A 576,716-nucleotide genomic window follows, 5' to 3' on the forward strand; every position below is an offset into this window, starting at 1 on the left:
ACTTTGACAAGCATGCATCTTCTATCATCTTGTAAGTGGTTTTAATCTTAGCCTATTAAAGTCATCATTTTAATACTACATTTAGGTCAGCGCCTCCCCCTCCCTGTTTTTTCCTTTCAAGGGATTCAGTGACAGTGGATCATCTAGTCTAGTGAGAGACTGGGAGCTTAGTGGGCTGAATAACTACAAGAAGTGATTGTAGTGGAAACAAAGGAACTTTTATACTTTGTGTTAGAAACTGTTAAAGACTGTTGCCATAGGAGACTGCAGTCTTTCACATGCAGATGTGGCGTCTTGCTGGATGCTTTTTCCTGCATGGCTGTCCTCTTGTTGAAGTTTCGGAGTCTGCCAATTAGTCTTGCATCTACCTAAGGGTGTCCTGACCCTAACTCTCTCTACCAAAGTTCTGAAGAGAAATAAAATCTCTTTTGCATTTAAGAACTGTCTGGCGCCCAATGAATCTAATTGCTTTGCACCCACCATGCCTCACAACCCACCACATAGAGAAGGATGTCAGCTATCTCTGGCCCTGGGGGGTTCTCATTAGACTGAAGGAGGCCTGGGACCTTGCTACAAATAAATACAGCAAACCAAGAAAGTTGCTGCTAAATTATTGTAGAATTAAAAAAAAACAATTGAACTTAAACTTCTGCCAAAGGTTATATATATTTTTTTAAGCCAAAGGTTGTAAAGATGATACAAAAAGGCAATGACATGTTGATCATGATAATCAGCAGAAGGAGTACCAAAGTGCAACTATGCAATAAGGAGTGGCGCAAGTCACTTGTATAATAGTATGAAGGGCAATTAAATGACATTTTTTTCTAATAAAACATTTGTGTGTAAACTCTGCCTTCCACAGTGAGCAAAATGTATACTTTAAGCAAATGTAAAGTAAATACCTTTGTATTCCAGGGTAGCACAGAAAGTAGTGCCTCTCTGAACTTTATGAATAGCTGAAATTCTCACCCTATGTACCATAAAGCCTGGGTGATTCTTGAGCATTGTCAGGCTTTTTTAGGTAAAAAAAGAAGGCCTTGATATGCTCATTACTTAATGTAACCTATTACGTCCATGCTTACCAACATTTTTTCCACGGTTGACCCTTTTTTACAGTCCAAACTGAAGCAGCTATATGTTGCTGAATCATGGTATACCATGCAGAATAGTCAGCAGGCAGTATATATATGAGAAAGCGAGGAATGCAGCTATACCAGTGCCCATTAAATGCAGCCTTACCAGTGCCGAATGAAATGCAGCCTGATCACACAGCTGCTGGGGCTGGGCTACCGGTCCTGGGGTCTGGCTGCTAGGGTTTGGCTGCTGGGGCCAAGGGTCTGGCTGATGGGGGCCAAGGGTCTGGCCGCTGGGACCAAGGGTCTGGCCGCTGGGACCAAGGGTCTGGCTGCTTGAGCTAGGCTGCTGGTCCTGATGTCTGGCTGCTGGGGCCAGGGGTCTGGCTTCTTGGGCCGGCTGCTTGGGCCAGGGGTCTGTCTGCTGGAGCCAGGGGTCTGGCTGCTAGGTCCTTGCTGCTGGGGCCTGGTTGCTGGGGCCAAGGTCCGGCTGCTGGGGCCAAGGGTCTGGCTGCTGGGGTCAGGGGTCCGGCTGCTGGGGCCAGGGGTCTGGCTGCTGGGGCCAAGTGTCCGGCTGCTGGGGCCAAGTGTCCGGCTGCTGGGGCCAGGGGTCTGGCTGCTGGGGCCAAGGGTTCGACTGCTGGAGCTGGGGTCTGGTTGCTGGGGCCAAGGGTTCTGGCTGCAATGGGGCTGATGAGCCATCCCTGTCAGAGAATTCACCAGAAAGAAGGGGGTGGGCAGAGGCAGAGAGAAGACTGGGTGCTGTGATCTGCAGGCTGTACCAATTAAAAGAAAAAAAAACTTTCCCCTGTCAAGCGGACTCTTTCTCCAGTTTCGGGTGTCACTGCGCAGTGATCTCCTGTGCGAGAAGTACATGACAGTCCCAGTCTCTTCTATATCAATTTGCCGGGTGGACCGGGACTATCATGTATATGTCACACAGGAGATCACTGCGCAGTGGCACCCGAAAGTGGAGAAAGAGTCCACTTGGCAGGGGAAAGTGGACTCTTTGCAGATCACGGCGCCCAGTCTTCTCCCTGCCTCCGCCCACCCCCCTCCTTCCCTGCTGAATCGGCCAGACTAACCCCCAAAAAAAGTACCCATGCAGCAGCCAAAGCAGGCTGGGGACAGCAGTATGGGCTGCCCCCCCCCCCCTCCCTCAGCTCACAGCGCCTTTTATGCGCCTGTCACTCAGCTGCAGACAAAGTGCCCGTATTCCATTCGGTCGCTCAGACTGCTCCTGTCTGTCTGTGGTTGAGTGACAGGCCCAGCCGGAAGATCGCCCTGTGCTTGCGGTTGTCCGGGAGCCCGCAGCCAAATGCGGGAGACTCCCATGGCTCACGGAAGACTTGGACTGTCTGCATATTGGTATTTAAACAATACTGTGTATTGTAAAAATTCAGTGATCACAGATGTAGCACCCTGATGTTTAGATCGGGGTGATAGGGGTTCTGTGCCACCTGGACAGCTGTCTGGGTGGATGTGTGTCGTGTTGCCCCAGGCTGCTTGGCCAGAGACCTGAGGCCTATCCCGGGGACATCTGGCTTCTAGGCTGTCTGAGGGCCTATCCAGAAGCAGGAGAGCAGCGTAGGGTTGGGAATGCGGCTTGCAGTCCAACCAGAGGTAACGATTCTGCTGTCCGGCAGAACATTACATCTACTTAAGGGTGTCCTGGCCCCAACCCCCTCTCCCACAGTTCTGTTTAAGAGACAATAAATCTCTTTGTATTCAAGAAGTGTCTGGCGCCCATCAATCTAATTTGTATTACACCCACAATGCCTTATAACCCACTCTACACAGAAGGATGTCAGTTGTCCCTAACCCTGGAGGTCATCATTAGGCCTCAAGGACACTGGGACTTGACTACACAGAAATTAGGTAGTTTACAGAAATGGCGTCAAATATGTTGCAAGTTACGTACATCTTTAAGCATAAAGGTAATGTCTGACAACAAGGCACTTTTTCAATAGCAATATACTGTACAGTAAATTGAGCCTACTGACCACAGATTGCCTTGGGAGTGCTTCCTTTGAAAGAGGTTTCCAGATTACTGAATCTCTTTGAGATCTCCAAAGTCTATGAAGTTTATCTGGCTGATGGAGGGAGACTTTCAAGAAGCCGGCAGAAGAGATACTCTACTCTTTCACTCATCAAGTACCTCTCTCTAACACTGCTCCTACTCTCTCCTTAACAAATGGGTCTCTATTTCTATATTTCTGAACTATCCCAAACACTGTTGGCACACCTATACAGATACTACTATTTAAGCACTGCTTGTCTGTGCATGTTGCGGGATTTCATCATCCAATAGACCAGTGGTGGCCTGTCCATAAGGGGCACAGGGGCGCCCCCCCAAATCCATGCGCCCAGCACCTAATCTCCATGCAGGGCGCCAGACTGGTGATGGAAGAGCATCTGCATCGAAGACACAAGGTCACAGCAGATTCCAGTGTAAACACTTGTACCTGTTCTTCTAAAACAACATCATACACAGAGGATCTGGAATACAGTAGGTTGCTTTTAAATGCGGTATGGACGAGGTTCCCATCTGGGCTTTGGTCTTTCGGTTCCTAGACAGGAATATCTAAGCCTACGAGATGCTGGAATCATAGCTTTGCAGCTCAGCCCATTCTGCTGAATTGTATGTTTCAGGTACACTTTGTTGTTTCTGTCCATTCTAGAGACCTGAAGTTGCAGGCCTTTTTATATTTCATGTCTGAGAGGGGGAAAATCTTATTTTCCTCCACATGTTCATCCACGCCCCCTTGTGGACGTTCATGCAGATATCGGGACAGATGTGCCAAGCGAGACAGGCGAGTAGGAACAACATTGCTCTAAGGCAGGGGTGTCAAACTGGCGGTCCTTCAGCTGTTGCGAAACTACAAGTCCCATCATGCCTCTGCCTGTGGGAGTCATGCTTGTAACTGTCAGCCACTAAATGCCTCATGGGACTTTTAGTTTTGCAACAGCTTGACCTTTTAACAGAGAGCCAGACTAATGTTTTAGTATCTCTCTCTAATGGGAGTGGCATCCCTAATATGTATGGGATGGTCAAAGATGGGAGTACATTCATAATCTTCTGTCCCCTCTCCCCCAAGCACACTTGCAATATTTCCCCTTTGTCCACACCGCCAACATTTCCGGTATGTGTTGGGGTCCATACAGACAAGATGACCTTTTTGACAGCAAATACTTCCTGCCAAAATAAAGTGGTTGACTCAGTCAAACCTCTAGCGGAACTCTCTAATATGGATATAGAAGTAGGGAAGAATTTGCTTCCTCCTTCAACAATAGCCATACGTCTCCCTTAGTGAGTGACCATCACTGTGGCTTTTGTCTCCTCTAGCTCTTGCTCTACTGCTTCTTGAAGCATAATATTAAGCTTTACCGTTGCATCAGCTCTCACAGGATCCTTTAGAGACCTTTTTTAAGGTGAGCATCTTGAAACTACCTCCTACAACACTTGATATGGAGTGCCAATATTGGCACAGCCTTATTGGTCTTTTTCCAACAAGAATCCAGCAGAAGAGATAACCTGTAAGGGGAAACCTACTCGTTTTCTCTTTGTCAGGTACCTCTCCCTAACAAAAGGGGCTCTATCCCTGACCTACTCCTACACTCCGGGTGCACCAAATGATGCAGGAACTAGTATTCAAGCACTTTTGTGTCAAAATGACACCACAAATCTTGGTGGATTTTGGCATCCAAAAAGATTCTGACCTCTCCAAGATGGCTGCCTGGAGCCCATAATAGGGGACAAATTAGTCCTGAAAGGTTTCCTGCAAACCTGAAAAAACAGCGCAGTACCACTTTCAGGTCAGCGTACAAAATGTAGCTGTACACCTGGTCACACACTTTGATTTGAACAGGCTGTCTTCACGTGGCTTCACAGACCACATATGCCTCCTGGGCACATAAACAGAGCCCTCTGCATGGGTGTACTGATCAAGTGACGAGAAATGAGCTGCCAAATTGTATATGACATGCTTTATATTTACTCTTTATTAGTCGTAATCAAAGAAGGAAAATCTATAAATTCACATTAATTTGTGCCCAAAATAACTTCTGTATTCATCTCTACCAGTAACACAAAAAGAAAATAAAGAGTCAACACTATTCACCTACAACAATTCATGGTTTTCTTGTGAATGAGACACACCCAAAACTAACATTACTTATCTCTTCCATGTCACTTAGTCAGACACAGCAAGGGGGCATCGATTACTAGCGAGACAGTTAACAATGGTAGTTCTAGTATGTCATGGCATAACAGTGATACAAAACAAATGTGTAACATAGCAACAAAACTTGAAAAGGTACATGTCAGAGTAATTTAAAAATATATATATATATTTTTTTAGCTTTTTAGATATTCGCTTTCGACAAATAATTATGTCACAAAGTAGTAAAACATATTTAATTGTGTCTGTTAAAGTTACAGGCACTATAGGAAAAAAACACAACATTTTGAAAAATATCCAAAGCACAGTTGTTGACGAGGCTGTTTAAGGCGAGCCTGTCCTTTGTCCATGCAGGACAAAGTAAAAGGTTCGATAAAATTGCCCACTACTCTCCAACTACACTCTTTATACTAACCTTCCATTCACTCTACCACTGCCCATTTCGCTTGCCTAAGTGAACAGGAAAAGCCCTGTATAAGTCAATATGGTTAGAGTTTACCAGAATGACCACACAACAACACTTAGGTTTGGTGATCGGCTGCTCAAGCACCAAGGGTCACTGCAGTCACACGTTCTTCATACCCGGATGTACGTTGCATTTTATTTCACTTTGCTGGGTGAAAAGGGCAGCAGGAAAGTGAACAGGAGGTGATGGAATTGTCCCCATCACATGGAGATTTTCCAAGTCAGCTTGTGCAAAATCAAGGGCTTCCAACATTGAAAATATTTTCACCCTCCTAGAGTAGGCAGAATTGACCTAATCCTCACCTAAGAATCACACTGGGCTGTCAAACTAGGGGCTGGATGGCCACAAATGGCTGCAATTGTCTCCCAAAATTGGTATGGTTGAGGCGCAGAAATATGTGATCATGAAGAACAGTGGTATATAGTCCTTGTGGAAGAGTCCATTAATAATATAGTCAATAGTATAGTCAAACCAGGGGTAAGGATAAGGGTAGCAATATGTAAGGAATGTCAGTGACCTAGGGCAAGCCTCTTGTAGGAGTAGAAGCGATTTCCGCGGTTCATGCAGAAAAAGACAGAGGAAGAGGCTCCTCTTCCTCTCTATTTTTATGCAAGTGTCTCCCAAAGACATATATTACAGCTAACTCCCAGATATCTTGCCCATCTACCCTTTGTCTCTTTGCTGCAAGGAGCCATAAAAAAACTTCACCCTACCTTTAGCTAGAACCTTGTAATCTAAAATTTTCTGGACATTGATATCACCAATCACTGGCCCAAAATCCCTCCCCATTTTGCCTGATACTGAACAAGCTGGGTGGAAAGAATTGCTCTAATTTGAACACATGAGCACACCAATTCATGCAGCACTGACATGATGACATCAACATTGCCTGAAGTTCAACTACAAGTAGACCTTAAGGAGAACGGTCACCCAGTTCACAGAGTGCAAGCAGCAGTAATTTTCTCAACTGAAAATGCTGGCGTCCCACTATCTGAAGTGAAGGCTGACTGTGAAAGAACACTGAAGAAAATGGAAGCAGCATATTTGCAATGCAGTGACACAAGCCTTTTTTACTCTTTTATAAAGACTATTTTTCTTCTACCAAATTTCTTCAATTGCTGAAAAAACTCGAGGGCCCATTTTGCAGCTTTTTTTATTGGCTAATGTAGCAGCCATGTTGTAATGTAATTTCTCCTTTTGGCCACAAGATGGAGACAGAGAGATGCTGACTGGTCCTTCCAGAAAATTGAGAGAGAGAGAGAGAGAGAGAGAGAGAGAGAGAGAGAGAGAGAGAGAGAGAGAGAGAGAGAGAGAGAGAGAGCACTGGGAAAAAGGGGAGTTTCAGCAAGTGCTGAAGGGACAGAAGAGAGGGAAGTACTGAGGTAAAAGAGAGAGAGAGCGTGCTGACAGGAGACAGAGGAGAGGAGATTGCTTAAAAGAGTGGGAGAAACCAAGGCTGAAAAAGTCCTTTGCTGGGACACAGTGACACTTAACAGTGAGGAGAGAAGGAGTGTGTGAGGGGAAGGAACTGAGGTGCCAGAGTGAGGAGAGAGACACACGCTGACACCAGGGACTGTGTGCCCCAACAGAGGAGGAGGGATATCCCAAAGCCTGGAAAAAAGAGTCTGTGAGGAGAATAAGGAGAGCGATCTGAAGAGAGAGAGAGGGAGAGAGAGAGAGGGAGAGAGAGAGAGAGTGTGTGGTTAGGTGAAAGGTGTGAGGAAAACCTCTGAGACTGAGGAGACTGAGAGAGAGACTCAAACTCATGGCAGCATCAGAGGAGAGAAAGCCAAGCTTTTCCAGAGACTGCCAGGAGAGTGTTGCCTGGAGACGGAGGAGTGAGGATGCCTGAGGGGAGCCAGGAGCAGAGACAGCCACGTGGTCCACTACTATTTAGTCCAGAGACCCTACTCAGCAGCCCAGCACCACTCAGCAGAGATAACCCACGCCTTTCAGGGATCGAGATACCGGGATCGGTATTGAAGGTTGTCTTTTCTAATGTATAAGTTATTTGTAGCAAGGTTTAACAGTGTTGTAAGTTTTCATATTCTTTAAACCGTGCTAATATATTCAACTTGTTTATCACTACCAGGTGTGTGTCTATTTATGATGATAAATGACACCCAGGATAACGGTATTTACCACATGTGTCCTTAAATGTGTTTGCAGTAATTTTATTTAACCAGGTATGTCAGAGGGGCTGAGGTCATTCTTGGAGTTAAGGTGGAGATCAGAGAATCCAAATTCACCAAGCGGCTCCTTCGGGGTGGCGCTACACTAATCCTTGGCAAAGCGGGGCTAACCTGTAAGTGTCCTTTTGCACTGGACACTGCATTAGGCGACCACCCCTCAGTACCACTGGTGCAAAGTGTCTGGGAGCTACAGTGTGCTTTACAGGTCCAGGGCTGTAGTTCACAATTCCGTGTCTCTGAAAAATCCAGCAAGAATTTGCCCACTGGTAAGGCAAAATCTCAGAGAATACATATTTATAGGGAAATATTTACTGTTGTAATGTGCCACACGCTAAAATATATAATACCAAAAAAAACAAAACACTTATGGTAGGGACTTTATAGGCACTAACAATAATAAAGAAACACACACTCACAAATGTACAGTATAAAAATATTTTACAAATTTTATTATACAAAATTTTTTGACAAAAAACACCTTAGAGAGGAACTGCAGTCTGCTCACATAATGGGTGATAAAAACATCTTTGCCATTCTGAAACTTTCCTCCAATCACTTTGCATATTATTTTATATATACTCTGATTCTGTACTTGCCAAAATGTTGCAGAAATCTCCCTCCACTGAGTCTGTCTGCAACCATTTTAACTGTGGGCACCTGAAGCTGCTGCCTGTTCACTTCCTGGATTTACACAGACACACCTCCAGCTCTGCAGCTCTCTTTGGCCCTCTTATGACTCATCCCACCTCACTTCCTGGCAAACTCTCACAAGAGAGAGAGACAGATGTCTCCTTTATGCATCAGTTCACAGATGGATAGCGGAGTGGACATATACAGATGTGTTAATAAGTTTATATACCCTGGCAGAATTTATGATTTCTTGGCCATTTTTCAGAGAATATGAATGATAACACAAAAACATTTCTTTCACTCATGGTTAGTGTTTAGCTGAAGCCATTTATTATCAATCAACTGTTAACTCTTTCTAAATCATAATCACAACAAAAACTACCTAAATTACCCTGATCAAAATTTTACATACCCTGGTGATTTTGACCTGATAACATGCACACAAATTGACACAAAGGTGTTTGAATGGCTATTAAAGGTAACCATCCTCATCCGTGATCTGTTTACTTGTAATTAGTGTGGGTGTATAAAAGGTCAATGAGTTTCTGGACTCCTGACAGACCCTTGCATCTTTCATCCAGTGCTGCACTGGCGTTTCTGGATTCTGAGTCATGGGGAAAGCAAAAGAATTGTCAAAGGATCTGCAGGAAAAGGAAAGGATCTGCAGGAAAAGGTAGTTAAACTGTATAAAACAGGAAAGGGATATAAAAAGATATCCAAGGAATTGAGAATGCCAATCAACAGTGTTCAAACTCTAATCAAGAAGTGGAAAATGAGGGGTTCTGTTGAAACCAAACCATGATAAAGGTAGACCAACTAAAATTTCAGCTACAACTGCCAGAAACATTGTTAGGGATGCAAAGAAAAACCCACAAATAACTTCAGGTGAAATACAGGACTCTCTTAAATCATGTGGTGTGGCTGTTTCAAGATGCACAATAAGGAGGCACTTGAAGAAAGGGCTGCATGGTCAAGTCGCCAGAAGAAAGCCATTACTACGCAAATGCCACAAAGTATCCCGCTTACAATACGCCAAACAGCACAGAGACAAGCCTCAAACCTTCTGGCACAAAGTCATTTGGAGTGATGAGAACAAAATGTAACTTTTTGGCTACAACCATAACCATAAATTTGGAGAGGAGTCAACAAGGCCTTTGATGAAAGGTACACCATTCCTACTGTGAAACACGGAGGTGGATCGATGATGTTCTGGAGATGTGTGAGCTACAAAAGGCACAGGAAATTTGGTCAAAATTGATGGCAAGGTGAATGCAGTATGTTATCAAAAAATACTGGAGGAACATTTGCATTCATCAGCCAGGAAGCTGCACATGGGACGTACTTGGACATTCCAACATGACAATGATCCAAAAGACAAGGCCAAGTCGACCGGTTATTGGCTACAGTAGAATAAAGTGAATGTTCTGGAGTGGCCAGCTCAGTCTCCTGACCTCAATATCATTGAGCCACTCTGGGGAGATCTCAAAGGTGCAGTTCATGAAAGACAGCCCAAGAACTTACAGGAACTGGAGGCTTTTTGCCAAGAGGAATGGGCAGCTTTACCATCTGAGAAGATAAAGAGCCTCATCCACAAATACCACAAAAGACTTCAAGCTGTCATTAATGTTAAAGGGGGAAATGCACGGTAATAAGAACTGGGGTATGCAAACTTTTGATCAAGGTCATTTGGGTAGTTTCTGTTGTGATTATGATTTAAAAAGAGGAAACCCAGTTGATTGATAATAAATGGTTTCAGCCAAACACTAACCATGAGTGAAAGAAAGTTTTTGTGTTATCATTCATATTCTCTGAAGAATGGCCAAGAAATCACAAATTCTGGAAAGAAATTAGGTGTGCGTGCGGCGCTGTTCTAGTTTTATGGCAAAATGTTATAACACTGTGATAGCATATTAAGGTCACCTCTGAAGGGTGGGTGAAAGTGTGAAATTGTTGTTTAATAAAAATTCTTAAAAAACTTTATCCCTAAAAAAACAGAGTAATACCCAAAAATGGTTTTGCATAAAAATAAACAATAATAATGTGGATATAATTTGTTTCAAACAGTGCCTGGTACTGTGCAGCTCACTGTTTACCATGTAATGCTATTATATCAAAATGTGCTCGTGTATTGATACCATACATTGATGTAAAGTGCTATAGTGAAGGAGAAGGGAAGGGGGGGAAGAAAAAAAAAAGTGGATGGGGGGGGGGGGGGGGGGGAGGGAAATGGAAGGAAGGGGGAGGGAAAAATCCAGTCGATGATAAGGTGACTTGTGCTCAAAATGATAATCAGAAAACCAATGTCGCTTTAAATAGTCTTAATTGTAGTGCAGAAGTGATAGTTGTGCTTAAAAGTTTGTTCCTCTTGGTGACCACAAATGCTCAAAATAATCTTCTTATTCCAGTGTTCATTAGGTGACAGTGCTTAAATTCGTGCTCTTACTGTGCAAACACTCACAGGATGCTTTCACCCCTGCAGGGGTATTGCGCGGTCACAGTTTGTGCCACTGTGCAGCAGTTCCTGGCAATCCCGAATCGTGTTGTATTAACATAAAAGAGAAAGGGTGCCAATAGCTTAAAAACGTTTAAAACCTTTATTCTAAAGAAGTAACAGATTGGTACTCACATTATAAAAGTTCAGTTGGGTGTGGTGGGAGCAGCTGCTTCTGTTGCTCTTGACAACGTTGTCATTTTAATTGCGGAGTGGTGGAGGTATTTTTTTGCACAAGTTTTGTATTTTATTCTTATATTTGGTAAATAAAGCCTTTTTGTCTATACTGCATGATCCTTAAAGTACCCGCCCGGGTCCTTTTCAACTCAACTGTTTTGTATATCCATTTGGAAGAATGTTTTGTAAATGCGCATGCCATTGTGCAGATGACGTGGAGCTGACTACACGATTCCTGTTTTCTCTACAGGCTGCATCATGCTATGATCATGTCAGAAACCATGAAATCAGACCGAGACAGAAGTACAGTTAAATCACACTTGTTTAATAATGAAAGTAAATAGAACAAACGTAGTCAAAACATAGCCAAAGTTCGGTAACTGGAACGGATAGTCAGCCAAGCCAGAAAGTCAGGGATCAGTGTAGTGGAACAGCAAGCAGGATCTGGAACCAGAAGGGATGTCAGCCAAGCAAGTCTTTAAACAGGAACGCAGGAGATAGTCTATGTGATGTTGACCAAGGCGAAGGCAGAGAACCTCTGGACTGGACGGCTTAAGTAGGCAGGACTGATGAGCAGGATATCATCAACAGGTGCGTAACTGTGGAGCTGGCAAGTAGCCGACAGCTGAGCCAGCTCAGAGAAGGAAGGGCTGAGCCCAGCCCTGACAGATCCTCTGTTGAGGGCATCCTATTGTACAGAGTAACATTGAAATCAACCTTTCCTACTACCTCGGGTGTTGTGATTTGTGAGTACCCCTTGCAATATTCTTCTCATACCTAGTATGGCACATCCTAAGAGCAAAGGCAGTGTTTTTTGCAAGCCTGGCCACTTATGGTCCACTCAAAGTGCCAGGGTGGGAGATGGGGCTTGCAGTGTACCTCCTTAGGGACCTGACACAGACAATTTGTATTTTAGTCCTTTGTCTGTATCACTGTCCTTGTCTGTGTCTTCCTTAACTCCTTCTAGAGCAGCTCCCTCTGTTTTTTCCAGGGAGGAATTTAACCATACTATTTATGAGCTTGAGGTTAAGAATCCAACCATGTTAGCTGACAAGGCCTCTCCTCCAGTATCTGTTTCTGAATTTCCTTATGCTGCTGCAGCTTCCACTACGTCAGCTGGAGATGTGGGGGAGGATACCCTATCCTTGATAGGTAACATGGTTCCTGGGGTTGGGGGGCTGAATTTACTGAAATAAACCCAAAGCTAAAAAACACCATTGCCGGTCTCACTCCTTTTCTGTGTTTTCCCTAACTTCTAGAGCAGCTCCCTTCTCTGTTTTGTCCAGGGAGGAATTTGACCATACTATTTATGAGCTTGAGGGAAAGAATCCAACCATGTTAACTGACTTGCCCTCACCTCCAGTATCTGTTTCTGAATTTTCTTATGCTGCTGCAGCTTCCACTATGTTAGCTGGAGATGTGGAGGAGCGTACACTATCCTTGATAGGTAACATGGCTCCTGGGTGGGGTCTCAATTTACTGAAATAAGCCCATAGCTAAAAAACACACTTGCTGGTCTCAATGATGCAGTTTGCACATGTTTAGGCATGTTTTAGCATATCCTGATTTAGTTGTACCTAAGGTTACTAGTCTGGGCCCTGGGGTCAACCAACTAAAAAAGTATTTTCCAGTTATTTCACTGTTACAGCCTATTTTTTGATGGGAATTGGCAAAACTATTGTCTACCCCAAATAAACATTTTTCACAGCAATATACTTTGGAAGATAAGTTCTTTAAAAAGTGGACTGTCCCTTCAGTGGATCCTGTCATAAGCAGTCTCAACAAGACCTTAAAGCGGGGGTCCATCTATCTATCGTGTTTTTTTTTTTTTTAATCCATTCACAAACTTTTCTTCTCAGCATTACATACTCACATATTGTGTGTAATATGTCCGCCTGTGTCAGATTTCGTCGGAAAGAATAACTTATATTATTCACTGCAGGCGGTTTCCATCTTCATTGTGGGCATTTGAAGCACACAAGCATTTATTTCCTGGATGTGGTGAATGCTGTGCTCCCAGCATTCACTGCTCGTTCCCGCACATGCTCAGTGGCATCCTGGGAAGCCTGAGACTAGCTCCCAGGAGTCTGGGAGAGGCTAGAAACACGCCTACTCCCACGGGAGGAGAACCAGGAAGTGCAAAGAAGAATAGAAAAATAAAAGGTAATTACAGCGATTTAAATTTTTTTAAACGGCATGTCAGCATCTAGGCAAGGAAGAGAATACATACAGATATTGTTCAAAATTTGGGTGGAACCCCGCTTTAACTATGGGAATAGGGGACTTCCCAGCATTCAAGGATCTGGTGAATAAGGTACTAGAAGCTCTTTCTAAATCTTCTGCCCCCCCCCCGGCAGGTTCTTCTCTGTATCTGGCTATTGCAGCTATGTCCATATGCAAAACCTTGGGGTGGTCTTAGTTATTGATATGGCCAGCAATCTGAGTTCTATCCTACAACAACTGGAACATATGCCCACTGCCCTGTGCTATTTTGTAGATGGCCTAGCAAATGTTATCTGGCAAATCTTCAGGATGCACTCACAAAGGACCGTTTGGTTGAAAAGCCAGTCAGGGGAAAAGCCAGTCGGGGAAAATCCAAACAAAAAAAAATGCATTAGGTATCTATTTGAAAGAGGAACACCTCTATGGTGCAGGGACTCCTATGATTGGGAAATTTGGATTCAGAACATCGTCATCAGGTTAGAGTTAGAGTTTCATTCTTTTCCCCTGCCCCGAAAAACCTGACAATTTTTCCACAAAGGTGAACTGATCTCCATGCTGCTCTAGGTTGCCTGCTCTCCCAAGGGGCAATGACTCTTGTCCTAGGAAGAAGAAAAGATTCAAAGACTTTGCCCAAAGCTGTTTATGCTCCCAAAGCCCAACAGCGCTGAGTGCCTGAGCCGGCCCCCTCCACAGCTCAGCGCTCCAGTGGGCAAGGAGGGGGCAGAGCAGAGAGCTGCTGATTGACAGTTAGCAGCTGTCTGCTCACAGAGCTGTGAGAACTGAGCGATCAGCAGTGTTCGATCGCTTGGTTCTCAGTGTTACAGGAGCCAGGGGACAGATGCAGCATTGGACTGATACTGAGTCAACCTAGGTAAGTATGATTTAAAAAAAAACAAAACCTCCATACTTCTCTTTTAAATACCTAATTACCTTTGTGTTTTTCTAGCATGTGATTAGGTATTTTTAGTGAATACAGTTTCACATTATTCACTAACATTCACCTGGCAACGTGAATATTCACTTTTCTAGTTTAGTGGCCTTTATTTCCTTAGTAAATCAACCGCCTTTGCATCTACAGTTTCAAGTATTCATACCCCTTGAAATTTTCCACATTTTGTCATGTTATAACCAAAAATGTAAATTTATTTTATTGGGATTTTATGTGATAGACCAACACAAAGTGGCACATAACTGTGAAGTGGAAGAAAAATGATAAATGATTTTCAAAATGTTTTACAAATAAATATCTGAAAAGTGTGGAGTGCATTTGTATTCAGCCCCCTTTACTCTGATACCCCTAACTAAAATCTAGTGGAACCAATTGCCTTCAGAAGTCACCTAATTAGTAGATAGAGTCTATCTGTGTGTAATTTAATCTCAGAATAAATACAGCTGTGGTTTGTTAGAGAACCTTAGTGAACAAGCAGCATCATGAAGGCCAAGGAACACACCAGACAGGTCAGGGATAAAGTTGTAGAGAAGTTTAAAGCAGGATTAGGTTATAAAAGAATATCCCAAGCTGTGAACATCTCACAGAGCACTTTTCAATCCATCATCCGAAAATGGAAAGAGTATGGCACAACTTCAAACTTACCAAGACATGGCCGTCCACCTAAATGGACAGGCTGGGCAAGAAGAGCATTAATCAGAGACGCAGCCAAGAGGCCCATGGTAACTCTGGAGGAGCTGCAGAGATCCACAGCTCAGGTGGAAGAATCTGTCCACAGGACAACTATTAGTCATGCACTCCACAAATCTGGCCTTTATGGAAGAGTGGCAAGAAGAAAAGCCATTGTTGAAAGAAAGCTATAAGAAGTTCCGTTTGCAGTTTGCGAGAAGCCATGTGGGGGACAACATGTGGAAGAAGGTGCTCTGGCCAGGTGAGACCAACATTTAACTTTTTGGCCTAAAAGCAAAACGCTATGTGTGGCAGAAAACTAACACTGCACATCACCCTGAACACACCATCCCCACTGTGAAACATGGTGGTGGCATCATGTTGTGGGGATGCTCTTCTTCAGCAGGGACAGGGAAGCTGGTCAGGGTTGATGGGAAGATGGATGGAGCCAAATACACAGCAATCGTAGAAGAAAGCATGTTAGAGTCTGCAAAAGACTTGAGACTGGGGCGGAGGTTCACCTTCCAGCAGGACAACGAACCTGAACATACAGCCAGAGCTACAATGGAATGGATTGGATCAAAGCATATGTGTTAGAATTGCCTAGTCAGTCCAGACCTAAATCCAATTGAGAATCTTTGGCAAGACTTGAAAATTGCTGTCCACAAACACTCTCCATCCAGTCTGACAGAGCTTGAGCTATTTTGCAAAGGAGAATGGGCAAAAATGTCACTCTCTAGATGTGCAAAGGTGGTAGAGACATACCCAAAATGACTTGCAGCTGTAATTGTAGCGAAAGGTGGTACTACAAATTATTGACTCAAGGGGAGTGAATACAAATGCACACCACACTTTTCAGATATTTACTTGTAAAACATTTTGAAAACCATTTATAATTTTCCTTCCACTTCACAATTATGTGCCACTTTGTGTTGGTCTATCACATAAAATTCCAATAAAATACATTTACATTTTTTGGTTGTAACATGACAAACTGTGGAAACATTTCAAGGGGTATGAATACTTTTTCAAGGCACTGTAAGGTAGGCTTGTCATATACTATACTGTATTAGAGATCTATAGCACACTGCATACCATATTTTATGGCATGTTTACAAAACCAGTAAATGTTCAGCTTTTTTAAATCTATAGCATGCTCTCCAATGAATGTTGTATAGCATGGGGAAGGTTTAGACCCTCTCTAAAGGTTTACATTACTTTCTGTGACCCCTTGAGGAGATTTCCATATCCCCCAACAAGGACACAGAGTAATAAATGTTTGACAGAGGATCAAAACCCGTCCACATTTTAACTACAACTATAAAAAAAAAAATGTTTAAATCAGAGAACACTGATAACATTTTATGAGGATTTTTATGATTCAGCAGATTTCGATGCCAGCATTTGGCATGGGTATCTTTAAACAGGGAGGGGCTGGCCTTTAGCATAGAGGATCCTTGAGTAGGAGTGGTGAGTAAATAAACAAAAATTTAAAGGAAACCTGAGCTTTTTGGCCATGCCGGTCAAAACGATAGGCTTAAATTATTAATGGTCCATTTCTCACACTCCCTTTATATTCTTATTTCGGTTTCCCTGCAGCTCTGTTCGTTCCACTCAATGAAGTGTGTATAGGATTGGGTATATGGGATTGTATGATATTTTTTATTTTATTTATTTATTTTTTATTTTTTATGGTTGAACTAGATGGACTTGTGTTTTTTTTCAACTTGACTAAATATGTAACTATGTAAGTGATTACCCTGTAGCTCTAGGTACGGGGATCATATGACTTTCTCCTACCTTCCTAACATGCAGCGCTGGATCCTGACTGGCCAATCATGGGCAGGCCTGGGCACTGTCATGTGGGAGTAGGAAGAGTGCCCTTACACAAGTATTTCCTTTTAACTTGATGAATGGGGTGATAGGGAAGTATTTACAGGGAAAGGGTTGGGGGAATCTATGAACCTGTTGCCTTTTCCCACATTGGCATAGCTAGGTTCACTTTAAATTTACATTAGGGAGGGTTTACTGCAAGTTTTGGAATTACAAGGCAAGTAAATGTGTGAGGATTAGTGTCAAAAGGCATTAGGATAGAAGATCACTTTCTATGCCAGGAGCTCTACAAACATATAGTGCCCTCCTCTAGTTAGATTGTTAGGCTAAATTTACTTTTTGGCGTCACTGCAGTCAGTGGAGCAGTAATCTATTGTTTTGGTCTGGTCAGGGTTTCCTAGCTGGGTGTTTAATTTCTCTCACCTGCTTTTGGGTGAGTCAAATGACCAGTATTAATAAATCAAATCAAGTGCCCCGGACGATGTCACGTGTGATAAAATGCGTAGGGTGGAGTGATGTGCTGACGTCATCGCATGTTCCAGGAAGTGTGCTTCTGTGTTTTTTTAGTCGGCTGGCAATTTTACTACACGGTTTGTGTTACTTTTGAAATGTAAGTGCAATCTATCTTTTCAATAAAATAACTAGTAAGGTTTTACACTATGTGGCGCTTCTCCTTTTATGTTGATTGTGGTCTCACTTGGGTACCATCGCGATAAGAAGTGCAGACCATATCCTCACCTCTGAGTGGACCTTGTGGGAGAGTCCCATGAATACCCCAGCCAGACAACACGCTCATCTGACCTCTTTTAATTAGAGAGCCCACTATATTTGGTAAGCCTGCTCATTATTCTCATTTGAACACTCACAAAGAGGATTGTTTCAAACTTTCATGAACTTTATATCTGAGAACTCTATTACTATATGAGCATATTAGTGTATCTGCACTTGGACTCTGCTACACATGGGTGTCACACAATTGATTACGTAGAACTTAAGTTGTCATGGTAACACCCCATCGTATCACATTTGTTTTGATGTTTTGATATATGCATTTCTGTTCACTACTGATAGTGCGCCTCTTTTTTTGATTTATTAGTTCTGGTCTGTAGAAAATATCTTGCAGCAGAGCCGCTGCTACCCATTTTCAGTTTTGTTTGCACTATTTATTATCACTGTTATTTGTTGTTATTTTCCAAGCGCAGCTTCGAGTTGGTACAGTATAACCAGTATGAATATTTATCATCCTCAACCAGTTCCTGGAAGGAGGCATCCAGAAGATGGCTGGGGAGGCGATAAATGTTTGGAAGGCCTTTCTAGAGTGTTCTTTCCTATCCAGGGAGGGTTCAAGTTAACCTGGGGCTGCTGGCCCTAGGAGATAGCTAGTGAGACAAGAAACTGCAGTCTGGGCCTCAGCAGGTCCTTTTCTGAGGGCTTGGGGAAGATTGCTAAAAGATTATCTGCTGGAGGGCATCATCCTGGAATCCTGGTCTGAAGAAGAAGAATCTTTTGTTTTCACTCACTGAGGAACTACCTGTAGTTGCTGGGTGGCAGCCAGTTACTGGGACATTGAGTGTAAAGACCTTTCTGTGGACTCTTAGGTGTGCAAGTGGTAGAAGGGAACTCAGTACCAAAGGATGCTATATTGACTGGGATTGATTTTACAGTCAATCCTAGGTATACTTGCCATCCGCTGTTACCTCCAGGAAAGACTGCTTAGAGAAGGTTAGTGAGAAGCTGTCCTTCTGTAATTTTTTATATTGTTTGGAGTATCCTGATCCCTGAACCTCTCTCTTGTTTCAAGTTATTTAGCAATAAACTCTCATCCTCCTAGACTAAGCCTTCATTGTTGGTGTGCAAGGAACTGGTTCTTATGTATAGCCAAGTGCAGCCAGCTCTGTGTACACCCACCCCCCCCCCCCCCCCCCGCAGGGATCTGTGTAGAAGCCTGTCTGCTCTCTATAGCAATGACAGGAGTGGTATGGACAGCCATGTATGCGTGTTCTCTGCCCGCTCTCCCCCTTTATCTCCCCTGCTGCACAGTGACCGAAGGCATGCAGCCAGTTTTTTTTCTCTCTTTTACTGCTGGCTGTGTGTTGTCTGCTTGCTCCTGCTCTCCCGCCCCTCCCTCCTGGCAGTCAGATCAGATCCAATCAGAGGGTGTGAGAACAAGGGCCAATAGGAGTGGCAGAGAGTACTTTCAGGTAGATGCAGGAGGATTATGGGAACAGTAGTTCTTAAAGGGGCGCTGCACAAAGTAAATAGAAATAATGTAGTGAAAACATAACCAAAGTTCAGTAACCGGGACGGATAGTCAGACAAGCAAGAAAGTCAAGAAGCCAGAGATCAGTGTAGTGGAACAGCAAGCAGGATCTGGAGCCAGAAGGAATGTCAGCCAAGCAAGTCTTTAACAGGAATGCAGGAAATAGGCTCTGTGTTTACCAAGGCGAAGGCAGAGATCATCTGGGCTGGACGGCTTAAGTAGGCAGGACTGGCTAGCAGGATATCATCAACAGGTCAGTCACTGTGGAGAGATAGGAGCTGGCAATTAGCCAACAGCTGAGCGGCCAGCTCAGAGGAAGGAAGGGCTGAGCATAGCCCTGACAGTCCTGAGAGGAGAGCAAATGGGTACAGGTCTGTTGTCAGTCTGTACCTCACATCCAAAGGATCAGAGCCATTAGAGACAGCAGCCAATATGACAGACCTGCATCTGAGTCTGCTAGAGTTGCCTGGAGAGACTGAGCTTGAGAAAGATCTGACGCTTTTCCACATAAGAGGCATTGACTTTTTTGAATAAGGATAAATCGATAAGAGGACCACTTAAAGAGTTCATTTTAAAATTACTCCATTGTGCCATGGAACACAACTATTTTTATTATGGAGGGGAATATTATCTACAATCCACTAGTGTGGCAATGGGGGCTAAGTTTGCCCCCAGCCTAGCCAATTTATTCATGGCTTTGTGGGGAAATGATTTTTAAATTTTCCTTTAGGGATTCTAGTGTCCTTTTCTGGCATCTCTATATAGATCAGTGGTTCTCAACCTGGGGGTGGGGACCCCCTCGGGGGTCGAATGACAATTTACCAGGGGTCACCAAATCATGGGCAGTTCCTGAAGCCCGCACCGCTCTCCCAGCCTTTTTGTGGCCGCCCAGCTGGGCTGTTCCTGGAGCCCGCGGCCACCCACTCAGCCTCTTCGCAGCCGCCCATTCAATTCACGGCATGGGTGGGAAGCAGAGACTATAGGTCAGCTGAATGTGAAGTGGGAAGGGGTGGAGGAGACACAGCGAGTAACACTATCTGTGATTATAGTGTCCATTAAAAGTCTCCACTACAGTTCTCATATCAGCAGATGACCTTGATCAAGAGCACCTAATTTGGCTGATCAGAACTCTCCCCCAGCACTGCCACTCATGCCATTCCCCCCACCAAGGAGTAAGAGAAGGAATAAAAATAGAGAACACATGGAAGGGAGAGGAAAAGAGGGGGAGGAACAAAGAAAAAGGGAGAGAAAGAATTAGAGAAAGAACAAGAAAGACGGCTAGAAAGAGGGATGGGGAAAAAAAACAAGAAATTAGGATAGGGATAAAAGGGAAAGAACGGAGAACAAAGAGAAAAAGTGGTACATCCTAAAATGTACCATAAGGGGTTTTAATACTGTACGAGTGGAAGGGACTCAGAGAGCGCTAAATGTCTGTGGGTTAGGGGCGCAAATTACTTGTCTTGCCTTGAGTGCTGATAACCCACGCTACGAAAATAATTTTACTGTTAGGGGTCCCCACAACTTTTTATCAAGGGGTCATGGCACTAGAAAGGTTGAGAACCACTGATATAGATGATGCCTTCTTTTTATGGAAGAGAGAAGTTGAATCACTACATAATTTCATGATGTACCTGAACTCCAATCAATAGGGCATCAGATTCACTTATGAACATAGTGTATCATCAGTGTGTTTTCTGGATTTGGTTATATTTAAAGATCAAGGTAAATTACTGACCAAAAGTAATTTTAAATCTACCGAAAGAAATGGGTACATTCCGCTTGAAAGTTGTCACCATCCGAGTTGGCTTGAGGCTATACCTAAAGATCAATTTCAACATCTTAGGAGAAAATGTTCTAAAATAGAGGACTTTTCATTACAGACAGAAATCTTAAAAGAGTGTTTTGTTGAAAAAGGCTATAATCAGGAAGATCTTGGTTGTGAACTACAAAAGATTTCAGCCATGGATAGAAATCAATTACTAGCGCCTAAAGTTAGAGAATCAGGAGAGGATAATCAATTTGAATGGGCCTTTATCACCACCTTTTCATCCCAATACTGGTTGGTTAATAAGATAATGAAGAAACATTGGCATGTTTTAAAGAATGACAGGGTTTTAGGTCCCAGGCTTCCAGCTAAACCTAATGTTATTTTCAGTAACACACTTAAACACGTAACACGTAACACACTTAAAGATGCTTTGGCACCTAGTGCATGTTTGGTAACTTAAAAGGATTTTTCCCATGTAAATGATGTAAAGTCTGTAGAAACCTTAGGACTATTACAACTTCATCCTTCTCTTCCAGTCCCACATCCAAGTTGTATGAGATCAAATATTTCATTGCTTGTGGGATGATAGGTGTTATTTACTTGCTGATTTGTCCGTGTAGTTTCCAATATGTGGGGAGAACCACACAGGCATTGAATGTAAGAATTGGAGAACATTTAGCTAATATCCGTAAGGGCTTTGTTGGACGCAGTGGGGTTTACTTACGAAAGGCAAATCAACTTTGCACTACAAGTGCACTGCAAGTGCACTTGAAATTGCAGTAGCTGTAAATCTGAGGGGTAGGTCTGAAATTAGGGGAAGCTCTGCTGATTTTATCATCCAATCATGTGCAAGCTAAAATGCTGTTTATTTTCCTTGCATGTCCCCCTTAGATCTACAGCCACTGCACTTGCAAGTGCACTTTCAAGTGCACTTGTAGTGCAAAGTGTATTTGCCTTTAGTAAATAACCTCCAGTGTGTCCAGACATTTCCGGGAACATTATGGGAGAAATCCCTCTTTATTACAAGTTATTGCCATTGAGAAATATACTCCCAATTGGAGGGGTAGCAATCTTAAATGGCACATTTCACGTTGAGAAATAGTAGTCCCCTAGGACACAACGTGGAATGGGATATAAATTGTTATATTAACAATAGTTAAAATAATGATGTTGTAACTACCCAGGTAGGCATTTTTAGTGAATAAGAATCCTAAAAGTTGTTTTGGGTGGGCCGAATGGTCCTTTGGGATAAGGGGATATCTATCATATACCTTTAAGAGGTTTTGGGTATAATATAACAACAAAGATGAGTGCGGTATATGGATGCTTCTTTTTTGTCTGTCAGACGAAGCAGACATAGTTTACATATTTTTGCATTCTTGCACCATTTTACATATTTTGGAATTTTGGAATTTATGATAGTGAATAGATTGAGGTACAATTGTAAGCCTTGGATTATTTTATTTTATTTCTAATCTTATTTTTTATTCAAATGTTTTTATCAATATATCAATGTATATGTGTATATTAATATTAATCAGTAACATAATTATTTATGTCTAATTGAATTTATTAATTGAAAATAGGTAATCAGAATTGTACTCATTTGTTGTTCAGTAACAATAAGAGGCATAAACTAATTTTTTATTCCTTTCTCATTGGATTTAAAATATATGTGTTGAAAAATATGGGGATGTTGAAGGTAAAGATTCAATATTCAGGTGACACCGGAGGAGCATAAATTTATTTGACACTTCCAGTGTCTCTCCTGGTTATCTTTATATATAATACGTAGTGAGTGACATCTCAGGATAGCCTCCGTTCCCATTCCATGCCTCTTACGGGGAAACGCATCGCTTAGAGCTGCATTCTGTGACGTCACCACGCACCAGCCTGCAGGACGAGGTCCACGGCTGTGTTTATTTGAATATCTTAGTTTTTTATCTGTAAAGTGCAATGAGACTTGTTCAATAAATGCTCAGTTACATACTACACTATGAAGTTTCTCCCTTCTTAATACCTCTATGTGCTGGAGAGGATTATCGGTGGAACTGGGAGTATATGAGAAGTATTTCCATATCCAGGCGAAGTTGCTACTATAACAGTAGGAAGGTCTCTCACTGGAGCTGAAGAAGTGGAACATTGCAGTTGATCTCAATTACAAGAAAGCGTGCTTGATCCCTATAATCTGGGATCCATCCTTTCTGGTAAGGGGTGTATTTTTCCCTTTGTTGTAGAACACACTATAAGCAAGCACAGATATTCACAAATTTATATAAGAGCACTTATAGACAATTCATTGGATTATTCATTTTTTTAATAGTGGACAATACACATTTTATGATTATTTTTCTTAATTTTCTTTTTAGTTTTTTAGGATTGCGCACTTATTTCGTATATATATATATATATATATATATATATATATATATATATATATATATATATATATATATATATATATGTTTGAAATTGAGTATTTCAATTTATAAGTAGCAGCACCTACACACTATTTTTAATTTGTAGGGTAAGTGCGAGATTTAATCTTTATATATTAAGTAAAAAATAGGTAAAATTATTGCGCTAACCAGTGGAAAAGTGAGTATAAACAGCTGCTACATACAAATGTGACAAAAATTCATAAAATAGAGGAATGTGGAAATGTAGCGCTAAAAAATGAAAAACAGTGATGGTGAGGCACTGACAATTCAAATCAATAACATTCTGAGTCCCATTAGTGAATAAATGAAAAACAAGTCCCAAGTGGGTCAATCCAAACAGAAGGCGAGATCCACACCAGCGGAATGGTTGTTCTCATATGGAAACAGATGGTGGGTAGGGTGAATACAAAATCCAAGCAAGTATGACATCCAATGTAAGATAAGATTAAATAAAAAAAACGATCAAGGGGTTAATATGGCGCACAATGGAGGTAGCCGAGTACATATAACTAAAAATGGTGGGGGGAAGGGGGTGGGTTGGGGGTTCCTGAGAGGGGGAACTTGATGGTGGTAGTTAATGTTTCACAACAAGTTCGGGTATTAGTCCATGTAAGGATAAAATGATGCTGAATAAATGGAAGGCAGCCAGTCTACAAAAGCTAGAAGAAGCTCTGGAACAATAAAAAAGAAAGAAGGACGGCGCCCTCTAAGTGCAGCATGTATGTTAAAAATATTTATTACAATAGATAAAAACACTCACATTTGAGTTGCTAAAAACCAGCATGTAAAGTAGTTTCATCCGCGTGCTCTCGGGGGATGTATGTGTCACGGGCCAGTGGAGGGGTTCCTGGGATGTGAGTCCTGTGACCTGGGTCCTGGTAGCTGTTCCGGTGGTGCCGAGGGACCTCAGAGCCTCCGGGCGGCCAGGATATCGGTCATGGATCCTCCGTGGAGCGCCGTGCTGACCTGCGTCTTCACTTCCGGGAGCGGGGTAAGGCGGGCGGTGCTTCGCGTTCGGAGCATGCGTGCTCCTTCATCAGCATAGCCTGATTCAGAAATGGAGAGCATTTAACCACTTCAGCCCCAGAAGGATTTACCCCCTTCCCCACCAGAGCATTTTTTGCGATATGGCACTGCGTCGCTATAGCTGACAATTGCGCGGACGTGCGACGTTGTACCCAAACAAAATTGACGTCCTTTTTTTCTCACAAATAGAGCTTCCTTTTGGTGGTATTTGATCACCTCTGCGGTTTTTATATTTTGCGCTTTAAACAAAAAAAGACAGACAATTTTGAAAAAAAAACAATATTTTTTACTTTTTCCTATAATAAATATCCCCCAAAAATAATTAAGAAAACAAATTTCTTCCACAGTTTAGGCCGATATGTATTCTTCTACACAATAAGTGTATATTGATTGGTTTGTGCAAAAGTTATAGCATCGACAAAATAGGGGATAGATCTATGGCATTTTTGTTATTAATTTTTTTTACTAGTAATGGCAGCAATCTGCGATTTTTATCGGGACTGGGACATTATGGCGGACAGATCGGATACTTTTGACATTATTTTGGGACCATTGACATTTATACAGTGATCAGAGATACAAATAGCCACTGATTACTGTATAAATGACACTGGCAGGGAAGGGGTTAAACACTAGGGGCGATCAAGGGGTTAAGTGTGTTCCTTAGATGTGTTCTAACTGTAGTGGGGATGGGCTCACTACAACATGACAGAGATCACTGCTCCCGATGACAGGGAGCAGTAGATCCCTGTCATGTTGCTAAGCATTTCCCCGTTCTGCCTCTCTTCGCCACAATCGCGGGCCGCTGGCGAACATCGAGTTTGCGGGACCCGCGGGAAGTCCACTCCCTATATAACCCCTCCCACTACTGGGAGTACCTCAGTTTTGTAGCAAAGTAATACACATGTATACCAGAAACACGGGAAGGACCTCTGTGTCCCGTGATGTACTTCAAAGAAAAGGATTTACAGGTAAGCTGTTATAAAAATCCTATTTTCTTAATCGTACATCACGGGACACAGAGCCATAGTAATTACTATGTGGGATGTCCCAGAGCAATGCCAACTGAGGGAAGGGAGACACAACAGGATTAGGGCAACATGACACCAGAGGAGTTATACTGCAGCCTGCAGAACACTACGCCCAAAGGTGATACCCTCATGCTTTTTTACATTTACCTGATAAAATCTGGTAAATGTATGGGCTGAAGACCAAGTTGAGGCCTTGCAGATTTGAACCATGGAAGCTTGGTGATGCACTCCCATGAAGCACAAACAGTCCTAGTGGAGTGCCCTTTTGATTTGAGAGGGTGGAATCTTCCTCTTTAAACCATAACTGTTCAGTTACTTGCTGAATCCATTTAGAAATAGTAGATTTTGATGCTGCCTGTCCTTTTTCTAGGACCTTCAGGCAACACAACAAAACATCCATTTTTCAAATCTGAGCAGTCGCCTTCAAGTAGACCTTGAGTGTTCTCACCACATCAAGAGAATGTAGTAATTTTCCTTCCATAGAACAGGTTTCTGGAAAAAATGAAGGTAGAACAATATCTTAGTTCGGATAAAACTAGACACTACCTTTGGTAGAAAGTTAGGATGAGGACGCAATACTGTCTTCTCCTTGTGAATAATCAAATATGGCTCTTATGGGGGGGGGCATGTCCAAGATGGCCACCGGTGCATACGTGCCTTAGGAGAGCTCTGAGACCTGGCCAGAATATTATCCATTTTGCCTGCAGAATACTGCCTGCAACTGGACCCAAAAGGTACAGAACCCCCTTAGGAATGGTATGCCCAAAGGGAAATACACTCAGCCGTCCCACAAGCCCCAAAATATCCCTAAATCCTCACCCTCCACAGCGCGGCCATCTCCCGCCAAAGCCCCAGAGCTCCTTCACGTACATTTATTTTAAAGCTCCTGAACTTCAGGGACCGTGACTTAGTCCTGCGGGGGCAAGAAAGATTGAGGTGCTCCACCATGAGGGAGCGAAACGTATGATATTCCCCGATTACTCGGTCGATACACAAAAGCTGCTAAGATCCTTTGACCAAATTAAGATGGACCTCCGCAACCACTAGATTAAATATAGTATGCTGTATCCCGCCTGACTGAAAGTCCAAGATTGGGAGTCGGTGCGTTTTTTTACTTCTCCTGAAGAGGCGTCCAGATGACTTGAAACATTACCAAGAGGATGACCCTGCAGACATTGTGATTCCCCTTTCAATATATCCTGATTTACTGTTCAGCATAGGCCTGACTTGCCTGCCGGCTCTATGACCTGCATAACTTTTAACGTTCTTGTTTTTCCTCAGCTCCTCTATCCACCTGTGATTAAGCCATCCCTGATTCTTCATAAGAACTTGTACTGTGAGTATATAATGTTGCTGCACAGGGATTGTATGTGAAACTGTGATGGAGTGAGCTTCCCGCTCCTGTGAATACCTCTGACAGTAGTGACTGAAGTTCCAGGTTAGCAACTTGTTCCAGTTTAAGAGTAATACCCCCGGAATACTTAATACTCTGAGTGACCCATTGATCTGCAGGGATCGTTTATCTGGATTTTTTTGTCTCACTGACTAGACTCTCTGAGCACAGACTGTTGCTCTGGTGTTTCACTGTTCACATGCCGCACGGCAGTTGTCACAAATCGTTTTGGGGAACAAGCACCCCACAGTTTGGGCGATGGTGCGGGGTGGGGTGAGGGGGGGAGATTCCGGAGTGGCTGTTTCTACTCCAAGTTTTTCTATTTTTAGTTTTTTTTCTTATGATTTGTTTGCTAAAAGTAAGACGTATAATGTTGCTCTCTCGCCACTAGAGGGAGCAGGATACCTAACTAAGTGTGCATGGATAACTGAACTCACTACTAGAAATGCTGATATTTTGTGTAAATTCTCTATAGTTTTAAGGCTATTCCAATCCTGTTAGATATTTGCCATGATGACCAAATGACCCCCCTTAATGTCTTGTCTTGGAACGTACGGGCCTTAAACTCCAAGATACAACGTTCCTTGGTATTCAATTACATCAATTACATCACAACCCCCATATCTGCATATTGCAGGAGATGCATTTAAAGAGGAGCTGCACCTTAAAAAAAAATATTAAAAGCCAGCAGCTACAAATACTACAGCTGCTGACTTTTAATAAATGGACCTGTCCCAGGGTCCAGCGATGTCGGCAGCCGAAGCCGATCAATCTCTCGGCTGCCGCCGCCACCATCCTCGGTCAGGGAATCGGGAAGTGAAGCGCTGCGGCTTCACTGCCCGGTTCCCTACTGCGCATGCACGAGTCACGCTGCGCCTCTGCACTGGTCCCCATGGTATGCTGGGAACTGTGTGTTTCCCAGAACACAACGGGGGAGCGGGCATCTGCAGATATTCTGCGGCTGTCTAAGCCCGGAAGTGGCTGCAGATACCTGTATTAGACAGGTATCTGCACCCCCCTCCCCTCTGAAAGGTGCCAATTGTGACACCGGAGGGGGGGGGGGGAATCCGATGAGCTGAAGTTCCACTTTAGGGTGGAACTCCGCTTTAACTGGGAGCAGGACGCTGGCTCTAAAGAAACACTGGGTGGGCTTCTATTACCACTCTACCCACTCCACCTACTCCAGGGGAGTCAGTGTCCTGATCCACAAACCACTACCCTTTACCCTTCTGGATCTACATTTGGATCCTGAAGGGAAATATGTTGCTATTCATGCTATGTGTGACAGGATGGAAATGGTTGTTGTTGGACTGTATAACCCACCTGGGGCCTCCCTAAATGTTTTTCATAAATTCACCCCTATACTAGCTCAATACCCAGCTGCAGCTGTGTTACTAGCAGGTGATTTTAATATGCCCCCCAATCCCAGCATGGATAAACTTGGCACTGATGTAGCCTCTGACTCTCCACTGTCAAGATGGGTCGGAGGAATATGGCCTTAGTGATGTGTGGAGGTGGCGATACCCCCGGGAAAGCCAATATACCTGCCACTTGGTCACATATGCCTCCTTCTCTAAAATAGACTTATTCTATGCCAGCGGCCCCCTACTCTCTCGCACCCAAGAGGTTAAAATCCTGTCACGTGGCATTTCTGATCACGCTCCCCTTCTCCTACAGCTTAACACGGATTCACCGGTGGGCACTAGCCTCTGGCGACTGTCAGGTTTCTGGATAACAGACGAGCGTGTTGCTCCTGAGTTTGCGGGAGAGATGGGCACATACTGGCTGCATAACAGGGGGGCGGCCCCCCCACCAATGGTATGGGATACTTATAAGGCGTATACATGAGGACAATACTGCATGATTATTAGCAAGGTTAGGAAAAACAACAGGCTTGCATTGGAGGAGGCGGAGGGACGAGCCCATGGTTTAGAAACCAATTATGTGACTACTAGAGATGCAGGGACATATGCAGCACTCCAAACATTCCACCGAGAAATCTCTGTGCTGAGAGCCACCACGACTCGGAAGCTTTTGTTGTCACAGTCGCAGAGAATATTCGAGCAAGGGGAGAGATCAGGCAGATTGCTAGTATGGCTGGCTAGGGAATGCTCTACTATAGCACACATTGCGAATATTAAAGACGATCAGGGACATATGCAGGCTGACCCTGTCCTGATTAATGCTAGATTCGCAAAATACTATGAACACTTATACAAGTCCAGGACAGACTATACACCAGATTCCCTACAAGATTTCCTGGCCCAGATAGAATTTCCTACCCTATTGGATGCGGCCAATACTAAACTAGATGCACCAATCACCCTTAAAGAAGTGCAGTTAGCGATGTCATCGCTCCAACCTGCAAAAACCCCAGGCCCAGATAGCCTACCGGACGAATTTTATAAGACAAATAGTGAATTCCTTGCCCCACAGTTTCATGAACTTCTACTATCCATGCTAGAAGATCAGTGTCTCCTTTCATCTATGTCGGAGGCAGTGATCGTGGTGATCCCTAAACCACATAAGGACCCTGAGCTCTGAGTCATATCGACCCATTCACTCCTCAATGTCGATGCCAAGATAATTACCAAAATTTTAGCAACTCATCTCAACTCGGTCATCTTTTCTCTGGTTCATGGAGACCAAACAGGCTTCATGCTAGGTAAAGGCACAGACATCAACCTGCGTCGGCTATATACGAACATATCCCACGTGGTGGCCACAGAAGCTCTGGGAGTGGTGGCCTCTTCAGATACCAAAAAGGCTTTAGAAAAGGATGCCGAAAAGTATTAGAGAAGTTCAATTTTGGGCCCTAATTCATCTCGTGGATAAAGTTAATGTATGCCAGTCCCACTACTAGAGTCAATCCGCCTAACATACACTCTCCTTATACGCCACTTTGGAGTAATCCTAAGTTACCGTAACTCTTGTCTATCTCAGACCCAGCAGTCTGGGCCAGATACAAAATTAAAATTTTACAACAACATATAATGCCAGAAGGCAAACTCCTTTCATATGACGAACTGAAACACGCCTTCCAACTCCCAGCGAGAATGTTTTTTCGTTACTTACAATTGTGACATGCAATACAAGCCCAATTTTCCATTGACATACACCTAAAATCAAATGTAATGGAGCGTTTTCTTATTTCCACTAGTGCGGACCGTATCCTCTCGCCCCTGTACCTTCGAATATCCTGTGAGACTGACGGCCGGGGGACTAGGTTCTTTAACATATGGAAGGCGGATGTGCCCTCCCTGACGGATGATGATTGGGAAGAAGGAATCCAACAATATATCCCTCTGATGATATCCGCTAGGGACAGGTACATCCAGCTAAAATCCCATCACAGGGCATATTACACCCCCAAAGGCTTGCTAGAATATATCCTACCCACTCTGACAGATGTCTAAAATGTAATACTGAACTGGGTACATTCTTCCATGTAGTGTGGTCTTGTCCCCTTATTCAACAATTCTGGAGGGAGGTGGTGCAGTGACCATCGGGCTCGACCCTCGGGTCCTCTTACTTGGTATTTGTGACACTCTTACCACAAATACTCAGAAAAGTTACTAATCTTCTATGCCTCATTTTATGCCAGGAAGGCCATCTTGACTAAGTGGAAGCAGCCTGAGCTCCCAACGGTTAGACAGTGGAGAACTGTCATTGATTCTACCCTTCCACTCTACAAACTTACATATATGAGCCGTAAATGCCCGAAAAAAATTGGGAAAATATGGGGTGCCTGGGCCAAAAGCTAAAATCCTGCCCACGCCACAATAGGTCCCCATTTTGCCTCAGATTAGCAGATAGACGAACCTTATGCAGGTTTTTCTCCCCCCCCCACCCCACCCCTAGGGAATCCCCTCAATGCTATTATTGCAAATATGGTTTTGTATAGGATACGATTATTTGTAAATGTATGATACCTCGTCCTTTGAATAAAGATGACTCTACCTCCTTTTCTACAGAGAATGTATTATCGATGTTATGTACTAAGATGCACATGGAAATAACATTTAGGCTACTATGTCGTACATTTTGATGTAATCTCTGTCGATGTATATCATTTGTTTTCTTTTTTCTTCTTTTTTATGTTTATAATAGTACTATGTACTGAAACTTCTCTCCCATTGGAGATTAATAAAAACTTTTCTGTTAAAAAAAGTATGGCTCTTACAAGAAAGAGCAGCCAACTCTGATACCCTTCTTGCAGAAGATATGGCTACCAGAAAATTAGTTTCTTTGTCAAAAGGACCAAGGGAATATGCTGTATCGGCTCAAAAAGGCTGTTTCAGCAATGCCGACAGAATTAAATCCAAGTTCCAAGGGTTCAGGGGTGACTTAACCGGAGAATTAAGCCATGTTACACCCTGAATAAGCTACAAACCAAAGAATGCGAAGAAAGTGGTTGTTGAAATAATACCGGCAAGGCCGAAACCTGGCCTTTGATAGTACGCAAGGCCAGCTTCATTTCTAACCCCATCTATAGAAAGTCAAGGATTTGACCTATGGCATACTTCCTGGGGTGCCAACCCTTAGATGCACACCAGAAGACATATGCTTTCTAGACTCTAATCTATGATTCTGGAAGCCAGCTCCCTGCATTAATAAAGGTAAATACCACTGGACCTGACAGCCCATGCTTTTTCAGAATGTGGAATTCAACAGCCAAACTGTTAAATTCAGCTTTTGTAAGGTAGGATGGAATACTGGACCTTGCGAGAGAAGGTCTGGACATGGTGGTAGGGTCCATAGGTCCCCTAGAGCCATCCTTATGATCTCTGCATAACAAGATCTTCTGGGCCACACCGGGCCACAAGAATCACCGATCGTGGAAGCAGCAGAATAGGAGGAAATGCATAAATCAGTGAGAACTGATTCCACGGGAACACCCAGGCCTCTGTTCCACATGCTAGCGGATCCCTTGTTCTTGACACAAAGTATAAATTTTCTTGTTGAACCTGGACGCAAACAGATCTACGTCTGCGATCCCCCATCTTTGGCTTATTGCCAGGAAAATATTGGGGTGAAGGGAACATTCTCCCGGGAACAACTGTTGGTGACTCAAGTAGTCTGCCTGCCAATTTTCTATTCCCGGAATGAAGACTGCCGATAGGCAAGATACATTGTTTCCTGCCAAAGATAAGATATAATTCACCTCTCTCTGGGCCGCATGACTTGTCGTGCCCCCTTGGTGATTGATATAGACCACTGCTGTGGTATTGTTGGATTGGATCCTGACAGGACAATTCTGTAGCCTAAACATCCAGGCCCTCAGGGCCAAGCGCGCTGCCTGGATCTCTAGAATGTTGATGGGCAAGATCATTTTTGATGATCAGTCGCTTCTTCCCAGACTGCTCCCCAACTCAAAGGGCTGGCATCTGCTGTACCATCTTCCAGGTAGCTGGTAGGAAAGATTTTCCCTTCTGCAGATTTTTGGTTATCAACCACCAACTGAGGCTCCTGTGCACCCTGGAGACAGACACATTGGGAAATCTAGAGCTTGGACCTACTTGTTCCAAGCCGACAAAATATTGTTTTGCCGCAGCCTCAAATGAAACTGAGAATAAGTAATGGCCTTGAATGAAGCCACCATCTTTCCCAACAACCTCATGCAAAGTTGAATAGAAGGATTCTTCTTTACTATGACCATCTGAATCAGTTCCTTTACGGCACTGATCTTTGCCTGGAGCAAGAATACCTTTTCTGGGATGTATCAATAATCAGACCCAAGTATTCCAATCCCCTTGATAGTTTTTTAAGGAGGATTTCTCTAGGTTGAGAATCTGACCTAGGTATTCCAGGTAGTTGACTGTAGATCATACTTTGGTCTAAGCGGGCTACCAACTGGTCTATCAAGATCAGGTTGTCTAGGTAAGCTATAATTGTTATACCTTAGGGCCTTAATCTGGCTACAAGAGGGGCCAGACCTCTGTAAATACTCGAGGTGCAGTAACTAGAGTGAAAGGCAGAGCTACAAACTGAAAAAGAAGATTTTCTACCTCGAAATGTAGATATTTCTGGTGAGCGGAAAATCTAGGTACATGGAGGTATGCATCCCTGGTGTCTATTGACGCCAAAAGTTCTCCACCTTGTAGGATGGAGACCACTGTTTGTATTGACTCCATGTGGAAAGTGCGGATATTCAGAACCGGTTTAGATATTTGAGATCTAGAATGGGTCTGACATACTCATTTGGTTTTAGTACCATAAAAAGGTTGAAATAAAACCCCAATCCCTGCTCTTGCATGGGAATCACTAAGATCAATTTTTTGAGACAAAAGATGGTCCAATGTTTGGAAGAGAGACTTCTTTTCCTCTGGAGTCTGAGAAAACGAGGAGACGGGGACCTTCAGAACTCAAGTTTGTACCCTAGAGTTATTGAAGAAGTCACCCATCTGCAGCCTACAACACCTGCCATTCCTAGGCGGTCCCCATCCAGGTACTGTCCAGGCCTGACCCTGCTTAGCCTCTGAGATCAGATGAGATCAGGCGCTTTCAGGGTAATGTGGCCGTAGGCTCCGACACTCCTCCTGCCAGACCCTTGAGAACTGTGGAAGTCTTCCCCCCCACTCAAACGAGCGGGGGTGCCCCCTCATAAGGAGGCTTCAGTTTCCTTTTTGAACTTGGCATCGTGACTGCCTGGAAGCAAATGCTCCTGGCACTGGAGAAGGAGCTTGTTTAAATGAAAACACGTTTACTCCTCTTTCAAACTAGCAATAGGATACTTTTTCCACTAAAAAATGTTTTGGATGTATTAATCCAAATCATCCCTAAACAGCTGTTCACCGTGAAAAGGAAAACTAGCCAGGAGCTTTGCATGACACTTCGGCTGACCAATTTTTCAACCATAAGATTCTATGCTTATGCACCAGCCAAGCGTAAAGCGCGAGGCTTGAAGAATAGAACCTGTCATGGCGTCTCTTGCCAAACATAATGCAGCTGGCAACTCGGCTAAATCCTGGGCCTGTTGATCAGGAATAACCTTGAGCACCTGTTCAGACTGGTCTTTCAAGGATTGACATACACCAATTGCTGCTAGCGCAGGTTGAGACATCAGAAAAAAAGTGGGGTTTTTTTTCAAGAGGAATTTCCAACTTTTTATCAATTGGATCCCTAAGCATTTGAGCATTGTCTAACGGACAAGTCAAACTTTCATTCACAGAGGATATAGCAGCAACAATTGCTGGTATCTCCCACATCTTAATGAATTTTTCCTCCATAGGAAAAAGTGTTAAAACTCTATAGGAGGAAAAAAATATTTATCTGGGTGATCCCACTCAGAATATATAAGCCTTTTCAGCAATGAATGGACAGGAAAAGCATGCGCGGCTTGAGGAGGCTTTAGTGAACCCAAGCAAGAAAGTGGGCATATCAACTGACTCATTGAAGAGTAGTTCAGATTGTGAAGCTGATCCCCCTGCATTTGACCCCTCAGAAGAGGAGTCCACAGCCTTCTCATGGTCCCCTAAGGGAAATCGCATTTTATCCCATTCTGGGATGCGATTAAAGCCGCTAGCCAATCCCATCATGGCTTGAGGAGGACCCTCTTCAGTAATATGGACAGGGGCTGCAGTGTTGAAAATATTTGATAGCCCTGATCACTTACTCTGACCGGCCACCCCAGAACTCTCAGGGGAGGATGCCAATGTAGAGTGTTTAGAGCTTGCAGGAGTCCCTTTTAAGCTTCTACCCCCCTTCTGACCATAGCCCGATGCACAAATGCAGATGGAGTGCCAGAAGAAATCGCATCCACTGCTTGAGCAAATAGTCCAGCAACTGCCGCTGCTATTTAATGCTCAGCCTGATGCTTTTAGTAAATGTGCCAAAGGAATACCTGTGTCACCACTTACATGCCTCTTTGTAGCTTTTGTGTCTCTCCAACAGCTGCAGTCAGCAAAAAATAGAGTATTTTAAAAGTACCCCCGCGTTGGACGTTGCTGCACGCCAGTGCAGCGCTAAACCACACCCACTCCGTGTTCCCACCGTGCCCTCCCCCTAATCTTTTCAAAAAAGAATGTTTTCCGTGCGAGCGTAGGCCTCCGATCCCACGGGATCGGCGTGTGTATGGGGGGGGAGGGCGGCGAGGAGGAGGGCTGTGACAAGCCGCCGTACAGGGGCGGTGGAAAACAGAGCGGCATCCGATCGTTCTGCTTCTCCCTCTACTCAGAAAGAGGGGGAGAGCTTTTGTCCGGGTGGGGGGTGTTTTTTAGAGGAAAATCCCCCCCCAACAGCTTACCGGAGTCCTGTGACTGCTAGCCAGAGAGAGGTCTGTCAGCGTCTGCTGACACAGCATGATCTGAGAAAGCATGACAAGGTACGTGCTCTATACAGCCCCCAGTGGTGACTTTTAGGCAGGACAACATTTACTTTTCAAAGGAGACAATTCACAAGAACTTTAAAATTCTTTAGAAGTCTCCACCTTTCCCGCCGCAGGGTTTTCTGTGGTAAAACCAACAGACCCCATTTTCACCTCTCACAGTGGCCTCCGTTTAAAAAACCTTCAGGAACTGGGGAGCCCTTTTTATCGGGGGATCCGCACTCCTGGACCCGTAGGACACCCCGCCAGAAAAAACTTGAGGCTGAAAAAACCAAAAGCACTGGATCCCGAGGTCTAGCTCTCTAGAAAGAGAAGCAGTATGGGCTAAACCTCGTTTCTTCCACCACGAGGCCAGGGTACCATTCAATTCGACCTAAAAAGACACTTTGAATGGATCCAGCTGCATAGCTAGCCCCAGCAAGGATTGCACTAGTGGAGCTCAGCACAGCACATCTTTACTCGTGACCAACACCTTAGACACTGGCAAAAAAACTGAGGTACTCCCAGTAGTGGGAGGGGTTATATAGGGAGTGGACTTCCTGTCTTAGGGTGTGCCATCACCTGAAGGTGGCCTATAACCCACATAGTAATTGCTATGACTCTGTGTCCCGTGATGTACGATTAAGAAATGCTTATGCTGGACCAATCATACATTTTTTACCTGGCGTGATCGACCGGGTTTGCTGTTAGCACATAAACTTGCCCCTAAACATACGCATACATCCCTCCAGAAAATTAGACTCTCAGGAGGTTCCCTCTCTCAAAACCCCCAAAAGACCCTTCAGGAATTTCAGGAATTCTATGCCAAACTATACAACCCACCTCAGGGCCCTAATTCTTCTTCCCTTAGTTGTTTCCTCAGTCATTTATCTCTACCATATCTCACTGAATCTCATAGGGAATTTATGGACAAACCTAATACAGGTGAAGAAATTCACAGTACTATTAAGACGTTGTCATTGCATAAATCACCTGTTTCTGACGGGCTTCCCAGTAGTTACTATAAACGTTCTCCAAACAATTGGCTCCTCATATGGCTCTCTATTTTTAATTCTTTGGAGGTGAAGTCCCTCTTGATGAAAATAGGGCGTACCTTAGCGTCATTCCCAAACCGAACAAGGACTCCACTGACATTCTTAATTACGGCCCTTTATCCTTGATTAATTGTGATCTCAAGATTCTGACAAAACTCCTAACTTTGTGTCTGGGTACATTTTTAGCGCAATATATGCATAAAGACCAATCCGGATTTATAACTGAACACCAAATGTTAGACCAGATCCGTCGGTCTATAGCATTAATTTCTGCAGTATGCTCCAAGTGGGATTCCCCTTTGTCTAGGGAATTATTGCTTCTTTCATTGGACCTTCACAAGGCCTTTGATAGTTTAAATTGGGACTACTTATTTACCACTTTGGAGGCCTTGGGATTTGGCTCTACTTTTATTTCACTCCTAAAAATGATTTATAGCAATCCATCGGCCCAGGTTTCCATTAACGGTTATAGGTCGTTGTCATTTTCTATCCGACGCGGAACAAGACAAGGCTGTTCACTTTCCCCATTGCTGTTCACATTAGTGATTGAACCTTTAGCTATAGCAATTAGAGCTCATCCTAGTATACATGGTATATGTTGTGGGCAACAGGAGCATAAATGCTCCTTTTTTGCTGATGACGTCCTCATGTATGTTGCTAATCCTCAAACTACCCTGCCTAATTTGCTAACACTGTTACATCAAATTTCCCAGATCTTAGGCCTTTCCTTGAATACCCAAAAAACAACGGCCCTTAATATTTCTTTACCTCCCTCAACGGTTCAGACCTTACGAAATACTTATATTTTTCAATGGGCATTAAGCTCCCTTCCAGATTTAGGCATCCATTTGACTCCTTCGATCGATACTCTTTATCGGGCTAAATATCCTCCACTTTTTCGTCAACTTTGAGAAGATCTTCGACAATTGCCAGTTTATCCCTTATCTTGGTTTGGCAGAATCAACTCAGTTAAAATGACATTTCTACCCAAGATACTTTACTATTTTAGAACTTTACCAATGATTGTTCCAAGGGGAGATCTACAACGTTTACAATAGGAAGTCCTTCGCTTTATTAGGGGTAATGAAAAACCTAGAATAAATAAATTGATGTTGTATGGTTCAAAACTGAGTGCTGGGCTTGGCATTCCTAATTTACAGGCCTACTATGAAGCGGCCCAAATAACTCAACTTTCCTACACAATGGCCAAGGGATCTACACACCTCTGGGTCTCTATTGAAGCCCTCTTGGGCCACCCTTTTGCCATTGGGTCTCTAATGTGGCTTCCTAGCCGTCTTCACCCCCCGATTCTGTGTCCTACCTTGTCTCGTTCACTAGCAGTTTGGGATGGAGTGAAACATCTAAAACCCCTGTCATCTCCACATACCCCTTGTTCTGCAACCCTGATTTTTCCCCCTCGGACTGACTCTGATGCTATTCCTATGGTGGCTCAACAAGGGGCTCTTTAGGATAGGTTACTACCTCAACGGGGATCAACCATTGCAATATTTTAAGGATACGTTGCACAGGCCCTCTAGTGAAATATTTTGGTACAATCAGCTTATCTTTTTTGTATGCTCTAAACTTAATCTGCTAGCAGGGCCCCTTACACTCACAGATTTTGAATTATCTTGTCAAACGAAATGTCTTTTTCGGGGTCGGGTATCTGCGGTGTATGCCACTCTTACTGACACGACTACTAAGCTCCATTATATGACTCAATGGGAACGGGACTTAAATACCATTTTTGAACTGTCTGACTGGCAAGATATTGCCTATGCTTTTTCCAAACTATCTATTAACACACTTATTGAGGCAAACTATAAAACACTCCTACGTTGGTATTTGGTCCTGGCTAGAGTTGCGAGGAGGCATCCGTCTACATCCCCTATTTGCTTTCGGTGTTGTGGCCAGATGGGTACAGTGTACCATGTTTGGTGGAAGTGCCCTGTAGTCTCCAGATTTTGGATCAGATTAGATATTTTTAGCAACTAGAATAACTATTGCTAAACATTGGAAGCAGTCAACGATTTCCCTTGAATACGTGAAGAATAAACTTAATTGGATCATGGTTAACGATAGACTTACCTGTATTCTTCGTAACTCTACTAAGAAATTTGATGCAACATGGGACCCATGGATACGATACTTATCTATAAACTAATGAGTTTCTGGCTGGCCCTGTCTTCTCTTTTCTTCCTTTCTCCTCTTTCTCTCTTTCTTTTCATTGATCTACCCTCTTTTCTCTCCTTTTCTCCTTACATTTTTTTCTTTGTGTTTGTTTAATTTCTCCAATAATAACGAGATGTACTGATAGAACACATAGTTCTATGCTTATGATACTCTCAGGTACATGGGGGGGTCACCTTTCTATTGGTCCCCTTTTTTTTTCTTTTTTCTCTCTCTGTCCCACCCCCAACCCCCCTCCCCCTTTTTCTTTTTTTTTTCTTTCCCTCCTGTTCCTTGCTCCCTACGTTTTTTCCCCGTGATGTAATCATTACCAGTTTCACATACCACGATGGCCTGATGGGACATCGCTCAATCAATCCCTAGTGGATTGGACATATCCCTCGACCCTATTGGTAATAATTGTATTTTAATATACAGTTTTCTTGTCTTTACTATCGCTACTGAGAATGTTTGTTTATTGTTGGGTTCTCCCTGTTTTACATTAGGAAGTTTTATGTCTATGCATATTTTAGGGGCGAATACTCTTGTGTTTATGTATGGTTTTACACCAATTTGAATAATTGGTGTAATTATATATACTTATTACACTATTGTGCAAAGATTGTGCTTTATATGACATTGTCTTTCTACTTTAAAAAAACATTGAAATATAAAAAATGCCTTTTTAGACTGATGATATATATGGACCTCCATGTCTAGGTTGTTTAATGTTTTCCCACGAGATGGTAGTAGAGTGATACAAAACATTAGTTATATAGTGTGCCTCAAATGGTAACATGCAATCTGTCTTCTGGACACTAAGTGGAAGTGTTGAGCCATAATTTCATGATAATGTAAGGATGTAGAATTATCACTAAATCTCTGCTGTATTTTTGTGATTCTGTAGGATGTGGTGGACTGCAGTCAGCCTAATGCCGCATACACACGAGCGAACTTTACGGCAGACTTGGTCTGGCGGACTTTCCGACGGACTTTCCGCATGAACGGACTTGCCTACAACGATCAACCAAAGTCCGATGGATTCATTCGTGATGACGTACAACCGGACTAAAACAAGGAAGTTCATAGCCAGTAGCTAATAGCTGCCCTAGCGTCGGTTTTTGTCCATCGGACTAGCATACAGACGAGCGGACTTTTCGACCGGACTCGAGTCCGTCGGAAAGATTTGAAACATGTTTCATGTTTCAGGTCCGTCGAACATTTGGGGGAAAAAAAATGTCCGACGGACTTCGGTCCACCAGACCAAGTCTGCCGTAAAGTCCGCTTGTGTGTACACGGCATAACTATACCTCAGCAGAAGCGATGTCTAAGCATAAAATGTACTCTTTTTTTCCCCTTCTACTTGCAGTTTGAACTTGCTCCAGTTGCACTGGTGGGAACGTTTGGATTGAACCCATCCACACCCAGAATTTGAGCTAGTCAAGAGAGAAGTTTCCATCCTTTTATGCCTTCACCAGACCATGTTGAGGCTGTAGAGAAAGAAGCTGGTTGTTGCTGCTGCTGATAAAGAATGATGCAGATTGGAGTCCCCTGTTACCTAGGTCTCCCTGTTTTGGTGGTGCAGCCATTGTCACTAAGGTGGCAGAAAGGTATTCAAAGAAGTGTGAGGGTTCTCTGAGAGAGTAGGAAAACCAAAGAAGGAGAATTTAGGGCATTAAGTTCTGGTGTTTTCCCCTAAAGGGGAATATTGAGTCCATCGGGCTCTTTAATGGCACTATAGTTGAGTAAAACTACCACATGGCAAGAATCGTGAGTACTGCAGCACCCCTCCTGGCATACTAGACAATGAGACAACTTATGGTTTAACTTTCATGCACCAATTGTACTTTACCACATTCTGGGAAAACAGTTCTATGGAATTCATTGACTGTTTATTCACATGCTAAATTATGCAAAAAGAAGCTACTGACTTAAGAAAGACATACTGACCAGTAGGTTCAGCATTTTATAATACCAAAGAAAATGAATAAGCTAATGCACTGCTTAGAACCCAACCATCTTAACGGGACACATAAGAGGGTCAGGAGAGTGGTACACCTAAAGCGCTACACCTAGATGGAGGCGCACTCTTATGTTTGTTTTTTTATACATACATTAGGATCTCAAGACCTAATCTGAGAGGAGCTGCATCCACTTCACCTGGTGTTCCCTACCACTCTCCTGGCCCTCTTATGTGCCCCTTTAAATGATGGTTGGGTTCTAGTCATTTTCTTTGATATCATATCTTTCTTGGGAACTATGTGCCACAGACAATGGACACAGAGTTTTTGAACACTATTGACCCTGAGCATACCAAAAGACTGAATGAGATTTTATTGTTATTACTCTTTTCAATAAATTGCTACACCTAAATGGAAGCACTCTCTTGTGTTATTTATAGGTCCAGCACTTTATTACTAGCACCAGAGGTCTTCACTGCTTGTTAGGTTTAGGAGCTGATTGTAACTTCCCGATGATTCCAGCCTGCTTCCCAGTGCATATGCACAAGATCAGTTGGCTGGGATTGACTGGTCCTTGGATGTGTAACATTAACTCAGGTGGCTGGAGGCAGGGAAGGGGGTATGGGCCTAGCGTAACTGGGCTAGGCAAGATTGAGAAAGTGGAAGCAAGTACCTGCTGAAAAGTACTTACTCCACCCCCACGTCCCCACCACAGAAAAACCCGAAATAAGTAATAGGGAGATGGGAGGGTTAGAAGCATGTTATGGGGAGCTTGTGAGTGAAGGTCAGCTTTCAGCTAATGGTGCCTCTGTGACCTGGTTCAAGTCAGGAATGAGTGGTGGCCTAGTAAAGATGGTCCAGCCGCTTGGTGCACATGCGTGGTGACCTGCTCCCCCATGTGTCATGGGACTTAGGTGTTCGATAGGACCCTTTGTAAACTAGACCTGCAACCATTGAAGGGAGAGAGGCCTCCTACAAGTGTGTAACATGTGATTCCTCACACAGCCCAAGAGCAATTTTGTGAGGAACCTGTGAAATGTATTAAGCTAGAGGGGTGGTTACTGGGGTCTCAGACCCAGCGTTTGATATAGTCCTCCGCGCTGGAGAAAACCTTTGCTGACTCTACTGCCAGACATGCAATGCAGTTTACCGTGTGGTTTGGGCCTCTGGACATACCTGTGAAGTGAACACTGCTACAGCTTCAGTAGTGTATGAAAAATCATCCACAACCATGGAACAACCTGTGGTTGTTCCGATGACCATGTTTGATGAACCCTGACAAAGAGTAACACATCCTATGGTAGATACCTCCAAAGATAATAGTGAGACTTCTGGGGTAGGATACAGGATTACAGTTAACCCCAACCATGAATTAGGCCCCCGAGCTGGAGAAAACTGAGTTAGTAATTTCTAGTTCAGAGCAACATAAGGACAAAGCTCTGTCCCCTGAGAATATGAACAGGCAGGAATGTCAGGAGACAGTGACCCTAGAGGAGAGGTAGAATTATTTTGAACTGCCGGTACTATTTTATTTCAATGAGCCCCTGTTCACACCAAATACGACTTTAAAATTGTGCGACTTCATTTAAAATCGCACGATTTCAAAGACGCAGGTCAGTGTGACTTCTGGTGCAACTTGGCTGACATCTGTGCGACTTCATGTCACAGATGTCTTTGCAAGTGTAGCGCTGGTAGATTTTTCAATCTACTGCTTATAGGTAAATTTAGTGGGTTATCTGTTCATACATAGTCAGATTTGCCTCTGTTCCAGCTTGGCTGAGTTGCATGTAGTTTCACACTGTGCCTGTGGGTGTGGTTGTCACCATGGGTTGGTGTTGGAAAGGCAACACGCTGAAGTGTATGAGTGCTCCTCTGTCCCAGAGATAACTCGGTGGAGGTGGTCCTCCGAGTTGCATTCTGGGAGAGGGTATTTATGGGACAGACGCCATGTTCTAGGGTTTTTTCGTTCCACCTGCTGGCCCTCCTGGCCGACAGGTATGTGTTAGGAGTACTACCACGTGGTCCTCCGACCGGGAGGCCCACGCTGCTGCAGCGTGTGGGTGGGCCCAGAAGCCTGTCTGGGGCCTGCCACAATGGCAGGGGAATGGTCCTGGGCTGTCTGTCCTACAGGAAGAAGCTGGGCAACTGAGAAGATCCCAGGGGAGGACCCGTCATGGAAGGATCATGCAGAGTGCTGGTCTGGAGAGGGGCCTGGTGACTCAGTTGGAGGACGTATCCTAAAGTTATCCTACCGCATAGTACTGCCGGGTCGGCTTAAAGGTTCTAGTGCTGTGTTTGCTATCCATCGTAAACCATTACATCCTGTGGCAGAGGATCGTACTGGTTTCTATTCCTTTCAAGTCTGTGGCAGAGACTTTTGTTCGTGCTGTGTACTGGCTGCTAGGTTAGTGAGAGAAACCTATCCAGGCGGGCAAAGATTCAACTCTAAGAGAAAAGTACATTCATCTACAAGATTCCAATTTCTAATACTACACTAAGAAAAGGTATTTGAACTTCCCTGCAACTCTTCTTCTACCTCTTTCCTGCTACTTCCTTCAGTTATGTTTATTAAAGCATTGGAAAAGATACTCAAGTGTCCGGTGCCTGCATTGTCTGGTATTAAATTCAACGGGACCCTAGACCCGGTTCTGGTGAAATTGAGGTAACGAAGGTGAAGGTAACAGCCCGCTTTAAACCATAAGCTCCACGAGAGTTATTGCTACACAAGTCACACCTGAAATCGGCAAAAATAGTGCAAGAACTTCCTTTTCATATCCATGCGCTACCGCAAAGTCGGTGTCACATCAATTTGAACAGTTCCATTGCCGACAATAGTGTGCAACTTTTCATGCAATTTGGACCTGTCAAATCGCATGATAAGTTGCACCGTTGTGAGTGGGAACTAAGGGTGCTGGGAAAAGCCCATGTATGGTAAAGCTGTATGAGCCCTGTAGACCTAGTGTCTCTCCCCCAAGTACTCCAGATTGCAGAGATTTTCTTTACAAAGATGACCTTGGAAGTCTGTGTGTTGCCAGGGATGAGAAATGTTTCTAACATGACAGGTCTCTTCTTGGTACAACACATTGGGGGTTATTTACGAAAAGGCAAATCCACTTTGCACTACAAGGGCACTTGAAAGTGCCCTGAAAGTGCATTTGGAAGTGCAGTCGCTGTAGATCTGAGGGGGGAATGCAAGGAAAATAAAAAACAGCATTTTATCTTGCACATGATTGGATGATAAAGTCAGCAGAGCTTCCCCTCATTTCAGATCTACCCCTCAGATTTACAGCGACTGCACTTCCAATTGCACTTTCAGTGCAATTTCAACTGCCGTGTGAATTGTCCCACAGCCTCCTGGACCTGTGACATGTCCAGGAAGGTTGCGGTCAGGGAGGGAGTGGGGCAAACATCCAATGGAATCACCAAGGTGAAGGCACTGGAAGTGGAAAGTGGGTACCTGTCAAAACCAGGTACCAGCTTTAATTTACATTTTAAAAACAGGCTGAAATGTAACTTACACTTTATTGTACAGAATGTGACCAACACAGAAGGGAGTCTGAAGCAGAATTATCTATAGAAAAGATAAGCATTTCATCACTTCTATTGTTCTTTATTTATTAATTATACCAAGACTGTTAAAAAATAAAAAATTGCATATAGGTTCACTGTAAATTTATATATATATATATATATATATATATATATATATATATATATATATAAAGCTAAACAAAGAAAATAAATAGTACCAGTTAAGAGACTTATGTAGAAGCTCATTCTTTCTCATACAATATATATATATATATATATATATATATATATATATATATATATATATATATATATATATATATATATATATAGTAACATCGGGGGTTGGTTTAGCTTAAAGGTAGAGCTTACCAGTGAGCCGAGTCCACGCCAGATACGCAGTTTTAAGGGCTTGTCGGCCCACTTTTATTAAAGAAAGAAAATGTCCGATAACAGAAGTATTGCCCACACAGGGGTTTCAGCTTTCCACAGCAACAATGTAAGTTCAATCAGAAATACCAAGCCACCTGGCTCTCTTTAGCAGCACTGCTGCTCAAACTTATGCTTCAGCCCTCTCGGCTCTATAACAGATTTCCTGTACACATGCTTCAGCCCTCTCGGCTCTATAACAGATTTCCTGTACACATGCTTCAGCCCTCTCGGCTCTATAACAGATTTCCTGTACACCCAGTACCTCAGCACTCTTTTCCAGCTTCCTTTTCCAGCCCATAGGCTTGAACCCTCTGTCTACTCTGACAGACCTGTGCAGACATGCACACTTCTCCCTTGCTTGCCTGGACTCCTCGGGAGGGTGGAGCCCAGAACTATGGTCAGGTGTCTACAAATAGCCCAACACACACCTGACCAGTCAATCTGCTGGTGGATCTCAAAACCTGGAGAAAGCTGCAAAAGCAGTTTTCCTGTCGCATCATGGCAGCATACACTTTGGGTTGTGACTCCGCCCCCACAACCTGATAGGACTACATAGCTATAAATTGTAGAGATGGCCCCTGCCCAGTATTCTCTTATTTTTCCTCACCTGAAGGACTGAACATATCAGAAGCACCCCCTTACCGAATTCGCCCCAGCCAGGTTCTAGCCTCTCCTGGGTGGAAGTCCTTACCTGTACAGCCTCTAAACGAGCTAGATGGAAGGAGCCCCGCTCTGGTGATCTCGGGGGTATGTTGCGGCTACATTATAAGCCTTAAACAGGCTTAGTTGTTGTGCAGCGGTCTCCATGCTACTTTGCTTCACTGGTGTTTTTTCTCCTCCCTTGCTGGGCTCTGTGGTCCCTCTGTGCCTCCCTACAGGCTTCCTGAGCGTCTCGGCGCTTCCGCGCATGCGCAGTGCGCACCATCAGGGCGTCCCTTTGATTTTGCCAGCTTCCAAGATGGCGCCGGGCGTCTCGCACCGCTACTGCGCATGCGCGAGCGGGTCGTGACCTCGGCGGCCATGGCGGCAATTTTAAAAGCCCTGTTTGTCATTTCGGAGCTCTCCTCGCTTCTGGAAGACTTCTGACTGCTGTGTTTTGTCTACTGCATTCTTAAAGTATCCCCCTCCTCTGGGTAAGTGTCTAATACTATGCACTGTCTTTTTGGGGCCTGGTTGCATGATCTTACCTTCCTATACCCTTCTCAGGTATTCATCTTCCTCTCCTATGGAGGCCGCTGCCCCAGCAGATCACCACCAGCCTAATAGGTAAGGGGGGGGGATTCCAGTGGTAAGTAGAGAAGATTGAAAAAGAGAGCAGGACCGTACTAACGCTACCTAATTGGTCAGCCCTGTCAGGTCCGCAAGATCATCCAAGTCAGGACGAAGAGAATCTTCGCACAGGAGAAGCCGCTCCGGCCATAGACGCAGCCCCTCACGCGGAAGAAGTCGCTCAGGCCGCAAGGGGAGTCGTAGACGGAGTCGATCCCATTCAAGACATAGCCGTTCCTACCACAGAAGATCCCCTGCACGAGGACACCAATCCTCTACGCACCCTTCCCGCCCAGCTGGGAACGCTTGCTGGGTATGTGGGGCCACGGCCCTCCCAGACAAACTAGCCTGCCGCAAGTGCATAGATGAAGCCACCAGGGAGAAAGAGCCGGATTCCATAGAACCCACTGGAGTCTCTACTCCCCAGGTCTCAACTCCTGATGTGGAGTTTACGGCCTATAGCACCTCACCCACCATTCCCAGTGCATCAAGAGATCAAGAACTCCCGTCGGATGATGAGGAGCTGGAAGCATCAGCTGGCTTTGATTTTGCGCTCATAGAACCGTTCATCAGATCGGTTAAGGAAGCGATTAACTGGGAGGAGCTTGAGGAGATACAGCCAAAACAGAGAAAGTATTTCCCAAACCTCAAGAAGGTTCCGGAGGCTTTCCCATTCATCGACGAATTAGATGAGCTGATCAAGGAGGAGTGGCAGAATCCAGAAAAGAAGTTCAGTCTGTCCAACAGACTTACCAAACTGTACCCACTCAAGGAACCCAAAGTATCCCCTTTACTTTCTCCTCCAGTGGTGGACGCATCTTTGATGCGTCTAGCCAGGCACGTGACGCTCCCCATCGAAGATGCAGTAACGTTCAGAGACGTGCTTGACAGGAAGGTGGATACAGACCTTAAGAGAGCTTACCTGTTCGCAGGAGGTGCCTGCAGGCCAGCGGTGGCATTAGCGGCGGTTGGAAAAGCTATCTCCAGCTGGTCATCAGCTACAGCGAGACTCGTCACTGAGGGCGCAGATCAAGAGCAGATCACCAAGGCCTTACAAGAACTTAGCCTTGCGGGAGATTTTGTGGCGGAAGCTTCCGTAGATACTATCAGATCCACATCAAGGTCCATGTTAGCCTCTGTAATGGCCAGAAGGGCGCTATGGCTCAAACCTTGGTCGGCTGACCCCGCCTCGAAATCAAACTGGTGCAGGATTCCGTATGACGGGGGCGAACCTCTTTGGGGCGAAGCTGGATACCGCAATCTCTAAGGTGACAGGCGGGAAGTCGGGTCTCATACCATCGGACAGAAGGCCGAAACAACAAAGGCCACCTCCCTTTAAACGTAATCTCCCGGAGAGATACAGGGATGCAAAATCCTATAGACCCGGGAAGGAATATAGAAGGAGCTGGAAGAACCCCCAGACGTCCTTCCTCAAATTCCAGAAACCCAAGACCCCTGCCTCCAATGACCAGAAGTCCTTTTGAAGGTTCGCCCGCCCAACCAGCGGTAGTGGGTGCCAGACTCACAAAGTTCAAGTTGGTCTGGGCGGGAATGATAAAGGACCCATGGACGGTGTCCACCATTCATTTCAGACACAGGTGGGCATTCAGAGGTCGTCCTCCAAGAGACCAATTCTGCTCAACCAGACTCCCTCCTTCTCAAGAGAAAAGACTATCCCTAGTCCAGTATATCCAGGAGTTGCTCCAAAAACAAGCAATAGTGGAGGTACCGCTATCTCAAAGAGGCAAAGGCTTCTATTCCCCACTTTTCTTAGTGAAAAAGAAATCAGGGGACCTTCGTCCAGTCTTGGATCTAAAAAACCTCAACCGGTCGATACAGATAGAAACATTCAAGATGGAAAGCCTTCAATCAATCCTCCAAGCAATAAACTTGGGAGATTGGATGCTATCAATCGACCTCCAGGACGCGTACTTGCATATCCCTATCCATTCCGAGTTCCAAAAGTTTCTCCGGTTTACCCTAGACCATCGGCACTTCCAATTCCGAAGCCTCCCGTTCGGGATCTCTACCGCACCCAGGACGTTTACAAAGGTCCTATTACCTGTAATAGCCCACCTGAGAGAAGGCGGGCTGAGGGTCCACCATTATCTGGACGACATCCTACTTCTCTCAGACAGCCAGGACTCTCTCATCCTTCACAGGGAAATCCTGGTCTCCACGTTACAGTCCCTAGGGTGGCTGATAAATTGGAAGAAGAGCAACATCCATCCCACACAGAGAATGGTCTTTCTGGGAGCCGAACTGGACACAAGGGAGAACACAGTGGAACTTCCGGGGGAAAAAATCCCAATCTAATTCAAAAGGTGAAAAGGGCAATCTCTGCTACAATGCTCCCGGCCAGGACATGTCTCAGTATCCTGGGCTCTCTAGCTTCCACCATTCCCATGGTCCAATGGGCACAATGGAACTCGAGGCCTCTCCAGATCTCCTTCCTGCGTCAGTGGAAGGGCACATCAATGTCCCAACCAATCTTCATCTCCCAGGAGGTAAAGCAATCATTGAAGTGGTGGGTACGACCTCACAACTTGGGAAGATGCAGGCACATAATCACTCCCTATCAAGAAATCGTGACCTCAGATGCCAGTCTACAGGGATGGGGAGCTCACTATCAGGACCTTGCGGCTCAGGGTCGTTGGCCTTTCAGGGCACAGGATACAGTGTCGAATATTCTGGAGATGAGAGCAGCGTTCCAGGCTCTCCTGGCCTTCAGTCTTCACTTGAGGGGGAAGCACGTTCTCCTAAGGATGGACAACAAGGTGGCTGTTGCCTACATCAACAGGCAGGGGGGCACCAGAAGCAGGTCCATGTTGCAGGAGGTCCGTCCTGTTCTGGAATGGGCACAGCTGAATCTACTGGACCTAAGGGCGGTTTATGTTCCGGGAGTCCAGAACACCTTAGCCGACTCGCTGAGCAGAAATTTTCCCTCCAACAACGAATGGTCCCTGAGTCCACAAGCCTATGCTCTCATATCTCGAACCTGGGGCTCCCCAGAGATAGACCTAGCAGCAACTCCGGAGAACACAAAATGCCAGAGATTCCTATCAAGGATACCGTTTCCTTCGGCAGAGGGGACAGACTGCCTCCAACACCCCTGGAACTTTCACTTGGGGTACATTTTCCCCCCGACGCCTCTCATAGCGAGATTCCTCCTGAGGCTCAAGAAGTCAACAGCTTTGGTGGTAGCAGTGATCCCTTTCTGGCCGAGGAGGCCATGGTTTACTACCCTCATGCAGCTGAACACGGCAGAGCCTCTGCCTCTCCCATTGACGACAGACCTACTCTCCCAGGGCCATCTTCTTCACCCGGACCCAGGGAAGCTACACTTGATGGCCTGGAGACTGAGAGGGCTAGGTACCTAGGGCAGGGCTGTTCCCAGAAGGTGGTGGATACCTTACTCCAGGCCAGAAGGCCTACTACCAACATCACGTACAGAAGAGTTTGGGAAAAATTTGTCTCCTTCTCCCAACAGCAAGGTTGGGACTCGTCCTCCCCGTCGGTGTCTCAGATCTTGGAATTCCTTCAATTAGGCCTAGAAAAAGGCCTTAGGTCAAGCACCCTGAAGGTCCAGGTATCGGCCCTGTCCGCCTTGACAGGAGTTAAATGGGCGCAAGAGCCTCTGGTGATTCAGTTTCAGAGGGCCTGCCTGAAGCTGAGGCCCCCCAGGAAACCGTCATTCCCGGTCTGGGATCTCTCAATTGTTCTGGAGGCATTATCCAAGGAACCCTTTTTTCCAACGCAGAGCATATCCCTCTGGGATCTAACGCTGAAAGTTTCATTTTTGATAGCCATAACATCGGCGAAGCGAGTGTCAGAGATGCAAGCTCTAATGGTTAGCGAACCATATTTGGTTGTTCTTCCAGACAGGCTAGTCCTAAGACCTTCGGATCGATTCATCCCCAAGGTATCCTCATCTTTCCATTTTAACCAAGAGATTAATCTTCCAGCACTCAGCACGGATCAGGAAGATCCTCATCCACTAGATGTTAAAGGTACCGTCATGGAGTATCTCTCGGCAACAAAATCCATCAGAAAGTCGGAGAGCCTCCTAATTATCCCACATGGTTTCAGGAGAGGTCAAGCGGCATCCTCACGTACCATTGCTTCATGGCTAGTAAAGACCATCAAGAGATCTTACTCACTGGGTAACCATCAAGTACCTGAGGGCTTAAGGGCACACTCCACCAGGGCAGTGGCAACCTCCTGGGCGGCATACTGTAGAGTCTCGGCAGAGACGATTTGCAGAGCGGCTACATGGTCCTCCAGGAACACCTTCATGTCTCATTACAAGGTGGATTCCGCCTGCTTATCCATGGTGGATTTCGGAAGATCCGTTATCCAGGCCAATTCCTCTATTATTTGATTAATAAACTTAGTTTGAATTCCCACCCAGTCTTTGCGAGTTACTCCCCAAAGTGTATGCTGCCATGATGCGACAGGAAAACGGAAAATTGTATACTCACCTTTCCGTAATTTTCCTTTCCTGTCGTATCTTCATGGCAGCATACAATCTCCCACCCGTCTAAGGTGATATATATATACGAAGAATACTGGGCAGGGGCCATCTCTACAATTTATAGCTATGTAGTCCTATCAGGTTGTGGGGGCGGAGTCACAACCCAAAGTGTATGCTGCCATGAAGATACGACAGGAAAGGAAAATTACGGAAAGGTGAGTATACAATTTTCCGTTTTCTCCAGTCCACATTTATGCTCTGAAGCCTTGCCTCAAGCAAATGTGCATACCCTATGTCCACTTTAACCCCATTTTTATAGCGACAGGGACTCTCACTATTACAATATATATATATATATATACACACAGTATAATGCTAGTCCTTTATTTACATTCAGAATAATCTGCTTCCTGTTTTCACATGTCTGTTTTCACAAGAATTATGAGCTCAATATTGCTGACTATTGGAACTTCGATGTACAGTATTTGTATTGTTTGTAGTTTCCTTAAAAAAAGGTTTTACGCTAATATACTATAAATAGTTTCTCATGGTAAGTATCTTTTCTTGCTTATTATAAAGTTTTATCAAATGGAAAATGTTGATTGCATGCACAGGAAATAACCTAGTAGAGATTATTGTGTATATTAGGCAAAGGGAGTATGGCTTTTTCTTATCTTAATTCTGTTCAGACTGGTGAAAAGTGTTTGTGTAGTATAGTTGTTTTAATTGCTATTAGATGATGAAGCACACTTCTATATAAGCACAAGTGTTGTATCCCAATATATACACATTTGAAACAAACCTATACTATGTCCATATGAGATAAAATAGCCGTGGCCATAACATGTTTTCTCCTATCTTCCACCCCTACCCTCGATCTGCTGTTGTAACTCTATCAAGTTACACATGAATTGTTGTTTGTTTGCCCTCAAAGGAAAACATGTCTTTTATTGATTTTACAAAAAGACAAAATTACAAAACAGATATATAAGTCTGTACAAGAACGTAATCATACAAACATAGATGTGGGCAGTGCCCCAGGTGCACAATTACAATGGGCGGTTAAGTATATATAGTATGTAGCTAAACTGTACAAAAAATAAAACAGAACAATAGGAAATACTCAAACCAAATGTACCACATTACATACAGCAGATACCAATAAAAAGGAAAGATGTGCAAAAATAACCTGTATCAATTATAGGGGCCTAAGGTATCAAAAGGTCAACAAACGTGTTCACCAGGGTGCCATAACCCCCTCCCAAAAAAAAATAAGGAGATATAGAAAGTAAGAGAAATAAATAAGAAATACAAAAAAAAAAAGTAAAAAGGAGTACAACTGAAAAGATAAAGAATGTAGGAGGTGGGGACAGGTGTATGAAGAAACCTGCAAGATAAACTCTCATCCAGCTATAAGAAATACTGAGCTGCATGGTGGGGTGGTAAAACAAAAGCAGCCCCAGAGAAGTGGTCTATGATCAAAGGGACATGTCCTCACCTTCAATCATCTCCTGGGGCCCCATCAGAAAGTGGGAAAAAAGAACGAATGTCATCTGAGGAGAAAAAATGGATCCATATGAACCAAAGAGTCTTAAATTTGTGAAATGATTTAGAGTCCAAAGCTAACATTTGCTCAATTTGCATAATATTGTTTAAGTAAAAATGGTTGCTTATACCAATGAAATTCATAGGTATAAGAAATCATAATGTGTAAAAAAAAATCCTGGTCACTTCCCCAGAGTAGTACAGCGTTACCATGGTAACACTGTATTGCTCTGGTCACAGTGTGTTAAAAAAATGTTCTTTTTAGCCGTTAATGTTTTCTGTATTTATCCAGTTTTGTTGTTTGCTTTAATGCAAATACCTGCATCAGCTTCATTGGTTTATGCCTGGACTGCAATACTTTTAGCTGCTAGTATGCTAATGCCTCCCATGGAGACAGATCGTAGGCGGCATGCGGCTTTTTTTTTTTTCTTTTTCGGTCCGTCGGAGCGCGAGAAGAAGAAGACTCCGTGGGACAGTTTTATTTTTTTATTTTTTAATAAAGGACTTGTCCCAAGGCGTGTATTGTGTTTTTTTTTTACCATTTTCACACATTTATTGTGAAATGGTAGGGGTACATTTGTACCCCGTTACCATTTCACACAGGGGGGCCGGGATCTGGGGGTCCCCTTGTTAAAGGGGGCTTCCAGATTCCGATAAGCCCCCTGCCCGCAGACCCCCACAACTACCGGGCAAGGGTTGTGGGAGTGAGGTCCTTCTCCCCATCAACATGGGTACAAGGTGCCCCAAAGCACCCTCCCAATGTTGAGGGCATGTTGCCTGGTACAGTTCAGGGGGGTCGCTCTCTCATCCCCCCTCTTTTTCTGTGGCCTGCCAGGTTGCGTGCTCGGATAAGGGTCTGGTATGGATTTTTGAGGGGACCCCACGCCATTTTTTTTTATTTTGGCGCAGGGTTCCCCTTAAAGTCCATACCAGACCTGAAGGGTCTGGTATGGATTTTGAGGGGGACCCCCACGTCATTTTTTTTAAATTTTGGTGTGGGGTTCCCCTTAATATCCATACCAGACCGAAGGGTCTGGTATGGAATTTGGGGGGACCCCCACGCATTTTTTTTTTTAATTTTGCTTCGGGGTTCCCCTGTGGGGGAATCCCATGCTGTTTTTATCAATGAACTTTTATGTGTATTGCCGGGACCGACAATTCATTATAGCCGCGAGTACTTTTATTCCTTTAGAAATGTCATTTTGCTCTCGGACTGATGTAAACACGGGAAACATGCGCCACTTTACAGGCATACTATAGACACCCCCCAAATACGAAATTTAAAGGAATATTACACTTTTATTGTTTCACTTTAAGCATTATTAAAATCACTGCTCCCGAAAAAACGTCCATTTTTAAAGCTTTTTTTTTGCATTGATACATGTTCCCTGAGGCAGAACCCAGGCAGAACATCGGGACCATCCGTATTCTCTATGTATATTATAACCCTTCACTGCATTTGCTATGTTGTACATTAGACCTCTGAGCCCTGAAATAAATTAAGTTGGATGACAGAGTACTAATCATTTATTTATACAGGACTTTTGCCACTTACAAAAACCTATAACCCTTTGGCCACAACAGGTTTCAAAGTATTCACCATAACTGTAATATTTTCTAAATATTGTATGTAAAATGTGTGTGCAGTATCATTGGTGTTTATTACTGCATTCTCTGCAAAATAGATAGGAAATTACTGTAGTAATTGGTGCTACTATAGTTTTAGCTGTGATCTTCCAGGTCAGGTTGGGATTCTGTGCAAGTGACTTCCCCTCTGTACACTGACATAGTTGCCAACATTTCCCCAAAAATTTTAGGGACACTTTTTTTGCAGAAAGCCAGTGTACGCAGAGTAGTATGTTAATTAGGAGCGGGGCCTTCATTTTGTGGGATTGGTCAATGTGTAAAAAATTGTGGTGAAAATGGGTGTGGTTTAAATTACACTAAATATTGGGCTTGGCTTAAAGGGAGTGTGGTTAAATAGAGTCTGTTTACATCCACCTGTCCATAGGGATGCATGGACCTTCCCATCAGGTCCATATGAAAAACTGATAGGCAGACCTGATGGGACCCGCTGTGTGAAAGGGGCGTGTGTGAATGGTGTCAGCAAAGAGTGACTGTGAGAAAATGGGTTTAAAACTGCACTGCGCAATTTCTCACAGTCAGGACAGTGCTACATGTAAAAAGGAGAGACCATCTTTGTCAGCTAACAACATTTTTTTACTTCTATCTAAAAGTCTAAAAGATAGAAGTAAAAGAGCGCTGTTAGCTGACATGTAGTACTGTCCTGACTGTGAAGAATTGGCCAGTGCAGGTTTAAACCCAGATTCTCACAGTCCAGTGAAAAAAAAACCTTTACCTTTAAAGCCCCCTTTACTATCAGAGCTCTAGTTTACCATCAGTGCAGCTTCATCAGTGCAGCACATCAGTGCAGTCTCATCAGTGCAGCTTCATCTGTGCAGTCTCATCAGTGCCCATCAGTGCAGTCATATCAGTGCAACATCATCAGTGCCCATCAGTGCAGTCTCATCAGTGCAGCCTCATCAGTGCCTATTAGTGCAGTCTCATCAGTGCCCATCAGTGCAGTCTCATCAACACGCATCAGTGCAGCCTCATGAGTGCAGCCTCATGAGTGCAGTCTCATGTATTGCCGGGACCGACAATTCATTATAGCCGCGAGTACTTTTATTCCTTTAGAAATGTCATTTTGCTCTCGGACTGATGTAAACACGGGAAACATGCGCCACTTTACAGGCATACTATAGACACCCCCCAAATACGAAATTTAAAGGAATATTACACTTTTATTGTTTCACTTTAAGCATTATTAAAATCACTGCTCCCGAAAAAACGTCCATTTTTAAAGCTTTTTTTTTGCATTGATACATGTTCCCTGAGGCAGGACCCAGGCAGAACATCGGGACCATCCCTACTCCTGACCCCTGCACTGTATTCTCTATGTATATTATAACCCTTCACTGCATTTGCTATGTTGTACATTAGACCTCTGAGCCCTGAAATAAATTAAGTTGGATGACAGAGTACTAATCATTTATTTATACAGGACTTTTGCCACCTACAAAAACCTATAACCCTTTGGCCACAACAGGTTTCAAAGTATTCACCATAACTGTAATATTTTCTAAATATTGTATGTAAAATGTGTGTGCAGTATCATTGGTGTTTATTACTGCATTCTCTGCAAAATAGATTGGAAATTACTGTAGTAATTGGTGCTACTATAGTTTTAGCTGTGATCTTCCAGGTCAGGTTGGGATCTTCCAGGTCAGGTTGGGATTCTGTGCAAGTGACTTCCCCTCTGTACACTGACATAGTTGCCAACATTTCCCTCATCAGTGCAGCCTCATCAGTGCCCAGGTCAGGGTTTCTCTACTATCCTGACCTAGTGAGGAGAAGGACCTGCCTGGTCCTGGCCAGCCAAGCTTCGCTCACCATCCGCTGGCTTACCAGTACTTCCGGCTCCCACTCTGGCATCAACTGCCTCTCCACGTGTGATCCGCTCTAGGTGGGCTGGCGTGATAGCCCTCAGCTAGCTATCCCCCACTTGCTAGTATTGACCAATCGGAGGAGGTAGAGGGAGGATCATCTGAAAGCTTAACTGTGTCAGTGCCAAAAGACCCAATGTCTGTGACGGAGCCTGATTTTCAGGATTTTGCCTGGGACAAGCTCAGACCAGGACATCAGTCTGATTTCCGGGACTGTCCTGGGCAAATCAGGACTGTTGGCAACTAACCACAGGGTGTCTCTTGCTCAGCACTGCCTCTATTCATACAACGTAGAACATGTTTTCTTTTTTAAATAAATACAAGACATTCTCTGATTGGAGATGGAGACAAGGGATGGTGACAACAGATCTTCACCTCATTCAATCAGAGAACACCTTGTATTCATTGATAAAAAAATACAAGTGTGAACTGACCAATCCCCCTAGTTCAGTGTGCAGAGGGGAAGCCGCCTACCTACTTATGTATTTATTTCCTGTACTTATAGCACTGAAATATTACACAGTACCTTAAAAAGTATTCACATCTGTATTCATACCCTTATAGCTGAATAAAAAAAAAAATTGTTAAGGGGAATGCAAAAAATATCTGACCGGAACAAAAAGGATCACAAAGCCACCAAGTAAACTCCCAAGTCATGAAAGAGTAATGTTCGGTAGGGTTATGCTAAATATTGTTTTTTTGTGCTGAAGATATATTTTATCTTTCTTGCCTATCTTATATACATTTCTTAATGACTTCCGATAAGTGACAGTCCCATTGGAGTGTATGCTTTATTTACTCTAAAATAAAACATTTGTCAGATACTTTTACTTTCTGAAAAGCATCTGGAAGATATATTTCATTATACAGCCATTCCAACGTCAGCTATATGCACATAATATATATAATATTTCAGTTATTAGTAGCTTGTGAAGCTAAGGTGCCCAGTGTAGAGAGAATGGCACACACAGAGACCAAGTAGAGTTATCAGTTCTTGTATATGGAAGAGTAGTATAGATGGAAAATTACAAGAGTACTTACAGCAATACACTTGGTATCACTAGTATTAGCATTTGAAGTAACAGGTGCAGTAACACTCCCAGTAACAGGGGCAATAACACTTGATGAAACAGTCACAGCAACTGGCATGATTAATGTTTCACTCTGTCACAGAACAGTCCCTGAAGCCTGGTACACACTTTACGTTTTTGGCTGCCAGCACTGATCAGATGCCGATCAGATGCTGGTTTTCCAGCATGCCCATTAGACAGAAGCTGGATGTTTGGCCGATTTCTGTCAGACAGGCTAATGAAGGGCTGCTGTTGGAAACCACGGGTGCCCCTCCATAATGCCTACCTGACAGGGCCCTGCTCCCTCCCCCCACCTCCCAGATAATATCAAATTAGATTTTTGCTAAAAATACAATAAAATCATTATTACAGTGCCTTGAAAAAGTATTCACACCCCTTGAAATTTTCGACATTTAGTCATGTAACAACCAAAAACATAAATGTATTTTATTGGGATTTTATGCGAAAGACCAACACAAAGTGACACATAATTGTAAAGTGGATGGAAAATGATAAATGTTTTTTACATTTTTTAACAATTAAATATCTGAAAAGTGTCACACATGCACTTGTACTCAGCCCCTCTGTGTCAATACTTTGAAGAACCACCTTTCACTGCAATTACAGCTGAAAATCTTTTGGGGTATGTCTCTACCAGCTTTGCAAAATAGCTCAAGCTCTGTCAGATTGGATAGAGAGCATCTGTGAACAGCAATTTTCAAGACTTGCCACAGATTCTCAATTGCAAGTCTTTTGCAGACTCTAACAGGTTTTCTTCTAAGAGTGCCCTGTATTTGGCTCCATCCATCTTCCCATCAACTCTGACCAGCTTCCCTGTCCCTGCTGAAGAAAAGCATCCACACAACATGATGCTGCCACCACCATGTGTCACGGTGGGGATGGTCTGTTCAGGGTGATGTGCAGTGTTAGTTTTCTGCCACACATATGCCGCTTACACGCGGCTGGAATTTCCGACAACAAATGTTCGATGTGAGCTTGTTGTCAGAAATTCTGACCGTGTGTATGCTACATCAGACATTTTCTGTCGGAATTTCCGACAATGAAAATTTGAGAGTTGGATCTCAAATTTTCCGACAACAAAATCTGTTGTCGGAAATTCCAAGCGTGTGTAGACAATTCCGACACACAAAAATCCACACATGCTCGGAATCAAGCAGAAGAGCAGCACTGGCTATTGAACTTCATTTTTCTCAGCTCGTCGTATGTGTTGTACGTCACTGCGTTCTTGACGTTCAGAATTTCCGACAACATTTGTGTGACCGTGTGTATGCAAGACAAGTTTCACTGGAAGGTTTGGGACTTTGAGTGAGGCGCGGGGTGGCGCCTCCATCCCGGATTCAGAGAAAACAAGAAGGGGCGGTGGGACTTTAAATGAGACAGTTGACAGGTTGGGGTTTAGGATGAAAGTACAATTTATTGCGTATGATTCGTACTGATGTGTCTTACATGTGGAAGGTTACCTGTGCATGTGCACCAAGTCTATCCTATATACATACATGCATAAAAACAATACAGAATTCCAGCAATGAGTAACTAACACATATATCATGTGGAAATTGTACATATTAAAACTGGGAACAGCACAACATCATGATGTAAAATGAGTCTCAAAGGTTGATGCATGATATGTTTCATAAAAGTAGGGTCCTAAAGAACGCACAGTGGCTGCATCCAACATGCCCGACGCGTTTCTGTGAAATACACTTCTTCAGGGGCGGATGCTCTAGGATTTCTGAAATAACAAAGTATAGTAACATCAAGAAGTGGACTAGCTGGTAGCCAGAAAGGACAACACGTCAATTTCTGGATAGTAACATACGTGGCCAAGCTATGGTGAGGTGCAGATACTGGGTCAAAAGCATTGCCCCCCTCCGGAGCTGGGGCGACAAGGGATCCAACACACGACAAACGCAAAACAGGCATCCTCCACTCAGTGCTTATCAACTCCTCCATAAGGTGACCAATGATCCTCAATAGATAGGGAGTATGTCTGAAATGGATAAATAAATCCACTAAGATGTACCAAAATTGTTATGCACAAAAGGTGGAAAAGTAAGAACTTCAAGCAAATGGTCATGATATAGTACCTTGAGGTGCTGGAGACAGGAATTGTCCTAGAGGTGCAGCGTCTGCATGTGAGTGGAGAGGAGGACTGCACGAGAGGAGACGCCTGATATGCAGCCCATCTGCGTCGGCGATTGCCGCCAATGTCACGCCGGGCCGACGAGGCATGGGGCGGGGCCCCTGCCTGGGCAGTGAAGGTCCGCCCATGACAGACGCCCTCACGTCCAGCCATGCCGGCACGATGGAAAAGTCAACTCCCGCACAGCGGCGCCAGCCAGTGACGTCGCGTGCGGGAGTGATGCGTGACGCCGATGCGATGTGCGGCACCCACCCGACCCCCCACACCAAACCAACCCCCCCGGGGTGGACGTGGAGGGGGTGGGGGGGGCCCGCAGAGCGCATCGCAGCTCCGGATATAGGAACAAGAACATGGCCCAGAACTGGCCACCATGCTGGAAGATGTGTGTAGTAACCCAGAATGGGAAGCAACATAATGTTGCAAAAAAAAATGTGTGTAGACCAAAAGGTTCACTGACACACATAAAAACCCCAAACTAAAGCTAGGCAGGGGATAACTGCCTGCTACTGTCAACTGTCTCCATCCCAAATATCAAGTGTCACTGGAAGGTTTGGGACTTTGAGTGAGGCGCGGGGTGGCGCCTCCATCCCGGATTCAGAGAAAACAAGAAGGGGCGGTGGGACTTTAAATGAGACAGTTGACAGGTTGGGGTTTAGGATGAAAGTACAATTTATTGTGTATGCAAGACAAGTTTGAGCCAACATCCATTGCAGTATTATAAAGCACTCCAAATTAGTGCGCGCAGGTGATGTCCACATGTGATATCATTTATCAAGCTGAAATATCATAAGTGCTGTGAATCATGCTCCGGTGCACTCGAGTGGTCCCCTTAGGCTAATATACCTCAGAGCGTGTGACCCAGCTGTTACCCTGAGTCTAAACACGCTTTGGAGCCACCCTCGGGCTCAGTACTGCTGTCAGATATGCTTTTCTTGCTGAGTTTTTAGTATCTCCATGTGAATAAAACAAGGGAGAAACTATATAGTGTAATATAGTTGGATAAAAGGATTTTTATTAAATAAAAAACACTCCCCACAATGGGGTACTCACATATTGTTGGTGCGTAAGTGCACCATTCTATAAAAGCCTCCAATAATAAAGTATCCAAACGCTGGACGTATGGTGTGGCAAACTTCTGCTGTGTGTGCTCCGTGATGCTCTCTCCGTCCTGGTCCCTCCCCTACGCGTCTTCGACACAGGGATCACGTGTCTTCATCAGGGGGATATTATATCCCTCTCCGTCCTGGCCCCTCCCCTACGCGTCTTTGACACAGGGATCACGTATCTTCATCAGGGGGATATTATATCCCTCTCCGTCCTGGCCCCTCCCCTATGCGTCTTCGACACAGGGATCACGTGTCTTCATCAGGGGGATATTATATCCCTCTCAGTCCTGGCCCCTCCCCTACGCGTCTTCGACACAGGGATCACGTGTCTTCATCAGGGTGATATTATATCCCTCTCCATCCAGGCCCCTCCCCTATGCGTCTTCAACACAGGGATCACGTGTCTTCATCAGGGATTATTATATCCCTCTCTGTCCTGGCCCCTCCCCTACGCGTCTTCGACACAGGGATCACGTGTCTTCATCAGGGAATATTATATCCCTCTCTGTCCTGGCCCCTCCCCTACGCGTCTTCGACACAGGGATCACGTGTCTTCATCAGGGGGATCCCCTGATGAAGACACGTGATCCCTGTGTCGAAGACGCGTAGGGGAGGGGCCAGGAGGGAAAGAGCATCACGGAGCACACACAGCAGAAGTTTGCCACACCACACCATACGTCCAGCGTTTGGATACTTTATTATTGGAGGCTGTTATAGAATGGTGCACTTACGCACCAACAATATGTGAATACCCCATTGTGGGGAGTTTCTTTTATTTAATAAAAATCCTTTTATCCGACTATATTACACTATATAGTTTCTCCCTTGTTTTATTCACATGGCGCAAGAAAAGCATATCTGACAGCAGTACTGAGCCCGAGGGTGGCTCCAAAGCGTGTTTAGACTCAGGGTAACAGCTGGGTCACACGCTCTGAGGTGAGCACATTAGCCTAAGGGGACCACTGGAGTGCAACGGAGCATGATTCACAGCACTTATGATATTTCAGCTTGATAAATTATATCACATGTGGACATCACCTGCGCGCACTAATTTTGAGTGCTTTATAATACTGCATTGTATTCATCACTCGCATGCACAAATTTGGAGTGCTATATAAGACTTTTTTACCTGTCACTTTGCAATTATGTATGTGGACATTAATGGTGGCTTACAAAGAGCACTAAGCACTTTCTGTACTTATTTATGCACTTTATTGTTTGATATTTATTTATGGATGGTTTTATACCAATCCTATATTTGCACTTTAGATTCTATTTATAAAAGGGCAGTACTATTTATTGTTGTATATTCTTACTTTTATATGCACTTAGTTGTATTTGTTCTCATTATTCATTATTTATATTTGTATATTAATCTTTGGTTCACTCGAGCGCAGCACATATTATCTTACTATACACTTTGCACGGTATATGAAACGTGATTCGCGCACGCAGCTAGAGGTAGCACACCTTGGGCACAGGACCAGTGTGGCTCACAAGATTCTTTTCTAATTTTGAGCCAACATCCGTCGGAAAAAAATCCGGGATTTTGTTGTCGGAATGTCCGATCGTGTGCACGCGGCATAAGTGTTTTACTTTTAGGTCAAAATTTAAATGTTGTTCTCATATGGCCAGAGCACCTTCTTCCACATGTTTGCTGTGTCCCCATATGGCTCCTCATAAATTGTAAACAGGACTTCTTATGGCTTTCTTTCAACAATGACTTTTTTCTTGCCACTCTTCCAAAAAGGCCAGATTTGTGTAGTGCATGACTAATAGTTGTCCTGTGGACAGATTCTCTGACCTGAGCTGTGGATCACTGCAGCTCCTCCAGAGTTACCATGGTCCCCTTGGCTGGTTCTCTGATTAATGCTCTCCTTGCCTGACCTGTCAGTTTAGGTGGACGACCATGTCTTGGTAGGTTTGCAGTTGTGCCATACTCTTTCCATTTTTGGATGATGGATTGAACAGCGCCCTGTGAGATGTTCAAAGCTTGGGATATTTTTTTATAACGTAATCCTGCTTTAAACTTCTCCACAACTTTATCCCTGACCTGTCTGGTGTGTTTCTTGCCCTTCATGATGCTGTTTGTTCACTAAGGCTCTCTAACAAACCTCCGAGGGCTTCAGAACAGCTGTATTTATATTGAGATTACATTACACACAGGTTTACTCTATTTACTAATTAGGTGACTTCTGAAGGCAATTGGTTCCAATAGATTTTAGTTAGAGGTATCAGAGAAAAGGGGGCTGAATACAAATGCACGCCACACTTTTAACATATCTATTCGTAAAGGATTTTGACAGACATTTATAGTTTTCCTTTCACTTCACAATTATGTGCCACTTTGTGTTGGTCTGACTCTATCACATAAAATCCCAATAAAATACATTTACGTTTTTTTTTTAACAAACAAAGGTGCTTTATTGTTGTCACGTAGGGTGATAAACAGCATATCCATCGATACAGCACAGTACATAGTACATAGTGATGAGTACATATGTGCATATACAGGACTAGAGAAGTAAGAGCACCACCACACGCAGTCACTAAACTCATCCATGGATACAGAAAACAGAGGATCTGGGTACCAACGATCGCAGTTCAGACTCCCATATTACACTGCTCACAATGAGGTAAACACCATTGAAATACTAGGTGGAGGTCCAGGGGGCCCACACCTTTTCATATTTCCACTGACAGCCCCGATTAATGTACGTAATTCTATACATAGTTAGGGCAGCTCTGATCTGTGCCTTCCAGGAGGAGAGAGATGGGAGGGGGATAGACGTGATCCACGAGAATTTCTTTCTTTGCGTAAAATAAAAGATAGGAAATCAGTAATTTGGAGTGATGAGAACGCTGTGCATCCTCATCAACCCCCAATAGGGCCAACTCGGGCGGCATTGGAAGGGACAAATGTAATCTAGAATTAATTACCCTAAATATCTTCGTCCAATAGGCCTGAGAGGATGGGGCAGTCCCAAAACATGTGGAAGAATTTGCCTACATGCGCTTTACATCTAGGGTGCTCAGGGTTTCTGTCTGGAAAAATGTGATTACGTTTTTGGGGTGTGTAATAGATTCTGTGTAAAAATTTCACCTGGATGAGCTTGTCCTTGGAGGAAATAACCAGTTTGGGGCCATATTCGAGACAGTCCTCCCAGCCCTCCCTGCCCAGTGAGGGTATATCCTTATGACATGTTTCCCATAACCTCTCTAATTTGGGGGAGTCGGTGCCCAGGAGTGCACCGTACAGGGTGGAGAGAGGTTTAGTGAGGTCTCCGGGGGCCAGAAGTTCCTCAGTGGGATCAGCCTGGAGGAGAGGCAAGCGCGGAAACTGGGCCCTGGCTGCATGTTGTAGTTACGAGTATCGGAATCGCATCAACTGGGGCAAGTCGTATTTGGCCTGCAGGTCTGTGAATTGTAGCAGGATACCTGGGGCATGACTTGGTACAAAATTGTAATGCCATATCTGGCCCACACTTGGGGGTCTGGAATGGTGCGGAAGTGTGGTAGGTTAGGGTTCCCCCACAGAGGGTGTGCTGGTGACCACTGGTCCGGCCACCGAGCAGAAGTCCACACTCTCCATGTCGCCTTTGTAGGCTCCGGAGTCGCCCCATATGCCCTGGGTCCCCTGTAGGCAAAACTGCAGAGCCCAGCCAGCGAACCCAATCAGCTCACCTCCAGACAGACCACTGCGTTGGATTTAGTTCCTTGAAACCACCACTGAACTGTTACTAGTACTGCAGCCCAGTAATAGACCTGAAAGTTGGGGAGGGCTAATCCCCCCAGATGAGCAGGCAGCCACAGTGTGGAGCAAGCCAACCTGGGAACCACTCCATTTCAGATAAAGAAGCCCACACATTTATCAATCTCCTAAGAACGCAACAGGGACCCTCACCGGACAGTTCCTAAACAGGTAATTGAATTTAGGTAGCATAACCATCTTTAGGAGATTGATACGACCCAGTAGGTTAAAAGGGGGATTCACCTATGCTGTACATTTTGTGCGTAGGGTAGACAGGGCAGGCAATAGATTTTTCCCTATATAATCTGAGGGGCATTTGGTTACCAGGACCCCAAGGTAGTGGAACTCCTCAACCCACCGAGATGTCTCCTGCAGGATGCAGATGTGGGGGTTATGCTTTTGGAGGAAATGTAATACCAAGGAGTGTTTAACCGCCAAGTTAAGGCCCCTTACATTCCACGATATTATTGTAAATTGAGACATCTGGGACATAGAAAGGGAATTTGAACAGGGGAAGAACACTCGTAGGGGCAGCATCCTAGCCCTGGATGTAGTAGGTCCAACAACACATACAATTCTATATCAGAATTACCTGAGCACATGAAACATAAAGCACCTGAAACAACTCAAAAAATTATTAACAACCCCAACATAAACCCTATCCCACCCCGCATCCCCCACCCCAACCAAGGAATGCTTAAATCCCAGAACAGCATACACCCAATGCTAGGGGCAAGAACCAGTGGGTGTAGTCTCGCACTGGAATAGGACCGTCCGTACAATACGAGAGAGGCTCCACCACATAGGGATAAAAAAAACATTATCTGTGAAGGGCTTCATCTATAGTGCATCAAAGTAGTCCAGCTGGGAAAAATGAGGGAGGATGCATGAGTCTCCCTTACAAAGGGAAGGTGAGTATTAGGTGTATAGCGTAGCAAAATGAAAAATATCCCATATGTACACAGTACAGAAGGAGTGTGGGAGGAATGCTCTGCAGCAGCAGCAGACTTCAGTTTTAAGTCTGAGTATCAAGTCCTGCAAATCCTGAGGTAGGCTTCTAGAATCTGCCAGTGGCCTAGTAATAGAACCAAAGGAGTCATTTCCAGATTAGTTCCGCACTATTGTGGAGAGCAGAGCAATCCTGTATGTTGGATTATAACTTAAAGGGTAACCTCCCAGTAAGGCTTGTGAAGTTAGTGCTGGCACCAACAGCAGGATGTAGTGATCCCTGAGGTTCAGTCATATTAATCTTAGCGGCATAAGTTCACCTGGGCATTCCATGGGCACATAACTTATAACGTTGCAAACAGATAGTTCATAACAGGCACAGCAGGTGCAATGAGGAGAAAAACTTGAGAAAAACGTCTCCTGCTGGGGAGATGAAACCCCTCCAGTGACCCCCGACATCACTATGTCAGATACCCGAGGTGTCAGTCAGCCAAGGGAGGGGAGCAGTGTAATTCACAGCAGGGATAGAACCCACAGATGTGCAGGGAAGAGAACACTGTATCTGATACCCTTGATCCGCATAGCTACTTTAACGTGATCAAACGAGGATATCAATATCTGCGTTTCTATGGAGTAATCTGGGAAAATGAGGATCTTGCTGTTCTGTTATGCCAGTTCTCCCTACAACCTGGCTGCTCTAAGCACCTTGTCTCTATCTCTAAAATTCAAAAACTTGAGAATAAAGGTACGGGGTGGTGATCCCTGCCGGCTGGTCTTAGGTGGGATACTGTGAGCCCTTTCCACCGCATAAAAGGGTGAGAACTGGGCCGACGGCAGAAGGGTGCGCAGCAACGTCTCCACAAATTCAGGGTGCGGAACCTCTACCCCCTCCGCCAGGCCTACAATGTGGAGATTATTCCTCCTATTGCGGTTCTCAGCGTCCTCAGTCTTGTATTTCAGTGCCCTGATTTTAGTGTGCAGAGTGCGGAGGTCTGTATTATGGCTCTCCACTGTGTCCTCTACGTGGCCCAGGTGCTGCTCAGCAGAGGATAGCGAGACCGTATTTTATCCATTTCCAGCCTGATAGGCCCAACATCAAGCTGCACAGCGTCCACCTTTGCGGTCAGGGATGTAATAGATTCATGGCAGTAGGCTATAGCTGCCAGGACCTCAGCGAGACCCATTTGAGGCAGTGGGGGCTGCTCCTGTTGCTCCATCTGGGATGCCATGCTAATGGTGGGGCGCACGTAGGTCCCCACACGGTCCCTGCAGGGCGGGACGGGTTCCTCCGGCAAGGGGGGGGGAAATTAAGCTTCTTACCCCGTCCTTTCAAAGCCCTGGAGGAGCAGCGGCGCATGTGGGTGTCCTCGGCCGCAGTATCTTGGCTGTGGGTGCCCGGAGGCGAGAAGGAAGCCGAGGATTGTAGCGGAGCTCTCTCACATACGTCCGCTCAGTGCGCCATCTTGGCCACGCCCCCTACATTTACATTTTTGGTTGTAACATGACAAAATGTGGAAAATTTCAAGGGGTATGATAACTTTTTCAAGGCACTGTATATGACATATTTATCGGCTCCTTCCCTTGCTCTCCATCCTGAAACATCCCCTTGTGTGCCAGCACCAGCTTCCAGTGGGAGAGGAGAGGAAGGAAGCCGGAAAAGCTGCAGGGAAAAGGGGAGCATATGGGGGCCTGCAAAACAGGGGGACGGGGGAGCAGATGCTAGAACTGATCCCCCTGCAGCACAGCTGGAGGGAGAAAGAGGGGGAGAAGCCAGCAACGCTGCAGGGGGAGGCAGAAGAGGATCTGTGTCTACAGTAAGACAGTACAGCTGGCCTTCCTGCTCAGCGGGTGCCCGGGCCCCCCTTTTGAACTAATGGGGCTCAGGTCCAGTACAGGAGGGCTGGCTTTACTGCCTTATCAGTGGCCCTGGGCTGATGTACACATGGGCCGAATATTGGCCTACTTCTGTTGAACTGGCTAATACTGGCTGATATTCGGCCCATGTGTGCCAGGCTCAACAGTGTACGGGTGCAGATATTAATGGCACAGGTAACAAAAGGTAATAATGGTCTCACTAATTTGTACCTACAGGTCCCACAGCATTAACACAGATATGTAGGGACATCTCTTCAGGCAAAGCAAGGCACAATATAGACAAGGCCTATTTTACCATGACTGCATCTGCAGGAGGGTTGGCTGATTGGCTGGGTAGCAAACTCAGCTAGCGGCTCTGAGAGGCTTTTGAGAAGGTTGCTGCAGCAGGGACTGATGGCTTGAGGGGTATACAGCAGTGTCCCTGCACTTTCCCTATTCATACTGGAATCTGTCCCTAACACTAATTCGCTATACTTAACAAGTTTCTTCCTTTCCCTACTATGTTCACTTGCAAATATGTTCCAATTTTTGGCTGGGTCCCTTATGTAAAAGGGCTGCTCCATCCATGATTCCAAGATGGCTGCAGAATGTCACAGAGGACAGTTTATGAATGCTGCAGAGAAATTTTATTTATGCAAAGTGGCAAGACGCCACCTGCTGAATGGAATGAGAACTACACCTGCCTACAAGCTGCTGCTGGCCCAAATCACAATCCAGCCCAATCAGTAGTTTTTTATACACATTTTCAGCAGTCCAGAGGTAAGAATTTATTTGGGAAGCATTACTCTAAAGCTGCACTGTCTGTCAAGCAATGTAAGTTAAAGGAAAACATAAAACATTAAGGCTCTTGACACAGGGCGAGTCTGTTGCAGCGATTGTCTTCACCTCCTTCCCGTCTATTACAGCAATTTGAGAATACAATACATAAAGATTTTTTTATGGGATTGCTAACAGTGATAGTTTTAAAGAAGTTTGTTCCTCCGTCACCCAGAGATTGAGATTTATCAGTATTGTGGCATTATCGCTAGCAACAATCGTTCCTAATTATTTTCTATGAAATGTTGTAGCAATCACTATGCCTATCTACAAGGCAATGAAAAAGAGCAATTTGTAGCAGAGCATGACCCAATGCTGTAGCTAATTGCCAGCCATTTTAGTGGATAAATTAGCTATAAATTGCTATTGCTGGCATTAGCGATTTGTAGCAGCGATTTATCTCTGTGAAAAAAAGTCACCCATGTGTCATCAGCATAAGAACCAATTCCTCTTGTAATGACTGTGCCATGTGTATGAAACTGGCAATAGAGTAAAGATATTTTTCTGCAGGGGTCTCTATGAGGCTACCCCAGCTACCTACCCTAAACTGAAATATTGAGTAAAATAACCCATTCATTGTTGCTGTAATATAATATACAATTTTAATGGCATGTCAGAAATCTGTGACTTGTTTGTGTAATGGCCTCTTCATTTAATAGTCTGGCTCGTGTCTGATCACATAGACAACACCTTTACTTTTCATTTACACCAGTGATTTACAGCAGTTCCAGTGTGTGTATCTAAGTATGTGCTGCACCTCTGTGGTCACAAAAGAAGCACAGGAATCACATAGAATCACATATACAACTGATCTAGATCAGACATGTCAAACTTGCAGGTTTCAGGCACCTTCCCTGCAGCCACAGTGATGGAGATGCATCTCTAAAATGAAGTTGGTGGGGGGTGGCAGAGGATGTTGAGGTTATGACTAAGCAAAGTTAATTTGTGAAACGCGTCAACCCTTGTTGTTGCTTGTCTGTATCGGTTTTGTCATGACACATTTATAGTTGAAATAAAGAAATACTTTTTATCCTCTACATCCTGGAGTGTGGTTAACATTTCTCTATTGTTTGGACATTTGCTCAGACCATGGACTGGATCTGCACCCGGTCATTAGAGGGAGGATTATTCTCACCTGGAGCGGCACAATCTCTCCTTTTCGTCAGGCAGCAGCAGATGTTGCCAAGACTGGGACAGCCAAGGACAGTAGTGCACAGTCATTTATGTCAATGACAGGCTGTACGTTGCTCCTGGGCTGCCTGGGCAGAGGAAATATGCTGACCATTATGCTGAACGGGCTTAACTGGCCAGTGCGCAAGAGCCCTTAACCTGAGCTGTAGCCATCCAGTTAAGGTATATTTATGATGTCTAAATATGCTGTGAGTTGTATTTATTACCTTTGAGTTCCAGGAATTTGTATTTTTAAGGATAATTACACTAATGTGGTCACTATGTGTGTGTGCGTGTGTGTGCAGAAGAACTGGGGGATTGGCCATGACAGTTTGCAACAGTGGTTTTGTGGTTTTGGCAGAAGCATAGACTGTTGAGTATAAAACTTTATGGGCATTCTGGGGAAAGTTTCTTAACCACTTGACCACTGGGCACTTAAACCCCCTTAATAACCAGACAAATTTTCAGCTTTCGGTGCTCTCACATTTTGAATGACAATTACTCAGTCATGCAACACTGTTTTGTCGTTTTTTTCACACAAATAGAGCCTTCTTTTGGTGGTATTTAATCACCGCTGGGTTCTTTATTTTTTGCGCTATAAAAGAAAAAAGACCGAAAATTCTGTAAAAAAATGCATTTTTCTTAGTTTCTGTTATAAAATTTTGCAAATTAGTAATTTTTCTCCATATATTTTGGGCAAAATTTATATCGTTACATATCTTTGGTAAAAATAACCCAAATCGGTGTATATTATTTGGTCTTTGTGAAAGTTATAGAGTCCAAAAGTTATGGTGCCAATATCTGAAAATTGATCACACCTGAAGTACTGACGGCCTATCTAATTTCTTGAGACCCTAACATGCCAGAAAAGTACAAATACCCCCCAAATGACCCCTTTTTGGAAAGAAGACATTCCAAGGTATTTAGAAAGATGCATGATGAGTTTTTTGAAGTTGTCATTTTTTCCCCACAATTCTTTGCAAAATCAAGATTTTTTTTTCCCTTTTTCTTTTTTTACAAAATTGTCATATTAGCAGGTTATTTCTCACACACAGCATATGCATACCACAAATTACACCCCAAAACACATTCTGCTATTACTCCCAAATATGGCGATACCACATGTGTGAGACTTTTACACAGCGTGGCCACATACAGAGGCCCAACATGCAGGGAGCACCTTCAGGCGTTCTGGAGCACCCAGGCCAATTCTGACATTTCTCTCCTACATGTAAAAATAATCATTTATTAGCTAGAAAATTACATAGAACCCCAAAACATTATATATATATGTTTTTTTAGCAAAGACCCTAGAGAATACAATGACAGTCGTTGCAACTTTTTATCTTGCACGGTATAAACGGTATTTAGTAAAAAAAAAACAAAAAACAGTAAAGTCAGCCCAATGTTTTTGCATAATGTGAAAGATGAAGTTATGCCGAGTAAATAGATACCTAACATGTCACCCTGCAAAATTGTACACGCTCGTGGAATGGCAACAAACTTCGCTACTTAAAAATCCCCATAGGCGACACTTTAAAATTTTTTACTGGTTACATGTTTTCAGTTACAGGGGAGGTCTAGAATTTTTTTTTTATTGTTCATTTTACTTTATTTATTTTAGTTTGATGCTTTTTTCCAAAAAAAATATTTTTTGATCACTTTTATTCCTATTGCAAGGAATGTAAACATCCCTTGTAATAGGAATATGGCATGACAGGTCCTCTTTACAATGAGATATGGGGTCAATAAGTCCCCACATCTCACCTCTAGGCTGGGAAGCATGAAATAAAAAAAAAAAAAAAAAAAAAGATCCTGGCTTCGATCGTAGCGGTGAGTCAGTAGAAGCACCTGAGGGCAGCTGGAGGGGGGGTCCCCTCTCGCCTCTCGTAAGAACGATCAAGCAGTGGAACAGCCGCTATGATCATTCTTATGGTGTAGGGAATCGCCGGCTGAAAAAGCTGATATCCCCGCACAAAGTCAAGAACGTCGTATGACTGCCAGTTTTTTTAACACAAAGTTGTCCATTTATACAATATTTCTAACACATAGCATGTACATACCAAAAATGACACCCCAAAATAGATTCTCCTACTCCTCCTGAGTACGACGATATCACATGTGTGAGACTTCCACAGCCTGGCCACATACAGAGGCCGAGTACAGCCGAGTATGGCTGAGCATGGCCGAGTATGGCTGCGCATGGCTGCGCATGGCTGGGTATGGCTGAGTATGGCAGGGTATTGCAGGGTATGGCAGGGTATTGCAGGGTATGGCTGGGTATCACCGAGTATTGCAGAGTATGGCTGGGTATTGCAGAGTATAGCTTGGTATCACCGAGTATTGCAGAGTATGGCTGGATATGGCAGAGCATGGCTGGGTAGTGCAGGGTATGGCAGAGTATGGCAGGGTATTGCAGAGTATGGCTGGGTATTGCAGGGTATGGCTGGATATTGCAGGGTATGGCTGGGTATTGCAGAGTATGACAGGGTATTGCAGAGTATGGCAGGGTAAGGCATGGTATTGCAGAGTATGGCAGGGTATTGCAGAGTATGGCAGGGTATGGCACGGTATTGCAGAGTATGGCACGGTATTGCGGAGTATGGCAGGGTATTGCAGAGCATTGCAGAGTATGGTATGGTATTGCAGGGTATTGCAGTGTATGGCAGGGTATGGCAGAGTATTGCAGGGTATTGCAGAGTATTGCAGAGTATTGTGGGGTATTGCAGAGTATTGCAGGGTATTGCAGAGTATGGCTGGGTATTGCAGAGTATGGCAGGGTATTGCGAAGTATTGCAGAGTATTGCAGAGTATTGCAGAGTATTGCAGGGTATTGCAGAGTATTGCAGAGTAGTGCAGGATATTGCTGAGCATGGAGGGATGGCTGAGCATGGATGGATGGCTGGATGTGACTGCATTTGTCACAGAGCAGCGCTGTGGGCACTACAGATCCAGCCCACAGCCCTGCTGCCATGCGGTCCCTCCCCCTCTGTACCGATCGGTACACAGAGGGGAGGGAGGAACCAGCGTCATGACATGACGCCAGTTTGTTTACATGTGATCGCTCCGTCATTTGAGAATGGGGGAGAAAGGGGATTGTGCCTTTGAACATGGAATGGTTGTTGGTGCCAGATGGGCTGGTCTGAGTATTTCAAAAACTGCTGATCTACTGGGATTTTTACGCACACCCATCTCTAGGGTTTACAGAGAATGGTCCTAAAGTGAGAAGAGATCCAGTAAGCGGCAGTTGTGTGGACAAAAATGCCTTGTTGATGTCAGAGATAAGAAGGCAACAGTAAATCAAATAACCATTCGTTACAACCAAAGTATGCAGAATACCATCTCTGAACGCACAGCACCTCGAACCTTGAAGTGCCACTCCTGTCAGTTAAGAACAGGAAACTGAGGCTACAATGCACTCCATTAGTTCTGCCCTAGTTCCTGAACAGACTTTAGGTCATGACACAGGAAGAAGTTGACCAGCTGAGGGTAGATGACACAGGGTGTGTGCTAATGAGATCAGTTGGTCAACTCTGTCCTGTGTCATCACCTAAAGTATGTTCAGGAAGTAAGGCAGAAGTAATTGAGCAGCATTTTTAAAAATTCATGAAGAGAGTGAGGTACGTGTGGGTAGAATAAATGCAAAGCTGTTTTATTTTTGCAAAAGAAGTACCAGTACATGCTATATTGGTACATAGGGGAGCTGGAATTTAGAAAAAAAAATTGAACTTAGCCTTTAAGGTCAGTAAAAGGAACAGATTTTACAAAGGGATCATGATTTCATAAAAATGCTACATTACTGCATTACATGGGAGTTTATTTCCTAAAGGCAAATAGACTGTGCACTTTGCACAGTCTATTTGCCCCAGAGCTTAGTAAATGAGGTGGAGTTTCACTTTGCAAAGAATAACCAATCAAATGCAAGAAAAAAACAGCATTTTGCTTACAGATGATTGGGTGATAGAAGTCATCAGAGCTTCCCCTCATATTGTAAGCTTTAGAGCAAATGCCTTTGCAGAGTGCACCTACACTTTCAAAGTATACAGTCTATTTGCCCTTAGTAAATCACCCCAACGAAGCCAGAGGATTGGTATGTCAGACAAATAACTAGCATATTCAGAACCAGAAAACAGATTTCCTTTACAATATACTATGAATAGTTTAATTAAACATGCTAAAATGTGTGTATCATTATTCTCATGTAGTTTTTATTCAACCAATACCTAATATGGTTGCCAATCCTCCAAATAGTTCAGATAATTTAATAAGAATCAGCTTGCTGAAGGAAACTGTATAAATTTGGCAGAGTCTACAGAAAAAGTAGGCTTAGGAAGAGTAGGGAGTAAGGAAGAAGAAAGCCGCTCACAGGACACTCACTCCTCTCTGGTAGTGAACGCCCTCACTTAGCCTCACAGGTGCTGGCTATGTACAAATCGTGGAAAGCAAGGGAGAAAAATCTGGATGGCCGCACTTCCGTGAAGAAAAAAGCACCTTTATTGTGGTAAAAAATAAGTGCAAACAGGTCACATAAAAAGTGTATAATGTAGGAAAACTGCTAACGCGTTTCACATCAACTGATGCTTATTCATAGCTGAGCTTAGTAAGGGAGTACTGTGTGTATTATTTTTGTTGATGTAGGATGGTGTACATGTTATTGCTTTAGTCAGGTTAACTCATTAGCTATTGACTGTTTTTTTTATTTGTCTAGATTTTTAAGAATATGCTACCCCAACTTATCATATTCCTGATATGTATCTGCTGTGTAGCCATGGTGTTAGCACTACTGACAAACAATCCGCCAAATCACCCCACTGCCAGACTTCATGCATTCTTTCCAGAGACAAAGAACAGTAATTTGCAAGCTTTGTTTTGTTGTTTTATTGGGGGGTACAACTTGGATAGGGATTGGGATATGGGATGCCCATAGAATCAATCATTGCCATCGTATTTACAGATTTCAGTTACTTTCATCATAGTTAGAGCCTAAAGAATGAATGTGCACATTTGACTAAGTAGAAATATTCTCCTGCAGCTCCCTGCAGACTGTTACTCCCTCTGCATCTCCATGCAGACTATTGCTCCCTCTGCAATCTCCATGCAGACAACTAATGCTGTGTACACACGACCGGACTTTTCGCCCGAACTGGTCCGACGGAACAAATCCGTCGGACAATTCGATCATGTGTGGGCTTCATCTGACCTTTTCTGCCTAAAAATCTGTCGGACTTTAGAAATGGAAACATGTTTCAAATATCTCCAACGGACTCGAGTCCGATCGAAAAATCAGTTCCTCTGTATGCTAGTCCGACGGACAAAAAAGGATGCAAGGGCAGCTATTGGCTACTGGCTATGAACTTCCTTATTCTAGTCCGGTCGTACGTCATCACGTTCGAAATGATCGGACTTTGGTGTGATCGTGTGTAGGCAAGTCTGTTTCGTTGAAACTCCGTCGAAAAGTCCTTCGGGATTCAGTCCGATGAAAAGTCCGGTCGTGTGTACACGGCATAAGGGTTCCTAAGAGTTTTCCATCCGTCACCATCTTCTAATGGGTATGTAGAACTCACTCTGAATAAGCCCCTCTACTGGCTCTGATGACTCGCTGCTACTAGGCCTGAGGCCTGCAGAACCTCTCCCCGGAGGCCTAGTAGGTTAAAGTCTATGTTTTAGGAAATGGACTACTGCTCCCAGCCAGTCCAACTTGCAAACCATGTGCCAGCCAGCCACACTGATTTGACACACATCCCCACAGTCTCTTCTCTGATCCAGGACTCTTCACCATCCACCGTGTGCATGAAAAAAGACTCTGCTAGTGACCGTGCAGAAGCAGAGTTCCCTTACAGAATCCCTGGCACCTCCAGCCATCCACTATGGTAACACTCACCTTCCATCCTTCCAGCCCTGAGTCCTTGATGTGGAACTTTCCCGGACCATGTGTTCCGACAGCTTCTCCTGCCCCTCTGCTCCAGGAGTTCCCTGCCACTGACTGTTTGGTGACAGAGACATTGCCAATGACCGTGTAGAGGCAATGTTCCCTCACAGTTCTCCCCGGGCCTCCTCCTGTGATCGCTAACCCCCGATACACAGGCTGTCTAGCACTCCATTTCTCACGTCACCCAGTCGACTACTCCTCCCCAGCAGCATGTGACCTCTGCATATATAGGAGGCCCACCCCCTGCCGCCAATACCAGTTAGGGATTGGTTAGGGCTCCCACATGTGCTGCCTGCCACTCCAGCTCTAGGCCCAGCCTCCTCTTCCAAAACAATCTCCCTGGAAGCAGGGGAGGGGCCTCAGAACTGAAGCTTAGGTGGTCACACCCACTGCTACTCTAACCACTCCCAGCCCCAAGATCAAAACAGACAGGCCTAGCTTGCAGCATAGGCCTGCCTAAATTTGCCTGTGCTGAATAAACCTAGTAAAATAACTCTTACTAGCACCTACCTTCTGGTAGAGGGTGCTACAGTTGTATCTATACCATGTGCTTATGTTAAAAAGTATCCTGTTGAGGGGACGTGGCCAAGCGATGGAGGAGTGAGGACGTGTTCTCCCTCAGCTCCGCTCTCACCGCAGCCACTTTCAGCTACAATGGGGGCATACCCAACCGAGACAGGCTACAAACATGTCCCAACGATCCCGGGCACTCTCCCAGCCACCGAGGACAGACTGGGCGAAGCAAGGCCCGCTAGACTCATTCTTCCAGGAGACCGGTCAGTCCAGGAAGGCAGGCCCCAAGATGGCGCCAGAGAAGAAGCTGATTGCAGGCTGGGAACTATGCAGATAGCAGTGTGGGAGAGACACATCGTTGTTCTCACTAACATGAGGGAGATAAATAAAACAAGTCACAGTCACACATGCAGCCCTATTAAAATTAATATCCTCCCCCGAGTGCTATTCTATTTGCAGATGCTACTGTTACCTCTGCTCAGCACCTTCTTCTCCTTGATCACCATGTTCTCGGAATTTGTGTGGAGTGCAAAGAGACCCCGAATAGCTATGAGAGTGCTGAAAAGCTCCAAGAGGGCTGACAGCTTAGGTATACCAGATATCCGAAGGTACTACAGGGCCAATTGTTCTCCAGCGGATTCTGAACTGGCGTTTCCATACTCTCACCAGGCTTTGGGTACCCCTGGAAAAGTGCATGGTAGGGACCTAGCCTATGCTCCATGGCTGGCTAGGGAACACAGGGGGCTGTCAGATGCCACATCTCCCCTAATGACCCATGCCGTTAAGGTCTGGGATAGGATCAATAGTATATACTCTCTGGCCCCCCCTGTGTCCCCGTTGGCCCCACATGGGGGCTTTTGCTGGTTTCTCCCAGGAGAGATGGGCAGATGATACTAATGCCCCCTGTGGCAAACTTCTGGACAACGGTAGACTCCCCACTCTAGAGACCCTTAGGGCTCGCCATGGTAGCTTCCCAATGGACTTCTGGTGCCATAAGCAACTCAGGGCCAACCCATTAGAGCCACCTCTCAACTTACACCCTTTAAGCTTCTCTTTGCTGCGGAGAAACCCACCCCTCACATGATCACCAAGCTATACCAGCTACTGGGCTTATCCGCATCAGAGACTAAGCCGGCCTATATCAGGGAGCGGGAACGGGATCTGGGGAGGGAGCTCTCCGAGGCGCAGCTGGCTCCCCTATAACATCTAACTCATTCTAGCTCTATCGAGTCCAGAACGCTAGAAACCAATTATAAGATACTGACAAGGTGGTATAGGGTGCCGGCTGCGCTCTCCCGCATTTACCCCTCCATATCTGATCATTGCTGGAGAGGCTGTGACCTCCATGGTACGTTACTCCATATATAGTGGGAATGCCCGAGAATCAAACCTTTCTGGGAGGAAATTAAAACTCAGATACACGACATACTGGGTATTGATAGACAAGAGGGGGGACTTCCATCATAACAAATATAGAGTGTGGTGGTCCCATCCCTTACATAGTAAACCATAGAAAAAAGAATCCCCCTTGGATTGGGACTTTAACAGACCACCAACTCGTAAAAAAATGTATTTTATTGATAAACTTTAAAAAAGGCATGAGAGCGTCTATAGCGTACAAATTAAAAAATCATTCCATACAGAATTGAAACAAAATCAGAAACAGAGAAAATATACAAAGTGACAATGGTAAATGTACTCTCATGGGGCGAGTGTACCCCGATACCCGACGCGTTTCCAGTATTCTGGTACCTTCATCAGGGGTTTGAGAGTTGTGAGTATTATGTACATGTATGGATTCCCTAGGAATGACTCTGTGTTCAAGTTGCACCCATGGCCCCTCCGATCAAATATTGTATTTTCATTTGTGCCAGACCAAGGCTATATAAGAATAGTACGTGTATTGAATTAACGGTATCAAAACGAGTAATAAGTGAGCCAACTGGGGGAGAAACTTTCATAGGAACCTGTAACATGCCAGCTGCATGCCGGAAGGATAAATATCCAGGGACAGTCCCGTGGTGGTTGGCTCCTAAGTGAATCCTTCAAATATGCGGGTCCAGTGGGGGGTGCCTATCAGTGCTAGCTGGGTATTGATGTCCCTCTTTCACCGCTGCACTTCCTCCTCCATATCCTTCCTATGCCGCTTGGCCAGTATAAGAGGAGCGTGTTGCCACACCTCCTCAATGCGGCTAAACACCTGCTTTCCATTTATTGTAAGCAGACCCATGTACCTAGTCGAGAGGAGTGGACCAGGAAGGTGAAGGAGATTAAGAGGCGGAAGAATGGATAACAACTTGTAACGCCACTAGGAAGCGCTTTAATGTTACCTGGGCCCCCTGGCTGAACCATGCCTCCGACATGGGGTTTATCTCCTCCAGCCTAGATACCGCCCTCCTGGAACTTGCAGAGCCCCCCTTAGGGGATGTAATGGGCAACACAGTGCAAACCCCTAAGATAGAGACCCCGGAACTGTGAGGGCCACAACTTTATCCTCCCTTGGAAAGCTGATCACTGGCTGTGAACAAATACTTAAAAGTTCCCAGCAGGGACATGGATACGTGCCAGGTGGAGGAGGCCCCTTCTTCTCCTCCCTTCCTCCTCTCTCTTACTTTCTCTGCCTTTCTTACTCTCCTGATTTCTCTGTTATGCTATGGGTTCACACATGTTTACCTAGATCAGGCTACCTAAAGGTCATCAGGCACCTTCCCACAAATGGGTCCACTTGCTCTAAATGGCAGATGCCCCCTCTCCTTACTACAGCAGAGACGGGGCACATAGGGGAGCAAAGCCCCCTCCTGTGTGTCTATGGGCTGGATTCCAGCCGGAGAGGGTATTTAAGCCCCCCTCTTCACTGAGGGCACACAGAATTGAGCACTTGCACCCCACCAAAAACCAGGTGACAACAATACCAGCTAGGTGGTTTATCTCCCTTTCTGGGAAAATTCATAATAGCACCGGGAAGATATTTATGACCTACTGCTGATAGTTTGAATTTGAATAATTGAGTTCTGCCTTACAGCATATTGAGGACAATGTTCATTGCATGCTTCCTCATAATTTGTTATGTTTGTTATTATACATAAAGATTATATATAAAAAAAGTATCCTGTTCTCTTTGCATTGCTTCCTTTGTGTGAAATACCTGGTGTTCCTGACATTCCCCCTGCTTTCCTACTTCAAACTGACCACGCTAGGCATGAGAGCACATCCATCTCAGTGTGGTCAGTTTCATGGCTGTGCTGGGTGCGTAGCCTGCATGTCTTGCAATGGCCAAGACTTGTGCTGACAAGCCCCCTTGCACAGCACTGCAAAGATTGGTGTGATGATGTTTCTCCAACCCCACTTCTCCAAGCCCCTTATGCAGCTGAGAATAGAGGTTATGCAATGTAAAAAAAGGTACTTAAATATTTTTTATATATATAGATACACAAGTGTTTTGCCTTTTATTTCTACTTTAAATTGAATGGGTGGTTTTACAGGGTGAGGCCATTAATGTCTACACTGCTGGCAACAAAAGTGAGTACACCCCTAAGTGAAAATGTCCAAATTGGTCGCAGTTAGCCATTTTCCCTCCCCAGTGTCATGTGACTCATAAGGTCTCAGGTGTGAATGGGGAGCAGGAGTGTTAAATTTGGTGTTATCGCTCTCACTCTCTCATACTGGTCACTGGAAGTTCAACATGGCACCTTATGGCAAAGAACTCTCTGAGGATCTGAAAAAAAGAATTGTTGCTCTACATAAAGATGGCATAGGCTATAAGAAGATTGGTTGCCAAGACCCTGAAAATGAGCTGCAGAACGGTAATCAAGACCATACAGCAGTTTAACAGGACAGGTTCCACTCAGAACAGGCCTCGCCATGGTCGGCCAAAGAGGTTGAGTGCACGTGCTCAGCGTCATATCCGGAGGTTGTCTTTGGGAAATAGATGTATGAGTTCTGCCAGCATTGCTGCAGAGGTTGAAGGGGTGGGGGGGTCAGCCTGTCAGTGCTCAGACCATACGCCGCACACTGCATCAAATTGGTCTGCATGTTTGTCGTCCCAGAAGGAAGCCTCTTCTAAAGATGATGCACAAGAAAGCCCGCAAACAGTTTGCTGAAGACAAACAGACTAAGGACACGGATTACTGGAACCATGTCCTGTAGTCTGATGAGACCAAGATAAATTTATTTGGTTCAGATGGTGTCAAGCGTGTGTGGAGGCAACCGGGTGAGGAGAACAAAGACAAGTGTGTCTTGCCTACAGTCAAGCATGGTGGTGGGAATGTCATGGTCTGGGGCTGCATGAGTGCTAGAACTGGAAAGCTACAGTTCATTGAGGGAACCATGAATGCCAACATGTACTGTGACATACTGATGCAGAGCATGATCCCCTCCTTTCAGAGACTGGGCCACAGGGCAGTATTACAACATGATAACAACCCCAAACACACCTCCAAGACGAGCACTGCCTTGCTAAAGAAGCTGAGGGTAAAGGTGATGGACTGGCCAAGCATGTCTCCAGACCTAAACCCTATTGAGCATCTGTGGGGCATCCTTAAACGGAAGGTGGAGGAGCGCAAGGTCTCTAACATCCACCAGCTCCGTGATATCGTCATGGAGGAGTGGAAGAGGACACCAGTGGCAACCTGTGAAGCTATGGCGAACTCCATGCCCAAGAGGGTTAAGGCAGTGCTGGAAAATGATTTTGGCCACACAAAATATTGACACTTTTGGCCCAATTTGGACATTTTCACTTAGGGGTGTACTCACTCATGTTCTTTACAGAGGAGATCTGTGAACAGATGTGAGATTGAATTAGGGTGAATCTCCTCAACTGAAGAGAGGTTTCTCCCCATTCAATGGCACTTTAAGACCCCTTTCACACTGAAGCGCTTTGCAGGCACTATAGCATTAAAAATAGTGCCTGCAAAGCGCCCTGAAACAGCGGCTCCATTCACTCCAGTGTGAAAGCCCGAGGGCTCTCACACTGGAGCGGTGCGCTGGCAGGGCTTCAGAAAAAGTCCTGCCAGCAGTTTCTTTGGAGTGCATTGCAGTGGTGAACTCACTGCTCCTAAAGCGCCCCTGCCCATTGAAAACAATGGTTGGCAGCGCTGCTATACCGCTGGCAAAGCGCCGCTGCAGTGGCGTTTTGCGTGCAGATTTAAACCCTTTTTGGCCGCTAGTAGGGGGGCTAAAACTGCCCCGCTAGCGGCCGAATAGCACCGCTAAAACGACGGTAAAGTGGAGCTAAAAATAGCGCCGCTTTACCGCTGACGCCCGGGGTGGCTCAGTGTGAACCTCTATTACCTCTATTGATTTATAGATGAACCCTGGTGTGCTTATATACCTCTGCTTATGGGCAGCCACCTGTATACTTCTGACCTGTCTTGAACAGCTCCTTATCTGGATACTATAGGCACATGTATGTACATCGATGTCTCCCCTATATAATTGATCTATATGACCACCCACTTTGAGAATGTTCTACTTATCTCTCTCATTCGTGCTTGGTGCTAGTTGGCCTCAGTGTATGCTAACTTGACCCCTGCCTGGTTTGAGGCTCCCACCCACCCCACCTGCTCCATACTCAGGTGGGAAAGGGTGTTTTTGGGTGTGATGGCATTTGAACTTTGATGTTTTTATAGACGTGACCTACTGTGCTATATTTGGTGACACTCTATAAGTACTGCATATGGACTCACTCTTTGCTATGTATGATGCCTATATATATATATATATATATATATATATATATATATATATATACAGTGGGGACAGAAATTATTCAGACCCTCTTACATTTTTCACTTTGTTATATTGCAGCCATTTGCTAAAATCATTAAATTCATTTTTTTTCTCATTAATGTACACACAGCACCCCATATTGACAGAAAAACACAGAATTGTTGACATTTTTGCAGATTTATTAAAAAAGAAAAACTGCAATATCACATGATCCTAAGTATTCAGACCCTTTGCTGTGACACTCATATATTTAACTCAGGTGCTGTCCATTTCTTCTCATCATCCTTGAGATCTACACCTTCATTTGAGTCCAGCTGTGTTTAATTATACTGATTGGACTTGATAAGGAAAGCCACACACCTGTCTATATAAGACCTTACAGCTCACAGTGCATGTCAGAGCAAATGAGAATCATGAGGTCAAGAGAACTGCCTGAAGAGCTCAGAGACAGAATTGTGGCAAGGCACAGATCTGGCCAAGGTTACAAAAAAATTTTGCTGCACTTAAGTTTTAAGAGCACAGTGGCCTCCATAATCCTTAAATGGAAGACGTTTTGGACGACCAGAACCCTTCCTAGAGCTGGCCGTCCGGCCAAACTGAGCTATCGGGGGAGAAGAGCCTTGGTGAGAGAGGTAAAAAAGAACCCAAAGATCACTGTGGCTGAGCTCCAGAGATGGAGTCGGGAGATGGGAGAAAGTTGTAGAAAGTCAACCATCACTGCAGTTCTCCACCAGTCGGGGCTTTATGGCAGAGGGGCCCGACGGAAGCCTCTCCTCAGTGCAAGACACGTGAAAGCCTGCATAGAGTTTGCTAAAAAACACCTGAAGGACTCCAAGATGATGAGAAATAAGATTCTCTGGTCTGATGAGACCAAGTTAGAACTTTTTGGCCTTAATTCTAAGGTATGTGTGGAGAAAACCAGGCACTGCTCATCACCTGTCCAATACAGTCCCAACACTGAAGCATGTTGGTGGCAGCATCATGCTGTGTGGGTGTTTTTCAGCTGCAGGGACAGGACGACTGGTTGCAATCGAGGGAAAGATGAATGCGGCCAAGTACAGGGATATCCTGGACAAAAACCTTCTCCAGAGTGCTCAGGACCTCAGACTGGGCCGAAGGCTTACCTTCCAACAAGACAATGACCCTAAGCACACAGCAAAAATAATGAAGGAGTGGCTTCACAACAACTCCGTGACTGTTCTTGAATGGCTCAGCCAGAGCCCTAACTTAAACCCAATTGAGCATCTCTGGAGAGACCTAAAAATGGCTGCCTACCAACGTTTACCATCCAACCTGACAGAACTGGAGAGGATCTGCAAGGAGGAATGGCAGAGGATCCCCAAATCCAGGTGTGAAAATCTTGTTGCATCTCTCCCAAAAAGACTCATGGCTGTATTAGATCAAAAGGGTGCTTCTACTAAATACTGAGCAAAGGGTCTGAATACTTAGGACCATGTGATATTTCAGTTTTTCTTTTTTAATAAATCTGCAAACATGTCACCAATTCTGTGTTTTTCTGTCAATAGGGGGTGCTGTGTGTACATTAATGAGGAAAAAAATGAACTTAAATGATTTTAGCAAATGGGTGCAATATAACAAATATATATATATGTATATATATATATATATATATATATATATATATATATATATATATATATATGTTTTAATATGACTTTAATTTATAGACTATATCCACACTAGCTGCAGAACTATCCCTGAGGAAGGAGCCAAGTGACCCTGAAACGCGTCAGTTATGCCTTTGCAACCTCTACATTAAGATACAAATAATGATACTGTGTAATTCTGCATTGTGCAACCATGTACCCTTTCTTTTTACTGTGTACTATTTTTTTATACATTTATTACCCTTTTTGCATGTAATTTTTTAATAATAAAACTACAGTTTTTAAATAAATGCTTACTCTCCAAGGCTTTAAAGTCCCATTGAATAGGGGGAAACCTTTCCTCTATAGCTATATAGGAATGTGGCCGTTTGCAGCAGAAATAAACCTCAAATTTATGGTATAAATCTCCTCAACTGGGACACAGACAGAAGTAGAAATTTGCCAGAAAGATAAAAATGTGTGTAGTGATTTTTTCTGTGGAGTTAAGCATTGAATTATTAGGCAAACTGTCAAAATATTTACCCACCAACTTTCTGTTATAGGGTGATAATGCTTCCTTTTGAACATGTATGCAGGAGTAGTGTTGTCGCCTAACACATTCAGAATTATCTCCTGTAAATAGCATGCAGGAACTTCTTTAGCACTAGACCAAAAGAATACAAAGAAGCATGGGAGTTGCAGTCCAGAAACATCACTGTGTGTCACTGAAGAGTTACATACACTTGTGCCCACACACACTGGATATTCACTGATATTGGCCAGCCATAGGTTGTCTGCTATTATATTATAGACGTAAATGTGACAATCCCTCCGTTGCATGCCTATGCCCAGCTTTAGAGGAGCAGTGTGAAATAAGTAAATATTTCTCTCTGTGTGGACAGGGCTTATACAATATAATTTCCCCTTCTTACTAATGGAATGCCACTAAATACAGGCTTAATAACTACAAAATAGCTTTTTGCTAATAAATCATGTGTGTATTATGTAGTGCTACCTCCGTAGGAACAGTTGATTAGCATGGTTCCTCCGTTCTTTGCCTTGACTTTTTCCAAAAAAGCTCAGCCCCTCTAACACACTGTCAGGGCTGTGCTCAGCCCTTCCTTCTCAGAGCTCTGTGCTCAGCTGACGGTTAATTGCCAAAGACTCTTCCTTCCACAGTGACTCACCTGATCTTCATTTCTTGCTCATCAGCTAGAGTTGCTGGTTATATAAACTCCTTGGATCAGATCTTCTGTGCCTTTGCCTTGGCCAACATATCCAGACCTGTTTGCTGCACCGACTTCGCTGCTCTCTGGACTCCTGTTTCTCTGCTTTTTTCTGACTACCCATCCGGGTTACCGAACTCTGGCTATGTTTTGACTACGTTTGCTCTGTTTATACCACTTTATTAAATAGTGTTATTTTTTACTACACTTCTGTCTCAGTCTGATTCATGGTTCCTGACAGTAGGCAAAGGCCATGAATTCAGAAGTTGCAGGCAATCCACTTGTTGGTAATATTTTTTCCAGATTGGATGAGCAGGATCTCCGCATGGATCAGTTTGCCATAGCGTTACGCATGCTCCTGAATTGCACTGCTCACCTGGAACCTTCCACTGCGGCTGCTCTGGTACAACCTGTGTTGCAGGCCGTCTCTGCTGTTGCTCCAGTCTCGGTGCTGGTACCCGCCTCGAATATTACCTCTATAAGAGGTATGTCCAGTGGTGTATTTAGGTTTTATGCTGCCCTAGGCCTGACTAAACTCATGCACCCCCCTAAATTAAATACGACCCACCCCTTCCTGCCAAGGCCACACCCATTCCTGTTTAAGACCAACCCTATCATCTGTAAACCACACGCCTTCCTCTTTAGGCTCATTTTGCACCTTTCAGGGGGAGGGGGGAATGGGTACCTGTTTTTGACAGGTACCCTTCCCCACTTCCGGGAGACTGTGCCACCCCTCGGAAGTTCGGCCCCCTCCTCTTTCCTCCACTGGGCCATTCAGAAAGCGCAACGTGCTTCACACATGTGCAGTAGGGAACCAGCCAGGTTCCCTTACCATGAATGACGATGGCAAAACCCGAGGTGTCAACATCACGGGCTCCCTGGACAGGTAAGTGTTCTGATATTAAAAGTCAGCAGCTGCAGCATTTGTAGCTGCTGACTTTTAATTTTTTCACGGGGGGGTGGGGGCGGAACTCCTCTTTAGTAGTTTTGCATTGATTTCAACATGCATGGAGCACTTTATTGCAATATCATGATCTGCATATTAATGCACTTTCACTGAATGTGGACTGTTTAATGGATTTGCATCGATTTCAGCATGCATGGAGCACTTTGCACATGCCAGTGGCAGCTGGGGCTCAAAATTTTTGGGGGGGCGCAAACAAAGAAAAAATTCTGAAAAAAAAAAATCAATTGCAGCCTCACTGTGCTCATCAATTTCAGCTACTGTGCCCATCAATTGCAGCCACTGTGCCCATCAATTGCAGCCACTGTGTCATCAAATGCAGCCACGGTGCCCCATCAAATGCAGCCACTGTGCCCCATCAAACGCAGCCACTGTGCCATCAAACACAGCCACTGTGTCCCATCAAATGCAGTCACTGTGCCCCATCAAATGCAGCCACTGTGCCCCATCAAACAAAGCAACTATGCCCCATCACACGCAGCCACTGTGCCCCATCAAACACAGCCATTGTGCCCTCAAAAGCAGCCACTGTGCCCTCAAACGCAGCCACTGTGCCCATCAAATGCAGCCACTGTGCCCATCAAATGCAGCCACTGTGCCCATCAAATTCAGCCACTGTGCCAGTCAAACGCCGCCACTGTGCCCATCAAACGCCGCCACTCTGCCCATCAAACGCCGCCACTCTGCCCATCAATTGCAGCCACTGTGCCCCATCAAATGCTGCCACTGTACCCCATCAAATGCTGCCACTGTGCCCATCAAATGCCACCACTGTACCCATCAAATGCCGCCACTGTACCCATCAAATAATGCTACTGTGCCCATCAAATGCTGCCACTGTGCCCAAATACTGCCACTGTGCCCATCAAATACCGCCACTGTGCCCCACCAATTGCTGCCACTGTGCCCATCAAATAATGCTACTGTGCCCATCAAATGCTGCCACAGTGCCCATCAAATACTGCCACTATGCCCATCAATTACCGCCACTGTGCCCCAGCAAATGCTGTCACTGTGCCCATCAAATAATGCTACTGTGCCCATCAAATAGTGCCACTGTGCCCATCAAATAATGCCACTGTGCCCTATCAAATGCTGCCACTGTGCCCATCAAAAGTTAAAGGGGTTGTAAAGGCAATTAAAAAAACAAAAAAAAAAAACAAACATGTTATACTTACCTCCACTGTGCAGCTCGTTTTGCACAGAGTGGCCCCGAACCTGCTCTTCTGGGGTCCCTCGGCAGCTGTCTCAGCTCCTCCCCGCATGAACTAACCACCTTCATGTGAGCTCTCCCGTGATACAGCCGGCGGCTATAGCCGCTCACTGTATCACTCGGCCCCGCCCCCCGGCGCGCCGCGTCATTGGATGTGATTGACAGCAGCACGAGCCAATGGCTGCGCTGCTTTCAATCCATCCACTCTAGCCAATCAACGGCCAGGCTGAGTGGCGAAGAGGACATTGGGGGCGAGCGCAGCAGGTGAACGGGCTCAGGTAAGTAAAACGGGGGGCTGGTATTGTCGGATATTTTTTTCACCTTAAGGTGAAAAAACGCGACCCTTTACAACCCCTTTAACACTGTGACCCCCCCGCCCGCTCCCTGTCTGCCCGGGACTTACCCTATCTCATAGGGCAGCGGGTGACAGCGGTGAGCTGTGTCCTCCATGCATCTCCTCCCCTCCTCCTGATAGGCGTCCAATCACAGCGCCTGTCGTTTCAGCCAATCAGGTGATGGGTAACACACCTGCGCTCCCTGATTGGCAGAGAGACGGTTCAGGGTTAGAAAAGCACCTCCTCCTCCCATCACAGTCAGACCCCGCCCCGGTGCCGAAGATTCAGTGAAGAAAAGCCGTGCGGAGGAGGGTAGGCGGAGCATAGGGCTCCACCTCCGCCAGTCACCTTACATGCAGCCAGTCACCGGCCGCTTATGGGGGGCGCGAGTTGCCCCCCCCCTCGGACAAGCACATGCATACACACCATACTGTTAGCTGGCCATATTTGCAAGTTCCAGTTCCGCTACAGCAAGCCAGCTGCCGCGGGCTGCATATGTGTGGGAGGCGGGAGCCAGGAAGACGGGTCGGGGGAGCTTTCTCTCATGCGGGGGGTGGCTTTTTTTGCCCCCTTGTCGGCCTAGGCCAAAACACAGCACTGGGTATGTCTGATTCCACTCCGCTTCCCCAGTGATTCGGGGGCGATCCAGTTCAATGCAGAGGGTTTCTCAACCAGGTTGAGATTTACTTTGAGATGCTGCCTCAGGCGTTTCCCACGGACAGAAGCAAAGTAGGCTTCATGATATCTTTGCTTTCTGAGAGAGCCTTCGCCTGGGTAAACCCTTTATGTGAGATGCAAAAACCCCTTGTCCAGAGTTTGTGGCCTCCTTTAAGAGGGTATTTGACGTTCCCGCACGCTCCAAGTCTGCTGCCAAAGGCCTGACGTCTGCCAAACAGAGTACGAGAACTGTTGCCGATTATGCCATTGAGTTCCATACTCTGGCAGCAGAGGTTGCTTGGAATAATGAGGCCCTCGTGGCTGCTTTTTCTCATGGTCTCTGGAATCACATCAAAGACAGGATAGCAGCCCAAGACATACCCACTGAGCTGGAGAAGTTGATCAGGTTTGCCATCCTCATTGTCTCCAGACTCTGAGAGAGACCATCTTTTAAGGAGCGCTTGCAGAAGCCTCCTATACGTTTGGCTCCGAGTTTTGCAGTCCCACCCTTGCCTCTCTCCCCTCCCATACCTCCTGGTACCGAGTCTGCCAGTGAGGTAGAACCCATGCAGTTGGGCTTCACAAATCTCTCTGCGAATGAGAGGGCCTTTAGGAGGAGGGAGAGATTGTGCCTTTATTGTGGCCAGGCAGGTCACTTTTTGAAGTCTTGTCCTACCCGTCCAGGAAACGCCCGCACCTTGAGCTCCTGTGGGGGGACAGACCTTAGGTGGCATTGTTTAGTCCCCAGTTATCCAGAAGGATAAGCCCCTGGTACCGGTCACCCTTTCTTGGTCTGAGTCTTCCATCGAGATACTGGCTCTAATCGACACTGGGGCTGCAGGCCTGTTCATAGATGGTGCCTTTGTGTCCAAGCACTCGATTCCGCTGCAGCTTCGTGGCACTCATCTTGCCATTGAGACCTCTACAGCCTGCTCATGTGACTCATGAGACTGTTCCGTTGACCATGGCCGTAGGGTCTCTTCACTGTGAGATAATCCAATTCCAAGTCATTTCCTCCCTCTCATTTTCTGGTGATTATTGATTATCCTTGGTTACAGAGGCACAACCCCTCTTTTGATTGGCCTCGTACTGAGGTTCTTTCCTGGTCGCCACAATGCAGGGAGACATGTTTTCTGAAAGTGGCTAAGGTCTTGTGCACCCTTTCACTCTCCTTTCTGCTGGAGGAGTACCGCAAATTTTGCGATGTCCTTGACAAAGGTCAAGCTGGTAGTTTGACTCCGCACCGGTCGTATGATTGCGCAATTGACCTTCAACCTGGTGCCATACCCCCTCATGGTCGGGTCTACCCTTTGTTGGTCTCGGAGGACAAAGCCATGGAGTATATGTGGCCGATGCACTTCATCAAGGATTCATCCGCAGATCCTCGTCTCCTGTTGGTGCTGGTTTCTTCTTTGTGAAAAAGAAGAATGGTGAACTGAGACCTTGTACTGATTATAGGGGTCTCAATCGCTTCACGAATAAGAACGCGTATCAGATTCCTTTGATTACGGAGTTATTTGACCGCCTCAAGGGAGCAGCAGTTTTTACGAAGCTTGATTTGCGAGGGGCATACAATCTTGTGAGGATCAAGGAGGGCAACGAATGGAAAACCGTGTTTAATACCAGAACAGGCCATTATGAATACCTAGTTATGCCGTTTGGTCTTTACAACGCTCCGGCAGTTTTCCAGGAATTTATCAACTATGTCCTCCAAGATTTGTTGCAGCTATGTGTGGTTGTTTATCTCAACGATATTCTCATATTTTCCAAGTCCCTAGAGAGCCATCACACAGATGTCCGCCATGTGCTGCAGAGGTTGAGAGATAATGACCTGTATTGAAATTTGGAGAAGTGCGAGTTTCATTGTGAACAGGTTCAATTCCTGGGTTATGTCATTTCCACTGCTGGTTTTTCGATGGACCAAGAGAAACTTTCGGCAGTACTACATGGCCTCGACCCTTGGGTTTACGACCATTGCAGATTTTTTTGGCTTTGCCAATCATTATCATAAGTTTATTCGTAACTTCTCATCTCTGGTCTAACCTCTGACTGATATGACCAGAAAGGACAGTAACCCACAGAATTGGTCTCCAGACTCCATTAATGCCTTTGAGAGTTTCAAGGCTGCCTTAGCTTCTGCTCCTGTGTTTGTACATCCTGATCCTATGGTACCTTTCATCCTTGAGGTTGATGCATCTGAGACTGGAGTTGGTGCCCTGCTGTCTCAACATCCTACCTCTGAGAGCGATATGCATCCTTGTGGCTACTTTTCCAGTAAATTATCTCTTGCGGAATGCAATTATGAGACTGGGGACAGAGAGTTGTTAGCGATCATTTTAGCCCTTAAAGAATGGAGGCATCTCCTCAAAGGTACTACTGTGCTGGTTCTTATTCTGACTGACCATAACAATCTCACATTCTTGTCTGAGGCTAAACGCTTCTCACCCAGAAGGGTGCGATGGGCTCTTTTCTTGTCAAGTTTCAATTACATAGTCTCATTCTTACCCGTTACTAAAAATGTAAGGGCTGATGCTTTGTCACAACAATTTTCCTCCACTTCCAAGATAGAGTCGGTTCCTGTTCCTGTGATTCCTCCCGATCATATTCTGGCTACTGTTCGCACCAGTCTCACTTCTCCTTTGGGTGACAAAATTCTTGCCGCACAGATCCATTCTACTCCTGGGAAACCTTGTGACCACGGCTTTGTCCCTGAGAGTCTCTGTACTGCCATGCTCCAGACTTACCATTCTCCTGAGGCTGCTGGCCACCCAGGGAAGAATCAACTCTTTTGGGCCATTTCCCAACAATTCTGGTGGCCTAGTCTTCATGCTGATGTAGCTGCCTTCATAGCTGCTTGTTTCGTGTGTGCTCAGAGTAAGACACCACGACACCTTCCAGTGGGCCTCCTACAAACCATACCCAATGGAGAGAGGCCTTGGACCCACCTGTCAATGGATTTCATTGTGGCGTTACCCAACTCTCGGGGCAACACAGTTATCCTTATGGTGGTTGACTGGTTCTCGAAGATGTCTCATTGTATTCCACTTAAAAAGTTGCCTGCATCTAAAGAACTGACATATGAAGAATACGGGAGAATGTTGTCACACAGCCAGTACTTGCCAGATATTCCTGTAGCTCCTTTAATGTTGCTGTAGGCCTCTTGGCAGCCTCCCTGACTAATTTCTCTTCTTTTCATAAATTTTGGAGGGACGTCCAGTTCTTGGTAATGTCACTGTTGTGCCATATTTTCTCCACTTGATAAGGACTGTCAGCACTGTGTTCCATGGTATATCTAATGCCTTGGAAATACTTTTGTACCCTACACCTGACTGATACCTTTTAACAATGAGACCCCTCTGATGCTTTGGAAGCTCTCTGAGGACCATGGCTTTTGCTGTAGAATGAGAGCAAGAAAATGTCAGAAAAGACCTACTAGAACAGCTGAACTTTATTTGGGGTTAATCAGAGGCACCTTAAATAATGACAGGTGTGTACTGACAGGTGTGTACTGAGTTTGAATGTGATTGCTTAATTCTGAACACAGCTACATCCCCAGTTATAAGAGGGTGTGCACACTTATGCAACCACATTATTTTAGTTTTTTTATTTTTACTCCCCCCTAAAAGACTTCAGGCTGTTTTTCAACAGTTTTTCATCTCCTCCCCTACTGTGAGTAAGTACAGTTTATAGGTCACATTAAAGGTGGAAAAAGTTCTAAAATGATTTATCTTTGTCTCATTTTTTTTACATCACAGAAACCTGAAATTTTAACAGGGGTGTGTAGACTTTTTATACCCACTGTATATATATATCTATATATATATATATAGATATATATATAGATATATAGATATATATATCTATAGATATATATATCTATATATCTATAGATATATATATATCTATAGATATATATCTATATATATATAGATATCTATATATATATATCTATATATATATAGATATATAGATATATACACAGGGCTTTTTTTCTCAGAGAAGAGGTGCAGGAACTCACCCCTTATGAGCCCCCCTTCATCTCTGCCCCCCTACCCATGCTCCAGACTTACCATTCTCCTGAGGCTGCTGGCCACCCAGGGAAGAGTCAACTCTTTTGGCCCATTTCCCAACAATTCTGGTGGCCTAGTCTTCATGCTGATGTAGCTGCCTTCATAGCTGCTTGTTTCGTGTGTGCTCAGAGTAAGACACCACGACACCTTCCAGTGGGCCTCCTACAAACCATACCCAATGGAGAGAGGCCTTGGACCCACCTGTCAATGGATTTCATTGTGGCGTTACCCAACTTTCAGGGCAACACAGTTATCCTTATGGTGGTTGACTGGTTCTCGAAGATGTCTCATTGTATTCCACTTAAAAAGTTGCCTGCATCTAAAGAACTGACATATGAAGAATATGGGAGAATGTTGTCACACAGCCAGTACTTGCCAGATATTCCTGTAGCTCCTTTAATGTTGCTGTAGGCCTCTTGGCAGCCTCCCTGACTAGTTTCTCTTCTTTTCATAAATTTTGGAGGGACGTCCAGTTCTTGGTAATGTCACTGTTGTGCCATATTTTCTCCACTTGATAAGGACTGTCTTCACTGTGTTCCATGGTATATCTAATGCCTTGGAAATACTTTTGTACCCTACACCTGACTGATACCTTTTAACAATGAGACCCCTCTGATGCTTTGGAAGCTCTCTGCGGACCATGGCTTTTGCTGTAGAATGTGACCAAGAAAATGTCAGAAAAGACCTACTAGAACAGCTGAACTTTATTTGGGGTTAATCAGAGGCACCTTAAATAATGACAGGTGTGTACTGACAGGTGTGTACTGAGTTTGAATGTGATTGCTTAATTCTGAACACAGCTACATCCCCAGTTATAAGAGGGTGTGCACACTTATGCAACCACATTATTTTAGTTTTTTTTATTTTTACTCCCCTCTAAAAGACTTCAGGCTGTTTTTCAACAGTTTTTCATCTCCTCCCCTACAGTGAGTAAGTACAGTTTATAGGTCACATTAAAGGTGGAAAAAGTTCTAAAATGATTTATCTTTGTCTCATTTTTTTACATCACAGAAACCTGAAATTTTAACAGGGGTGTGTAGACTTTTTATACCAACTGTATATATATATATATCTATATCTATATCTATATATAGATATAGATATATATCTATATCTATATATCTATATACACAGGGCTTTTTTTCTCAGAGAAGAGGTGCTGGAACTCACCCCTTATGAGTCCCCCTTCGTCTCTGCCCCCCTACCCACCTCCGAGCACTGTCTCGGGGCTCCACTCCCTACCCACCTCCCAGTACCACCCTTTTTAGAGAATAGAGAACCAAGTATCATTTTGTGCTACTAAATTATATGGCATTTGATAGACCCCACCCAAGCAGCAACAGACTCCATCACAGCAACAATAGATCCCCCCACACACAACGACAGACCTCCCCCTCCAGCAACAATGGATCCCCCGCAACAAAATACCACCCCAGCAACAATAGACCCCCACAAAAAAATAGATCCCCAGTGACAATAGATCCCCCAGTAGTCAGCATCAATTGACTCTCCAGCACACTTTTGCCATAGAATACATTCAGTGCTGGAGGTGCCGGAACGGCGTTCCCCCGCGTTCCCGCTGAAAAAAAGCCCTGTATATATATATATACTCTGCATTCAGTGTAGCGTATATATATAGTGCATTCGGCAGTGTAAAGTATAAAATACACTTCAGGCGGTGTAATTATATATATATATATATATATATATATATATATACACAGTCTAGTATATATACAGTGGGGACGGAAAGTTCATTTTTTCCCTCAGTAATGTACACACAGCACCCCATATTGACAGAAAAACACAGAATTGTTGACATTTTTGCAGATTTATAAAAAAAACTGAAATATCACATGGTCCTAAGTATTCCGACCCTTTCCTCAGTATTTAGTAGAAGCACCCTTTTGATCTAATACAGCCATGAGTCTTTTTGGGAAAGATGCAACAAGTTTTTCCTGGATTTGGGGATCCTCTGCCATTCCTCCTTGCAGATCCTCTCCAGTTCTGTCAGGTTGGATGGCAAAAGTTGGTGGACAGCCATTTTTAGGTCTCTCCAGAGATGCTCAATTGGGTTTGGGCTCTGGCTGGGCCATTCAAGATCAGTCATGGAGTTGTTGTGAAGCCACTCCTTCGTTATTTTAGCTGTGTGCTTAGGGTCACTGTCTTGTTGGAAGGTAAACCTTCGGCCCAGTCTGAGGTCCTGAGCACTCTGGAGAAGGTTTTCATCCAGGATATCCCTGTACTTGACCGCATTCATCTTTCCCTCGATTGCAACCAGTCATCCTGTCCCTGCAGCTGAAAAACACCCACACAGCATGATGCTGCCACCACCATGCTTCACTGTTGGGACTGTATTGGACAGGTGATGAGCAGTGCCTGGTTTTCTCCACACATACCGCTTAGAATTAAGGCCAAAAAGTTCTATCTTGGTCTCATCAGACTAGAGAATCTTATTTCTCATCATCTTGGAGTCCTTCAGGTGTTTTTTTTAGCAAACTCCATGTGGGCTTTCATGTGTCTTGCACTGAGGAGAGGCTTCCGTTGGGGCACTCTGCTATAAAGCCCTGACTGGTGGAGGGCTGCAGTGATGGTTGACTTTCTACAACTTTCTCTCATCTCCCGACTGCATCTCTGGAGCTCAGCCACAATGATCTTTGAGTTCTTCTTTACCTCTCTCACCAAGGCTCTTCTTCCCCGATAACGCAGTTTGACCGGACAGCCAGCTCTAGGAAGGGTTCTGGTCATCCCAAACGTCTTCCATTTAAGGATTATGGAGGCCACTTTGCTCTTAGGAACCTTAAGTGCAGCAGAAATTTTTTTGTAACCTTGGCCAGATCTGTGCCTTGCCACAATTCTGTCTCTGAGCTCTTCAGGCAGTTCCTTTGACCTCATGATTCTCATTTGCTCTGATATGCACTGTGAGCTGTAAGGTCTTATATAGACAGGTGTGTGGCTTTCCTAATCAAGTCCAATCCGTATAATCAAACACAGCTGGACTCAAATGAAGGCGTAGAACCATCTCAAGGATGATCAGAAGAAATGGACAGCACCTGAGTTAAGTATATGAGTGTCACAGCAAAGGGTCGGAATACTTAGGACCATGTGATATTTCAGTTTTTCTTTTTTAATAAATCTGCAAAAATGTCAACAATTCTGTGTTTTTCTGTCAATATGGGGTGCTGTGTGTACATTAATGAGGGAAAAAATGAACTTAAATGCTTTTAGCAAATGGCTGCAATATAACAAAGAGTGGAAAATTTAAGGGGGTCTGAATACTTTCCGTCCCCACTGTATATATATGCAAATGTTTGTGTTGCATTTTTATTTTAACCACTTGCCGCAAAATTACGTACCTAGAACATCATTTGAATTCAAGTGATTGTACCAGGTACCAGGATAATGCCTGCAGCTGCAGGCATCACACTGGTACCGTTTTTTAGAGCTGATGGTTGGCTCTCTTGTAATAGCAATAGGAGTGGCTAACTTGCCACTTGATTGCTATTACAAACAGCGGAAGGGGATGTCCCCACTGGGAGACCCGAGCTACCAGCTGGCATTTCCACCGGCTGGCCAGAGACACACACAAAGCCATAATTGGTTTTGATTGGGTCTCCGCTATGGTAACCCGGAATCAATGACATCACTTCCAGTTTACCTGGCTGTCGACTGCGCCATTTTTTGAAAATCTTAATTGTTAAAAAATGCAGATTTTGGCGTTTTGAATGCTTTCAAGTGCAAAGGACGGATTTGAGGTCTTATTGGCCTCAGACCCATCCATAAAGAGTACCTGTCACGTGCCTATGCTGTCACAAGAATGTTTACATTCCTTGTGACAGCAATAAAAGTGATAAACAAAAAAAAAATTAAAGCAACAGTGTAAAAAAAAAAAAAAAAAAAAAATTAAAGTGCCCCCTCCCCCCATGGTAGCACGCAAAGGCAAACGCGTGCATTGGTCCTGCACGCATGCATGTAGCAATCGTCCCACACATGTGAGGTATCGCCACGAATGTCAGATCATTCAGTAATTCTAGCGCTAGACTTCCTCTGTAGATATAAATTGGTAACCTGTAAAGGCTTTAAAGTGTTGCCTATGGATAGTAAAATTGACATAGTTTGTTGCCGCTGTAGGAGTGTATGCAATAATAAAGCTCAACATGTTTGGTATCTTTTTACCTGGCATAAAATCTTTTATATTTTACAAAAAAATTGGGTTATATATATTTTTTTGCATTAAAATTTAAAAAAGTGTATTTATTCCAAAAATTGCATTCGAGAAACCGCTGTGCAAATACCATGTGACATAAAAAAATTTCAAAACCCAACAATTTATTCTCTAGGGCTTCTGCTTTAAAAAAATATATATAATGTTTGGGGGTTCTAAGTAATTTTCTGGCAGAAAAAGCTGATTTTCACGTACAAACAAAAAGTGCCAGAAAAAGTCTGGTCTTCAAATAGTTAAACAGAATAGGTTGTTTTACAAGGTAAGGGTTCACATAATTTAGGAATACATATGTGAATAGAATTCACAAATAATAAATAAAGAGTTTAATAAGAGTTTAATAAAAAAAACTATTTTTATTAAAACCAGAGTTTAGTGTCACTTAAAGGGATAGGTTCAAATTTAGGAGCAGGTTACATGTTACACTCATGTCTAGGGTGTAACATGTTCCTATTCACATGGTTCCCTCCTCCCTGTGACAGAAAGAAGGGGATCCTCTCTTGCTGCACCCGCTGTCACATTTAAAAATGGGCAAATCTGTGAATGAGAAAACTACAAGTCCTGTATGCCACTGTGACAGATGGCTTGTAGTTCTTAACCATTTGCGGACCGCCCACCGTACATTTACTGTGGCAGGGCTGCCGCTCTGCGCCAGATCACGTACCTAGTACGTCATTTGACACTTCTGGCTCTGGGGTGCAGATGCGCTGCCCGCGACTCGCTCACGCTTTGATCACACATAATGGGAACCCAGCGGCGGGTACCATGGACTTGATGTCCATCAAGGCAGATTGTCGTTCTGTCAGAAGGCAAGGTATTGATCCTGTGTTCCTGCAAAGCAGGAACATGGATCTTTGCCTTCCCCTAGTCAAATCCCCTCTCCTACAGTGAGTAAGCACAGGCTAGGCACACCGTTAACCCTTTGATCTCCCCTGATGTTAACTTCTTACCAGTCAGTGTCATTAGCACAGTGACAGTGCATATTTTTTTTAACACTGATCACTGTATTAGTATCACTGGTCCTCAAAAAGTGTCAAAAATGTCAGTTAGGTATCCGACTTGTCCACTGCAATATCGCAGTCCTGCTATAAGTCACTTATCGCTGCTATTTCTAGTGAAAAAAAACAAAAAAAAAAACAATATCCCATAGTTTGTAGACGCTATTTGTGCAAACCAATATAAGCTTATTGGAATTTTTTTACCAAAACTATGTAGCAGAATACATATTGGCCTAAATTGATGAAGAAATTTGATTTTTTTTACATTTTTGTATTGGATGTGTTTTATAGCAGAAAGTAAAAAAATATATATTTTTTTTCAAAATTGTCAGCCTTTTTTGTTTATAGGGGAGAAAAAAGTCCGGACAGCTGCACACCAGGAGAATATAATCCAGCGAAATTTCTTTATTGTAAAATCAGGAACAAATCATGTACAAAGCACCATGGATAGAATGCACAGATAATCAGCTAACGCGTTTCACGCTCTGCGGAGCGCTTACTCATAGCTTACTCAGAGCTATGAGTAAGCGCTCCACAGAGCGTGAAACGCGTTAGCTGATTATCTGTGCGTTCTATCCATGGTGCTTTGTACATGATTTGTTCCTGGTTTTACAATAAAGAAATTTCGTTGGATTATATTCTCCTGGTGTGCGGCTGTCCGGACTCTTTTCTTCCCTCACAACATGGATTAGCATTAGCCAACACCTGGGGCTTTTCAACTCTGGAGAGCAACATTCAGTTTATACCTGGTTTGGATACAACCTGGTGCGGGGAAAACGCTTGTGCTGCAGTCGCATTCCGGATTATTGCTTTTTTGTTTATAGCGCAAAAAATAAAAACCGCAGAGGTGTTCAAATACAACCAAACAAAAAAGGAAAAAAAAAGGACTAAATGTTTATTTGGGTACAGCCTCGCACGACCGCGCAATTGTCAGTTAAAGTAACGCAGTGCTGTATCGCAAAGAATGGCCTGGTCGTGAGGGGGAGGGGGGGGGGTAAATCTTCAGGAGGTCAAGTGCACTGATGAGCGCCCTCATAGTCCATTCACAAGCCCTGCAGCTATCAAATTGACTGCCTGTACAGAGTTACAGACAGAAAACTGTAAGGCTTGTCTGCAGGAGACTGACATTGCACCTGTAAAGCACTGACTGCTGGTAAAATGCTCTGCAAGCTACTGTGAAAAAAAAAATGCACATTTCCTGACAGACTCCATGGCAGCATACGTGTGGGGTTGACCTCGCCTCCATAACTACCCAATAGGACCCCTCCCTATAAATTTCAGCTGTGAGCTCCCAGCCGTGTTCCTTCTTTGTACTCCTCCGTAGGACCATATGTTTTGGTTCTCCTACCTGAAGACGATGTCCTGCGATCGTATCGGCCGAACAATGTGATGTCACATCCCTCCGATAAGCCTTGACTGTTAGCAGGGTATGGAGTGTATTGCAGAGTAAGCGCTGAAGAGCTGAAATCATTGGAATGACAAGCGCGTACAGGCCTGTTTGCTAGTAGTATGCAGGTGGCCATTATCTGCCTGAAAGCCTGGTGTGTGTGTGTGTACGGACGTTCCTTGCCGAATCGATCATAGGTGGTGGTAAGCATGTATCGCCTTCATGGCAGCAGTGTGTATATTTGTTGTTTGTTCTCTCTCTTATGTGCCTTTTTCTTTTCTCATCATACTTATGCCTATGCAGCGGCTGGTGTCCTGTGCGTTCCAGCCGCCGCTCCCTCTACTTCTGGGTTCCGTCTGCACTCGGCGCATGCGCGGTCCCGGAACTAAGGTGAGGCCTGGTTCGCACGTGCGCACTAGGATTGCGGACCTGACGCGGCCATGACGACACGCGGCGCCAAATTTAAAAGTCTGGGGGGCCTGCAGATCTCGGGAATGATCGTGGGCATAGCGGCGACTTCCCTGAGCACCTGCAGAGCCTACCCCAGGTAAGTGCAGTTCAGATGGGTCTGAATTTTGCCTGTTTGCCTTTTTCGGCTGTGTCTGATGTATTCTATGTTCACCTGCAGTGATTCCAAGCATCAGTCATGGACTCTTCACTGCTTCCTGGTGGCCAGTCCTCTCGCAGCAGGTAGGATTGGAAAGTGGTTTTCTTTACCTGCCTGCTGGGGGGAAGAGAGTGGAGTGTAGGGCATTATTCTGACTTTGTGCCTTTCTCTCTCTCTATTCCTGTTTTTCTTCTTTCCTCAGCCCTTCTAGGTCTGACCAAAGACAAAGTAGTTCCGGCAGAAGGAGCGGGTCTTCTAAATCACACCACCGGCATTCCTCCTCTGGCTCTAGACACCATGGTTCATCCTCTAAGTCTAAAGACCACAGTAGAGGCTCTCCTCACCCCCCCCCCCTCATCTCATAGTAGGGGACCAGAGAAAACATGTTGGGGATGCAGGGCCCCAGTTCCTGCCAGCAAGTCTCTCTGTGACAGACTGTTTCTCTAATGAATGTTTCTCGCTAATGAGAGGGGAGGTGCAGACCAACACCTGGAAACACTAATTAAGCGAGTCGTGAGAGAGTCGCTACAGGAGAAAGACGCTGCAAAGCCTCGTCACTCTCCTCCAGATCCACTAATTCCCCTGTCGGAAGAGGGTCCAGTCCAGACGTGGGAGTCTTCTCAAACTAGTCACCAGTCAGCTCTCCCTTCAGATAGCGGGTCAGAAGCAGATGATCCTGGGATGGGCTTTGAATACGCCCTGGTTCCTGCTCTGGTGAAAGCTGTGAAAGACGCTTTGAATTGGGAAGACCCAGTAATTTCTCCTCCTAAACAGAGAAAGTTTTTCAAACAGCTCAGCAAGGAGCGTCATTATTTTCCTTTTCTCACTGAAGTAGGAGCCATAATATCTGAAGAATGGGGCAAGATGGATAGGAAAAGTTCTATGCAGTCTAAAATCTCAAAACTATACCCTTTCAAGGAAGAAGAGGTTAAACACCTTGAGTCAGCTCCCTTGGTGGATGCTGCATTAATGAGACTTGTGAGGTATGTGACTTTCCCCTTCTCGAAGATACAGGCTCATTTAAAGATCCTCTGGAGAGACGGATTAATTACGACCTAAAAAGGATTTATTTGGCAGCAGGCACAGTGTGCAAACCTGCCCTGGCCTTAGCAGCAGTCTCTAAAGCTTTAGAGGCATGGTCAGACAATGTGAATGAATCTCTTAAAGGTATCTCTGAAGAAGCAGCCAAGAGCTCCCCTATACAGGAAATTAGGCTAGGAAATTAGTCTCTATTGATGTTATTCGCCTAGTGGCTCGGGGGATGTTGTCAGCAGTCACCGCCCGTCGGGCCTTGTGGCTCCGGCCCTGGTTGGCAGATCCAGCTTCTAAACAGGCTTGGTGCCGTATTCCTTTTGAGGGCTTGTATCTCTTCGGCAACAAACTTGATAGCGCCATTACCCGGGCTACGGGTGGTAAGTCGGGGTTCCTCCTTCAAGATAGGCGTATACAGAACCAGAAACGCACCTTTTAAAGAATGCAGAACACCGACCGTGCTAGGGAAGCACGTAGCTACAGGTCTTGTAGGGAATTTTCAAGAGCCTGGAAATCCAGGCAGTCCTCTTTTAAAAATCCCACAAAAGGGGCTTCTACTGGTAACCAGGACTCCACTAAGTCCTTTTGAAATTGGGCCCACTCAAACATGTCAGGTGGGGGCTCGCCTTCTCCACTTCCGGCATATTTGGGATTTCTGGACTGTCAGGACAGTCTCCTCAGGCCACACCTGAGTTTTCAACAACACTCCCAGACTAAGATTTATGCCAACAAATCTTCCAAGTTCAGAGGAGAAGAAACAAGTTCTTTTAGCTTACGTAAGCTCTTTATTAGTTCAAGGCGCAGCCATTCCTGTTCCAGATGGCGAACGAGGTGAAGGCATGTAATCCCCTCTATTCTTGGTTCAGAAAAAGAACAGCACATAGAGGCCTATTATAGACCTGACTCATCTCGACCGGTTTATCCGAAAGGAAAAATTCAAGATGGAGTCACTATTAACGATTCAACAGTCGGTTCATCTAGGAGACTGGTTGGTGTCAATAGACTTGAAAGATGCCTACTTTCATGTTCCAGTGGCGGCAGACTCCCAAAAGTTCCTTCACTTTGCAGTGGGCGATCAACACATCAATTACAGTTTACCTGCCTTCCATTTGGACTCACGACATCACCTCGGGTGTTCTCCAAGGTTCTGTTGGCTGTTGTTGCTCTGCTCTTAGTCAAAGGAGTTTGTCTTCACCACTGTCTAGACGACCTCCTCCTTCTAGCCCAGGACAAGGGTCAACTTCTAGAGCACAGGAGTCTAGTAATTGCCACTCTCCAAAATTTTGGGTGGCTCCTGAATTTGGAGAAAAGTCACCTGAACCCATCTCAGTCCCTCATATTTCTAGATGCCCATTTCAACACACCAGAAGGCACCATCTCGCTACCCGAGGAGAAGATTGTGGTGATCAGGGACAGGATCCGTTCAACACTCGCTTCATCTCACCTGTCCGCTCTTCAATGTCTGAAGGTGATTGGCCCAGTGGCAGCCACCATTCCCATGGTGAAGTGGGCGCAATGGCACACTCGCCCATTCCAGAAAGGGTTTCTCCAACAATGGGATTCCCCCAGCAAGAGTCAACGCATTCTCCTCACTCCATCCATGAGAGAGTCTCTCCTTTGGTGGCTCCAAGGGAAAAATCTCCGCAACTGCCACTGGATTCTTCCCATCACATGGGTTACAATAACCTCAGATGCCAGCAATCGGGGCTGGGGCGCTCATTGCCTGTCGGAAGTGGCTCAGGGCAGATGGAACTCATTTCAGAGGATTATATCCAATATACTGGAGTTACGGGCAGCCTTTCAGGCGCTCACATCCTTTTAACATCTGATAGAAAATTCCTCAGTGATGCTCCGGTTGGATAATTCAACCGCGGTGGCCTACATAAGGAAGCAAGGTGGAACTCGCAGCTGGTCTCTCCTACGAGAGGTGGAGCCAATCATGAACTGGGCTCAGAAAAATCTGTCCAACATTTCGGCAGTCTACATTCCAGGGGTCCAGAATGTACAGGCGGACTTTCTGTCTCGTGTTCAAATGGACAACAACGAGTGGTCCCTGCACAAAGAGGTGTTCAAGTGGCTCCTGACACTGGGAGTGTCTCCAGAAGTGGATCTCTTTGCATCCCCATGCAATTACAAACTGACCAAGTATTATTCGAGGTTCCGGGATACCCAAGTCTATGGGATAGATGCCCTCACGGATCGGTGGAGGTTCAACAAGGCGTATGCCTTCCCTCCGTTACCTGTGATACTCCAGTTTCTCCTCAGGCTCAGAAAAGAGGAGGTGGAAGTCAAAGCAGTAATACCGTTTTGGCCCAACAGGCCATGGTTTCCCCTCTTAACACTCCTCAGTTATTGGGATTCCATACCTCTGCCTCTCAGGCCGGATCTTCTGTCCCAAGGCACAATCCTGCATCCATGCCCTGCTCATCTACATCTCAGGGTCTGGTTTTTGAGAGGGGAAGGCTTGAAGCCTTTGGTTGTCCAGAAGAAGTCATTCCGACTCTTCTTAATGCCAGACGGAAGAACACTAATAGAGTTTACGAACGTATCTGGTCCAAGTTCACAGAACACATGGCCTCTAGACCTAATCCTTGTGGTTCTCCAGAAGTCCAGGATATCCTGAGCTTTCTGCAAACAGGGTTGGATTTGCCTCTAGCAGTAAGTTCCCTTTGTGTACAAATATCAGCCATCTTGGCGCTTACAGGAATTTCATGGGCTAACCACGCCCTGGTTCGCCAGTTCTTCAAGGGTGCTATCAGGCTAAGACCTCAAAGAAAACCAAGGTTTCCTAAATGGGATCTTCCCCTTGTCCTAGATTTTCTTTCCACACTTGGAACAGATCCTGAAAAACCACTATTAGTCAAAGACCTCACACTCAAGACCGTCTTCCTGGTGGCAGTAACTTCAGCCAAAAGAGTGTCTGAAATCAGAAACTTAGGTTCTAAAGAGCCTTTCCTGGCATTTTTTCCAGATAGAGCAGTGTTAATTCCCATGCTAGGCTCAAACCCTAAAGTAACATCTATTTTGCACGAAAATCAAGAAATTGTGTTGCCTACCTTTGGCACAACAGATTGTCAAGATGTCCATCCCCTTGATGTGGGACATACTTTGAGTCAATATTTGGAAGTTATGGAATCTTTTAGACAGACTTTCTTTTCATTCTTCTACATGGAAAAAATAAAGGAAAACGGGCCTCAATTAGATCCATTTCTGCTTGGATAGTACAGACCATTCAAAGGGCTTATAAAGCAAAGGGCTTGGCTCCTCCAGAGGCAGTGACTGCACACTCAACTCGGAGTATCTCAACCTCTTGGGTGGCTTCTCGTCATGTCGCACCCGAAGTTATATGTAGAGCGGCTTCTTGGTCATCTATTAATACGTTTGTTTCCCACTATTGTGTTGAACCAGCCGCCTTGTCATCCGTTAATTTTGGTTTGAAAGTGCTGTCAGTTGACAGTGTTTAATCATTTTATCTTCTTTGCTCAGCATTGTGCCCACCTGGGTGTGTTTGGTGAGTTATTTCACACACGTATGCTGCCATGGAGACTGTCAGGAAAACGGAAAATTTATATCAAATACTTACCGTAATTTTCCTTTCCTGATAGGCTCCATGGCAGCAGGAGCCCCTCCCAATGCCTGGAGTAGGCTAGTTACGAAACACGGCTGGGAGCTCACAGCTGAAATTTATAGGGAGGGGTCCTATTGGGTTGTTATGGAGGCGGGGTCAACCCCACACGTATGCTGCCATGGAGCCTATCAGGAAAGGAAAATTACGGTAAGTATTTGATATAAATTTTCAGTTTTTTTTTCGCTGCAAAAGAATATGCATGTATTTTTAATTTTTTTCTCAAAGGTTAGCTTTTAAAAACTGCCAATGCCAAAGATGAAACAACAAAATCCTATCAGCACAAATAATATACACGGTGATAAATATATAAAAATATGAAAGTATAAAATTATAAATAACGGTGAGTGATATCACAAAAATACCCCCCCCCCCCCCGACCTGGCTGCTGCTGGCACAGATACCATGTTCACTTCACATAAATGATATACAGTGGGGAAAGTATTCAGACCCCCTTAAATTTTTCACTCTTTGTTATATTGCAGGCATTTGCTGAAATAATTTAAGTTCATTTTTTCCTCATTAATGTACACACAGCACCCCATATTGACAGAAAAACACAGAATTGTTGACATTTTTGCAGATTTATTAAAAAAGAAAAACTGAAATATCACATGGTCCTAAGTATTCCGACCCTTTGCTGTGACACTCATATACTTAACTCAGGTGCTGTCCATTTCTTCTGATCATCCTTGAGATGGTTCCACACCTTCATTTGAGTCCAACTGTGTTTGATTATACTGATTGGACTTGATTAGGAAAGCCACACACCTGTCTATATAAGACCTTACAGCTCACAGTGCATGTCAGAGCAAATGAGAATCATGAGGTCGAAAGAAACTGCCTGAAGAGCTCAGAGACAGAATTGTGGCAAGGCACAGATCTGGCCAAGGTTACAAAAAAATTTCTGCTGCACTTAAGGTTCCTAAGAGCACAGTGGCCTCCATAATCCTTAAATGGAAGACGTTTGGGATGACCGGAACCCTTCCTAGAGCTGGCCGTCCGGCCAAACTGCGTTATCGGGGAAGAAGAGCCTTGGTGAGAGAGGTAAAGAAGAACTCAAAGATCACTGTGGCTGAGCTCCAGAGATGCAGTCAGGAGATGAGAGAAAGTTGTAGAAAGTCAACCATCACTGCAGCCCTCCACCAGTCGGGGCTTTATGGCAGAGTGGCCCGACGGAAGCCTCTCCTCAGTGCAAGACACATGAAAGCCCACATGGAGTTTGCTAAAAAAACACCTGAATGACTCCAAGATGGTGAGAAATAAGATTCTTTGGTCTGATGAGACCAAGTTAGAACTTTTTGGCCTTAATTCTAAGCGGTATGTGTGGAGAAAACCAGGCACTGCTCATCACCTGTCCAATACAGTCCCAACAGTGAAGCATGGTGGTGGCAGCATCACGCTGTGGGGGTGTTTTTCAACTGCAAGGACAGGACGACTGGTTGAAATATTAAAACGTTTCTCACAAACAAGGCACTTGAGCAGTGCGGGCTCAGGATGCATAAAACAGCAAGATGCTCGCGGGATGACGTCACCACTGCGACTCCTCCACCCTATAAGCGTTACGTCAAAAGGGAGTGACTTCTTCAGTAAGGGGCCCCTTAAGTGCCTCGTTTGTGAGTAACGTTTTAATATATCATTTATGGAATAAATCCTTTGGTATACAGAGAGCACTAGATTTGCCTTTTTATTCTTATGCTCACCGGATCCAATTGAGGGATTATTGCATTTGGTTGGCAGCCAGGCAATCAGTCTTTGGCTGCACAGATGGAATAGGAGCTTCACACCTGGCTGACCCCCTTTTTTCCCTGAGAGGGGTTTCTAACCTACTGTTAAAACAGGGGTCAGAATTTGAGGTGAGCGGCTAGGACACTAAGGTGGAGGAGAGCACCAGCACTTTAGAATCATTTGCACTATTGGTGTATTTTCGTTTGGAAGATTTTTGAGGACTGTTATGGACCTGTTTTCACATTGATCTTTTTGTCACTTTATTTGTGTTATTATTTAATTGTTTTTTTATTGTATAATATCCCAATGCAGGGAACACTGTTGGGGGGAGAATCCTCTCTATATAAGTAATTAATTGCGCACTTTGTATCTTGCTATATTTTGCAAGTTAATCACTTATTCTTGTGAGTATTAACATTCAGTAATTTCAGTTTGTTATTTAGGCAGCGCTGCACTGTTTTGTTATTTAATGCCAAAGATGATGTAATGACGAAAATTCACCAGCAGATGGCATCCTGCCGTAACTTTTCCATTGACCATGTGAAGCACCGCAGCGCCGCCCCTGGCCGCTCCTCTCCCGTCTATCCCCGCCTACCTGTGCTCTCATAAAAAGTATTGGGACACTTGAGAAAAGAAAAGGCAGAGGAGCGTGCAGAGTGGTAAGAGCTGTGTTGTGTGTATGGGGTGTGCAGTGTGCATGGAGTGTGTTGTGTGTATGGGGTCTGCATGGAGTGTGTTGTGTGTATGGGGTCTGCATGGGGTGTGCTGTGTCTATGGGGTCTGCATGGGGTGTGCTGTGTGTATGGGGTCTGCATGGGGTGTGCTGTGTGTATGGGGTCTGCATGGGGTGTGCTGTGTCTATGGGGTTTGCATGGGGTGTGCTGTGTCTATGGGGTCTGCATGGGGTGTGCTGTGTGTATGGGGTCTGCATGGGGTGTGCTGTGTGTATGGGGTCTGCATGGGGTGTGCTGTGTCTATGGGGTTTGCATGGGGTGTGCTGTGTCTATGTGGGAAGGGGCTCTATGTGCATTTATTGTGTAGCAGAGCAGTGAGGAGTCAGTAGAAGTGATGGTGTCAGTAAATTGAGGGGCTCCAGTTGTGGTACCTGAAGGTAGTGAGGAGATGGAGGAATGTGGGGAGCCCCCTTCATACGTTGCAAGAGCAGTATGTCCCTCACCACAGGGGGAGCTGTCCTCTGTAGAGTCCCGTCTGTCACTCTTCTTATACTAAATTGTGCCATTGTCTTGCTTACAGTAAAAAAGAATAGAGCAACCTTTCCTGACTCTTCTAACATGGACAAACCCTTTAAATAAGTTTCAGGTCTCTGAATAACTGTTGCAGCTAAAGCTCCGGGTACATTGGCAAGAACGGATAAAGAATGTAGAACCAAAAGGCACAAACTTTTTGTTAGTTCTGTAGAGTAGAGAGGGATTGGACCCCCTGTCAGGTTTAATTTTTAATTGCTGCCTGTGCCCTCCCTTATGGTGGACATGGATGCTTCCATAACATAAAGAATACTTTATTAATCTCAAAGGGAAATTGGGAAATTGTTGCGACACAGACACACTTAAAGTGATATTAAAGTCTCTTTAAAAAAAAAAAAAAAAACCATGTTATACTTACCTGTTCTGTGTAATGGTTTTGCACAGGGCAGCCCAGTTTCTTAGGTCCCTCTTTGGTTCACCTGGCCCCTACCTCCTGTTGAGTGCCCCCATAGCAAGCAGCTTGCTATGGGGGCACCCAAGTCTGTGTGTCTGTTCAGACATGGAGCCCCGATCCAGCCCCGCCCCCTCTCTCCCCTCCCTGGCTAACTGACTTTGTTTGGCAGGAGCCAATGGCACCGCTGCTGTGTCTCAGCCAATCAGGAGGAAAGTCCCAAATGGCTAAGACGCTCATGGACATCGCTGGAGAGAGACAGGGTTCAGGTAAGTAATTAGGGGGTGCTGGGAGCAGTGGTGGCTGGTGCTCGATAATTCGGGGGGGGGGGGGGACCATCACCCCACCGCTGCCACCAGAGACGGATGGCCTCCTTACTTCTGTCCTGCCCAGACTCCGATCTCCCCTCCATGAGCCAGGGAGTGCTGGATGGCTGAGCCAGATGCTGGATGGTGAACCATCCGTGGAGTGGCGGCTGGTGGGTCATCGGTCTTCCTCTTGCTTCTCCCCTGCTACACTGCCGAATTCCCTTACTGGAAACATCAGCTGCGGTGCCGACATTGCTGAACTCCAGGACAGGTAAGTGTCCTAATATTAAAAGTCAGCAGCTACAGTAGTGTAGCTGCTGATTTTTAAAGGGACAGGAGAATCTCTGCTTTTGGATAAAAAATTTCTGCCTTTACAACTCCTTTAACAAAGACAACACAAGATCACAACAATAAGCTAAACTTGCCAATAACAGCCTTTAGCACCAAATAAAATAAATTAAATCTACACTACAAATAAAACATCCATACAATTAAAATACAACATAGAATAAATAACACAGATTAAAATAACAGACAATCAAACTACCAAATGCAAATAATACACCACTTTCTCTAACATCACCCCAAATAATAACCAGCACAATACCAACATACTATGAAAACAACACAAATCCTGATCATAAACCAGAATTAAATCCATTTATTTCTGATCAATCACTCCCAGTATGAATAATCAATCTATAGTCAACAACCTATTGGGTTATTGGATTTTGATCAATATTTTAAAGCGGTAGTAAATCACGACAAATAACCCCAAAGAAAATCCCCAAAGAAAAGTTAATGTTTATTATTACATTATGAAAGACTTACCTGAAAACGAAGTCCTCCAGTGGCGTGCTGTCACCACTGACAGAGTTTCCATCTTCAAAGGTCTTCCTTCTGGGTTCGCGAGCTGTGGCCATCTGATTGGCCCAGCTGCGATGTCGTCACTCCCACGCGCATGGGAGTGACGACATCATGGCTCAGCCAATCAGATGGCCGCAGCTCGTGAATCAGAAGGAAGACCGGGTGAAGATGGAAGCCCTGTCAGCTTCCATCAGCCACAGTACGGCTCTCTCAATGGACGGCACACCATTCATTGAGAGCGCAGTGCACATGTCCCGGTGACATCATTATTATAGGCTTACCTGTAGGTATAAATACAAAAAATACCTTTACTACCACTTTAAACAAGTATAACAAACATGTTATACTTACCTGTTCTGTATAATGGTATTGCACAGAGCAGCCCAAATCCTTTTCTTCTCGGTTCCCCCGCCGGTGCTCCTGGCTCCTCCCCCGTGCTCTATGGATCCATAAGACTCCCGCTCTCTCCTCATTGGCTCACTGGCTGTGATTGACAGCAGTGGGAACCAGTGGCTCCCACTGCTGTGTCTCACTCAATGAGGAGAGGGAGTCCCGGGACAGCGGAAGCTCTTGTGCACATCGCTGGACTGAGAGGGGGTTCAAGTGAGTATCGGGGGGGCTGCTGCACACAGAAGGCTTTTTTACCTTCATGCAAAGAATGCATACAGGTAAAAAAAAATTTAGCCCTGACAATCACTTTAAAACCCAAGTCTGGAAAACTTTAAAATGATCCCTTGCATAGGGGATGCACCCACACTGCAGGGGTAAGTTGCTTATTTAGGTTAAGGCAGCCCATACATAAGTTGAAGGAAAGAAACTGACTCGATTCCCCCATCCACCCATTTGAGGTGGATGGGGGATTACTCCCGCTAAGCTATTGTAATCTGACAGTGGGGGAGACTTCTCCGCCGTTAGAATACACTGATTAACATTGCAAGCTGCACTGATTAAGGGGGGGTGAATCCATTAGGGCGGTTGTAAAAAAAAAAAAAAAAAAAAGTTGTTCAGTTTATTAACTTCTGTACAATCTCAGTACCCATACATGGCTCAAAATTCAGCCAAATTTCAAATGCTTAAGTAAATTTACTTACCCATGCTAAACCGGCCCCCTGCAACAGCTTCTCCACCACTCTCCATTTTTCCTAAGGTTCTGACATCCTCAAGACCAGTGTAGGTACAATAGCCCTGCATTGGATGTGGTGACGCTAAGGGACAGTCCACTACTGGAATGTGGGGGAGCGCCATGTGGCGGGGAGAAGAGGATTGGGTAAGTAAAAGGACTTCTCTTCCATAGACAAAACAAGCTGTAAACCCTTGTAGTGCATGCTCAGCCCCACTGCAGTGGATCATTTTCCAGGGTTTCCCAGAGTTGGACTTTAAGATATGATTATAAAACTTATGATTTTGGGAGCAGAACCATCTTACATTGATGACCATTAGGAGAGGGACCCCACTACACTGGTGGTCAGTGGGAATAGTGTCCCTTACATTGGTGGTAGGTAAGGAGGCTGCGCCCCAATAGATAGCTAAAAAGTGGGGACAGAGAGGCAGCAATTGTTCATTCTTAGGGAATGGCCACCAAACTCTGGAGGAACCCTCAGGATCCATGGATCCTTGGGTGAGAAGAGCTCAACTGGACAATAGATCTATTTAAAGATGCAGTGCGGGCAAATAAAATCTTATTTAAACGAGAAGTTTGGGGTTGGCACAAAACAAACATATGTACTTATCTGAATGCTGCAGATGTCCCACTTCAGCTCTAAGCCCAAAAACTAAGTGATTACTTCTGACCACTCAGTTCTCAGTCTCCTTGAAGTGGAGAGCGGTGACTGTCAATTCAGCTTTATGATAGGTTGTTTTTACAGTTGTAGTATTTACTGTATCTGTTTTACTATGGATGGATATACAGGGCACCTTCATTATTTTAAAGAGATTTCCCTGTTCTGAATGATCACTCACATGTGATCTTAGCACAAACGATTACATGTAAGTGGGCACGATTTAGCTGTGTGAAACGCAGCCTCCCATTGTTTCAATAGGGGCTGCCTACTCTCAGCTAATCACGATAACCACTCCTGGGGTTCTTGCATGTAATCACCGGCAGGGTGCATTCACAGATGTAAATGCACCCTATTGCCGCGTACACACGAGCGGACTTTATGGCAGACTTTGTCCGGCGGACTTTTCAACGGACTTTACGACAGACTTTCCGAATGAACGGACTTGCCTACACACGATCAACCAAAGTCCGACGGATTTGTACGTGATGACATACCACCAGACTAAAATAAGGAAGTTCATAGCCAGTAGCCAATAGCTGCCCTATTGTCGGTTTTTGTCCGTCGGACTAGCATACAGATGAGCGGACTTTTCGACCGGACTCGAGTAAATAGAGTCCACCTGTGTGTAATTTAATCTCAGTATAAATACAGCTGTTCTGTGAGGCCCTCAAAAGTTTGTTATATAGAGGAACACACCAGACAGTCCAGGGATAAAGTTGGGGAGAAAACATCCCAAGCTTTGAACATCTCACGGAGCACTGTTCAGTCCATCATGCTAAAATGGAAAGAGTATGGTACAACTGCAAACCTATCAAGACATGGCCACCTAAACTGACAGGCCAGGTAAGGAGAGCATTAATCAGAGAAGCAGCCAAGAGGCCCATGGTAACTCTAGAGGAGCTGCAGAGATCCACAGCTCAGGTGGGAGAATCTGTCCACAGGACAACTATTAGTTGTGGACTCCACAAATCTGGCTTTTATGGAAGAGTGGCAAGAAGAAAGCCATTGTTGAAAGAAAGCCATAAGAAGTTCAGTTTGCAGTTTGTGAGAAGCCATGTGGGGGACACAGCAAACATGTGGAAGAAGGTGCTCTGGTCAGATGAGACCAAAATGTAACTTTTTCGCCAAAAGGAAAACACTATGGTGGAAAACTAACACTCCACATCATGGAGTGTTCAGCATCATGTTGTGGGTATTATTTTCTGTAGCAGGGACAGGGAAGCTGGTCAGAGTTGATGGGAAGAGCAAAATACAGGGCAATCTTAGAAGAAAACCTGTTAGAAACTGCAAAAGATTTGAGACTTGAAAATTGCTGTTCACAGACGCTCTCCATCCAATCTGACAGAGCTTGAGGTATTTTGCAAAGAAGAATGGGCAAAAATGTCACTCTCTAGATGTGCAAAGCTGGTAGAGACATACACAAAAAGACTTGCAACTGTAATTGCAGCAAAAGGTGGTTCTACAAAGTATTAACTCAGGGGGGCTGAATACTAATGCACGCCACACTTTTCACGTATTTATTTGTAAATAATTTGCAAAACCATTTATAATTTTCCTTCCACTGCACAATTATGTGCTACTTTGTGTTGGTCTATCACACAAAATCCCAATAAAATACAATTACGTTTTTGGTTGTAACATGACAAAATGTGGAACATTTCAAGGGCAGTGAAAGCCGCATACACACGAGCGGAATGTTCGACGGAAGCTTTTCATCGTCTATTCCAATTGTGTGTGTGCCTCATCGGACTTTTTTTTTTGAAAATTCTGATGGACCTAGAAATAGAACATGTTCTAAATATTTCCGATGGAACCAATTCCTATCGGGGGAACCGCTCGTCTGTATGCTGTTCCGACAGACCAAAAACGGCGCTTGCTCTGAAGCAAGTATGAGACGGAAGCTACTGGCTATTGAACTTCCTTTTTCTAGTCCCGTCGTACGTGCTGTAAGTCACTGCGTTCTGGACAGTCAGACTTTGGGTTGACCGTGTGTAGGCTTGAATAGAATTCCGTCGGAGAAACCTGAGTTTATTCCGACGGCAAAACCAGTCGTGTGTACGCGGCATAACTGTTCCTCCATGCTATCCAAAGGTAAAAAACAAGTTTTAGGCTGGTCATACACTATCTGTGTGTTTATTATTTGGAAGGGGAGCTGCAAGCTAAGCAGATCTTGGATTTTCATGCATGGTCCACTCTCAAGTAAACCTGTAGTATCTTTGTAGGCAGCAAAGTAAAAGTAGTCCTTTAGACCCCTTTCACACTGGGGCGGTTTGCAGGCCTTATTGCGCTAAAAATAGCGCCTGCAAACCGCCCCTAAACAGCCTCCGCTGTTTGTTCAGTGTGAAAGCCTGAGGGCTTTCACACTGAAGCGGTGCGCTGGCAGGAGAAGAAAAAATCTCCTGTCAGCCGCTTCTTTGGAGCGGTGAAGGAGCGGTGTATTCACCGCTCCTTCACCGCTCCTGCCCATTGAAATCAATGGGACAGCGCGGCTATAGCCGCGCTATACGAGGGGTTTTAACCCTTTTTCGGCTGCCAGCGGGGGGGTTAAAACCGCACCGCTAGCGGCCGAATACCGCGGTAAAACAGTGCTAAATATAGCTCTGTTTTACCGCCGATGCCCCCTACCGCCCCAGTGTAAAAGGGGCCTTACTGCAGGCACCATAATTGGTCTGCTGCTGTGCTGAAAGACAAAAATCCAATGTAGATACCTGCATGCGAGTGCACCTCATATCTTTTTTACAAGTATAGAGCTGCAGAAAGGGAATGTAAATGGTTTTGTCAGCGTAGATGCAGATACAAGTTGTGCCTACCATAAAACTTGCTTTGCTGCCAATAAAAAGAGTACAAGAATCCTTTTAAGGCCCACCTCACAAGACCAGAAATCTAATGCTAATTGACCTTACAGTTAGCCATTGCAACTTTAAGCCATACAACTACCTGCAATACTGTATAGACACCTGGTATATAGATTAATTTATCTTGCACAGTACCTCAGGGTGCACTGTTGTTCAGATGGTATCTTTAAATATTGTCAAGCTCAGGCCCATCCTCTCCTCTGTGTCCTAAAAGTGAGGCAAACATGTGGAAGGTAGAACACTCAGCTCTGCTCAGGAAGTCACTGTTTGCAGTATCTCAGGATTAGGGAATTCCGAGGACAATCTGCACAGGAAGTGTTAGCGCATGCAGACAACAGTAGGAGGCTGAATTTCATTGATGCTAGAAATCTACGTTTTACACTAACAACAGGTGTAGGAATGATCAGATCCTGGGAATTTATCTTTGCAGCCAATGAATGTCCTGTTCTTTGCTTATTAGGGGAACTCCCTACAGGCAGTAAAACCTCCAAGCATCACTTGTGATAATTGAGCTTTTTGTGTGCTCAAAGTTGGGTGCCTTTTGTAAGTAATTATTATCATACAGGGTAGTTCCAAAATTGTGACCCCATGCCTGCTGATTTCCAGGGAGCTTTCTGCATCTGTAATGTGATGACGAGTATTCGCTTAGTAGGCAATAGCAAATTGGAAGAAGTTCTTCATCTCATTCCATCTAGGCTCTAACACATTTGTAATAATGTTCACTTTATGGGGGGGATTCAATAAAGCATTAGCAACTCCATTCTAGTGGAATGGTCACTTTAAAACCTCCTTCGCTTAAATCTGTAAAGCTTTGCCATAGTTTTGTACAGATTCTAATGCTTGTCAGATTCAGGTATTTCTTATTTGAGCCACTTAAAGAATTTCTGGCTATGGCTGAGGCAAATTCAAAAACTACAGACCAAGTCCTAGATAAGAATTTTAGAGGTAATTAAAACCAACTGAGTTGGCGTACAGAGAGATACCAGTGCTCAGAGTAGGACGGTTGTAGTGAAGGGAAGGGCTTGTGCTCTAGGTAACTGACATTAATGTAACAGCTTTCTGCTTGGGGCCTGTGGGTTGCTAGGACACCAGTGGCCGGTAGCATCCTAGCAACCAGTGATGCATCCCTGACCCCATTCAGCTGCCAGCCAGGAGATTTCCCCATCAAACAGCATAAAAAAGGAGGCCAGACATGCTAGCTGACACCATTACCCAGTTATGGCATTGCCCGTATTTGGTTAATGACAGGCATCACGGGGGATGCAGACCTGATGGGGAACTAGTCCTCTGCATCTCACTCAGGCTTCCCCATTCAACAACTCAACTCTACGCCCACTGCCCATGTTGAGTGGGTGGAACCTTATAGGGGGTCTGGGAGACTAGTTCTCCAAGTCCAACACCCTTTGGGTTCAGAGTGGATAGCAATAGGTTGGTTTTACAGTAGTTGTGGAATCCACCCATTGTGGTCCACTGTCAATATCAATCACAACAAAACTCATCGGCCATGTACCTTTATGTGTTACAGGCACAATAGCAAAGAGATCAGCGTTGTGAGAAATGTGACTCTGCACACCAGTTGTAAATTAAACTAAAGCTGAAAGCACAAAAGTGAAAAATCTCATATGTGTGTAGAAATATGCTGCTCTGATTCATATACCAAAAAACAACAACCAAATCAAAATCGTGCTACATATAAATATGTATAATTATGATCCAAAATCACTATATAATAGTTCTTCATACAAATGTCTGTGAAACAGGTTGTGATACAATCCACCAATTGTAATTGTATTGTTCTTACCAACAGTTCAATTTGGTAAGAACATATTGTGGGATAACAGACACCTCCACAAGTCTCCTTTTGGGCACGTGCTCTCCTTATGAATCAACACTCATTAGAATGGTCTTATTGTGCCTTTAATCAAATGAATCAGGCTCCATAAACCCAGCTGGACTCTCCCAGGGCACCAACAATCCTCCCCAGAATTCACACTAGGTAAATCCATCACTCCTCTCAGATCAGGTTATAAAGCATGGATCAGTGATCAAAATGATACAAAAGCTTACATAGTGCTCACTGAGGTATGTTTATCAATAAAAGAAAGAGAAAGATGCACTTGTATAATAACTGAATAAAATCACCAAAATCACTTTAAGAACATTCCAATGCTGTTTGGGTGAATGGCTCTAACATTGGTAATGCACAAATACCTCCAGCTGCATTGAAAAATTATTGCAAAGCACTACCAAGCCACACCCTACCAGTTTTCTTGGTCAAACATCATCAGGATGTTGTGTTTTTTTTTTTTTCTTTTTTTGGTATATGATTCAGCACAGCATATTTCCATGCAAAGAGCTGAGATTGGAGCAGCAGCTATAACCATCCCAACTTTAGTGCAGGCCTCCGTGCGACAGTGCACCTATTTCGGATATTTGTGGTGCGGTGGCCTAACAGAATTGTAAAATTTCTCTCTTTTCTGAATTCCAGGGTGTATTCTGTGGAATGGACAATTATGGTATCTTGTGTATCCTACAAAAATGTAATTGCATGTATCCTTATGTTTGCTTACAGACTTTCCTGCAGTCCTGAGTCAGCCAAATATGGATCAAAATTTGTCAGGGACCGGACAAATATTTGATTAATGTTTAGGCAGGCTGGTTGTACACAGGTTAAGTTATCAATTGACCTGTGTACAGCCAGCCCGTTGGAAAATTTCCTCTCGATCAGAGCAGCTGGCTATAGCCAGTAGTGCTGATCAGTGTATTCTGACTGTGGGGAAGTCTTCCCACTGTCAGAATACAATAGCTTAGTGGGAGGATTCCCCCATCCACATGGAGCGTGGTCATTTTCTTTCGTTCAGCCTGCTGGTTGAACAAAAAAAAAAAAAAGAAGCTGACTTCTGTATGGCCCCAACCTTAAGCAAGCCACTGTCATATACCTCCCAAAATAATGATGACACTTTTATCTTTAAGTGCTTTAAGCATTGACATGGTTGAAATACAGGTCTTAAAATCTTCTATGGGAAGTAAAGAGGGTTAGATATGTGTCCTATTTCTAAACCCTCTAGTTTTTTCTCTTTCACCATTCCTGTATTTGGTCTGCTCTGCCGGTTCTCTTTTCAGTGCTGATCCTGTACAAGAACCAGGGTCCCAGATTCTGTAATACAGTCTCAGCTGTAGTCCTTCGACTGCACCAGGCTGTGCACATCTGCATATCCTATCTATACATTTTCTCTTGTGATGGTGCTCTTCCCAGTGTTTACATCTTTGCGCTAATTTAAGCACCATTGTTTCCGCCTACCTAGATTCCTAAAAGCAGTTATCTCTGCCAACATCCCTCTAGCTGCCATCCCTGGCATGACAGTTGAGGACACAGTGTTGTGCCTGTGGGAACCTCAAAATTTCCTATTCCCGCTGGTCCCGAGCCAACCCTCATTGAAGCAGAGATCAGAAGCAGAGGGAAAGGAGGGGGAGAGAAGATTGGAAGAGCAGATACTGCTGCTATATGATAATATTACAATCTGCTTCTAAATGTAGTCTGAGCAAATTGATTGAATGATAGAATGAAAACATGTCGCAGAGCAAAAATGAAAGAACTTACAGCTTGTTAGCTGTCAATATTTTTTTCTTTCCATGGAAATTTTTTTTTTTTTTTTTTTTACAAAAACTAGTTAAAGAGCTAGTTTTTAACTTTTCTCACTCTGTTGCTTTGCAGTCAATGTTAGTTTGAATTAGGCTACGTTTACACTTGCAGCAGACCTTGCCGCCCCGGTGGTGGATCACTTTCCAGAGGCATTTGACAGGCGCTGAGAAGGCAATATGTCATCTCTTCACAACCTGTTTTAATCCCATAAAGCCCCCACCACCACACAGCAACCCTGTGTGTTGTATGCAGTTACAGGGTTGTTGTTGCACGGTCCCATTCACTCGATTGGGTCGTTTTGACGATGGTCCTGCCTGCCAAATGCAAAGGGGGGGGTATTCTTTTTGCCATGACATGTGCGGTTTGGCTGTCTTTGCAGCTTAGGAGGGGTGGTAAATCCATGGATCAACTGCCTATTTTTGCCAACCTCTGACTACAAGCCCTTACAGTCTTTATTTTCTGCATTCATAAGCTGGCTATATACCCAGGAGGGTACCTGGACATGCATGATCTCCCCCACCTCTACTGGATTAAACAGGAAAATGGCTAAATACACTGTTTGACTTCCTAAAGGATTTACAATTCTTTACAGCCAGTCTTGTGATTTCCACACATTTTTCACACTGCGCAGTCGGGCAGGTGTCACATATATCTCCTGATTCAGCAATTTGTCTTCCTAATTCAGCAACTAAGTTGCCTATGTCACCACTCCACTTCTTGCCTTCTTACTGGACATTGAATACATATCACCTCTGGACAATGATCTCAACAAAACCAAAAAACCAAGAGGTAGTAAGTGTACGTATTGGCTTGTAGAAGTGTGTGTATCATAGGAATGGACGGCCAAAGTAGTTAAAGCAGAAAACATATATTGTATATATTTTAACCATGTAGTTACAGTGCCTTGAAAAAGTATTCATACTTTTTGCTTTGGCACAGAGGTAGAGGGAGAGGGAGTGCCTATTCTATTCATGACCCAGAAGTCCTGGCAGTATCAAGAGGATTACTGAATTGAGAAGATACGGCCTAGCACCTTATAATGCCTATATTAAGTAAGCTTGGTCCTTTTAAAGTGGAACTCTAGGAAAACGGCTAACTACAGTGCCTTGGAAAATTATTCATACCCCTTGAAATTCTCCACATTTTGTCATGTTACAACCAAAAAAGTAAATATATTTTATTGGGATTTTATGTGATAGACCAACACAAAGTGGCACATAATTGTGAAGTGGAAGGAACATGATAAATGCCTTTCAAAATTGTTTACAAATAAATATGTGAAAAGTGTGGTGTGCATTTGTATGCAGCCCACTGAGTCAATACTTTGTAGAACCACCTTTCACTGCAATTACAGTTGCAAGTGTTTTTGAGTCTGTCTCCACCAGCTTTGCACATCTAGAGAGTGACATTTCCAAGTCTTGCCACAGATTCTCAATTGGATTTAGGTCTGGACTTTGCACCATTCTAACACATGAATATGCTTTGATCTAAACCATTCCATTGTAGCTCTGGCTGTATGTTTAGGACCATTGTCCTGCTGGAAGGTGAACCTCCACCCCAGTCGCAAGTCTTTTGCAGACTCTGATGCCCTGTACACACGACCGGTTTTCCCAACGGAATTCCGCTCAAGCTGTCTTGCATACATGCGGTCACACCAAATTCCGACTGTCCAGAACGCGGTGACTTACAACACGTAGGACGGGACTAGAAAACGGAAGTTCAATAGCCAGTAGCCAATAGCTTCCGTCTCGTACTTGCTTCGGAGCATGTGTCGTTTTTGGTACATCGGAACAGCATACAGAGGAGCGGTTTTCCCGATAGGAATCGTTCCATCGGAAAAATGTAGAACATGTTCTCTTTCTAGGTCCATCAGAATTTTCAACGTAAGAAGTCCGATGGGGCATACACACGATCGGAATATACGATGAAAAGCTCCCGTCTGACTTTTTCTGTCGGACATTCCGCTCGTGTGTACGCGGCATAACAGGTTTTCTTCTACGATTGCCCTGTGTGTGGCTCCGTCCATCTCCCCATCAACTCTGAGCAACTTCCCTGTCCCTGCTGAAGAAAAGCATCCCCACAACATGAAGCTGCCACCACTATGTTTCACAGTGGAGATGATGTGTGTTCAGGTTCATGTGCAGTGTTAGTTTTCTGTCCCACGTAGTGTTTTGCTTTAAGGCCAAAAAGTAAAATTTTGGTCTCGTCTGAGCAGAGCACCTTCTTCCACATGTTTGCTATGTCCCCCACATGGCTTCTCACAAACTGCAAACGGGACTTCTTATGGCTTTCTTTCAACAATGGCTTTCTTCTTGCCGCTTTTCCATAAAGGCCAAATTTGTGGAATGCATGACTAATAGTTGTCCTGTGGATAGATTCTCCCACCTGAGCTGTAGATCTCTGCAGCTGCTCTAGAGTTACCATGGGCCTCTTGGCTGCTTCTCTGATTAATGCTCTCCTTGCCCGGCCTGTCATTTTAGGTGGTCAGCCATGCAATGCTGTATCCTGGCCTAGGCCGACAAGGCCCAGGCCTAGGGCAGCATGGAAAGAGTCCCCGCCGGCTTACGCTACACTGTTAGTGTAGCACCAGTCTTATGGGGTGGACTGGGCTGAGAGGCAAATTAGTCTAGCTCCCCCATAAAGCAGCCGCACTGCTTCCGGTATGTGGGCAGCTGGCATTCCGCAACTGGGGGGGGGGGGGGGGGCGCTTCTGATTTTGACTGTCCTCTCATCCTGGACCACAAACCTTCCTCACTGTGCTATATGTTTTCTTCTGCACCATTGGCACGGTTATATCTTCTTAGTCCTCTCCATAAAATTATAAGAAATTTGTGCTTAAAGTAGAACTATAGGCAACACTTTTTTTTTCATTTTGGATAGAATAAGGGAGGGGTATAACCCCTGTCAGTTTATTTTTTACCATCCCTGTACCATTGCAGAGATTTCCCATCACTTCCTGCCCCATAGCCAAACAGGAAGTGAGAAGAAATCTATGCAAATTAAGGGAATCCATTGCCCCCCAGGCCCTCAGAACTAGTGTCCCCACTCGAAAATTTCAGGGCGGGTCTTAAACGGGAAGGGGTGGGTCATGTTTAAATTAGGGGGTGCATAAGTGTAGTCAGGCCTAGGGCAGCACAAAACCTAAATACACTACCGCAGCCATGTCTTGGTAGGTTTGCAGTTGTGCCATACTTTTTCCATTTTCAGATGATGGATTGAATAGTGCTCCGTGAGATGTTCAAAGCTTGGGATATTTTTTTTATCACCTAACCCTGCTTTAAACTTCTCCATGACTTTATCTCAGACCTGTCTGTTGTGTTCCTTGGCCTTCATGATATCGTTTGTTCACTAAGGTTCTCTAACAAACCTCTGAGGGCTTCACAGAACAGCTGTATTTATACTGAGATTAAATTACACACAGGTGGACTCTATTTACTAATTAGGTGACTTCTGTAGGCAATTGGTTTCACTAGACTTTAGTTAGGGGTAGGGCTGGGGAAAAAATCGATTCAAATCTTGAATCGATTTGAGAGGTCAAATCGATTCAAAATTTAAGCAAATCGATTTTTTTTTTTTTAGGGCTGGGAGATTTTCTTAAATTAAAAAAAAAAAAAAAAAAAAAAAAAAAAACTCGATTCACAACGAGTTTTTTTTTTGGACACCGCGCCGGTCCTGAGGTGCTGCGGGCATGAGTTGTTTTTTTTTAGGCGAGGCTTCGGCCTAGTGCGCGGCTTTGGCCGGACGCCGCGGACTAGGCCGAAGCCGCGGCCTCGCCTAAAAACTCCTGCCCGCAGCTCCTCAGGACCGGCGCGGTGTCCAAAAAAAAAACTCGTTGTGAATCGAGTTTTTTTTTTTTTTTTTTTTTTTTTTTTAATTTAAGAAAATCTCCCAGCCCTAGTTAGGGGTATCAGAGTAAAGGGGGCTGAATACAAATGCACGCCACACTCTTCAGATATTTATTTGTAAAAAATTTTGAAAACCATTTATCATTTTACTGCTACTTTGTGTTGGTCTATCACATAAAATCCCAATAAAATACATTTACATTTTTGGTTGTAACATGACAAAATGTGAAAAATTTCAAGGGGTGTGAATACTTTTTCAAGGCACTGTAGTTAGCTGTTTGCCTAGAGTTCCACTTTAAAAAGACTAAGCTTACTTAATATAGGCATTATAAGGTGCTAGGCCATATCTTCTTAATTCAGTAATCATCTTGATAGTGCCATGACTTCTGGGTCATGAATAGAATAGGCACTCCCATACCTCTGTGCCAAAGCAAGCTACTGTATTGCCAAACCTAAGCCCTGCTATGTGAGGACCGGGGAATTACCAAACCCTATGCAAATCCTCCCTTTCCAAAAGTTTGTTTTTGGACAGGAACATCTGCAAGCTGCAATGGTGCTGTGCAGAGGATTAATTTAACACAAAAGTCTATCACCTTATAATGGCTATTTTGTAAACTGTACACTTTAAAATGGCAGTCTTTGGTGTTTTATTTGGCAGGCATTCTTGTTTATTGAATGATGTTGCAATTATACCATGTTACCTTCTATTTTCTGGATTTGTAGGATGTTTGAAATTCCTACAGTAAATATCAAGCATTTTGTGCTAATTTTCCATAGAAAATCACCCCAAAGGCTTGTTCAGGCCGAATTTGTTTACTACATTATAGGTTTCAAAAAGACATATGCCAATTGCGTTAAACCAAAAGACAAAAAAGATTACCCCCCGCTCTAGCAGAGTAAAAATTCCTTCCCGAGCCCCGAAGGCAATCGGACATTCCACAACCAGCTTCTTCAGTTTTATTTCTTCGTAATATTAATAGCCATTTAGATTTTGTGCGTTTTGAAAAATGGTGATAGCTCCAGTGTTAGACTAATCCACCTTTTCACAGCTGTTAGGGCCATGCCAGATGAGCGATTTATGCTCAGCGATCCTCCCCTTTTTAATTTTTTTTTCTTAGGGCAGTTTCTTGCTTGGACAATCATAGTCTTAGTTCTTTTCTATGGAATTGCTAATTGAGTCATTTTACAGCAATTTGTAGCTTGGTTGCCTAGTGATTAAGTTTGAACAGCGTTCTCATGTCAGCAACCAGCTGATCAATGACAATTGCTGCTCTGCATTCACCTCCATGGCATATCTGCAAACAGTCACGGGACAGGTTCACCCAGCACCCTGGGCAGAACTAGAATGGGTGTACCACCTTGTGTTCCCATGCTCCAGCTGTCCATGGTTGGCAAGGAGTGAGCACTGCCCATGCGTAGCCAATTGCCTGCTTTCTTGCGGCTAGTAGTTACACATGCACTGTGTGTTCTTTAGGTTAGCTGTGGGCAGATGGGGTGGAGAGCTTGCATTTTGGAGTACAGTGTGGTAGCAGTAGCTATCAGCAGACATGAAGCTGCGGCCCACTGGTTGAAAGTTACTGTTCTAGAGCTTACATGCGGTGAGAGGGTGCCCTTCCTTACTGCTCCCCCCTTGCCCTGCCCCTGTGTGTACCATGACCCTGGTTGTATGTACTGTGCTGGCAGATTCTATTTTTAGTTGTAAACTAAATGTGTGCATTGCCTGTCCTAGCGAAAGATCTTAAGGTTTAAGTGGAAAATTTTATGTTCATTTCAACCTAAAAAAAAATCTGTCCCTACATCTCTCCCCTAATGTTTGAAAGCTATTATAAACAAAAAAAAAAACTACTTACAGAGTCCTAGGATATAACCCGTTCCGAAGAAAAAACTTAAGTAAGAATCTGTTTTTCTTTTGGTTATGTATTTATTTTAGGCATGATATGTGAATGGAAACGCATAACAAGCAGATAGTGAGGGTTTCTCAAATTTGAATGCAAAACTGAAACTACAGTTTAAAGTAAATATATGGGTGAATAGTATGCACCGTGAGAACCGACCGTGTTTCATAAAGGCCCTTATATGTGTTGGATCCCCACAATCAAATAGGTTTCCAAGATATGGAAAGGCAAGGCACTTCTCCTCCCTCATCCTGCACTCAAAAATTCTACTTAGTTCTCTTTGTTTAGGAGGGGGCTGGGAAGCTGTGTTTATCATAACTAATCCTGTCTGTTCTGTCCTGGCAGATCTTGTTATCGGTCCTAAATTAGATTTAAACACTGTCTGTATAAACAAAAGGTTAAAGTTTTAAAAGCTTCTAAAGTAAAAGAATAAAACTCACTGCAACATCTGGTAATTCATATAGGAAGAAGAAACTTTACTGGCATGCAAAGGGGTACACATAACTCAGTTTTTTTTTTTTTTTATTCCATATATGTGTAAATACATTCATTATGCAAAAATAGAAAACTTTAAATTCTGCTCTATATAGACGAGACATAACTGCATCTTATAAAGTGTATACAAGCGTATGTGCAAGCTGCTATTTCATTGCATATGATATATTTAACAGCCATTTCTCATGGGTCAGCATGTTTCACATATAAGCTTCCTCGGGACACATGAAGATAATCTGCAGTAATGTCCTAAGGTCAGAGCAGAGCGCATGCACAGGATACTCCCTGGGTGGGGGAGAGGGAGATGAAGTTGCATGAGAGACAGTGTGATGGACCAAAGTAGCATTCACAACTAAGCTACAATCCTTTAGATTGTAAGCTCCATGAGCAGGGCCCTCCTTTTCCTTCTGTACTGAAGTGTATTCTAATACTGTACTGTCCCCCTTTTTATTGCAAAGTGATGCTTAAACTGTTGGCGCTATAAAAATCCTGTATGATATTATTAATAATAATACAACACACAGTTCCCCAAAAGGGTCATATCTTTTTAAATGACACTATCCACTGACCCGACCCCAGATGTAGTCTACCCAAATAAAGGGAAGGCAGAATGGTGTTTAAAAGCCGGTGGTGTTGACATATACATCCCCTTCAAACGCCAACAGAAATACATTGATACAGAGAGGAATTATAAGGGCCAATAATATCTGGTCCAAGGAGGGGGCCTGCCAGCTGCAGACTGCCGCTGCCTCAGGGAGCCCATTTTGCCTTCCCTAATGTCGTTTCAGTTCCGGGTGTTGGAATGAAGAGAGATCACCCACAAAATGCATACCAGCATCCAGGACTGCCCTGCTAAATTGCCCATCAGGCTGCACATTGGCTACCAGGGTACTAAGGCAACAAAATAAGCAGAGTGGTATCACTATACTAAAGCTAGTCGCATAAACTGGTTGTATCACAAGGTATTTATTTATTAGCTGTACCAAATAAACAAAAGAATAAGCTGTACAAATTTAAAGGACCAATGCCTACAATATATTATATTATTTTCTTTTTTACAAAAACTTAATACATTAGAGAGATTATCTATCTAAGCTCAAACTTTCTAGATTGTAATCTCTAACAAGCAGGGCCCTCTGATCCCTCCTGTATTGATTTGTATTGTAAGTGTACTGTCTGCCCTCATGTTGTAAAGCGCTGCGCAAAATCCAGTTGGGGACCTGGAGCCTCAAGATTTCATAGCGATCTGGGTGGGATGGAATCTCCAATCCTGGGACTGGGTTTTGGGAACAGCCAGGAGTTTTTGATTGTACAGGTGGGTCCTGGGCTTATAGCAGAGACAGGATCAGGGTTCTGGGCTCCACCCTCCCGAGGAGTCCAGGTGTGCATGTCTGCACATTTCTGTCTGTCAGCAGACAGAGGGTCCAAGCCTGTGGGCTGGAACAGCAAGGAAGCTGGAAAAGAGTGCTGAGGTACAGGGTTTGTACAGGAACTCCGTTATAAAGCCAAGAGGTCTGAATCACAGCCTGAGCAGCAGAGCTGACCAGAGAGCCAGGTGGCTTGGTATTTTTGTTTATTGCTACAAACCCCTGCGTGGGGATTCTGTATGGACATTTTCTTTCTTTAATAAAAGTGGGCCTACAAGCCCTTAAACGGCATATCTGACGTGGACTCCGCTCACTGGTAGGCTCTACACTAAGCTAAACAAACCCCCAACTTTACAAAATATGCGTGTGTATGTGTGTCTGTGTGTGTATGTGTAGATATAGAGATATAGAGATATAGATATATATATATATATGCCCCACAACCTGGAATTAACATGTATTGTTTGAGGATTTGCATCATTCAATTTAGAGAACATGCCATAACTTTTGAAGATTTATTTATTTATTTTTTTTTTATTGTGAAGCAAACAACAAATAGGACAAAATAACAGAAAAAGTCAATGTGCATAACTATTCACCCCCCCCCCCCCAAAGTCAGTACTTTGTAGAGCCACCTTTTGCGGCTATCACAGCTCCAAGTCGCTTTGGATAGGTCTCTATGAGCTTCCCACATCTTACCACTGGGATTTTTGCCCATTCCTCCTTGCAAAAACGACTCCAGCTCCTTCAAGTTGGATGGTTTGTGCTTGTGAACTGCAATCTTTAAGTCTGACCACAGATTTTCTATTGGATTGAGGTCTGGGCTTTGAATGGACCATTCCAACACATTTACATGTTTCCCCTTAAACCACTCAAGTGTTGCTTTAGCAGTGTGGGTCATTGTCCTGCTAGAAGGTGAACCTTCGTCCTAGCCTCAAATCACACACAGAGTGGTACAGGTTTAGCTCAAGAATATCCCTGTATTTAGCACCATCCATCTTTCCCTCAACTCTGACCAGTTTCTCAGTCCCGACTGCGGATAGTGTTCTTTGGGTGGTGTAAAGTGTTGGGTTTGCTCCAGACATAGCATTTTCTTTTTTGGCCAAAAAGTTCAATTTTAGTCTCATCAGACCAGCGCACCTTCCTCCATACATTTTGGGAGTCTCCCACATGCCTTTTCGCAAACTCAAAATGTGCCATTTTGTTTTTTGCTGAAAGTAATGGCTTTCTTCTGGCTAGTCTGCCATAAAGCCCAATAGTATGGAGCGTACGGCTTATCGTCCTATGTACAGATACTCCAGTCTCTGCTGTGAAACTCTTCAGCTCTTCCAGGGTTACCTTTAGATCTTTGTGCTGCTCTCTGAATAATGCCCTCCTTGCCTGGTCCGTGAGTTTTGGTGGGCGGCCGTCTCTTGGCAGGTTTGCTGTTGTGCCATGTTCTTTCCATTTGGTTATGATAGATTTGATGGTGCTCCTAGGGATCATCAAAGATTTGGATATTTTTTATTATAACCTAACCCTGACTTGTACTTCTCAACAACATTGTCCCTTACATGTTTGGAGAGTTCCTTGGTCTTCATGGCAGTGTTTGGTTAGTGGTGCCTCTTGCTTAGGTGTTTCAGCCTTTGGGGCCTTTCAAAAAGGTGTGTATATGTAATGACAGATCATGTGACACTTAGATTGCACACAGGTGGACATCATTTCACTAATTATGTGACTTCTGAGGGTAATTGGTTGCACCAGACCTTTTCATGGGCTTCATAACAAAGGGGGTGAATACATACATATATACACACACGCACGCATGCCAATTACCAGTTTTTTTTTTATACCTGAAAAATAATAAAACTATTTTTCTAATTTTACTTCACCAACTTAGACTATTGTGTTCTGATCCATCACATATAATTCAGATTAAAAAACATTGAACTAAAGGCTGTAATGTAACAAAATAGGTAAAAAGCCAAGGGGTGAATACTTTTGCAAGGCACTGTATGAATGCCAGAAATTCCATTTTTACACCTTTTAGGATTCACTTTAGATAAGAACAGATTGTATCTTTCTGCATACAGATAATGCATAAAACTTTACAAATTTCAAGTTGTGACAGGATATCATGCACCCGTTGTATTACATAATTCACTTGCAAAGTGTTCCATAATAGTATGCTTATCAGTCATTGAAAGTAAAAGCCATGAAGATGTAAAGATCTACTGTTCAATTTGTGTTGATTTGCACTCTCTTGACAGATGTCACATGGACAAGAAGCGTGAACCTGAGAACGAATTTTCAGGGCATGCCAATGGAAGAGCAAATAACCAGAGGTCGTGGCTGATCAGTCAGGCGCAAGCACTGAAGCACAACTGTTCAAAGACCAAGTGAAGTTTTTAGTCGAAAATAAAAACCATGGAGCAACCAGATCAGATCTCTGTGGAGGAAAACCTGCAGAAGTTAACAGTATTACCTTGTGAGACAGAGAAAAAGAAGGAAACTCAAGAGAGCAACATAACACCTCAGCCAAAAAATCATGACAAAGAGAACAGGAAGTCCATAGATGAAGACAACTCAGTAGATATCATGCCAGTGGAAGAGGTGAAAAAGTCAGCGAGGCAGTCAGATAGATCGGTCTCCAGCACTTCTACTTGTTCATCTGTTAACTACTCTTCACCAGAGAGTGACCAGGTCTTCAGTGAAGAAGAGGACATCCATTCAAAACGGAAAATTCTTCGAAAGGTGAGAGACCTTGAGAGCAATGGTTGTGACTCTGATATAACCTAGAAAGAAAAGGAAAGTGTCTGTGTTGCCGCTAACAACAAGTCAACTTCTAGCTGCCATATTCCTTATACAGGTTAGAACTTTACAGGGAAGACTGGATTTCTTGCTGTAGCTGCCCCTGACCCTTTCCCATGCTCAGGTTTCCTTTACATCAGCCCCACTGAGAGGTGTTTTCAGCAGCAAAATAGTTGAGCAGCATAAAGCATATGCAGAAAGGACTTGTTATCTGTGGGCGAAGATGCAAATCAAACCTGCTGAGTTTACTAGACAGAGAAGATAGTGGGAAAAACTAAGGGGGGGCTGCTGCTGGGGAGTGTAAAATTATAGGTTAGGCATCTATATGCAGCATTTGTTTTGACATCTTACTTGAAATTACATTGGTTAAACTCATGGAGATGCTCACCCAGGAGTGGGAGGGACAGTTTGTCATTATCTGCTGGCAGAGGGAAGAAAAGATTTACAGATAAAAGCACGATACACTGTGTAGGATGGCATGTATAATCTGATTTTTGTACAGAACGTTGGAGATATACCTGCACACAGTTTTTACTACGCGAGGTACATCATTGTTAAAAGCACAGGCAGCAAGATTATTTGTCAGTTTTAATGGTTTGATTTTTCATCCTTTTTAAAACTTTTTCAAAAGTGGCCCATATTGGTGTTCTCACTATGGCTTAAAGTGGTTCTAAGTGCAAAAGTTTTTTTTTTACCTTAATGCACTATTAAAAAAAAACTATTGGGGTGCAGGCCCCCCTTATACTTACCTAAACCCCATCTTGATCCAGCGATGTGCATGAGAGCAGCAGCTCTCCCGGGTCTCTCTCTCTCCTCATTGGCTCACACAGCAGCGGGAGCCATTGGGTCCTTCTATTGTCAATCACAGCCAGAGAGCCAATGAGAAGAAAGCGGGAGGCTTTGCCTGAATGGACACACAGCATGCGGCTCCAAAGCTTTACTATCACTTTAACTTCTTAATGCCAACCATGCCATGGCCAAGAGTTTGAGTAAATGTTACATAGTTAGTCTCTTTGAAAAAAAAGACACCATTCCACCCAGTTCAACCAATAGAAAGGGAAAATAAATAAACTAGTTTTTTTACAATCCTATATGCACAATCCATACCCACATTTGATCCAGTGGAAGGCAAAAAACCCCATCAAAGCCTAATCCAATTTGCTCCAGCAGGGAAAAAAAATCTTTCCTGATCCCCTGAGAGGAAATCGGATATTCCCTGGATCAACTTTACCTAATAAATGTTAGTATCCAGTTATATTATGTACATTTAGGAAATAATCCAGGCCTTTTTTGAAGCAATCTACTGAGATGGACAGAACCAGCTCACGAGGGAGTCTATTCCACATTTTTACAGCTCTTACTGTGAAGAAGCCTTTCCTGTAATGTATATGTGGATGTGAATTACTTTTCTTCTTAGAAATAGTACCATTTTATAATTGATTTTGTAAGACTTTTTAGATATTTAAAAAACACCTGAGTTATGGAAGTTGTGCCCAAAAATGCAGGCACAGGACCACGGACTATACTGGCTGTGGTCCCCCTGCAGCTGAACTTTTACTCAGGACTGACCTACCATGGCCTGTGTCTATGTGGAGGCAGCCATCTTGATTATGTATGAGCTGATGACCTTCACTACTGGTGAGTTGATGACCGGTGAGTTGATGATCTGCAGGAATCGGTAGAACAATTCAGATCTACTGAATGATTAAAGCAAAAGCAGGATGACCCCTGTAATACAGATTTTCTCTCCTGCGAGGAGAACAGTGAGCAGTGCAGTAGTGATATCACCAAGTCTTACTCGAAATTTTGTGAGACTAGCAGTTCAAGGTAATAGTGCCATAGAAATACTCACTACAGATATTCAGCTACTGATATTTTTCATAAGGAATTTCAGGCAAAAGGTAAATTTTGTCAGGGGGCTGCTTTGGCACAGTTAACGTTTTGAGATATTCCCTGTAGCATAGGCAACCTTCACTTTTTGAGTTATGGGTCCAATTGATTATGAATGACATCATGGTCTTCTACTTTCAGCATAAATTAGCAGCTACCTTATAGGGCAGCCCTCACATTTTCCACTCACCTACTTGCATTTTGCGAGTGGAAAATGTGGGCTGGCAAGGAGCTGGGCTGCCTGGGAGTGGGGGGGCAAGCAACGCCAGCGGGCGGGGTTGATCGGGAGCCCTTCTCCCAGCGATCGCCCTGGGGGAAGAGAGCATGGAGGAAGAGGAGAGCTGCAGAATCACAGAGCGCGGAAAGCACGCCGTTACAGCTTACATTACAGTTGCCTCCGCTTTGCTTGCCATCACACACAGCCCCGCCTCCTCCTGACCTATGATAGACAGAATGCGGGTCCAATGTTGGGATGCATTTTATCACAGGCTCCGGGTCAGGAGGAGGAGGGGCTGTGTGTGGCGGCGAGCAGAGCGGAGGCAATTGTAATGTAAGCTGTAATGGCGTGCTATCTGCACTTATGTGATCCCACGGCTCTCCTCTTCCTCCAGTCATTATCCGGCTGCCCTTTCTTCCTCTACCCAGGCGAGGCTGCAATGGTGGGCACAGTGAGGCTGCAATGGTGGGCACAGTGTGGCTGCAATGGTGGGCACAGTGTGGCTGCAATGGTGGGCACAGTGTGGCTGCAATGGTGGGCACAGGTGTGGCTGCAATGGTGGGCACAGGTGTGGCTGCAATGGTGGGCACAGGTGTGGCTGCAATGGTGGGCACAGGTGTGGCTGCAATGGTGGGCACAGGTGTGGCTGCAATGGTGGGCACAGGTGTGGCTGCAGTGATGAGCACAGTTGAGGCTGTGCTGAGGGGCACTGATAAAGTTGTTGTTAATATTTATTTTTGTAACTTAATTCTGCATAAAACATTTAGGCCTCTTTCACACGAGGGATCCGTATGTCCGTTTTTCATCCTTCCGTTTTCGGATGAAAAACGGACATACATGTATCCCTATGGAGCATTGGATGTCAGCGGTGACATGTCCGCTGACATCCGACCCGCTCCGATCCGAAAAGTGTAACTGAGGAAAACCCTACTTTTCCATCCGTTATCGGATCGGGTGACGACGGACACTACGGTCCGTCATCACCCGATCCCCCATAGGGGAGAGCGGCGCTCTGACAGGTCCGTCGCTGCACAGTGTGCAGCGACGGACCTGTCATCTTCCTGCTCAGCGGGGATCGGCGGAGCGATCCCCGCTGAGCAAGCGGGTGTTCATGGGGCGGATCATCACTGATCCGCCCCGTGTGAAAGAGCCCATAAATGTCATTTCATGATATAATTTATGAGGGCGTGTTTAGGGGTGGAATTAGGGGCAGGGTAGGGTTTGGGCGGGGCAACTGGTGGCGAGTAACTCTTAAGGCCTGGCTAGTAGCTCAGGACTTGAAATTTTGAGCCCTGTTATAGGGGGTACATTTTGCCCACTTTTATATCAACAGGGTTAGAGCTAGAATAGATAGTACTTAAAGAGGTAAAACGTCAAGCTTGCTTACAATGCTATGTTTAATGTTGTGACTGGTTGACATATAGTATATTTAAAGTGTGAGTACACACATTTATTGCTGGAAATGACTTCCTAGCTAATTTTCCTACCTATACTATAAAAATGACAGTTGGAATTTGATTAGTTACTATAGGCAACGTCCCCTGTTTCTTTCAGTACTTTTAAGCCTCATGATATACAATAACTTATGGTATGGTGTACAATATACAAAATTAGGTGAAGTTTTATATACATATTTATTGTTAAATTGTGTTTACCCATATTCCACATGGATATGTGATCTTGATGTAGGCAGGGCACTATGCCAAACTGTCATTCGTAGTTTATTACTTGCTGTTACCTTAATCAAGAGGTGTCTGTGATTTATAATTGTGAGACAGGTTTGAATGTCACTGCTGCTGAAATGATCGCTTCAGAGCCGCCTGTAGGATTCTTCGTAGAGTGTCGATTTTAATTTTGCCCATGGACACTGGAGAATTCTCACTAAATCTACAACCAAGGCCCAAAGTTTTTAGAATGACACAAAATATTAATTTTCACGAAGTCTGCTGCTTCAGCGTTTTTAGATCTTTTTGTCAGACGTTACTACGGTATGCTGAAGTATAATTACAAGCATTTCATAAGTGTCAAAGGCTTTTATTGACAATTACATCAAGTTTATGCAAAGAGTCAATCTTTGCAGTTCACCTTTTTTCAAGACCTCTGAAATTCTCCCTGGCATGCTGTCAATCAACTTCTGGGTCACATCCTGACTCATGGCAGCCCATTCTTGCATAATCAATGCTTGGAATTTGTCAGAATTTGTGTGTGTGTGGGGGGGGGGGGAGAGGGGGGGAGGGTTGTTCACCCAACTCTTGAGGATTGAACACAAGTTCTCAGTGGGATTAAGGTCTGGGGAGTTTCCTGGCCATGGACCCAAAATTGCTCTCGGAAGATGTTTTTGTACCATTCTTTATTCATGGCTGTGTTCTTAGGCAAAATTGTGAGTGAGCCCACTCCTTTAGCTGAGAAGCAACCCCACACATGAATGGTCTCAGGATGCTTTACTGTTGGCATGACACAGGACTGATGGTAGCGCTCACCTTTTCTTCTCCGGGACAAGGTTTTTTTCTAGATGCCCCAAACAATCGGAAAGGGGATTCCTCAGAGAAAATCATTTTACCCCAGTCCTCAGCAGTCCAATCCCTGTACCTTTTGCAGAATATCAGTCTGTCCCTGATATTTCTCCTGGAGAGAAGTGGCTTCTTTGCTGCCCTTCTTGACACCAGGCCATCCTCCAAAAGTCTTCACCTCACTGTGCGTACAGATGCACTCACACCTGCCTGCTTCCATTCCTGAGCAAGCTCTGCACCGGTGGTTCCCCGATCCCGCAGCTGAATCAACTGTAGGAGACGGTCCTGGCACTTGCTGGACTTTCTTGGGCGCCTTGAAGTCTTCTTCACAGATGCAGTGAAAACTATTTGTATGCATACATTCTGGATATATATATGTTATATTAGATATATATATGCAAATTGCCATCATAAAAACTGAGGCAGCAAACTTTGTGAAAATTTAAAGTTTGTTTCATTCTCAAAACTTTTGGCCACGACTGTAGAAGGCAAGTCAGATTGGAGCAGAAATGTATGTATGTTAGCCCCCCAACCCCAGTCAACCCTCTTGGCTGTCTTCTCAGAGGTATTCTCAATCAGCTAGGCATAGGTGTGCACAGCCTGTTGCATTAGGGTGTGCACCCTAAAGCTCAAACACGTATGCATGTATATACATGTGTGTGTGTGTATATATATACTGACGGTGTCAGTAGAGCAGTGGACAGTGTCAGTAAGGCAGTGGACAATGTCAGTACTTTTTTATTTTTCACTATTTTTTTTACAATTTTATTTTTTTAAATTATTTTTATTTTTTTACAATTCTTTTTAGGAGCCCCATTAGGGGGTTTTAGTGAATCACCACACAGGGTGATTAGGGTGTGCCCAGGCACACCTGGCACACCCTGTGCATACGCCTATGCAGCTAGGATTTTGCTGTTACTATTTTATATGACTACTGTTTTCATCTGGGACAAGTTGATGGCTGGGTATACGCCTTCCTTCCACCTTAGGTCAGACATGTTCGTCTTATGAAAATATTCATGGTTATAGAATAATATCTCATGAAACATTCAGTGGCCAGAATGTGCATGCATGTCCAACCACGACATGGTGTTTCTGTGGTTTTACACTTTAGGTGCATGGAGAATTCTTGCATTGGATTGCTTTCCTTAGTCCTCTGTTTTCAGGATCTTGGGGCACAATCACAGATTTCATGTACCAGTGAAGTTTGCTTGTGTGGTATTGTGCAAGGTATTCAAGGCTACACAAGGATGGATGATTTTTTGTTTGTACTACAGACAAAACATTGTATTGTACATCCCTGCATGAGCAGTTATCGTTTATACCCTACTAGTGCTTGTGTAGTATGCAAAGTGCTTACTCTTATAACAGTATTGTACACATACCTTAAGGTAGCATAAGATACTGAAAGTAAAATGGTAATCTAGCAGGAAATCTAATATCTCCTCCTTGTAATGTTACAATTACATGCTTAGAAACAGAAACCCATTAAGTCTACAAGAGTTGAAATAAGACAGTGCTTGATGTAACTCTCAAGTATCTATGAAAAACTAAAATAGTAGTTTTAGGTAGATTGACCTTTATAATAGGTCAACAGAGGAACCTTCATCTCAAAAGAGGAACATTCGTCTCAACAGAGAATCAGGATCTCAGCTGGTCTTAACAAACATGAGTCTCAGCAGTGTTACATTGATTTCAACAGAAGAAAATATGTCCCAACAGATGAACACAAATCTCAACATGGGTTTCAGCACAAATTTACAGGTCTCTACAGACGAAGAAGTATCTTGAAACAGAGGAAATGGGTATCAATAGAGGAACAAGGGCCTTAGTATGGGTATGTGGATAACAAAAGGGTAACATGGGTCTTATTAGAGAAACACAGGTCTCAGCAGAAAAGCATGGGCCTCAGGAGAGGATCACCACTCTCCGCAAAGAAACATTGGTGGGAGGGATGGAAGAGCTGGAGATTCCTCTACCTTCCAAGTGGGTTTTGAAGGAGTTGACTTTCCAATATAAGAAGAAAGTTGCTGCATTATCACTCTGTATTGGTGTATTTTTATAGACTTTGGGATTGGGGTGTTTTTTTTTTTTTCCCTCATTGGTTGAACTAGATGGCCTTTCAACCTAACTGTTACTTTAAGTGAGTTGCTATAATATTAGTAGCTTTAGAATGTTAGTCTTCTGTCAACTGCCAAATTTGTAGTTATAAATTTAGGGATATGTAGTTGATTGTCCCTCTTCTAGATTCCTTTGTCACATTCCCTTCCCCCAGGGATTGAGAGGTGGGAGCTCTACTCGGTCATTGCCATCCTAGGATGACAGCTGGATGGTCACTTTTTTACTGTGTTCGGTTAAAAGGAATTTATCCTGAAATTGACATGTCATTTATTTTTCCAGCCTTTATGGATTACAGTGTGAAGGAAGTCAGCTAGCTAACCTCTTGGGCTATTTCATTAGCAGGGAGCTTTACCTTTTATGGGATTTTTAATTAAATGGGATTAAGCTGATATTTATGCAGATAGTCCAGGAACATTGGATTTAATGTCACATCTGGCATGGGTGGGATATCCTCTGGTTTTTCTAAGATTAGAGTGTGCCAACTATGTAATGGAAAACACCTGACTATATATGTCTAGGTTTGTTAGGTTTCTTTTTGAAGTGAGAAATTGCCTACCTGAATATGTTGGTTGACTAGACTGCTTTGGTTTCTGAATCTTAGGCACTGCATAGAATAAAACTGAAATGTCAAATAATGTGGGCAATATAGCTTACTGGAACATTGTGCAATATTCAGTGTTACTGATTTATATCTGTTCCGTTTATATTCTCTGTAGCAGGTCTTGCCAGCAAGATATGTGTTGGATTGTTTATCCTTGTTCAAATATTCTTAGTCTGTACTTATAGTTAATGCCTAGGCAAATATAATACAAAACCTCATTTTATGCAATAGTGTATTAATTAAAAGCCTTACATGTATTTTATATGCAGCTAATCTGAGCATCAGACTTTATTGTGATATCGGTCCCCTGTTTTCTGGCTTTGCTTGGCTTTAGGTTCTGCAGCATTTACATGTGCTAACTGGAAACATGCATAGGGAAAGGGAGAGGACAGAGATGACCTCATCAGTCTACTGCTGCTCTTTAAGGTTCCAATCAGAGTCTATGGGGAAAGTCAGGTCAGCAGCCTGGCTATGTAGTATATGTTTTAGGACTATCTTGACAAATCTTGAGGCAGGTAAAAAAAGAGCTTATTTAGTCAAGTGCTAGTATTTAGCTGTGAGGTCTAATTTTAAAATTGTAAGAAGAAAAATGAGGGGTGAAATTTTCACATGCAAATCAAACCACATCTGTCTTGACATTCAAATTTTTTTATGACCCATCTATGCATATATTAAAAGTCCTCTTCGAGACAAAACATTTTTTGGGTTTGGATAGAAGGGGGAGGAATTGGAACCCCTGTTAAAGTTTTACGCCTGTCTGTGATTGGATACAGAATGAATGGATTGTTTAAAGATGAATTCTAGATATGGATACTTTATACATGGGTACATTGGTCCAACTTTGACCAATGTAACTCTGCATATACCATACCTGGCCAATGCCCCTGGAAGCTGGAAATCCCTGAAGTAAAAACCACCAATCCAATGATCTTCAGTTGCTTCTTGACCCACGCAGAGCAGCTGCCCTGCAGCATTCAGAACACAAGAGGTCAGCTGCTCAGGCATGGGCGCCATGCAGAGAATGCTTTGCGTTTTCTGAATGAATGCAAAGCTTTAAATAAACACGGAGAACATGACATCACTGCCCCGCCTCTCCATCTTGTCCTATCAGAGAACACTTTGCATTCATTCAGAGGATGCAAAGCATTCTCAGAATGGTGCCTGTTCTGAGTGGCCGACCTCCTGTGTTAACCATGCATGCAGTATCTCACAAAAGGGAGTAAACCCCTCACATTTTTTTGTAAATATTTTATTATATCTTTTCATGTGACAACACTGAAGAAATGACACTTTGCTACGATGTAAAGTAGTGAGTGTACAGCTTGGATAACACAGTAAATTTGCTGTCCTCTCAAAATAACTCAACACACAGCCATTAATGTCTAAACCGCTGGCAACAAAAGTGTGCATCCCTAAGTGAAAATGTCCAAATGCCCAATTAGCCATTTTCCCTCCCTGGTGTCATGTGACTTGTTAGTGTTACAAGGTCTCTGGTGTGAATGGGGAGCAGGTGTGGTAAATTTGTGTTAAATTTGGTGTTATCGCTCTCACTCTCATACTGGTCACTTGAAGTTCAAGATGGCACCTCATGGCAAAGAACTCTCTGAGGATCTGAAAAAAAAGAATTGTTGCTCTACATAAAGATGGCCTAGGCTATAAGAAGATTGCCAAGACCCTGAAACTGAGCTGTAGCATGGTGACCAAGACCATACAGCAGTTTAACAGGACAGGTTCCACTCAGGACTCGCCATGGTCGACCAAAGAAGTTAAATGCATGTGCTCAGCGTCATATCCAGAGGTTGTCTTTGGGAAATAGATGCAATGTTGCACATAGGTGAGCTGGCTACCATCCAAGGGCAGGGTCAGAGTGGATAATCGGGTCACGGTGAGGTCCACTTCTCACTAGTATAGTGGAGTCCTGCTGGGACATCAGATATCCAGGAGAAGGTGTGAAGGTGGTGAGCTGTCAAAGCAGGGCTGCTCAGCGCTGCTGTTCCTTGTATGAGCTCACTCATCACTGCTTGCAAGATGGAGAACGGCCATGCGGTGTCAGAATATAATTGAACACAGAAAAAAAAGAAAAAGGAAAGAAGGCTCATGATAAAATACACAAATGCAAAACTAATGAATCAATAAATAAGTTAATAAAAAAACTATAAAAAAAAATATAAAATGTATTAATTAATCAGTCAAAAGATTATTACATGATTAATTATAGACTTAATAGATTCTAGTGAGCCCACTAGAAGGTGACTGTGGTCACCTGTCCAGTGTGCACCATTCTCAATATAGCGACATATATACATGCGCATATAATCATGCACACACATACACAAGCAGGATTGCATGTGCACACATGTATGCATAACATACACAAACATGTACCAAAAGAAAAACCGGTCCAATTAACTGAATAAACGGTGTATAGTATAGCCCAGAGGAAGTGTTACCAAGTTGTTATCATACGGTTCTACATTATATGCATACATAAGGACTAAAAACTTATATTTGTCATATGGGAGATAGTTTTAGCTGTGGGATGAGTCCATATGTGAGATCTCAGATTTAATGACTAGAAAGGGTACTTAGTTATTTATTTAATTTAAGATGCATAGAGAGGGGGGGAGGAAGAGAAGTGAGAAGAAGTGGGAATGTGGGGGAGGGGGGGGGGAAGGGGAGATAGAGGGGAGAAAAAGGAGAGGAGGTAAAAGAAAAGGGGAGGAGCAGGTTACTATGTGGGTCATCTCCCAGGCCTTGAAGATCAGTGTTGCTAACCCCAGCCCCCCGAAGTGAAATTTACTGGCAGAACGCCAAAATTTACAAATGGCACCAATTTATTTATTTATTTTTTTTTTTTGCTGGCAAAAAAACATGAAATTTCCTGACAGATCCACATTCTTTACTGGCACTGCAAAAAAGTACCTAAAATTACTGTTTTTAGTGCTAAACAGTGCAAATATCAATATTTGGGCCATAAAAACATAGCTAGTGCTATTAGCAATGTGTTTTAAGTTAAACAAAAGTCAAAAAACATATTTCTCAATTTACATGAAGGTCAGGATACTATAACCCAGCCAGCACAGAGTTCTCCCTTACATCAGAGTCTACAGGATGGTGACCAGAGACCACCTTCCGCAGAGTGAATACACTAAGGTAAGGAGGGATTACCAATATATATCATAACCTTTTATATCAGTGCCCCCTTACATTATTGTATTCACTCCCCCTTACATTAGTGACCCCCCCCCCCATCCAGACTGGCCTGTCGGCGCTATCACTGACCTCTCAGGTGCACCGTGCAGGGCTCAGTCAGGCGGCTCTGGTTTTATTCTATAGTCTCCCCCCCTAAGTCCACACATGTCTGTCTATTCCCATAACCCCCATCCTGGCGGCGCTCCCACTCTTGACTCCTTTCTAGGACCCCCTTACAGACTGCAGACATGATAAAAGACAAGAGATGGTCAGAGGCTGCGGCCATGATACAGGAGGTGGACAAAGGCTGCAGCCATGATACAGGAGGTGGACAGAGGCTGCGGCCATGATACAGGAGCACTTACAAGCCTTCCCGAGCCCGGCTGGCTTTGGAACGGCGCATGCGCCGTTGCGTGGTCGGCTCGCGGCCATCTTTTTTATGGGCGTCGGTGCCCGTAACTGACTTTAACGGGCAGCCTGAAAAAGGGGTTAAATTTACGGGCTGCCCGTAAATCTACGGGCGGTTGGCAACACTGTTGAAGATGAATACTCACAAGGGCTTCGACCCAGCCACCCCCATGGGAAATGAAGATGAAATCCTGCGATAATAATAAATGGTGTGATTAAAAATGAATAGGAACAAATCAGTAATACATTATATAATGAGTATGAGAGCACACACACATGGCTATATATAATCTAATATAGAGTAAATTCAGATCAATGGACCAAGTGAGTCCATAGACCACAAAGTCTGAACAATTGAAAAAGTTGTCCAACTGGTAAGTTCTACCCTTAGTGCAAAAGGATTTTTTTCCATGTTGGATAAATTGACAAGTTTTGCACAAAGCCTTTCGGCACTGGTACATGCCCACAAGGGGTAGAAGGACCAGAGGACTGGGACTGATGTGAACAGGTTTTAGTTTACTGGGAGCTATCTTGTTTTTGAGTTTGGGGGGCCTTTCGGTAAGTCACTCTCGGTTTGCCTGGAAGAATTTTTTTTAAATGGGGGTCCTGTTGCAGTATGTTCCAATAGTTGCTAAGTATATTTTCCATTTTTTTTTATATTGGTAGTGAAATGTTGTTCTCCACATCATCATAGTGCTGTGTCCTCCTCCTGTGCCCCTTTTCACCTCTCCCCTCTATCTCCCCTCCCCACCTTCCCACTTCTTCTCTCACTCCCCCCCCTCCCCTCTATATACTATATACTATATATATATATATATATATATATATATATATATATATATATATATATATATATATATATATATATATATATATATATATATATATATATATATATATATATATATATATTCATTTAAATAAAAACAGTAACTAAGTACCCTTTCTAGTCATTAAATCTGAGATCTCACATATGGACTCATCCCACAGCTAAAAATATCTCCCATATGACAAATATATTTTTTTAGTCCTTACGTATGCATATAATGTAGAACCGTATGATAACAACTTGATAACACTTCCTCTGGGCTATACTGTACACCGTTTATTCAGTTAATTGGACTGGTTTGTCTTTTGGTACATGTTTGGTACATGTTTGTGTAATTTATGCATACATGTGTGCACATGCAATCCTGCTTGTGTATATGTGTGTGCATGATCATATACACATGTATATATTTTGCTATATCAAGAATGGTGCGCATCGAACAGGTGACCACAGTCCCCTTCTAATGGGCTCACTAGAATCTATTAAGTCTATAATAATTTATTGATTCGTTAGTTTTGCACTTGTGTATTTTATCATGAGTCTTCTTTCTTTTTTTCTGTGTTCAGTTATATTCTCTGTGTTCAGTAATATTGTGAGATTTGTATATGAATTTTATGTGTTTCCCGTATCGTATGTGATGCACTTTATGTCTCCATCAATCATTGCATATGCACGCCCACTGACTCCGCCCCTTGTCCCACTATTTAAGACTGCTTCCCTATCCCATCCTTTATGCTTGAAAAAGGAGCGCGGCTGCCACACCACTCGCAGCACGAAAGCTCGGAAACGCGTCCCATGTTAGTGATGTCACAGCCCTGCGCCGCCACATTCCTTCCAAGCCTCACTTTGGATGAGATCTGACACCGCACGGCCATTCTCTGTCTTGCAAGCAGTGATCAGTGAGGACATACAAGGAACAGCAGTGCTGAGCGCCCCGGCTTTGACAGCTCACCACCGTCGCACCTTCTCCTGGATATCTGATGTCCCAGCAGGACTCCACTATACTAGGGAGAAGTGGACCTCACCGTGACCTAATCATCCACTCTGACCCTGCTCCTGGACGGTATCCAGCTGACCTATGTGCAACATTGCTTTCTCTCACGAGTTGATATTGCTTTTTTTTAAATTAAAGTGTGTACTATTTATTCAGAGGCACCCCTCTCCTTGTTTACCTTAGAAATTAGTAGCACCATCTTTTTATTCTACTGGTCATGTGCTTTCAGAAAATATATGGTTTGGGGGGTCTTTTACAAACTTTGAAAGCTGTAAGTGAAAAATAAAAAAGAAAAGGAAAAATTGCAAAAATGGTCTGGCCACCTGAGTGTACAAAATGGACCACAGGGCCTGGCAGCGAAAGGGTTAAATGATCTAGAGGAAGATCCATTTCTCCAACTCCCAGTAGTCTTGAAGATCACTCTCCCATGCCAGCATATATAGGAGTTTATTGGAGTTTGTGGCGTTTTCCAATACATGCTTTTCATCCATTGAGGTCTAATGGAACCAAAAACCAGAAAAAAAGTCCCTGGCCCTTTCCATAAAATGCACATAACTACATCCATAGGAAACCATGTTAAATGGACTGTAGTTTGTGTCCCTGAAACACGCTAAAAAATGCATAGGTGTGAACCAGGCCTAAGCGGCGCTTTTCAGCCTCTAGCATGGCGCTTTTAAAACGGTTGTATACCTGCTGTTTTTTTTTTTTTTTTTTTTTTTTTTTCTACACCTGCAAGGGAAAAGGCATAATGAGCTAGTATCCCCCGCGGAGATAATTCCAAAAATCATCCGGATTATTCTCCTGGAGCTCCCACAGCAAAGACATATGACATAATTGGTCACCATTAATAAAGCAACCAATTTTTGGTCCAGGATATCCTCCTCCTCCTCCTCTTCCTGTTCCTGGACTGGACTTGGGTCAAAGCAATAACTCCAAGGCTAATAATAAATAACACGTTATCTCCTCCGATTCCGCAACATGGCTGGTTGACGAACGGCCGTTCAGCAACGAAATGAAAAGTGCAAAATGAAAATCGCAAATCAACACTCACCAAACTTCTACTAACACGAAATTAGCAGAAGGAGCCCAAAGGGTGGCTCCTGACAATTGAACTTCCTCTTTATCGTCTCGTAGTACATCTAGTACGTCACTACTTTCGTGTTTGTTGTCCAACAGTTGTGTACCGTTTGTATGCAAGACAAAATGCAGGCACACGCCCTTCGGACGAAAGTCTGACGATTTGTCTGCGGAAAATCCGATCGAGGCTTTAGACTCATCTGCTTCAGAAAATGTACAATTGCAAGTAAGCCATGTAACTAATTATTTACTTATTGGAGATGTAATTGTGTAACTGACTAAAAACAAGGAAATCTGTTCAAAAAGATTTTTACTCATATTCTTAGGTAGAAGATGGTAGTCAGTCTATCTACGATATATTCTTGTGCAAGCCTCATTTAAAGCTCTAGTACTGCAGTTTTCTTCCATTCTTCTCTTCATGTCTTAACACTAAGCCAGCCAGAGCTGGATTGAAATTCAGCCGGTTTAGCAGGAACCCAATGAATTATGATCCATCTGTGGGCAGGCTGCTTGCACTGAAGTTGCTTTATCGATTGACTTTAGTACAACCAGCCTGTTGTTGTTGGTTTTTTTTTTGTTTTTGTTTTTTTTACAATCAGTGCTGTTGGCTATAGCTGGCAGTAGTGATCACTGTATTTTGACGGCATGGAAACCTCCCGCTGTCAGAATACAATAGCGCAGTGGGAGGGATTTCCTGACTGTGTTGATGGGAGAATCAAGCAATTTAGCTTTTGTGTGAATCATTGGCTCTAAAGAAGCAGTGATGATATATATATATATATATATATATATATATATATATATATATATATATATATATATATTATTACACACACGGGGAGGGGAAGTGGTTAAAGGAGTTGTAAAGGCAGAAGGTATTTTATCCAAACGCATTCTATGCATTAAGATAAAAAGCCTTCTGTGTGCAGCAGCCCCCCTAATACTTACCTGAGCCCCATCTCTGTCCAGTGATGTCCATCACTGTCTCAGCCGTCCGAGATTCTCCCTCCTGAGTGGCCAAGACACAGCAGCTGCACCATTGGCTCCCACTGCTGTCAAGCAAAGTCAGCTAGCCAATCAGGAGAGAGGGGGCGGGGCCAAGTCGCGGCACCGTGCCTAAATGGACACAGAGAGCTGTGACTTGGCTCGGGTGCTGCCATAGCAAGCTGTGGGGGCACTCAACAGGAGGGAGGGGCCAGGAGCACTGAAGAGGGATCCGGGCTGCTCTGTGCAAAACCACTGTAACAGAGCAGGTAAGTATAACATGTTTGTTATTTTTATAGGAAAAAAAACTAAATGTAATAATATATTGCAGCTTACCAATCATTAGATGTGGTGGCCCTGGTTCATCTCTGCATGAACTGGGGCCATTGAAATGAATGGGATTTTGCTTGTTGAGAGTCTTTGGGCTTTGAACTTCAAGCTTCGAACTGTTTCAAAACGCTCAGATGTGAATGCAGCCTAACAGTTCCTCCACTCTGGATGAAGGCACATGGGGCACCTTTAGACGGACCTTTTTGGATCTGGGGGGAGTGTTAAATATACTAGCATATTTAAATACACTATAACATTAATGCCAAAGCCCAGCTAAAGTCCAGCTAAAACTTTATAATTTGTTACAGCAGTTTTTTTTTTTCCTTCTGGGATAAAGGTTTTACATGAATAATAGCTGATCATTGTAAACACACCTGTCGGTGTTAAATGGTTTGTTGCATCCCTGTAAGTGATACATCTGCAAGCGAGCTTGTTCTTTTGAAAAAAACAGCCTTGCTGGCTGGACAAGAAAGAATGAAAATAGAAGAAAGAATGCCTAATAAGAAAACAAATGGAGCCATTACATCTAATGCCCCGTACATACGAGCAGATTTTCCATCGGAAAAAACTTGGATGGTTTTTCTGACGGAATTCCACTCAAGCTTGCCTTGCATACACACGGTCACACAAAAGTTCTCTGAACTTTTGACCGTTAAGAACACGTGACGTACAACATTACAACGAGCAGAGAAAAAGTTCAATGCTTCCGAGCATGCGTCTAATTGTTTCCGAGCATGCGTAGGAATTTTGCGCGTCAGAATTTGTACAGACAATCGCATTTTCGGATAGGAACTTTTTCCGACTGAAAAATTGAGAACCTGCTATCAGTCTTTTGCTGGCGGGAATTCCGCCAGTAAAAGTTCGATGGGGCATACACATGGTCGCATTTTCCGTCCAAAAGCTGTCATCGGTCTTTTGCTGGCCGAATTTCCGATTTTGTGTGTATGCGGCATAAGAGTTGATACACCACAATATAATAAATGGTTGATTTTGGCCTAATACCGATTTAACTGCAGAGGCTATATAAGAGCTAGATATCTTTGAAAACTCAGACTTGTTCTTTTGGGCAGGAAACGGCCTGTTAGGAAGTCCTTCCAAAAACTGAATCTGGTTCATCTTATTGATGCCAAGGCAGTGACTGGAGATACAGCCGTTGGTGAGAAATTCTGGCTGCTCAAACTTTTCCATTGTTAAATCTGTCTGTACAGTAGTGTGCTATGTAGTTTTTTTTTGGTACAGATGTTCAGACGGTTGTTACAATTTCCTTCTCAATGACTAAATACTGAAGTCGGGAACACCAACATATGGGACAAGCTGCCTCTTGGCCTAATGCATGGATGCTGAAATTACAGCCAGCTCACGTTTTCACTTCGCTGCAGCTAGACACTTAAAAAGAACAAGAGAATGAATGGCTCAGCAAACTTTCAGCTAATTTCCTTTTTTATTTCTTTGTGGAATACTAACTTTTCTTGGTTATGGGTACTAGGTAGACCTTGTAAACCCCTACTTTACATTACGATATAAATAAGAAACAAAATGTAGATACACACTACCTGTTTTTTGAATATTGAAAACATTACAGACACATGCATTTGATTAGCTATAAGTAAATACATTTATTAGGGGACCTGTCATTAAAATTTAAGCTGGCCATAGACTGATCAAAATTTGGCTGATACAGCAGGGGCTGAATTTCGATCAATGTGTGGCTTTCCCTGCTCGATCCTTTAATTTACTTATGTCAAAGGAGGATGTTGGAAAACGTTTGATCAGTATTCTGACCGCAGTGGGAACAGCTGTGAAAATACATTGTCCCAGCAGGGAAAGGGGGATTCCCCCATCCATCTTGTTTGTGTGGATGAAGGAATCTTTATGCCCTGTACACACGATAGGATTTTCCGATGGAAAATGTGTGATAGGACCTTGTTGTCGGAAAGTCTGACCGTGTGTAGGCTCCATCACACATTTTCCATCGGAATTTCCGACACACAAAGTTTGAGAGCTTGCTATAAAATTTTTCGACAACAAAATCCGTTGTCGGAAATTCCGATCGTGTGTACACAAATCCGACGCACAAAGTGCCACGTATGCTCAGAATAAATTAAGAGATGAAAGCTATTGGCTACTGCCCCGTTTAGAGTCCCGACATAGGTGTTTTACGTCACCGCGTTCAGTACGATCGGATTTTCCGACAACTTTGTGTGACCGTGTGTATGCAAGACAAGTTTGAACCAACATCCGTCGGAAAAAATCCATGGATTTTGTTTTCGGAATGTCCGATCAATGTCCGACCGTGTGTACGGGGCATTAGTCGTCTTTATTTTTTTTCATTAAATCTGCTGGCTGAACGAAAAAAAAACTTAACTCGTCTATGGCCAGCTTTACATTTAACTTGAATCTATAGTCAATGTGAGCATTGCTAAATTCTATTATTACAATTATTATTTGGAGTATTGTGTGTTCCCAGTTTTAAGCCAAAGCAGCCTAGGTAACATGATTTATGTGTACCAACCATTACTGATTTTCTACAGAGCATTGCGATAGGAGTGAAACTTATACAGAGTTAATTGTAAACCCGATATAGAAATATGTTTTTTATACATAAACACCTTTTGATGAGATTTTTTAAATTAAAATGAACCTTGCTCATGCAAGGCTACTTTCACATTGGGACGCCTGGCCATTAGCACTAAAGCGCTGCTAGTTTTTGCAATGGGAAGTGCATTTTGGGAGCTCTAAATACAGCGCTCCCAACCCACCCCAAAGATGCTGCTTGCTGGACTTTTCCTAACATCCCACAAGAGCACTGCCCCAGTGTGAAAAGACACACTGCAATGAATGGGAGGTGGTTTTCAGGCACTTTTCAGAGGCTATTTCTAGCGCTAAAGCACCTGAAAACCGTCTCAGTGCGAAAGTAGCCTTAGGAATAGGTTCACGAAAATACTGCCCCACCCCACCACAAACTGCTTTTAATTACACAAGGCTGAAGACCTTCTCCCTGCCCCATATGAAAGTGTTGGGCCAGTAACCAACCATTAGCAATATCAAATGAGAAGGAAAGTGAGTCGCAGCACTGGTGCCTAACAAAGTGCCCCATAAGAAATAGCAGCAGAGAACCATGTTAGTCATTGATGAAAGCAAAAAAAACAAAACTATGGATGAATGAGGGAACATAAGGGGCCATTGCTTTCCACTGCCAGATCACCTGATAAATACCCAATACTTCCAGGTATGGTGGAACACCTAACTTCCCCCATGCCTCCAATTGGTGTTTGGTGACTGAGGATCTATGATTAGGCCTGAGCACTGCCACATGGGAACAAAGGGTATAGTGTGTAGCCTAACATTTATTAAGGTGACATTTACACAGTAATCTAAGTTGTTCTGATAGTGAATTGAAGCAATAGGGGAGCGTGAGGATGGCAAATACATAAGGCTTATGGTCCCTTCTATAATAACTTTGTACTTTATTTGGGTAGAGTACACGTTCCCTTTTAAAGGAGAAGTCCAGCCTGAGCTTGTTTGGCTGGGCTTCTCCCATGGATCACAGGAGTGCAATTCGTTTTGCACTCCTGTGACCTGTTTTCAGCAGAGATTGGTCTGAAGTCCGCTCTCTGCTGATGTCACACAGATCAATTCAGGCACCGTGTCATCCTGACTCTAGGAGTCTGGCTCTACCAGGTGCCTGGACTGCTGGCCGTCTCAGCCTCTCAGCGAGCCGCTCCCCGCCCCTCCACAGCTCAGTACTTCAATGAGCGTGGAGGAGCAGAGCAGGAGAGCTGCTGATTGACAGTCAGCAGCTCTCCTCTTGGGGAGCCGAGAGAACCGAGCCATCGGCGGTGTTCGATGGCTCGGATCTCAGTGCAGAGATGGCAGGGGACAGATGCAGCATCGGACCGATGCTGCATCCACCTAGGTAAGTATGATTATGGGGGGGGGAAATCCCATACTTCTCTTTTAATGTGATATCATTTATTGGCCAACTCCGTAGATTGAAAATGCCAGCTCTTGAAACCGATTTCTTCATCAGGTATGATTCAATACTAAACCTATTTGTAGTGCTCTAAATACATTTGTAATCTCAGATCCAGTAATGTATCATAACTAGTGAAAAAATGTAACATGTTTCTAAAGCTTGCATTTTCAGTGCCTTGAGATAAATTGTATCAAATTAACTACAAACTCCCATTTACTTGTATAACTAAGATACATTTTAAAAAATCTATAGTTCCCCTTTTTAAGGGAGTAATTAAAATGAGCCAAATTTCAAAGTGCAGTCACCCATAGAAATCCCATTCTTGCAGTCCAGCAATAAGTATTACAAAAAAATTAGAAGTCATTTTAACTTGTTCTGATTACTTCAGATTTATTGCTGCTGTCCATGTACACCATTTTTGCTTTTTGTAACTACATTTATCAAACAGCATGTCAACCACTTCTTGGGTCACTGTACAATAAATAGAAACGTTCAAATATCTGTAAAAATACTACTTTTTTTTTTTTTTTTTTTGCTTTGATTGTTACCGTTCGGTCACATGACTGCTCTCATAACTCCCTTCCTGCACTTTCCCAACTTTATGGTCTTGGGAGCAGCTTGATGATGGCGTCATTACATCACACACCTGCACTGGGACCACAACTCCTTGTGCCTCTAGCTCTATTGGATGTTATACTCTTGCTGATACCAATTGCCCTTGCCACACCCACACTGGAAGGTAATATTGTTTTATTGATGTCAGTCAGTGTTAGTGGGTGTAACTTGGCAGGAAGCTCCACCACTAGTAATGACCACCCATGGCACTGGGATCGTTGTTACATCTCCCCTTTAGACTGGAGAACTATAGGGGACATGTAATCAACATTAAGAAAGGAAAGCTATGGGATGTCTCTTGTCACTCATCCAGAAATTCCATGACAGACATTTGTGTGCAGAGAATTTGGCAGAATCAGTGTCAGAGGATGAGGCATCAGTTGCAAAGGAGAAATCAAAGATGGAAGTCCATTACCATTTAGAAAAAAGGGAAAGCGGGTGGGACTTTATATGAAATATGCATCCCTGGAGATATTACGATACAAATGAAAGTGGACAATACTGGGTATACTAAAGCCATGAACATCAATAACATTGTAAAACAGGTATTTAGCAATCACTGATTTATTGTATAAAGTATATGGCAATAATAGTATTCAGGCTTTCCTTTTACCTCCCTCCTTGATAGCTTATTTATTCACCTTCATTCTCAATACTTTTATATTGTTGCTATTTATGCTCACCCTTGGGGTTAGTTGGATATTCCTCACTTTCACACTATTCTACAATCACTGTGAAGGTTAATTTGTCACTTCTAACACACTCCACCCTATGTTACTCTCTTGTTATCTCCATACAATCCATAGTCCCTGCACTAATATTCCCATTTTTGGCCCATTGATCACTATTATTATTCTTATTTAATTTTTGTATTTAGTCACTTATCATACCCTACCCGCTGGCCTACGCTACATTTTTCACCACATACCGCCTTCCCGCTGTTTTACAGATGTCCATTATCCCTGGATCACTTTTCCTATGCCTATGGTGGCCAATCCCTAGGTTATATTGCTTCTTCCTGGTTATCCATCTCTGGTTGGGTTTATTCACCTCAGCTCCCGGGGCTGATGTTGTTTCTGGTCGACCCCCGGCCCTTCATGCCTGCGTCCAGTTTCTTTGGCATTCTTGTAAGTGGTCGTGGTGAATGGGAATATTTTCCCCTTTCCCCTCTCCTCTCCCTATACAATCCATTTATTATTTTGTACAATTTATACAAACTAATTATGTGTTTTAATACCTAGACATCTACCTCATACTTGCTCCTGAAGAGTGGCAGTCGCCACGAAACGCATCGAGCCAATAGATGCCCTCTCGTTCATATTTTTATATATTATTATCAACTGCCATATTTATTAATTGGACTGTACCAACAATTATAGTTACACTTTTTACCAGGGAGACACGCTTCAATGAAAGTGGTTTTTCTACCATATGTACAATATGAACTTACTATGTCACTAGTGGATTATGCTATCAATATCACTGTTATATTTTGTATATCCTCCTTGTATCTGGTTTTTACTATGGTTTACATTATGAACTTATTATGTCATTATTTCACCTTGTGAATACTATTATTGCCATATAATTTATACAATAAATCAGTGATTGCTAAATACCTGTTTTACAATGTTATTGATGTTCATGGCTTTAGTATACCCAGTATTGTCCACTTTCATTTGTATCGTAATATCTCCAGGGATGCATGTTTCATATAAAGTCCCACCCTCTTTCCCTTTTTTCAAATTATTAGGGATGGAGGCGCTTGGTGTTACATGCCTTGCGCTCTCATATAAAGTCCCATTTAGCTGTTTTAGGTTTTTATTTTTATTTTTGTGTACATTACCATTTAGAAGCATAGGTGACTAAAATAATAAGTATTGGAGTTCCACTGTAAAATGGAAGTTTACCGCTAACATTGCATAGTACCATGTTCAACTGTCTGCGCACCGGTTGTCCAGAAAGCAACACTGTAAACTGCTGGCCATTTACAAGTAACTCCATGGTCTTGCTCAGCCCCCCTCTTGCTATTCACTACTTTGACAATTTCAGGACACAGAGGAAGCGTTTCTCAGCCAGACATCCTAATCCTAGGATGTAGATAGCATGAGGGTGGCTGGGCCATATCGTGGGTTGCATGCTGTTGCTATTAAATGACGGGCAATTTCTAGTGCTGATTTCTGGACAACCGAACGGCGGACAGAAGCAAACATGTTGCTATGGATTTTTAAGGTACATGTGTTATATAACAATTTTTAATGTTCACAGAGTAAGAACTAACACCTGTGACATTTGACCTGACCACTGTGCAATCTGGTTTATGTCATCGGCGTGAAGATTTACAAACTATGAGATGTGCCAGGAAAAAAAACATACAGTTTATTAGCAAGAAACCTCTTTTACCATATTTTATTAAATAGTATTTATTAAAACAAAAACAAACAATAGCATCCAGTCTGTGCTATTAAAGAAATTTAGAATAATTTTTAATTAGCATAGCATACCTTTTTTGGTTAAAGTTGATGAAAGTATGATAAGTTATACAGTGGAAAAGAAGTTGGCAGTCTCCCAGTAATCTCTGTCTTGTGTGTTTTGTTATCCATTTGTAACACTATGATGTCATTGCAGCCAATGGAAAATGAATGACATAATGTCACATGGACCAGACATGTGTGGAGAAGAGCAGACGCACAAATTTGCTGTGTGCAGCGATTCTGCTGTATGTTCCATTGAGCTTTTGGTTTCCTTGTAGGTTAAACTGAATTCAGTTCCCAAAATAGCACAGTAAGGCTGCACACACATTATAGATTCTACAGCAAAAACTGATCTAGATGAAAACTGATGTCAAGAAAGTAAAAACATTAAGGTGAAAAACCTTCTGTGCTGCAGCTGCCCCCAGAGCCCCCCCTCCCTTTTTCTTACCTTAGCCCATCAATTCTAGCGATGTACACGAGCCCAGCGTCTTCAGCCGCTGTCTCCATCCTCATTGGATAGATTGATAGCAGCAGGAGCCATTGGCTCCCACTGCTGTCAATCAAATCCAGTAACACGAAGCAGGGGGTGGGGCCGAGTCCTGCTGTCTGTGTCAATGGATGCAGCAGCAGGACTCATGAGCATGTCCGCACGGGTGCCCCCAGGGAAAGCAGCTCTCTGTGGGGGCACCCGAAAGGGAGAAGGAGGAGCCAGAAGAAGAACTGGGTCTGCTCTGTGCAAAACCCTTGCACAGAGCAGGTAAGTATAACATGTTTGTTATTAAAAAAAACAAACAAAAAAAAAAACAAACCTTTACAATCACTTTAATTAAAACAAACCATACCAGGGCCACTTTCAAGACCGTTTGAAATGTATTAAACAGTTTTTCTTGATAACCCCCACACTTTGAAGTAAAATTGCATCAGATTGTAGCATATGACGGTTATGTTTCAAAAGAGCCATACAAGAGTGTAAACAACTGTAGTGTTAATGTGATCTAAGCCCATATGTCACAATTGCTGACATGTGTAACATAATGTTCTCTTAGCTGAGACTGCTCTCAGCCAATGTCTATGACCTACAGTAGCTCTTTAACTCATTGGGTCCAATTGGGTGTTCAGTCTTGGAGATCAGTGCTTCAGCTTAAGCTTTAACCGTATTTGGAGTTGTTAAACTGAGACTTCAGGTAAACACAAAATCAATAAATTGATTTAAATCCTTTTATTTTCCTAAACCTTTACATATTTGTAACGTCTCACAAGCTCCTTCACACATCTGCCATTGATGAGAATCAGGCAGTTGCTGCTAACATGTTTCAGGCACTGCGAACTAGAGGGGTAGGGGTTTAGGTCAGCTTACAGGAGGAGGAAAGCAGCGGCAGGACTTTGACAGTGGCATAACCCTATTTATGCGGTGACGCTCCTTCTTAGTCCAATGAGCAAGGATTGAAAATGTTGGGGTCTTACACTTACTCACAGAACTGGCCCTATTGATTCTAATCTTGACAATTGCCCCTTGTATGTGGTTGTCCACATTTAGGTGTTGGACAGCTCAATCTTTTCTCCTAAAACATTTTGTTGGCAGGACAGATAGCTGTTTTTGTGATTACCTCAAGATCTGTCTTATGGGGGTATGCGAATAAAAAGAGTGACAATAAAAAAATAGTCACTGTTCTAAAGTGCTGAGAAAACCTTATCATATAGTAGTAGCTGCATGAATTATTTAAAAAAAAAATCAGCATTTTTGATGGATTGCGTTGGAAGAAACCTAAGCTGTGTCCATGCAAGATAAAGAAAAAGGTTTGCTTTAACCACTTGCTGACCGCCGCATGTACATATATGTCGGCAGAATGACACGGACAGGCAAATGGGCGTACAGGTACGTCCCTTTAAATTTGCCGCCCTGTGGTCGCATGCGCGCAGCCGTGCTGTGAGCTTCGTGAGTGTGATCGCGGGTCCCGCGGACTCTATGTCCGCGGGGATACCTGCGATCGTCTCACGGAGAGGGAGATCGGGGAAATGCTGATGTAAACAAGCATTTCCCCATTCTGCCTAGTGACAGGACACTGATCACCGCTCCCTGTGATCGGGAGCGGTGATCAGTGTCGTGTCACACATAGCCCCCCCACAGTTAGAACACATCCCTAGGACACACTTAACCCCTGCAGTGCCCCCTCCTGGTTAACCCCTTCACTGCCAGTCACATTTGCACTGATCGCTGTATAAATGTGAATGGTCCCAAAATAGCGCCAAAAGTGTCCCATCTGTCCACCATAATGTCGCAGTCACAATAAAAATCGTTGATCGCCGCCATTACTAGTAAAAAAAAATTATTAATAAAAATGCCAAAAAACTATCCCCTATTTTGTAGACACTATAACTTTTGCGCAAACCAATCAATAAACGCTTATTGCAATTTTTTTTTACCAAAAATATGTAGAAGAATACGTATCGGCCTAAACTGAGGAAAAAAATGGTTTTTTTATATATTTTTTGGGGATATTTATTATAGCAAAAAGTAAAAAATATTGCTTTTTTTTTTCAAAATTGTCGGTCTTTTTGTTTATAGCGCAAAAACATAAAAACCGCAGAGGTGATCAAATGCCACCAAAAGAAAGCTCTATTTGTGGGGAGAAAAGAACGTCAATTTTTGTTTGGGAGCCACGTCGCACGATTGCGCAATTGTCAGTTAAAGTGACACAGTACCGAATCGCAAAAAGTGCTCTGGTCTTTGACCAGCCAAATGGTCCGGGGCTTAAGGGGTTAAAGAGACCCTGTCCATATAAAGGGCTTCCTCTCCCAACCCACTGGTACTCACCTTTGCCAGTGCTCCCACATCTTTCTTATCCAGAAACAGAATCCCAAGTCTTAGACGTTGAGGTAAGCAGCGACGTCATCTCCTCTGCCCATGTGCTAGTACTCAATTGATTGCTAGACCAGAGTACTATCACATGGGAGGAAGTCATATGCTCCACCATACTCTGTGCTTTTGCCTGCAGAAAGAGCAGCAGGGGAGTGCTAGTAAAGTGTGGACCAGGGGGCCTCTTTACACAGAGTCACTTTGTCCTCAACAGGCTATTTGTAATGGAGGAAATATTTATTTCATGTACAGGTACTTATATAGCGCTGTCAATTTACACATATAATGTACATTCACATCAGTCCCTGCCCTCAAGGAGCTTACAATTTAAGGTTCTTAACTTGCGTATACTAAGGCCTACCAGCATGACTTTGGGAGGAAACCCTTGCAGGCACAGGGAGAACATACAAACTCCAGGCAGGTAGTGCCATGGTTGGGATTCGAACCAACAACCCTAGTACTCCCGTATATAGAAGTTCTAATCACATAGCTACTGTGATGTGAATCCTTTGCTTAGTTGCATGATTCACTTGAAAATCTCAACAGTCAGTATAGAAATTCTTCAGATTGCTTGGATGGTATTTTTAGTGATTTGCTAAATGTAGACTGAGAAATGTGGGAAAATGTAACATAACAATTTATCGAAATTAAGTCCCTGCTTATAGGACATTCAGCAACTCTGCTTTGAGGCCGGGTTTATTTGCAGGCCACCAAGTACTCTAGGCCATCTAACAAGGAAATACAGGTTCCACTTGTCCGATGAGAAAAGGACTTGCATATTTTGGCTTCTATAACTGTGAAATACTTCCTGCCACATAAGCATAGCAGGCATTTTATTGCTCTACACTTCAGAAGGGCTCTTACGCACTGCAAGTTTTATTAAAAGGCACAGATTTGTTTGAAGTGATCTTTTAGTGTCGGCAGGTAAGAAGTCGGAAGAGTTTACACTTTGAATGCCTTTTGATCAAACAGTAAATCACAGTAAATCACATTAAGATTTTTAAGGCAGAATTTCATTGTATAAAATGGTACAAGTCAGGGCTTTTTTTCAGCGGGAACACGGGGGGAACGCAGTTCTGGCACCCCCAGCACTGAATGTATGTAATAGCATGTGGGGTGTGCTGGAGGGTCTATAGATGTCTGCTGGGGGATCTATTGTCACTGGTGGGGATCTGATGTGAGAGTCTATTGTTGCTGATGGGGAATCTATTGTTGCTGCTGGGGGGGGTCTAATTTTGCTTGGGTGGATATTTTGTTGTGGGTGGTTCGCTGTTGCTGCAGGGAATCTATTGTTGCTGGGGGAGTCTATTGTTGTGTGGGGATCTATTGCTGGGATGCTATTGTTGCTGGCTGCAAGGGATCTATTTTACTGCTTTTCTTTTTATCATTACCATGTTCCATACAAATGATTTAGCCCCACAAAATGATACTTGGTTTTGTATTCTCTAAAAGGGGCAGTACTGGTAGGTGGGTAGGGGGTGGAATCAAGGGACGGTGGTCAGAGGTGGGTAGGGGGCAGAGACAAGGGGTGACTCAGACGGTGGGAGTTCCTGCACCCTTTCTCCGAGGGGAAAAAAAGCCCTGGTACAAGTACTCTTAAATCATTGAGAGCTACTGGAGCCTTTTTTCTAGTTCATGAGATTGATACGAGGCACATTTGTAAAAAAAAAAAAAAAAAAAAAAAAAAAAAAAAGCTCACTTCTCTTTAGAACAGTCCCTGATTATTAATAAAATGATTTTCAAAATCCATGGACGAATGATGTATGTACAAGCTTTCTTTTGTAGTATTCATTGTTACTGGTATGGTTATCCATCTATCTATATAAAGCTGTCTCGGATGTGGGCAATTCAAGCTGAGCATACAGTAAAGAAAACACGAGTTACCAAAAGATCCAAAGATTATAGGCAGCCGAAATTTTTGTTCAAGAAGTTAAAGATGGACTTTTCCCATTAAATGTTTAGACTGACCCCACCCTCTCACTTTTTTTTTTTTTTCTTGAAAGGACTAGGCTTGAGAGATGGGAGGGTTGCATTTCAACTTTAAATTTTTAAGAAAAGTAAAGCTTTGCATTTGACTTCAGCTGCCTATTTGTTTAGATCTATTGGTCATTCTCCCATTCCTTTTTGGGTTTTTTTTTTGTACTGAAGGCTACTTTTGTTTATGCATTTTTATTATATTATGGTCTGTTTAAACCTCGGTCCTCCAGCTGTGCTGAAACTACATGTCCCATGAGACATTGCAAGACCCTGAAAATCAGAGGCATGACTCCTAGAGGCAGAGGCATGATGGGATTTGTAGTTTCACCACAGCCATACTGTAGCTGCTGACTTAACTTTAGGACACTTGCCTGTCCTGGAGTCCAGCGATGTTGGCACCGCAGCCGTCGGGTGCTGCCTCCGCCATTGTGGGTAAGGTAACCTTTCGGCTTCACGGCTGGGCCCCTACTGCACATGCGCAAAGTGCACGGTGCTCTCTCACTGGCCCAGCAGAAGAGGAGGGAGAAGGAGGGGGGCCGAGCTGCTGATGTAATTTGCCGCGGCCCAGTCTCTCGGAAATGGGGACAGGGTACCTGTAAAAAACAGGTACCCACTCCCCCCCAGAGGAGGGGGAGGAATCAGATAAGCTTTTGGGTGGAACTCAGCTTTAAGTTTAGTTTTTTTTCCTCTTACATTAGCACTAGGGATGGCACTTACATTGTATTAAAAAAAAGTCCCTTGTGTTGGTGGCTGCTATGTTCATTGAAATCTTCATTCCTCTGCTCCCCCAGGTACCCCCACAGCACCAGAAGACAAGAGCACGTAAATAAAAAAGGTCCCCTGCAGGCTTATGTCATAATGTGCTAGCATGCACTGCTTACTAGCACATTATGACAGACTTACCTAAAAAATAGATCCCTCCAGCGGTGCACCACCGCCATTGACAGGACTCCATCTTCACCCAGTCTTCCTTCCAGGTTCATGGACTCTGGCCGTCTGGATGGCCGTGCCACGATGATGTCACTCCCACGCCTCTGCATGGGAGTCACGGCCGCAGCACTGCTCTCTCAATGGTTGGCATGCCGTCCATTGAGAGCACAGTGCACATGAACCGTGGTGTCATCAGCTGTTACTTATGTAAATATCTCCTAAACGGTGCATGTATAGGAGATATTTACTGTATCTACAGGTAAGCCTTATTATAGGCTTACCTGTCAGCACAAAATAAAAAGACTTTACTACCGCTTTAATACAAGGCACTGGACTTGTTAGCTTTTATGAATGGAGCATGGAGATTGAAATGGCAGGCATAGTCAGCACTTTTCAAGAGTGCTTGGGACAGCTCCATAATATGCTAGTCTTATTAACCCCCACAGCACCAGATGATTACAGCTGAGGGGTATGTGCGGACAAAGGATGGAAGATTTCAACAAACATAGTAGCCATTGGCACAAAGGGAAACTTTTCTTTAGGTAAAAAATATTTCATTAACTTAAGGTTTAAATTGTCCTGGTTTGTGGCAGGATTATAAAGTGCCTCGAGTAGTTTTCATACCCCTTGACATTTTCCCCATTTTGTCATGTTACAACCAAAAACGTAAATGTATTTTATTGTATTTATTTTTACAAATATCTGAAAAGTGTGGTGTGCATTTGTATTCAGCCCCCTTTACTTTGATACCCCTAACTAAAATATACTGGAACCAATTGTCTTCAGAAGTCACCTAATTAGTAAATTGAGTCCACCTGTGTGTGATTTAATCTCAGAATGAATAAATACAGCTGTTCTGCGAAGCCCTCAGAGGTTTGTAAGAGAAGCTTAGTGAATAAAAAGCATCATGAAGGCCAAGGAACACACCAGACAGGTAATGGATAAAGTTGTGGAGAAGTTTAAAGCAGGTTTAGGTTATAAAAAAAATAACCCATGCATTGAACATCTCACGGAGCACTGTTCAATCCATCATCTGAAAATAGAAAGAGTATGGCACAACTGCAAACCTACCAAGACATGGCCGTCCACCTAAACTGACAGGCCGGGCAAGGAGAGCATTCATCATAGAAGCAGCCAAAAGGCCCATGGTAACTCTGGAGGAGCTCAGGTGGGAGAATCTGTCCACAGGACAACTATTAGTCGTGCACTCCACAAATCTGGCCTTTATGGAAGAGTGGCAAGAAGAAAGACATTGTTGAAAGAAAGCCATAAGAAGTCCCGTTTTCAGTTTGTGAGAAGCCATGTAGGACACACAGCAAATATGTGGAAGAAGGTGCTCTGGTTAGATGAGACCAAAATTGAACTTTTTGGCATAAAAGCAAAACGCCATGTGTGGCAGAAAACTAACACTACACATAACCCTGAACACACCTTCCCTACCGTGAAACATGGTGGTGGCAGCATCATGTTGTGGGGAAGCAGGGACAGGGAAGCTGGTCAGAGTTGATTGGAAGATGGATGGAGCCAAATACAGGGCAATCTTAGAAGAAAACCTGTTAAGCTGCGTACACACGAGCGGAATGTCCGACAGAAAAAGTTAGACGGAATCTTTTCATCTTCTATTCCGATCGTGTGTATGCCTCATAGGGCTGGGCAATTTTTCTCCAAAAAAAAAAAATCTGCGATTTTTTTTTTTTGGACACCGCGCCGGTCCTGAGGAGCTGCAGGCAGGAGTTTTTAGGCGAGGCCGTGGCTTCGGCCTAGTCCGCGGCGTCTGGCCTCATGGACTATGCCAAAGCCGCGGTCTCGCCTGAAAACTCCTGCCCGCAGCTCCTCAGGGCGGTGAAAAAAAAAAAAAACTAAAAAAATCGATTTGCTTAAATTTTGAATTGAATTTTTTTGACCACTGGATTCAAGATTTAAATCGATTTTTTTTTTTTCCCCAGCCCTAAAATTTTTTTTCAAAAATTCTGACGAACCTAGAAATGGAACATGTTCTAAATATTTCCAACGATATGTTAATTATTGGCCTGCAGGTGTTGGAACGTAGTGATCACTGATATCCATCTCAACCTCAAAACTTGTTTACTCTGTTTTTCTTGCTGCAAAAGCAGGGTTTCCCTGCGCAGAGAGAATTTTTGCATCTACGCAAGACGTGAGGAACTTGTTAATCAAATTTGTGGCATTTTGGCAGCCAGCGAGAAAAGCCTGCCAGTGTTAAGGATGCCGGAGAGGGGTTTAGAGTAGAAGAAATTCCCATTCTTGGTCAAAGATTCATAATTAGCAGGCTGTCACGTAAAAGTTTGTGTCTATGTACAAATATAGCAAACACATTCGTAATGCAGAACAATAACACCCAAAGACAATGGGAACACTACACTGGCACAGAATGTTTTGTCAAAAAAAATCTCAACAACCAGCCCTGGGCTTCATGGGTAAGCCAGGGCTAAGGGCCAGATGGTGTGTAAACTGCAGTAGCAGTTTTTTCCTCTAGTGTATGATTTCTGTTTTTTTACATCCTCAATGATGTCCACATTTCACAACTTTTTTTATCAATTATTCACCTCCTATACACTGAGCAATGATAATAAACGACTTTTTTGGGTGGCAGATAATGAATTGTATACACATATTTATTCATGTCATCATTTATACAATATGTTTGCTGTTTTGTAAAACCAAAATGCATTTAACTGATTTGATTTATACTAATAAACATCCTTCACTATTTTAGGGCATCTGAGGTTGTTTTTATTTTATTGACTAGTTGTGTATGTATTTTTTTTTAATTATGATTTTAATCCCATTATTTCTGCTTCCAAAAGTGTCCAAGCAGGAGTAAAGACTGATGAGACAGTTTGTTTAGTACCGGACCAAATATCCTTTGCATCATATACATTTCTTTATACATTATAAAGAAACCTTTGATTTAATATGCAGGGCAAAGTAACGGGCTCACTTTATGGCCTCATTCACAATGGCGAACCTATCTGTACAGCTGTACGAAGGGCTGTCTGTGCCTGCATTGGACGCACAGGTGTTCATTGCATCCACATGCAGGCAGTTTCATTAATGTCTATTGGGACACAGCCGCTGGTTCCAATTTGTTTGCAGACTTGCTGGTGCATGTCCCCAAATGTGTTCTGTGGCCTGCATAGAAAACATTGGGACCGGCAGCTGTGTCCGTGCAGCTGCTGCATCCTTATAGACATGAAAGGGTCTGCCTGCACATTGATGCAGGAAACACCCATGAATCCTGTGTGGGCAAAGACGATTCCTCACCCAGGTGTACGGATAGCTACACCCATGTGACTGAAGCCTAATGCTCTCCTCCCCGACAGCACATGCTTTTTCTTCACTTCCCCAATGCTCCATTTAGCTATTGGGAGCAAAAAAACAACTTCTTCATATTTTATAACATTTTCTGGGCCACTGAATCTCAGCCAGTGTCATGAGGCATCGTTTCCAGAAATCTCACACCTCCTTATTCTTCATACCTATATTAAACTTGCTTATGGAACACCTGCTGCACTTACAACACAGGTATTTAACACATATTAACTTTAATTGTTAAAGTTAAAAGTCAACCATACGTGACCTAAAGATACGTCTTTAAAAAAGGGAAAGGGCATTATTTTCAGGACATACTGTATGTACCTCCTTAGGGTCCAGTCTCCAGAATGTGGGACTTTGTCTGGTGTATTGGACCTTTTAAGGCTGAACTTCAGGCACAAAAAAAAATTTAAATATATTCCCGATTTAACCAGAAAGGATTTAAATCCACATTGCGTGCACCAAATGTGTGTGTGTGTGTATATGTATGTATGTATGTATGTATGTATGTGTGTGTGTGTATATCTATATGTATATGTGTGTATGTATATATATATATATATATATATATATATATATATATATATATATATATATATATATATATATATATATATATATATATATATATATATTTTTTTTTTTTTTTTTATATATATAATTACGTAGGGGGACTATTTTATTGACATTGATCACGCCGTCTGTCCGTGTACTGAGCAGTGATATTTTATCACTGCTTAATAAACGAACATCTCTGTTTTTTTTTTTTTTTTTTCAAATAGAATTTTTACTAAATTCCAGGAAAGGGCAGAGCCCAGGTATTACAATGGTAACATTCAATTAATGAGGTCACAGCCTCAAAACATAACAGCATATTAAACAAGATAACACATTAGTCACATTAGTCAGGGGGTGCGTAATATTGCAGATGTTACATGTGTGCGATTCTCGGTCAGCCCGTATTCCTGCTTCCCCTGTGCTTTAGGCAACTTGCATAAGATTGTTATCAATTAAGATAGGGCCGTCCATTCCTGGTTTCCTTTTTTTTCAATATTTTACATTTAAGTTAGAAGGGAATGAAATAAATAAAGTGGGTTATCCAGCAAAGAGAGAAAGGAGGGGGGGGGGGGGGTGAAGGGTTGGTGGGCGGGTAGTTAATGGTAGAGGTATAGGCCCAGCTATGGCTCTGGTCAACAACATCATTTAAATACTTTTCTGGGGTTCAGGTCACAAGAAGGGCCTTCCCCTCATCCGAGAATACGAACATACGAGACATCAGGTTTTTGTGTAGGTCTTGCGTCTGTCTTGTGCTATCAGAATCAGATCCTCCATTTTGTTTATATTTTCTACTTTCTTTAGCCAATTCGAAGTGGTCGGTGAGTGGTGTTGATTCCAGAACATAGGAATGCAGGATTTTGCAGCGTTTAGCAGGTGCCGTAGAATAGATTTTTTGTAAATTCTAGAGGGAATAGTTGAGATATGTAACAAAAAAAATGCTGGGTCATGAGGGATTTGGAAGTCAGTAAATTTTTTGGAGACAGCCGTCCAGAATTCCATCAGTTTAGGGCAAGTCCAGAAAATGTGTAAGAATGTCCCAGTGTCCCTGTGGCATCGCCAGCATTGCTCTGGGGTGTCGGGGAAGATGATATGCAATCGGCTGGGCGTTGGGTACCATCTTGTTAATTTTTGGAATTAGTCTCCTGTATTTTAGTACATAGTGATGATTTGAGTGAAAATCTGATCATATTTTGTTTTTGGGATGCAGTAAAGGTACGGTGAAGGTCTGTTTCCAATTTGGTTAGGTAAGGTAATTGTGGTTGTTCCGAGGGTGTACTCAAAAGTGCGTATGTTTTGGAAAGGACCTGGGGTAGCGGATCTTCTCCCGAACAGTATTCCTCAAAAGTGGTCAACTGAGGAGTGAAGCTGTTAGGGTTGGGAATCGAGTGGAGAAAGTGATGTATCTGTGCTGCGTTCCAGAATTTAAGTTGGAAGGGACCCACTGGGTCCATCAGTCCTGGTATAGTGGGCCATTTCCCCTTAACTACAAATTTAGATGCGTGTTAACAAATGAAATTTCGTAGCGTTTTTAAATTCATTAGGTGAGAGTCCCGGGGAAAAATGGGGATGGCCTATGATCAGGGTCAGTGGCGAGGACTTTGTCATTAGGGATGCTAGTAGGGTGGCTTGGTACCATTGTCGCAGTGTGTTTACTATCAATGGATGGGATTTTAATTCTTGGGGGAGGGAATCGTAGCACCAGAGTGCACTTTTCAGGGGGATATCGGTCTGGCTCTGTTCTATCTGTGACCATAGTTTCGACTTGGGGAAACAAACTAAGGTAAGACTGAGTATTACCCAGGAAGGCGGACTTTTTAGGCTAAGAAACAGTGGAGAGGATATAGCAGTATAAAAAATGTATATTTATTGAAAATTGCAAATATCTAAAAAAGAACACACAATGACAATTGTAACATATATGCATCTATGATTATTGTGCAGTGAGCCCTTGTATGTCTATGCGTTTCGCCGTTAGGCTTCCTCAGGACACGGCCAAGGTTCACAGATGAGACAGAGAAGGAAATAAATCTCTCTATCTTAAATTGATTTGCAAAATCATGCAAGTCACGGTAGGATGAGAAAGTTCAATCAGAAGTTAAACAGGCTATTCAATATAGCCAAGTATCTCGGCAGGGGCATGTAAACAGTGTTCCTAATTATGGGAGCATCCATTAGGGGGAAGAGGACCAACACCAGATGTACCAATTAGATCCTGAATTTAATGTTAGCATTGCTGAAAGCTCAATACTATCCCATCGCTGCATATTGAGGATACAGATCATCCAGCGTGCCCCTGGGAGACATTATTACACTGTACACATCTATCAATTTAGCTCTGTGGAGTAGTTTCGCTATGCGTTTTAGGGAACCTGGTCTAGGGGGTCTAGTAGGGAGGGGGTAAGAAGTAAAGATATGAGAGAGGGGGTTGTGAGAGACAGAGTCTAATGCCCTGTAATCTTTTTTTTATTTATTTTTTCAGTGGCATAAAGCTCCCGGAAGGCAATAAAGGGGCCCTCCAGTAGGTTATGCCAACATGTGGGAGAGAGGCTAGTCAAGGCCCAACAGGTGAGGACCCAACCCTCCTGTCCACCCCATCAAGAAACAGCATAACTTCAACAATAAGTTTGGGTTCCATAAGAAGAGAGCAAAAAGAAAACATTTTGTACATCTCAGCGCCCATGAGCAAAAGTTTATATACGATCTCAATCTGTTTCACAGTTTTCTTCCTGTCAGTGTCTCACTTAGTGTGGCCACTGGTGGGAGTGGTAATGTTCCCCTAATAGATCCTCACTTCAGCTGGGAATGCCCTTTCAAGGAAGAGCACCTCACAGTGGGGCAAGGCCATGTAAAAACATCTGTCCTTTCCCCACAGTTCTATCGAATGAAGTAAGATGGACATATCAAAGTAAGATGGACATCTCTAGTAAGATGGACATATCAAAGTAGCATTACATTGCGGCACAATGGATATTCATTTTCCTTTAAAGACAAAAATTAAAATTACAGTTGCATCTTCCCTCCCGCCGCATGGCACCGTCCACTCCTCCGTCGGTCCGCCAATCCGTCAGGTCCCCTCAAGGGGGACATGGACGAGACTCGCATCCCTAGTCCTCTTTAGGTGTCGTATCTATCCCCTTCAGGCATACCAGTTATTATATTATTATTATACAGGTTTTATATAGTGCCAACAGTTTGTGCAGTGTTTTACAACGTGAGGGCAGACATTACAGTTACATTACAATTTGGTACAAGAGGAATCAGAGGGCCCTGCTCGTTAGAGCTTACAACCAGTTCACTGGTATTACGGCCTCCTTCATATTTATAATAGGCTTTAGTCCCATCTCCCCCGGTGTAATGTCGGGGGAGAGAGGGATGCGTGTCTCCCCCCTCCTCCCCCCAGAAAGGCCACCAAACCCAGCAAACCCCAGCAGATTAAACAGATCACAATATTGGGTACAATAAAATTGTCTCTTTGGGATGCATAACTTACTGTGTTCCTTGGTGGCTGTAAGGATCTTCGGGGGAAGATGGGGGGGGGGGGGGGTAAGGTACATCAGGTCCACAGATTCCAAGGTGGATTTATGGGGTGGGGGGGTAGGTACAGTATGCACTCCAGGGATTACTGTGGGTGTCTAAATTCAGTAAGTGCGGATAATAGTCTCTGGGGCATAATCAGTGATGTTCGCTGAAGCGGCAACCGCCATAGATACTTTCCCAGGAAGGGGTGCCGATATGGTGGATTGTTCCAGTGGATCCTGCGAGGGGGAAAGTGTGCCAGTCAGAGTAGTGCCCCGCTGTGAGAGGATCTAGGTAAATGGGGGTAGTTGGGACCAATGTGATCGCATCAGAGGTGGCTGACGGTGTGCTTAAGGGGGAGGTAGTGTGAATAGTGCAGGTGTATTTCATGACTCGCGTATGTCTTCTTAAGACGATGCTCTGAGACGGTGGCGGCTGTCTGCTGTCTTGGTGGGTAGATTCCTCCGCTCGTGGATATAGTCGGGCATCTGGACATTTTTGACAGGAGGGCAAGCCAGTTTGGGACCACAATCGGGTCCGCGTCCAGGAAGGCAAAGAGGGCTGGCAGGGAGTCTGGAGCGCAGAGGGTGAAAGATCTCTGGTTTCTGCGAAAGGTAACCGAAAGGTGTATCCCCATCGGTATGTGGCATCTCTCCTTCTAGCGAGATATAGGAGCGATCTGAGCATAGCCCGGCAGCGTAGGGTAGCTCAAGATAGGTCCGGGAGGATCTTGATGGTAGCCCTGTCAAATTCCGAGTCCCCCACCTCCCAGGCTTTGCGTGCAATGTGCTCCTTGTGCACATCATAATGATGTAGCCGGCAAATCATGTTTCGGGGTCTGAAGGGATTGTTTTATCTGGGGCCCAGTGGATCCGGTCCAATTCTACTCGTTAAGGCAAGTCTGCACCCGCCACATTATGGAATATGGCAATTGCTGTGGCAGCCAGGTCTTTGATTTCATTGGCTTCAGGGAGGCCTTGGAGTCGCAGATTATTCCTGCGGCTCCGGTCCCCATGTCCTCAAGGTGCAGTTGTTGGGATACTAGTGCCTCTGTATGTGATGTTTGAGTTTCCTCTAACACTGACACCCATTCCTCCAAAGTAGTCAATGTCGATTCTCCCTTAGTAAGCCTCGTAGAGAGCACTGGCACGTCTGATTTCACCGCCTGTAGTTATTTCCTGTGTGCTTCCTCCACTCTCCCATTGAGGGCCTCGATGTCAGCCTTAGTTGGAAGTGCTTGTAGGAGAGATCACAGTTCTATGTCGGCTCGATAAGTGAGGGACAGGGACTGCAACGGTCCCCCAGGGTCCGAGTGGAAGGCTGGCAGGATGCCAAGGCATGTTTTGGATCCCGTGGAAGCTGCGGGTGAGGTCGGTGAGTCTTTGTCATTCTGACTTCTCATCTGGTCCACACGTGTGTCCACCATCTTGAGCACTGGAGAATTCAGCTGTGATAGCTGAAATAAACATTGTATTTCTCTCGTCGGTGGAGCTGTAGGTGAGGATTTGGTAGGCTTGTTGTTTCTCTTCGTCGTTCTCTTCCTGGAAGAGTGCATAGTTTGCTATATCTAGCCGAAAATGCTGGGGTGGAAGGGAGATGGCCAGGAGCTCAGTGAAACATGTCTCTATCCAGCCATGACCAGGCTACGCCCCATTTCTGTGTTTCTGTAAATTTCTGGTACTGTAATCTTGTAGAATCTCATGAGATTCAAGTATTAGGGGGCGTTCTCCACTGTTTGAAGTGTTTTGTAGATTGCTTCAATTCACAAAAGGAGAAGCGATCTACATCGCTTCATAAACTGGCACACAGAGGAAAATGATCCCCTCTGTGAATGCCAGAGAATGAAGGAGTGAATATATTCCACTGCTTCATAAACTGACACCAAACTCTGCAGAGAGCAGAGCTATGGGAGGGACCCAGCAGGCCCACCCACTACAGGCTGCCTGATGAATACTACAGGAAGGTTAGATACAAGACCAGTCAACTTGGACCAGGAGAGAGAGCAACAGTGACTTTTACAGGAAGAAAGGAATGTTTTCATGCTGGATTATTACTCAGATCTGGACAAAATACACAAAGCACAGAAAGATTTTATTAAATACACACATAGCTCTTGTGTTTAGACAATGTTAGCTTATCCCAGAGTTCAACTTTAAGTAACTTTACAAATATACCTGAATACCTAATGATATGTCATTATATACAGCAATAGTACATTCAGCATGCCCACGCACGGTTCAAATTTTGTCCGGTTCCTGCTGAACCGGACGAGATGCAAACCATCTATGGCCGGCCTGAGTCCCAGGTTTTTCTTCCACAGAACAAACTCCTGACAAGTTCAGACTCTGCAGTCCAGGAGCTGTTCAGCTCTCTGCTTTTGCATAAGAGTTCTAGACTTGATGATGGCCTCCTTTGAGGCAGTCCCATTGCCAAATTCCAGCCCAGACCATTGCACCTTAGCATACTAGCTGTGTGGGACAAACATGTATAGTCTCTGGATTCACTGATACACATGACACCCAGGAGCAGGTTGTCTCCATTGGTCTGGAAGATTCTCATGACAGATGAGACTGACAGGCTGGGCAGGAGACCTGGATGCCTATCTGTACAGGGGACTTGGTCACGGGGGGGGGGCTTTTGCAGCAAAATAGTAATAAAGGGTAAATCTTCCAATGGGGACACTAGTTCTGGTGACCCTGGTGATATCCTGGGATTCCCTCACTTTGGAGGGATTTTCTCTCTTTTCTTGTTTTGACTATGGGATGAGAAGTGAAGGGAAAACTCCCCAATGGGGCACAGAAAAATGGGTTACAAAAAAATGGGTTATAATCCTCATTTACTCTATCCAAAAAAAAGTTTTGCCTTTCCTTCTGCTATAAGGACAAGTTTTACCAGGTGGATGTTCAGGGCTCCACTGATTCCAGCTTTGGATGTAAGGTCCTTCAAGCAGCTGTTTGAGATTCAACTAGCCCCAAGTTTACTCTGTTGTTTATTGGCCTGTTAGCATTGTATTTGCTGTATTGCCCACCCCTCAGTTTCGACTGCTTTGGGATGTCCCAGTTGTCTCAGAATTCCTTCTGACCCTGAACACCTAATGAATGCCAATGAAAACCTGATTTTTAACTTACCATAAATTGCTTTTCTTGAAGTTCATTAAGGGTCACAGGTCCCACCCATCTGTCTTACGATCACTGCTACTATTGCTTTTGCATGAAACTGAAGCATGATGGGAGTGGGAAGGGTTATACCTGACCAACAGCTTTTTTGTTTGCCAATGTCAAGTTCTCCTGTAAGCATGAGTAGAACAGTTGTCTCATAATTCCTTCTGACCCTGTGTACCTTAAAGCGGTTCCTTGCCCTGTTTTGTTGAGAAGTATTTTATTGCTGCTGTAAAGAGTACCCGGAAAAATGTTGTTGTATGTATACAATGACAATAAAGTATATCTATCTATATAAAGTATATCTATTAAAAAAAATAAATTTAAGTCAGCAGCTACAAATAGCTGCTGACTTTTAATAAAAGGACACTCCCCTGTCCAGGGGTCCAGCACCATGCTCACCCAAACCAGTTCTTCGCTGTTCTTCAGGTCTCCAGCACTGGGATGTTTACTGTGTTCAGCTTGCTGTGATTCCTTGGGGCTTTGCAGCTGGCTGCTCACTCTGCATGTGTGCTGTGCTTCGTGAATGGGATCTTGGACATGTTGTGCAGGTAAACTTCTGGTGGATCGCCACGGAGATTCGACCTGATATGGGAGCTGGTGCCTGTCAAAACCAGGTACCTGCTCCCCTCCTCAAAAAAAGTGCCAAAAACTGAAGAGGAGGTTAGAGTGAAGTTCTGCTTTAATGAACTAGAAGAAGCGGAGTTTACAGTAATGAAAAACATTTTTTGCCCTAAGTGAGTACAGCACAGATTTTCTTTATGAAGGCTCTACAGAATTTTGTATTGCTTAAAGCTGTGTGTATTGACTTTGGTTTAGCTTCTTCTTAAATGATGTAAAACTTGTGCATTCATATAAACAGATATATTTTAACAAACATATAGGTGCTCAGTGCCATTGGCTGCTCAGATGTGTGTTACTATATATTCACCAGCCTGCAATAAGGTGCACAGCAATGCTAGACATGGCAGTGTGACATCAGTATTACAGGGAGGCATTTTTGTAGTGTGTGCCTGTTGAGATGCTCTGCAGTGCTAAACCAGCTGTCTTTCTGTCAAGATTCATTTACTCCCTCGAGCCCATGGAATAAGCCCTTAGTCATATTACAGGAGTTTTCCAAGACTTTACTAGACTTAAATGGGATAGGTGATTCATGGATTGCTCAGAAGTTTCTTGGGAGGTTTGTCTTGATTTTTTTCATGTGCATCCAGGCAGCACAAAAGACCGTTCTGTTGTATAGAACCATATTCCGCCTATTGAACTCTCGGTGCTAGAAATTACCCAAATATGTCAACCCCTTTCTTGTCTTTGAAGATACTTTGTGTCTATATACTTTTTTTATGGCAATTTTGGAGGATTACATTCCCCTTTAACTACAGCAATATTGTTTCCATGGATTCAATCATTTCTCACTTTGAGTATTTAAATTGGTTTTGAAATTGATTAATTATGCGTTTGTCTGGCACTGCAGTGGTTTCCAGTGATTTTCACTGGATTTTTGATAGGCTGCTCGAAATTGGGCAATAAATGGTACTCTGAGTGGCAAATTTCTGTCGGTAAAAACGAAACTCCAATACTGCAATATGTGGCTAGCATTAAAATGACTATTTATCATGTTTCAGACACAATCATTTAAAGTGAGGGGAAAACCATTCAAGCCCACCTCAGTGCCACTCAGAAGGGCATTCACACCAATTTTTATCTTACGTATTTATAATTTGGTAGCTTTAAACAACAAAATATTTACGTTCGAAAGCTGGTTAAATGAAAAAACAAAATTGCAGTTAAGTATGGCCAGCATTAGGCTACTTGGACTTTGATGTAGTAGTGGTGTCTTCACACATCCTAATGAAACATTATATGAGGCCCCTTTTTGTGTGTGCTGTGCACTGTGTAAATATTCGCCAGCACACCACGGATCTTCAAATAAGTCAGAACAGTTCTTTTTTGGAAGAAAGATACATTACAAAAAAGTGCAACGTTTTGGAGCCGCGCAGGGCCCCTTCATCGGACATGGGATCATCATCTCTTGCTTTGAGGAAGGGTGCTTGATCCCCAAAACGCGTCAGCTGTGGATGTTGTCTGTCCGGACCTACGGGGTTTGAGGGCTGGCATCTGGGTCTGAATTTGTGACCCGCGATCCTTTTATGTGGTTTGTGAGTATGTTTTTATCTTTTACCTTTATTAAAGTGCCTTGGATAATGCACTAGGCATTTGCACCCTTTGTTCCTTTCTTGTTCATACAGTTAAAGATTCCCCAATCTGATAAGGGCTGCAGTGCTGCATACATCCAGTCAGGGTTGCACAGTAGCCAGTAATACTTGATAATTATCAGGCCAGTTTCTCTATGGTTTTTTAGCTTCAAGGTGTCAAGTTTTCTTTTTCCTGGCTTTGTGATCATCACATGCCTGACGAAGGGACCCTGCGCATCTCCAAAACGTTGCACTTTTTTGTAATGTGGTCTTTCTTCAATAAAATAACCGTTTGGACTTATTTAAAATTCCGTGGTGTACTGGCAAATATTTATTCAATGTCTTGCATGCTCCAGTATTCAGCTGGTGGTCACTGCAGAACCCGGTACCTTTGAGAGCTCATTCCAGGAACATGTGTGATGGGAATATGGACAGTGACCCCTTTTGTGTGTGGGGACCCTCGGGTACTTTCTCAGTGCAGTTTTTCAGACCGCATACAGTTTGAGACCCAGGCCTGGATACATGCTCTTTGTCTGTTGCTAGCTGGGTTGTCTGTTGTATTACAGGGAGATCAATTTAATGCATACTGCAGGAGTGTAACTGATTGCAAAATCCTATATAAAATGTGAGATAAAAAGTATGTGGAACTTTTGAGGCTGTGGGCTCTGTGGGTGTAGGCCCGTATACACACAAACGCACGCATTTCTTTGTCAGCAACTCTAGTTCCTTCTTTGAGCACCCTCCTCCTGTTCTCTTTGCCTGTTTCTAAGTTTCATTTGCTCACCTCTTTGTTCTCTCCCCCTACAAACCTCATTTATATTTGTAGCTGTCTCCCCACTTTTCTATTCTTTGACTCTCTATGTGTTTCATTTCCTCTTCACCTCCTTCCCCTGTGACACACCACCTGTTTTTTGTCCTCTCCCCTCACTCTGCTTTCTTCTGTGTCTCTGCAGTACAGAAGGATTTCCCTCCTGTCAGTGACGTCGATGGTTTGTGGTTTGCAAACGAGGGAAACAGTTCTAAGAATTTGGCCATGACAGGGCGATTACCAGAGGGGAGGAGGGCTGAATTAGGAGGAGAGGAGTGCAGCAAAAGAATGAGCTGCTGTGCATAGCGAGGAGAGCAATGCAAATGGTAGATTGAAGGAACATTGTGAGGATGCTGACTTTTTCATGATACGTGTATATATATATATATATATATATATATATATATATATATATATATATATATATATAAAATGAATGTGTGTGTATATATATATATATATATATATATATATATATATATATATATATATATACACACATTCATTTTATATATATATATATATATATATATAATGTGTATATGTGACTGTTTTGAGAGGGGTGGCCCCTTTCGTGTTAAACAGTCATGGTAAGAATGAGGAATGTGATTCATTTGAAGATTAGGTGTATGCAGCATAGATGACCCCCCCCCCCCTCCCTTTGTAAGCATTTTTAAGAGAATGCCTATTTGAAGACAGTTATTCTGGTTAGACAGCTTCTTTTAGCTCTGTGGTCTCCCACAATGTTTTTCAGTGTTTCCTTTGGTTTGGCCTTTGGCATGCTGTAAAAATGTTTTTGCAAAGATTTTAATATTTGCAGGATTCATCATGCTTGTGTAGATATTTATGTAATCCTATAGAGGGAGAGCCACCTCCGCTGATATAGGACTACAGATACCAGCATGCACTGCCAAACTAATTATGTTATGAATTTATACCTAGATTGTTAGGTGAGGAACATGGGGCAAGTCAGCTGTTCACCAAACTATACACTATTCTATAGGAGCCTGCCACAAATGTCTGACAGCCATGAATGATGCCATAAAATGGTTTCACGTTTTTTTTTTTTCTGTTTGTTTCATTTTGGAAACTTGCTGTATGCAGGGAGTAGGGATTTTTTCACCATTGGGTCCTATTATTTCATTGGCTTTTTGTTTTTTAGAAATCCACTGGACCTGGGAAAAGGGGAAAAAATAAAAATATGTTTTAGATTGTTGTTGAAAGAGTTGTTTCTATATGGTAAACACATGCATTATTTGGATGTTTTACTTTACCCCACCATTTCATAAGACAGCCTATACTAGGAGGGATCTTGAAAAGGCTGGATGGTTCTTTGTTCAGGGGTTGCCCTGAGAAATTGAAGGGATTTCCCAGGGAGGACTTAAGATTGTGTGTGTGGTTAAGGGGATATCTGGGCTGGCATGCATAACCTTTGTTAAAATAGCGAAAATAATGATGCATTGACTGAAAAAATAGTTCACAGTTTGCACGTATGAATATTAAGGCTGAGAAACATTTGTCACATCGGTTTCTCTACATACATTTAAATAGACTGTATGTGAATCTGCACAATATTTCATTCCATGTGCATGGCAGGGCAGACAGTATGGTATACAGCTAATTGCATACAGTTGCTCGGTATCTCTACACAGTGCATGCTGGACATACAACGGTTAATGTACAAAGCAGCACAATAAGGGAACTCCCTGCGTATCCGGAGAAGTCTCTACCCTCCCTCCTGGTGTCCTGTATCAAACAGTTCAGACCTTATATAACAGCTCATGGCTGAAGGGCCTTCCTGAGTTCTGCTTCCTTTTCAAACACAGCAAATACATCATACACTTTTATATTTATTTTGCTGCGCTGTGTAGGTTTATGTAACACCTGGGATTTAATGATACATTTCCCCCAGAACTACATGGGGATGGGAGCACCACAAGTGTTTTCCGTAAGATGCTAACTTTTTCAGCTAGAGATTACAAATGTGATCTCCGTATAAAATCTCAAATGGTAAATAATGCAGGTACTCCTAGCAGCCTAAATATCTTAGTGTTCATTTTATATTTTGCTCTAGAGCAGCCTTTCTCAACCAAGGCCAAGGCTCTGTTGGTTCCTCCCAAGGTTGCTAACGGTTCCTCAAAACATCGAGCAGTGTTGGATCAATAGCACCCCCCCCACACACACACACACACACAATGACCACCAATGTAAGGGTTCGCATCTTCAACAACCATTAATGTTAGGGTATACAGCAAGTTTTACTGTTTCTTTTCTGTAATATATATTCATGTAATTTCAAAATTATTACTAAAATATTTTTGTTGTACAGAGCAGGGCAGAAATGATCAGCCCTAGGTGTAAAATACCTTCACATTCTTTGGTTTTTTATATTTTATTTATTTATTTCAGGTACTTATATAGCGCCGTCAATTTACGCAGCGCTTTACATATACATTGTACATTCACATCAGTCCCTACCCTCAAGGAGCTTACAATCTAAGGTCCCTAACTCACATTCATACATACTAGGGACAATTTTAGACAGGATCCAATTAACCTACCAGCATGTCTTTAGAGTGTGGGAGGAAACCGGAGTACCCGGAGGAAACCCACGCAGGCACAGGGAGAACATGCAAACTCCAGGCAGGTAGTGTCGTGGTTGGGATTCGAACCAGCAACCCTTCTTACTGCTAGGCGAAAGTGCTACCCACTGCACCACTGTGCCGTTCTACAACTTACTGATCACACTAGTGTACCGTGAGTTGTAGGTAAAATAATTATTTTAGCAGAGATTCCCCAACAACTGAAAATTATTTTTAATGGTTCCTCCAGGTAAAAAAGGTTAAGAATTATTGCTCTAGAGCAGCATTCTCAACTTTTTTTTTCAGTCAAGGCAGCCTTTAAAATTACGTACAGTCTCGAGGCACTCCATTCTAAAATTTAAAAAACTAAACAGATATTTTTACATATCACAGCACCATCCACGCACATAGAACACCCAAAATTAGAGGTGATTTATTCTTACAAAGCAAATACAGTGCCTTGCAAAAGTATTCACCCCCCCTTGGGATTTTTCGTGTTTTGTTGCCTCACAAGCTGGAATTAACATGGATTGTTTGAGGATTTGCATCATTTAATTTACAGAACATGCCCACAACTTTGAAGATTTTTTTTATTGTGAAGCAAACAACAAATAGGACAAAATAACAGAAAAAGTAAATGTACATAACTATTCACCCCCTCTAGTCAAAGTCAATACTTTGTAGAGCCAGCTTTTGCGGCTATCACAGCTCCAAGTCGCTTTGGATAAGTCTCTATGAGCTTGCCACATCTTACCACTGGGATTTTTGCCCATTCCTCCTTGCAAAAAACGATTCCAGCTCCTTCAAGTTGGATGGTTTGCGCTTGTGAAGAGTAATCTTTAAGTCTGACCACAGATTTTCTATTGGATTGAGGTCTGGGCTTTGGCTAGGCCATTCCAACACATTTACATGTTTCCCCTTAAACCACTCAAGTGTTGCTTTAGCAGTATGTTTGGGGTCATTGTCCTGCTGGAAGGTGAACCTCCGTCCTAGCCTCAAATCACACACAGAATGGTACAGGTTTTGCTCAAGAATATCCCTGTATTTAGCACCATCCATCTATCCCTCAAACTCAACCAGTTTCCCAGTCCTGACTGCTGAAAAACATCCACACAGCATGATGCTGCCACCACCATGTTTCACTGTGGAGATGGTGTTCTTTGGGTGATGTGATGTGTTGGGTTTGCGCCAGACATAGCATTTTCTTTGATGGCCAAAAAGTAAAATTTTAGTCTCATCAGACCAGAGCACCTTCCTCCATACATTTTGGGATTCTCCCACATGCCTTTTTGCAAACTCAAAACGTGCCATTTTGTTTTTGCTGAATGTAATGGCTTTCTTCTGGCCACTCTGCCATAAAGCCCAACTCTATGGAGCGTACAACTTATTGTCGTCCTATGTACAGATACTCCAGTCTCTGCTGTGGAACTCTGCAGCTCCTCCAGGGTTACCTTAGGTCTGTGCTGCCTCTCTGATTAATGCCCTCCTCCCCGGTCCGTGAGTTTTGGTGTGCGGCCGTCTCTTGGCAGGTTTGCTGTTGTGCCATGTTCTTTCCATTTGGTTAATGACAGATCATGTGACACTTAGATTTCACACAGGTGGACATCATTTCACTAATTATGTGACTTCTGAAGGTAATTGGTTGCACCAGAGCTTTTTATGGGCTTCATAACAAAGGGGGCTAATACATACACACATGCCAATTATCAGTTTTTTATTTGTGAAAAATAGTTTTATGTATATATTTTTCTAATTTTACTTCACCAACTTAGACTATTGTGTTCTGATCCATCACATATAATTCAGATTAAAAATATATTGAACCAAAGGCTGTAATGTAACAAAATAGGTAAAAAGCCAAGGGGGTGATTACTTTTGCAAGGCACTGTACACCTTTGCACACCTGTACTAACTAGTATTTAGTATTTCTCTGCTCCCTCAGTTTCTCTCTCTCACTTGGCTAACTTGACCCCAGAGCTGAAAGAGAGGAGAAGAGGAGGGGCAAACTAGGGTCTCCTCAGATGCCTGAAGTCCACCTTATCAACGTTTTGATGTCACTGGTTCTTACACACTGGCATGTGACCCACACAGTGCCCAAGGTTCTATTGCTGCACAATAAAAACCTGTGGCTTTGTTTAACCACTTGTCGACCTCCCCATAGCAGATTTACTGCTACAGAGCGGCCGCGTTGTGCAGAATCACATGTGTATATACGTGATTCTGCACTTCCGGGTAGGGGGTGCTGTAACATGTCACAGCAAAAGCCAGTCAGCGGGTGCTGGCCAATGGATGTCCGCCGGCACCTACTGATCATCGGAAAAACACACAGAACAGAGCTCTGCCTATTTAAACAAGGCAGGGCTCCATTCTGACAGGGAAGCAGGGAATAAAATGAATCGCTTCCCTTAGTAAAGGCACCACACATAGTACACACAAACACTGGTTAGGCACACATTTAACCCTTTGATCACCCTGGCTGTGACAGTGACAGCGCATTTTTTTAGCACTGATCACTGTATCCCACAAAGTGTCAAAAGTTTCAGTTAGTGTCAGAATGTACGCCGCAATATCACTGTCTGGCAAAAAGTTGTTGATCGCCACCATTACTAGTATAGAAAAAGAATTCCAGTATACTGTGTATCCCATAGTTTGTAGATGCTATAACCCTATAACTTTTGCACAAACAATCAATATATACTTATTGGGATTTTTTAACAAAAATACAGTATGTAGCAGAATACATATTGGCCTAAATTTATGAAGAAATTTGATTTTTTGTTTTCACTTTTTTATATTGGATATGTTTTATAGCAGAAAGTAAAAAATATTTTTTTTTTTTTTTTTTGTTTTTGTTTTTTTTTAATTGTCGGCCTTATTTTGTTATAGGGCAAAAAATGAAGTGGTGATCACATACCACCAAAGCTCTATTTGTGGGAAAAAAATACACATTTTATTTGGGTATTTTGACAATGCAATTGTCAATTAAAGTAACGCAGTGCCATATCGTGAAAAACGCTCTGGTCATGAAGGGGAGGTAAATCTTCTGGAGGTAACATGGTTAACAAAGAGACAGGCCTGATCCACCTACAATTTTTGGGCAATTTGCCAAGGCACCCCTGAAGAACCCAGAAGGCACCGCAGGGTGCCATGGCACCCTGGTTGAAGAAGGCTGCACTAGAGAAACAATAGCTGAAATCAGGTTGGTGGTCAATTGGCAATACCAGCATTTCCTGCAGTGCAAGTAATAAAGACATTATATGTGTGCAATGAATTAGGCGTTGACGCTGCACATCTTTGTTATGTGTTATGTTCATGTACGTTGCCTTTTATTCCTGTGTGCCTGAAGCTGGAAGGAGAAGTCAAGGCTGCACAAACATACCCAAAGAGACAGGCGATACGGAAACTATTCTAGTAATGTAAACAAAGTAAGAGAAGGGAGATCCCTAACTCAGAAGTGCGCGGAGACACCCTGCTTCGTAGGCTGATCAAGGAGATACCATATTTGTAACAGATGGGATAGGCACTTCTTTATATAGAGATTTCTACAAAATCGTGTTTAGTTTAGTTCTGCTTAGTTCAGTGGTTCTCAACCTTACTAGTGCCGTGACCCCTTGATAAAATTTCCCAAGTTGTGGGAACCCCCTAACAGTAAAATTATTTTCAGAGTGTGGGTTGTCAGCACCCAAGGCAAGACAAGTAATTTGCGCCCCTAACCCACGGACATTTAGCGCTCCCTGAGGCCCTTCCACTTGTACAGTATTAAAACCCCTTATGGTACATTTTAAGATGTACTACTCTTTCTCTTTGTTCTCCTTTCTTTCCCTTACCCCCCTATTTTCCTCTCCCTTCCATGTATTCTCTATTTTTATTACTTCTTTTACTCCTTGGTGGGGGGGAATGGGATTAGTGGCAGTGCTGGCGGGGAGTTGGGATGACTGGCAGTGTTGGCGGGGAGTTGGGATGACTGGCAGTGTTGGCGGGGAGTTGGGATGACTGGCAGTGCTGACGGGGAGTTGGGATGACTGGCAGTGCTGGCGGGGAGTTGGGATGACTGGCAGTGCTGGCGGGGAGTTGGGATGAGTGGCAGTGCTGTGCAGGGAGTTGGGATTAGTGCCAGTACTGGCGGGGAGTTGGGATTAGTGCCAGTACTGGCGGGGAGTTGGGATTAGTACCAGTGCTGGCGGAGAGTTGGGATGAGTGGCAGTGCTGGCGGGGAGTTGGGATGACTGGCAGTGCTGGCGGGGAGTTGGGATTAGTACCAGTGCTGGCGGGGAGTTGGGATTAGTACCAGTGCTGGCGGGGAGTTGGGATGAGTGGCAGTGCTGGCAGAGAGTTGGGATGAGTGGCAGTGCTGGCGGGGAGTTGGGATGAGTGGCAGTGCTGGCGGGGAGTTGGGATGAGTGGCAGTGCTGGCGGGGAGTTGGGATGAGTGGCAGTGCTGGCGGAGAGTTGGGATGAGTGGCAGTGCTGGCGGGGAGTTGGGATGACTGGCAGTGCTGGCGGGGAGTTGGGATTAGTACCAGTGCTGGCGGGGAGTTGGGATTAGTACCAGTGCTGGCGGGGAGTTGGGATGAGTGGCAGTGCTGGCAGAGAGTTGGGATGAGTGGCAGTGCTGGCGGGGAGTTGGGATGAGTGGCAGTGCTGGCGGGGAGTTGGGATGAGTGGCAGTGCTGGCGGGGAGTTGGGATGAGTGGCAGTGCTGGCGGGGAGTTGGGATGAGCGGCAGTGCTGGCGGGGAGTTGGGATGAGTGGCAGTGCTGTGCGGGGAGTTGGGATTAGTGCCAGTACTGGTGGGGAGTTGGGATTAGTACCAGTGCTGGTGAGGAGTTGGGATGAGTGGCAGTGCTGTACGGGGAGTTGGGATGAGTGGCAGTGCTGGCGGGGAGTTGGGATGAATGGCAGTGCTGGCGGGGAGTTGGGATGAGTGGCAGTGCTGGCGGGGAGTTGGGATTAGTGCCAGTACTGGTGGGGAGTTGGGATTAGTACCAGTGCTGGTGAGGAGTTGGGATGAGTGGCAGTGCTGGCGGGGAGTTGGGATGAGTGGCAGTGCTGGCGGGGAGTTGGGATGAATGGCAGTGCTGGCGGGGAGTTGGGATGAGTGGCAGTGCTGGCGGGGAGTTGGGATTAGTGCCAGTACTGGTGGGGAGTTGGGATTAGTACCAGTGCTGGTGAGGAGTTGGGATGAGTGGCAGTGCTGGCGGGGAGTTGGGATGAGTGGCAGTGCTGGCGGGGAGTTGGGATGAATGGCAGTGCTGGCGGGGAGTTGGGATGAATGGCAGTGCTGGCGGGGAGTTGGGATGAATGGCAGTGCTGTGCGGGGAGTTGGGATGAGTGGCCGTGATGGTGGGGGGTGGGATCATTGGCAGTGCTGGGGGGAGTTCTGATCAGCCAGCTTAGGTGCTCTTGATCAAGGTCATCTGCTGATCTGAGAAGTGTAGTGGGGACTTTTAATGGCAATTCTAATCACAGGTAGTGTTACTGTGACTCTGGCTTCACTGTGTCGCCAGCTCTGTGGTGTCTCGTAGCAGTGACGCTATGCCGAAATCGGGAGATAGGGTCTCCTCCAGCCTCTCCCACTTCACATTCCTCACCAGTCAGCTGACCTCTAGTCTCTGCCCCCCACCCATGCCGTGAACTGAATGGGCGGCAGTGAAGAGGCTGAGTGGGCGGCTGCGGGCTCCAGGAACAGGCTCTAGGGACAGCCCTGCTGGGCGGCCGCGAAAAGGCTGGGAGAGCGGTGCGGGCTTCAGGAGCAGCTAAGGATTGGGTGACCCCTGGCAAATCGTCATTTGACCCCCAGGTTGAGAGCCACTGGCTTAGTTAGTGATTACAAGCTAGACTGTGTTTGTATAACTCAAGTGAACAGGTTTTCTGTCAATTTTTTTTATTTATTTTGTCAAGTAAGCTAAGAGACCCTGAATTACCAATACAGCAGGTGTTTCCTAAACACAACCTTAAGGACCTCTGAGGCCTCCTTTAGAACTTTTGTGTTTTTTGCACATTTAAATATAGGGCTCTTTCACGATCAAAGGAAAACTACAGCCAATTCTTTTTGTTTTGGAGTTGAGAAAGGGTAAAACCTATGTCTGTTTTTTTTTTTTTTTTTTGCTGTCTGTGCTCCATTTGGTGTTATTTACCCTTACTTTTCCTGTCTCGGTGACCACACAGGAAATGAGAAGTGCTTCCCCAATGTGGGGGGGATGAGAAGAGCTCCCCCAATGTAGAGGGGGGAGAAAGGTAGATAGCAATAAAATACTACGCAAGACGCTGACTAGCCTTCTAGCCAAATATCCAGCAGTTACCTGTGATGGGTGCAGTTGATTAATCCTGGATGCAGTCTGTCCAACCCTTCCTTTCTCTATCCAAAACTTTAAAAAGATATATTTGTATCTTTACATGAACTTTAAAGCGGAACTTTAGTCTTTTTTTCATCTTTCCATCTATTAAATCTTCTGCCCTTGTTGTTCTACCTTTTGGATAGTAAGGCCTCTTTCACACGGACGATCCGTATGTCCATTTTTCATCCTTCCGTTTTCGGATGAAAAACGGACATACATTCATCCCTATGGAGCGTCGGATGTCAGCGGTGACATGTCCGCTGACATCCGACCCGCTCCAATCTGAAAAGTGTAACGGAGGAAAAACCTACTTTTCCATCCATTTTCGGATCGGATCGGGTGACGACGGACACTACGGTCCGTCATCATCCGATCCCCCCATAGGGGAGAGCGGCGCTCTGACGGGTCCGCCGCTGCACAGCGTGCAGCGATGGACCTGTCATCTTCCAGCAAGCGGGTGTTCACGGGGCGGATCATGACTGATCTGCCCCATGTGAAAGAGCCCTTAAACATTTTTTTTTCTGCCAGTAAATACCTTATACAGCCCACTTCATGTTTCTTGTCTGGGGAAAAAGCCTAGGCTTATGAAATCATGCTCAACTCTCTTGTGAGCGTTTACCAGGAAGGGAGGGGGGATGAGTCATAAGAGGGCAAATGAGTGCTGCAGAGCTGGAGGTGTGCCTCTGTGTAACTCCAGGAAGAGAACTGGCAGCAGCTTCAGCTGCCCACAGTTAAAATGAATGCAGCCAGACTCAGTGATGGTAGATTTCTGCAGCATATTTAGCAAGTACAGAATCACAGTATATATAAAATAATATGCAAAGTGGTTGAAGGGAAGCTTCAGGATGGCAAAGATTTTTTATTACAAATTATGTGAGCAGACTGCAGTTCCTCTTTAAGGAATAGGTGCATTGTAACACAGTATAGCGCCTGTATTAATTATGGATAAATAAAAAAATGTTAAAGTGCTAACATTTTCCTTGCTTCTACTTTTCCCCAACAACTCTACTTGCTTGTTAGAACTTCTTTTGACTGGTAGCAAATAAAGCTTTCTGTAGACATCATCAAAAACAGCATTCCGTATGTTTCACTATTTTGTTCTTAAGGCAAGTATACTTGTTATCCCTCTAGATTTGCATGCTCACTGCTCTCCGTCTTATGCAGTGATGAGAACGGAGCTGGCATACCAAGCTGGATGCTAAGAATACATTCCTTCATACAGCAGTGGACTTGTACAGGGCCTGCTTTTTCTTCCATTTCATTTAGGGTTAGGGTGGGCAGCAGACAAATCTTTGTCAGAGTCACACTGGCCACTGAGAGGATCTCAGCATAGTCAGCCTTGGCAGCAGAAGGGATCTTAGCAAGGCCTGGCTTTGATGCTGAAGAGACCATGGCACAATCCCCATTGGACAGCAGAAGTGTTCTTAGTACAGTCAGGTTGGGCAGCAGAGGGAATCTCGGCACAGTCTGCCTAGGCAAAAAAGGCAATCCTTACAAAGAATCTTAGCAAAGGAAGACAATTTGACAAAGGCAAGATGTGGAGTAGACAGGAGCTTGACAAATGCAGTTTGGGCACAAAATAAAGGCTCAGCAGAGGCAGGCTGGGCAACTAATTGGAGCCCAGCATAGGCAGGCTGGATAGTGGGAGCTTGGCAGCAGAAGGTGGGCAACAGACAATAGCTTAGCAGAATAAGGTTGTGGAATAGATAATGAAGGATGTACAGCAGACTGAGCTTGTCCTTGACTAGGTTGAGATTGGGCCTCAGAATATATTGTTTGGATAGCAGACATGACTTTGTACAAAATAATTAAGTACCGGTATGTCAGAAAAAAAATAGGCCTTAAAAGAGGTATGGGATCCCCCCCCCCCCCCATTTATACTTACCTTTGTGAATGCAGCATCGGGCCTCTGTTTTGAGAACCGAGCCATCGAACACCGCTGATGGCTCGGTTCTCATGGCTCCCCAAGCATAGAGCTGCTGACTGTTGGTCATCTCTCAGCTCTGCTCCTCCTCTCTCACTGGAGCGCTGAGCTGTGGGGGGGCGGGGAGCGGCTGTCTTAGGCTGGCGCATCCAGACTCCGTGGTCAGAATAACACGGTGCCTGGACTGATTTCTGCAACCTCAGCAGAGAGCGGACTTCAGCCCGCTGTCTGCTGAAAATGGGTCACGGGAGTGCAAAACGAGCTCTGGCTGGACTGCAAAGTCCTCAAAAGACTGGCTAGAGCAGGAAGAAAAATGCAAGAAGCAAAATGTTAAAAGCAAATAATTGCAGTAAATTCTATAGATATAAATCGACTTTTTAAAAAGACAGATTCTGGTTGATTGCTACTAGTTACTTTACTTAGCATTTTTACTAAAGAAGCCTATTACTTATATTGGTATTTGCTGTAGCAATGTAGGATCCCAGCGATAACAGATTGGTGATGACAAGATGTTTTTAAGTTGTTTTGTTAAAAGGCCCTGGGGAATTCCAGTAGGTTTATTGTGTGTGTATATACAATATTATCGGCCTTATTCAATAAAGAGTAAACCTGAATTTTAAAATACTTGCCTAATTAATCATTGTAAGCATATATACAGTGCATCCGGAAAGTATTTACAGAGCTTCACTTTTTCCACATTTTGTTATGTACAGCCTTTATATCAAAATTGATTAAATTCATTATTTTCCTCAAAATTATACAAACAATACCCCATAATGACAACATGAAAAAAGTTTGTTTGAAATCTTTGCAAATTTATTAAAAATAAAAAAGGAAAAAAATCACATGAACATAAGTATTCACAGCCTTTGCCATGCCACTCAAAATTGAGCTCAGGTGCATCCTCAATTTCCACTAAGCATCCTTGGTATGTTTCTACAACTTGATTGGAGTCCAGCTGTGGTAAATTCAGTTGATTGGTCATGATTTGGAAAGGCACACAGCTGTCTACATTAGGTCCCAGAGTTACCAGTGCATGTCAGAGCACAGACAAAGCCATAAAGTCCAAGGAATTGTCCATAGACCTCTGACAAAGAATTGTATCGAGGCACAGATCTGGGGAAGGGTACGGAAAAATTTCTGCAGCATTGAAGGTCCCAATGAGCACAGTGGCCTCCATCATCCGTAAATGGAATAAGTTTGGAACCACCAGGACTCTTCCTAGTGCAATTGGGGGAGAAGGGCCTTAGTCAGGGAGGTGACCCAAGAACTTGATGGTCACCCTGACAGAGCTCCAGCTTTTCTCTATGGAGAGGGGAGAACCTTCCAGTAAAACAATCATCTCTGCAGCACTCCACCACCTGTATGATAAAGTGGCCATACAGAAGCCACTCCTCAGTAAAAGGCATATGACAGCCCTCCTGGAGTTTGCCAAAAGGCACCTGAAGGGCTTTCAGACCATGAGAAACAAAATTCTCTGGTCTGATGAAACAAAGATTGAACTCTTTGGCCTGAATGGCAAGCGTTATGTCTGGAGGAAAACGGGCACCGCTCATCACCTGACCAATATCATCTCTACAGTGAAGCATGGTGGTGGCAGCATCATGCTGTCGGGATGTTTTTTAGCGGCAGGAACTGGGAGACTAGTCAGGATCCAAGAAAAGATAAATTCAACAATGTACAGAGACATCCTTGATGAAAACCTACTCCAGAGCGCTCTGGACCTCAGACTGGGGTGAAGGTTCTCAAAATTTTTTAGTCAATAATACAAAGCAACATTGTAACAATTATCCCTATCCAAGAGCCAACATAGCCCATTAGTAGAGATTGACCAATATAAAATGAGAGTGAAACAATAGTATAACATACATTGGTGAACCAAGTCCCCCTGAAGGCCTAAAATAAACCATAAGTCTGGGCTTTGGAGTTATAGCCAGCCTTTCTGTGTGCTGTAGTGCATTCGGGTCGAGTTTGGGCAGGTGGAGGAGTATTTTTTACATCTATTCTGGTTGGCTCAAGGGATCCCATACCAGCTATCCCAAAGGGATCACGCTGTGGCCTGTACTTTCCGGGGTGAATGTTTATCTTCCAACAGGACAGCGACCCTAAGCACACAGCCAAGATAACAAAGGAGTGGCTACGGGACAACTCTGTGAATGTCCTTGAAAGGCCCAGCCTGAGCCCAGACTTGAATCCAATTGAACATCTCTGGAGAGGTCTGAAAATGGCTGTGCACCGACGTTCCCCATCCAACCTGATGGAGCTTGAGAGGTCCTGCAAAGAAGAATGGGAGAAACTGCCCAAAAATAGGTTTGTCAAGCTTGTAGCAGCATACTCAAAAAGATTTGAGGCTGTAATTGGTGCCAAAGGTGCTTCAACAAAGTATTGAGCAAAGACTGTGAATACTTATGTACTTATGTTTTTTCGTTCTTTATTTTTAATAAATTTGCAAAGAATTCAAACAAACTTCTTTCACTTTGTCATTATGGGGTATTGTTTGTAGGATTTTGAGGAAAATGAATTTAATCCATTGTGGAGTAAGGCTGTAACATAACAAAATGTGGAAAAGGTGAAGCGCTTTGAATACTTACCGGATGCACTGTAGCAGGCACTTACAGAGGGCTTCAATTCTGGTCTATTTTCATTTTAAATCTGAAGTCCAGGAAAAGGAAAAATGCTCCTTTGCAGTTGGGCTGCTCCCGAACTGCATGTATTTAATGCTTGTTTACAGCTAGGGGGGAGCAAAAAGCAGTTTTTCTTACCTAATCTTCCTGCCATAGGCTCACTCCAACCTGTAAGGACAGTCTCTGCAGCTTCAGCAATCCTATGCTCCAGCAGTTGCTGTGTTCTGTCATGCAGATACGTCACTTGACTGAGAACCTTGCCCAATTCCCTCCTGCCTTCAAAGCCTTATTGTTAGCCTATTGCTGTTATGGACAGCCCTTCTGCCTAGTTGTGAGGCATTGAGGCTCCAGACCCATCAGCCCAGGTAGTATGTTCATATAAAAAAACAACTAGGGTGCCTAAAGTGAAAATAATTGACATGTAGGCATCAAACTGTGTTAGCTATGTGCTTAGAGCTCTTTATTAGGTATTTTTACATTTCAGGTTCACTTCATGTGGTCGTTTTTAAGTCCATTAACCTATACCAACCAATCAGAATTTATATTGTACCGATCATACTTCAGCAGAGTAACTTGGATTTGTTGCTGTGCTTTACCTTGCTTAAGATTTAGCACTTAAAGAGAATCTGTCCATTTGGCATTTCAGGGCAAGACCATTAAGAAGCAGGGGAGAGGAGAAGGTATTGGTGGATGGGTGGCCTGTCAAGAGAATTGAAGCTGTAAATCTAGTGCCACAACTACACACCACGTATTACTGCCTGCACTTCTCTCTCTTTTTGCCTGTCAGTGCATTAGTGGTAATCCAATGCCATTCAGAAAACTCAAGATTAAAGTAGAACTATAGGCAAAACTTTTTTTTTAAACTTTGGATAGAGTAAGGGAGGGCTACAACCCCGGTCAGATTTATTTTCACCATTTTTGTCCCATTGCAGAGATTTCCCTTCACTTCCTGTCCCATAGCCAAACAGGAAGTGAGAGAAATCCCTGCAAATTAAGGGAATTCCTTGGGGACCCCCAGGTCACTAGAACTAGTGTCCTCATTGGAAGATTTCCCCTCTATTACTTTTCTGGGGACAACCCAAAATTTGGGATTTTTATTTTCACTTTCAATGATAATGGTAAACAGGACAAATAGAAAGGGTGAAACTCCTTAATGGGGGGGCACAGACAGCAATAAAAACTGACAAGTGTTAATTCTTCCCCACTCTATCCAAAACAAAAAAAATAAGTTTTGCCTTTAGTTATACATTAAGCTAATTTGTGCAAAAGCTCTACTATCACTCTCATTAGCCATGTGTGATACGGGGGTTGCTTAAATCGGTAGTAGATGCATTTTATTGAAGTCCATGCCAGTCCAAATTGTGCTTTAAAGGTTTGTCAGTACACTTTTTTTTTTTGCAAAATGGAAAGAAAAGTTCACATAATGATTCCCATGCAGGGGTTTCATCTTCACAAAGCAAACATCAATGGAAAATTCTAAGCAACCTGGCTACACTTCAGCAGCATCTCTGCTTTTGTTGGGATACTCCAGACCTTCTTGGCTCACTCAGCGTTTTACTACAGTATCTCACGGCACGGGCCCACTCCTGGCTTCCAGATAGAGTTCTCTTAGCACTCCAAGCTGCCTCAGTCTTCCAGAGACCTACTCCCTACAGCCCCCTGGACTTGCTAGTCACCCCAGCTTTCTCAGTTTCCACACACTTTTTCTGTTCTGACTCTTCAAGTCCGGTGGCAAGGAATCCCCCGCAACATGGGGTGCAGTCTCTTGGCAGGATCACACAGCACTCTCTTGACAGGACTCACTTATAACAACCATGCACAACTGTGTGCCCACACTAGAGCTGCACAATTAATCGTTAAAAGATCGCAATCTCGATTCACCCCCTCTGATGATCTGCATTGCAGTGTTTCCCGATTCTTTCATGTAACAAGTATAGAGAGTTCTCTGCTCACTCTGGCAGTCTGCCAAACCGGGCAGTCTACCAAGTTTTTAACAACATTGTAACTTTTCAGTCTTAGATGAAGGGATAAAACTGCTGTGTGAATATGCAGGAAGTTTAACCACTTAAAGTCTAAACCTTTTTCTGACACTTGTTTCTTACAGTTAAAATCAGATTTTTTTGCTAGAAAATTACTTGGAACCCCCAAACATATAACAATCAGGCACAATATTTTATGTCACACTGTATTTGCACAGTGGTCTTTCAAACGCAATTGCGATTCTCATTTTAGCCAGAATCGTGCAGCTCTAACCCACACCACCTGCAGGCCTTCAGTAATAGCTCCAGCTCCAGACAATGATCTAGGATTACAAAACCCAGAGAAAGCTGTGAAAACTGTTTTCTCCGCTCATAACAACATAACAAATACTCTAGAGCACTCTGCCTTAGTGTGAATCCTGTGTAGCTTTTATCAAACCTCAAACGGTGGCAGGGCCTCGCACATGGAACAGGCATCATATTATAGTGTTGATATTAAAGCTTGAGACCCCTCCAAATTTACCATTGTAGACATGCTGTTGTGATTTCCCTATATATCTTTGTACATGGGCTCTGATAACAAAACTTAAAGGAGAAGTACAGCCAAAGCTCGTTTGGCTGTACTTCTCCTGTGGATCAGGAGTGTAGTTCGTTCTGCACTCCTGTGAACCATTTTCAGCAGTGAGCAGGCTGATGTCATAGAGCCGATCCAGGCTCAGGAAAGATTGCGACCATAAGTTGGGATCCGCCCACATGCCTGGACCGGCACCCGGCTCAGCCTCTCAGTGCGCTGCTGAGAGCCTGAGCCGACCGCTCCTGCCCCCTCCACAGCCCAGCGCTCCAGTCAGCACGGGTGGTGGGGGGACAGAGCAGACAGCGGTGACTGGCAGTCATCAGCTCTTTGCTCAGGGAGGTCTGAGAACCAAGCTATCGGCAGTCCGATGCTACATCCTCCTAGGCAAGTATAATTCCAAAATAAAATTCCCATACTTTTCTTTTAACATATTGTACTTTCTTCATTCTGTGCCTATATGTCCTTCACTAGGAGCCTTGTGCACAAGGGTATGTTGCAGCCTAGAGATTGGTGATCTCATTAGAACTACAATCTGTTCTCTGGTTCTGAAGCCAGAGCAGAATGGAGAAGAGTAATTTCTGGGCACATACCTCAGTATTCAGCATTGTCAGACTTGTTAATTTATTTCTGTTTCTTAGAAGTATATCATGCAAGTCTTATGAGTCCTGGAGCCAGAGATGAAAGATGTGTAAAACTGGTTAGTCTGGGAGACATATGCCATGTTTACTGAGGCGTGTTTAATATGTTTAATGTCTTTGGCGACATAGTATTTTAAACTCTTTGTATGCTCTAATATGAAACACCAAAGTCATAATTTTTTTTTTTTTTTTTTACCGAAGACATAATTTGCAGGGAATTTTAAGATATATTCCAGACGCTGATCAGGGATTTCTACAGTGGTATTGATGAAGATTACATAAACCCCCCAAAATATTAAATATTTTCTGAAAGCAGATACCCTAGAGAATAAAATAGTGGTAATTCATTCTTTTTATGTCACATGATCTTACCGCAATGATGTAGTAAATGCAAAATTTCTGTAAAAAATACTATAAAGTTAATTTTAGAGTACACAAACACAATAAATGACCCAATTGTTTAGTAGGATAAAAAAGACGAGGTTGTACTGAGTAAATAGATACCCAGCATGTCAAACCTTAAATTTGAGTGTGCCCATGAAATAGGCCATCAGTTCAGTGTTTTATGGAGGGGGTCTGGTGCTAGAGATATTGCTCTCACTCCGGCGTGCGTGGCGATATGTAACATGTGTATCGCAATTGACGTTATCATGCGTAGGCGCCCAAGACCCATGCATTTACGTTTGTATGTGTGGGGGTCCTCAAAAAAAATTGGGGGGAGGGGAATTTTATGTGCTTGGGTGTAACTTTAAGTTTTTACTGTTTAAATTTTTTTTTTTTTTTTATCACATGGGGGACAGGATCCTTTTTTTGGAGACAGGTTCTCTTTAATGAGACATCCAGGGTCTAAAAAACCCTGGAAGTTTCCCCTGTGCTCCACTGAATGTAATGCAGTGTCACATTGTATTACATTCTTTCCTGGAAATGTTGGCCGGGTACACTGAGCCCCGGAAGTGACGTCAAACACGTAACAACAAGGAGGGGAGGAGTGTGTCTTTGCTTTGCTCCCCACCTCTACCTGGTGGCACCCGCTATGTTGGTCCTGGGCCTGCAGATGGGCAAGCGGAGCCTGGGATACATGGCGTGGGCGTCCATTACAGAGAGGTAGGAGAGGTTATGTGTTTACCGGTGAGGATTTTTCACCTATGTTCTTGTAGCTCAACTGACCTTTCTCTGTCGGGGCTTAGAGAAATTCTTTAAACTGGAGGGTGGTTTCCTATGGGCCCGATATGGGATCAAGTATTTCATGATGGGAATTTTTGCACTTTCGAGCAGCTCTGTAGTGTATATGAGGTACCTAGGACATGGCGTTTTAAATATGCACAGCTTCGTCAGGCTGCAGTAGCCCAGTTTCGGAGGCATTCTTGCTAGACCCGGATCCTACTAAATTGGTCTCCAGGTATTATGCGGCTTTGGGTCCTGGGGATTAAAATGTTGGTTGGGAGAGCTAAAGCCCGTTGGATTGGTGTTACACCGGAGTTGTCGGATGAGATGTCAAATGAGGTGCTTGAGACATATCTAACCACTGTTATTGCATTCACGGATAGGATGATATAGTTACGGTCCTTGCATCAGATGTATTCTACCCCTGTTTGCCTATTCCGTATGCATAAACAAGACTCTCCTGTATGTCATAAATGCCAGCTGAGTGAGGGTATATTTCTTCACATGGCATGGTAATGGTCTAAAGTTAGGCCCTTGTGGTTCCAGGTGACGGAGTTCATTTGCTGATAAGTTCGGCCTCCCCAATGTCTGTAATCCTCTATTATGTTTACTGGGAGTTATTGAGGATGAGGAGATGGATGCTACTACTTTTCTTTTATGGCCACAAACTTATTGCGAGGAGATGGATCTATGTTGAACAACTCGCTGTGGGAATGTGGTTGAAATTGGCCAATACGGATATCCCACTTTATTGAATGACCTATAAGGCCAGTGGAGCTCCAAAAAAGTTTAGGAAGGTTTGGTTCTGCTGGGTGGACTCTGCTGACACACTACAAGGGGAAGTTGATATTTGAAGGGTTAGGGGTTGGGAGGTGAAGAGATGATGTTCCCTTGGATGGTGCTGGTGCATAGGAGAAATAGCACACGCATTTCTGGGACTAGGGGAGATGTTTTTTGTTTTGTTGTTTTTGATATTTAATGTTTATGCTTTGAATATCTGTGTGAAAATAGGTGCTTATCAGGCTCTGAGGTTCATTGTTTTACAATATGTTTCCTGTAACAAAAGTGAATATGGTAACAGTAGTTTGGACAGATTAATCCTATTGCCTTTGTATGTCTCTGTATATCTGTATATTTTTATATACATATTTTGTATATGTTGTTTCTGTAATGGATATGGTACTGTTTGTAACCTCTGCTGATTGGCAATAAAAAAATGTTTAAAAAAAAAAAAAAAAAAAAAAACAGCAATTCAAAAGATATCTGCAGTGACATTTTATTCAGTATCCATTTAGCTTCTTGGGCTTACCATAACTCATGGTTCACCCAAGGGGTTCAGAGTCGTCCGACTCTGAAGCTGCCCCGCACAGCGCGACTTCATCGTGGCTTGCAAACTACTTCTTTAGTAGAAGTCAATGCAAACGCTCCAAAGTCGCCCCAAAGTAGTGCAGGATCCTTTTTATAAGTCAGAGCGTCTTGAGTCGGTTCCATTGCACTGCATGGAGCGCGACTTGTCAGGCGACTAATTCGCCTGACAGGTCGCCCCTGTGTGAACCGGGACTTATGGTCTTGGTGGCAGACAAATTCTAGTCTGATGTCAAATCATTATACAGTATGAGGTTTGTTATTTTCAGTGAGCCGAGTCAACCATATTTTTTAATAAAGACATAAAAAATAATAATCTAAGTAATAATATTATACTGTATTTATGGTAATCCTAATAAACATTGTATTGTATTTGTACAGTACAGGACGCAAGCAGCTTGGTCATACATCTTGGGTTATAGCTTAGTACCTTTAGGTGATTGGACACTGACAAGATTGAGGACACGCCCCTTTGTGGTGTCACCCCATAACCCTACCCCACTCTGTGACTCCTCAATTTTTTGCTAGTGTCTGTAGGTGATATACCTCTTCTATTTCCTGGAGAAACCAGCTTCACTACTTCACTATTTTCTTTTATTATTTTCCTCAAGACTTCTTCAGTCAACACTCACTGTCTATAGAAGCAGTTTATCTGGTTCGGTGCAACCTTGGTAAAACCTGGGAAGCCATACCCAGACCCCATTCTGTGAGGATGGCCTGTAACACTGCTTCAGGTATTGGATCCTAACCTAATTATGGAAGGAAAGCAGAATGAGTACCTCAGCACTGGCTCTGTTCACACCTATGCGCATTTTTGTGAGTCACATTCGGGGCAGCCCATTCATTTCAATGGGCTGTTCTATGTGTAAAAATCACATAATAGATGTGCATGACCCCCCCCCCCCTTTTTTTTTTTTATCGTTTTGCACCAAAAATTCAGTTATTCTTGTGCACGTTAGCAAGGGTGCTATTAACCCCTTCCCACAACCACCTCCCGGACCCTAAGAGGTCCCAAATGCCGGGAGGTGGAGGCAGGCATTTCGATCATGTGACTGCTGTGATTGGCAGTCACATAATCGGAAAGCTCCCGATCGCAAGTATGCATCAGGAGCTTTCCGGTACCCACTGGTTACTGTGGCGGGTGCGTGCAGGGAGCTTGCACTCAGCACAGTTATGTGTTTACATAGGGTTGCATACAGTGCCTCGAAAAAATTTTCATACCCCTTAAAATTTTCCACATTTTGTCATGTTACAACCAAAAACATAAGTGTATTTTATTTGGATTTTATATGATAGACCAACACAAAGTGGCACATAATTTTGAAGTGGAAGGAAAATGATAAATGGTTTTCAAAATTTTTTACACATAAATATCTGAAAAGTGTGGTTTGCATTTGTATTCAGCCCCCTTGAGTCAATACTTTGTAGAACCACCTTTTGCTGCAATTACTGCTGCAAGTCTTTTTGGGTATGTCTCTACAAGACATAGAAAGTGACATTTTGCCCATTCTTCTTTGCAAAATAGCTCAAGCTCTGTCAGATTGGATGGAGAGCGTCTGTGAACAGCAATTTTCAAGTCTTGCCACAGATTCTTAATTGGATTTAGGTCTGGCCTTTGACTGGGCCATTCTAACATATGAATATGCTTTGATCTAAACCATTCCATTGTAGCTCTGGCTGTGTGTTTAGGATTGTTGTCCTGCTGGAAGGTGAACCTCCGCCCCAGTCTCAAGTCTTTTGCAGACTCTAACAGGTTTTCTTCTAAGATTGCCCTGTATTTGGCTTCATCCATCTTCCCATCAACTCTGACCAGCTTCCCTGTCCCTGCTGAAGAAAAGCATCCCCACAACATGATGCTGCCACCACCATGTTTCACGGTGGTAATGGTGTCTTCAGGCTGATGTGCAATGTTAGTTTTCTGCCACACGTAGCGTTTTGCTTTTAAGCCAAAAAGTTCAATTTTTCTCTCATCTGACCAGAGCACCTTCTTCCACATGTTTGCTGTGTCCCCCACATGGCTTCTCACAAACTGCAAAGGGGACTTCTTATGGCTTTCTTTCAACAATGGCTTTCTTCTTGCCACTCTTCCATAAAGGCCAGATTTGTGTAGTGCACGACTAAAAGTTGTCCTGTGGACAGATTCTCCCGCCTGAACAGGCAGCTCTGCAGCTCCTCCAGAGTTACCATGGGCCTCATGGCTGCTTTTCTGATTTAATGCTTTTCTTGCTTGGCCTGTCAGTTTAGGTGGATGGCCATGTCTTGGTAGGTTTTCAGTTGTGCCATACTCTTTCCACTTTCGGATGATGGATTGAACAGTGCTCCGTGACATGTTCAATGCTTGGGATGTTTTTTTTATAACCTAACCCTGCTTTAAACTTCTCCGCAACTTTATCCCTGACCTGTCTGGTGTGTTCCTTGGCCATCATGTTGCTGTTTGTTCACAAAGGTTTTCTAACAAACCTCTGAGGGCTTCACAGAACAGCTGTATTAATACTGAGATTCAATTACACACAGGTGGACTCCATTTACTAATTAGGTGGCTTCTGAAGGCAATTGGTTCCACTAGAGTTTAGTTAGGGGTATCAGAGTAAAGGGGGCTGAATACAAATACACACTACACTTTTCAGATATTTATTTGCAAAACAATTTGAAAACCATTTATAACTCCTTCCACTTCACAATTATGTGCCACTTTGTGTTGGTCTATCACATGAAATCCCAATAAAACACATTTACGTTTTTGGTTGTAACATGACAAAATGTGGAAAATTTCAAGGGGCATGAATACTTTTTGAAGGCACTGTACATGCGGCCTCTTGGTGTTAAAGCTGTCTTTAAGAATCAATGGGATCACTGCGTGCCTCCAAAAGGGGTGAACTTTTTGTGTGTGTTGGATAATTTACAATATTGGTCATGATCCCCCATTGCACAAATTTGAACCCAGGCCTTAAGGATTTTCACCCTCATCATAAAAGTTACGAATGTTTAGTAATAGCAGTCTACAAATACTTATACATAATTGCAGGCTTTTTATTCTTTGCATACCTTCTTTTTCTTTCCATTCTTCTCATGGTGGCTATTTTCACTAAGGGTGCATAAACCCATCTCCTTTTAGTTCCTAGAACTCTGCTTAGAACTCTGGGTCTAGTTCCTGGAACATGTGACTGGAACTTCCCAGAATGCATCTTTGATGTCCTGGTTACATCACCTGTGCCTCACTCATCCAGGAAGTGGAAAAACAGTAATTGTAAGTAGAAGAAAAAAATGTTTGTGTCACTAATGGATGTAAGATGATTTTATATCAGTATGTAGCGCTGTATGCTGATGAGAATTTTAGTGAAAGGGGGCGATTCTTCTTCATTGTCTAATAAACAGGCTGGTGATGGGTTCAGTACCATGCTGTATTGCTTAAATGCAAAGGAGAAAAATTAGGCCACAAATCTGACTATGCCAGTTGGCAAAGGTGTCTTAATCATGACTAGCTGAACAGTATTACAGAGAATTTGGCAGGTGGGATAGTTTACATATAGATATTTCAACTGTGTGTATAGCTGTTTGCCTGACGTTCAGCTTTAGGCTTAGATTTCTTCCTTGTTTCAATATAAAGTTTAGATTCATACAAATGTTTTTTTTTTTTTTCTGTATTCCTGATGTACAGAGTTCAACACTGTATTGTGTTTAGTTGCCGTGGTTTGTTCATTTGCAAAATTAACCAGTCATTAAATAATTCTTGTTTCAGACAAGTATTTATTTAGTAGTTGCACTTTCCAAAACCACAAAAAAATGAAACACTAATGCTAGCCAAACACATGGCAATTTTCAGGCAACTATAACTTGAACTTATCACTTTCTCTTGCAACATTGCATGTTGTGGTAATTTAATGTCATCACCTAAAAAATGCTACACAAGTCCTTGCAGAAAGAAGAAGACTATGTTTACTGCTCTGACTGCCCGTGCTGCCAATCCTCATGTTGTTGAAGCGAACGACATTGCCCCCAATGCACGCTGTGTTTACTTCCACTGATCTCTATTCTCTGCTTAGCCCTTTAGTAAAGTAGGGACTGGAACATAGAACCACAATGTGCTGCTGGGGAAACAGGCATTTGACACTTCTTGAAGTGTTGAATGCTGACGATTCTGATGGGAGCTGTAGTGCTTCAAGGGAATCAAAATTGTCAGCACGGGCTGCCAGGAAGGTAAGCATAATACATGTTTTTTGGAAAAAGCAGCAAGTATGTTTAAGATTTTTTTGGGGTTACAAAAGTGTTGCTAAACCACAACCTTGTACTTTCCAATTAATGGCAAAGTAGCAGGATTTCTGCAGGGAGACTGAGGGGTCCAAGGAATTAAAAGAAATTGCGGGTATAAGAGGCCTACAGGGCTTTCAGCCTTTCCTTTCCTCAATGGAGGGCTCTGTACCTGAGCAGCCAATCAACAAGCCTGGGTACTGTGACTTAGAGGCAGAGAAGGATCCTTAGCCCTGTGTAAGCTGTGTTGAGTTGGAACTCGCAAGGCAGTTTTGGGGGGGCCCAACGGGTGAACATTAGGTTGGGAAGCATATGACAAGTAGGCACTCCTTACTTTCCTATCACTAAAGCAAACCTAAATGCCAAGTTCATTTTAAAATGCATTCATGTTTATGCAGCTGCTGGATGAGTGCTATGCCTGAGGTTGCTTGGATCGAGCGTGCCCATCCAGCTGGTGTACATAAATATCTCTATAATGCTAACAAATGTGACTCCTGGTTTCCAACAACCCTAGTATAGGCTGTAGTGATAGGAAATCCTTTATCAAGAACAAAGTTTACTTTATGTGATATTCTGTTCTGTGAGTTGTGGTGAACCATTCAGGCAGAAACAAAACTGTTATAATGCAAATGAGATTTTCTTAGTTTCAGCCAGTACAACGTTTTCTGCTCTATAGAATATACCTTTTAATTTCTTTTATCTTTATAGCAGATTTATATTGACAGGTGGGAATGCATACATATTATAATTAACACCCCGCTGACAATTAAAATGAAGGTGTCTACTTTAGTATTTTATTTTGGGACCAATGTTTAAGAAATAAGATGGGTTAGAAAACACTAGTCGAAGGGGTTATCTTAACTCCATTTTTTAATGTATTTTTTTTGATAGAGAAGGCTCGGCTTGAGGTCTGCCATACTCTGTGAGGAAGATTTCCCTTGCGTTCCTCTCTAGGTGGCACCAAGGCAGGAAGAGAGGGTTCCAACCCCTATCTACTCGTACTACTAACATTTTATATTGCAGCCTGTATTTCTATTTGAAAATACAGACAACAACGACAACATAACAGAGGTTTGGCTCCTTGTAGGAACAAAAAATAAAATAAAAATTGGCAGGAATTAAAGCCCATTCACACCACAGCACACACTTTACAGTGTGCACAACGGGCGTGATAGTGTGTGTTGTTAACTTGCATTCCAATGGTTTCTTTTTTCCAAACATTAATGATAACGGTATGTGCCACCGTGCATTGAAATGTGTTACAGAATAATGTGCTAGACCGAAATTCAACATATTCGGCGCGGACCTATGCAGCATGTTGCTGTGAACTGAGGCTAGAACCTACGACAAATAGCCTTACATTGGTACTGTGTTTAGGCAATTCTGCGGGGTTAAAGGGGCCCTTAGGCTTTACTCTCTTTACAATACTATATTTCATTATGGCCACTACACTTTTTCTGATTTATTTAGTAATGTAATGTTCAGTTGCTGTAGCAACCAATCGTAATTAATCTTTCTGCAATCCCATTAAAGTAAACTAAAGTCTCATTGGACATTACACTGTCGTCCAGCTTTGCTCTCTGTAATAACTGACTAAATAAACCCAGCTGTTCACTGTCAAGTAGATTCAATGAGGCTGCGAATCTTCAATCATCCAATCACGTAAAAGCAAATTCCTGTTGATTTCTTTCATCTGCACATTGAATATTCAAAGTGAACACAACTTCAATTTATTGATTGAAGATTTCCAGCTCCTCCTCTATTTTATCAGCCCTCATGAATAACTTGTTTTACTGTATTTGGCTGGTAAGTTTGATGCTCCAGTAGTCTTAATATTCTCAGGTGTTAGGATGGCTAAGAAGGTAGCATTTCCACCTAGCAGCGGTAGTGTCGCTGGTTTGTATCCCAACCATGACACTACCTGCCCGGTGTTTGCATGTTCTCCCTGTGACTGTGTGGGCTTCCTCCAGGTCATGGGTCAAGTCCTGGGAAAAAAAGTGTGGGAACTCACCCAAGATTCCCCCCACCTCAAAAAAAAAAAAAAAGTGTGTGTATATATGTATGTGTATACACACATATACAGTATCTCACAAAAGTGAGTACACCCCTCACATTTTTGTAAATACTTTATTATATCTTTTCATGTGACAACACTGAAGAAATGCTTTGCTACAATGTAAAGTAGTGAGTGTACAGCTTGTATAACAGGGTAAATTTGCTGTCCCCTCAAAATAACTCAACACACAGCCATTAATGTCTAAAGCGCTGGCAACAAAAGTGAGTACACCCCTAAGTGAAAATGTCCAAATTTGGCCCAATTAGTCATTTTCCCTCCCCGGTGTCATGTGACTCCTTAGTGTTACAAGGTCTCAGGTGTGAATGAGGAGCAGGTGTGTTAAATTTGGCGTTATCACCCTCACTCATACTAGTCACTGAAAGTTCAACATGGCACCTCATGGCAAAGAATTCTCTGAGGATCTGAAAAAAAGAATTGTTGCTCTACATAAAGATGGCCTAGGCTATAAGAAGATTGCCAAGACCCTGAAACTGAGCTGCAGCACGGTGACCAAGACCTTACAGCGGTTTAACAGGACAGGTTCCACTTAAAACAGGCCCCGCCATGGTCGACCAAAGGAGTTGAGTACACGTGCTCAGCATCATATCCAGAGGTTGTCTTTGGCAAATAAATGTATGAGTGCTGCCAGCATTGCTGCAGAGGTAAAGGGGTGGGGGGTCAGCCTGTCAGTGATCAGACCATACGACGCACACTGCATCAAATTGGTCTGCATGGCTGTCGTCCCAGAAGGAAGCCTTTTCTAAAAATGATGCACAAGAAAGCCCACAAACAGTTTGTTGAAGACAATCAGACTAATGACATGGATTACTGGAACCATGTCCTGTGGTCTGATGAGACCAAGATAAACTTATTTGGTTTAGATGGTGTCAAGCGAGTCTAGCAGCAAGCAGGTGAGGAGTACAAAGGTAAGTGTGTCTTGCCTACAGTCAAGCATAGTGTTGGGAGTGTCATGGTCCGGGGCTGCATGAGTGCTCCCGGCACTGGGGAGCTACAGTTCTTTGAGAGAATCATGAATGCCAACATGTACTGTGACATACTGAAGCAGAGCATGATCCCCTTCGGAGACTGGACCGCAGGGCAGTATTCCAAGAAAACGACCCCAAACACACCTCCAAGATGGCCACTGTCTTGCTAAAGAAACTGAGGGTAAAGGTGATGACTGGTCAAGAAATGCAGCCTCACTGTGCCCATCATTGCAGCCTCACTGTGCCAATGAAATTCAGACTCACTTGTGCCCATCATTGCAGCCTCACTGTTCCCGTCATTGCAGCCTCAACTGTGCCCATGAAATGCAGACTCTCTGCACCCATCATTGCAGCCTCACTGTGCCCATGAAATGCAGCCTCACTTGTGCCCATGAAATGCAGCCTCACTTGTGCCCATGAAATGCAGCCTCACTTGTGCCCATGAAATGCAGCCTCACTTGTGCCCATCATTGCAGCCTCACTGTGCCCATGAAATTCAGCCTCACTGTGCCCATGAAATGCAGCTTCGCTTGTGCCTGGATCACACATGGAGCTTGGGTCTGCAACGTTCGGTAGCCGGCCACTGTAACAAAGTCCCGTCTCCTAGACCGGCTTCTGTGATAGGCAGAACACACATTCAATGCCGGGAAATTGAATTTGTGTTTCGCCTATTACAGGATCTGGTCTAGGAGGCGGGACTTTGTTATAGTGGCTGGCCGCCGAACATTACAGTGTGTGACGTACACAAGAGGAGGAGGGAGAGGAGGACTCTGCACCTGAGCCGCTGCAGCCACAGTGCAAAGGGAACGGCATTCCTGCCGTGGAAAATGTACAGGAACACCGTTCCCATGCGTTCCTGTAGGACTCAAGCCCTGCTTCGGATACTCCAGTTCCCTCCAACACACCAAAGACATGCTGGTAGGTTAACTGGACCCTGTCAAAATTGGTCCTTGTATGTGTATAAATGTGAGTTAGGGACCTTACATTGCAAGCTCCTTGAGAGCAGGGACTAATGTATATGTGAAGCGCTGCGTAAATTGACGGCACTATATAAGTACCTGACATAAATAAGATGCATCTCAGAACAGAGGACATCAGAGCTGATGTATAAAACCTAAATCCTCAGCCCTCAAGATGGCCAAGTCTAGACATGGATGGGCGAGTTTGCTTTGAATATGAAAAATAAGTGTCCCATAGGCGGGGGGGGCTGGCAGCCTTAGGCCTGGGGGGGGGGGGGGCAAGTCCAGTCAAGTGGCCCATTGAACCACTGAATCAGCTCACCATCCAAGGCCACCTGGTTGTTCGAAGCAGCCTCATCAGTGCCCATCAATGCAGCCTCACCAGTGCAGCCTCACCAGTGCCCATCAGTGCAGCCTCACCAGTGCCCATCCCCCCTTCCATTCAGAGACAGCCCGACGTGCACCCGCCCAGGATCGGCCCAAAAGCGGCCCCAGGGAAAGCGGCCAATAGCCAGAGTTCCCGGCCAACCGGGACTGTTTCGGGGCTCATAATAGTCATTGGTAATGCCAAGACCTGGGGCTTTTTAAGGGCCCACTCGGGGCTATAGCCCGGGTCAGCCCCCCTCCCGACGCCACTGCTCACAGGCCATGGCCAGCACAGGACCTGACAGCCAGAGAGTGTTAAGGGCTATTTCCTATTTTGAGCTTACTGGGTGGTGGGCAGGGCACTGGGGCAGGGTAAATGGGGTGTATGGGGAATGGGATGTGGTGGTCATCTGGGGTTGTCAGGGTCTGGGCCTCTCTCTCACCTCAGCAATGACGATGACAGCTCAGCAGGTCCTTGCACGGCCAGGCCAGCGCCTATCCCGAGACAGTCATGTGCGTCCCCTGGTGAGCCCTGGCTGCCTCTGCCTGCTACCAGTCCAAAGATTCTGGTATTGTAGTGGAGGGGTAATCTGCTCGTCTCACTGAAAGTATGCTCGCTTCTCGGCCTTTTGGCTAAGATCAAGTGTAGTATCTGTTCTTATCAGTTTCCAGGAGGTGGCGCTTGCTTCCGTCCCTGATCTATGGCGAGATAGAGATGGGATGGCGGTTGCTATGCAAAACCTGCTGGAGTAAAGGTGACCTGGAGCGGTTTGTAGCCGAAAGGGAAGCCTTCTGATGGGGACGGAGAACCACGGGGTCTGAACCGGAGGGTCGGGACCCTGGCCTTCTGGCCTGGATTGGGGCAGATCTAGCTCCGGACAGTTATTCGGGAGAGAACGCTGGCTCCCCTTTCTCCCACCGGGGGAGTGGCCAGTATTTCCCGAATGTAATTAGGTAGGAGGGACGGAACGAGGGTGAAGCCTGATGGTAAAGGGCTCTCACCAAGTTTCCAGAACTCCATGCCTTTCTGCCTGGGGTGGGGTCTGCTGTGGTCTGGGCTGGGGACCAGGGTTGGTCTTTGAAAGCCTATGGAGTAGTGCCCCTGGAGTGGCAGTCCAGGGGTGCCATAAAATCACTGTGAGTGGCAGTCACTTTGATTTGAGGCACCACGGTCACTGCACCATAAAACACGCTTTTTTTTAGCACCTGCCTCTTGGGCTGGGCCTTTTGGCTAGGACCAGAGAAATTTTTTATTCCTGGCTGGAGGGCCTGGTCATTGTTTTACACAATGGCCACCTTTTTCACTCTCCTCTCCACTATCCCTTCCCCACTTTCTATTTATTTTCTTTCTTTTTGATTGAAATCCTGTGTTTGTCACGTCTTGTTCACGTTTGTCACTGTGTGATGAGTAAGGACGGGTCCTCGGGCCAGCCCTGAAAGTCTTGGGAAGGGGTGGTCATGGCCTTTTGGCTTCGTCCGCCCTAACCCATGGGGTCTCCCTTCGGGGGAGCCCTACCTAGTACTTGGGTGGGTCTGTTTCGGCAGACCTTCCAGAGAACGGGGTCTGTCTGGTTTCGGCCAGATAGACCATTGTAAAGTACCTTTGTCCCCGTCCGGAGCCTAACGCGCCGGGGGATCAGGGAATTGGCACGTCTTGTGTACCCGTTTGCACTTTTTTGTGACCACTCTTTATGTGTGTGCACATTTTTTATGCACCGGGTGAAGTTTTTTGGGGTGTGTTATGCACGCCATAGGCTTTCAAAAATTTAAGTAAACTTTAAAGTGTATGTATGACAATTTTTTTGCTGTCTGTGCCCTCACTGGGGAGACTCACCCCTCAGATTTTGCTAGTGTCCATTGTCACTGAAACAGTAAGTGAGGAGAAAAACAAAAATTGTACTTGTCAGCAGATCAAGAGGTTAGGCAAATCCTTCAGTGGGGACACCTGTTTCTGTGACCGTGCTTTTAAGAGGGGCATTCCATTCACTTTGGAGAGATTTCCTCTCATTTCCTGTGGCATCGTGAAGGGGAATCACCACAACAGTGCACAGGCAGAAAAAAAACCCTTCCCTATTCTATATAAATCGTTGAGAATTTGCATGCACTTTAAAGGATAAGTTCACCTTTAAAGAAAAAAATAATAAATGCACATGTTTTTGCAAAAAAGTGCATTTATTATTTTTCCTATAGGAGCCTGCACACCCTCCCTGCAGCTTTCTACCTGTATTTCTCTACGGTCTTCCAGTTAGAAAGCTGGAGGAAGAGTGAATAGAGTACAAGCACACTGATCAGCACACTTGTAGTCCATTGAGAACTACACTATTGTGTGCCAAAGTGGGAGACTGGACTTGTAGTTTATTCAGTCATAAATCCCCGCACAGCCATGCTGATTTTAGATGTGACAGCGGCTGCGGGCGAGAAGAACCTCCGCCTGCTGTCACGGAGAAGGGGGGAGCTCAGGGATGGAGAAAGGTGCTGGAACATGTTACATGGAATACCCCAAATACTGGTACATGCTATAAAAGTGAGCTTAGCCTTTAAGGAGCACTTGCATGGAAAGCCATATTAAAAGATCATATCTAGGCTGTTATTTTAAAAAAATGGCCAAGTTCCTGTTTTGTGAGGTGCAGTAAATAAAGCTGTTTGGTTAAGGCAGAGCCATGTTAAGCCTGTGGATCCTCTTGTCAGGTATCAGTGATCCTGTACAAATTCTGCTCCAGGATAAATTTGTTTGCTATGAATAGATGGCGTTCAGATTAACTGTTTTGTATATCTCAATTTCTTTCTTAAAGTGATACTAAAGTCTCTATTTTTTTTTTTTTAGTATAAAAAAAAACCCAGACCTGTCATACACACCTGCTCTATGCAGCGGTTTTGCACAGAGCAGCCCAGATCCTTTTTCTTGGGTCCTTCTTCAGCGCTCCTGGCCCCTCCCTCCTGCTGAGTGCTCCCACAACAAGCAGCTTGCTATGGGGGCACCGGAGCCACTGCTTTGTGTGTCCACTCAGACACTGAGGCGTGGCTCGGCCCCTCCCTCTTTCTCTCCTCATTGGCTCACTGACTTTGACCGCAGTGGGAGCCAATGGCAGCCGCGGCTGTCTCAGCCAATGAGGAGGGAGAGTCCCAGACATCGCTGGATCGAGATGGAGCTCAGGTAAGTATTAGGGGGGCTGAGGCGGGCTGCTGCACACAAAGTTTTTTCATCTTAATGTATAGAATGCATTAAGATAAAAAGACCTTCTGCCTTTAGAACCACTTTAAATTTATTCAAAAAGATATTTCTTCATACTGTCAGACTTTAACAAGTAAAACTGAAAGCCATTGTTTTCCAGCAGTACACTACAATACATGACAAAGGTTTTCTATTGACACAAACACTGTGAAAGTTTGTTGTTACTGGTGTAGGTAATTGATCAGTAAATCTATTTGATAGCAGAGGGGATCCTGTTCTTGAGTGCAGTATGCCATAGCAACCAAGCAGAACTCACTGCTTGGTTGCTATAGCATACTGCACTCAGGAACAAGAACAAAAATCTGAACATCCTGAATCTCCATCCATAGTTATGCTCTGGTCAGAATGTCTGTATTTTTTTGCCCACAGGATTTCTTTAACATGAACTTGTGCTTTGCCCATATAGGCCAAAGCAAAAGGTTCATTTTAATCCTTCTCCAATCAGCAGTATATACCGACAAAGTCCAGCCATACATGATTTGAACTGTTAATGGGCAGGGTGAATGTGCCAAATTGATAGATCAACTTGGGTACAACCAGCATGCCGGATTTACTTGCAATTATAGCCGCTAGCAATAATCAGTCTTCTCCCGGCCGGGGATGGCTCTCCCCCCCCCCCCCCCCCCCCTCGGGAGAATACAATTGCTGATTCCCCTGTCAACACTGTCTGTGGTTGCAGGAAAGAAAGTCACACCGTGTATGGCCAGCCTTACCCTTCACTCTGCCGCCACTCTACTTAACAGTCTGCTCAAAGTGTAAACTCTAATAATGAACTTCTCGTTTGCTCCCTTTTGGTCTGTTTAAAATACCATTGGAAGCATTTTGTTATATCCCTTTGAGAAGTACAAACAAAACCCTGTTGATCATGTAAGAAATTCAAAGCTGCCCTGTGTCTTCTCCATATGTCCTGTGTTATTATAAGTTTTTATTTTGGACCACAGTTAATTAGCCTTTATGTTGCAGAGATACCGGTATGAAATTAGGAGTGGTTGAGTACATTAAATACTGGCCAGGGCTAACACCACTCAGTCTTAAAAAATGCAGCGTTGTCATCCCACAACATGACTTAGGAACTGAGTGCATTTCTGGCAGATCAAAGGGTATTTGCTTTCATGGGCAAATCTCAGGTTTGCTTTAAGCCCATACTAGCGTAGTGCAGTAAGTTCCATAGCATATACCAGGGGTCTCCAAACTGCGGCCTGGGGGCCGGATGCGACCTTTTGCTTGCCCTTATTCAGCCCTTGGGACACTTTTTTTTCTTCCACTAATACAAGACACTATTCCTCCCACTGGCAACAGCAATGGGGCAATATTCCTGCTATTGACATCCAACAATGGGTCACTATTTCTTCAATTGACCACAATGATGGGGCACTATTCCTCAAACTGACACCAACGATGGGGCATGATTATTCCCACCGACACCAATGATGGGGCACTAATTATCTGACACCAACAATGGGGCAGTATCCCCCCCCCCCCATTAACGCCAATTATGGGCCACTATTCCTCCCACTGACACCACCGATGGGGCACCATTTCTACCACTGACACCACACCAGCGACAGGGCACTATTCCTCCCCCTAATACCAAAGATGCATTGTTTACTCCCACTGATGCCAGGATCATTTCTACTCCCAATGGCCACAGTCCAGTCCCCTAAATTCTGGAGGACAGTAAACTGGCCCTTTGTTTAGAAAGTTTGGAGACCCCTTGCATATATGATCCTTTTAGTGTGTTTGGGGTATACCCAGCAGCCTTCTCATAGTTGAATGAACTTGAAGCAAGCACATTGAGTCCAGGGGACATCCATGTTAGATACGCAGATCACATTTACTGAGTACTCTAATGCCCCGTACACATGGTCAGACATTGATCGGACATTCCGACAACTAGATCCTAGGATTTTTTCCGACGGATGTTGGCTCAAACTTGCCTTGCATACACACGGTCACACAAAGTTGTCGGAAAATCCATTCATTCTGAATGCGGTGACATAAAACACGTATGTCGGGACTATAAACGGGGCAGTAGCCAATAGCTTTCATCTCTTTATTTATTCTGAGCATGCGTGGCACTTTGTGCGTTGGATTTGTGTACTAACGATCGGAAATTCCGACAACGTATTTTGTTGTCGGAAAATTTTATAGCCTGCTCTCAAACTTTGTGTGTCGGAAAATCCGATGGAAAATGTGTGATGGAGCCTACACACGGCCGGAATTTCCCACAACAAGGTCCTATCACACATTTTCCGTCGGAAAATCCGACCGTGTGTACAGGGCATTATTCTGTTGGGTCAGCTGTTTTTTACCCCAATGCACTCACTGTGGTCACTGAACATCAAAAATTTGCCATGGACATTAAGTTTGGTAATCCTGCAAAGAAACCTTATTTTATCTAGCTCTACTTATACATTTGGTGTATTTACTTTAGGTAATGAACATAGTTAAGTATGGGGGTGTAGACTGACCAGTAAACCACAGAATTTATCGGAAAACTCAGCTCATGCAGAATGTTTTTTTACATAGGTCTGGTAAAGAAATGCTTGGGCCGTGAAGTTTTTCCATATAAATGTTATTGTAATGTAATATAAAACGCATCACTTCATATTTATTTTATGGTATTAATAGTCAAATTATTTTTTGCTGTAATGTCGCTTTTAAGATCTTATTTGTTGCCCTTTTGTTTGATATCTGAGGCAATTTATTTTAATCTTGTTAACTTTGGTTTTGTATAACTTTTTTTCTAGACAAAATCATGGAAGACATTCTTTACAATGGTGCACTGGTCACTCAGACGGCAGAATTCCTGGGTTCAACTGGCTGGCCATGAAGGTAAAATTAAACAAGATGGAGCCCCAGTGCATGTGGCAGTGTTAAAATGCATCCAAAGCCAGAACTATTATTATTTATGGTGTGTGGAAGGATTGCAAGATAAATCTGTCAGCTTTTTATTTCTGTTATTTATCCCAGTTGCCATTTTCACTGGGGCAGAAAGTGCTGGGAAACAGTTGTCCACAGAACAGGTAATTTTTCAATGGGGCACCTGCTTTGGTGACCTTGGCTGTAGTGAGACTTCCTCTCTAGGATAGGAAGGTAAAGGAAATCTCCCCAATAGGACACAGACAACAAAAAAATCCTGCTCTATCCAAAACTAAAAAATAAATAAATTGGCTTTAGACATACTTTAAAAGCAATAGAATAAGATGCCAAACCTCATTAGAAATATACCATACTGTTGACCATCTAAAAGTGACACTTTCCCAGTTCCCCACTAACTATAAACTTGGGCTGCTCCACCAGATTCATCAGGGAATAACACCCCCAAATACAATAGGACTCCTACATACATCTTTCGATTGTGGGAACAATCAGTGGATCCAGAGATCTAGACAGTTAAACATATAAGCACATTTGGACGTTTCCTGCAGAAATTGAGTTTGATACAACCCTCTTTGCACTTTGATGGTCCTTTTTAGTCAGTGAGGATATCCAAACCCAAAAACAAAAATGTTTAATCATACAGAACACAGGTTTGATATTCATAGATATTATAAAAACTATGATACTTTGATATTCATTCTACTGTCTTTGTGGACGAGAGATTATCTGCAGGTATACACTCATGGTGCCACAAATATGTTGATCAGACACACAGGGGCAACACGAGCGCACACTCCTATTTGCAGAGCGAACACACGCCCACCAGACGATCGTTCTGTGCATTGCACAGGGGCCCTTAGCTGGCGGACATGTCCTCACTCCGCAAACACTTCTCTACATCCCCAAGGAGCTTTTTACTACCAAACGGATCTCAACCAGCGTCAGTCTGCCCCAGTCAGCTCTTTAGAGTGGGCTGCGAGAGAACTAACACTGGGAGACTCTTATGACAATGCACATTAAAATACATCTTCATAAAATTTCCACAACACCATGTTGCTTTGATCCTAAAGGTTATCCAAACCCAAAAACAAAAATGTTTAATCATACAGGACACAGGTTTGATATTCATAGATATTATAAAAACTATGATACTTTGATATTCATAGACCCTGGCTGATAGGCTTGTACGTTCAGGTGATTAAACACTGGCAAAGCCTTTAAGGTCACGCCCTCTGAGGTCCACCTATAAGCCACCCTACTCCATGAATCCTCAGTTTTTTGCTTGTGCCCTAAGGTAATGGTCCACTTCAATCCTCTGAAGAAATCACTAGCTTAAAGCGGGGGTCCACCCACACCGCCAAAAAAAAAAAATATTAAAAGCCAGAAGCTACAAATACTGCAGGTGTTGACTTTTAATACATGGTCACTTACCTGTCCCAGGGTCCAGCGATGTCGGCAGGCGACGCCGAGAACCCGCTCGGTTCTCGGCAGCTGCCGCCGCCATCCTGGGTGAGGGAATCAGGAAGTGAAGCGTTGCGGCTTCACTTCCCGGTTCCCTACTGCGCATGCGCGAGTCGCGCTGTGCATCGTAAGTGGTCCCCGCTCTCTCCTGGGAGCTGTGTGTTTCCCTGGAGACAGCGCAGTGGGGACGGGAAGAGGCGTAGACTCCCAGTCTTCTAACACAACAGTAGAAGCAGTGCATCCAAACTGGTGCATCCTCAGCAAAACCTTGGGAGCGATACCCAGACCCCACACTGTGGGGACTGCCTTTGCTTTACACTTATTATGTGTATCCTGAATAGTAATCGTCTATATGCTAAAACCATCAGAAAACTAGGAACTGGGTTTGAAATGTATTCACTTGTGTAATGTAAACTTTTTCAAACTTGGCACGAAAATTTAACTATGCAGAGCTTAGTATCAGATTAATGACTAAGGTGTTACATCACACCACAAGTCGCACTATTCTGCCAGGTCCATCTAAAGCCCTTTATAAGGTACTCAGGCATTTCCTTCCCCCCTTTGCAATTCAAACTTCACTACAGGATGGTTGACACCGGGGTTGGTGCATGATCCTTCATGGACATGCTTTCTGCATTTCTGTTAGTACCTAAAATTACATTTCTCCATCTTCCAGAAATTTGGAAACAATTGAGTTATACTGTGTCCTACAGGAGGTTGGGAAACTGTTAAACAGACCCCTATACTCCTATACCCCTCCTTGCTGTTGTCCTTGGAGTTGGTGGTATTTTTTCCTTGAAGACATCAATCAAAATTTTTGCTACACCGCTGTCAATTTTTCCTCAGAGACTTCAAACAAGATTCCTTGCTACACCACTGCTTACACTGGTTTCTAAATAGCAGCTATACAAATTGGCAGCTACTCAGTACTATCTTTGGAGGCCTTACTTAGAATAGACATGTGGGGCTAGATTGTAATGTGAAATTTGGACATTAGGCTCTGTATTGCCTTCCAGACACCGTGCAATGTGTTAATTAGCCAGGGAGTGCTTTCTGGTTCCAGAGTTGTAGCACAGCTACAGGTATGACCATGTCTTTGAAGACTCACTTGATGAGTAGGGCTATTCGGGTGGTCTGTGCTCACTGGGGATGTTTCTGTGATTCACATTAACAGAACCACTATTGGAAGGCTGGAAAGTGTGCTCAACTTTCGAGCCTTCACTGATAGACAATTGAATTCCCACCTAGATCCCAGTTCGAATTAACTCTTTCTGTGTTGTTGGTAACCATTATTTGTCAAATTGTATCAGAATGTATAGAATACCTTAAAGAAGATCCCTCTACTGTGGGGCTAGGCCCTTGTTTTAAAGAGCAGCTGGAGCAAATGTAGTTGTGATTTTTTGTTACATGTCTCATAGGGCACTCTGGCCACAACTTGGGACACTGTTGATGTCCAAGGGACATCTGACTCACCCTGCAAGGGATTTCGTTTCTTCAGAGCCTGCTTTTGACACCGTCATTAGCAACACCACAGGTGTTTGGAGTGTTCTCCTACCTCAACGTAGGAAATCTGTGGAGGATGCACTCTTTTCCCTAATCTTCTTTGGCAGTAAGTGTTCGTAAATCTTCATAGTCGAACTTACATTGGGGTCATAGGGCTAGGAACCAGAGGTCTGCTAACCCCTCTAATAAACCTTCAGTTCTGTAGATGGGGATCTGCATGTACATTCAGACAGATTCTTAAGCAGTTTGTCTCCCTGACACTTGGGCACTCAGGACACCTTTTTTAGTCCGTTGGGTAACTCCTTGTGTGTGATGCCTTCTTCAGCTGCCCCTCCTCATTTTGCCTGTGCTATTGTATTCAGCAGTTTGTCTTTCCAGTTCCACTCACTTATTTGGGATAAGCATACATTCTCAGATGCTTTTGAACCCCTTCTGGTGGTTGGTACTCATCAGTATTCCCCCACTGGAGGAACCCCCGATTTACAGGGTCAGCCGGAACCGATTCTTACTGTTTACTTTCTTAACAATGACCTAACCGCTTATTGTCCTCCAGGAGGCCTATGCTACTTCTCATAACTCTGAACTTTTTGTCCATCTTGGTGCCTCTTCCTGTAATGGGAAAAGTGACCTGGTCCCAGTGTTAGATCACTCTAAGCATGTAGCTTTTGATTACATGGTCTCCTTCATTACCATCTAACTGTCTTCAACTGGTACACTCCTTTCCAGAGTGAGATTTTTCCATCTGGATACACTTCCACGACAGAAAGGTGCCATTGCTTGAGGAACCTGTATTGCACTGGATTGTCACCAGTCATGTTAGTATCCTGTTGCAGGTACTCACTGCTGGGGACAGAGTATGTCCAGAAGCCTTTGTGAGACCTGATCACCTGGGATTGGGTTCTCCTTCCATAACTGACCAGCACACTCTTGGAGACGCTTCTCTAGATTTGCATTCACGGTTTGGCTAAGGCCAGTGGATGCTTCCCTGGACTGGGGGGGATGGGGCACATCAGATGATGTTTAGAACTAAGTCCTGCACATCAGATGATAGAACCAAGTTCTGTTTTAATGTTAGGCAGGTCATGCAGAGTCCTCTGTCAGGCCCAAGAGATGAGTCTGGGTATTTTTTTTCGTGGATGAGTTTTGCTTAATCTGCTTGCTGGTGTTCACAACAGCTCCAATCTGGTTGCTCCAATAGGTTGTGTGGCTAGGCACCTTCACCTTTAGCCTATTGTCTCCCATTCCTTAATTCCCAGGGTTGGTAGTGTGAAAAAGAGAGGCCACCGGTGCTCAGACCAAAGCAGCATTCAGTTCCCAATATTCCAAAACAAGCAAAACACAATTCGCCCATTGGACTTTTATGAGTGGTGCTGAATAAAGTAATAGCTCAAGTATGTAAAAAAAAAAAAGTACAAAAACATTTTTCAATTTACACGAAAGACAAATACAATTCAGCATAGATTATGTCATAATAAAAGCACAGTTTCACCAGTGTACATTAAAGATGCCAACGTGGTTATTAAAGCATTGTTGATTTGCCGAAGTTGTAGCCTATGCATTTTGCGGGACAACGCCCAGCTGTTCTCCATAATTCCCTCCTGAGACCTGTTCTCTTGGGGTCTGCCCCAGTGTTCTTTTTGTTGACCATATGATGCTGTTAGCCTATTTGTTCTTTATCAGGTAATTGCCTGTTCCACTTCCTTTATTGGTGCTTTAGTTCACTGCATCCTGCTGGTGTGGACATTCCTTTGGGTAGAGTCTTCCCACTTGGCACTGATCTCTGAGAATCAGGTTGATCCTCTATGACCTCCCACAGTCATTGGTAGAGTCCCTTTTCTTGCAGGGGTCTTCTCCTAATCTGGTTCAGCATTGAATGTTGGTCCTTTTGGTAGTCCTGGATTACAGATAGTACTTAGTCCCTTCTTGGTTCTATCAGTGGCTGCTGCACTCCCCTCAGTTGGACCACTCCTGTGCATCCCAACCATTTCTGAATTCCTGTGACTATGATGGAAAAAGTATGTTTTTTATTTCTCCATGTCTATTAAAAGACACATGTCCATGTCCTCTGTTTTTGGGCCCCGTGCATTGCCTTCTCACAAAACTGAGGCATGCTAGGTAGAGGAGGTGTTATATAGGGTCTGGTTTATGATATTTCTATTTGCCAGTGTCCCAATCTCATGTAGGCAACAGTATTACCCACCTGTTTTTAAATTCCTGTCACTCTGGAATGTACTGGAAGAAAGATTTTACAGATTTTCAGTTCTTAGATGCATTTGCTGCATTCAATTTATTTTTTCAGACCAAGGAAATTTTCTAAACTGAACTGATATCTCAAACAAAATGATCAGCCTTACCAGCTATCGTCTGTAAACTGAACCTTCTCTCTTTCTAATGGAGGTGAGGAGGAAGTGTTCGTAGTCCTAGGGTGACAACACTCTTCCCCCGTAGATATGGTGAAGTGAGAGAGCGTTGTCACCGTGTGGCTCTAAGAAGGAGATTCACTCGGGATCTAGTGCAGCTGTGCATGGTAGCCAATCAGCTTCAGCTAACTTCAGCTTGTTCAATTAAGCTTTGACAATAAAACCTGAAAGCTGATTTTTTTTCTCTGCAGAGCTGCACCAGATTTTGCACTCCAGTTTTAGTAAATCTCCCTCAAAGTGTGTTACTGGCAGGATCACCGGGTGAAAATAAAGGAAATAAGAAGTCTGAAAAAAGGAAACGAATGCAATTATCACATCAAAGTGCCAATAACTGCAATACATAAGATTTTTTAAATAGGCTATCCCCACTTCAGTCCATCATGAACGCTGCGGCCAGGCTCATCCACCACACAAACCGCTCAGCGTCTGCTACACCCCTCTGCCAATCCCTCCATTGGCTGCCACTCAGTCACCGAATTAAATTCAAGATACTAACTATAACCTACAAAGCCATCCACAACCTGGCCCCTAGCTACATCTCTAACCTAGTCACAAAATACCAACCTAATCGTTCTCTTCGCTCCTCCCAAGACCTCCTGCTCTCAAACTCCCTTGTCACCTCATCCCATGCTCGCCTTCAGGACTTCTCCAGAGCCTCCCCCATCCTCTGGAATGCTCTACCCCAATCCGTCCGATTTTCTCCTACTTTATCCACTTTCAGACGATCCCTGAAAACTCATCTCTTCAGAGAAGCCTATCTGGCCCCCACCTAACAACTGTACATTTATCTTCTCAATCAGCACATCACCCACAGTTATTACCTCTTGTATCTCTTGACCTTCCCTCTTAGATTGTAAGCTCTAAGGAGCAGGGCCCTCTGATTCCTACTGTATCAAATTGTATTGTATTTGTACTGTCTACCCTCAAGTTGTAAAGCGCTACGTAAACTGTTGGCGCTATATAAATACTGTATAATAATAATATAATAATAATAATTTTGTTTTTTGGATTAGGGACACTTTGAGAATTCACAGGCTGCGTCATTCTTGGTATATAGCACCATAAGAACAATGTAAAATCAGTGAAAAAAATAAATAAAGTGAGCGCTAAACAGAAAAATATAATGAAATAACAGCTTCTAGCAAAAAAAGGTAATATATCCAATCCTCCAAAGCAATAAACCTAAAATATGCAACGCTGTGATGATTATAAGAGTTGCATAAACATAAAAAATATATAAAGTATAAAAAAGTTCTTCTGTGTTAAAAAAAGTCAATGTTCCCACTCAGTAAGTGCAAAAGAAGGTGTCCAACTACCATAAAGATTGAAGCCTTACCAGAATTTGTGGCTACACAATTAGGTGCAGCTAACACGCTTTGATAATGTCACTCATGTGGTGTATGATGAATCTTCTATTTTCATCCTTATCTCTGGAACTCCAGATAGGCCGGAAAAAGAAAAAAACAAATATGGTGTAATATTGTCACCACTCTGATAAATTACACCCAGGTGAGTAACACTCCATGTATAAATTATAAGTGCAACTGCCGATCACCAGCTAGTAAAGGCAGCTTTTCTCATTATTACACCCAGGCCACTGAGTGACACTGACCATAGGGCACAACGGGCATGTGCCCGGTGGGCCGGGGGCCGCATGTCACGTCTTAGCTGCTAGGGCTGGCCGTGCTCATCCGCCGACGGCCTATCTGCAGCCAACTCTGCGGCGGACTCCGCGCAGTCGGCTGCATGTCTTTCTGCCAGTGTCCCGGGTCCCCACTCTCAAGGCAGCTGGGCTGCTCCTTGTGCCGGTGTTCCAGTCCAGAACATCGGCGCCGCTCACCACGGCTGGCTCTGCGGCCGTCCGGCCAGCCTCCTATTCGGCTCTGGACACAGGAAATGAAGGTCAGGTCATGTGACTGTGAAGGGGGAGGAGCTGGAGAAGACCCCCACTGCCTCGTGTCGTAAAAGAGCCTGGACTGCTAGAAAGGTGACACTATGCCAGCCTCCGAATGTTTTTTTTTTTTCTTTTTTCTATACTGCCTGCCAATGTTTTTTTTAGTTTTTTTTGTATACTGCCTGCCAATGTTTTTTTTTTCTATCCTGCCTGCCAGTGTTTATTTTTCTATACTGCTTGACAATGTTTTAAACTTATCATGATGAAAGCATGCTTTGGTCAGTCTCTCTTAGAGACCCCTTTCCCACTGGAGCGGTGCAGGCCTTAGTGGTAAAGCGTCGCTAGTTTTAGCGGCGCTTTACTGTTGTTACCAGAAGGGGTTAAAAGCGCCCGCTTAGCGCTGCTTTCAAAGCGGTACCCATTCAAGCGCACCGTCCCAGTGTGAAAGCACAGAAGAGGCAGTTTACAGGTGCTATTTTTAGCGCAAAAAATGCCTGTAAAGCGCCTCACTGTAAAAGGGCTCTTACACAATGTGAGTGATGCTGAACAAAGGTGGAAGGATCCCTTTCACACCTAGACCGCCCCGCGGTAGCAGTAAAGCGCACTCATTTTAGTGGCGCTTTACCCGCGCTGCAGCGCCACTTTGCAGGCGGTAGCGGGGCGCTTTTAACCTCAAAGAAGAGCTTAAAAGTGCCTGAAAAGCGGCGCTGCCGAATCGCTTTGCAGGTGCTTCGGCAGAGCTGCCCATTCATTTCAGTGGGCAGGGCGTTTTGGGAGCGGTGTATACACCATTTCCAAACCACCCCAAAGATGCTTCTAGCAGGACTTTTTTTCCGTCCCACAAGCGCACCTCCAAAGTGTGGAAGCACTCGGGCTTTCACACTGGGGAGACTTGAGAGGCGCTTTTCATCCACTATTTTTTATCGCTAAAACGCCTCAAAAGGCGGCACGGTGGTGTAGTGGTTAGCACTCTCGCCTAGCAGTAAGAAGGGTCACTGGTTCGAATCCCGACCACGACACTACCTGCCTGGAGTTTGCATGTTCTCCCTGTGTCTGCGTGGGTTTCCTCCGGGTACTCCGGTTTCCTCCCACACTCCAAAGACATGCTGGTAGGTTAATTGGATCCTGTCTAAATTGACCTTAGTATGTATGAATGTGAGTTTAGGGACCTTAGATTGTAAGCTCCTTGAGGGTGTAGGGACTGATGTGAATGTATATGTAAAGCGCTGCGTAAATTGACAGCGCTATATAAGTACCTGAAATAAATAAATAAATAAATTTAAAAAAAGTGCCTGTGTGAAAGGGATCAAAGTGATGGTATCACTTTTGCCGGCAATAGTATCGTCCGCATCAGTGCGACGCCGCACCGATTCTCAAAAGTAGTTCCTGTACTACTTTTGCTGAACCCGCACAGATGTCTGTCAAATCGCCCCCGAAATTGCCCCCGAAGTCGGACTGCATTGACGGTTTGAAATCGTGCAAGTTAAGCTGAACTCGCATGATTTCAAACCGGCAATGCAGTCTGACTTCGGGACACCTTTTGGGTGTGTGTGTGTATGTGTGTGTGTATGTATATGTGTGTGTATATATGTATGTATGTATGTATGTATGTATGTATATATATATATATATATATATATATATATATATATGTGTGTGTGTGTGTGTGTGTGTGTGTGTGTGTGTGTGTGTATGTGTGTATATATATATATATATATATATATATATATATATATATATATATATACACACACACACATATACCCCCCTCCCACCGCCGCCTTCACCAGGCTCTCCTGTGTGACTTCAGAAACAAGAAACGAGGATTTAGTCACTTCCTGTTCTGGCTCTTTGGTTACCTGGCCATTACTGATCTGACTGATTGGCTCCATCGGAGGTCAGAGGACAGATTTGGTGTCTAATAGACCCCAGATCTCTCCATAAGAGGAACTGTCAACTGCCCATGCTATTACAAGGTATGTTGTTCTTGCCTTGTAATGGCAATAAAGTTAATAACATTTTTTTTTTAAAAAGGTGCAGCCTTGAAAAAAATTAAATAGAAAAAATAGCAAAATGAAAAAAAAAAAAAAAAAAAAGTTAAGTTCCCCCATGCTCACGTTTAAACACGCACGTATGTCCCGCGTGCATATTTAAATGCTGATCGCACCACACATGTGAGGTATCGCCGCAAACATAGTGAGAGAAATAATTTCAGCACCAGACCTCCTGTGTAACTCTAAACTGGTAACTTGTAAAGACTTTAAAAGCATTGCCTATGGAGATTTTTAGGTACCGTAATTTGGCCCTGTTCCATGAGCGGACGCAATTTGAAAGTGTGACATGTTTGGTATCTATTTACTCAGCGTAACATTATCTTTTATAATTTACCAAACATTTGGGTATTATATTGTGCCTTTGTGCATTAAAAACCATTACAGTGTATTTTTTCCCAAAAATTTGCATTTGAAAAACTGCTGCACAAATATCGTCTGAAATAAATGTATGCAACACCCACTATTTTATTGTCTAGGGTCTCTGAAAAAAAAGATATAATGTTTGGGGGTTCCAAGTTGTTTTCTAGCAAAAAAAAATGTTTTGTTTTTTTTTTTTACACGTAAGGGAGGAATGCCAGAATTGGCCTGGACTGGAAATTGACAAATTGGCATTAGGAGAGTGTTTACCTGACCAAGCTGTTGCTGGCCTTTCATTGTCCAGTCATAAGCTGGGAGAATTGAGGTGACCATGCTGTGTTGCTTAACGGCGAAAGGTCAGGCTGACTGTGCTATATGGTAGGGCTGTGTAAATCACAGGAGTGCATGGATACAGATTCAAATCCTTTGCAAAAAAAATCAGGTTCTTTTCATACAGTAGATAGATAGATAGATCTGGGAGGGATAGATAGATCTATTCCATATCCATCAACAACCGCCCCCCGCAAACGATGCCCCCCCCCCGCACCTGGGCTGCTCAGTCTAAAATGCCCGGGGCTATTTTTTGTCCCATTCCGGGCCTGATTACACCTGAGTGCATCAGTTTATTATAATGAACCAGACCCTCCCATTCAGCAAACAGTTAATTCTTTAGAGCAACAACAGACAGGCCAAGAAGAAAAACAATATACCCCTAACTAATAACAATTAACATCACATTCTATGTTATGCCCATGAGGTGCATGAGATTTTAATTCATATAATCAGAATGTTTTCATTCGGGATATTTCTCTAACTTTGTTGCATCCCCTCCAATGGGGCTATAACTTAGCGATGCCTACAAATTATAGATCACTAGGATCTCTGTTGTGTTTTTTATGAAAATGCATGGATAAAACGGATGTACACTCTAGTAGGTACACTACATGCGTAGTTTCACAAGAAATGAATGTTTCTAGATTATATTGTTTCTCTGTCACAGAAGGTGCAAATGTATCTATTTTCTTGTGATGTCGCCTCCCTGCTGTACATGTAACGCAACGATTACAGGGATAGAAACCTTTCATATTATGGAAAAAACTAATTTGTTTAGGAGTGTCAACAATATTTGAAGCAAACCGATCCCTGAGGTTGCTCCCTATTCTAAAAATCACCTCAGGTTTTTCAGGTAAAGATTTACAGTATCTCACAAAAGTAAGTACACCCCTCACATTTTTGTAAATATTTTATTATATGTTTTCACGTGACAACACTGAAGAAATGACACTTTGCTACAATGTAAAGTAGTGAGTGTACAGCTTGTATAACAGTGTAAATTTGCTGTCCCCTCAAAATAACTCAACACACAGCCATTAATGTCTAAACTGCTGGCAACAAAAGTGAGTACACCCTTAAGTGAAAATGTCCAAATTGGGCCCAATTAGCCATTTTCGCTCCCCCGGTGTCTTTTGACTCGTTGGTGTTACAAGGTCTCAGGTGTAAATGGGAAGCAGGTGTGTTAAATTTAGTGTTATGGCTCTCACTCTCTCATACTGGTCACTGGAAGTTCAACATGTCACCTCATGGCAAAGAACTCTCTGAGGATCTGAAAAAAAAGAATTGATGCTCTACATAAAGATGGCCTAGGCTATAAGAAGATTACAAAGACCCTGAGACTGAGCTGCAGCACGGTGGCCAAGACCATACAGCGGTTTAACAGGACAGGTTCCACTCAGAACAGGCCTCGCCATGGTCGGCCAAAGAGGTTGAGTGCGCCTGCTCAGCGTCCTATCCAGAGGTTTTCTTTGGGAAATAGACGTATGAGTGCTGCCAGCATTGCTGCAGAGGTTGAAGGGGTGGTGGGGTCGCCTGTCAGTGCTCAGACCATACACCGCACACTGCATCACATTGGTCTGCACGGCTGTCGTCCCAGAAGGAAGCCTCTTCTAAGATGATACACAAGAAAGCCCGCAAACAGTTTGCTGAAGACAAGCAGACTAAGGACATGGGTTACTGGAACCATGTCCTGTGGTCTGATGAGACCAAGATAAACTTATTTGGCTCAGATGGCGTCATTCTCTGTTCATCTGTCTCACTTGTTCAGTAGAGTTGTTGATAACTATTTCCGAATAACCTTTTTGCATGAATCTTTCTTTCAAAATGGAGGATTGTTCAGTGTAATCTTGATAACAATCCTCATAAACTGGCTCTTAGGAATATTTCAAAGCCATGTGGGATGATGGTAGCTAACAGAATATAACTGTTCCTTTCAGTGGCCTTAACCGCTTGCCGACCGGCTCACGCCGATATACGTCTGCAGAAGGGCACGTACAAGCAGATTACCGTACCTATACGTTGCCCTTTAAGAAGCGGTTTGCGGGAGTGCGCCGCGACACGCGATCGTCTCACTGAGAGGAAGAACTGGGAAATGCTTATGTAAACAAGCATTTCACCGTTCTGCCTAGTGACAGGACACTGATCACAGTTCCCTGTAATTGGGAGCTGTGATCAGTGTCGTGTCACACATAGCCACGCCCCCCACAGTTAGAATCACTCCCTAGGACACGCTTAACCCCTTCACTGCCCCCTAGTGGTTAACCCCTTCACTGCCAGTCATATTTACACAGTAATAAAAAAATTTTTAATTGCACTGATCGCTGTATAAATGTGAATGGTCCCAAAATCGCGCCAAAAGTGTCAGATGTGTCCGCCATAATGTCGCAGTCACAATAAAAATCGCTGATTGCCGCCATTACTAGTAAAATAAAAATTATTAACAAAAATGCCATAAAACTATTCCCTATTTTGTAGATGCTATAACTTTTGCGCAAACCAATCAATAAACGCTTATTGCGTTTTATTTTACCAAACATATGTAGAAGAATACGTAACGGCCTAAACTAAACTTACTAAAGTTATTAAACTTATATATTTTTGGGGGATATTTATTATAGCAAAAAGTAAAAAATAATGCGTGTTTTTCAAAATTGTCGCTTTTTTTTGTTTATAGCGCAAAAAATAAAAACCGCAGAGGTGATCAAATACCACCAAAAGAAAGCTCTATTTGTCATCTATATAACGTCATCCTATGCTTTAAGGTGAAAAAACTTCTGACACTGACCGGCCCCCCATTTTACTCACCTGAGCCCTTCGTTTCCTCGGCGGAGACGCCCTGTACCTCTCTGCCTGGGGTTCTCGGCTCTTGATTGGATAGATTGATAGCAGCGCAGCCATTGGCTCCCGCTGCAGTCAATCAAATCCAATGAATGGACGCCGGGGGTCGGGGCCGAGTCCGATATTCTTTGTCTATAGACGCAAATGCTGGACTCAGGAGCGTGCCCGCAAGGTAACCCCTCAGGAGTGTGCTTCTCCCAGGGGGTTTTACGGATGCAAGGAGGAGCCGCGAGAGCCACCGGGGGACCCCAGAAGACGATGATTGGGGCCACACTGTGCAAAACGTACTGCACAGTGGAGGTAAGTATGACATGTTTTTTATTTAAAAAAAAAAACAAAAAAAAAACTAGGGTTTACAACCCCTTTAAAGAGAGATGCATTCCTAAGTGTAATATGTCTGTATTCAGACACATAATTAGTATTCCTTGTTACAGGATGTTGTAAAAAATGTCTCTTCAGACATAATTGCCTAGTGAACTTCTGAATGCCTACAAAGATTTGAAATTTATTAAGTTTGGTCTTAGGAGCATACTTCAAGCCTTTATTAAAAACCAATAGTTCTTCTTTATTTAATTCCTTGGAACTCAGGTTAAAGACACAATTTGATTGTCCTAAATTTTTTTTTTCTTTGCCTTTGACTCTTTTTCCTCCTCTTGTTCCTCTATGTCTGTTACACTTTTCTTTTTTTGCCTCCTCTCCATCCTAAAAAATCGATCCCCTCCTCTTTGTTCTTGTGATTGGTAAGAGGTTGAAGGTTGGGGTTGGGAATATTCCATGTATTCCCTATTGTCTGGTCTATAATACCCTCTTTGATCTTCCTACCCTACTCTTTTAAAGGAATCTCTCCTCTGTGGTGGTGGTTGTCCTTTATATGGGGGAGGAGGATGAGGATGTTGATAATTCCGCCCTCCATTGTGGCTATGTGGTGGATGCTGATCCATATATTTCTCACCTATATCATATTCTTTGTCGCCCCTGAGAGAATCATATCTGTTACTGACTGAGATGTCAAAAGAATCTCTCCTATACCCACGATTATCATATGATTGAGGGTATCCTCTGTTATGAGAATTATTTTGTTATGCCTTTGTTAAACTATGAGGCCTCCATTCGTTTTTTACATGTATTTTTATACTGCTGTAATTACTCATCAGGGAGTTATTTAATTTAACTTAATTCCTGGTTATATGTTTAAATAGCGTGGGATTGGAATTGATATTCTGGTCTCCAAGAAAATTGTGTTAGCCCTTACCAAGCATTGTTTGTCTTTGTATTTACATCCCTTCCTGGTTCTATAACAAAATGGTGCCGGACAGAAAATGACATGTATCGGTCTTCTAGAAAATGGCGCCGGACAGGAAGTTGGATGTTTTACATTTCCTGTTTGGACTACATAAGTATGTCCGCTGTTGCACATGTTAGAGGCCGCTGAGGATGCATTTTCATGCGAATCACGAAGGGTAGGATTTCAGAGCCAGAGCGTTGCGCCGCCACAGTGGAGGTCCGTGTGGCGGTGTTGTATGTGAGTTTAGCGGCACGATATATCGTTTTTATGCAATTTTACCTGTTTATTGTATTTCCTTTTAATAAGTACTACACTATGAGGCATATCTTTTGTTTATGGACTTTGATATTTTGGAACATATGAATGGAGCTCTACCCTGTGAAGTGAGGTAATATGGGAGGAAATCCTTGCACTGAAACCTGTGGACATGCCCATTTTCACCTTTGATGCTTCTTATGATCTTTTGTTCGGTGAGTGTGCACTGCATTGGGGTGAAAGCTGGTGGAGGCTGGTGATCGGCATTTGCACTTATAATTTATACATGGAGTGTTACCCACCTAGGTGTAATTTATCTGAGTGGTAACAATATTACACCATATTCATTTTTTTTCTTTTTCTGGCCTATCTGGAGTTCCAGAGATGAGGATAAAAGGAGAGGATTCATCATACTCCACATAAGTGGCATTATCAAAGCGTCTTTGCTGCACCAAATTACGTAGCCACAAATTCTGGTAAACCTTCAATCCTTATGGTGGTCGGACACCTTCTTTTGTACTTACTGAGTGGGAACATTGGACTTTTTTTATACGATATATATTTTTTATGTTTATGTAACTCAGGTTTATAATCCTCACATGGCTGTATATTTTATGTTTAATGTAAAATCAGTCAAACTCTCACTTAGAATAGAATAATCCTTCAAATTATGTGAAAAGGGGTAATTAGTCTAATACCAAACTTTAACTAGTCTTAAAAAATTACCCTGACTTAAATTTACTATAGTATTAAGATCAGTGACTTTCAAACATCTAAGAAATGTAGGGGCTGCATGACTTAAATTTACTACAGTATTCGGATCAGTGACTTTCAAACATCTAAGAAATTTAAGTGCCATGTGACTTAAATTTGCCACTATATTTGGATCAATGACTTTCAAACATCTAAGAAAAACCAATCCAAGTCCAAGCAGCTGACTATCAATTTTTGCAATTGTCCTTCAAGGTAACTTCAAAGCCAGTGAACGGGGCCACATTCTGAAGAAGTTCAGTCCTATAGAAAATGCATGCCTGGAGGCCCTTATGGAAGATATACTCCGGCCATATGTTCCTTCCTACCATGGACTGGTGGAAAGAGAAGGCCAAACTTACATCAAAATGGAAGACCTTCTTATGGGCTTAGAAGCACCCAGTATCATGGACTGCAAGATGGGCTTTCGGTAAGAGCTTTCAGCTTAAAGTGAATTAGTACTCTATTTTAGCGTTTTGAAGTGAAGAACAGAAAGCACAAGATAGCTGATACACTAGTACAGCTCTTAATACAAAAAACAAATAGTGAAACAACCCAAAATCCATATAATATAATCCACATTTTCCAAGCAATGTGAATCAAAGTGAAATGATAAATGCACTGTAATCCTCTTTGTAAAAAAATCGCCGCCACCAGCAAACACTGAGGCTTACCAGAGGGAATGTGACTCTCATATTAAAAGTCTGAATGCGCTCATGGAAGAATAAATGGGCTGCTATGCATACTTTACAGATGGCACCAACATCAGCTCTCCATCAGCACAGTAGTGATGTACCTAAAAGAGCTCCAAATAGTGTAAAAACTGGTTAAAAACACTCACATAGGTGTAACTTGTAAAATGGAGTCCAAAATTAACAATCCCCAGAAATTATGTCATCAGGGGCATCTGATGAAACGCATTGGTAAAAAGCCAGAAGCCCTGATGTCAATGCGCATGCAAATTCTGTGGGGATGGAGAGCTGATGTTGGTGTCATCTGTGAGATATGAATAGCGGCCCATTTATCCTTCCATGAGCACATTTTGACTGCTCATATGAGAGTCACATTCCATCTGGTAAGCCTCAGTGTTTGCTGGTGGTGAACATGTTGTGATTTTATTACCAAGAGGATTACAGTGCACTCATTATTTCACTTTGATTCACTTTTGCTTGGAAATTGTGGATTATATTATATAGATTTTGGGTTGCTTCACTATTTGTTTTTGTACTAAGCGCAGCACTAGTATATTATCTGATGTTATTTTTGTCTATAGCGCAGTGGTTATATTTATATCTATATGTAGACAGCACAACATGCTTGCTGTAACCTTTCACCAGAACTGTCTCTTCTGTGTTCTTTTTCTAATTTGGTTCCACTTTAAATCCCTATTCTTATGACATTGTGGCTAAGCCTTGCTAGCTGCCATTCCAGTGTTTAATGAGACTCAGTGGCCAGTAAAGGAACTCTCACCACTGAAAAGGTGGATAACAGTGGAGTTTAGCAAGTTCAAGCTCCGTAACAAAATGAAACTAAATCAGAAAGGGGCACTACAGAGTATTTACAAGCTATTAAAAAGGGGCATCTTGTTTAAAGTTGTGTGTACCTTAAAGTTAAGTGTACTTTAAATTGTTATTAAACCCTCTATGTGAAACAACATATGTAGCATCTTACCTCAGCTTGCTGTGTGCTTTTTGTCTGTAGCCTGTCATTTCTTCACAACCAGACTTTCCAGATATTCTCTCCCACATTACTATGTAAAGGGTGGCTCCACTTCCTTGTAGTGTCCCCTGCAGCTACACTTACAAGCACCATCCAGCCAGGACTATATCATTATATGCTGGCAGCTCCAGAGCCCTGGATTCAAGGCCATGTCCTCTGCTACTCCTCCAAAGGCTTTGTCAAAGCAGCACTGTGGATAGAATTAGATATGTGAAGTGTACAATGCTCGCTCCCTGGCCAAAAGTCCGGGGAACCAGAGCAGGACACAAAGGGATGCACTTACAAAGCAACCTAAAAATGTTAAGTCATTACCTCCCTAATGCCATATGAAAAACAAAAAAACTGAGTGGTAGATCTTATATTTCTGAAGTGCCATTTATAAATGGCACCTCGGAAATCACCCTCCAGTGGCCAGTGAACTGAGCTTTATATTGGTTATTAAAGAGGAACTCCAGGAATTACAGCCCTCTTAAAAACATGCTGGTTTAAAGTCCAGTGAGGTTAATGCCACTTAATTGTCACCATTTATATTTTTACTGAGTGCCAGGCAGTGATATGTATCTGACAGGAGAGATGTGCTCTACTTGCCTCTCCTCTCTGCTTGTCCATTCACAGAATAATTTGTGAATAATTGGGCAGCACTCCTGAAAAGAAGGATCATTGATCACTTAAAAACACTTAAAAACACACATCTTGCTGGACCCAAAGCAGCATTGATTTACTGAGGGCAGATCATGTCAAACCAATCCAATTACTTTTTTTGACCATATTACCAATGTTTTGGACCAGGGTGGTGCAGTGGACATGGCATATCTTGATTTCAGCAAGGCATTTGATACAGTTTCACATAATGATCTAATACAAAAGTTGTACAAGCTAGGACTTAAAGTGGTCGTAAAGCCTAAGCATTGTTTACCTTAATGCATTCCTTGCATTAAGGTAAAAAATGTTTAGGTGTCAGCATCCCCACTCAACCCCCCCACCCCCCCAACCCCCCACCCCCCCACCCCCCCCACTTACCTGAGCCCTCATTCGATCCAGCACTGTGCACTTCTGCAGCTCTTCTCTCCCCTCACTTCTGGGTCTCGCTGGCTTTGCTAGGGCACGAAGAGCCAATAGGCACGGCAATGGACGTGGCTTCCCATGGGGGCACTGGACAGAGGAGGGGCCAGGAGCACCGAAAAGAGGAGGTTCGCTCCCGCTCTGTGCAATTCCATTGCACAGAGCAGATAAGTATAGACATGTTTGTTATTATTTTATATTTTTTATATTACCTTTTACAATCACTTTAACCCTTGGGTGGTTCAGTAGATATGCAGTTGGCTAAAGGATAGATACCAGAATGTGGTTGTAAATGGGGTTTACTCAGAACAGAGCAGTCACTAGTGGTGTACCACATGGCTCTGTACTGGGTCCTGTTCTATTTAATCTATATGTAAGTGATATAACTAAAGGTTTGTTGGTTAAGGTATGTATTTTTGCTGATGACACAAAGGTGTGTAATAGGGTTGATATCCCTGGAGGTGTCTGTAACATGGAGCATGATTTGGTCAAAGCATTGGAAACTGCAGCTCAATGTTTCTAAATGTAAAATAGTGCACCTAGGGAAAAAGAATCCCCTGAGGGTACAACATCGGGGGTAAAGTGTTAGCCAGCACTATAGAAGAAAAAGACTTGGGGGTACTTATTTCAGATTATTGCAAAATGAGCAAACAGTGTGACCAGGCAGTGGGAAAAGCGAATAGAATTCAAAAATGCAACCCTATAGGGATCACCAGCAGGAGGAAGGAGGTTCGGATTCCCCTATATCGGTGATGGTGAACCTTGGCACCCCAGATATTTTGGAACTACATTTCCCATGATGCTCTACTACACTGCAGAGTGTTAGGCCATACAGCCTGGTCTTGGAGGTGTGTAGTCTAAATACTTCTTTGTCCATTATTTTCTTGATACCAAATCTTATCTAGCGCATATCACTCAGGTCTCTTCACACAGGTGCATTATATACTAAGCCAGGTAAACCAGGGGTGTGAACATAAAAAAAAAAAAAAAAACAACTTTGCCAAGGGGTCTGAATCAGGGTCCCAATGTACTTGTCCTGATAAAAAAAATGATCTTAAACAAAACCGTATTTAAATAAGGCGAAGGCTTGATGTTTTTTTTATTAGGCAGAGGTGCTTTTAGGAATGTCTAGGGCTTTTAAAAATTAAAGGGGCTTTGTGGCGCCTTCAACTTTGAATGTATTTAACATTGCGCTGTTTATCTCCAACTCACCTCCCTGCCTGTCTCAAGCACCACATCCGAGGACTAGCAGGGAGGGGAGAGATCTTGCAGTGTAATGAGCACCGATTTGGGTTTTTGGCAGGAAAGTGGAGTGTTGGCCTCTCTTAACGCTCAGCAGAAGCACATCTGCTCAGCAAGTAAATGAGGCGCCGGCCCCAATGAGGGAAAAAAACAAAACCAAAAAAAAAGTTATTCCTTCAGGTTACCCTCGCAAACGGAAGTACTTGAGTGCTCTGTACAAGCACATGCTGGGCAGCCAAATCAAGCTCCGGTGTGCGCTCCACTAAGGGGCAAAAAATAAAAGTAAACCTTGCTTCTTGCCCACAGCAGGGCTTAATGTAAAAAAAAAACCTCACCTGCCCAGCGCCTGGAACAGCATGATTTATGTTTATGTGATATTTGTGTAAACCACTGTCGCTGCACCAAATGTTTGAATGGAAAACACATTTTTTTAATGCACCAAATAATTCAGTTTGAAAAGAAAAGTCTTATGCCCCGTACACACGATCAGATTTTCCGACAACAAATGTTGGATGTTAGCTTTTTAGCTGAAGGTCCGACCGTGGGTATGCTCCATCGAACATTTGTTGTCGGACTTTCCGCCAACAAATGTTGGCTAGCAGGTTCTCAAATTTTCCACCAACAAAAGTTTGTTGTCGGAATTTCCGATCGAGTGTACACAAGTCTGACGCACAAAAGTTCACACATGCTCGGAATCAAGCAGAAGGAGCTGCACTGGCTATTGAACTTCCTTTTTCTCAGCTCGTTGTACGTCACCACGTTCCCATATTCGTAATTGTTGGCCAACATTTGTGTGACCGTGTGTATGCAAGACAAGTTGGAGCTAACAACCTTCGAACAAAATTCCACGGTTTTGTTGTCGGAAAGTCTGATCGTGTGTACGGGGCATAACACTTTGCACCAAATATGCTTTATTGGGTTCAATGTATTTAGCTTGCGCTATGTGGTATTTTATCACTGCTAGTGTTATAACAGTGTCAGTGTTGTTTTCTTGGGCCTTATGATAAAATCAATGTAAAAGTCAATTCACAAAGTCATTTTTCTGTGTTTGTAGAGAAAAGCAGGAATGGGGAGGAGATAAAATAACACAAGGCTCACAAAGCTAACACACCAGGCTAAGGATTCTTCTTTTCAAAAACATGACAGTTAATTTCAACCAAAAGTCCAATTACATTTTTAAAATTACAGTTATGAGTCTACAAATAAAGATCGTTATCCTTGTGTTATCTTTTTGTGAACTAAGCCTTTAGTGAGAGAAACTTCATTTAAAAAAAAAAAAAAAACAGGGTTTTCAACAGTTAAATTGTCATTTTATGCAGAAAAAAAGAGCTGCCGATTACAGCACTACAAAGCCCAGGTCCCCACAAGGGCACACAGCAAACTGTTGTTATCTTTGTGTCTTTGTTCACACGACAGGCTTTGAGCGAGCTGCGGTGCAGGAATTATGTCTGCGTTCATAGGACACCTGAAGCTTCGTTTCTCTTTGTGATTTTAAGCACCACAGCCAAACTACAGGTGCATAGAAATGAATGAATGAATTGATGATGTGACATTTCAATAAAATATATATAAAAAAAGCCCTAAGTCACATTTATGTCCGGTGAACAGTTTTGGGGAAATAAAGAGTTGTTTTGGGGAGATAAAATAAGTAGCAGTATCAAAACGGCTCATCTATCTCCATGCATTAAACCCAATATTAGCTTTTCAAGTACAGGAAGTCCCCGACTTACGAACGACTACTACTTACGAACGGCCTCATTGCCGGCTTCTTGTGCTCCTTGCTTGTCCTGGATACCTCCGAGCAGCTATCTTGCCACATTCCACACTGCAGTACTTCATATACTGCATGGCCAGAAGAGCCCCAGAAGCGCCCGGAACATCCCACATCCCTGCACAGGCGGAAGTTACACTTACAAGCAGTGTTCCGACTTACAAATAATTTCCACTTACGAACAAACCTAGAGTCCTTAACGTGTTCGTAACTCGGGGACTGCCTTTTGCTTGTAAAAATGACCAAGCAGTTCAAAGCAACCTGTCATCCAACAATGAAACATAAATTGTTGGCCGCCATCATCAGCTTGATTGCTTTGTGTTCAAAAGCTGGTTGAAAGTAGTTTAACCCCTTTTATAACCATCTAACAGATACGTACGTTACATATGCATCGCTGGACAGGTTATGTTTCTGTGCCAAGAGCGCACTCCCAGCACAGGGAATGAGTTGTGAGAGACAGCTCTTGGTCCATCTTAATGATTGGTAGTAAGTGGGGCTGGCTCCTGATCACGTGACAGCCAGTCAGCGGTCTTGTGTTCAGAACATTTTAAAGGAAAGCTTGGGGAGACAGGAATGGGATCAGTCTGTTTTCAGGGGCACGTCTGTGAGCATGTAAAGGAAAAAACTAGGTCAAAATAATATGGAGGCTGCCATCATGGAGCTCCTTCTAAAATACTAGGTGTCTGGCTCTTCCTGGTTGTAGTGGCCAGGGGTCTCCAAACAAAGGTCCAGTTTACTGTGTTTCAGACTTTGGAGGGGGGGGGGGCAGACTGTTGTCAGTGGGAGTAAATAATGTTCCATCTTTGGTAATAGGAGAAATATTAGTGCCCCATTGTTTGTATCAGTGGGAGGAAATGTGCCCCATCATTTGTATCAGTGGGAGAAATAGTGCACCATCATTGGTATCAGTGGAAAGTATTGTGCCCTACTGTTGGTGTCAGTGCAGGAATTCTTCAGTGTCAGTGAGAGGAATAGTGCCCCGTGGGCCAGAAAAAGGTAGGCAAAGCGCCGCATTTGGCCCCCAGTTTGGAGACCACTGTATTAAGCTTGTATACAGATCAGAAAATGCAGAGGGGTCTGTATACTTGTTCAGAGTCAGTGACTTGGAAAGTATGAAAATGGATAAGCATAACAGCTATAGATTCTGTATTTTTTTAGAATGGGATGTCAGCGGTGGCAAACTCCTTACCTTTTTAAAGGTGGCTTCTTGATCAGCCCAAATAAGGTAAATCTATGGGTGTTTGAATATGTAGATTTAAAACTTTCAGAGAAATGGCTTTCCTCCTCCCACATCTTCCTCTTGGTATGTAGGGCTACCCATCATAGTGACAGGCCCATAGCAATTTATAGGCAGCAAGGTAGGGCAGGGAAGTTCCCACCACTGATGGTAAGTGTCATTATTTGTATATGAGCATCCAAGATTGGGGGAATCTAAAATCCATGTGCAGACATTGCTGGGTGCCTATATTGTAGTGCTGTAGCCTGCTTAGTATTATTTTGACACCAACTGGTTTATTTTAGAAAGTTGATGACATTTAGCAAATAGCAATTTCTTCATGCAAAACTCATTTCCCAACTTTTGCTACCATAACAATTAGCAAAGATTGTTAGTTTTTGTTGTACCTGGTATACAAAACATTTCCTTGTATGCCTATATCTTGTAATGTATGCCCTTCTAACTTTTTTTTTTTTTTTTTATGTATCTATTCTCACAGAAATTTTTGAATTTCCTGTAGTTAGATTATCTTTGTATTTCAGATTTTATATGGGGGTTTACCATTGTTGATATCTCATAGTAGTTTTTCCTGTGGGGTTTCTACAAGGTGGGACTATCTAGTGAAATGGTCCTCTTAGGGTTAGAGGCAATTACATAATGTATTCACAGCCTTGCAACTCTGAATGCCGATTGTACTAACATGAGCCTGGATAGCCCTGTGTGCAGGCAGTGTTTGGAAGCATGAATATGTATAGTTTGCGGTATTCCCAGTGAATCCAATGTATTTCACAAAATAGTTACTGTGTAACCAACAAAGACAGATGCAATGTGTACATGCCTTTAACTCAATTAGATTAAGATGACATTTGATATAAATTGTCTTTTCTATAGGACATACTTAGAGGATGAGCTCGCTAAAGCCCTACTGAAGCCCACACCACGCAAAGACTTGTACAACAAAATGGTGGCCCTGGACTCCCAGGCCCCTACTCTAGAGGAACACCTGCAAAAAGCAGTTACTAAGCCTCGTTACATGCAGTGGAGAGAGAGTGTCAGCTCTACGGCAATGCTGGGATTCCGTATCGAAGGTGTCACAGTGAGTCACTGCTCAAACAATTTTCAGAACATGCAAGACTCATTTTGGTCAGGCTTATAAAAACCACAAGTTACACAGAGCACCTAGCATGTAGGTATGACCTGTCACGCAGACTTGCTTCCCTTTCGATGACACTACTTTCTGTTTCAATCAACACTTCAGGTTTTCACATTACTTTCAAAAAGTATTTATTAAATTCCCCAGTGTGTTACACACACACACACACACTCACCCATCTGAGCTGCAGCTGTCCCCTGCCGGCTCTAACACTGTTCTCGGTCTTCAATGAACAGACAGCGGTGACTGTCCAGTACTTACTGGAGCACCAGGAGGTGCTCTGTGGATCGGGTGGGAGCAGCTGGCTCAGGCTTTCAGCAGTGTGCTGAGAGGCTAAGTCAGCTGCTAGTCAGGCTTCTGGACAGATCCCAACATTACTGTGAGGATCCCTGCAGAGCTCTGTGACATCAGCCGTCAGTGGGCTTAAGCTTGCTGTCAGTTTTCTGCATTCCTGTGACCCACAGGAGAAGTATGGTCTAAAGAACTTTGACCATACTTCTCCTATCTGACATTGTCAGCCAGTGTGTAAACTAAGTGGTTAGGCCTGGTTCACATCTATGCAGTTTGCTTTTGATCTGTTTCTGCAGTGCTTTTTGTTGTGCATTTTTGCACACACTTTTTTTGATGTGTTATGCATTTTTCATGCTTTTTTTTTTCCCCGCCAATTTGTTGGGCAGATAAAAACACAAAAATTGCTGCAAAAACACACTACATGCTTTTCTGCAGCTTCTCCATTGAACCAAAAAAGCACAATTTTGCATTTAAAAAAGTCCCTGACCCGTTCCAAAAAATCCTGCGGCTGGAAAAATGAGCATAGATGTGAACGTGTCCCATTGAAAATCATGTTAAATGAACTATAGTGCCTTTCTGCAAAAAACACCAAAAAAACGCATAGGTGGGAACCAGGACTTAAAGAGTAGTACATCTTATGCCGCGTACACACGATCTGACTTTACGGCAGACTTGGTCTGGCGTACCGGATTTCGTCGGACAATTCGATCGTGTGTGGGCTCCAGCGGACTTTGTTTTCTCAAAAGTTTGACGGACTTAGATTTGAAACATGTTTCAAATCTATCCGACAGACTCGAGTCCGGTCGAAAAGTCCGCTCGTCTGTATGCTAGTCCAATGGACAAAAACCGACGCTAGGGCAGCTATTGGCTACTGGCTATGAACTTCCTTGTTTTAGTCCGGTCATACGTCATCACGTATGAATCCGTTGGACTTTGGTTTTGTGTGTGTGTAGGCCAGTCCGTTCATTTGGAAAGTCTGTCGAAAAGTCCGTCAGGCAAAGTATGCCGTAAAGTCCGGTCATGTGTACGCAGCATAACACCCAGAGCTCCAGTAACAATTCACTCATTCTTCAGTTATTAGTATAGCCGCCACACAATAATTATACACCTATTACAAGTGTAGAATGCTAAAGCTCTCATTCCAGGTGTAGACGCCACTTACCAGTCTTTTTATGAAAACTGTGACCTACCTACCTACCCCCAGGACCTGGAGCTGTGTTCAATTATACAGTTTTCTCCTAGTTATTAGAGTGGATTGGCTAGCAGAGGAGTGCTGACTTTTATTCTTGTGTCTCTTAGATTGAAGCTGGATCCGTCAAGAAAAACTTCAAGAAGATGAAGAGTCGAGAACAAATCATGGAAACATTTGTCATTTTTACAAAAAGCCGACAGGACATTCTGGTACGAGACATCAATGTCCACCACCTGCTCTTCTAGTACCATGTTAAGTTATACATAGAGGTGGCCCAAGGGACTGCACCCAGCATGCCTGTCCTACTCTGCAAATCTAATTCTGGTTACAGCATGTGAATCTCGACATATCACTTCATCTCTTTTCCAAAGGCTACGTCCGGTCCCTGTAATTAGCCTGCCATCATGTCTGTTACCTTTAAGAAAAGAAATGCCCTTCGCGCTTGACCTGTAGAGACTTCATAACTCTGCTAGCTCTACAGTACTGTAAGCTTGGGGAATGTAACCAGACTTGTCTTGTCCTCCAAGAGGTGTGACAGAGTGGGAAACAAAGTCAGCAGCACAATGCAAGCATCTCTTTTACCTGACATACAGAGATCCACATTGGGTGTTGTTTATCAAAGTAATTTAATGAAAACTGTCTGTACTTTTTCACATGAATTAATGAGATTAAAACATGCAGCAACAAACGTCAAATGAAACATTTGTCTCATATACTGTGTAATGTGCTTCCAATAACCTACAGTCTTGGTTTCCCAAACTAGGATTCTATGTCTGAGATCCCTTTTTTGTTTTTTCTTAGAAGACTGAGATCTCATTTAACCTTTTTGTAAAAGCCATTTGCAAAAGCCTATTTTTTATTTCTCCATAAAATAACAAATCTCTCTGCCACTAAGACACAGAACCATTTGTTGGCAATGATCAGTTGGCAGCTCCATAACATCAATATGATGCCAATATTATGATTTTCAAAAACTAGTTTAATCTGTCAACTGCACAGAGATTTAATTGCCTGTGTAGCCCTAACTTTGTAATGTGTTCTATGTTATTACACATATAAGAGAGAAAGACACACTATTTCCTTGCATAGAGCAGTGCCATCTTGTGTTGGAAAAAGTAAAGTGTGAACTTTTTATTTCAGGTGGCCTATGTGAAGCGTCTGGAGAGCATGCAGGCTGCTCTTAAAGAATCTGAATTCTTTCGCACTCATGAGGTTAGTAAAAGACACATGGGTTTTTTCAACTTAGATTGTAAGCTCGCAGGAGCAGGGCCCTTCTAACCCTCTTGTATTGAATGTTACTGTTGTTGTAGTGTCTCCCTTATATTGTAAAGTGCTGCCCAAACCATTGGTGCTATATAAATCCTGTATAATAATTCAACAATACAATATAAAGAGCAACAATGTTGTGCTGTAAACTATAGCAACCAATTGAGGTTCCGTTTTCTGAAAGCAAATCTGTGAAAAATTAACTGAATGGCTGCTAGGGACATCTAGAAGTGTTAATTGTGCAAAAGTAGTACCCTGAATAATGTTTGTATCCATACCAACTTTGTAAAAAATAATGTTCTTTAGCAAGGAATATATATTCCACATTAACAATGATGCTACCAAAATGAGTATGTGCTGTAAATTTCCTCCAGCATTGTTTCTGTTTCTTCTTGCTGGAGGTTGCCATTTTGTTGAAGGCCAGAGCCCCTGAGCAGCAGTAAATCTTTAGGTAATTGGCACATCGGCCTCTACGTTTTCAGCACAGAGCAACTGAGCCTGTGCAGAGCAGGGTGAGAGGGTGTATTACTGGATTGTAAACAGTATAGTCACCTTTTTCTTATGTTATACATAGCTATACCTGCAAAAGGGCCTGAAGTGATCTAGCAGGACTTAATTTTCTGACTAAAGTGCCTCTTTAATTTGTGCACATTTATGAAAGCTACACTAGTGGTGGTGGGGGATCTTGTGTTTATAGATAGTCCCCCAACCCTGCGCAGCTTCTGCCGGTGAAACATTAGTTGGGTAGGTTATAAAATTTGCCCCAAGACAAGTGAGTCAAGCAGGATCAGCATGCCCAAGCAGAACATTACTGTTTCTGGCCACGCAGTCCATACTGCTGCCTGAGATCTCATATGGTATAAAAAAGAGCCCTATGTGATAGTAATCCTAGGTTATACTGGGACATTGTTAGTAATCATCTATGAAGTATCTTCTTACTACAGGTGTGTTACCACTAGCTGATAATATTGAACTGTCTATAGTGGCTTCAATATGTGCTACTGTAGCTGTTGCATATGCTTAGAAACTTATTTTTAAGTTTGATAACTTTTTGGCCATCTTCAAAGCTCAGGTTGACTTGTCCTAGTAATAATTTCTATCCTGACTAGTTCTCAAACCTGTAACGCCCTTCTTAATTTCAGTCATTATATGAATTTCATAAGTCCTGTCCTTGTACCCAACACTAATGGCCCATAGACATGGGTTTGAGCTTTCGATAAGAAAATGGTCTAAGCATAAATAGGATGTAAACCTGCACACTGATCTATAAAAAGTACAGAAGAAAAAATACCTGCGTTAGAATTGGTTGTTTGAACCTCATACCTGACCCAGTCCTAGACCATCCAAACTGATCAAATGTCTGAAATGCCAAAATAGTTGGGACAATGTGTACACTCTACATAAAAACAGGATGCAATGATTTGCAAATCTCATAAACTCAGATTTTACACAATAGATTTTTCACAATAAAAAATACAAAACCATTTTAAGTGTTTAAAAAATTTACCATTTTAAGAAAAAAAAAAAGGTAATATTAAAATTGATGGCAGCAACACATTTCAAAAAAAGTTGGGACAGTCAACAAAAAGCTGGCATAGTAAGTGGTACCAACCCGGAAGAGATGGAAGAACATTTTGCAACCAATTAGGTTAATTGGCAACAGGTCAGTAACGTGATTGGGTATAAAAAAGAGCATCTTAGGGAGTTAGAGTGTCTCAGAGGTAAAGATGTGCAGAGGTTCGCCAGCCTGTGAAAAGCGGTGTCTAAAAATGTTCAATATAAAATTGTTACCACTTTAACTAGCTCATCCTCTACAGTACATAATTATAAAAGATTCTGGGAATCTGGAGAAACCTGTGCGGAAGGGACAAGGCCGTAACGCAATACTGGATGCCCGTGGTCTTCAGACCCTCAGACCACACTGCATTAAAAAAAGGCACGATTCTGTGATGGACAACACTGCATGGGCTCAGGAATACTTTCAAAAATCACTGTCTGAACACAGTTCGCTGTGCAATCCAAAAATGCATATTATAGCTCTATCATGCAAAAAAAAGAAGCCATATCCAAAAATGCTACTGTCTTCTCTTGGACAAAGCTCATTTAAAATGGTCTGCTGCAAACAGTGGAAAACTGTTCTGCGGGAAGACGATTTGAAATTTGACATTCATTTTATGAAACATGGGTGCCGCATCCTCCAGACTAAAGAGGAGAGGGACCTGCCAGCTTGTTATGAATGCTCAATTCAAAAGCCTGCATCTCTGATGGTATGGGGGTGCATTAGTGTGTATGGAATGGGCAGCTTGTACATCTGGAAAGGCACCATCAATGCTGAAAGATATATTCAGGTTTTTAGAATATCATACAGTGGGGAAAATAATTATTTGATCCCCTGCAGATTTTTTAAGTTTGCCCACTTACAAAGAAATGAAGGATCTAGAGTTTTTATCATAGGTGTAAGTTAAATGAGAGAAAAAGAATATTGACCAAAATCCCAGAAAAAAACACGATACAATGTTATGAATTGAGTTGCAGTTCAGTGAGTAAAATAAGTATTTGATCCCCAAGCAAAACATGACTTAGTACTTGGAGGAGAAACCCTTGTTGGCAAGCACAGAGGTAAGATGTTTCTTGTAGTTGGTTACCAGGTTTGCACACATCACAGGATAGATTTTGGTCCACTCTTTACAGGTCTTCTCTCAATCCTTAACCACTTCAATACCGGGCACTTTCCCCCTTCCTGCCCAGACCAATTTTTCAGCTTTCAGCTCTTGCATCTTGAATAACAATTGCGCAGTCATGCAACACTGTACCCAAACAAAATTTTTATCATTTTTTTCCCCACAAATTTGATGACCACTGGGGTTATCTTTTGCGCTACAAATAAAAAAGACTGAAAATGTTGAAAAAAAAAAAAAAAAAGTATTTTTTTTTGTTTCGGTAACAAAACTTTGCAAATATGTAAGTTTTTCTCCTTCACCGATGAGGCTGCACTGACGGGCACTGAGGAGGCAGTACTGATTGGCACCGATAATGAGGCACTTATATGCACTCACTGATCAGGAGGCACTGGCAGGCATCACTGATGGGCACTGAGTGCCATCCCTATTGGGCATGGATTGTCATCCCTGGTGGTCCTGGGTGGGCTGCACTGATAATCAGCGCAGACCCTCCCGCTGTCAGGACAGCAGCTGATCGGCTCTCCTCTACTCGCATCTGTCAGTGCGAGTGGAGGAAAAGCCGATAAACGGCTCTTCCTATTTACACTGTGATCAGCTGTAATTGGACACAGCTGATCACGTGCTAAAGAGCCTACACCAGAGGCTTTTTGCCTAGATCGGAGATGCGATGTGTCAGACTGACACCACCGATCGCTGCGCGCCCCCGCTGGCTTGTTATCCTGCTGGACTTCATATGACGCCCAGTCAGGATAACTGAACCACTTCCCGGCCGGCTTTCTGCTATAGGCCGGGCGGGAAGTGGTTAAATAAGAACTGTGGTCAAAATAAAATCAATATGTAAAAAGTAAATCTGTAAGCTGTTAAATATCTCACTGGTTGTTTTTCAAATAACAGTAAGGATATTCAAATAGTTACCCTTCCCCCCTGCAGCTGAAAGCCCTTATGTTCATTTCCTGTAATCAGGAGACAACGCTGCTTCCTCTTTCTCTAAATGCCTCTGTTGTTCCTTTTTGCGTAATGCCACTCTGTACAGTCTACAACGTGCCATCATGACATCGTCGCTCTTTTATTCATGAAAACCCCCGAAATCTAAATTTTCAGAAAAGACCCGCCAAAGCTCCACCCATTCCAGTTACAACCGGCCCATAGCCAAATGACGGCTACAGGGCGGTTGGATAACTCTGGGAGGGCGTACTATGACGTCCTCCCAGAATCCTGCTCTTGCGCGCCCCCTGGGGCGCGCACCCAAGAACATCTGTGACCGCCGGGTCCAGAGGACCCGGCCCATCACGGAAAATGGCCGCTTACCATGTGATCATTCCGTCACATGACGGGCTGGATCTGTAGTGCCCACAGCGCTGCTCTGTGACAAATGCAGTCATATCCAGCCATCCATCCCTCCATGCTCAGCAATACCCTGCACTACTCTGAAATGGCCCGCAATACTCTGCCATACTCTGCAATACTCGGTGATACCCAGCCATACCCAGCCTTACATGATAAATGATGATTTTTACATGTAGGAGAGTAATGTCAGAATTGGCCTGGGTGCTCAATGCCTGAAGGTGCTCCGTGCATGTTGGGCCTCTGTATGTGGCCACGCTGTGTAAAAGTCTCACACGTGGTATTGCCATACTTGGGAGTAATAGCAGAATGTGTTTTGGGGTGTAATTTGTGCTATGCATATGCTGTGTGTGAGAAATAACCTGCTAATATGACAATTTTGTGAAAAAAAAAAAAATCTTGATTTTGCAAAGAATTGTGGGAAAAAATGACAACTTCAAAAAACTCATCATGCATCTTTCTAAATACCTTGGAATGTCTTCTTTCCAAAAAGGGGTCATTTGGGGGGGGTATTTGTACTTTTCTGGCATGTTATAGGGCGTACACACGGTCGGACTTAGTTCGGACATTCCGACAACAAAATCCTAGGATTTTTTCCGACGGATGTTGGCTCAAACTTGTCTTGCATACACACGGTCACACAAAGTTGTCGGAAAATCCGATCGTTCTAAACGCGGTGACGTAAAACACGTACGTCGGGACTATAAACGGGGCAGTGGCCAATAGCTTTCATCTCTTTATTTATTCTGAGCATGCGTGGCACTTCGTCTGTCGGATTTGTGTACACACGATCGGAATTTCCGACAACGGATTTTGTTGTCGGAAAATTTTATCTCCTGCTCTCCAACTTTGTGTGTTGGAAAATCCGATGGAAAATGTCCGATGGAGCCCACACATGGTCGGAATTTCCGACAACACGCTCCGATCGGACATTTTCCATCGGAAAATCCGACCGTGTGTACGGGGCACTAGGGTCTCAAGAAATTAGATAGGCCGTCAGTACTTCAGGTGTGATCAATTTTCAGATATTGGCACCATAGCTTTTGGACTCTATAACTATCCCACAGACCAAATAATATACACCGATTTGGGTTATTTTTACCAAAGATATGTACTGGTATAAATTTTGCCCAAAATATTTGAAGAAAAATTACAAATTTGCTAAATTTTATAACAGAAACGAAGAAAAATGCATTTTTTTACAGAATTTTTGGTTTTTTCTTTTATAGCACAAAAAATGAACCCAGCGGTGATTAAATACCACCAAAAGAAAGCTCTATTTGTGTGAAAAAAAAGGACAAAAATTTCATATGGGTACAGTGTTGCATGACTGAGTAATTGTCATTCAAAATGTGAGAGCACCGAAAGCTGAAAATTTGTCTGGTTATTAAGGGGGTTTAAGTGCCCAGTGGTTAATGTGCTTCTTCTTGAGCCCCTCCTTTGTTGCCTTGGCGGTATGTTTTGGGTCATTGTCAGGTTGGAAGATCCAATCTACAACCCATCTTCAGTGTTCTGGCTGAGGGAAAAAGCTTCACATCCAAGATATTACAATACATGGCCCCTCAATGCCGAAAAGTCGGCCTGTACCTTTAGCAGAGAAACCGCTCCAAAGCAGAATGTTTCCACCTTTGTGCTCGACTGTAGGGATGGAGTTCATGGGATCATAGTCAGCATTTTTCTTCCTCCAAACACAGCGAGTTGAGTGAATGCCAACGAGCTCAATTTTGGTCTCGTCTGACCACAGCACTTTCTCCCAATCCTTCTCTGAATTATTTAGATGTTTATTGGCAAACTTCAGACGGCCCTATATATGTGCCTTCTTGAGGACAGGGACCTTGCAGGTACTGCAGGATTTCAATCCATGGCGGCGTATTGTGTTATCAATGGTTTGTTTGGGGACTGTGGTCCCAACTGCCTTGAAATTATTCACAAGCTCCTCCCGTGTAGTTCTAGGCTATTCCCTCACTTTTCTCAAGTTCATTCTTATCCCATGAGGTGAAATCTGGCATCGAGCTCCAGACCGAGGGCAATTGATGGTTATTTTGTATTTCTTCCATTTGCGAATAATTGAGCCCAACAGTTGTCTCCTTCTCACCAAGCTTATTGCTGATGGTCTTGTAGCCATTCCAGCCTTGTGCAGGTCTACAATCTTGCCTCAGACGTCCTTTGACAGCTCTTTAGTTTTGCCCATGATGGTGAGGTTTGGATGGAAGAAAGATTCTGTGGACAGGTGTCTTTTATACACATAACAAGTTGTCATTAGGAGCACCTTCTTAAATTGACAGGACTAATCTGTATACCACATGAGCACATACTGTAGCCAGTCTGTGGGGGCCAAAATTATTGTTGCTTGGTAGGGGATCAAATACTTATTTTACTCACTGAACTGCAAACTCAATTTATAACATTTGTATCATGTTTTTTTTCTGGATTTTTGGTTGATATTCTGTCACTATCCTTTTAAATACACCTATGATAAAAAAATTTATAGACCCTTTATGTCTTTGTAAGAGGGCAAACTTACAAAATCTGCACGGGATCAAAAAATTAATTTTTCCCAATGTATGCTCAGGCAAGAATGGCGCAAATGGTCTCCTTAGTTCTCAGACATTTACAGAGTGTTGTTAAAAGAAAAGGGGATGCTAGCCTGTGGTAAACATGGCCCTGTCCCAACATTTTTGGTATTGTACCTTGCCAGCTTTTTGTTGCCCTGTTTCAGCTCTTGAGACGTGTTGCTGCCATCAATTTCAAAATTACCTTATTTTTTTTCTTAAAATGGCACGTTTAAAACATTTAATACACTTTGTATTGAAAATAAGATATGGGTGTATGAGACTTGCATATCATGGCATTCAGTGTTTATGTAGACTTTACACAGCGTCCCAACTTTTTTGTAATTGGTGTTGAATCAATAAGCAATGCATATGCAGAGGTTATCTATATCCAGAACTATTGGTAGTTATTCTATGCAAATCTCACTTGTTCTGATAGAGCTGCTGCACACAAATGGTTTTTAACCTTTATGCATTCTAAAAAAAACCTTGAGCCTTTAGAACCACTTTAACATACAATATGCTGCACAAATGTAGAGGCGCTCACCAACCACTTAGGGCCCTCCTGAGAAAAAGGATCAACAAGACCTAACAATTGTGCCCTCTGATACTGATCCAAATACAGTGGATAATAGTATGGGACATTTGAACTTCTAGCTGTCACTTTTTTATGTGTGTAGTTTTTGATGAATGTTACATCTTGTTATTATATACACTTTATTATTCAGATGCAAATGCTCTCTTAAAACATAATAAAATGCAAGTAATTGATTGCCATGTTATTAGTTCCCTATGTTTATTTATATTTACCACTTCACTGTGGGCTGACACCTAAGCAGAACTTTTGAGGTACGGTAACCGTGCTATAGTGCTGTGTATTTTTTTTTCTTTTTTGCTTGAATTCCGGATTCAAACTTCTGGTTTTCACTTTTATGACTGTCCTTTATTGTTTCAGGTGATAGGCAGCTCCCTTCTCTTTGTTCATGACCGTCGTGGCACCGCCAACATTTGGATGATTGATTTTGGCAAAACAACTGTTACTCCAGCACATATTAGCCTGCGCCATGATGTGGCATGGGAGCCTGGCACACATGAAGATGGCTACCTACTGGGGCTGCAGAACCTCATTGACACTCTTCAAGACACCATACAAATGGTTAAAGAGAACAGGGAAGAGGCTGTAGATGGCTCTGCACAGGAGGGAGAGCAGACCATAGGAGAGAATGAAAAGATGCTGCTGAAAGGAGAGGTAGAGGTGAAAACTACAAATGGGGAAAATAATGCACTCATGACACCCATACAGCCTGGAAACAGAACCCTATGATTTATCAGGGGACACGTACCATAATACTAAACAAAAATGAGGGACACCATCACTGCTCACTGATGAAAGGACTTGGTTCATGTGTAGGACACATCTTTCTCTAAATGCTACATTCCTACTGGAGGCAAAACATGAGCAGGTGAACAACTCACAGTGATAACAGGAAAAATGAGTTGATCTTCTATGAATAACTACTGGAAAATAAAGCACAACAACCACCGAGCTGCTGCTCTTCATGTTATTCCACAACAGGAAAGGACTGCCAGGGTCTCCAGCCGTCTGTTGTAGTGGGATGAGCACCTGTATCTCCTCTGATGACAGATGCATTATGCTGACATAGAGACCCATATCAAGCAGTGTGAGGGGCAGACAGATTCTACTATAGCGTTCACTTTCATCCCATCATAAAGCAAGACAACACTCTTATGCAATCCTATGAAAACTTGTAAAGACTTTAAATATCACTGTGCACATGAAAGGACTGTTTTTTTATATATATATATGAACAATGATGTATCATGAACACAATGTGAGAATAGCAGCTTTTCTTTCACACAGTTTGAACATTTCACTCTCTGTAACATGAAACTGTATCCAATGACCCATGTCTTCATACAAATACACACCTAGGCAGAGGTTTCAGCAGCCTTGTTTGCATGTCACTGGGAATTCTTTACATTGTTTATTTATACATATATATATTATTTATACTTATATGGCCTCAATCAGAAGAAAGCATTAAAGGGAAGAGATAGGATTATAAAAGCCACATTCTGTGATGGATCAAGGCCTATAAGACGTGTGCTCAGAGTCCTTCCTTGGGGCAAACAGTCCCATGTTGTGCTGTTTCTTCAATATTAAAAAGGATAAAATTAGATTCTCTTGTAAGATCAGGGGTCAGCGCATCAAGGCCACAACTGCGAACGGAAAGTGCTCATTATCTACTGAAGTCACTGCATGTTTAGAAGATCAACAGAAAAGCTGCGCTTATCTTAAAATGTTAGGAAGATTACAACGGGTGAACAAGTTAAAAAAAAAAAAAAAAAACGAACACAAAAAGGCATATGGTTTAGAATCAAGTATTTAGGTAGGGACTTTAACTGTCCAAGCTGTTATACTGTATGTTCATGCAGTGGCATACAGTTTGATTCACAGACCCAGCATATTCCAGGCAATGTCACATATTGCAGCTTTCCTTTGGCACTTTATAGGGCAAGAGCGGAAGGCTTGGAGAAGCTAGATTTTAAAGTCTTCAATCCTGCCCTTCATCTGCTCTCCACTTGAAAGAATCCTCTTTGTGAGCATCAGGCCGGATCTGGTTTCGCATGCCCCCTAGGAGATTTGATGTAGCTTCAGTGGCCACTATAAATGGCTTCACCACAGTGGGTGGGATCTGTCGAAGGACACCGCCTACAGCACCAGTCAGACCCTTTTGTTCATGGCCACGAGATGCTACCTCACGTATAGTCTGTGCTGTGTCAATGACACCCTAAGATGAAAGAGAAAGAACAAATATCGGAAAAGGAAATTTGGCTCAAGCCACATCCGAAACATACAATACATATAATCTTCTAGTAAAGAACAAATATCATCACTGCCCTGTAAGTTTCTAAAACACCTGTATGCCCTTTGTGTTTAGAACTCACCTCCCGTACAGTATCATAGGCCTTTGCTACACCTTCCCTGAGATCTGCCGGCTGCTGCCCTCTTCTCAGTCTGCGAGACTGCCTAGAATCAAGGTAGTAGCGTGATATGGGGGGTGTCGGAGACAAAATATCGTAAACTGTCTCTGCTGTAGCCTGAAATTACAAACAGTATATACAATTAATGAAATGCCAACATTTCAAAGTTCAAAATTGGGATTTATTACCCTGGTTCTTTTCACACTACCTGAATAGCTTGCACTAGCCGGTTGCTGAGTTCTAGGGCTGCCGAAGCAGTAGAGGTACCAAAAGATGCTGCCCCCCTCTGTAAACCACGGATAATGCGTCCATCCTTCCTGTATTGTTCAATAGGTAACCAGAAAAGATCACGTACCCCATGGACTGAAAAAAAGAGCAAGCAATGCCAGATTTGTTGTTATTACATGTCATATTATGACACCCACTTTACTGTCAGCATGACACATTGTACATGGAAAAATTATTACCAGCATGGACAATCACTGTTATGCTTGTATATCTGACAAGTAATACACATTATTGAATCATTGTAACTGTATCAGTAATACAGAATAAAATCTATACAAACTTATTCAGTTACTGAAACTCTTGACACACAAACAGCATATTAATGAATGTTGCCATTACCATTAAAGGAAAAGTTCACCTTTTGAAAAAAAAAAAAATAAATGCACATTTTTTTTGCAGGTTAAAAAAAATTTTTAAAAAAATGTGCATTTACAATTGTTTTTCTAAGGAGCCTGCAGAGCATTGCACCCGCAATCAGCAGATCACGGGTGCAATTTAAGGCTCCTGCATACTCTCAGGATAGCTTTCTGCCTACACCCCGTACAGGCAGTTACCTGAGAGCAGGAAGATCAATGGAGTACGAGAGCGCTTACTAGTGCCTTCGTAGTTCATTGAGAACAACAAGCCATCAGCGATCCGGTCTGGTCCTCTCACTGGCTGTGCATGGAGACGAGTGAAGGGAAGATGGCCCCCACCCGTCTCCATGACACTGCAGGGCGGAAGCGACGTCAAAACGTCACTTCCGCCCATAGCTCTTAAAGGGCCATTTTTTTAAATGACAATTTTTTTTATTGTATTGCATTTTAGTGTAAATATGAGATCTGAGGTCTTTTTGACCCCAGATGTCATATTTAAGAGGTCCTGTCATGCTTTTTTTCTATTACAAGGGATGTTTACATTCCTTGTAATAGGAATTAAAGTGACATAATTTTTATTTTAAAACAGTGTAAAAATAAAAGGTAAAATACACATGTGAGGTATCGCCACGATCGGTAGAACGAGAGCAATAATTCTAGCCCTAGACCTCCTCTAACTCAAAACATGCAACCTGTAGAATTTTTTTAAACATCTCCTATGGAGACTTTTAAGGGTAAAAGTTTACCGCCATTCCACAAGCGGGCGCAATTTTGAAGCGTGACATGTTGGGTATCAATTTACTCGGCGTAATGTTATCTTTCACAATGTAAAAAAAATTGGGCTAACTTTACTGTTGTCTTATTTTTAATTCAAAAAAGTGTTTTTTTTTTCCAAAAAAAGTACGCTTGTAAGACCGCTGCGCAAATACGGTGTGACAGAAAATATTGCAACGACCACCATTTTATTCTCTAGGGTGTTAGAAAAAAATGTATAATGTTTGGCGGTTCTAAGTAATTAGAACTGTTTTTAACTTCTAAACAACATATCAAAAAAAAGAGGCCTGGTCCTTAAGTGGTAAATGTGCAAACAAATCAACGTGAAACAAAGGGCATAACACTGTAAATAGTCCAAATAAGTGATCATGTGAAGTGACACAAAATGGTAAGTGCTCCTCCTCTGCACTCACCAAAACTTATTAACCGCTTTGTTACAAGTAGTGATTAACCAATAAATAGCCTCTCCTCCTGGAACGGTATGTGGTCATCAGGTCTTTTCAATGTAGCAGAGCCACACACGGCCGGTCTATTTTCGAATTGTGACGGGGGGGGGGGGGGGGAATGGGGGGGGGGATGGGAGTGGGGGGTGGGGTGCTGCAGATGCTGTAACATGTTCCATGTTCTACCTTAAAAACGGGTGGAACAGGTAACATACTCCAAAGGTTTTACCCTTTAAAGAGGTATTTCATTTTCAGTACAGACAGTGGAAGGCCCTTTCGGTGGGAACATAAAGGTAGATCTGCCCCCAGTCACTATCATATGATTGGAATTTACTCCCAGCTCCAAGGCACCTGGTGTCAGACCCCATTCACACAGGGGCAACACGACTTGCCGGTCGCCTCAGCGAGGCGACCTGCAAACGAATGGCCGGGCGACTTGCAAAACGACTTCTGCATAGAAGTCTATGCAAGTCGCCCCAAGTCGCCCCCGAAGTCGTACAGGAACCTTTTTCTAAGTCGGAGCGACTTGCGTCGCTCCCCTTAGAACGGCTCCATAGTACAGAACGGGAGGCGACTTGTCAGGCGACTAGGTCGCCTGACAAGTCGTCCCTGTGTGAATGGGGTCTTAGTCTGTTTACTTCTCAGCAAAGACAACCAGCTGGTCCTGAGAATTTGGGAGCTGCCAAGTCAGATTCCAAAATGTTAATTGGCAGGGTTCCAAAGTCAGAATATTTAGTGCTGGAGGTTCCCATTAAAGCGGCTTCCATTTGTTTTTTTTTTCTGCATGTGAACATTCTTTAGTGCTTTTTCTCAAGTCCTTAAATACACCGTAGTTAGCTTAAAATATTAATACAAATGATAGGTGCTAACAGCAATAGTAAAGTAAAAATACAAGTTGCACTATTTATCTTAAATATAAAAACTGGAACGATACAGGCCATTTTTTTGTATACCATATATCACACCACGGAACTAGCATTTACCCCAGGGACGTGTTACTTACATAGCTGTACAACTGAATGCATAGGTCCTACTCCTCCCAGAATTCCTGGTAGCTGGTTCTTTCGGATGTCAGTCAGCCACTCATTGAGAGCATAGGAGAAAACTTTTTCTGCTCCAAGAAGTCTGTAAAAAAAAAAAAAAAAAAAGTTGCAAAAAAACAAACAAAAAAACCCCACACGTTCTAGATGTTATAATGGGTATTCCTGACCTGTGTCAGGAAATCCCAAGCGATTCCTTTTTAAATGATGCAGCTTTGCTTGGGCCAGGTTCCAAAAGTGATTACAGAGTGTATGACCCCGAGCTAACTGCAGGCTTGAAAACGACAGGAAGCAAAACATTTCCTGCATGTTTCCCCGATCACTCCAAAACTAAAAGCATTGTAAACCATGTCATCTAGGTGAATTCACAAAATAAGAATTACTCCCTAGCATTGTTATTAAAGAAGAAGTCTCCCACTCTGATGCTTCTTATCATTTAGTCCATTATAATGAGTAATTATCAAACTATAGCCACTGTAATCCAGCCCAAATCGCATATTACTTACTGTTTAAAGAAAGTTTGAAAAACTTGTTTCCAGGGGTAAGGCAGCGCCATCTTAAGTATTGTTTTCTAAGTCCACAGTAGAGTGCATTTCCGCCCTTACATTGAGCACTTCCTGTACTGTTAACCAAGCCTCCTTCTCAATTCAACATTTCTATGGCAACCCTGCTTCCTTGCTCATAGCTGATTTTACTTGTATTTACTTGTGCCGATTATCTAGTGTTTGCCTATGTCAGTCTCATCAGCTTCAGCTGATAAGACTGCAATAATGCTGTCCAAGTTTACACTCCATGTGATGTCACATGGGGTGTAGTAGGAAGCTCTGAGTGATTATGCAGTCTTGTGGGATTTCAGTGTTGTGCCGTAGGAAGTCCTGATAATAGACAGATAAGCACACAGAGTGTGCCATAAATCAGGGGAGATATGGGCATGCTCAGTGACGTCATTCTAAAGAACAAAAAGGATTACAACAATACTAAGCAAGTAAGGAGATATCTACAAGCAGTGTTCATAAGGGTTTTTTATGCGGATTTACATGGGACAAAGTTCTGGGGGAGAGTTTACAACCACTTTAAACTTCAAGCAAGTGACCATGCTTACACCCGATATACAGTGAGGAAAATTATTTTTTGACCCCCTTCAGATTTCATTTCACTTACAAAGAAATTAAGGGTCTATAATTTTTATCATAGGTGTATTTTAAAATGATAGAGACAGAATATCAAACAAAAATTCTGAAAAAAAAAAACCACATGATACAAATGTAATGAATTGAATTGCAATTCAGGGAGTAAAAAATAGGATTTTTTCATCATACTTGCCTGTAAAATCCTTTTATTTGAGTACATCATGGGACACAGAGTTAGGTTAATATTCATTACCTACTGGGTTATACGCCATCTCTAGGAAGGCGTATAAAGGAAGTACATCAGTTTTGTAGCAAGCACTGAATCCTAAAAAAAGAGGGGAGAGATCTCTGTGTCCCATGATGTACTCAAAGAAAAGGATTTTACAGGTAAGTATGATGAAAAAATCCTATTTTCTTTTTCATACATCATGGGACACAGAGTTATTTATTACCTACCAACGTCCCAGAGCAATAGCCTTGAGGGGAGGGAGACACCCTGCCAAAAAATAGCCATCAGACCTTATACGGCAGCCCACAGTACACTGCGTTTGAAAGCCGAATCCTTGGCTGCTCGAACATCCACTTGATAAAATTTTGTGAACGTATGCACTGAAGACCAGGTAGCAGCCTTACAAATCAGAGCTCCAGATATCTGATGGCGAAAAGCCCAGAAGGTTCCTACACCCCTGGTAGAATGAGCTCTCACCCTAAAGGGAGGAGCTTTATGTTTCAGACCATAGGCCTGAATGACCAATTGGCAATGGAAGCTTTGGAAGCTGCCTGCCCCTTCTTGGGTCCTTTTGGTAAAACAAAAAAGGAGTCTGATCCTCGGATCTCCGCAGATCTAGACAAATAAACCTTGACTGCCGGGACAACGTCCAAGGAATGCAGTCATCTCTCTTCCGCCGAACGAGGCCGAGAGGAAAAAAGAAAGCAAAATAATGTCTTGATTTAAATGAAAGGCTGACACCACTTTTGGCAAAAAGGATGGAATAGGTCTTAACACGACCCTGCCGTGGTGAAGGATCAAGTATAGTTCCCTGCACGAAAGGGCCGCGAACTCTGACACCCTTCTAGCCGAGGTGATGGCCATCAGGAAGACTACTTTGCGTGACAGCAAGTCTATTGGAATTTCCTTGATAGCCTCAATTGGTTGTTTCTGTAACACAGACAGCACCAAGTTCAAGTCCCACGGACACATAGGTGACCTAATGGGGGAAGCAAATGAGTTGCCCCCTGCATAAAGATTCGGACCAGCGAATGGGAGGCTAAAGGCCTTTGGAAGAATACTGACAGGGCCAAAATCTGACCTCTGACTGTAGAAAAGAGAGAATTCTCCCAATCACGTATTTCCGAGGATGCCATTTTCTGGCTTCACACCAAGCAATATAAGTCTTCCAGACTTTATGATAGATCTTCCTAGTGACAGCTTTTCTAGCATTTACTAGGGTAGACACCACTGGTCCCAAGATGCCACGGTCCTTCAACACTCTGGCTTCAATAGCCATGCCGTCAAATTTAGAGACTGTAAATTGGGGTGAAATATAGGACCTTGAGACAGCCTTCTGGGCCAGGCTGGTGCCACCAGAATGACTGGAACCCCCACTCTCTGAATAATGCGCAACAAATGTGGAAGGAGAGGGATCTCGGGGGGGGGGGGGGGGGGGGGTGAGCAAAAAACAGGGAGTACTGGCTCCATGGAACTACAAGAGCATCTGCTCCGATTGCCAGAGGATCCCTTGTTTGGGACACAAACTGCTGTAGCTTGTTGTTGAACTTGGATGCCAATAGGTCGACCTCTGGCCATCCCCAATGCTGGCAAATTTCCTGGAACCACCCCCCTGGGTGTAGGGACCATTCCCCCCAGGCAGATCTGCTGAGATAATCTGCCTTCCAGTTCTCTACTCGGGATATGGACTTCCGATAGAATCGGCACATGTCCCTCTGCCCAGGCTAGTATGTGGTTCACCTCCTTCAGAGCTGAACGACTCCTGGTACCGCCTTGCTGGTTTATATAGGCCACTGCAGTGGCATTGTCGGACTGAACCCTGATAGGGCAGTTCTTAAGCTCCCCCATCCAGGACCATAGGGCCAGACGTACTGCCTGTAACTCCAGGACGTTGATGGACAGCATCTGTTCCGTCCTTGACCATTTTCGCTGAGTTGTGAGCCCCTCTAGGGTCACTCCCCAGCTTGAGAGACTGGCATCTGTAGTCAGTACTATCCAAGGGAGGAAGGATTTTCCCTTTCACAGGTTCTGATCCTGCAACCACCAGTTTAGGCTTAAGCGTGCCCGAGCAGATAAGAACATTGGATAATCCAGGGCTTGTCCTCTCCTGTTCCAAGCCAAGATGTCTTGTTGTATAGGCCTGGAATGGAACTGGGCATAGGGCACTGCCTCGAAGGAGGACATCATCCTTCCTAAAAGACTCATACAGAGCCGAATGGAGGGTTGTCTGGTGCCCCTTATCTGATGCACCTGATCAGACCTAAATACTTCAGACTTTGAGCTGGTCTCAAGGCTGACTTTTCAGTATTTATGACCCAGCCTAAGCTTTCCAAATACCGCACTGTGCAGGTTATGCTCTGTTCTAGAGCCTGTAGTGAGTGATCTCTGAGCAGGAGGTCGTCCAAATACCCGAGCACCAAGATCCCTTGGGCCCTTAAAAGACCCAGTACTGGTGCTAGGACCTTTGTGAACACCCGGGGGGCTGTGGCAAGCCCGAAGGGTAGAGTGACAAACCAAAAATTCCGTTCCTCTACTGCAAATCGCAGGAACCTCCGATGAGGCTGAAAGATAGGTACGTGTAAATACGCGTAATTAACATCGATGGAGGCTAGAAAGTATCCTAACTGGAGCAAAGCTACAACTGAGTGGACAGACTCCATCCAAAAGGACTGGATTAGTAGATACCGATTCAGGGATCTTGGATCCAAAATGGGCCTTGTGTCTCAGTCTGATTTTTGAACCGTAAACAGGTTCAAATAAAACCCCATGCCCCTTTCGGATACAGGAACCTGTACAATCACTCCTTGATGCACTAAATTATGTAGTGCCTAAAACAGTAAGTTTCTTTTTGGAGGATCCGAGGGAACACTGGATCTTAGAAACCTCTGAGGGGGAACCCCCGTAACTCTAGCTTGTAACCGCAGGATATAGTCGAGGTGACCCACTCGTCCTGAACCACTGTTCTCCAAATGTCCGCAAAATGTAGCAGCCTACTCCCCACCCGATAGAGTGGGGGTGTCCCCTAAAAAGGAGGGCTTGGTGCCGGGTTTAGAAGAGCTTTGGACCCAGGGGTTTTTCTGGCCCTGGCCCTGCGGCATGCCCCTGTTGGCGCCGAGACACCTGAGGAAGCAGTCCTTGATGTTTTAAGCAGGGGATGCCTGGTGCTTCTCTTTACAGAAAGTAGAGAGCTCTTCCCTCCGGCAATCTTTTGGATATATTTGTCCAAATCATCACCAAAACAAACGTTCCCCATGAAAGGGGAAACCAGCCAATAACTTCTTACAAGGAAGCTCGGCTGACCAGTTCTTAAGCCACAAAAGTCTGCACATATGTACAGACAAGAGAGCCAAACGAGAAACCTGCAGTATTGAATCCTTTAAGGCATCAACACCAAAACACAGTGCTCGATGAATATCTGTCTTATTTTCAGCAAGATCATCCTCCTGGTTAGGCCTGTCAGGCCGTCTGATCTGGTCCTTTACGGACTGGCAGATACCAATTGCTGCAATTATTGGGACCCCAAAGAGGACCAGGGGGGCTCAGTAACCTCTGCAAGAGGCAACTTAAAGGCAGAACGAACAATCTCGGTAAGAGTCTGGATCAAAAGCCTCTGCAACTGGGTGGCAGACACCAACTGGATATCTTCTTGTCCACATTACTCAGAAGCAGACTCATCTGCCAGGCCCTCCACAGAATCCTGAGCTTTTAGTTCTTCTCCATCCCCAACGCATTCCTGCTCCAAACTAGGAGGCTCAGGGAAGGGGGAACTGTCACGCTTCTTGCCACCCTGCAGGATGAAGGCAATCATGCCATCAATCCTGTGCTCTAACCCGGCTAGGGCTGAGGACAGTTCATCCCTGATGATAAAGGGTGAAGCAGCAGCATTGACTGTAGGCACAATACCAGATAGGGCGCAGCGGCTCAGATTGCCCAGAAGCCTCTGGTCTTTCAGGGGACACAACACTAGGGAAACGGCTAGGTTCATCAAGAGCTACTGATGACACAGGTGTGCCCTTCCCTGTAGTGTTAGTCCCGCTCCTCTTTTTTGAAGACATTTAAAAGAGTACCTGGGTGTAGTATTAACACACCTCAGAAGGGAGATTCTTCAAGAGGGCTCACCAAGCCCCTATGCAACAATCATGCTAAGCACTTTAGCCTGCCAAACAACACCGGGTGACTCACATGACCGGGGTAAGGAGAAATGAACTGCTGCAAATGGCTGGTTCAGAGCCTGCTCTGTGTCCCACAGCTGCCTTCTGGAAGCACCGCATGGTTGGCATAAATAGCTTAAATAAGCTGGCTGTGCACCGGAATGTTTTGCGTATGCGCGCGCAGCCCCGACGAACGGGCACAGCTGTATTCGCATATGACGCAAATCTTCGTGCGCCCAGATTAGGCTACGGCACATGCATGGCTTTGAGTGCACACAACGCCTATGGTGAAGCCGCGTGTGCCGTGGCCGCCAACAAACTGCTGAGCACAGGAGCTCTCTTGCGAATACACGTGCGCCATGGCAAACCAAGAGGTGAAATGGTGCACCATAGTACGCCATCATACAAGGAAAAAAACAGCCAGACACAAGCAAAAAAGGTACACTTTGCAAACACCCACAGTTAGCCCAAAACTCCCCCGTATGGTCACCGCGCACAGGTGTCCAGCCTCTAGCTAGCTTGATTGATTGTTACAATCACTGGGACACCCCACAATAAGTAAATAAAAGGGGTTTCACTTACCCGTCCAGGCGCAAGGCAGCTTAGAAACTAAGAGCCCAATCTTCACCCATCACGGCGGGTTCCTATCATTTGAGGACCTTCAAGGACTGGGTACCCTTTTCATGTGTATGGTCCACTCCCTTGGACCTGTACAGCATCCTGCGGGAATGCCTTAGTGCTGTCTAGAGTTCCACTTTACAGGGTCCAGCTCCTGGAGGTCACAGTACAGGCAAAACCTCGCAGGACCTTGAGTCTTCTTTGCGAGGCTTGGGTACCATTTATCTAAACATACAGAGCCTGTGTCAAATGGATCCAATTGGTCAATCCCTTGATTCATTTAAGAACTGTCTGTGGTACTAGACAGCTCAAACAAAACGTGCCCATCCACCTTGCTGGCACTAGTAAAAAGCTGATGTACTTCCTGTATGGGAGGGGTTATATAGGGGATCACTTCCTGTCTAAAACTTTGTCTACCAGTGTCCATTCACCTAGAGATGGCATCAGTGTTGTGTTTTGGCCTAGTCCTAGGGCGGGACTTTGCGGAGCAGCGGCACCCCCCCCCCCCCCCCATGAAAGAAAGCTCCCCTGACCCTTCTGCACATATGCAGCCCACGGCGGCCGGCTTGCTGTAGCGGCACCGGCACTTGTAAATATGGGCAACTGACAGTATGGTGAGTATGGGCATGCTTGTCCGAGGGGGGGCGACTCACGCCCCCATAAGCGGCACTGACTGCAAGTAAGGTGACTGGCGGAGGTGGAGCCTTTAATAAATTAAAATCTAGTCAGACTGCACCATTTTCTCTCTACACACAGAGGACTATGGGAAAATTACGATGCATGCTGCACCTTTAAAAGAAACATTTTCCTGTCAAATGCCATGTTTAGAGGTAATAAAATGAGGAGACAACGACAGATGTTATTAAGTGAAAGTTTAGCACACATTTTTAAAATAATTGTATATGGTTATCCAACATCATATTTGAGGAGATCATTTTGATAGGGTCATCTACTTCTATGCAAGCAAGTGACTTACGCCAAAATGCCAGATGACAAAGTAAAGAAGATGGCTGCTGAAAAGGATTTCTGTGTGTCAGCTTATTCGCTGTGGAGAAAATTCGACCTAAGAGCTTCCACTGAGTTGGTTTTGGCAAATCCAAACACTGTACAACAGGCAACGTCCACAACATCTAACAGTGGCATTGTGTGTGTTGGCACATGCGGTAAGTCAATCCTTTGTTGTTTGTAACCTGACAGGCTGTCACCTTATCACACTGTCCACCTACATGGCACGAACATTGTAATGGAGGTTTGGAAACTGAAAAGTGACAGGCATAGACAACATGAGAATGATCCTTCCATCACTCTGCATCTTCTGAAATGATGTTACAGTCCAAAGGAACATAGAGCATCTTAGGAGATTTAGCGGTGCCCTCATTTTTCTGTATGGTCTTGACAGTAAAGTCTTTTATAGTAAGTTAATTTTTACTGGATGGGCGGCTGTTTCTGAAAGAACTGTTTTAACTACTGCTCTAATATTACCACTATTATAATAAACATGTTTCACAAGATGACAGGGCTCTTTCGCACATGCGGACTGTTCAGGTCCGCCTGTCAGTTTTTCAGGCGGACCTGAATGGACGCTCCATGTACCTCTATGGAGTAACAGATCTCAGCGGTGACATGTCCGCTGACTTTCGATCCGCTAAATCCAGACAGATGGAAACCCTATTTTCCATCCGTCTGGCTTATCGGATCAGATGAAAACGGACAAGCGGATCCGTTTTTATCCAATCCCCCATAGAAGAGAGCGGGGCTCTGACAGATCCATCCCTGCACAGTGAGCAGAGACGGACCTGTCATCCGCTGGCTCAGCAGGGATCAACGGATTGATCCCTACTGAGCAAGCGGAGTCCGTCAAAACGGATGTCAGTGTGTGAAAGAGCCCTTAAAGCAGAACTATAATTACTTTCACTCCAGTGCTGCTCTGTCCTGGAGCTTCCTTCCAGCTGCTGTCATCTTCCAGGTACTGATCCCGGCAATTTTAATTGCCTGGGCCGAGATGAAGTGGGCGGGAGTTCGGTCAGCTCGGCATTACCTAAATTGTGCTCTGAGCTGCGCACGCACAGGTGGACAGGCAGGTAAGAAACTTTGGCAGAAGAGACATAGCAGGTCTCTTCTGCATTAAAAATCCTGCCTGTTCCCCAACTTCAGAGTTCCACTTTAATTCCGACAGAATTATCACAATATACATTTATGATGGTTTCATATCCTTACCCATGTCTGCAGTACAGTCTTTTCAGCTTCAGTTCAGAACAGTTTAATTGGGCCAGTCCTATTAATATTCCAGCAAATGTACCCTGAAATAAAACAAGTATTTCTTGAATGCAGAATATATATATATATATATATATATATATATATATATATATATTAACAATAATTAATAATAAATAATAATAATTAAATATTATTATCAATGAAAGACCAAATTGGGTTACTTACAAAAAAAAATCTATAACTGCAAACCAAAGAGCAACACTGGGATTCTGATGATCTACACAACAACCAATCAACAATAAACTTTCTTTATTCTGTCTACTCTAAATTACTGAAGATTCAAACAGCGAAGGCACAGCTCCAGGCGAGCAGTCACTACAGTCTGAATGCGCTGGGTGCAAGCCACGGCCCGCCACAAATGATCAATAGGAAGAAAAGAACGGCTGCACACTACAGGAACGTTCCAACAATTTTTTTTCAAACAATAGCAATAAACAGCCAACAAAGACAGAGTGTCCGAACCCAGGAGGTGACGCGTGCGTTTCACACCGACCTCAGTGATTCTTCAAACCAGTCTTTGTTGGCTGTTCATTGCTATTTTTTGGAATAAAATCGTTGGAACGTTCCTGTGGTGTGCAACCGTTCTTTTCTTCGTACTCTAAATTACTGAAGATAAAATATGACGCTGCTTTCAGTTTTTGCACATTACTGATCCATACTGGGTCGACTGAGGGACACAGAATTTCAGAGACAATTGCGTTATACTTCCACCTACTGGAGGTTGGAACACTAAAAAAAAATTAAATGCAGTCCAGTCCTCAGACCCAGAATTGCCTTCATTTTGTGAGAAAGCAATACCAAGGGCAAAAGCAAAAAAAAAAAAAAAGAAAACAAACCGAGGGATGCAAATTGTGTCCCCTCAATGGACTCCGAGAAAAAGAATGTTTTGGAAAGTACAAAAATCTTAATTTCTTCCTTGTTCATTGAGGAATACAAGATTGAATTTATAGGGCACCCAAAAGGAGTACAACTAAAAAGTTGGTGATAGCTGCTGACGGATTCAAGAAATTGGGAACCATCTGGAATACAAAAGATCTCTAAAGGACATTCACATAGCGAGTAGTTTTAAATATGGCGCCGCGGAGTTCGGAGGGACTTGGCGGCGCTGAACGAGCGCCGCCGAAATCACAGAGCCGAGATACACATAGTCGAGTGTATTCGGCTCTTTCCGGCGCTGCTCACAGTCACGCCCAGTCCCGCCATTGGACCTGTGTTATGTCCATCATAGGGCGGGACTGGGCGGGACTGTGAGCGGGCGCCGGAAAGAGCCGAATACACTCGACTATGTGTATCTCGGCGGCGTTCGTTCAGTTCCACCGGCGCCGAGTCCCTCCGAACTCCGCGGTGCCATATTTAAAACACAAACTACTGTCGGCGGTGATCTGTACTATGTATGTCGGCGGCGATCAAGCATGGACACTGGGGGCAAGGCTGCACTGACCACTGGGGCAAAGCTGCACTGACAGGACTGCACTGGGGCAAAGCTGCACTGACAAGGCTGCACTGGGGCAAAGCTGCACTGACAAGACTGCACTGGGGCAAAGCTGCACTGACAAGGCTGCACTGGGGCAAAGCTGCACTGACACTGAAAAGGCTGCAATGACACCAACAAGGCTGCAGATGAACACTGATGAGGCTGCATTGATGGGCATTTAAATGTAAGTTTTTTTTTCCTTAAACTTCCCTCCTAAAAGTTTTTTTCCTTAAAATTCTCTCCTAAACTTGGGGTGCGTGTTATACGCCGATAAATACGATATATATATATATATCTATATATATATATCTATATATATATATATCTATATATATATATAGATATATATATATATATATAGATATCTATATCTATCTATCTATATATCTGTGTCTCTCTCTCTCTATGTGTATGTATATATCTTTTTTTCAAACCTTTCCTGTTTTAATCATGAGCCATTGGTGTTAGGGGCAGCAGTGTTGTTTGAGCATAACCATCAGCTTAATTTTCATGCAGTTTAATTATTTGTACTGCTTATACTATTGTATTTTTTCTTCCTTTAGGATGATTTTTTTTTTTTTCAGAAAGAATACACGTGGATAATGGATTTACACAACAATGAAATGGAAAATATTTTTTTTTCTTGTCTTTTGAGATCCTGCATTGTGTTTTTTAAAGGAGACCCTGAAATGTATTCTTTTCCGGGGCACCCCAGCCTCTCATACAGTATATTTGTAAAGCTTCCTCATCTTGCCTTGGCCAGTCTCGTTCTTTTGCTCAATATCATATTGTTCCGGTGTCAGAATTTCTTTAGCCATGAGATCATCGAGAACTGGCTCTACACTGATCATCCTTTTTTATTAATTCTGCTTGGTTCATCCACAAAATGTTTTCCACCTGTGAAGTTGCATTCCAAGGTCCTATATAACCGCATCACAGAAGAGACGTACAACATATTCTTTACTGCTGCATTGAAAAATAAACAGGCCTCATCTGCGCGGCACCATCCAGCCAGGTCAGATATGCAGAATGTACACAGTAGCTGGGTCCGCTGCTGAAGTCACAATCTGAGGGCTCCATGTGCACCTGGGGTCACAACACAGGAAGAGCTGATTTTTTTTTTAATAGTAATTTCCCCTCCACAGACCTCATGTATTCAGAGCATGCCTTGTCATCACATCAAGCATGCAGCTAGAGTGCCCTGTGCATTTGTACCAAGATCAGTCCATATTATTTTATATATATATATATATATATATATATATATATATATATATATATATATATATATATAATGCTGTGAAGTATGGATGCTTTTGAAAATATATAAAATGTTTATTTTCATCAATTTACAAACTGCAAAGTGAGTGAACAGAAGAAAATCTAAACCAAATTAATATTTGGTGCGACTACCCTTTGACTTCAAACCAGCATCAATTCTTACACTTGCACAAAGTCAGGGATTTTGTAGGATTGGAGTCAGGTGTATAAAACGGGAAACGGGGAGGACTGTAGACGCAGTGGTTGGCCAAGGAAACATAATGCAGCAGATGAAAGCCACATCATGCTTACTCTCCTTCCACATCAGAAGATGTTCAGCAGTGCCATCAGAAACCAGTGGGACTCAGGTACGTCCATCTACTGTTCGGAGAATTGTGGCCAGAAGTGATCTTCATGGAAGAATTGTGTCCAAAAAGCCATACATCAAACTTGAAAACCAGGCTAAGCGACTCAACTATGCATGAAACCATAGGAACTGGGGTACAGAAAAATGGCAGCAGGTGCTCTGGACTGATGAGTCAAAATGTGAAATATTTGGCTGTAGCAGGAGGCGGTTTGTTTGCTGAAGGCTGGAGAGTGGTACAATAATGCAGTGCGGCTCTCATTCTGGGACGCTGTCATATGACGGCGTCCCAGAACGGCAGCTCTCGCCCAATCGCGGCTGCGCCGTGTTGCTAGGACATGGTGCGACCCCGATCTCTGTAAAGAGCCGCGTCCGCGGCTCTTTAACCATGTGATCCGCTGTATACATTTACAGCTGGTCACATGTAAACACGGAGAGGCCAGTAATCTGCGCTCCTCGCTTCACACTGACAGAGTGTGTGGCGAAGAGAGCCGATCAGTGGCATCTCCACGCAGGGGGACATCTACACGTGTAATCAGTGCCCTGATTACAATATACTGCCAACAGTGTCACCAAACAGTGCCCACCATTGCCAGCAATCAGTGCCCACCACAGCCCACAAGTGCCACCAATCAGTGCCCATTAGCAATGCCAGTTAGTGCTGGCCATCAGTGCCGCCAATCAGTGCTGCCCATCAGTATCGCCCATCTGTGCCACCTATCAATGCCCATAAATACCGCCTATCTGTGCCATGCCCATAAGTGCCGCCTCATCAGTGCACATAAGTGCCACCTCATCAATGCCCACCAGTTCAGCCCATCAGTGCTGCCTCATCAGCGCACATCAGTGAAGGAAAAAAAAACTACTTACTTACAAAATTTACTGACAGAAACAAAGTTAAAAAAAAGTTTTTTTTAGTAAAAAAATAAAAAACCCTGCATTGATTAAATACCACTAAAAGAAAGCTCAGTTTGTGTGAAGAAAATGGTAAACAAAAAAATTTGTTTGGGTACAGTGTAGCATGACCACGCAATTGTCATTCAAAGTACGACAGCGCTGAAAGCTGAAAAATGGCTTGGGCAGGAAAGGGGTGCAAGTGGTTAATGTAATTGGCCCCAAATGTATTCAGCAGCAGGACAATGACCGCAAACGTACAGCCAATGTCATTAAGAACTATATTCAGTATATGGAACAGGGAGAAGTCTTGAAAGTGGTAGTTTGGCCCCTACAGAGCCCTGATCTCAACATCATCGAGTCTGTTTGGGATTGCATGAAGAGACAGAAGGATTTGAGGCAGCCTACATCCACAGAAGAGCTGTGGTTAGTTCTCCAAGATGTTTGGTACAACCTACCTGATGAGCTCATTCAAAAACTGTGTGTGTGTACCTAGAAGAGTTGATGCTGGTTTGAAGGTAAAAGGAGGTCACACTAAATATTGATTTGATTTGAAATGCTCTTCTGCTCATTTACTTTTCATCTTGTTAATTGATAAAAACTAAAAACTTAGCACTTCTATTTCTGAAAGCATTCTTAATTTACAGCATTTTTTTACACCTGCCTAAAATGTTTGCACAGTAGTGTGTATAATATATACATACCGTATATACTCGAGTATAGGCAGAGTTTTTCAGCACATTTTTTTGTGCTGAAAGTGCCCCCCTCGGCTTATACTCGAGTCAAGCACTTTTCTGTTGCAAAGAATGACATTTTCTGAACCGACTTTGGGGCCCCGTATCTCCCCGTATCCACTTGGTGCTAGGAACCCCAAATTTGGTGTGCCCAGTGGAACTAGCACTAGCTGGGGTTTCTAGCATCAAGTGGCCCCGAGATATGGGGCCCCAAATTCGGTTCAGAAAATGTCATTCTCTGCTGCAGAAAAGTGCTTGACATTTTCTGAACCTAATTTGGGGCTCCGTATCTCTGGGCCACTTGGTGCTAGGAACCCCAAATTTGGCATACAAACCCAGTGGAACTAGCACTATAACATATCCAATAAAAATAGATAAAAAATGAATCAGCGCAAAATGTAAAAACAACAAGAACAGCAGCTGAACACCAGGGTCAAAGTTCAAATCCCTCAGTACACATTAAAACAGAAAGTGCAGCGCTAATAGAACATACAAGATAGGGAATAGAAATGCGAGCTAAAAAAGACAGGATAAAGCACAATATGATCCACCACAGTGTGTAAACAATCAGTCCATGATTCCAGTCCACATAAATCTTCAAAGTGTAGGAGACTGCATGCTGACACAAACGGTGATTCCAGGTGCCCACCACCACGGTAACAAATGGCCTCTCACCTGATGTAGTGTCCCCACATAGTAAAAACACCTGTCCCCCACATATGTAACAGTAAAATCACATGTCCCAATGATTATCTGCACACATATGTCCAAGATCACCTGCGCACATCTGTACATGATCATTTGCATACATCTGTCCGTGATCACACAAACCAATTATTATACACTTAACGGGATTTCTTTTACCAAAAACATGTAGCAGAATACATTTTGGCTTAAATTTATGACAAAATTCGATTTTATTGGATTTCTTTTAAAATAGAAAGAAAATATTGTTGTTTTTTTTTCAAATTTCCGCTCTTTTTTCGCTTATATCGCAAAAAATAAAAAACAGAGTCGTGAATAAATACCACCAAAAGAAAGCTCTATTTGTGTAAACAAAATGATAAAAATTTCATTTGGGTACAGCACTGCATGACCGCGCAATTGTGATTGAAAGTGCGAGAGCGCTGAAAGCTGTAAATTGGTCTGGGAAGGAAGGTGGTGAAAGTGCTCAGTATTGATGTGGTTAAACATCAGTGCAATGGCATGCCAGACTATCTTCCCAGCTGAAAATTTACACACATTTCTTGCATTTTCTTTTTCATCTGTAAGAGTCTATCATAAGAAAAAAAAACTCAATAACAATGGATACCAGGTTACCATGGATACCACTGTTCAAGCCAAAAGGAAAAGGTAATTAGTCTGAAGTTAACAAAATACCATCTGAAAGTCCCATAGCAATGTGTGGAGAAATGTTCTGTTGACAGACATTTTTGTCTCAGATATCCAAACAAATGCACACAAAGTATATGCCTATATTTCCTGGACCTAAAAACACATTTAATATAATCTTGCACAAATATGAGGGTTTTGCAAAAAGCTCATCTTTTTGGTGAACGGCCTTAGGTTGTTTATTGGATTTCCATGACTCAGATAAAGATCAGCTCACGTTTTAGGAGCCAAAAATGGAGAAATTAGAAATTCCTAGGAGTTTAACATATTTCTCTTACCTTATCATACAAGGTTATAATGCAAAAAACACAGAACCTTCTGTATACAGTGGCCAGTCACTGTTATAACAATGGTATGTTGGTAAAGAGAATATGACGACTCCATGTGGGAGATTTACTAAAACCAGAGCACTTAGAATCTGGTGCAGCTGTACATGGTAGCCAATCAGATTCTAAATGCAGCTTGTTCAATTAAGCAAAAATTGACAAAAAACCTGGAAGCTAATTGGTTTCTATGCAGAGCTGCACCAGATTTTGCACTCTCCAGTTTTAGTAAATTCCCCCCTATATGTCATTGTCCCAAAAATTGCAGATAAAGATATGGACTTGGCTATGCCCAGTTTTACACCAGACTTCTAAAATGCATTCTGTGTTCTTCCTTCTAGTTCTTTGGAAGAACCTCACAACAGATGTCAGTTAGCTGGGCTAGGGAGGAGTCCTGGGCACCCTGACAGTGCAGGGAACTTGGTCATCTCATCTCCTAATCAAAATCCTACAGCTTTGGGAGACTTGGCTGTCTTTCTGGTGTTAGACCAACCTGCTGGAGGATCATCTGATCTACAACAGTGGTGGCTTACGTCAACCATGAGGAAACAAAAGCTTTCTTGTAGGTACACTGCATCCTGTTCTGAACATAACTTCACATTCCAGGCATGGACAAATGGCAGGCAGGCTTTCTCAGCTAGAAATGTCTAGACCTGGGGGAAAGGTCCCCAACACCTGGAGGTGTTCCAGGACCTGTGATGTCAGATGTGGACCTCCAGGTTTCCAGGTTTGACAAACTGGACAGGTTTGCCTCCAGGTACAGGGATCCTCTAGCAGAAGTAGTGGATGCTATGGTGACTCCGAGTTCATTACTACCAGATCTATGCCCTTCCTCCTTTCTTCTTCTGCATCTGCTACACAGTTCAAATGTAGGGCATTCCAGTAACTCTCATTGCTCCAGATTGGCCAAGTGGAAGTTGTATACAGATCTTGTAAGTTTCCTGGTGGATGCACAGTGGCCTATATCGCACGAGATCATCTTGACTTGCTGTCTCCAGCAGTCTCCAGCACAGATTTACCATCCTGCTTCATGGTTGCTGGTTTTAATGGCATTTTTTGAAGCCCGGTTTCTAAGAGACAGGGCGATCCCTAAATCAGTGTCTCCTATAATGTTAAAGCCAAAAAGTCTACTTTCTGTAAGGTCTACCATCAGACATGGAAAGCATACTTCGCTTAGTGTGAGTCTTGGGACTTCCACCCTAGGAGTTTCTCCATAGGATGAATTCTCTCCTTTCAACTGGGCCTGGACCAGTGTTCTATTCTCAGCACTTTCAAAGCACAGGTTTCTGACCTTCTTCTATCTTATTTCTTTGACCTTGGCCTTTCATTCTTTGATTAAGATCTGTGTAGTGGAAGTGTCCAATGTAGCTCCTGTTGTAGTACAGTGCATCCGGAAAGTATTCACAGCTCTTCACTTTTCCCACATTTTGTTGTGTTACAGCCTTATTTCAAAATAGATTAAATTCATTATTTTCCTCAAAATTGTACAAACAATACCCATAATGACAACGCAAAAGAAGTTTGTTTGAAATCTTTGCAAATTTAATAAAAAATAAAAAAAATCACATGTACATAAGTATTCACAGCCTTTGCTCAATACTTTGTTGAAACACCTTTGGCACCAATTACAGCCCTAAGTCTTTTTGAGTATGATGCTACAAGCTTGGCACACCTATTTTTGGGAAGTTTCTCCCATTCATCATTGCAGGACCTCTCAAGCTTTATCAGGTTGGATGGGAAACTTCGGTGCACGGCCATTTTCAGATATCTCCAAAGATGTTCAATCGGGTTCAAGTCTGGGCTCTGGCTGGGCCACTCAAAAGCATTCACAGGGTTGTCCCGTAGCCACTCCTTTGTTAACTTGGCTGTGTGCTTAGGGTCATCGTCCTGTTGAAAGATGAACCTTCGTCCCAGTCTGAAGTCTAGAGCGTTCTGAAGCAGGTTTTCATAAAAGATGTCTCTGTACATTGCTGCATTCATCTTTGCCTCAATCCTGACTAGTCTCCCAGTTCCTGCCGCTGAAAAACATCCCCACAGCATGATGCTGCCACCACGTTTCAGTGTAGGGATGGTATTGGCCTGGTGATGAGCGGTACCTGGTTTCCTCCAGACAAGATGCTCTGGCCATTCAGGCCAAAGAGTTTAATCTTTGTTTCATCAGACCAGAGAATTTTGTTTCTCATGGCCTGAGAGTCCTTCGGGTGTCTTTTGGCCAACTCCAGTCGGGCTCTCATGTGCCATTTACTGAGGAGTGGCTTTCGTCTGGCCACTCTACCATACAGGCCTGATCGGCGGAGTGCTGCAGAGATGGTTGTTCTACTGGAAGGTTCTCCTCTCTCCACAAATAAACTCTGGAGCTCTGTCAGAGTGACCATCGGGTTCTTGGTCACCTCCCTGACTAAAGCCCTTCTCCCCTGTTCGCTCAGTTTGGCCAGGCGGCCCGCTCTAGGAAGAGTCCGGGTGGTTCTAAACTTCTTCCATTTACAGATGATGGTAAACTGTGCTTTGGGACCTTCAATGCTGCTGAAATTTTCTGTACCCTTCACCAGATCAGTGCCATGATACAATTCTGTCTTGGAGGTCTACAGAAAATTCCTTGGAATTCATGACTTGGTTTGTGCTCTGAAATGCACTGTTAAAAGAGGAAGTAAACTTCCTCTGCTGACATTTACCTATAGGTAAGCCTATAATAAGGCTTACCTATAGGTAGTGTAAATATCTCTTAAACTTGCACTGTATAGGAGATATTTACATTCCATGCAGCCAGTGACAGCGCTGGCGCATGCCCTCTGAAGGAACGGCCAAGGGTGCTGTTCCTTCCGAGCCCCGTGCCATGAACGGCGGCTCCCGTGCGCATGCCAAAGAAACCAGAAGGAAGACGGGTGAAAATGGAAGCAGCTACATTGCGGCACTGGAACAGCTTCATTTTCAGGTAAGTTTCACATAATGTCTTAGTATGCAGTGTATACTAGCACATTATGACTTTACCTTGCAGGAAGAAGAAAACAAAAATGTCCAGCTGTAATCAACCTCTAACTGTGGGACCTTATATACAGGTGTGTGCCTTGACTCCAATCAAGTTGTAGAAACATCAAGGATAATCAATGGAAATTGGATGCACCTGAGCTCAATTTTGAGTGTCATGGCAAAGGCTATGAATACTTATGTACATGTGATTTTTTTCATTATTTTTAAACACATTTGCAAAGATTTCAAACAAACTTCTTTGGCCCCTTTCACACATGCGGACAGTATGTCCGTATTTCATCCATCCGTTTTCGGATGAAATATGGACATACATGCATCCCTATGGGATAGCGGGTGTCAGCGGATGTACATCCGCTAACACCCGATGTCGTCCGCCTCCGCTCTCGTTCGATTCTGCGGACGGAAGAAAATCCTATTTTTCTATCCATCTGCAGAGCGGATCGGAGGAACACGGACAGACGGTCCGTGTTCCTCCGATCCCCCATAGGGGAGAGCGGAGATCTGACAGGGCGGTCCCTGCACAGTGTGCGGGTCCCGCCCTGTCATCTGCCTGCTCAGCTGGGGAAAGCGGAGCGATCCCCGCTGAGCAGCGGATAAACACGGGGCGGATCAACACGGATCCGTACCGTGTGAAAGGGGCCTTTCAGGTTGTCATTATGGGGTATTGTTTTTAGAATTTTGAGGAAAATAACAAATTTAATCCATTTTGGAATAAGAGCTGGTTCACAGCGGGACTTCAGTGCGGCTTGCAAAATGACTTCTGTATAGAAGTCAATGCAAGCCCCTCCGAAGTCGCCCCAAAGTAGTACAGGAACCTGTTTCTAAGTTGGAGCGACTTGAGTCGCTCCTATTAGAATGGTTCCATTGTACAGAATGGAGCGCGACTTGTCAGGCAGCTATGTCGCCTGACAAGTCGCCCCTGTGTTAACATGGGTCTGAGGCTGCAACATAACAAAATGTGGAAAAAGTGAAACGATGTGAATACTTTCCGGATGCACTGTAGATTCCTGTGTGGCGCTCCTCTTATGCAAATGCCCCCCCCAGGAAGTCGCATCCTATGGGGGCACTCGGGTGGGCTCAAGAGGGAGAGAGCAGAGAGAGTCGCTACTCTTGATCACATCGTTGGATTGAGGTGGGGCTCAGGTAAGTATAAGCAGGGCTGGGGGGAATCATAGGCACAGAAATTTTTAACCTTGATGCAGGGAATGCATTAAGGTAAAAAAAACCTTTTATTGACTTGGAGTGCATTGAGGAACACCGATCTGTGTTTATGATCATGCTCTCAGTACTGCCTTGCTACAAAACTGAGGCATGCTGTTCATAGGAGGGGTAAGGCCCCTTTCACACTGGGGCGGTAAGGGGCGTCGGCGGTAAAACAGCGCTATTTTTAGCGCTGTTTTACTGCGGTATTCGGCCGCTAGCGGTGCGGTTTTAACCCCCCGCTGGCGGCCGAAAAAGGGTTAAAACCCCTCGTATATTACCGCGGTATAGCCGCGCTGTCCCATTGATTTCAATTGCCAGGAGCGGTTTAGGAGCGGTGAATACACCGCTCCTTCACCGCTCCAAAGATGCGGCTTGCAGGAGATTTTTTCTTCTCCTGCCAGCGCACCGCTTCAGTGTGAAAGCCCTCGGGCTTTCACACTGAACAAACAGCGGAGGCTGTTTAGGGGCGGTTTGCAGGCGCTATTTTTAGCGCAATAGCGCCTGCAAACCGCCCCAGTGTGAAAGGGGCCTTAGGCGGTAGGGGGCGTCGGCGGTAAAACAGCGCTATTTTTAGCGCTGTTTTACCGCGGTATTCGGCCGCTAGCGGTGCGGTTTTAACCCCCTGCTGGCGGCCGAAAAAGGGTTAAAACCCCTCGTATAGCGCGGCTATAGCGCAATAACGCCTGCAAACCGCCCCAGTGTGAAAGGGGCCCTAGTGTTCGTTTTGTTTTGTTTGTTGTTTGGCAGTATCCAATCCCCCTGTAGGTTGCAATATAACCTGAAGGTGAAAAACTTCCCATATCCCCCTAAATGGACTCCAAGAAATTGACTTTACAAAGACCAAAAACTATTATTGCTTTAGGTCATGGGAATATACACTATATTACCAAAAGTACTGGGACATCTGCCTTTTCACGCACATGAACTTTAAATGGCATAAGTTTGTAGGGTTCAATATTGCTTTGGTCCACCCTTTGCAGTTATAACAGCTTCAACTCTTCTGTATAGGCTGTTCACAAGGTTTAGGAGTGTGTCTATGGGAATGTTTGACGATTCTTCCAGAAGCACATTTGTGAGGTCAGGTATTGATGTGGACGAGAAGGCCTGGCTTGCAGTCTCCACTTTAATTCATCCCAAAGGTTTTCTAATCAGGTTTAGGTCATGACTCTGTGCAGGCCACTCAAGTTCCTCCATCACAAATTCGCTCATCCACGTCTTTATTGACCTTGCTTTGTGCACTGGTCCAATTTATTTGATGGAGGTGGAGGGGGGATGGGGTGGGGGAGTATGGCGTGGGGTTGTTTTTCAGGGGTTGGGCCTGGCCCCTTAGTTCCAGTGAAGGGAACTCTTAAGGTGTCAGCATACCAAGACATTTTGGACAATTTCATGCTCCCAACTTTGTGGGAACAGTTTGGGGATGGCCCCTTCCTGTTCCAAAATGACTGCGCACCAGTGCACAAAGGAAGGTCCATAAATACATGGATGAATGAGTTTGGGGTGGAGGAACTTGACTGGCCTGCACAGAGTCCTGACTTCAACCCGAAAGAACACCTTTGGGATGAATCAAAGTGGAGACTGCGAGCCAGGTCTTCTCAACCAACATCAGTGCCTGACATCACAAATGTGCTTCTGGAAGAATGGTCAAACATTCCCATAGACACACTCCTAAACCTTGTGGACAGCCTTCCCCAGAGTTGCAGCTGTTATAGCTGCAAAGGGTGCGCCAACTCAATATTGAACCCTACAGACTAAGACGCCATTAAAGTTCATGTGCGTGTAAAGGCAGGCGTCCCAATACTTTTGGTAATATAGTGCGTGTCCAATAACAACAAACTTATACCAAACATTAGTCACTGGTTTTGCTTGGTATTTTGCTAGGTAGTATAGCCCTGCCCATATCATTCACTGTCACATGCTTCTTCTAAATTGAATATACAGCGGGTAAAAAATATTAAACACCATTTTTCTAGGTAAATATATTTCTAAAGGTGCTATTGACATGAAATTTTCACCACATGTTGGTAACAACTTATGCAATCCATACATACAAAGAAACCAAAACAAATAAGTTCAGAAATGAAGTTATGTGTAATAAAATGGACTGACACAGGAAAAAAGTATTGAACACATGAAAAAAGGGAGGTGCAAAAAGACATGGAAAACCAAGACACCGGCTGAAATCAGTAATTAAAAAGCAATCCTGCCCCTTGTCAGTGCAAAATAATATCAGCTGGTTCAGTCTCAACTGATGGCCTATAAGAAGGTGTCTCATTACCAAGGTGTCACACACGAAACATCTTATGATGGGTAAAAGCAAGGAGCTCTCTCAAGACCTTTGCAACCTTATTGTTGCAAAACATACTGATGGCATTGGTTAGAGAAGGATTTCTAAACTTCTGAATGCTCCGGTGAGCACTGTTGGGGCCATAATCCGGAAGTAGAAAGCACATAATTTCACCATAAACCGGCCACAACCAGGTTCTCCTTGCAAGATTTCTGACAGGAGAGTGAAAGAATTATCAGAAGAGTTGTCCAAGAGCCAAGGACCACTTGTGGAGAGCTTCAGAAAGACCTGGAATTAGCAAGTACAATTGTTTCAAAGAAAAGAATAAGTAATGCACTCAACTGCCATGACCTGTATGCACACTCAGGTGGGGACCATCATGGTGTGGGGCTGTTTTTCAGCATAAGGTACTGGCAAACTTCAAATCATTGAAGGAAGGATGAATGGAAAAATGTACAAAGACATTCTTGATAAAAATCTTCTGGCATCTACCAGGACGATTAAGATAAAATGAGGGTTGACATTTCAGCAAGACAATGATCCCAAACACAAAGTCAAGGAAACTCTCAAATGGTTGCAAAGAATGTAAATAAAGCTGCTAGAATGGCCCAGCTAATCACCTGACTTCATCCAATAGAAAATCTATGGAAAGAACTAAAGATCAATGTTCATAGAAGAGGCCCACGGAACCTTCGAGATTTGAAGACTGTTTGTGTGGAAGAATGGGCCAAAATCACACCTGAGCAACACATGCGACTAGTTTCTCCATACAGGAGGTGTCTTGAAGCTGTCAACAAAGGATTTTGTACCAAATATTAAATAAGTTTCAGTAGCGAGTTCAATACTTTTTCCCTGTGTCATTCCATTTTATTACACATAACTTCATTTCTGAACTTATTTGTTTTGGTTTCTTTGTATGTATGGATTTCATGTATTGTTACCGACATGTGGTGAAAATTTCATATCAATAGCACCTTTAGAAATATATTTACGTATAAAAATGGTGTTCAATACTTATTTTACCTGCCGTAATGAGCTCTCCTCACTGAGTTCTGCAAAGCGTAACTTCAGCTCTCAGCCCCCTGCTTTCTGAAAGCTCAGATAGTCTGTATAAATTCTGGACTTTGAACGGCTGTAGAGAAGACAAGTTTCCAGATAAACAGGTACGACTTATATAGGAGGATGTGTTTAATATCTGTGTATTCCCTGAGGCCAATTACTTCACTAAGTATATCTAAGGATTTACAACCACTTTAAAGAAGTTTTGACCCAAAGAGAAGATGCTTAGACATTCGCACAGCACCTTTTTTTTTATAACTAGACCCCCAAAGGATCTGCTTTTCCCCAGTAATGTTATTCTAATTTTTGGTAGACATGACAGGCTAACATTTGTTGACATAGTGGGGAAATGATTGAACATACTTTAGCTTTAAATAAAGCAAAGCTCTGCCCGCAGCATCTGAGACTTACCACTTGTTCTGTGGTTACATGCTTGCCTTGATAGTCTAGCCATATTGGTACCTCTGACGTGAAGCGAAATTCTCTAGGAAAATTATATCAAATTGTATTGTTAGCAGTGGAAAATAGATTTAAACTAATTTCAAAGCTAATCATTTGAAGAGTCATTTTTGGTAAAGAGCAGTTTGTATCAAAAATGATTTCCATTTATTCATTATAATAATCACTTGCCCTTTCATCCCTTGTAACTTACCTAAAGGCCAAGTTCACCTTTCTGAAATGTTTTTGCAGGAAAAAAAATAGGATTTTTAAAAACAGCTTACCTGTAAAATCCTTTTCTTTCGATGGACATCAGGGACACAGAGCCACAGTAATTGCTGATGGGTTATATAGGGTATCACTGGTGATTGGACACTGGCATACCCTATCAGAAAGTTCAACCTCCTATATAATCCCTCCCCTTGCAGGGATACCTAAGTTTTGTAGCCAAGCAATATAGTGTATTAGAAGAGGGGCGGGACCTCTGTGTCTCGTGATATCCATCGAAAGAAAAGGATTTTACAGGTAAGCCGTTTTAAAAAATCCTATTTTCTTTCTCGAACAGCACGGGACACAGAGCCCAGTAATTACTGATGGGATGTCCCAGAGCAATGCTTATCTGAGGGGGGGGAACCACGACCAAGTAGGATGCAATCAGACCTGAGGACCCTGTACCGCTGCCTGCAGCACACATCCTCATGCCTTCTCACATCCACCTGATAGAATCCGGTGAATGTATGGACTGAAGACCAGGTTGCGGCCTTGCAGATCTGAGCCATAGAGGCCCGGTGATGCACTGCCCAAGAAGCACCAATAGCCCTTGTGGAATGTGCCTTGATCTGAAACGGAGGAATCTTCTGTTTCAAACTGTAAGCCTGAATAATCAACTGTCGAATCCATCTAGAAATGGTAGCTTTTGACGCTGCCTGTCCTCTATTGGGACCCTCTGGCAGCACGAACAAAACATCCGTTTTGCGAATCTGAACAGTTGCCTCCAGATAGGCCCTGACTGCTCTTACTACATCCAACGAATGTAGTAATCTCTCTTCCGGAGAACAGGGATCTGGAAAAAAGGCAGGCAGAACAATGGCTTGGTTTAAATGAAAATCAGAAACCACCTTTGGTAAAAAACTAGGATGAGGGCGCAGTACCACTCTATCCTTGTGTACAATCAAATAAGGCTCCTTACAGGAAAGGGCTGCTAATTCTGATACTCTTCTAGCAGAAGAAATGGCTACCAGAAAAATTTACTTCCTTGTCAACAAGACCAAACGGAATCTGACTTATTGGTTCAAAAGGCTGTTTCTGTAACACAGACAGAACCAAGTTCAAGTCCCAGGGGTTTAGGGGCGCCTTAACCGGAGGATTAAGACGCGTCACCCCCTGTATAAAATTTCGGACCAAAGAATGCGAAGCAAGTGGCCATTGAAATAATACTGATATGGCCGAGACCTGGCCCTTGATGGTACTCAAGGCCAGCTTCATCTCTAACCCCAATTGTAGAAAATCAAGAATTCTACGTATCACATATCTTCTGGGATGCCAACCCCTGGATTCACACCAGGATAAATAAGCTTTCCAGACTCTATGATAAATCATTCTGGAAGCTGGCTTCCTTGCATTGATCAAGGTATTTATCACAGAGCCTGAAAGCCCACGGCTCTTCAGAACGTGGGTCTCAATAGCCAAACCGTCAAATTTAGCGTTTGTAAGGCAGGATGGAACACTGGACCTTGAGATAACAGGTCTGGGCGTACTGGTAGTGTCCACAGGGAACCCACAGTCATCCTTACTATTTCCGCATACCACGTGATTCTGGGCCAAGCGGGGACCACCAGAAGTACTGACTTCCTTTCCTGCCTGATCCTGCAAAGGAGTCGTGGCAGTATCAGAATAGGCGGGAATGCATAAATCCGTGAGAACCGATGCCACGGAATCACCAACGCATCCGTCCCGCATGCAAGAGGATCTTTTGTTCTTGCCACAAATCTGCCTATCTTTTTGTTGAATCGGGATGCAAAGAGATCTACATCTGGGACCCCCCATCTTTGGCATATGTTCCAAAAGACGTCGGGATGTAGAGACCATTCCCCTGGAAGTAACTTCTGGCGACTTAAATAGTCCGCCTGCCAGTTCTCTATCCCTGGAATGAAAACTGCCGATAAGCATGGCACATGCCTCTCTGCCCAGACTAAGATTTGGTTCACCTCTGTTGAGCAACTCGGCTCCTGGTGCCTCCTTGATGACTGACATAGGCCACTGCTGTGGCATTGTCAGACTGGATCCTGACCGGGCAACCCTGTAGCCTGATAGTCCAGGCCTTTAGGGCTAGATATACCGCACGGATTTCCAGAATGTTGATGGGTAAGGTCCTCTCTGTCTTGGACCATACCCCCTGAACCGCAGACTGTTCCAGAACTGCTCCCCAACCTGACAGACTGGCATCTGTTGTTACCACCATCCAGGTAACCGGCAGAAAGGATTTCCCCTTCTGCAGGTTTTCGGGAATGAGCCACCAACTGAGGCTCTGACGCACCGCATAAGACTGCATCGGAAAGTCTAATGCCTGAACTTTCTTGTTCCAGGCCGACAGAATACTGCGTTGCAGCAGTCTTGAATGAAACTGAGCATAAGGAACTGCTTCGAATGAAGACATCATCTTCCCTAGCAGCCTCATACAAAGGCGGACAGAAGGACCCTTCTTGGTCCTGACTGCCAGAATCAGCTCCCTTAAAGCAGTGATCTTTGCCTGAGGTAGAAATATTTTCTCCTGACTTGTATCTATGATCAGACCCAAATACTCCAGTCTTCTTTCTGGTTTTAGGAAAGATTTTTCTAGGTTGAGGATCCAACCTAGGTGTTCCAGATACTTGACTGTGGTTCTCAAATTCCCGTTCAAGGAGGCTACCGACCGGTCTATCAGTAGCAGGTCGTCTAGGTATGATATGACAGCTATACCCTGAGCCCTTTATCTGGCCAGAGGACGGGTCAAGACCTTTGTGAACACTTGAGGTGCAGTGGCTATCCCAAAAGGCAGAGCCACAAACCGGAAATGGTGCCCTCCTATCTCGAAGCGCAGAAACCTCTGATGAGCAGGAAAAATGGGCACATGCAGATATGCATCTCTGATGTCTATCGATGCCAGAAATTCTCCTCCCTGCAGGGTGGAGACTACTGTCCGAATTGATTCCATGCAGAAGGACTGAATCCTTAGGAATCGGTTCAGATCCCTTAAATTCAGAATGGGTCTGACATCCCCATTTGGTTTTTGGACCGTAAAAAGGTTGGAATAGAAGCCCAATCCCTGGTCCTTTGCGGGAGCCATCATAATGACCTCCTGCGACAAAAGTCGCTCTAACGCTAGAAGAAGCGACTGCTTCTTCTCTGGGTCTCTGGGGACACTTGATCTGAGGAACCGAGGAGAGGGAAATTCCTGAAACTCCAGCTTGTATCCTAAGGTTACAGTGGAGATTACCCATCTGTCCTGGAAGTCCTCCTGCCAGAGCTCTGAGAACTGTCGCAGTCCCCCCCCCCTCGAGCGAGTGGGGGCGCCCCTTCATGAAGAGGTCTTAGTGTCTTGCCTAGTAGGCTTCTTCCCCCAGGACTTCTTCTTTCCCTGGGGTTGACTCTTGTCTCTGGAACCAGACGGAGGAGGCCATCGAGACTACCTGGAGGCTGAAGCCCCTGGCGCTGGGGACAGAGTCCGTTTGAAAGAGGGATGCTTCCTCTTCTTCTTGACAGGTAAGAGAGAGTACTTTTCCCACCAGAGATTCTATTGATATAGTCATCCAAGTCTTCTGCAAACAACCTTGCACCACGAAATGGGAACCCAGCCAGCAGCTTCTTACATGGTGCTTCGGCTGACCAAATTTTCAACCATAGGATTCTATGTATATGCACCAACCCCAGTGAAAGACAAGAGGTTTGCACGATAGAATCTCTGATGGCGTCAACAACGTAGGAAAGTTAGCCAACCCCTGGGCCTGCTGTTTAGGTAAAAAACTTTGATAACCTGCTTAACATGGTCTCTTAAGTATTGACAGACTCCAATCGCTGCAACTGCAGGTTGAGCCACTGAACCTGCCAAGGAGAAAACATCCTTCAATAGGGATTCCATCCTTTTATCTACAGGATCCTTGAGCATCTGAGCATTGTCTACAGGACAAGTCAGATTATTATTTACAGAGGAAATGGCGGCATCAATGGCCAGTATTCCCCACGTTTTAAAGCGGGGGTCCACCTATCGTTTTTTTTTTTTGGAGTTCATTCACAAACTTTTCTTCTCATGATTATCTACTCACATGTTCTGTGTAATAAGTCCGCCTGTGTCCGATTTCGTTGTAAAGAATAACTTATAAAATTCACTGAAGGCGGTTTCCATCTTCATTGTGGGCATTTGAAGCCCACAAGCATGTATTTCCTGGATGCTGTGAATGCTGTGCTCCCAGCATTCACCGAGATGTTGTGATGACGCTGTTGCACAATGCATGCTGGGAAGCCTGAGACTAGCTCCCAGGGGACTATGGGAGGTCTGGGAGAGGCTAGAAACACGCCTACTCCCATGGGAGGAAAACCAGGAAGTGCTAAGAAAATTAGAAAAAAAAAGGTAATTACGGCGATTTAAATTTTTTTACACAGCATGTCAGCATCTAGGCAAGGAAGAGAATGCATAGAGATAATGTTCAAAATTTGGGTGGAACCCCGCTTTAATAAACTTTTCTTCCATCGGATAAAGTGTTGAAAACTTTTTCGGCGGAAAAAAACGTTTATCTGGGTGATCCCACTCAGAATAAATGAGCTTTTCAAGTAAATTATGAACAGGAAAAGAATGTGCTGTTTGAGGAGGTTTCAGTGACCCTAAAGAAGAAGAGGGTTCTTTAACTGATTCAGATATGGGCAACTTAAATGTGGAGCGGACCAATCCAGTAAGGATCTGCACTAAGACTTTCTCCTCCTGGGAAGTCGCAGAGGGTCCCTCTTCACCTGATTCCTCCGAAGAGGAATCATCCATCTCATCCTGATCCTCTGAAAGGGATTTGTCTCCTTTATCCCAGAGCTCCTCAGCCTGAGGGTCTTGGGAAACAGAGGAAGGCCTAGTGCGTTTTCTTCCACCGAGTGAAGATGTAATCACGGCCATTAATCTCTCCTCTAAACCACTAATGGTTGAGGAAAAAAACCTCCTGTGTAATGTATACAGGGGCTGAAGTGCCGAAGGCAGATATAGCCCCTGACCCCAATGGCTCCCTCTGGCTAGCCATCCCTGGCCCCTCAGGGGGGGGGGGGGATGGGATGCTGCAGAAAGGGGATCCTCAGAACCCGAACGAGATCCCCTAGAGTCTGTGGTTCTTAGGGTGTTTGAACCTCTTCTACCCACAGTGCAAAGCAACAAGGAGGAGGTATCACAAAATGAACACTGACTGCTGAGCGATGTAGTCCGGCTAAAAGCCTTGCTACCCAATGCCCAGTCTGGTGTTACCTTAGTAAATGCTGCCTAGGAGAATGCCTGTGTCCCACCTTACATGCGACCGTCAGCTCTGTGTCCCTCCAAAGGCTGTGTGCCTGTACAGAGTGCTTTAAATAGCCTGCAGCCGGCCTGTGTGGGCGTCTGAGCATGCTGTGCTGACGCCCCGCCCCTCCCTCCACCGCCCCCCCCTCTCGAATTTCGAAAAAACGAGCGCTTCCCGCGCTGGCCGACCCTCCGGAAACAATATGGGGGAAAGGCTGGGGGAGGAAGGAGAGAGGCCGGCAGTGATGGGCCTGCGCCTGTAATGGCGGCGGTGCTCGAGCGGTGTACAACCGCCTTACAGACACCTGTGGCCTCCCCCCTAGCCTGGGGGGAACATTCGTGAAGGAGAAATCCCCCCATCCCATTCTACCTGGAGCCGGCCGGAGAAGCTGTGCAGCATGAGACACTGAGACCGACATCAGCATGAGAAGGTATGTGCTCTTGGCAGCCCCTGGTGGTCACAATAGGCATAGCATGCATTTACCTTAAAGGAGAAAACCTACTAGAATTAAAAAATTCTGTGGAATCTCCTCTTACCTTATCCAGCTGCAGGGTTCTGTTATACAGACCCAATCTTCACCTCTCATGGTGGGCTCCATTTGAAAAAAACGTCAGAGACTGGGGCCCCCTACGAATAGGGAGATCCACAGTTCTGGCCCTGTAAAGCACCCGGCTAGAAATCAGGCTAGAAAAAACAATTTCTAATATGCGGGGTACAGCCCTCTAAAAAGAGAAGCGTTACAGGTAAAACCTTGTTTCTTCGGACACGAGGCTGGGTACCATCCAATTCAGCCACAAAAGGACACTTTGAATGGATCCGGTCTGCCTGGCTTGCCCCAGTATAGGATATAGGATATTCCCCTTGGAGCTCAGCACAGGACATCTTTACACGTCCATCACCTAAGACACTGGCGTAAAAACTGAGCTATCCCTGCAAGGGGAGGGATTATATAGGGGGTTGAACTTTCTGATAGGGTGTGCCAGTGTCCAATCACCAGTGATACCTATATAACCATCAGTAATTACTGTGGCTCTGTGTCCCGTGATGTTCGAGAAAGAAATATCTGTATTTATTATTTTTTCACAGGAGCCTGCAGAGCATTGTACCCGTGATCAACCCATATGGACTGCCAGTTTCAGAGCTTCAGGAAGTGTCAATGAACAAGGCGGGCGCTCCTTAGCGCCCTTGCAGTCCATTGAAAACTACAAGCTGTCTTCTGCGGTGGTAGATGGGACTTGTAGTTTATTCATTTACAGATTACTGTGAGTAAATGACTCAGCTGTGTCCTACAGCCATTTCACAGAAACTCTTCTCAGAGTGCCAGTGTAATAGACAATGCATTTTTGGTGCACTGAACTCAAAAACAATGGAGATTAGGTATAAGGGCATGCAGAAATGCAGTAACATAAAGACCCTCTGTCTTGAATTTCTTCTTAAAAAAATCTGTGCACTTGCTTGTATGTGAGGGTGCCCAGGAACTCATGTGGCTACAGCCTCATAGCTACCGTGTTTCCCCGAAAATAAGCCCGGGTGTTATATTTATTTTGGCAATCAAAAACACACTAGGGCTTATTTTCAGGGGATGTCTTATTTATTTATGGTATGTACAGGTACAATGATCTTAAAGTGGTTGTCACCTTAAAAAAAAAAAAAAAAAAAAATCCTGTTCCTTTAAAGCATGATAGATTGCATAGTGCTTGTGCTGTGTCATTTATCCATGTCCTGTGTCCCCCTGTCTTCTCCCCCTCCCCGTCAGGTCAGGAGTCAGTATTTGACAAAAACATCTTAAAATACTAAATAATAGAATTATGTAATCCATTTTGTAGGAATTGTGCAGGCATGGGGTGCAGCGTGTCTCCCTTTCTAATTGTTTTCAGGGAAATACCTTTTGTTACAGCTCCCCTGGGTGACACATGAACTGCCTGAGCTCTTCTCCACTCCGAGATCCCTGCTGACATCAGCCCGCTCCGTGCACTGAAGAGGGAGGGGCTGCCGACGTCAGCCAGGAGGAGAGCAGAAGAGGCAAGAGCCGATATCCCCGCTGAAGACGTCAGCCAGGAGGAGAGAAGAAGACCTCCGACGAGTCTGTAAATAAAGTATTTGCACAATGCAGTTACAAAGGGAGACACACACACACCTTATAGCGGTGTAATCGTTCGGCAAGGTGGATTACATTTTTTTAAAACAAACTTTACTAGGGCTTTTTTTTGGGGTAGGGCTTATATTGCAGCCTTCCCCGAAAATCCTGCTAGGTCTTATTATCGGGGTAGGTCTTATTTTTGGGGAAACAGTATATATCTGTAGTGCAAGATCTAAGGCATTGCTGCATCCAAGGCATTGCTGCATTCCTGCTCATCACAGGAAATTGTAAATGACAATTGATGATGTCGCTACCATGCTGCTCATTGTTCTCCTTGCAGGAGACAGAACAAGTCATGGTAAGCCAGTAATTGAAAAAAAATGCAGGGAAACAGCAGGCAATACTTGTGACTAGTCCTTTGCCCTCTGCCAGCCTTTTTTGTGGACAGCTTCTTGAGTTCAGTTCCGTTTTAAACATATGAATAACTAAATGCAAAATACAATAAAATATCTGAGTCACAGCCAATCATGATGTTTTTATTTCTGCATGCTCCTTTAGCCTTGGCGCTGCAAAATGCACAAAGCTTTGGATGAGTCTAATCTCTATAAATTATTTTAAACATCAGAAAAAAAGTTAGTGGCAACAAGTTCCTACAATCACACATAAAACACCTAATTTATTTTAGTCGTGTAAGTTGAATACGCTAAATAAGCAGAAATAGGATTTTTGTTCTCACTGTAAAATACTTTTTTTTTGGAGGTCATTGAGGGACACTGGGGATTTTTAGACTGTTGGGATATACTGCTGCCTACAGTAGAAATGGACACTGGCAACCAACAACACAGTCAGAGAAAAAAACAACTGAAAATGTGGTACTCACAGAGAGTACCTTATTTTCCACAGAGAGCCGCTTGCAGGACCTAATGCCTGAAGTTGGCATCAGAAGAGGCCCAAATATTTTCCCGGCAGAAAAAAACTAGACCAGGTGGTAACCTTGCAAACTGGAAAAAAAGTAGCTTGATGCAAAAAAAACAAAAACAAGAAGCACTCGTTGTGTCTAGACAAAAAAGGAGCAACCCGATAAGCGAATAAATTGGATGATGTTCTGCCTAAATCACCTAGAGATGGTGGACCGAGAAGCATTGACTGAGGGAGAGCCCTTGGAACATATCCAGACAATGGAGGGAATTTTCTTTTTCATGAGCTGGAGCCAGATAGAGGAATGTGAGAACAATGTCCTGGTTGAGGTGAAAGGCAGAACTACCTTCGGCAAGAAGTAGTCCTGGGCCTAAACATCACCTTGTCGCTATGCTAAACTAGAAAAGGTTTCTGTAGGATAAGGCCACCAGTTCAGATACTGGTCATGCAGAGTTGAGGACTACAAGGAATACCACCCTATAGATAAAAGTGTGGTTATAATTAGACTCAAACTGAAATTGTAACCAGTTGTATAAGTTGTGGGTACAGAGCTATTTTAATGGCTGGAACAGCTCACTATGTTATGCAGTAAGTAGCCTTAACCAAACATGAACAGATAAGGTCATAGTGCAAAGTTTTCACTTTCCCACTATGTACTTAAGGCCCACTGGTGCTCTGATACAAGTTTCAGATTCCAATCTCACATTTTAGGGAAGAAGCACCGCTCCAGATGAGTAACAAATAATCCCCTTCACGGTCTTCACTTGTAGGTGCTTGCCCAGCTCACTACCATAGACATAGGAAAAAGAGAGAGGATGGCCACAAACCACAGCAGGACGTATTCCAATAGCAAAGAGTTTACTCCAACATTATTTCCCACGACAAAGTGGTTAATCGTAACATTATAATTAACCATTGTTGTGTGAAACGCATCAACATCTTCTGTATTATGTGCTGCATGTCATGCTCATATTGTTGGAATAAATTCTTTGCTATTGCAAACTGTCCCACAGAGGTGTGGGGCCAGCCTCCTTGACTCTCACCCTTTGTGTTTAATCTTTGCACTGCTCTCTTGTACATTACATTGTCTTATTACAGCTCTCTTGTATTATTTTTCTTTTTGCATTCCACATAGTTTTTCTGCAGCTTAGGGCTCACTATACCTGAAATAAATGGGTTGATCAGATGCTGAGCTCACAGATGATGTGTCCTCTTCATTTGAATCCATTGAGTTTTCCAGTCCTGATTCATACTCTGAGGCACTTTGCTTGCAATGGCTGTCTGAACGCATGACTGCAAATAAAAGGATACATTTGTAAGGGTTGGCTGGCCTCAAGTAATTGTTGACTATATAAAGTATTTCCCATAATACCCACCATCTGAACCTAGCTCCATGGGAACCACAGGTTGAATACCAGAGGCCAAACTGGTGAAGAAGTCTTTCAGAAAAAAGAGAGCATCCTAAAGGGACAAAACAGAAATATCATGACAAGGAAGCCAATGTAAAAGACTAAGTATAAAATGCAAGAGAGATTGGGGGGTAATGTATTGTGTGAGAGTACCCATATAAGAACAAAAGGATAATATAGTTACCTGATCAATGTTCAGGCGAAGGGGCATTAGGGACATTCGAAGACAACACTCAGGTCCTCCCAAGCCAGCCTCAGGATGAACATGGAGGGCTTTAATGGTGAGCTTCAGAGCAAATGTCACAAAATTAAAGGTTATTAAAAAATAAAACAGCTGTTGAAAATAAAACAGGTGAAGACAGCATATAAAGAGCACATATTTCAAGTAGCCAAACAATGTTTTACTACAAATGTATCCTCTCTCTAAGGCTTCATTCACATGGGCATATGTGTATTTTCTGAAGATCGTGCATAAAATATACACATATACTTGTGTCTAAAAGTGTACAATTCTTCTAATGGCTTTATGCATGTATGTGCATTAAATCTGCAGATATGTAGGGCCCCAGATGCAGCTTTGTCCTTTTCTATTTAAACATCTAAACACTGTGCACATATTTGTTTGTAAACACAGCTGTGTGTATGACCCCATCGTTTCCTAGCGATGTATTTTTATGCATACAAAACTATATGCTGTGTGTATCTAAAATGCATCATTTAAAGCAAATGTGTGAATGGGATCTAAACAAGAACATTAACATATGTGGTTAAGAATAAAAATGAGCTCAGCATGTTTGGACACAAGATCGAACCAGATTGAACTATCCCACCAGGAAGCTGTCAAAGCAGACAGCCAATCATAGGTGACAGAGGCATGCCCTGCAGCTGAATGTATAAAAGGGGCGTGTATACACGTGGCTGCGTAAGTGGGAAAAGTTTCCGCCGCCTATGATTAGTTGTCTGCTTTGACAGCTTCCTGGTGGGATAGTCAGTCGGGTCTGGACTCATGGCCCTGGTCAAGAACATGAACAGATACAGATAATAGAATAAAAAAAAAAATATACACTGTAAAATCTTCTCTTGGAGTGCGCTGGGAGACACAGGAATTTGGATATTGTCAGGATACACTGACTACAGGAGGACTGGACACAGACAAATAAAAAAACTGTAGGTCAGCCCCTAGGATAACTTCTTCTCTACTCAAAAAGCCTCAGTTTGTAACAAGCAGTACCAAGAGCATGTTTAAAACAGAGAGGGTTGGGACCAATCTCCTTCAATGGACTCCAAGAAAATGATTTTAGGTACAGTGCAAAAATCTTATATTTTTATTTCTCATCTACTCAGGTAGAAGGGAATTCAGATACTGTTGGGACGTCCAAAAGCAGTCCAACTGAGGACCAGGAAACAGAGGAACGAACAACTAACAGGCCCAATGAAAACAGGACTGCAAGAAGTCCAAGAGTCACATGAAGGACCAACACTTTAATCTGAAAATGGATGAGGCCGAGTCCCCTATTAGGTAGGGAATCTGCAGATCATCCAATGAAAGAGGACCTAACACCAGGTGGTTAAGGCCTCTGAAGTTATAAAGGCATTCACAGTTTCTGTCAGAGGATACCTGCAGCAGGAACCTAGAGTGATCTGCCTCCTGACAATCCAGGGAGGCACGGGGCCATGGGTGAGTCTCTCCTCCATGCCCAGAAGATACCAGGTGAGGAGAAACAGTTTCCAAGGGAATGCCCCTAAAAGATCAGTGCAGATGAGACTATGACTTACGGTATCATCAGCGCAGGAACCCGACTACTTCTGATACAGGAAGAACTTCTATTCCCCCTTATTGTTGAAGACAGGGGAGCACCAAAATGGTGTGACCTAGGAGATTTGCCCAATTGTTTTACAATGCAGAAGGAATCACTGCTTGTACTGGAAAACCTGAACCTCAGTAGTAATTCCTCAATGAGAAAATCCCTCATATGTATAGAGGAGAATCTGTATCAGTTGCCTGATCAAGAGACTGGTAGATCACACCAGGAACTAGCTGGTCCATAGAGAAGTATACATTCGGCCACACAGGAAGTAGACCTGCAACAGCTGAGAAGGGAGCTGAAAAAAAATAATAAAATAAAACAAAACAAGAGAAATAAAGAGTTACCCTGATAGCTGGGTTCCCCAACACCCATCGCTCCTGCAAAGGGGGCGAGAGGGGTAACTTCCCGAAATTCCCAAAACATGGCCTGTTGGGGGTACTTGAAGACAGGGTTGAGAACCACTGTTCTAGATGACACTGAAGATCCAGGGCATGATCTGGGTGTGGAACAGTCAGAGCTGTTTCCAGTCAACCAACTAGTAGGTAAGGGGGTCCTTCTAAAAAGGGTAGGACATTGAGAAGTAACATGAATCCCTAAAGGGCTTTACTTGATCCAAGGAAAGGGAATTCACTTGAAGGAAAGGTTGGAGGCCTAGATGGGCCACAGCTCCAGGAGGTCTGGAGAAAACTTGGCCTAGACCAAAAAAAACTGGGCGTGAGAGAAAACTTAGGGAAGCAGGGAAAATGCTTTAATCTGTGCAGAAGCAAAGAAAAGATAGGAGATCAGCTGAAGGTGTGCCAAAGGCAGGGGACAGGCCTGTGAGACTACAGGGGTATCCTCCTCATCTGAATGATTTAGAATTAGTGCCCCTACTTGTAAAAGTGGGGGCATACCTTTGGGGAAGGCTTTTTAGAGGGGCACGGCTTGTCTGATTTGTAGCCCTAGGGGCTGTCTGGTAGATTGTGTACACCTGGGGACAGCTACTGCAGAAGTAAATGAAGGAGAAGGATGGGGTTCAACCAGCCTCCTCGACTGATGCCAGTGTACATTCTCTGGCCTCCTATAGAATCTTTGATGATGATATCAATTGTAGGTCCAAAGAGATAACTCACAATTCAAAGGCCAAGCAATGTCAAAGAAAAAACAATATGAAAGATTAGCACCAGAACACCCACATAACCACTAGCAAAAAAAGGGGAAATGCACAGCCCTTCAAGAAAACGTCAAACAAAAATGCAGCGCTAGTGATTAATATAAAGACAGAAGGAAGAAATAAAGCTCTTCCAAAAAAAAACAAAAAAAGGGTCCACAATGTAAGTCCATATAAGTGCATAGGAGTGCAATATTTTCTTCAGTGAACCAAAAATGGGAGAAATGACCACTCAGATCCCAATTCTGTCTCAATCAAGAGAACAGCACATGTGCATTGTGCAGCATTTAATACTGCACAATCTGCATGTGCTGTTCTCTTGATTGAGACAGTATTGGGATCTGGTGAGTGGTCATTTCTCCCATTTTTGGTTCACTGAAGAAAATATTGCACTTACATTGTGGACTTTTTTTTCAGTGTCGTTTTTTTAGTAAGGGCTTAATTTCTTCCTTCGGTCTTTATATTAATCACTAGCGCTGCATTTTTGTTTGACTCAAGCAAGTCAGATGCTCCTCAGATATGGCATTAGAGTGCCAGTACCTTAACCAGAGTGCTCTGCTCATCTGCATAGACCTCGAACCCATGCGGGACACAAGCTTAGATGCTTGTAACAGGCCATCACAACTGAAGAGTAAAGCTCTCAAATATTGTTGTGCGTTCTCATTTAAAAAGTCATCTACCCCACTGGTGAAGAGATCCTTTTTGAGCGATCTAACCCATTCTGCCAGTGTTTTACAGATAAAGGTCACAGCCAACACAGGACGGAGGATGGAGGGCAAAGCGCATACACTGCAGGAAGACATTTTGGCAAAAGAGACTTTGTATGTCTCCAGGCAAAGATCTCCATCTCCTAGCAGTTTTTTATTGTTAGAGTGAAATTCAGCTTTAAGGTTACAGGAAGAGTAATTGGGGTTACAAGGAGATTTTCATCACTAAATGCTACTGTATTGCGTTATACGGAGTTTTGCACCCCCCTTGGAACAGCCTCTGCTAAAAAGAAGAAAATAATGAATGTAATAGGATGTCCATTACAGCTGCATCAGAACCTTATCACTGACGAATGTCAGTTATTCTTTTTTACTGGGATCAGCTAACAATTGAGTCTGCCAATATTCAAACAACATTTCAGTTCTATTAATTATTTCTTTTGTATGTTTGTGCAGATTTAAAGTAGAACTATGGGGGGTTCCCAAGCCAATCCCTGCAAATTAAAAGCGTAACTTCAGTCATTTTTTTATCCTTCCATCTATTAAATCGTCTGCCTTTGTCGTTTTAACTTTGGATAGTAAAACTTTTTTTTCTGCCAGTAAATACCTTATACAGCCCACTTCCGGTTTCTTATCTGGTAAAAAAGCCTAGGCTAAGACATCATGCACAGCTCTGTCTCTCACTCTCGTGAGAGTTTGCCAGAAAGGGGGGGGGGGGGGGGGGTGAGCCATAAGAGGGCCAATGAGAGCTGCAGAGGTGGAGGTGTGCCTCTGTGTGTCTGTGTTATCCCAGGAAGTGAACAGGCAGCAGCTTCAGCTGCCCACAGTTAAAATGGTTACAGCCAGACTCAGTGGAGGGAGATTTTTGCAGCCTATTTGGCAAGTACAGAGTCACAGTGTATATATAAAATAATATGCAAAGTGGTTGGACGGAAGATTCAGAATGGAAAAGATGTTTTTATTACAAATTATGTGAGGAGACTGCAGTTCCTCTTTAAGGGATTTCCTTGGGGACCTCCAGGTCACCAAAACTAGTGTCCCTATTGGAAGATTTCCCCTTTATTACTTTTCTGGGGACAATCCAAAATTTAGGATTTTTTTAACTTTCACTTTCAATAATAATGGTAAACAGGACAAATAGAGAGGGTGAATCTCCTTAATGGAGGCACAGACAGCAAAAAAACTGACAAGCGATCTAATCCCTCTCCACTCTATCCAAATTTAAAAAAAAAAAAAAAAAAGTTATGCCTTTAGTTATACTTTAATACTATGAAATAAATGCCTGATGTGGAACAGTGATTAAATTATTTTATTGTGAACAATTTCCAATGCCTCATCCAGTTTACAACTCTACTGAATGTCCCCATTTATTTCATTTTTCAGTCTGGTCTTACCATGTTGGAGTGCGCCCTACGGGGCATTTTTTCACTGGTGTACAAATACAGGAACTTGTTGATGTGGGATGAAGCCAGCCTATCTCTGATCTCCAGCTCCTGGACTATAAACACTTGACGTGCAAGGGGGACTTCTGCCCCCTCACCTGCATGGAGCTTCTCTATCCCTGCGGTGGAGGGAGCTGGGTATGATTCATGTTGGAAACTCACCTAGAAAAATGGAATTGTATTGACATTTGCTGGTTATGCAAACATTTAAAATCTCAGCATCTTACAAATCTTAGCAAAAAAAAAAAAATTATATATATATATATATATATATATATATATATATATATATATATATATATATATATAACACAGAACAATTAAGCAGTTCACAAAAATCTTTCTGGCTTATATAAAGCAGTCTTGATTGTCTTCCCATCTGGTGTGCTCTGCCTTGGAACTAGCACATCATCTAAAAGTCGTTCAAAGGCAGCGTCTGCTATGACATACAACAGTTGTCCTGACAGGAGAGGGAGTGAAAAGTGGATCACATTTTTCCTTTCAGCAGCCTACAGCAGTCAGAACAAGAAACATTTACTAACTGTTTGCCATGGGATTATGTACTTTGCTTTACCAAATTATTGTTACATAAGTATATAGTTGGTAGGGTTGAATAAAGCATCAGCGCCATCCAGGTCAACCTATGTGGATATGGGTGTATAAGTGTGTATGTATTTATGTCACTACAATATTCACTAAGATGCCCATTGAAGAGTTATTTTGAAATTATTGACACTTCCCGCTGATGTCTCCAACTGTGGAAAGAAGTTCCACATCTTAATTGGTCTAACAGTAAAGAACTCCCTATGCAGTTCAAGGTTAAACTGCACTGCAAAATATTGATTAGCCCCAACATTATACATTGTAATGTCCAAAAAGGTAGACTTAACCAGTGCAGTGGCGTTACTATAGCCAGATTAGATTGCGAAACTGCTAAAGAGCCCAACACTGTCTGGCTACATAGTCATTTATGCAGTTAACAAGTAAATTTAGAAAATACATTTGAATAAAAAGAATATACAGTTTGGGAGCCTCTACTACACCATTGCTGAGAAAGTAAATAGCATTTTGTATTACTAGAAGGATTTTGGTTCACAGAATACAAAGCATTCTGTGAACAGGCAAGGGGGGAGGAGGGGCTGCTGTGTTGGAGATCCGCAAGTAAATTGTTGGAGCATCGAAGTACAAACAAAAGCTATACTTATTGGCATTAATGAAATTGTAGAGAACAGGTAGTAATCCAGAAGGCGGCATAGAACTCTTGAGATATAACTATTTGCAAACCAGCATATATAGTTTTTTAAACTAATCCATCCAAAAATAAAGGGAATTTTAACCCAACACAATCCTCCAATAATTTCTAATGTAACAGTGATAATAATATCTAAAAAATGTGATAAAGAAAAATGAAAAATATTTTGTGACGTGCGACCACACCAACACGTGATAAAAGAATGGGTAACCGAACCCACATTAACATCTACATAAGTATATCTATATCAAGCCAAAAAACAAACACATCACAACAACACACAAAAAAACCCCCAAAAAACAAAAAAAAACAAAAAAAGTCCATGAAGTGTCCCAAAATATAATGCTGAAAAAAGAAAAAAAAATGTCCGTGAGGAAGTCTGACGACGAAATGTACCTAGGGTGTAGCTGTTGGAGGCATCGTTACCATGCTACATTGGATATCTGCTTGGGGATCGTGAGATCCGGGACAAACAAATATAACATATGCCTGTTTTTTTTTAACAAGAAAAACATATGCCTGTTTTACCAGTTCCGGGAGACACTTTTAAATGTGAGCGCTATGTGGTTTAATAAAATAAGAAACCTTTTTAAAGGATTTTATGCTATGCTGTGCTTGTCTTATTTTGGGTTATACTTCTCTGGCAAGATTGATTATATAAAAGTGGAGGAAAATTGGGAGTGGCTATTTTTTGAATTTGCAGACCATTGTGCCTTGAAAAGGAAACTACCTGTTGGACGTCAAGATTAATTACAACTGAGGAAGTCTGAGATCACCAATCACGAATCTGCAGAGTATTGCACCCTGCTCAGGGAGAATGCATGTTTGCTGGTTCCTCATCACCAGCCACTAACTTTGGTGAGTGATCTTGATTATAAGCAGTGGAGAATACATTACTTGGCATGGTGTTTATATTATGAAGAATTTGCTACTTATGCCGCGTACACACGGTCGGACTTTTCGTCTACAAAAGTCCGACGGACGCCGACGGACCAAAGCTGGCTGACAATCCGATCGTGTGTGGGCTTCCCCGGACTTTCAGCGGACTTTTTCAGCCGCAAATCTGACGGACTTTAGATTTGAAACATGCTTCAAATCTTTACGTCGTAACTACGCCGGACCCAGAAATCCGCTCGTCTGTATGCTAGTCCGACAGACAAAAACCCACGCTAGGGCAGCTATTGGCTACTGGCTATCAACTTCCTTATTTTAGTCCAGTGTACGTCATCACGTACGAATCCGTCGGACTTTTGTGTGATCGTATGTAGGCAAGTCCGTTCGTTAGAAAGTCTACCGCAAGTCCGCCAAAAGTCTGTCGAAAGTCTGTCGGACGGGCTGTCGGACTTTTGTAGCCGAAAAGTCCGACCGTGTGTACGCGGCATTACACTTGTAGTGAACAAGTTCCATTGACCACCTTTTTTGATATTATATTGACACCTAATATTTTTTTATTTGTTTTGTTTTTTCGGCATTATATTTTGGGACACTTCATGGACTTTTGTGTTTTGTTTTTTGGTTTGATATAGGTATATTCACAGACTTAAGTAGATGTTTATGTGGGTTCAGTTACCCATTCTTTTAATCACGTGTTGGTGTGGTCGCACATCACAAAATATTTTTCATCTTTTTAATCTCATTTTCTAGATATTATTATCACTGTTATATTAGAAATGATTGGAGAGAGATTATAGGATTGTGTTGGGTTAATATTCCCTGTATTTTTGGATGGATACGTTTAACAAACACCTGGGCACAGCGCTGTCTTTTTTCACATTTTTTTCCATGTTGAGATTTCTCAATCAGATAACAGCAGAACAGGATTAATGAATAAGTATCACCCTGGCACAGTCTAAACCCATGTTTTATATTTAGTTTATTTTCCTCTTTAATTGCGGACTCCTATGACAGTAGCTCTCAGTTTGAAGATACCTTTTACCAGTCTGATTTCCACTATTCCCAAACACAGTCACTAATCCACTGAGCAGTAGTGGTCTTTTAATGGGTATCAAATAGCTAATCACTATGATAACTTAAAAAAAAATGCTTAACCAGGTTAGATCATCATTTTTTTTATTACCACCATAAAGACCTGGAGCCCCAAGGATAACACTTACTTTGGTCAACTGGATCTCCATTAATATGTCATGAATCCTGCCACTTCCTCCTTGGGTCCTCCATGTGTTCTGTGGGCGGTTGGTAACAGAAGATCGGGAAGGGGAACCACGGGCATTTGTCATGCTTGCTCTTGACCTACCAGACCCAACAAGAAAAAGCAAACAATGTAATAAAATACACTTGCACACAAAAAACCGTTTTTTCAACTCAGATCACTGGAAATTTACTTTTCTATTTGGCAAGGTGGAGCAGCAAGAAATAAGACTCTGTAAATATTAAAGCGGTATTAAACCAAAAAGCAAACATTTATATTGCAGCATTCATTTTCTTTTTTCTTTTATTTTAACCTGGTGATCCAGTCAGTAAGTTTGTTGTTTTTCAAAAGAACCAGCTCTCCACCAAAATGTATCAGTTACAGAGATGAGACAAATCGTTTAACAGTGGCATGGGTGCTTATAATGATCAACTTTTATGTACAACTTTATCCTAAAAAGAAAAAAACTGCTTTTACTAAGTATTAGCTGGAGTTTGGCTTCAATGTGTTAGTGTATCTAAATCTGCAAGTACATAAAACAATCACCTCCCCCTAGACTGACAATGCTGCTGTCCAAAGGTGCCCCTGTGCTCATTCAACCAGAGGGGGCACTCTAATATAGGACTGGCCAGATTACAGGATGAAAACAAAGGGGAAAAAGCAGGAGGAGAATTGATAAGCTGCAATATATTCAATTTTTGTTTTGGATTTATTATCGCTTTAAAGTGGATGTAAACCCGATTCATGAAATTTAACCTAAGCACATATCTGTAGTGTTTTCTTATCTCTCTCCAAAAGTCCTGTGACTTTCTGCTGTTCGTTGCTCTGTTATCAGCATGATAACTTCTGACAAATTTTTGGTCAACCAAGATAAAACCAGCCTGAAATTTGTGTTGAGGGAGGTTGCTACAAATAGATTAACAGAGAGCTTGACTTGTCACAGCACAGCTCTGCAAGTCTCCACCTATGTGGAGGGGGGGGGGGTGCCTTTCCTCCAATCAGCTGTCTTGGCTGTATGCCAAGAATCCACTCTCAGTGCTGAACAGGAAGAGAAAATCTCTAACACAATGTGCACTTTCTAAAGAATATAGCAAGTTGAAGACAGCAGATATAAATGTAAAACTTGTAGGATTTGTTTCATCCCTGTGAATCATCTGAGGCGGTTTACTTCACTGGATATAGTAGAGGGTTTACATCCACTTTAACTAATTTTCTCACAAATTTCTTGCTGCTCCAGGGATCTGTCTATAGCTGAAGACTCAAGCTCAAGAAAATGCAATATTCCTGTGTGGTAGAGGAATCAAATCTGGGCACATCCGCAAAACATAATAAACGTTTTAAGGTTCTGTACACATAAGGCCATGGACTATGCAAAAACTGGAACTTTTGTGAACATTTGTTAAAGTGCTCTAAATAACTTTGGCTACAGCGTTTTGTATTAATATTATATAGATGGCTGTAGAAAGTTAAAAGCCTGTATTGTACACAATTATCTCTGAAAGTGTATGGCGACGCTAACCAACTTCTCTTATTTCTTCTGTTAAATATACCATATTTTATATTGGTTTGATAGGTGCAGAAAAATCCAGTTCCTATTGGAAATTTAGAGCTGTGCACACTTCCTATGTTGTATTAAGGAACCTAATCAGTCCTCCCAGTTCTTGGACTACAGAACAATTAGTCTATATTATGTGGGGATGACAGGGAGAGCGTAATAATTTGGCAAAAGTCTGGGTAGAGTTGACATGATTTCATGTAAATTCAGTCCACAAAATCCTGTGCGTTGTCAGTCCAAAACATGAAATTGGGAGCTAAGTGTATTTAATCACCACTTTTTTATTTATTACTATATAAAAAAAGGGGGAAAAAAAAAAGACCGAAAACTTTGAAATAAAAAAAGTTTTCTTAATTTCTGCTATACAACTTTGCAAAGAAATAATAATTCTTCATAAATGTAGGCCATAATGTCTATATATTTAGTAATTATCATGGAGTAAAGTCAAATGACATACAGTAGCTACAAGCCTCCTGGTAAACATCTTGATCATTCTTTCTTGATAGTCATTCCCATAAAAACATCATGAGGGTATAGCTTGGCTGTTACCTTAGTCTGAATGGCTGCAATAAGAGATGGCATACGTTCCCTCAAACAAATACAGTATAGCAGCCATACATTTGCCTTTAATTAAAAGAAGCCTGGTGTAAAAAAAATATGCAGACAGCCATTACACAGCTTTTTATAGAAATGCCAATTGCCTGGTTGTTATGCTGGGCCTCTTGCTTTGATAATTTGAATCTCTGACCTGGAACATGTATAAGAAATGTCCAAACTTCATACTTGCTCTGGGACAGTGAAAATATTAAAGCCCTCAGGACAGCATTACCACTGCCATTATTGGAAGTAGATTAATAAGGCAGCTGCACACCCACCTGGAATATCTCTCATGACAGGTTTCCTTTACGCAGCTGGCATGTGTTTTAACACACCTGCATCCTGATTTTCCAGTTTTGGGAGGCAAATACATTAAAGCTGCAAGTTAACTGAACCAAAGAAAATTCCCAGCTCAAATCGCCAGCCAATCTGATACCAAACTATCCTGTCTAACAGTTTGTGTTAAAAACATCCGTTGCCCTTCCATGTGCTCCCTGCTGTGAAGGCCAGTTATAGGTGAGTGCAGTGGCCAGTTGTTTGTTGCAAGTTAACTGAGCCTAAACTACAGCTGATAGTTCCAGATTCACATGCAGCATCCTCAAGGTTAGTGAAAAATATGTGTACTTTGCGCCAAACTAAATTAATAAATGTGAAACCATACAAATAATATATAGAAATGGCTTCCCCCCTAATTAAGTAGATGTGCTACTCTAGATACTAGTGAAATTGGGTGTAGGGGGCACTCCAATGGAAAATCAATACAGTTGACTGTGCAATTAAGTGCTCAAATACTGAGAATGCCACATTGGATTCAAATATAAAGTGCCACACACAGAAATACATGACCAGTAATAGAAATATGACATACAATAAAGCAATAGAAAATAGCAAGGTTGATGAGCAATCAAAGTCCCAAATACAAAAAATCTTCTGTGTTGAATTTTTCTAAACAATGGAGATAGTGGATAATCCTTCACTAGCAGAGAGAATTACACCCAAAGTGCTCTGTATGTGGATTCTACTTACCAGATGGTGATGACCCCTTTAATTAAAAAGCAGGTCAAACGCGCTTTAGCAAGATAATGCTTGCTGCAATGGTGGAGACTGTACACCCAATTTCACTAGCATCCTCAAGGTACCTGGATCTACTCCTTGCTTTTAAGCAGTTAAAAAAAGAAGGCTTGTTTAGGTGTACAGTGGTCAAGTCCATAAACAGATGGTTCTGCAGAGTCCTCACCTTGGTGAATGTGCCCTGGCCGAGTTGGGCCGACTGCTGCCAAAATCCTTTCCTCCATACAAGTGCCACACCACAGAGATCTCTCTCAGAACTATACGGGTTTCTGGCACAGGGAATTTAGCTGGAGGTTTTAGCAAGTCAGTGCTGCCAAGAGGTCTAGAAAAATGTCCATCCTTCACCCAAATTGGGCTGTCCACTAGCTTTCTTACCACCGGCTCTCCATCTTTTGGCTGAAAAGTAGAATACAACATTATGCATTAAAATACAACAACATTTTTTTAATCCAAAAAACTACACATTCTGTAGCCAAAATGGGCAGTACTGCATACTGAAGTATCGGACGGTTTTCTATGCAAGCATGTTTCAATTAGCCTCTGACCAAAACATCTTCGGAGACTAGTATGCTCAGCTTTGTCAAGTATGAAACAAAAGCGTATGTTAAATAAAAAGGGAGTGTTCTTAGCACAGGCTTATCAAAATGAGCAAATAACAGTCAGGAGTTTTGTGTCCCAAAACGTGTAGACAAAAAACATTGTTAAGGTCACTGTGACCCGTTATAACTTGGAGCACCATTCAAAATGGCAGACATTACCGCTCTGGTGATCCGCTACTCAGAAGGGTGCTGGGGTATGGGATACTCATTCAGAAAGCATGCTGTGCATGTGCATGGAGTGTGAGAAGGCTGTACAACCTCAGCTCAATGTGAAATAATCCGCTTTGCTTCTATGGTTCTTCCTAATAATCTTATAGTGTGAAGATGCGCACAACCTCAGCTCAATATGAAATAATAGTGAGAAGTGGTCTCAACTTTGACTACTCCTAGGCCACGACTTCTCACGCATTTCGCCCTGCCCATGAGGCTTCATGACTAAGCCCGGGAGGGGGGTGAAACACATCATGGAGCTAGCCTAGGAGAAGTCAAAGCTTAGGCTGCTTCTCACTATTATTTCATATTGAGCTGAGGTTGTGCAGCATCTTCACACTACATGATTATTAGGGAGAACCATAGAAGCAAAGCGGATGATAAAATCCATGAGATGCTATGGAGAAATTAGTGAAAGGTCCTCTCATAGAAGATCAAGTGAAAAGTGGAAGAAGCACCAACAGAAAGTTAGGAGAAAAATCCCCTCCAAAGCTGGCCATACACTGTCCAAATTCCAGTAAGTTTCTGAGGAACCAAACAAAAATTTGCTTGGTGGGTCATTCTCTGGTTGAAAAATCAAAGGGGGGGGGGGGGGGGGTTGTCAGCTGAGCAATGGCTGCATCCAATCGGATGCAGATGCTGTACAGGTATTTTGACAGCCAGTGGAGCACAAAAGAAAGAGTAGGAAAGAAAGATGAGCAAGAAACCATTTCAAAGACCAATATTATCAGGAATATGAATTCTGGTCTGCTCAATGAATTTAAACAAACACTATTGATACCTACCGGCACTCCAATTCCAGGTGCATCAAGGATACAGAAATCATCTGTGTCTGTCAACTCACTGTCCCCACTTGTGTCAGATCCTGCAAGACTTTCCTGTGAAATCCGTGAATCAGGGGGTGGGGGAGATGGGGCAATGGTCTCAGTTCTGGTTTCTAATGCAGCTTCCTCAGGGAAGAGGTATACAGACACTGGGGAATTCTGGCGAAGAAAAGGTTCACCTTAAAAAAAAAAAAAAAAAAAAATGTATGTTATATATGAGACAAAGAAATCTTTATTCACTGTATGGGAAGTGCAACTGGTTACAGCTGGTAACATACCTGATTCTGAGTGCTCTCTGCAATTCCTTCCTGTATCTATAAGAGCATCAGTTAAGTCTCCCTGGTTGATCTGAGCAGTCTCTGCAGGCAAGCATGGAGGTAGTGAGGATGGACCTTCTGGAGGCTGTAAGAAAAAAAAAAAAAATTATATCTATATCGATATAGATATATATATATCGATATATATATCTATATAGAGAGATATATATATATATATATATATCTATATATCTATATAGATATATATATATATATCTATATATATATAGATATATATCTATATATATCTATATATATTTATATTACACACACACACACCCACACAGATACACACGCAATGTATATACAGTACTGTGCAAAAGTTTTAGACAGGTGTGAGAAAATGCTGTAAAGTGCTTGAACCACAGTGCTGCAATCGTATCAGCTGCGAGAAGTCATTATCCTCTATAGCAGTAATTGGTTATACCACACAACACGCTGGATAGTGGTCAGAATGTGGACTCTATCCTGCTACCTGCAGGCCAAAGCATTGGGAAAACATAATTTTTGAGGTTAGAGCCCACTGGTTCAACACTGACAATCTGCAAACCACTGGAGGTGTCAATGTAAAGTTAATGACATCCCCAGATCGGTTTGCAGATCGCAGTGCGAACTGTGAAATGGTGCAGGAATCGGATCGCATAAGTGTGAACACCCATGCGATCCAATTCCAGTGCGGATCAAAAAAAGGGTCCTGCACCATTTTGGTGCGACTGCGATGTGATTTCAGCCATGCAGCTTGTATAGCTGAATTTGCATTGCACAGACATCGCATGTGATCTGCACAGCAATGCAGTATGAATCACATGCAATGTCTCTGTTCGCACAAGTGTGAACCTAGTCTGTATATACAGTATCTCACAAAAGCGAGTACACCCCTCATATTTTTGTAAATATTTTATTCTATCTTTTCATGTGACAACACTGAAGAAATGACACTTTGCTACAATGAAAAGTAGTGAGTGTACAGCTGGTATAACAGGGTAAATTTGCTGTCCCCTCAAAATAACTCAACACAGCCATTAATGTCTAAACTGCTGGCAACAAAAGTGAGTACACCCCTAAGTGAAAATGCCCAAATTGGGCCCAAAGGGTAAATATTTTGTGTGGCCACCATTATTTTCCATCACTGCCTTAGCCCTCTTGGGCATGGAGTTCACCAGAGCTTCACAGGTTGCCACTGGAGTCCTCTTCCACTCCTCCATTATGACATCACAGAGCTGGTGGATGTTAGAGACCTTGTGCTCCTCCAACTTCCATTTGAGGACACCCCACAGATGCTCAGTAGGGTTTAGGTCTGAAGAAATGCTTGGCCAGACCAGCCCATCACCTTTACCCTCAGCTTCCTTAGCAAGGCAGTGGTCATCTTGGAAGTGTGTTTGGGATCGTTATCTTGGAATACTGCCCTGCGTACCAGTCTCCGAAGGGAGGGGATCATGCTCTGCTTCAGTATGTAACAGTAAATGCTGGCATTCATGGTTCCCTCAATGAACTGTAGCTCCCCAGTGCCAGCAGCACTCATGCAGCCCCAGACCATGACACTCCCACCACCATGCTTGACTGTAGGCAAGACACACTTGCATTTGTACTCCTCACCTGGTTTCTGCCACACACACTTGACACCATCTGAACCAAATAAGTTAATCTTGGTCTCATCAGATCACAGGACATGGTTCCAATAATCTGTGCTCTTAGTCTTCTTGTCTTCCGCAAACTATTTGCAGGCTTTCTTGTGCATCATCTTTAGAAGAGACTTCCTTCTGGGACGACCGCCATGCAGACCAATTTGATGCAGTGTGTGGCGTATGGTCTGAGCACTGACAGGCTGAGCCCCCACCCCTTCAACCTCTGCAGCAATGCTGGCAGCACTCATATGTCTATTTCCTAAAGACAACCTCTGGATATGACGCTGAGCACATGCACTCATTTTCTTTGGTCGACCATGGCGAGGCCTGTTCTAAATGGAACCTGTCTTGTTAAACCGCTGTATGGTCTTGGCCACGGTGCTGCAGCTCAGTTTCAGGGTCTTGGCAATCTTCATGTAGAGCAACAATTATTTTTTTCAGATCCTCAGAGTTCTTTGCCATGAGGTGCCATGTTGAACTTCCAGTGACCAGTATGAGAGAGTGAGAGCGATAACACCAAATTTAACACTCCTGCTCCCCATTCACACCTGAGACCTTGTAACACTAATGTGTCAAATGACACCAGGGAGGAAAAATGGCTAATTGGGCCCAATTTGGACATTTTCACTTTGGGGTGTACTCACTTTTGTTGCCAGTGGTTTAGACATTAATGTGTTGAGTTATTTTGAGGGGACAGTAAATTTACACTGTTATACAAGCTGTACACTCACAACTTTACATTGTAGCAAAGTGTCATTTCTTTAGTGTTGTCACATGAAAAGATAGAATAAAATAAATAAAATGAAAGAAGAACTAGAGGCAAACAGCTAAATACACAGATACATTACATAAAAGTGAGCTGTTTTGTCAAATACATTGTATTTCTGTCCATCCAGTTCTGAGTTTTACACAGCTTTACCGCACAGCACAGCCCTGTCTAACACAGCCCTGTCAGACAGATGAGCTCCTCTCTCTGTCACTCTCAACATGCTCCTTGCATTACAACACAACTGACTGGCTCCTTGTCCTGCACAACTAATGGACTCCTGCTGCTTTTCCCTCAGTCTAAACTCTGCTGCACAGGAACAAGCAAGGGCATAATATCAAGTCAGATTCACGTATTTACACTGCTTGCATTTTAATTGTAATAAGACAGAACTACATTAATTTTCATGTTTAATCTCTGCCTGTAGTTCAGGTTTAAAGCATAACTCTAGAATTTACATTAAAAAAAAAATACATACCTTTTTTCTGCAGTCTTCTAGAAAGTCTGATGATTTCACCAGTAATTTCTCTTATTCCTCCAATGGCATTGGGGCAGCCATTTTTCCCTGACTGAGTGGCACTCACATAATGATGTATCAGTGCTGCTCAGTCATGGAGAATCCACAATGGGCTCACAGGAAAGAATCAGAATGACATGACTGTAATTCTGCTCATAGAGGAGCGCTGGAGTGTTCAGTGGGTATGAAGCAATTGGGAATACATTTTTTTAATGCAGAATAAAAGGGTAGAGGGTGTATAAAAGGTACTTTGTTTTATAATATTTCTTCACATAAACATGTATTTTTTATTTAGTGGCTCTTTAAAACTGGAAAAAAAAAGTTGCCTTGCAGTTAAGGTCAGACATTGTTAGTTATTCCATTTATCAGGAATTTCCTCCACCAGTGAAAAATATCAACCTCCCTTATCTATTCCAGGGGGACCTTTTTACTTTCCGGTTTCAGTCTGCACTCACTTAAAATCAAAATTAAAATGAGAAGTTCTACTACCTAAAAAAAAAAAAAAAAATCAGGAATAAACTCAAACACATGAATTACTATTTAAAATAGAACGATAGGCAAAACTTTTTATTTATTTTGGATAGAGTAAGGAGGGTTGTCAGATTTTATTCCACCATCTGTGTTCCATTGCGGAGATTTCCCTTCACTTCCTTCCCATAGCCAAACAGGAAGTGAGAGAAATCCCTGCAAATTAAGGGAATTCCTTTGGGCCCCCCAGGTCACCAGAACCAGTGTCCCCACTGGAAGATTTCCCCTCTATTACTGTTCTGGGGACAACCCAAAATTTGGGATTTTCTTTTACTTTCTCTGTCAATGATAATGGTAAACAGGACAAATAGAGAGCGTGAATCTCCTTAACAGGGGCACAGACCACAATTAAAACTGACAGGTGTTCTAATCCATCTCGACTAGGTCTAAAACAAAAGAAAAAAAGTTTGGTTATAACTTTAAGACTGCAAGATGACAAAAAAAAAATAGTAGACTTAAAGTCCAGAAAAATTTAATATTTAATATTTGTAAAATATAGACTTAATTCCTGGATGTCAATTAATTTGTAATTTTGTATAGCCATACATGTCACAAGGCAGACCCGGGTCCTCTAATTCCAATGTAGCTGCAGCACAGCTTAGTCAAAAATGCTCTTTCAGCCTGCTGACTGGAGAAGGACCTGCAGCAAATGATGGAGTTCCCTCTCTGCTCACTGCTCTGATCAGCTCTGTACTCTACAACACAGCCTGACTGGCTCAAAGTACTGACCCACCTTTTCTCACTCTGTATGCTGCTGAACAGGGAATTACAGGAAGTTATGAAAAGTTTAGGTAAAGTGACACTAAACTCTGGTTAAAAAAAAACAAAAAAACATTACAATAGGAATGTCCCAAACTACTGAAAATGAAGGAAGCAAAGGTCCAAACAACGGAACTAGAACAGGTTAGAAACTTCACTCAGCAACCTGCCAAATTTGCTGACCAAAGGTGACATCCGTAGTGGTTGGAACATCCATGTGGTAAGACTTTGTAAAAGTATGCACTGAAGACCACTAAGAGATGGTAGATATGGAAGCTGTGTGACCCTTCCTTGGGCCTTCAGGAAGCACAAACGGGGAAACAGACTGACAAATTCCAGAAATAGACATCAGGAAAAACCTGATATTATGAACCACATTCAAGGTGTGAAGGAACCTAGGACGAAATGAAAATAAACACAATGGCCTAGTTGAGATGATGAAAAGAAACCACCATAGGTAAAAAGGACAGCCGAGTCTGTAAAATCACATAGTCATGGTGAAATACTAGGGATGGTACTTTACAGGAGGTGCAACCAGAAAAATACCCCAGAAGGAATGAATGGAATATCTCGGATGGCATCAAACTGACAAATCTTAAATACAGAAAGTATGGTGTAGTCCCACGGTGTCAACAGAATCTTAACCAGCAAAACAGTATGCATGACACGTTTCACAAAGGTACATACCAAGGGATGTAAAGCAATAGGTCTCAAAGAGAACCGCCAAGGACGAAATCTGACTCTTGACTGTACTCAAGGCCAGTCTCAGAATAACTCCAGACAGCAGAAAAACCAGGATGGGACCCACGCCATACTTGGCATGAAATCCCCTAACCTCACGCCAAACAAAATAAGCTTTTTAAGTTCTGTGGTATATCAGAGACTCCCCTGCCACAAAGGGAATCTCTGAGGAAAGTGCTCTGGAGGAAGGAGATACCAGATAGGTAAAGGGAGTCAGAGCTGCATGGAACGTGCTGACCTTAAGGGATACATTGCACTGAGCGATGCGCCTAGGTTCTTCTCTACCTGAATAAGGTACGTGGAAGTCCTTGCACCCTATATCCCTTTACTCTTTGCCATCAATGAGACAGGGCTTGCTTACTTGTATATAGGGATGCTTGCTGTCCAAGTCAGTTGAGAGGGCACTTACCCAAGAAGAAGCAGTGTGCTGTAACCACAGATTTCCTCTAAATCTGCCATTGCCCTTCACCCCCACAAGGAAAAGTGGCCAGGCCTCTCACTACTTGCTATGTAGTCCCACAAGGTATGTTCTGCTGAGGCCTGTAATCCCACAAGGGAAACTGTTCTACCAGGGATGCTCTGCTGTGACCTGTAGTCCTGAGAGCCAATGGTGTGCTGCAACATGTATTCCAATTTGGCATCGCTTGTGCTGCCCCAGAACCTGAACTTGTGGAGTAAAGATAACTGCCATCAGGGTGCTTTGCCCCACTCATGTCACTGCCATACTGCTCATGTATGCACGGGCCCAGTTTGTTCCTAAGTGAATGCAGCAAAATGCAGAGAAAACTCTCCACCTCCTACATTTGGCACCCAGAGATTTGCAGACCACCCCTAAGCACTGCTACGCTACTGCTCGGGAAGCTATAGTGGTAATTAAAGTAGAAATAGGACCTCACAATTAGAAGAAATATTTACAGTATCTCACAAAGGTGAGTACACCCCTCACATTTTTGTACATTTTTTATTATATCTTTTCATGTGACAACACTGAAGAAATGACACTTTGCTACAATGTAATAGTGAGTGTACAGCTTGTATAAACAATGAACATTTGCTGTCCCCTCAAAATAACCCCACACACAGCCATTCATTTCTAAACTGCTGGCAACAAAAGTGAGTACACCCCTAAGTGAAAATGTCCAAATTGGGCCCAAAGTGTCAATATTTTGTGTGGCCACCATTATTTTCCAGCACTGCCTTAACCCTCTTGGGCATGGAGTTCACCAGAGCTTCACAGGTTGCCACTGGAGTCCTCTTCCACTCCTCCATGACGACATCACAGAGCTGGTGAATGTTAGAGACCTTGCGCTCCTCCACCTTCCATTTGAGGATGACCCACAGATGCTCAATAGGGTTTAGGTCTGGAGACATGCATGGCCAGTCGATCACCTTTACCCTCAGCTTCTTTAGCAAGGCAGTGGTCGTCTTGGAGGTGTGTTTGGGGTCGTTATGTTTAGGACAAAACAACTAATCGACAATTAATCGATTATGAAAATAGGTGTCAACTATTTTCATAATCGATTAATTGGCCAACCATACAGAATGCATTCGTTGTTTAAATATCAGAAAATACAGTGAAGCACACATACAGCTCAGTACACCATTTATACATGTCAGTAAGTGCTTGAGAACTTATGAATGTAAATATATGAGGAGCAATGGCTCATGGGACATGTAGTCCTGGCAGGAAGTGAGTGGTTCTAAAGGCAGAAGTTTTTTTAAATTGCTATAGAAGCACTCCATACTATACTTTGCAGCTTGCTATTGGAGCACTCTGAAGGCAGGAGGAGCCTGGAGCATCAGTGGGGACAGTGTGCATAAGTGATGACAGGCGCAGGTAGTTTTCATCAAGCCACCTGCCCATGATAAGGGAGTCAGTCATACATAATATATTGCAGTCCTGTCTGAAAATCTACAAAACCGTCTTTAATTATTATTTTATTTTCTTTGAATAAAAAATTTGATCTGAGTCCGATATTTACCAGATTCAACCTCTAATAGTATATACAGTATATGTCTTCTGTCTGTTCTTCGCAGAGTGGATTAGAGATTTTGCTCCCTAACCATATTAGTTGCTTATTTATATTTACTACTGCATAGAGATATTTAGGAACAAATGGCTTTTTTTCCCTAAACTTTACATATTAACTAAATTATACACCACACTTTAAGATTATTATTCGCTACAATAATCGGTCAACTAATCAATTATGAAAGTAATCGTTAGTTGCAGCCCTAGTTATGTTGGAATAAAGCCCTGCGGCCCAGTCTCCAAAGGTAGGGGATCATGCTCAGCACTCATGCAGCCCCCAACCATGCTTGACTGTAGGCAAGACACACTTGTCTTTGTACTCCTCACCTGGTTGCCGCCACACATGCTTGACACCATCTGAACCAAAAGTTTATCTTGGTCTCATCAGACCACAGGACATGATTCCAGTAATCCATGTCCTTAGTCTGCTTGTCTTCAGCAAACTGTTTGCGGGCTTACTTGTGCATCATCTTTAGGAGAGGCTTCCTTCTGGGACAGCAGCCATGCAGACCAATTTAATGCAGTGTGCAGCGTATGGTCTGAGCACGGACAGGCTGAACACCCCACCCCTTCAACCTCTGCAGCAATGCTGGCAGCACTCATACATCTATTTCCCCAAAGACAACCTCTGGATATGAGGCTGAGCACATGCACTCAAATTCTTTGGCGACCCTCAGACTTCTTTGCCATGAGGTGCCATGGCAAAGTGAGAGTGATAACACCAAATTTAACACACCTGCTCCCCATTCACACCTGAGATCTTGTAACACTAACGAGTCACATGACACTGGGGAGGAAAAATGGCTAATTGGGCCCAATTTGGACATTTTCACTTTGAAGTGTACTCACTTTTGTTGCCAGTGGTTTAGAGATTAATGGCTGTGTTGAGTTATTTCGAGGCGACAGCAAATTTACACTGTTATAAAAGCTATACACTCTCTACATTGTAGAAAAGTGTCATTTCTTCAGTGTTGTCACATGAAAAGAGATGATAAAATATTTACAAAAATGTGAGGGGTGCACTCAACTTTTGTGAGATACTGTATATAACAAGCAGGGCCCTCTGATTCCTCCTGTATTGAACCTTTTTAGTAACTGTATTGTCTGTCCTTATATTGTAAATCACTGTGCAAACTGTCGGTGCTATCTAAATCCTGTATAATAATATATGTGCTGCAGCAACATTTCAAAAACATCTGTTGACACCACCAGGGAATTCCACCTCAAGCAACCTCCTGTAATGGGGTGACAACCCTACTGCATTGCTCCTAAAATCCTAAGAGCCCTTGCACACTGGGGCGGTTTGCAGGCGCTATTGCGCTAATAATAGCGCCTGCAAACCGCCCCGAAAGTGCCGCTGCTTTCATTCCAGTGTGAAAGCCCCGAGGGCTTGCACACTGGAGCGATGCGCTGGCAGGACGGTAAAAAAAGTCCTACCAGCAGCATCTTCGGAGCGGTGAAGGAGCGGTGTGTATACCGCTCCTTTACCGCTCCTGCCCATTGAAATCAATGGGACGGCGCGGCTATACCGCCGGCAAAGAGCCTCTGCAGAGACGCTTTGCGGTGGTATTTAACCCTTTCTCGGCCGCTAGCGTGGGGTAAAACCGCCCCGCTAGCGGCCGCATACCGACGGTAAAACGCCGCTAATAATAGCGGCGTTTTACCGCCGACGCCGCCCCCCGCCCCAGTGTGCAAGGGCTCTTAAATTAGAGCAGCATTGTGGCTCTCGTGTAGGCGGTGTCTGCTTGCACTACAGTGGGATGGGAAAAGATTGAAGAAGATGTGACTATTACCAATGTCACAGCTGCTTTCACAAACCTGTAGCTTATCAAATAGCAGCTGGCCACACCTAGTCCTACCCACTGATTTCTGGATTGACAGCTTTGCCACTGCTGCTAACACCACCACCCCCAGCCCCCCCCGCCGTGAACTGCAGTATCTGGGAGGATTGCATGGGGTACACAAGGAGGATGATTTGGCTCACTCAAGAGGGATAAGGCACATTTTTAATTTTACTTTATACATTTGGAATGGTTTAGACTGTCACACAGGAACCTTTAGAAGTATTTTTATTGAACCAAAAGAGATAAAATTCATAGCTGACTTCCCTTCATAGACTTGTATGCTTCTGTAGACTGCCCTTTCTCCATTGGTACATGGCACCATAATCATTGGGAATAACATACCTTGAACCACTAATCATACCCAGCAGAGATTATAATTGTAAGCGGCAAGTTCACAAGGGTATATTTAGTGACAGACAGGAGTAGAGAGCTGTATAGAGACATAAAAGGGTCACTAATAAGTAAAATGCCCATATCAGGAAATAGTGAAACATATATATTTATTTTAGGGCTGTTACTGATCAAAATTTTCACGTTCGATTAATCAATTTTTAAAAATCGATTAATCCACTAATTTCGATTAATTATAACGCACATAGAGATCCAACTACTTTTTAGCTGATTTAGCACCGTTATGGCAACGGCCGAAGCCGGACTTAGCGGGGCATGGCTAGGACGTCACACGTCATAAACTCAGCCTCACCGTGCCCATAATCGCAGCCTCACCGTGCCCATAATCGCAGCCTCGCCGTGCCCATAATCGCAGCCTCACTGTAGTCAGTGCCTGTGCCTGGATTACACAGTCTGCGGGCATCTCCCGCTGTGTGTCTTGGAGCTGAGTGTGAAAACTTTGGCCGCGCTGTAAGAAAAGTCCCGCCCTCCTCCTAGATCAGCTCGTGTGATAGACAGAACACTGCGTCTATCACACAAGCTGATCTAGGAGGAGGGCGGGACTTCTCTCACAGCGCGGCCAAAGTTTTCACACTCAGCTCGGAGACACACAGCGGGAGATGCCCGCAGACTGTGTATGACATATAGTGGAGGAGGAGGAGAAAGCGGAGCGTTGGGCTGCAGTCACAGCTTGGCCCAAAGCGGCCCCAGGGCAGGCAGCCTACCGATCAAAAAAATTAACGATTAATCGAGGAATTAATCATTAATTTCCACAGCCTTATTATATATATATATATATATACACACACACACACACATATACACACATACACACACACACACACACACACTTTATTGCCAAAAGTATTGGGACACCTGCCTTTACACGCACATTAACTTTAATGGCTTTCCAGTCTTAGTCAGTAGGATCCAATATTGAACTGGTTCAAATCATTTGGTGGAGGGGGGATTATGGTGTGGGGTTGTTTTCAGGGGTTGGGCTTGGCCCCTTAGTTCAAGTGAAGGGAACTCTTAAGGCATCAGCATACCAAGACATTTCGGACAATTTCATGCTCCCAACTATGTGGGAACAGTTTGGAGATGACCCCTTCCTGTTCCAACATGGCTGCGCACCAGTGCACAAAGCAAGGTCCATAAAGACATAGATGAGTGAGTCTGGGGTGGTGGAACTTGACTGGCCTGCACAGAGTCTTGACCTCAACCTGATAGAACACCTTGGGATGAATTCGAGCAGAGACTGCAAGCCAGGCCTTTTCGTCCTACATCAGCACCTGACGTCACAAATGCGCTTCTGGAAGAATGGTCAAACATTCCCATAGACACACTCCTAAACCTTGTGGACAGCCTTCCCAGAAGAGCTGAAGCTGTTATAGTTGCAAAGGGTGAGCCAACTCAATATTGAACCCTACGGACTAAGACTGGGATGTCATTAAAGTTCATGTGTGTGTAAAGGCAGGTGTCACAATACTTTTGGTAATATAGTGTATATAAAAGCATATGACATTAATGGAGGGTGGAATGGGGATAGATGGAGGGAGGGTTATGGCAGGTGACAAGAAAAGTTCCCATGTTGCAAACAACTATTGGAAAGGATAGTGCCATTTGTACTACTAAAAAAGATATGCAAAACATCAGAGCAAAATGTAATAATGCATTAAAGTGTTTGTTCACCAATGCCAGAAGTTTGCCAAGCAAAATAGGTGAGTTGGAAGCTCTCGTTCACGATGAGAGCTACAATGTAATCGGTATTGCTGAAACTTGGTTCATTCCTCACATGACTGGGCTATTAATATTCCTGGCTATGCACTCTTTTGGAGAGACAGGGTAAAAAGGAAAGGTGGCGGGGTCTGTCTCTATGTGAGAAGGGATCTCAAAGTGACTGTGAATGAGGATCTAATTGATGGAGAGTGTGATGTGGCTGAAGCATTATTGGTGGAACTGCATATAGATGTGCGTAGTTCAAAGTTAATCATTGGAGTTTGTTATAGACCACCCAATGTTAATGAGGTGGAGGAGACTCGGCTCCTTGCACAGATGGAAAGGGCTGGGACAGCGATAATAATGGGGGATTTTAACTACCCGGAAATTGACTGGAGTAATGGCACTGCTGGAACAGTTAAAGGGCAAACAAATATAAACCTAATACAGGACAATTTTATGGTCCAGTTTATTGAGGCCCCAACTAGGAATGATGCTCTGTTGGACCTGGTAATCTCAAACCATGCACAGCCTATTACTAATGTTCATATAAAGGAACATGTGTGTAGCAGTGACCATAACATGATTTCATTTGATGTTAGCTGTAAGCAAAAAACACATATGGGAAAGATAAAAACACTTAACTTTAAGAGAGCAAATTTTCCAAGGATGAGGGCTGCTCTCCAGGACTTAGACTGGGATGGAATATTGGCATCAATGGACACAGAACAGAAATGGGAATTCTTCAAAAAGACTGTTTGTGAACTCACTGCAAAGTATATTCCCATGGGAAATAAGTTTAAAAAGTTAAAAAAAAAACCCATGTGGCTCACAGCCAAAGTTAAAAAGCTATAAACTGCTATTAAATGTTACAAAGAATATAACAGAATATGTAAAAAGGAAATCAAGGACGCAAAAATTCAAAACGAACAACAGATTGCAAAAGATGTTAGGACAAACCCCCAAAAATTCCTCAAATATATTAATAGTAAAAAAGGTCAGGTCTGAGCATGTAGGCCCTTTACAAAATAATCTAGAGTGGGTGACTGGGGACAAAGAAGGCAAAATTATGAAATACAGTCCTCAGTTCTGTGTATACAAAGGAGCATGGGGGAGCTCACGTCCATAATGGGGGTGGTAGTGACACATCCCCAAATGATCCACAATGGCTCAAAAGTGATATGGTCCAGAAATATTTAGACAGAATAAAGGTGGATAAAGCACCTGGACCAGATGGCATCCACCGGCGGATCCTAAAAGAATTGAGCTCTGTCATTTCAAAGCCATTGTATCTAATTTTTGGGAACTCGTTAATGACAGGAATAGTACCACTGGATTGGCATAGGACCAATGTGGTGCCTATATTTAAAAGGGAACAAAATCTTTACCAAGTAACTATAGACCTGTTAGTTTAACGTCTATAGTCGGGAAGATACTGGAGAGTTTAATAAAAGACCACAGAGGAGTTCTTGCTGGGAAATTTTTCAGACAGGATGAATTCCTGAAAGACAGAAGTTGACAAACAAATCTGATTTTTTTTATGAGGAGGTAGGTAAAACCTTGGACAGAGGGGCAGCTGTGGTCGTGGTGTACTTGGATTTTGCAAAATCGTTCGATACAGTTCCCCACACATGGCTAATGGTACAGGCTTGGAAATCTCAGTTTGTAAATGGATAGAAAGCTGGCTAAAAGACCGAATTCAAAGAGTAGTGGTTAATGATTCTTACTCTGAATTGTCTAAGGTTATCGGTGGTGTACCCAAAGGTTCAGTGTTACATAGTTACATACATAGTTACATAGTTAGTCAGGTTGAAAAAGACACAAGTCCATCTAGTTCAACCATAAAAAATATACAATCCCATATACCCAATCCTATACCCACAGTTGATCCAGAGGAAGGCAAAACCCTTAATTTTTTATTACCTTTATAAATGATATAGGGTTTGGGATTAAAAGTACCATGTAGGTCTTTGCAGATGATACCAAGCTATGCAGTGGAATAACGTCCCTACAGGATGTCTCCAATTTACAAGCCAACCTCAATGCACTGTCTAATTGGGCAACTATGTGGCAGATGAGGTTTAATGTTGATAAATGTAAAGTTAGGCACTTGGGGGCTAAGAATATGCATGCATCATACATACTAGGGGGAGTACAACTGGGGGAATCCATAGTGGAGAAGGATCTGGGGGTTTTGGTGGATCATAAGCTCAATAATAACATGCAATGCCAAGCTGCGGTTTCCAAAGCGAGCAAAGTCCTTTCTTGTATTAAGAGAGGTATGGACTCCAGCGAGAGATATATCATTTTGCCCCTGTACAAATCATTAGTAAGACCTCATCTGGAATATGCAGTTCAATGTTGGGCACCAGTTCTCAAAAAGGATATAGGGTAACTGGAGAAAGTGCAGAGAAGGGCAACCAAACTGATAAGAGGCATGGAGGAGCTCAGCTATGAGAAAAGATTAGAGGAACTGAATTTATTCTCTCTTGGGAAGAGGAGATTAAGGGGGATATGATCAACATGTACAAATATATAAAGGGTCCATATAGTGAACTTGGGGTTGAGTTATTCACTTTACGGTCAACACAGAGGACAAGGGGGCACTCTTTACACCTAGAGGAAAAGAAATTTAATCTCCAAATACGGAAAGGTTTCTTCACAGTAAGAGCTGTGAAAATGTGGAAGAGGTGGTTCTGGCCAGCTCAGTAGATTGCTTTAAGAAACGTCTGGATTCTTCTAAATGTACATAATATAACTGGGTACTAACATTTATAGGTAAGGTTGATCCAGGGAAAATCCGATTGCCTCTAGATACAGGAAGGAATTTTTTCCCCTGATGTAGCAAATTGGATCATGCTTTGCTTGGGTCTTTCGCCTTCCTCTGGATCAAATGTGGGTATGGGATTGTATGATATTTTTTATTTATTTTTATGGTTGAACTAGATGGACTTGTGTCTTTTTTCAACCTGACCAACTATGTAACTATATATATGCATACCCTAAAACATACAGCAGACTACCATCTTTTGTTCAATACCAAAAATATAAATATTTCACATCAAAATCAACAATTCTGTTTAATCTTTCTCTGTTTCTAACAGATTCTATTTCAGCTATTCGCTCTAGGAAGCCCCAAGAGGATGTACACACTGCAGTCCCCATCAGATGCATCAGAAAGTGTGTAAAATTATAGTACTTAATATATCACTTCCACTACTGCACTGTGTCATCTCTGTATGTCAGATGTTGCTAGTTAAAAGTAATTGTAAGCAATGGCTGACAGACGATTTGTTGCTCGTTATTATTCTCAGGACTTCCACCATGGTACAGACAGGAATAAAACTACTTGGCAGAGCGAAAGAATTTTAAATGAAGACAGGTGCTGGAGATTTTACTACCATTACATCACCATGAACCACTAATCATTCCCAGTGGAGATTATAAATGTATGACATCATCAATGGCCAATGATCGTTTCCAGTAGAAAAAACATAAAGCTTAGCCTTTAAGAATCACAGTACCTGCACCCTCTTGGCAGTAGCAGTAGGTGATTATCAGCAAAGGTCAAAGCCAATCAATGCCTTCAATAAAGTGCCACCAGCTGCCATGCATGGAGATATTAGTTACATTCACAAATATATTGTTTTATTTCATTTCATTTCACATGCTTACCTGAGAACGATTTTTTTTTTTTTTTGCTCCTAGAAGCTAAATAGCGTTATCTTATGTGTCAATGCATACTACATTAAGCCATCAGCGTTTTTTGAGCTTCAGCGTCTAGGAGCAGAAAAAAAAAAGTTGTAGCGTTTTTTCCAGCAGACAAAAAAATGCTGAACGCGCTCCTAGACGCTACTAAAACGCTCCTAACAGCTTTTTTTTCCCTACATGTACCAACACTAATAAAATGGTAATTACTCCTAAAAGCTTCTAAAGGCTACTGCAGCTACAGCAGCAAGAATTGGTTACAGGAAGACAGTGCTGAACCCCAGGCACTGGTAAGTACCTGATTTTTAAAAGTCAGCAGCTACAATTAGGAAAACTTTCCCTCTCTTTTCCCATACAGAGGCTAGCCCCACTCCTACTATCCAGTGGCTACCACCTTCTGAGATACTTTTTATTATTGAGATTAGGCTTACCCTAGTTTCTACTCTTGTTCAATACTAAAAACCTGAAAATCGGGTGTTTTGATTACATATATTATCATTACCCACAAAAACAGTATTGGTACTGATCTATAGAATTTGATGTATTTTGAACTATACCAGCTTATAATTTCATGAATATTAATCAACCTATGTATCCAAGTTTATATGTCTTGATTTAGACAAAGTGAAACTTCAATTTCCTGCTTGTAACATCCATGTCATACACTACTCAATTTCTGAAATATAAAGACTGCACATCACAGCTGTTAGTAAATTTAAAGGTGACTGTAAAATCTGGCTGTAAATTTAGTGACCAGGTTATAAGATGCCAGTGATGGATTAGACTCAAAAACAGCCGGCAATGGAAAGCACCATAGTAACTCTATGGGCTCGTTTACACTTGCTTCAAAACATGGCATTGGAAACGCTTTTTTAAAGCGCACTGAATGCCAATCAAAGCTCCTGTCACTAAATAAAATGGTTAGCTTACAGTCCTGTTCACATCTTGTGTGTGCTTTGCTTCAAAAATTATACCCCAGGCTTTAGTGGTGCTTCAAAGCATCTTCAAAGCCTCCACAGAAGTCTATGACAAAGATCGCTTAAAGCACCTGAAGTTTTGAGAGGCTTTTATTCAGCTTTAGCTTCACTTTGATTTTTGAGAAATTGCAGGTATGAGATAACATACAGGGCATCTGCCAAGCTTCACTAAAGCTTCACAAAAGCATCATCGAAGCATTGCAGAAGCATCAAAAATACATGTTTGAAGCGGTAGGCGCTTTAATGTGTGTTGAAGTCAAAGCAAGTGTAAATGAGCACTATGGGTGGGGTCACTTCCCAGTCGTTGGCTGTCACCTGCACACAGCATTCACTACTGGAGACCAGACCCGATTGGCTTCAAAAAAGGCAATTATAGCGATTTTTGCTTTACAGGCTTGGAAAGATTAGTTTTAGAATGTGGCTGTGAGTAGATTTAGAGTTCGTTTTTGGCTGAACTTCTACTTTAAGTAAGGCATTTTAGGTGTGTTGCTGTCTTGGCAGTTCTGTCCATGCTGGACTAGGGCAAAAATCCCATTCCAATGCCTTGAATTCTAGGGCATTCCCACCATATGTGGTACATTGGTTCTTACAAAGTACAACCCTGAAGGCACAAAGGTAAAGAAAGCTTGGGTTCAGTTTTGTCAGGTAGGAAGGAACCAGGTACCACCTAGTTAACATTTGCTTCAAAGAGACATATACTAACCCTCAGAAAAAAGAAAATGCCTGAGCCAGTGTCCCGCATCTATATCAACAGAAAGTTCCGGGTAGCCCATCCTGTCAGCGGGGAAGAAGACTCGTGAATGCTGAGGGGATTTATAAGCCCCGGACCTGTGACGCAGCTATAGCAGGGCTCAGAACGGGAGATCGTTGCGCTCCAGGAGGGGGGGGGGTGAGGAGGGGGTCCTGTGTAAGTTCACCTTACAAATTTTTCTGTTAAGGTGAACTTACACTTTAACCCTGCACTTCTCCAATCTACCACTGACCCCATCTATGAAAATCTCACCCCTGCTTTTTGTAGAGTAAATTTTACACACTGACATCTCATCCACCAGTATCTGTTTCCCTGGTATAGGCACATGGATTTCCACTACTGTTATCCAAAACGTTTCTCTGTTGCAACAATGTACTTTTTGCATACTAAATGTTCTGTCATTTGCTACAATTTTACTATTTGATGTACGATTTACTATTTGATATCCTCACTTGTTGCTCTAACTACACTGTCATCACCAGAAAGCTCAAGAGACACAGCCGTGCTCTTAAACTAAATCCCTGCAAGACTTCACCATTTAGAAATCTTCCCTCATAAAATACAATTCCTGCCTCCATGCTGCCAAACAAACCTACTTTGTCACTCTTACTAATACCTTGTCACCTAGTCCTTGTTGGCTCTACTCTACCTTTAATTCTCTACTTTGCCCCCCACCATCTCAACCCACTGACTCAATCACTGCAGAAGAGATCGCCAATCACTTCAAAAACAAGATGAATGTAATTTGTGCAAATCTTTTCATTTACTATACCCTAACAGCACATACAATACTTTCCTTCTTTTAACCCAGCTACTACTAAAGAGGTTACCAAACTTTTCTCAGATGCCCACCTAACCAATTGTCCCCTCACAACTACTATGGTCACCCACTTCTATCCTATGCTCTCTCACTCACGTCTTCAATCTCTACTGGCACCTTTCCCTCACCTCTAAAGCATGCAGCATACTAAACACACGCTGTCTAATTTACATGGTGTCTTCTATTTCTGTATTTAGATGATGGCACTATAATTCTTTTAATTAAAAAAAAAAAATTAAGTACCATTTTCCTAATCAATTTACAGCTGTCACATGACCCAAATCTTTCCCAGCCTGTCTGTAGGGAAACATAAGCAGGAGGAGCTTCTAGTCCCCTGCTGCTGGTCACAACAAAAACAAAAAAAACATCACCCAAACCGTCCTCTCTGCTCCTCCCAAGACCTCCTGCTCTCTAGCTCGTCTCCCAAGCTCGTTCACAGAATTTCTTTCGAGCCTCTCCCATCCTCTGGAACGCTCCATCTCAATTTGTCTGCCGATCTTCTACTCTGGCCACCTTTAGGCAATCCCTGAAAACTCATCTCTTCAAGGAAGACTATCCCACCTCCACCTAACAACTGAACGTTTATCTCTTCCATCAGCTCATCCCTCACAGTATTTACCTTTTGTACCACTTGCTCCACCCAATTAGACTGTAAGCTCTTATGAGCAGGGCCCTCTTAACCATCTTGTACTTTACTGTAAATGTGCGGTCTCCCTTTTTATTGTAAAGCACTGTGCAAACTGTTGGTGCTATATAAATCCTGTATAATAATAATAATTCTTTGCAAATTTCTTTTTGCAAGGTGCAACTTGCCTTGTAGAATAAACAGCCCATTTGCTATAGAAATACCTTTTGCCGATTTAACAAATAAATCTTCCAAACAGGATATACACTACTTTTGACACCACATCCAAACATATTTAAACCAACTTCAAATCCGATAGCTAAAAGATAACGGTGCCAATTCCTATAGGGTTTAAAGTCTCATGAATCTTGATCCTACCCACATTTACCTTCCCAAATACGGGTGTTTATATTTTGGTGTTAGGCCACTAGTCTAGGCAGAACACCATACATCTTGGCTGTTCACTGACCTGCCTCCCCTTGTATCCTTGGAGTCTAAACAGCTTCACATAAAAATATGTTTTTTTTATTACAGTTTGATGTCTTCCAGACCAGTAATTTGACTGAGGGGTGTGACTTTTCACTTTAGAACATCTCGTGCCATGATTACGAGATCAAGTAATGATACAAAACTGAACAAACTGGATCCCAAGGGAAAACAAAAAGGATCGTAGCAAGTTATTTTATATTTCCAAAACTTTTGTTTGGGTTTTCATAGAGTGGTGAAATGTTTGAACATTTGTCAGGATTTCACTGTTGTATCCACATTGAGAAGATTTACCTTTGCCTCCCTGTTTTGGTGTCACTTATAAATAAGCGAAAATTAAAAAAGATAGCATTAAAAAAAACTCGTCTTTTGTAAAATGAGAAAATGTTAAAACTGTAATTTTTTACTGCCTCTGATACTAAAGCGAGACTATCCTGTCCCAATTAATTGGAAAGGAGTTAAAATAATCCAAAGAGGATATAGACAGTTATTCGACACCCTTTAGGAGTTTACATACGATTTTATTAATTTTATGGATTAATGATTAACACTATACATTTTTATTTTCCCATGATGCCATATAAAAAGGCACTGGCATAACGCGCATAGAATATTAGAGGTCCAGTACTTGCATGCTTAAAGCTGAACGCCCCGAGATTACCTAACTTCTGCCACTAGATGTCTTCTTATTTAAAGGTTGAATGATGATCAGCATCATTCAACATGCTTCCTCTAAGCCCAGGCCGTCATGGGCCCACCCCCAGCCCAAGACTGGACAGTAAAGCAGAAGTGATAAGTTCATCCTTCTGTTACTCTACTTTTGGCTCCTTTAGCATGTCAGCTATGAACAGATGAACTGATTGGCCCCTTGTGCTGCTTCTACTTCTTCCCCTCAGCACTGCTGTACAAGAGCTACAAGGCCAATGTACAGAGCTACATAAATATGTGTATTTTATACCTTGTGAAGCTCAGCTTTAACTTCAAATGATCTAATATTATATAATAATATTTGCGCCAGAGCTGCAGCAGTCCACTGGTGATCGAAAGTAATTCCTCATGCACAGAACAGGGAGACTTAAATGTCAGAGTGTTTATAACACTTAAATTACACTGCTTGAAAGGAAGTGTTTGGATGATCAGAGCCAAAACACGGTTGAGGCAGCAAAACATAACAGTATGGAATTTGGGAGTTAGCATACTCTTGATCTGGACACCTATCACTGAGCTTGTTATTATCCAAGGTTACATGAGGTTTTGTTACTGCATCAGAACACAAAACAGGATAATGGCTGAGACTAAACTTTAAACTGTGGAAGGTACTAAACAGCTTACGTCTCTCTCGTCAGGAAACATTACATTTGGAATGTAGTAAAGTTATTGGCACAAAGCTAAGAGAATACGGTGCATTTGCCCCTGGGCAAGTTTAGTATACAGAACAGTGGCAGTTGGTGCGGGGGGCTGCAGCAAATGGACCCGACCACGGACAGCTCGCCACCCCCCCCCCCCCCCAGCTCTCTTACCCTGTACTGCTATCTCTGGGTGGACCAGCAGGAGATAATAGGGGGCTCTGTGCAGGCTCCAGTCTCGCAGGGTGATGAAGGCGAACAGGAGATTGCCAAGCAGGCTGACGCAGGGGATCATGCCCAGGGATGCCAGCTTGATGAGGTCAGCGGGGAGAAGAGAAGCGTTGCTTTTCTCCAGCTCCTGACCAGCCATGGAGACAACAGCTGCTACTGAAGCAGGATTCCACTCCGAGTCGCAGCTGGTGGGTCGGTCGGCCCTGGGCATCATGGCGGCCGTGCGTCTCCTCCCTCCTCCTCCTAGGCCAATAGGATCGCTTCTCCTTTTGGCCAATTGGGAAACGGGTCTCAGGAGAATCAGTGTGGCAATAGTGAATATTCATTTGCTACTGTCACACAACTGGGTAAGCAGAGCATTGCACCCCGAGACCACCCTTTTTTGAAGCCTACTAGAGCCCCTAGCTTTAATCATGTGCATAAAAATAAAAAAAAACATTGGTATCCATGTGTCTGGCGCCCCACATGTAGATTAGGGGGCCGGACGCAAGGATGGGGAGGGGGTGTCAGCGCTCCTGCATTACAGGCAACCACTGATGCAGAATAAACTGTCAATTTAATGTTGGGGCCTAATTTATTTTAGGGTTTCTTTTAGAGGGTCAGGCTTTAAGGGCTTGGTTTGAATTCTCACGTTAACGGTAGGGTTAGTTTTCATTTGGGAGGGGGGGGGGGGGTTAAATGTTAGGAGCTCACTGTGCGGGTTAATGGTTGGGCTAAGAGTGTGGGGTTAAGTGTTAAGGATTAAAAAAACAGGTTAACAATTAGGTTTTGTTGATTATTCAAGGACTCATTTTAGGTTAGGTTTTAGGCTCAGGGTCATTGTTGAAGGGACCCTGTGTGAAATTCAAAATGGCAAAGAGATGTACCTGTAAAAGATGCAGAAGAGAGAAGCAGGATTTTACACTCTTCTTTTGCAGCTATATTTCTTATGCCATTTCGCATTTCACAACAATGTTGCTATGAGGAACAAAAGCCTAAAGTGGCAATAAACCCCCCAAATAAAAGTATTATATTGCAGCTTACTGATTCTTAGGTGTGATAGCTGCATTTGTTTTCTTTTGGGCTTTTTTCCCTTTATTTTTACCTGTTGATCCAGCCAGTAAGTCTGTTATTCCTCAATCTCCTTTAACATACCAAGCTGTCCAGCAAAAGTGGCAGTTAGAGGGTAGAGACAAATAATTTAACACTAAGGCCTCATCATGCACACAGGACATTTTTAAAGCTGCTGTTTATGGCTTCAGGTGTTTTTTCTGCAGCCAGCAAACTCCCCAGCATGTTATCCTATGTGTCCGTGCACACACAGACTTTTAATAGCTTTTTTTGCCGGGGGGGGGGTTTCTGTCTCGGAAAAAACAAAAACCTAGCACTAGGGGTTTTCAGAAGGAGTTTTTCAGCTGTATATACGCTCCAAAGCTGATAAAAGCATGAAAACGCTGAAAAATGTGACTATTTTGCATTTATCAGCGTTTTTGAGCCATAAACTTTTGTGGGAGTATAGTTTTGCAAAAAAAAAAAAAAAAAAAGCTAATAAATGCAACAGCTAAAAAAAAGCTGAAAAATGCTACTGCAAAAAGCAGCAAGACTCATTCTACAGCTTTGTACAGCTAATGCTACTGGCACTTTTATAACTTCTAGTGTGCATTTGGTCAGTTTTTACTCATTTATGTAAAACCTTGATCTCAAAAAGTTAGTCAAGCCCATCTAATTTTGCTAGTGCATCTAACAAAGGTATATCGCTCCTCCGTCCAAAGTGGAGACACCCTAGGACAGGTGAAAAATATAAAAAAAAAAGGCCAAAAAAAAAAAAAAAATCAACAAATGTGGCAACCACATTTCAGGTTTGTAAGATGCAGTTTAGGATCTTATTGCTTTAGGGTTAAATACTGCTTTAAGTGTAAAGGTGTATGTTTAGGGCTAAATGTTAGGGTGCCCTATTCTAGGGCATTATTTTAGAGTTTAAGTTAAATGTTGAAATTCAATCAGGGTCAAATGTTGAGGACATTTCCCAACTTAAGAAATCTTTCCTGAGCATCAGCAATTTTGCAAGTTTTCGGAATTCCTTTCTCAAAAACTACTAGAGCTGAATTTGAAATGCAGCAAGCTTTAAAATAAACAAATCAAAATGAGCATAGGATAATAAAATACTTAAGTAGAGTTTATAAAGGCAGAAAAACATGCAGTATCATTTCTCCACTCATTTCTACTTCCTAAGCCTTGCTAAAGATAAGTGAGGTACAAGTTCTTTTTACAAGGAGTTGTGTAGTAACATTTGAATGCCCTTCCCTATGCAATTTGTGGGAGCGTGTTTGCCAACTGTTGTCACAATCATAAAAGTTTAGGCAGATAATATGTGTAAAAAAACTGTGGGTTGGTCTTTTATAGATTTGGATAAACATGGAGTACTTTCAAAAAAAAATAAAATAGTGAACACAGCTGCTGGACTAGAAAAACAGGAAGAGAGAGTTAATGTATTAGAGGTAATTTAGATCACCGCTATCCAAGAGCCATACTAATCAAGTTGTTTTTCATCCATTGACATATACAGTGCCTTGAAAAGTTCCACTTTTTTCATGTTACAACCAAAAATGTGAATGTATTTTATAGGGATTTTATGTGATAGACCAACACAAAGTGGCACATAATTGTAAAGTGGAAGGAAAATGATAAATGGTTTTCAAAATGTTTTACAAATAAATATGTGGAAAGTGTGGTGTGCATTTGTATTCAGCCCCCCTGAGTCAATACTTTGTAGAACCACCTTTCACTGCAATTACGACTGCAAGTCTTTTTGGGGATGTCTCTACCAGCTTTGCACATCTAGAGAGTGACATTTTTGCCCATTCTTCTTCACAAAATAGCTCAAGCTCTGTCAGATTGGATGGAGAGCGTCTGTGAACAGCAATTTTCAAGTCTTGCCGCAGATTCTCAACTGGATTTAGGTCTGGACTTTGACTGGGCCATTCTAACACATGAATATGCTTTGATATAAACCATTCCATTGTGGCTCTGGCTGTATGTTTAGGGTCATGGTCATTGTCCTGCTGGAAGGTGAACCTCTGCCCCATTCTCAAGTCTTTTGCAGACTACCAGGTTTTCTTCTAAGATTGCCCTGTATTTGGCTTCATCCAGCTTCCCATCAACTCTTACCGTATTTTTTCAAAAAAAAATTGCGTTTGAAAGACCGCTGCGCAAATACCGCGTGACATAAAATATTGCAACAACTGCTATTTTATTCCCTAGGGTCTCTGCTAAATATATATATATATATATAAATATATATATATATATATATATATATATATAAAATGTTTGGGGGTTTGAAGTGAATTTCTAGCAGAAAATACAGGATTTTTACTTGTAAGCAACAAGTGTCAGAAAAGATTTAGTCTTTAAATGGTTAAACTGAGAGCTTCTACACACAGAGTTCAGTCCATTGATAAGTGTAAACATTGTATCTTTTTAGCTTCTTTTATCAGACTTGGCAGGCTGCCCAGAGAGGAGAGAAGTCCTCCACAGAAGACTTCAGGCAACTTGCATTGACTTCTATTACAGAAGTCATTTGCAAGTCCCGCTGAAGTTATAATCGGCCTTTTTTATCAGCACAATCGGCCGATGCCGATTAATTAAAAAACGCCAAATATCGGTCGACCTCTAACCACCACCATGTTTCACGGTGGGGATGGTGTGTTCAGGGTGATGTGCAGTGTTAGTTTTCCACCACACATAGCTTTTTGCTAAATTTAAGTTAAATTTTGGTCTCATCTGAGCAGAGCACCTTCTTCCACATGTTTGCTGTGCCCCCCACATGGCTTCTTGCAAACTGCAAATGGGACTTCTTATGGCTTTCTTTCAACAAAGGCTTTCTTCTTGCCACTTTTCCATAAAGGCCAGATTAATGGAGTGCATGACTAATAGTTGTCCTGTAGACAGATTCTCCCACCTGAGCTGTGGATCTCTGCAGCTCCTCCAGAGTTACCATGAGCCTCTTGGCTGCTTCTCTGCTTAATGCTCTCCTTCTTGCCCAGCCTGTCAGTTTGGGTGGACGGCCATTTCTTGGCATGTTTGCAGTTGTGCCATAGTCTTTCAATTTTCGGATGATGAATTAAACAGTGCTCTGTGATTTGTTCAAAGCTTGGGATATTTTTCATAACCTAAAACTTGCTTTAAACTTCTTCCAAGCTTTAACTCTGACTCAGATGTGTTCCTTGGCCTTCATGATGCTTTTTCTTCACCACGGTTCTCTAATAGCCGGTTCACAATGAGGCAGCGCAACTCACAGAGGCGATCTGCACACGACAGCAGCGGCGACTTGCAAAACGACTTCTACATAGAAGTCAATGCAAGTCGCCTCAAGTCGCCCCCAAAGTAGTACAGGAACCTTTTTCTAAGTCGGAGCGACTTGAGTCACTCCTATTAGAACAGTTCCATTGTACAGAACGGAACGCGACTTGTCAGGCGGCTATGTCGCCTGACAAGTCGTCCCCGTGTGAACCGGCTCTAACAAACCTTTGAGGGCTTCACAGAACAGCTGCATTTATACTGAGATTAAATTACACACAGGTGGACTCTATTCACTAATTAGGTGACTTCAGAAGACAATTGGTTCCACTAGATTTTAGTTAGGGACATCAGAGTAAAGGGGGCTGAATACAAATGCGTGCCACATCATTCAGATATTTATTTGTAAAAAAATGTTGAAAACCATTTATCATTTTCCTTCCACTTCACAATTATGTGCCACTTTATGTTGGTCTATCACATAAAATCCCAATAAAATACATTTATGTTTTTGGTTGCAACATAAAATGTGGAAAATTTCAAGGGGTACGAATACTTTTTTCAAGGCACTGTAAATGTGATGTGTTTCAATAAAACATGGCAAAAAAGCCTAAAGTGGATAAAAAAAACTATTAACAAATGGTAAACTGAAAAAGGTGTAATTAACAAAATACATGAACATGCTATTATAAGTAGAATGAAAAAACAAAGTATATACAGCTATTCTAATCTACATAAGAAGTCCTCATAGGCTATACAGTTTAGATCCGGAGGCCTATGGGATAGTTTTATTTAATTTTTTTTTTTAGCCCCTGAGCGGGCTCTTGAGTCCTTTCTCCTCTTCTCTTTATATTTATATACTGTATGAACGCGGGTCAATCTCAGGTGCTGCTTGGTGTATTATACTGCTTGGTGTATTATACATGATGATCTCTGAAACATTGTTTGCTTATGTGTAGCTCATTCTCTAGGCTTTGATCGTCGAGAGCTGCACTGATCATGGTTTTCCTAATGGACCATACTGGTATTGAAGCGCCCTCACCTGGTTACCGTTTGTCTTTTTATTTGTTGTTATTGTTTATATCATATAAGAGGCCTATTTGTCTGTGGTATGTTTTCACTTTCATACTACTTTCAGTCGCTGGGCTTGGCTTCCGTTCACTGTTTTGTAGGTTTACTTTTTTACTCAATAAAAATATTGTGAAAGTTAATGCTATTGGCTTCTGTAAACTAACATAGCTGTTTTGGTGTTTCCACAGCAGATACAAATTGGCAGACACATTTTAGGTACCAATAAATGCTTCTGCATGTGGTATACAGATATTACACCCAATATTTTAACAAAGCCCACCCAAAATAGTAACAGCTATTCACTCTCAGCTTAAAAGTAAACTCTGCACCAAACACGTAACCTTTAAAGTGCATGTCCAGCCAAAACACTTTGCTTAGCTTTGTATAGAACAAGAACGGTTAGAACCACTGAAGATTTTACTGCTATTTAGAACTCCGTAAGAGAGATTTAGGCCCCTTTCACACTGGGGCGGTGGGGGCGGTGGGGGCGTCGGCGGTAAAACAGCAATATATTTAGCGCCGCTTTTTCCGTCATTTAAGCGGCGGTATTCGGCCGCTAGCGGTGCAGTTTTAACCCCCGCTGGCGGCCAAAAAAGGGTTAAAACCGCCCACAAAGCGCCGCTACAGTGGCGCTATCCCGTCGGGATAGCCGCGCTGCCCCATTGATTTCAATGGGCAGGAGCGGTGAAGGAGCAGTGAATACACCGCTCCTTCACCGCTCCAAAGATGCTGTTTGCAGGAGTTTTTTTTTCTCCTGCCAGCGCACCGCTCCAATGTGAAAGCCCTCGGGCTTTCACACTGGAGAAACAGTAGCGGCAGTTTTAGGTCGGTTTGCAGGCGCTATTTTTAGCGCAATAGCGCCTGCAAACCGCCCCAGTTTGAAAGGGGCCTTACCCTGACCTGCTGACAACCTTTGCGCCAACAGAAAAACAAATAGAAATAAAATATGATTTTTTACGTTAAATCCTTTTCTTGGAGTTCATTGAGGGACACAGGAATTCAGATATTCTCAGATTATGCTGTCACCTACAGGACTGGACACTGGCAAACAAGTCCAAGAGAACTTTTCCTCTACCCAGGATGTCTCAGTTTGTAGCAAGCAGCACTAAGTGCATGGACATAAACACAGAGTGCTGGGACCTGCATCCCTCATTGGATGAAGGGGAAAAGTTCTTACAGACTCTCAGGGGCGGATTCAGGGGTCCAGGACCCTTCAGGGTGCTTCCTGTCTGCAAAGAAGAATGCCTCAAATAGCAGTTGTAGGGACTCTGGCCCAAGGCTGGTGACAGCAAGCTGATCTTCCTAACGCAGAGTAGTACGCACTGCATCCAAGAGACCCATAACAACCCCTTGTAATTTTTAGGTAATGGCTCAAGACTACAGCGTCTTAAAAACAGTCTCTTCAGAGACTGACTGCTGGGACTCGGAATCCAAGTCAGAGATGGTCACAGTGATCAGTGGCCTGGCCTGTTCGAATTCTAAGGCCTCAGAAAAGGTCAGATTTACACTTAGCAAGGGATAGTGAGGGAGCATGCTTAGAGCCACTGTGGTCAGTATCCACAAGGAATTGAATTAAAGGCGTTGTAAAGGCAGAAGGTTTTTTTATCTTAATGCATCCTATGGGTTAAGATAAAAAGCCTTCTGTGTGTAGCAGCCTCCCCAGCACACCCTAATACTTACCTGAGGTCCATCTCTGTGCACGAGTCCCTCAGCCATCTGGAACTTTCCTTCTGATTGGCGCCACTGTCTCCCGCGGCTGTCAATCAAAGTCAGTTAGCCAATCAGGAGGGGGGGGGCAGGGCCAAATGGCAGCTCCATGTCTGAAAGGACTACACGGAGCTCCAGCTCGGCCATCCCCATAGTAAGCTGCTTGCTGTGGAGGCACTCAACAGGAGGGAGGGGCCAGGCGCATAGACAGGGGCCTGGTAAAAGGAGGATCCAGGCTGCCCTGTGCAAATCCACTGCACAGAGCAAGTACATATAGCATGTCTGTTATTTAAAAAAACAAAACAAAAAGAAGACTTTATGATCACTTTAAATTGGTCACAAAGACATGAGTGACGGCTGTAGTGGCCCCAGACTAAAGGTATGGCACTCTGCCTCAACCGAGAGTTGAGGGAAACTTCAATAATGTAGTTCCTATGACCACAGGATCACGGTATTCCAGATTACAGGTGTTCGTGCCTTCAGAGAATACCAAAAAACACACCCATGAACCATTAGAGTATATGCTGGAGTCACCTGTAGCAGTGAGACTGTCCCCTCTGTGTCTATGTACAAGATATTCTGTGATAGCATGGCAGTGTGGCAACTAGGCCCAAAGAGTGGGGCAAGGATTCAGGAACTTACAAACCCAGGCAGCTAGTAACCATAAGAATGGGATGGCTATAGGTGACCAGGTCACTGTAGGCAGGCAGTAGGAGTAGACCAGATTTCAAAGTTCCACATGGTACTTTGGAAGCAGAAGCAGTAGTGGGATGAGGTTTATTTTACGCAGAATGGCAGGCAAGAGAGCCCAAAGTGTGCGCATGGCACTACACCCAGAGGATGGCATCAGTGTGCAGTCCCTTAGCATTAACCCTTACCATAGTAAGCCAGCAGTAGAAAGAGCCAGTGGTGCAATTAGTGTGGAAGCTCTCATTGTTTTGATCGGCCAACTCAACAGAGTGAGTCTTCAGAGATAGAGCAAGCACTAAGGAAATGCCATGGCTCTGGACCTGGAAGCATTCCAGGGCTAAATATTATCAGTACACAAATGTCTGGATAGTAATGCAGTGTCCAGATCCCGAAGGTCACATGCCAAGAAAGCCCCACAAATCCAGTTAAACACTCCAAAGTCAGACTTGGGAAATGCAAATTTGGATAGCTGCTATGTAGGGCCCAGATCAAGCAGCAACGTAAAGAGGATTCTTGAATGAAGCCAATGGAAGAAGAATCCAAAACATAAAAATGAAGAAAAAAAGGCCAGCAAAGAGTGGTTAGACTTATATCAGCAGAGCTGAAAAAAAGGCATACATCCTAGAACACTAGAAAAAATTGAGGCATGCTGGGTAGAGGAGGGTTTATCCTGGGATGTAGATTTAAAGTGGATGCAAACCCACCACTCACCCAGTATAAACTAATGGCACAATATTATCTGTGCACACATACACGACTCCTGCATGTACCCTTACCTTTCCTCTGTAATCCCCTTCAGCTGTAGGAGCCCCGAAAAACACTGGAATCGGTGGGAGGGTCTCTTTGCCGCAGCTCGGCGGGCGGAGTCATGATGTCACAAGACTCCCCGCCCACCTCTACACTCTCCTACTCTTTCTGCTGGCATCCTGGGAGCTGACTGCACCATGAATATCCTCCTCAGTCACACTGATATTCTGCTGATCTCGTGTATCGCGCCCCATGATGAGTAACATCCAGTCAAAACTCAGGAAAGGCACCACATGAGGTGTGGAGCAGCCAATCCTGGGAAAGCTTGAGAAGAAAGTAGGAGGAATGTGAAGCTGGAATCGTAGAAACTCTCTCTGCTCTTATGCTCGTGCATGACAAAGAAATCAGATGTCAGTGACAGCAGTGGGACATGTGCGGACACAAACTTATCCGTGTGTCCTTTTTTAACTTAGTAAAAAAAGACAAGAGGATTGCTCAGAGCTGAATTAACTCTTCGTGGCAAGACTGGGCACAGATGACTTGACATCCTCTGCTGTACCAGGTAGAAGTCTTCATTAAAAAAAATAATTTCAGGTTTAAAACCACTTTAAAAAAAGATTGAAAATGAACTCTAAAATTATCATGTTAAAGATTAACTGCAATTTAACCACTTGACGACCGCCTCACGCCGATTTACGTCGGCAAGGTGGCACGGACAGACAAAATCACGTATATATACGTGATTTGCCTTCCGCGGGTGGGGGGTCCGATCGGACCCCCCCCCCGGTGCCCGAGGCGGTCGTCTTTGGTCCCCCGGCGATCGGAGGTGAGGGGGAGGCCATCCGTTCGTGGCCCCCCCCTCGCGATCGCCGCCGGCCAATCAGATAACTTCCTTTGCTGCTGTATGCTAAACAGCAGCAAAGGAAATGATGTCATCTCTCCTCGGCTCGGTATTCCGTTGCAGCGCCGAGGAGAGAAGACATCACTATGAGTGCACTAACACTACACACACAGTAGAACATGCCAGGCACACAAAACACCCCGATCCCCCCCCCCGATCGCCCCCCAATCACCCCCCCCCCTCCCTGTCACAAACTGACACCAGCAGTTTTTTTTTTTTTTTCTGATTACTGCATTGGTGTCAGTTTGTGACAGTTACAGTGTTGGGACAGTGAATATTACCCCCCTTTAGGTCTAGGATACCCCCCTAACCCCCCCTAATAAAGTTTTAACCCCTTGATCACCCCGTCACCAGTGTCGCTAAGCGATCATTTTTCTGATCGCTGTATTAGTGTCGCTGGTGATGCTAGTTAGTGAGGTAAATATTTAGGTTCGCCGTCAGCGTTTTATAGCGACAGGGACCCCCATATACTACCGAATAAATGTTTTAACCCCTTGATGGCCCCCTAGTTAACCCTTTCACCACTGATCACCGTATAACTGTTACAGGTGACGCTGGTTAGTTTGTTTATTTTTTTTAGTGTGAGGGCACCCGCCGTTTATTACCGAATAAAGGTTTAGCCCCCTGATCGCCCGGCGGTGATATGCGTCGCCCCAGGCAGCGTCAGATTAGCGCCAGTACCGCTAACACCCACGCACGCAACATACGCCTCCCTTAGTGGTATAGTATCTGATCGGATCAATATCTGATCTAATCAGATCTATACTAGCGTCCCCAGCAGTTTAGGGTTCCCAAAAACACAGTGTTAGCGGGATCAGCCCAGATACCTGCTAGCACCTGCGTTTTGCCCCACCGCCCGGCCCAGCCCAGCCCACCCAAGTGCAGTATCGATCGATCACTGACACTTACAAAACACTAAATGCATAACTGCAGCGTTCGCAGAGTCAGGCCTGATCCCTGCGATCGCTAACAGTTTTTTTGGTAGTATTTTGGTGAACTGGCAAGCACCAGCCCCAAGCAGCGTCAGATTAGCGCCAGTACCGCTAACACCCACGCATGCAGCATACGCCTCCCTTAGTGGTATAGTATCTGAACGGATCAATATCTGATCCGATCAGATCTATACTAGCGTCCCCAGCAGTTTAGGGTTTTCAAAAACGCAGTGTTAGCGGGATCAGCCCAGATACCTGCTACCACCTGCATTTTGCCCCTCCGCCCGGCCCAGCCCACCCAAGTGCAGTATCGATCGATCACTGTCACTTACAAAACACTAAACTAAACTGCAGCATTCGCAGAGTCAGGCCTGATCCCTGCGATCGCTAACAGTTTTTTTGGTAGCGTTTTGGTGAACTGGCAAGCACCAGCGGCCTAGTACACCCCGGTCGTAGTCAAACCAGCACTGCAGTAACACTTGGTGACGTGGCGAGTCCCATAAGTGCAGTTCAAGCTGGTGAGGTGGCAAGCACAAGTAGTGTCGCGCTGCCACCAAGAAGACAAACACAGGCCCGTCGTGCCCATAGTGCCCTTCCTGCTGCATTCGCCAATCCTAATTGGGAACCCACCACTTCTGCAGCGCCCGTACTTCCCCCATTCACATCCCCTACCAAATGCAGTCGGCTGCATGAGAGGCATTTTCTTTATGTCCTCCCGAGTACCCCTACCCAACGCCCCCCAAAAAAGATGTTGTGTCTGCAGCAAGCGTGGATATAGGCGTGACACCCGCTATTATTGTCCCTCCTGTCCTGACAATCCTGGTCTTTGCATTGGTGAATGTTTTGAACGCTACCATTCACTAGTTGAGTATTAGCGTAGGGTACAGCATTGCACAGACTAGGCACACTTTCACAGGGTCTCCCAAGATGCCATCGCATTTTGAGAGACCCGAACCTGGAACCGGTTACCGTTATAAAAGTTAGTTACAAAAAAAGTGTAAAAAAAAAAAAAAAAAAATATATATAAAATAAAAAAAAAATAGTTGTCGTTTTATTGTTCTCTCTCTCTCTATTCTCTCTCTCTTGTTCTGCTCTTTTTTACTGTATTCTATTCTGCAATGTTTTATTGTTATTATGTTTTATCATGTTTGTTTTTCAGGTATGTAATTATTTATACTTTACCGTTTACTGTGCTTTATTGTTAACCATTTTTTTGTCTTCAGGTACGCCATTCACGACTTTGAATGGTTATACCAGAATGATGCCTGCAGGTTTAGGTATCATCTTGGTATCATTCTTTTCAGCCAGCGGTCGGCTTTCATGTAAAAGCAATCCTAGCGGGGGAGGGAATGCCCCCCCCCCCACTGTCTTCCGTGTTTTTCTCTGGCTCTCCTGTCTCAACAGGGAACCTGAGAATGCAGCCGGTGATTCAGCCAGCTGACCATAGAGCTGATCAGAGACCAGAGTGGCTCCAAACATCTCTATGGCCTAAGAAACCGGAAGCTACGAGCATTTTATGACTTAGATTTCGCCAGATGTAAATAGCGCCATTGGGAAATTGGGGAAGCATTTTATCACACCGATCTTGGTGTCATCAGATGCTTTGAGGGCAGAGGAGAGATCTAGGGTCTAATAGACCCCAATTTTTTCAAAAAAGAGTACCTGTCACTACCTATTGCTATCATAGGGGATATTTACATTCCCCGAGATAACAATAAAAATGATTTAAAAAAAAAAAAAAATGAAAGGAACAGTTTAAAAATAAGATAAAAAAGCAAAGGCGAACACAAGCGGCGGTCTGTCGTCAAACGTAAACAGCAATTGCACCATGCATGTGAGGTATCGCCGCGAAGGTCAGATCGAGGGCAGTAATTTTTGCAGTAGACCTCCTCTGTAAATCTAAAGTGGTAACCTGTAAAGGCTTTTAAAGGCTTTTAAAAATGTATTTATTTTGTTGCCACTGCACGTTTGTGCGCAATTTTAAAGCATGTCATGTTTGGTATCCATGTACTCGGCCTAAGATCATCTTTTTTATTTCATCAAACATTTGGGCAATATAGTGTGTTTTAGTGCATTAAAATTTAAAAAAGTGTGTTTTTTCCCCAAAAAATGCGTTTGAAAAATCGCTGCGCAAATACTGTGTGAAAAAAAAAAATGAAACACCCACCATTTAAATCTGTAGGGCATTTGCTTTAAAAAAATATATAATGTTTGGGGGTTCAAAGTAATTTTTTTGGAAAAAAAAATATCTTTTTCATGTAAACAAAAAGTGTCAGAAAGGGCTTTGTCTTCAAGTGGTTAGAAGAGTGAGTGATGTGTGACATAAGCTTCTAAATGTTGTGCATAAAATGCCAGGACAGTTCAAAACCCCCCCAAATGACCCCATTTTGGAAAGTAGACACCCCAAGCTATTTGCTGAGAGGCATGTCGAGTCCATGGAATATTTTATATTGCGACACAAGTTGCGGGAAAGAGACACATTTTTTTTTTTTGCACAAAGTTGTCACTAAATGATATATTGCTCAAACATGCCATGGGAATATGTGAAATTACACCCCAAAATACATTCTGCTGCTTCTACTGAGTACGGGGATACCACATGTGTGAGACTTTTTGGGAGCCTAGCCGCGTACGGGACCCTGAAAACCAAGCACCACCTTCAGGCTTTCTAAGGGCGTGAATTTTTGATTTCACTCTTCACTGCCTATCACAGTTTCGGAGGCCATGGAAAGCCCAGGTGGCTGTGTGAAAAAAATACTGTGTGAAAAAAAAAAATGAAACACCCACCATTTAAATCTGTAGGGCATTTGCTTTAAAAAAATATATAATGTTTGGGGGTTCAAAGTAATTTTTTTGGAAAAAAAAATATCTTTTTCATGTAAACAAAAAGTGTCAGAAAGGGCTTTGTCTTCAAGTGGTTAGAAGAGTTGGTGATGTGTGACATAAGCTTCTAAATGTTGTGCATAAAATGCCAGGACAGTTCAAAACCCCCCCAAATGACCCCATTTTGGAAAGTAGACACCCCAAGCTATTTGCTGAGAGGCATGTCGAGTCCATGGAATATTTTATATTGTGACACAAGTTGCGGGAAAGAGACAAATTTTTTTTTTTTTTTTTTGCACAAAGTTGTCACTAAATGATATATTGCTCAAACATGCCATGGGAATATGTGAAATTACACCCCAAAATACATTCTGCTGCTTCTCCTGAGTACGGGGATACCACATGTGTGAGACTTTTTGGGAGCCTAGCCGCGTACGGGACCCTGAAAACCAAGCACCGCCTTCAGGCTTTCTAAGGGCGTGAATTTTTGATTTCACTCTTCACTGCCTATCACAGTTTCGGAGGCCATGGAAAGCCCAGGTGGCACAAAACCCCCCCAAATGACCCCATTTTGGAAAGTAGACACCCCAAGCTATTTGCTGAGAGGTATAGTGAGTATTTTGCAGACCTCACTTTTTGTCACAAAGTTTTGAAAATTGAAAAAAGAAAAAAAAAAAATGTTTTTCTTGTCTTTCTTCATTTTCAAAAACAAATGAGAGCTGCAAAATACTCACCATGCCTCTCAGCAAATAGCTTGGGGTGTCTACTTTCCAAAATGGGGTCATTTGGGGGGGTTTTGTGCCACCTGGGCATTCCATGGCCTCCGAAACTGTGATAGGCAGTGAAGAGTGAAATCAAAAATTTTCACCCTTAGAAATCCTGAAGGCGGTGATTGGTTTTCGGGGCCCCGTACGCGGCTAGGCTCCCAAAAAGTCCCACACATGTGGTATCCCCATACTCAGGAGAAGCAGCTAAATGTATTTTGGGGTGCAATTCCACATATGCCCATGGCCTGTGTGAGCAATATATCATTTAGTGACAACTTTGTGCAAAAAAAAAAAAAAAAAAAAGTGTCACTTTCCCGCAACTTGTGTCAAAATATAAAATATTCCATGGACTCAATATGCCTCTCAGCAAATAGCTTGGGGTGTCTACTTTCCAAAATGGGGTCATTTGGGGGGGTTTTGTGCCACCTGGGCATTCCATGGCCTCCGAAACTGTGATAGGCAGTGAAGAGTGAAATCAAAAATTTACACCCTTAGAAATCCTGAAGGCGGTGCTTGGTTTTCGGGGCCCCGTACGCGGCTAAGCTCCCAAAAAGTCCCACACATGTGGTATCCCCATACTCAGGAGAAGCAGCTAAATGTATTTTGGGGTGCAATTCCACATAGGCCCATGGCCTGTGTGAGCAATATATCATTTAGTGACAACTTTTTGTAAATATTTTTTTTTTTTTTTTTGTCATTATTCAATCACTTGGGACAAAAAAAATAAATATTCAATGGGTTCAACATGCCTCTCAGCAATTTCCTTGGGGTGTCTACTTTCCAAAATGGGGTCATTTGGGGGGGTTTTGTACTGCCCTGCCATTTTAGCACCTCAAGAAATGACATAGGCAGTCATAAACTAAAAGCTGTGTAAATTACAGAAAATGTACCCTAGTTTGTAGACGCTATAACTTTTGCGCAAACCAATAAATATATGCTTATTGACATTTTTTTTACCAAAGACATGTGGCCGAATACATTTTGGCCTAAATGTATGACTAAAATTTAGTTTATTGGATTTTTTTTATAACAAAAAGTAGAAAATATCATTTTTTTTCAAAATTTTCTGTCTTTTTCCGTTTATAGCGCAAAAAATAAAAACTGCAGAGGTGATCAAATACCATCAAAAGAAAGCTCTATTTGTGGGAAGAAAAGGACGCAAATTTCGTTTGGGTACAGCATTGCATGACCGCGCAATTAGCAGTTAAAGCGACGCAGTGCCAAATTGGAAAAAGACCTCTGGTCCTTAGGCAGCATAATGGTCCGGGGCTCAAGTGGTTAAGCAAATGGGTTTACATAAACCATAAATGGTTCCTGGTGTTTATGGTAAATTTTGGGGGTTAGGCTCAGGGTAAAGTCTGAACTTAATCCCTAATATTGACCATAAGCACCAGGCACGATTTATCTTATCACAGTAATGAATAGTATATTATGACAGTCATACTAGCAGCAAAAGTACTACCATGTTCAAAAAAGCATATTACAGGACTTAAGTTCATTAAAGTTCATAGAAATATACAAGTTCTAATGCAACACAGACTCGGATACTCTCCAAAAATAACATTTACTAAAACGACAACCACAAGGAGGTACTTGTTAAAGTTGTGCAATTATATTTCCTTTCCAATAAAAAGATAAATGCACATAATCAGGCCACACAGAATCATACACAGAATCCTATAGACATCTGGTCATTTCAGGAAAATCTCCAATAAACCTGGCTACGGAGAACTGTGCACTTAAGACTGAATACCGCTTCTAATAAAAGAAAGTACAACTGCATGCAAGGTCCACCCCAATAAAAGTTCTAACAAAGACAAACACACACCTTGGCCCATGAAAAATAGAAGGAAGAATCTCTGCTGATCTTGACTGCTCACAAAAGGTGCTGTTGGCTAGTAACTTTCCTATTCCAGCAATTAATTTCACTACATAAGTTCACTCAGGAAAGCCTTATTTTAAGTCCATTCACGTTTCCCATTTCAACTGAAGCCCCGATGAAGGGAGAGTGTTTCCTGGCCCCCGAAATGTGGTGGAGGTCTTTTAGTGCAAACCATTAAAATGGTTCTAAAGGCTAGATATATATTTTTTTTTTTTTACCCTAATGTATTGCCTTCATTAAGGTAAAACATGTCCCACTACTTGTATCACCCCCACTCACCTCCCCTTATATTTACAGGAGTCCAATCTTGATTCAGTGCTTTGCCTATCTGCAGTAGTGCTGGTTTCCCTTTCTCTCCTCACAGGCACAGAGAGAACAGCGGGTGCCATCAGCTCCAGTGGAAATCCAAAAGGAAAGGGAGCAGGAGGGAGGGCTAGGGAGCAAACCTGCAGATGTGCCACCATAGGAAGTGGCTTCCTATGTTGGTACACAGAGAAGAGGAGGGGCCAAGAGCATCATTGGGGGGCCTCAGAAGAGGAGGTTTCAGGCTGCTCTGTACAATACCATTTGCAATTACTGGATCAGCATGACAACCAGGAAACCAAAATAAAATAAAGTCCTTAAATGCTCTTCCCTCTAACCTATCCTTAAGAGTACCATAAATCCTGCGACACCACTATGTTGTTCATACTTTTTAGTAGCTTAATGCATTCTATGCATTAAGATAAAAAGCCTTCTGTGTGCAGCAACCCCCCTCAGCCCCCTAATACTTACCTGAGCCCCATCTAGATCTAGCGATGTTGCAGGAGCGACTCGACTGCCCAGGACTCCCCTCCTCACTGGCTGAGATGGCAGCCATTGGCTCCCGCTGCTGTCAAAGTCAGTCAGCCAATGGGGCGAGAAAGGGGACGGGGCGAGAACTGGTTGAACTGGATGGAATTGTGTTTTTTTTCAACCTGACGAACCATGTAACTATGTAACTTCTGCGCATGCGCGGGAGAGCAGTCATTGACGTCATCAACTGCATGTAATGTAAATATCTCCTAAATGGTGCACGTTTAGGAGAGATTCTGCTGGACAGTGAGGACTTCTAAAGGAAGTTGAAAAAAAAAAAAATACTCTCACTGGCTGGATCAACAGGTAAAAATAAAGGAAAATAAAAAAGAAAGAAAACTAAAGCAGCCACCACATCTAAGAATTGGTAAGCTGCAATGTATTCAACTTTTGTTTTTGGGTTTAATACCACTTTAACTCGCACCCTAACAATTAACCCTCATACCAAACCTACCCATAAAGGCTGAACCCTAAGCAGATGAAAATGTCTATAACTAGTATAAAGACCTGAAACGCACTTAATATCAACCTCCTACAATTCCTTGCATAGCAGCACAGGAAGGACCAACAGTAGATGCTAATCAGGTTATGTAGCAGTGCCCATGGGCGGGCAGAGAATATGCTGACTGAAGGAAAGGACACAGTGTGCAGAGGGATAACTTCATTATACTGCTTTTCCTCTAGTGTCCAATTAGCAAGATGGGACTGTGTCCATGTCCCACTGTAGTTGCAGACTTGGCCTATGCTGTTGGGCAATGGCAGCTGGATCACAAAAGTTTCTAAAGAGGATTACAAATCATATGCCAGGTAAACATTACTCATATGGGAAATTCAGCTGTGAATGGAGTTGTCTAACCGGAGTTTAACATTGAAATGAACCCTTGAGAACTAACCTAAGTTCCAAAGCTTAATTTTTCCTATAACCCCCTAAACCCTAACTTTTAACAGTTAATTCTAAACCATAAACCCTGATCTAAACCTTAACATCAACTAACCCCCAACAAGCCTGGGCTTACCTTATCAAGTGTTGTAACTATCAGCATCAAAAGCTACCCCTTCTGTGCTGAGATCTTGGTGCTGACCTATCTAATGTATTGTTACTGTTCATTACATTAATTTAGGGTTTGCCTATGCACGTGGCTTGAACAGTTCTGCCAGTGTTCCATAAATACCTGTTAACTGCTTGGGACTAGGTTTGGAAGGGGGAGTTTGTAGGGGTTCTTTTCAATTTCTGCATGAATAAAAACTGTGGTATGCAATCTGATTAAAAATATAAAAAGTAGCCATATCAGTTCTGGGACACTTTTCCTTGCATGGAAAACTGTCAGAACACAAACATGAGAGCTGTAAATGTATTTTACAAAAAAGTTCCTGGGCTGTTGCACTCATTCTACCTTCAATACATAGTGAGCTACTGACCCAGAAACGTGCACATAATGGAAGTTCTGACTTCGCTGGTTGCACACAAATTCCAGGGGCAAGTTCACTAAATAGTGGAGTGGGGATAAGAATAATGGAACCAGAGCTCACACCTTTAAAAACGAAGTCAGCAATGGTAGCCTTTATATTAATATTATGGTCTCCTTTAGGAATGTGAAGACAGGGTTAAAATTAAACAGAAATATCAGATGATTGCGCATTAAACAACTAGAAAGTCACAGTTTGCAAATGCAATAATGTAATCATAGACCTGGTACCTGCAGTTTCTGTCCTGCAATCTCAGTCGGTGGCTCAGGTTTGGGTGGGCAGTGCAGGTCCCCATTATTCATCACATACTGGATAAGGTTGACAAGCATAGCACAGGAATCTGCACAGGTATGAATGTGGAGCACGTTGTTGGAGCAGCGCAGTTCAAAGAGAGGCTGAGTCTGAAGGCAAAAAATACAGATCAATTTCTACAAGTACTAAATGAGAGGAAGATCTTCACAAAAATAAAACTAAAGAGCAGATATCCTTTTAAAATATTAGCTTGTAAACACAGGGGCAAGCAGTAACACCCAAATCCTGTTTTTTCTCTACATCGGTTGGAACTGCTGGAGTGGAGGAGAGTAGACACAGCTCAGGGGGTTGAGACTTCCAAGTACATGAGCGATATGTATGAAATTACTACACAAACCAATACTTGTCAACAGGACACATAGTATTGTCATGTGTTGACTTGTGTTCTGTGCTCATTACCAAATGCAGTATCTGCAAACACGTACACTGCTCTACCTGCCATCCGATGAATGGAGAAAGTGCAAAGTCTTGGACAGAGAGTGGACCAGGGCACAACATTTTTAAAGTACTCAATTTAAAAATTGCTATGGTGTCTGGAATTTAGTCTCATTAGCATACAATAAATGTACAGTGCCTTGAAAAAGTATTAATATCGCTTGAAATTTTCCACATTTTGTCATGTTACAACCAAAAACATAAATGTATTTTATTGGGATTTTATGTGATAGACCAACACAAAGTGGCACATAATTGTAAAGTGGAAGGAAAATGAAAAATGGTTTTCAACATTTTTTACAAATAAATATGTGAAAAGTGTGGCGTGCATTTGTATTCAGCCCTCCTAAGTCAATACTTTGTAGAACCACCTTTCATTGCAATTACTGCAATTGGATATGTCTCTACCAGCTTTGCACATCTAGTGAGTGAAATTTTTGCCCATTCTTCTTTGTAAAAATAGGATTTGTTTTAACATCTTACCTGTAAAATCCTTTTCTTTCGATGGACATCACGGGACACAGAGCCTCAGTAATAACTGATGGGTTATATAGGGTATCACTAGGATAGTGATTGGACACTGGTCACACCCTAAACAGGAAGTTCAACCCCCTATATAATCCCTCCCCTTACAGGGATACCTCAGTTTTGTAGCCAAGCAATATAAGTGTATTAGAAGAGGGGCGGGACCTCTGTGTCCCGCGATGTCCATCGAAAGAAAAGGATTTTACAGGTAAGCTGTTATAAAAAATCCTATTTTCTTTCTCGAACATCACGGGACACAGAGCCTCAGTAATTACTGATGGGATGTCCCAGAGCAATGCTACCTGAGGGGAGGGGAACCACGACCAAGTAGGGTGCAATCAGACCTGAGGACCTTGTACCGCTGCCTGTGGCACACTACGCCCAAAGGCGATATCCTCATGCCTTCTCACCTTCACCTGATAAAATCTGGTGAATGTATGAACTGAAGACCAGGTTGCGGTCTTGCAGATTTGAGCCATAGAGGCCCAGTGATGCACTGCCCAAGAAGCACCAATAGCTCCTGTGGAATGTGCTTTGATCTAAAACAGAGTAATGTTCTGTTTCAAACCGTAAGCCTGAATAATCAATTGTCGAATCCATTTAGAAATGGTAGATTTTGACACTGCCTGTCCTCTATTGGGACCCTCTGGCAGCACCAACAAAACATCCGTTTTGCGAATTTGAGCAGTTGTTTCCAGATAGGCCTTGACTGCTCTTACTACATCCAAAGAATGTAGTGACCCTTCTTCCGAAGAACAGGGATCTGGAAAAAAGGAAGGCAGAACAATGTCTTGGTTTAGATGAAAATCTGAAACCACCTTTGGTAAAAAACTAGGATGAGGGCGCAATACCACTCTATCCTTTGCGTAATCAAATAAAGCTCTTTACAGGAAAGAGCTGCTAATTCTGATACTCTTCTAGCAGAAGAGATGACTACCAGAAAAATTAACTTCCTTGTCAGCAAGACCAAAGGAATCTGACGTATTGGTTCAAAGGGCTGTTTCTGCAAAACAGACAGAACCAAGTTTAAGTCCCAGGGGTTTAGGGGCGCCTTAACCGGAAGATTAAGACGTGTCACCCCCTGCATAAAGTTTCGGACCAAAGAGAGTGAAGCAAGTGGTCGTTGAAATAATACTGATAAGGCCGAGACCTGGTCCTTGATGGCACTCAAGGCCAGCTTCATCTCTAATCCCAATTGTAGAAAATCAAGAATTCTACCAATCACATATTTTCTGAGATGCCAACCCCTGGATTCACACCAGGATACATAAGCTTTCCAGACTCTATGATAAATTACTCTGGAAGCTGGCTTCCTTGCATTGATCAAGGTAGATATCACCGGAGACCTGAAACCCCACGGCTCTTCAGAACGTGGGTTTCAATAGCCAAACCGTCAATTTTAACGTTTGTAAGGCAGGGTGGAACGCTGGACCCTGAGATAACAGGTCTGGGCGTGACGGTAGGGTCCACGGGGAACCCACCATCATCCATACTATTTCTGCATACCAAGTCCTCCTGGGCCAAGTGGGGCTCCGTTTGAAAAAACCTTCAGAGACCAGGGCCCCCTACAAATAGGGGGATCCACAGTTCTGGCCAGTAAAGCACCCGGCCAGAAATAAGGATAGAAAAACATTTTCTGATATGCGGGGTCCAGCTCTCTAAAAAGAGAAGCATTACAGGTAAAACCTTGTTTCTTCGGACACGAGGCCCAGGTACCATCCAATTCAGCCTAGAAAAGACACTTTGGAATGGATCTGGTTCGCCTGGCTTGCCCAAGTATAGGATATAGGATAATCCCTTTGGAGCTCAGCACAGGACATCTTTACACGTCCATCACCTAAGACACTGGCGTAAAAACTGAGGTATCCCTGCAAGGGGAGGGATTATATAGGGGGTTGAACTTCCTGTTTAGGGTGTGACCAGTGTCCAATCACCTAGTGATACCCTATATAACCCATCAGTAATTACTGAGGCTCTGTGTCCCGTGATGTTCGAGAAAGAAATAGCTCAAGCTCTGTCAGATTTGATGGAGAGCATCTCTGAACAGCAATTTAAGTCTTGCCACAGATTCTCAATTGGATTTAGGGCTGGACTTTAACTGGGCCATTCTAACACATGAATATGCTTTGATCTAAACCATTCTATTGTAGCTCTGGCTGTATGTTTAGGGTCATTGTCCTGCTGGAAAGTGAACCTCCACCCCAGTCTCAAGTCTTTTGCTAGCGCTAACAGGTTTTTTTTTCTAAGATTGCCCTGTATTTGGCTTTATTCATCTTCCCATCAACTCTGACCAGCTTCCCTGTCCCTGCTGAAGAAAAGCATCCCCACAACATGATGCTGCCATCGCCATGTTTCACAGTGGGGATGGTGTGTTCAGAGTAATGTAGTGTGTTAGTTTTCTGCCACACATAGCGTTTTGCTTTTGTGCCAAAAAGTTCAATTTTGGTCTCATATGACCAGAGCACCTTCTTCCACCTTTGGTGTGTCCCCCACATGGCTTCTCGCAAACGGGACTTCTTATGGCTTTCTTTCAACAATGGCTTTCTTCTTGCCACTCTTCCATAAAGGCCAGATTTGTGGAGTGCACAACTAATAGTTGTCCTGTGGACAGATTCTCCCACCTGAGCTGTGGATCTCTGCAGCTCCCCCAGAGTTACCATGGGCCTCTTGGCTGCTTCTCTGATGAATGGCCTGTCAGTTTCCATTTCTTGGTAGGTTTGCAGTTGCACCATACTCTTTCCATTTTCGGATGATGGATTGAACAGTGAGATGTTCAAAGCTTAGGATATTTCTTTAACCTAACCATGCTTTAAACTTCTCCACAACTCTATCCCTGACCTGTCTGGTGTGTTTCTTGGCCTTCATGATGCTGTTTGTTCACTAAGGTTCTCTAACAAACCTCTAAGGGCTTCACAGAACAGCTGTTTTTATACGGAGATTCAATTACACACAGGTGGACTCTATTTACCAATTAGGTGACTTCTAAAGGCAATTGATTCTACTAGATTTTAGTTAAGGGTATCAGAGTAAAGGGGGCTGAACACAAATGCACGCCACACTTTTCACATATTTGTAAAAAAAATTTGAAAACCATTTATCATTATTTTCCTTACACTTCACAATTATGTGCTACTTTGTGTTGGTCTATCACATAAAATCCCAATAAAATAAATTTACATTTTTGGTTGTAACATGACAAAATATGGAAAAAAAGCTGTTGCAAAACTACAAGTCCCATCATACCTCTGCCTCTGGATGTCACGCTTGTGGCTGTCAGAGTCTTGCTATGCCTCATGGGATTTGTGGTTCTGCAACAGCTGGAGGTCCGCTAATTGCATATCCCTGCACTACAGGCTGCCTGCAGAAAACTACAGAAGGAGGGCGGAGACAAGACCAGTCACCCTGCACAAGGAGAAAGCAGCAGTCACCAGTCTTAATACAGGAAACTCTTGCACAGAGGCAAAGTACAGAAGCTGTTTCATGCAGGACTATATGGAAAAAAATAAAGCAAAAAGTACCAAGATTCATGTTAAAATACGGTACTCGTTTCTAGACAATATTTCTTTGGTCCAGACTTCTGCTTTACGTTTAGTATCTGGCAATATATACACGTGAATTTGAGTAGATCTGCAGAGGTTTGGGGCTTAAAGAGAACCAGTCATAAATGGGCATTTGTAGGGATCTGTAGAGCTTTGCCTTTGAGGTATGCGTTTTATTATTAAGCTGTATGCTCGTAATTTAACAGCACAATTAATGACAGGTTATAAAGGCATTTGCAGAGACGGATTCATCTCTTGCCTAAGGTGGGAATGATAATCCACATTCTGTCCAGGCTGCTGGATCAGTCGACAAAGGGTTTAGTTATTTTCATGTTATCCTGAAAGTACAGAGTTCAGGAAGCCCTACAGCCTAAAGCTGAATATACACGCTTTTTTCATTGGGCAGGCTGAACAAAAAAATGTAATTAATGGATTCTCTCATCCACACAAGTGAGGTAAATGGATAAATTCTCCCCGCTATGCTATTGTATTCTGACAGAGGAACTCTTCTGCTGTCAGAATATACTAATCAGCCCTGCAGCTGTTGATCGAATTAAAGTTATCCAACTTTTCCCTGCTGAAGCGGCTGAATTTCAATCCATGTACTCACTTTAACTTCTGCTCTGACATGGAAAGAATACAAATAAATAAAAATAAGTGATTCCTAAGAGGTAAGGCATGCGCTACTATAATGATTCAAAAGTGGATATGGAAATTATTACAAATGTCCATGAGTGACTGGATCTCTTAAAATGGGTTCGAATTTAGAATGCGCAAATTTGAGCAGTTTACAATTAGGCCTAGCACATAGAATAAAGAAAGCCAGTATGGATCGAATAATGGTAAACATTGAATATTAAAACAAAGGGTTGTCAGTGATAATGGTGTTGCAAATGAATAGCAGCAGGTTGAATTAATGTGTATGTTACCACAACATATCATATTCCTGATATATGTTGTACCATGTAAATGTGTTAAAAAGTATCCTGTTCTCTTTGCATTGCTTCTTTGTGTGAAATACCTGGTGATTCTGCTAGTCCCTCTGCGTTCCTAATTCAAACTGACCACCCTAGGCATGATAGCACTTCCATCCCAGCGTGGTCAGTTTTCTGGCTGTGCTGGGAGCACGGTGTGCCTGTCTGTCTTGACTAGGTAGAGGTGACTGCTACAATTTATGGAAAACTATGATTTGTAAAGATGTAGAACAGCTCCTGACCATAATATAGTTTATCGTTCTGTTGTCTGGATACATACCAGCTTGGAGGAGGTGTTCCCCTTCCATGTTGTGATGACCAACTCTAATAGATCAACATCCAAGACACAGACATAATCTGGTAAGACAAACAGAAACTTTATAAGGTCTTTAGTTAAATCATCATCTCTTAAAAAAAAAAAAAGAAGAAGAAGCCAGTGTATAGTGCAGATACTGAAAAGGCTATCTAAGATCTGATGCCTATGTACACATTGATGCATAACTGAGAACATGCTTGTGAACGTGCACACCAATGTGTACATTCACAAGGGCTCTATAAGTATAGCTCCAGATTGTTACAGTGAACAAGTGGAAAGCTAAATACAGTGAAATTTAGCTGCTAACAGTCAAGTTTCAATCAAGTAGCAATGGTTATGTAAAAAAAAAAAAAAAAAAAAAAAAAAAAGAGCTCAGCAGTGTAGTACTACACCCATAAGAATGGATGCTGAAAAATCTTTTTCTATGAAAGCTGAGATACCACAGTAGTACCTTTATTTATCAGAATGTGATCACCAATGGGTCTGAAGGTGCCAAAAGTTAGTGCTCATCATTCATTTCCAACATGCACAGGCTTGGCACTAGGTGTAAAAGGCTTGTATTGAAGCAGATAGTTGTTGCAGCCTGCAGTTTAGGATTGCAGATGCTGCAGCCCTAGGTATTTTCACCAGTTCCTCTGTACAGACCCCTAGTCCACCTGGGGGAATATTTAAGCGTGTGTGCTAGAATCTGACAATCATGACTACTTAAAGGGACCCTGGAAAAAAATGAACAAGAATTTTGATGGTTAGCAATGCCTAACAGTTCTAATTTTGTTCTTGTATTCTTTTCTTCAGTTTATATGAATCAGACCCACTGTCTATGAAATTCTTAGCAGATGCCTATACCATTTTCCAGATGAGCAGAACAGGTTTTTGCATTTAAACATGCAAAACATATGCAAATCAGCATTTCTGAAACCTCTTCTTTTCCAAGTAATAAGTATTATAGGTAGTAAGAAGTCACTTATATTTCATATTTATTGACTTGCAGGGAATACTGGGGAAAATATGCTAAAGACACATCTAAAATACATAAACACTTGCCAAACATTCCTACTGGACTCAGTAAGTGGTAAGAATGTTTATGAGAGGCTGGTAACCAGAGAATGTTGAATTAAGAATTTGATTTAACATAGCCAGAGGATCTGCTTCTCAAATACTGTTCAAAATGCTTTTAAGTGTGCAGAATTAGTATGGGGTGTTGAGGCACACACTAAATATCTAGCTTGAATGCCCATGAGCACCTAACCTTATCAACATGTTCAAGAGGAAAAATCTATAACTAAAGTAGAAAAGGCCTTTAGCCTAGGGTATCGGATTCAGCGCTGGGCCAGATCAGATGACGATATCATCCTGACTAGTCCGAGGGAAGGAATGTCAATCAGGCAGGCTTGCAAAAACTTGCTGGACAGCCACTCCTTACTCGAGGATAAACCAACAGGATGCACATCTCCCTGGTTTGCCATCCTCCTCCCTTCTTCACAGACCTAGCAGGCACGCTTATTAACCTGAAACTCTGGACAAAGGCCTCTTGCAAAAGTTGGATTGTCTCTGCATGTCCAATTGTAATCAGGAGGTCAGAGTTTTAAACAACTAGTTGAATTGAAAACTGCTAATCCTAATGGCCCTTTTACACTGCAGCTCTTGTATTTTTAAATTGCAGCACTATTAAAATGCACAATGCATTTTTTTTTAAAAACGCACAGCGTGTTTTAAATGGGTGGCATGCAGCACCAAACCTGCAAAAAGCTGGTCCTTAAGGATGCCATCAGGGCTGACTCCAGCTATTCATTGGTTAAGGATGCCGGCGGGTGGTTGGTAAGGAGACAGAACCCGATGGCGTCCTTCCCAACCAGTGATAATGCCTCCCCCATGGTCAGCATGCTCCAGCTCAGGAGTGACGCTACCACTGGAGGGGGGAGGAGGCAGAGAGACAGCAGGCGAAACATCAGGGAGCATTGGCTCCCACAATCTGAGGGGAGGAGGCGGGGGAAGGCCGGATCTGAGGGGAGGAGGCGGGGGAAGGCCGGATCTGAGGGGAGGAGGCGGGGGAAGGCCGGATCTGAGGGGAGGAGGCGGGGGGAAGGCCGGATCTGAGGGGAGGAGGCGAGGGAAGGCCGGATCTGAGGGGAGGAGGCGAGGGAAGGCCGGATCTGAGGGGAGGAGGCGAGGGAAGGCCGGATCTGAGGGGAGGAGGCGAGGGAAGGCCGGATCTGAGGGGAGGAGGCGAGGGAAGGCCGGATCTGAGGGGAGGAGGCGAGGGAAGGCCGGATCTGAGGGGAGGAGGCGAGGGAAGGCCGGATCTAAGGGGAGGAGGCGAGGGAAGGCCGGATCTGAAGGGAGGAGGCGGGGGAAGGCCGGATCTGAGGGGAGGAGGCGGGGGAAGGCCGGATCTGAGGGGAGGAGGCGAGGGAAGGCCGGATCTGAGGGGAGGAGGCGAGGGAAGGCCGGATCTGAGGGGAGGAGGCGAGGGAAGGCCGGATCTGAGGCGAGGGAAGGCCGAATCTGAGGGGAGGAGGCGAGGGAAGGCCGGATCTGAGGGGAGGAGGCGAGGGAAGGCCGGATCTAAGGGGAGGAGGCGGGGGAAGGCTGGATCTGAGGGGAGGAGGCGAGGGAAGGCCGGATCTGAGGGGAGGAGGCGAGGGAAGGCCGGATCTGAGGGGAGGAGGCGAGGGAAGGCCGGATCTGAGGCGAGGGAAGGCCGGATCTGAGGGGAGGAGGCGAGGGAAGGCCGGATCTGAGGGGAGGAGGCGAGGGAAGGCCGGATCTGAGGGGAGGAGGCGAGGGAAGGCCGGATCTAAGGGGAGGAGGCGAGGGAAGGCCGGATCTAAGGGGAGGAGGCGGGGGAAGGCCGGATCTAAGGGGAGGAGGCGGGGGAAGGCCGGATCTGAGGGGAGGAGGCGGGGGAAGGCTGGATCTGAGGGGAGGAGGCGAGGGAAGGCTGGATCTGAGGGGAGGAGGCGAGGGAAGGCCGGATCTGAGGGGAGGAGGCGAGGGAAGGCCGGATCTGAGGGGAGGAGGCGAGGGAAGGCCGGATCTGAGGCGAGGGAAGGCCGGATCTGAGGGGAGGAGGCGAGGGAAGGCCGGATCTGAGGGGAGGAGGCGAGGGAAGGCCGGATCTAAGGGGAGGAGGCGAGGGAAGGCCGGATCTAAGGGGAGGAGGCGGGGGAAGGCCGGATCTAAGGGGAGGAGGCGAGGGAAGGCCGGATCTAAGGGGAGGAGGCGGGGGAAGGCCGGATCTGAGGGGAGGAGGCGGGGGAAGGCCGGATCTGAGGGGAGGAGGCGAGGGAAGGCCGGATCTGAGGGGAGGAGGCGAGGGAAGGCCGGATCTAAGGGGAGGAGGCGAGGGAAGGCCGGATCTAAGGGGAGGAGGCGGGGGAAGGCCGGATCTGAGGGGAGGAGGCGGGGGAAGGCCGGATCTGAGGGGAGGAGGCGGGGGAAGGCCGGATCTGAGGGGAGGAGGCGGGGGAAGGCCGGATCTGAGGGGAGGAGGCGAGGGAAGGCCGGATCTGAGGGGAGGAGGCGAGGGAAGGCCGGATCTGAGGGGAGGAGGCGAGGGAAGGCCGGATCTGAGGGGAGGAGGCGAGGGAAGGCCGGATCTGAGGGGAGGAGGCGAGGGAAGGCCGGATCTGAGGGGAGGAGGCGAGGGAAGGCCGGATCTAAGGGGAGGAGGCGAGGGAAGGCCGGATCTAAGGGGAGGAGGCGGGGGAAGGCCGGATCTGAGGGGAGGAGGCGGGGGAAGGCCGGATCTGAGGGGAGGAGGCGAGGGAAGGCCGGATCTGAGGGGAGGAGGCGAGGGAAGGCCGGATCTGAGGGGAGGAGGCGAGGGAAGGCCGGATCTGAGGGGAGGAGGCGAGGGAAGGCCGGATCTGAGGCGAGGGAAGGCCGGATCTGAGGGGAGGAGGCGAGGGAAGGCCGGATCTGAGGGGAGGAGGCGAGGGAAGGCCGGATCTAAGGGGAGGAGGCGAGGGAAGGCCGGATCTGAGGGGAGGAGGCGAGGGAAGGCCGGATCTGAGGGGAGGAGGCGAGGGAAGGCCGGATCTAAGGGGAGGAGGCGGGGGAAGGCCGGATCTGAGGGGAGGAGGCGGGGGAAGGCTGGATCTGAGGGGAGGAGGCGAGGGAAGGCTGGATCTGAGGGGAGGAGGCGAGGGAAGGCCGGATCTGAGGGGAGGAGGCGAGGGAAGGCCGGATCTGAGGGGAGGAGGCGAGGGAAGGCCGGATCTGAGGCGAGGGAAGGCCGGATCTGAGGGGAGGAGGCGAGGGAAGGCCGGATCTGAGGGGAGGAGGCGAGGGAAGGCCGGATCTAAGGGGAGGAGGCGAGGGAAGGCCGGATCTAAGGGGAGGAGGCGGGGGAAGGCCGGATCTAAGGGGAGGAGGCGAGGGAAGGCCGGATCTAAGGGGAGGAGGCGGGGGAAGGCCGGATCTGAGGGGAGGAGGCGGGGGAAGGCCGGATCTGAGGGGAGGAGGCGAGGGAAGGCCGGATCTGAGGGGAGGAGGCGAGGGAAGGCCGGATCTCAGGGGAGGAGGCGAGGGAAGGCCGGATCTGAGGGGAGGAGGCGAGGGAAGGCCGGATCTGAGGGGAGGAGGCGAGGGAAGGCCGGATCTGAGGGGAGGAGGCGAGGGAAGGCCGGATCTGAGGGGAGGAGGCGAGGGAAGGCCGGATCTGAGGGGAGGAGGCGAGGGAAGGCCGGATCTCAGGGGAGGAGGCGAGGGAAGGCCGGATCTAAGGGGAGGAGGCGGGGGAAGGCCGGATCTGAGGGGAGGAGGCGGGGGAAGGCCGGATCTGAGGGGAGGAGGCGAGGGAAGGCCGGATCTGAGGGGAGGAGGCGAGGGAAGGCCGGATCTGAGGGGAGGAGGCGAGGGAAGGCCGGATCTGAGGGGAGGAGGCGAGGGAAGGCCGGATCTGAGGCGAGGGAAGGCCGGATCTAAGGGGAGGAGGCGAGGGAAGGCCGGATCTGAGGGGAGGAGGCGAGGGAAGGCCGGATCTAAGGGGAGGAGGCGAGGGAAGGCCGGATCTAAGGGGAGGAGGCGGGGGAAGGCCGGATCTGAGGGGAGGAGGCGGGGGAAGGCCGGATCTGAGGGGAGGAGGCGAGGGAAGGCCGGATCTGAGGCGAGGGAAGGCCGGATCTGAGGGGAGGAGGCGAGGGAAGGCCGGATCTGAGGGGAGGAGGCGAGGGAAGGCCGGATCTAAGGGGAGGAGGCGAGGGAAGGCCGGATCTAAGGGGAGGAGGCGGGGGAAGGCCGGATCTAAGGGGAGGAGGCGGGGGAAGGCCGGATCTGAGGGGAGGAGGCGGGGGAAGGCCGGATCTGAGGGGAGGAGGCGAGGGAAGGCCGGATCTGAGGGGAGGAGGCGAGGGAAGGCCGGATCTAAGGGGAGGAGGCGAGGGAAGGCCGGATCTAAGGGGAGGAGGCGGGGGAAGGCCGGATCTGAGGGGAGGAGGCGGGGGAAGGCCGGATCTGAGGGGAGGAGGCGGGGGAAGGCCGGATCTGAGGGGAGGAGGCGGGGGAAGGCCGGATCTGAGGGGAGGAGGCGAGGGAAGGCCGGATCTGAGGGGAGGAGGCGAGGGAAGGCCGGATCTGAGGGGAGGAGGCGAGGGAAGGCCGGATCTGAGGGGAGGAGGCGAGGGAAGGCCGGATCTGAGGGGAGGAGGCGAGGGAAGGCCGGATCTGAGGGGAGGAGGCGAGGGAAGGCCGGATCTGAGGGGAGGAGGCGAGGGAAGGCCGGATCTGAGGGGAGGAGGCGAGGGAAGGCCGGATCTAAGGGGAGGAGGCGAGGGAAGGCCGGATCTGAGGGGAGGAGGCGAGGGAAGGCCGGATCTGAGGGGAGGAGGCGAGGGAAGGCCGGATCTGAGGGGAGGAGGCGGGGGAAGGCCGGATCTGAGGGGAGGAGGCGAGGGAAGGCCGGATCTGAGGGGAGGAGGCGGGGAAGGCCGGATCTGAGGGGAGGAGGCGAGGGAAGGCCGGATCTGAGGGGAGGAGGCGGGGGAAGGCTGGATCTGAGGGGAGGAGGCGAGGGAAGGCTGGATCTGAGGGGAGGAGGCGAGGGAAGGCCGGATCTGAGGGGAGGAGGCGAGGGAAGGCCGGATCTGAGGGGAGGAGGCGAGGGAAGGCCGGATCTGAGGCGAGGGAAGGCCGGATCTGAGGGGAGGAGGCGAGGGAAGGCCGGATCTGAGGGGAGGAGGCGAGGGAAGGCCGGATCTAAGGGGAGGAGGCGAGGGAAGGCCGGATCTAAGGGGAGGAGGCGGGGGAAGGCCGGATCTGAGGGGAGGAGGCGGGGGAAGGCCGGATCTGAGGGGAGGAGGCGAGGGAAGGCCGGATCTGAGGGGAGGAGGCGAGGGAAGGCCGGATCTGAGGGGAGGAGGCGAGGGAAGGCCGGATCTGAGGGGAGGAGGCGAGGGAAGGCCGGATCTGAGGCGAGGGAAGGCCGGATCTGAGGGGAGGAGGCGAGGGAAGGCCGGATCTGAGGGGAGGAGGCGAGGGAAGGCCGGATCTAAGGGGAGGAGGCGAGGGAAGGCCGGATCTGAGGGGAGGAGGCGAGGGAAGGCCGGATCTAAGGGGAGGAGGCGAGGGAAGGCCGGATCTAAGGGGAGGAGGCGGGGGAAGGCCGGATCTGAGGGGAGGAGGCGGGGGAAGGCTGGATCTGAGGGGAGGAGGCGAGGGAAGGCTGGATCTGAGGGGAGGAGGCGAGGGAAGGCCGGATCTGAGGGGAGGAGGCGAGGGAAGGCCGGATCTGAGGGGAGGAGGCGAGGGAAGGCCGGATCTGAGGCGAGGGAAGGCCGGATCTGAGGGGAGGAGGCGAGGGAAGGCCGGATCTGAGGGGAGGAGGCGAGGGAAGGCCGGATCTAAGGGGAGGAGGCGAGGGAAGGCCGGATCTAAGGGGAGGAGGCGGGGGAAGGCCGGATCTAAGGGGAGGAGGCGAGGGAAGGCCGGATCTAAGGGGAGGAGGCGGGGGAAGGCCGGATCTGAGGGGAGGAGGCGGGGGAAGGCCGGATCTGAGGGGAGGAGGCGAGGGAAGGCCGGATCTGAGGGGAGGAGGCGAGGGAAGGCCGGATCTCAGGGGAGGAGGCGAGGGAAGGCCGGATCTAAGGGGAGGAGGCGGGGGAAGGCCGGATCTGAGGGGAGGAGGCGGGGGAAGGCCGGATCTGAGGGGAGGAGGCGGGGGAAGGCCGGATCTGAGGGGAGGAGGCGGGGGAAGGCCGGATCTGAGGGGAGGAGGCGAGGGAAGGCCGGATCTGAGGGGAGGAGGCGAGGGAAGGCCGGATCTGAGGGGAGGAGGCGAGGGAAGGCCGGATCTGAGGGGAGGAGGCGAGGGAAGGCCGGATCTGAGGGGAGGAGGCGAGGGAAGGCCGGATCTGAGGGGAGGAGGCGAGGGAAGGCCGGATCTGAGGGGAGGAGGCGAGGGAAGGCCGGATCTCAGGGGAGGAGGCGAGGGAAGGCCGGATCTAAGGGGAGGAGGCGGGGGAAGGCCGGATCTGAGGGGAGGAGGCGGGGGAAGGCCGGATCTGAGGGGAGGAGGCGGGGGAAGGCCGGATCTGAGGGGAGGAGGCGAGGGAAGGCCGGATCTGAGGGGAGGAGGCGAGGGAAGGCCGGATCTGAGGGGAGGAGGCGAGGGAAGGCCGGATCTGAGGGGAGGAGGCGAGGGAAGGCCGGATCTGAGGCGAGGGAAGGCCGGATCTAAGGGGAGGAGGCGAGGGAAGGCCGGATCTGAGGGGAGGAGGCGAGGGAAGGCCGGATCTAAGGGGAGGAGGCGAGGGAAGGCCGGATCTAAGGGGAGGAGGCGAGGGAAGGCCGGATCTAAGGGGAGGAGGCGGGGGAAGGCCGGATCTGAGGGGAGGAGGCGGGGGAAGGCCGGATCTGAGGGGAGGAGGCGAGGGAAGGCCGGATCTGAGGCGAGGGAAGGCCGGATCTGAGGGGAGGAGGCGAGGGAAGGCCGGATCTGAGGGGAGGAGGCGAGGGAAGGCCGGATCTAAGGGGAGGAGGCGAGGGAAGGCCGGATCTAAGGGGAGGAGGCGGGGGAAGGCCGGATCTAAGGGGAGGAGGCGGGGGAAGGCCGGATCTGAGGGGAGGAGGCGGGGGAAGGCCGGATCTGAGGGGAGGAGGCGGGGGAAGGCCGGATCTGAGGGGAGGAGGCGAGGGAAGGCCGGATCTGAGGGGAGGAGGCGAGGGAAGGCCGGATGTAAGGGGAGGAGGCGAGGGAAGGCCGGATCTAAGGGGAGGAGGCGGGGGAAGGCCGGATCTGAGGGGAGGAGGCGGGGGAAGGCCGGATCTGAGGGGAGGAGGCGGGGGAAGGCCGGATCTGAGGGGAGGAGGCGAGGGAAGGCCGGATCTGAGGCGAGGGAAGGCCGGATCTGAGGGGAGGAGGCGAGGGAAGGCCGGATCTGAGGGGAGGAGGCGAGGGAAGGCCGGATCTAAGGGGAGGAGGCGAGGGAAGGCCGGATCTAAGGGGAGGAGGCGGGGGAAGGCCGGATCTAAGGGGAGGAGGCGAGGGAAGGCCGGATCTAAGGGGAGGAGGCGGGGGAAGGCCGGATCTGAGGGGAGGAGGCGAGGGAAGGCCGGATCTGAGGGGAGGAGGCGAGGGAAGGCCGGATCTGAGGCGAGGGAAGGCCGGATCTGAGGGGAGGAGGCGAGGGAAGGCCGGATCTGAGGGGAGGAGGCGAGGGAAGGCCGGATCTAAGGGGAGGAGGCGAGGGAAGGCCGGATCTAAGGGGAGGAGGCGGGGGAAGGCCGGATCTAAGGGGAGGAGGCGAGGGAAGGCCGGATCTAAGGGGAGGAGGCGAGGGAAGGCCGGATCTAAGGGGAGGAGGCGGGGGAAGGCCGGATCTGAGGGGAGGAGGCGGGGGAAGGCCGGATCTGAGGGGAGGAGGCGGGGGAAGGCCGGATCTGAGGGGAGGAGGCGGGGGAAGGCCGGATCTGAGGGGAGGAGGCGAGGGAAGGCCGGATCTGAGGGGAGGAGGCGAGGGAAGGCCGGATCTGAGGGGAGGAGGCGAGGGAAGGCCGGATCTGAGGGGAGGAGGCGAGGGAAGGCCGGATCTGAGGGGAGGAGGCGAGGGAAGGCCGGATCTGAGGGGAGGAGGCGAGGGAAGGCCGGATCTGAGGGGAGGAGGCGGGGGAAGGCCGGATCTGAGGGGAGGAGGCGGGGGAAGGCCGGATCTGAGGGGAGGAGGCGGGGGAAGGCCGGATCTGAGGGGAGGAGGCGGGGGAAGGCCGGATCTGAGGGGAGGAGGCAGGGGAAGGCCGGATCTGAGGGGAGGAGGCAGGGGAAGGCCGGATCTGAGGGGAGGAGGCGGGGGAAGGCCGGATCTGAGGGGAAGAGGCGGGGGAAGGCCGGATCTGAGGGGAGGAGGCGGGGGAAGGCCGGATCTGAGGGGAGGAAGCGGGGGGAAGGCCGGATCTGAGGGGAGGAAGCGGGGGGAAGGCCGGATCTGAGGGGAGAAGGCGGAGGAAGGCCGGATCTGTGGGGAGGAGGCGGAGGAAGGCCGGATCTGTGGGGAGGAGGCGGAGGAAGGCCGGATCTGTGGGGAGGAGGCGAGGGAAGGCCGGATCTGAGGGGAGGAGGCAAGGGAAGGCTGGATCTGAGGGGAGGAGATGAGGGAAGGCCGGACCAAGGTACTGGTGAGCACCAAGGGGACAGGAGGCTGTGTGGGGCATGGTTTAGATCCCAACTGATTGTTAATGAAGCCAGCATATGGTTCCTTAACAATCAGCTATTCAATGCTTAAAGCGGAGGTTCACACAAAAATTGAACCGACGCTTTTCGGACCCTCCCCCCCTCCGGTGTCACATTTGGCACCTTTCAGGGGGGAGGGGGTGCAGATACCTGTATAATACAGGTATTTGCACCCACTTCCGGGCATAGACTCCCATGGGAGTCTACGCCCCCCCCCCCGCTGTCTGCTGGGAAACGCACGGGTCCCAGAGACAGCAGGGACCATCCGGATTGCGCAGCGCGACTCGTGCATGCACAGTAGGGAACCGCGGCTTCACTTCCCGATTCCCTTACCGAAGATGGCGGCGGCAGCACCCGAGAGCCGACCGACAGATCGGCTTCGGGTGCCGACATCGCGAGCGCCCTGGACAGGCAAGTGTCCATATTTTAAAAGTCAACAGCTGCAGTATTTGTAGCTGCTGCCTTTTAAAAAAAAAAATTTTGGCGGACCTCCGCTTTAAGGATGCCCACTCCTTATCAGGAAAAGTGCAACCTGGGTGTGTATTTGGTGCATTTTTCTTTGCGGTTCCCATTGACTTCAATGAAAGCAGCATCTTTGGTGCACTTTTACCATCGTCATTCTGCTATAGCCTGGGCGGGGGTTATATTGTTCTGACCGGACGTCATATAACATCCATCAGAACAAGCCTCTCGTGCGTGCCCTCGGGGCTGTGCAGCGTGGCGATCGGTGGTGTGGTGTTTCACACAGACACACCGCATCTCCGATCACAGTAAATAGGTAGTGCCTGTTTTTGGCATTCTTCTATTCACGCTGACAGGGCACGAGTAGAAGACAGTCGACCGGGGGAGGACACTGTCCTCTACAGTGCAGTGCATTGATCATCAGTGCAGCCCCATCGGCAATGCCTGCCGATGCCCACCAGTGGTACCAATCAGTGCCCACCAGTGATGCCAATCAGTGCCACCTGTCAGTGCCATCTATCAATGCCCATAAAGGCTGCCTATCAGTACCACCTATCAGTGCTGCATATCAATGCCTCCTCATCAGTGCAGCCTATCAATGAAGTGAAAAAATTACTTATTTACAAAATGTTATAACAGAAACTAAGAAAAACGTTTTTTTTTTCCTTCTTCAAAACTGTCTTTTTTCATTTATACAGGTTTGTGGTTTCGGAAAGGGAAACACCCTTAAAGTAGGCACCTCATCCCAGATAAAGATTAGATAAGTGAAAAAGGAAGAAAAGGGATTTTTACGGTGCAATTTATTCAAATATAAAAGAGAAGGCTATATGTTTTTTTCACTTTCTGTTAATAACAAATTATGAGAAAGGCATAGAAGAAAGGGGTAGGGGTTTCTTCTATGCCTTTCTCATAATTTGTTATTTGTGAATATCCACGTTAGCTTATTTTATTTATTTCTTATTGATACATTTGTGTAAATGTGTAATTGCTGTCTAAATGATGTCTCACTGCTTAACCATGTTCTTTATTGTATTCATGATTTGATAGATACAATGTGTGTTGTCCCTCAGTAGCACCGATCGAAATTGGCTGGTCTGTGGTCCCCCCATGTCGATCGATCACCCCTTTGACCCTTCTCAGTTAGACCACTTCAGGCCGGTCCTGTTGGGATATGTTATAGAGGGGCTGCCGCATCCACACGGACGCCCGGGGCACACCTTTTTGATGTGCCCAACCCGCGCCGTGCATCCCCTCCAAGCCAGCTTCTCGACAGGCGATGGCACTCGTCGCCCTCAGCAGAGCTGGTTTCCATCGCAACCATTCCCCGCCCCCTCCGTCCCCGCGTGATCATTGTGCGGGAGGAGCTACCATGCGCATTGGCGCGCATGTCGGCTGTCTCCTCCGGCGCGGTGATTTGTGGGGATTGAGGTTCGACGAGGTTTGGCTTCCCGGGCATGCGCAGTAGCGCCATCACGTCCGCATCGAGCCGGCAACGTCACACGCCGTCTCGATGGGGAGCAGTATTTAAACCGGCTAATCTGACAGCCATGTCTGCCAGCGCCGGAGGTTGCAAGCGAAGACTTAAGCTAGGTAATGTGACTGGTGTTTATCACCATACCTTGCTCCATATTTTAGAGTTATGTTTTTATGGCTATACCTATTGAACTCTGGTTGAGTCTCTAATTTATCTATAACTTTTCTCCCTTTTAAGTTAATTGAAAACTCTATACTCTGAACAAACTCTCACTATGATGTTGATTGACAACATCATTTTTCAATACTTTCTTTATGGAGCATAGTCTTAATTCCAAACTTTAATCATATCCTTGTGCAAATTGTGTTTAGGTCCTGTTTCCCAGTTCCAAACGTATATTACATTTACCTATTTCCGGCTATTGCCATTTCTGGCGTTTAACTGCATCTCTCGGATCGCAGATGCAACTTATAATAACTCTTTGATGTAAGTGATACTCACTTAATTTTATATTCTCTACAAATCCAATTAACCCTTTATATAATGATATTTATCCCCTTATATTGAATACCCCTTTGTTTTGTACAACAGCTTCACCTGACTGCTCCCTGTGGTTGCATATTTAGCCTCCCTTGCTATCCCGCTCGGCTGTGTCTGCATACACTGGTTCTGACGAGTCCACCTAGGGTCAATTATTTTGGGGGTAAGCCTTTATGGGTGCCTCAGAGTGATAACACATTCTTTATCTCATGTTGTATTATTATTGTAAAATATATTTTTTCTATATGTAAAACCCTTTTTCTTCTTTTGTAGAATAATTTAAAAGTATTGGATGACTCGCTACTCAATTGCATACCCCTTGATAAAGCGACTAATGCGAAACATGTCGGGCTAGTATGCAATAACGACTATTTGTGAATTCATAGCGTATATCCTATATGTTATCCTCTATTATTGACCACGCTGTTTTAATTTTAATTGTATTGTCACAAATTATTGACATATGTGTCTGTTTTTAATGTAAACAATAAAACTGTTTTTTAACAGAAAGTGAAAAAAACATATAGCCTTCTCTTTTATATTTGAATAAATTGCACCGTAAAAATCCCTTTTCTTCCTTTTTCACTTATCTAATCTTTTTTCATTTGTTTAGCAAAAAATAAAAATGGATTTTATTTTCTGCTTTGCAGAGAATCAAAATCCATCACTTTCCTGCTAACAGCACAGAGTTCTTCCTTGTTTACATAAGCAGAGTTCTGTTCTGTCTCTCTCCTCGCCAATCAGAGGGTGTCTAATCACAGCACAGCCAGGTCACTGGTGGAGATCGCTTCCTGGCACAGAAGAGCCGCTCTGCCGCTGTACATCTAAGTGATACGGTCGGCAAGTGGCTAGATAAGAGACTAAAATAATGCTGGGATATGCTCTGGAAAAGAATAGGGACATTTGAGATAAATTCATACCTGGAGATATGTGTAGACAACCATCTAATGGGTCTTATCTAAAGACCTGAACAGCAGGGCAACCTTATTCTAAAGCTAGCCATACACAGCTAGATTTCTCTTTCAGCCTGAGGGCGAACAAAAGAAAATCGAACAATTCCTTCATTCATGCTAAACAGCATAGATTAAGGAATGTTCACTTCCAGCTACTGTATTCAGAAAGTCCGAGTAGTGAATGCATGTATCTATTAAGATGACGTCACATTCAGTCAATCATTGGTAGGGGGGATGGGGTGGAGCGTCACCACGTAGGCGCGTCAGGTTCGCGCCGGAGCCTCTACCTCCCCGCACACTCGTTTGGCTCGTGGCTGAACTGGAGAGCCGCCGTTCCCGTAGCGGAATGCTATAGAGCTTCCCCTCCCGATGGACCCTCGCCCTCCTTTGGCCCACTCTGGGTGGACTCGCCCACCCCTCCACTTCCCTGGTGGCAGCGCTGGATCGATCTGGCAGACGGATGTAGTCCTCCGACAAACAGGTCAGTTAAAGCTTGCCTGCAGCTGCAAGGAGGAGCTCAGCGGGATGCTCTCGGGGACGGAAGAATAGGAGGAGACGGTGAGAGTGACGGTACACCCTGGTAAGGTCCCCTGAAATTGGATCTGCCCAGAAGGGCTGTGGATCCTCCTAGCTCTGCATATTGAACACCATTTAAGGTACTAGTGGTGGACAAATCCTATTTGGCTTTGTGGAGTTGAAGGACATTTAAATTTGATAATTGTTTATTTAATTTAAAGGCTGGCTCAGAAATAATTGTGCGGAGGTCTTAGTCCCTGATTGAACGTAACAGCAATACCCTGAATGTAAATATTCTTACATGTATAGCTTCAAAATACCCATGTTATCTCCCTCTATATGTATGCATACACACAGGGTTTGACTTGAGTATACCCTCAGGAGTGTCTTATTTACCCTTGAATACCCCAGGACTGTAGAAGGTCTGAAGAAGTGTGTGGGGTATGCAAACCTATGGGTAAGCTAAACGGAACTGTTTAACTAAGCATATATAATCTAAATGAGAAGACCTTGTAGGTGCCCAGCTCCCCCACTTTGGAGACGGTAGTATTGGGGAAATGCTTGATGGATTGAACTAAATAAAATTCACATTCTAACTGGATAATTTCTCAAGGACCAAGACCGCCATTAGGCTAATTATCCTTCGCTTGGCCAGGCAGGAGATAAAACAGAGATATGAGGGGGAAAGCATCCAAAACTGGGAAAGGCGCCATGACAGTGGTAAGCCCTGGTGGGATACAGCACTACATGGCCACGGATTCTAGCATACTAGAAGAAACGCAGGGAAGCCCTAGATTAGGGGTCCCAACGCGACCAGGAACCAGCAGACAGAAGGAGGAGAATAAAGGAGGGAAAACCCAGGAAGGCAAAGTCAAGGAATAGTGGGAACCTTCTACAGAGCTGTTCTGAGGCCCAAGAGGGATTACAGAGGAAGAATGTGGGTGAAGAGGAGTCAGGGGGGAGAAGATCAGCTCGGCAGCCAACACAGGAAGAAGTCCCACAAATTAAAGAAATGCTTGCCGAGATGCTGCTAAAAATGGAAACTTCATTAAAAACAGATATTGCGGCATTGAGATCAGACATTGGACATGTGCTTAAGAGGGTGGAGGAGTCAGAGGACAGATTAGAAGAGCACGAGCAAAGATTAGAAAGCATTAGTAAGCAGCTAAGCAACTTACAAAAAACAAACAGAAATCTCCATTATAAAATCGAAGATCAGGAGAATTGCAGCCGACGTAAAAATCTGCGAATTAACCACTTCCCGACCGCCGCACGACTATGTACGTCCTAAGTTTGAACGGGGATATCGTTGTTATGGCAGCAGCTAGCTGCCATAACCCCGGTATCCCCGTTTTCGTGCGGCGGCCGGCTTTCAGATAAAAGTGGTCCCTGCGGCGGATTCGCCGCGAGATCACTTTTATCGGTGGCGGGAGAGGGGCGCCCCCCCCCCCTCCCGCCGCGATCCGGTGCCCTCCGCCGCTTACCGGAGCCGTCGGTAGCGGCGGAGGCGATCGCGTCCTCTGCCGTGCTGTGTATAGAGACGAGTGAGGCCAAGATGGCGCTCACTCGTCTCCATGACACTGCTGGGCGGAAGCGACGTCAAAACGTCACTTCCGTCCACGCCTCTTAAAGGCATATTTTTTCAAATGTCATTTTTCTAAATGACTTTTTTTTTTTTTTTTTTTTATTGCATTTTAGTGTAAATATGAGATCTGAGGTCTTTTTGACCCCAGATCTCATATTTAAGAGGTCCTGCCATGCTTTTTTCTATTACAAGGGATGTTTACATCCCTTGTAATAGAAATAAAAGTGACACAATTTTTTTTTTTTTTAAAGTGTAAAAATAAATAAAATATTGTAAAATAAATAATAAAAAAAAAAAAAAAATTTTTTAAACCCCCCTGTCCCGACGAGCTCGCGCGCAGAAGCGAACGCATATGCGAGTAGCGCCCGCATATGAAAACGGTGGTCAAACCACACATGTGAGGTATCGCCGCGACCGGTAGAGCGAGAGCAATAATTCTAGCCCTAGACCTCCTCTGTAGCGCAAAATATGCAACCTGTAGAATTTTTTTAAACGTCGCCTATGGAGATTTTTGAGGGTAAAAGTTTGACGCCATTCCACGAGCGGGCGCAATTTTCAAGCATGACATGTTGGGTATCAATTTACTCGGCGTAACATTATATTTCACAATATAAAAAAAAATTGGGATAACTTTACTGTTGTTTTATTTTTTTATTCAAAAAAGTGAATTTTTTCCAAAAAAGAGCGCGCTTATAAGACCGCTGCGCAAATACGGTGCAAAAAAAAGTATTGCAATGACCGCCATTGTATTCTCTAGGGTGTTAGAAGAAAAACCATATATAATGTTTGGGGGTTCTAAGTAATTTTCTAGCAGAAAAACCTGTTTTAAACATGTAAACACCTAAAATCCAAAACGAGGCTGGTCTTAAAGTGGTTAAGGGTCTGCCGGAAAAATATGGAAATGAAGTCTTGATGCCAGTATTGCAGCAACTGTTTAACCCCCTGTTGGAAAAGGAAATAACAGACCCATTGAAAATAGACAGAGCCCATAGGATCGCACGTTATCCCCAAAATAGAGCAGAAAACCCAAGAGATGTAATAATAAGGTTCCACTACGTAGAAGAGAAAGTTAAAATAATGTGAAAACTGCGGCAGCAGCCAGGGTTAAGTTTTGAAGGAGTGGAATTGCAAGTCTACTCAGACCTGTTGGCAGAGACCCTCCTGAGAAGGAGACCATTGACTGGGCTACTGAAAATATCAGAGATCTCCTATCAATGGGGGTTTCCAGCTTGCTTAATCGGGAAGAAAAATGGGCGAACAGCGGTATTGAGATTCCCAAAAGATCTGGAAGATTTCTGCAGCAGGCTGGGTGTTGTCCCCCCACCTCTCCCAGGTTGGGGGGGAGGTTCACCCGCAAGAAGAGTAGGGGATTGGAGAAGGGTGGTCGCTAAGTAATTAACGTAGAATCTATGTAGTATTTAGCCCAGGGGAGATGGGAATATGGGAACCCGCCAGCGTGAACTGAGTGTGATGGGGAGGTGGGGGGGAGCAGGTGGGCCTGGGGGCACAGGTGTCGTGAGCCCATTTGGAAATATGGGGGTAGGGTGGCATCAAGTCAATGATCTTCACCCGACCCATATGTTGAACCGAGGGGTCTGTCCAGTCGCTTTAGGCGACCGGTCCCAGACTAGGGGGGTGGGGGGTGGTTGTAGGAGGACTTTTTCTCTTTTTTTTTTTTTTTTTTAATTTCTTTCCCCTTCTCTCTCCCTCACGGGGGTTTGCCCCACGGGATCAGCCAGGCTCTTACTCGAGATGAAACATGAGTAGTAAATTTTGTTACGTATAATGTAAAGGGTTTGAATACAGCAAAAAAAAGGTACAAAATTAACCAGGAATTGCAGTTTTTGGGTGCAAATGTGGTGTTCCTGCAGGAAACCTATATTACGCACTCAGGAGGGGGATTGGCATCGTACCAATTTCCAAAGTGGTTTTATGGGGACGCAGGATTAACACATTCAAGGGGAGTGGCTATTGGGTTTGATAAGACAATGATGTTTGTAGAGGATGAGCACTTGGTTGACCCAGGGGGCAGATTCCTTTTTTAAAGGGGAGACTTTTTGATACATGGATCCCTGTTGCGAACATTTATTCTCCTAATAGGAACCCTGAGAGATTCCTAAGAAAAGTTTTGATGAAGCTGGAGTCCTTTAAAAAAGGTAAACTAATATTGGCAGGGGACTTGAATTGGAGCATAGACCCCGGGATAGATACCTCAAGGGGAGTAATAAAGCCCGGTTTAAAAGGCGAGATACTAAAAAAAACGTTAATGCGTCTACAGTTAATGGATGCGTGGAGAATATGTCACCCAAAGGAACGCGATTATACCTTTTACTCTTATGCTCATAGATCATTCTCGAGAATAGATTATATATTAATAGAACATCAGTTGGTCTCCCAATTGAAGGCAGCCGAAATTAAAGCAATCACCCTGTCAGATCACGCGCCGGTGAAAATCCAGGTAGAGATCGCCGGCGCGACACAGACTAGGATGAATTGGAAATTGAACGATTCTCTTATCCAAGACCCGGACTCAGTAGAGAAAATAGAACAGGAATTGAAGAGCTACTTCGAGATAAATGACACAGAGGATTTATCTAGGGCCACACTTTGGGAAGCGCATATAAGCTATATAAGAGGAATCTTGATTGCCATTGGAGCAGGAAAAAAAAAAGAAAGGGGGGAAAAGATGACATGTTTATATAGGGAGATCCAGGAATTAGAGCAGAGTACAAGACCCAGGGGGATTCCAGAAAAGCAAGAACTAATAGGGAAAAGAAGAGAATTGGATGAGCTTTTAGACAAGGAAAGGAAGTGTGCTTTCTACACGATCAACAGAGATATGTACCAGGAGGGTAACAAATCAGGAAAGTGGATGGCAAGAAGGGTTAAAGAAAAAAAAGGACAGGACCTTCATATCTAAAATAAGAAATGAGGAGGGGAATTTAGAATTCTCCTCCCCTAAGATTGCCAAAGTATTTCAATCCTATTATAGTGCACTATATAAAGTAGGAAGGAAAGAGGAGACGAGTAAAAATAAGAAGGTAAGGATAAGGGAGTACCTTCGGGGACTAGACCTTCCCAAGGCAGAAAGGGAGAAGGTGGAGTGCCTTGAGACTCCCATAACACAGGATGAAGTGGAAAAAGCGATAAGAAACACTGCCTTGGGGAAGAGCCCGGGTCCCGACGGATACTCCATAGCATACTACAAAAAAATTTCTAAAATTTTGGTACCCAATCTGTGCAACTATCTAAATGCCTTGGGCGAGAATGAAGAGACTCGCGAAGAGTCCCTTTTAGCTTATATCACCCTAATTTTGAAAGAAGGAAAGGATCCAGCATCCCCGGGAAGCTATAGGCCAATCTCGCTATTAAACGTAGATACAAAAATCTTTGCCAAAATACTCGTGGATAGGTTGAAAGATGGGTTGAAGCAGTGGATACATAATGATCAGACGGGATTTGTACCTGGAAGGGAGGGGAGAGATAATTCCCTGAAAACAATTTTCTTAATGCAGGAAGCCCTTAGGAGCAATATACCAGCGGCCCTATTGTCTATCGACGCCGAAAAGGCTTTCGATATTAAGGGAATATGGGTGGGTGAAGAGGAGTATAAAGAAGCGGCTTTCGCTGACGATTTATTGTGTTACATTACTTCCCCTAGAATAACAATCCCCATGATGCTCAAGGAGTTAGAGCGCTATGGAAGATTTACAAACTTTAAAATAAACATGAGTAAATCAGCTCGTAAACATATCAATCCCTAGGAGGGAGCAGGAAGCAATTCAATCGGGTCTTTCCTTTAAATGGTGTAAGAGGGAATTATGGTACTTGGGTATAAAATTAACACCAACACCGGGGGATCTGTTTGCTGCTAACTATATTGCCTTACTTAATAAAATTAAGGATTTGTTAGGCAGGATGAGGTATAGAGCTCGGTCGTGGATTGGCAGGATAAACGCGGTAAAAATGTTTGTCCTACCCATATTAATCTATAGCTTTCAGATGATTCCAATAGCTCTTCCTCCCACGTTTTTTGATAAATTACAGTCTATAACTCTAAGGTTCATTTGGGCACGAAGGCATCCTAGGATAGCATATGACACGTTGGTGAAGGAAAAAAAAACAGGGAGGGGTAGGAGCACCGGATTTTAAAAAATATTATCAAGCTATTGTTATTTCTAGGATCACTGATTGGTTATGTAGTAAAAAGGAGAAAAGTTGGGTGAATATAGAAATTGCACAGAGTGAGGCTGAAATAGAAAAATTGATATGGATCCCTCCACAATTTCGGGAGCTGGGAAATAGAGCCAACTTTTTGACTAGGAACACATTTAAAATATGGGATGGGGTAAGTAAGAGATTTCACTGGGAATATAATTCACCACTGATATCACTATTGAATACTAATTATTTCTTACCGGGGAAGGAGGAACACATATATTTCACAAGGTGGGCGGAAAAAGATGTGATACAACTACAAGATGTGATGAGGGGAAGCAGATTGTATGCTTACACAGAAATCACACGGGAATGAGGGAATAAACCACTGGACAAATGGAGGTATACCCAGAAACAGCACTTTGCACAATCACTACCGCAACCATTGAGAGGAAGAGATCAATTGAGAGCTATAGAAAAATTATTTAGTACCCCCACTTGTGTGAAAGGGAGCATATCTAAAGTGTATAAAGTACTAAAGGAGGAAGCAAGTAAAGGATACCCTACTTTTCTGGAGAAGTGGGAAAGAAAAATAGGATACCTAAAAGATGAGGAACATAGAAGTAAGATCTTAAAAATGGTTTATCTAGCGGCAAGAGACTCCTGGACGTATGAAATGGCCTATAAGGTGATAGCGAGGTGGCACAAGACGCCACAGCGGGTTCACGAGTATGACGCTGAGACCCCTCCAACCTGCTGGAGGGGGTGTGGGGCGACCGGATACTTTGCACATATTTGGTAGGAATGCCCCAAAATACAGGTGTATTGGGAGGAAATTTTGGGAGAAATCCGGCAAATAACGGGTGAGCAGGTTAATAAGAACCCCTGGACGTGTCTGTTCCACGACTCGGAGGAAAAGACATTTCAATATGGCAAATCGGTGGTCCCACACCTCCTAAACGCGGCAAAAGCATTAATTCCGTGCTGCTGGAAGGAGTTGGAAGCCCCAAGGTTAAGGGAGTGGATAATAAGGGTGGAATGGGTAAGGGGAATGGAAGAATCAATCCACCTGACGGAGGGCCTACGGGAAAAATACTACAGGACCTGGGCGAAATGGCTCGAGTTCAGGAATACGGAGAGATACATGATAATTATGGATCCCTGAGGGCTGGAGGGAGAGAGAGGGGGATGAGGGGAGAGAGAGGGGGATGAGGGGAGAGAGAGGGGGATGAGGGGAGAGAGAGGGGGATGAGGGGAGGGGGGGGTTGTGTCTCTTTTTGTGGGTGGGCTTTCCTTTTTTTTTTTTCCTTGGGGGGGGGGGGGGATTAGGAGAAGAAAACAAATATATTTTTACTCTTTTTGTATATAAAAAGGAAAAAAGTTAAAAATTCCTTTGAAAGCCATATTAATAAAGATAACTGAAAAAATGATAATGATAATGATAATACATTTTTATATGCCACAATGATGCGAAAACGAGAGATATGAATGATGCGAAAACGACACATACTAATGACTCTGTTGAGTTAAATCTCTCTAAAGTGTAGCTGAAGTGGGGGAAAAAAACATTCAGTCAATCATTTTCCACCCAGCTCATTTGATTTTCAAATTGACTTTTGTCGAGCTGGGTAGTGCTGACAGAGACATCCATGGCTTGAATTCCAGCTGTTTCAGCAGTAATCAGCCAAAATTTGAGCCATCTAAAGCTGGCCATAGATGGTTTGAATCTTGGCTGGTTCAGCAGAAACAGGCCAAGTTTCGACCCATATATGGGAAAGGCTGATTGTACCCAAGTTAATCGATCAAAAGGTACAACCAGGCTAGCAATAATCACTGTGTGTTCTCCCGGCAGGGATGGCTCCCAGCACCCCCCACTGGAAGAATACAATAGCTCCACAGGAGGGATTCGCCCATCAACACTGACTGTGTTAAAAGGGGAATCAAGCAATTTTCTTTTCTGTAATCTGTGGTTGCAGGAAAGAAAATTGCATCATCTATGGCTGGCTTAATGGCTCTGTTGAGATTTTCTAGCAACTCTCAACAGAGACCGTTCAGAAGGAAACAAAGCAGTATGAGTAAAGAAAGTATATAAGAAGGGAAGATCTAGATGATAAACAATTCTGAAAATATGTGTTCCAGTAGAGTAAACTTGTAGACATTATAAACTAGCCACAGTGCTCTATAAGACTCAGTTCACACTATAAACCGCAGGTGAACCACACCGCATTCCTGTTCAATTTAGTTGCAATTCAGTGTGGGGCGATTTGAGCCCATTCATGTTAAATGGGCTCAAATTGCATCGCATTGCCCCAAAGGCATGCATGCAGCAATTCTGCAACCGGATTGCATGGTCGTTTTTTTACCATGCAATCTGGCGCCGGTGTTCTGTCAAGAAGTGCCCCCCATCAAATAATGCCCGCATATGCGCAGGACGGAGTCTCACTTCAGCTGATTTGCTGATCAGCTGGAGTGATGTGACCAGGGCGCAAGTGCACATTGTAGGAGGCATCTCTCGATGGGAGATACTATTTCACGGCCACAATTGAAACCTATACAAACAGCGGGGGGGGGGACCATAGTTCTCACATTGTGCGTCGCTGTTGCAGGGTGGCTTTACAGTGTGCTGATGGTCCGGTTTTGTCTGTGTTGCAAGGCGGGTTTGATGTGTTCAACGGCCGGTTTTGCATGTGTGAAAGGTCGGGTTGCAACACAGACAAAACCAGTTCTTCAACACAGCCACTAGCCACCCTCCAGCAGCAGCAATGCACAATCTGAGAACTACAGTCTCCCCCGCTGTTTGTATAGGTTTAAATTATGCCTGTGAAATGGTATCTCCCATCTAGAGATACCTCCTGCGATGTGCGCATGCGCCCTGGTTACGTCAGCCCAGCTGATCGACAAATCAGCTGTTGTGCCGTTCCGTACGGCGCATGCACAGAACATACCAGGCACTATTCGATGGGGTGCACTTCTCGACAGAACACCAGCAAATGCACTGCATTTTGCAACCTGCATGTGGGGTGTCAAGATTGGTGTGTTTGCACCGACATCTGCTGTGGGTCGCAAGGGCAATATGATTTGAACGTGGTGTGGGAAACGTGCATGGATCACAGTGTTTCCTGCACTGCATTCGTGTGAACCTAGGCAAGATAGCAAATTGTATATGACTGAGGGAGTCCTTAACAGTCTAAAAACCTAAATAACATCATGTATTTTTTAAAAAGAAAATATGTATGGTAAAAAATTAGGAATGAACAGAAAAAAAACAAAAAAAACTTGTGTTTCAACATGAATATCTTCACAACATTAATCTCAGCAGAAATGCTATGACCACCACTGAACACTGACTTCTACTTGTCCGTAATTTAGTTAAAAACGGGAATAAATCCATTCTTTTTTGTGTGTTTCTGGCTCAGAGAACTTAAGCACAGTCTGGATAAGCAATGTTTGACCTTTCCCTTTAGCTACATATAATTACTTAGGGTCTGCCTCAGATGTCCTACATAAGCTGCAGGTAGAGATTATCAGATAGAATACAAAGCCCTGAAGACCTGGGACATAAAGTTGCGTGACATGGCATGATGATTCACATTGTTAGAGCCATATTTTCAAACATGGACTTGTCCACACATTGATGTCATGCTATTATTACAGAATTGCACCCAAAAGATTTTGTTTTCTGGTAGCTGAATGAGGAAACCTCAGTAAGGCCTGGTTCACCTTTATGCGTTTTTTGGTGCTTTTTGCAAAAACGCACTACAGTTTATTTAACATGGTCAATAGACTTCAATGGAGAAGCTGCAGAAAAGCGTGTAGTGCGTTTTTGCTGTGATAAGCATTTTTTAATCTGCCCAACAAATTATCTAAACTTTTTTTTTAAAAAAGCATAAAAAATGCAAAATGAAAATCGTGGTAAAATCGTGTGTGCAAAAATGCAAAACACACAGCAAAAAGCACTGCAGAAACAGATCAAAAGCAAACTGCATAGGTGTGAACTGAGCCAAAAAGAGAAGTACTCACTGTAAATATAAAGGTTCGGTTTTTTTGAAAAGAACAAGTCTGCATTTTATGTTCAGTTTAATAAAAAATGGAAGCGGACGAAAAACAAATGTAAACAGAACAGAACTAAACAAAAGATGGATCTAACCTGAACCAAACTGAATCACCTTTTTCTTAGCAAAAGCGTAACTGAACGGATGACACCTGTGTGAAATGAACCAAACTGGTTTGAAGTCCCTTTTTAGGCTGGATTCACACCTACGCATTTTTAGTGCTTTTTGCATTTTGCAGATTTGTACTACAGCCCATTTAACATGGTTTCCTATGGAACACGTTCTGTAGAGCAAATCTGCAAAATGCGAAAAGCAATAAAAATGCATAGGTGTGAATCAAGCCTTAAAGGCCATTAGAACTGGAGATTGTTTTATGTTGGTGCTGTTAAATAATGGATGAGCTGGAATTTTTCTACCAGCTCTTTATCTGCTGATCAGATAAAGATGAATATGGGGCAGTATTTAACATCTAGAAATAAAAATTATATGTCTGCACTAAGTGATAGATGAATTAAACAATGTGAAAAATGTGTCAATTCATGACCTGCAGCTAAGCACTATAACCCAGATACAGGGCACAAAATAAAAATACAAAAAATAAAGTGCTGCGCTAAGTATAAACACAAGATGATCCTGTGCAAAAAAGCATATATGAAAGTAAATATATCACTGTATTATTAAATTGCAATATGACCATAAATATTAAATAACAAATTCAAATAAAGTGTAACTATACAGTGCACATATGATGAATTGTATTATACGCAACCAAAATATTTAGTTTTAGTGCGATCCCATGCGACAAAAACAAGATGTAAAAGTCACATAAAAAAAACACACAAAAGTGCAAACAATATACAAATTGTAAAGTGCAATGGTAAGTTTGGGCATAAAAAGTCTCTATGCATGAGAACATATGTGAAGAAAAATATTTAGTTGTAGTGCGATCCCATGCAACAAATGCAAGATGGAAACAGTCACATAAAAAACGCACAAACGTGCAAACAATGTGCAGATTGTAAAGTGCAACATTATAGTAGTAGTAGTTTGAGCACAAAAAGACTCTGTGCATGAGAACATATGTGAAGAACATATAACACAATAATGAATGTATAATGCATCATAAATTCAAATAAAGTGCAACTATGCAGTGCAAATGTGATGGATTGTGTTATATACAACAAAAATATTTAATTTAGTGCAGTCCCTTGCGACAATGCAGAAAGAAACCAAAGTCGCATAAAAAAACGCACAAAAGTGCAAACAATATGGATGAAAACAGTTTGTTCATAGATTGCTGAAATAAAATATGTGACTTCACAGTGCAGCATAGAACGTGGATTGAGTGCTCATCACCGTGTTTCCAGTCACCTCATTAAGATAAAAGGCTTACCAAAAAGCCTGCGACCTCCCTTATGCTTTTAGTGAAATGCAAGGTTCGCCATTTGGAAGATTTCAGCATTCCTCTCCAGAAAGATCCATGGACATCCACTCAAATCCCAATGATGTGAACAGCAGGATAATATAAAAAAGATAAAAAGGCTCCAATAGTATAGAATGTCTTCTCAAGACGTTTTATTAAAAGACAGGAATTGCAGTACAAAAACTCCAAGGCAAATATGTAAAAATTGCGGTAATAGTCCTTACAAGGAAAAATAGACATACAGGTCCGTTTAAAATCAAACCACGCATATGCAGAACGTGTGTGCGTAGTGTCGTCCTGCATATGCGTGATTTGATTTTAAACGGACCTGTATGTCTATTTTTCCTTGCAAGGACTATTACCGCAATTTTTATATATTTGCCTTGGAGTTTTTGTACTGCAACTCCTGTCTTTTAATAAAACGTCTTGAGAAGATATTCTATACTATTGGAGCCTTTTTATCTTTTTTATATTATCCTGCTGTTCACATCATTGGGATTTGAGTGGATGTCCATGGATCTTTCTGGAGAGGAATGCTGAAATCTTCCAAATGGCGAACCTTGCAGTTCACTAAAAGCATAATGGAGGTGGCAGGCTTTTTCGTAAGCCTTTTATCTTAATGAGGTGACTGGAAACACGGTGATGAGCACTCAAACCACATTATATGCTGCACTGTGAAGTCACATGTTGGATTTCAGCAATCTATGAACTTTTTTCATCCATAATGTTTGCACTTTTGTGCGTTTTTTATTCAACTGTTTTTTTTCTGCATTGTCGCATGGGACTACACTAAATTAAATATTTTTGTTGTATATAACACAATCCATCACATTTGCACTGCATAGTTGCACTTTATTTGAATTTATAATACATTATACATTCATTATTGTGTTATATTTTCTTCACATATATTCTCATGCACAGTCTTTTTGTGCCCAAACTTAGTGTTGCACTTTACAAATTGCACATTGTTTGCACTTTTGTGAGTATTTAATGTCTATTTACCTTTACCTGATCAGCAGATTTCATTAGCATACTGCTTAAATGTTAAGTTATTCAACCGCATGCAATGCACGTGGTTGCGGTGCAGTAGTGCGGCCTTTACAAGGTTAAATCAGCTGACGAGGAGGCAAAGTAATGCCTCTTCTATGCCTGACAAATTCCCTATGAAGAGCGTTCTGAATTTGGATCGCTATTTAGAGAGCACCAGACAGGATAACAAGGCCTTAAACTTTTGTACTGAGAAGAATTGAGAACAGGTGCACTTGTTTTCAATAGAAAGGAGTGCAACGATGTTACATTCTTTGTTCAGAGGATACTGTTGACTAATTTCTGCCCTCTAGTGGACGATAAAACATTCAGTTTTTTTTACTAGTCTTTTAATTTTAGTACTCTGAATTATTTACATCATGCAACCAGGGTGCCATATCAACCTGGGGTGCATTCTGGGTTCTTCAGGGGTGCCTTGGCAAAAACGCCTTAAAAATGCCCCAAATTGCCCAGAAATTGTCAACAAAGTAGCTAGTGGATCAAGCATGCCTTTTTGTTACACAAATCCACAGTTTTTTTTATTGTGCACCATTCCAACCTTGGGCACCATGCAGGCCAGTTGCTGGCATCTTAACAATCAATGATATTATTGGTTGATAAGGAGGACATCAGGCACCTGCTTCCTTTGCTTGCCCCTCTCCATCAGCACTGGGGTCATGTTAGCTGAGAGGTGGAGGGAAACAGAGAGAAGCAAAATGCTGGAATATTAGCAGGTACCATGTGCAAAGGTGTATTTACTTTGAAAGACTAAGGGCCCTTAGTCTGACACTGGTGTGCTTTTGCTGTGCTAGAAAGCACATGTCCAGCGCAACAAAAATGCATCAAAATGATTGCCCTTTAAATCCTATGTAACTTTTCACATTGCTGCGCTGCGTTTTGAAAAGTCCTGTGCATGCTGCACATCTTTCCAAAAGCGTACCAAAAATGCATCTTTCATTTAAGTCAGTCAATGGAAAGTACACCAAAAAAGCTCCAAAAACACACCCAGGGTGTGTTTTTAGGTGTGTTTTTGAGGTCACATTGCTTAAAGATGCTGGTTGTTAAGGACTGAGCACCTGCCAGCATCCTTAACAACCAGTGAATAGCTGATGGTCAAGGGCCAGCATATGTCAGCATCCTTAACAATCAGCAGATAGCTACACAAATAAATGCCCCCCCCCCCCCCCCACAGTGGTCACCATTCTCCAGCTCCTCTCAGCTTCCTTCCTGCAAAGAAATCCATCCGGCCGCCCCCTTTCCCCCCTCTCACATTTTCAGTGCTGAGATGTTACTGGCTGTCTCACCCTGTCCTTCCAGCTCCTCCCCCCTCTGGTGACAGCATGGCTCCTGGACAAGCCACTGAGCAGAGAGGAGGTGGAGCATGGTGACTGCCACGGGTGTACAGAGGGGAGGCATTGTAAGTGCCAACCAGTGAATAGCTGGTTCAGGAGAAAGGACCTGATGGCATCCTTAACAACCAGCTATTCAGATGCGTTGAACCAAATTTTTTTGTTTTAATCGATTTTATTACATTTTTCTTTCCACGATATAAAATAAATACAAAATATATAGCAACAACAGTAGTTTGCTAGTGTAACCTACACAGCAGCATTGGTACACATAAGACAACAAGAAACAAAAGTTGGACTGCTCATTATTATGATTAAAAGTCCAGGTAGTTATTGTGGGTCGACTCACATCAGTTCCATGATGTGGAAGGCCCTGATTGAAAGGAAAACAATGCCTGGATCAGTTCACTAACACCAAGCTGCATTTTTTCTGCGCTTGTTTTTTTTATCATATTATTGTTTTTTCACCATCACACTCAATTCACAGTCAGTCATTCTATGGATAGCACAGGCATGGGAAAAAAAAATTACATTATGCATCATGAATGTTATTTTTTTTTAAACATTAAATATTTACATTGTAATCGCCATCTAAATGTGCCTGCTTTCAGCATCTTCAAGGCCCCCTCACAGAATATTACAGGTGTATGTAAAACTCCAAGCAACGCTCTTTATAGTTTTAGAGGAAATGACTTGAACCCCTAAAAGACTTTCTATTGCTGCCTATGACCCGGTTGGAAGATTTATTCTTATTTTGTCCCGGGGTCTATTGACACCAGGACACAACACTAGGGGAAACACAGATTTTATTAGTTATAGATGGTTCCATATTTTGTTCAGGACCCCTACAACAATGCCTTTCCTCTGTAGTGTTTGTTCACTAAGGGCCGGTTCAAACTGCTGCGAAGTCAGAGTTCGGATGTGATTCGCACCGCACTGCAAATCACACGCAATTTCTGTGCGATGCGATTTCAGCCAAACAAATCGTATGGCTGAATTTGCATCAAACTCGCACAAGACCCTTTTTTTTTGCCCGCAGCATTATCGGATCACATGGGTGTTCACACCCATGTGATCCGATTCCTGTCCGAGTTTGCAGATCGCACTGCGATATGCCAACTGATTTGCGGGTGTCATTAACTTATAACTGACACTCCCAGCAGTTTCCCATAGGACAGTGTGAACTGCCGCCGGGAAACCTGCGATGCGGGAACCAGCAGTGAATTCGTAGGGTTCCCGCATCGCAGCAGTGTGAACCAGCCCTAAAGCACAACGCATGTGGCATTTTAACTACCATCTGCATCCATCTTACATCATCGTTTACATATGTAAACATCAATTCAGAAAGACTACCAAATGGACTTAAGGGTCGGTTCACACTGAGGCAGCACGACTTGCAGCGCGACTGCCTCAGGCGACCCAGGACATGACTCAGCGGTGACTTGCAAAATGACTTCTGTATAGAAGTCAATGCAAGTCGCCCCCAAAGTAGTACAGGAACCTTTTTCTAAGTCGGAGCGACGATTAGAACGGTTCCATTGCACAGAACGGGACGCTAATTGTCAGGCGATTAGGTCGCCTGACAAGTCGTCCCAGTGTGAACCGAGGCTTACCATATTGAAATACTGCTATCTTATGGCTAGAATTGAAGTCTTTGTAAAGAAAAAAAAATGTTTTATAATTTTTATTTTACCTGTTCTGGGTTTTGGTTTTGCACAGAGGAGCATCGATCCGCCTCTTTTTCAGGTCCCCCAACTGCGCTTTGGGCTCCTCTCCCTTGCCGAGTGCCACCATGGCAAGCCGCTTGCTATGAGGGATCTCATGCGTGCTAGCTCCCGACCTCTGTGTGTCCATAAGACACAGAAACCGCAGGTCAGCCCCATCCGCCTCCTCACTGGCTGTGATTGACAACAGCGGGAGCCAATGGTTCCTGCTGCTACATCTCAGCCAATGAGGAACGAAATACCCGGGAGAGCCTCGGCTCTCGTGCACATCGCAGGATGAGATCGGGTTAGGTAAGCATGGGGGGGGGGTGCGGGGAGCTGCACACTGAAGGTTTTTCACCTTCGTGCACAGAATGAAAACCCTTCAGCCTTTACAACCACTTTAAAGTGAACTGTGGACCAACATTTTCAACATTTTTCAAGTAGCGCAGAGTAGAAGCTCCCTGAGGTTGTTTTTGCCATCCATCGCTCTATTTGGGGATATTTTTCCACACTTCCTATTGAGAAGACACAACATGAACTGAGAGCAAGTCTTGCCCAATTGGGCAGAAACCCTAATTTTTACATTTGTCAGAATAAAATTTACCAATGAAAAAAAATTCCTCTATTTCTGTCTTGGTTACAACACTAAAATCTTTTCACATAGACCCCTTTCACACCGGGGCGGTTTGCAGGCGCTATTGCGCTAATAATAGCGCCTGTAAACCGACCCGAAACAGCCGCTGCTGTGTCTCCAGTGTGAAAGCCCTGAGGGCTTTCACACTGGAGCGGTGCGCTAGCAGGATGGGAAAAAAAGTCCTGCTAGCAGCATCTTCGGAGAGGTGAAGGAGCGGTGTGTATACACCGCTCCTTCACATTGAAATCAATGGGGCAGCACGGCTATACCGCCGGTAAAGCGCCTCTGCAGAGGAGCTTTGCAGTGGTCTTTAACCCTTTCTCGGCCGCTAGCGGCCGAATACCGCTGATAAAACGACGGTAAAGCGCCGCTAATAATAGCGGTGCTTTACCACCGACGCACCTCCCGCCCCAGTGTGAAAGGGGCTATATGATTATACTATCTGGATAACATACTGAAACTCCGTGTTTCCTTCCCACAGATGACACTTACATTTGATGTGTTACTATATCTTATCACTGGATCAAAACATTTCATACCTTTTTTTAAATCAGTTACATCAGCTTCACATTTGTCTGACAGATATAAAGCAGAATCATCTAAAATAAACCTGAGAAAAACAAAAAAAGGATGTTAACTCAATATAAAGCTAGGCAGGGAGGAAAAAATAGAGGTATGAGACAGATAAAAGTAATAGAGTGGGTGGAAGAGAGTGAGAGTTGGACAGAATAAGAAAGAGAAAGACAGAAGGAAAATTAAAAGTCTAACTTGACCCAAAACCTCTTCCTTTAGCTAGCAGAAAAGTTAAAACACATGTTGAATGACTAGACAGCGCTCACCTGAGTAGGAAGGTAGCTGTATCCACTACAATGTTACTGGATAGAGTGAATGTTTCTGCTGTGAGCAAAACTCTGACAGGGAGGTAGAGCGGTCTGAAAAAAAATAAATGTATTTTTAAATTTTATATTTAATAAATAACATGGTCCTCTCATGTGGTGTAACCAATATTGCAATAACATTTAATGGACCTTATTGGACCTTTAAAATAGATTTCAATTTTATAAAAGAATCAATGGTTACAACACTTGACAAACTAGAAGGCAAAATGCAATATTTTAATATACTGACTGCACTGTACTGCTCACAACAGCAGAAAAGCCTTCTTGAAGCTGACCCCTTATTGTTCTAGAGGCTTACTGCTGTGCAGAAGGAAGCCATTCTTTAAACCAGAGAATGGGAGGCTCTAGCGTGACTCACTGTCAGGGGCCTCCTGTGGCAGTGACAACCTCACTCTTTGGCACCTGTTCTTCACCCGGGCGGCGCGGCTTCACACTGTCCTCTCTAGCTGCCGCACGGGTGTTATGTGTCTGTACTCATAGAGGGAGGTTTGTCCCTGGGGCGGTCTGTACTAATGGGGGGTTGTCCTAGGGGGTCTGTACTAATGGGGGGGTTGTCCTGGGGGGTCTGTACTAATAGGGGGTTGTGCTGGGGGTCTGTACTAATGGGGGGGCTGTCCTGGGGGGTCTGTACTAATGGGGGGTTGTCCTGGGGGTCTGTACTAATGGGGGGTTGTCCTGGGGGGTCTGTACTAATGGGGGGTTGTCCTGGGGGGTCTGTACTAATGGGGGGTTGTCCTGGGGGTCTGTACTAATGGGGGGTTTCCTGGGGGTCTGTACTAATGGGGGGCTGTCCTGGGGGTCTGTACTAATGGGGGGCTGTCCTGGGGGGTCTGTACTAATGGGGGGCTGTCCTGGGGGGGTCTGTACTAATGGGGGGGTTGTCCTGGGGGGTCTGTACTAATGGGGGGTTGTCCTGGGGGTCTGTACTAATGGGGGGTTGTCCTGGGGGGTCTGTACTAATGGAGGGGGAGTTGTCTTGGGGGGTCTGTACTAATGAAGGGGGGTTGACCTGGGGGGTCTGTACTAATGAAGGGGGGGATTTGTCCTGGGGGGTCTGTACTAATGGAGGGATTTGTCCTGGGGGTCTGTACTAATGGAGGGGGGTGTTTGTCCTGGGGGTCTGTACTAATGGAGGGGGGTGTTTGTCCTGGGGGTCTGTACTAATGGAGGGGGGTTGTCCTGGGGGGGTCTGTACTAATGGAGGGGGGTTGTTCTGGGGGAGTTTGTACTAATGGAGGGGGGTGTTTGTCCGGGAGGGTCTGTACTAATGGAGGGGGGATGTCCTGGGGGGGGGGGTTTGTACTAATGGAGGGGGGTTTGTCCTCTTGGGGGGTCTGTACTATTGGAGGGTTGTCCTGGGGGTCTGTACTAATGGGGGGTTGTCCTGGGGGGTCTGTACTAATGGGGGGTTGTCCTGGGGGTCTGTACTAATGGGGGGTTGTCCTGGGGGTCTGTACTAATGGGGGGTTGTCCTGGGGGGTCTGTACTAATAGGGGGTTGTCCTGGGGTCTGTACTAATGGGGGGTTTCCTGGGGGTCTGTACTAATGGGGGGTTTCCTGGGGGTCTGTACTAATGGGGGGCTGTCCTGGGGGGTCTGTACTAATGGGGGGCTGTCCTGGGGGGGTCTGTACTAATGGGGGGGTTGTCCTGGGGGGTCTGTACTAATGGGGGGTTGTCCTGGGGGTCTGTACTAATGGGGGGGTTGTCCTGGGGGTCTGTACTAATGGGGGGTTGTCCTGGGGGGTCTGTACTAATGGAGGGGGAGTTGTCTTGGGGGGTCTGTACTAATGAAGGGGGGTTGACCTGGGGGGTCTGTACTAATGAAGGGGGGGATTTGTCCTGGGGGGTCTGTACTAATGGAGGGATTTGTCCTGGGGGTCTGTACTAATGGAGGGGGGTGTTTGTCCTGGGGGTCTGTACTAATGGAGGGGGGTGTTTGTCCTGGGGGTCTGTACTAATGGAGGGGGGTTGTCCTGGGGGGGTCTGTACTAATGGAGGGGGGTTGTTCTGGGGGAGTTTGTACTAATGGAGGGGGGTGTTTGTCCGGGAGGGTCTGTACTAATGGAGGGGGGGATGTCCTGGGGGGGGGGTTGTACTAATGGAGGGGGGTTTGTCCTCTTGGGGGGTCTGTACTATTGGAGGGGGGTTTGTCCTGGTGGGCGGTCTGTACTAGAGGAGGGGGGGTTTGTCCTGGGGGGTCTGTACTAATGAAGGGGGGATTTGTCCTGTGGGGGTCTGTACTAGTGGAGGGGGGGTTTTCCTGGGGGGTCTGTAGTAATGGTGGGGGTTTGTCCTGGGGGGGTCTGTACTAATGGAGGAGGGTTTGTCCTGGGGGGTCTGTACTAATGAAGGGGGGATTTGTCCTGTGGGGGTCTGTACTAGTGGAGGGGGGTTCTCCTGGGGGGTCTGTACTAATGGAGGGGGTTTGTCCTGGGGGTCTGTACTAATAGAGGGGGGGTTTGTCCTGGGGGTCTGTACTAATGGAGGGGGGTTGTCCTGGGGGGTCTGTACTAATGAAGGGGGGCTTTGTCCTGGGGGGATCTGTACTAATGGAGGGGGGGTTGTCCTGGTGGGGGTCTACTAATGGAGGGGGGTGGTTTGTCCTGGGGGGTCCATACTGATGAAGGGGGGTCTGTACTGAGAGAGGGGTTTATACTTAGTGGGGGGTCTGCACTGACGAAGGGGGGACTAAAGTTGGTGGAAGGAGGGTGACACCATGTTATACCGCACCTGGTGACACCAACCCTAGTGCCGTCACTGCAGCTGCGGGCTCTCCTTTCGCCCCTTCCCCTCCCTCTCCCTCTCCTCCGCACGTGCACTGCTATACTAGTGAGCGGCACTGGCCAGCACAGCCTCCCACTATGTTTCTTCCCCCGCCTTTATATCAGCTAGGGAAAAATAGAATAGAAAAAGGAGAAGAGGATTGTGGGACATGTAGTCCTGAGGACTGGCAGCCCCACTGTAACACGGAAACTGCAGCCCACACAGCAGGCTCAGCTGAATGGGAGAGAGAGAGAGAGAGATACAGGAGCCTGGGAAAGCTTTCAGGGAAGTACACCCAGGACTCCAGAGGGAGAGGGCAGTGCTGAGGGAACACCATCAGAGAGGAAACCCCACTGCCCTGCTCCACCAGAGTGAAAGACGCACAGCCTGGTGCCATCCCTGGCAGAGAAAGGAATGGAGTCATTGCCAGAATACAGATCTGGGTTCTACCCAGCGGAGTCACCATGGGCAATTCAGAGTGAGCTGACTCCTGATCAGAGGAACCATCGCTGGGTCAGGTGAGAGGGCCGATCGGCCATTATCTACTAACGTCCATAGGAACTGCAGTCTCTGACCATCTCCTGTATCGTATCATGTCTTCAGTCTCTGACCTTCTCTTGTATCATGTCTTCAGTCTCTGACCTTCTCTTGTATCATGTCTGCAGTCTCTGACCATCTCCTGTATCATGTCTGCAGTCTCTGACCTTCTCTTGTATCATGTCTGCAGTCTCTGACCATCTCTTGTATCATGTCTGCAGTCTCTGACCCTCTCCTGTATCATGTCTGCAGTCTCTGACCCTCTCCTGTATCATGTCTGCAGTCTCTGACCATCTCTTGTATCATGTCTGCAGTCTCTGACCATCTCTTGTATCATGTCTGCAATCTCTGACCAGCTTCTGTACCATGTCTGCAGTGTCTGACTGTCTCTTGTATCATGTCTACAGTCTCTGACCATCTATTCTATCTTGTCTGTAGTCTCTGACCATCTCCTGTACTATGTCTGCAGTCTCTGACCATCTCTTGTATCATGTCTGCAGTCTCTGACCATCTCCTGTACTATGTCTGCAGTCTCTGACTGTCTCTTGTATCATGTCTACAGTCTCTGACCATCTCCTGTACCATGTCTGCAGTCTATGATCATCTCCTGTACCATGTCTGCAGTCTATGATCATCTCCTGTACCATGTCTGCAGTCTATGATCATCTCCTGTACCATGTCTGCAGTCTATGATCATCTCCTGTACCATGTCTGCAGTCTATGATCATCTCCTGTACCATGTCTACAGTCTCTGACCATCTATTCTATCTTGTCTGTAGTCTCTGACCATCTCCTGTATTATGTCTGCAGTCTCTGACCATCTCTTGTATCATGTCTGCAGTCTCTGACCATCTCTTGTATCATGTCTGCAGTCTCTGACCATCTCTTGTATCATGTCTGCAGTCTCTGACCATCTCTTGTATCATGTCTGCAGTCTCTGACCATCTCTTGTATCATGTCTGCAGTCTCTGATCATCTCCTGTACTATGTCTGCAGTCTCTGACTGACTCTTGTATCATGTCTACAGTCTCTGACCATCTCCTGTACTATGTCTGCAGTCTCTGATCATCTCCTGTACCATGTCTGCAGTCTCTGATCATCTCCTGTACCATGTCTGCAGTCTCTGATCATCTCCTGTACCATGTCTGCAGTCTCTGATCATCTCCTGTACCATGTCTGCAGTCTCTGATCATCTCCTGTACTATGTCTGCAGTCTCTGATCATCTCCTGTACCATGTCTGCAGTCTCTGGTCATCTCCTGTACTATGTCTTCAGTCTCTGATCATCTCCTGTACTATGACTGCAGTCTCTGACTGTCTCTTGTATCATGTCTACAGTCTCTGACCATCTCCTGTACTATGTCTGCAGTCTCTGAACATCTCCTGTACCATGTCTGCAGTCTCTGAACATCTCCTGTACCATGTCTGCAGTCTCTGAACATCTCCTGTACCATGTCTGCAGTCTCTGAACATCTCCTGTACCATGTCTGCAGTCTCTGAACATCTCCTGTACCATGTCTGCAGTCTCTGAACATCTCCTGTACCATGTCTGCAGTCTCTGATCATCTCCTGTACCATGTCTGCAGTCTCAGACCATCTCTTGTATCATGTCTGCAGTCTCTGACCATCTCCTGTACTATGTCTGCAGTCTCTGATCATCTCCTGTACTATGACTGCAGTCTCTGACTGTCTCTTGTATCATGTCTACAGTTTCTGACCATCTCCTGTACTATGTCTGCAGTCTCTGATCATCTCCTGTACCATGTCTGAAGTCTCTGATCATCTCCTGTACTAGGTCTGCAGTCTCTGACCATCTATTCTATCTTGTCTGTAGTCTCTGACCATCTCCTGTATTATGTCTGCAGTCTCTGACCATCTCCTGTATTATGTCTGCAGTCTCTGACCATCTCCTGTACTATGTCTGCAGTCTCTGACTGTCTCTTGTATCATGTCTACAGTCTCTGATCATCTCCTGTACTATGTCTGCAGTCTCTGACTGTCTCTTGTATCATGTCTACAGTCTCTGACCATCTCCTGTACTATGTCTGCAGTCTCTGATCATCTCCTGTACCATGTCTGCAGTCTCTGATCATCTCCTGTACTATGTCTACAGTCTCTGATCATCTCCTGTACCATGTCTGCAGTCTCTGATAATCTCCTGTACCATGTCTGCAGTCTCTGATCATCTCCTGTACCATGTCTGCAGTCTCTGACTGTCTCTTGTATCATGTCTGCAGTCTCTGACTGTCTCTTGTATCATGTCTACAGTCTCTGACCATCTCCTGTACTATGTATGCAGTCTCTGACCATCTCCTGTACTATGTCTGCAGTCTCTGATCATCTCCTGTACCATGTCTACAGTTTCTGATCATCTCCTGTATCATGTCTGCAGTCTCTGATCATCTCCTGTACCATGTCTGCAGTCTCTGATCATCTCCTGTACTATGTCTGCAGTCTCTGATCATCTCCTGTATTATGTCTGCAGTCTCTGATCATCTCCTGTACTATGTCTGCAGTCTCTGACCATCTCTTGTATCATGTCTGCAGTCTTTGACCGTATCCTGTATTATGTCTTGGGACTCTTTCTAACAGAAGCCCTCTCTGTGTGCATCAGAGAGACTCCCCTCCAGGTCTCATTAATGTTCTCTCTTCCTGTATTTTCTTTATTGTTAAGAGATCATGGGAGGATTTCAGGGTAACGAAGACTTCTTAGAGGAGCAGCTCTGTATTTGAGTCGTTGCCATAGAATCGTTTGTAAAGGGGAGGAGTTGGTAAGATGACCACGCCCATGTGGGGGCGCCAGAAATATTTCTGCACCCAGGCGCCGGTGACCCTAGGATCGGCCCTGCCATTCACACCTGAGCGTAGCATTTTTAGGCAGAAAGTCGCGCAATTTTGTACAGGTCAAAAGGTTGCCAATGTAAAAAGCAGAAAAACGCCCGTAATCTGCCTAAAAAAAAAGTTCCAGAACTTGTTTGAGCTTAAGGCATTATGGAACTTCTGGCTTCAAGCGTTTTGTAGTGGAGATGTGAACCATCTCCATACAGAATAATTGATTTTTTTTCCCCTCCAGAGTTTTGTAGCTTCAGGCTTCAAGCTACAAAACGCTCAGGTGTGAATGGGGCCTAAGGGCTTACATACACTTTGAGTCACCATATGCCTCCCAATGCGGTTATCGCAAATGCTGGTCATATAGTGGTTTCTATTGGCCTACATTTTACAAAACTATACTTCTTGAATGCAGTCCACTGGAGTACATAAAAAAAATGGAAGTTAACTTCTATTCATTAATACCTGTAATCCACAGCACAGCTGAAGAGATGAGTGTGCAGTATGGTGATAACAGCTGGTGGAGTGTATCCCAAGATAGGTTCATCAACTACATCTAGTAAGTCCATAATCTAACAATGAGAGATGAGAATAAAAGAGCATTCTTTTTTTTTTTCTATTAATGAAAAATTTGCTATTAAAATGTTAACATAAAGATTTTTTGAGTGCCAAAATACAATCCATGAATAGGGAATCTTAAAAATGGTTGAATTACATGCATGACAACCTAAGCAGAAAGAGTTATTGTGCATATTAGAGGGAAGGGGGGGTTGAAACCACAATTAAGTAGGCTCCAAACTGCTGAGCCATACACACAGCATCTTATATAATGCAGATCTCTCCCTATGCACCACAACCACTGTCTTGTATAGGCAGGGAGACAGAACACCAATATATGAGTGACAACCAGTGACTGTCAAGTGTGGGAACACCATCTGAGCTCACAACCACAGATGAGAGGTAAAATCTACTGCAGAGCTGCTGGGCGATAACTTGGATGTGACAGTCTATCGGCTCCCTATTCCCCTCCAAGTTCTTATTGACAATAAAGCTTGACTTTCTGGCCCCCTCTGCAACTGCATCAAAACCAATCTTTCCTTTTCACACCAGCATAATGACTCTACCAGAAAGCAGGGAACGTCTGCTTTGTGGATTCTCCTTAAAATGTTGGGACATTACTTTTACAGCCCATATGATTGAGGCAGTGTTCACACCAATCTCATGTACTAAGCTTTTTTAGCATAATCATAGGGTTACAATCTTTATGGCCCTAGCTGCCAACACAGAGAACAAATTAAAAGTTTACATCCAAAACAGGGAGTGGACCAAAATATTGTGAAAATGCAAAACTTACTTGACTATACCAGCTTTGGTCTGGCATTGCCATGTAGTGACGTAAAGTAGCACCATCAAGCCTCAGAGCTACCAAGAACTCCTGGAATGAATGAAAAACAAAGAAAACGATTTGCAGTATCCAATAAAAGGTTTATGCATGTGAAAACAACTCTACCTGGATAATCAGCAAGATTGTCCCAAGAAGAAGGGAAGGTGCATGCTTTCAATTCCTCACACTTATTTTTTTTTTTGTGTGTATATATAGTATAATGTAAATGTTGCAACTGCTTTTATATATGATATTTCCGTGATCTGAGCATTGAAACGGTATTAGTCTACATACACTATATATTTAAATATTATAAATGTATGCATAACCCGCTTTCCTTTATGACCTCCTTTTATCTGCAGGACAAGATTATGGAGCAGGTCTGTGAGAAATTGTGCCCATTCAACCCGAAGATCATTTGAAAAGTCAGTTACAGGTGTTAGTTAGATGACAAGACTAGGCTCACAATTGGCTCAGTAGGGTTGAGGCCAGGGCTCTGAGCAGCCCATCAAAGTTCCTCCACACCAGAATTGGATCTAGGAAGCAGAGGAAAACTGGCAGAGGGTACTGGGGCAAGTGGTCACATTCTCCTTATTACATGACACAACTATGTATGTATATTGCACCGACCAGAAACTTTGCCCAAGTTTTTTTGCTAGTTCTGCTGATTTGCTGCACATGCTATGGAGGTGCTGCAAACTATTTTACTACTGGGAAGCTGTAGTTGACATCATTAAGGTTTATTGATTCCATTACCCGGGATCCACTAGTGCAGGGGTAGGCAACCTTTCAGGGGGTGAGATCTACCTTGGCAACATGGAAAAAAATCAAAAGATCCCTGGGGGAAGGGGGTGCCCTTTAAAAAAAATAGCTATCGAGCGCCCAATAAAAACACAGCATAGTGTCTTGTGCTCCCCCAAATAGTATCCTCCCCTCACAATAGTGTCCTCTGCGCCCCCCCCCCCCCAGTAGTTTTCCTACCCGACTCCCTCCCACAGTAGAGACCTCTGCTTCCCCATAGCAGTGTCCCATCACATCCTCCACTATAGTGTCCTCTGCCCCCCCCCCCCTCCACCCCACAGTAGGGACCTCTGCCCCTCCTACTATTGCAGTGTCCTGTGTCCCCTACCCCCCAAAAGCAGTGTCCTCTGTCTCCTTCACAACTCCCCATTGTAGTGTCACCTGCACCCCCATAGCAGTGTCCTGTACCCCCCAAAGCAGTGACCTCTGTCACCTTCACCCCCCCCCCAAAAAAAAGAAAAACACTGTCCTTATTACATTAACACTAATATCCCTAAAGAGAAATTGACATCCAAATAGGGGATGCCCACAGAAGTTTAATACATTCTGGGACCCATAGCCATCAACAACTGGCTTAATCTTGTTATGCAGCGCTAATTTCAAGGGTAAATTTGGAGACTGGCCTACCATACAGAGAACTAGTGCACTGCATAGACCTATCCATGCTAAGATAATAGCACAAGTAAAGATAGGAGTGGTGATGAGGACACCCTGCAGAGAGCACAGGTTCCTAGTTTTACATGTTAAATATATGTTCCCAACAAATCAGCTAGGAAATAATAGCCATACACCTTTGATTATATGCATATACCTTTCATTTGCAATTTATTGAAGACTTGATAGGTACAAGTTTGCAATGATTCTTCATAATGTGCATTATGGATATGCACAAACTGCTTTGCTTGTTGGTGGAGTATATGTATATGGTACTTATCCTAGGTTGTTATGCTCTGTATCTGAAGGTTATGGACACAGTCTCCGCATCAAATTCATTTGTCCACAAGTAAATCATGTGGGAATAGGGTCTTCCCCAATGGTTACAGCTAGGTTGGAAGTCTGCAATTGTCAAAAATGTCTTTGTATGCTGTAACATTACTCACTAGAAATACATGAACTTAATATTGAAAGAAGTCCACATACTTTTAGCCATATTGTGCGTTTGATAGGTATCCAAAAATATTTAAAATGGCTATATGATGTAATACATGCATTAGCCTTTACAGTATACATTTTATAGATTCTATAGACACAGTAGAGTCCCTCAATGTAGCAGTAGTACATACACTATTCCTAATATCCAATTGGCCAATGCTAGTTCTAATAACAGTATGAAAGTGTAATGTGCTCTAACAAATCAATGCCATAACACTGGAGAACGAGAAAGCAGCAAGATACAAAGTGCTGCAATTTTTTGAAAATTTCCGAAAAAACAGTTTATTAGGAAATAATAAAACTTCTACAACATTACTGAAAACGAAATCAGATACCGGTACCCTTTTATATATCACAGAAGATGTTAATTTCACTAAACACTATACATTTTTTGCCATACCTTGACATTTTTCACAAGGTTTAAGTCAATACGGACAGCCAGAGAGAGCATCTTTAAGTTCTTTTCTTTTCTGGTTGATGGCAACTGTGCAGAAACACCCTCTTCTGAGATATAGATCGTGGGGTTCAGGTTTTCAGGCGGTACAAATGTGGGTATTTCTAAACTACTTGGTGCTAGGTAGTCCTCTACAGAAGCTAAATGTAGAGATAAAAAAGTCACAAAGTGAATAAACACAAAAAAATATGATCTCTGTACACATACAGAGGAAGTTTTTCACCTTCATGTTATACTGCTATCTATAAAAGGATTAGATACTGACAAACAAAAAGGCTATAGGACAGCCCAGGATAACCTCTCTCCTACTACCAGCATGCCTCAGTTATGCAGCATGATCATAAACACAAACGGGTGGACCCCGTGTCCCCAATGGACACAAAGAACATGATTTTAGAGAGAATACAAAAATTGTATTTTCTTTCTTGTCTATTGAGGGACAAAGGAAGTCTTTCATGATGCCCAAGAGCAGTCCAACTGAAGGTTGGGCAACAAAGCAAACAAATCGCTAACAGGCTCAAGAAAATACAACAGGGAACTGGGGATTGCCTGCAGTTCAAAGAACTTCCTGAAGTACCATAAACTCTAAGCTGGCATCAGGCGAGGCAGAGCTAAGACAACTTGGTCCAGGATCCCAAAGAGAGCCAGTCTGAGGAAACACAGAAATTTTGGAAAGGAGAATGCTAGGGGGAATGGCAAATAAAACTCAAGATTGTAACTCTTGGGCGTCACCTCCCACACCCAAGCATCTGGGAAATGCATGATGTCCAAGCCTCCTCAAAAGTTTGACATCCCCAGACTCTGGAATGTGGCGGCATACTTTCCCCCCCTTACAGGGAAGAAGACTCGTCCAAGGATTTGGTAGACTTTTAAGAGATTTCACCCAGTCAGACATCTGACCCAAGTAAAATCACAGCCAAAAGACTGGTGAGACCTGCCAGTGAGAGCAGAGATCTGAAAAGGACATATAAATTTTTATCTGTAGGGTCCTTAAAAGCAGTTGATCCTGCCTAGGGGTTAGTAGTCGCCGTGTAAGACACAGCTTAATCCACAGAAGAGATGGATCACTTATCAATAAAATCTGTACCAGATACAAAGCTAGCAAGCTCTTAAGGGAAGTGAACAGTCTATCAGGACACTTCCAATCATTATACAGAAATAGTTTGTAAAGCAAGTGTAGAGGGCTGATCTTTGCTGCCCTAGGGACCGTATACGATCTAGGGCTGAAAACAGCACTGATAGAACAAGTAGCACTAGGCTAATCCTCTAGTTGTAAAATGGTGTGCACTGCATCAAAAAGAGTCAAAACAGTCTCCTTTACCTTGGGTGTAATGGCAGTCGACTGCGGCGACTGCAGGGAAAGCTTTTTCAACAAGCATTTGAGCGACTCCAAATCAGATAAAATCTCAGCAGGCTCAAAAGTCATTAAGATCACAGGTAAATCAGACAAACTATTTTAGGGTTAGGGAAAGGGCATGGGAAAGTCGTATGGCCTCAGCGATCAAATTCAGCAAATTGGGTAATTTGGGTCATTAAGTCCTGCTTAATTGTAGTAAAAACTTTAGATGACAGGGCAGAGGATCCAGCTACAACAGATTGTGAGACAGATTGAGACAACATGACTCTGGGCTGCAAATGTTAGCACCATCAGTAGGCATTCCAACACATTAGCTGGGGGAACCAGGTACAGTAAGACTGCCCAACCACCTCCCCATTTTCTTCTGCAAAAGCTAAAGCTCAGGGTATGAGCTGGTAGCAGGTGAGGGTCAAGTAATTGTGGGTGAGCAGCAAGATTAGATCAAAAGTCAAAGTTCCATGTGTCTTTTTGTAACAGCAGGAAGATGCTTTTTTAGTGCTGTGTGACAGGAAAGAGAGCATGCAGTGCACTTGTGACACTTCACCTTGCAAATGACGCCAATGCTAAGTCACACAACATTAACCCCTTTCATGGCAGAGCCAGCAGGAAACTAGGAATAATGGCATCCAGCAACCACCAAAACTGAAAGAACTTCCAGTGCCCAGCCTTCACTAAATGAATAATCAGAGACAGAGCAAGCACAGAGACAATGCCAGTGGCTCTGAACCCAGAAAGTGCTTTACCAGAGCAATGTCATGAAAGCATCCCACGTGGAATCCAGCACTTTAAGGCCAGCCCCCCCCCCAATGTCCAGCCCAGTTGGGTCCAGATGTGAACAGTCCAAAAGGCTGGCTGAGGACGATCATGCAGGGTAACTGTCGATGAGATAGGAAACCTACAGCAGAAATGTAGAGAAGAGTCTCGATTGAAGAATAAAAATTGTAAAGAAAAAAATTCCTAGGAAACTAGAAAAAAACTAGCACACTGATAGTAGGAGTGGTTATTTTACACTGGCATACGCATTTTTTTTTTTTTACCAGTGTTGAATCCTCCTATAGGTGGCAGTATAAGTCTAACGGTTTAGACTTTCTTTGTCTCTCAATGGATAAGAAAGAAAATTATGACAAATGTTTGAATGTATCCGGCACTCACAGGAATGCAGCCATGTTAAGATAATGCTTGGTAGGGTTTATGAAAGCATAAAATGTGTTTCTAAAGTGTCTCCTGTATTCTTGAACCGAGAACACACTACTCCTTTTCTGTGGTCATTCCCTCTTAGATGGTAAGCTCTAAGGAGCAAGGCCCTCTGTCTACCCTCATGTTGTAAAGCACTGCACCCTGTATAGCTATATGAACCCTGTATAATAATAATTAGTACTCAACTCAGGTGTATTTGAACTAGGATCCAAACCTATGTGTACAAGCCAACCAGGAAGCTGTGACTGCTACAGGACAATCATCTGTGACTTTCTTGTATGGCCACACATACACTATATTACCAAAAGTATTGGGGCGCCTGCCTTTAGGTTGGGTTCACACCATCGCTGCATCCGTCTCACAGCAGGGGTCCAGTGTGTCCTGGTTCACCATTTCAGCCCCGAATTTTGGGCTTAATTCGGACCCGAAACGGACCAAAAAATGCACCGGACCTGCTGCGGAGATATGTGAACCGGCTCCATAGAGAGCCGGTCAAAATCTCCTGCTATTGCGAATTGGATGCGGGGAAACCGCCGGAACTCAGACGGAATTCCGATCAAGTGGTCTTGCATACACACGGTCATACCAAAGTCCGACCGTACAGAACGCGGTGACGTACAACGGGACTAGAACAAAGAAGTTTAATAGCCAGTAGCTTCCGTCTTGTACTTGCTTCAGAGCATGCGTTGTTTTTGGTCCGCCGAAACAGCATACAGACGATCGGTTTTCCTGATAGGAATTGGTTCCATCGGAAATATTTAGAACGTGTTCTATTTCTAGGTCCGTCAGAATTTTCGAAAAAAAAAAGTCCGAGTTAGGCATATACACGATCAGAATACACGATGAAAGGCTTCCGTCTGACTTTTTCTGTCGGACATTCCGCTCGTGTGTACGCTGCTTTAGATTGCTTGCTAATCTCCCATTTAGTAATTTATAGTCTCTTCTGTGTGCAAGGGCAGTTTAAAACCCTTTCTGTCTGGGGCTCAAGGCATACATAACAAATAGGCAACTGGTGGAGAGGTTATACATATGAACGTACAGGCAACCAATCCTAAGACTGTTACCCTGCTCCACACAGAATGCTCTCGGGACTATTCTCTAAGAGGTCATTTTTTTTAAACTTCTTGTGACCACAAGCTGCCCTTTACCATTATGAAATGAACAACTGCATCATGGTAGCTCTAATGCTTCTAAAATAAAGCTTTAACATAATAATCCTGTTGCCACAATACAATGTCTTGGTTAATTCAAGAGTTCATATTGCTACTCTCCAATACACACCCATTTATCAGGAATAATACCTTTATGAAAAAGTGATATGGTGTCAGACTCAATACATAGATAGCTAAGATCCACTCTTCCTTTGTGCTTGGAGACACTGAAGATACGGCCATTTTCTACATCCAGAACTACCTCACCATGCTGACCATCCAGCTTCTTGCTTCCTTCACTCTGTCTCAAGGTAGACAACAGAAAAAAATCAGCAGGCAAAGACACATTACAGGAGGTCCTGACAGAGAATAAACGCAGGTACAAGACTAAGAAATCAAAAATAAACCTTGAATTCCGTCCAAGCTGTGATGCGTCCTTGCAAAATGTTGATAGAAGCAGAAAAAAAACTGAGGCCTTCTTGGTTGCCTTTCCTAGCCTTGGCAATCGCATCCACTGAGTAGAAATGGGAGTCTTCATCCTCGGAATCAGAGTCTGTCAGGAAAGAAATGGGCATTTAGACTAGAAGAATGTTAGCAGCCCCCCCCCCACCCCCCACCCCCTTTATAAATTTTTTTTTCTTTCAGCAAAATATGTAGAACAGTAAAACATCGAAACATATCACACTCTGGTGGTCATGCAAAGGTACATGGAGGGGATACGATAACAATAGTGCATACACAGAAATGTTATGTCACTACTTATAACATAACGATCATATGAGTTGCTACCTCACTGACAACAACCTTCTCGATCCCCTACAGTCCGGCTTCCACCCACAACATTCCACTGAAACTGCCCTACTAAAACTCACCAACAACCTATTAACTGCTAAAACCAATGGCCAGTACTTCATACTTATTCTCTTGGACCTTTCTGCTGCCTTCGACACAATTGACCACCCACTCCTCCTCAACACACTCCACTCCCTTGGCCTCCGTGACTGATTTTTCCTGGTTCTTCTCCTACCTATCTCAGCGCACTTTCAGTGTCACATACACCACCATCTCCTCGGCTCCCCTTCCTCTTTCTGTTGGGGTACCCCAAGGCTCTGCCCCTGGCCCCTCCCATTCTCTCTCTCTATACCTCTTCCCTGGGCCAGTTGATAACCTCTCATAGCGTCCAATACCACCTTTATGCTGACGACACCCATATTTATCTCTCCACTCCTCAACTCACCCCCTCAATCTCCTCATGTATCACAAAATTACTGAGTGAAATATCAGTATGGATGTCACACCACTTCCTCAAACTCAATCTTTCTAAAACGGAGCTTGTAATATTTCCTCCTCCCCGATCCCCTACCCATGACTTTACCATTAAGATCAACAGCACAACCATTGGTCCCTCCACACATGCCAGGGTGCTGGGTGTAATCCTAAACTATGACCTCTCCTTCTGCCCCCACATCCAATCACGGTCTACATCTTGCCACCTTAACCTGCGCAACATTTCCAGAATTCGTCCCTTCCTGACCAACGACACCGCAAAACAACTAATTCCACCCTTGGTTATTTCCCGCCTCAACTACAGTAACTCTCTCCTCACCGGCCTACCCTTACACAGGCTATCCCGCTTTCAGTCTATTATGAATTCTGCTGCTAGACTCATACACATTACTACAGGGCTTGACAAATTTGCTTGGAATCTAGGAGCCAGCTAAAAAAGTTAGGAGCCAGGTTTTTTTTTGTTTTTTTTTTAAACGACCGACAAAGCTTAATTTTCAATATAAAAATTAACCAATCTTAAATTTACACAGAGACGACTAGAACGAATGTGACTGCTTTTATTTCCTGCCATACAGGGACATTAGACCGCCATATTCCCGCTAAGGATCCAATCAGGTCTGCCTTTAAAACTGACAGGCGAACTTGATCAGACAGCCCGTGTGAAAGGGGCCAAGCAGGGAGATGACAAATAATAAATTCATTTTAATGAACCACTTCCTTCCCGCAGGACGACTATATACGTCCTGTCTTTGAAGAGAAATACCGTTGTTATGGTAGCAGCTAGCTACCATAACCCCGGTATTCTCTTCAAGAGCCGGCGGTTCTCTTTCAGATAAAAGTGGTCTCTGCAGCAGATTCGCAGCGAGATCACTTTTATCGGCGGCAGGAGAGGGGCCCCCCCTACCGCCGCGCTCCGATGCCCTTCACCGCTTACCGTGGCCGTCGGTAACGGCAGAGGCGATCCGGATCTATCCCTGGCCTGACATGGAGACGAGTGAGAGGAAGATGGCCCCGCCCATCTCCAAGTCATTGCAGGGCGGAAGCGACGTCAAATCGTCACTTCCACCCATAGCTCTTAAAGGGACATTTTATTATTTTTTTTTTTCAAATGACAATTTTTTTTTTTTTTTTTTTAATGCATTTTAGTGTAAATATGAGATCCGAGGTCTTTTTGACCCCAGATCTCATATTTAAGAGGTCCTGTCATGTTTTTTTTTTCTATTACAAGGGATTTTTACATTCCTTGTAATAGGAATAAAAGTGACTTTTTTTTTTTTTTTTTTTTTAAAAGAACAGTGAAAAAAAAAAGTTAAAATAAGAAAAAAAAAAAATTTAAATGTGCCCCATCCCTTGTAATAGAAATAAAAGTGACACCATTTTTTTTTTTTTTTTTAAACAGTGTAAAAATAAAAAATCAAAAGTAAAATATATAAGAAAAAAAAATAATTTTTTTAAACGCGCCCCGTCCCGCCGAGCTCGCTTGCAGAAGCAAAACGCATATGTGAGTAGCGCCCGCATATGAAAGCGGTGTTCAAACCACACGTGAGGTATCGCCACGATCGTTAAAGCGAGAGCAATAATCCTAGTCCTGGACCTCCTCTGTAACTCAAAACATGCAACCTGTAGAATTTTTTTAAACGTCGCCTATGGAGATTTTAAAGGGTAAAAGTTTGTCGCCATTCCACGAGCGGGCGCAATTTTGAAGCGTGACATGTTGGGAATCAATTTACTCGGCGTAACATTATCTTTCACAATATAAAAAAAATTGGGCTAACTTTACTGTTTTCTTATTTTTTAATTAAAAAAAGTATTTTTTCCCAAAAAAAAAGTGCTCTTGTAAGTCCGCTGCGCAAATACGGTGTGACAGAAAGTATTGCAATGACCGCCATTTTATTCTCTAGGGTGTTAGAATAAAAAATATATATAATGTTTGGGGGTTCTAAGTAAAGGGAAGGAGATGAGCAGGCAGTGAAAACAGGCAGGGGAAGCTCCATTAGCATTGGTGGATGTCTTGTCATACCAACGGCCACCACCAGAGGGCGCCCGATTGCAGAAGGAACCATAGGACTGCAGTAGGCCGCAAAGCCGGGGCCTCAATTACCGGCGCGGCCCAATGCGATCGCCGGGAGGGGGGGGGGGGGTGTCGAACGGACACAGGACACCCCAGCTGTGCCGCCCCAGGCGCCAGGTCGCTAATTCTAGTCGCAAATGCGACCTGGCGCCCGGGGTTTGTCGAGCCCTGCCTTACTAACTGATCGGTGACTGCTGCTCCTATCTGCCAATCCCTTTACTGGCTTCCACTAACCCACCGTATAAAATTCAAAATGCTAACCACAATATACAAGGCCAGCCACAACATTGCCCCCAGCTTCATCACCAACCTCATCTGCAGATATCGCCCAAATCGTCCCCTCTGCTTCTCCCAAGACCTGCTTACTCTCTAGCTCCCTTGTTACCTCCTCCCATGCTCGCCTCTAGGACTTCACTAGAGCCTTTCCCATCCTCTGAAGCTCACTACCCCAGTATGTCTGGTCAGCCCCTACCCTGTCCATCTTTAGGCAATCCCTGAAAACTAAATTTATTCAGAGAATAATTAAAAAAAAGTTCCAGGTGCTGATGAATGAATAACACTCAATGGTGTGGTATGGCTCCAGCTAAACTGTGCTGCTGTCCAGTAGCATTGGATCAAAATGCTGATAAACTGGAAATGGAAGTGAATGACAGTGCTCTGAGGCTGCCCCCCCCCCCCCCCCCCCCGCAGCTATCACTTTTTTTTACCACCTCCCCCTACCTTTAGATTGTAAGCTCCACAAGCAGGGCCCTCCTGCCCCTTTTTTATTGAACTGTATTGCAATTGTACTATTACCCGCTCTACAAGAGCCGTGCAAACTGTTGGCGCTATACAAATGCTGAATAATAATAAAATAACAAAAATTTAGAAATGAACTTTTGTCCCTGCCAAATTCTCCCTTAGAAAAATGGTTAATAGACACTGCCATGCTTGAAAGGACATGTTTTGAATAAAGAGATATGGTAGACGAGTGGTCAAATGACCCTAGACTAAAGGTATAAAAGTAAAAGGAAGAAGCCAAGGGTGGCCAAGTGAAGGCAAAAAGGTAGGGAAATAGTGGGAGAGGGGGAAAAAAAAAAAAAAAGGAAGGAGGGGAGAGAGGACAGGGATAGGGATTGGTGGAGAAGGGGATTGGGTGGATCAGGAGCAAATGCGGGCTGTTTTGAACTTTAGGTGGCCATATTACATAGGAAGACCACAAACTCACCAAGTCTAAAAGCAGATTTGCACATGCGAAATGTGTCTGGCTGATACCCAGATCTGGAAAGTGTCTCATTAGGAAACAAGGAATCAGTCATGGGCACATCAAACAGGGTCATAGGTTCCCACATCAGAAGATCATTGCACAGCCTGAGCATGAAAACAGTAGTAGTAGTTAATAAAAGAAGAAGTATAATATGTACAGAATCTATAAACCTTAAAATTAAAGTGATTGTAAAGGCAGAAGGTTTTTTATCTTAATGAATACTATGCATTAAGATAAAAAAGCCTTCTGTGTGCAGGAGACCCCCTCAGCCCTCCTAATACTTACCTGAGGTTCCTCTCTTTCCAGCAATGTTGCACGAGTGTCTCAGCTACCCAGGACACACACACCCCCCCCCCCCCCCCTCAATGGCTGAGACACAGCAGCGCCACCATTAGCTCCCTCTGCTGTCAAATTTAAAATTAGTCAGCTAATCAGGAGAGAAAGGGGGCAGGGCCGGGACACAGCTCGGTATCGGAATGGACACTCAGAGCTGTGACTTGGCTTGGGTGCCTCCATAGCAAGCTGCTTGCTGTGGGGGCACTCAACAAGAGGGAGGGGCCAGGAGCACTGAAGAGGGACCCGAGAAGAGAATCTGGGCTGCTCTGTGAAAATCCACTGCACATAGCAGGTATGTATTTTGTTATTATTACTGTTGTTATTGTTTTGTTTGTTATTTTTAAAGCAAAAAAAAAAACAAGACCTACAATTAAGGATGAGCTCAGGCGTGATTGCAACTAGCACATGCAGAGCATGCAAGGAAATCGGCACTGCACAGCACTAATCACAGGCAGTGAGACATTTTCCCAATGCGCCGCTGCAGAGATCGAGGAATGTCTCACTGCCTGTGATTAGCGCTGTGCAGTGCCGATTTCCTGACGGGCTCTGCACGTGCTAGTTGCGAACACGCCTGAGTTCATCCTTACTTACAATCACTTTAAGGTAAGACTATAGAGTAGGTACCTGTTGTATAGGTTTTCATACACATCTTTGCTGGGAAGGAATATGTGAGCACGGGGAAGAGTCACCTCAAGTGTATATTGGGAGGATGCTAGTGTCACTTGCTGGAAGTCTGCCATCTCCTCTGGATCAGCAGGGATTACCATCTAAAAGAAAGAACAAATGGTACAAATGAAGATGAAAGCAAGAAGACAGGATGAAAAAAATGAGTGAAAGAAGCAGAAAGAGAAATCTCACCAGTTAATTTTGAGCAAAAATGCATTTCTTGGTTCAGGCTTACCTCTTCCGTTTCAAACATTGTCCGCTTAGAGGAGAAAGGGGAGGGCTCGGGCTGTTTTAATTCACAAGGACTTTCCACAGATGAAAGGTCAAGGTCATCAACCTTGTCCTGGCCTATGTCCCATGGGCAGCTTTTGGTTTCAGGACGTATTGTGACTAAGATGCTAAAAGGTAAACAGGTTTTTGTGAGCTATTGCTGTGTTGACAAAATGAGAACACAGAACAAGACAGGATAAGAAAAATGAGGGTGAATTAGAAGAAAAAATTATACAAAGTTACCCGCTTTTCTTAGTGTGCACTCAATCACAGTAGACATCCATGGACATGCCACAGCAGTCACAAAAAATAGGTAGTTAAAAGAAACATTAAGATGCAGCAGAGGCCTCTGCTTTGGTAAACCCTGTACTAAAACTAGGATCAGATGACACGTCAAACCTATAGAACTTGCTAAAAGTACCTGAAAGTCCAAGGATTGTATATGCAAAACACAGAAATGGAAATGTAACAAGTGATGCACAATGATCATAGAGTGTGCGCTTTTTGACTGACTGCACATTAGGCCACGACTACAAACTGACAGTGGTCTTGGAGACCACTATACCACAAAGAGAGCATCAGACCTGAGAAGGGAAAAGCTTTTTGGTAGCCTTTAGATCTCTGGCCAAATCCAACTTGTGGAGCTCCAACTCCAGAGGCGCAACCAAGCTTAGTCAAACTTTGACAGACATGACTCGCCTTAACCCTTTCACTGCCAGAGCTGGTTTTGCATTTTTTGCACATGTTTAAAAAAAAAAAAATCATTTTAGACCTAAAGATTCTTCAAAACCCCCAAGCATTATATAGATTTTTCGAATGCAGACACACTGTAGAATAAAATAGTGGTAGTTTTTTTATGTCACACAGTATTTTCACAACGGTTTATCAAGCACAAAATTTCCATAAAAAGGGGGACACAGATGCAAAAGGGGGGACACTTTTTTTGGTAAAATCTAAAAGATGAGGTTGTGCAAGTAAATAGATACCCAACATGTCAAGCTTTATATTTGTCCGCACCAATAGTGATGATGAACTTCGCGTATAACCGCCGGATCACTTTCATTAGAAAGCTGACAGTCAGCTTGTGGAGTTTGGAGACACTCCGGGTTTGTAAAACCACAAGAATTATATCGCTAAATGGGCTCAAAGAAAAATCTAAAATAGATGGAATAATGGGTACAAATATAGAGTAGGTGGAAAGTATGAAGAAACAAACCCCATGGAGGTAAAAAGGAGGGCAGAAAGCCCTCTTTTGGTGGTACCAAGAGGTGGCAGTAAAGTTCCAGTTAGGGCAGAATAACAGTTAAGATTAGGGAAAGAATTCAGAGAATATCATCATATATTGTTCTTCCAATTTCAAGCTGCCTGGTCCTAAACCGTTTTTCATTGCTCAGGAATGAGTAAGCCTCCAACAGAAAACCCTGACCAATAGCAGCAGTACCTATTTTGGATGGCTTCGGGCATATTCACCTTTTCCCCTTTCATGTCAAAGGAAACAGATACAGAGAAAGAGAGGTGAAAAGGTTGTTGCCTGTGAGTATGCTGGTAACATGACAGAGGCTCCATCATTCTCAGTAGACAAGTGGTATGGTTGTTTGAGACCCTAGTGACTAAGCCAGGAAGTATAATACACCCCTCCAAAGCTTGAATCAGGGTTCACTCACTAGAAAGAAGGGCCCTGAGAACCTTGAAAACTGTTCTGCTAGAAGAAAATGCAGCCACAGTGTTAAGTAATTAGAGGGATATTTCCAGTGGTTTGTGAATAGCAAATTCCTTGCTCTTTTTTTAAATAAGTATCTATAATTGATTTAACTAATTGAATTAAAAAAAAAAATAATAATCATGACCCCCCCACACACACACACACACACACACACTTCTCTACCTTTTTCTCTTGTTTATCAGTACATAGTGCTGGATATTTCACTGACTTCGCTTGCTCCTAGTTTATAATAGGTTAATAAAAGCTATTTGACAGAAGAGATTTGTCCATAAGTTGATTGGCCTACTGTGTTGTTTGTTTTGATATGTTAATGGCACTTGTTAACGTACCACTCCCTGCATGGAAGCATTCTTTATTGATGATGGCTGTTATGATGCTCGATTTAATAAAATATTTGAATCCGAAAAATGAAACCCTCCCACGCCATCTCTGTGGTTCTCCCGGGTAAATGATCTTAGAAATACGGAGGACCTCAGCCACTCTGCGTAATATTGAAGATACCTGGAGCCGTGGCAATACTTCATCTTAAAAAGGTATCATAACTGAACTAATTCTCCCCACTACAGTGAGTCCAACCCCATTGCGGCCCTTTTTCTTTTCCTGGAAGAGGGTACCTGCCCCGTCTTACCGATCTCGGGCTCTTTCCCTACTGTTCTCCCCTCAGTCCTCTTCTCCTCCATCTCTTGTCTGTTATTGCTGATTATAACCTGATGCTCTACACCCTGTTTGCTCTTACCCGGACTTATAATTTTGGCCCCATAGTTGGCAAAGTTTCCTTTGTGGACTTTGTCATGACAGGAACTGTAAGGAACGTTTTGTTTACTTTAGCGTCTGCCCTAATGTATTCACTACGTTGGTACCCGTCTTTGTACCCTTCAATGCTGCTCTGATCATCTTCCTGTTTACAAATGTCAATGAGTTTACGCCACCCTGTGCCTGTCTCTTACTGGTAAAGGCAATCTATTTGATGAATACTGTATTCTTTCTTAAAATATTACACGCCTTTATTTGTAAACGGTTTGATTGTTCTGTGCGCATTTGAGAAATAAAGGAATTACAAAAGAATACGAAAAATGAATCATGAAATGTACATGCTAGATAGAGATTTACAAAAAATAAATGAAAAAAAAAAAAAAAGCCCTGTATAGTGTTGTTGCTTACATATACAAATTAGTAAACATCCAGAAAAATGGCACCCCCTGCAGGTTTAAGTCATAATGTACTAGCATGCACCACATACTAGCACATTATGACAGACTTACCTGTACACTGAGCCCTCCAGCGCAGCGCTTTCACAGCTCCCCAAAGCTGCCATCTTCACTCAGTCTTCCTTCTGCGTTTGCGGGCTCCGGTTAAACAGTGCAAATTCAGGAGAGATATACTCTACCTACAGGTAAGCCTTATTATAGGCTTACTTGTAGGTAAAAGTTCTCAAGTGGAGTTTACTTCCACTTTAAAGGAAAAAAAAAATCTCACTCTGCAGATTTTCCTATATTTTGGCATCTTTGAAAATGACTATTACCCATTACAAATTTTTAAACATTATCACATTTCCCAGATTTTCAACTTTAATTTGCGGATAGTTCATTTGTGTCTCGCATACTTAAAAATCTGTTTATTTACCTAATATCGGGAAAATATACAAACTAGCTTGAGCTATCTTGCATACTTGGGACATTTTCCTCTAGGCACGTCTTGGCATATTTACACGGGAGAAGCATCGCTTAAGTGTCAAATTTTCTATAAGCAAAGCATTCTCAAGTACATGGTTTTTTCCCTTATTGGGAAGAAAAGTCACAGAATGTCTAGTAGTGTGGTGATCTTTGTGAAAATGAACATATCTCTCATAGCCATTGTAAAAATGCAATGACAATATCAGAATTTATACACGCATAGATACACCCACAACTAACCTGGGGAAGACAAATTTCTTTCCAGTGGCTTTGGCCATGGGGTCTAATCCTTTACTGATCTTTATACAAGGAACACGCAGATCTTCCCCATCAGTATACACACCTGAAAAAAATAAAATAGGATAATTTGTATGCAATTTGAGATTATAACATTATACTTCTAAGGCCACGCACACATGGGCGGACTTTTCGATCGGACTGGTCCGACTGACTTTTTAACGAACGGACTTGCTTACACATGATCACACCAAAGTCCGACGGATTCGTACGTGATGACGTACACCAGACTAAAATAAGGAAGTTGATAGCCAGTAGCCAATAGCTGCCCTAGCGTCGTTTTTTGTCCGTCGGACTAGCATACAGACGAGCGGATTTGTGGGTCCGGCGGAGTTACGACGTAAAGATTTAAAGCATGTTCCAAATCTAAAGTCCGTCAGATTTTCGACTGGAAAAGTCCGCTGAATGTCCGATGAAGCCCACACACGATCGCATTGTCCACCGGACCAGTCCGGTCGAAAAGTCCGCTTGTGTATACGCTGCATAACATCATATGTATCAATGGCAAAGACCTGTGGAACTTTTAGAGGTATTAAAGAAAAAACTAAAAAGGTAATATATCCCAGTTTACCAATCATTGGATGTGTTGGCTGCGTTTATTTTATTTTCGTAGTGCCCCTACGCTAGATGAAAGCACGCAGGGGGTACATTTGGACAGCAGCATTGTTAGTGTTAGTACTAGCAGATTTAAATATACCAAAAAAGTGAAGCCAAACTCCAGCTAACACTTCATAAGCAGTCACAGCATTTTCTTCCTGTTGGGATAAAGGTTTTAGATAAATAAAACTGATCACTGTATGAACTCCTGCCAGTTTTGAACGGTTTGACTCATCCCTGTAACGGATACTGTACATCTACAAGAGAGCTTATTCTTTTGAAAAAAACAGCACATTTATTGGCCAGATGGAAATAGAAAAAAGAAATCTGAAAAAAGAAAACTAATGTAGCCATCACAAGGAAGAATTAGTAAGTTACAATATAATAAATGTTTGCTTTTGGGTTTAATAGCACTTTAAACATGCACTCCATTGCTGGCCTGACTAAGGCCCCATGTACACGGGACGCTGTTAAACGTGCGTTCGGAGGCAGTTGGACGCTTTTTTCAACTGCCCCTGAAATCATTCAATGTTATCCTATGTGTCCATGTACACAGTCTGGTTTATTGCAGTTTTTTGCAGTTGTGTTTAACAGCGTTTCTTTGGAAGCAAAAAAATGGGTTCAGACGCAGAAGATTTCCACTTTTCAGACGCCAAACATGGTACCCACATTTAGACGCGTTTTCGTTTATAAGCGTTTTTAAAAGGTACCCTATAGTTTAGACCTGAAAAGACAAAAATATGATGGAAAACAATGAAAAAAACATAAAAAAAATATAGTCAAAAATGTTTTAATTACTTGCGATGATTCATAGACCATATATAGCCCTTGATGCAATGCAATACACCACTAGAATTGCTGTATCCAAACTGGTGTCCATGCGTGTCAGACTGGGTCGTACTTTTTCAAGTAGAAGGTCAAATGTGGCAGTGGACATGCGTGTGAAATTAAAAAATTTGTCGGGGTAGGTACGCAACTGTACGTACATGTTTACAAAATATCCTGCCGACATTCGCTGCGCAATCAAAGGATGGGTCCAATAGCAACAAACTCTGAATTTGGACCTCTCACGCAATTTTCTACGTCGTTCTAGCCTCATCAAGAGCAAAGTCAGGAGCATTTCCTCACATATGCTCATTATGGGATTAATTGCAAAAAAAAAAAAAAAGCACAGAAATAAATACAAGTAGACAACTGCTCTCTCTGCTGCTGCTACTCACTCTGGTTAAAATGGCTGAAATAGTTAACTACAATGTTTTTTGAGCTTGGGGAGGGTCTTAAATGAGGTAATCTTAATAAACGCTTCTAGACGCAAATACGGTTAAATGTGGCTAAACGCGGCATGCAAACGTGGCTAAATGGGAGATTTAAACACAGGTTTCAAGGTGTCAAAAAATTTCGTTCAGAGGACTTTGCCTCAGCGTCCCGTGTACATGGGGCCTAAGGCTACGTGTACACATAGCCTACTTTGACTACTATTTTGCCACATTTTGCAGCTGGCGGTCAAAACTTTCCTATTCTGAATGTGATTCTTCCGTGTTCAGGAGAGGGAGGTTGAAGCGCCCCTAACAGCTCCTAAACTCAGGTAAAAGCGTATGTGTACATGGACACATACGATTTTATGGAGTTGAGTTTAGGAGCAAAAAAAAAAAAAAAAACGCCAAAAGCTCCTAAACTCAAGTTTAGAAGCTGTAGTGTAAATGAAGCCTTAGGCTCCATGTACACTAGCAGCTCCTAAAAACTTGAGTTTAGGAGCTTTTGGCGTTTTTTTTTTGCCAAAGCTCCTAAACTCAACTCCACAAAAGCCTGTGTATGTCCATGTACACGTAGGCTTTTAGGATTGTTCAGGATAGGAATGTTTTGACCGCTGGTCGCAAAATCGCGGTAAAATCAGGGCACGCTTTTGCCGCGTTTTGTGTTTTCCTAAAGCCAGCAGTCAAAGTAGTTTAAGTGTACACGAAGCCTATGTACACTGCTGCTGGTAAACGGAGCGGTTGGGCATTTTTTTCAGCTGCCCCTGAACTCTCCTCTGTTCTCTTATCAGTACATGTACACAGGGCCGTTTATAGTAGTTTCTAGGCAGTTGAGTTTAGAAGCACTACTAACTGTGAAGTCAAATCGTTCAGGGGAGGTTTTAACACACTTGGGGGTGAAGTAACGAATGGGTTAGTAACACCTGGTACTCATCTTACATAATTAAGACTGGGTTATAGTTTTATATTTAATGGGTGACAGCTGACTACTCCCTTAGTTCTGACAAAGTCCGGCTCCTCGGAACAAAACATGTAAACTTTACGCTGGGACGAGCACCCCCGCTCTTCTACCTACCGTAGCTAAACCTTATTGATATTAGGGACTCTATGACCAACTAGGATGCACAGCCTGAATAAATCCTGCCTGGATGAATTATCCATCACACTCTGAAGGACTTTCTATCACTTCCTGAAGGACTTGGAAAGAGAGGATTGGTAACAGGACATTGTGAATGTTGTTTATATAAAAAACTCCCGCAGAAAAACTACAAATCCCCTCCTTTGATTGCAAAACACTGTGCTAACAGAAGGGAAAATAAGGAAACAACTAACGGAAAAGGAACAGTGTGTTGGACATTTAAATCAACTGAATACACATATACAGATCGATCCTGATCAAATCTTTAAGTGATCTCTGTACTATCAACAGATCCGTGAGTAACCCACATTATACATTGTATTATTTATTACTACCAACTGGAAATTACCTGCAGGTTGCAGGAACTCCTTTTGTGACTACACTAAGTGTATCTGTGATGATTGTTCCACATACCACACCACAACATCTGTGAATATTGTTCCATATCTCGTGTTACCTCAGAATAGTCTGAGATGGTTGCACAGTGTCTTACCAAGCCCGTTTTGAATGTGAGGAGTGCAGAAACCAATATCATACAAACAGATATATATTGAAATATCAAGGACAATTATCACTAGGCTGGCAATTTGTGTTGATTGGACATACACTGATAGACTGATCTCGGTTCAATCTTGTGGAAATCTTTGCATAAAGCAGCGATTGTAAAGCAACTATTCTGCGATATGTGTGACTAATGACTAAATCATGACAATTGCCTACAGGCTGTGGGAATAACTTCATATTATTACAAATAAGGAATTAGTGTTATTGTTTCACACCCAGTGACGATTGAACAACTTGCTACTGTATACATAGTGCTTTATATAGTCCTTGGAGTATATGAAAACCCTTCTTTTTCTCTAGTCATATACTATTAATCAGGAAAAGATTACAAGTAGGATGTACTATATACAGATTTGTTGACCGACTGACGACTGGGAGCCCTTAGGGTGGGTTTCATCAAGTGCATCTCAGGCTGTGCCCCATTCCACTGTGGGACAGTGAGATATAACCTGTTTTTCAGGAATACACTGCCCCACATTAGGAATTGTTTGCATGATTTTGGCCTTATGGATGATCTACGTGTTTTTATCAGGTATATTTAGGGAGTGCTCTTATACTAGGGGAGAGATTAGGTCTGCAGACTGTGTGATCTGTTTGTCCCCACTTATTTGTGAGGGGTTCTTCAATACATCACTTACACAGTTTGTGTTTTAGCTTTTGGGCAAGGTTAGAGCACTAGGGAGAACTCCCCACCTTTTCTTGGGGCCTTCCACTCTGGCCGAACATATAGGGGGATATAGGCATTTGTGCTTTTTTGTTCTATGTATATCGCTTTTATAGGCAATAAAATTATTGTAGTTTAACTCATGTAGGTGTGTGGAGATCTATTTGTTTTTTAGTGTGTTGATTTAGTCTAATTTTTTATCACACCCTCCGAAATCCATTCGGTGAGTGCTATATTTAAAATAGGCAGGATTCCCATTTTGCTCTCCCTGTATGTACAAGCCTTATAGTATATTAACAGGCAGTTAGGTCCATTCAATGCAAGCAACTCTGATCACCAGACTCTGCTGGCCTGCTATGCTCTATGCTATTACCAAAGTTTACTAGAGGATGATTGCAAAATATCCCTTGGCATCCATTCAGCTTTAAACATGATTTACAAAAGGACCACAGTATTTCTCTGTACATGCATATGAAGCATTCTTTAAAAAAAAAAAAAAAAAAAAAAAGAGTAAGGCGCAAGGTAGCCATATAGTGTGGTATGTTAGTTTAGTTAAAAGTAAAAATATGCACTTACAAGTGTACAAGGTTTAGGGCATCACACTGAGTGGCACAGTCCAGACTGTTGGTGGAAGGATAGGCAGAGTTAAATAAGATGGAAAAAACTCCTCTGCTGCAGGAAACCACTAGAGTCGGCAGAAAGCAGAAAGCTACTGGAGTTTGAATCATGTGCAGGTATGGCATTTCTCAATTGTTTGCCAAGTCTTTTCTCCTTGATATTGACTCAATATGGCCAGTCTGGATAGAAGCTCCTGTTTCGGCTCTCGGACGGCTTTAGCGGTTCCCTGCAGCAAAGGAGTTTCTTCCATCCTGTCTGACTCTGTGGATCCTCCACTCAGTGACATGCCCTGAATTGTGTACACTTGTAAGAACATATTTTTTGCTTTTATCTGTATATTTTGGCGCCACTCTCTCTTAGTTTACACTTCTGCAGATACCAGTTTCCCAAGCCTGAATCTGTGGAAGCAGCCTTGATTTAGCCATTTACAGTGATTTGGGACTAATTCTAAAGTAAACTAAACTAAACCTCCGGGATTTGTTTCTATGCTTGACACTATTGTTGCAGTTCATATATTTCAGTTTTTATTTTGATTAATTTTTGTTACATTGTTTCTGTTGAGAATTGTAAATCGGATATAACACCTTCCCACAGAACATTTTATTGGTTACATTTCTTTCCATCTCACAGATTCCTATCACTGATTTCTTTTATTTGACATTTCTTGAAGGTGTAGGCCAGGGGTAGGCAACCTTTTGAGCAGTGTGCCAAAAAATATTTTCAAAGAAATTTTATAACAAAAAAATATGTCAACTTCACACTCTCAATCACGAAAATATTTTTTTTTATAAAGCAACTCTCACGCCTCAGATCAGCCCCAAGTCACACCTTCACACTTCAGATCACTGTAACCCCCTGCACATCTGCCCCACCACTAACCCCCTGCACATCTGCCCCACCACTGTACCACCCTGCTCGTCTGTCCCATCACTGTAATCCCCTGCTCATCTGCCCCACCAATGTTCCCCCTTTCTCATCTGCCCCACCACTGTACCTCCCTGCACATCTGCTCCACTGCCATATCCCCATGCTCTCTTCTGTCTCACCACTGAACCATCTTCTCATCTGTTCTAACACTGAACTTATCTGCTCATCTGCCCTACCACTCTACCTCCTGCACATCTGTCCCACCTCTGTTCCCCCTGCTCTCCTGCCCCACCACTGTAACCCCCTGCTCATGTGTTCCACCGATGTACCTCCTTCCTCCTCTGCACATCTGAACACCACCTCTGTAACCCTCTGCTCATCTGTCTCACCAATGTACCTCCTTTCTCCTCTGCCCCCCCCCCCCCCACTGTACCCCCCTGTACATCTGCCCCACTTCTGTACCCCCTGCTCTCTTGCCCAGCCACTGTAACCCCCTGCACATGTGTTCCACCGATGTACCTCCTTTCACATCTGCCCCACCGCTGTACCCCCCTGCTGCCCCAACAGTGAACCCCCTTCTCATCTGGCCCAACACTGAACCCCCCCGCTCAACTGTCCCACCACTGTAGCCCCCTGCTTTTCTGTCCCACCGCTGAACCCCCTTCTCATCCCTCTGCAAAAATTACGGATGTGGTACGAACGATCACTGATGTGGCACGAACGATCACTGATGTGGCACGGATCAGCGCGGGTGTGGCACGGATCAGCGCGGGTGTGGCACGGATCAGCGCAGGTGTGGCACGGATCAGCGCGGGTGTGGCACGGATCAGCGCGGGTGTGGCACGGATCAGCGCGGGTGTGGCACGGATCAGCGCGGGTGTGGCACGGATCAGCGCGGGTGTGGCACGGATCAGCGCGGGTGTGGCACGGATCAGCGCGGGTGTGGCACGGATCAGCACGGGTGTGGCACGGATCAGCACGGGTGTGGCACGGATCAGCACGGGTGTGGCACGGATCAGCAAAGGTGTGGCACGGATCAGCAAAGATGTAGCACGGATCAGCAAAGATGTGGCACGGATAAGAGATGGATGAGCATGGATGGGGATTAATGGGGATGAATGAGCATGGATGGGGATTAATGGGGATGAATGAGCATGGATGGGGATTAATGGGGATGAATGAGCATGGATGGGGATTAATGGGGATGAATGAGCATGGATGGGGATGAATGAGCATGGATGGGGATGAATGAGCATGGATGGGGATGAATGAGCATGGATGGGGATTAATGAGCATGGATGGGGATTAATGAGCATGGATGGGGATGAATGAGCATGGATGGGGATTAATGGGGATGAATGAGCATGGATGAACATGAATGTGGATAGATGAGCCAGGGATGGAGCATGGATGAGCCAGGGATGGAGCATGGATGAGCCAGGGATGGAGCATGGATGAGCCAGGGATGGAGCATGGATGAGCCAGGGATGGAGCATGGATGAGCCAGGGATGGAGCACGGATGAGCCAGGGATGGAGCATGGATGAGCCAGGGATGGAGCATGGATGAGCCAGGGATGGAGCATGGATGAGCCAGGGATGGAGCATGGATGAGCATGAATGTGGATGGACGAGCCAGGGATGGAGCATGAAGGAGCATGGATGAGAGCATGAATGAGCCAGGGATGGAACATGGCTGAGCTTGAATATGGATGGATGAGCCAGGGATGGGCACAGATTAGCGCTGTGGGCCTTTTAGATGCAGCACACAGCGCTGCTGCACCGGCTCCCTCCTCTCCTTACATACTGTTCCGATCGGTGTGAGGAGTCGAACCAGACATGCTCTGGTTTGTTTACAAGTGATCACTCTGTCATTGGACAGCGTGATCACGTGGTAAAGGGCTGCTGTCATTGGCCCTTTACCCCGATCCATGACACATCAGGTCTGGGAGACCTGACTGTCACGGACATTCCCGAGGGCGTGATTCTGGGAGGACGTTATAGTACGCCCTTCCAGAGTTATCCGACCGCACTGTAGCCGTTTTTTTGGTATGGTCGAGTCGGCAATTGGTTAACCTTGGGGCTGTGAAAGAGATTATTTAATATTGATCTTCCACTTTATAGGAGGACGTATGAAGCTCATGGTGTCCCCAAAAAACGTATGAAGGTTTGGGAAGATTCTACTGCAACTCAGGAGGGTGAATCAGTCTGAAGAATCCCTGGGAAGAGTGGAACAAGGGTGAAAAGGACCCCTTGTTGGGATACAGTAAAGTGGTCTCACACATTTAGTATTCATGGATTTAGTATTGCTTACACCTGTATGTTTTTCTTTTTGTTGGCTTATCTCCATTTCCTATGGGTTAAAACTTTAAAAATGTTTGCTAGACTGGGAGGTATATTTCTGTAATAGGCTTATTTTATGTGTTTTGCCGACATCTGCTCATATTAGTATTGAGTACGCATCTCTGAATGAGAAATGTTCTCATGTATTCTGATTATATGGACATGGCTATGTATTGGAACTTATTTTGTACCTTCCTTTTTTTTTTTGGAAAACAATTACTTACCATGTAAGTCACTAAAAGTCATTTCGATTTTGCTAGGCTCCTCTGTACTACTTCTACGGTGTGTTTTAATCTCCAGATCAGTCACCTCCATCTCAAGGCGTTCTTTCCTCATTGCCTTTTCTTTCCAAGGTCGACGTTCAGAGACCGGCCTCAAGTCAGGTACTGGGAACTGAAGATGTATATGTGCTTTGGAAGCCATCACATGAATCTCCATGTCCTCTTCAGGAGTTGGGTTGCTATCACTCTGAGAAGACAAGCATGAGATGATGAAGCTGGCATGCCAAGTATATATGCTTCAGTTTATCTTTCCAGAAAATATATTCTCCAAAACTCAGTTTAGGGGGTTGAAAAGAACATACGCTCAGTAAACCATCCTTTTATTTTTCTTTAAATCAGATACTGATGCCAGCTTTGAAATATAACAGATTTGTAGAGCAGTCACTGAAGACCTGCTACAGTTTCTCTATAAAGCTGGAAGCAAGTTCTCTCCTTCAAAATTGCTGTTTTGTCACAGTAACATTACTCTCCTGGGCCACTGCATTCCTGAAGTAGCACCTGACAGAAGCTGACAAGATCAAAAGAAAAAGGCAACATCAGTTTGATGCAACCCTACATCAATAGCAGGCGCTTCTTCACAAAAGTGATCATAGCTGGCCGTTCCGTGTACAGGTGACTGTGGACTCCCGCACTGCACTCCACACACTAGCCTCCAGAGCAGAGTGACCTCCCCACCTAATCCAATCAGAGAACGCTTTGCATTATTTGTGTAAACGCAAGGCATCCTCCAAATGGCATCCATGCTGTGCTGCTGACCTCCTAAGGTCAGAATGCAACAGGGCAGCCACTCGGCACTGTGCTCAGAAGCCAGTGAAGATCAATAAAGTAGCGGTGTCTATTATATTGATTTCCAGCTTCCAAAGAGATCCCACAGGTAAGGTATATGCATAGTTGCATTAGTCCAAGCTGAACCAATGAAACTATGTAAAAAAATCCCAGAAGTCTTCTTTAACCACTTGCCTAGCAGGGAATTGTTTTTAATTTCTCTGCACACGTCAAAATATGCATTTTTAAAGAAGCATAGATTTGAAACCTATCAAACACATATTTTCAGGAAGAAATATAGTAAAATTAATTTTTTTTGGTAAAATATTAAAAAAAAATGGTTGTGTCAAGTAAATAGATACCAAATAAGTCAAACGTTAAAACTGCACATGCCCATAAAATCACAAAAAATACTATAGTACCCATAATTCTCCAAAGGCAGAGCTTTAACATTCTTTACAGGTTATTTTTCCCCGATATCAGCCTGCTGTACCATGTACTTGTATGAAAAAGTATCCTGTTCTCATTGTACTGCTTCCTTTGTGTGAAATCACTGGTGTTCTTGCCATTCCCTCTGCTTTCCTATTTAAAACTGACCACACTTAGCAGGAGATCACAACATGGTCAGTTCTCTAGCTATGCTGGCAACTCTGTGTGCTCTCCTCTAATTATCAGATTTGTCCTTACACCCCCCGTCAGTGTCCTGCTGTTCTCCCCCCCCCCAGCTCTTATGCAGCTGAGAACAAAGGGAATGTGATAATTTATAAAAAAAAAAAAGGGAAAAGAAAAAAAAAAAAGGTATTTATAATGTTTTTTTGTATCTGTACAAAAATGTTTTGCCTCTTATTTCTATTTTAAACTAAATGGCTTGTTTTACAAGTTAATCGTTTACAATCACTTTAACCACTTGTCGTCCAGGCTTTTTCTGGCCCTTTTTGTTTAAAAGATTGAATCTGTATTTTTTGCTAGAAAATTACTTACAACCTCCAAACATTATACTTTTATTTAGCAGAGACCCAAGAGAAAAAAATAGCGATCGTTGCAATTTTTTATGTCACACGGTATTTGCACAGCGGTTTTGCAAACGCAATTTTTTGAGGAAAAAATACATTTTAATCAATTGCCAACCGGCTAGTGCTGATATACGTTGGCAGAATGGCTCTCCTGCGCAAACTGATGTACCTGTACGTCAGTCCGGAAGAGCAGGATAGGGGGCGCGCGCCGTGGGAGCATGCCCGCGATCGTGGAGAGGAAGAGCCGAAGGGGGAACTGCCTATGTAAACAAGGCATTTCCCCATTCTGCCTAGTGACATGACAGGGATCAACTGCTCCCAGTGATCGGGAGCAGTGATCTCTGTCATGTTTCAATAAGTCCATCTCCCCCTACAATTGGAACATGCTGAGTGAACACACTTAACCCCTTGAGTGCCCCCTAGGGTTAACCCCTTCCATGTCAGGTCATTTTTACATTGATCAGTGCATTTTTATAGCACTGATCAATGTAATAATGTGACTGGTCCCCAAAAAGTTTAATTTGGGGTCAGATTTGTCCGCTGCAATGTCACAGTCCCGCTAAAAATTGCAGATTGCCACCATTACCAGTAAAAACAATTTTAAAAAAGTCCCTATATCGATCCCGTAGTTTGTAGACGCAATAACTTTTGCGCAAACCAATCAATATACACCTACTGCGATTTTTTTATTAACACAATATATACCCCAATTTTCTGTATAATGTGAAAGATGTTACACAGAGTAAATAGAAAGCTATCGTGTCAAGCTTTAAAATTGTGCACGCTCATGGAATGACGACAAACTACGGTACTTTGGAAAAATTTCCATAGGCGACATTTCAAACGCCTTTACAGGTTACCTGTTTAGAGTTAGAGAGGACATTTAGCACTAGAATTATTGCTCTCGCTCTAACATTCGCAGCGATACCTCACATGTGTGGTTCGAATACCGTTTACATATGCCTGTGCGACTTCCGCATGCTTTTGCTTCTGCAGTGATAATGGAGGGATGGTGGCGCTTTAATTTTTATTTTTTATTAATATTATTTATTCTACTTTTTATATTTTTACACTGTCCCTTTAATTTTTTTTTCTTTGGTTACTTTTATTCCTATTACAAGGAATATAAACATCCCATCCCATAGAAATAAGGATGACAGGTCCTCTTTATGGAAAGATCTGGGGTCAAAAAAAAAAAAAAAAAAATTCTTTCACAGTTCCCATAGCCCTGTATTTTGCATCCTGAGGAAAACATCTAAACATTTTTTGAAGTTGTCAACACTTTCAGCTAGTACCACTGCCTGGCAAAGAGAGTTCCACATTTTTTCCCCTTTCTGCAATCTAAAGATTAAATCTCCTTTCCCCTAACCTCAACCTGGGGGTGGAGAGGAGACATGTAAGTGTTACTCATTTGCAGAAAAATCAGATCTACTGCCTTGCCAGACAGGGTTGTGATGTGGAGTTCTATAAATCTCAGAACTGACAAAAGTACAATTTCTTTGGCAGGTAAAACAGCTCTCAAATGTATTTTACCTGTGTATTTAGCTGACTGCCTGCAGTTTAGCTTTAAAGACAGACAAAAGATAAAGAAAACTGTGCCCAAATGTGTAAACAGTTTTCTGAGTATGAAAGAATGACTGTTACCAAGTGCAAGTCGAACTGTCCAGGAGAGCTTGCAGGTTTTGAGGCTCCATGCTGAAAGAGGGATCCCAAACGATCTATGAGACCTAGGTCCAGATCAGACTGAAAGTCTTCCAGTTCCACTCTGATTTCCGCACTGACTTTAACTGGTTGTTTCTTACGACTACTCTGAAAGGGGTAATAAAGAATACAGACGTTAAATAAGCAAGGAGTGAGGGAAGAAACAGAACTTGTAGAACATTATAAAATGAGGAATTATGTGATAAACTTAAAAGCACAAAGGTGAGAAAAATGCAAAAATATACACTCTAAGAAAAGAAACGACAAATGATATTTACACTAGATTGTGTCCTGTGAATCCGCTTATAATGCAACTGGGCACAAGGCCGCGAAGAGGATGCTGGACTATGGAACATCATAAGCTGAAATAGAGAAAAAAAAAAAAGGCAATACAATCCAGTATCTACCGTAATCTGATTCATTAACAGTACTGTAAAAGCGATTCAATCCAGTACCTACAGGTGGGTGTCAGATTAGAAAATATAGGAAGACAATGTGATGAAGTGATCTTCATCTGGCATAATAGCAGGATTTTGTGTATCAGGTTCAGATAAGGGGTGGTAAGTAGTGGCGTAGTTGCACTTATATCATATATTGGCAGAGCACGGAGTATGAATGCACTACAGGATTGAATAGAGAGCATACAGTGCATGTGCAGGCCTGGCCCAGAAGACAGGTGGCACAGTGCCCGATATCTCGCTGGATCGAGGACTTGCAGGGAGTGCCAGGGGCAGGCCAAGGTACAATACAAGTGTAATGGCAGTGCAATGGCTGGTGTGCAGTGCGATCTGACTGAGCTCAGCACAGCGATAAAGCGCAGAGCTCAGATTTTTTTTTTTTAACAAACTTTATTGGGATGTTACACAGACATCTCAGAATTCAGTTGCCAGCCGCAGTGGACTGCTTCGCACTGCACGTCATGCAGTACTTTTTTATCTGTGCACCGTGCTCACACACCACCGCAACACAGTGGTCTGAATTGGGCACACAGGAGGCAAGGCATTTGATTTCTCCATGTGGTGGGACTGCCCAATGCCCTCCCACCACACCTAGTGTGAATATACCCTTTAAAAGGTACATGTACCCAAGAGATGGGTAAAGTTTGCAGATGTGCAAGCACTGTCATATACACCCATACCCATGTCAGACATTTACCTTTATCTTCTGAATAAACAGCTATTTATATGATATAAAAGCACATTCAGTGCCAAATCCATAATAAGCATTCATAAAAAAAAGAAAAAAAAAAAAAAAAAAAAAAAAAAAGGACGTATACCTCGGTATACTCGGGAGGTTTCATCTTGCTGAAAGGATAGTCTGGCCAAAGGCATTCTGAAATCTCCAGCATTCCACAACTGAGGTCCACAGTACTGTGCTGTATACCTTTACCAGTCCTCTGCTCACACACTATCTGGACTGCTAAAGCTGTAGTCCTACAAATGAGAAAAATAAATAAAAAGTTCTATTAGTTTTACATAATAGGAAATGCTGTATCCAAAAAGAAACCCAGCATAACGCATAGCAGGTCAAATGTAGCTTCTGAACTGTCGTGTATTACTCCATGAAAGTCAATGAGATTTTGCTGACCTGCATTTGAGGTGCGTTCAAAATGCAGGAAAACAACGCCTGCCGACATGAGCCCTTATTCTGCTTTATGTAAGCACTGTGGTCATAATGTAATGGAAAACGTGAGCACAGATACCATTTTCCAGGGTTGTAAAGTCCTGAACTACAAAGTGTTTGCTCTGACTACAAGGAAAACGTAAACATGTTACATGGTTATAGAAAAGATATGCAGTATATAGTTGATATAAGAAGCATTTAGCTGAGGTTGGGAACTGTATTCCTAAACATCTTTTAACACTAATCTGGAAGGATCAGCTTATTTTTATTTTGAAGTCTACACTGGAATGCTCAGAAATTATTGTAATTCAGTGCATTTTCGAAATGACGACTCAATTATTCCAGGAATGCAGTTTACCAACAAGTTGTTAGTATTTTGCACTGTTACACCATTTTTGAAATTCTATTGACAATTAAATTTACTGCATCTGATGCTTTGGCCCAAAGGCTTCCACTCAATCATCAAGTGTAAATGAACATGATCACAGATATATTTACATAGTAATCGTCAACAGTAAGACCCCTTTCACACTGGGGCGCTTTGCAGGCGATACAGCGCTAAAAATAGCGCCTGCAAATCTCCCTGAAAGAGCAGCTCCTGTCTCCTCAGTGTGAAAGACCGAGGGCTTTCACACTGGAGCAGTGCGCTGGCAGGACGGTAAAAAAAAGTCCTGCTAGCAGCATCTTTGGAGCCTCTCCTGCCCATTGGAATCAAATGGGGCAGCGCGGCTATACCGCCGGCAAAGCGCTGCTGCATCGGGTGGTTTTAACCCTTTTTCGCCTGCTAGCAGGGGTTAAAAGCGCCCCGCTAGCGGCCGAATGCCCCCGCAAATGCGATGGTAAAGCGCCGCTAAAAATAGCGGCACTTTACTGGCGACGCCCCAGTGTGAAAGGAGCCTAATAACATTATCCAAGACTAGTCTGGCCAGGTTTTTGGACAGATTTGTTTTTGAAATTACCAATTTAAAAATTCTTTTCAGAATCTTTTACAGTTTTGTAATAAAATGTAATAAAATGTAGGGAGGAGATCACAAAGCACACAGTAAATTAGATTTGGGAGAGCTTTTATTATACCATAATTTATCCAATCAAGAATACTATTGTGTAGGGTATACTTAAAGTGGAGTTCCACCCAAAAGTGGAACTTCTACTCATCAGATTCCTCCCCCCCTCCGGTGTCACAGTTGGCACCTTTCAGGGGGGAGAGGGGTGCAGATACCTGTATATTACAGGTATCTGTACCTACTTCCGGCATAGATAGCCGCAGAATCTGCGGTTATTTACGCCACTTCCTGTCCCCCCCCCCCCCCCGCTGTCTGCTGGGAAACACACGGGTCCCAGAGACAGCAGGGACCATCCGTATTGCGCTGCGCGACTCGCGCATGCGCAGTAGGGAACCGGGAAGTGAAGCCGTAAGCCTTCACTTCCTGATTCCCTTACCGAAGACGGAGGCGGCAGCACCCGAGCACCGAGAGACGGTTCGACCTTGGGTGCAGACATCGCAGGCGCCCTGGACAGGTAAGTGTCCATGTTTTAAAAGTCAGCAGCTGCAGTATTTGTAGCTGCTGACTTTAAAAAAAAAAAATTTCGGCGGAGCTCCACTTTAAAAGCGTTTGGTACCCCAACACTTCATATTCCTAATATGTGCCTGCTGTACTATGTACTTGTATGAGAAAGTCTCCTGTTCTCTTTGTATCGCTTCCTTTATGCAAAATCCCTGGTGTTCCTGCCAGTCCATCTGCTTTCCTAATAAATACTGACCACACTAAGTAGGAGAGTTCACGGTGGTCATTTCTCTAGCTATGTTGGAAACTCAGTGTGCTCTCCTCCAATGATCAGACTTGTCCTGACAAGCCCCCACTGCGCAGCCATTCACTGGGGAGATCAGTGTCCTGCTGCTTCTCCTCCCCCCAGCTCTTATGCAGCTGATAACATTGGGAATGTGATCAGTTTGAAAAAAGGGGAAAAACACTTTATTTTTTTTATTTATACAAAATATGTTTTGCCTTTCATTTTTTTTTTGAACCGAATTGGTTGTTTTACAAGGTGGTCGTTAACAATCACCTTAAATTACTTATTGGTTTGGAGGAATACTCCTACTGGAGCTACTCCATACACTTACAGAGGCGCTTACTTTAGATTCATTGCCGAGATCTATGTATGAGGCGGTGGTGGTGGTCCTTTTAAAACCAGGGAAAGAACCTGATAAACCCGAATCCTATAGTCCAATCTCCCTGTTGAATTCGGATTTAAAGCTCCTTTCTAAAGTCATCGCCATGAGACTCTCAAAAGGTGGTGACTAAACTAGTACATCCAGACCAATCCGGCTTCATACCACATAGGTCCACGGCAAATAATCTCCGACGCCTATATCTCAATATGCAAATCTCCACTGATAATCAGGGACTGAGAGCTATCCTATCGCTAGATGCCGCCAAGGAGTTTGATAGTGTTGAGTGGGCATATCTATGGCGAGTGCTAGAAAAGCTTAACCTGGGAGAAAATAAAATTTCCTGGATCAAATTGCCCTGGCCATAGAACACCTGGCAGCTGCCATAAGGGGGAACCCAGAAATAATTGGATTTAAGCGGGGTGAGCTGGAAGACAAATTGGCACTTTATGCCGACAATGCACTCCTCTTTCTAGGTGACACATCTACATCCCTGGTAAAACTTATGGAATTGATCCACACATTAGGGACCTTCTCTGGATTCAAAATAAATTGGGACAAATCCACAATGCTGCCCTTAGATCCACTGGCGGGGTCCCTGCCTCAGATAGCTGAACAGATCAAAGTCATGGATAAGTTTAAATACCTAGGTATAGTTATACACCCCATTAGTGGTGCAACGGATCGTCACCAATCTGTGATCCGAACGGGTCAACCTGTTTGGATCGGCACCCCACGCGATCCGTGGAGCGCTCCGCTGCCTCGGCCTTAGGAAAGGCCGCGGCTTTAGCCTAGCTCCAGAGCGCCGGCCATCTTGGTACACCCGGCGGCAGCGGTGAGCTGCGTGCTGACGTCATCACCCCTCTGGCCGGTGTAACGACATATTCGGCGACCCATCGCAGTTTGCTACGGAAGTGACATCCCGTCGCTGCCATGTTGCTACACCCCACACTCGTCCACAGTAAGGATACTCTAAGAAGGGGGAAAGCGGACATGTTGTTACACCCACCGGAGTTTTGCATTTTACACGTATTTATATCAGTAAAGTCAGTTTATATAGTGAAATACAGGACTTACAACTCCGTCTGACTACTTAGATCTTGAATTTTAAAAGCAGCGTCAGCCCTGCTCATCTCACAGGTTTGCTAATCTGACAGAAGTTCGCTGCTTTTAAAATTCAACATCTAAGCAGTCACACGGAGTTCTTAGTACTGTATTTCACTATATAAACGGACTTTACTGTTATAAATACGCAAAAAATGCAAAACTCTGGAGGGTGTAACAACATATCCCCTTCTTAGTGTATCCTTAGTGTGGACGAGTGTGGGGTGTACCAAGAGGACGGTGACGGAACGTCACTTCCGTAGCAAACTGCGATGGGTCGCGGAATATGTCGTCACACCGGCTTCTATTCTGGTAAGGTAAGACTAAACACTAGTCTTCCTATACTGTATACAGTGGGGAGATGTCTGTGGATATACAGTGCGGGAGATGTCTGTGGATATTACAGTGAGTGGGGGGAGATGTCCATTACAGTGGGGGAGATGACGTGGATATTACAGTGGGGACTGGAGATTGTGGATATTACAGTGGGGAGAATGTGGATATTACAGTGGGGAGATTTTTTTTTTTTTGCGGATCCGAAAAATGATCCGATCCGTGACTCTGATCCGAGGAACGATCCGAACAATGAGTTATTTTGATCCGTTGTCCTCTACCTAACATAGACCAATATATTAGGCTTAATATGACCAATAGACCAATATATTAGGCTTAATATAGACCCATTGCTTACACAATTTCAAGAAAAAACAACTAGCTGGATTAAGTTGCCACTCTCCGTAGTCGGCCGTTGCAACCTAATAAAGATGATCTGGAACCCACAGATATTATATGCACTCCACAATGCCCCTCTCTGGATCCCTATTCATGTGTTTAAAACGTGCAACACCATTTTTCGCACACTGATATGGAGGAAACAGGTTCCAAGAATCAAGTTGGAAACCTTATAGGAAGCAAAGGACTCGGGTGGTCTGGCAGTACCAAACCCATTTTATTACTTTATGGCGGCTCAGCTGCAACACTTAATGGGCTGGCTATATGCTGAGTCCTCTGATCCCATTCAAGCCACATCGTGCGCGCGCAGTTGTCTGGTGATGGACTTGTGGAGTGCATAGAGGCAGGTGAACTGGGGTGAACTGGGGGCATTGACCCCATACCCCACATTACTACTTATAGATAGAGTATGGAACAAAACCAAACATCACCTGCAGTATTCAGGTTACAATAACTGGTCACGCATCTGGAATAACCGAAACTACCCAGAACTAAACAAACTACCGGACTTCTCCAATTGGTCAAGGTGTGGAGTAAATTATATTCCGCAATTATATTGTGGAGGCGTGCTCCGAGACTTCCAAATCACTGCGCGTAGAATTTAACCTGCCAAATACCTCATTCTTCCAGTACTTACAACTTAGGCACGCTATAGCAGCACAGGCCACAACCTCCACATGGGAACTAACCAGACCCATGGTACTTACACAACTAATTATGTCATCATCCCAGAAGGGACAAATCTCCTCTATATATAGCTCCCTTCTTTGTCATGTATCTAAAGCTATGACTTTGAACTGTAGAGCTGGCTGGGGAGATGACATGACGTATTTCAGATGAGGAATGGAACACCATACTAGATGATAACGTACTTAAGGTGTCATTATCCTCCTCTTAAAAACTTACTCAATTGTTCATTATTCATCGCACATACCGCACACCTGAGAAATTACATAAAATGGCACAGAAGGGATGATCCACTTTGTCCCCGATGCCTTATAGACAGAGGTACACTTGTCCATATGCTATGGAAAAGCCCGAAACTACTATAGGTATTGGGCCGCAGTGATAAGCACTATCAATAGCATATGGAACCTCAAACTTATAACTGACCCTAAATTTTGTCTACTTGGCTGGCTGGATGAAGAACATTATACACCCCACACATATACTGCCATTCTCAGGGTACTATTCTTAGCTAGGAAACTCATAGCTAGAAAATGGCTGTCTACGACGGCCCCCCCACACAGAATGGATTGCCTCCATAAATGACTCTCTTATTAGAGAACAACTCACATACAAACACTGAGGTAGTCCGAGAAAATTTGAGAATATATGGGATCCCTGGCTGGACACCCCTGGTTTAGCTCCACTACGCCTGGTTCACAATAGAATCCTAGGGGGGCAGGACAACACCAGCAACCACACCACTCTAGAAGCTAGTACCAAGAGGAACGCGCTAGGGATGGGAGAAGGGGAGGAAATGGTGCTTCATATGCACAGTTACTCCAAGAGGGAATACTTATGATAGTGTCGGTGCTCTGCAGAGGTTAAATTTTTTGCGTTCGTTTTACCCAAAGGTTAATATATGAAAACACTGTACACTGCTCCCCGCTGGTTAGGGGATGATGGTGCCCCTGTCATGCTCAGTGGCCCTGGATGAGCCACGAGCGGAAAGGGAAATAAAGCCATAAGGAGGACACACATGACATGTAACGAGACCAAAGATTTACACGCAGTTGCCTTGATCTGTAATCATATCTTTATTTCTGAATATACTGTTACAACTATTACTTTATTAACATATAATATGCAAGACCGGCTGGTCATTTAACATTGATACCTTTGTGTCCTCACAAGTATAGGATCGGTTTTGTGTAGTGAAATGAAAAAAAGTTTTGTTCTTTTTGTGTTTGTTCACAATAAAAATTATCTGATTTAAAAAAAATAAATAAATACTTATTGGTGGAAATGTATACCTTCAGAAATACAGCACATTGTGAGGCAATTTAGTATGACAAATTAGAAAGATATTAAAGCGGATCTTCACCCATCTAACGTTTTTTTTTTTTTAGGAGTTCATTCAGAAACTTTTCTAATCATGATAATTTACTCACATGTTCTGTGAAGTAAGTCCGATTGTGGGCGATTTCGTTACAAAGAATAACTTTTAAAAATCACAGACAGCGGTTCCCATCTTCGTTGTGGGCATTTGAAACCCACAAGCACGAAATTCCGGGATGCAGTGAATGCTGTCCTCCCAGCATTCACCGCTCGTTCCCGCGCATGCCCAGTGTCATCGCCGTCTGATTCTGGGTTGCCTCCGCCAAATCTCGTGAGACTTTTTAGTTGCCATCACAACGGGGCGGGAACTTCCGACGACGCCGCCCGTTGTGATGGCAACCAAAAAGTCTCACGAGATTTGGCGGAGGTTATCCGCAATGTCTCCTGGGATGAAAGACAATGAGATCCCAGGAGACATTGCGGGGAACGAAGGATATGACGTCAATACCCGCAAAGTCCACGCCCACAGCCGCAGGGACAGAAAAAAAGAAAGACAGATAACGTAAGGTAGGTAAAAAAAAAAAAAAAAAAAAAAAGCTCCATATGGCACTCGGTGTTGCTTTTAGAAGCCACCGAGATGCTGATTTAAAAATGGGTGAAGATCCGCTTTAAGGAGGCGAGTGTGTCCAATTGTATTCACATACATTGACTAAACTTGTTTTTTAAGGAGTGAAAATGGAGGCTGCCACCAGTGACCTACCCTTCTGAAAATGTAACTTGGTTTCAGTGTTTTCAAGCTAAACGCTAAGATAGGCAAATATTGTCTAAATACAAGAGACATGTATTCTCACTGGAAACTTGGTGTGCTTTGTGTATTTCTTCAAGGTCTGTGCAGTAATCCAGTGTGAAGATTTACCTTTGTGGAGGAGCTTCCTGTAAGGCCTCTTTCACACGGGGCAGATCAGTCATGATCCGCCCCGTGAACATCCGCTTGCTCAGCGGGGATAGCTCCGCCGATCCCCGCTGAGCAGGAAGATGACAGGTGCATCGCTGCACACTGTGCAGCGACGGACCTGTCAGAGCGCCGCTCTCCCCTATGGGGGGATCGGATGATGACGGTCCGTAGTGTCCGTCGTCATCCGATCCGATCCGAAAACGGAGGAAAAAGTAGGTTTTTCCTCCGTTACACTTTTCGGATCGGAGCGGGTCGGATGTCAGCGGACATGTCACCGCTGACATCCGACGCTCCATAGGGATGACTGTATGTCCGTTTTTCATCCGAAAACGGATGGATGAAAAACGGACATACGGATCATCCGTGTGAAAGAGGCCTAATAAAGACCAATTAATGCTGCTTTTTCACCTCTCAACAGTCACCTGTCTTCCGACTAACAGCACTGGAGTGTCATGTGCCCCAAGAGTCAGGGCCACTACATACCTCCTAGATGCTCTTGCCAACCCAACATGGCTGCCTTCCGACTCAGGATCAGCAAGTATTCCCCCTTTCACCGCATAGCCAGGTGAGCAGGCCAATACCCCAAATTTCTCAGAAATGTATTGTTTTTATCTTTTTTTGCTCGACCCTTTGCTGCACTTTATCGTGGACCAGACCAATATTTATGCCCATCAGCATATTGCAAGCAGCCCCCAATCATCCTATGTCCGCCCGTTTGAGTGGAGAGAAGAGTTCAAATTGTTTATGAACCTCACCATAAACATGGGGCTTTCAAAAAAAAAAAAAAAAAAATGAAGGACATGCCTACTGGTCCACCAACCCCATCCACCACAAACCCATTTATTCTACCGTAATGTCCAGGTTCCGATATGATATCATTATGCACTTCCTTCACTTCAGCGACAACACCCAGTGCCCTCCCCGAAATCATCCAAGTTATGACAAATTATGTAAAATTCACCCGCTCATACATTTTTTTTCCCCCCAAAGATTTGCAGAACTCTATGTCCCTGATTAGCATATATGTGTGGATGGGTCCCCTGGTAACCTTTTCAGGCCGGCTAGGAATAAAACAATATATTCCTAGTAAAAGGGCCAGATACGGTGTAAAATGTTATAAGCTTTGGGAAAGAGTCATGGGCGATCTGTATGCATTCGGCATATATGAAGGAAGAGATTCCCAGCTCCAGCCCCCTGAGTGCCCAGCCTATCTGGGCACAACTGGAAAAATTGTATGGGATCTGGGATACCCACTGCTGAACAAAGGTTATCACATATACCTGGAAAAATATATTTCACCAGCTTGCCTCTTTCCAAACACCTATACCTTGCAAAAACCGTGGCCTGCGGAACCTCCAGAAAGTACAGGAAGAGCTTCCCACAATCCATAGTTAACAAAAAACTGTTAAGAAGGGAAAAAGCAACTTTGAGAAGCAACAAAAGTTCTGGCCTTGAGGTGGAAGTATAGCAGGAATGTGTACATGATGTCCACCATCCATGATGACACTACAGTTTAACCGCTTGCCAACCAGCCGCCGCAGTCGTACTGCGGCAACATGGCTCAGCTGCGCAAATCGTCGTCATGTTACGTTGCTTGTAATTGTGGCCACTAGGGGCACATGTGCCGCGCCGGAGGCGCGCTCGCTGCTCGCCCCCGGAGCTGATGCAAGTGCCCGGCGGCTCCTGCGATCGCTTGCGACAGGGCGAGAACCGGGATCTCTGTGTGTAAACAGAGATCCTGGTTCTCTGAGGGGAGAAGAGACTGATTGTGTGTTCATACAAAGTATGAACACAGATCTATCTTTTCCCCTAGCAAGTCCCACCCCCCCCCTTCAGTTAGAACACGTAGCAGGGAACACCGTTAACCCCTTGATCGCCCCCTAGTGTTAACCCCTTCACTGCCAGTGACATTTTTACAGTAATCAATGCATTTTTAAAGCACTGATTGGTGTACAAATGCCAATGGTCCCAAAAATGTGTCAAAATTGTCCAATGTGTCTGCAATAATGTTGCAGTCACGATAAAAATTGCAGATCGCCGCCATTACTAGTAAAATAAAAAAAAAAAATAATAAAAATGTTATAAATCTATCCCCTAATTTGTAGACGCTGTAACTTTTGCGCAAACCAATCAATATACGCTTGAAATTTTTATTACCAAAAATATGTAGAAGAATACATATCGGCCTAAACTGAGAAAAAAAAAATGGGAATATTTATTATAGCCAAAAAGTACAAAATATTGTGTTTTTTCAAAATTGTCGCTTTTTTTTGTTTATAGCGCAAAAAATAAAAACCGCAGAGATGATCAAATACCACCAAAAGAAAGCTCTATTTGTGGGGAAAAAAAAAAGGACGTCAATCTTGTTTGAGTACAACGTCACACGACCGCGCAATTGTCAGTTAAAGCGATGCAGTGCCGAATCACAAAAAAATGGCCTATTCATTCAGCAGCCAAATCTTTCAGGGCTGAAGTGGTTACGTTGAAAGAAGATGAGGTCCCATTAAAAAGTGGGGGGGGGGGGGGTGGATTTAAAAGACCAAATGCTTCAGCCCTATTTTGCAATAAAGAGGCCATGTTTCTGGTACAAGTAGCAATTTACCTAATTCATTTGGCCATTTATAATGCTCACATAATCTACACCAAATCCACGGAAAGCCCCACACCGTTCCTAAAATTAAATTGAAGAAGAAGTTGTCACGTCCCTCTTCTATCGACAAAGACCAACCCCCCCCCGAAAACCTTTGCTCTGATGCTGTTAGCGGACTTCACAAGCGCCACAACATTCCACCATCTGAAGAAGGCAGAAGAAGCCAAAAAAAGATGTGCGTGTGCAGCAAAAGAGGACTTCGAAGAGTTACCAGCTACCATTGTCCCCAGTGTCCCTTCCAACCGGCATTGGTGAATGCTTCCGACTTTATCACACTTCCCTAAAATATTAGCCTATATTTTTAACCATTTCCCCATTTTCATCATCTGTGCTGATCATTTCCCATGCTTCCTCAAATAACCATGTCACACTGCCTTCCAAGTGAATTGACTCTGGCCTGTTTTAATCGACTACGTTTCTGTACACAGGGGTCTCACATACAGTTAGGTCCACATATATTTGGACACAAGCACAATTTTGATACTTTTGGCTTTGTATGCCACCAGAATAAAAAGAAAACCTGGCTGGCCTGGCTGTGTAAATAGTCTCACACACGTGGCATATGCCATGTGAGAGAAATAACCTCGCACATGGCAAAAAAAAAAAAAAAAAAAAAAATCTTAATTTTGCAAAGAATTGTGGGAAAAAATGTCAACTTCAAAAAACTCACCATGCAATTTACTAAATGGCTTGGAATGTCTACTGGGCCAGTTCACACCATAGAAACGCAGTCCGGATGCGTTCTGCATGCAAGCGTTTTTGATGCCTTCCATTGCATTTTCGATGCAGTCCAGTGCATTTTTCCCCCTCTTTTTTTCCTTAACCCTAGGGGCCAGTTCACACTACATGCAGTCCAGTGCGTTTTTTTCTGCATCCAAAACGCACTGAAAGTACGTTATATGGTTCAATTGTAAAGTTCACACCAGTGCTTGCAGTTCCAGTGCGTTCCAGTACCAGAAAATAAACTGTACTGGAACGCTGTAAAACATATCAAAAACGCACTGGAACACACATGTCCTTATTTAAGGTTAAAGAGGAACTGCAGTCTGCTCACATAATTTGTAATAAAAACATCTTTGCCATTCTGAAGCTTCCCTCCAACCACTTTACATATTATTTTATATATACTGTGATTCTGTACTTGCCAAATATGCTGCAGAAATCTCCCTTCACTAAGTCTGGCTGCATCCATTTTAACTGTGGGCAGCTGAAGCTGTTGCCTGTTCACTTCCTGGATTTACACAGACAGACACAGAGGCACACCTCCAGCTCTGCAGCTCTCATTGGCCCTCTTATGACTCATCCCTCCTTTCCTGGCAAAATCTCAGGAGAGAGAGAGAGCGAGCTGTGCATGATGTCATAAGCCTAGGCTTTTTACCAGACCAAAAACAGGAAGTGGGCTGTATAAGTTATTTACTGGCAAAAAAAAATGTTTTGCTATCCAAAGTTAAAACAACAAGGGCAGAAGATTTAATAGATGGAAAGATGAAAAAAAAAAAAATGACTGAAGTTCCGCTCTAAGAAAAGAAAAAAAAAAAAGGGGGGGGGGGGAGAGAATGCACTGGACTGCATCAAAAACGCACTGGAACACATGAAAAACGCTCATGCAGAAAAGCATTTGGAACGCATCCGTTTCTAGGGTGTGAACTGGCCCTAAATAAGGACATGTGTGTTCCGGTGTGTTTTTGATGCGTTTTCTAGCGTTAGTACAGTCCAGTGCAGGAAAAATGCAGCATGTTCTACTTTTTTTCTGGTACTGGAACACACTGGAATTGCAAGCCCTGGTGTGAACTATGCCATTGGAAACCATACGGGCCAGTTCACACCATAGAAACACAGTCCGGATGCGTTCCAGATGCTTTTCTGCATGCACGCTTTTGACACGTTTCCGGTGCGTTCCAGTGCTTTTTTGAGGCAGTCCAATGCATTTTTTTTCCCCTCTATTTTCTTAACCTTAAATAAGGACGTGTGTATTCCAGTGCGTTTTTTTTGTACTTTAGGTGCATTCCAGTGCATTTTTTATGCGTTTTACAGCGTTCCAGTACAGTCCAGTGCAGGAAAAATGCAGCATGTTCTTTTTTTTTTTCCTGGAACGCGCTGCAACTGCAAGCACTGGTGTGAACTATGCCATTGAAAACCATATAACCTACTTTCTATGTATTTTTGATGCAGAAACAATTTGTCCTGGCTTGTTAGGGTCTCAAGAAATGAGATAGGCCTTCAGTACATCAGGTGTGATCAGATTTCATTGATTTGCACCATAGCTTGTGACTATAACTTTCACAAAGACCAAATAATATACACCGATTTGGGTTATTTTTACCAAAGATATGTAGCAGTATAAGATTTGGCCAACATTTTAGAAGAAAAATGACTAATTTTATGACAGAAACAAAAAGAAAAACTGATTTTTTCACAAAATTTTCGGTCTTTTTTTTTTTTTTCTAAAAGCGCAAAAAGTTAAAAAAAAAAACACTCATGATTAAATACAACCAAAAAGAAAGTTCTATTCGTGTGAAAAAAACCCGCAAATTTCATATGGGTATAGTGTTGCACAACCCCTCCCACTGCTTCTGCTAATCAGCTGCTCAGATCACTTTTATGAGAAAGAGAATGGCTGGCGGAAAAATGTATATATATTTATTGCGGTAGTAAAGTTATTTTATAAACTCAGGTGGTCAGATCATTTTTTCAATTTTTCGTTACAGATTTCAGTAACTTTACAGTTTGTAAAAGACCCCCAAGGCATATATTTTCTGAAAGCACATAACCAGTAGAATGAAAAGAAGGTGCTACTGACTTTAATGCCCTGCGATATTTGCGCAAAGGTTTATCAAAACAGATAGTTTTGATAAAAATACACTAAAATCATTATTAGCAGATATAAACACAGCAAATTTTATAAAATACCTGCTAAATTCCTACTAAATGTAAAAGCTTAACCTGTATTGAGTTATTAAATACCGTATTTATCGGCGTATAACACGCACAGGTGTATAACACGCACATTAATTTTAAGATGGAAGTTTCAGGAAAAAAAATTAAATTTTATATAAGGAACTTTGATGCAAAATAAGGGTCAGTGCCCATCTGCAGTCTCACCATTGCCATCAATACAGCCTGTCCAATGCCCATTTGCAGCCTCACCATTGCCACCAATGCAGCCTCTTCCATGCCCATCTGCAGCCTCACAAGTGCCATCAATGCAACCTCATCAGTCCACATCAATGCAGCAGCCTCACCATTGCCATCAATGCAGCAGCCTCACCATCGCCCATCTGCAGCCTAGAGGGGACATGGAGGGGGGCGGCTCAGGAGACGGGACTTCCTTTTACAGAGGCCGCCAAGTAAACAGGAGATTCTCACTGTATGTAATCTGACAGCACTCGTCCCGCCCCCGTCAATGTCCCCTCCGAGGCATCTAAAATTGAAGTATTGGCGTATAACACGCACGTGCTATTTGCACCCAATTTTTAGGGTGAAAAAGTGAGTGTTATACGCCAATAAATATAGTAATTAAATATGTGTCAATTTTAATTTTGCACCTTTTTGCAAAATAGTGAAAATCGATTTTACGCAAAAATGTAAATAACCACATTTCTCAAAAAATCGTGAGGTTTTAATTTCTCACAGATGTTCTGTGCATCCCTGTGCAGGCAGTCCTATTCATGTCAATTGAGAAGCCGCAGCTGCAAGGACAGATCTGACATCTGTGTGGTTATAGGTGCATGGCTCCAAACGCAGTGTGAGTTCAGCGACATACAAGTACATGGATGTCAAGTTGGGAGCAGTGGCTGTGTCCATGCAGCCACTGCATCCCAAACAACATGGATGGGACTGCCTGCACAGAAATACACAGAACACCTGTATATTCCTGTGCAATCGTTGTGTCTCATTGTGGCGCCCGTTCAGGTCCGCAGTCAAAACGGACAGGCGGACCTGAACGGTCCGATCGTGTGAAAGGGGTCTTAAGCCTTGTTTAGACTTGCGGCAAAAATGCGTGGTTGACCTGCGTTTCTACCGCCTGACAATAGTTCACTCCAAGCATCATCAAGGCCTGCTTGCGTGAAGAGTTCGAGGTAGTCAGCTGAATTAGAGGCAGGTGGGCAATGTGCAAACCATGCATACCTGTAAGGCCCAAGTGTGGATGTGTGAACAGGCAATCCAAGATTTAACTCCCAGTGTATAATTCTAATGCCGCGTACACACGGTCGGACTTTTCGTCTACAAAAGTCCGACAGCCTGTCCGACAGACTTCCGGCGGACTTTCGGCGGACTTGCAGCAGACTTTCTAACGAACGGACTTGCCTACACACGACCACACAAAAGTCCGACGGATTCGTACGTGATGACGTACACCGGACTAAAATAAGGAAGTTCATAGCCAGTAGCCAATAGCTGCCCTAGCATGGGTTTTTGTCCGTCGGACTAGCACACAGACGAGCGGATTTCGGGGTCCGTCGTAGTTACGACGTAAAGATTTGAAGCATGTTTCAAATCTAAAGTCCGTCGGATTTGAGGCTGAAAAAGTCTGCTGAAAGTCCGGAGAAGCCCACACACGATCGGATTACCAGCCAGCTTTAGTCCGTCGGCGTCCGTTGGACTTTTGTAGACGAAAAGTCCGACCGTGTGTACGCGGCATAAGAGTACATAGTGATAAGTATTTTGGAAATTGCAAAGCTGCTCTCCTGCTACCAATTTCATTATTTGTTAATTTATTACAAGCACTTATATAGTACACGCAGCGCTTTACACATTTATATTGTACATTCACATCAGTCCCCGCTTACAATCTAAGGTCCCTAACTCACATTCCTAGATATATTAGGTCCAATTTAGACAGGATCCAATTAGCCTACCAGCATGTCTTTGGAGTATGGGAAGAAACCGGAGTACCCGGAGGAAACCCACGCAGATACAGGGAGAACATGCAAACTCCAGGAAGGTAGTGCCATGGTTGGGATTCGAACCATTCTTTTAGACCCCTTTCACACTGAAGCGTTTTGCAGGCAAAATTTTTAACGCTATAGTGCCCCCTAAAACAGCTGCTCCATTCACTCCAATGTGAAAGCCCGAGGCAGGGCGTCAGAAAAAGTCCTGCCAGCAGCTTCTTTGGAGCGGTGAAGGAGTGGTGAACTCACCGCTCCTCCACCGCTGCCCCCCATTGAAATCAATGGGGCAGCGCTGCGATACCAATTGTGTTTTGCGGGCGGATTTAACCCCTTTTCGGCCGCTAGCGGGGGTCAAAACTGCCCCGCTAGCAGCCGAATATCGCCGCTAAAACGACGGTAAAGCGGCGCTAAAAATAGCGCCGCTTTACCAGTGGTGGCACAGTGTGAAAGGGGTCTAAAAAATGAAAACTGTTGATAAAGCTAAACTCCGGGTTGTTTAATAATAATCAATACAATGCATTTACTCCCCCCTCAATTTTTATGGCTTTCTTCTCCCCCTCTGCCATAACCCTCTTCCCCCACACACACAGGCTACGTATTATGTAGTGGAGACAATCCACTCTGACTATCTCAGTACTCTGACTACCTTTAACTTGAAAGTATATAAGAAAATTAAACAAGAAAAAAAACACAGTTTTGTTTTAACAGATTCAAATCTGAAATGAGATTCTGAGAATAAAAGCCTGTATCAGAAAAAGTTTCTTTCATGGACAACTGCATTACATTTGATCAGTATAATAAAATAAAAACTTCACATCAACCCACCTGATACCTCCTATTCTCTTACCTGACATTGCTCAACTGGCAAGCTCTTTGGAAATGCTCACGAAGATGCCTAAAGTCTCGTCCACTAAACGCAGAGTCTTTAAAGTACCCCAGCTCCTTAAAAAAATGACACGCTGCTTCTTGACCGTTAAGGACCAGCGCAGAACCAGCATCGCTTGGAATGTGAGGCACAGTTATGGTAAGGCCACCCACTGTAAGCTTCAGCAGCATCTCTAGTTTAGGAGGCTCCAGAGGAGATTGGGAAGACTGTTTTCCTGCCAAAATAAATGGTAAATAGTTCACAAAAGTTGACATGTCCACAATATAGTTCTTTTAAAGTGGATGTAAACCGATTCATGAAATTTGAGCTGGACACATATCTGCAGTGTTTTCTTATCTCTCTTCGAAGCTCTATGTCCTGTAGCTGTCTCCTGCTCCGTTCTTCTGTTATCAGCCTGATAACTCCTGACAAGTTCTCCGTCACATATGATAAAAGCAGCCAGAATTTTGTGTTGGGGAGGTTGCTATAAATAGATTAGTACTAAGCTGAACGATTGAACGATCAGCTCTGAAAGTCTCTGCCTATGAGGAGAGGGGGTGTGTGCCTTTCCTCCAATCAGCTGTCTTGGCTATATGCCCAGACTTCGCTGCAGTGCTAACCAGGAAGAGAAAATCTCCTAAAACGATGTGAACTTTCAGTATATAAAGCTGAAGACAGCAGTTATACATGTAAAACTTATATAGGGAGATTTGTTTCATCTCTGTGTATCATCTGAGGCTGTTCACTTCACTGGGTATATGTGAGCGTTTACATTCACTTTAATCAATTCTGTCAAGAAAAAAAAAAGCTGTCAGTTATAAAGTACATGCACTTAGGGGTATCTGCACCATCCACGTCCCCGTTGGTATACTTATATACCAGACTGTCCTGGAAGACAAGTCTCTGACACTTCCTGGTAGTGTCAAAGCTTGTGCACTCCCTCCTGCCTAAAAATGCTGTAAACCAGTGGTTCTCAACCTCAGTCCTCAAGTACCCCCAACAGGCCATGTTTTGATGTTTTGGCAACTTCCCTTAGATAAAATAGCTCTTATCAATATCACGTCATTGATATTGATTCAAAGCAGCTGTGCAAAGTAAAGGAAAACCTGAAAACATGGCCCGTTGGGGGTACTTGAGGACTGAAATTGAGAACCACTGCTGTAAACCAAATCATATTTCTTTTTCTATCCACGTTTAAAGACTTTGCAGTATTACAATGGAAATCATTGCTTTTAGATTTGCAATTAAAATAAGCTCACAAATATGTGTTAGCTTCTAATAATATTTGCATGCAAGAGGTAAATCATAAAATTATATTCATTTTTAAACAGAAGTTGGGACTGTCCTTACGCTCTTCCTCGTAAAAAAATATTCTTACGAGAATTCCCATTTTGTCCTACGATTTGCATCTGTTAGGGATCAAATGATGGTGACCTGCCCCTCTATTGGATTCTCCATAATTCCAATTTTATGGATCGTACAGTAATCGTGTTTTGTAAAAATACATATGTGAAAGAGATCAGCTACATATCGAGAATGTTTTCAATACCCCTTTAGTATGGGTTTACTTTTATGAATGTAGCTTAGATCTATTAGTTTGTTTTAACTTTATATTTTATTTAACAGGAGCAAATAGGAGAAGTACATTTTTAGGCATTATATATCCATTTAATCTCTTAGTGCACATACTATTTATAACATATATACAGTTAAAAGCACTTTGTTCTATGTGCAAAAGTTGTCCAAATCTTGTGAGCTGATAACTTCTTGTGCTCTCTGATGGTGCACAAAAAGGAATTATGGCAACGAGGAGGCAATGAAGATGGTGTTCTTTGTAACAATTCTTTGACCGTGTTCTTAGTCATCCATCAAGCTGTATCTGTCCTCTGGTGACTCTACCCGAGAACGAAGCAATCAAATACTGCTGATCGCTAAGTTTTCCCCCTTCGCTCTGAGTAGGGAGCCATGACTGTCAGTCACCAGCTCTCTGCTCTGCCCCTATAGTGCTCACTGGCATGCTGGGCTGTGGAGTAGGTGGGAGGATCTGGTTAAGGCTCTTAACGGCATGCTGAGAGGCTGAGCCAACTGCCGGTCCAGGCATCTGGGTTTATCCCAACTGTAAAGTTGGCAGCTTTCCCGAGCCTAGATTGGTTGAGTGACGTCAGCTGACAGCAGGCTGCGAATGGGTGGCTGGGAAGAGGCTGAGTGGGTGGCCACGGGCTCCAGGAACAGCCCAGATGGGCGGCCACAAAAACATTGGGAGCGGTGCGGGCTTCAGGAACAGCCCAGGATTCGGTGACCCCCAGGTTGAGAACCACTGATGTACAGAGTGTGTATTCTTCTTTTCCTCTTATTCTAGTGTAAGCCTATGGTCAAAGCTCAGCCAACATTTAACAATATAAGAAAGGTAAAGCAAATGAACACCTCTTATCCAAGCAAAACAATGCAAAGCTTATGTTTGTGTAGCACAAAGAAGTAAATGATCTGGAACTACCCATTACATTGACAGATTTTTGCTAATTTTTGCTCAAGGTAAGAGGTACAGCTGATACCACCGATGTTCACATAGCTGTCAGTATTCCAATCAGAGCACTAACATACATTATGAGGACACATATTGGCTGCACAGTGTAGAGTGCTGGGTAGACTATTACCAGAAATACATATTCCATTGAATGCGCCCCTGATATTCAGCTTTCTGCATGGGATGAAATAAAAAAGGAAAGGTACCATGGTAAAGAAAACATGAAGCAATTCAGAACTTACCCTGGACCCTGTGAAGGTTTTGTAGCGGAGGAATTGTGGCAGAAAATGGTGAATGTCCATACCGCCTTGGGCTGCTCATCATTAACTGATTGAAGATAATACACAGATTAGCTTTCACAGAAGACATTTACCTTTCGAACCTATGTGCATGCAAAAACATTTATGACATGCAACACTGTATGCATGTATGTGCATTTTAAACGTGTTTTTGGTTATGACTTATGCAAAGTGGATGAGAAGTATTTAGAATAGGGACTTGCCATTGCTCAAATGTCCTTAAAGAAGCACTCTTACCAGAAGTTAAAAAGGCTTTGTTAAATCCCCCAGGGGACCCAGTGCACATAGCACTTGTCCCTGTTAAAGTCTGTGCTGTAGTTTAGAAATAAAATGTAATTTTTTTTCTTAGATCAGTACTTGCTGTAGCTGCATCCAAGACAAAAGCCCGAATAATGCGTATTCCTATTGGGTAGGTAAAGGCAACAAAGAAGCCACAGCCCCCCCCCCCCCCCTATTCTGCAACCTTCCTTGCAATGCAACCTGTGCCTCCACTGCTGCTCTTGTACTGATAAATGCCTGAGCCCACAATCTCTTACAGCCCACCAGCTAGGTCGGAGGAGACAACTACATTAGTAGCTGGTGGCTTGTGCTGTGAATGATGGCTTATTGAGAGGAGTGTCGCCATCCAAAAAAACACACACAACAGCAGATGCTGGCAGCTACTACACACTAGTCTTTCTCAGACAAATGTTGTTGCTGGCTTGTGTTGTCTCTGTCATTCACAACACAAGCAGCCAGCGACTATTATAGTAATCTATAGCTGGCAGCAGCGAGTGGTTGTGGAGGGGGCAAAGGCGGCACAGCAAAGAGGGCTAAGGATTTTCATTCTGGTAGTGTTCAATGGAGGTGGGAACTGTGCGGGCTCTGTGTGCTCTATGTCTGTACCACCCCTCCACCTCTGTGCACAATCAGCCAGAAGTGCAGCTCCTTGATCCAGCATGGTCAGATAGCAGTGGGGGGGTTGGGGGTGGTGGGGGTGGAAAGTTGTCTGACCAAGCAGCTTAGCAATATGCACTGGACCCCTTTCTAACTTATGGACAGACTTCATTAAAAGCCCTAAAATATTAAAAACATTCTTTGTTTTCATTTACCATTAATTTCTTTGGGCCTGCTAACAAAACCCAAGGTGTTTATTACCAATGACTATCTGAGATTTTTTGGGAAAGGTGGCTCTAGTCATTCAAATGTAGGAGGTATAAGCTGCACAAAATGCGTTTCCGGTGTTAAAAAAGATTGCTCGGAATAAATCACATTTGCCACCAGGCTCAGCTCCTCCTCTTACAAATTTTGCCCCACATTAGAGCTTAATCATAGAGGCCAGCTGCAGTGAAAGACTTCCACACAGGGAACTTTTAACTGAAAACAAAACAAAACAAAAAAAACAGCTCTACACTGTTGTGGAAATTTTATGAAGATGTATTTTAATATGTATTGTCATAAGTGTCTCCCAGTGTTAGTTCTCCCGCAACCCGCTCTAAAGAGCTGACTGGGGCAGACTGACGCTGGTTGAGATCCGTTAGGTAGTGGAAAACTTTCTGTTGTTTGGAGAGAGGTGTTTGCGGAGTGGGGATATGTTCACCAGCAAAGGGCCCCTGTGCAATGCACAGAACGATCGTCTGGGGGGGGGGGATATGTTCGCTCTGCAAACACATTATCGGTTTAGCGGATGTGCGCTCGTGTCACCCCTGTATGCCTGAACAACGTATTTGAGGTGCCATGACGTACACCTGCAGATAAGCTCCCATCAGCAGGAATTGTAGTCATCGCTCATTGGTTGTTGTATAAATTAATTTATCCTGTGTTGACATTTACATCCTGTGTTGTTACATCCTTATTTGGTTATATCCTGTGTTGACATTCACATCCTGTGTAGTTACACCCTTATTTGGTTATATCCTGTGAGGTCACATCCTGTGTAGCAGGCGATTAGCTGTTGGAGGCAAGCCTTCCAGTTTGTGGCTTCCTGATTGTGTGTGAATAAAAGAAGCAGTGAACTGCTTGGCGGCAGTCATGCTGAGATGAGGATGAAAGAATGTGGTAATGTCTGTTTACTGGGGAAAGGGGGAGACATGGGCTATTTAGAGATGCATTATGCTGAAAGTGCGCATGTTAGCGCAGATGAGATTGATTATGTATAGCGTATAGCCAATCTCTCCACGACAACACCCCGATTTTAATAGCAAAATTCTTCTAAAGCTACCAACACATTACACAATCTGATAGTACAATCTCTGCCCAATCTCCTTTAAAATTACCAACAACCATGTAATGCAACCTAAACAATCCATTCAGTTTGTTATGCAATCCTGTAGGCCCTCACACTACATAACTCTTGATAAATCTAAAGAAGATTGTACAAAGAGATTGTAAAATGTGTGGCCAACTTAGAGAGTGTTCAACTCTAAAGCTTAGTACACACGAGCGGCATCAGCTGGTTCAACAGAAACCGTCCGAAATTTGGCCTGTGTGTACTGCAGCCGGTCTAACAGAAGCTGGTCGAAAGGGTAAGACCAAAAAAGGTCTGAGTGGCTCCTGATCAGCGCACTCACCTATCACTGACCTGAGTGTTCTGGCGAGAGGGCCATCCCCCTGTCAGAACACAGTAGAACAACAGGGGAGATCGCTGTACTAACATTGGATAGTTAGTACAGAAGCTCCGACCTGAGCTGCCAGTTTTTTTTTTCCCATTCAACCCGCTGGGTTGAAGGAAAAAAAAAGAAAACTAGTAGTGTGTACTAGGCTTAAGCGGCACATTTCTTTAGACTGCCTTCTTAGGGTTGTGGGTGGGAAGAAACCACAAGCTGTTATAAAAGTAGTCAGATGGTGGAACACTAAATGATACAGTAGGATATAAAACATGTTTATTAGTTCATGACTGGTAACATTCTCACCCCAGGAGTGAAGGCTGGACTTTGAAATTGATGACCACTGTGATCACTAAGGACAGAGGAGTCAAGATCCACATCTGACAATTCCGTTGTAGACCGAATAGAAGTAACACTGTTCGTCAAAGCAGCCATTGAAAAGAACATGTCTGAAAAGAAGAAACATACATAATCATACATAATCAAAACGTAGCTATTAATTCACAGCTGACTTGTCCTAAAATGTTCAAATAGTTCAGATTCTCTGTGAATAGTAATATGGGAATTGCCACTGTTGACTTGTCCTTAAATGGTGAGGTCTCCAAGGTTGTCATTCTTATCTCGGCTTTATCACCTACTGAACAGGCATGCAGCTTCCACAATGCTGTCTGTGTAGCTTTATTTAATAAGATAGAGTGAAATAACCTTGAGTGGCCAGATTTCAGTTCACTGTAGTTAAAAAAACAGTGAAAACTGATTTGTTACCAAGGATGACTGCACTATGCACTGGCTTGGCAATTCAGTCAAACATCCAATCAGTTTTAAAGTTTCAGGCTGTGTTCACACCTAAGCAAATTGGATGCGGGTTTCCCCGCATCCAATATGCATAGCAAGAGATTGTGACCAGCTCTCTATGGAGCCGGTTCACACATCTCCGCAGCGGCTCTGGTGCGAATTGCACAGGAGCCCTGTGAGTCTTTTGGTCAGTTTCAGGTCTGAATTCAGCCCTAAATTCAGGCCGAAATCGAACCTGGAACAGTGAATGGGGACGCACTGGACTCCTGCTGTGAGCCGCGGCACGTTCCAGTGAACCCATCCTCAATGTATTTTTTTACATCACTGGCAACTCCTATCTTATAGTCTTTTAGAAGGAGGAAAAGATGGAATCCCTTCACCAGCTTCAGTGTGTAATGAAGAAAACACCACGGTGTCAATCCAATCTCCTTACCAGATGTATATGAAAAACAAGCATATATCAAAGAACTCAACAGTGGTTCCAGCTTCACTCAGGTCAGATGGCTTAATATGACTGATCCACATGGAAAGGGCCTGCATCAAACACCACTCAAGGGAACCCAAGCAGCCAGGACATCCAGCAACCAGGTGTATCAAAGGCGTCTTTCTCCCAATCAGGGGGCTGGCATCACATCTAATGCAAATGGGCTGATTTACTAAAACTTGAGAGTGCAAAATCTGGTGCACTCTCAAGTCAAGTGAAAAATCTATTTTCAAAGAATACCCAATTATGTACAAGGAAAGTTCTAAAAACTGGATTTTACTCATACACGATTGGATGTTTGAAATCAGCACAAACATGCCCTACTCCTCTAGTAAAACAACCCAATTCTGATCTGTGCAACAGATCCCGTGGGCTGCCATGATGGTAAAAAACAGCAGCCACAAAATTTCAGAGTGTGAACTGGAACCCTTCAGAGACATCACTGCCTTTCAGCACCCTTCCTCCCACCTTTAAAAGTTGGACAGAAAATGACCACAATGTAAAGCCTGCTGAGTGTTTTTAGGAGCAAGTTTACTGGCAGTGTCAAATAGGACGCAAGACAGAAGAATTAGGTGACCTGATTTTAAAAGAATGACCTCATTCACAATTCATTTTGAAATATGAACATTTTTACAGGAGATTCCTCAATGCTTTTATTCTAGTACCCTAACTATTGTTTTGAACTGACTCTGAATGTGTAAAATAGGAGTACAATAAAAATATTTACTTCTCCCCCACTGCCGATGTTATTTAAGCTGGTAATAGGTAGTTTGAATCTCGGCCCGTTCAGCAAGGACCAGCTAAGATTTGAACCATCAATGGGCAGGCTAATTTTTAGGATGTGATTATTGCCAGTGGCTATAAACACTGTGTTCCCCCGGTAGGAACAGCTCCCTGTGTCCCGCTGACCGGGAGAACACAGTAGCTCCACAGAAGGGATTTCCCCATCAAAATAGACTGCGATGATGGGGGAATCAAACTATTTTCTTTCCTGCAATTCATGGTTGCATTATAAATGTGCACTATGGAGATTTCTCAGAATATGGGGACTGTATGGGAGGGTTTGTTTTTAAATGGGGACAGCTATGTTTTTATACTTTTTGAATAATAAATGCTCATAGGGCATGACTGGTGACAGTTTCGTTACTTTTTTTTTTTTTTTTCAAATATATATATTTGTGCATTCTTTATTAATATTTTTAGTTAGTCCGTGTAAGTCTGGCAATCATAGTTTTTTCTTGCTTTGTGTTAAGCATAGTTTATTAGCAACCGTAGACATATGGGGTGGGGGTTGAAATTCGGTTGAGAATATACAATTGCATTATTTTGTTATAAAAATCCATGCTGGATGCTATGAGCAACACAAATGTTTTACTAGCTGTGACCAGGTAATACATAAGTAATCTGTAGGTGTGATTGTGGGATTATACAAAGAAACATCACCTCCATTCTCCAACGTCTGGAAGGGTACAAGCTCAGGGTCTGGAATGCAGAAAGATCCAGGTCCTGACTGCAGCTGCTGGTTCAAGTCTTGTTCAATCAGCCTCAAATCCTCCATGTCCAGAGGCCGACTTTTCAGCAGCTTTTCCCTAATACTGCTTGATTCTGTAAAGCACAAATAAAAAAAAATAGATATAGTGTGTACACAGAAACAATTACATGCTGATATTGCTTTTAACGTGTAATGACTTCCAAGCTTACCTGAAATACTCAAGGCATCTAGTAATTGCTGCAAGTTAGCTATCTGACTTGGATTCAGGAACAAATGCAGAGACCCAAGTTTCCCATCAATATCAAGCTGTAAATAGAAGTATTAAGTCACAAAATGATGATTCACTGCAATTTTCAGTTTTTATTAAAAGGAAAACGACATATAGTTTTAAGAGTCACCACAAGAAAGGAAGATTGTTTGACACCTTTCTTTGACACACTAAATCATCGAGCCATGTGGTAAGGCATGAGACACTGCTGTAAAGACCCATAAACAGCTGCTGCTTTCAGCATCACTGAAATCTGAATAGAAACTTAGAATATGCAAAAAGCATAAAGGACTCCACCTGCTGATTGGATAGAAGACTGCATAATATTGGAAAACAAAAAGGGACCTCAATCCAATAAGACAATGGTGATAGCCATGCTTGTTGCAATATTTTTCCATCCCACTGTATAGTGCAAGCTGGCACAGTTCAAGCTGAAAATCTGTTCTGAACTCAGGAGCAGTGCAGCATTTGTGCCACATCACAGGAAACTGCATTATATGGACTTCACTGGCAGGATCAACAGGCATTTGTGGGATTTTGCAGGCAAGTGCAGATGCTTTTATAATAAACTACTGCAGCAAATATATATATATATATATATATATTTTTAATTATTTACATAGTTCTACTTTTGCTCCTCAGCGCTACTGCAGGTTTTTAATGCCGAGGGAACAGCACAGCTTCTGTATTATGCGAGTGTCCCACTGGCTTCCAATCAAATTGACCGAGAGCTTTCAGTGACAGCCCAGTCAATGCGTTGGGAGTGCACAGGGAGTGCACTCTCACCACACAACCTCATGCCTCCATGAAGAAGTTGGTGTTAAAGCATACCTTTCTTGACACTGCATATATGAGTTATGTGGTCAGCAAGAGGTTAGTATGCAATTTTTTATATTTACCCAACTTACACAAAAACAGACCTTTTAGGTTGAAACTCACTACACATTCTAATAAATGGGAGAAGGTATGCACTATACGTAACCCAAGAAATCATATCAAACAAACTGTACCAGTGATCCACAATATGTAGATAGAGAATCAGGGTTTACTACTGCCTCATTTACAAAAGCCTTCCCGGCCAGCAGAATACGATTACTGCTAGCAGCTATAGTGGAAGTCAATGGATTGACTTATGTACAATAAGCCTGCCCAATGGATTGACTTGGGTACAATCAGCCTGCCCCATACATGGATCTAAATTTCGTCTGGTCCCTGCTGGACCAGCCAAATTTCGATCCACGTATGGCTGGCTTTACAGACAGCTGGCTCAGTCTCTCAGCAAAGAAAGAAATTTGCTCCGTGTATGGCTGGCTGTAGAGCCGGTGGGGGACAGCTTGCAGCATCAGACCGATGCTGCAGCAGGTAGTTAAGTATGTATGCTTATTTTTTTAAACTCCCACACTTTTCCTCGAATGAGATTTGTTGAATAAGGAGGAGAGGAGATTGTTTACACAGCACTGGTATACATTTAGAGAGTAAAGACAAATAATTTATATTTTTTAGGGACTATCTGAGATAAATGACATATATCAGGAAATTATTTAAAGTAATAAAAAGGTGTATATATTATATTCACATTTAAAAACAAATGAACCATGCTATCCTGCCACATGTTGTTGAATCCTTTTTTTACTCCACACAAGTAGCAATTTCTAAGGATTTGTTTGTTTTGTGGGGAAGATTGGATTATTATCTTTCACACCATCTATCATGGACTTATTTAAAATGAACTATTGACGTTATCTTGAACACAATTATATCACAGCACTACTGTGAAGTGGACACTTTGCACTTTATAGTTTTGAATTTTTATATTTATGACAGTGGCAGCAATGAGAGTGCTTTAATTTTATTTAGGATTCACATTTTTTGAGAATTTGGGTTAATACATATATTTTTTTTTTGTGGTTGGATATATAGGAATTTCAATCATTTCGATTTTCTCATAAATTGTTTATACACTTCTAGGTTTATTCAGTAGATACCTCACAATGCAGCGATACATTTGTATTTGATTTCTAAGGATTACTAAATAAATGAGGATTTCATGTTGCTATGGGTTACAATACTTTGTTTTCCTCGAGTATTAAACAAAAAACTGTAAGCAACAAAATAATACTGTGTTAATCTGAAAAAGTATGAATATATGGCACAGTACACATATTTACATAACTGAGTGTTCACCTCTACAATATGACAAAGACAGTTTAGATGCTTCAAATTTACAAAGATTTCATGAATCACCTTTGGTCCTGGAAACACATCATTCTGCTTCAGTTTGATAATCAGTTCTGTGCAACCAGAGCAGCTGCCGATTTGGAGAGTTGGAGAGCTGGGCAGGGTGGGCTGCGTAGGTCCACTAGACGCCCCTACGGGATGCAATGAATCTTGCTCTGTTTGCTTTGAAGATGAAGGTGAGTCCTAAAAAGGAGAAAAAAAGAGTAAGGATGCTATTACAATATTCTATTTTACCAGGCAATCTTCCTGATAAGCAAGAATGTAAAATATGCACTGACAAATAACTAAATAGCTACTCAGATGTATTTTAAAAATCAACAATAAAATACATCTCAAACAATTCTTAAGGTATACCAAAATAACACACAAAGCCGTTCAACTATAAATGAAAGCAGTATAAAACCCATAACCAAACATTTATCATATTGCAGCTTACCAACCCTTATGCCCCGTACACACGATCAGATTTTCCACCAACAAATATTGGATGTGAGCTTGTTGGCGGAAAGTCTGACCGTGTGTATGCTCCATTGAACATTTGTCGCCAGACTTTCCGCCAACAAATGTTGGCAAGCAGGTTCTCAAATTTTCCTCCAACAAATGTTTGTTGTCGGACTTTTCGACCGTGTGTACACAAGTCCGTCGGACAAAAGTCCACGCATGCTCGGAATCAAGCACGAGCCGGAAGCGCTCGGTCTTGTAAAACTAGCGTTCGTAATGGAGATATCACGTACGTCTTGTACGTCGCTACGTTCGTAATTGTTGGCCAACATTTGTGTGACCGTGTGTATGCAAGACAAGTTGAAGCCCACATCCTCCGAACAAAAATCCATGGTTTTGGTGTCGGAAAGTCTGATCGTGTACACAGGGCATTAGATGTGATGGCTGCATTAGTTCTCTTTTTTTAGGCATTCTTTCTACTATTTTTACCTGGTGATCCAGCCATTAAGCCTAATGCTTTTCAACAGAAATGCTCTCTTGCAGTTACAGGAATGAGACAAACTCTTTAACAATGGCAGGGGTTCTTATGATGATAAGAGTTTATTTATGTAAAAGGAAAAAAAACTATTTGCTGTAACTGATTAAAACGTATTAGCTGGAGTTAGGCTTCAATTTGTTAGAACATCTAAAGCCAGGTACACACCAGTTATTTTTCCCACCAAGTTGCAAGGGAAAAAAAAAAAAAACGACAGCTCCGGTCGGAGTTGTTGTAACTATGCGAGGTTAGTCCAGCGATCTTTCCCACTGAGCTGTTGTGTTCTGTCTCACAGATGGCCATTGAGTATGCCAATCAAACTTTGTAGTCAGTGAGAAGAGGAAAGAAAGAGATTGGTTATAAAGTAACCATGAGAGATCCAGTCATTTGTTCTCTTATACTGGACATCTGTATTTTACAGTTAGCGGGCACTTTTCAGCTAAAGGGTATGTAAACACTAACAATGGGCTTCCCTTATTTCCTACCTTTTGGTCTGTTTATAATGGCATTAAAAGCATTTTATTATATCTGTTCAAGACGTGCAAGAAATACCAGTTGATCACGTCAGAAATTCAAAGCTGTCCTGTGTCTTGTGCATAATTCCAGTGTTATCTCAAGGAGTACAAAGCTGACCATACGTTATACAATTTTCTTATTTAATTTCCTTTAGAATAACCTTTAACTATGTAGTGCAAGGGCCTGCCTGATTGCATACAAATTGAAAGTGTTTAGGTTTGACTTCATATTATATGGTTTTGGTAAATTTAATGGAATATAGTACAAGAACATTTTATAATGTATGACCAGCCTAACTGGCCCTCTTGAGTCTCATCTTGCACCCAATAATAATTAGTGTTTATGTTGCAGAGACAAGAAGAGTGGGAAGATTTGATTAGTCTATCAAATGACAACTGGGCAGGGCTTAGGAGCCCTCAACAGTACTCAGGAGCAGGTATATTTCTGGCAGATCAACAAATATTTTTCTGATCCTGTGACATACTTAAAGATATAAAGCATGGGAAAATGTGCATGTACTATAGAGATGTACTGCATATGTTTTTTTTATTTTTATGTCCTGATATACATATTCAACTGAGCCTTCATGTTGGCATTGGGACTGCCAACAATACCATGCCACCAGCAGTTGCCTTTGGCTGGAAAGACCACTGGTTTGTTTTTTTTGTTCTTATATCAAACACAAGACTCCCGAAGCCTAGTCCCAGTAAACAGACAGTTAAAACAGGTTCCCTGTACTTAGCTGACATGTAGGGGGGACTCACACCAGGGGGGTGTCTTTAAAATATAATGCCATCCATAAGTTTTTTTCTTTTTGGATAGGTTAAGGAAGGGTTAGAATTTCTGTCCTGGCAGGGTGTAAGGGAAAATCTCCCCTATAGGGAAGCTAAAATCGTAATAAAAAACAATTGTAATAAAAACAGAAGCAATAACCCTACGCCACTATCTAAAACTTAAAGTGGTTGTAAAAGCACAAGGTTTTGTACCTAGATGCATCCTATGCATGAAGGTAAAAAAACCTTCTGTGAGCAGCAGACTAGACCCCTTAGACCCCCTCTCAATCCAGTGATGTCCACGAGAGCCTTGCCTCTCTGGGGACTCACACCCCCGATTGGCTTTTGCAGCAGAGGGAGCCTTGGGCTTCCGCTGCTGTCAATCACAGCCAGTGAGCCAAAAAGGAGACTGAGGGGGTGGGCAGAGCTGCAAATGTGTGTGTGTGAATGGACACACGGAGCCGCAGGTTGGGAGCAGGCCTACTTGGGTGCCCCCTTAGCAAGCTGCTTGTTGTGGGGGCACCCGGCAAGAGGAAGGAGCCAGCGTGGGACCGGAGAAGAGGAAGATCCGAGCTGCTCTGTACAAAACCACTGCACAGACCCGGTAAGTATAATAATATGTTTGTTATTTTTAGAAAAACAAAAAACTTCAATATCACTTTAAGTAAAGTTTTCTTTTTCGTAGAATCCGCTGGTTAAACGAAAGAAAACTCATGAATTCCTGTATCCACACAAGCGTTGTGGAGGCAGGGATCTCTCTTGCTGCACTTTTGTATACTGACAGCGAGGAACCCCCTGATCCCTGTCAAAATACCAGGATCAGCGCTGCAGCCATTGGCTGCATGTGCTGATCGAATGCTGGTTTTTTAGCAGGACGTTCTACAGAATCCAGTCGTTAGACTGGATGTTTTGAACAAACAGGGCTACACATGTACTGAAATTTGGCCAGTTCTTGCTGAATCAGCTGAATTTCAGTACGTGTATATCCAGCTTAAATCAAGAGTTTTGGTTAGAGTTGAATTTCAGAAATGCAGGGACCTCAAGGGAGGTGAATCCAAAGGTTTTCTGCCCAAGTCACCAAGTACAATACCATATCTAGATTTTTGGAATAGGGTGAACAATGTAAGTGATTCAATTATTATATTATAATCACTGTATCCTGTCCAGCATTGACACTTTAACATGCAATATTTGATATTGTAGTTTTGTGAATCAGGCCCCTGGAGTTGATCATTAACTTCATGCCCCAAAAAGTAAGGGTATTTATACTCGCAGTAAAAACCTCTTTTGTTGGTCCATTGAGGGACACAGTAAGTCTTTTATGGTGGGTTATACGGTCACCTAGAGGAGGATTGGACACTGACCAAAAAAAAAGTATGATAGCCCAGGTTAACAGAATATCCACTCCCACTACCAGTATGCTTCAGGTTTTTTTTAGCTAAGCAGTACTGACACCATAATCAAACAAAGATGGGTGGGGCATGTGCCCCCGAATGGACTCCAACAAAAGGATTTTTACGGCGCGTTAAAAAAAAAATCTTATGTTTCCTGTCTGGGACAAAGGAAATCTTTAATCTTTAGGATGTCCAAAAGCAGTCCAACTGAGAGGTGGGCACACAGCAAAATAGAAAAATGACTAACAGACCCAAACTACCAACAGAAACCCGGAGACTGAGTGCAGCTCAGCTTCAGGTGAGGCAGAAATATCTACCTTGTAAAACTCATAGAATGTGTGAACAGAAGACAAAGTGGCCTGATGCCCAAAAGTCCAACAAGTGCTCACAGACCTATTAGAATGAGCTTTAACAAGAAAGGATGGAACCTGATCCCGGAGACCACAAGCTTAAATGACAGTCTGAGTCACCAAGAGATGGTGGAAAGAAGCAGTGACTGGGAGATAAAACTGCTGATTAAGACGAAAGGCAGAGACTACCTTAAACAAGGAAGCCCTGGGCCTCAACATCGCCTTGTCCTTATGCAACACCAAAGAGGGTTCTTTGCAAGATAAAAACATTCAGGGGCAACCACAATTGGAAGCGCTGATCGGGACAGTCTTGAAAAGGACAAAACAATCAAAAAGCTCAATGAGATAAAATCATGTGCCGATTTAATAATGACATATACTTAGATGAACAGTTATCTAAAAATATCCTTGCATAGATGGAGCGACCGCAAAGCGTGGTCCTCACTGTGACAGTACCTTGAGCAACAGTCAGTGGTGGACTGGCTTGGTGACACAATGCTGCGATGGCAAAACCTTCGTGCATTCCTGGATGTCACTAGGAGTAGGAAAGCCAGCGTGTGCAGAGCCAGATGGACAATATGAGGTCTCAATCAAATCCCCAATGATATGTGGCTGGATGGCGGAACAGCCACGTAACAAGGAAGGGACCGAGAGGCCGCCGGAGGAACCATCGACCGGAGCTGGTGAATGGAAACACCCGAGCGTGACGTCTTACGATCAGGGAGTCCAAATCAAGTCCAAAACGAGGCTTGAAGCACAAAGGGTGGAGAGCAAGCTGAGGAGAATGGGGAGAGATGATAGCTGTCATCTTCACAACGCATATCGGGCGTGGCCCTTCTTCAGGTCTGTGAAATAGACAGCCAATGGGGTTTAAATAGGGGTGGACCACGGGAAGGATCATAAATTCAAAGGAACCACGATTGGTTTCTCCACCGCAGCATACCTCCATTGTTGAAGCAACGTGATGTTAATAATTTAATCTACATACACTGCAACTACTCAAACAAAGACAAGGGGAACAATGAAAGTAAAAGTAATAGACAAGAAAAACGGTTAGAATATGAATTAATAATAACAATAATAATATAATAATTGTCACGATTGAGAAAAAAATATGTATTAAAGTAAAATAAAAATAAAAGTAAAAACTAAATAAAAAATAATAAATATAAATTACAAGTAAAAATAATTAATAAACATAATTCCCAAAAAGGAAGTATTAAATAAATTCTGAAAAAGAAAAAAATAAATAAAAGTTATAATGTATATGATAGCCCAAAATACATGATAAATAGAGATTTAGGCTCCGTTTCCACTACTGCGAGTTGTTGTGCGACTTGACACGTGAAGTCGCATGACAAGTCAAAATCCATGTATTTCAATGGTCCCGTTCTAGGTGGTGCGACTCAAGTCGCAGCGACTCAGAAAAGGTTTTTGTACTTATTTATTCCGACTTCGGTGCGACTTGTTCTCCCATGGTTCTCACCAGACAAAATAAGACTACCAGTCCAGATCCTCGCCCCTCTGAGCTTTATAGCTAAAAGAAAAGCAAACTTGTGGGTGGAAGTAGAGAGAGGATGCCACACTCTGTGGCTGGACTGGGAGCCAAATTTGAGGGGTCTTGATGTTAAAATTAAGGGAGCAGAAGATGAAAGGGATGTTTCTTAGGTTCTTAAGTCAGAAAGATAGACAACTTTGCAGTCTGCTCTATAGGCTTCTTTCACTGTGGAAGATGAATGCGCTTATCACCAGCAACATCCTTGATGAAAGCATCTAAGGCCACAATGAAAAAACATTGTCCCTCGAAGGGTATGCTGATCCAACACTTTTTACAAGCAAGTTCTGCTGAGACAGAGTCAAAGAGGACTCTCAAAACGGGAAAGACTTACAAAGGACAACATGATTACAGGCTGCAAACATTAGCAGCATCGCCCCGTTAGTAGAAAATGAACTTTGGGGACCTGGTACAGCAGGACAACCCCCCACTCTAACCTCCATTCGCCACCCAACCCTAAGAAGCATGGGCTGAAGTACTTAATAAACCCCAACAGCCAGTAGCAGATGAGGATCAGTGGCAAGTGGGATGGGATAAATGGAGGTAACCAAAGTAGCTGCAGCCAAGCAGCATGAATAGAAAAAAAATTAAGTTCCATATGAACTTTTGCAAGAGGAACAGAAGCAGGGAGATGCATTCTCTATGCTGTATAGTGGAAAAGAGTGCAGAGCACATATGCACAACACTGAATCAAGTGGAGAATGCCAGTGATCAGTATTACAGCATTAATCCCTTCCACGGCAGAACTGGTGAGGGAGCTCCAGATTCTCAGACCAGACTGGCCTACTCACTAAGCAAGCCTTCAGAGACAGGGCAAGCCAGGGGAAACGCCAGTTCAGTTGTTCTGAACTTGGAAAACACTTGGTAGCTATTTTTTACAAGAACAGAGTCCAGGAACCCTGCCTGAAGGTCACTTCGAGGCAAGCCCCACAATGCTCAGTCCAGTGAGGTCAGATGCAGTATGCCCAAAAGCCAGGCTGAGGACAACTACACAGAACAGCTGCTGATCAAAATGGAAACCTCCAGCAGTAATGGAGTCTTAAATGAAGAAATAAAATTGAAGAAAAAAAAAAACAAAATTGCCAGAAACACACAGTAGTTTTTACAACAGCAGAATTTAGGAAAAGACATCCAGCCAAATAGCAGTAGCTATTAGTAGCAAAAAACTGAGGCATTCTGGTAGTAGGAGGGGTTATCCTGGGCTAGCCTACAGAATTTTTGATTGCCAACACAGGCAGCAGTAAAACCTGAACGTTAATGACTTCCTGTGTCTGTCACCAAACAAGACAGGCAATACCATAGGAATACTATTTACAGGAATAATTACAGTATTATAATGGGATTGTTTAATGGCCATTTTGAAATAACACAATGCTTGGTAGGGTTTATAAAAATGTAAAACTTGGTTCTAAAGTGTTAGTTTCCTGTATTCTTGACCTGATGACACGCTACTTGTTTTCTGTGGTTAGTATACCCAATGTCACCCTACAGATACCTCAGGGACAGGTGCGGGTGAAGGTGAGCGTTCTCTGTTTTTGAACTCCTCATAGTGAAGGGAGACACCACTGAGCTGCAGAATCTTCTGGATGAATGCTGGAGGCTGATGAATATCCACAGGAAAAGAAGGACCTGAATCTCTAACTGCCTCATCACAATAATCTAGTCTGAGAGAAACAAGGTACAAGTTATATTCTGAAAATAGAACTGAACACCTATAGCAACTTCACTTCACTGAAAGAATACATTAAAGTAACAAAAGTACAAATAAATACTACAAAGACAAACACTAAATGGTAAACTATAGCAGCAGAAATACTAAGCCAGGTAGGAAAGCAAATACAGCCAGTAGGATTAACATAAAAGACACTACTGAAAAAACTGACCTTTTGATGTGTATTTCAAGAGCTGTCCCTGTGTCAGATTCTACTGGCATATTCTCAATCCTGATAATAGTATCTAAAAAGGTCACCTTAATCCTCCGCAGCACTGAAAAAGATGGAAGACATAAGGCGACACAGCGGTGAGAACAAAATGATGTATGAACCTTTCTCCTCTCGTTACAAAAACAGCCAACAAAAAGATAACAGTATATTTACAGACCTATGGCACAATGTTAACAGAACAAGAAATGAAGGTTTTACCTGTCTCTATAGTTTGGGCAAACATCTCCAGACCTTCAATAGGCTGTGGTGGTTCAGAAGGCTCCTCTGCTTGTTCTTTTAGACACTCCTGGGCCAGCTGCATGCTGGTGGTCATACATGAGGACCAGCTGTGGGACTCTGCTCCACCAGAAGCTAGATACATTGAAGTTAATAAAATGTGACTTACACTTCACAACACAAAATAGAAAAAATATATTATATTAGAGATATAGATAATATTTATATCTATCTTTATTTATCGGTGAATACATGTGAATATGGTCTTATGTCTCTATGTCTTCTCTGGGGCTGTGTCCTCATGCTGCAATTACATTAAAGTCTGCCAATAGACAGCTCAAATCTTGGGGGCAGCATCAGCAGCAGTGGGAACATGTTACCTGTTCCACCCTAAAAACTGGTGGGCTTGTCTTTTAACTTTGCACTAATGCCGCGTGCACACGACGGAGTTCAGCTGAAGCGGACTTGCCTACACATGATCACACCAAAGTCCGATCGTTTAGAATGCGATGACGTACGACGGGACTAGAAAAAGGAAGTTCAACAGCCAGAAGCCAATAGCTGCCCTTGCGTCATTTTTGGTCCGTCGGAATAGCATACAGAAGAACGGAATTGATTCCGTCGGAAATATTTAAAACATGTTCTATGTCTAGGTCCGTCAGAATTTTCGAAAGAAAAAAAGTCAGATGAAGCCCACACACGATCGGAATGTCCAATGGAATGATTCCGGTCGTGTGTACGCGGCATTAGAAGGTCTGAGGGTATAAAAACTCATGGAGTACTCATAAGTAGCATCCGAATGACCTACTAATCAAAGCCTATCAATACTTCTGGTAGCATGCATTTTACAAAAATGCACTCTAATCCTTGCTATAGCTCCAGGGAGGAAGTATGAAAAAGATTAAAGGTCAATATCCCACATGCTAACAAATTGTACATTGTACGGCCCCTTCCTTTGTTATCTGCATCTTCAAATATAAAAATAAAAGGCCAATGCCACCCAAAACTAAATGGCAGTAGTAAACAATCACCTACCATTGTTGAAATGAACTAACAGCAGTTTGCGACTATTTTTTTTTTTTTTAACAACGTTTTTATTGGTTTCAATAACAACTACTGTGGCAAACTTAATTGGGTAGGGTGACAGAACTACTGGACTATAACAGCACATTAAAACCATACTTGACACACAAATCAGTTTCTCCCCCCAAATCCTCCCTCCCCCCTGCAGTCTTCTAGGACATTGAAAAGTCTCAGAAGACTGCATCCACCATTCACGATGCGCAGTGGCCACCCGGCTATGAAGCGGCAAGTTGTCACAGCCGGGTACCCATAGTGAAGATGCCAACGCCAGGGACCGAAGACAGCGGGTGAAACCGACTAGGGTGAGCACACCGCTGGATCGTAGGACAAGTGAGCGTCTGTTTTTCAAAAGTCAGCAGCTATATTTTTTGTAGCTGCTGGCTTATTTTTTCCACAGGTGACTGGAACTCTGCTTTAAAAAGGTAAAAAAAAATGTTTAGGTAGTAATATTAACCGCCCCCTTATACTTACCTGAGCCCTCAATCCAACGCTGTGCCCATTTGTAGCAGCTTTCCCTAGTCTCACAGGCTTGCTTAGACATTGGCTCCCGCTGCTGTCAGTCAAATCTTGTGACGAGGGAGCAGTGGGTGAAGCCGGGCCACACAGTCTGTGTCTATAGACACAGGCAATGCAGCTCAGGATCAAGCCTGCTGGTGTGCCACCACAGAAATTTTCTTCCTATGGTGGCCAACCAAGAAGAGGAGCCAGGAGTGCCGGGGGGGAACTTCAGAAGAGGCCTTCTATTGCACAGAACAGGTAAGTATAACAAGTTTGTTATTTAAAAGAATAAAAAATACATTTTACAATCACTTTAACCTTGAACATTTACTAGAAGACACCCAAATGTCAGCTCTCAAATCTTACCAGCTCTGTACTTTGGACGGCATGTAACCTGCAGTTTGGATACTTCCAAGGTACAGTTTTCAGTGACAAGTGCCGACCATGGGATCGTAACAGAGATACTGCCAATGAATCCATCAATAATCTCAAGTGGGGCCCCTGCTGAGTCCAGGAGGTCGTTCACTGACTGAGGTCATAGAAAAAAAAAAAAAAAAAAAAAAAAAAAAAAAAGAGAGAGCAGAGTGAATAATGAGAACTGGAGAAGAACAGCCATGATTAATACTGCATGACACTCAGCAGAAGAGGAAGAGGAATCATTATGTCAGAGGGATGTAAGGCTAAACAACAAGGGCCTGAAACACACAAGTGAATGAGAAAAAGGTCACATAGAGACAAAGGAGAACAACAAAACATTAGATTAGGACCTACCTATGATTAGAGTGCACATATTATTAGTAATACAAAAACAATCTCATCGAATGATATCTGACATGCTCCTAGCTTTCCATCTACTCACTGGAAAAGTATGTGTGTAATCCAACTACCTCTTAGCTACAACAATGGAATGTAGGAATTGATGACTATCCATGTTATGTTCATATACATCAAAACAACTCAAAGCGCTAATATAATCTATACCAAAAAAATTTATACATTACAGCTTACCAATCATTAGATGTGGTGGCTTTATTCGTTTTCTTTTTTAGTTTTTTATCCCTTTGCACAACAGCATTGTTAGTCTGGGGGAGGGGAGTGTTAGTATATCTAAATATTTTAGTAAATTGAAGACAAAACTCCAGCTAAGACCCCTTTCACACTACCGCGATTTCAAAGTCACACGAATTTACAGCGATTTTAGGGAATGCCTGTGTAAACTTGAGGTCTATGGACCTCAACTCGCATCAAAGTAGGACCAAAGTAGTACAGGGACTACTTAAAGGGGTTGTAAACCTTTGTGTTTTTTTTCACCTTAATTCATCCTTTCATGACTAAAGGGGTTGTAAAGGTAAACATTTTTTCACCTTAATGCATTCTATGCATTAAGGTGAAAAAACTTTTGACAGTACCGCCGCCCCCAGGCCCCCCGTTTTACTTACCTGACGCCTCGAATCTTCGCTGCTCGTCCTCGTCATCTTCATTGCAGCTCAGCCTGGTCGCTGATTGGCTGCAGTGGATGGATTGAAAGCAGCGCAGCCATTGGCTCGCGCTGCTGTCAATCACATCTGATGACGCGGCGCGCCGGGGGGCGGGGCCGAGTGATACAGCGAGCGGCTATAGCCGCCGGCTGTATCACGGGAGCGCGCCCGCAAGCACTCACCACCGTGCGAGGGAGCTCGCATTAAGGTGGTAAATGCTTGCGGGGAGGAGCTGAGCAGCCGCTGAGGGACCCCAGAAGACCAGGTTCGGGGCCACTCTGTGCAGAACGAGCTGCACAGTGAAGGTAAGTATAACATGTTTGTTATTTAAAAAAAAAAAAAAAAAATTAACTTTACAACCCCTTAAGCCTATATCTGAAATTTGGTGTTTACAAGTTAAAAATCTGTATTTTTTGCTAGAAAATTACTTGCAACCCTCGAACATTATATATACATATTATATAATATGCAAAGCAGCGGCACTTTCGGGTCAGTTTGCAGGCGCTATTATTAGCGCAATAGCGCCTGCAAACCGCCTCAGTGTGAAAGGGCCCTTACTGTCTTATGGTGGCCATATACCCTTTAATCAACTATTTCTTTTCCAACAGATCTCTTCCAGTAGGAAGACTCGACCTATAGCCGACAACTCATTTGATAGATATACCGCACATGGGGGAAGTGAATTTCAAATTACGATCATAAGTTATCAATCACATCTCAGTTTTCATTGTGCAATTTTAAAAGAAAGAGAGGGTGAAGCACCACCTAAGTTCAGTATTAAAGCAATGCGGTTTATTCTCAATTCTTAAAAGAACTCACAAGATATCAGATATAAACTGGCTTATTGTGAAGTGTGGTATCCTTCCACTTATATCAATGATGGGGCACTATTCCTCCTCCTACTGACCACGGGCACTATGTAACTGACCACTAACCCTGAGGCAATGTTTACTCTCATTAATGCGGGGACTAGGACATTTTCTACCACCACTGGCCACAATACGGCCCCCTTAAAGTTTGAAGGACAGTAAACTTTGTATGAAAAGTTTGGAAACCCCTGATGTAGACTTTCCTTTGCCCAATACTCATCAGTGGCAGTAAACTGTAAGACCCCTTTCACACTGGGGCAGCGGGTCTGTTAGCAGTAAAGCGCCGTTAGTTGTAACGGCGCTTTACCGATGTTTAAGCAGCGCTTTTCGGCCACTAGCGGGGCACTTTTAACCCCTCAAGAAGGGGTTAGCAAGGTGTTAAAAGCGCCTGTGTTCTATGCCATTTATTCATGTCCATCAGCTCAGGTCAAGATTAATAGCTATCTCTCGTCAACGTTTAACATACTGAATGGGACAAGAACAGGGGTTTCCTCTGTCGCCACTAATTTTTATTCTCACCCTCGAACCTTTTTTGAGGTCTATCAGAAATAACCCGGACATTGAGGGCATACACCTGGATGCCACCTTGTCCCCAAAAGTTGCGGCATTCGCGGATGATCTCCTCTTCTTCTTGACTAAACCCTTAGTGTCAATCCCGAACTTGCTCAAGGAACTAAAAACATACGAGGAATTATCACAATACCGCATTAATTACCAGAAATCAGAAGCACTCGATGTTAATCTGCCATCCTCCTTAACCACACTACTTCAGTCAGACTTCCCTTTCAAATGAGCCACTTCAGGTATCAAATATCTGGGTACCTGGTTACCTAGCAAGACAGAGGATATTTTTCATCTCAATTTCCCCCCTCTCCTGACAGAAATAAAAAAAGATTTGAAAGAATGGCAGCATGTTCTCTTTACCTGGTTCGGGCGTTGTAGCATAGTGAAAATGAACATCATGCCCAGAATCTTATATCATCTACAGGCACTTCCAACACCAATCCCTATCACTTTCTTGAAAACAGTAAACAGAACGATTACTCAATTTGTCTGGGCGGGTAAGCCTCCACGGTTGGCACAAACAATACTCCGCCTTCCAAAATTAAATGGCGGTATTGCCCTTCCTGACGCCATTCTCTATCACACAGCCTGCCACTTAACTTGAGTATTAGACTGGAGCAGACACGCCACCCTGAAACAATGGGTACAAATAGAGAACGCCTTAGCGGGGTTCCAATTGAACCAATTGATCTGGTGTCAGCAACCTCTGCCAAAACAGGTACTATCTCACCCCACAATAGGGGTGACAATCCGGACAGCGCGAAAAGTTTTTAGAGATCGGTCCCTCGCACTGCTTCCTTCTCCACTCACTCCTGTAGTGGGCAACCCGGCCTTCACTCCGGGAATTAAAGATCCCAGATTCCAAGATCTGAAATTGAAAGAGAGATCACAGGCCAGGCATTATCTCATCAATGGACAATGTAAAAATAGACAGCAGATCATGGATGACCCTGCACTGAGGGGACTTTCCTTTTGGCAGAAGATCCAACTGTCCCATTACCTTAGCTCATTAACCTCACCAGAGGCCTATGGTAGGCAACTAATTCCCTTTGAATTGCTATGCATGGATCAGTCTCCACTGAGACACGCAATTTCACTAACATACCAGCTCCAGGTGTCCCCGCAGGCGGATACCAGACCTCCCTACATTGACAGGTGGGAACGGGATCTGGGGCTTAAATTCACAGTCAAACAGATTGAGCGGATCTTCCTTTTCTCTCACAAGACTTCCATATGTGCGAGACACCAGGAGACGGGATACAAGTTGCTGTCTCGGTGGTATTACACGCCAGTTAGGATCCTCAAGATGTTTTCCCAGAGCACAGATCTGTGCCGGAGATGTGGGGAAGAAGTTGGAACACTCCTTCATGTTTTCTGGTCATGCCGGTCGATACGATCCTTTTGGACCGAGGTCCATCGCATCGTCCAAAAGTTCACGGACCGAGCTTTTCCGGAGTCCCCTGAATTCTTCCTTCTGCATCATCGTGAGATCCCAATCAAAAGCTACAGGAAATCTATATTGCCTATCTTGCTCACGGCAGCAAAAAGCTGCATCCCACTGTAATGGAAGCAGAGTCAGCCTCTGACGGTGGCGACATGGTTGAAAAGAGTAGCGGACATACGCGCAATGGAGGACTTGGTGGCCACGGAAAAAGGCTGAAATGAGAAATTCTCCAAAAAAATTGTACTTTTGGCACGAGTTCATATACTCCGAGGAATACAGACGACTGGTGAACCAATCCCCTTGAGGGGAATAACTGAGAATACTCCCCGGGGGAATGGGAATGACCGGACAGGGGAATATTCACCCCTCCTAACCCCAACCCCACCCCCCTTTCCCCTTTTTTTTTTCTCTTCTCTCTCCTCCTTCCCTTCCTCTCCCTTTCCTTTTTCCAGATCTTTCTGTTTCTGATCCGGGTTTTTTTATACTGGATAATAGTGTCTGGGGGCAGGCGAGAGCCCCTAGCCATTTCTTAAAAACACGGCTATTGCCGAGAAAATTAAGGGGACCATGCGGGACACGGAGGCCCTCTACTCAGTAGACATACATCATGCCTTTATTCTAGAAGGAAACTTCGAGCACAGAGCTCTTATGTTCGTGTATTTACAGATATAGTGATGTATATTCAGATTTGTCATTGTATTATACGATGTTGGGTTTTCTGTGCCCGTGTGTTCTATCTTGTTAAATAACGAATTTACAAAAAAAAAGCGCCTGTGTTGCTGCGGTTCCGAAGCGCTTTTGAAGAGCTGCCCATTTATTTCAATGGGCAGGGGAGTTGTAGGAGCGGTGTATACACCGCTCCTACACCGCCGCAAAGATGCTGCTTGCAGGACTTTTTTTTCCCGTCCCGCAAGCGCACTGCCTCAGTGTGAAAGCACTCGGGCTTTCACACTGGTGAGGCATGAGAGGCAGTTTTCAGGCGCACTCTGGCTTTCACACTGGTGAGGCATGAGAGGCAGTTTTCAGGCGCTTTACAGGCGCACTCGGGCTTTCACACTGGTGAGGCATGAGAGGCAGTTTTCAGGCTTTTCACAGGTGCGATTTTTAGCTCTAAAATGCCTGAAAACTGCCTCAGTGTGAAAGGAGTCTTAAACCTGTTTGTCCAGTGTCCCAATCTGCTCTACAGCACTGCAATATTTACTCAGATTCATATAAATGCATGAGCAGATCAACAAGGAATGCACATTAGACCCCTTTCACACTGAGCCACTTTTCAGGCGCTTTATTGCTAAAAAAAGCACCTGAAAAGCTCACGAAAACCTATTTCCATTAAAATGAATAAATGCTTTCACACTGGGGCAGTGCGGAAAAAAAATGCCCCTCTCTATTGAAATGAATGGAAAGCTCTTCAAAAGCGCCTGAAAAGCTCTTCAAAAGTGCTCGGTGTTTTAGGCCCCTTTCATAATAGGGCGGTGCGAACGCCGGCAGTAAAATGGCGCTATTTTTAGCGCCGTTTTAGCGGTGCTATTCGGCCACTATCGGGGCAGTATATCGGGGTATAGCTGCGCTGCCCCATTGATTTCAATGGGCAGGAGCGGTGTATACACCGCTCCAAAGATGCTGCTTGCAGGAGTTTTTTTTAACGTCCTGCAAGCGCACCGCCAGTGTGAAAGCCTGAGTGCTTTCACACTGGAGACACGAGAGGCTCTTTACAGGCGCTATTTTTAGCGCTGTACCGCCTGCAAAGCGCCCCAGTGTGAAAGGGGTCTTACTGGCAGTTTAGAAGCACCTCAGTGTGAAAGGGGCCTATTTGAGTAGCAAAGCAACTTGATAGGAGCATCACTCAATCAGAAGTTGTGAGCGCTATATAAAAAAGGGCGATTAATTCTCTTGTTTTTGTTTTCAAGGCAGAGGACCAAAACCAAAAATGTTAGATTGTCCTGGGCCGAGCACCAAGTCTCAGGAAGGGAGGGGACCATCAGACTGATATTGTGTACAGCAACAGCTGACAACATGCTTGGTTTTCTATGGAATTATAATGTTCCTAGTGAGCTCAGGACAACAGTCCACAAACTCTACGTTATCAGAAGATGTGATGTCAGTGTTTGCTAACAAATACTTTTTTGTAGGTGAAATTGGCAGGTAAGCCCTAGAATGGTTTGATAAACAGATTATTGCCACTGGCAGCCTTTGTATGGTGTACACAAAGAACTTCGGAATAGTTCATTTCTAGGGGGAAATCTGACAGTTTAGCACATTCTGTCCTCTGAATAGTAGATTCGGAGTAACAGCTGAGGATTTCCTGGACCTCACTCAAGCCTTTCAGGAGTAAATGAAATATTTTACTCAGAAGTCACCAGGACACTGGGCAAGTTACTATGCTGACGTAATAAACACAATCTAGAAGAGGTATGCAAACCTGAGTAATCTAGCAAGAGAAATGAATACCCAGATTCTAAAAAGTTCATGGGGACGGCCCTGTTTACAACTGTATGTAAAATTAGTACATTGTGTAGACATGCCAGACCGAGATTCATGGAATAAATGACATGTTTGCATACAGACTGAACCGGTGATTTAAAGGAAATCTGTCATAGGAGAAAAACCAGAGGCTACAGTTGCTGACTTCTGAAAATTCTAACTGCCTGGCCATCACGCGGACCTGGTTTTAATGCATTGGGTTTATTTTACTAAAGAAAGAGAGCCTGTTTACCAAACAAGATGAATGTTAGTAAATCAGGTGAAGCTGTGTTCACTTTCGATAGCCAATCATATGCTAGCAAAAGTCCAGATTTTTTCATTTTCTTTGCACATAAGGTGTTCAGTATTTATACTGGAATTACACCTATACTTTTTCCATTGAAATCAATGAAAACGCATTAAAACAATTTACACATGTTGCAATGTGCTTATTATTTATGTCAACGGGTGTCACGGTGCACATCATAGTTGTCATGAGAGTGGTTATGAGACTGAGGGGAGTGCTGCTATCTAATCACAGCCAGTGTTTATTACTTGTAATTGCTGTGATTGGTTCACAGTGAGCACAAGTCACAAAGTTACGATTGGCTCTTTTTACTTTGACTGTGATCTGCACTGTCTAATGGCAGCATGATCTCAGTTATTGTGAGCATGTATATGCATTGCAAGCAAGGATATCTGCTAATATTTTCTCAGAATGCAGAGGAATTACAAATGTGAAACTGTCTCCCATGCGTTTATATGCACTTTTTTTTTTAAATGGCAATCTGTTGAGACATTGAGGTTGATTTACTAAAGACAAATATTCTGTGCACTGTAAGTGTCCTGCAAGTGCAGTTGCGCTAGATCTGAGGGGAAGCTCTGCTGATTTTGATCATCCAATCATGTGCAGCCAAAAATGCATTTTTTTCAATTTTCCTTGCAGGTCCCCCTCAGATCTAGAGCAACTGCACTTGCAGTGCACAGACTATATGCTTTTAGTAAATCAACCCCATTGTCTAAAGCAGGGGTCCCCAACCCCCGGGCCACAAACCGGTACTGGTCTGTGGCCTGTTGTTCAGGCCACCATCCCACAGCAGGTGGTGTGTCTTGTCAGGGACCGCTGGCCATTTAGCAGCCTGTGACTACTCTCTCATGTCTCCCGAACAGCCACCGATGTCAGCCCATTAGCAGAGCAGGGGGCGGGAGCGGCTGCAGATTGAGACAGACAGCGAGAGCTGACAAACTTATCATACTAACAAGTGAGTGATTACCTGCTTGTTATGGCCATGGCTGCAAGGACGACTGTGATGGGGGGAGGCCATGACTGCAGGGACGACTGTGATGGGGGGAGGCCATGACTGCAGGGACGACTGTGATGGGGGGAGGCCATGACTGCAGGGACGACTGTGATGGGGGGAGGCCATGACTGCAGGGACGATTGTGATGGGGGGGGGGGGCCATGACTGCAGGGACGATTGTGATGGGGGGGGGGGGGCCATGACTGCAGGGACGACTGTGATTGGGGGGGGGCCATGACTGCAACGACGACTCTGATTGGGGGGGGGGGCCATGACTGCAACGACGACTGTGATTGGGGGGGGAGGCCATGACTGCAACGACGACTGTGATTGGGGGGGGGAGGCCATGACTGCAACGACGACTGTGATTGGGGGGGGGGGGGGCCATGACTGCAACGACGACTGTGATTGGGGGGGGAGGCCATGACTGCAACGACGACTGTGATTGGGGGGGGGAGGCCATGACTGCAACGACGACTGTGATTGGGGGGGGGGGCCATGACTGCAACGACGACTGTGATTGGGGGGCGAGGCCATGACTGCAACGACGACTGTGATTGGGGGGGGGAGGCCATGACTGCAGCGACGACTGTGATTGGGGGGGGAGGCCATGACTGCAACGACGACTGTGATTGGGGGGGAGGCCATGACTGCAACGACGACTGTGATTGGGGGGGGGGGAGGCCATGACTGCAACGACGACTGTGATTGGGGGGGGGGGGCCATGACTGCAACGACGACTGTGATTGGGGGGGGAGGCCATGACTGCAATGACGACTGTGATTGGGGGGCTATGGACTGCAAGAAGGACTGTGATGGGGGTCCATGACTGCAAAGGGCACTATGATGTGGGTGGGCATGACCGCAAGGGGCACGGTGATAGAAAGGGGGCTTTACTGTAAAAGGGGCACTGTAATCACTACAGTGCAGTTCCCTTTATACCACAGTGCTCCTTTACAGTGTGGGGGGGGGGGTTAAGACTCCATGAACTGCCTTCCCCATCCACCAGCCCCCCAGTCCCTGGAAAAATAGGCTACATCAAAAGTGGTCCCTGGTGCCAAAAAGGTTGGGGACTGCTGGTCTAAAGCTTAAGTAAGGCTAGCCATACATTATACAATTTACTTGTACAATTTTACTTTAGATTTACCAAAACCATACAATATGAGGTCAAACCTAAACACATTCTATTTAAATGCAAATAAATGTAAATCTAAAGGGAACTGAATGAGAAAATTGTATAATATATAGCCAGCCTAGTCTGAGTGGCTGTATGTTTACATTGCATGGGGGACAAAGTTACGACCACATGGAAGTCTCTTGGGGAGGCATAACTTGAGTAGAATGTGTTTTTAATTAGACTTTGTTAAAATAAAAGTTTACAATTTTATATAAATTCAAAAAATATTGTAAATCCTTGGAGAGCAGAGAAAGTCCTTTTTTCCCTCACCTTATGCATGGAATTTTGGATGTGGTGCTCCAATATTAACCTCTTAGCACCCGCACCTCCTGGCTGTTTAAGAGGTTTATGATGCCCGGAGGCTTAAGACCACGTGACCACCGTGATCGGCGGTCACATGGTCCAAAAACTCCCGATTGCAAGGAGCTTTTGGTTAGGTGATGGTAACTGTGCTGGGAGCACACAGCACGCGCACTCTTGGCACAGGTGTATTGGCATCAATTCACACAAATACGCCCCCCCCCAGCGCTAAGGGCCAGGCGCTGAGAGGCATATTTGCGTACGGCCGGCGCCAAGGGGTTAAATACATTGGCATTTTCTCAGAAAAACAGATACTCCAACTGGCCACGGGTTTATTAAATTACATTGATTTATTCACCTGCAGTGTATGTTTAGTGAATGTCACATTCAATGCTTTAAAATATGCCAATTTATTTATATTTTTTCACACAAGATTCACACATTTTTCAACTAAAACTAATTAGGAAAATATGTGACTCTTGGGTACAAATATTTCTAAATAGGCACTTAGAAGCGGTTCAGGCAATGATTTAATCTCTGGCTACATATGCAGATATTTGGTCCTTCTACCTGTAGCTTTATCAGCCAACCAGGAAAATCAAAGCCAGTAAAATAACCAACAAGTGTAAAGTAAGCCTGTCCTGAGAAAACCCTGAAGGCTGCCACTGCTCTGAGACTGCAAGCTGACTGGCTGTCATTGAAAAAGAATAGGCTCCACACCACGATTGTGATCCAAAATCCTTTATTAGGACATCCAAAAGTGACACCACAAGAACAGAGTGCCCGGTAGACGTGTTTCACACGGTTATAAGTGCTTAATCATAATTAAGCACTTATATCAGTCTGAAACGTGTCTACCGGGCACTCTGTTCTTGTGGTGTCACTATAGGATGTTCTAATAAAGGATTTTGGATCACAATCATGGTGTGCAGCCTAATCTTGTTCTTGTTCATTGATTGCGGAGGCGAGCCGATGCGGGGACCCACGAGTTTCATTAGGCTTCCTCATCTCACCTGGAGCAGCAAGCCTTCTCTGTCCTTTGACTGGCTGTCATGCTTCAATAATATTGACCTGGACCTAGAGACTTTTCTATGGACTTCCTGCTTGGTCATGGAGAGAAAACTCAGACAGGAAACCAGAGGATAAGCAACCCAGGCAGGCAACTAACATGCTCAGGAGGAGGTTGTGACAGGTTTCATTTAAGGAAACTAGTAAGATTTTTGTACCCACGTTTCTCTAATTCACAAGGTCCAAAAGGTCTTGACATCTGCTCCAATACCGGAAATGACAGAGGCCATCTCTTTATTACTACTAAGTGCCTGGCTGCCTGGGGTATTCCCAACAGCTGAAGGACAGGCCATAGTAAGACTGACTAAAGAGAACCGGATCATGAGGACAGCTGTCAAGGAAAAACCTGGACCTTTTTCAAGTGGTAAATAAAGTCTGCAGCTTGGTGTGATTTTCTCCAACTATCACCTGAAATGCCTTCATAATACACAAATCAGAAACGCCTGTCTCTGTCCGGGACAATGATAGCGACAATGAATACTGGGAATGAAGCAGATGGCGCAAATCTATTTTTTGCCCAATGACTACATTGTTAGTGCAACTGAAGATTAACACGGATTTACACTTTTGCAGTCAAATAGGGATAAAACCAGTTTTATATCTGTTACATGTTCCCATTTACACAGCATAACTTAAAAAAAGACATACAAATTGTTGTTTTTACACGTTTAAAAATCCTGCCTAGCCAGTCTATGTAAAGTTAAACGCAAAACTATTTTTTGGATAGAGAGGAGAGGAGAGGGATTAGACCAGCTGTCAGTTTTTATTGCTGCCTGTGCCCTCTCTAATTGTCTGTTTACCATTATCATCAAAAGTGAAAGTAAAAGAAATCCACAAATGTTGGGTTGTCCACAAAACAATAATGAAGAGGAAATTTTCCAATAGTTCCAGTGACAAGCAGGGATTCCCTCAATTTGGAGAAATTTGCTCTCACTTCCTGTTTGGAGCTCCCCAATGGGACGCAGATAGCAAAAAAAAAAAAAAAACAAAAAAAAAAACCTGATGATAGGTGTTATAACCTTCCTTCACGCTACCCAAAATAAAAAGAATGCTTTTAGTTCTACTTTAACTACTTGTTGATCAGCCACCGCCAATATACGGCAGCAGGTGCAAATCGCTGTACCGGTACATCGGTTTGTGTAATAGATACAAACGCGTGCCTGCGGCACGGTGCTGATGCGCGTGGCTGGCGGCCGGGATGTCAGAGAGCCAGAATGGGGAACTGTCAATGTAAACAAATAGATCCCTGTTCTGTCAGGGGAGTAGAGAGATAGTCTGTTCCTAGTGATCAGGAACAGCGATCTCTCTCTTCTCCCAGTCAGTCCACTCTCCCCATAGTTAGAAAACACATCCCAGGGAAAGCTTAACCCCTTGATTGCCCCGTAGTGTTAACCCCTTCCCTGCCAGTGACATTTCTACAGTAATCAGTGAATTTTTATAGCACTGATCACTGTATAAATGTCAATGGTCCCAAAAAAAGTGTCAAAAGTGTCCGATCTGTCCGCCGCAATGTCGAAGTCCCGCTAAAAATCGCTGATTGACACCATTTCTAGTAAAAATCTAAAATAATAATAAAAATGCCATAAATTTTTCCCCTATTTTGTAGATGCTATAACTTTTGTGCAAACCAATCAATATATGCTTATTGCGTTTTTTTTTAACCAAAAATAAGAATACATATCCGCCTAAACTGATAAAGAAATTTGTTTTTTTACTTTTTTTGAGGGGATATTTAGTATAGCAAAATGTAAAAAAAAAAATTGTTTTTTTTTTTTCAAATTTGATGCTTTTTTTTTTGTTTATAGCGAAAAAAAATAAAAAACCCCAGAGGTGATCAAATACCATCAAAAGAAATCTCTATTTGTGGGAAAAAATGACAAATTTTGTATGGGTACAACGTCGCACGACCTCACAACTGTCAGTTAAAGCGAGGCAGTGCCGTATTGCAAAAAATGGCCTGGTCATTAAGAGGGTAAATCCTTCCGGGGCTGAAGTGGTTAAAGCTGAAATTTAGTAAAAATATATTGTTCCCCTATAGCTGCAGTCACATCACCTACCTATACAGAAGTATGCTCCATGCCATGTTGGCTGCTGCTTCATATTAGACATATTATCTGGAGGGTGCTGATCCTCTGCCTAGCACTGAACTTCCATCACGACTGGGTTAGTCGTTTTGGGTCTTTCGGCTGAACTGCATTCAAGACACTCTGACAAGAACATGCTCCACCCCATTTACACTGAATGTAACACAGTCCCTGAAATCCTGTCATTAATCCAACTCAATGGATGAGAGTGGAGGACTGGGCAGATCTCCAGTTAGGGCCCTTTCACAGGAAAAGTCCAAACAGGTCCTCCTGTCAGTTTTTTAGGCAGACCTTATCAGACAGTCTATTCACCCCTATGGACCAGTGGGTGTAAATGGATTTGTGTCCGTTTACAACTGCCTACCTCCAATTCAATCACTAAGGCTCATTTACACCTGAGCGTTTTGTAGCTTGAAGCTACAAAACGCTAGAGGGGAAAAAATAAATGATTCTCTATGGAGATGGTTCACATCTCCACTCCAAAAATGCCTGAGGCCAGAAGCTCCAAAACGCCTGAAGCTCAAACAAGTTCCAGAACTTTTCTCTTAGGCAGATTTGGGCGTTTTCTGCTTTTTACATTGGTGACCTTTTGACCTGTACAAAATCTTGGCAAAACCGTGCGACTTTCTGCCTGAAACCGCTACGCTCAGGTGTGAATGGTGCCTAAGGCTGGGTTCACACTAGTGCGAATTGGACGTGGGCTTCCCCGCATCCAATTCGCATAGCAGGAGATTGTGACTGGTTCTCTATGGAGTCGGTTCACACATCTCCGGAGCTGCTCCGATGCAAATTGCACAGGAGTCCTGTGCGTCTTTTGGTCCGAATTCAGCCAAAAATTTGGTCTGAGATCGGACCTGAAATGGTGAATGGGGACGCACCAGACCCCTGCTGTGAGCCGCTCCATGCTGCTGTGTGAACCCAGCCTTAAAAAAACAGAAGGGGATTGGATTGGAGGACAGTGGGTGTAAACGGACAGCGTAGTCTGTTTACACCTCCTGGCCACCCAATGAGTGGAGTGGCTTTGTCTGTATCACCTATCATCCACCCACTTTGCTCTGATCAGTAGGGGATCAGAGGACAGATCCCCTGCTGATCAAAAACAGAGTTCCCTTCCCGTGTGAAAGGGGCCTTAAGCCCAAAGACCTGTAACTATTACCCCCATCATGCCAGGAGTGCAGCGCCAGGATAAGGACCAGGTACCCTGCACAGAAGATTTTCACACAAAAGGGCATAAAAATTGGGAAATGCCTCATTACAGGTAAGCGATGTGACTGTAGCTTTAGGGAAAATAATAACTTTTGACTAGACTTCAGCTTTATAGGAGGGGGCTGGTATGTTAGATTTACACTGTGCTGGCAGATCTCATTATCACTTGTAAAACAGGATTTGAACATGGTCCACTTCGACAAAGGCTTAAAGATAGGTGATAGATTATATTTTAATACACCTTCCTTCAATTGGTTCAATTGCAGTGGCAGCACATCAATATTTACCTAGATGGGCCTTGCTCACCAAGCATGACGGAGTATAATTCCTGCCACGTTCATGAAGCAAAGGATCACGGCCCAGCATGTGCCCAGCACCCCGGCCCACTGTCTCTGCAGCAAAATGGGGAGCAGTCGAGTTGCTGTAAAAATGCGGCTTAACCACAGGAATAGTACCTCTTCCTAATTGTAAATGTGCCGTAACTAGGGACAGCAAGCCAAAAACATGGAGTAGGGATAATCCTAATCTCAATCTACCTTAGTGAGCCTGTCTGGAAGTGGTCACTTGACTGGGCAAATCATCTGCAGCTGGACATAGTGCGTGTATACATGCAGCTGTGAGGCTTCTGACTGGCCCAGTACAGTGACAGCTTCCTGGTGGGCTCACTCAGGGAACCCGAAGATGCCCAGGCTCATCCCTAATCACTGCAGAATATCTAGATTGTACATTTGGCACCTTTTTTTGTTTGAACAAACATAGCACTAGAGGAACATTACCCAGATATCGAGATGTATATCCGTGAGACGTCCACTTCCATTGTAAAGGTCCAAACTCAGCTGCTCCAGGCTCAGCCGCTCCTCCAGGTAGTGACCCAGGTAATGCTGCAGAAGATACCTGCAGGCCCGCGTCTTGATGGAGCTGGACCATGGAAATAGCCAGCGAGACATGCTGGGAAGAGAGACGGGGCAGGGGATGGGAGAGAATGGGGAAGGGACAAGGAATCCACTCTCACCTCATAACCTACAGTGCTGTGGGCTATCCGTCACCCACCCTGTCTGACAACAAATCCCCAACCTGCCAGTATGGTTGTCACTGGAGAAGAATGTTAGAGCAGGTACAGTACCTCTGCTGATGCTCTGATCTATAGTCTAGTATACCTCTGACAGTACTCTGATCTATATATACCTCTGACGGTACTCTGATCTATATATACCTCTGAGGGTACTCTGATCTATATATACCTCTGAGGGTACTCTGATCTATATATACCTCTGAGGGTACTCTGATCTATATATACCTCTGAGGGTACTCTGATCTATATATACCTCTGAGGGTACTCCGATCTATATATACCTCTGAGGGTACTCCGATCTATATATACCTCTGAGGGTACTCCGATCTATATATACCTCTGAGGGTACTCCGATCTATATATATCTCTGAGGGTACTCCGATCTATATATACCTCTGAGGGTACTCCGATCTATATATACCTCTGCCGGTGCTCCGATCTATATATACCTCTGCCGGTGCTCCGATCTATATACACCTCTGCCGGTGCTCTGATCTATAGTACACCTCTGCCGGTGCTCTGATCTATAGTACACCTCTGCCGGTGCTCTGATCTATAGTACACCTCTGCCGGTGCTCTGATCTATAGTACACCTCTGCCGGTGCTCTGATCTATAGTACACCTCTGCCGGTGCTCTGATCTATAGTACACCTCTGCCGGTGCTCTGATCTATAGTACACCTCTGCCGGTGCTCTGATCTATAGTACACCTCTGCCGGTGCTCTGATCTATAGTACACCTCTGCCGGTGCTCTGATCTATAGTACACCTCTGCCGGTGCTCTGATCTATAGTACACCTCTGCCGGTGCTCTGATCTATAGTACACCTCTGCCGGTGCTCTGATCTATAGTACACCTCTGCCGGTGCTCTGATCTATAGTACACCTCTGCCGGTGCTCTGATCTATAGTACACCTCTGCCGGTGCTCTGATCTATAGTACACCTCTGCCGGTGCTCTGATCTATAGTACACCTCTGCCAGTGCTCTGATCTATAGTCTAGCTGTTGTGGTGCTCAGATGTAGGTGGTAATACCTCTGCCAATGCTCTTATCTATATATACCTCTGATCTATAGTATGCCGATGCTCTGATCTATATATACACCTGTGATCTATATATACAAGTCTGATGTATAGTATGCCGGTGCTCTAATCTATAGTGTAGGTGTTGTGGTGCTCAGATGTAGATGATAATACCCCAGCTGATGCTCGGTTATGGTCTATTCCTCTAGGCAGAGCAGGAAGTGTTGTCCCTCCCCTGCAGGCAGTCAGTTGGATGTAGAAGACATCACCATAGGCTGCCTCTAGCACAGGCCCCCGGTACAAATAGCCGTCACCCTGCCCCCCCTTGGTGTCGCCTTTTGTCTTATGATTGAGGTGCTATCAGGCAGTCGCAGGTCAGCAGCCCTGTGTGCCCCCTACGGTGTCTATCTGTTCTCTAGGGGGGAAGCTCTGTGTACAGCGAGTCTCCTCACGGTTCGGGCTTTCCTCGGCTGTAGGGGGTCACCGTATTTCAGCACCAGCACTCTACGACGCCCGGTTCCAGGTCACTATCTGTTTTGCTTCTCTACCTAGCACCGCCCCTTCGTACTGCGCATTGACGGCAGAGCACCCGCAACCAATCACATGAGGCAAACAAGTTCATCATGGGGGGAGGAGCGGGAACTAGTGGGTGCGGCCATCTTGGTACACCCGGGGTGTCACTATTAGCAAGTGTCGGTGTTTCATAAGATTTGGCGACCGTCAGAATGTGTAGCGGAAGTGACGTTCCGTCGCCGCCATCTTGCTACACCCCACAATCCTCCATAGTAAGGATATACTGAGAAGGGGGTGTCACGTCACATTCGGCTACCCATCACATTTTGCTACCCACTGGAGTGCGCATGCGCGACGCCGCCATATGCGTTCCAACACTGTTGTAAGACCACTTTGCCACAGGGCCCCTCGCGGGCTCGCTTCGCTCGCCACGCTTCGGGCACGGGCTCGCTTCACTCGCCACGCTTCGGGCATGGCCTCGCTTTGCTCAGCATAATTATAATCTAGCTCTATTCAGGGGCGGATCCAGAGTCTAGTCTCGGAAGGGGCACTGCCAGAAAATATAATTTTTTGGGGTACATCTATCGGGGAAATGGCTGGTGTTGGCGCTTCAATCATCAAGGCACTATGGTTGTTATGGTGTCAGGATGGTTGAAGCGCATTATTACTATTACATTGTTATAAAAAATTAAATAGTTTAACTCACCATAATGCAGAATCAGTGGGAGCCCCGAGTGTGTCACTTGCCACGTCACCTGTCACCAGATGCAGATTGTCACTTGCCACGTCGCCTGCCGCATGTTGCGGATTGTCACTTGCCACGTCGCTTGTCACCAGATGCAGATTGTCACTTGCCACGTCGCCTGCCACATGTTGCGGATTGTCACTTGCCAGGTCGCCTGTCACCAGATGAAGATTGTCACTTGCCACGTCGCATGCCACATGTTGCGGATTGTCACTTGCCAGGTCGCCTGTCACCAGATGAAGATTGTCACTTGCCACCTGCTAAGGTGGTCTCTTGTGTCCCAGAGACAGGCAGCAGAGAGATGATGTAATCTCTCTGCTGCCACAGCTGCCTGCATGGTGAGGGGGGAACTGCAGGGATGCAGGGCGGGCGCCAGGTGGTGAGAGATGATGTCATCTCTCTGCTCCCCCGCCCGCCGGCTCCCTGATTGGCCAGCAGCCCGCTCACACATCGAGCGGCGCCGGCACATCTCACCACCTGAGCCACCGGGCCAGCCCGCTGTCTCTCTCCTGCGGAGCCGCCCGTCGGCTCTCTCACCTATGGAGCCGCCCGGCGGCTCTTTTACTTACGGAGCCGCTCGCCGGCTCTCTCGCCGGCTCTCTGACTCACCCGCATTTCTCGGAGGGGGCAATTGCCCCGTTGCCCCCCCCCCCAGATCCGCCCCTGGCTCTATGTCCACTTGGATGGTGGAGCTTGAACCTGGACTTAGGGGTGTGGCCACAAAATTCAAAAGTGTTGGAACGCATATGGCAGCGTCGCGCATGCGCAGTCCAGCAGGCAGCCAAATGTGATGGGTCACCATATGTGACGCTACACCGGAAAGCGGACATCTTGTTAAACCCACCGGAGATTTGCATTTTACACTTATTTTTAACAGTAAAGTGAGTTTATATAGTGAAATACAGTACTTAGAACTCCGTCTGACTGGTTAGATGATGAATTTTAGAAGCAGCGCAAGCCTGCTCATGTCATAGTCTAATCTGACAGAAGTTCACCGCTTTTAAAATTCAACATCAAACAAGTCAGACAGAGTTCTAAGTACTGTATTGCACTATATAAACTCACTTTACTGTTAAAAATAAGTGTAAAATGCAAAACTCTGGTGGGTGTAACAAGATGTCCGCTTTCCCCTTCTCAGTGTATCCTTACTATGGAGGAGTGCGGGGTGTAGCAAGATGGCAGCAACGGAACGTCACTTCCGTTACACATTCTGACGGTACTGACAGAGATATGCGGGCCTGCTGATATACATCACAAAGTGCTAGCTGTTTGACTGTCTCTGATCTAGGTGAAGCATGCAGATGAATAGGGTCAAAGCTCTGAACATGTAAACGTGCTGTCAGTGGCTTAAAGTAGAACTAAAGCAAAACTTTTTTTTTCATTTTGGATAGAGTAATGAAGAATTTTAACCCCTCAATTTTTTTTTTTTTTGCTTACTGTGTCCCATTGAGGAGATTCACTGCACTTCCCGTCGCTGTCCCCAAAACAGGAAGTGAAAGAAAATTAAGGGAATTCCTTGTGGACCCTTATGACACTAGAACTAGTGTCCCCATTGGAAGATTTCCCCTCTATTACTTTTCTGGGGACAACCCAAAATTTGAGATTTTCTTTTACTTTCACTTTTGATGATAACTATAAACAAGACAAATAGAGTCAGGGAATCTCCCTAATGGGACACAGACAGAAATAGAAACCTGACAGGTGTTCTAAACCATCTCCTCTCTGTCCAAAACTAAAGTTATACTAAAAGTACAGAATCCACTGGGTTATCAAGGCAGCCATGGAATTAGCATTTTTAAGACAGCAATGCCAGCATCTCTATTTACCTAAAGAGGAACTTCAGCCTCCCATGCCAAAAAATCCTGCTGTTTTAATAGTAATTTCTGTATATATTATGGAGACTAAATATACTTACAAGGACAAACTGAAAAAGTTGAGTGATGAGGGCTGATATAGAGCACCGGCATCCAAGATCACATTAAAGCAGAACTTTACCATAACAACTTGGTAAAAATATGTTCTTTAGCAAGGAAAATACATTCCACATTATTATGTTACCAACATTAGTGTGTGCAGTAAATAACCTCGAGCCTTGATACTGTTTCTTCTTGCTGGTGGCTGCCATTTTGCTGAAGCCCAGAGCCCCTGAAGAGCAGTAAATCATAAAGTAGAATCAAACTCGTTGATTTAACGGTTTCAAAAACAGTTACAATCCTGGAATGCCAGGATTGCTAACTGTCACATTTGCTTGTGTCCTCAACCAAACTGTCAAACCAACAAATGGCTGGTGTCATAACTGATCACATGTGTAGCACCATAGCATTTGCATATCAAACAGAAGCAGCTTCCTTGGCAGTAAAGGATAGGAGATTTAATTCTGCTTTAAGGCTGTCAGCAGATCGGCCTCTACAAACTCAGCAGTGCCTAAAAATGGAGAGCAACTGAGCATGTGCAGAGCAGGGTTAGGCAGTGTATTATTGGATTTTTTTTTATTTTAAATGTTTTTACATAGCTATACCTGCAAAATGGGCCAGCCTGAAGTCTTCTAAGAGTACTTAAATTTCTGACTAAAGTTCCATTTTAAGAATGATTAACTGATAAACAGATTTTTAAAGTGGAACTGTGGAATGTAAAAGGTTAAAAAGAAGTGTATATACTGTTTAAAATCCAATAATACACTGTCTCACCCTGCTCTGCACATGCTCAGTTGCTCTTTATTTTAAGGCACTGCTGAATTTGTAGAGGCCAATCTGCTGACAGCCTTAAAACGGAATTTTACCCTCCTATCCTTTACAGTCAAATATGCTGCTTCTGTTTGATCTGAAACTGCCATGATGCTGCACATGTAATTAGTTATGACGCCAGCCATTTGATGGTTTGACAGTTCGGTTAAGGACACAAGCAAATGTGACAGTTGGCAAACCCTGTATTCCAGGAATGCAACTGTATTTTTAAGTGTTAAATCAATGGTTTTAGTTCCGCTTTATGAATTACTGCTGTTCCAGGGGCTCAGGTTTTCAGCAAAATGGCAAGAAGAATGTATGTCCTTTGTTAAAGAACATAATTTTTTTTATCAAGTTCTTATGAGTAAATTTCAACTTTAAAGTGCCCAGACAGGACACAAAAAGTTAAAATTTCTAAGTTTATTACAAATTTATATTAAAATACATGTTAAAAGCCATGGAAAACCTGCTACATGCAGGACTGTTCAAGACTCCTCCCTCACATGAGTTTCCCAGTTATATCCTACAACAGTATATTTACAGTACACCAGTATGCATGAGTAAAAAAATTCAACGATATGTAGACTTGAGGATTAAGAGATGTACACGGATGTCCAAACTGGAAAATGATAACCTCAAAGTGTTTTGCGGGATCACCCCACTTCTTCAGGAGGAATAATAGGACCCTAAAGCGGAGTTCTGCTAAAAAAAAAAAAAAAAAAATTAAAAGTCAGCAGCTACAAATGCTGCAGCTGCTGATTTTTAATAATCGGACAGTTACCTGTCCCAGGGTCCAGCGATGCGGGGAAGCGAAGCCCCGCTCATCTCCCCCTACTTCACAGCCGGGCACCCACGGCGCATTCGCGCGCCGCAACTGGCCGGGCAATCATCCGATACCTGTGACGTGTTCCAGATAATTGCTGAGAGGGAGGGGGGAGAGGTGATCTCCCTTCCGGTGCCACGGTGCGCCGGGAGGAAGTGGGAGCTGGGACCCTCTGGAAAGAGGGTACCGGCTCCCCCCCAAAAAAATGACATGCCAAATGTGGCATGTCAGCTGATCAACTCCCTTAAAGCCGAAGTTCCATTTTTGGGTGGAACTCCACTTTAAAGTGGTTGTAAAGGCAAAAGGTTTTTTGTCTTAATTCATTCTATGAAAAAAACCTTCTATGTGCAGCAGCCCCCCTCAGCCCTCATAATACTTACCCGAGGTCCATCTAGATCCAGCAATGTTGCAGGAGTGTTTTGGCTGCCCGGGACTCCCTCTTCATTGGCTGAGACAGCAACGTGGCACCATTGGCTCCCGCTGCTGTCAATCAAAGTCAGTCAGCCAATGAGGAGAGAAAAGGGCTGGGCCACCGCTCTGTGTCTGAACTGACACAGGGAGCTGTGGCTTGGCTCGGGTGCCCCCATAGCTGCTTGCTGTGGGGGCACTTAACAGGAGGGAGGGGCCAGAAGCACTGAAGGACCCAAGAAGAGGATGATCGGGGCTGCTCTGTGTAAAGCCACTGCACAGAGCAGGTTAGTATAACATGTTTGTTATTTAGTATCACTTTAAAACACATCCTTGCGCATAAGGGGTCCAACAGCAGGGGGCCTAAAATGGGCTCCCAAGATTCCCCCCATGTGCAGGTTTGGGGGCCAACAAGCAAACTAGACTGTTGTGTGGATACTATGGAGGGTGAGACGGTCATAGAAATCTAAAAAGGGGGAGAGGGGCATCCAAAATATACATAGGACAGTACAGGCAAAGGCTAATCTACATAGAGTCATCAAAAGATGCACCATACACACCAGTGATCTTACAGCATGGCCCCCTATCAATCCCTAATGCATACAGGGATCGATAGGAGGCCATGCCATAAGATCCCTAGTGTACATGGCGAGTGGCATCTTGGGGTTCCAGAGTAGCACTCTGGAACCCCACTGTGTGAAATTCCACTAGGCCATGACACCTACGATATTTTCTTCACCACGCCTCATTGGCTGGGCCTTTTGGCTGAGGCCAGTGCAATTTTTCTTTAATATCATTTTATGTTACCAGGCTGCAAGGCCTAGGCAATGCACTGCCGCCTTTTTATCTTCTTTTATTTATTATTTATATTATTATTATTATTATTTATTTTCTTGCCACAAGTGTCACTCTGCACTTATATGTGTTTCCTTTTTCATTCAGGATGGTAGAGTGTGGGTCTTCAGGCCTACTCTGAAGTCTAGTGGGAGAATGTGTGAGTATTATGTTCCTTCCCTACCTTGGGGGGTTCTGCCTTCGGACAGCCCCTCAGCCAGTACTCGATGCTTGGCATTGGCTGATCACGAGGAGGGGGTCCACAGTGCCTTTTGGTTACTTGGACTTAAAGTGATTGTAAAGTTTCATCTTTTTTTCAATTAAAATAACAAACATGTTATACTTGCCTCCTCTGTGTAGTGGATTTGCACAGAGCAGCCCAGATCCTCCTCTTCTCGGGTCCCTCTTCTATGATCCTGGCCTCTCCCTCCCGTTGAGTGCCCCCACAGCAAGCAGCTTGCTATGGGGGCACCCGAGCCAAGTCACAGCTCCCTGTGTCCATTCAGACACAGAGCTGTGGCCTGGCACTGCCCCCTCTCTCTCCTGATTGGTTGACTGACTTTGATTAACAGCAGCGGGAGCGAATAGAGCCACTGCTGTGTCTCAGGCAATCAGGATGGAGGGTCTCGGATGGCCAAGACACTTGTGGACATCACTGGCCAGAGATCGGGCTCAGGTAAGTATGAGGGGGGCTGCTGCACACAGAAGGCTTTTATCTTAATGCATAGAATGCATTAGGATAAAAAACTTTCTGACTTTACAACCCCTTTAAGTTGCCTTATCCCTGTCAGGAGTCTTGCACCCTAGGGGGTCAGGGAAGGGTTCTTTCTCTTTGGAAATGGATTACAATACACCTTATATGCATGTTTTTGTGTGTACGCTTTTTTGTGCACTTTTGATGTTTAGTTTTTGTGCACTGCACCACCACCTCAAAGAAAAAAAATACACTTTAGTACAGGTTTCTATTAAAGAAACATTATATGAGATAAACCCTCTGATACATTATAAATTTAGGCTTGTAAATACTGTACTAATTATAGAAAAATATCAAGGGTTCTTTATATCAAGTACAGTGGCAAGAAAAAGTATGTGGAATTAACTGGTTTTCTGCACTAATTTGCCATAAAATGTGATCTTATCCTCATCTAAGTTACATGTTTTACTAACACTGGAGAGTGCAAAATCTGGTGCAGCTGTGCATAGTAGCCAATCAGCATCTAACTTCAACTTGTTCAATTAAGCTTTGACTAAAAAACTTGGAAGCTGATTGGTTCCGATGTAGAGCTGTACCAAATTTTGCACTCTGCAGTTTTAGTAAATTAACCCCTATGTGCTTAAGCTGATTACACAAAAAAATCTAATTTCTCACGTCTTTATTGAACACACCCATTAAACATTCACAGTGATGAGGGGAAGAGGTAAGTGAACCCTTGGAGTTAATACAGTATTTGGTACCAATGGAAAAGGACTTTGCACAAGTTCCCTAAAGCCAAAATGTTACATGAGCTTTGGCTCATGGAACCCTACATCTCCGCTCAGTCCTCCTCTGGTAAGGTTTTATATAAAACTTAAAAAAAACCCCAGAGTGTGGGGGTCTCCACAAAATTTGTTTTCAAAGGCTATTTAGACAAGTGGAGTCAGAGTCCACTTTAACAAAGCGGAAATAAAATACTGTAATTGCATATATTGGTAGTACTGCTTGTTAGGGACATTGTGTGTCTCCTGAATACATTTTAAAGGGTTTAATATTTTTTAAAAGCTAATCAGTAAACACCTGTAAATCATTTGTTAGTCAACCATCTAAATCTAAGTAGGGAGTACATCTCGGGTGAGAACAGAGGGCATTTCACCAGCCCCAGTAGTGGTAGAAGGGTGAGATAAAGCCTCTTGAGAATTTATTTGAATCACAAACCTTAACAGAGTGATCTAAGGATGGTTGCACTTCTGAAAAAGCAGATTATTTTTATTTAACTGACTCACAGATGTATTCTTTTTTTTAATAAAATGTAGGTTTTACCCAAGATTTCCTAGTAGACAAATGGGTTCAGAGTTATAGGAGCAGTCTACTGCTATACTGTTTATTTGAGACCAATTATCTGTGTTTTAGTTAATTGAGAATCTAAAGCCTCGTACACATGATCGGACTTTAAACAAACTTTTCTGTGGATTTCTGTCCAAAGGGCGTTGATAATCATAGACACGGCAAGACTTTTTAGGCAACAAACATGAACGTAGTGACGTTTCAACGTACTGACGACACTTCAAAAGAGGACGTTCAATTCTCCGACTCCACCCTTTGGTCAACTTCTGTATTGTTGTCTTATCTTTTGCGTTAGTTCTGAGCATGCGTGTTTGTAGTTTGTACTAAAGTCCGATGGTTTTGTGTACACACGATCGGACTTGCCAACGTAGGACTTTTGTTGCCGCCAAGTTTGTCTGTTCGCACAGCCAACATTTGTCCGATGAAAACCGAAAAAGTTTGTCCGAATGGGACGCACACACGGACGGATGTTGCCTTAAAACAGCTAATTTGCATGTTTGTTGTCAAAAAGTCAGATCATGTGTATCGGCCTTTAATGACATTGTTATCCAGCACAACTCCTGCCCAGTTCTGTGGCTATGGCGAGACCATCACCAAAATAAAAGCAGGGCTTAATACACCTATAGTGCGGGTAAATCTGTAGGGATATGGCTTTTATGCTGGGTGAAGATATAGATCAGGAGATTAAAACTGCTTTCCAAACGGACACACCCCAATCCATTCATTTGGAAGATGAAATCAAAAATAAATTTAAAGAACACAAAAAGTTATTAATTAAACATCTGAATCGGAAGTGGGATGTGTCATCTTTGGAAACCTATATATCACACAGGATAGTTCCAAGAGGTCTAAGGGATAATACAATCCCAGCAGAACACCTACATTCAGAAAGTTTCCTCCCCAAATGGAAGGAACTCTGCATAAGCCATGGACTGGCAGTCATGCGACTAATAGTTGAGGAAGAAAAAAATCAATTAACAAGAATACAGGAACAAATACAGGAAAGTGCTCAGAGTTTAGATATCTTCAAAGACAGTGATGAGTTCACTAAACACAATGAGATACTTAAAAAGGAAATAGAGAAGACACAACTCAACTTAAAAATAACTAAACAGGGCAAATTCCGGCGGGACCTTGCCGACTTTGAGAAAGACGAAGTATTTGACCTGACTATACGCCGTGGGCGTAGTAAGTCACAGCGACGGACACGCCGCCAACCATCTAGATCACGACGCAGCAAGTCCCACAGCGGGTCAGAGGACGAAACTACCAGATCAGTGACTTTTTTAGGCCAGGAGGGGGCGGGGCCAACTGTAGATCAACAAATCCCCCAAAAGACCAAAGTAGGCCCCACCAACACAAAGCAAATAATGGCAGCTCGAGAGCGAACCTTTACCAGGAGTCAAAAGAGACAGTGATAAAGCCTACATGCCAGCAGCCCAAATTGAGGGCTGCAGACATGAAGGTAGTTAATTTATCTGATTTAGAACTTACCCCCAATCACATCAGTCAACTACAAAAGGGTATGACTTTTTCACCGGTAGAAAATATGGACGAATTTACTGTCTTTAAGGACATCACATTATTCCTGAGGAAGGTCTTTTTGCGATCATTGTATGATCGCTCAGACCAGTCTGTGGCACCAGCGGTGCTTCTGGAGGCCGACAACCAGAAAGCATTAGCTATACTGACCTCACTACTGGACGAAAATGAAGAGATCCCTGAGCCACCCATCCCAATTAGGAGACAAGCTAACTTAAGGATAAGGTCACAAAAGATGCCTCCACTGTCCAAGAACAGGTGGCTGAACCTGTTCCTCGACATGGTGCAGACTGATCTGGGAAAGGTTGATTGGACAAAAAAATCCCCTGATAACTTAACAGTAGAAGAAAGGTCTGCTTTGAGAGACCTGAGAAAGAGACAGGAAATAGTCATAAAGAAAAGTGACAAAGGGGGCAACGTGGTATTATTAAATCAACAAGACTATGAAAAAGAAGTGAAACGCCTGCTCAATGATCAGACGACATATGAGAAACTAGATAACAACCCGTTCCCAGCTCTGGTTATAGAACTGAATGGGAAATTGGGAAATGCAAAAAATGAGGGATTGTTGACGCATCGAGAATACCAATATCTTCTTGTGCAGGAGTTCAACATACCGACCTTTTACATCATCCCTAAGGTCCACAAAAACCCAAAAAATCCACTGGGCAGGCCGATAGTTTCCGCTTGCCAGGGTCCCCTTGAGAGGGTAGGTCGGTATTTGGACTCTCTTCTACAGGATATGGTAAAAAAACTGAAGTCTTATGTACAAGACATATGCTGGCTAAGATTACCGAACTCAATACCTGTAGACAACCGGAAGGGACACTCCTGGTCAGTATTGATGTTGAGTCACTTTATACCTCAATACCACATTCGTGTGGTATACATGCTGTTGAACGCTTTCTGGAATTAACTTACCCTGAGTCTGAACCCCAAAATGAATTTTTGGTTGAACTATTGGAATTTACTCTGTCGAATAATTTCTTCCAGTTCTTGACCACGTATTACCACCAAATACGCGGTACTTCCATGGGAGCAGGGTGGGCACCGGCCTACGCATGCCTCCATTTGGGGCTCTGGGAGGAGGAGGATGTCTACCCGCCACCGATGTACCGTGACCACGTACTTACGTGGTTGCGGTACATCGATGACGTGCTTATGTTGTGGAGGGGCACTGCCGATGACTTAAATCAATTCATGCGGGACCTCAATATGAATGAACGGAATATATGCTTGACATACAACTTTGATCAAAGGAAACTGTCCTTTCTGGATTTGCAGATTACACTGGAGGATGGCAAGATTGGCACTAGCACTTTCCGAAAGGAAACATCTGCCAACACTTTGTTGCATGCAACGAGCCACCATCCACATTGGCAAAAAAATGCGATTCCAGTGGGACAGTTTCTGCGAATAAAAGAAACTGTACTGATGTTGCTGACTATGTACGTGAGAGCAAGGACTTATACGTGAGGTTCCGCGAACATGGGAACTCGCACAGACAGCTCAAAACTGCCAAAAAAAGGGCCGCTATGAGAGACCGAGAAAGCCTCCTCTGCACCAAAACGACCACAGCTGAACCAATTAGAGAAACAAATGACCCGGTGCGGATCATCACAGCATTTGGGTCCCAGTGGGACCGGGCCCGTCAGATACTAGAGAAACATTGAGGGATATTAACTAACGCCCTTGAGCTTAAGAAAATAGTCAGCCCCTCCCCAAAGCTTGTTGCCCGTAGAGCTCGCAGCCTGGGGGACATGTTGATCAAATCAGAATTTGTCAAAGAACCAAGTCCCACCTGGCTGTCGGAGTACCCCCGTTCCCTGGGAATGTTCCCTTGTAATAGATGCCAGATATGCCCTTTCGTACATAGAACCTCCTTTTTTACCGATGCTCTCGGTACGAAGACCTTTGAGATCCGTGATCTCATTAATTGCAATACATCACGAGTGATTTACGTAATCACTTGTCCCTGCCCTAAGATTTATGTAGGGAAAACAAAGAGGTCACTAAAGACACGAATAGGAGAGCATCTAAGCAAAATTAACGCCAAGGGAAAGATCCCAGAGAAACCTCTAGCCAAACACTTCTTTTTTTGTCATGGAGGAAGTACTAACGGACTCACTGTGAAGGGGATTTATGCTTTAAAATTACCCCCCAGACGAGATGACTATGATCGTATACTCCTCCAAAAAGAGAAGTGGTGGGTATATAAATTGAGGTCACTAATACCGGTGGGGTTGAACACCGAATTGAATTTACAGGCATTCTTGGAAACTTGATGTGCTCCCCTAAATGTAGACCCTAAACGGTTACATTATGGGTATTAAGAGTCCCATCAATTCTATGGGCTTTATAGATAGGACATATGCAAAGCATGTCCTTAGATAAATCCCACAGCAACTATTAAGCTGTAGTCCACTGGCCATGGCGATGTATATGCACGCAGTGTGAAGTGTCTGTAATAAGTAAACCTTTTATTGGTTAGCTCTGTTTTTCCATACTATATGAAAAGTGCATAAAGTATACGTGTTTGGTGTCTATAATGCATCATGGGCACTCGATGTGTCTCCCTTAGATTTAAGGGGAGACAATCATTGTCCTATTGTTCATGTTTGTTATCTAAAAAAATAAAAAATCAAACTTTACTTTATTTTCCTCTACTCAATTTTCTGCCGTCTATCCTTCCACTACTTTTCACCCACAGAAGCCCCTAGAAAAATAACATAGTTGATCTATGAGGATACACAGTATTCATGCCAATGATAGCCAAATTATATAAACGTTTGTGCAAATATAACCCTTTAATGGGTTAAGCAGACATCTGACTCTTTTATGAACAGGACTTTATCCCTTCGATTCATTACAACCTCATTGGCGGCCACCTCCAGCAAGTATACCATAAGAAGGGTGTGTGGCGGCCTAACCAATGAACGTCCGAGAAGAAGCTACGTCATTTTGTAACGGCCAAACGCGTTGACGTCACTACGCTGCCTGTCCGAGAGAGCTGGAGGCTCTGATGAGCCGACGTATGAGAGGAGAGGACCGGAGCTTTGAATAGCCTCATGGATCGGCGCTTCGAGCAGACCGGACTACGGGTTACCAATTGGGGTCGGTGGACCCACTAAGGAGATGGCACGAGATGTCACCCTCACTCCTAATGCATCAGACCAGCACATGACTACAAATGCGCTATAGAACCTACGATAGGAGTATTGACTACCAGGAAGCAACCTACGGCTGGTCCGGTAACGTATTGATACCACAGCTATCACATACCACTGTATCAATATCTCTGACTGTGTATTTGGTCACCAGACCCATCGTTTGAACCCCGTCTTAAAGTCCTGAATGGCCGTTCAATACTAGGACTGTTAACCCCTTATCTGGATACTGGATTGATCCTAGAATGTACTACTTCAGCACTGCCCTATACCATCAGCTGATAACAATTCCCAGATTGAGAATCACCAAATACACATTTCGTGTGAGGCACTGGACTGCTTTTTGCCTCATTAAAGGGATAAGAGTTGACTTATATACTATATGAGACTGCCTCAGTGATCGGGTTCTCCATATGATGGAATTACCAGATTTGGGATGTAGGAAATAGGACGGCACCAGCACTCTTTCCTCTACTATCTCTCTATTTCCCTATCGTCTCAGTCCTTACTTGACCCCCCCAAATTAACACCTTAGCCCACTTAACTTAAACATCTAGAGAATGGCCCCATTGTGTCGAATTGGCTAAGTGTCATGATGGACTGAGACAATAGCTCGGATTAGGCTAGCAGGATTATTGTTATATGTATGTTTTGTTTGTCTGTCAGTGTCCGCAGTATTTGTAGCCAATGGCAATAATTTTTGCATTCCAATAATAATGTGCACCTTACGTTTTATAATTGAATAAACTGTTATGCTTTTTAATTAAATTGCATCCCTGATGATTCTGTTGCCTTAAGTAACCCCTTTCAGGGCCAGTCTTTAAACGGGCCGCCTTACCGTACCCCCCTGCCCCCCCCCCCTTTTTTTTACCTTAGGTGTTTTTACTTATACAGCCCACTTCCTATTTCTTGTCTGACATCACGCACAGCTCTCTCTCTCTCACTCTCCTGAGAGTTTGCCAGGAAGGGAGGGGGGGATAAGTCATAAGAGGGCTAATGAGAGCTGCAGAGCTAGAGGTGTGCCTCTGTGTGTCTGTGTAAATCCAAGTGAACAGGCAGCAGCTTCAGCTGCCCACAGTTAAAATGGTTGCAGTCAGACTCAGTGGAGGGAGATTTCTGCAGCATATTTGGCAAGTACAGAATCACAGTATATATAAAATAATATGCAAAGTGGTTTAAGGGAAGATTCAGAATGACAAAGATGTTTTTTTATTACAAATTATGTGAGCAGACTGCAGTTCCTCTTTAAATAAAGATTCAGTGAAAGCTAAACTAAATAAACCTATCCAAAATTTTCCATGGTATGCAGCCAAATTAATTAAAATTATCTTTAAATCAAACCAAACAAACCATAGCCTGCTCTTAGAAAACCCCAGTTTGAATGGGTTTGGGAAACCCGTCCAAACTGAACCATGAAAGATTTCCTAAATGTCAGTCCCTATGGATTCTCAACCAAATATTAAGGCTTTAATTTTATGAGACAAACAATCTGATCAACCCTTGGTAATAGGACTCCTCCTGCTCAACCCTCCTCTCCCCAACCACCCTTAGTAAACCCTCTACCTTCCCCAGCCCAATCCCCCCCCCCCCCCTTTGTTTTGCCTCTATTCTTTATTCCTTCAGCCCTTTCCCTCCTTTCCTTGTCCACCTTACTGTCATGGATCTGCAGTAAAGTTCATATCTGTCTGCTTACCTCTCCGTGTGTTCAGCTTAAGAGACCAGCCGCCCTTCATCTGGCTGCTTAAGTAATCTCCCCTTAAGCATGGCTCCACCCCAGCCTCTGACTGGGAACACTATATTAAAATGTGCACTGCAAGCCAGCCTTGCTGATCAATATTGTGTGTTGGCTTCCTGCGTGTGCTCTACATCTGATTCTGGTTACTGATCTTGGCTTGTGCGTCACTGTCATTGTCTGCTTCATATCCCAACCTTTAGCATGTTCTTGACTATCCTTATCTGCTTGTTGCCCTGACCTTTTGGCTATCCTTGTTGTCCCAAGCTGCTGTTTCCTCTCTATCCTCCAGTAGCCTACTGTGAGCGTGCGCTGGGAGACCCTGGGGGCTGCGACCTGGAGCCAGACTGCAGCAAAATCCATCCCCACCTTCAGGGGCTCCTGGTGAACACCTGCTGGCACTTAGATTCCGCGCCCTAGTAAATCTCATGCTCTAGCTTCCGGTGTGATGCGTGTTGGTGCTCCAGAGTACCTGCTTTCCTGAATCACCCAGAGCTCCATCCGCAGCAGTCTGCTAGAAGGTCTACTACCTTAGTGGTGCACTCCTGACCCCAACGGTGCGCATCTATCACCTGGCCTCAGGTGACCCGACACTTACCTTCCTTTGCAACCCCTTATTCTTCTTTTCCTCTACTTTTTCTTCTTTATGTACACTTTCTGTTTCTCCAGATATAGGCCTCAAGATGGCAACAACACTACAAGTCTTCATTCCATACTCACTCTTACACACTATAAAAACACATACATGTATTAACTCTTTCATGTAATCTTTAATGAAAGATCCTGAGGGTCAAGTAGAATTCATATATATTGTGTTACCAGTGATGGGTATCGCTTTTACAGCCAGTTGGTTCATATACTTCTAATAGAGTGAAAACAGTGCAGCGCACTGATTACTGTGTAAATGTCACTGGCAGGGAAGGTGTTAACACTAGGGGTTATCAAGGGGTTAAATGTGTTCCCTCAGCATGTTCTAACTGTGGGGGGAATGGGACTGACTGGAAGAGGAGACATATCGCTGTTCGTAATTACTACGAACAGCAGATCTGTCTCTCTACCCCTGTCAGAACAGGGATTTGTGTGTTTACACACACAAATCCCCATTCTGGCTCTCGTGCCCGCGATCGCGGGTGACCGGTGGTCATCGTGACTGCCGGCCATGCGCATTAGGTCCCCCGCCATGCAGCGTGCGCCTGCTACGTCTCTTAAAGGCACCGACGTACCCATACGGAGTTTCGCACATCGCTGCCAACATGACATGACATACAGTATATCTGCGTGAGCAGGTCGGCTAGTGGTTAATCACTAATGGGACTATACTACCAATGTTGATTTACAATTTGCACAGTACACTTTATTTAGAGACTCTATCAATCAGATGATGGTGTAAAGCCGCATACACATGAGCGGAATGTCCAACAGAAAAAGTCAGACGGAAGCTTTTCATCGTCTATTCTGATCGTGTGTAGGCCTCATCAGACTTTCTTTTCGAAAATTCTGACGGACCTATAAATAGAACATGTTCTAAATATTTCCGACGGAACCAATTCCTATCGGGAAAATGAATCATCTGTATGCTGTTGCCGATGGACCAAAAACGACGCATGCTCTGAAGCAAGTACGAGACGGAAGCTATTGGCTACTGGCTATTGAACTTCCTTTTTCTAGTCCCGTCGTATGTGTTGTATGTCACCGCGTTCTGGACGGTCGGACTTTGGTTTGACCGTGTGTATGCAAGACAGCTTGAGTGGAATTCCGTCGGAGTTCCGTCAGAGAAACCTTCAGAGTTTATTCCGACGGCAAAACCGGTCGTGTGAACGTGGCATTAGAGTTTTTTTTATATGCTAATCACAGTTCATTTTGTATATCACGGTATGTTGATATGTCAATACTCAACCTTTGATTTCTTGCGCTGCACTGTTTTCACTCTATTTATTCACACAATTTTTGTTAAGATTGTAGTGTTAGCTGCTATTGTTTATTTATGTGTATAGCGCAGTAATTTTATATTCCATATATTCCTAATGACAACCTGCAATGTCTGAACAACAACTGTTAACGCCAAGGATTTATATGTATGCATGTGTCCACCTGAATCGTTCTTCTGTATTGTAATTGTATTGTAATTGTCAAAAAAAAATATTAAACAAGAAATAGACTGTTTTTATTTTTTTAAAGATTGGTTTCCAGTATTGTGATAGTTTCCAAATCTTCATTCCTCAGGGCTTCAGTTACCAGCATTTTCCCTAAAGAAGGCGCTGAAAAGATAAACACGTTGTAGTGATAGCTGCATTTTGTGAAGAAAAAAAAAAGGGGGCCTTTTTACCAAAATACCTCAGTTGTTTGGTTAAAATAGTTGATAACGTTTTCCACAGTTTGTGTCAAACATAGCATATTTGCAGCTTGTAGTTGTGGCCCAGTGTTCCCATTCAAAAAGCCCATTCGACGGTCAAAAAAGAAAACAGCGTGCAGGTGACGGCAGTATCATTTCTTGAATGCCTGTCAGCTATGGCTGTGCCTCTCTGTGAAAAGCAATCCATCATGGATCACTTTTTACATGCAGGTGTAAACGAGCCCTTAGTTTATAGATAGGCCCCATAATCTGTTCATGTTCCTCTAGCCTGCCTGCACTTTCTGAAACTTTATTCTCTGGGCAAAATTTACAGTACATTGTAACACTGTAACTTACATGTACAGTAATACATTGATGCTAAACACATTTGTAACCATTATGGCAATAACAATATTAAACCACCAGTGTACACCACTATGCAATATGATTTTATTGAAACATTATCTCAGCTGGTGATACAAATGTAATCATCTAAAGCCAAACATTATAAACATTAGTTTAAAACACAGCATTTTCATTTCAGGTCTGCTCTAGGTGCATCATGTTTTTTTAAAGGGTAAGTCTACCTTTTGTGCAAAAAATATGGGCTGCATCCACATTTGCTGAAAGTGCAGTTGTTATTATTTTTTTTGCTAATGAGCCTGCAAAGATCAGCCATGATCACTGGATTACAAGTGCATAGCACAGGCTTCTCAGACTCTTCTTCTAGCTCAGGAAACTGTCACTCAGGACAGCCAATCATAAGCGGTGGATGCATTCCCCACCCCAGAATCGCACATGGGGCTTGTATACGTGTACCAGGGGCCTACGTGTACCAGGGTCCTACGTGTACCAGGGGCATGTACTGTATATGTACAGTTTCAGGGTGGGGAATCCCTCTGCCACTTATAATTGGCTGTCCGCAGTGACAGTTTCCAAACCCGCCTGAGCTCATCCCTAGCGCTCATCCCTAGCAGACGGCTCTGAGTCCTACAAAAATAGTTGATACCTGATGTTATTTTGTTCCACTTTAGACTTGAATCTCACCTTCAGCCACTGTAATAAGTAAATGGTATGTAGCATCAGTTGGAAACCACATCCCAAAACAGCGGTGGTCAACTTACTTGATATAGAAGGTCTCAGATGTAGCCCTGTTATCACCACAGGGCCACACATAATATTCATCCTATGATGCTACAGAAAGCTGTCCAGGACTGCAGACTTGCAACAGGAGATGGTCAGAGACTGCAGACTTGCAACAGGAGATGGTCAGAGACTGTAGACATGCTACAAGAGATAGTAAGAGACTGCAGACAAGTTACAACAGATGGTCAGAGACTGCAGACAAGCTACAACAGATGGGTCAGAGACTGCAGACATGCTATAAGAGATGGTCAGAGACTGCAGACAAGCTACAACAGATGGTCAGAGACTGCAGACATGCTATAAGAGATGGCCAGAGACTGCAGACAAGCTACAAGAGATGGTAAGAGACTGCAGATATGCTATAAGAAATGGTCAGAGACTGCAGATATGCTATAAGAGATGGTCAGAGACTGCAGACAAGCTACAACAGATGGTCAGAGACTGCAGACATGCTATAAGAGATGGTCAGAGACTGCAGACAAGCTACAACAGATGGTCAGAGACTGCAGACATGCTATAAGAGATGGCCAGAGACTGCAGACAAGCTACAAGAGATGGTAAGAGACTGCAGATATGCTATAAGAGATGGTCAGAGACTGCAGATATGCTATAAGAGATGGTCAGAGACTGCAGACAAGCTACAACAGATGGTCAGAGACTGCAGACATGCTATAAGAGATGGTCAGAGACTGCAGACAAGCTACAACAGATGGTCAGAGACTGCAGACAAGTTACAACAGATGGTCAGAGACTGCAGACAAGTTACGACAGATGGCCAGAAACTGCAGACAAGCTACAAAGATGGTCAGAGACTGCAGACATGCTACAAGAGATGGTTAGAAACTGCAGACAAGCTACAACAGATGATCAGAGACTGAAAACATGCTACAAGAGATAGTCAGAGACTGCAGAGAAGCTACTTAAGATGATCGGAGACTGCAGACATGCTACAAGAGATGGTCAGAGATTGCAAACAAGCTACAAGAGATGGTCAGAAACTGCAGACATGCTAGAAGAGATGACCAGAATGGCAAACAGGGTTGTTGAAAACTGGGGGTATGCTTCATGAGACATAGCCTTAAGACAGGTAACACAAAACTGCTAGAGATTACTGCTGTAACTGCTCCTTTACATATCACAGCTAAGCACATAGATAAGGAACACTGTCTGTAGGGTCCCCTAAAGCTGCACAATAATTGTCAAGTGCCAAATCTCCTACCCCTTCCCCTCAAGCCACAGAGTGGGGACCAGGGCCCTGGAGAGACTGGGGTGCTGGCATTCACATAGCAACCTTTCTTCACCTCCACCTTGAATTATATGTGGACAATTATTTTGGTTCTCAGTTTGGCCAAGCAGCTCATTGGTATATCGTGGACTGAAATCTCAGCAGGTACAAAGAGTTTTTACTACAATATATTTTAAAGCATGGCTATGCAGATGTTTACTGTTCCTTGCTAAATCTAAAATAAATGTTGACAATTAAAATGTCATACAGTATTTTACTATATAAAATCTGCCCTCCATTCAGTAGTACAGTTACTAAGAATGCAAATCAGGGCTTAACTAATCGATATAGAATTCTGGCACCAGTAGGTGAAATATAGGACCCTGCAGGGACATTTTCCCCTACTAACAATGAGAATAGAAAAAGCTCAGTCACCAGCTGCAATACTTTAGATACATTGCTGACTTTGGGGTTTTTCAAACCACTACACATGTTCTTGCTGAAAAGAAAAATGAAAACCTAACTTAAAAAAAAATAAAATAAATGTTTTGTACTTGTTTTCTTTCTAGATTTATAATGATAAATTATGCACAAAAATGTAATTCGAAAATGCTAGTTTGGCTAAGGCCTGAACTCATTTGTTTTGTTAACCTAGTAGTGACAAATTAAATTTCATATGCTGAATATTTATGTACAGGACCGCTTGAGGGGATTGCTGCAAAATATTTGTTGTTAATCTTGAAGATGTGTAGGAAAAATATGAAGGAAAAAAAAATAACATTTTTTAATCCATGGATAATGATCCTAACTAACTAAAGCCGGCCATACACAAGTTGAATTTCACATGAATGTTTTGTATGAAAATTCTCATCAGAATATTCTTAGAATGTTCTTTTTTGCCATCATTAACCACTTGACCTCTGGAAGATTTACTCCCCTACATGACCAGGCCATTTTTTGTGATACTGCACTGCATTAATTGCGCGGTCATGCAACGCTGTCTGTGCATAAATAAAATTTCTATATTTTTTTCCCCACAAATAGAACTTTCTTTTGGTGGTATTCGATCACCACTGTTTTTTTTTATTTGCGCTATAAACAAAAAAAGCCGACAATTTTGAAAAAGAAAAACAATATTTTTTACTTTAGCTGCGTACACAAGAGCGGAATGTCCGACCTGAAAAAGTCAGACGGAAGCTTTTCATCGTCTATTCCGATCGTTTGTGTTTGCCTCATCAGACTTTTTTTTCCGAAAATTCTGATGGACCTAGCAAAAGAACATGTTCTAAATATTTCCGACAGAACCAATTCCTATCGGGAAAACCGCTCGTCTGTATGCTGTTCCAACGGACCAAAAAAGACGCATGCTCTGAAGCAAGTACGAGACGGAAGCTATTGGCTACTGGCTATTGAACTTCCTTTTTCTAGTCCCGTCGTCAGTGTTGTACATCACCGCTTGAATGGAATTCTGTCGGAGTTCCGTCGGAGAAACCTTCGGAGTTTATTCCGATGGCAAAACTGGTTGTGTGTACGCGGTATTTCTGTTATAAAACATATCCAATTAAAAATCTAATTTCTTCATAGATTTAGGTCAATATGTATTCTGCTACATAATTTTGGCAAAAAAATCCCAATAAATGCATATTGATTGGTTTGCGCAAAAGTTATAGCATCTAGAAACTATGGTGTATATATACTGGAATTTTTTTTTTTAATACTAGTGATGGTGGCAATCAGCAACTTATAGCGGGACTGCAATATTGGGGCAGACAATATGAAACTAACTGACACTTTGTGGGAACCAGTGACTCTAATACAGTGGTCAGTGCTAAAAATATGCACTGTCACTGTACTAATGACACTGGCTGGGAAAGATTTAAACATCTAGGGTGATCAAAGGGTTAAATGTGTGCCTTATCAGTGTTTTTGTGTTTACTGTGAGCTGCTTTCACTAAGGGATGTGCTGGATTCTATTCCCTGCTTTCCCTGCTTTGTAGGCAGGGCCGGTGCTACCACTAGGCAAACTAGGCAGCCACCTAGGGCGCCCTGCCGCCTAGGGCACCCGGCCACTGGTGTTCCTACTCTCTTCTCTCTGAAGCAAGCAACTAAGTCTCAGCATCAGCAGGCAGCCGCCACTCCATTCGCACATAGAGTCAGAGGCGCAGTGGCAGCAGCGGACTGTATCTGTGTCCCAACTCCCGAATGAATGGAAGCAAGCAAACATTTATTGATGGGCGCTGGTATGCTGCATTTGATGGGCACTGGTGAGGCTGCATTTGATGGGCGCTGGTGAGGCTGCATTTGATGGGCACTGATAGGCTGCATTTGATGGGTGCTGGTGAGGCTGCATTTGATGGAAACTGATAGGCTGCATTTGATGGGCACTGATAGGCTGCATTTGATGGGCGCTGGTGAGGCTGCATTTGACGGGCGCTGGTGAGGCTGCATTTGATGGGCACTGATAGGCTGCATTTGATGGGCACTGATAGGCTGCATTTGATGGGCGCTGGTGAGGCTGCATTTGACGGGCGCTGGTGAGGCTGCATTTGATGGGCACTGATAGGCTGCATTTGATGGGCGCTGGTGAGAGTGCATTTGATGGGCGCTGGTGAGGCTGCATTTGATGGGTGCTGGTGAGGCTGCATTTGATGGGCGCTGGTAAGGCTGCATTTGATGGGCACTGGTGAGGTTGCATTTGATGGGCGCTGGTGAGGCTGCATTTGATGGGCACTGATAGGCTGCATTTGATGGGCGCTGGTGAGAATGCATTTGATGGGTGCTTCATTAAAAAAGTGGGGTTTACATGGGCAAGGGAAAGGGGGTGGAGTCTGGGGTGAAGCTGGGTGGGGGCGGCAAAACGAGGTTTCGCCTAGGGTGCCAAAAATCCTTGCACCAGCTCTGTTTGTAGGGAAACAAAATCCAGCACATCCCCACTGACAGAGCAGTAGTCTGTCTTGTTCTGTCTTTCTCCTTGCCAATTAGCGGGTGCCGGCAGACATCCATTGCCTGGCACCCACTGATCAGCTTGTGCTGTTACTAATCACAGCACAAGCGGTGCGCCTGCACTGTCGTAGTAGATGCACGGTCGGCAAGTGGTTAAGTCAACTAATTTTGTTTGGAAGCCCTTAAAATTTAATCTGGATCTGCTATTTAAATATAATCCCAGACATATCATATAGATTTCATCAATGCGTATTATTTTTCATACAATTTTTTCCATGCTAAAATCACCTTCGCTTAAAAATTCAAATTTTTTTGTCACCAGGGTTGAAAATGAACATTGGTTTGATTTCAATAATTGTTGGAAAACCAATGTTTTTACACCAAATTCTATGGTGTATGGCTAAATAAAGTCTGCATAGATATATCTCAGTCAGTCATGGTCTGGGCAATATACTTCTTTTTATTTTTTTATTTTTTTAGGTCTGATTTGTATTCATTGTTTTGGAGCAGTGGTCTCCAAACTGCAGCCCACTGGACAGATGCAGCCTTATGCTTGCCTTTATTTGGTCCTTGGAGCGCTATTTCTCCAAATGACACCAACAATGAGACACAATTCTTTTCACTGGCGCCAACAGTGGAGTATTATTTTTCCCATTGACACCAACATTGGGGCACCATTTCTCCCACTGACACCGACGTGGCAGTATTCTTCTCACTGATACCATCAATGGGGCACCCCACTGGCACCCACAAATGGGAACTATTCCTCCTATTAATACAAGTAATAGGGCACTATTTATTATCCTACTGACCACAGGTGTTATTTAATTTTTTTATTCCCACTGACCTCCAAGCCGGAAGCATTGTTTACTCCCACTGTCGCTGGGTCATTTTCTACTCCCATTGGCCACAGTCTGGCCCCCCTAAAGTCTAAAGGACAGTAAATTGGCCCTTTGTTTATAAAGTTTGGAGACCCCTGTTTTAGAAGATGATTTTGAAGTTGCGATGACTCAGTCGTGTATTGCTCTTGTAACTTAAGCATAAATGTAGATATACAGTAAGTTGTGAATGATATGGAAAATAAAACACAAACATCTTAACTCAGTAAGCTCCAGAGTTACATGTTTTTGAGGGATTTTCCTGACCTATTGATGGTTGAAGCAAGTCTCCTGCATTTTTGAGAGTTGCATAACTTGCATAAAGGATAGACCCTATGCAAACAGAGTGCACTAAGGCCCCCATTAAATGCCTCCTCCTTTGTCTGCAGCCTGTGTAATCACCCTGCATTGCGAGGGTAGAAGGAGGCAACTAGTGTGTGTGGTGTTGTGGGGTACTTGAACCACTCTCCATTGTGTTCTCTCTTTACCAGGATACTTACACTCCTTCTAATGCCGCGTACACACGACCGGACTTTACGGCATACTTTGCCCGGCGGACTTTTTGACGGACTTTACGACGGACTTTCTGAATGAACGGACTTGCCTACACATGATCAACCAAAGTCCGACGGATTCGTACGTGATGACGTACGACCGGACTAAAACAAGGAAGTTCATAGCCAGTAGCCAATAGCTGCCCTAGAGTCGGTTTTTGTCCGTCGGACTAGCATACAGACGAGCGGACTTTTCGACCGGACTCGAGTCCGTCGGATAGATTTGAAACATGTTTCAAATCTAAGTCCGTCAAACTTTTGAGAAAACAAAGTCCGCTGGAGCCCACACACGATCAAATTGTCCAACGAAATCTGGTACGCCGGTCCAAGTATGCCCTAAAGTCCGATCGTGTGTACGCAGCATAAGCGAGCAGTTAACCCTTGCATTGTGGGAGCAGCCCCACTGCAAGGGAGAATTTTTAGGTTTGCCAGTTTGGTCTGAAGGGGAGTGAAGAGGGGCTTAAGGTGCAGGGAAAAAGTAGTTAAAGGGACTGGTCTATCAGGAAAGTAAAACTGCTTTACCCGGGCTCCCTAGACTTAATCAAAAAGGTAACCCCTACAATGCGGGCACAGGCCACTGCAAGGGAAGACTTTTAGTTTTCCCAGGGTTTAGCTCAAACTGAGGCTCAGATTTCCCTCACCATGACCCAGCTGACTCCTTCTCTTCTATCTCCAACCCTTACACTGCCATTAAAATGATTGTAAAGAAACATTTTAAGAAAAATAACAAACATGTCATACTTACCTGCTCTGCGCAATAGGTTTGCACAGAACAGGCTTGATCCTCCTCTTCTAAGGTCCCCCACCAGCGCTCCTGGCTCCTCCCCCTACACCAAGTGCCCCCATAGCAAGTTACTTGCTATGGGGGCACTTGTGCATGCTTGTGCCGTGCTGGCTCTGTGTGACCATGGGACACACAGAGAGCGGCTCAGCCCGGCCCCCTGCTCCCTCCGCACCGGCTGTGATTGACAGCAATGTAAGCTGCTTCTGTGTCTGAGCCAGTGAGGAGGCAGAGAGTAGAGAGAAGCGCTGCTTTTATGCACATCGCTGGATCAAGATTGGACTCAGGTAAATATAAGGCATCATGCACACGGGATGTTAAAATAACATTATGAAAATGCCAGTAGCTTTGCAGTGAGTTTTTTTTTTACTTTTTTCAGCTTTTTTCAACGTTTTTGCAATAGCGTTTTTTAGCGTTTTTTTTACCTTTTTTTCCACGTTAGCGTTTTTTTTTTTTCAATTTTTTTTTTTTAAAATGAATCAAAACGTTGGTGAGCGACGTTTTTGAGTGTTTATCAGCACTTATCAGCGTTTATCAGCGTTAGAGCGTTTTTACAGCTGAAAAATGTCTCTCAGAACCCACTGGTCCTGGGTTTTTTTTACAGCTTAAAAATGCCTATGCCATTTGCAGCTCAAAAATGCCTAGGTGGGCATGAAGCCATAGACTAACATAGACAGGCGTTTTTAAGCTGCAAAAAACGCTAAAAAAAGCGGCTCTAAAAACGTCCGTGTGCATGAGGCCTAAGGGGGCTGGGGATGGAGATGCATTCATTCAGGTTTTGTATTTTAATGCATAGAATGCATGAAAGTGGTTGTAATCCTCACAGATGGAATATGAACAAAGCATATCCCTCTATAGTGTTTTTTACTTGTCTCGATTAAGAGCTCTAGGTGTCATTTCTGTCTGTCACTTCTGACAAGTTTTTCTGACACCAAGAGAAAAATGGTGATCGGAAGGATCTACAGGGGATTTACAGCCTTGGCTCTATTCCTATGTGTTGTGTGAAAGGGAGGTGTGTCCCATTCCCCAATCAGCTCTCAGAGCTCTCCTCACTGAGCTTTGCAGAGTGTAATTTCAGCTCTCCACCCCTTTTTTCTGAATCCTCAGACAAGCTTTCTAAATTCAGCACTTTGAACAGATATAGAGAAGAGAAGGCTGCAGATAAACAGGTCAACTTATATAGGAGGATTTGATTAATCTCAGTATATCACCTGGGGCCAGTCACTTCACTGGGTATATGTAAGGGTTTACAAGCACTTTAAGGTAAATATCCTTCTGCCTTTAGAACCACTTTAAGTACATTGGGGTTGATTTACTAAAACTGGAGAGTGCAAAATTTGGTGCATCTGTGCATGGCAGCCAATCAGCTTCTAACTTCAAATTGTTAAATTAAACTTTGTCAAAAAAAACTGGAAGCTGATTGGTTTCTTGAGCAGATGACCCTCATTGCTGAGACGATATCTAACACAAGCATTTTCAGAAGGAGGTCAGCAATGACGCATTGCCTACGTATTTTTCTTATGTGTATGGTTTATGTAACAAGCCAATAGCTATTCAAAAGACTGTGTTTGGAAGATAGAATATTTTACCATCATGTAGGAGATACATACCTCCCAACTTTTTGAGATGGGAATGAGCGACACCTATCAGAAAAAGTATGCAGGCATAGGACACACCCCTTGCCACGCCCTCTTAAAGGAGAATTGTACAAAAAAATAAGATTGGTTAAACCCACAAGTATTTTTTTTTACCACTACTATTCCTTTATATTGGCTTTTGGAATTTACAAATGCAGAAATTTACAAATCAGATGAAAGGTTTAGCGCTGGGAAACACTTTAAGAAAAATAAAAAGTGCATGTTATATACATCTATTTAGATCAGACCAAAATGAGGGACAAATGGGGAGGAATAAGGAACAGAGGGACATTGCTCCAAATCAGGGACAGTTGGGAGGTATGCATGCAATAAAAAAAAGTCTGAGAAACATTACCATGATCATGTAAAAAGGCAAATGTGTTAGTAGTTATAGTTTTCTGTTGCAGTTCTGAAAACCTATATATAGAAATGTCAGCAGATTAAAGAAACTTGGAGGGCTGAACTCGAGGATACATCTGATGTCTCAATTCCAGTGTCCGGTGTCTTAATGAATATTTAACCATGATATTGTGAAACAGGTATAGACCACAGTATTAGGGAACCCACTGCTGCTTTATTGCACAGTTTAACATTGTGATATCAAATAAATGTCTTCTAGAGCTTGGTACCATATACAGATTCTGTATCATTGTTTTTAGGGGTAGCATTCTTGCCTCTGGAGAAAAATAAAATCAGATATAGCATATGTTTATGAGATTTGCACAGACATAACATGAAAACTACTTTAGTAGATTGGTAATACATTCTGTAAGTCTGTGTGTTTTTCTCAGCAGTATCTCTAAAATCAATGTTTTTTTTCACCGTAGCTCTTCATGTCAGTCACTTAGCTTATTTCTGCCAGCTGTGATACAAATGGGAAAAAGGCCAGTATGGAAGTCAGTAGTAGACTTTCTAAGACAAATGAGAGGCATAGATTGTGGGATTGTTACCGATTTTTGCCTGTTTCTGTTGTGTCAATTTATTTATAGGGCTCATGCACACAGACGGTGCAACATATATTCTGCCATATTTCCCCCCACCAGGGAAGCCCTGGAGCTTTGTGTGCAGCCTCCTATAAACATAAATGGCTGTGTGTGGCTGTACTCGGGTATAAAGTGGTGCTATCAAATGTAGTGTATGGGCATGTGCAAAAAATAGACACGCATGCACTATAAATACACTATACCCGTAATTAATCAAACGTTATTACTGTGATGCATATTAGCTTCATTGGTTACTAGGACGCAAGCCACCAGTGTCATACCAACAAGTGGCCAGACACTGACAGTTGGAAGAGCCTGATAGTGATTCTGAGAGACTGATCCCGTATCAGGTCCTATTGAATCCACCCACTGTCATCTACTGTCAGTCACAAGGGAGGTGGAACACTGAGGGACTAGTTCCTCATCCAGTCCACCTTCCTTATGATTGACAGCTTAAGGCCATGGGGTACATTCCACAGCTGATAGCTATGTAAGGCGGACCTGATGTGGAACAGTCTCTCAGAATCTCCATTAGGACCCGCCCACTATCAGTGTTCAGCCCCTCGGCACTGGTTGCTATTACACAGGCTGCCTGTGTCCTGGCAACCGATGAAGCTAATATACGGTACATCACAACAATTAAGTATTATTATAGTTTATATTTAAATTATTGAAACATATCATTATTATTACTGAATTATAGGTATTTTTATATAGATACATTGATCCAGCTTGGATCAATGTAAGTACATATGTGCCATACCTGTGGAATCCTCGTGGAAGCTGGGAATTGTAGTAGGCACTGCAACTACAGTGATTGCTACTGGTTTCCATGTCCTGTGCCGAGTGGCTGCTCTGCTGCATTGTGAACACAGAAGGTTGCTCACTTAGAATGGACGCCATTCAGGAAACACTGCATTTTTCAATATATGAAAAGAGTCCTCTGATTGGAAAAGGTGGAGGGGCAGTGACATTTCAATCTCCTTCTCTCCAATCAGGAAACACTTTACATTCATTCAGAAAATACATAGTGGGGTTGATTAACGAAAACTGGAGAGTGTACAATCTGGTACAGCTCTGCATGGAAACCAATCAGCTTTTTTTTTTTTTTTTTTTTGTTAAAGCTTAATTAAACAAGCTGAAGTTAGAAGCTGATTGGCTACCATGCACAGCCGCACCACATTTTGCACTCTCCGGTTTTAGTAAATCAGCCTGTGTTTCCTGAATGGCACCTACACAAAGGCCAACAAGCACCTGTGTTCAGTAAACAGCAGGACATTCGATCGCCATGGGACCTAGAAGGTAACGGCAATAACTGTAGTAGCAGTACCTTCTTTTGTGGTTTCTAGTTTGCACAGGGATCCCACAGGTATGGGACTTTGTAAAAATTGCTATACCTGGAATTCATCTTAAGGCTCGATTCACACCTATGCATGTTGCTTTTGGGCGTTTTTGGAGGTTTTTTTTTCATGCTTGCCACGTTTTTGAGCAGCGTTTTTGCGGCGTTTTTGCGGCGTTTTTGCCGCGATTTGCGTTTTGCGTTTTTTTTTTGTTTTTTTTTACAGTTTTTTTTTACAGTCTAAAAAAAAAAATAAAAAAAAATAAAAAAAAAAACAAAACGGCAAAAACGCATCAAAAACGCTGCAAAAACGGTGCACTTGCGTTTTTGATGCTTGTCCATTGAATTCTATTACATGCAAAACGCTGCATTTTGCATGAAAAAAAGTCCCTGACCCTTTCCAAAAATGCAGAGAAATAAAAAGGCATTGATGTGAACATGTTCCATAGGAACCCATGTTAAAAAATTCCCGTGCATTTCTGCAAAATGCAAAATGCATCAAAAAACGCGCTAGTGTGAATGGAGCCTTTCTCTGTACACTTATTGGAGTTGATCTTATTTACCCTAATTTCCTTATCTACAAATTAGCAGAAATTCTTTTTGAGTTTGTCGCAGCTAGTGATGAGCTTGGATTCAGTCCAGACCCAAGGTTATCCAGTCCCAAAAGGTATCTGTCATTGCCTCACAACTCATTGGCCCAACAATGACAGATAACCTCTGGGTTCGAATCAAACTAAAGCTCTACCCCAGACACATTCTTAACTGCTTTATTCATTTTTGTTTTGCCTAAAATGTTTTTTTATTCTGTTTTATATTTATCTGTTACAAATATTTTGATTTTGATCATGCCTATTGCCCCATTGCTTTTCCAAAATCATAGAACTGTGACTTTAAAATTTGTAAGCAATCTTTTCTAGAAGATCTAAAAATGACTGCCAGATTTAAGTAGTGTTCCTGTGAGTCTGCTCTTCCTCCTCAGCAAAGCATGGTAACACCAAGCTACATTTCCTATACTAAATATTAATGTACAGTACATGACTGCTTGGGGGGATGCTGCAACATCTCAAGAGGTAAAATGTTAACAGGTGTAGAGAAAATATGAAAAAAAGCTCCAAAATAGTAATAAGATTTTGCCAAATTTGCATCTTTGCAAAAATAATATTGTCATTGATGGATCTGGACAACAATATTATTTTGGGGTTACAAGAGGAATTTCATTACTATCTAAGAGGCCCTTTCAAACCTATGTGTTGCGCTGCAGTGCCACTTGAGAAAATGTGCAGGTGCACCATTTGGTGCATTTTTTGGCCCCATAAAATTCAATAGGAGTGCATGAAAAACGCACACAAAATGTATTTAAAAACACATGAAAAATGCATAAAAAGCCCATTAAAAATGCATTAAAAAAGCACATGAAAGCTAATGAAAATGCAGACGCACAAGTGTCTGACTAGCTGCAGTTGCAATAGCACAGTCTCATACTGCCCTTGGAGCTTAAAGGGACCCTGTTACCAGACTCTTTTTTTCAACATAAATCTTCCTATAAGATTATAGAGTATGTGCATTTAACGTATTTTATGCTTTCTTTTGCCTGCAAATGCCTCCCTTGTGTAGACCAAACTCTTTGAGACTGCTACTTGGCACCACCATCTTACATGTGATCTCAGCACTTCCAGCAGACCCAGAGTCATCAATCAAGTGACAAACTTTAGTTTTCCCCTTCCCTCACATCTGACAGCTACATAAAAGGTTATCTATTGAGAAGAGGAGAGGGGTGGGGGAGCTGGGCCAGCACAGATAATAAATGTACACTCCAAGAATAGGTAAGGGCTATGATGTGCGAGGAGGGAGGGGGCTACCTTTATGGTTTGTTAAATATATATTTTAAAATGTTTTGTGTATCTGTTTTTTTTTAAATACCTGCCAGTCAGGGCCACCCACATAGCGAATTTCAGCTAGTTGCTCAGGAACCGGATGAAATTCATATAGTGTATATACAGCATTGGTCTCTAGGTTGTGGAGTATATATAAAGGCAAAACTTTTTTTTTCTTCTTTTTTTTTTTCATAGCGTAGGGAAGAGTTAATATCCCTGTCAGTTTATTTATTGCTGTTTATGTATCACTGGGGGAGTTTTCCTTCACCTCAGTGTCCCAGAGGCACAACAGGAGGTTATATCTTTGGGAGGAAATCCCCCTCTTAGACAGTTGTCCCCAGAAGTACACTGTACTCGTGTTTACAACAACACTGCCATATACATGATACAACGGTGCACAGAAAATTATGTTAGTAGCAGGCTATACATCGTTCTTGGGCTGCCTGGGTGGAGGATATATACTGTGCATTATGCCGAACAAGGTTGGGTGACCTGCGTGAAAGAGCTCTAAAGATTAATTACAAGATATAAAGAGGCATTTTTGATCAGGTCATTATTTTCCAGAGACACTGCAGACACATCATTTATTTGTACTCACCTAGCTTCTACTTCATCCACTGTATCCAGTAGAGGACGATTGAGAGTTTCTGGTAGCCATAAAATTGGCAGTCCACAGACAATAGACACTGTTCCAAAAATGACAAGAGGAAGAAATGGTGCATATGTTTTTGTCATCATAACCAAGGGGGAAACCATTGCTCCCAATCTCATCATCATGTTGGTGAATCCCATCCCTGTTTGCCTGCAAAATATCCAAGTTTATGTATTTTATTATTTTGTAGATTTTTCTTGACCAAATGATTTGGTATAGAACCTTGTTTCTGAACTGCTATTCTATGTACTGCAAAAAAAAGTTCTATATTTTCTTTATCCTGTTACTAATAACATTCAATTAAAGACTGAGATGAAAGCCTGTTCCAACTATCAGGATATGATAATAATACTAGATGGTAGTGGCTTTGCATATGAATCAGCTGGTGCTCAATATTTTGGGGCAGTGGCAAAGTAACATCACCACCCCCCCGTGGGAGCATCGGACGGCAGCGATCACCCCCCACGGAAGTCAGATGACGGCAACTCCCAGGCACCCCCCGCGGGAGACGGACGGGGGCCCCCCTGCGGTAATGTGAACAGTGGTGGCTGGTGCTCAATATTTTGGGTGGGCAGCAAATAAACTCCCCTCTCCCTCACACTGTCCCCCCCCACGGGAGACGGACAAGAAGGCAGATGTTGAGGATGAGGGGTAGGGCTTCTGCTCCTCGCTCCAGCCGAGGGAAGATCCAGCCCGGCCGAGCAGACGTTGCTTCTCCCTTCGGCCGAACAGGAAGTAGGTCTTGAGACCCGATTGGCCGGGAGTCCTAGGACTCCCTGGCCAATCGGGTCTCAGGACCTGCTTCCTGATTGGCCGGGAGGAGAATCAGGAAGACAATAGCGAATATTAATTCACTATTGTCACACAACTGTGTGGGCTCAGGGCGCAGTGCTCTGCGCCCCGAGCCCACCCTTTTTTTGAAGCCAATATGAGCCTCGGTCTCTAATCATGTGCTACCCTCTGCTGAACTGCAGAGTTGACTACTTTAACCACTTAAGGACCGGAAGGATTTGCCCCCTTAATGACCAGAACACTTTTTACAATTTGACACTGCACTGTTTTAACTGGTAATTGTGTGGTCATGCAATGCTATATCCAAACAAAATTTGCGTCCTTTTTTTACCACAAATAGAGCTTTCTTTTGGTCATATTTGATCACCACTGGGATTTTTATTTTTTGCAATATAAATGAAAAAAGACTGAAAATTTTGAAAAAAAATGATATTTTCTACTTTTGGTTATAAAAAAATCCAATAAATTCAATTTTAGTCATACTTTTAGGCCAAAATGTATTCAGCCACATGTCTTGGGTAAATAAAATTTCAATAAGGGTATATTTATTGGTTTGCGCAAAAGTTATAACGTCTACAAACTATGGTACATTTTCTGGAATTTACGCAGCTTTTAGTTTATGACTGCCTATCTCATTTCTTGAGGTGCTAAAATGGCAGGACAGTACAACCCCCCCCCCCCAATGACCCCATTTTGGAAAGTAGACACCCCAAGGAAATTGCTGAGAGGCATGTTAAGCCCATGTAATATTTTATTTTTTGTCACAAGTGATTGAAAAATGAAAAAAAAAAAAAAAATTACACAAAGTTGTCACTGAAATGATATATTGCTCACACATGCCATGGATATATATGGAATTACACCCCAAAATACATTCTGCTGCTTCTCCTGAGTACGGGGATACCACATGTGTGAGACTTTTTGGGAGCCTAGCTGCGTACAGGACCCTGAAAACCAATCACCGCCTTCAGGATATCTAAGGGCGTACATTTTTTATTTCACTCCTCACTACCTATCACAGTTTCGGAGGCCATGAAATGCTCAGGTAGCACAAACCCCCCCCCCAAATCACCCCATTTTGGAAAGTAGACACCCCAAGCTATTTGCTGAGAGGCATGTTGAGTCCATGGAATATTTTATATTTTGCCACAAGTTTCAGGGAAAAAAATTTTATACACAAAGTTGTCACTAAATGATGTATTGCTCAAACATGCCATGGGTATACAGTATCTCACAAAAGCGAGCACACCCTTCACATTTTTGTAAATCTTTTCTTCTATCTTTTCATGTGACAACACTGAAGAAATGACACTTTGCTACAATATAAAGTAGTGAGTGTACAGCTTGTATAACAGTGTCAATTTGCTGTTCCTTCAAAATAATTCAACACACAGTCATTAATGTCTAAACCGCTGGCAACAAAAGTGAGTACAGCCCTGAGTGAAAATGTCCAAATTGGGTCCAAAGTCTCAATATTTTGTGTGGCCACCATTATTTTCCAGCACTGCCTTTACCCTCTTGGGCATGGAGTTCTCCAGAGCTTCACAGGTTGCCACTGGAGTCCCCTTCCACTCCTCCATGACGACATCACGGAGCTGGTGGATGTTAGAGACCTTGTGCTCCTCCACCTTCCAATTGAGGATGCCCCACAGATGCTCAATAGGGTTTAGGTCTGGAGACATGCTTGGCCAGTCCATCACCTTTACCCTCAGCTTCTTTAGCAAGGCAGTGGTTGCCTTGGAGGTGTGTTTGGGGTCGTTATCATGTTGGAATACTGCCCTGTGGCCCAGTCTCCAAAGGGAGGGGATTATGCTTTGCTTCGGTATGTCACAGTACATGTTGGCATTCATGGTTCCCTCAATGAACTGTAGCTCCCCAGTGTCGGCAGCACTCATGCAGCCCCAGACCATGACACTCCCCACCACCAAGCTTGACTGTAGGCAAGACACACTGGTCTTTGTACTCCTCACCTAGTTGCCGCAGACACGCTTGACACCATCTGAACCAAATAAGTTTATCTTGGTCTCATCAGACCACAGGACATGGTTCCAGTAATCCATGTCCTTAGTCTGCTTGTCTTCAGCGAACTGTTTGTGGGCTTTCTTGTGCATCATCTTTAGAAGAGACTTCCTTCTGGGATAACAGCCATGCAGATCAATTTGATGCAGAGTGCTGCGTATGGTCTGAGCACTGACAGGCTGACCCCCCACCCCTTCAACCTCTGCAGCAATGCTGGCAGCACTCATACGTCTATTTCCCAAAGACAAATTCTGGATATGATGCTGAGCATGTGCACTCAACTTCTTTGTTCGACCATGGCGAGGCCTGTTCTGAGTGGAACCTGTCCTGTTAAACCGCTGTATGGTCTTGGCCACCACGCTGCAGCTCAGTATCAGGGTTTTAGCAATCTTCTTATAGCCTAGGCCATCTTTATGTAGAGCAACAATTCTTTCAGATCCTCAGAGAGTTTTTTGCCATGAGGTGTTATGTTGAACTTCCAGTGACCAGTATGAGAGAGTGAGAGCGATAACACCAAATTTAACACACCTGCTCCCCATTCACACCTGAGACTTTGTAACACTAACGAGTCACATGACGCCGGGGAGGAAAAATGGCTAATTGGGCCCAATTTGGACATTTTCACTTAGGGGTGTACTCACTTTTGTGTGTTGAATTATTTTGAGGGGACAGTAAAGTTACACTGTTATACAAGCTGTACACTCACTACCTTATATTGTAGCAAAGTGTAATTTTTTCAGTGTTGTCATACGAAATGATATAACAAAATATTTACAAAAATGTGAGGGGTGTACTCACTTTTGTGAGATATTTTATGTGGAATTATACCCCAAAATACATTCTGCTGCTTCTCCTGAGTACAGGGATACCACATGTGTAAGACTTTTTGGCAGTCTAGCCACGTACAGAACCCCGAAAACCAATCACCGCCTTCAGGATTTCTAAGGGCGTACATTTTTGATTTCACTCCTCACTACCTATCACAGTTTCGGAGACCATGAAATGCCAAGATAGCACAAAAAAACCCAAATTACCCCATTTTGGAAAGTAGACACCCCAAGCTTTTTGCTGAGAGGCATGTTGAGTATTTTGCAGATCTCGCTTTTTGTCACAAAGTTTTGAAAATTGAAAAAAAATAAATACATTTTTACTTTTCTTTCTTCATTTTCAAAAACAAATGGGAGCTGCAAAATACTCACCATGCCTCTTAGCAAATACCTTGGGGTGACTACTTTCCAAAATGGGGTAATTTGGGGGGGTTTGTGCTATCTTGACATTTCAGGGCCTCCAAAACTGTGATAGGTAGTGAGGAGTAAAATCACCATTTTACGCCATTAGAAATCCTGAAGGCGGTGATTGGTTTTTGGGGTCCTGTACGCAGATACGCTCCCAAAAAGTCTCACACATGTGGTATCCCTGTACTCAGGAGAAGCAGCAGAATGTATTTTTGGGTGTAATTTCATATATACCCATGCCATGGTTGAGCAATATATCATTTAGTGTAAAAAAAAAAAAAGAACATTTTTAATTTTCCCGAAACTTGTGGCAAAGTATAAAATAGTCCATGGACTCAACATGCCTCTCAGAAAACAGCTTGGGGTGTCTACTTTCCAAAAAGGGGTAATTTGGGGAGGTTTTGAACTGTCCTGGCATATTATGCCCAACATTACCACACATCACCCACACTTCTAACCACTTGAACCACCAAGTCTTTTTTGACACTTCTTGTTTACATGAAAAAATATGTTTTTTTTTGCTAGAAAATTACTTTGAACCCCCAAACACTATGTATTTTTTTAAAGCAGGCCCTACAGATTAAAATGGTGGGTGTTGCAATTTTTTTTCACACAGTATCGATTTTTCAAACGCAGTTATTTGGGGAAAAAAACACTTTTTGAATTGTAATGCACTATATTGCCCAAATGTTGGTAAAATATAAAAGATGATCTTATGTCGAGTACATAGAGACCAAACACGACATGCTTTAAAATTACGCACAGCCGCGCAGCGGCGACAAACTACATACACTTTTAAAAGCCTTTAAAAGCCTTTACAGGTTTCCACTTTAGATTTACAGAAGAGGTCTACTGCTAAAATTACTGCCCTTGATCTGATATTCGTGGTGACACCTCACATGCATGGTGTGTCACGGATTACACATGCCCACAGCGACTAGCTAACCGCGACGTGCGTTCCGTGACCGGGGTATATGAGGAACTAAGGAAATAAGGGGGAACTTATACTGCGCATGTAAGACTGGCTGTGGTACTTTCACAGCTTTCACTACCTTTGGCCACCACTAGAGGGAGACTCCACTCCAATCCAGCTAGCTGACCACACACAGGCAGATACGAATCTTACATACAATCTGGTGCACTCTAAGGGTTGAGGAGCAGTCTAGCAATTAGCACACACTTCTAGGGTTCCTCCAGCTATCCTGCAAGCTTGAACCCCGGCATTAAATCACTCTTCCTACTGTCCCCACACCCACACACCAGACACACAATAAACGATAGCCTGCCACCACCCAACAGTTTGTCCGCAGACTGGTCTGCTGAGCCACCACACACACAGATCTCTGTCTGGAAGATCTGTTAGCTTACAATCTGCATGCAATCTGCCAACACGCAGTGCAATTGCATACCGATTGGCACATAACTTAGACCGAGTACTTAGGCACTAAAATACAACAACCTCTCCAGAGATATGAGTCCTAGCTTAGTACACAGAAGTCACTTATTAATTTTATCATTTATTATCCCGAAAGTGGGCAGTGCATAAAAGATATACAAAGAAAAAACATTTACTAAAAAGATAGAAAAAAAATGCAGAAAGACACACAAATTGGAAATTTGCTATGAAAAAAAAAAGGGATAAAAACAGAAAAAAACTTTACCGAAGTCTATCCGTTAGTAGAAGCATACTGGAACATGTGGGAACTCCCCAGTTTCGAACTGGCTTCGTGGAAGAACAATGTCCATATCTCAGGCTACCCAATTTATTGAAATATGGATGTGGGCTGGACTTTAGCTCTTGGCCAATCAACCCTGGAGTGTTCCTGTCTCAGCCCACAGAAGGTTTTGTGTTCTGAATTTACCAGAGTGGAATTGGCCAAGAACGGCTGATTGCTGGGTCATGGATAGGATTCCCGATACCAGACCATCGGGATCGCAACAGTACCAATCACTGCCTGCCTGCTGCAATCAGGCGCCATATAATGGTTTTGTGTGGTTCTCTAGGATTCCTCACCTGCTAAACATACAGAGTTACATATACACGTAACCCATCAGGTGTACGATCAAAAGGAATTATTTTCATCTCTCTGACGCTAATATTTTAGCTTTTATGAGAGATAAACTAGGTTCCTTAGATCTGTTGGTATTAAAGTTTACAGACTGTCCGGAGCCTGGCGAATGCCCCCTGTGGATCAATGTAGCCAAGATGACTAGCAGTTTTCTTTGAGCCTCAGGAAGGTGGCAATCTATGTTTACTCCAATGGGAACTTTTATTGGCATCTAGGTGTCACTTCGATCCTAAAAAACTGGCTCTGTCCTTTTCAAATGCTAATGAAAGAACATATGTGCATGACTGACATAGAATACTATATTTTTAATAACCCAGAATTAAACTACATCTACAATTACACTACTTCTACAGATCACACCACATCTTGTTAAGGCAAAACTATCCTACGCTTACATTTTCGTCGCGTGGTGCAATTGCTGTTTGCATACGATACCAGACCGATGCTTGCGTTCGCCTTTGCGCGCATGCACGGGGGGACAGGGGTGCTTTAATTTTTTTTTTAATTATTTATTTTGCGTTTTTATTTTATTTTTACACTGTTCCTTTCATTTTTTTTAATCATTGGGGTCTATTAGACTCTAGATCTCTTCTCTGCCCTCAAATAACATACAATAAATATAAAAATATATGCGGAAGCATAGGGGCAATCCGCCCCTATGTCCACTCCTGCCCCTATGCTTTGGCATATATGTTCTTTTTTTAACTGTGGTGGTGAAATCACTTCCTACAGCGCTGGAGTCACCGATTTATGTATCTTGAGAGAAAACCCTGTTGCTGTCAAAATAAATAAACTAGTGCTGCAGCTGAATGACGCACCTGCAAAGTAAATAATGGTTAACAATAAAACACAGTAACATTACAGTATAACAGTAGGGCATACAATACCTGCAAAGCAAACACAATAAACACAGTACAATAAAACATTAAAGTAGATCATAAAATACAGTAAAACAGAGGAGAACAATAGCGAGAACAATAGAATGAGAAGAACAATAAAACTATTTTTGGCTTTTTTTTTTTTTTGTTATGTTTTAAAAAAAAAATTAACACTTTTATTGTGACTTTGAATGTTCCAGGTTAGGGTCTCTCAAAATGCGATGGCCATCTAACATCTTTCGAGACCCTGTGTAAGTGTGCCCTAGGACTGTGCCGTGCTGTACCTTACGCTAATGCTCCACTAGTGTGTGGTAGCGACGGAAAAAGTCACCAGGTTGGTCCAGACCAGGTTGGTCAGGACAGGAGGGACAATAAAATTGGATGTCACGCCTATATCAGCATATTTTGCAGACACAACATCTTCTTTGGGGTGTTCTTTGGGTAGGGGTACCACAGAGGACTTCTGGAAAGTGCCTCTCATATAGCCGGCTCACTGCATTTGGATTGGGAAACTGGGGCACAGCACCGTCTGGAAACAGATAAGCTGTGATGATCTCTTGCTGGAACTTTAGGAAGGATCCATTTCATCCTGATGCTTTGTATAGCACATAAGCGTTCAGCAGAGCCAATTGAAAAAAGTATACAGACAATTTTTTATACCAGGGTCTGGCTCTACGGGCAATTAAGTATGGTGCCATCATCTGGTCATTGAAGTCCACCCCTCCCATGTTAAGGTTGTATTCATGAACACAGAGGGGCTTCTCAACAACCCCAGTCACCGCTGGAATTTCGACTGTCGTATCTGCATGAATGGAGGACAGAATGAAAACATTTCATGTGTCCCTCCACTTCACTGCAAGCAAATTATTACATCTCAAGCAGGCTCTCTCCTCCCGTTTAAATCGGGAATCTACAAGCCGTTGGGGGAAGCCCCGGTGATTAGAGAGCACGGTGCCACATGCACCAATTCCAGAATCATAAAGGTGACTAAAAAGTGCCAACCTAGCCACCGCACAGTTTGAACTGCACTTTTGGGACTCGCCTTGTTACCAAGTGATACTGCAGTGCTGGTTTGTCTACGACCAGGGCATACTAGGCCGCTGGTGTTTTGCCAATTCACCAGAAAGTTAAGCGGCACTAGTACTGGCTCTCTGCTCCATACAAGAATCCTGCAGTTGTTGCACCTCAACAACAGAAGAACGGGGTCGGGTACGCCTGACCTTAGCAGAGACCACTACTCCGTCGTCAGCGCTATCTGTCAGGGTGCCGCTGCTCTCTATGGGTTCGTATACTGAGCCTGAATCTGACAGTGAAGCTTTGCTCTCATCCGTCATGCTCAGCAACATGTAGGCCTCTTCATAGTGTACCTCTGTTTGGACATATTGGCCACTAAATTTATAGGTACAGCTAGTGCGACTCCCAGGCAAAAGAGCAACTGGTTGTCAGCGACTGCTTGAATCGCTACAAAAAAATTAACTGTTATGCCCCGTACAGATGATCGGACATTGATCGGACATTCCGACAACAAAATCCATGGATTTTTTCCGACGGATGTTGGCTCAAACTTGTTTTGCATACACACGGTCGCACAAAGTTGTCTGAATTTCCGATCGCCAAGAACGCGGTCACGTACACCACGTACAACAAGACTAGAAAAGGGCAGGTCTCGTGTTAGTAAAAGTTTGGTGATGGACGATTCGTGCTTTTTCAGACTCGTGGTTTTCAGATCGTTTTCTGCTGTTCAGTTTGTGCTTGTGGGTTTGTATCTGCTCTTCAGTGTGTGCAGCGAGTTACGCATGACTCTGTCATTGTGTTCTTGTTCATTCGTTACTGTTTTTCAGTTCGCTCTTCACAGGCCTTGCTGTTCTTCAGTGCGTTCTGTTACTTCGTTCTGAGCAGCCGACCGTTTTCTAGCCATGTTGCGTATACGTACTCCTCGTAGAGTTCGTGCTGTGCGGGGGCTTGACACAAGCCCAGTCCATGAACAGGGTGGGGAAGAGTTCATGGACCAAGAATTGGTTGCTCCGGCGTGACCAGTTCTGTCACATGCCTTTGCTCCGTGAGATCCGTGAAAATAATCCTGATGATTTCAGGAACTTTCTCCGGATGACGGACCCCGTATTTCACCATTTGTTGGCTTTGCTGACCCCTTATATTAGCAGGCAGGATACCTGCATGAGGCAAGCCATCACTCCGGAGCAGAGGCTCGTCGCCACCCTGCGGTACTTGGCGATGGGGAGGAGCCTGCAGGACCTCAAGTTCTTGACAGGCATCTCCCCCCAGGCTCTGGGGATCATTATCCCAGAGACCTATTCTGCCATCATCCAGGTCCTGCAGAAGGAGTATATTAAGGTAAGATTTATCCTTTAACATCACATTTTATTGTATATAATGTTTGTTAATATATTGTATTTCTTTCCTCATTCCCTAATGACCATGATTGTAATATGCTGTAAATGTCCCCTTTGTCCTCATGCATGCTGGATTTTTATCTATTTTTTTTTTGTCCTTCATACATATTTGCCTTCACTTACCTCCCCAGCATGGTCTCCTGGCCCTATATTCACCTCATGTAATCACAATGTATTTTATCAGCTCCATAGTAGTGCTGTACCCTAAATACCCCCAAAAATGTTTTAAAATGTGATTGGTGCTTAAACTTCCGGCAGAGTGCCAGAGACTTTTTTTGGGGGTCCCCAAATCATTTGGAACCCTCCCTCCCCCCAACTAAGTCAGCTGATACCAATTCTCTATCTATTCTCAATCCTCTATCTGCTGACTTTGTCAAACCCATACACACTATACCCACCTCTTTTGTGGTCAGATTTATGGATGAATTCCCCAAAGCATGTAGTGCAAGGGCCTGCCTGTATACTTTCAAATGGTACTGTTTCAAGTTTTTGTATCCTATTATTATCTTGATAGGTAATAGCAGAATTTCCAAATGTGCTCAAATGTGTACAGTGTGTATTTATCTCTTTGTATTACAACACTTCTTACCTGTCCAGTAGGCTGTCAATAGTGTAACTAAGGAGGGGCTGGCCAAAGTAACACACATTATTTAGGCATTCATCTCTCAATGAAGTGGAGAGGGTTACCTGTCCAAGAGCTAACCCCCCCTATAATGTTATAAATGGCCCGGGGGGGGGGGGGGGGGAATCTGATAGGTGTACCTTATACTTTGGTCTTTAAAAACTCCCTCAAATAAATGTTATCTTGATGTTGGCCAAGAATGTTTGTGTCTAATCTGCTTTCCCTGTTCATGTGCAAAATGACTAATTTTTTTTTTCTTGTTTGACTCCACAGTTTCCTTCCAACCCACTGGAATGGCAGACTGTGGCCTCCCACTTTGCCCAGCGGTGGGACTTTCCTAACTGCGGAGGGGCAATTGATGGGAAACACGTCCACATCGTCCCACCACCCAACTCGGGGTCATACTATTGCAACTATAAGGGGTTCAATAGTATTGTGATGTTGGCGGTGGTGTCGGATGTCCGATGGTGGAGTCATCGCCCAGACAGAGTTCTACAGGCATCTCCAGAAAGGCAGCTTGGACTTGCCACCTCCAGAAGACAATGTGGAAGGACTCCCATTCGTCTTCGTTGCGGATGAAGCGTTTGCGCTGGGGGACCATCTTATGCGGCCATTCCCGATGAGGACCCTCACCCTGGACCAGAGGGTTTTTAATTACCGGCTGACCAGAGCCAGAAGAGTGGTGGAGAACATGTTTGGAATCATGGCCAGCCGGTTCCGCCTATTTCTTACACCCATACACATGGCGGAGTATACACTGAATCATATTATCCTGGCGTGCTGTGCTCTACACAACTTTTTACGGCAAAATTCTGCCAACTATGCTGGCTCAGTTGGGCCTGAGGCCGGAATTCCAAATGAACCAACCCTGACAGCGCTTGAAAGTGGCCGTCCTGGCTTGCCCCCCCTGAGTGCCCGTGAGGTCCGTCTAAGATACCTTGAATACTTTGCGGGTGGGGGGGGTCCATCAATATGCCAGACAATGTCTGAAACCTTTTTCAAATAAACAAAACATTTTAACTACTAAAATCTTTGGTGACATTTACTGCTTGTGTTTCTTTTAGCTGACCCTGACAGAAATGTGGTGAGTCCTGAAAATGGCGTGATTGTGTAACATTACAAAGCATTGTTGGGTGTTATTTACTAAAGGCAAAGACACTTTGTAGTGCAAAGTGGCTTTTCCCTTAGGAAATAACCCCCATTGTCACAGAAAACACCAATTAGAGCACAACCAAAGTTTTGGAGCGTTGAAACAATAATCCACACATTCTTGATTGTCAATCTTTTTAATACCAGCACAATCACATGTGCATTTGTAAAAGGTTTTTAAAACAAACCAACATGTTTGTTGTATAACAATTTTTGGGGTCACATTAGAAAAAGTAGAAATGTCCATTTAAGATAAAATAGGCATGTTTAAAACCAACAAGAAAGACACAAATCTTGAACTTACAAAGTTCACATTTGGTAGAACTTGAAGGCAACAGCAGACATGAGTATTTAAAAACTGTGTTTGATATTGTGTTCAGATGGGGTGAAGTCACCCCAGGAAAAGCCAAATTTTGAAGATGTACACAAATTGCCGAATGTCAACATGTGCTAGCTGCCATCACGGGGGATCAAGGGACGTGTTTTGTGGGGGCAACCCCTTCCTCACAGCTACTTTATTATTGAGGAAGGGGTTGCACCCCCAAAACGCCTACATTGATCTCCCATGATGGCAGATAGCACATGTTGACACACTGTGTGCATCTTCAGAATTTGGCTTTTCACAAATATGTCAAAAAATGTTAGAAATTTTTACATCACAAAAAGCACAAAAAACCCAAGGGATTTTGAGGGGTTTTAAACTCTCCCTAAAACATCAATGATGTTCTTCATTTTTTTTGAACATCATTGATGTTTTTCTGGATGTTTTCCAAGTCCCTATTACACCCCATGATCTCCCCGATCAGGATCTGTGCACTTTCAGAGGTGAAATGTCCTGCATCCACAATATCACGATCACCTAAAAAGATAGAAACAAAAACACACCATGTATTATAAATATGCCGGCATCCATCTCTTACCTGAGCCTGTAGTCGCAGACACTCACCTGTTGTGGTGACTAGTTCCACCACGTCTCCTTCCTCCTCCTCCTCCTGTTGTCTTTGTGGGATTTCCCCTTCTTCCAGAGGTGGGGGGTCTGTGGTCTCCTCGGATGAGGGATGTCCTCCGAGTCTTTTATCCCCTATGTTAAAAAAAATAGGTATACTTAGCACACAGATATTTCATGGCAGAAATAGAAATATGAAACATTGCTTGGAAGTTGGGTACAATTGTCTCTTTTGACAGAGTTCCAAGATGCAGAAATATTTTTATCCTTTGTCAAGCTTGAATACTTACCTGTTTTGTACAAGCTTCACAGATGGAGACACCCCTATAGTATACACTGGAGCACCTGTGTGGGCCCCCTAATAAAAAGGGTGTTCTAGTGCTCCAGCGTCCAGATGTGAAAACTGCTGCTGAGTGTCCTCTCCTTACACAGAATCTAGTTTGCATTACATTCTAGTTACAAACCCATCTACACAACCAAATTATTTTAAGACAAGTAGGCCATAAAAAATTTATTCAAATGCATATGGCCAAAACAATGGTGTTTTCTAGACCGAACGAACAATGTTTCATACGAACAAATAATATGCCCATGAACATGAAAGTTGCCATTTTAAACTGGACAACAGTTTCTATTTTATTTTATTCTATTTTATAACAGTTAAGAAAAGCACATGGAGCAGCACGAACGTAATTGTCAGGGAAGACCAGCCAGTACTCAAGATGGCCGAAGGAGAAGTCGACCTGTGACCTCAGCCTGTCAGGGAAGACTAGCCAGTACTCAAGATGGCCGAAGGAGAGGTCGACCTGTGACCTCAGCCTGTCAGGGAAGACCAGCCAGTACTCAAGATGGCCAACGGAGAAGTCGACCTGTGACCTCAGCCTCTGTCAGAACACCTTTGGTTCACCTGTGTGCACATTACCAAGAGGCTATTTAAACTTGGTCTGTGCTTGCATCCAGTGCTGTCCATTCTACAGCATTCCCGTGTGTTCCTGCCTGCTTTACCCGTGATACCTGCACCTGTTTACCGACCCGGCTTGCCTCTGACTCTGCTACCTGCTGCCTGCATCTGACCCGGCTTGTTCTGACTCCGCATCTGCCTGCTCCTTCTACTACTACGCTGCCAGCCCGTTGCCGACCCTGCCTGCATCCAGACTACGCACCTGCCTCCGCTTCTGCTCCTGACGTTCCCGCCAGTGTTTGACCCGGCTTGCCCGACCTGCATCTTCCGCTCATTGGAGAACCCTGCTCCAGCACCGTGCCACCTGCCTCTGTTCTACATTACAGTGAAGACAAACTGTTTGGCACTTGTGCGACTCTGCACTTCTGCTCCTCCTGTCTACTCTATCAGGGGGCCAGAATCAGAGGAGCAAGAGAGGCCGTTCCCTGCATATCAGGCTCTACCGTCAGGTACGTGACAGTAATAAACATAAAGAATAGGAACACAGCACAACTTCTTACTTTTTTGCAGCACTCTCCGGATCCTTCTGTACTGCTCGTGCTCCCTTAATTTCAGGTCCAACCACCGCTTCCTGAGCTGATCTTTCGATCATCGTACCCCGAAATTCCGGTGCAGACTTTTGACCACTTTCACCATGATCTTGGCCTTTCAGACATTGGGATTGGGGTAAGGTCCATACTTCCCGTCATAGTCAGCCTGCTTCAGGATGTCGACCATCTCCACCATCTACACAAAGGACATATTTGATGCCTTAAATCGTCTCCTTCTGGATTGGGACGTTTCAGGCTCCGGGCTTTCCTCCTCCTCCTCCTCGTTGCTGTAATTAACAGACACCTGCTCTGTCTCCGCCATGTGCTCTTCCCCCACTGCGCCGAACGAGAAGGGGCGGGGAATAGACTAGAAAGAACGTCAGGGGCGGGCGAAGTTTTACGCATGCGCAGTGTCTATAAAGCGTAACACGCGTGCGGAGTACTACGATCTGTGAGCGGAGGAAGGAGTAACGGAGGCGCCGATCGTGATAGCAAAGGTAAGATTTAACATTGGGCCTACACTGCTTCTAGATTGAGGCCTGTATTTGCACAAGTTTAGAAGACTTTAGGCTGACATTAGGGTTTGTCTTGTGTTGTGTCTTGCAGTTAAAATGGACATCTTGAAGAATCATGACTTTATGCCAATCTTCATAGATATGTTCAGGGAGCTGTCTTGTCTGTGGCAGATAAACCACCCTGAATATAAGAACCAAACAAAGAGGAAGGCAGCGCTGGATAATTTGCTGCAATTTGTGAAGTCGGTGATCCCCACGGCAGACATCACCTATTTGAAGATCCTAATTGGTGGCCTGAGGAGCACTTATCTAAGGGAGCACAAGAAGGTCGAGATCCCAGAGATCAGGAGCTGCAGATGACATTTATCTCCCCAGGCTGTGGTACTATGACATGCTGCATTTTCTGGCAGACTGAACCCAGGCCAGCACTCTCCACTCTTCCTTCCACGCTTCCTTCCCCCCCAGCTGAGGCTTCTGACGCCCAACCTGGGCCTTCCAGGCAGCAACATGTGGAGGAGCCCAGCTTGAGCCAGGTATAGCATTCTTCTAAATATTTCTGGTTGTCAAATTAATGATGTTAAATCTATGTTAGTTTGGAGTACTAATTTATGATTGTGATTGATGAAGCAAAAACTAAAACCATGTCCCTTTTTCCTACACAGGGAAGTCTCAGCCAGGAGGTGGCTGGGCCAAGCAGGCTGCCCGATACCCAGGTCCCTACCCTCCGCCTTCAAAGACAAAGTGGCAGGAAGAGGAGTAACCTGGAGGAGGCTGCAATAGGCCTATTTTGGAAGGCTACTGAGGCCCACAGAACAAAATTAATTGCGACCACAGGCTCAGGTAAGAGAAGGATGCCGGAATATTTATAATACATGGTGTGTTTTTGTTTCTATCTTTTTAGGTGATCGTGATGTTGTGGATGCAGGACATTTCACCTCTGAAAGTGCACAGATCCTGATCGGGGAGATCATGGGGTGTAATAGGGACTTGGAAAACATCCAGAAAAACATCAATGATGTTCAAAAAAACGTTTAAAACCCCTCAAAATCCCTTGTTTTTTTTGTGCTTTTTGTGATGTAAAAATTTCTAACATTTTTTGACATATTTGTGAAAAGCCAAATTTTGAAGATGCACACAGTGTGTCAACATGTGCTATCTGCCATCACGGGAGATCAATGTAGGCATTTTGGGGGTGCAACCCCTTCCTCAATAATAAAGTAGCTGTGAGGAAGGGGTTGCCCCCACAAAACACATCCCTTGATCCCCCGTGATGGCAGCTAGCACATGTTGACATTCTGCAATTTGTGTGCATCTTCAAAATTTGGCTTTTCCTGGGGTGACTTCACCCCATCTGAACACAATATCAAACACAGTTTGTAAATACTCATGTCTGATTTTGCCTTCAAGTTCTATCAAATGTGAACCTTGTAAGTTCAAGATTTGTGTCTTTCTTGTTGGTTTTAAACATGCCTGTTTTATCTTAAATGGACATTTCTACTTTTTCTAATGTGACCCCAAAAATTGTTATACAACAAACATGTTGGTTTGTTTTAAAAACCTTTTACAAATGCACATGTGATTGTGCTGGTATTAAAAAGATTGACAATCAAGAATGTGTGGATTATTGTTTCAACGCTCCAAAACTTTGGTTGTGCTCTAATTGGTGTTTTCTGTGACAATGGGGGTTATTTCCTAAGGGAAAAGCCACTTTGCACTACAAGTGCAGTTTCAAGTGCACTTGTAGTGCAAAGTGTATTTGCCTTTAGTAAATAACACCCAACAATGCTTTGTAATGTTACACAATCATGCCATTTTCAGGACTCACCACATTTCTGTCAGGGTCAGCTAAAAGAAACACAAGCAGTAAATGTCACCAAAGATTTTAGTAGTTAAAATGTTTTGTTTATTTGAAAAATGTATTCAAGGTATCCTAGACGGACCTCACGGGCACTCGGGGGGGGCAAGCCAGGACGGCCACTTTCAAGTGCCGTCAGGGTTGGTTCATTTGGAATTCCGGCCTCAGACCCAACTGAGCCAGCATAGTTGGCAGAATGTTGCCGTAAAAAGTTGTGTAGAACACAGCACGCCAGGATAATATGATTCAGTTTATACTCCGCCATGTGTATGAGTGTAAGAAATACGCGGAACCAGCTGGCCATGATTCCAAACGTGTCCTCCACCACTCTTCTGGCTCTGGCCAGCTGGTGATTAAAAACCCTCTGGTCCAGGGTGAGGGTCCTCATCGGGAATGGCCGCATAAGATGGTCCCCCAGCGCAAACGCTTCATCCGCAACGAAGACGAATAGGAGTCCTTCCACGTTGTCTTCTGGAAGTGGCAAGTCCAAGCTGCCATTCTGGAGATGCCTGTAGAACTCTGTCTGGGCGATGACTCCACCATCGGACATCCGACACCACCGCCAACATCACAATACTATTGAACCCCTTATAGTTGAAATAGTATGACCCCGAGTTGAGTGGTGGGACGATGTGGACGTGTTTCCCTTCAATTGCCCCTCCGCAGTTAGGAAAGTCCCACCGCTGGGCAAAGTGGGAGGCCACAGTCTGCCATTCCTGTGGGTTGGAAGGAAACTGTGGAGTCAAATAAGAAAAAAAAAATAGTCATTTTGCACATAAACAGGGAAAACATCAAGATAACATTTATTTGAGGGAGTTTTTAAAGACCAAAGTATAAGGTACACCTATCAGATCCCCCCCCCCCTCATGGGCCATTTATAACATTATAGGGGGGGAGCTCTTGGACAGGTAACCCTCTCCACTTCATTGAGAGATGAATGCCTAAATAATGTGTGTTACTTTGGCCAGCCCCTCCTTAGTTACACTATTGACAGCCCACTGGACAGGTAAGAAGTGTCATAATACAAAGAGATAAATACACACTGTACACATTTGAGCACATTTGGAAATTCTGCTATTACCTATCAAGATAATAATAGGATACAGCAACTTGAAACAGTACCATTTGAAAGTATACAGGCAGGCCCTTGCACTACATGCTTTGGGGAATTCATCCATAAATCTGACCACAAAAGAGGTGGGTATAGTGTGTATGGGTTTGGCAAAGTCAGCAGATAGAGGATTGAGGATAGATAGAGAATTGGTATCAGCTGACTTAGCAGTTGGGGGGGGGGGGGTTCTGGCACTCTGCATGAAGTTTAAGCACCAATCACATTTTAAAACATTTTTGGCGGTATTTAGGGTAAAGCACTACTATGAAGCTGATAAAATACATTGTTAAGTGACTACATGAGGTGAATATAGGGCCAGGTGACCATGCTGGGGAGGTAAGTGAAGGCAAATATGTATGAAGGACAAAAAAAAATAGATAAAAATCCAGCATGCATGAGGACAAAGGGGACATTCACAGCATATTACAATCATGGTCATTAGGGAATGAGGAAAGAAATACAATATATTAACAAACATTATATACAATAAAATGTGATGTTAAAGGATAAATCTTACCTTAATATACTCCTTCTGCAAGACCTGGATGATGGCAGAACAGGTTTCTGGCATAATGATCCCCAGAGCCTGGGGGGAGATGCCTGTCGAGATCTTGAGGTCCTGCAGGCTTCTCCCCATTGCCAAGTACTGCAGAGTGGCGACAAGCCTCTGCTCCGGAGTGATGGCTTGCCTCATGCAGGTATCCTGCCTGCTACTATAAGGGGTCAGCAAAGCCAACAAATGGTGAAATACGGGGTCCGTCATCCGGAGAAAGTTCCTGAAATCATCAGGATTATTCTCACAGATCTCACGGAGCAAAGGCATGTGACAGAACTGGTCATGCTGGAGCAACCAATTCTTGGTCCATGAACTCCTCCCCACCCTGTTCATGGACTGGGAATGTGTCAAGGTAAGGACCCCAACACCAAGCCCCCGCACAGCACGAACTCTACGAGGAGTACGTATACGCAACATGAATAGAAAATGTTTGGCTGCTCAGAACGAAGTAACAGAACTCACTGAAGAACAGCAAGGCTTGTGAAGAGCGAACTGAAAAACAGTAACAAACGAACAAGAACACAATGACAGAGTCACGCGTAACTCGCTGCACGCACTGAAGAGCAGATACAAACCCACAAGCACAAACTGAACAGCAGAAAACGATCTGAAAACCACGAGTCTGAAAAAGCGCAAATCGTCTCTCACCAAACTTTTACTAACACGAGATTAGCAAAAGGAGCCCAAAGGATGCCGTGCTTGGTTCAGACCTGCCCTTTTCTAGTCTTGTTGTACGTGGTGTACGTGACCGCGTTCTTGGCGATCGGAAATTCCGACAACTTTGTGCGACCGTGTGTATGCAAAACAAGTTTGAGCCAACATCTGTCGGAAAAAATCCATGGATTTTGTTGTCGGAATGTCCGATCAATGTCCGATCGTGTGTACGGGGCATTAGCATTAGCAGGGATCAGGCCTGAATTTAACGCTGCAGTTTTGTGTGTTGTGTTTTGTAAGTGACAGTAATCTATTGATACTGCACTTTGGTATGCTGGGCTGGGCAGAGGGGCTAAATGCAGCTGCGGGCAGGTGTCTGGGCTGATCCTGCTAACACTGCGTTTTTGGAAACGCTATACTACTGGTGACGCTAGTATAGATCTAATCAGATCAAAGATATTGATCTGTTCAAACACTATACTAGTAAGGGAGGTGTATGGTGTGTACGTGTGTGTTAGTGCTACTGGCAATCAAAGGGTTAAAATTTTATGCTGTCTGGGATTGTCGCTAACTGACGCTGACACCTAACTGATGATAACTAGCTAACCCGTGACACTAATACGGTGTTCAGAAAAAAGATCTGTACACTATGCTAATGCCACAGTGACAGGGAGTGATAGGGTTAACTGGGGGGTGATCAAGGGGTTAAAACTTTATTAGGGACTATATGGCAGATACCCTAAACCTATCTGCGACAACCGCTAACTGCCTTAACGGTGTTTAGAGTCAGGGGGTGAAAGGGTGAAAGGGTTAACTGGGGGTTGATCAGAGGGTTAAACCTTTATTAGAGGGTTAATGGGGGTGCCCTAAACCTACCTGGGCTTACTACTAACTACCCTAATGCTGTTTAGTGTCATGAGTGACACCAGTACAGTGATCAGTGAAGAATCTGAAAAATGCACTTGGTGACACAGTGACAGGGAGTGAAAGGGTTAACTGGGGTGGCGATCAGGGGGTGTGTCAGGAAGATCCTGCCAGTAATCGGCGTCCCAGGCTCATTGGTGCGCGTCTGCGGGCGCCATCGCGCACGCGCATCCATGTTGGCGCCAGTCGGGCTATTTAAACCTGCCTGTCACACTCAGTCCCCGCTGTCTGCTCTACAGCGTTCTGTGTGTTAAAACCTGATCTGATCTGAGACTACCTGTTATTTGACCCGGCTATCTGTTTGTGACCATCCCAGCTATCTGCCTGAATCTGACCTCCGGCTTGCTTAGACTATCCTCCTGTTTGATCCCTGGTACCTTTGCTGTCCGTCTGATACCGATCACTGGCCCGTCTGACGATCCTTCTGCCTGATCCCTGATACCTGCCTACTTGCCTGCTGTGTTCCTGGTTCCAGTCCAGCATTCCAGTCTCCAGCCTGCTACCTGCTGTTGTTCCTGGTTCCAGTCTAACATTCCAGTCTCCAGCCTGCTACCTGCTGTTGTTCCTGGTTCCAGTCCAGCATGCCAGTCTCCAGCCTGCTACCTGCTGTTGTTCCTGGTTCCAGTCCAGCATTCCAGTCTCCAGCCTGCTACCTGCTGTTGTTCCTGGTTCCAGTCTAGCATTCCAGTCTCCAGCCTGCTACCTGCTGTTGTTCCTGGTTCCAGTCCAGCATTCCAGTCTCCAGCCTGCTACCTGCTGTTGTTCCTGGTTCCAGTCCCGCATCCCAGTCTCCAGCCTGCTTACCTGCTGTTGTTCCTGGTTCCAGTCAGCGTTCCAGTCTCCAGCCTACTTACCTGTTGTTGTTCCTGGTTCCAGTCAGCATTCCAGTCTCCAGCCTACTTGCCTGCTGTATTCCTAGTTCCAGTCCAGCACTCCATTCTTCTGCCTGCTTACCTGCTATTGTTCCTGGCTCCAGTCAGCGCTCCAGTCTCCAGCCTTCTCTCCACTTCCAGTTTCCTGGTTCCTAGCTATTCCTGGACTTCTGGACGGACTGTTGATCCTGCCAGACACTCATACCACTCCTCACTCCTGTGCCCTCTGTCCCTATTCCAGAGGGCCATGAGTGGGAGCCGTAGGGGAGGCCTCTCTCTGCATCTCGGGCTCAAAACCTACCAGGTACGTGACAGGGTGACAAGTGTACCTATGTGTACTGGTGTCAGTGTAGTGTTGTATACTCATGGTGAAATGTCCTCTCCTCTCGCACTGGAACCGAAAAGGGCTCAACGAGGGGAGGTAACATCACTTCCTGTAATGTAAACACAGGCAGAGGACAGTCTGCCATTCGCCAGAACCAATCACCAGGTCCAGGCCATAAATCATTGGCCTTGGCCTGGAGACTGATCGGTTCTGGAATGAATCCGATCGCCGTGGGGACGCCGGGTGCCGGGGATGCTGGGTACACCCAACGCACACCTTCGCACAGAGGTACCAACCTGCCCCAGTATAATACAGCAGCTGTTCGGCAACCGGTTAAACTACATGGAATTCCCGATGATGCGGTGTCTTACAGAGGAGTACAGTTTACTTTGGAATTCTAGAAAAGCTTTTTGCTCAGCTTCATGTATAACAATTAATATGTCTTCTGCTTTTCCATCTCAGTCTAATAGTCATATCATTCAAAACTTTAGAACAGTGCCTTCGATGTTTTGTTAGTTATGTTAAGGATGACTAGGTGGACTATCTTCCTATGGCAGAGATTGCTTATAAAAATTCTAAACATTAAATGAAACTGTCTGTGTCACCCCATAATAAGAAATCATATTTATACCTACACTGGAAAATAAATACATAGTTATAAATGTGACAACTAGGTCATTAATAATGCTTTTCCATAGTGTAACTTTTTTCGTGTTATGTATAGTGACATAGCTCCCAACTGTGCCCGATTTTGAGGGGCTGTCCCTGATTTGGAGCAATGTCCCTCTGTCCCTCTTTCCTCCTCATTTGTCCCTTATTTTGGTCTGATCTATAGAGTTGTATATAAAATGCTTTCTCAGTGCTAAACATTTCATCCAAATTCTAAATTGCTGCATTTGTAAATTTTAAACACCAATATAACAGAATAGTAGTGGTAAAAAAAAGCCCTTGTGGATTTAATTAACCTTTTTTTTGGTTAAGTCTCCATTTAAAGGGGTGTGGCAGGGGGCGTGTCCTATGCCTGCATACATTTGGTAGTAGGTGTCCCTCATACCCATCTCAAAATGTTGGGAGGTATGTAGTGATATTGTAGTTTAAGCAATAAACAGAGGTTTTCAAATGTGATATTTAACCTCCCTATGGAAGATACATGTTAGAACTTAATATCAGAGGATCACAAGTACATGTACATATATGCAGACTTGAGGCCTGCTTGGAGAACACTTGGTAGTGTGTTTTTTTCTTTCTAACAACCAAGGCAATTGAAAGGTTAATGGTCTAACATTCAAATATTGCCAAGCATCAAGCATATATCAGTTTAAACCAAAGTTTTAAAGCCATAATGGTATGCGGTAATGCTTCCACTAAAAGTGAGTCAGATTTTCATTAGTAAAGGAGGCTCTTCTTTGCTTTGTCTGAACAATTTACATTATTTAGCAGGACATCATGTACATGATCTCATTTGGGAGTATCATTAACAGACTTTACTGCAGTTTGGATTGATTTATGAATTAAATGGTACAGTTTTCTTTGTCCTCACAGTAACTTTTTTCCATTGTGTGTAGTTAGATGTGGAGAAGGGATAATATTAGAAATCTGGGTTAAAGGAGGCCCCTAATGTGTAACTGGGCATACACCTTTATATATCTTCATATATCTAAAGGAATGTGTGATGAAGAGCGGTAGCGTGGACTCATTTGGTTTGCTCAAAACCAGCACTTTGTACGCACTTTGTAGGTCTTTCTGATTGATAGGCTTACCTGAGCACAGTGGGGTAGAGTTCAGGTGTATAAAGATAGGCACAGACAATGGAAGAACCTAAAAGTCCCTTGGCTAGCACAGTGAGAGACATCTGCATTAGTATTGAGTCTGAAATAAATAAAGAACTATAAATATATAGTCATTCACCTGCAAAACATTAAACATAACAGGAGGAACACTGCATGAACGAGCATTTATAATGATTCTGATTAATATTATTAGTGATTTATTCTGCGTACTGTCAACTGAAAAAATAAAACTGATTGTTGCACACATGGTCCACTTTTCATCATAGTGGAACTATATACACATATCTAATTATGAAGCTAAAATACACATCGATCAGCCATAACACGAAGATCAATGACAGGTGTAGCGCACTACTCCCTTGGGAGCTGCTGAGTTTTAGTTCCTTACCTTTGCCAATCACTCCGCTTCCAATCTCCCATGCACCCACATAACACCAAACCGTCAAAGTTACACTTTAAGTTTCTTTATTTGGGATTAAATCCGTGAGGCTCTCCAGTGAAGTATATGAGATGCCCCATGAGGCCCCATATTGTTGCCAGGCGGTGGTTTTAATTCTTTCCTGGTTCCTTTCCTTTTTGTGTAATGCAGCACTCCCTGAATCCCACAGGTGAACATTACTCTGAATAATGTCTTCTGTAATGATTTCCCACTGCAGCTTATGGCTTCTTCTTTAAGATATCTGGCTGAGGATTCACTACTCTGAATAGCTCCTCCGCTTAACGCAATATGCTTCCTTTGGGGTATTGGTTCTTTAAGGTCAACACCTACACCACCTTCCTTATGACCCGCATACCAACATCCTTTGAAACTGTGGTCCTTGAATCCACAGTATAAGTTCCTCTCTTGGCTCCTCTGGGTTTGCACTCCCTTTGCTCTCTCTCCCAATAAACAGTCCATGTTCTACTCGCAGAAAGTCGATCACCCAGGTTTTCGTCTGCCGCTTTGCTCTTACTACCTCCTTTTCTTGACTGGCATCTCCCCGCATGGGAGCGTCCAGTGGTTCCTTGTCGACTACATGCTGACTCCTTATCCAGGTTCTAGGCTCTCGGCCCCCCTGGATTCTCTTCCGGCACCAGGGCTCCGGGATCTCTGAACTCCCGTGCCTCTGGGCCTAACTTGTGGACTCTGAATCCCGAACTGAATCTGTGAACCCCTCCCAGAGCATGTGACCCCCCTTTTATGTGAGACCTCTCCTTGACCGAAGAAATTAACCATTGGTCAATCCTCTCACATGGGTTTCCTGCCACTCAGGTCTCAGCCCATTCTCTCTCTCCAGCAGAATCCACCAAGCAGAGAAGGTTTTCCTGAGCCCAAATGTAGGCGGCCACACCCCCTTCTATTCTGACACTTCCAACCCCGAATTACCATCCAGGCCTAGCAAAGAACACAGGCCTGGACAAATTTACCTGTCTCTATATCCTACTCTATCAAAAAATAAAGGTAGGGGGCACTACACAGGTAAAGTGAATAACACTGATTATGTTGTTACAACGGCATCTGAAAGTCGGTGAGATATATTAGGAAGCAAGTAAACATGTTGTGCCTGAGGTTAATGTATTGAGAGCAGAAAAAATGGGTATCACAGTTTTTGTGTATGGGGCTGCATAGCCAAAGACTGGTCAGGGTGCCCATGCAGGCCTGTGTCCACAGCCAAAAGCACCTACAATGGACACGTGAGTATCAGAACTTGACCACAGCGCAATGGAAGAAGGTGACCTGGTCCAAGGAATCACACTGGGAAATCTTGGGTCCTGGCATTCTTGTGTATGTTACTTTGATCACTAACCACGATTGGGTTGTCATTACCAAATAAGCCTGCATTCACATCTGCACGTTTTGGAAACGCAGTGCAACTGTGCATCACACATGTGTTGTTATGCATTCACATCTGCACATTTCCATACATGCAGCAACCCGCTTTTTTGAAACGCGCTTGCATTGCCATTATCGTAGTGGCACATTCATAAATGCGGAGATGTGACTGCAGCGTAATTGTTAATGACACCCTAATCACAGTTAGCAAGACACAACACACTACAAATGCGCCACAATGAGCACTGAAAATACATGCGATGTTCTATGACCAAAAAGGTTCTTGAGCTGCTTTGCGGTATTTGTTGCATGCAGGACAGCCTACAGTATTCAAGTGAATGGGCCACCCTATGCACGATGCAAGTTTACGTGTGGAAAAATGTGGGGAAAAAATGTGAATGGGAATGCACATTTCTGTTACGCTTACGTGTGAATGGAATGTGCTTGGGATGAGAGTTCTTAAGCAACAAAGATGACCTGGGAGGAGAGGTGAGGTTTAAAAAAAAAACACTGATCTAATCATAGTCTCATAGGAATTGCTTTTTATCTATTGCCGATGCAACTTATGTGAGTAAAGTCGCATTGAAGAAACATAATGCCCCGTACACACGGTCGGACTTTGTTCGGACATTCCGACAACAAAATCCTAGGATTTTTTCCAACGGATGTTGGCTCAAACTTGTCTTGCATACACACGGTCACACAAAGTTGTCGGAAAATCCGATCGTTCTAAACACGGTGATGTAAAACACGTACGTTGGGACTATAAACGGGGCAATGGCCAATAGCTTTCATCTCTTTATTTATTCTGAGCATGCATGGCACTTTGTCCGTCGGATTTGTGTACACACGATCGGAATTTCCGACAACGGATTTTGTTGTCGGAAAATTTTATATCCTGCTCGCAAACTTTGTGTGTCGGAAAATCCGATGGAAAATGTGTGATGGAGCCTACACACGATCGGAATTTCCGACAACAAGGTCCTACCACACTTTTTCCGTCGGAAAATCCGACCGTGTGTACGGGGCATTAGAGTCCCAAGCAAGTCACACTACATAGTCGCACTGGAAATCACATGAAAATAGAATTATTAATATTATTATTATACAGGTTTTATATAGCGCCAACAGTTTGCGCAGCACTTTACAACATGAATTGCATTTGTACTCAATTGTGGTTAAGAAAAAAGAAAGGAAAGGAAAAAACACACTGACACACATCAAAAACATACTGGAACACAGTAGAAATGCATCCAGAATGCAGAAATTGTGGTGTAAACCAGCCCTCAAACTATGTGCAGATTTTTGAGAAAAGTAGTGAGGCAGTTGCATGAGCAGGGTAAAGGCTAATCGGAGAAGTCAAGTTCACAAAGTATAGTTCTTATGTTTGCAAAAAAGAGAAATATACGTCAGTTGAAATAAAAGTATAACTTGGGACAGACTGAAATGGTAAGGGGATGTAAAACATTACATTCTTTTTTGTAGGAAAATTATTAATTACATAGTTGCATAGTTGGTAAGGTGAAAGTAGAACAATAGGCAAAACTTTTTATTTTTATTTTACATTTTGGATAGTGTAAGGGAGGGTTATAACCCCTGTCAGAATTTTTTTTTGCCATCTGTGTCCCATTGTGGAAACTTACCTTTGCTTCCTGTCCCAAAGCAAAAACAGGAAGTGAGAGGAAATCCCTGCAAATTAAGGGGATACTTTGGGGCCCCTCTAGGCACCAGAACTAGTGTCCCCATTGGAAGATTTTCCTTCTATTACTTTTCTGGGGACAACCCAAAATGTGGGATTTTCTTTCACTTTCAATGATAATGAAAAGGACAAATAGAGAGCTTGAATAACCCTAATGCGGACACAGACAGCAATAAAAGCTAAGAGGTGTTCTAATCCCTCTCCACTCTAGCCATAACTAAAAACAAAAAAAGTTTTGCCTTTAGTTATACTTTAAATAAAGTCACCAGTCCATCCAGTTCAACGGGTGTGTGTGTAGGCAGGTTACCTATGGGTTATTTAGACCCAGGCTGAGAAGGAATTAACCGTAGCATCTTGGACCGAACAGAGGCCTTAAGCCTGACCACATGGTACAGTAAGGAAGCAGTTAACAATTGCGTGCATGAGGCAGCGGCCAACTGACAACTCATGGGGCCCCCGGGGAATTGGGAGATTATGGGGCCCCGAGGCAATAGGAGAAGATTATGGGGCCCCCGGACAATAGGAGATTATGGGGCCCCCAAGCAATCGATTAAGGGGGCCAAACAGTATACACACATACACACATACAGTATACACACACAGACACACAATATACACACACTGAAAAGGTACTGGAGGCGGGGCAGCTATAATCTTGGGATTTTTTTAAAAAACACAATTTTTTACATACTGTCCCTGGTTTTATTGAGGCTGGCAACCCTGATGGGGCCCCTTAGTGGCATGGGGCCCTCGGGCAGAGCCTGAGTGCCCGAATGGTCAGTTCGCCCCTGGCATGAGGTCCCCGTTAGATGCATGGCGGGACCCCATTCTGTCACTGGGAGTGAGGTGGCAGAGGTATGCTACACTGGTGAAGAGGGCATAGGCTCAGTGGTGTCCCTCTGAATGGTGTCCCTCTGAATTGCAAAACACATCAGGCAACAGTGCGTAGTGACACGAGGCAGGGTTTTTCAGAGGAACTCTGTACTTTTATTACTACACACAGCGACATGGCTCATCTCTAAGTCAGGAAACGACATGAATGTTTGATTCTCACATGACCGCAGTTCCCACCTGGTTCCGGGTATTGATGAGTGTGTTCATGGTGAAGGGCCTCCCATGTTCAGGCAGAGTGGCCCCACCCACACGCGTGTTTTTTTTATGTGCTTATTTCACTACTAATCCCCATATCTCTGTATATTGATATAGCTAAAATGCCAGTCTACAAGTTTTTTAAATTATCGACACTCCCCACTGACAGCACCAACTTTATAAAGGAGTTCCACATGCTTACTACTCTAAGGCCTCTTTCACGTGGGCGGCTCTTCTGCCACTGGTAAAAGCGTGTTTTGTTATTTTCCATAATTTCAAGACTCCAGGCACAGCGATCACTTGCAGTTTTACATTGCGATTAGCAGCGATTACATGCGTTTACATGCGGCTGCGTTTAGCTGCAGCGGAACATTCTGGCCATTTCTGACATGCTTTTTGTTGTTTTTCTTTCCTTGTTGCTGCTGCTATCCGCAGGTGAAATGGTACACTGTGATTACTTGCGGTTATGTAAAGATAGCTGCGATAAATCAGTCCTGGACGCAGTCAAATAAATTTTTTTGAACCGTACAAAACCCCATGTAACGAAACCGTCGCTAAACACAGCAGTGTGTGAATGGGGTCCTAGGAAAGCATTGTCTGAGTTTAGGTGCAGTAGATAAATTAATTTATCCGCAGCTAAAAGCTGAATTCTATCTATCCGTGTGAAAGCGGCCTAATGTCCCGTACACACGATCGGACTTTCCGACAACAAAACCGTGGATTTTTGTCAAAGGGTCTTGGTTCCAACTTGTCTTGCATACACACGGTCACACAAATGTTGGCCAACAATTACGAACGTAGTGATGTACAAGATGTACGACGGCCAATAAAAAGGAAGTTCAATAGCCAGTGCGCCACCCTTTGGGCTCCTTCTGCTAATCTCATGTTTATCTTGTGTTAGTAGAAGTTTGGTGAGAGATGATCCTCGCTTTCCAACCTTGTGCTTTTCAGTTCGTTTCTGCTTTTCAGGTTGTGCTTGTCGGTTTGTATCCTTTCTTCAGTGCGTGCTTGTCAGTTTGTTTCTATATTTCAGTGCATTCTATTTATAGTTCGCTTCTGATTTTCAGTGTGTTCTTGTCCGGTCGTTTCTGATTTTCAGCTCATTCTTGTCAGGTCCTTTTTGATTTTCAGTGCGTTCTGTTCGTTCTCAGCAGCCGTTCGTTTATTAGCCATGTTGCGATTACGTACTCGTCGTAGAGTTCGTGCTGTTGTTGGACTTGGTGTTGGAGTTTTTGCTTTGATCCAAGTCCAGTCCATGAACAGGGGGAGGAAGAGTTCTTGGACCAAGAATCGGTTGCTTAATCGTGACCAATTCTGTTATATGCCTTTGTTGCGGGAGCTCCAGGAGAATAATCCTGATGATTTCAGGAACTATCTCCGGATGACGGACCCCGTCTTTCACCATCTCTTGGCTTTGCTAACTCCTTATATTACGAAGCAGGACACCTGCATGCAGCAAGCCATCTCTCCCGAGCAAAGGCTCATCACCACCTTGTGGTACTTGGCGACAGGGAGAGGCCTCCAGGACCTAAAGTTCACGACTGGGATCTCCCCCCAGGCTCTGGGAATCATTATTCAAGAGACCTGTTCTGCCATCATTCAGGTCCTGCAGAACGACTATATTAAGGTAAGTTTTATCCTTTAACATCACATTCTATGAATTTAATGTTTGCTAATGTATTGTATATATTTTGTCATTCCATAATTACCATGATTGTAATATGCTGTGAATGTCCTCATTGTCCTCATGCATGCTGTAAGCTTTTAATGCTCCATTTTTGTCTTTTATGCATATTTGCCTTCACTAACCTCCTCAGCATGCTATCCTGGGCCCATACACACCTAGCCTAGTCACTTAACAATGTATTTTGTCAGCTCCATTGTAGTGCTTACCCTAAACACCCCCTAAAATGTGTCCAAATGTTATTGTTGCCCTTAAAGTCAGGCATAGTGCAAGAGGCTTTTTTTTGGGGGGGGGAGGCCAAACTCATTTGGAACCCTCCCCCCCCCCAACCGCTATGTCAACCAATACCAATACTGCTGACTTTGCCAAACCCATACACACTATACCTACTTCTTTTGTGTTCATATTTATGGATGAATTCACCAAAGCATGTAGTGGAAGTGCCTGCCTGAATACTTTCAAATGGTACTGTTTAAAGTTTTCTTCTCCTATTATCTTGAAAGGGAATTGCAGTATGTAAAAATGTGCTTCAATTTGGACAGTGTGTATTCATATTTTTGGATTATGACACTTACCTGTCCAGTGGGCTGCCAATAGTGTAAGTAAGGAGGGGCTGGCCAAAGTAACACACATTATTTATGCATTCAGCTCTCAATGAAGTGGAGAAGGTTACCTGTCCAAAACATCTCTCCCCCTCACCCTAAAATTTTTACAATGGGCCCTCAGAGGGGCGAGGAATCTGATAAGTGGACCTTATACTTTTGTCTTTAAATACTCATTTCAATAAATGTTATACTTATGTTGGCCAAAAATGTTTGTGTCTAATCTGCTTGCAATGTTAAGTGCAAAAGTACTAATTTTTTTTACTTGTTTGACTCCACAAATTCCTTCCAACCCACAGGAATGGCAGACTGTGACCTTCCAATTCCACCACCAGTGGGAATTTCCCAATTGTGGTGGTGCGATTGATGGGAAGCATGTCCGGATCGTCCCAACCCCCAACTCGGGGTCATACTACTTCAACTATAAGGGGTTCAGTAGTATCATGATGTTGGCGGTGGTGATGGCGAATTATGAATTCCTATACCAGGACGTAGGGAAGAATGGCCATATATCTGATAAAGGAGTGATTGCCCAGACACAATTTTACCGGCATTTTCAAAATGGCACCTTGGGGTTGCCACCTCCAGAGGATAACATTGCGGGCCTCAAGTTCGTTTTTGGCGGATGAGGCCTTTGCACCGGGGGAACTGATGAGGCCATTCCCCATGAGGACCCTGACCCCAGAGCAGAGGGGTTTTAATTACCGGCTGGCCCGTGCCAGAAGAGTGGTCGAGAATGCCTTTGCCATAATGGTCAGCCAGATCTGGCTTTTCCTTACGGCCATCAACATGGCCGAATACAAACTCAATCACATTGTCTTGAGCTGCTGCATTCTTCACAATTACCTTCAGAAGAATGCAGCCGACTATCTGGCCTCAGTTGCGACTGAGGCCGACTTTTCACCTGACCAAACAATGACGGCGCTTGAAAGTGGCCGTCCTGGCTTGCCCCCCCAAAGCACCTGCAAAGTACGGCAAAACTGTGTCGAGTACTTCGTGGGTAGGGGGCAGTTGATTTACAAGAAAATCTTGAATCTGTGTAATAATTAAAAAAAAAAACTAAACTCATATTTCATTTGAATTACTGTTTGTGTTTCTTATCTGTCTCCTAGGTTCTCAATTGGCCTTTTTATTTTGGACATTTTCTTCAGAAGTGCAAATGTAACTCATTTGATACATGTATGTAATGCATTAATAATAAAAATAATCATCCTTTTCAACTCTATGAATTAATTGCTTGGAGTCCCTAAAATGGCCTGATTTTGGCAAATTGTACAGCACAGTGGGGGTTATTTACTAAAGGCAAATCCACTTTGCACTACAAGTGTACTGCAAGTGTACTTGTAGTGCAAAGTGGATTTGCCTTTAGTAAATAACCCCCATTGTCCCTGTAACTACATCAACTAACTTTAAAAAATGGTATCAGAGGCGTAACTAGAACCTTCAGGGCCCCGGTGCAACAAACCATGATGGGCCCCCCTTCCATCCGAGCCCCGGGCTTCCAATTTTGGGAGAGTGTCCATGGACATCCTCCCAAAACCGTGCTTCCTGCATGACCCCTGGGACGTGCATCCAGCGCAATCACATCGGCCCTTTACCATGTGATGTCAGCTGATCACATGTAAACAGACTTACCGGTTATCCACAGCCCTTTCCTCATACGCTGTGTCTGTGTGAGGAAAGGACTGCCGTTAACTGTCAAGAATGTCAGTAAATTCATTACACTGATGATCAGTGCCCCAATCATCAGTGCCATCTATCAGTGCCCATCAGTGCTGCCTATCAGTGCCCATCAGTGCCTTCTATCAGTGCTCATCAGTGCCTTCTATCAGTGCTCATCAGTGCCCATCAGTGCCTTCTATCAGTGCTCATCAGTGCCTTCTATCAGTGCTCATCAGTGCCCATTAGTGCCTTCTATCAGTGCTCATCAGTGCCTTCTATCAGTGCTCATCAGTGCCTTCTATCAGTGCTCATCAGTGCCCATCAGTGCCTTCTATCAGTGCTCATCAGTGCCTTCTATCAGTGCTCATCAGTGCCCATTAGTGCCTTCTATCAGTGCTCATCAGTGCCTTCTATCAGTGCCCATCAGTGCCTTCTATCAGTGCTCATCAGTGCCTTCTATCAGTGCTCATCAGTGCCTTCTATCAGTGCCTTCTATCAGTGCTCATCAGTGCCCATCAGTGCCTTCTATCAGTGCTCATCAGTGCCTTCTATCAGTGCCCATCAGTGCCTTCTATCAGTGCTCATCAGTGCCCATCAGTGCCTTCTATCAGTGCTCATCAGTGCCATCTATCAGTGCTCATCAGTGCCTTCTATCAGTCCCTTCTATCAGTGCTCATCAGTGCTCATCAGTGCCTTCTATCAGTGCTCATCAGTGCCTTCTATCAGTGCCCATCAGTGCCTTCTATCAGTGCTCATCAGTACCTTCTATCAGTGCTCATCAGTGCCCATCAGTGCCTTCTATTAGTGCTCATCAGTCAGTGCCTCCTATCAGTGCTCATCAGTGCCTTCTATCAGTGCCTCTATCAGTGATCATCAGTGCCCATCAGTGCCTTCTATCAGTGCTCATCAGTGCCCATCAGTGCCTTCTATCAGTGCCCATCAGTGCCTTCTATCAGTGCCCATCAGTGCCTTCTATCAGTGCCTTCTATCAGCGCTCATCAGTGCCCATCAGTGCCTTCTATCAGTGCGCATCAGTGCCGTCTATCAGTGCTCATCAGTGCCTTCTATCAGTCCCTTCTATCAGTGCTCATCAGTGCCTTCTATCAGTGCTCATCAGTGCCTTCTATCAGTGCCCATCAGTGCCTTCTATCAGTGCTCATCAGTGCCCATCAGTGCCTTCTATCAGTGCTCATCAGTGCCATCTATCAGTGCTCATCAGTGCCTTCTATCAGTGCCTTCTATCAGTGCTCATCAGTGCCCATCAGTGCCTTCTATCAGTGCTCATCAGTGCCGTCTATCAGTGCTCATCAGTGCCTTCTATCAGTGCCCATCAGTGCCTTCTATCAGTGCTCATCAGTGCCCATCAGTGCCTTCTATCAGTGCTCATCAGTGCCGTCTATCAGTGCTCATCAGTGCCTTTTATCAGTGCCTTCTATCAGTGCTCATCAGTGCCCATCAGTGCCTTCTATCAGTGCTCATCAGTGCTTTCTATCAGTGCCCATCAGTGCCTTCTATCAGTGCTCCTCAGTGCCCATCAGTGCCTTCTATCAGTGCTCATCAGTGCCGTCTATCAGTGCTCATCAGTGCCTTCTATCAGTGCCTTCTATCAGTGCTCATCAGTGCCCATCAGTGCCTTCTATCAGTGCTCATCAGTGCCTTCTATCAGTGCCCATCAGTGCCTTCTATCAGTGCTCATCAGTACCTTCTATCAGTGCTCATCAGTGCCCATCAGTGCCTTCTATTAGTGCTCATCAGTCAGTGCCTTCTATCAGTGCTCATCAGTGCTTTCTATCAGTGCTCATCAGTGCCTTCTATCAGTGCTCATCAGTGCCCATCAGTGCCTTCTATCAGTGCTCATCAGTGCCCATCAGTGCCTTCTATCAGTGCCCATCAGTGCCTTCTATCAGTGCCCATCAGTGCCTTCTATCAGTGCCTTCTATCAGTGCTCGTCAGTGCCCATCAGTGCCTTCTATCAGTGCTCATCAGTGCCGTCTATCAGTGCTCATCAGTGCCTTCTATCAGTGCCTTCTATCAGTGCTCATCAGTGCCCATCAGTGCCTTCTATCAGTGCTCATCAGTGCCTTCTGTCAATGCTCATCAGTGCCCATCAGTGCCTTCTATCAGTGCTCATCAGTGCCATCTATCAGTGCTCATCAGTGCCTTCTATCAGTGCCTTCTATCAGTGCTCATCAGTGCCCATCAGTGCCTTCTATCAGTGCTCATCAGTGCCTTCTATCAGTGCCCATCAGTGCCTTCTATCAGTGCTCATCAGTACCTTCTATCAGTGCTCATCAGTGCCCATCAGTGCCTTCTATCAGTGCTCATCAGTACCTTCTATCAGTGCTCATCAGTGCCCATCAGTGCCTTCTATTAGTGGTCACCAGTCAGTGCCTTCTATCAGTGCTCATCAGTGCCTTCTATCAGTGCTCATCAGTGCCTTCTATCAGTGCTCATCAGTACCTTCTATCAGTGCTCATCAGTGCCCATCAGTGCCTTCTATTAGTGCTCATCAGTCAGTGCCTTCTATCAGTGCTCATCAGTGCCTTCTATCAGTGCTCATCAGTGCCTTCTATCAGTGCTCATCAGTGCCCATCAGTGCCTTCTATCAGTGCCCATCAGTGCCTTCTATCAGTGCCCATCAATGCCTTCTATCAGTGCCTTCTATCAGTGCTCATCAGTGCCCATCAGTGCCTTCTATCAGTGCTCATCAGTGCCCATCAGTGCCTTCTATCAGTGCTCATCAGTGCCTTCTATCAGTGCTCATCAGTACCTTCTATCAGTGCTCATCAGTGCCCATCAGTGCCTTCTATTAGTGCTCATCAGTCAGTGCCTTCTATCGGTGCTCATCAGTGCCTTCTATCAGTGCTCATCAGTGCCTTCTATCAGTGCTCATCAGTGACCATCAGTGCCTTCTATCAGTGCCCATCAGTGCCTTCTATCAGTGCCTTCTATCAGTGCTCATCAGTGCCCATCAGTGCCTTCTATCAGTGCCCATCAGTGAATGCTATCAGTGCCCATCATAGTGAATGCTATTAGATCCCATCAGTGCCGGACAGCACGGCTCTGAGCGGAGATCGTGTGTCATATAACAATAGCACAGAGAGACACCGGCGGCATTAATGTTCTATTTGTCGGTCCTCTCTGGCACGGATGAGAGAGGACACACAGCTGATCTCACGGCTCCCCCTTCTCCCCCCTCCCCTCTCCTGTGTGCTCCGCCGGAAATGTGAGCTCTTTAGCTTCACACTAGACTGCCCGCGGAGCACACAGGAGAGGGAGGGGGGAGAAGGGGGAGCCGTGAGATCAGCTGTGTGTCCTCTCTCATCCGTGCCAGAGAGGACCGACAAATAGAACATTAATGCCGCCTCCGGTGTCTCTCTGTGCTATTGTTATGTGACACACGATCTCCGCTCAGAGCGTGTGTGAAGAGCAACCCCGCTGGCCCCCCCCACAGTGGCGGAATGCCGGGCCCCGTCGCAACTGCAACTGTTGCGACCCCGGTAATTCCACCACTAAATGGTATTGAGCATTGAAAGAAGAAGCCACACATTGTTGAGTATAAAACATTTTATCCCCATTTTCTTGAAGACGCGCGCACAGCGTGAAATGTATTGAAAGGGAGGCTCGAGACACACTCACAAGTCCTCCTTTCCTGGATCAGCTGGGACGCATGCCGAGACGCTAATCCAGCAACACAAGGTAGCGCTCGGTCTTTGCTTTACCTCCTCAACTGTAGCCCAGTCTGATTTTCGTCCTGTACCTGCACATTTTTTGGAAGCTTTGTTTACTTGGAATAAAGACGTTTTTACACTATCCAAGCACTGTGGCTTTCTTGGGGAGACACTTTTTGCAGATTTAGTTGATGCATTGATGCACCGAGGCTCAGATATAAAAGTTATATACAATTTCTGCTGACTGGTGATTGAAGTCCTTCTGCCAGGATATCTGGAAAAGTACCTTTGAAGATATATAGCTGTTTTCATGCCTGAGGGTCACTTTGTGGCCACTACTGTCTGGTGAGCGCTTAGATTTACCACTCCGGGTGAAGCATGAATAAGAAAGCATGTGCACTTTATATGTGGTGATTGGATTTACTAAGAAGAATTTTGTGTGTTTTTCTCAGATGAACTTGAGGACATTTGATATGTTGCACTAAATTCACTTTATTACAAACACAGAATATGTACTGCTTATGCACTGGAGCACTTTAACATATGTAAAAATTCAACAGGTTCACATTAAAAATATTGCACTATTGATGCGCCCTATATATCTGTTATATTATAAAACATTTTACGCCAAGCACATTCACATGTGCGTTATAAAAGGGTTTTTTAACAAACCAACATCTTTGGTGTATAACATGTATGTTTGACAGTAGATATAGCCTTTTTTGCCACAAACCAACATCTTGGTGTATAACATGTATGTTTGACATAAATTTGCCTTTTTTGGGGGCTAAACAGGCATGTATAAAAACATAACATACACATTCCCAACTCAGGAACTTACAAAGTTCAACTTTGCTACAGTGAAGGCCATATGAGACATTAGTATGTCAAAACTGTGTTGATTTTGCCTTCATCAGATGGGGTGATCTTACCCCTCTAAAAGCCAAATTTTGAAGATGCACACAAATTGGGACTCAAAATTTGGATTTCCCTCATGATCCCATGCCTAAAATGTGTGTATTTTCCCTACATCTATTTTGCTAAAGCCACCAAACACACAGTGTGTCAACATGTGCTATCTGCCATCATGGGATATGAATGTATGCGTTTTGTGGGTGCAACCCCTTCCTCCAAACTAAAGTAGGTGAGAGGAAGGGGTTGCACCCCCGAAACACGTCCATTGATCCCAAACAATGGGAGCTAGCACATGTTGACACACTGGGCCTTATTTCAGAAAGGACAATCCACTTTGCCCTACAAGTGCACTTTCAAGTGCACTTGCATTGCTCTTGTAGTGCAAAGTGGTTTTGCTTTTTTTTAAATAAGCCCCAGTGTGTCAACATGTGCTAGATCTCATCATAGTGTATCAATGGACGTGTTTCGGGGGTGCAACCCCTTCCTCTCACCTACTTTAGTTTGGAGGAAGGGGTTGCACCCACAAAACGCGTACATTGATATCCCATGATGGCAGATAGCACATGTTGACACACTGTGTGCATCTTCAAAATTTGGCTTTGCAATTCATTTAAAACTGTAAAAATGCGTACAACAATAACGACAACAAATTTGTTTTTGGTTTAGATTTTGCCTAAAATATCAATGATGTTGCTCAGTCTTTTTTGGATGTTTTGCTTCATCTTTTCCAAATCACGATTGCACACCATGATCTCACTGATGAGTACTTGTGCACTTGCACTGCTGAAGTGAGTTTCTTCTTCCACAACATCCACATCACCTAAAAATAAAAAAACACACCATGTATTATAAATATGCAGGCATCCATCTATTACCTGAAGCTGTGGTCTCAGACACTTACCTGTTGTCGACACCATTTCGACCACTTCACCCAGCACTTCCTGAACCTCTGCATCCACATTCTCATGTTATGTGGTGAGTTCCCTTTGTTCATTAGGTGTGGGGTTACTGGTGTCCTCAGATGTCCCTATTCTTTTCTCCCCTATGTGAATACAAAACAGGTATACTTAGCAGACAGATATTTTAGGCTAGAACTAGTAATATGAAACATTGCTTGGAAGTGTTGTCCAATTGTCTGTTTTGACAGAGTTCCAAGCTGAAGACATGATTTTTTCACTTTCAAAAGCTGGAATACTTACCTGTTTTGTGCAAGTTTCACACATGGAGATACCCCTAGTATCCACTGGAGCACATGCGTGGGACTCCATAACATGGTTGTTATGCTGTCCCACACTAATGCTCCTGCATCCAGATGTGTAAACAAGCTGCTGAGTGTCCTCTCCTTACACTGAATCAAGTTGTCATTTCATAATAGTTTCAAACACATCTAGACAACAATGTAATAAACTTATTTTAATCAAAATAGGCATGAACACCTGCTGTGTCTCCGTCATGTGCTCTCCCTCTGCCCCGAAAGAGAAGAGGCGGGGAATACACTAGAAAGAAGGACGGGGCGGAGTTTCACACATGCGCAGTGTATATAAAGCATAACACGCGGGCGACGTACATATGATCTGTGAGTGGAGGACGGAGGATCATTAGCTAAACTATGTACCATTTTCATACACAGGAAAGTCTCAGCCAGGAGGAGCCTGTGGCAAGCAGCCTGACCGAATCCCAGGCTCCTCCCCTCTGCCCTCCAACCAAAAGGACCAGAAAGGCAAGGAACCTGAAGGAGTGCGCGGCTGCTTTCCTCAAACATGCTACTGAGGCAATTACCACGACCCCTGGTGGCCACGAGGCGTTTGGATGTGTCACTGCCAGCAAATTAGAACACATGGAGGAGGCCCAACACACTATAAGCAAAGAGATTATTCTGAAGGCCCTAAACAAGGGTATGAGGGGCGAACACACACCTCTGTGAGTTGGACCATGCTCCTCCACCACCTCCACCAACACCACCAACACCACAGCCACCCCACCCACCACAGCAGCATGGAAGGAAGTTTGGAAGGAAGTGTTGAGTGTCATGGCCTGGGTTTGGTGTGGTCTGGCAAAAAACGCAGGCTGTTGTAAGACCACAGCCTCGGGACATATATGTCATCTGCTGCTGCTCCTGATCTCTCAGAGTCCTGGACCATATTGTGCTCCCTATTAAATAGACTCCTCAGTTACCAATTTTGACAGTCAAATAATTGATGTCTGCCCTGGGGTACAAAGGCTTCACCAATTCCAACTGTTTCTCCAGCGTTGCCTTCCTCTTTATTTTGTTATGACCTTGTGCTCCCTATTAAAATCAAATTTTTTGTTTTGACAAATACTTGGCTATGTGTTTTACTTCAAAAAGGACAGTTTGTTTGTGAGTAGGCAGGTACAGTTCAAAAATACAATGTCAAGTTAACAAGGGACCCCAACATAGTTGTACCTTTGAGGTTAAAAATTACAAGATAATAATGGTGTTATGTTAACTTATGTTATGTTAAATGGGGAGTACTCAGAATGGTCAGGGGTGGGTAGTGGGGTTCCCCAGGGTTCTGTGCTGGGACCAATCCTATTTAATTTGTTCATAAACGACCTGGAGGATGGGATAAACAGTTCAATCTCTGTATTTGCAGACGATACTAAGCTAAGCAGGGCAATAACTTCTCCGCAGGATGTGGAAATCTTGCAAAAAGACCTGAACAATAAAACTGGTGACCCCACAATAGGGATAAAACTTTTTCGCAGAAGAGAGTTTAATAAGACTCGTGGCCACTCATTACAATTAGAAGAAAAGAGGTTTAACCTTAAACTACGTAGAGGGTTCTTTACTGTAAGAGCGGCAAGGATGTGGAATTCCCTTCCACAGGCGGTGGTCTCAGTGGGGAGCATTGATAGCTTCAAGAAACTATTAGATAATCACCTGAATGACCGCAATATACAGGGATATGTAATGTAATACTGACACATAATCACACACATAGGTTGGACTTGATGGACTTGTGTCTTTTTTCAACCTCACCTACTATGTAACTATGTAACTATGTAACTTGACACACAAAATGTAAAAAAAATTATTATGGAGATCACTAGAAAAAAAACAAAAAAAAAAGATTATTCTGAAGATCACAAGAAAAAAAAATCATGGAGATCACTAGAAAAAAAAGACAAAAAAAGATTATTCTGGGGATCACAAGAAAAAAAATCATGGAGATCACTAGAAAAAAAAAAAAAAAAAAAGATTATTCTGGAGATCATGAGAAAAAAAAAAACAACAAAAAAAAATATTATTCTGGAGATCACTAGAAATAATAAAAAATAAGTTTGTCTGAACTCTGTAAATATCAGCAGCAAAGTAACTTCATTATTATACCATTATAAAGAAGAAGAGAATGCTCTGCATTGAGAGATTTCATAATTTGTCGTGTCACGAATGTGATATCTCCATTACGAACGCTATTTTTATAAGACCGAGCGCTTCCGGCTCGTACTTGATTCCGAGCATGCGTGGACTTTTGTGCGACAGACTTGTGTACACACGATCGGAAAGTCCGACAACAAAAATTTGTTGGCGGAAAATTTGAGAACCTGCTGGCCAACATTTGTTGGAGGAAAGTCCGCCAACAAATGTTTGATGGAGCATACACACGGTCAGACTTTCTGCCAACAAGCTCACATCCAACATTTGTTGTCGGAAAATTCGACTGTGTGTACGCGGCATAACAGTAAAGAACCCCTTTTAAGGTGACACCTCTTGTCATCCAACTTCATTGAGTGGCCACGTGTCTTCTTACAAGACCTAAAATGAATAGTTAACCCCCTATGCTAGAATCACTATTTAGATATTTGTATATTGTGATCTTATCTCCTCTTAAAGTGGAGGGCCACCCTGAAAAAAAAATTGCACCAAAAATCCTAAAAAAATAAAAAAAAAACATTTGAAAAAAAAAAATGTTAAACTTACCCGGACCCTTGTTGCCAGGCAGTCTTCCTAATCTGCCTCTTCCTATTCCGCGGCGTGTCCTGTTCCTTGGTGAGCGGCCCCGTTGCCTTCTGGCAACTGTGTGTGTTCCCAGAAAACCACGGGGCCATTCACAGAGCGCCGCGCCGCTCGCGCATGTGCAGTAGGAAACTGGCAGTGAATCCGCAAGGCTCCATTGCCAGTTTCCCGTAGTTAGGATGGCGGTGCCGAGACCCGAGAGCCGAGGGACGGGTCGGCCTTGGGCGGCCGACATCGCGGGCACCCAGGACAGGTAAGTCTACTTATTTAAAGTCAGCAGCTACAGTGTTTGTAGCTGCTGACTTTAAAAAAAAAATTTCGCTGGCCGGAATCCCGCTTTAAGCATCTTGTCTCCATGGAAGTAAGTTTAATGTTTGTAGTCATTACTCATAACTGAGGTCCTCCAGTCTCTTTATCAGCTTTGTTGCCCTTTGTTGGACTCTCCAGTTCCAGCTCATCCTTCCTGAGAATGGTGACAGAACTGGATGGCATACTCAAGTCATAGCTGAACCTGAGTTTTGAAAAGTGGTAGAATTATAGTCTTATCTCTTGAGTAAATATCCTTTTTAATGCATGCCAATAGTTTGCTAGCCTTGCATTCTGCAGCTTGGTAAAGAAAAATCCACTTTGAAGTTGCATGTGGATTTTTCTTTGGAATCATTATATCTATGTGAACCTAAAAGCAGACATATTTTTAATTACATTTGTAGTCTTATTCTTGATTTTAATGTTGTTAAACAATAACAACTTCTGCTTTTATATCAGTGTTTTTGCTTTTTTTCTATAAGTCCGTCAAAAGGTCCATAGCTACATATTAGTTCTCTATGTGTATACATGCCTTATAAGGATGAGGGCATACAGCACACTGGGGATGATATACTAAAACTGGAGAGTGCAAAATCAGGTGCAGCTCTGCATAGAAACCAATCAGCTTCCTGTTTTTTTTTGTCAAAGCTTAATTGAACAAGCTGAAGTTAGAAGCTGATTAACTACCATGCACAGCTGCACCAGATTTAGCTCCCTCCAATTTTAGTAAATAAACTCCACAGTTTCTTATGCATTCTGTGTATTTAACAGATTCTCTCCCCAGCGAGTAACTTGCATTATATTTTTAGCCCCCAAAGTGCATTACTTTAAAATTTTCAATATTAAACTTCATTTGCCAGGTAGCTGCTCACCCCACTATTTTATTGAGATCTTTTTTTAAAGTTATATCCTGTTGTGAGGTTATTACTCTGCTTAGCTTTGTATCATCAGGAACTGAGATTGAACTACTTATTCCAACCTCAACATTATTTATAAATAAGTTAAACAGAATTGGTCCTAGAACAGAGCCTTTTGGTATCCCACCAGTCAGAAGATACGCTACCCTCTGGGTTCTCTATCCAGGTACATACACTATTGTCAATGCCAACAGACCTCATAAGCATTTATGGGATACTGTATCAAATGCTTTGGCAAATTCAGATACCCCACATCCACAGGCCTTCCTCTATCTAGATTATATGATTTTTTATCAAAAGAGTTAAAAGAAGTTAATCTTTAGATTTCTTTAAATGGTCATTCCACCCAAAGGTGATATTAGTTATGCACTGGTGGTATCTGATTGGCTTCTTATATGTCTCCAATGGAAAGATCTCGCTGCCTCTACAGGGGTTCTTCCACCTACCTTTATGTATTTCAGCACCTTCTGTTGCATTCTTATCAATAATATAAAAAAATGTAAAAATCCAACAGTCAGAGTGGGACCTCCTCATAATGGTCACATCAAGTTACAAATTTAGAAACCCAAGTGCAGATATCTCACCAATAGTGTCCCTGAAAATTTGGAAATTTTGTTGTTTTTCACAGATTGTCAGAACTAACCTACTGTAGCTTAATCCCTATTATTGATCAGGCTTTATTATATAGGAATATAGGATTTTTGCTTAAACTTACCTTCAGGAACTGCCAGACTGCAAAGTATAAGGATTCCAGACAGAATGAGGAAACCAGAGACTGCAAATCTTCTTCCAATGTAAGCAGCCAGAACCGTACTCAAGACTCTAAAAGGGAGCTCTACAGATCCAAAAACCACCTGTACAAGATAAATACTGAGGCCAAACTTCTGAACATCCATTGCCAGGGCAAAGAAGCAGAAACTACTGGAGAACCTGATGTGAAAGAAAAATAAATACCACAGGTTAATGAGAATGATTAAAACAAGAAAGATTTTTCTAATGGTTTCAACATTTTAGGTTAAAAACAAAGGGGTTTGTTGCATTCACAAGTACATGTGAAGTTACACTGCCCTGTCAAGGTGCCTCTGCAAAGTGTAGCCCCTAACCCCCATACTATCTAAGCTCCCAACATGGGCCATATACAGCATACCAGATAAAAAGTGCACACAGGTAGGGGAATCCACAGAACATTAGGAATATGTTTGTATTCATCTGTGGCTTGCCCTACTTACATGTACTTTTTCCTGTGCTGCTTAAAAACTGATCTGAGCAGATAACATTTTTGCTTTGTTAGTTAAAAACTGAATTGGTTCAGCCTAGATGACAGTAGACATATTTAAACCTTGTTCAGTTTCGTTGTTGTGCTGAGCACAAATTTATAACTCCCATTGAACCCTCCACCACTTGTGTTGAAAAGGCGCACTGAGCCAAAAAACATGCAACCTTTGAGCCCCAGTAGATAACCTAAATCTATTAACCTACATTGGTTTCCCCAAAATACTGCTTGTAGTAACACAGGAGTTTTTTCTGTATCCAGTGTCTGTATGATCAAAGCCTTAAAGTGGTTGTAAACCCATTACAATCCACTTTTAACTACAGGTAATAATAATAATAAGGCTTACCTGTAGATACCCTGGATATCTCCTAAACCTGCACGGAGATATCGCCAACGTCATCAGCACATGCTCACTGAAGCAATAGCAGATTCGTGCCGCTGCTTCAGCTAGTGTGTCGTTACCGGCGGCTCCCACGTATATGCACAGGAGTGAGGTCATCGCAGCTCTGGCCAATCACAGCGCCGGACCCTGCGATGTCCGGAAGTAACTCCGGGAGCGATGTCGCTGGCCGGAGCTGTGTACTGGGACCGCGGCGGGGGCTTCTATCTAAGGTGAGTATTTCATAATGATCTAGTATGGTATGCATACTAGCTTATTATGCCTTTGTCTTGCAGGATTTTTTTTAGTGGGTTTACAACCACTTTAAAGTGGATGTAAACCCTCAAATATACCCAGTGAAGTGAACAGCCTCGGATGATACACAGGGATTAAACAAATCTCCCTACATAAGTTTTACATGTGTATCTGCTGTACTTATCTTTATATACTGTTTAGAAAGTTCAGAACATGAAATAACTCTGTCAATAAATTGTTTATGGAAAAAAAAAGAAAGTTTAGATCGTGTTAGGAGATTTTCTTTTCCTGTTCAACACTGCAGTGAAGCCTGGGCATACAGCCAAGACAGCTGACTGGAGGAAAGGCACATAACCCCTTTCCTCATAGGTAGAGACTTTCAGCTCTGTTTGCTGAATCATTCAGGGATCTGCTAATCTAGTTATAGCATGCTCCCCAACACAAAACTCAGGCTGCTTTTATCACAGTTGATGGAGAACTTGTCAGGAGTTATCAGGCCGATAACAAAAGAAGGAGCAGGGGACAGCTATGGGACATGCTTTGAAGAGAGATAAGAAAACTCTGCAGATATATGTGCCCAGCTCAAATTTCATGAACCAGGTTTACATCCATTTTAAAGGGAACCTATCCAGAGAGAACAATGGAGGCTTTCATTGAAGACTTTCCATTATGAAAGTAGTAGATGCCTATCTGTTATGCCAATCACCAGCAGATACGAATTTCTAAATTTATTCTGCAGTTCCTGATCTGCATGCTTGTCCTAGGTCAGTGACATATGAAGTACTGAAGCAGGGGGTTAGTGTAACAGCCAGGTAACTAGCATTAGTAATGTCAGCCTCCATTTTTCTCTGAAGAAGGGTTTACTTTAAAGAAGATCAATACTTTTCCCAATCAGGACAAAACAGAAATTAGATTAAATGTGGCTTTTCCCAACAGTTTATAGCTACCTTTACTTTATTCAGTTCAGCGCCAAGCGCATAAGCATATGTTCATTACTTAGAGTTAAGGGTAAGTATGTGACTAACTCCATTTGACAGCTCTGGAGCAAACAGCATTGTCACATGGGGATTCCATACTACTGTGTAAGCAATGAACAGAGCTGCAGAATAGCAAAAGTATAAGTTACTGAGGAAGGAAACTAAAAATTAGCCTATTGCTTTGCCGTGCATTACAAATTACAGATTTGCTTTAGGGGGCCTGGACTTCAACTGACACTGCCAAAATGTGACAACTATTTTATTGCAATACATTTAGTGCTTTGTGGTTGGCTGTTTGGATTTCTCAAGCACTAAACCTGAAAGCAAATCTGTGCTTTGCTTCTGTAGAGCAAAGCAACAGGTAAGCTTTAATGTGCTTGAGGATTGGTCTTAACCCTGTGTAGGTTCCAAATAGGGCAACTCAGCACCTACACAGGGCTTTCGTTCCTTGTTTCAAAAAGCTGAACAGTGCATGGGAATGAATTAAAGATATATGCTACTCTGAATGAGGCAAAACAGAAAAACTGTTGCTGTGCCCTGCATATGAAATTACAGGTTTGCTTTAAAATAAAATACATGCTTTATTTTCTGCTATACACTCTCCAGCCAGTTCTACGGGTTATTGAATTACATCATATGGCAACAGTTTTGCAAAATCATACTCTGTGATAAAGCCAGTGAAAGGCATCTGAAGGGGCATTCTCAAAGTGGCAACTATCAGTATGCATTATTCAATGATATAAAGCTTGATGAAAGGAAGGAACATCATTGCTGTGCAACTTTTTCACTATTTGAGCAGTTCTGTGAAGCTGGAGTTCCACTTGAAAGAAAGTTTAATATTATATAAGTTATACATTTTTTGTTACTACTGGTCAGTTTCCATATTTGACTTGTTAGCCCATATAGAGTCAGTACACCCATCTACCTCTCTGGGGGCTTTATTGGTAAGATGTGCACACTTGAAGCCTTAGGTCTACAAACCTGCGTGGCCATTATGAAGGGGTTGTTGGATTGCTATATTGTTTTATACTATAGAGCAGCCTTTTTTTTTAACCAGGGTGCCCAGACACCCTGGAGTGCGTTCTGGATTCTTCAGGGGTGCCTTGGCAAAATGCCTAAAAATTTCCCAAAAACAGGTGGATCAAACCTACTTGAACAAAGCTACATTGTACTTAGTTACAACCTTCCAGCCACTGGTATCCTAACAACCAATGATGTCATTGGTTGTTAATGGGGATGTAGGGTGCCTAAACAGCATCCTTATGTGCCTCTCTCATACCTTTCCATCAGCAGTAGGGTCACATTAGCTGAGGAAGGGAGAAAAACTGAGGGAGAAGAGAAACACTGGAATACTAGTCAGTACCAGTGTGCAAAGGTGTATTTGTTTTGGAAAAATAAATCACCTCTAATGCCCCATACACACGGTCGGACTTTGTTCGGACATTCCGACAACAAAATCCTAGGATTTTTTCCGACGGATGTTGGCTCAAACTTGTCTTGCATACACACGGTCACACAAAGTTGTCGGAAAATCCGATCGTTCTAAACGCGGTGACGTAAAACACGTACGTCGGGACTATAAACGGGGCGGTAGCCTATAGCTTTCGTCTCTTCATTTATTCTGAGCATGCGTGGCACTTTGTCCGTCGGATTTGTGTACACACGATCGGAATTTCCGACAACGGATTTTGTTGTCGGAAAATTTTATATCCTGCTCTCAAACTTTGTGTGTTGGAAAACCCGATGGAAAATGTGTGATGGAGCCTACACACAGTCGGAATTTCCGACAACAAGGTCCTATCACACATTTTCCGTGGGAAAATCCGACCGTGTGTATGGGGCATAACGTTGGGTGTTGTACATGTGTGAATGTTGCTGCATTATGTTGTGTTAGCAGAAGTTTGGTGAGAGACGATTCGCGCTTTTCAGCCTTGTGCCTTTCAGTTTGTTTCTGCTTTTCAGTTTGTGCTTGTCGGTTCATATCTGTTCTTCAGTGCGTGTTGTCAGTTCGATCCTGTCTTTCAGTGAGTTCTATTTATAGTTCGCTTCTGTTTTTCAGTGCGTTCTTGTCCGTTCGTTTCTGATTTTCAGCTCGTTCTTCTAAGATCCTTTCTGATTTTCAGTGCGTTCTGTCAGTTCGTTCTGAGCAGTTCTGAACCGTTTTCTAGCCATGTTGTGGTTACGTACTCGTCGTAGAGTTCGTGCTGTTGTTGGGCTTGGTGTTGGAGTTATTGCTTTGACCCAAATCCAGTCCATGAACAGGGGGAGGAGAAGTTCATGGACCAAGAATTGGTTACTTAATCGTGACCAATTCTCTCATATGCCTTTGCTGCGGGAGCTCAAGGAGAATAATCCAGATGATTTCAGGAACTATCTCCGGATGACGGATCCCATTTTTCACCGTCTGTTGGCTTTGCTGTCCCCCTATATTACCAAGCAGGACACCTGCGTGCGGCAAGCTATCGCTCCCAAGCAAAGGCTCATCGCCACCTTGCGGTACTTGGCGATGGGGAGAAGTCTCCAGGATATCAAGTTCACGACTGGGATCTCCCCCCAGGCTCTGGGAATCATTATTCCAGAGACCTGTTCTGCTATCATTCAGGTCCTGCAGAAGGACTATATTAAGGTAAGTTTTATCCTTTTACATCACATTCTATGTATTTAATGTTTGCTAATGTATTGTATTTATTTCATCATTCCATAATTACCATGATTGTAATATGCTGTGAATGTCCTCTTTGTCCTCATGCATGCTGTAAACTTTTAATGCTCCTTTTTTGTCCTGCAAGCATATTTGCCTTCACTAACCTCCCTAGCCCTGGGCCCATACACACCTAGCCTAGTCACTTAACAATGTATTTTGTCAGCTCCATTGTAGTTCTTACCCTAAACACCCCCTAAAATGTGTATAAATGTTATTGTTGTCCTTAAATTCAGGCATAGTGCAAGAGGCTTTTTTTGGGGGGGGACAAAACTCATTTGGAATCCTCCCTCCCCCAAACCACTAAGTCAACCGATACCAATGCTCTATCTGCTGACTTTGCCAAACCCATACACACTATACCTACCTCTTTTGTGTTCATATTTATGGATGAATTCACCAAAGCATGTAGTGCAAGTGCCTGCCAGAATACTTTCAAATGGTACTGTTTAAAGTTTTGTTCTCCTATTATCTTGATAGGTAACTGCAGAATGTAAAAATGTGCTTCAATTTGGACATTGTATATTCATATTTTTGGATTATGACACTTCTTACCTGTCCAGTGGGCTACCAATAGTGTTAGTAAGGAGGGGCTGGCCAAAGTAACACACATTTTTTATGCATTCAGCTCTCAATTAAGTGGAAATGGTTACCTGTCCAAAACATCTCCCCTCCACCATAAAAGTTTTTCAATGGGCCATCAGAGGGGGTGAGGAATCTAATAAGTGGACCTTATACTTTGTCTTTAAATGCTAATTTCAATAAATGTTCTACTTATGTTGGCCAAGAATGTTTGTGTCTAATCTGCTTGCAATGTTATGTGCAAAAATACTAATTTTTATTTTCTTGTTTGACGCCACAGTTTCCGTCCAACCCACAGGAATGGCAGTCTGTGGCCTCCCAATTCGACCAGCAGTGGGACTTTCCCAACTGCGGAGGGGCAATTGATGGGAAAAACGTCCACATTGTCCCACCACCCAACTCGGGGTCATACTATTTCAACTACAAAGGGTACAGTAGTATTGTGTTGTTGGCGGTGGTGTCAGTGACTTATGAGTTTCCATATCTGGACGTGCGGAAAAATGGCTGTATGTCGGATGGAGGAGTGATCGCCCAGACTGAATTTTACAGGCTTCTCCAGAATGGCAGCTTGGGGTTGCCACCTCCAGCGCATAATGTGGCGGGCCTTCCGTTTGTCTTTGTGGTGGATGAAGTCTTTGTGCTGGGGGAACATTTGATGAGGCCGTTCCCCATGAGAACCCTGACCCCGTGCCAGAAGGGTGGTGGAAAATGCCTTTGGCATAATGGCCAGCCGGTTCCGTCTTTTCCAAATAGCCATAAATATGGCCGAATACAAACTGAACTACATAATTTTAAGCTGCTGCATTTTACATAATTTTATGCGTAAAAATGCAGCCAACTATCTGGCCTCAGTTGTGATTGAGGCCGACTCACTGGCAGAAACAATGACTGCGCTTGAAGCTGGCCATCCTGGCTTGCCCCCCAAAGCGCTTGCGAAGTACGGCAAAGCTATCTGGAGTATTTCGTGGGTAGGGGGGTAATTGATTTGCCAGAGAATCTGTAAGCTCTTTCTAATAAATTTTATTGTGAAAAACTAAACTCATATTTCATTCATCTCCTAGGTTCTCCAATGGCCTTTTATTTTTAGCCATTTTCTTCAATAGTGCAAAGGCTTATTTGATACATGAGGTGACAATCTCTTCTTTAGCTAACTATTATGTTCTGTTGTGCTATGGGTCTGCTACACACACACACAGTGTTTTTGTTGTTAATGTATGTAATGCATTAATGATAAAAATAATCATCCTTTTAAACTCCATGAACTATTGCTTGTAGTCCCTAAAATTGTCTGATTTAGGCAAATTTAACAGCACAGTGGGGGTTATTTACTAAAGGCAAATCCACTTTGCACTACAAGTGCACTTGAAAGTGCACTGTAAGTACACTTGTAATGCAAAGTGGATTTGCCTTTAGTAAATACCCCCTATTGTCCCTGTAACTACACCAACTTACTTTAAAAAATGATATTGAGCATTGAAAGAAGAAGCCACACATTGTTGAGTATAAAACATTTTACTCCAAGCACATTCACGTGTGCGTTATAAAAGGGTTTTTTAACAAACCAACATCTTTTGTTTGACAGTAGATATAGCATTTATGGTGGCTAAACAGACATGTTTAAAACCATAACATACACATCCTCAACTCAGGAATTTACAAAGTTCAACTTTGATAAAGTGAAGGCCATATGAGACAGTGGGGTTGATTTACTAAACCTGGAGAGTGCAAAATTTGGTGCAGCTCTGCATAGAAGCCAATCAGCTTCCAGAGTTTTTTGTAAAAGCTTAATTGAAGAAGCTGAAGTTAGAAGCTGATTGGCTCCCATGCGCAGCTGCACCAGATTTTGCACTCTCCAGTTTTAGTAAATCAACCCCAGTATGTCAAAACTGTGTTGATTTTGCCTTCATCAGATGGGGTGATCTCACCCCTGTAAAAGCCAAATTTTGAAGATGCACACAAATTGGGACTCAAAATGTGAATTTCCCTCATAATCCCATGCCTAAAATGTGTATCTTTTTCCTACATCTATTTTTCGAAAGCCACAAAATACACAGTGTGTCAACATGTGCTATCTGCCACCATGGGATATCAAGGTACGCGTTTTGTGGATGCAACTCCTTCCTCGCAACTAAAGTAGGTGAGAGGAAGGGGTTGCACACCCAAAACATGTCCATTGATCCCCCATGATGTGAGCTAGCACATGTTGACACACTGGGCCTTATTTCATAAAGGACAATCCACTTTGCCCTACAAGTGCACTTTCAAGTGCACTTACATTGCACTTGTAGTGCAAAGTGGTTTGGCTTTTTTGAAAAAAGGCCCAGTGTGTCAACATGTGCTAGCTCCCATCATGGGGGATCAATGGACGTGTTTCAGGGGTGCAACACTTTCCTCTCACCTACTTTAGTTGCGAGGAAGAGGTTGCACCCACAAAACGTGTACATTGATATCCTATGCTGGGAGATAGCACATGTTGTTGATAGCACACTGTGTGCAGCTTCAAAATTTGGCTTTGCAATTACTTTAAAACTTTTAAAAAACAAAAAATAATAACGACAAAATTTACAGTTTTTTTGGTGGTTTTAGATTTTTGGCTAAAACATCAATGATGTTGGTCAGTCTTTTTTGAACATCAGTGATATTTTGCTTGACCTTCTCTAAATCCCAGTAGCCAATCCCCTGACGACGTCCTATAGTGACAAAACGCGTAGGGTGGGCCTGTGATACTGACGTCATCACGTTTTGCCTTTTTGGAGATAGATGGTATACCGAGCAGCAGGCAAAGAAAGCCCGAGCAGACGCGGCGACTTTGATTTATTGATACACAGCGTGTATATGAGCTTCATCTTGTAAGTGCAATCTTTTTATACCTCAATAAACTATCCTTTACATACTGCACTTTGGGCACTATTCTTTGTTTATGTCTCTGAGTGCCAAGGATTCAGCAGTTTGGGACGCCCACATAGGTTTTTGGGAGACCGAATTCCTAGAGCTCGGTGAGACCGCTGTTGTGGTCATTTTTGCGGGTAAGGAGACTACATGCTCACTTTGGGTGAAAAGCTTGCCTGGAGGAAGGGCCCCTTATCTTTCCATGGTTTTGTGTTTCCATCATACCTCTTCACCTGCATGGACTTCTTTTGTATGGTTTTTTGAACATTGTTCAATTTTTTTGAACATTGTTCAATTTATTTGGGACTTTATATATTCACTTTTTATTGTCACCAATTTTTTTGAATATGTTTTTTTTTCCACTGTTTGTTTTTTCATAGAACATTGATTTCATTCGCTTGAACAATTTTTTGTGAACTCACTTATATATTTTTCTTGGGATATTTTCTGGCAATGTAATATTGATGTTTGGATTATTTGCTACCTATAGAGTTTAACATTGCATGTATCAGTTTTTAAACCTATATGCATCATTGGTTTGCAGTCTCTCAAATTTAGGTATTGAGATCCTGCTTTACTTTTCCACACATTTTTCAGGATTTTCACCACTTCTGAATATTTGAAAGAAATTTTCAATTGTTTTATTTTCAAACATACACTGTTACTAGCGCTGCACCCACCCCATGTTTTTCACAGATTTGAGTTTTTGTATTTAGGACTTTTGGTGCCGGCAGCTTTTTTATTTGATTTATTTCAAATGTTTTATTTTAATTGTCATTAAGCGCAGAATTAACCGTTTGGTTTTCTTATTACTTCTCTAAATCCTGATTGCACACCATTATCTCACTGATGAAGTGAGTTTCTTCTTCCACAATATCAACATCACCTAAAAATAAAAAAACACACCATGTATTATAAATATGCAGGCATACATCTATTATCTGAAGCTATGGTCTCAGACACTGACCTGTTGTGGTCACCATTTTGACCACTTCCTGAACCTCTGCATCCACATCATCAGGTTGTGTGCTGAGTTCCCCTTCTTCAGGAGGTGTGGGGTTCGTGGTGTCCTCAGATGTCACAATTCTTTTCTCCCCTATGTGAATACAAAAAAGGTATGATTAGCAGACAGATATTTGAGGCGAGAAATAGTAATATAAAACATTGCTTGGAAGTGTCTTCCAATTGTCTGTTTTGGCAGACTTCCAAGCTGAAGACATGATTTTTTCCCTTTCCAAAGCAATACTTACCTGTTTTGTGCAAGTTTCACACATGGAGAGACCCCTAGTATCCACTTGAGCACCTGCGTGGGACACCATAAAAAGGTTGTTATGGTGTCCCACACTAGTGCTCCTGCGTCCAGATGTGTAAACAGCTACTGAGTGTCCTCTCCTTACATTGAATCAAGTTGGCATTTCATTATAGTTTTAAACACATCTAGACAACAATGTAATAAACTTCTTTTAATCCAAATAGGCAAGAACAAATGTAGTTAACCTGCATCTGCCAAAAACATTGTATTAGTGGTCGAACGAACAATGTTTAATACGAACGATTACTGTGCCCATTAGGGATGAGCTTTCTGTTCGGGTTGAACATGAGTTTGACTCGAACATTGGCTGTTCGCCCGTTCGTCGAAAACCAAACATTATGGGCCATTTGCGCCAAATTTGAGCGGCACGTAACAGCCCATAATGCACTGCGGGAGCACAGTGCATTGCTGTATGATGATTGACCAGAGCATGCAGCATGACCTGCATACTTTGGTCAATCACAGCGCCCTCAGCTAAGAGAGCCATAATTGGCCAAAGGCAGCGTGCCTTTGGCCAATCATGGCTCAGGGGGACTAAGTCCACGGCTCACACTATATAAGGCTGCCTGCACGTCGGCCTCGTGTAGTGTGTCATTGGCGTGGACGGAGAGAGAGTGTCATTTAGATTGAGCAGGCAGGCAGATTATTCAGTTAGCTGCAGTGTATTTAATATATATATATATATATATATATATATATATATATATATATATATATATATACAGACAGTCTTGTATATATAATATATATATATATATATATATATATATATATATATATATATATATATATATATATATATCCACTGTATCCAGTTTAGCTAGATCTGACTGTAGTCCGTTCTTGGTGTACTGTTTCTAATATACTTCAGGCAGGCAGGTGATTCAGTTAGCTGCAGTGTATTTAATATATATATATATATATATATATATACAGATAGTCTCGTATATCTATATCAACTGCATACAGTTTAGCTATGTCTCACTGCAGGCCGTTCCTGTTGTACTGTTTCTACTATACTTCAGGCAGGCAGGTGATTCAGTTAGCTGCAGTGTATTTAATATATATACAGATAGTCTCGTTTATATATCTACTGCATACAGTTTAGCTATATCTCACTGCAGGCCGTTCCTGGTATACTGTTTCTAATATACTTCTAGCAGGCAGGTGATTCAGTTAGCTGCAGTGTATTTAATATATATATACAGATAGTCTCCTATATATACAGGATCTCACAAAAGTGAGTACACCCCTCACATTTTTGTAAATATTTTATTATATCTTTTCATGTGACAACACTGAAGCTGAAGAAATGACACTTTGCTACAATGTAAAGTAGTGAGGGTACAGCTTGTTTTACAGTGTAAATTTGCTGTCCCCTCAAAAGAACTCAACACACATCCATTAATGTCTAAACCGCTGGCAACAAAAGTGAGTACACCCCTAAGTGAAAATGTCCAAATTGGGACCACAGTGTCAATATTTTGTGTGGCCACCATTATTTTCCAGCACTGCCTTAACCCTCTTGGGCATGGAGTTCACCAGAGCTTCACAGGTTGCCACTGGAGTCCTCCTCTTCTACTCCTCTATGACGACATCATGGAGCTGGTGGATGTTAGAGACCTTGTGCTCATCCACCTTCAATTTGAGTATGCGCCACAGATGCTTAATAGGGTTTAGGTCTGGAGACATGCTTGGCCAGTCCATCACCTTTACCCTCAGCTTCTTTAGCAAGGCAGTGGTCGTCTTGGAGGTGTGTTTGGGGTCATTATGTTGGAATACTGCCCTGCGGTCCAGTCTCCGAAGGGAGGGGATCATGCTCTGCTTCAGTATGTCACAGTACATGTTGGCATTCATGGTTCCGTCAATGAACTGTACCTCCCAGTACCAGCAGCACTCATGCAGCCCCAGACCATGACACTCCCACCAACATGCTTGACTGCAGGCAAGACACACTTGTCTTTGTACTCCTCACCTGGTTGCTGCCCCACACGCTTGACACCATCTAAACCAAATAAGTTTATCTTGGTCTCATTGGACCACAGGACATGGTTCCAGTAATCCATGTCCTTAGTCTGCCTGTGTTCAGCAAACTGTTTACGGGCTTTCTTGTGCATCATCTTTAGAAGAGGCTTCCTTCTGGGACAACAGCCATACAGACCAATTTGATGCAGTATGCGGCATATGGTCTGAGCACTGACAGACTGACCCCCCACCCCTTCAAACTCTGCGGCAATTCTGGCAGCACTCATACGTCTATTTCCCAAATACAACCTCTGCATATGACGCTGAGCATGTGCACTCAACTTCTTAGGTCGACCATGGCAAGGCCTGTTCTGAGTGGAACCTGTCCTGTTAAACCTCTGTATGGTCTTTGCCACCGTGCTGCACCTCAGTTTCAGGGTCTTGGCAATCTTCTTATAGCCTAGGCCATCTTTATGTAGAGCAACAATTCTTTTTTTCAGATCCTCAGAGAGTTCTTTGCCATGAGGTGCCATGTTGAACTTCCAGTGACCAGTATGAGAGAGTGAGAGCGATAACACCAAATTTAACACACCTGCCCCCATTCACACCTGAGATGGTGTAACACTATCGAGTCACATGACGCCTGGAAGGAAAAATAGGTAATTGGGCCCAATTTGGACATTTTCACTGTGTTCATTTACATTGGGTTTGTACTCACTTTTGTTGCCAGAGGTTTAGACATTAATGAATGTGTGTTGAGTTATTTTGAAGGGACAGCAAATTTACACTGTTATAAAAGCTGTACACTCACTACTTTACATTGTAGCAAAGTGTCATTTCTTCAGTGTTGTCACATGAAAAGATATAATAAAATATTTACAAAAATGTGAGGGGTGTACTCACTTTTGTGAGATACTGTATATATTCACTGCATACAGTTTAGCTATATCTCACTGCAGGCCGTTCCTGGTGTACTGTTTCTAGTATACTTCTGGCAGGCAGGTTATTTAGTTAGCTGCAGTGTATTTAATATATATATATACAACTCTTGTATATACAGTATATATCCACTGTATCAGGTTTAGCTATATCTGACTGCAGGCCGTTCCTGGTGTACTATTTCTAATATACTTCAGGCAGTGTACACAGTACACAGTGCTGTACACTCATAGTGCAGTTGCTCATACTTTTCTGGTGGTCAATACAGTACACCCATAGTTGTTATTACACTCCTGTTGGTGTACACAGTACCGTGCACCCCTAGTGCAGTTGCTACTACTTTCCTGGTGGTGTACACAATACATACAGTGCATCCATAGTTGTTATTAAACTTCCGTTTGTGTACACGGTACCGTGCACCCCTAGTGCAGTTGCTACTACTTTCCTGGTGGTGTACACAATACATACAGTGCACCCATAGTTGTTATTAAACTTCTGTTGGTGTACACAGTACCGTGCACCCCTAGTGCAGTTGCTACTACTTTCCTGGTGGTGTACACAATACATACAGTGCACCTATAGTTGTTATTAAATTTCTGTTGGTGTACACAGTACCGTGCACCCCTAGTGCAGTTGCTACTACTTTCCTGGTGGTGTACACAATACATACAGTGCACCCATAGTTGTTATTAAACTTCTGTTGGTGTACACAGTATGTGCACCCCTAGTGCAGTTGCTACTACTTTCCTGGTGGTATACACAATACATACAATGAACCCATAGTTGTTATTACACTTCTGTTGGTGTAAACAGTACCGTGCACCCCTAGTGCAGTTGCTACTACTTTCCTGGTGGTGTACACAATACATACAGTGTACCCATAGTTATTATTATACTTCTGTTGGTGTATACAGTACCATGCACCCCTAGTGCAGTTGCTACTACTTTCCTGGTGGTGTACACAATACATACAGTGTACCCATAGTTATTATTAAACTTCTGTTGGTGTACACAGTACCGTGCACCCCTAGTGCAGTTGCTACTACTTTCCTGGTGGTGTACACAATACATACAGTGTACCCATAGTTGTTATTATACTTCTGTTGGTGTACACAGTACTGTGCACCCCTAGTGCAGTTGCTACTACTTTCTTGGTGGTGTACACAGTACACAATACAGTGTAGTGTTTTTTTGCTAAACAACATTTATAGCATGTCCGGAAGGCCACCAAGAAGAGGCAGACACTCACAGGCCACTAAAAGAGGGCAAGCAGGCTCTGTGTCTATAGTCGACAGTGCTGGTCATGGACACGGTGCATCCTCAGCACATGGCCGTGGGGCACGCTTGTCCTTTTTTCCTGCAGCTGGCTGTGTTATTGAGCCATAACATGCAGAAGAGTTGGTGGAATGTATAACAAAGCCGTCCTCATCCTCTTCATCCTCTGTCACCCAGGCTCAGAGTAGTTTGTCTGCCAATGCAGCTGCCAAAGCAGCCTATCTCATCGGCTCCATGTCAACAGTCACTCCTTCCCTAGCCCCACCATCATGCACGGAGGATCTCCCTGAACTATTCAACCACTGTGTCGGGTACATGCTGCAGGAGGATGCACAGAGGTTTGAAGGCTCCGATGATGGTACCCAGGTTGAGGAAGGGAGTAACGTCAGCCTAGAGAGGGGGGGCGCCCAAGGAGGTCAAGAAACTGGCAGTCATGTTCCCCCAGCTGCAGCATACTGCCAAGTTTGCTCCAGTGACGAGGAGGTAGGGGATGATGAGGTCACTGACTCAACTTGGGTGCCTGATAGAAGAGAGGAGGAGGAGGCACATCTCCAACGAGGTAGGATGCCCTCCAGGGGGCAGCTTAAGGGCAGCCACCCTATTGCATCACACCGCAGAGGGAAGCAGGTGCAGGGCGCTGCTAACTCCCCACATATTTTGAAAAGTTATTTAGTGTGGGCCTTTTTTGACACGTGTGCAGCAGATCGCACCGTTGCTGTTTGCAACATATGTCTGAAGCGTATCAAACGTGGCCAAAACAGCAGCCCCTTGGGCACCACATGCTTGACCAGACATATGACGACCTCCCATGCAGTCCGTTGGCAACAGCACTTAAAAGACCCACATCAAAGAACAAGGCGGACCTCTCCTTGATCCTTATCAGTTGGGTTCTCCAACCCCATTATACCTCCAGTCCTCTCAGAAACCTACACTGAGAGGAATGAAGGTATAGCAATAGGTGTCCCAAGTACTTGCAGCCAATCTGCTATCAGTACACCTCCATCTGATTTTAGCAGGCAAATTTCCCTACCCCAGTTGCTAAATCGTCTAAAGAAATTTGGTCCCAGCTATCCACATGCTCAGCGTCTGAATGCTAGCTTCGCCAAATTGCTAGCACTGTAACTGCTGCCTTTTCAGCTGGTAGACTCTGCCCCCTTTCGTGAATTTGTGGAATGTGCAGTACCTCAGTGGCAGATTCCCAAACGCCATTTCTTTTCACGGAAGGCCATTCTGGCTCTCTACCAGCATGTGGAAGGCAATGTCTTGGCCTCGTTGGACAGGGTGGTCAGCAGTAAGGTGCATATTACTGGTGACTTATGGTCCAGCAGGCATGGACAGGGACATTACCTTTCTTTCACGACACACTGGGTAACTCTGCTGGCAGCTGGGAAGGATGCAGGACAGGGTTCAGTATTGTTGGAGCTTGTTCCACCACCACGCATCCAAAATGCTAGTGGTGATTCTACCACAGCTCTCTCCTCCACCCCTCCTCTTATTTTTCTATGACCTCTTCCTCTGCAGATTTCTCCTCTGAACCAGCATTGCTCCGTAGGCGTTCAAGGGGCTACGCAAGCACTCAGGCCATGCGGTGCTTGAGTTGGTCTGCTTAGGGGACAGGAGCCACACTGCCATGCCAGCTTCAGCCAGGAATGGTTGTATGCAACAATGGCACCAACCTCCTCTCCGCCCTCCGACAGGGACACTTGACCCATGTTCCCTGTTTGACTCACACCCTGAATTTGGTGGTGCAGTGGTTCTTGAGCAGGTACCCGGGCTTACAGGATCTCCTGAGGCAGGCCAGGAAAGTCTGTGGTCATTTCTGCCAGTCATATAATGCCAGTGCTCGGCTGGCTAACATTCAAAGAGAATGCAACCTGGCCAAGAACCGCCTCATTTGTGACATGCCCACTAGGTGGAACTCAACGTTGGCAATATTGCAGCGGCTGTACACGCAGCAGACGGTCATCAATGAGTACCTGTGTGAGTATGGCACCAGGACAGGGTCAGGGGAGCTTGGCTTTTTTTTCGCCAGTGGCTACTGATCAAGGATGCATGCACTGTCCTGTCACCATTTGAGGAGGCCACGAAAATGGTGAGCAGTGACAGTGCATGCATCAGTGATACTGTCCCTCTTGTCTTCCTGTTGGAGCACACGCTTCATGGAATAATAGATAGGGCACTTGAGGTAGAACAGCAGGAGGAAGAGGAGGACTTCCTTACCTCTCAAGGCCCCCTTTATCCAGATACTAGTATTCCTGCAGGCCCGCCGATCACACAGGAAGAAGAAGAGGAGGAGGGGGAGGAGGAGGATTGTGTCAGCATGGAGGTGGAGGATAACACTCAGCATTAGCAGCAGTCTTCAAGGGATCGTTTTCAGTCCCCAGAAACCCATGGAGTTGTAGGTGACTGGGAGGAGATGGTTGAGGATCATGTGCTCCTTAGTGACCCAGAGGACTCAGGATCGAATGCTTGATCCACGTTACAAGGGTAAGGTTGCAGAATTTATCCAGCCACAAAGGGAGCAAAGGATGAAACATCTTCAGGAGGCCTTGCAGAAAGGTTTGTGCAATGCGTTTCCAGAGCCCTGGAGTTTACAATTTCCTGGTGCTGGACAACGTGTTGCTGAAGCTTCCTTCAGTCACAGAAAGAGGAGAAGGTGGCCGGCTGACCGATGCCTTCAGGCAGTTCTTCAGTCCTCAGCACCCAGGTCTGATTGGTTCCAGCAACCATCGCCAGCGTCTGAATTCCAAGATCAGACTTGGAGACCTTTCCACCAGAACATCCACTGGGTTACTGGGTCTTTAGGATGGACCACTGGCCAGAGCTTGCTAAATATTCAATTGAGCTACCGGCCTGCCCTGCATCCAGCATTCTTTCTGAAAACACATTCAGTGCTGCTGGGGGCTTTGTAACCGATCACAGAGTGTGCCTGTCCACAGACTCTGTTGATCGGCTCACATTCATAAAAATGAATCAGTCTTGGATCACCAGCTACCAAGCACCTGATGCTGATGTAACCGTTTTATTTTTCTATGGATGTGGGATCCCTTGAAGACTGCATATGCTGAGTGACTATCCTATTATGCTGATTGACTATCCTATTCCTTCTCAATTTTCATAATGATAGCTTCTAAGAATATTTTAGGTTCAGGGCACCACCACCACTACCTAAGGCCCAATTTTTCTGCCCCTGTTTAACAGGGGCGCGTAATTACAATTTTTGAATAAATATTTAATAGCAGGGCTCGTTGATGCGCTCAACAAGAGTATCTGTGAGCGATTGCAGTGTTGTGGCACCACCACCACTACCTGAGGCCCAATTTTTCTGCTCCTGTTTAACAGGGGCGCGTAATTACAATTTAGATCTAATATTTCACAGCAGGGCCTGTTCCTGCGCTCAACAAAAGTATCTGTGAGGCTTTACAGTGTTGTGCCACCACCACCACCACCGTCTAAGGCCCAATTTTTCTGCCCCTGTATAACAAGGGCATGTAATTACAATTCTTTTAATAATATTTCACAGCAGGGCCCATTCCAGCGCCCACCAAGAGTAACTGTGAGGGCCTACAGCGTTCTGGTACAACCAACACCTAAGGCTCAATTTTCCGCAGAGTGTATAGGGCAGACCTTATACTATATACAGGCGGTCCCCTATTTTCAAACATCCGACTTACAAACGACTCCTACTTACAAATGGAGGGAAACAACAGGGAGTGAGAGGAAATCTACCCCTAGGAAGGGAAATTCTCTCCTGTAAGAGTTAATATGGGAAAAAGGTGTCTCCACTGCTTTATCGCCAATCCTTGTTTCCCTAATAACCCCAAATTTTCAAAATCCAATTGTCATTGGGACAGAAAGTGAGGTGATCTTCTGACCAGGGGCACAGACAGCAAAAAAAAGTTACAGGGGTGATAACCCTGCCCCATATTATCCAAAAAGCTTAAAAATAGATTTTTGGGCTGGAGCTACACTTAAAAAATGTACCTGTTCCAAATTACAAACAGATTTGTACTTAACTTAACAACAAACCTACAGTCCCTATCTTGTTTGAAACCCGGGGACCGCCTGTATACTGCTGTTAAGAGTATATAGGGCCTGGGGGCCCCACACCCCTCCGGGCTGCCGTCATATGACGTCTTTTCTTCCTGAGCCTCTAGGGGCCACGTCGCTAGGCATCCGTGCTCCCGATGCGCGTGCCCGGCGGCCACGATGTTCGCCAGGCACCCGCGATTTCCCGTGAACACAGCAGGACTGTAAACACACAGATCCATGTCCTGTCAGAGGAGAGACCGATGGTGTGTTCCCAGTACAGAGGAACACCGATCGGTTTCCTCCCCTTGTGAGTCCCCGCCCCCTACAGTTAGAATCACTCCCTAGGAAACATAATAAACCCCTCGATCACTCCCTAGTGTTAACCCCTTCCCTGCCAGTCACATTTACATAGTAATCAGTGCATTTTTTATAGCACTGATCGCTGTATAAATGTGAATGGTCCCAAAAGAGTGTCAAAAGTGTCCGAAGTGTCCGCCGCAATATCGCAGTCACGATAAAAATCGCAGATCACCGCCATTACTAGTAAAAAAAAAAAAAAATAACAATAAGGGAAATTCTCTCCTGTAATGCCGCGTACACACGGTCGGACTTTACAGCTACAAAAGTCCGACAGCCCGTCTGACAGACTTTCGACAGACTTTCGATGGACTTTTGGCGGACTTTCAACAGACTTTCTAACGACAGTACTTGCCTACACACGATCACACCAAAGTCCGATGGATTCGTACGTGATGACGTACACCGGACTAAAATAAGGAAGTTGATGGCCAGTAGCCAATAGCTGCCCTAGCGTAGGTTTTTGTCCATCAGACTAGCATACAGACGAGCGGATTTCTGGGTCCGGCGGAGTTACGACGTAAAGATTTGAAGCATGTTCCAAATCTAACGTCATATGACGTCTTTTCTTCCTGAGCCTCTAGAGGGCGCGAGCGCCACCGGCGGCGCAAGCCTGCCGCGTCGCTAGGCATCCGTGCTCCCGATGCGCGCGCCTGGCGGCCGCAATGTCCGCCGGGCACCCGTGTTTTTCCGTGAACACAGCAGGACCGTGGATCTGTGTGTGTAAACACACAGATCCACGTCCTGTCAGAGGAGAGACCGATGGTGTGTTCCCAGTACAGAGGAGCATCGATCGGTTTCCTCCCCTTGTGAGTCCCCGCCCCCTACAGTTAGAATCACTCCCTAGGAAACATAATAAATCCCTCGATCACTCCCTAGTGTTAACCCCTTCCCTGCCAGTCACATTTACACAGTAATCAGTGCATTTTTTATAGCACTGATCGCTGTATAAATGTGAATGGTCCCAAAAGAGTTTCAAAAGTGTCCGCCGCAATATCGCAGTCACGATAAAAATTGTAGATCGCCGCCATTACTAGTAAAAAAAAAAAAATAACAATAAAAATGCCATAAATGTATCCCCTATTTTGTAGACGCTATAACTTTTGCGCAAACCAATCAATATACGCTTATTGCGATTTTTTTTTTACCAAAAAGATGTAGAAGAATACATATCGGCCTAAACTGAGGAAAAAAATGTGTTTTTTTTTTTTTTTAAATGGGATATTTATTATAGCAAAAAGTAAAATTATCACTTTTTTTTGTTTATAGCGCAAAAAAAAAAAACACAGAGGTGATCAAATACCACCAAAAGAAAACTCTATTTGTGGGGAAAAAAATTATCAAAATTTCATATGGGTACAGTGTTGCATGACCGTGCAATTGTCATTCAAAATGTAACAGCGCTGAAAGCTGAAAATTGATCTGGGCAGGAAGGGGGTCAAATGCCCTGTATTGAAGTGGTTAAAGGAATATTTCATTTTTATTGTTTCACTTTAAGCATTATTAAAATCACTGCTCCCGAAAAATCGTTCGTTTTTAAAACTTTTAATTTTTTTGGGGGGGGGGGGGGCCTGGTGTGGCCGCTTGAACATACTGCTCGGCAGACAGCCAGCTCGCCGGAGCATTTAACGACCGTCCAGCACCCTATATAACAGCAAATATACCCTACATCAGGTCGGGCATCCCTCCGCTACATGACCCGAAAATGAAAGGACCGGAATCCAAAAAGAAGAGTGATGGATTTCCAGGCTACCAAAACCTAAACACATCCCCGCTCATTTGCCCAGGGATACCATAGCCCTCATTTTTTTCCTACCAAAGAGAAACTAATGGCGGCCTTTAGACATGCTGATCAACTACCAGATCACTTGCAGATGCTCTCGCTGTTCATTGACCTATCTGCGCACACCACGTAGCAACGCAGACAACTAGCCACCATAACGTAACCTCTGAGGAACCACCACATCTCATACCAATGGAGGTACCCGGCGAAACTCCTTGTCACAAAGGATGATCAATTTTACACGATCACTTCTCTAAAAGAGGGCATTCGCCTTTTACGAGATTGGCAAATCCTAGACCCAGATAATGTTGCCACAGACACACTGACTATCCTCACCGCAGAGCCCCTTCCACTAAACAAGGGCCTGGGTGAACTAAACTATGGCTAAGCAAACTTAGCTCCGGCAAGCTAGTATAATGCACAAGCTGATTACTTAGTTTTACAGTTGCAGTTGTCCCCCTGAAATTTGCGGACTATAACCCGCTCAGGTTCTGGCTAGAACCATACTTTTCTGGATTCCGGATTTCTGTCCCCGAGGGAACAGTTTGTTCTACACCCTCTTTCTTAATTACTTACCCCCTCACTAACTGTTTGTGATCTACCCAATTGCCTGACTCCAGCAGACGGTCATTACCCACTCCCCAGCTACATACCAGGATTTGAATCGTAAATCTGGACATTTGATATCCCCTCGAAGTACCTAATACACGCTAGACATATATTTTCTCCAAGCTCTTTCCTATTGAATAAGAAGTCTACTAACTACAAGATGCAGTTTAAAATCTCCTCACTGAACGTTAAAGGCCTGAACAGCCCAACTAAATGGCACATGACATGGAAAGAGTCACAATTGGCAAAACTCACCCAGGCGAGACTTGACTTTAGAGCAATCCTAACAAACCAACACCTTAAACAACTAAGAGCATCGAATGCTAACTTTTATCTCCATAGCAACAAAGCGGGTAGATTACTCGCAAACCAACTTAAAGATAAAACAGCCAAACAAAAACTACCCCACATATTCCACCCCAAAACAGGTCAAAAACTACTGAACCCACAGGATATAGCAGATGCCTTTAGTCTCTACTATAGCTCCCTATATAATCTCCAACACCAGGAAGGCACCCCCACAACCTACTTCAGAAACAGTAGAAAAATTCCTAAACTCAATCGACTTGCCCTGCCTCTCCTCAGAGGACAGGTCACTCCTTAACCAACCCTTTACACAAGCAGAGATTTTGAAAGTTATTCAAACACTCCCACATGACAAAGCACCCGTGCCCAACGTATTCTCCTCCGAATACTATCAACTGTTCCACAACACCCTAACTAAACATATGGAGGTGATGTTCAACGCTGCTGTGTCCAGAGCTTCCTTCCTGGCAGAAATGTTGACTGCAAATATTATTACCATACCAAAACCGGGGAAGGACTCTGCATATGTACAAAACTTCAGGCCTATTTCTCTCCTCAATGTCGACTTAAAGATACAGTGGGGACGGAAAGTATTCAGACCCCCTTAAATTTTTCACTCTTTGTTTTATTGCAGCTATTTGCCAAAATCATTTAAGTTCATATTTTTCCTCACTAATGTACACACAGCATCCCATTTTGACAGAAAAACACAGAATTGTTGACATTTTTGCAGATTTATTAAAAAAGAAAAACTGAAATATTACATGGTCCTAAGTATTCAGACCCTTTGCTCAGTATTTAGTAGAAACACCCTTTTGATCTAATACAGCCAAGACTCTTTTTGGAAAAGATGCAACAAGTTTTTCACACCTGGATTTGGGGATCCTCTGCCATTCCTCCTTGCAGATCCTCTCCAGTTCTGCCAGGTTGGATGGTAAACGTTGGTGGACAGCCATTTTTAGGTCTCTCCAGAGATGCTCAATTGGGTTTAAGTCAGGACTCTGGCTGGGCCATTCAAGAACAGTCACAGAGTTGTTGTGAAGCCACTCCTTTGTTATTTTAGCTGTGTGCTTAGGGTCATTGTCTTGTTGGAAGGTAAACCTTCAGTCCAGTCTGAGGTCCTGAGCACTCTGGAGAAGGTTTTCGTCCAGGATATTACTGTACTTGGCCACATTCATCTTTCCCTCGATTGCAACCAGTCGTCCTGTCCCTGCAGCTGAAAAACACCCCCACAGCATGATGCTGCCACCACCATGCTTCACTGTTGGGACTGTATTGGACAGGTGATGAGCAGTGCCTGGTTTTCTCCACACATACCGCTTAGAATTAAGGCCAAAAAGTTCTATCTTGGTCTCATCAGACCAAAGAATCTTATTTCTCACCATCTTGGAGTCCTTCAGGTGTTTTTTAGCAAACTCCATGCGGGCTTTCATGTGTCTTGCACTGAGGAGAGGCTTCCGTCGGTCCACTCTGCCATAAAGCCCCGACTGGTGGAGGGCTGCAGTGATGGTTGACTGTCTACAACTTTCTCCCATCTCCCGACTGCATCTCTGGAGCTCAGCCACAGTGATCTTTGAGTTCTTCTTTACCTCTCTCACCAAGGCTCTTCTCCCCCGATAACTCAGTTTGGTTGGACTGCCAGCTCTAGGAAGGGTTCTGGTCATCCCAAACGTCTTCCATTTAAGGATTATGGAGGCCACTGTGCTCTTAGGAACCTTAAGTGCAGCAGACATTTTTTGTAACTTTGGCTAGATCTGTGCCTTGCCACAATTCTGTCTCTGAGCTCTTCAGGCAGTTCCTTTGACCTCATGATTCTCATTTGCTCTGACATGCACTGTGAGCTGTAAGGTCTTATATAGACAGGTGTGTGGCTTTCCTAATCAAGTCCAATCAGTATAATCAAACATAGCTGGAGTCAAATGAAGGTGTAGAACCATCTCAAGGATGATCAGAAGAAATGGACAGCACCTGAGTTAAATATATGAGTGTCACAGCAAAGGGTCTGAATACTTAGGACCATGTGATATTTCAGTTTTTCTTTTTTAATAAATCTGTAAAAAAAGTCAACAATTCTGTGTTTTTCTGTCAATATGGGGTGCTGTGTGTACATTAATGAGGAAAAAATGAACTTAAATGATTTTAGCAAATGGCTGCAATATAACAAAGAGTGAAAAATTTAAGGGGGTTTGAATACTTTCCATCCCCACTGTATAAGCAAAACTCATCTCCACTAGGCTCCAATCCTACCTACCTACTTTTGTTAAACCAGACCAAATGGAACTTGTGCCAGGCCGCCAGGCCCCTGATGCCACTAGACGCATCATAAACCTCATACAGTACATCAGACAGAATCCTCTCGAAGGCCTTTTCTGCTGTTAACATTGGACGCAGAGAAGGCCTTCGACAGGGTCCACTGGGGATACTTATTCAGAGTATTGGAAAAGTTTGGCATACAAGGTGAATTATTTTCAGCCATCACCGCTCTATATACGGTCCCATCTACTTATGTATACTCAGAAGGTCTGTTCTCAAAAAACTTTACAATTTCAAATGGAAGGAGACAGGGCTGCCCCCTGTCTCCGCTCATTTTTGCTTTGGTGATAGAACCCCTAGCAGAGAAAATTAGGTCCCATAGTGTCATCAAAGGGATACAGGTAGGGGGAGAACATTATCCTATAACGCTTTTTGCGGATGACATTATTCTGACATTAGATGACCCTGCTAGATCATTGCCAGCCGTACACCAGATCCTCAACGAGTTCAATCTAGTCTCCCTCTATAAAGTCAATGAAATAAAATCTAGCATATTGGGTATTAACATTAACCATGAACCCTGAAAAATCCCTTACAATCCCAATTCTCATACCCATGGGCCTCCAACACACTATCCTACCTGGGTATCCCTTTAACTTCTCCTCTCTCTAACCTATACAAGGAGAACTTTGCCCCACTTCTGGTAGAGTTTCAAAAAGACACTGTTAAAATGAGCAAACTTTACCTATTGTGGGCAGGTAGATTGGGAGCATTTAAAATGTTCATTCTCCCCAAAATTTTATATTTCTTTAGAACATTACCAATCCAAATCCCATCTGCCTTTTTAAAAAATATCCAGAAAACTATTTCTACATTTCTGTGGAATAAAGGCAAGTCCAGATGTAGTCACGACACCCTTCGGAAACATAGGAAAGCAGGAGGCATGGGAGTACCAGATCTGCAGGACTACTACACGACCACATTATTAGACCAACTGAGGTTCTGGTTTACTTCTCCAAACTGTAAATCATGGTGCACCATAGAACACTCAGTAGTGACACTGGGCAACCTGCAGTTGTTTCTACTAGCAAACGCCATGTCCCCTAATCTCAGTACTGGCTTGAACCATCCCACTATATCAGCCTCCATACTAGCTTGGAGGCATTTCCAACAACATGGTAATCAAACAACCAAACAAACAAAGTTCCCACTTAACATAGGAACACTTAGATTCATCAACCCCAGTATAGCAACTCTCAAGTGGGAAGCAAGAGGGATCGGAGAAATCTCATCTATACTTGAGGAAGGCAAATTTATTTCATATGAGGAACTAGCTTCTAAATACTCCCTACCAAAAGGAGAGTTCCTCACATACGCCCAACTAAAATCCACCTTAACACCCAAGCTAAACTTGGAAATAAAGATTTCCCAGGATGCCTGGAATTTCTGGACATCTCCAAATCGCACAAAGAAGGGAATATCACTATTTTACAACTGCTTGCATGATAAACTCACCTTTAATGTATCCAAGCCCCTGATCAAATGGGCCACAGTGAAGTGGCAACGATGGTCAGTTTATATGGCCATAGTTATGTGTGTAGTAAGACTGATTTAGAATTTCAGCTAAGAATCATATTTCTTGTATTTCATCCTGAAACTATTTATGACAGGTTGAGATTAAAGACACTGGACTTACTCACCCCCCCCCCCCATACAGAAACCTGCTGAGTTGCTCTTTGTGCAAGAGCATACTGCAGAGAAACAAAAGTTTTGTATAAAGTTAAAAATATATATGGTTTGCAGAACTTGTCTGGGTTAGGATGCATAGGTTGATTTTTAAAAGGTTAGAATGTTTTGTATAACGGAAGTGTACCGCCTGTTCGCTTGTGACGCAATATTCTGAAAATTATATGTACACTGTATTAGCTGTATTAGACACTCTTGACATGTAGACACTAGTCGAGTCAGGAGTGTCCATTCTTTTTGGCCAGAAAGATGGAATAAATCTCCCATACCAGAGTTCTTTGTCCAACGTCATTTACCGATATTCTGCTACTTTATTTGGTGCATTTGGCTGTGAGGGGGGAATATCGGTGTGACCTGTTGAGGCAGCTGGCACTGTTTTCCACCAGACCTACAAGAAGTGGTCCGAGAGGCCAGCCCTGTGGGCTATATCGTAGTCTCAAAAGGCGCCTTCTAGAACTGTTATCTAGGAGACTGTGCTGTGTCCCATTTAATGGCCTGCTGTGGACGACCTTGGTAGCATCAAAAGGACCTGGGAATCTGAGAAATAGATAGCTGGAGCTCCAACGGGAACAGGTGAGAGTCTTTTTACTTTTGTTTTTGGATAACAGTCAGACAGCCAGCCAGCCTCTCGACGGATCGAGAGAAGGGAAGCCTGATCACCTTCCGAGAGAGACGTCCGTTCAGATGATTGTGCATCTTTCGGACGAATCCTCAGTCAGTCAGTAATTTTTGGGTGGGAGTGTCTGGTATGATTGATGTGTGTATGAGACATCACTTTGTGGTGAGGTGACAGTTGTCCTCTTCTAAGTGCGTTTTCTGGCCGGGAGACCGCGCCCAGGCCACTGACCGAGGGAAGCATTGTCTATTGTTCCTACTTGTGTCGAGGATTCAGACCCCTTACTGAATTCTCATCATTTACCCTACCCTCTGTGTCTGTCTTGGTGTCTTTTAGGTTACAAGAATGGGTGGGAAACATAGTGTTGAATCTCCCCTACAATCCATGATCTCCAACTTTAGGAAGGGATTTTCTAAAAACTGCAATTAAAAACTTAGTCCTGAGAAATTGATAACATTGTGTGAGAAAGATTGGCCCCGCTATGGATCGCGGTGGCCCCCACAGGAAACCATTGACCGATTATTTGAGAATATTATGTCAGACTCACAGAAACATGACCAAGACACACCTTCCAGGAGGACTGTTCGTTCGGATGATTGTGCATCCCTTGAATAAATCCTCAGCCAGTCAGTTAGGAGGAATATCCGTCCGGATGATTGTGCATCTCTTGGATAAATCCTCAGCCAGTCAGTTAGGAGGAATATCCGTCCGGATGATTGTGCATCTCTCGGATAAATCCTCAGCCAGTCAGTTAGGAGGAATATCCGTCCGGATGATTGTGCATCTCTCGGATAAATCCTCAGCCAGTCAGTCAGGAGGAATGTTCGTCCAGATGATTGTGCATCTTTCGGACAAATCCTCAGTCAGTCAGTCAGTCAGTCAGCTAGGAGAAAACGTCCGTCTGGATGATTGTGCATCCTTTAGACAAATGGGAGATAAAGAGCTGCAGTAGATAGGGGCCACAAAAAGAGGAACGGTGTAGAATTATGGTTATGACAAGAGTAGTACCACTGACAAAACAAACAAAACACATATATTCTCAACCCGAAGAGACAGATCAGCCTCCCCCGTATGTAGATGAACGGACCTCAGATAGAGACAGGTCAGAGCCATGTCCAAATGCCCCATCCAGTAAACAAGGGGACTCAAGTTGTTGTCCACCAACATCAGATTCAGCAAGTTTGTCAATGCCAAATCTCAGTAAATATACTCCGAACCGTAACACTCTGGGTATAGGCAGGACAGAAATAGGGAACTCAGTAGTAGTCAATGGGCTCCCCAATCAAGTATCCACTTCCACTCCGAGAAATCCTGATGCAAACAGCCGGACCCTTGCCCCGTCTTTCAACATACCTCTGCAAATGCCCCTAAGAAAACAGGCAGTGGGGGAACATCGGACTCTAATTTACACCCCTTTTTACCACAACAGATTTACGGAACTGGAAGATTCATAACCCTGCCTACTCTGAGAAGCCCCAAGCCATGACAGATTTGCTCTGGTCAATAACTCAGACCTATAACCCCACTTGATCGGACTGCCAGCAACTTTTATTGACCCTTTTTAATACTGAGGAGAGACACAGAATTAACCAAGCAGTGCAGAAGTATAAAGTCAAAAGACCCTTCCTATTAGAAAGACTTTGTAGTTTTGGGGGGGCATCAAGTCCAACATCAGTTCCTGTACATGCCGGATTGCCCTATTCCCTTGCTGAGCAGAGACTTACTTGCTAAACTCAGAGCACACATATACTTCCAATCTGACGGACAGGCTATCCTAAAAATTGCCCCATCCCTTTGAAGCCCGCATACTGCAAGACATCCTGGGACTGTGGGCAGAAGACAACCCATCAGGATTAGCCAGACACATTCCCCCAATCCTTACTGAATTAAAATCAGGAGCCACTCCAGTCAGCCTGAAACAGTACCCAGTCCCTTGAAAAGCCCTAGTAGGAATACAAAAGTACTTAAACAAATTCCTACACTATGAAATTCTAAAACCCTGTCAGTCTCCCTGGAATACACATCTACTCCCAGTACAGAAACCCGGAACAGCTCACTGTCGTCCTGTTCAAGACCTCAGAGTGGTCAGTCAGGCTGTAATGACCATTTACCTAGCGGTCCCGAACCCATACAACCTATTGGGATTAATACCAGGGGAGGCCACCTATTTCACAGTTCTGGATTTGAAAGATGCCTTCTTCTGTCTCAGAGTGGCAGAACAATCCCAGCGCATTTTTGCTTTCCAATGGGAGGACCCAGAGACTGGGGGTAAGGGACAACTGACATGGGCATGTTTACCCAAGGGATTCAAAAACTCCCCAACACTATTTGGAACAGCCCTGACCCAAAACCTGAAATCCTTCAAGTCTGATCCTGAGAATAGAGTCCTCCTCCAGTATGTGGATGACCTATCGATTGCCGCCAAAAATAGAGAAGAGTGCCTTCAAGCTACTAATGAACTGTTACAATCACTGTGGGAGGCAGGTTATAAGGTGTCCCGGAGAAAGGCGCAATTGTGCCAAGAGACTGTAAAGTACCTGGGATTCAGAGTATCACAAGGACAGAGACAATTGGGAGAAGGCAGGAAAGAAGCTGTTTGTCAGATTCCCACCCCGACTACCGGACGGCAAATACGTGAATTCCTGGGGGTGGCAGGATTCTGCCGAATCTGGATACCGGACTTTGCCACAAAAGCCAGACCCTTCTATGAATCCACAAAGGGGGGAGAAGAGGAACCCTTTCAATGGGCAGAACAACAAAACAGAGCATTCCAAGACATTAAGGTCTCCCTAATGCAGGCTCCTGCGCTAGGCTTGCCAGATAGCCAAAAAGTCCTCTATTTGTATGTCAGTGAAAAACAAGGAATAGTAGTAGGAGTCCTGACACAATACTCGGGGTCTTGGCAGCGCCCTGTAGCATACCTTTAAAAACAACTGGATACTGTAGCTCAGGGATGGTCATCCTGCCTGCGGGCCATTGCAGCAACAGCCCTCCTTGTGGCCGAAGCTGACAAGTTGTCATTAGGTCAGGAGACTTATGTCCGAGTCCCACACCAAATACAGACATTAATGGATTACAAGGGAAATCAGTGGTTTACTAACAGTCGAATGGTTAAATATCAAGCTATGCTGTGTGAAAATCCTCGTATACACTTAGAGACTGTAAACACTTTAAACCCAGCCACTCTGCTCCCCACCTCACAAGAACCCCTAACTCATGACTGTCTCCAGGTAATGGATATGCAAGCCGACCAGACTTGAAAGATAGCCCCTTGAAAAATCCAAACTTTGAGTACTTTATTGACGAAAGCAGTTTTGTAAAAGATTTTTATCTCCAGATATGGAATCCCCTTCACCATAGGCTCAGACAATGGCCCTGCTTTTGTCCACAAGTGCTTCCAGGAATTAGCAACAGCACTTAAGATTACTTGGAAACTACACACTGCATATAGGCCCCAAAGCTCTGGAAAAGTTGAACGAATGAACCGTACGCTCAAGTCACAACTGGCCAAGCTCTGTCAGGAAACCCAAATGAAATGGACCTTGATGTTGCCCATTGCTTTACTGAGAATTCGGAGTACCCCAACAAAGAGGACAAATCTGTCCCCTTTAAGGTACTGTATGGTAGGCCCCCACCCATCATTAGAGGGATAAGAGGAGATTTGCAGCAGATAGGAGGGGTAGTTTACCGTGAACTGATACAGAGACTTGGGGAGAGTAAGCAAGACATAGGGAAATGGGTTCAAGAGAAACTTCCCATAAGTTTGTCGAACCCAGTACACCCCTTTAAAACCAGGAGATACAGTGTGGGTAAAGGAGTGGAACTTAACCCCACTAGGGCCAAAATGGAGCGGTCCTTACACTGTTCTGCTATCTACCCCAACAGCCATTAAGGTAGCTGAGGTGACACCCTGGATACACCACTCCAGGGTAAAAGGAGCTGCTGACCTCACAGACTCCTGGCACAGTACAATAGATCCCCAAGAGCCAAGTGTTACTATCCCAGTGTTTTATAAGTTAATGAGAGACCTGACTGGAGCTGACAATGGGGAATAGTCTCGGTAGAAGAATGTTTTGTGCCTGCTAGTGAGGCCACCATAAAGAAGAAAAAAACAAAACAAAACTGTATGTTATCTAGTGATGCTTAATCTCGCTCATATTAATCGCTATGATTATGATCAAAGGGGGGAATGAAGTAGCAACGAGTAGCAACGAGCAACGAATCAGTAGTAAGACTGATTTAGAATTTCAGCTAAGAATCATATTTCTTGTATTTCATCCTGAAACTATTTATGACAGGTTGTGGTTAAAGACACTGGACTTACTCACTCCCCCCCATACAGAAACCTTCTGAGTTCCTCTTTGTGCAAGAGCATACTGCAGAGAAACGAAAGTTTTGTATAAAGTTAAAAATATATATGGTTTGCAGAACTTGTCTGGGTTAGGATGCATAGGTTGATTTTTAAAAGGTTAGAATGTTTTGTATAACGGAAGTGTACCGCCTGTTCGCTTGTGACGCAATATGCTGAAAATTATATGTACACTGTATTAGCTGTATTAGACACTCTTGACATGTAGACACTAGTCGGGTCAGGAGTGTCCATTCTTTTTGGCCAGAAAGATGGAATAAATCTCCCATACCAGAGTTCTTTGTCCAACGTCATTTACCGATATTCTGCTACTTTAATAGAATTGAATGTTGATATCCCTTTCTGAAACAATTAATGGCTTACAAACTAGGTGGCTTAACTAACTTCTATGAGCAATGGTCTCCCTGGAGAGAACTCTACAACTAGACATAGCTTAAACCCCTCACAATCCCCTGCTGAAAATCACACAAATCAGGAGTCCTGATATAAAGCCGTGACATAAGGTAATTGGGTAACCTACCATTTCCCCCTCCCCCTTATCCCACTCCTCCCAGTTTTTTTCTTTTCTTTTATACGGTTCAACATATATTGTTTTATGTATTATTGATTCAAAAGCATATGTGGTAATTCTTCAGATTGACACCCACAGAATGATTTAACTCTTTGTTTATGCTATGTTTATTCATACCAAATAGTGCTAAGTTCTTTGACACGTGTGTCCCAACTCATACATATGCATTTAATCTCCTTTGTAACACTGTTACTAAACTTTACTATGTTAAGCAATACTCTTTTAAAACCAAATAAAAAAGATTTGAAATAAAAGGTTTTTTATTTGCATTGATACATGTCCCCTGGGGCAGGACCCGGGTCCCCAAACACTTTTTATGACAATAACTTTCATATTAGCCTTTAAAATTAGCACTTTTGATTTTTCATGTTCGAGTCCCATAGACTTTAATGGGGTTCGCGTGTTCGCACAAATTTTTGGTCTGTTCGCATGTTCTGCCGCAAACCGAACCAGGGGTTGTTTGGCTCATCCCTAGTGCCCATGAACCTCAAACTTGGCATTTTAAACTGTACAACAGTAAAGAAAAGCATATATACCAGCACAAAAGTAATAATAATAATAGGAACACAGAACAAATACTTACTTTTTTGCAGCACTTTTCTGATCCTTCTATACTGATCCAGCTCTCTCAATTTCAGGTCTGACCAGCGTTTCCTCAATTGCTCCTTTGATCGTTGTACCCCAAAAGTCCTGTGCAGACTTCTCACAACTTTAGTCATGATCTTGGCCTTTCTCACATTTGGGTTTCTGTACGGTCCATACTTCCCATCATAGTCTGCCCTCTTCAAGATGTCCACCATCTCCACCATCTCTTCAAAGGACATATTTGCGGCCTTATATCTCCTCCTGGATGTGGAACTGCCTTGCTCCGGGTTTTCCTCATCATTGCTGCTCTCAGCACACACCTGCTCCACCATGTGCTCTCCCACTGCCCCGAAAGAGAAGAGGCGGGGAATACACTAGAAAGAAGGACAAGAGTGGAGTTTGACGCATGCACAGTATATATAAAGCATAACTCGCAGGCGTTGTACATACGATCTGTGACTGGAGGACGGAGGATCGTAAGCACCGATGGTGCAAACGAAGGTACAATTGTAACTTGGGGCATCAGTGGTTAGTGGCCTATACTGCTTATAGATTGAGGCCTATATTGGGACAAGATTAGGAGAGTTTAGCCTGACATTAGGGTTTGTCTTGTGTTGTGTCTTTCAGCTAAAATGGTGGATAAATTCACTGACCCGGACTTCCTGCCTAAATTCCTAGACATGTACAGGGAGAAGCCATGTCTCTGGCAAGTCCAAAACAAGGACTACTCCAACAAGCAAAAGAGGAAGGCAGCGCTGTATAAACTTTTGGAATTGGTGAAGCCTGTGTATCCCACGGCAGACATCAACTATTTGAAGGCCAAATTTGGTAGCCTGAGGAGCACATATTGAAAAAAAGAATAAATCGCGCTACCCTAAAAAATATTGGTGAATATGGCACACATGCGTATACAAAAAATGCGTGATAGATATGGCATGTGTATGGAAACCAAAGCCAGTAGTGAACAAAAAAATTAATATATCATGAAAAAGATCATGAAAAATAATAAAAATGTTATTTGTAATTAACGTATGCAATAACAGATGACCAATGCTCGATGAACTAACAATGTCCAATGATCAGTGAACAGGTGAACAAATTACTACAATGAACACCAGTGAATGATAAAATGAAGTAGATTAAAGTCCATCAAAATATGAAAAAATTATGTAAAGAAATTGGTGAAACGATGAATGTCTTCAAATAATGTGAAATCCACCACCATAAGTCAACAGGAGTGCGCCCTTACCGGAATACCATGATCCCCCATTACAGAGGATCAGGGAAGGCATGTGTTGTGTTATACACCGGCTCCATGGAACAGCAGGCAGACACCAGATAGTAGGAAGTCACTTGCAGCGGCTCGGATCAGTGGGGAAAAGTCGTGGTACATAGGAGGGAATAAATGCTCCAATAGTGTAAAACCAACGATTGTTTATTAAAAAAAAGGGATAAAACACTTACAAGAAATAGATGTAAAAAGATCAGAACGTCTGTTGCACCGGCCGGAGCACAAATCAGGAGCACATATAATAGGGAGCGCAAGAGGGTCCAGGATTACATGAGATCTGGAGCAGCAGCAGATGACGTATATGTACCCAGGCTGTGGTACTATGACAGATTGCGTTTTTTGTCAGACCAGACGGAACCCAGGCCATCACTATCTACACTTCCTTCAACACTTCCTTCCACATCAGCTAAGGCTCCTGAAGTCCAACCTGGGCCTTCCACCCAGAAAGAAGGTGTGGAGGAGCCCAGCTTGAGCCAGGTATAGCATTGTTGAACATATTTCTTGTCAAAAATTGAATGATGTTAACTAGATGTTATTGATCACTAATTTCAGATTTAACAAAGTGTTTTACATATCAATAGACAGTAGTAGCCAAAAATGATTGGGACAAGAATGAAAAATGCTGGGGTCAGAATGATAGTCTTTTCTATTTGTTAACATTCAATTTGCAACAGTCATGAGCTCTAAATTGTCTGTGATTGATGACCAAAAAACTAAAACTATGTACCATTTTCATACACAGAAACGTCTCAGCCAGGAGGTGGCCGTGGCAAGCAGCCTGACGGAATCCCAGGTTCCTCTCCTCCGCCCTCCAACCAAAAGAACCAGGAAGGCGAGGAACCTGGAGTCAGCGACTATTTTCCTTCGCCAGGCTACTGCGGCACTTAACATGACCCCTGGTGTCCACATGGTATTTGGCTGTGTGACAGCAAGCAAGCTCGAACACATGGAGGAGGGCCAACGCACAATCTGTGAGGAGATCATTTTGAAGGCCCTAAATAAGGGGACGAGGGGCGAACTCACAAATAAGACCCACCTCTGTGAGTTGGACCATAATCCTCCACCACCTCCAGCAACACCACCAACACCACAGCCACCCAACCCACCACAGCAGCATGGAAGGAAGTGTTGAGAGTGATGGCCCATTAAATGTACTCCTCAGGTTACCAATTTTTACCAAATAATTGATGTCTGCCCTGAGGTACAAAGGCTTCACCAATTCCAACTGTTTCTCCGGTGTTGCCTTCCTCTTTTTTTTGTTATGACCCCTATTAATTTTCTAATTTTTGTTTTGACAAATACTTGGCTAAGTGTTTTACTTCAAAAAGGACAGTTTGTGAGTAGACAGGTACATTTCAAAAATACAAATTGTCAAATTAACAAGGAACACCAACATAGTTGTATCTTGGAGGTTAAAAAATACAAGATAATAATGGTTTTGTGGTAACTTGACACACAAACCAACAAAAAAAATTTTTGGAGATTACTAGAAAAAAAATATGGAGATCACTAGAAAAAAAAAAATAGAGAGATCCCTAGAAAAAAAGATTATTCTGGTGATCGCTCGGCTGTTATACCGGAGGGGCGGGAGGGGACATCCCCCCCTCCCGCCGCCTCCCGCCGCTCTTACCGGGCCTCCCGTGCGATCGGGAAGCCCGGGGTCCATTAGCATTATAAAGAAGAAGAGAATGCGCTGCATTTAGAGATTTCAAAATTTGCCGTGTGACAAATGTGCTATCTCCATTACGAACGCTAGTTTTACAAGACCGATCGCTTCCGGCTCGTACTTGATTCCGAGGATGCATGAACTTTTGTGCGCGGCCTTGTGTACACATGATCAGACTTTCCGACAACAAAGTTTTGCTGGCGGAAAATTTGAGAACCTGCTAGCAAACATTTATTGGCGGAAAGTCGATGGAGCATACACACGGTCATACAACAAGCTCACATTAAAGCTGCACGATTCTGGCCAAAATGAGAATCACAATTTTTTTGCTTAGAATAAAGATCACGATTCTCTCATGATTCTCGCGATGTAAAATCTTTCACATTATACAAAAAAAATTTGGGCTAACTTTACTGGTTAGTTTTTTTTTTTTAAATTGATTAAGGTAATTTTTTCCAAAAAAATTGCATTTGAAAGACCACTGTGCAAATACAGTGTGACATAAAATATTGCAACAACCACCATTTTATTCTCTAGGGTCTCTACTAAATATATAATATAAATAAATAAATATATATATATATATATATATATATATATATATATATATATATATATATATATATATATAAAATGTTTGGGGGTTCTAAGTAATGTCTAGCAATTTCTAGCACAAAAAAATGATTTTAACTTGTAAACAACAACTGTCAGAAAAAGGTTTAGTTTTTCAGTGGTTAAACGTTCCTAATTTACATACAGAAGTCTATTCCTTTGATGTAAAAGACAAATTGATACAATGTTTAGACTTAACATTCCACTGATAGACTCACATCCAACATTTGTTGTCGGAAAATCCGACCGTGTGTACACAGTTTAAGAAGAGAAAGAGGGACTCCTTTTAGTACAGTGTATGTAGGCACAAAAACACATACCCCCGCCACAACCCCAGTTATGCCAACAATGAAGAATTAATGAGCAAAATAGGACTGATTAAACCCATAAGTGTTTTTTTAACCACTACTTTACTTTAAAATGGCCTTTCAAACTAACAATTGCAGTAATTTAAAGGTGGAATTAGAGGTTTATTACAATAAAACATTTCTGGTAGTTAAAACAGTAGGACATTTAAATAAACGTCTCTAACTGAGACTGAAAAGAGTGATAAGTGGGAGGGAAAAGGGGTTAGAGAGATTTGCTTCCAAACAAGGGAAAGAGGGACAGTGGGAAGCTTTGGTCTAAGTGTGGTCACATGGGAGATACTCAAGTCTGTGCAAGGTTTGACTTTCTCAGAAAAGGACTTCAGATGGTTATAGCACTAATTTAAAGTGGATGTAAACCCTCTCTTATACCCAGTGAAGTGAACAGCCTCAGATGATACACAGGGATAAAACAAATCTCCCTACATAAGTTTTACATGAATATCTGCTGTCTTCAGCTTGCTATATTCTTTAGAATTCTTACATTGTGTTAGAATTTTCACTTCCTCATTCAGCAGTAGCAGTGAAGTCTGGGCTTACACTGTGTGATAGCTGACTCCACATAGGCAGAAGAACAAAGGTACTTTCAGAGCTGTGCTGTGACAAGACAAGCTATCTGCTAATCTATTTATAGCACCCTCTCCGACACAGATTTCAGGCTGGTTTTATCTCCCGTCTCTGAGAACTTGTCGGAAGTTATCATGCTAATAACAGAGGAACGAAACAGCAGAAACATACGGGAGTAAGGGCTTTGGAGAGAGATAAGTATTGTAAACACTACATATAGTGAAATGTATAAAAAGTGTATAAAAAAGAAAAAATTACACGGACAGTACATTTGTAGCTACATCCAAGTGTATATCCAAGTTCTAATAAGGTTTGTAACAGACCAGGTCTTACTTGTCTTGGGATAATATTTACTAAAAAAGGAAGAAATGTAGACCATAGAGAGATTCTAATATAAAGAGAATCTGGGAAAGTAAAGAGGGGAGAGGTTGGGGAGTGGGAAGTGGGATTTGGTTGGGGGAAGCTCTCAGTGGCTAGGCAGCGTAGAAATGATAAAGAAAACATGTACTGTATAGTAAAGTAGAAGAACATGGCGGTCAAAGTCTGCAAGTAAAAAAAATAGGTGACTCATGAATCTGAGACCTTTTGGAACCTTGCCATTATGCCTTGCAACTTGGAGGAAGAAGGAAGGGAAACGCCACTAAGTGCAGTATCACAGGGGGGAACTTTTAATAAAAGGATTAAAAACACTTACAGGATAAAGGAAATATTTTGCCTTCTACATATGTAGATATCAGCCTTGGAACCTCTGTCCTGCAGGTACTGCCGGGATCTGGTCCATGGTTAGTAAATATTGTGGAATTTGATAACAGGCTCAGTGATAGAGGTAGGAGGATTCTGTCCCAATCGGCTCTTCGGTATAGCGCCATCCTCAGGGATAATTCATCCAGTTGCAGGCTGCATAGACATCCTGTGGCCACCAGGAAGTGAAACTAGCCAGGAACGCGGGCAGAAATGACGTCACCGGATGGGCAGGGGTATTCAGGAAGAGACTGAATACAATAGAGGCTACACGCTCGGAGCTCACTGCTCCTTCAAAGGCCTCTGAAAGCCTTTCTTCTTCCTTCTTGTACTCTACAGAGCTGGCTATACTCTGAGGACTAGGGATGAGCCGAACACCCCCCCGGTTCGGTTCGCACCAGAACCTGCGAACGGACCGAAAATTTGCACGAACGTTAGAACCCCATTGATGTCTATGGGACTCGAATGTTCAAAATCAAAAGTGCTAATTTTAAAGGCTAATTTGCATGGTATTGTCCTAAAAAGGGTTTGGGGACCCGGGTCCTGCCCCAGGGGACATATATCAATGCAAAAAAAGTTTTAAAAATGTCAGTTTTTTCGGAAACAGTGATTTTAATGATGCTTAAAGTAAAAAAAAAAAAAAAAGTGAAATATTCCTTTAAATATCGTACTTGGGGGTGTCTATAGTATGCCTGTAAAGTGGCGCGTCTTTCCCATGCTTTTTAAAGGAATAAAAGTAATTTAAAACTGCTTGCGGTTTTAATGTAATGTCGGGTCCTGGCAATATGGATGAAAATCAGTGAGACAAACGGCATAGGTACCCCCAAGTCCATTACCAGGCCCTTTGGGTCTTGTATGGATATTAAGGGGAACCCCGCACCCAAATTAAAAAAAGGAAAGGTGTGGGGCCACCAGGCCCTATATACTCTGAACAGCAGTATACAGGCGGTGCAAACAAGACAGGGACTGTAGGTTTGTTGTTAAGTAGAATCTGTTTGTAATTTTGAACTGGTACATTTTTAACGTGTTTAGCTCCAGCCAAAAAATCTATTTTAAGCTTAGGGAAAACATAGGGAAGGGTTATCACCCCTGTGACATTTGTTTTGCTGTCTGTGCTCCTCTTCAGAAGATTTTACCTAACTTTTTGTCCCAATGACAAATGTTTTTTGAAAATTTGGGGTTTTTAGTGAAACAAGGATTGGTGATAAAGCATCAGTGGAAAAGAGAAACGTTTTTCCCATATTAACTCTTACAGGAGAGAATTTCCCTTCCTAGGGGTAGATTTCATCTCACTTCCTGTTGTCTCCTTCCGTTTGCAAGTAGGAGTCGTTTGTAAGTTGGATGTTTGAAAGTAGGGGCCTGCCCTATATACTCAGCAGAAATTTGGGCCTTAGGTGTTGGCTTTGCCACAACACTGTAAGCCCTCACAGGGCCCTGCTATGAAGTATTAGATCAAGAATTGTAATTACATGCCCCTGTTGAACAGGGGCAGAAAAATTGGGCCTTTGGTGATGGTGGTGGTGGTGCTGGTGCCACAACACTGTAAGTCCTCACAGTTAATCTTGGTGGGCGCTGGAACGGGCCCTGCTGTGAAATATTATATAATATTATATCAAGAATTGTAATTACATGCCCCTGTTAAACAGGGCCAGAAAAATTGGGCCTTTGGTGGTGGTGGTGGTAGTGGTGGTGCTGGGCCACAACACTGTAAGTCCTCACAGTTACTCTTGGTGGGCGCAGAAAAGGGCCCTGCTGTGAAATATTAGATCAAGAATTCTAATTACATGTCCCTGTTGAACAGGGGCAGAAAAATTGGGCCTTAGACACTGGTGCTGGTGCCACAACACTGCAACCCCTCTCAGATACTCTAGTTGGAGTGCAGGAACTAGCCCTGCTGCAAAGAATTGCATCGAAAATTGTAATTACACGCCCCTGTTAAACAGGGGCTGAAAAATTGGGCCTTAGGCACTGGTACTGGTGCCACAACACTGCAACCCCTCACTGATACTCTAGTTGGAGCGCAGGAACTAGCCCTGCTGCAAAGAATTGCATCAAAAATTGTAATTACACGCCCCTGTTAAACAGGGGCTGAAAAATTGGGCCTTAGGCACTGGTGCTGGTGCCACAACACTGCAACACCTCACAGATACTCTAGTTGGAGCGCAGGAACTAGCCCTGCTGCAAAGAATTGCATCAAAAATTGTAATTACATGGGCTGAAAAATTGGGCCTTAGGCACTGGTGGCGGCACCCAGAACCAAAAATGTTCTTACAAGCTATCAGCATGATCATTGAGGAGGAACAGGATATTTACTCAGCATAACAGGATAGTCACTCAGCATCAGCTTAAGCAGTCTTTGAAGGGATCTGACATTTCAAAAAAAATTATTCGGTTACATCAGCATCAGGTGCTTGGTAGCTGGTGGTGATCCATGACTGATTCATTTTTTTTTCGGTGGACAGACGCACCCTGTGATCGGTTACAAAGCCTCCAGCAGCACTGAATGTGCGTTCCAAAAGAACACTGGATGCAGGACAGGCCAGTAGCTCAGTTGCATACTGTGCAAGCTCTAGCCAGTGATCCATCCTCAAGACCCAGTAACCCAGAGGATTTGGGAAAGGTGTCCAAGTCAGATCTTGCCCCTAGGTATTCCTGCACCATGTAAAACAGACGCTGGCAATGGTTGCTGGAACCGATCCTACCTTGGGGCTGCGGACTATAAAATTGTCTGAACGCATCGGTCAGGCGGCCACCTTCTTCACCGCTCCTTCTTTGACTGACCGAACCCTCAGCAACACGTTGTTCAGGAACAGGAGTTTGTAACCTCCCAGTCTCTCGGAACGCGTTGCGCAGACCTTTCTGCAAGGCCTCCCGAAGATGTTTCATCCTCTGCTCCCTCGGCGATGGCAAGATAAGGTCCGAAACCTTACCCTTGTAACGTGGATCAAGGAGGGTTGCCAGCCAGTATTGATCCCTCTCCTTGATACCACGAATACGAGGATCCTTCTGCAGACTTTGCAGGATCAGGGAGGCCATGCAGCGTAGGTTTGCTGAGGCATTCGGTCCGGAGTCCTCTGGGTCACTAAGGATGACATGATCTGCAACCACCTCCTCCCAGCCACGTACAAGTCCATGGGTTTCTTGGGACTGTAAATGATCCCTTAAAGACTGCTGCTGATGCTGAGTGCCAGGCACCTCCATGCTGACACAATCCTCCTCCTCTTCCTGAGTGATCGGCGGGCACGCAGGAACACTGTCTGGATAAAGGAGGCCTTGAGAGCTAAGGAAGTCCTCCTCTTCCTGCCTCTGTTCTACCTCAAGTGCCCTGTCCATTATTCCATGCAGCGTGTGCTCCAATAGGTGGACAAGGGGGACAGTGTCACTGATGCATGCACTGTCACTGCTCACCATCCTCGTGGCCTCCTCAAATGGTGACAGGACAGTGCATGCATCCCTGATCATGGCCCACTGGCGTGGGGAAAAAAAAACAAGCTCCCCTGACCCTGTCCTGGTGCCATAGTCGCACAGGTACTCATTGATGGCCCTCTGCTACGTGTGCAGCCGCTGCAGCATTGCCAACGTTGAATTCCACCTGGTGGGCATGTCACAGATTAGGCGGTTTTTGGGCAGGTTAAATTCCTTTTGGAGGTCTGCCAGCCGAGCACTGGCATTATATGACCGGCGGAAATGCACACAGACTTTCCTGGCCTGCCTCAGGACATCCTGTAAGCCCGGGTACCTGCCCAAGAACTGCTGCACCACCAAGTTAAGGACGTGAGCCAAACAGGGCACATGGGTCATTTGTCCCTGTCGGAGGGCGGAGAGGAGGTTGGCACCATTGTCTCAAACCACCATTAGTGCCTTAAGTTGGTGTGGCGTCAACCACCTCTGAACCTGCTCCTGCAGAGCTGACAGAACCTCTGCCCCACTGTGGCTCCTGTCCCCCAAGCATACCAGCTCAAGCACCGCATGGCATCTTTTGGCCTGCGTACTTGCGTAGCCCCTTGAATGCTTATGCTGGTTCCGAGGACAAAGCACAGGAAGACGCCATGAAGGAAGAAGAAGAGGAGGGGGTGGAGGAGAGAGGTGTGTCAGAATCACCAGTAGTGGTATTTTGGTGGCGTGGTGGCTGAACAACCTCCAACACTACTGCACCTTGTCCTGCATCCTTCCTAGCTGCCAGTAGAGTCACCCAATGCGCCGTGAAACTTAGGTAACATCCCTGTCCATGCCTGCTGGACCATGAGTCAGCAGTAATATGCACCTTACCGCTGACCGCCCTGTCCAGCGAGGCCAAGACATTGCCTTCCACATGCTGGTAGAGAGCAGGAATCGCCTTCCCTGAGAAAAAGTGGCATTTGGGAACCTGCCACTGAGGAACCGCACATTCCACAAACTCAAGGGGGCAGAGTCTACCAACTGAAAATGTAGCAGTTGAAGTGCTAGCAATTTTGCCAAGATAGCATTCAACCGCTGGGCATGTGGATGGCTGGGAGCGAACTTCTTTCTGCGGTGCAGCAGCTGGGGCAAGGAAATTTGCCTGGTACAATCTGACATCGGTGTACCGATAGCAGATTGCCCGCAAGTACTTGGCTGTGACACACCTAATTCTACACCTTCATTCCTCTCAGTGCAGGTCTCAAAGAGGACTGAAGGTATAGTGGGGTTGGAGATCCCAGCTGATGAGGAGCAAGGAGAGGTCCTCTTTTTTCTTTGGTGTGGGTCTTTTAGGTACGCTTGCCAACAAACTGCATGGCAGGTCAAGATATGTCTGGTCAAGCATGTGGTGCCCAATCGGGAGATGTTTTGGCCACGCGAGATACGCTTGAGACATATGTTACAAATAGCAGCGGTATGATCTGATGCACTCGTCTTAAAAAAGGCCCACACCAAGAAACTTTTGGAATAAAGCGCAGAGAGAGCAGCGCCCTGCACATGCGGAGCGCTGAGGTGTGATGCAGTCAGTGTGCTGCCCTTAGGCTGGCCCCTGGAGGGCATCCTGTCTCGTTGGTGATGTGCCTCCTCCTCCTCCTCCTCTCTCCTATCAGGCACCCACGTTGGGTCAGTGACCTTATCATCCCCTCCCTCCTCATCACTGGAGCAAACCTGGCAGTATGCTGCAGCAGGGGGAACATGACTGCCAGATTACTCCTTCTTGGGCACCCCCTCTGTCCGTGCTCACGTTACTGCCTTCATCTAGCTCACTATCATCATCAGAGCCTTCAAACACTGGGCATCCTCCTGGAGCATGTACCCAACACTGTGGTCAAACAGTTCAAGGGACTCCTCAGGAGGACATGGTTGGGCTAGGGAAGGATCACTGATGCCATTGAGCCGAGGGAAGAGGCCGCGTTGGCAGCTGCTTTGCCAGGCAAAGTACCCTGAGCCTGGGTGAGAGAGGATGAGGAGGACGACGGCTTGGTCATCCACTCAACGTCTTCCACATGTTGCCACTCAGCCAGCTGCCGAAAAAAAGGCCAAGCGTGTCCCACGGCCACATGCTCACATGCTGATGAGGATGCACAGTGTCCACGACCAGCACTGTTGCCTCTAGACACAGAGCCTGCTTGCCCTCTTTTATTGGCTTGTCACTGTCTGCCTCTCCTTGTTAGCCTTCCAGACGTACTATTGGCCTGCAGTGAGCTGCACAATACTGGGATATATATATATATACATATATATATATATATATATATATATATATATATATATATATATATATATATATATATATATATACCAATTATACTGCAGCTAGCAGAATCAACTGCCTGCCTGTAGTATTATTAGTATGATAACCCCTGCACTTGTCTTCAGGTAGCCATGCTGTAGGTGCAACTGTGCGGGGTACACAGTACAGTAGCTGGAAATACTTCAATGCGCCTACACAAGCACCTGGCTGCAGGTTGCTATACTGTAGGTCAGAATGTGCAGGGTACATAGTACAGTAGCTGGAAATACTTCAATGAGCCTACACAAGCACCTGGCTGCAGGTTGCTATACTGTAGGTCAGACTGTGCAGGGTACACAGTACAGTAGCTGGAAATACTTCAATGAGCCTACACAAGCACCTGGCTACAGGTTGCTATACTGTAGGTCAGAATGTGCAGGGTACACAGTACAGTAGCTGGAAATACTTCAATGAGCCTACACAAGCACCTGGCTGCAGGTTGCTATACTGTAGGTCATACTGTGCAGGGTACACAGTAAAGTAGCTGGAAATACTTCAATGATCCCACACAAGCACCTGGCTGCAGGTTGCTATACTGTAGGTTAGACTGTGCAGGGTACACAGTAAAGTAGCTTGAATACTTCAATGAGCCTACACAAGCACCTGGCTGCAGGTTGCTATACTGTAGGTCAGACTGTGCAGGGTACACAGTACAGTAGCTGGAAATACTTCAGTGAGCCTACACAAGCACCTGGCTGCAGGTTGTTATACTGTAGGTCAGACTGTGCAGGGTACACAGTAAAGTAGCTGGAATACTTCAATGAGCCTACACAAGCACTTGGCTGCAGGTTGCTATACTGTAGGTCAGACTGTGCAGGGTACACAGTACAGTAGCTGGAAATACTTTAATGAGCCTACACAAGCACCTGGCTGCAGGTTGTTATACTGTAGGTCTACACTGTAGGAAATACTGTAAAAAAAACCTGCCTGCCTGTCAGTATATTAGGAATAGAAGAACAGGATCTAGCTGAACTGAATACAGTGTATATATATATATATATATATATATATATATATATATATATATATATATATATATATATATATATATATATATAAAACACCTGGGATGCATATATATATACACAATACACTGTAGCTAACTGACTCGACCTGCCTACTCTATCTAACTTAAATCAAATGACACTGTCTGTCTCTCTCTCTCTCTCTATCGCTGAACGCCAGAACACACTACACAGGGCCGTTATATAGTGTGGGGCGTGTACTAAACCCCCTGAGCCATAATTGGCCAAAGCCTCCTTGGCTTTGGCCAATTACGTCTCTCTGTTCGGCTCTCTGCGGGTCATATTGCATCAGCCAGCAATGCATTGCGATGCCGCAGTGAATTATGGGCCGTGATGCGCCACTCGAATTTGGCGCGAACGGCCCATATCATGCGTATTTCGGCGAACGACCGAACACACGATGTTGAGTCGAACATGGGTTCGACTCGAACACGAAGCTCATCCCTACTGAGGACAGCAGCCTTAAGTACTTTACACTCATCCCACAGACTACTAACCTCAAGCATTATTATATTAATTCCTTCTGAACTGGCCACTGTTGCTGGTATCCAAGTATTGTTATTATTTCATTTAACTAGCTACTGTTGCTGGCACGCACCTATTGCGCCTAAACTTTTAAACTATGCCTTGCAACTTGGCCATGCTTTTGCTATAGTTTGTTTTACAGCTGCTAAAACTTGGGTCAGGAATGTAAACTGGCATTTGGGGATAGTCTATGGTTTTAGGTTAAGTAGTGCCTAATATGGGTTCAAGGGAATCATCTGTTGAAAGCAGATACGTAGGATTTTGAACATCTGAGAAGGGATGGGAGAACGGTTTGGCCCGAGCATAAGTTCGGACCGATCTTTGGTTGTTCGGATGTTCTGTGAACACCGAACAATATGCAGTGTTTGGGGCAAATTTGAAAGCCGCCGGAACACCGTTAAAGTCTATGGGACACTAACATGAAAAATCAAAAGTGCTACATAAGGCTTATATGCAAGTTATTGCCATAAAAAGTGTCAAGTTAAAAAAAAATAGTGTAGGGGTCCCCCCAAAATCCATACCAGACCCTTATCCGAGCACACAACATGGCAGGCCATAGGAAAAGGGGGCTACAAGAGAGCGCCCCGCCTCCTGAACCATACCAGGCCACATGTAAATCCATGCCGCCCAACTGACCGAAAAAGAAAAAAAAAAAAGCCGCAACCGTTCCGCCTCCATGGGAGGCTCCCGCCGACTGATGCTTCTTCTGGGTGATAGTTCTTATACAGCTGAGGGTTGGGCCACCTGGTGACGTAAAAGGGTGACCCCACCCTCTCCGATGCCAGGGGGAAGCCCCTGTGGCATTAGAGGGGGGCAGGGTCACCCGTTTATGTCACCGAGTGGCCCCGCCGTCAGCTATGTCAGAACTGTCACCCAGAAGAAGCGTCAGTCGGCAGGAGCCTCCCATGGAGGCGGAACGGTTGCAGCTTTTTTTTTTTTCTTTTTTCGGTCCGTCGGGTGGCATGGATTTACATTGCGGGACATTTTTATTTTTTTATTTTTTAATAAAGGACTTGTCCCAAGCTGTCTCCTTTTTGACACTTTTTTTGTGAAATGGTAGGGGTCCAATGTACCCCGTCACCAATTCACATAGGAGGGGGCTGGGATCTGGTGGTCCCCTTGTTAAAGGGGGCTTCCAGATTCCGATAAGCCCCCTTCCCGCATACGCCCACAACTGCCAGGCAAGGGTTGTTGGGATGTCTTCATCAACACCCTCCCCATGTTGAGGGCATGTGGCCTGGCACGGTTCAGGAGGGGGGGCGCTCTCTCATCCCCCCCTCTTTTCCTGTGGCCTGCCAGGTTGCATGCTCGGATAAGGGTCTGGTATGGATTTTGGGGGGACCCCCACGCCATTTTTAAAATAAATTTTGGCGCAGGGTTCCCCTTAATTTCCATATCAGACCTGAAGGGCCTGGTATGGATTTTAGGGGGACCCCCACGCAATCTTTTTTTATTTTGGTTCGGGGTTCCCCTTAATATTCATACCAGACCCAAAGGGCCTGGTAATGGACTGGGGGGGGGGGGGGGGGACCCATGTCCTTTTTTTCAATGAGTTTATCTATATTGCCAAGACCCAACAATTCATTACAGCCGCAATCAGTTTTAAGTGACAATTTTTCCTTTAGAAGTGTAATTTTACTGTGGTACTGTTCTAAACATGGGAAAAATGCGCCACTTTACAGGCATACTATAGACACCCCCCAGGCACAATATTTAAAGGAATATTTCATTTCTATTGTTTCACGTTAAGCATTAAAAAAATCACTGCTCCAGAAAAAACGTCTGTTTTTAAAAAAAATGTTTGCATCGATAAATGTCCCCTGGGGCAGGACCCGGGTCCCCAAACACTTTTTATGACAATAACTTGTATATAAGCCTTTAAAATGAGCACTTTAGATTTTTCATGTTCGTGTCCCATAGATTTTAATGGTGTTCGTGTGTTCTTCCAAATTTTTTGCCTGTTCGGTATGTTCTGGTGCGAACCGAACCGGGGGGGGGGGGTGTTCGGCTCATCCCTACACCTGAGCACTAAGCTATGAACAATGGAGCAGGTCCGCCATGTGTGTAAAAATGAGCTTATTTCTGAACAGCCTCGGAATCGTGTAGTGGGGTTATGAGGATATTCTTGTGCGATACCATGTACCTTTGCAGTAATTTTTTATAATTATTTTCGATTCCACTGCCGTTGCATTGTGTTGAAAATGCTTTATTTTTATAGACATCATGTGGTATAAAGCATTACCACTAGGGGGTGTCATAGCAGTGCTGAATCCTACTATGCTTAGGGGACAATCTTTGTGCTAACAGTTATGTTACATGTACAGTATCTCCTGCTTGTCATTATTCAGACAAACAGACACAACATTATGTACTTGTGAGACTGTTAATCGAACGTTTTCTTTTAGAGTCATACAAAAAAAGTCTATTTATGCTAGCTATTCATGCATCTTTTTATTGCTCTATTGTAATTATTGGTTTTCTAGGGAATATTTTTTTATGGTCATGTACGTATTTCCGATGTTTTTTTTTTTATCCAGGTTGATGAAAATTATAGTATTTTATACATTTTGACTTAGGTAAATTTTTTGGCATTCTATAATATATTATTGAAAAACTTAATAATATCACACACTCTATAAACTCATTTTATTTAACCCCAAAAAATCTATTGCATGAATTTAAAAAAACAACTCAAAATGTAATTAATCTGTAACTGTACTATTCTTGTTACACATTTGATAATTTAATAAAAATCTTTAAAGGAAAAAAAAAAAAAAAAACACAACTCAAAATAGCTAAACAATTATTGACCACCCAGGTTAGCATGTATGGACAAAACAACCCCCTGCTTAGCTCATTCAAAACAAAGTAACAGATTTGTTTAAAACAATTTGCTGTGTGGGATAAATATAAAAAAGTGCTCCCAGCAAGGACGAAGGATCATACTTACACCTCCCCCCATCTGTTCCACCTTACATTGTAGTGATACCACTGCTTAAGATTCTTTAGGATCCATCACACCGTGGTCTCCAACCCTGATGTCACTAGTAAATTCTGTAATGATGTATGAGCTGGTGAGACAAACCACAGAACGTAGAGGGGGACCAGAAATCCAACACTCTTGGAAGTATTCGATTCTGAATATTCAGTAAGAATCTGTATCTCTGCAATACAAGGCAGATCAGTAGCACTGGTAATCACAGAGCTAAGCATGAACTCTCTTCTTTGCAGGGGCACTTTGTTTTCATATTTATACTGGTGACAGAGTCACTCTAAAGTCAGAGGTGTAACTAGAACCTTCTGGGCCTCCGGGGAAAGAAACCATGAAAGGCTCCCCGACCTCTAGTCCCTGGAGCCCTTCCCACTGATCTTGGGCCCTTTATTATGGTCCTGCAGCGGGACCCTTTCACATGTTCTACAGCAGGCCACCTTCCTGCCATCTTGGGACAGGTTGCCACCTTTTCTTCAAGCCAAACCTGAACACTCTAGCAGTGCATAGCATTTTTTTTTGTAGTATACATATATTGTGTGATTAAAACCCACAGAGTTCCCCTTTACATCTGAACTTGCCGAGTTCCCCTTTATATCTGAATCTGCCGAGTTCCCCTTTACATCTCAACTCGCCATGTTTCCCTTTACATCTAAACTCGCTAAGTTCCCCTTTACATTTGAACTTGCCGAGTTCCCCTTTACATTTCAACTTGTCGAGTTCCTTCATGTCCCCTATACATCTGCACTCGCCACGTTCGCCTTTACATCTGAAGTTGCCATGTTCCCCTTTACATCTGAACTCGCCGTGTTCCCCTTTACTTCTGAACTTGCCATGTTTCCCTTTACATCTAAACTTGCTAAGTTCCCCTTTACATTTCAACTTGCCGAGTTCCCCTTTACATTTCAACTTGTCAAGTTCCTTCTTACATTTTAACTTGTCGAGTTCTCCTTTACATTTTAACTTGCAGAGTTCTCTTACACTGTAAGGGGGGACTCTGCAGACTCTGATGTAAAGGAGAACTCTGAGGAATATGATCTAAGGTGGAACACTTGTAAGTAGTGGCTCTGATGTAAGGGGGGACACTGAAAACTCTGGTGTAAAAGGTAACTCTGATATAAAGAGGTCTCTGGTAACCAGAGCCCCCACATACATCATAGTTTCCAGCATTCCTCTTTAATCAGGGTTCCCAGAGTCCCCCTTACATCAAAGTCCGCTGAGACCCCCTTACATCAGAGTCCGCAGAACCCCCTTACATCATAGTCCGCAGAGCACCCGTTACATCAGAGTGTCATGATCACTTAGTGCCCCTGTTCCTCATTCCAGCACCCGGGTGTTGGCTGTTGCTTTTCCCCTGTCTGTGTTCACCTGTAAGGTGATTGATCCAATCAGTCACCTGATATAAGCAAACCAAACACTCTATCCATTGCTCATTGTAACTGTTCCAGCCTCGCATTTGTCTGCCTTGCTTTGTTGTTTGAATTCCCTGTGTATGACCCGGATCGGATATCGGACTATTCCCTGAACTCAGCCTGCCTTATTACCTAGACTGTCATTGGATCGGATATTGGACTATTCCCTTAACTCAGCCTGCCTTATTACCTGGACCGTCTTAGAACCACGCTATCTGTCTGCTAAACTGCAAGTAGTCTGTTGTTTGCTCTGTTCACGTCTGCTCTGTGTTTGGTGACTAGGCACTATAACATTGTGTATAAGTCCTGGGGACAACCAAGTATTGGTTGGCCTGCTTGTCTTAAGGGAAAGGGGAGTGCTATAGGTGAAGCACACAGTAGCTAGCTATAGTGTCTGACCACCTGCATTGAGATAGACGTGACATTCGTGACACAGAGTCAGTAGAGCCCCCTTACATCAGAGTCTGCAGAATTTCACAGTAAGGGGGAGCTTTGTGGACTCTAATGTAAAGGAGAACTCTTATGTAAGGGGTGCTCTGGGAACCCTCATTTAAGGGGGGGGGGGGTTGATGTAAGGGGGATCACTGTGGACTCTGGTGTAAAGGGAAACTCTGATGTATGGGGGTTGTTGCTCGCCAAAGCCCCCCCCCCCCCGTTACATCAGAGTTCACAGAGCACACCTTACATCTACACCTTACATAACAGAAAGACCGATGATTGGAGTGTAGGCCGTGGGCACACACGGGACATCCAGCTCTCTCTCTCTCTCTCTCCTTTCTCATCCATGCAAGGCGGGTGGCTGTCAGTGCTGGGTGTGGGCAGTACAAGAGAGAGTGTAACAGACACTCTCTGCTTACAACTGCAGCCAGCAACCCTACCGTGTAGCCACAGTCTGGGCTCTTGGGACCCCCTCACACTGGCATAACTCCAGGGCCCCATCGCAAGTGCGAACTTTGTGACCCTGTCAGTTCCATCACTGTTTAAAGTGGAATTCTGGTATATAACTAATCTTAAAACTGCACCCTTAACCCTAACTTAACCCTCCTAACACCTATACCAAGAAAGATTAGAATACTTACTAATTTTCAGTCCAGTCACATGATCTTCCCTGTGTCAGCCAGCAGTGGCTGCAGGGGAGAGGAAAGGGTGCTCAACAACGCCTGAAATGCCTGAACGGTGACATTACCCATAGGCTTACTATGACCCATCCCTTTTTGACGCTCCCTCTTCTATCCTCCTATCCGGTGGTAGCTGGCACAGGGGAGCCGATCACATGACCAGAGCGACCTGAAACTCTTTCTTCCACAGGTTAGTTAGTATAGGTGGTAGAAGGGGAGTGGGAGCAGTTTTAAGATTAGTTAGCTTTATCCCAGAACAATTGCTTAATCCTCAACCACTCTCCAGCAATGCATATATTTCCTTGCCTTGCCACACCATTAAGTGCTGGAAGCCAAGGCAAATACCTATTACTAATGGGTATGGAGCAGTATGTGATTTACTCTTTGGGCTAATCAGTTCCCCTGCACATGCAAAGCACAAATTCACTTTAAATTAAAGACCAAGCCTTTTTCTGACATTTGTTGTTTACAAGTAAAAATCCGATGGGCCCTCCGATCCACCTAGACAGAAGGGGACGGATCCCCTTCTGTTTTTTTTAGAGGACCAAGTTGGAGGTAGGCGAGTGTAAATGGACACAAGTCTGTTTACACCTGCAGCTCCATAGAGGTGAACAGAGGGTCAGATTGGGTCAGACTGATCGTGGAAAGGGGCCTAGGGCTGCTTGCACACTGATGCGCTGTGTTTTACCCACACTGCGGGTGAAGCTCAGTGCACCTGTGGCTTTCCTGCGTGTTAGCACTTTGCCAAAGACTTCTATGTCTAGAAGTCTATGGCTCAGTGCAGGTAAGCCACAAGTACACTGTGCAGCACCTCTGAATCAGTTTCAAAGTAGCCCAGTAAACATTGCAGGAGAGATATGCCCATATATATATACATTATGATTTGAGTAATAAACTTACCTTTAAGAACAGTCTTCCATTCAGGTATCGCCGGCTGTTGCTGTCCCAGGCAGAGTGCATTTGGTATCACTCCACCTGTGACAGTAGCCAGTGCTATACAGGAAGCAACGGGTTTTGTGGCTCTGCTCTGCAGCTGCTTGCTTCCTCTACTGCTGGCTTCATTCACAGCACTGATGCCCTGGAGAAGAGGGTTGGCAACCCACGATCTGGACTTTCTGACCTGCCATCCCAAAGCAGGAGGTCATGGGCCACATCAGAGGGATCTGATTGGGCACCCCTGCTCTAGTACCTACTATTTGATCATTTTCACTGTTATTGTTATCATGGAATATCTATTTATAAATTAAGAACAGATTCATCACCAAGTCATAGAGAGGAAGATGGTAATTTTCCGCATAGCTGGAGTGCGAAAAAGATCAATAGGGGTCATTCTGGAAGTCAATGCTGAGGAATCGTTTGGAGTTTCTAGTTTCAGCATCTGGAGAAAAAAGGAGAAATGGGAGGTCAGTCTTAATTGCTGTGGATTTACTCTCTTCATATGAAATAGTGACTGGGTTCCAATGCACAAAAAGAAAACATCAATAACAATATATGTGAGCACCCTGTCCTAGACAGGGGCTACTATCCAAATTTAGTCAAGCTGGGTAGTAGTCAGCCCAGATTAATTTATAGTTTACTTGTTCATTTGGTTTTCTCCTAAACTCAGTGCAGCTGTAGTCTCTCTCTCTACTGCCTTCACTGGAACTTATGGCAATAGTGTGAGAAGATACAGTAAACCTGAGTTATGTATATACTATACATGTGTTCTCTAGCCTACCGATAGGAGGTTTATTGCCACTGGTGCATGCTAGGGGGAGTATATATATTTGGGGAGGACCATGTGAGCTCTCTTCCCCCGGGATGCTGCCTGGGTAGGGTGTGTGGGGAGAAGCTGAGTGACTAGGCCAGGGGCCTAGGAAGGTTTTGCATGTGGTTAGTGCAGAGACCTAAGAGCAGAAGGAGCCTGCCTGTCCAGTGTGGCCCCAGGCTCAGGAAGAGGACAGGAAAGGAGAAGTCATGTCTGGGTTGGAGTACCAGAGGTGACTCTGTCACTTGAGGTCCTATGGAAAGGGAACTCATAGAGAGCCTGAGAAAGCACTGGGATGATCACCAAGACTGCTGCTGCTATAGATACTATTGCTATTGGAGACTGCTGCTGCATCTGAGAAGGCACAGGTTCCTGGGTCCAGCCTAAAGGCTGTTTTTCATGTACTGGAGTCTATTGTTAGAGTCTCTTTAGGTCGTTAATGAGTGTTTTGAATTCCCTAACCCTCTCTTCATGGAGACTGAATGAAATTCCCTTTGGCCATATGTACACATTTTACACTTATGCCTGAGGACTACACCCTAATGTGAAATGCTAGCCCTCCCTGTCTCTGGGTACTTCACCTGCCTCTGGGGATCAGGGAGCACTATATATGAGTACTGTTGTTAGCAGGCCTTCTAAGGCAGTACTAAACCATTCTATCCTTTACAGCCAAGTAAGCTGACATCTTAGCCTCTGTTTCTTTGTAGGTGCCATGGTACTGCACATGTGATCAGTGAGGATACCAGCCATTTGATGGCTTGACAGTTTGCTAGACAGCACAAGGAACTGTGACAGTTATTATTCACAGCATATCTTGAATGCAACTGTTTTGGGAAACAGTTAAATGCAAAGGATTAGTTTCACTTTAACAAGATTTAAACTACAACATGCACTGGTAAAACTGCACATCATTCCATATGTTGTTTGTTATTTCTAAAGGTAACATGCTGTTTTAATGTTTTTTTTAAATATATGTAAAGGTTTGTTTAAAAAAAAAAAACATGTCATACTTCCCTCCTCTGTGCAGTTGGTTTTGCACAGAGTGGCCCCAATCCTCCTCTTCTGGGGTCCCTCAGTGTGGTGCTCCTGGCTCCTTCCCTTCTCGAGTGCCCTGTTGGGGAGCCGCTCTCCCTTGGGGCACTCGTGCGGGCGCGCTCCCATGTCCTGCTGCTGCGTCCATTGACACAGACAGCAGAACTCGGCCCCGCGTCATTGGTTTTGATTGACAGCAGTGGGAGCCAATGGCTGTGCTGCTATCAATCTATCCAATCAGGACCCGAGACACCAGCTGGAGCTGGTGTGCTCATCCCCATTGCTGGAAAGACCGGGTTCAGGTAAGTAAAAGGGGGGCTCTGGGGGGCTGCTGCATCACAGGAGTTTTTTTGAGGGTTTACAAACCCTTTAAGGCATAATCATGACATGAAATAACCGCCATGTTGATAAAATAAAGATAAAATAACCAGCAAACAGTGGATGGTGTCTCATCTTCTCTTTGTAAACAGAAAGACCCTTTCTTTTTTTCCTATTTACAGACATGGAAATGTGAATGTGAAGTGGCTTCATATAGCAGCAGCGATTGGCACCTTGTGGTGTAGTTTACATCTAACATAGGTGTTTCGGCTCTCAATGATTTTTCTGTGCAGCATTTGCTTTGCACTTTTGAATTAACCATATTTCTTGAAATCGATCACAGTACACAGTCATCCCCGTATGAGCTCTGTATTTTTGCATAACGCAAAAGCAATTTCCTGTCCAGGTGCTCAGCATGGAGGAGCTTTCAGCTGGTTGCGAATGACTCTTTTCTACTTTGGCTTCCCTTTGAAGGTATGAACACTGGAAGAATAAGAGTCTGCAGAGTCAAGTTATATAATTATTTTGTACTGCCTGACATGGGACTCCTGAGACCCCAAACTGCTTTCTCGGTTTCTTACTGTGTATGTCATAGGCCCCTTATGATTCTTCAAGTTGTCATGCCTCATAGCCACTGTGGCAACCTGCTTGTAATATTTGAGATACCTACCCAAATCCCCCCAAACTTGCATTGAATTGTGAAAGTATTTGGGCCTGTGCTGATGGGATTTTGTTTACTTCAAATGGGATTTGCATTCCCATGCAGGTCTATGAGAATGCAAAAATACTTGAAGCAGGTCAAAAGGTCAACTGCAGGTCACATGCACCTGTTAGTAAATTCTGTATTTTCTCAGAAGCATCTTAAAATAATGTCAAACTGATGCCATTGATAGTAGCTTAAAGCCCCTCGACACAGGCTTTTAACCTGTTGCTCCAGGACTGAAAAGGGAAAGGGCATGCAGCAGCAAATAGACAAGTGTAGAATATTATGGCAATAGGCTTCCTATCCTCCCTCAAATCTTGCTGACAAATTTTGACATCAGCTGGTATAGACTGGGAATTGCATTGTTTTGGGTAGTATATAGTTATTTAACCATTTTATTTTTTACACAATTAAATTATACTTTTTGTTTATTTATTTTTTTCTCGTAAGGTCTTTTCTGCCCTGTGATGAAAACAATAACAGGGACTGCAGTGCAACATGGGTACTACCTTTAAAAACAGCCTTGGGTCTCAACAACACCTTGTACCTATTCAAGGAAAAAAAATGGGTTCTTTGCAAGATAAGGTTGCAAGATCAGATACTGGCCTCACAGAGAGGATAGACACAAGGAATACCACCTTGTAGGTGAGAGTAGAGAGAGGAATATGTCTAATGTTACAAAACAAGACCTTTCCTGAAGTGGGGATAAAACCAAATCAGGTCCTCCAAATTAAGCTGTAGGAAGCCTCTAAACTAAGCCAAAAATAGCATAAACATGATACTTAATAGTGTTGGGAGCCAAATGCTGGTCTAAACTATTTTCCCACGTGCTCCCACTCTTTTTATAATATTTTTTTTACATTAGTTACAGATTTACAAATTTTATCATTTACATTTTTAATATTTTTTAAATTCTTTTTTTATTTTATTTCTCATGAGGTTGTCCCTGCCCTGGTCGAGCAAATAGGGGCAGGGACAGCAGGCTCTAACTAAGACACTTAAAGCGATCATATCTATGCACTACTTGGTGTGTGTAAATGATGTAGTACTGGCTATAACAGCCAATGGCTGCAGTGCTGATCTGTGTATTCTGACAGGTGATGTCAGAATACAATAGCACAGCGGAAAGATCTACACATCCACATAGCTTGCATGGATCTGTGAGTTTTTTGCATTCAACCCCCTGGTTAAACAAAAAAAACTCCCCATGTTTACAGCCACCACATAACGACATCAAAGAATTGGTGAGTTGCAATGTAATAAACTTTTGTTGTGTCGCATTAAGGAAATTAAGGAAATTAACTGCATTTGAGCATCACAACCTGGAAATCTTATTTAACTCAGTTTTTATATTCACAGCAAACTCCCCCATAAATTCATGTCTGCATGATTTATTTTGTTGAGAAATCACTTTGAAAAACACCCCCTAGCATTTCTAGTTGTGGCCATTGTGACTAAGGGCAGATAATTCATGTAGCATTTATTTCCTGGAAATCATCTGCCACCGGCTTAGCTGAGAAAGCCCCATGAAGACTGCTGGGATATTGGTCTAGGCCAGAAACGAAGAAGCAACTAAAAAAATGTGGAAAAAAGTATAAACAAGTGTAAATAATATACCTTCCTATCTATTTGCTGATACTAGTAGCATAATGATTAAAATAGTTAAAGTTGATTGAGAGAGTTTAGTTTTGTTTAATGGACAGAAGGTGAAACAACTTTTAAAATAGAGAAACTGTTTACTCACATATAGCTAATCTTATATGTGAATGGCAACATCAGTATTGCTGTAATGAATCCCAGTAATGGTGAAGATGGTATGTGGGATGGAATTTAAATATTACAAGTAGTTTTTTTTTCATTTTGGAGATTTCCCTTTACTTCCTGTTCCACTGCCAAACAGGAAGTGAGAGGGAAATGAAGGGAATTTCTTGGGGAACCCCAAGTCATCAGACCTAGTGTCCTCATAGGAAGATTTCCCCTCCATTACTTTTCTGAGGATAACCGAAGATTTGCTTTTTACTTTTAATGATAATGGTAAACAGGGCAAATAGAGAGGGTGAATCTTCTGAACAGGGCCACAGACAGCAAAAAAAAAAACTGATAAGGGTTCTAATTCAAACCGAAAAAAAAAGTTTTGCCTTTAGTTATACTTAAACTCTGACTGAAACATTATGTATACAGGTAAATGATTTACTCCAAAAAGCCACAGAGGATACAGCAGTGTAAAACTTACCAGCAGCAGAACGTTAGCAATAGCATTTTTCGGCAGAAACTAAGCACCAATAACACAGGTAGGAGTAGTATTAATACAAGAATTAAAAAACTATAGAGAAAACAGCAGTGTAAAACTAGCTAGTGAAAGAACAATTTTCAATTCCAATTTTAGTCTCAAATTTACTAGAGAAAAAGATTAGGGTTAAAATATAAGAATTTAAAAGACCATAGATGATACAGCAGTGTAAAATTGGCCAGGAGCAGGACAATTTTAAATAGCAAGGCTAAGCTCAATTTATTAAAGACAAAGAGCACATGCTGGAGCTTTGCTACAAGAACGAAGATACCACAGATGGAAACAGCAGTGTAAAATTGGACAGCAGCATATAATAGTTTTAATCAGGGATAATAAGACTAAGCACTGTATGCCTAAATTTTATTTTATCTGTTCAGATCAGGGTACTGTGAATGTAAGTGATGTAATATAAGGCGATACAGTGCCTTGAAAAAGTACTCCAACTCCTTGAAATTTTCCACATTTTGTCATGTTACAACCAAAAATGTAAATGTATATTATTGGGATTTTGTGTGATAGACCAACACAAAGTGGCACATAATTGTGAAGTGGAAGGAAAATTATTAATGGTTTTAAAATTTTTTGAGACATAAATATCTAAAAAGTGTGGCGTGCATTTGTATTTAGCCCCCTTTACTCTGATACCCCTAACTAAAATCTAGTGGAACCAATTGCCTTCAGAAGTCACCTAATTAGTGAATAGACCTGTGTGTAATTTAATCTCAGCATAAATACAGCTGTCCTGTGAAGCCCTCAGGGGTTTGTTATGCCTCGTTTCTACTGAGGGGATCAGTTCAGTTCGGTTTGGTACGGTACGCTATTTTGAGTGTTTCCATTATGAAAGCGGCCCATACAACCGAACCGCACCATTCAGGGTCCTGCTTCAGATGTGGGGCAATAGAAAATGTTACCATTCGGTTAGGGCGGAGCTACGATACATTCCACTGAGTGGTGAATGTGTGACGCCATGCTAGGTATTTTTTCTAAACCCATGTATGGCCCCTGGCGCTCCGACTTGCAGTGGAAACGCTCACCTGAATAGGCCGGACCATTTTAGGCCTTCCAAACTGTACCGAACCGATCCACTCAGTGGAAACGAGGCATTAGAGAACCTTAGTAAACAAACGGCATCAT

The 576,716-nt window shown here is 43.8% G+C and overlaps 3 protein-coding genes and 2 pseudogenes across 3 annotated transcripts in view; 2 read left to right on the top strand and 3 right to left on the bottom strand.

The window, feature by feature from the left end:
- Positions 1-33,211: 33,211 nt before the first annotated feature.
- LOC141113033 (5S ribosomal RNA) lies at positions 33,212-33,329 on the bottom strand (annotated as a pseudogene).
- A 71,019-nt stretch (positions 33,330-104,348) lies between these two features.
- On the top strand, positions 104,349-236,973 carry LOC141112242 (inositol-trisphosphate 3-kinase B-like). The gene is made up of 8 exons (XM_073604870.1): positions 104,349-104,449; positions 124,752-125,235; positions 200,625-200,709; positions 216,124-216,337; positions 223,809-224,013; positions 225,661-225,762; positions 226,694-226,765; positions 234,352-236,973. Exons 2-8 carry the CDS (start codon positions 124,909-124,911, stop codon positions 234,718-234,720), a joined length of 1,374 nt encoding a protein of 457 aa, XP_073460971.1. The 5' UTR covers positions 104,349-104,449; positions 124,752-124,908; the 3' UTR covers positions 234,721-236,973.
- On the top strand, positions 195,256-195,388 carry LOC141113027 (U2 spliceosomal RNA; annotated as a pseudogene).
- ATG2A (autophagy related 2A) lies at positions 234,097-448,826 on the bottom strand. Its single transcript, XM_073604869.1, has 43 exons — positions 447,488-448,826; positions 446,939-447,319; positions 432,578-432,740; positions 430,613-430,765; positions 430,355-430,457; positions 429,967-430,135; positions 422,914-423,090; positions 420,611-420,707; positions 420,353-420,514; positions 417,937-418,079; positions 414,989-415,073; positions 412,205-412,457; positions 396,504-396,660; positions 395,506-395,589; positions 395,171-395,335; positions 391,692-391,935; positions 383,369-383,471; positions 379,698-379,860; positions 379,421-379,563; positions 378,422-378,564; positions 374,264-374,409; positions 374,007-374,157; positions 370,098-370,291; positions 367,715-367,795; positions 366,826-366,932; positions 360,172-360,264; positions 359,872-359,942; positions 329,749-329,825; positions 323,914-324,084; positions 285,681-285,804; positions 285,364-285,581; positions 283,936-284,165; positions 280,512-280,647; positions 277,098-277,307; positions 272,223-272,324; positions 272,006-272,090; positions 271,793-271,922; positions 262,098-262,170; positions 247,649-247,731; positions 239,267-239,388; positions 236,611-236,765; positions 236,367-236,519; positions 234,097-236,209 (listed from the first exon to the last, which is right to left on the bottom strand). The coding sequence occupies exons 2-43, from the start codon at positions 447,107-447,109 to the stop codon at positions 235,973-235,975; spliced, it is 6,027 nt and encodes a 2,008-aa protein (XP_073460970.1). The 5' UTR covers positions 447,110-447,319; positions 447,488-448,826; the 3' UTR covers positions 234,097-235,972.
- A 26,066-nt stretch (positions 448,827-474,892) lies between these two features.
- The window catches only part of LOC141112243 (solute carrier family 22 member 6-like), a 154,901-nt gene continuing 53,077 nt past the window's right edge, over positions 474,893-576,716 (bottom strand). The window contains exons 6-10 of the mRNA XM_073604871.1: positions 570,755-570,870; positions 520,392-520,606; positions 501,310-501,418; positions 479,072-479,275; positions 474,893-474,953 (exon numbers count right to left, since the gene is read on the bottom strand). Of these exons, the coding sequence (XP_073460972.1) occupies positions 474,893-474,953; positions 479,072-479,275; positions 501,310-501,418; positions 520,392-520,606; positions 570,755-570,870 (705 nt within the window). The remainder of the gene's footprint in view (positions 474,954-479,071; positions 479,276-501,309; positions 501,419-520,391; positions 520,607-570,754; positions 570,871-576,716) is intronic.

Source organism: Aquarana catesbeiana, linkage group LG11 (assembly GCF_042186555.1).
Source record: "Aquarana catesbeiana isolate 2022-GZ linkage group LG11, ASM4218655v1, whole genome shotgun sequence".
Taxonomy (NCBI): Eukaryota; Metazoa; Chordata; class Amphibia; order Anura; family Ranidae; genus Aquarana; species Aquarana catesbeiana.

Coding starts and splice junctions, on each gene's coding strand:
- LOC141112242 (XM_073604870.1), top strand. CDS start 124,909: ATGGAGCAACCAGATCAGATCTCTGTGGAGGAAAACCTGCAGAAGTTA. Junction 125,236..200,624: donor AACGGAAAATTCTTCGAAAG/GTGAGAGACCTT, acceptor CTTTTTTTCTAG/ACAAAATCATGGAAGACATT. Junction 200,710..216,123: donor TCAACTGGCTGGCCATGAAG/GTAAAATTAAAC, acceptor TTGTCCTTCAAG/GTAACTTCAAAGCCAGTGAA.
- ATG2A (XM_073604869.1), bottom strand. CDS start 447,109: ATGTCTCGCTGGCTATTTCCATGGTCCAGCTCCATCAAGACGCGGGCC. Junction 374,410..378,421: donor CAAATCTGCTTTTAGACTTG/GTGAGTTTGTGG, acceptor CTTTCCTGACAG/ACTCTGATTCCGAGGATGAA. Junction 262,171..271,792: donor GATCAACCCATTTATTTCAG/GTATAGTGAGCC, acceptor TAATTTTCCTAG/AGAATTTCGCTTCACGTCAG.